This window comes from Sus scrofa, chromosome 3 (assembly GCF_000003025.6).
Source record: "Sus scrofa isolate TJ Tabasco breed Duroc chromosome 3, Sscrofa11.1, whole genome shotgun sequence".
Lineage (NCBI taxonomy): Eukaryota > Metazoa > Chordata > Mammalia > Artiodactyla > Suidae > Sus > Sus scrofa.
The window spans coordinates 126736429-127235865 of record NC_010445.4 but is presented as its reverse complement, the minus strand read 5'-3'; the positions used below and the strand labels follow the sequence as shown (position 1 = coordinate 127235865).

The window sequence follows — 499437 nt, the reverse complement described above, 5'->3', positions numbered from 1 at the left end:
CATCAAAAATCTGCCAACTATGAGACCTTGCATTTGAGAGGCAGCATTGGCCAATACACCAATTGATCGAACATTTGGACCAAGAAGAGAATTTGCAAAAAAGCGATTTCACTGACAAGTGTCCAGTTTTTAAGAGGCTCATCTAGATCTGGACCTATAAAAAATGTGCATTCGTAAAGTCTTTGCCAAGGAATGGTGTATCTAAGGTGTTCTATGGGGGGCAAAAGTACTTATTGACAAATATTAACCAAATTATCCAGGGAGAAAATGGAAAAAAAAAAAAAGCAATTAAGAGGTCTTGGAACAGTGCAATCTCTTTTTCTCTTGCTTTTATTTTTTGAATTTCACTTCATTTGTATTTTTCTTAAAATAACATACATAGAAAAGTTAAAAAGTCGAATAGCACTGGAGTTCCCACTGCAGCTCAGTGGGTTAAGGACCCAATGTTGTCTCCATGAGGATGCGGGTCTGACCCCTGGCCTCGCTCAGTGGATTGAGGATCCAGCATTGCCACAAGCTGCAGGGTAGATCACAGATGCAGCTCAGATCCTGGGTTGCTGTGGCTGTGGTATGGGCCTCAGCTGCAGCTCTGATTTGACCTCTAGGCTAGGAACTTGCATATGCCTCAGGTGCAGCCCTAAAAGGGGGGAAAAAGGTCAAAGAGCACTGTATGTCCCACCTCTCTCCACACCTGTTTTGCTTCCCATAGGCAACATTTTCAACTCTTACAACTGTCTCTTTTGATGCTGTGTCCTCTACGTTTTCTTTAAAAAACACGTTTACACTGGTCTTTCAAGATTTTCTTATCTTAGATAGTATGTATTGACCTCCTTACTATGGATGAGAATACAGCTCTTTTCCCATCCTCCCTACAATGCTACCCGCCCAATATGACCGTATCACTGCTTAGGGTTAAATAAATATTCAGTTTCCATTATTATGACCTCATAAATATTGTTCAAAGATAAGCCACATGGTCTATTATGATTGTGTTTCCATTTCTCTACTACTTTGTGTGTTTCCTGGAGTTAACATCTGCCTTTTCACTTTCTTCATTCAGTTTTCTAGGTAACTGCCACTAATTCCTTTCGAAATCCTACCACACAACTCTAAGACTCCTGTCACTGTGGTGATTTGCATTGTCTAACCTCTCAGTTCTATGACTTTCCAGATGTCCTAGAACCCTGCTGTCTCCTGTTGCCTTCTGGATTGGCTGCTCTCTAAACTCGAAAGCAAGCCCGCCACCTAGGATTTTTTTTTTTCTCTTTTTGGGGGGTCATGGAAGGATTTCTTTCACTTCTCTCCTACCCCAGGTAGCTGCCACTTCACACATCTCCATCTTCCAAATCTCTTCCAGGTCAGTTTGCTTGACAGGTCCTTGGTAACCTGCAGAACTGCTACTGCAAGAGAGCCTGGGAAACACAGTCTTCAGCTTTCTTGTGCCGAAGGCAGAGGATGCTGTTAGGAGAGGGGAGTGGGTGTTGAGTGCACCAACCTGTATCACCTGCCAAAACTGGGTCTAGAATTTTAGATCGAGACCCGTTTGCACCTAGAATTTTGAAGCCATCGTTCCACCTTCTTATAAGTTCCAATGATGCTATTAAGAAATGCCACTTTTGGAGTTCCCGTCGTGGCAAAGTGGTTAATGAATCCGACTAGGAACCATGAAGTTGCGGGTTCTGTCCCTGGCCTTGCTCAGTGGGTGAAGGATCCAGCGTTGCCATGAGCTGTGGCGTAGGTTGCAGACACGGCTCGGATCCTGCGTTGCTGTGGCTGTGGCGTAGGCTGGCAGCTACAGCTCCCATTCGACCCCTAGCCTGGGAACCTCCATATGCCATGGGAGTGGCCCAAGAAATGGCAAAAAAACAAAAACAAATAAAAATGCCACTTTTGTGGCTCAGCAGAAGTAATAAACACAACTAGTATCCATGAGGATGAGGGTTCGATCCCTGGCCTCGCTCAGTGGATTAAGGATCTGGCATCGCTGTGAACTGCAGTGTAGGTCAGAGACAGCTCAAATCTGGCGTTGCTGTGGCTGTGGCTTAGGCCGGCAGCTACAGCTCCAATTTGACCCCTAGACTGGGAACTCCCATATGTTGCTGGTATGGTCTAAAATTAAAAAAAAAAAAAAAAAAAAAGGATAGAAATGCCACTTTAATTCCTATTTCTTTGTATATGACCGATTTTTTTTTTTCCCTTCCACCCCTGGCAGCTTCTTCATGTTCTCTTCCCTTTGATATTCTGAAATTGTAGCAGTGTGTCTTAGAGTGGGCTTTTCCATTCATTGTGCTGGATATTTTGGGCCCTTTCATTCTAGAAACACATGAGCTCTAATTCGGGGAAATTTTATTGTTTCTTTAATATTTTCTCCCCTTCATTATCTCTCTTCTCTCTTTGTGGAATTCTTATTTGGAAAATACTGGACTTCCTAGATTGATCTAATTTTGTTTTTTCTCTCTGTTTTCCAGTTTTTTGACTTTTCTTGCATAAGACTTTCTCGACTTTATCTTTCAGCTTTCTCCTAATTTACATCTTTTTCTTCCAATATTTTCCATTAAATCATTAACAAAATTATATACATTTCCCTCACTGAAAATTCTCGTAATGAATAAAAGAAACAAAATGAGGTAACAGTGAAATATGTTATATACATTTAAAAAATTCCTGGTTAGAAGAAAGGGAATTAGTACAAGCATTCTGAACACACCCACATAAATGTGCAAAGGTGCACCCATCAACTAGCTGACTGGGCTTTATTGTTTATATAATTACTAAACCAACGACTTATGAAATAGAAGTGAGAGCATAAAGAAATATGAGGCCTACCTCATGTTTCTGATTTTCACAATACCAGTGCTAGACTCATAATAGCATCTTTATTGACTTTAAACATTTAATGTTTCCAAAGTGAAAAAGCAGACTTAATTCTTAGAGCCTGCTGAGCAGGTAATGCTGAAGTCTTGGATTTCACTAGACTCACAAGGAGAGTCTGACTCAACTACAGTAAATAGCATGAGTAATAAAGAACATCGAATAAACATCACTTAGAGGAAAACCTATGCATATTAATGTATTGTTTTGAACCATGTTCTCAACTGAATGCTCATCACATCAGCCACATTTACATACAAGATATAACATAAGAATATGAATTCATCCACCAACAGTTTCCCAACGCCTAACCCCAAATTTATATTTTATACATATAAAGAATGAGTTTATTTAGAAAAGAAAAATGAGGGAGTTCCTGTGGTGGCTCAGCAGGTGGATGAACCTTACTAGTATCCATGAGGACGCAGGTTCAATCCCTGGCCTCGCTCAGTGGGTTAAGGGCCCGGTGTGGCCATGAACTGTGGCATAGGTCACAGATGAGGCTCGGATCCCACGTGGTTTGTCGCAGGCCAGCGGCTCTAGCTCCAATTTGACCCTTAGCCTGGGAACTTCCATATGCTGCAGGTGTGGCCCTAAAAAGCAAAAGGAGAGAAAGAAAGAGAGTAAGAAAGAAAGGAATTCCCATCGTGGTGCAACAGAGATGAATCCAACTAGGAACCATGAGGTTTCGGGTTTGATCCCTGGCCTTGCTCAGTGGGTTAAGGATCCGGCGTTACCATGAGCTGTGGTGTGAGTTGCAGAGGTGGCTCAGATCCAGCATTGCTGTGGCTGTGGTATAGGCCGGCAGCTACAGCTCTGATTAAACCCTAGGCTGGGAACCTCCATATGCTGTTGGTGTGGCCCTAAAAAGACAACAGACAAAAGACAAAAAAAAAAAAAGAAAAAGAAAAAGAAAAAAAGAAAGACAGAAAGAAAAAAGAAAACAAACACACATGCATCTTTACAATCTAAAATATTTCATATTATACATGAACAATGTTTAAAGTTGTAAACCAAGTTTACTGTTCCTAAGTTACATTTATGTCATCAAGCCTTTCTTATAATTAAGTACTGAATTATACAAACATATAGTAGCATTTCCAATGCCAAATTTCTGCCTATTAAATATGGAAGTATAAACCTATCCTGAATAAAGATATGTGTCAAGATTTGGGGTCTAAAGATTTTGTTAGACAAACAATTCAGTCAAAAAAATTGGACCTTCACCTTAAAATGTATGCAATGTCATAAAAAGCCCCTGGACTTCCAAGTTGAAGTACATCTTGGACTTCTAGAGAGAATAAACATCTGATTTAAAAGGAGAATCGTGGGTTACAAACTCACCAACATACTGAAATTCCACTAGTTTCAGAAAACCAATACTGCTTCTGAAGATGCGGGCACTGGGTTATAACTTGGATATACATGTCACACAATATTACTTTTCCTCCTTAACGGTATTGCTGCAGAAGGTGACCTTGGGTAGTGGTCTCATTTGATGGCCGGTGTAATCTATTTAGCTCTCAATAAGCATGTATTCCCCAGAGTATCACACTCACAAAGTCAGAAATTATACTTTTATTTAGAGAAGTAACCATGACAGAGTCAAGTGAGCCATCACTCTGCTGCTAACAAGGTAGAAATTCTCAACAGTCTCTTCACCTGTGGCCATTCTGGCGTCTGTAAGTGCTTATGGCACAAGATAAAATTCTCATCAACCTTAAAGAAGCAACGATAAAGCAAAGTCAATCATGGGACATTTTCCATGAACCCCATATAAGTTAAATTAACTAATACAAAGCGGAAAGGCAGTGATGAGTAGAGGAAAACTAGGGCTGAGAGGTGGCACAGAATTACACAAAGGAAGGATATTCCTCGTGAGGTCATAGCTATTCTAACTGACTGCGCTCGTTCCCATTTGGAGAATTAAATAAATCCGATTCAACCTGAATGGATGAGCAAAATCAGCATTAGTGATCCCGGTATTAGAAATTTTAGAAACTCTGCTCTTGCCTTTAAAACGTCCATAGATGACAAGGTTTTTTGTTTGTTTGTCTTTTGTCTTTGTAGGGCTGCACCCGTGGCATATGGAGGCTCCCAAGCTAGGGGTGAAATCAGAGCTGTGTGGCCTACACCACAGCCACAGCAACTCGGATCTGAACCACCTCTGTGACCCACACCACAGCTCACGGCAACGCCGGATCCCCAACCCACTGAGCAAGGCCAAGGATCAAACCCACGTCCTCAGGGATCCTAGTCAGGTTCGTTAACTACTGAGCCAGGACAGGAACGCCCACAGATGACAAGATTAAGATGAAGCCAACTTACCTATATAATTGAACAGCTCACTGAGTTTTTTTAAGACCATTAAAAAAATTCATATGAAGGAAGTTTCCGTTATGGCTCAGCAGTAATGAGCCCGACTAGTATCCCTGAGGACGCAGGTCTGATCTCTGGCCTCGCTCAGTGGGTTAAGGCCCGGCGTTGCCATGAGCTGTGGTGTAGGTTGCAGACGCGGCTCGGATCCCATTTTGCTGTGGCTGTGGTGTAGGCCAGCGGCTTGTAGTTCTGATTCAAACCATAGCTTGGGAACTTCCACGGGCCACAAGTGCAGCTCTAAGAAGGAAAAAAAAAAATCATATGAAGTGCATGAAATTAATATTTCCTTAAGTGTTAATTATTACGCATTTCTTCAGTCACTCAAAATATTTGCGTTTACTCAAGAGATAACAGAGAGATCCCTGACAGGGTTTCTGTGAAGGGCAAACCTCCCGGACTGTGTTCGAGTCTAATTCAGTGACCCGAACACTTTACCTTAATTCTCATATACATCATAGGAGCTCTGACAGTTGGAAAGAGTGATGCTCAATCCAGCAACTTTTTACCTTTGTTTTGTTTTGTTTTTCTCAATGACTTTTTATTAGCTAAATTTTGCTTGTAGATATAAATAAAACTTGGGAGTATATTTTGTTACTATATCAGTGGGTCATTTTTTTCAAAAAGAGTTGATACCTTTTGAAACTATAATATGATGGTAGATTAGATAGATATGAAACAGGCAAAGTTTTTGCTTTTGTTTGTTTGTTTCTTTTGCTTTTTCGGGCCACACCCACAGCATATGGAGATTCCCAGGCTAGGGGTCCAATGGGAGCTACAGCTGACAGCCTACACCACAGCCACAGCAACAACAGATCCAAGCCGTGCCTGCACCCTACACCACAGCTCACGGCAACGCCAGATCCTTCACCCACTGAGCGAGGCCAGGGATCGAACCCGCAACCTCATGGTTTCTAGTTGGATTCGTTTCCGCTGTGCCACGAAAGGAACTCCGAGACCAGTTATTTTAATCAGTAAAAGAGGTACTCCTTTAATGTCCATCATTTTAATCTTTCAGTAACAAAATACATATTTGAATGAGCCTTCTTATAGTTTCAGTCCAAAAAAGGAGCAATTTTTAGCCCTGAGAGGAAGGGAGAAAGACTGAAACTCTTCTTTAGGGCTTTTGCTCAAAATCGTCAGTGTCAATAATAAAGTCAGAAATGAAGAATTATTAAGTGAACACCAAACTGCCCAGGACCTCGGGCATGCTCAATCACCTCAACTGAGTACCTTGCAAGTGTGATTCAAGAGCCGCAGGGAAGCTCAGTAGAGTGTGGACAGATTGCCATGAAACCAACTCAACTGCTGAAAAACACAACTCGAGTGGGTGGGATCAGGGCAATCAGCTTTCTCAGGGCTTCAGTCCACAATGGTCCCAGTGTTCACAGCAGAGAAAAAATACTGCCAAATGGAACACAGAGAAGGATCTATGTGTGGTTCAAGAGATTTGCTCAAAACATCCCTTTTAAGATTTGTGGACCGCCAAAATGAATGAATTGTATTTAATAGCTGCAGCCTGATAGGCTAGTAAGCATTTTTTAATATACAGAAACTCATATTCAAATTCCTAATTTTTTACAAGGTAGTTCTAGAATATAAAATTGCGTCAGTCACCCAGGGAACTCTATCCAATCACTTATGATGGAACATGACGGAGGATAATGTGAGACAAAGAATGTGTATGCTGTACAGCAGAAAGTGATGGACTATTGTAAATCGACTATAATAAACAATTTATTTTAAAAACTGCTTCAAAGTAGCCAAATATTTAACCGTTCTTTAGAGCAAGGAGTCCCCTAGAGCCCACCCAGTTCACACACGGAGACCTGAGGCACAGAGACATGTACTAATTTGCTCAAGTTCACAGAGCAGTCGAGTGGCAAAGACTTCAAGCCAAATCTTCCCTTCAAGAGCCCTTTCCAGACGAGGCAGAGCCTCCTCTGGGCCTGCGCTCTACAGGGGACACGAGGGGGCTGCAGAGAACATACCTAGGCCCTGACATGCGATTGAGAAGGGGAGGTACAGCCTTCGATGCCCAGAACAACCTGAAACGAACTCCCTAACAATACCAGGCTGTACATAATTTAAAAAAACAACAGTAAAGTGCCACAGGCATTCAAAGAAGGGAGGTAGCTTTGAGGACTAAAAAGTAGATTCATGCACAATATCTTAGCAGGACTTTTCTAACGTGTTACCTGGAAATAATTTTAGCCTTGTTATCTGGAAAAAATCTTAGCCTTAAAACAATTACAAAAATTAAAAACAGCTCAAGAAACCCTTGTACACCCTCATCCAGAGCCACTTACTGTTTTAACATTCACCCCATTTGCTTCATAATTTGCACTATTTATTTATTTATTTGTCTTTTGTCTTTCTAGGGCCACACCCTTGGCATATGAAGGCTCCCAGGCTAGGGGTCAGATCGGACCTGCAGCTGCTGGCCTACACCACAGCCACAGCAATGCAGCATCCAAGCTACAGCTGTGAGCTGCACCACAGCTCATGGCAACTCCAGATCCTTAACCCACTGAGTGAGGCCAGGAATCGAACCCACATCCTCATGGACACTAGTCAGGTTGTGTGATGTGCTGAGACACAAGGGAAACTCCAATTTCCTATTTTTACATTGTTTATTATTGCTTTTCATTATTTGGAGAGAAACTGTCCCAGATTGGGCCATCAGGAGCCTTCAAGCTGGCACCTGTTCCCTTGGGCTGTGCCCCTATTGTTTTTTTTTGAGCACTTCCTTACTTTCTGGCATATGAAAGAATTTCTGGAACAAATGTGTTCCAGGCCCATTTTAAACCTAGCCCTGGGGGAGGAAACAACCTGGAAACAGCCTGTACTTGAACCTCTGGGCAGCTTCTGCGGATGGGCAGAATTTTAACAGGCAGAGAAACTAGCATTTCAAGTTCAAACACAGACAATACTGAGCACAGAAAAAGGACTTCACCTTCCCTCCTTGTATCAGTTTTCTACAGCTATGTCACAAATTACACCTGAAATGAGTCACTTAAAACAGCCTTTCTGGGAGTTTCCAGGTGGTGCAGTGGGTTAAGGATCTGGCATTATTGCTGCTGGAGCTTAGATTGCTGCTGTGGTACAGGTCTGATCCCTGGCCCTGGAACTACCACATACTGCGGTCATGGCCAAAACATTAAAAAAAAAGTCATTCTGTGGGTCTTCAGTTGCAGCTCAGTGGAAATCTCTCATCTCTGATCCACCTAGTGTGAGCTAGACTCAGGAAAGGCTAAAGAATCCAAGATGGCCACACTCATGACCTCGGTGCTGCCCATCGCTGGGCACCCGTGGTCCTCCACGGGGCTTCTCTCTCATCAGGAGAGCTCGACTCAAGTCAAGCTTACTGCACACTGCAGTGCAAGGCTCCAGGGAGGTGAAAGCAAAAGCTGCCAGGCCTTTGAAGGCTGTGGCCTAGAACTGGCGTCGGGTCATTTTCATCACATTTAATTGATGAATATAAGCCATAAGGCTGATGGAGTTTCAGTGTCAGGGGAGATGACTCCACCTCTTGATGGAAAGAGCAGCCGCGTGTAGAGGGTGGGAAGAGGGCTGGTGACCATCTCTGAAGAGGACCGGCCACAACCCTTTCAATTTCTCGAGGTAAGTTAGTAGGCTTTGAATTCTATCACGGAAAGGAAGAAACGGAGTTTCAGAAAGCTGTGTGGGAAAGTCTTATGTGACTTTTATTTGAACAGTATGATAAATAAATGGTCGATAAATTCTTGTTCTCTATAGTGAATGAAACTTTTGTTTATAAAAGATGAAAAGTAATATTCAAAAGTTACTGGAAAAATTTGTACCCATATCTTGAAATTTAAAATCATCTCAGCTTAAGTGAGGTTGAGAATCTGGAAAATCTCCAAGGCAGATGCACAAGAATGATGCTTTTAAGGTAATAATTCATAAAGAGAGCTTAGAAAATCAAAGGATGGGGGCAGAAGGTGGGAGCTATCGATGGGATTTTATTACTCTTTTTTGATTTTTTTTTTTTTTGGCCACACTCACAGCATGTGAAAGTTCCTGGGCCAGGGACCGAACTCATGCCAGTGCTGCGACACCATATCCTTAACCCGCTGTGCCACAAGAGAACTCCTTTTTCAGGCTTTTTAACATCGTTTCCCATTTTCAGTAACAGCAGAATAATAACACTAGCAACAACAAATATTTGCATTTCAACATAAAAAAATAAAAGCTTGATTAAATAAAAAAATAAAAATACTGATTAAAGTGGCAAAAGAGAAAAACTTTTTTTTCCAGAAAATTCATTTATTTATTTGGTACCAATCCAATACTGTGCTATGAACCATGGACAGGAATATAAAAAAATCTAGCAGAAAGAAAGAAGAGAAGGAAGGAAGGAAGGAGGGAAGGAAGGAAGGAGGGAAGAAAATTTTAAAAGGAGTTCCCTGGTAGCTCAGTGGGTTAAGGATCCGGTGTTGTTACTATTGTGGTGCAGGTTTGATCCCTGGCCGAGGAATTTATGTATGCTCTGCCTTGGTATGGCCAGGGGAAAAAAAAAGATACAGCCTCTGCCCTCAAGGAACTCACAGAGGGAGAGACAGACACGCTAATGGATTGTTCTAAGAAGAAGCACAGAATAGAGACGTGACAGGGATGGGCCTGTCCAGCAGTGTTGGGATGCTATTCAGCAAAGATGCAGGAAGAGAACTTTTAAATAGATATATCATAGATTGAAACATCCTTTAAATCATATAAAATCTTTTGGCAACATAAGATACAGGTAGAGTCTATTATACATGTTCTCTTTATCTTGGTTTTATTTTATTTCTAGTCTTTTTATTTTGGAGATTTTTCAAACATACACACAAGTAGAAAGACTACTACAATGGATACCCATCAGCTTCAATAGCTATCAACGTGGGTCACATCTTTCATTTATGCATCCACTTCCCTGTCCCCACATGGACTTTTTAAAGCAAATCCCAGACGTTATCATTTAATTCATAAATACTCCTATTTGCAGCTCTAAAAAACACACACCTAAAATTATTAAGAGTAGAACCTTAGAGAGTTCCTGCTGTGGCTCAGTAGGTTAAGAACCTGACATAGTCTCCAAGAAGATGTGGGTTCAATCTCTGGCCTCGCTCAGTGGGTTAAGGATCCAGCATTGCTGAAAGCTGCAGTGTAGGTTACAGATGCACCTCAGATCTGGCGTTGCCATGGCTGTGGTGTAGGCCCGCAGCTGCAGCTCCAGCTCCCTAAACTGGGAACTTCTATATGCCACAGGTGCAGCCATAAAGAAAAAAAAAAAATAGAACCTTAATAGCATCTAGTATCTGGCAGTGATCAAATTTCCTTGATTGTCCTATAAAAGTTTTAAGCCACTTTGTTTGTTTGAACCAAGAGATGGTCAAGGTCCATGTGTTACACTTGATTAGTATCTCTTAGTCTCGTTTAGTGGATAAAAACACTCTCTTTTCTGACTTCTTTCTTTCCTATCTTCATTCTTTTGTCACTGTTGAAGAAACTGGACCATCTACTAGAATTCTCCCCTCTGGATTTGGCCAGTGGCATCCCTGCGATGGTTTAACTTATTCCTCTACCCTCTGGATTTCCCGGCAACTGGCAGTTCCATCTAGAGCCTTTATCAGACTCAGGTTTGATGGGGGGGGGGGCAAGAATGGTTCATAGGTGGTAACACTTAATTCCACTCATACTGCACGAGGAGACATAGAGTGCCATTAAAATAGGTTCACGTGTTAACAGTCTCCCCACCAGAAGTAACAACACTCCCCGTCAGCCTTGGAAGTAATGGCTTGGACAGCTTGGTTTACTTGCGGCCTCTGCCTTGGTGACTTGGTGGTGTCATCTTCTATGTTCCCTGGTTACAGTTAATTTGGCTTTGAGCAAAGTGCGGAGGCAAGAGGAGACTTCGTCTCGAGTTACCTGCCTGACCCACCTCCAGGAAGTCGCTCCTGGGTCTCACTTTCCTCATCTGTAAAATGAGGAAGTGGCTAGAGGGTCTCTCAGTTATTCCCCAGCTCTGAAATGGATGGCTGCGGATGTCCCCAGACTGTCGCAGGAGTGGGGCTGGCTCCGGACGCAACGCTGCCCTTCACCTGCGTGTACACACAGGTCCGCGCCCTCCCGTCTCGGGAGCCGTCAAAGGAAAGGAACTTGGAGTGAACATTTCTGTTGGTCCTGTTGACCCCGAGAGACAAATGTTGATCCTCTGGCTGCTGAGGCTGCAGTAATCATCCGCCTGAGTTGCAAAACCAGTACGACTACTCTTCAGGCAGCAGGGAGAAGCGTTCTTATCAGTGAGTGAACTTTATGCGGGTTCTTTCCGGCATCCCCTCGACAGGAGAAAACCATCTTCACGGTGCTTTGCCAGGGAGCAGTTGATTTCACTAATTCTGATTTTTGCATGACAGTGACAGCTCACCATAAGTGGTGTTACTGTCTCTAGATGCCTGCACTTTTCACCAGTGACCATCACCTCACTCCAAAACCTATGGCGATATGGTCTGTGTTTCTTGAAATATAAACAGAATAAAGCATTTTACTTACCTTGTGTGCATATGACTTGCAACAGACATATCTTTACAGTATAGATCAAATAACAGTGCCCTCAAATGAAAAACTTAACATGCGCATGGAAAAGAGAAAAAACGTACATTATTTTTCAATTAAATGAAAAAGCAAGTAAGTGTTCAAAAATCCATAGGAAAGGCAGGTAGGTTTTTCCTAAGGAATGCCTACATTTTTAAAGGGAGCACAAACATACTCACCTCTGTCCCCTAAGATTTGTCTTTAATAAACCAGACGAACATTCTCCCCACACTTTATGAACCAGATTCTCCTTCAATATCCAGAAAAGTGTCCCAGTGGGAGCCGGCAACATAAGCTGTCTTTCATTTTGCAAAACTAAACTCCCTGAAAAGATTTTAATTTTAAAACCCTTGGGTTGAAAGCTTTCTTTGTATCATCTAGAAGGCAGATTACATTTCACATTTAATTAATTAAGCAAAGTAAGAATGCTGGAGAGTAGAGGTACGAGGCTGGGGCAGGGGGACCTGGATTCATCTGTGGGCTTCGTCAGATCTAAATGCTTTTTGGAGAACGCTTTTTGCTGTATTTTAAGTTATACTTTTGAAATGTTTATAGTTAATATATATGAAGAAAATAAAGCAGCATGGAGTTCCCATCGTGGCGCAGTGGTTAACAAATCCAACTAGGAACCATGAGGTTGCAGGTTTGATCCCTGGCCTCATTCTTTGGGTTAAGGATCTGACGTTACCATGAACTGTGGTATAGGTCGCAGATGCTGCTCGGATCCCTCGTTGCTGTGGCTGTGGTGTAGGCTGGCAGCTACAGCTCCGACTGGACCCTTAGCCTGGGAACCTCCATACGCAGTGGGAGTGGCCCTGGAAAAGGCAAAAACCAAAAAAAAAAAAAGAAAAGAAAAGAAAACAGCATGATATTGAAATTTACCTTCCACTTAATCTAGCAAAATATACCATCAGCCAACATAGAAGTTTTTTCTTCTGAAGTTTGCTAGAAGGAAGAATACTTACTGAAACCAGCACTTCTGATGAAGGCTTCTGGTACGAAAGGAATTTCAGCCGATACTGTGGAGAGCTACGCAAGAAACAGAAGAATTTCTAAAACTGGGCTACAGAACCCTTGTTTCCATTTCAAATGATAGGGGCTCCAGGGCTATTTCCTGCAAGGAGAAATACTTCAAAGACACAGACAAACGTTTCTGCCGGTGAGTCACGACCCACAGTGACGCTGTGATGGGGAACAGACCTGCCAGCTGTCGGATGGAGCACCTTGCAAGAGGAGTTTGGCAACTGGCCCTTAAATCCTGACTGGACTCTTGGTAGTGAACTCAGAGTTTCAGAATAGTAACTCTGAGAAGGTGTCCCCATTTTTTGAGGGGGCCAAAGAAGGGAAATGAATCTGTATAATGAATGAATATTTACATTCCACCCTGCGTCAAGGACAACCCAGAGCTGTAGTGGTTAAAACAATAGTAACAGATTTTATTCAAGACTATTGCAGTGGGGGAAAGAAACCTCAGTCCAGAGCTGTGCTCAGTTCTGAATACTGCACAGGCAGGTGGGAATTCATGGTGAAGGCGGAGGGCAGGGGTCAGCGGATGGAAAACTACTGAAAGGGAACATCAGGATCCAGAGGAGATTCTGGCTAAACCGACCCGGCGGGATTCATGCAGGAGGCGGGCCTGGGGGATGAGGCCTCACCTGGGCGTAGCGGAGGGGTTGAGGAGGAGAAGCCTAATTAGGTATCTGATCATATGTGGAGGATGGGGGTTCTTTCTAAACTGACCTGGCAGGATTCTTGCCAAGACTGGATAAAAGAGAAATAAACACAGAAGTCGAAAAGTTGAGCCTGTTCAAACAGTTCAGGATTGCAGGAGGAGTTTGCTCAAGGAGAAAAATCTCTGTCACCTCTGCCAAACTGGATCCGGTGCCGAGCACCATGAAGAGTACAACTATAAGAAAAGCATTCAGGTAACATCGAAAATCAAATGGCCAAGTATGAGTGAGGGAAAATAAGAAAAAAATTATAATAGAAGACTTAGGCTGAGAAAATCGACTGCAAATAAGCACAAAACCAGCTCTGAGTTTCTTGGGGAGGGAGACAGGGAGGGAGAGCCATCATATTTTTATTGCCTTTCAAAACGAAACATTCCAGTGCATCACAAAACGAGCATTTTCTGGCTCTGGCACCTGAGCCAAACTTCTCCAGCTGGCAGACATCACAGGTAACACTCTGGACCGTGTCTTCCCAGTGATCCCATAAGAACTTCTGTTTCTGTCTGTTTCTTACAGGGCCTTGTGATCAAAGCTGAGGCATAACAGCAAGTTTTCTTCTGTGAAGAAGGCGGATTCGAGTTGAGTCCACACTTTCTAGAGACGTGACTTGATTGGCATAAAGCGTGGAGAACCTTGGCGAGCGAGGCCCTTCCAAACACCGTGTGTCTCAGCTGGACTTTGCACGTGATCTTTCTGTGGACGACCCACTACTTGAGTCTCTGATACGCATCCGAAGGACACGGCAACACCGTAAAGAGAAGGACGATGCGGATGCTCGTTTCCAGGCACGAGGGGCTCTTGGTGAGTCCCGAGGCGCCTGTGCTGTAACCTTACCAAGTGGAGGCCAGCCCCTCCGCCCTGCAAGATGGACATAGCAGGGACTTCAGTTACGTGCATTTTTTTATTTTTCACATTTGGCTTTTTCCCCTGGAACATGGGAAAGCCAATTTACATCCGAGTTGATCAAAATTCAATATCCCTGGAAATGAGGTCTAATGTTTCCATCATTATTTAAAGTGCATCTTTCCACACTTCCCATTTGAGTGTTTGATATTAGCCTTTCCACTAAGTAGCTTCATCTACAGTATTTAATAGTACTTTTCCGCCGTAATGTAGCAAAATTTATCTATTTGCTTGCTATTAAAAATTGCACAGATAGCACATCAGAGAAATATTCAGCATGATGTGTTTTTTTGTTTGTTTTGCTTTTAGGGCCGCCCAAGGCATATAGAGGCTCCCAGGCTCAGGGTCTAATCGGAGCTACAGCTGCCAACCTACACCATAGCCACAGCAGCATGACACCCCATCCGCATCTGCGACCTATATACCACGCTCATGGCAATGCCAGATCCTTAACCGACTGAGCGAGGCCAGGGATTGAACCCGCAACCTCAGGGTTCCTAGTCAGATTCGTTTCCACTGCACCAGAGCAGGAACTCCGCCCTGATGTCTTTTAAAGAGATACTTGGTGATCAGCAATGCTTTCTTTACACCTAACGGGAGTCACCGTGGCTCCACCTCATTGACACAACTTCTACCCTATTTCTCTCCCCGGCACAGACAGAGGATCCAAACGACTGCACTGGCCAAAATGCTAGCCATCAGCTACATGTGGCCGCTTACATTTAAATTAAGTAAAATTAAACAAAACTAAAGATTCAGCTCTATTAAAAATTCTGTTGCACTGGCCACATTTTAAGGGCTCAGGAGCCACATGTGGTTCGTGGCTGGAGTACTGGACAGAGCAGAGAGGGCATTTTCATCATCGCAGAAATCCTACTGGACAGCACTGCTCTAAGAAATAATACATCTGGGCTATTAATACAAGAGATACCATCCGTAAAATCACAGCTAAGAGGATTAGTGGAATTGGTGACTACTGGAATGTACCAGGGACCCAAAGAGAAGGATTTCAGTCTAACAGAATAACAAAAAAAAAAAAAAAAAAAAGAAAGAGAATATGATTAAAACAGTAGTTTAATTGGATTTGTATCATTAAAAAAAAAAAAACAACAGTAATTTATTTGTGGCCAGAGGAGGGGGGTGTATTAACTACAAAGCTTGTCAGGAAGATCAAGGCGCAGGAGGATAAGCCTCAGACCAAAAAAGTGTGACAGGAAATGCCTGGGGGAGGGGGGGATGCTGGGGGTGGAGCTTCCTATTTATGGCACAAAAAATAAGTGTTCTGTGCTCCAATCGTTCCAGAAAGTGTGGGGTAAAAATGTCCAAAGGATTTCTTTATGTTCAGGACTCCTCTGAGTCTTTTGCAGCCTCATAATCTCCAGGCCGTGCGCAGTATTCCTCAGACTTATTTTAACGTGGGGTCTTTTTCTAAAGTGAGTCACATTCTGGGGGAACCCTCTGGGGAGCGCCTGCTGAAGACAGGCTCCTGCTTTGTTCTCCCTGACGCCACGGGGACCTGCCACCTGCTCATGCCCACACCTCTGTCACTACCAACGCTTAGGACAAGCCCCGCGGCCCTCTGTCAGTGACGGGAGCTTGCGAGGCCTTTGCAAATCAGTGTCTCACTCTTCGTGGGTGAACATTCTGTGTTCTGACCAATACATTTGCCCCGTACAAATGGCAGTGCTGCCAACGGCGCGAGGCCTTGTGGAGTATTTCCGAAACCAAGTTTCACACCACGGAGGAGCACCTGGTGGAGAAAGAGGGTCAAGACCAGCCAGGATCGGAGGATGCGTGCAAGTCCTACGACAGGCCGGCGAGCGTCGCAGCGTCACTGCAGCCTGGGAGCTTTGACCAAAGTCACGAACACGCAGCGACTTCTAGGAGTTTGAAGATGACAAAAGAGCAGCTGTCAGTGTCCAAGGGCAGAGCCCATCCCTCAGGGGCATAGGCCACACTGACCCCGGCCCCTTAGGGCGCTGATGTGCTTACAGCTCCCAAGGCCAGGATGGATCCCCGGCCAAATGCGGGTGGAGAGAACGCTCACGATGTAACTGCTCCCGTTTACGAAATACGATGCGCTGGGAGCGACGTTAGGCACTTTTCAGGAACTTTTTTTTTTTTCACATGAACTATTTCGTTGAATCCTCACAATTTTTTAAATTGTAAAGTTCAGTTAATGATTGTAAATTAATTTTTTTTTTTGTCTTTTGTCTTTTTAGGGCCACACCTCCAGCACATGGAGGTTCCCAGGCTAGGGGTCTAATTGGGAGCTACAGCTGCCAGCCTACACCACAGCCACAGCAACACCAGATCCAAGCCTTGGTGAGACCTACACCTCAGCTCACGGCAACGCTGGATCCCCAACCCTCTGGGTGAGGCCAGGGATCAAACCCGCAACCTCATGGTTCCTAGCCGGATTCGCTTCCGCTGCGCCACGAGGGGAACTTCATGTAAATTGATTTAATTAATGATTTTGATTGATGATCAATGACTTTAAATGATTAATCAACTTCAAATGTTAATGGGGAATTTTTTTCAATTGTTAGACCCCATTTTAAATTTATTTACAAAGCTCCCTATAAGGGGAATTTTTACTTTACACATTTTAGAGAGAAGATGATTAAGGTTTAGCAGGAATGAGTCACCTGACCGTGGTCACGCCTCTGTCAACTACAGAGTTAGGACTCAAAGTTCGCCTTCAGAGTCTGACTCGTAGCACTTTATACAGTTCCACTTTTCAGAGTTATACCCTCTAACTTCTTTCATACTATGCCGGTGCATTTTATTTATTCATTTATTTATTTAGCTTTTAGGGCCGCACCTGCAGCATATGGAGGTTCCCAGGCTAGGGGTCGAACTGGAGCTGCAGCTGCCAGCCTACACTACAGCCACAGCCACAGCAACGTGGGATCGGAGCCACGTCTGTGACCTACACCACAGCTCACAACAATGCTGGGTCCCAGACCCGTGATCCAGGCGAGGGATGGAACCTGCATCCTCAGAGTACTAGTTGGGTTCGTTAACCGTGCGCCACAAAGGGAACCCCACGGTGCATCTTAATAAGCTCTTTGAACTAGGGCACGGTGGGGCAGGGTGAGAAAGAGGCTGGGTCTGAGGAGAGGCCGCTGGGGACAGCAAAGTCGTTGAGTCTTTGGTGTGTTTATCTGCCTTCGAAGCTCCTGGGATGGCTGGTGGCAGCCAAATGGCCTGGGAGACGGTGCTGGAGAACGCGGCGTCTCCTTATCGCGGCCCCGCTTTCCTCCAAGGCGTCTCCGCACGAATGTCTGACACCTGAACCTTCACATTTTGAAAATTGGGCGCTTCACCTTCCTCATCGAATGGTGACAGGAAACTCCCGATCCTTCACTTTTACTCTCTTTAAGAAATATTTTACTAACTCACTTTTTTTTTAAAAAATCCGGACCTGCATCAGCTTGATGTGGGATCTCAGTTCCCAGACTAGGGACTGAACCCCCGGCCGCAGCAGTGAAAGCACCAAATCCTAAACACAAGCCCACTGGGGAACTCCCACTAAGTCAACTTTTTGGCAACACTTTCCAAATCCTCGAATCCATCTATCATTTTCTGGTCAACTCTTGTATTCTTGAGATCTCTCAAAAGTGTTTCATCTTTGCCATGTCCACTTCATCAGGTCTGAGTCTAGTCTTGAACATAAAATAAGAAAGCAAGCACAATCTCTATGTTGACAGCAGGGACTTGTATTTCAGGACTCTTCCAAAAGCTACTTGTGCTCTTAATTACTTCCTAGAAGGACATCTCATTATCAGACACATCATAGTCAAGATCATTGATTTGGCGTCAGACAGATAACGCCAAACAATTCTATTTAATAGATCAACTTGTTCACCTGATCTGGGGGTTATTTTGTGAATAACTTATCTAGACCTTACCAAATGCTGTCTGACTCAAAGTTACATTTTTTTTAAATAGATGTGCTGCTTTATATTAGAAGTTGGCATTTGAAAATCAAGTTCTTTCCTGAAAATCTCTTCAGTCTCTCATGCTTTAGAGAGATAAAGTTCAACTTCAATTTTGCGATACTTTGAATACTGGAAGAGATTTGTAATAGGAGTCATTTTTAAGAATGTGATCAAGGATGTGTTATGAAGGAACAGTTGTTTATTTCCCATATTTTTTGGAATATTGCTTTAGATGTTTGAGATTCATCATTAAATAGAACAAATCCTTGCTCTTATTTCAAGGAGAGACTAATAGTAACAATTTGGAAAGGTACATTTAAAGCAATAAAGCCAACCAGGAAAAAAAAAATCCAGAAATTCTGTATCCATCGGTGCGCTTATAAGTTTAAACAATTGGCTCTGGAAAAATTAAAGGACTGCTTTGTACCGTTTGCTGATTTCTGTGGTGTAACTACGCCTATGGCCAGTTTCACCTGTCAGCACGATGGCCCTGAATGCGGAGTTAAGAACACCTGTGCAAACACAGCTTTCAGCAGTGGTGTTTCTGAAAATTCAGCACACAATTGGACCTGAATCAACTCCAGTTATAATTTAGATTTTTAGATCACTCAGTAGAAAAAGTTAAAGAAAATGAAAATTGGGGGGAAAAAAGAAAAAAAAAAACCCTCCAAAATACAGAAAAATTCTCCGTATCAAATAATACATAAAACAGAAAAAAAATCTCTTTATCCTTTTAACATAAGTTATAAGGAAGAACAACAAATTCTATAAAGGCTCTACATATGTACAGTTTAGGCCTTTAAAACTGAGAAAAAAAATGTCAAATACTTTTGTTTTCATTCGGAAACCCTTCAGACTCATTCTTACCTAAATTATGCAATTAATCACAAAATTTTAGAAATCTGTTTTCATCAATGAAAAACAATGACCATTTAGAGAGTCCCTAATATGGGCCATGTATTTTAATGCATTTTCTATACAATAATCTGCAAAGTGGCTATTAGCCCATTTTACAGATGAAGAAACTGAGCCCCAGAGAGCTCAATCTACCTAACATCTCCCATGAGTAAACTGAATCTAGGATTCAAATGAATGTCCCTCCTCTTCAAAGTCTATATTTTTTTTCATGTTAAATGCCCCTGATTTATGAAGAGCATTCAGAAATGCTTGATGTGTTTGTTAATTCCCTGGGCATTTAGGGCTTAGGACTCTCCTCTAAAGTTAGGAGCTAATTTTAAAGCAATGGACTCGGGCCCCCCCATAGAGGTTTATACTTTAGCTGCCCCAGATGAACCATGCCAACCAAACATACCTTGCCAGGCCCACAGGCAGGACCACTGGCATTTATTCATCTCAGGATGGCTCCTAGATTGTTGAATATTCTACTTGGCGGGCACCCAGATGTGCAGGGTCAACCCTAGGCCATAAAACACAAGTACCTTTTCCTAATTCTGCACTGAAGTAGCTCAGGGCTTCCTGTGCAATTGTGATACGTGAACCCTCAAAAGCGACTGATCTCAAGACAAAGACACCGAGGCTCAGTGGGTTTCCAAAAGCCACACAGATAGTCTGCCACCCAACCCAGGTGCCAGGGCAGTCTGGTCCCAAGCAAGGTGCTCTTTGCAGTGTGTGACGTGGCACTTGCTTCCTGATGAGGAAACCAGCAAACAATAGTCCCTAAGGAGGACAATTTTACAGAGGTAGTACCTTGAGTGGAGCAACAGAATGGTATAAAAAGCTCTCTGAAATCCCAAGCTTTCATAGAATAACTAGGAAAATGGCACAGTAATGATATTTGTATATTTTTGCACTATTGAAATTTTCTTTACAGGTATTATGCTTACAACTAATAGCAATACCTTAAGGGTTTACATTTTATAGTTTTTGGAATACTTTGTCATAAATTAGCTCATGATTAGGAAATTTATCAAGTAGCCAGGGATTCGTTTCATAGATGTGGAACCTGAGGTTCAAAGAAGTTCAGATGTCTTGCCACACAGTAAATGACAAATTTGGGGCCAGAGCCAGTGTTTGCCTCCTAATCTCAACCCCAGGTTCTCTTTTTTTTTTTTTTCCTCTTTCTCTGTTTTGGTTGCCCCGCGGCATATGGAGTTCCGAGGCCAGGGATCAGATCCGAACCACACTTGTAACCTACGCCGCACCTATGGCCAGGCTGGATGCTTTAACCCGCTGAGCGGAACCCACCGCACCACAGCAGGAACTCCTGGGCCCCATGCTGTTTTCGCATGGCATCTAAGGAGAGGCACCGAGTAGCGGGCTTTGATATACTCGCATTAAAGAAAACCAAGGCGCAGAGACCTTGGCCAAGATGATACATCCTCTCGGCAGCAGAGGTTCGAAACCTGAGCCTCACACGTGTTACGTTTCTGCCTAACCCAGTACTGCCACTTCTCTGAACAGGACACGGTTTATAGATACCAAAACATGCTCCTCTCTCCAAATCTGGCGAATCCCATTCTGTGAGGCGATGCAACTGGAAAATCTAGTATCTTAAGAGGGTTTGTGCTTCTGCCAAATTCAAATCGCTGCATTGGTGACGTTTCCCATTCCTTGTGTGATGAGTTTGAACTTTTGTGGAAGGGGCACCCTCCCGAGTAGAGGTAACAGGTTCTCTCTCTCAAGAGCCTTCTGATGAAATAATTACTGGGCACTTAACAAGCAAAGCTTCTCCTGTCAACCTGGAACCGCACCAGGAAAAGAGACGGGAAAAGGTGACCCTCGAAAGTTGACAGCTTGACCCTCGAAATAAGAATTCTAAGAGTTTATGGTTAAAAGAGAAACACCGGTTTTCATGAGGGTGGGGCAGAACTTCAGCGTATCTTCCAGTAAGTTCTAGTGTATCTAGTATATCTTCTGTTCTCTCTTGTGTTTGGAGAGATAAGTTTGTGTTTTGTTTTGTTTTTTTTTACAGCCACACCCGTGCCATATGGAAGTTCCCCAGGTTAGGGGTCGAATCAGAGCTGCAGCTGCCAGTCTACAGCACAGCCACAGCAACACTGGATCCAAGTGGCATATGTGACCCACACTGCGGCTCACGGCAATGTTGGATCTTCACCCACTGAGAGAGGCCAGGGACCAAACCCGAATCCTCACGGTCTCTACGTTGAGTTCTTACCCCGCTGAGCCACAACGGGAACTCCTGGAGAGAGAAGATTCTAGCATTTACCTTTAGGACATCATGGCATGCCTGAGGGCGGAATGAGGTAGGACAAATGTCAGAACTTTCTGCTCTTATTTACCTGGATGACAAAAATTTTACTATCTGTGGGTATATCAGAAATATTTAGCATTGTAAATTCCCATAAACTCGTTTATATCTTTTGGATTATAAAGATTTTAAAGCAGAATTCATTAATCTTGATGCGGCTACAAAGGAAATACAGAGTCATTATAGAATATGTGGAAAAACATTAAGACATAAAAAAGAAAAACATCACCCAAAGGCATCTGGTGTCTTCTGAAGGTGCAATAGAAAGAGCCGGATACACTCTCTTCCTGTTTCCTTGCTTTTTTTGGAGACACCATTTTCCCTGGGCCAGTTATGTTGTGGAAGAAATTCTAATCTGCTTCCAAGTTCAAATTGGGTAGCATCTGCCAAATAGTATCTCAACGTGTTTCAGAACCCTGGCTACGTAACAGGTAAAGTGTTTACCTCATGGCTCAAATTATTTTTATTTGGCCAAACTTGTGGCGTGTGGAAGTTCCTGGGCCAGGGAGCGAACCTGCACCACAACACTGACCTGAGCCACAGCAGACCACACCGGATCCTTAAACCACTGTGCCCCAGGAGAACTCCAGCTCAAATTATTTCAAAGGTCTCCCCATATAAAATTTAGTTTTCGGACCATGTAAAACTTTTTATAAGAGTGTAATATTGTTTTTGGACACGGTCCCCATAAAGGACCTAGGATCTCTAGAGACAACTTGAAAAGCTTAGGAGAAGGTATCATGGCTCTGCTTTGCTTATTTGGGACAAAGCTACAACAGTCACTTTTATAGTATGAGTCTGAAGCTATAAAACATGTCTTAGCCCTAAAACTCTGTAAACAGCCAGGGAACCTCAGATTTACCAAGTACATTCGATTATCTCAAGGAGGCACTCAGATATTAGCTATAAAAGGAATTTACAGGGCTAAGCAATAGTTTAGATAATTGGATACACTGAATCCAGGGTTTAAACTGATGATCTGTGAAGACACATTATGCTACTTCTTGGAACACTTTGAGAAAAACTGTTACGCCAAAAGCCAAATGATTTAAAACCCCATATAGGAAGCTGGCATCTGAGCTGATTCTGCATGCCAGAGTGCAGGAATACAGATCTGCTCCTCTGTAAGCTCTTTGTCGAATTACACAGCCTTTTCCTCTTGCCAACTGGCTCGTCTGCCAAGTTGGATTGATGACTTGGGACCAGGATTTCCAACTCCAGCATTTTTGAGACCTCCTGGCCTCACACCACCTGACGTTCCAAGAATGTCTCCACTCTGCTTCAGGTGTCATCAGATTTTAGGAGTTAAAGACTGAAAAGACCCAGAAAGATCCATTTCTTATAGCTACAACATGGAACTCTTTCCAAGACAACTGAAAATCCAGTGGCATTTCACCTGCAGTAAAGAGTGATTTTTGTTCAAGAAAGGTTTCTGAAATGTGCTAGACTGCTCTTCCAGGAGGATGAAACCCTGTATTTACTCCTTATACCACTGCAGTCAGGTTCTTAACCCGCTGCGCCACAGTGGGAACTCCCCATTTATTGCTTTTTATGCTGGTTTATCTACCTGGATTTAAAGTGGCATTTTAATTTAGAGATTGTTTATGGAAGTTGTATTATAAGTATCTGATTGAACATCAAAAAAAACCCACACAGATAATCAAGTTCTGTTTACAAAATACTCCTTGCTCTTAAAGGGGTAGATTCATGTTTTTCCACTGGAATAAAAATTAAAGGAATATCTATCACCTCTTAGAGCAAATAATTAATCACAATAATTAACACAAGAAGGAGGAGCCTACATAGAATGATTATGCTTGGAGTTCAATGTCACTGAGCAGGACTATGCATCACATAGAGTGTCAGAATATCTGAAATACGCCCTCAATGTTACAGGATGAAGCCTGAACAAATACATAAGGTCTTTGGGCTTCTACAATTTTTTTTCTGTTTTTTAAAAGTTTTCTTGCAGTATAGTTGATTTACAATGTTGTGATTTCTTTCTGCTGTACAACAAAGTGGTTCGGTTACAGGTGCACCACACCCATTCCTGTACAGCTGCTTCTCCCACAGAGACCATCACAGGATACTGGGTAGGGTTCTCGGTGCCAAACAGCAGACCCCCATTGGCCAGTCATTCCATAGGTCACATTGTGCATGTGCCACTCCCAAACCCCAGGCCATAGCTCCCCCAACACCTGTCCCTTGGGTAACCATCAGTTTTTTTGTTGTTTTTTTATCTAATGATTTTTATTTTTTTCATTATAGCTGATTTACCATGTCTGTCAATTTTCTAGTACAGAAAGGTGACCCAGTTATACATACATGTATAGATTCTTTTTTCGCACATTATCGTGCTCCATCCTAAGTGACTAGATGCAGTTCCCAGTGCCACACAGCAGGACCTCATTGCTTATCCATTCCAAAGGCAATAATCTGCATCTATTAACCCCAAATTCCCAATCCATCCCACTCCCTCCCTCTTCCCCTTGGCAACCACAAGTCTACTCTCCAAGTCCATGACTTACTTTTCTGTGGAAAGGTTCATTTGGCCGGATACTAGTTTTTCTTAGTCTGTTATAATGAATCACACTGACTGCTTTCTAAGTGTTGAACCAGTCTTGCATTCCTGGAAAGAACCCCACTTGGTTATATTGTATTAACCTGTTTATATATTGCTAGATTTGATTTGTTAATATTTTGTGGAGAATTTTTGCATCTATGTTCATGGGAAATATTGGTAATATTTTTGTCTGGTTTTGTTATTGAAATACAAAATTTTAATATTAAATATTTGACTTGGTGTGTAGGAAAGCTATTAATTTTCCACTTTATTGTAATATCTTCTTGGAATTTTGTTTTAATTCTAATAACTTTTAAATTTTTTTAATATTCTTTTTTTTTTTTTTTTTGCCATTTCTTGGGCTGCTCCTGCAGCATATGGAGGTTCCCAGGATAGGGGTCGATCGGAGCTGTAGCCGCTGGCCTACACCAGAGCCATAGCAACATGGGATCCGAGCCGTGTCTGCAACCTACACCACAGCTCACGGCAATGCCGGATCCTTAACCCACTGAACAAGGGCAGGGATTGAACCCGCAACCTCATGGTTCCTAGTCGGATTCGTTAACCATTGAGCCACAACAGGAACTCCAAATTTTTTTAATATTCTAGGTAGACAATTTCAGCTTTTATTTATAAAGCACTTTGGTCTCTCCCGCTCTCCCAAATTGATACAGGTTTTAATATTTCTTGTATTTCTGCATTATCCAATCTCTGCAACAATTTATTAAGTTGTATTTTTATAGGTATAACATTTAATATGGTATTTGTACATAGTATTTGTATTTACTAATAAATTTAACCTTCTTCCTATCTGTAGTGGTATTCCTTTTTTCATTTCTAATTTTTTATGTGTTCTCCCTCTGTCTCTTTCTCCATATTAATCACACATCTCAGAACTTAACTTTCCCCCACTTACGCTTTTCTGAAAATTGAGATATAACTGCCATATAACATCATATTAGTTTTCACTGTACAAGATTTGCTATGTCTGTATTGTGAAATGATCACCACAGTAAGTTTAGTGAACATCCATCATCACACAGAGTTACAGTTTTTTCCCTTGTGCTAAGGACTTGTAAATTTTATTCTCTTAGCAACTTTCGAATATACAACACAGTACTGTTAGCTATGGTCACCATGCTGTACATCAGGCCCCCAGGACTTATTTATCTTATGACTTGAAGTTTGTACCTTTTGACTTCTTCACCCATTTTGCATAACTCCCAACCCCCACCTCTGGCAACCACCAATCTCTTATCCGTACCCATAAATTTAGGATTTTTTATATTTCACATTAAATTAGATAGTTAATATTTGTCTTTCTCTAAAAAGCTTAACTTTTAAATTGACCCTTAAAAACAGATTTTAATTTTATAATTATCTACTGTTTTTGTGTTTTTTTATTTTATTATATTCTTTTTTCTTTTTTGGTCATTTTATCTTTTTTTGGGGGGGGGGTTGCTGTGCCTGTGGCATATGGAGGTTCCCAGGCTAAGGGTCAAATAAGAGCTATAGCCACCAGCCTACACCACGGCAACTCAGGATCCGAGCCGCATCTCCGACCTACACCGCAGCTCACGGCAACGCCAGATCCCCAACCCACTGAGAGAGGCCAAGGATCAAACCTGCGTCCTCACAGATGCTAGTCAGGTTCGCCAAACACTGAGCCATGACGGGAACTTCTATTTTATTATGTTCTTATTATTAATGAATCTCTTCCTTATTTAGTTTTTTAGCTTCATTAATTGAGTGGCTGGTTTATTTATTTTCAGGATGTTAATTTTTCTCTGAGTACTCTTTGGTCACATTTCATAGATATTGAAATATAGTGTTTTCATAATCATTTATTGCTAAATAGTTTATCATTTCAATTTTGTTTTCTTCTTCCTTCTAAACCCTGCCAACCACTGGTCATTGTATTGTTTCCACAGTTTTGCCTTTCCAGGATGTTATGTAACTAGAACCATTCAGCCTTTTCAGACTGGCTTCTTCTACTTAGTACCATAACCTTAAACTTCCTCTATGGCTTTTCCTGGCTTGATAGTTCATTTCTTTTTAGCCCTGAATAATATTCCATTGGCTGGATGTACCACAGTTTATTTATCCCTTCACCTACTGAAGGACATATTGGTTGCTTCCACATTTGGGCGATTATGAGTACAGCTGCTGTAAATATTCTTGTGTGGGTTTTTTTGTGAACAGTTTTTATAATTTGGGTAGATCCCAATAAGCACAACTGCTGGAGTGTATAGGAGGTATGCCTAGTTTTGTAAGAAACTGCCAAACTATCTTCCAAAGTGGCTGTATAATTTTGCATTCTTATTCAGCAGTAAAGGAGGATTCCTGATATGGCACATCTTTGCCAACATTTGGTGTTGTCAGTGTTTTGTTTTTTGTTTTTTGAAATTTATTCTATATTTTATCCCATTTTGGATGGCTTTCATCTTTACTATTTAGTATTATCTACTACATTTCAATTTTTCTTTAAAAATTAGCATTATATTAAAATTGTGTATATTATGCAACTAAAATTTATAAAGAAGAAAGCCTTATATACCATTAAATATTTTATACAGCATAATAAGAATAACTTAACTGGTAAGAATAACAAAAATAATACACCCTCTGAAAATAAGTAAAATATAAAATGCATAAATTGGTTAAAAAACAGTGTAACTAGGAGTTCCTGTTGTGGCGCAGTGGTTGACGAATCTGACTAGGAACCATGAGGTTGCAGGTTCCATCCCTGGCCTTGCTCAGTGGGTTGCAGATCTGGTGTTGCCGTGAGCTGTGGTGTGGGTCGCAGACGCAGCTCAGATCCCGCACTGCTGTGGCTCTGGCGTAGGCTTGTGGCTACAGCTCCGATTCAACCCCTATCCTGGGAGCTCCATATGCTGTGGGAAGTAGCCCTAGAAAAGGCAAAAAGACAAAAACAAAACAAAAAAAACACTGTAACTATATAAATATGTCCTCACAATTTGTTACATCTTATTGATTCCTCAATATAGGCATTACGCCGTTCTAGGTGATGTGATAAACAAGACATTATAGACTTTACATTGTACCATGGAGAGAAATGGTTATTAATAATACAGTTGTAGAACCATAGTATTTAATTGTGCAGTTGCATTATTTAATTATAATTATCATAAATTCTTTGATGGAGAGGAAATCAGAATCAGTTTTAAGGAGATTTCAGCATTCCAAGAATGATGTCAAATGACCCCCTTCATGGTGGATTATGCACTTATTTACTATGAGATATATTTCTTCTCCAGAGACTCCTTGTGTGTGTATCAATTGTAGACTTTTGGTTTGCAGTTATTTTGAAGTTTTGATATAAGAGTCTATATGTATATGAGATTGTTTTAAGTTGTTGGTCTCTTAATTGCAAGTTCATCTCCAGTGTCCTGCATTTGTACCCACCTCTTCTCATGATTTCTGATTTTGGTGGTATAACTGTGCATGGATGATTTCATATCTTTACTGTATATATACCTTTACTGGTGAGCCTTGTCATTTGTGGAATTTTTATTTCCTGTTGCTGTCCTTTCTTTTCTGCCTAGAGAAGTTCCTTTAGTATTTGTTGTAAGGCTGGTTTAGTGTTGCTGAATTCTCTCAACTTTTGCTTATCTGTGAAGGTTTTGATTTCTCCTTCAAATATGAATGAGAGCCTTGCTGGGTACAGTAATCTTGGTTGGAGGTTTTTTCCTTTCATCACGTTAAGTATATCATGCCACTCCCTTCTGGCCTGCAGAATTTCTGCTGAAAAATCTGCTGATAACCTTATTGGGGTTCCCTTGTATGTGACTTGTTTCTTTTCCCTAGCTGCTTTCAAGATTTTCTCTGTCTTTAATTTTGGTTAGTTTGATTAATACGTGTGTCAGTGTATTCCCCCTTGGGTTTATTTTATATGGTACTCATTGTGCTTCCTGGATTTGAGTGAGTGGTTCCTTCCCCATGTTAGGGACGTTTTTGGCTATTATCTCTTGGAATATTTTTTCTGTCCCCTTCTCTCTCTCTTCTCCTTCTGGCACCCCTATAATATGGATGTTGGTGCGCTTAACATTGTCCCAGAGTTCTCTGAGACTCTCTTCATTTGTTTTCAGTCTTTTTTCTCTTTTGTGCTCTGAATCCGTTAATTTCCACTAATCTGTCCTCCACCTCGCTTATTTGTTCTTCTGCCTCCTGTATTCTGCTGTTAGCTGCTTCTAGTGAATTTTTTATTTCAGTTATTGTATTTTGCATCTCTTCTTGTTTAAGTTTTATATCTTGTATCTCTTTGCTCAGTGTTTCCTGTAAGTTATCCATCTTTGCCTCCAGTTTATTTCCAATGTCTTGCATCATCTTCAGCATCAACAACCTAAAGTCTTTTTCCTGGAGGCTGAGAATCTCCTCATCGCTTAGCTGATTTTCTGGGGTTTTTCCTTTCTCCCTCATCTGAGTTATAGTTCTCTGTGTTTTCATTTTTATAGGTTTTTGGTGTGGTGACCTTTTTACAGATAATAGACTTGTGGCCTCTCGTACTTCTGGTGTCTGCCCCCCTTGTGGCTGAAGTCAGTATGGGGGCTTGCTGTAGGCTTTCTGATGGGAGGGGCTGAAGCCTGCTCATCAGTTTGTTTTTAAAGTCTGTGAATCTGTTTCGGTTCTGCAAATAATTTCATTGAATCCTTTTTTTAGATTCCACATATAAGTGATATATGACGTTTATCTTTCACAGTCTAACTTCACTTAGTATGATAATCTCTAGGTCCATCCATGTTGCTGCAAATGGCATTATTTCCTTATTTGTCATAGCTGAGTAACATTCCATTAAATATATATGCCATATCTTCTTCATCCATTCCTCTGCCAATGGACATGTAGGTTGTTTCCATGTCTTGGTTATTGTAAATAGTGCTGCAATGAACACTGGGGTGCACTATCTTTTTTTGTTTTTTTAGGGCTGCACCCGTGGCATATGGAGGTTCCCAGGCTAGGGGTTGAATCAGAGCTGTAGCCACTGACCTACATCACAGCTCACAGCAATGCCGGATCCTTAACCTACTGAGCGAGGCCAGGAATCAAACCCAAAACCTCATGGTTCCTAGTCGGATTCGTTTCCACTGCATCAAGATGGGAAATCCTGCGGTGCACTATTTTTGAATTATGTTTTTCTCCAGATAGGCGCCCAGGAGTGGGACTGCTAGATCATTCGGTAGTTCTTAGTTTTTTGAGGAACCTCCATACTGTTTTCCATAGTGGTTGTACCAATTTACATAGCCACCAACAGAGTAAAGGGAGTTCCCTTTTCTCCGAACCCTCTCCAGCATTTATTGTTTGTAGATTTTTTGATGATGATCATTCTGGCTGGTATAAAGTGGTAACTTATGGTAGTTTTGCTTTTCACTTCTCTAATAATTAGCAATGTTGCACATCTTTTCATATGTTTTGGCCTCCTATATCTGGCGAGATGTCCTTTTAGGTCTTTTGCCCAATTTTTGATTGGGTTGTTTTTTTTTATTGATACTGAGCTGCAGGAAGTGTTTATATATTTTGGAGATTAATCCCTTATCAGTCACATCATTTGCAAGTATTTTCCCCCATTCTGTGTGTTGTCTTTTTATTCTGTTTACAGTTTCCTTTTCTGTGCAAAAACGTCAAGGTTTAATTAGGTTATATTTATTTATTTTTGTTTTTATTGTCATTATTCTAGGAGGTGGATCTGAGAAAATATTGCTGTAGTTTACGTGAGAGTGTTCTGCCTATGTTTTCCTATAAAAGTTTTGTTGTGCATGGTCTTATATTTAGGTCTTTAATCCGTTTTGAGTTTATTTTTGTGTGTAGTGTTAGAGAGTGTTCTAATTTCATTCTTTTACATGTAACGGTCCAGTTTTCCCACCACCACTTATGCAAGACACTGTCTTTTCTCCATTGCATATTCTTGCCTCCTTTGTTTTAGATTAGTTGACCACAGGTGTGTGAGTTTATTTCCGGGCTTTCTATCTTGTTCCATTGACCTCCATGTCTGTTTTTGTGCCAGTACCATATGGTTTTGATGACCATAGGCTTTGTAGTATAGTCTGAAGTCAAGGAGACTGATTCCTCCAGTTCCATTTTTCTTTCTCAGGATCACTTTGGCTATTTGGGGTCTTTGTGTTTCCATACAAATTTTAAATGTCTTTGTTCTAATTCTGTGAAAAATGCCATTGGTAATTTGGCAGGGATTGTACTGAATCTGTAGATTGCCTTGGGCAGTACAGTCTTTTCCACAATATTGATTCTTCCGATCCAAGAGCATGGTATATCTTTCCACCTGCTTGTGTCATCCTTAATTTCTTTCATCAGCATCTTAGAGGTTTCAGAGTACAGGTCTTTTGTCTCTTCAGGTAGGTTTATTCCTAGGTATTTTATTCTTTTGGATAAGATGGCAAATAGGACTGTTTTCCTAATTTCTCCTTCTGATCTTTCATTGTCAGTATATAGAAAATGAAATAAATTTCTGTGTATTAATTTTATATCCTGATTGATGAGGATTTTGTATTGATTGATGAGCTCTAAGAGTTTTCTGGTGGCATCTTTAGGATTTCCCATGTGTAGTACCATGTCATCAGCAAACAGTGATTGTTTTACTTATTCCTTTCCAATTTTGATTGCTTTTATTTATTTTTCAACTTTGGTTGCCATGGCTAGGACTTCCAAAACTGTTAAATAAAAGCAGTGAGGAGTTCCCGTTGTGGCTCAGTGGTTAACGAATCTGACTAGGAACCATGAGGTTGCAGGTTCGATCCCTGGCCTTGCTCAGTGGGTTAAGGATCTGGCATTGCTGTGAGCTGTGGTGTAGGTTGCAGACTCGTTTTGGATCCCGTGTTGCTGTGGCCCTGGCATAGGCCAGTGGCTACAGCTCCGACTGGACCCCTAGCCTGGGAACCTCTACATGCCATGGGAGTGGCCCAAGAAAATGGCAAAAAGACCAAAAAAAAAAAGTGGTGAAGTGGACATCCTTGTCTTATTCCTAATCTTAGTGGGAATACTTTCAACTTTTCACTGGTGAGAATGACATTAGCTGTGGGTTTTTCATATATGGCCTTTATTATGTTGAGGTAGGCTCCCTCTGTGCCCACTTTCTGGTCTTTATCAGAAATGGGTGTTAGATTTTTGTTAAAAGCTTTTTTTTTTTGCATCTATTGAGATGATCATTCAGTTTTTATTCTTCACTTTGTTAAGGCGGTATATCACACTGATTGATTTGCAGATATTGAAAAGGGACCCTACAACTTAAAATATATTTATCAACTATCAATTCTTCCTATCCCATCTTCTCCCACATTTTGATATTTTTTTAGGTATGAAGAAAAAATTAAATCTAGCAAGATATGATTCCACTCTTTCACCTAAGCAAGAACACATAAGCTTCATGTTAACTAATCTGTACAATATCCTTTTTGCAATGAAAGATTGCTTTTCTCTCTTTATTACTAGAGAAGAAATTGCTTACTTAATCAGAAGGTAAGTTAGAGACCCAAAAGGAATCTTTAAAATTAAATTTCAGAAACATTTTTTGAGGTCTGTTGAATCTAATTCCATCTCATTTTTGATTATTTTGATATCAAAAATATTAAATAAGAATGTACCATATAAAAACCTTGTAAGGTAAGAGTCTCATTTTAAAGATGGGAAAAATGACACCCTCTTACTTACAGAATTACAGTGGGTAAATGACAGAACTGGTGTTTAAACCCAGATCACACAGCTTTTCCCAGGATACCACCCTTCATACCTTCCTCCCACTCCCCTGTGTTAAATAACAGTGGTGAGAGTGGACATCCTTGTAACAGATGACTTCTGAGATGTAACACATTGCCAGGGGTCACCTCTGTGACTCCCCAGTAGCCCAAAGAGCGTGGAGATGACATCAGCCATGCACCTCCGTGGTTCTGGGAACTAGAGTAGGGGACTATAGTTTACCTTTTCTGTTGCTCACAAAATTATCACCGGCTGGAGGCTAACCTGCTTCCAATCCTGGTCTGCTTGCTGGTGTGCTGGGAGCTTAGCAGGGCAAGTTCTGACCGCAGGGGAGGCCAGCTGTGAGTGGAGGAATTTCTATCCAGGAGACAGACAGCATTCCACTTGCCGCAAAACGAGGCCACGTCTCCTCTCCTTTAGTCTGGGTCCCGCGTCTCTTTCTCAGCGGAATTCAAATCCTGAGTGGAAGAGAGCACTGCGGTATTTCTAGCCCCTAAATCCCCACCCCCACCCTAAAGCCCCACCATGTACAGAATCTCCCTGGCGCCACAAAAATGGAGCTACTGGCCCACACCTGACAGCTTTTTGCTGCAGAATTTCCATTCCCTCTGTCCCAAAGGACCGTCTGGGCTGAGTGAGAATTCAGGCTTCTTTTACACTAAAAGGGGAGGGACTAAAGTCAAGCACTTCCTGGTTCCGGCACCTCAGGCAGGGATGTGTTCACTTCTTCCTCCCTGCCCTCATTCCCCTCATTCACAGTGGGCCTGGTCAGGACATTGTGAGTTAAACAAAGGTATTTAGCTTAATGCTCATTATCGGGGAGGCAGGGTTCCCAGAGATGGGCCATGATGTATAATTAAACTTACAGGCAACATCCCTTTGATAATTAACTTGTAACAGAAGACGAAGTTTCTTCCCTACTATAGAAAGTGCTCAATAAACACATTCCAGTGAATGAATATAAGAGTTAGATTATATTCCCCTGGGTAAAAGCATAATTTTCTATTTGCATATAAGTTTTGTTTTTTTGTTTTGTCTTTTCTAGCACCACATCCGCGGTATATGGAGGTTTCCAGGCTAGGGGTTGAATCAGAGCTATAGCCGCCGGCCTACACCACAGCCACAGCAACACCAGATCCAAGCTGCATCTGCGACCTAAACCACAGCTCACAGCAACGCCAGGTCCTTAACCCACTGAGCGAGGCCAGAGATCGAACCTGAAACCTCATGGTTCCTAGTTGGATTCGTTAACCACCGGGCCACGATGGGAACTCCTTTTTTTTTTGTCTTTTCTAGGGCTGTGCCCGAGGCATATTTTTTTTCTTTTTTTAAGGCCACACCTGCATCATATGGAACTTCCTGGGCTAGGGGTCAAATTGGAGCTGCAGCTGCTGGCCTAACCCACAGCTGCAGCAATGGCAGATCCAAGCCACATCTGCAACCTATGCTGCAGCCTGCGACAATGCCAGGTCCTTAACCCATTTAGAGAGGCCAGGGATCAAACCTGCATGCTCACAGAGACTATATCGGGTTCCTAACCCCCTGAGCCAGGATGAAACTCCGGGGTCTAAGTTTTAAAGGTGGCTCACCAGTCAGTAGTGAATCAGAAGATGTTTTTTCTGCTTCTCCCTCGGAGCACAAACAAGCCAAAGATGTGTTTTCTGACTGCAAGATCTATAGCTCTATTCAAATACGTAAGAAAGATTTTAACGACTGATGATTTGTGAGTGTACACGACAAATGCCACATCAGTTGTGCTTATACGAAGTGCCATAGATCATCAAGAGAAGGTGGTCTCAGATTTCCCAGGTGGCCTAGTCCTTAAGGACCTGGCGGTGTTACAGCTCTGGCTCAGGTCACTTCTATGGCTCGTGTTCAGTCTTTGGCGTGGCCGGGGTGAGGGGCGGGGAGGGGGTGAGAAGGGCTGTCTCTGGCGTGAAAGGGAGCTTTGAAATAAGCGGGCTTTGAAAGACGGCTGGGATTTAAAGGGAGAGAGATACGAAGATGATATTTAAGTGAGCAGAGCTGTTGCCAGGGAATGAATGGGATGCGTTTAAGAACACAAAGCATGCCAGGCTGTTTGGGAAATTTTTTTTTCCCCAAACAATTTCGATCAAGAAACAATAAGAAATAAAGGTGAAAAGGTAAGAGAAGTCTCGATTATACAGAGCTTTGAGTGCAGTTCGTAGAAATTTGGACTTCGTTTTATACAAAATAAGCATGTATAGGTATAACATTTAAAAACTGTGAGTCGCTTTATTGTACAATACAGTGTACCTGTAGGATACTGCACAGCAACTGTCCTTCAATTTAAATAAATAAATAAGAAATAAGCAGGTACATCAGTTATGATTCCTCTGCATGGAACATAATAAATTCAAGCTCGTTTAAAAGGCAAAAGGAATTTTTTGTAGAATTTGGGCTGTCTTGCACATGGTAATTACTTTGTGTGTAGCTGTTACATTGAATTGAAGTTTTACAATAAGCTCCCTTTGGAGTTCCCGTCATGGCACAGTGGTTAATGAATCCAACTAGGAACCATGAGGTTGCGGGTTCAATCCCTGCCCTTGCTCAGTGGGTTAACGATCCGGCGTTGCCGTGAGCTGTGGTGTAGGTTGCAGACGTGGCTCAGATCCCGCGCTGCTGTGGCTCTGGCGTAGGCCGGCGGCTACAGCTCCACTTGGACCCCTAGCCTGGGAACCTCCATATGCTGAGGGTACAGCCCTAAAAAGCAAAAAAAAAAAAAAAAAAAAAATATATATATATATATATATATATATATGGGAAAAATAAAAAGAACAAGAGATAAGAGAATGATTGTAAGGACAGCTGTTTATTAGGTGATCTTGTTCTCAGTAAGAGAGAACTTGAGGTCATCCTAATTCAGTAATCTTTCACAGAGCTCCCAGGCAGCAGAGCAGGTTAAGGTCCCACACTGTCACTGCAGCAGCTTGGGTTTCTACTGTGGCATGGATTTGATGCCTGGCCCAGGAACTTCCACATGCCGTGGGCTCAGCCAAATAATAATCATCTTTTACTCCACACCTCATTCCTTGAGATACCCTGTCATTCCCAAAAGGCATGTTTATGATAAAGAACTGACACTTTCTGGCTGTTTTCTCTCTCTGCCTCTTCTGCAACCAGACACAGAAGGCTTCCCATCAAAGGAAGACATTCTCATAAAAGGAGCTTTTTCCTTTCCTCTCCATACTCTCATACTCTCATCGAGCACACAAAATACTTTAATCCTATCTGTGCAAAGCAGGACAAAGTCAGGTAATGCTATTTCTTTTTTAAAAACAGGGGAATGAACAATTCATTGTGTGATGACGGTCCTAATTTTTATAGTTCATTTTTCTTGGTCGTACAACTCAATCTTATTTTATTTTGAGAATTAATTCAGAGGGCAAACTTCACTCAGCCTGCTCATATTAGAATAAGCAGCTGTGAAAGCAAGATTTGTTTTAAAAGCTGAGTACAGGTCAGACAAAACCAACATTACTTCATTTGTTCAAAGAAGATAAAAAACAAATTAAAAGGAACATTAAGATCAGAGAGGGAAGCGGTCTGGGAAATGTAAACGAGCAAATATTCTCATATCTTTTTTTTCTAAGAAGTTCTTGCATGGCTTTATAGGAAGAAAAACTTAATGTAACATTAAACTACAATTACTATTGTTCCAATTTTATTTAAATTATTCCAATCTCATTTCGAATTCTTTTATGTGCAATTATAAACTTTACATTGTTATAAGTAAGATATACCTAATACGTTGTGTTCTGGGGTTTGTTTGTTTTTTATTTTATATAACCATGTCCATGTATGGACATTAATGAGCACACTTGTCATTGTAACCTCCTTACAGCATCCTATCGTGTTGCTCTAACGGCTTCGCACTCGGGGGCTAGAGGGGGGGTTAGAGGGCTTTAACAGCATCGCAAGGCTTTTCGCCAACTACAGACTGACTTCGCATGCGTAGAGCAGCCAAGAGGAGCAGTGCAAAGAGCGAGCAAGGCGGGTCCTTCTGTGAACATCTCCTTACGGTTGTTTTTCTTTACCAAAAACCCACTGAGGCAAGGAACTCATTCACTCCAGAGTGACAGAGCAGCAGGCGGAAGAGAGCTGTGTGCCAGTTACTGAGTCTTTTTTGCAGGGGAGGGATTTGGCTGCGCCCGCATCATGTGGAAGTCCCCAGACCAGGGATGGGCCCCCCACACAGCCGCAACCTGTGCCACAGGGGTGGCAAGGCCAGACCCTTAACCTGCTGCTCCACATGGGACCTTCCCAAGTTACTGTCTATTAGCATGAAAGTCACGCTCTCCTGCTCTGCGATGCGGGAGCTGGGACTCTGAGAACCACATTTCCGCTTTGCCGGCAGCTCCACATCTGGCTCCGCCAACAGAGGCACTAGGGGAAGTCTTCAACCCTGGAAGGGAAGAAGGAATTTGTTTCTTCCTACTTGCTTTCTGGTGACTTCCTGTCTACTTCCTGGTGACTCCTGTCTACTGCGTGCGACTTCCTATCTGCCTGCTGTTGCTCGTCCTCGCCCTGGCAGCTGCAGTCCCCTCCCGAAGTGTCTGAATCCAGCTCAGAGCTGGGCTCCGAATGCCAGTGAAGGGCACAGGCTGCCTGTCCACGAAGTGCGTGTGAGGAGGCTGGTTCTGGGAGTGTCAGGGAGAAAGCTGGAGAGGGAGCACTCACTACCTCGGAGGTGCAAAGCTACTGCTGGGGAAAACCCACAGGAAGGCCCCACCCCGTCCTCTCCCTTTCCATCTCTCCGTCTGCCTCCTATTCATAAAATCTAACATGGAGCCATCTGGCCAAGGGAGATGTTTTTCCCAGAGTCTCAGCCCCATCTCCCTGAGCAGCACAAAGAAAAGTCAATTCAGAGCTGAGAGACAATGGCTTACTAACTGGTGCAAGCATCATATTAAATGGGAGAGCGACAGGCCATATCTTGGCTTTGTTCCTACCTTTAAAAAAAGAGTGATGCTATTTTTTCCATTAACTATTGTGCTAAATCCATTTTAAACATGTACTCTTTACCACATAAAGAAATGCATATTCCTTGCAACTATCCATTGTTTTTGGGTATTTATGTTTAGTCAGGAAGACGTTGCTTTTCTTTTTTTCCTGCACTCACAGTATCCATACGGAAGTTCCCTGGCCAGGGATTGAACCTGCGCCTGAGCAGTGACCCAAGGTACTGTAGAGATAGCACTGGGTCTTTAACCCACAGTACCACTGTGAGAATTCCAAGAAAACATTGTTCTTGACATCTGTCATATTTTGCTGGTTATATGTTGGAGTGTCTGTAATGGCTCAGTGGCTAACAACCCCTACTAGCATCCATGAGGACGTGGCTTTGATCCCTGGACTCGCTTAGTGGGTTAAGAATCCGGTGTTGCTGTGAGCTGTGGTGTAGGTCGCAGATGTGGCTCGGATGTGGCGTTGCTGTGGCTGTGGAGTAGGCTGGCAGCTGTAACTGATTCAACCCCTCACCTGGGAGCCTCCATATGCCGTGGGTGTGGCCCTAAAAAAAAAAAAAAAGTTGTGTGTTTTTATTATTTTTTGTGTTGATATTATAGGTTTACAGTTGACTTTACAAATGTCATTTTAGTCATGTGGAAGTAAGCCGTCATGGTCATCCTGCAGTAACGGGATGTGAAATTTGGTGTGGGTGTTGAGACTGAGGACACCACACATACACCAAGGAGTATTTAAAGATGGGTAACTCACATAATGAGACTTGGGGGGAAGAGCAGGCTCCCAAGACAGTACAAAAAATGGCTTGAGAGAAAGGAGAGGAAACCAGGGCGGCTTTTCTTGTGGTTTAAGGTGGGGCCTGTGGTGGGGGTATCTACACATGGGCTGGGACTTGCGTGGTTTGAACTTCCTTCTGGTGCCAAAGGAGGGAACACCCAGGCTTGCTTATCAGCTTGTCCAAATGGGGGGCAGAATGAGAAGAGAGAGGGGTGGGACTTGAAACCTGCCAACAGTCAAACATCAAACATGAAGCCATATCAACCAATGGAACAAATAGAGAGCCCAGAAACCAACCCACACACTGGCAACAAACTGATGTTTGAAAAGGGAGGGTCAGACTACACAGAGGGGAAAGTGGTCTCTTCACTGAGCGGTGCTGGGCAACCTGGACACCCATGTGCAAAAGGATGAAGTCAGGTCTCTGCCCTACACCACACACAAAATCAACTCAAAATGGACTAAAGACTTAAACACGAGGCCTGGAACTATAAAACTGCCAGAAGAAAACAGGGAAAAAACTTCTTGACCTGGACCTTGGCAGTGATTTCTTGGATCTGACACCAAAAGCACAGGCAACGAAAGCAAAAATAGACAAACAGGACTGTATCAAACTAAACAGCATCTTCACAGCAAAGGAAACAATGAGCAAAGTGACAAAAACACAGACTAGGAGAAAATAATTGCAATATATTTTATGTTTTATATATCTGATAAAGGGTTTTATATGTGTATATATATATATATAAGGAACTCCTACAATTCAATAGCAAAAGAAACCCACAAACAAAAAACCAAGCAAACAAGCTGAGTAAAAAATGGACAAAGGACCTGAACAGACATTCCCCCGAAAAAGACGTGCCAGTGGCCAAGTGTGTGTGAGCTGCTACTCGACAACACTGAACATCAGGGAGATGCAAACTAAAGTGCAGTGAAGTACACCTCACACTGCGTAAGATGGCCAGTAGCAAAAAACATAATATAGGGTTCCCTGGTGGCCTAGCAGCTTAAGGATCTAGCATTATCAGTGCTGTAGCTCAGGTTGCTACTCTGGGGCAGGTTCGATTCCTGGCCTGGGAAATTATGCATGCCACCAGCACAGCCAAAACAAAAAACCAACAAACCAACAAACAAAACCATACATATAACAAGTGTTGATGGGAATGTGGTAAAAAGGAAACTCCACATTGTTAGCGAAAAGTAAACTGGTACAGCCACCATGGAAAACAGTATGAAGTTTCCTCAAAAATTTTACAAACAAAGCAGTTCCCTTTGTAGGTCAGCGGTAACAAACCTGAATAGGACCCATGAGGACGTGGATTCAATCCCTAGCCTCTCCCAGTGGGTTAAGGATCCAGCATTGCCGTGAGCTGTGCTGTAGGCCGCACGGGAGGCTGGGCAGGAGGGTGGTGTGGCTCAAACAGTACACAGGTTCACACTTGCAAAAACTGAGTCAGGAGTTCCCATGGTGGCTCAGCAGTAATGAAACCAACTAGTATACATGGGGACTCAGGTTCGATCCCTGGCCTCACTCAGTGGGTTAAGGACCTGGCGTTGCCATGAGCTGTGGTGTAGGTTGCAGACACGGCTCGGATCTGGCATTTCTGTGGCTGTGGTGTAGGCCGGCAGCTACAGCTCCGATTCGACCCCTAGCCTGGGAACTTCCATATGCTGCAGGTGGGGCCCTTAAAAGCAATTAATTAATCAAAAATAAAATGTAAAAATTGAGTCAGACTATGCCATAACTCTCACATGTTATGGGCTTGAATTGTGGCCCTTGAGTTTCATAGGCTAAAGTCCTGAACATAGAACCTCAGAATATGACCCTATTTGGAGACATGGTCTTTATTTAAAGAGGTAATTCGTTTGGGGGGCTTTTTTGTTCATTTTTCTGCTTGTTTGTTTGTTTGTGGTTGCCCCTAAAGCACTTGGAAGTTCTCAGGCCAAGGTCAAATCTATGCCACAGCAGTGACTTGAGCCAGTGCAGTGACGCCCCATTCTTAATCCACTGCGCCACCAGGGAATTGCAAGAGGTCCTGGGGTGGGCCCTGGTCCAAGATATAACTAGTGTCCCTGAAAGAAGAGGAGATTAGGATGCAGATGTGACAGAAGGAAGACCAAGGGAAGACACAGGGACAAGACAGCCATGTACAAACCAAGGAGAGGGGCCTCTTCGAAGAAAGCAATCCTGCCAGCACCCTGACCTTGGACTTGTGACCTCCGGAACAGGGAGGAACTGCGTTTCTATTGCTTAGGCCTCCCGGTCTGCGGTCCTGTTTTATGGCAGCCCTAGCAAACGAATACACTTGGTTGTAATAAAGGCACTTTGCTGCATCATTAAGTTTAAGATGCAATAAACTGGATGAACTTGAGCGTCCTAAAATTATACTCTGAATATGAGTATGTCCGACGTCTGAGTTCCCGTGGGGAATAAGACAACAGAATAAAGGCCCCGCCCAGGGAAGAGCGGTGACAGCTTAGAGGAAAGGTCCTCAGCAGCGCGGTACATGGCTTTGTTTGGGGCCAGAAAAGCCCTTAAGCCTCAGTTTGCTGAGCTTCTCTTCCTTGTGTGGAGAGAAGTGGAGTGGATTTCTTGATCAGGTTTTGACCACTGGGAATATTTGCTTTCTCTGGTTTGCTTAAGTGGTACATCTGAGAGCAGCAGTATAAAGAAAGAACGACCTTTAGCTGGGGAGTTCTCTTGTGACGTCACTGCAGCAGCCCTGGTCCATATGCTGCGGTGTGGGTTCAACCCCTGGCCTGGGAACTTCCACATGCCAGGCGTGCAAAAACAAACAAGAAACCCCCCCAAACCAATCTTTGGCTGGGAAGTGTTGCGCGCGCCTGAGTGCACCGAGCGCATGCCCTGTACCCCTGGCAGAACCCGGCCCCGTGTCTGTCCTTTGCAGCTGCATCTGGGAATCGCTGCAGAGGCTGAGATTCTCTGTTAAGACAAGCAGGGATCTCTTAGCACCAGCACTGGATGATCTTTTCCAGAGAGAACTTCTCTTGGGGACAGAATTCCTGGAAAACCAGAATAAGATACCAGTCACTTCCATCTCGGGGGACACTCTGCTCTAAGCGACGCCAGTGATTTAATCTCGCTGAACTCAGCTCCTCCGTGCCCACGAGGCGGTGGGCCAAACAGGGCAATGGGTAGGAGGGCAGGCTCTGAGGTCTGACTGACCTTTTTCGGAATCTTGGCTCTTCCTAATAAGGTCGTGCTCTTACACAAGTTTTAACTCAGAATCTGCTGCCAGGTCTATAAACGGTGACAATAAGAGGGCTCACATAGTCATCTGCGTAGGAGCACATAAAACACGTGGGCATGGAAAACAGTAAATGCTATTTATGATGGTGGGCTCCTCCGAAAGCGAAGTAACAGCATGAAGCCAAGCTCTCGTGGCTCCTCTTTCTTAGCAGTCGCGGTCCGAGATGGGTTAGCAGCACCCTCCTCCCGGTCGTTGGCCGAAGAAGAGGACAGGGACCGGCCGGCCATGCTCGCCAGGACCCATGCTTTGTATACAGCCTCATGCAGCGAGCGTCCAGCTCCAGCCGGGGGAAACCGCGGAGAGAGTGGGGGCCAAGCGCCCTCCTTGCCCGCAGGTGCAGGTACCTCCACACCGCCCGCCAGAACGCCCTGCCTTTAGTATCAGGGCACTGACTCTGGATGCAGGAAATCAGCTGACACAATTCTGCAAGGGAAATTAATTTCTCAGTCTAGCCCTCCACCCTCTCGGAACAATGGCTCTGCTTTCCTCTGTCCCTTGTAGAAAGACGCCTCTCAAAAGCCTCACATAAACGGGCTTTCACATCAGGAACACCTTCATTAATAATTTCTTAATTGCAGTGTCTTGTTTCTTCGATACCAATGTGATTGCTGTGTTGGGTCTTCTTTAATTATCTAGGGCGGTTCACTTTACTGCATCCTTATCATCTGTTCATATAATTTAGCTGTAAGTGGGGCCTCTCTGGTATATTGTCGGCCCAACTGTGTCTTTGCTGCAGTTGTTCTGCTCTTGACAACTGCCCCCCCCCATGGCTTCTGTTTCTCTTGAGAATGTTTATCATGCTGCACAGACTCTCAGAGATACAGAGCTTTCCTTTTCAACAGTCTTTTCTCTTTTATAAAAGCTGTTGGTATCAGTTCATTCAAGACTCCTTTAGGAGTTCCTGTTGTGGCTCAGTGCTTAACAAATCTGACTAGGAACCATGAGGTTGGGGGTTCGATGCCTGGCATTGCTCAGTGGTTAAGGATCCATCATTGCCGTGAGCTGTGGTGTAGGTCATGGATGCGGCTCGGATCTGGTATTGCTGTGGCTGTGGTGTAGGCCGGCAGTTACAGGTCCGATTAGATCCCTAGCCTGGGAACCTCCATGTGCCGTAGGTGCAACCCTAGGAAAGACAAAAAAAAAAAAAAAAAAAAAAAAAAGACTCCTTTAAACAGTTCCATTGCCTCTGCAACTGTAGGTGTGTTGTCAGGGTTGATTTTCACTGTTTTGAATAGTTTCATTGAGGTTTTCTTTGATATATTTTCTTTGGTGTGGTTGCATTTTTTTTTTTTTAGGCCACTCTCACAGCACATGGAATTTCCCAGGCCAGGGATAGAACCAGCACCACAACAGGGACCCGAGCTGCTGCAGTGACAACGCCAGATCCTTAACCCACTGTGCCGCAACGGAACTCCTGGATGTGCTTCTATCTTTGCAGCAAATGTTCTGTCATTTACTGTGGTTAAAGGAGTCTGTTTCCACCACATGTCTAGCCCACTGCGCACTGCCAGAGCTGACCATGACCTTCTCCCGTTAGGTCTATTTAAACAAGACAGTTCTGGTTTTCTCACTCAGGCAGCAAAGCACTCAACTCATTATAAATATATTTTGTCTAATTTAATCTTTACCTTGGTAACATTTCCTAAATAGTTCACTTACTCAATTTTCTAATGATATTAGAGAAAGAATTGAAAGAAGAATGTCGTCTGGAGTTCCCTGGTGGTCCAGTGGTTATGAGTATGTGCTTTTACCGCTGTGGCCTGGGTTCAATCCCTGGTCTGGGAATTGAGATCCCACATCAAGCCTCTGCACACTGCAGACAAAAGTAAAATAAAATAAAGAAGAATGTTACACACTGACAACATTATTTGGAGACAGTCGTTCTTATTATCATTTGGAATTCTTTGCCAGAAGGAAATTGGAAGCTAAGAGTCGGTGACAAAAGGGATGGGACATTATTGAGAAGGGAATCCATGTTTGAGGCGGATGCCATGATGGATGGTCCTTCGCGTTCACCCAGCATGAGGAGTCGGCGTTCTCTAAGGTACGCAGAATCACCAACTCCATTGCAATGCGATTCTTTTTGGCAATACAGCTTCTCCATCACCATGATGGTGTTATTATTTTTTTTTTCTTTTTAGGGTCGCACCTAGGGGTCAAATCAGAGCTTTGCAGCTGCCAGCTGACACCAAAGCCACAGCAACTGCCAGATATGAGCCCTGTCTATGACCTACACTGCAGCTCACGGCAACACTGGATCCTCAACCCCTGAGTGAGGCCAGGTCAGGTTCGTTACTGCTGAGCCATAACGGAAACTCCCACAGTGGTGTTATTTCTACGCAAATACCTGCAAGGCAGAATAACCACATAGGGAAACACCAGGTTTTAAGTTACAGTATCTCAGGATCAAAGTAAACCTATTCTAATATTTTTACCACTTTAAAAACAAACAAAAAATTCTGTGTTCGTACCTCTCTTGGTCTACGTCAAATCCCCTGCTGCTCAACTGCTTTGCTCCGGCTTTGACCAGCTGCACACAGGTGAGCCTGAGAGAGCTCACCTGAGGCCCATACATCTGCCTCCCCTGCCCGTGAGCCTCTCTACACTTGGGCACCACAACCCAAAGCGTGGGGCTCAACACCCCACTGGACCAGGCAGTGTGGGAGCTGGTGGCAAAGGGTTCCTCCCTTGGAACCCAGCACAGAGCCCTGAGATGCGGGTCTGAAGGCTTCCATGACGCTCCCATGCCATGATGCCAGGCGACCAAGCTGGGCACCTCCAACAGTAGCTGTTGGGGAAGTATAATTAGAAACAAAATCCTCTCCGACCCCAAGTCCTTCTACCGCGGTGGTGGCGGAAGAAGAGAACATTTTTATGGTTGAACGGGCACGAGACCCGAGCCCGACACGCACCCAGGCCACCTGCGGACCGCGGAGAGAGAAGGCACCTCCGGGCCCCACGCAGCCAGGCAGACGCAGCCCATCCCATGCCTGTCCTCAAGGGCGAGGGCCTGACAGTGCCATCTGTCCCATGCAGTTCATCTCAACTTCACCAGGTAGTTGGGGTTATCCAATGGAAAAACAAACATCTTTGTGACACTGGGGTAAAGCATCCAGCAAATTCCTTCCCTTCCCACAGGAATTAGGCTGTGGGGGAACTATCTCTTTTTCTCCCCGCCTCAGATTCTTATTGCTTGTTTGATTTCCTTAATTTTGCAAGGAATTTTTATTTACCTCTTTTTTGTTTTTTGTTTTTTGTCTTTTTGCCATTTCTTGGGCTGCTCCCGCAGCATATGGAGGTTCCCAGGCTAGGCGTCGAATCAGAGCTACAGCTGCCAGTCTACACCACAGCCACAGCAACGCCGGATCCGAGCCACATCTGCAACCTACACCACAGCTCACTCCAACTCCGGATCCCCAACCCACTGAGCAAGGCCAGGGATCAAACCCAAACCTCATGGTTCCTAGTCGGATTTGTTAGCCACTGAGCCATGACAGGAACTCCTACTTATCTTTTTAAAAATTTTTATTTATTGAAGTACAGTTGACTTACAATAGGGAACCACTTCTTTTGATGCCTGTATTTCAAAAAGATGGTTTGCCTTTTAAGAGATGTCGCCCAGGTTCTTGAGAAAGAATTCCTGGGTCATAAAAGCTTAAAAAAAAAAAAAAAAAAAAAAAAAAAAAAAAAAAAGGCCAGCTGCCAAAAGACCTATACATTCAAAGGAATACAATTTCCAAGAGATGAGAAAGTGCTTACATGTTTTCTAAAGTCATTGCTCTGAGAAAGGAAAAGGAGAGGAAACTCTTTCCCCATTGCACCTGGGAGAATTAAGCCTTGTGCTTCTAGCCTGTCTTTGTCCTTACACAGCCAGAGCCATAGTGCAGCCTTCACTGGCTTTGCCCCTTCCCTGCACACTGCTCCCTGGGGTCCCCTCATGAGCCTGCTCAACGGGAGCCCCAGCTAGGGTACTCATAACAAAAGCACGCTACAGCAAAACTTCATAATTAATGTTAAATGGCAAAGAAATCAGGGGAAATATTTATTACAAATGAGGGACAAATGATATTCTAATAGGGAGTTCCCATTGTGGCTCAGCAGAAACAAATCCGACCAGTATTCATGAGGACACAGATTCCACCCCTGGCCTCCCTCAGTGGGTTAAGAACCCGGCTTTAAAGAGAAATAAAATAAAATAAAATTTCAGAATAGTTAAATAAATAAATAAATAAATAAATGAACCCGGCTTTGCTGTGGCTGTGGTGTAGGCCAACAGCTGTAGCTCCGATTTGACCCCTAGCCTGGGAACCTCCATGTGCCACAGGGGCAGCCCTAAAAAAGCAAAATAATGATAATAATATTCTAATATACAAAAAAATGGTAGTAAAAATACTAAACCCTCCAGCAAACTGCAAATTTAAATTAGAAACCTTGCCCTCCCCCGGCCAGTTATTAAACTTTTAAAAGATGATATGGTATTTAATCAAATCTAAGATGCACTGATTACATGATGTACAATTACGTTACGAGACATTAAGAAACATGCTGCCTTTTCAACCATAACACATTTTTTTTCACTTTTTTTTATGTGCTCAATAGATGTTGGTTTTATTTTTGTCTTTATTTTTCATTTTTTTGAGGGACATTCAATCATTTTATTAATACTTAACATTTGAGGGCGGCCTTTGGCAGAGCTGAGCGCCAAGTGGTTCCCCATTCCATTCCATTCTTTTTTAAAAATTATCCAGATGTTTTAAATTTTTAATTAAAATATCATTGATTTGCCATGTTGTGCCAATTTCAGCTGCATAGCAAAGTGACTCAGACATACAGATATACACACTCTTCATTTTTTATATTATGTTCTATCATGTCTATCCCAGGAAATTGGATAGAATTCCCTATGCTATATAATAGGACCTTATTCACTTTTTTTTTTACTTTGATGTATAATTTTATTTAACATAAAATAAAATGAAGGCATCAAGCCTTGAACAGCCAGCTTCTGAAATGTGAATGTCTTCCTTTTTTCTTTTTTTTCCTTTTTAAGGCCCCGCTCGTGGCATATGCAAGTTCTCAGGCTATGGGTTGAATCAGAGCCGGAGCTGCTGGCCTCTACCACAGCCACAGCAATGCAGGATCCTTGACCCACTGAATGAGGCCAGAAATGGAGCCCGCGTCCTCATGGATACTAGTCAGGTTCATTTCCACTGTGCTACAACAGGAACTCCTGAAATGTGAATTTCTGATGTTTGGAGTCAGAGTTGTAATTCAAATAGAGAGTCTCTCCTCTAGAATTTTAATTACTGCGGATTTGTCATAGCTAGAATGACAATTTACATTATAATTATCACCTAAATGAGCACTGAATCAAGAAAATAGAAAATCAAATATAAATTAAACACTATCTATTACAACCCTTTAATGGACTGAGTCCCAGCAACATACAAGTTTTGTTTTTGTTACTTAATAAACTATTTACGGAAAATGTGTAAGGCAAGTAGAGAGAGTTCCCACAAGCCGGGACCCGGTTTTCCCCAGAAGTGACATCACGCATTAGGGACACAGATTCGTTACCATTAATGAGCCCATGTTAACATGCAATTATTCACTAAAGTCCCAAATTACATTCGTAATTTCTTATCTTTTACCTCATGTCCTGCTTCTGTTGCAGGATCTCACCCAGGACATCACTTTACTTTAGTCGTCCTGTCTCCTCAGCCTCCTTTTTCCTGTGAGTTCTCAGACTTGCCTTGTGTCCTAAGGCCTTGACAGTTTTAAGGGGTACCGTGGCATGCAGACGTTCCCAGCCTGGGGATCAAACCTGCACCACAGCAGTGACCCAAGCCGCTGCAGTGACAAAGCTGGGTCCTTAGTCTGCTGAACCACAGAGAACTCCCAGTCAGGTTTTTTTATTTGTTTTGTTTTTTGTTTTTTTGTTTTCTTGTCTTTTTGCATTTTCTAGGGCCACTCCCGCGGCATATGGAGGTTCCCACGCTAGGGGCTGAATTGGAGCTGTAACTGCCAGTCTACACCAAAGCCACAGCAACATGGGATCTGAGCCGCGTCTGCAACCTATACCACAGCTCACGGCAACGCCGGATCCTTAACCCACTGAGCAAGGCCAGGGACTGAGCCCACAACCTCATGGTTCCTAGTTGGATTCGTTACCCACTGCGCCACGACGGGAACTCCCCAGTCGCTTTTATACTGCCTCCTTGAGTGGGATTTGTCTGGCATTTTTCTCATTATAATATTGGGGTTTTAGGTTTCAGGGAGGAAGAACAGTGCATTTGCATCAATCAAGGGTACAGACCATAAATATGCCTGACCATGGCTGCCGCTTATCACCTGGTTGAAGCAGTCTGTCAGTTTTCTCCACTCTGTCTCTTTTCCCGCTTCCATTCTGTCTTCTTTGGAAGGCACTCACCACCCACAGCATACACTGACACAGTGGGTTAGGCTCCACCTCCTAAAGGACAGAATGTCTGTGTCAAATGTTTGGAATCCTATACGCATGGGGTCCTGCTGTATAGTGCAGGGAACCATGTCCAATCTCTTGGGATAAACCAGCATGGGGGATGATATAAGAAAAAGGTAGTGTTTGTGTGTGTGTATGTGTGTGTGAGAGAGACTGGGTTGCTTTGCTGTACAGCAAAAATTGGCAAAACTGTAAATCAACTATATTTAAATTTTTTTAATTTAAAAAAATTTGGAATTCTTATGCACAAAAGTTTTGCATCTCTCCCTTACTTGCTTATTTATTTATTTAATCATTTTTTATATCTGTATGGACCTGTGGATACTTATTGCACACTTTAGGTTATAATCCAATACTATTTATTTATTTTGTTGTTCAAATCGTTTGGACATTGGGTGTTCTTTCAGTTGGCTCCTTTGTCTCTCTAATATACCTCAATCAATGTGGGCTTTTTGGTTTTGGGGTTTTTTTTAGCACTTTCTTATTTTCTGCCACGACAAGATGCGCTAGATCATTTTGTATATTCCTTGTCCAGTCCTAGGCCCAGCCATTTCTCTAAGGATCCTTGGTTACTTTTATTGAAGAATGGTGTTAGAAACCAAGAGCTGGGCATTGGGTGTGCACATTACCACTGGGGTATCATGCTTCTTGCCCTTCTCAGCTGAGAGAGCAAGGAAATGCATGTGTGAACACTAAACAATGTACATACATGTATCCATAAATAAGTCTACATGTAGCCATCTGCACTAAACATGACATCTCCAGCTCTAACCCATGACCACAGGAATCATTCCCGCCTCCCTCCCCTTACTTCAATAGTGAGAAACCTGGCTCATGATAGAAAATTTTTTTCTACGTCTTTAATTTTGTTATCTGTATGAGATGCTGGATGTTCACTAAACTTACTGTGGTCATCATTTCAAGATTATTAAGTCAAATCATTGGGCTGCATACCCTAAACTTAGGGCTGTCAACTACCTCAATTTATGGAAAATAGAAAAATAATACAGGGAAAAAAGCATGGTGTGTTCTTTAAAAGCCTCTCAGCACAAAGAGCGCTCCCTCTACCAAGCAGATTTTCATCTTTTAGTCCAAAAGAAAGTACTATGGCTCACCAAAATATAATCTACTAAAAGGTCCTCAGAGGTCTAAAAATGAAATCAATCATAACTGATTTCTAAGGAAGAAGCAGTCTTAGCATATGCTCTCTCAGCATATATAACTGATTTAAATTTCTCCGCAACATAGTCTGCCTTAAGCTCTCACTTGCTGGATCTAAGACATGGGTATAAGCTCAGCTGCTGTAACAAAGATTCTGAAACACCCTGGCTTTAAACAGTTAAAAGTTAATTTCTTTTTCAAGAAACAGTCCAGAGGTGAGCCGTCCTGGATTAGAGAGGTGGCCCTGCCCTGGGAGGTCATTCAGCCATCTGTGTCCCCTTGCAGGCTCGGTTCTCATTGTGTTTGACTCACCTTCACCTGCGTCCACGTGTTGGCCCAAGGGGAGGAGGAAAGAGAAGCTCAAGGTCACACTGCTTCAGCTCCAAGTGTTCAGATCACTCCTTTTCACACAGAGCTGCAAGGAGGCTGGGAACTCTAGCAGCTCCTTGGGTGGCTGTGTGTCCTGTAAACACTCTCAGGGGCTCGATCCTTAAACGAGAGGAGGGAGGAGGGGTGCCGGGAACAAGGAGCCATCCCAACTACGCTGCTGTTGTCCCAAAATCCATTACCCGTCTCTACAGTAGACTCCCAGTCCTGGCTTCTAGGGTTCAGTTCTTTCTGGCATACGTGCCACTATCCCTATCCACGCTGCCCTTGAACATGTCCTTGTTTCTCACCTCCTCCTCCCCATCTCAAAGAATCCGACTTAGTAGCAGAGACCAACCTTTCTCAAATCCCCAACCTCTGGGTCCTTTTTCTTGGACAATATAGCTAGTTCTCTTCAGGGCACAGATCTTCCAAATGTAAAAGTCTGGAATGGATGGTCTCCAGGGCATCCTGCTCAGACCTGGAATCTTGCATCCCTTAGAACATCAAAAACAAATAAGCAGGGGCTCTTCCTCTGAGGGAAAGGAGAGCTTCCAGAGGACGGGAGAGATATTTTACTTCAATTCCTTCCAGGTGGGTCCACAGCAACGAAAACAGATTGTATGGCAAATATACACAGCTCTCCTTTCTACATTAAATTACAAATAAATCTCTATTCTACACATGTGTTAGGGGCTGAATTATGTCCCCCTAATGTTCGTATGTTGCAGTCCTAACCCCCAGGACCTCATAACATGACCTTCCAGGACATAGGGGCTTTAATGAGATAATTAGGTTAAAATGAGGCCACTAGGATGGGCCCAAATCCAATATGCCTGGTGTCTTTGCAAAGAGATTAGGACACAGAAGGAAGACCGTGTAGAGACACAGGCAGAAGATAAAAATCCACAAGCCAAGGACAGAGCCCTCAGAAGGAACCAACCCTACACCTTGGTCTCAGACTTTCTGCCTCCAGAACTGAGAAAATACGTTTCTGTTATTTAAGCCTTTTAAGTCTGTGGTGTGTTATTATGGCAGCCATAGCAAACTAGCTAACTAACCTGATTTCTGAGCATAATGCAAGTCTTGTTTGTTGCAGGAGATTTATAAATATTTGTCGATTTATAATTAGAAGTTAATAACAGGAGGATTTAGCTTAAGGATTAGGGACTCGAGTCTGGGCTTCTGAATTTTAACTCTTTTACTTTTAATTCCTTCACTATCTACATGACCTGGTACCTGCCATGTAACCTCTTTAGACCTTGGATTCCCAATCTATACAATGAAAGGGCTTGACTAGATCCCCTTTAAGCAATCAATTTCTGAGTCCACACTTGATAAAACTGCTAGAAACCCCCAACTGAGTTCCAGCTTTTACAAAGTGTGCTTTGTGCAACACTGGAACTTCAACGGGCCCCTCCACAAAAAGAGGTCAAATAAATTTGGGGGAACTCTGTATTTTATATCCCACTTTTGAAAAGACCTAAGGCCCCTCAGCATCTTAAGGGATGTAAAAAAAATAGTAATAAGTCCTACACGAAAGAAAATTTGGTGTAACAAAGCATTTCCTAAGCTTATGGGAGCCCAGGATAATTTTTCAAAGCCTGTAACCTTTATATAAACATCCTGAGGTGCTAATATTCCACAGATCTTGCTCAGACAACACTGAGCTGTCCTTTTCCGATGTTAAAATTATCCTTACTCAGCCATAAAAAAGAATGAAATACTGCCACTTACAGCACCATAGATGCAACTAGAGGTTATCATTATTAAGCGAAGGAAGCCAGAAAGACAAATACCCTATGATATCACCAATATGTGGAATCTAAACTATGGTACCCATGAACCTATCTACAAAACACAAACAGACTCACAGACAGAGAGAACAGACTTGGGGTTGCCAAGGGGGAGCAGGAGGAAGTGGGATGGACCGGGAGCTTAGGGTTAGCAGATGCCAACTATTACTTTCAGAATGGATAAGCTGGAGTTCCCGCTGTGGCGTGACTGAAACGAATCTGACTAGGAACCATGAGGTTGCAGGTTCCATCCCTGGCCTTGCTCAGTGGATTAAGGATCTGGAGTTGCCGTGAGCTGTAGTGTAGGTCACAGATGTGGCTCGGATTCTGTGGTGCTGCGGCTGTGGTACAGGCCAGCAAACGTAGCTCTGATTCAACTCCTAGCCTGAGAACCTCCATATGCCGCAGGTTCGGCCCTAAAAAGCAAAAGAAGAAAAAAAAAAAAGAATGGATAAGCAATGAGGTCCTATTGTATAGCACCGGGAACTTTAGCCAACCTCCTGGGATAGACCACAATGGAAGAGAATATAAGAAAAAGAATGCCTACGTATGTATGACTGGGTCACTTTGCTGTACGGCAGGAATTCGCACAACATTGTAAATCGACTATACTTTAAAAAAGGAAAGAAAGAAAATGACCCTGACGCTTGTTAAATGGTAGTGAGGTTTTATTCAACAGAATTTCAATAGGGGTTTAATTTATGACAACAGGGCAACTCCGAATACAGCAAGGGTAGATTTTATTACAGCCAAGGAGCAGAAAGAGAGGGCCAGTGGATGCACAGGTACTAACGGGGACTCCATGGGCTGCGAGTCTCGTTAAACCAACCTAACAGGACTCTTGCTCAAGGCAAGCCGGGGTGATCAGATATTTAAGAGTGGGGGTGAGGAATTTGGTTGGATACAAAGGGTGATCAGGTATCAAGGATGAGAGAAAAGTTGTAAAATAACTTACCAGAACTCTCGCTAACAGCAGGGTCTAAGGATGAGCCTCATACAAAAGGGGGCTCCAGGAAGGCCGACCCAGGTTTGGTCACTACTGGCTCCGTCTGTGCTAATTAATCAAAACAAAGTGCTGCAGTGAAATCTTTACCCCTCAATCTCCTATTTTCTTCGTAAATAATTTAGGATACTCTCATTTTCCAAGAGAGTAAAAAGGATAGGAGCCCAATAGGAGGACTGGAGCTGCATTGGTTTCAGTCTAATTACCGTACCTAACCTACTGCCAACACAGAACATGCCCAAAGTCAGCTGGCGCAGAGGCTCACCTTGGCAGTACTGATCCCAGCAGCCCCGGTTTGGGACCCGACATTGCCAGGCACCTGTCCGCATTCAGAAGTCCGTCAGGCGGTTTCCAACGGCCTGGAGGAGTTAAACGACGTGGGAGCTCCAGGGCCAATGGTGGCCAAGAAAAGTCCAAAGGCTATTTCAATCACAGGGTTACCACTCCCTTCTCTGTCTGTCACCTCATTTTAGTCACAGCAGCTGTAGGACATTTCTATGTAAGGTGCCAGCATCCTGTTTCACTGGAACATGGATTTGTGTGAAGTGCGAAGGCTGAGTTCACGAGAAATGTGGCAAAAACTGCTGTTTCCCCCACCCCTCCAACTTCAGTGTTTATCAGAAAGCTATTTATGACAAAGGCTTAAAACCCAATCCGAATGGGATGGGGTTCCATAAAACACTTCCTTTGCACCTACACACATCCCTGGGACTAACACAAAACCCTAAGAAAATTAAACAGTGTTGAGCATGGAATGAAGAAGGTAAGACCGGCCAGGTTCAGTGATTCTAAATCCTAGCGGATTAGAATCACCCGGGAGCTTGCCTGGGTCACGCCTCCGAGATTCCAAGTTAATTGATCTAAGCAGGGACAGGAAGGGCTACTCTCGAATTTTAAAAGAAAACGTATGTTAATAATCTCCCCAGGTGACTTTTTGTTGTTGTTCTTTTTAGGACCACACTGGTGGCATATGGAAGTTCCCAGGCTAGGGGTCGAATTGGAGCTGCAGCTGCCGGCCTACACCACAGCCACAGCCATGCAGGATCTGAGCAGCACCCTCAAACCACGCCACAGCTTGCAGCAACTCCAGATCCTTAACCCACTGAGGGAGAGCAGGGGTTGAACCCGCATCCTCAAGGATACTAGTCGGGGTCTTAACCCACGAGTCACAACGGGAACTGCTCCCCAGGTGACTCGCATGGCCAACCAGGGTTGAGACCATGATCTATTTCAGCGTCCTTACTTTAGGGCTGAGAAAACGGAGACCCAGAGAAGGGGAGTAACTTGTGAAAGGTCTCACAGCTAACTAGCGACAAAGCCAAAAAACCTCCCCCCCAAACACGCGCACACACACACACACACACACACACACACACAGGCATTGCAGGCAGCACTGCAGGTTTCAAGCAGTTTTCTTAACTTCGCCCAGTAATCCCAGTTGGCACAAATTTCACTTACAATCTTAGAAAACGAGGAAGAAAATCTACAAACTTCTGACTAGTGTTCATCTGGATTCACTCAAGATCTGGGTGTGCTGATTACAAGAATGTGAAGCTGACCAGGAGTAACCAGGAAGAAAACTGTATTTTAACCCTTGCGCTTATTTTTGAATTATTTGTCATTTCATGTGTCATGTATTATATGCATCAGATCAAATATATATTTCCTGAATATACATCATTGCAATATCATCATCGGAAGATAATTACTAAGGAATAAAACAGGGACTTCCTTTTTAGAGAAAATAGTGAAAAAGGTTGACTGAGACTTTATCCTGAAAAAGGAAAGTACACCTTTCATTCATAACTGCCATGACAAACGGCATATCTCTTGGAACGAACAGAGAAGGAATTAAATGTTGGCTTTTATGGGCATGATTTCCCCCTAATAACCAACCACATCCTTCATTTTCCATTTGCCTTTCAAAAAAGGATCCTAAAGAGAAGCATGTTGGCAAAAATATTTCAGAGCTTCGTGAATTTTCGCAAGGGTTTCTCTAACCCTTTGTTATTCAAATCCTTCTCCCTCGTGCAGCCTTCTTGCGTCTTATTTGTTCCCTGGGCTTCACTGGCTACCAACCCTTCTCCAGCCTCACTGCACCAACATCATCCACATCTGACAGCTTCTGAAACTTTACATCACTTCACGAGCAATCTGCAGGTGTGTGCATTGTATTTCCCTATGTGGTTACAACCTGGGAGAGGTGGAGGAAGATGCAGCCAGAGCGACGGGGCTAGTTATGCTCACATCAGCTGGGAAACATCTGAAGGGGGACAGACTTCCCAGTGGTCAGTCCTTTAACCATTACCTCCTGATAGAACAAGTCTTCTCCAAGCGGGCATCGAAAACTGGGGAGGCCTGGATAACGACTGCTCAGCGGAGGCGCACACCCTGAATTCGGGGGCAATCCCAGTGGGTCAACATGGCATCTGGGGAGGTGGAACCTGCCATCTCCGCAGGCAGGCAAAGCAGGCTCTGCAACACATCCAGGCGGTAGCTGTTCTCCACCTAGAACTCCTCTCTTACCTTTTCGTGCTAGTGGACCCCACCCCCAATTACACTGGATGGACATGTGACCACACTGGTCAGTTGTACTCTGTGCTCTGAGGTTGGTAAGAGGATCTCCCTTCATCCGTAAGTGAAATTTCCATCCTAGACCAAAAGTTTCTCCGCCAGCCTCATGTCCAGCCGTGTGGTCCACACAGACCAGGTAGGGCCCTCTGGAACCTGAGCTGGCGAGCAGAGCTCTGAAGACAGAAAGGTGATGGCAGTGGCATCACCTCTGCCGCCAGGATTTGACAGCTGCAGGTGGCGTCCTGTTCAGATGTACTGACACACGTCGCAGCTGCAGCTGTCTGACGCCTCAATGACTCCCCTGGTTCTGTGCTGTTATGACAGAAGGACAAGCAGCAGCTCCCCAAGGAGAAGGAGGTGGGAAAGCATCTTGAGAACAGAAAGGAGAGGCCAAATACTCAAGCTTCCCGGCTGTAGGTGAAAAGGGCAAAGACACAATGGCCCCCATCCCCGTTCAGAATGGACTGAGGCTGCAGCTGCTCCGCTGCCCAAAAGGGGTTTTACAGGAAAATAATTTCTACTGAGGTGCAGAAATGGACCTGAGGCAGGCCTGACTCCCGGCTCTGCTTAGCAGCTTGATGGGTTGGAAGCTGACTGGCCTCCTCCAGAGTCAGTAACATTCTGTGAGCGAGGGGGCGGGGGGCAGGTAGGCACAGTCTCCAGAGCGAGGCCCACTGGTGCAGGGGATGAGAGGTTAAGCCACCCCTCCCCAGGAGAGTGGCGGAGACAAGCTGCTTTCCCCTGGTGGCACCTCACACTGGGCAGGGATACTGTCAGCTGATTGGCTTCGGGGTTCTGGAAAACACGCATTTATGTTGGAATGGTCTCCTACCTTCTAACGCAAACGCCATACAATTTTTCAATCCTTCACCATTAAATTAACTTCACACCCTCTTCTAAGGATCTGTCTTTCCGTCTGTCACACTGCCATCCCGTTGACCCCCAGGTGGTGAGGTTGAAGCGACTCAGCTGGATCTGAGCTCCTTGCAGGAAAACCCCTTCATTCCGGCTATCGTCCACAGCACCTGAGTGCCTGCATGCAGGCAGCCCCTAGAGAGTCAAGGTTATGACAGGCACACCAGGAATGGACCCTTCCTTTCCTTTCAGAAAGGCAGATACTTACTGAACAAGCCAGCAGGTACCACCAACCCCAACTCTATCAACCTCAGGGGCATCAATGAAATTCACAACGTAAGCTAGTTCAATGCGACCAGCAAGTTCAGGAGAGAGAGCGCGAAGGGTCTGAAATTCAAGGTCGTACTACAGTTGCCTCACGCCCGCACTGCTCTCAAGGCTCTTCTCTCAGCTTGGAGACTTTCCAAAGACTGTGAGCCCCATTTCCCACTTTGACATGTTCAAAATCACCATGTGCACATTGCCCCAGATAGTCAGTCTTGGGTCTTATGCCAACGCAATTTCCTGTGAATTGAACAAAATTGCTCTTCTGGCATTAAAAGGCCTATATTTTATCAGTGGAGGGAAAAAAAGAGCTAGAAATTACTCCTTCCACCCAGGTTGTATGCATGTTGTATTATCAGCAATGTGACCCGTTATCTTTTTTTTTTTACATTTGAAAGCATTTTTTTATTTACTTTTTTTATTACTCAAATGAATTGATCACATCTGTAGTTGCATAATGATCATAACAATCTGATTTCATAGGATTTTCATCCCACAGCCCAAGCACATTCCCCTACCCCCCAAACTGTCTCCTCTGGAGACCATAAGTTTTTCAATGTCTGTGAGTCAGCATCTATTCTGCAAACAAGTCCAGTCTGTCCTTTTTTCAGATTCCACATGTCAGTGAAAGCATTTGATGTTGGTGTCTCATTGTATGGCTGACTTCACTTAGTATGATAATTTCTAGGTCCATCCATGTTGCTAAAAATACTGGTATTTCATTCTGTTAAATGGCTGAGTAATATTCCACTGTGTATATGGACCACATCTTCTTGAGCCACTCCTCTGTCCATGGACATTTAGGTTGTTTCCATGTCTTGGCTATTGTAAATAGTGCTGCAATGAACACTGGAGTACATGTGTCTTTGCGAGTCCTGGTTTTGTCTGGATAGATGCCCAGGAGTGGGACTGCTGGATCAAATGGGAGTTCTATGTTTAGTTTTCTGAGGAATCTCCATACTGCTTTCCACAGTGGTTGCACCGATTTACAATCCCACCAACTGTGTACTAGGGTTCCTTTTTCTCCACACCCTCTCCAGCACTTATTGTTTGTAGTCGTTTTGATGATGGCCATTCTGGCTGGTGTGCAGTGGTACCTCAGAGTGGTTTTGATTTGCATTTCTCTAATAATGAGTGACGCTGAACATCTTTTCATGTGTTTCTCGGCCATCTGTACGTCTTCTTTGGTTAATTGTCTGTTTAGATCTTCTGCCCATTTTTTGATGGGGTTGTTTGTTCTTTTGGTATGGAGCTGCAGGAGGTGTTTATAAATTTTGGAGATGAATCCCTTGTCAGTTGATTCATTTGCAAAGATTTTCTCCCATTCTGTGGGTTGTCTTTTCATTTTGCTTAGGGTTTCCTTTGCTGTGCAAAAACTTTGAAGTTTGATTAGGTCCCATTTGTTTGTTTTTATTGTCAATACTCTAAGAGGTGGATCTGAGAAGATGGTGCTGTTGTTTATGTCAGAGAGCGTTTGGCCGATGTTTTCCTCTGAGAGTTTTACAGTGTCTGGTCTCATATCTAGGTCTTTAATCCAGTGACCCGTTATCTTGATCCATAAAAACAGCATCCAATTTGTTTCTACCACCATATTTCAGAAAACAATTCCATGGAAGAGTTTTCGGTGGCTGGAGCCTTCAAAGCCCTGAGAGAAATTCAAAAGCTATTCCTTTTTCTTGAAGCCACATCAGCATACAGCCCGTGGGATGGGCTCTAAAGACTCTGATGCTAATGGTATATCTATAACTAAGAAGTGTTAATAGCATAAATGTCCACCTCGGGAGGGTATGTGCCCTACTAGGCTGGCAGTAGTGTATAAATGTCCCAGATAGTTCGGTCATTATTAATTAGAACAGCTTTCTAAAGAGTCACACCCTGAGAGATTTCCTTGAGTGCTCTGACCACTGGGGCTTGAGAAGCGCATGGGGTGAGTACTCATGTCTGAGGTGCCGGGAAAATGTTGCTGGGGCTTCACCTGCTTCTCCCACCTGCTCAGGAAACAAAAGATTTGGAGTTCCCACTATGGCACAGTGGGTTAAGGATTCAATCTCTGCCTGGGGAACTTCATATGCCGCAGGTACAGCCATAAAAAGAAAAAAAATTGTAAAAGATGAGGGATAAGCTGAGTGTCATATTAATTTAGTAGGATACTATCTAGCAATAAAAAGGAGTGAACTGATACTGCAGAACTATGGATAATTTTCAAAATCATTATGCTGTAGAAAGACAGATAAAAGGAAAATGTGTTTTCATTAATTCATTCATATTAAAATCTGGAAAAGAAAAAAAACTGGTCTATAATTATAGAAAAAAAAATCAATGGTTGCCTAGGGTCAGGTTGAAAGAGAAGGAATACAAAGTGGCATAAAGCAACTTTTGGAAGTGACTGGCACGGTGGTGATATGTATACATTTGTAAAAGGTATACTTAAAATGATGCATTTTTGTTGCATGTCAGTTATACCTCAATAGTTTTATTTACTGTTAAAAATGTTTTAAAGATACATACATTTCCTTGTTCACTGCAACATTACTTCCAAGATGTGGAAGCAACCTCAGGTGTCCATCAAAAGAAGACTGGATAAAGAAGATGAGGTGTATGTATACATATAGATATCTCTATGTGTGTATATATGCGATGGAATATTAGCCATAAAAAGGAGTGAAATCTTGCCACTTGCCAATTTGTGACAACACGGGTAGCCCTAGAGAGTATTAAGCTAAGTGAAATATGTCAGATAAAGACAAATACTGTATGACTTCACTGATATGTCAAATCTAAAAACAAAACAAATGAACAAACACAACAAAACAGTAATAGAGTCATACATACAGAAAACAAGTAGTTGCTAGAGGCGTGGGGACGTGAAGAGGAGAGAATGAGGTGAGGGAGGTTACAAGGTGCAAACTTCCAGTTAGAAAATAAATGAGTCACAGGGATGAGCTGTACAAAGCGGGGAATACAGTCAGTATAAATTACGGAACATCTTTGTAGAGTGACAGGTAGTAAACTAGGCTCATCATGATGATCATTTAAAAATATATAGAAATACGGAATCACGAAGCCATGTACCAGGAACTGACACATTGATGGAGGTCAATTACACTGCAAAAGCAAACACACAGAAAAAGAGATTTGTGGTTATCAGGGGAAGGGGGTGTGTTGGGAGGGGGAGCTAGGTGAAGAGAGTTAAGAGTTACAGACCTCCAGTTATAAATAAATACTAGGGAGGTAATGCACAAATTGATAAAGCCAACTAACACTGCTGTGCATTATAAATAAAAGTGGTAGAGAGTAAATCCGAACAGTTCTTAGCGCAAGGAAAGCAGCTTTTTTTCTTTTACTGTCATGGTGTGTCTATGAGACGACGGATGCTCACCAACTGTGGTCACCATTTCATGATGCGTGTAAGTCACACTATTATGCTGAACACCTTAAACTTACACATGCTGTATATCAATCACACCCTAATAAAGCTGCTGGGGGTGGGGGTGGGGGTGGGGATTCAATAGCAAACTGAGAAAGAGTGTTCCCGTGGCCTGGATCATGGGCTGGTTTATAAGGTGGAAGCCAGGCTTCTCTAAACACTAAGCAAAAACTGAGTTGAAAATCATGACGGAAAAGATAAGATGCTTCGAGGAGCAGTTTACGAGACTTAACAGGGAAAACTATGAACCCTGGAATGCGAAAAACGTAAGAGATGAAGAAGAATAAGAAAATAATAGAAAAAACTGTCATCGATGAAGATAAATCTACAGGTTAAGAACCTTCCAGGTCAAGCCAGACAAGCAAGAGGAGACACACCTTTGAGCAGCTGCTCACACAGTTTCTTTATTCCAAAGAGCATAAATTCTTCCAAGGGATGGTTTAAACTAAAAATGCCCGGAGGAGTTCCCGTCGTGGCGCAATGCTTAACGAATCCGACTAGGAACCATGAGGTTGCGGGTTCGATCCCTGCCCTTGCTCAGTGGATTAACGATCCGGCGTTGCCGTGAGCTGTGGTGTAGGTCGCAGACGCGGCTCGGATCCTGTGTTGCTGTGGCTCTGGTGTAGGCCGGTGGCTACAGCTCCGATTGGACCCCTAGCCTGGGAACCTCCATAGGCTGCAGGAGTGGCCCAAGAAATGGCAAAAAGACTAAATAAATAAATAAATAAATAAATAAAATAAAATAAAAATAAAAATGCCCGGAGACTTGGCTTTTTACTCAAACAGTCCCCCCAAACACTCCGGAAGGTACTGCCGTCACGTGTACTGTCCCTTGCCCTTGGGTTTCCACAAGGACCCAGAGGGGCTGGAAAGGAGTTTTGAAAGCCTGAGAAAGGCCAACGTGGGCGAGGGGACTGACTTCAGCAATGGGCACGTCTGTGAAAATTCAGGGTGTCTGAGAAGCTGGTCGTCCACCTGTGATCCCACGGCTCCTGCACAGCCACGCGCTCCTCCTCCTGGAGACATCTCTGCAGGAAAGTTTTCACAACCTTTGCAACTAAAGAAACCTCATGTCCCTTCGTGACGTCCATGGGAATCTTCCCAGGTCGACCATCATCCTAGCACGACATCCTCATTTAAAGATAAAGGTTTCCAAGCTTCCAACTGCACAGGACCAGTTTCAGAGGAAACAGAGTCAGACTGGCATCAGGTTCTTCTCTGTAACTCAGGAAGCGAGACAACTGAGAATCTACAAACCACCCAGAAAAAAATAACATATGACTCCAAGAATCCCACACATAGCCAAGATGAACCAAGATACTGTGGGTATGTGAGAATTAGAATGAGCACTGTGTTGGTCAGGATCTCAGCGGCAGAAAGCAGAATCCGCTCCAGCTAGTTTAAGCAGAAAGGGATCTAAATCGTTGAGAGAAATCACTGGCAGAGCTGAAGAAACAGATGATAGGATTAGCTCCTGAGAATAATTCTCAGATCCACACGGCCAAATAGGCCTGCCGAGGATGCGGACATTGGGTGGGGGCGGGGGAGGGGGCAATCATTCAGCCTAACACAGTAAGCATGGTTATTTTATAGCCCATGTCCAGAAACGTCAAGATCTAACAGTATTTGAAAGTCCGTCTCTGCAGTGCATTTTTTCAGACGTTTCTCACATGCTGTTTGCTTCATCATACACTTGGATGTTTGACTCTGTGCTGTGCCTTAGACTTGAAATGTATTGTTAAGAAAAATTTGATGACGGTCATGAAGGTGCTTCATCTAGAGGGTCTGTGTTTGCTTTTCCAGACATCTGCAGGCATGACCAATATGGGACCATTTCATTTTATTTTTTTATTTATTTTGTCTTTTTGTCATTTTAGGGCTGTACCCGCGGCATATGGAGGTTCCCAGGCTAGGGGTCTAATCGGAGCTACAGCTGCCAGCCTACACCACAGTCACAGCAAAGCCAGATCCGAGCTGCGTTTGCGACCTACACCACAGCTCACAGCAACGCTGGATCCTTAACCCATTGAGCAAGGCCAAGGATCGAACCTGCAACCTCATGGTTCCCAGGTGGATTCATTCCCACTGCGCCACGACGGGAACTCCAACATGGGACCATTTCAAACCACGGCTATGGCCTGGGAATTTCCTTGATGAACCAGGCAACGGCAGCCTGGCTGCCTAACCTGGCTGACTTCCGGTTCAGTCTTACCCTGAAGGGGACCTCAGCGGGGTGGGCCGCTCATGCTGGGAAGATCTCTTAGAATCCCACCCTGTGCAGAGCTGGGCTTTGATTTCTCTCTTCTTACACCATGAGGCCAAGAAGAAAAAAAAAGTTCAAGTTAGCCAATCTGTTTCTAGATTTCCATTCTTGACTATCTTTTCAGGTCTCTGGTGACTGATAGGGTTTTCGATAATAACTTTTCTATATTTTTAGTTGGTTTTCGTTTGGGGGCCTGAAAAACAGCCCATATTACCAAGAATTGGAAGTCAAGTCCCCCCACCACAGTAATAAGTGATACATTAACGCCTGCTCACGGACACGCCAGTCCTGTAACTGTGTTCCATGCACCGTCTACTTGCTGAAACAATGGAAGGGCTGGACCCTGAAGTACCCAAGTTCTCAATCCCAGGACGATCCAGGTAGAGATCACGAGAGCTGAAGATACGTCATGTTTACGGCAAAGGACATTTCAAACAGATGTTTTAAAATGACAACAAGGCAATGAAAACGTCCCCATGACTGCTTCTAAAAGAGTGTCATGACCTTCATACATTTTTTTTCTGTCTTTTTTTTTTTTTTCGTCATACATTTTTTAATCGCTTATTCAGTTAAGATATTTTTGAACACAAGTTATCAGTTACTCTGCAGGGGACTAAAAATACAAAGATGAATGGAAAAAACCCCTGACTTTAAGGAAATCCCAAGTTGTTGGGAAAACTGACTCTGAAACACAGTATCTTTAGACCACGTGGGGAGTGGGGTGATAAAGATAAGCTTGCAGGAGGGGCTGCCTTCCCTGTGCAAAGGGATGAGGAAAGGCTTTTTTTTTTTTTTTTTTTTTTGCTTTTGCTTTTTTAGGGCCGCCCAAACTTAGCTGAGTTCTAGCACGTGCACAGCTCTGGAGCCACAGAAGCAGCACGTGGCTACCTAGCTGGCCAGAGCTCCAGCCCCCCAACCCTTCTGTTAATTAGTCTGTGATCCTAAAGCACAGAATCCTCTAAGGGGCGTCCAGCCAAGACCCTTATCCCATCACCCTAGAAACCTCTCATTCCTGCTCGGGCGCATCCAGAGGGAGTGTGTGCTCAAAGAGGGACCCTTTGGGGAGAATTTACACGCACTCTTGTTGAGCTCTGAACCTTCAACTTTACCGTGAAGGTGAATGGAAAGTGCTAGCAGCAGGATGTGGGGAGGGGGCGGGGGAGCTGGAGTCTTGGTGGGTGCCAACGCCTGTGGTGAGTGGCACCTTCATGACACCCAGCAGAGACAGTGGTGCGAGGTCTTTATCCAGCATGTGGAAGTTTCCAGGCTAGGGGTTGAATAAGAGCTACAGCTCCTGCTCTACACCACAACTACAGCAACGCCAGATCCGAGCTACATCTACAACTTACACCACAGCTCAGGGTAACACCGGAGCCTTAACCCCCTGAGCAAGACCGGGGATTGAACCTGCTTCCTCATGGATACTAGTTGGGTTCATTACTGCTGTGCCACTACTGCAATTCCAGCAAAGCCTTCTTAAAGAAAGTGCTTTCTGAATGAAAGCTTAAATCATGGCGAGAGTTGTCCAGGTAAAGCTGAGGTGAAGGGAAAGGGCTGTCAGGCAGGGGCACCCCATAAGCCGAGGATGAACAGCAGCTGAGGAACAGGAGACCATGTTGAACTGAGAGTTGAATCACAGCATAACAGGTGCACGTGTAGGCCAGGAGCCCAGGTAGGTGGCAGCTGCCGCCCGTCCTGCCTTCAGATCTGCTCAAGCAGGGCCCCTAACTCAGTCCCTTAGCCTCGGGGGCCTCTGTTCCAGAGGGCCTTCCTCCAAGTTTTCTAGGTTCCCCTCCAGTACCCGGGACTGACTGGGATCTGCAGAGCCATCTGAGAGGGGTACCCTCAGCCTGGACCAGGAACTGTGTGGGCCCAGCCCTCCTTTCTTTCCTCTGAGATCCTCTCCAACCCGCCAGCGTGCACGTGAGGTTGACCAGATGCCCTGTGGCATCTGTGCCCGACTACGTCAATGGCGTCATCTCCCAGGGCCCAGGTACTAGGACAGGGGCCTGGCAAACAAATGGCTCCAGCTGGCCAGCCTGGCCCTTCTTTCGTGGGACTGGGCCCCTGGCACGGTGCTGATGTGCTGATTTGGGTTGATCCTCACTCCCAGTGCACACAGGACACGTTCCGGGCTCTGGGCTACCGCGAGTCCATGGTTGATACCAGCTCCTGCCTTTCTAGGTTCCAGCTGCCATGCTGCCTCTGGTCTACAGGCTCCAGGATGCAGGGATGGGGCGGCCTCCTGCACCAACACACCCCACTGCTGGCCACACAGGGGTGTCCCGCCTTCCACAGGACTTGCGCCACACGAGGGGCAGTCGTCTTGGTTGGCGCCACCTCTCCTCTCCAAGGGCTTTCAGACCTTCACTCCACCACGTCCGTAGCCACAGGTCCACGTCCTCTTTGGACACCAGTTTCAATGATGTCCTCTCTTGCCTCCATCCACGTGGTGACGTTTTGCAGTCACAGGCCAGTCTTGAGCCATGCCAGGTGAGGGATGGGTATTCTTCAGATGAAAAGAATCACTCATTCCGCCACTGTCCTCTCTCCCCGCCCCCACTGCTGGCGACTGCAGAAGGCGGGAGTGAAGTCAGCGATGAAAGATGTCACCTCCTAGGGATGCAGCGACTGCTAACCAAGGAGATCAAGACTCGAGCGTCCAGCAGACACACTGCTCTGCACTGACGCGCTAACGTTTCAACTGCTGAATTTCAGATGACCAGAAAGCATTTTCTGCTCGCTGTCTAAGACTTTCATCCATAGACATCATAAACAATGTGCAGTGACAGCTTTGGAGGGAGTCGCTGGAAGCCAATATTCACCGGGGCCGTAAGGGAAGATGCAGCATCACGAGTAATGATGCCCCAGCACTAAACAAATAATCAGGGCACGTGGGGGCAGGTTTAGTTTTAATACCAATAGGACTGGAAAGCCATGGCACTGCAAGCAAGAGCAGGGTTGCTACTTTTTCTGCCGGGAAGTGTGAAATAGCAGCAAAGGTGCCCCTGACAGAGAGCATGAAGACACGGCTTCCGGGGCCTGGGCAGGAGGAGGCGGTACCTGGACTCTACAGACTCCCCTCGGGCACCAACCAGAGCATTAACCAAAACACAAACACCCCTTTTCTACCGGTATTCTAAATCTTCGTTAGTAAACCACTCAAATCTGTACAGTCCCTGAATTCTCTAATACAGCTTTCGTCAAATTGTGCATATAAACAGGGCCCTGCAAAAACGTATTTGCCCAGGTCCCCGTATGCCATAAAGCAGGCCTGGCCACAGCAGTGCGGGCAGAGGAGGGAGGAAGCTGACCTGAGGAACAGGCAGCAGTGGCCGTGGAGAGGAGGGGTCTGAGCTGGACTATGCAGGATGTCAAACCAGACGGACTTGGGAGTTATGCTGTGTCTCAGAAGGAGGTGATGCTGGAGGGGAGAGGGGAAGGTGGGTGGATGGTGGCAGGTACCAAGTGACACGTGAACACAGAAAAAGAGCAAGTTTGAGATCAAGATGGAACCAGGGTCAGAGAGATGAAGCTTAAGTTGTCCACGGGACTTTCAGGAGAGGTCCAGCCAAAAACTGGCTGTGCTACGTGAGGCGAAGCCTGAGCACAGAGAGAGGTGGGCCTTCAGCGTACAGGGCATGGTGGAAACCTGGAGGGAACGGGGATTCTTCCAGCAAAGAGGACAGAGTAAGGACAGCAGCTGGACAAAACACACTGACATCTACTGACCATAGCTGTGGCCGGGTTCTACCCTCCTCCGGACTAGCAGGAGACCCCAGGCTAACAGTGAGGAATGATTATGAAACGGTAGCCATTGCATTATGTAATCTAAGTTTGCTAAGAGACTGAAAGTACTTCTCATAAATAAGAGCTAATCATGGTAACATGACTTTACCTATTCATTAAATATGCTGAGGGTAAAAGCTCAGAACTAAATCAAATTCAGCTATGAGAAGACAAACAAAATTAATCTCGGTATTATGTCGTCATGGTCAAGTGTTTTGCCCCCTAGGATGGCAGGTCGTGTTAAAAAGTCTTTCCTCTGCATAACGATGTTTTTGGAAGGAGGTGTGTGCAGCCTCCCTGCTTCTTATTTTCCTTAACACCTGGGTGGTCTGGCAAGGGAATCTAATTTTGCTCTATTTTTAGCCAGGTTACAGCACATCCACATTCAAAGCCTCAGGTACTTTAGGTAAAAATAACAATCCAAGGTTAAAAACCGACTTCACAACTGTCAACAGAGTCAGGAGCACGCTTACAGTTAGCTGTTACTAAGACAGTTAACTACCCATATTAGTAAGTTCCACAGCCTTTAACTCCGGGTAGGATGGAGGCGGAGTGCAAAGAAGTGTAACTTAAAATGTGAACAATTTATCCAGAAGGTTTTCTTTTCAACTCACTGGGCTTAGATTTTGGCCATAAAGTCTGCTTAAATGTTACCCACATTATCTAACCAGCTCATCATACCAGGTGAAAGTAATTTCTTCAGTGACCTTTACTATTATAGGACAGTAAGATACACGTCAAAGAAAGACGAGCAGGAGATCAAAGTTCTCAAGACTGTTCTCTTTCAAAAACAATGTAAGTCAATCTGTGAGGTAATACTTGTAACTTCACCATCCTAATATAAAAATGATTTGCCTTTCACATATGGTTTCCACTCTTTGGCCATATATGAATTTTCCACAAAGCAGAAAGCAGAAATGCTGGGGACCAGGGATTGAACCTGTGCCACAGCAGTGGCAATGCCGGATCCTTAACCCAGAGCCACCAGGGAACTCCCTGCTTTAAAATTTTTTATATTGTTAAATGTTGTTATGTTTATACATACTTTTTAAAATGATCATTTTTCAAAGTCTTCATGTTGATGACATGTAATTGTTCAGACAGCCTCTTGTAGCTGGATATTTTAGTTACATATAGCTTTTGTTTTACTAGAGAACATGGCAGTGAACAAACATCAATATTTTTCTAATGAGGTTACACAATATTCTGGCTGAAAGTTCCGGTTTTGTCACCATACTTTTACCTGCATAGAGCATTATTACTTTTTATTACTTTTTAGATGATTTGATAATTTACTGTAAAAGTTCCCTGGAGCTTACTTTAATTGCATTCCTTTGGTTATTAGGAAGAAAATATTTTTGTATGGATTTATTTACCATTATGAGAGTGCTGAAAATAAAGCAAAAAGGAATGAAATAAATAATCGAACGATTCTAGTAAACTAACAGAGCCTCCCTACTGATGGAAGGAGCTTGAACTTTGTCCCCAGACGTCAACTTCATTACTGCTTGGACAGTTAGAATCTCTATGTCATGGTGTGTCCCCCACCACTCTTACTCGGCTGAAAGAAGCCCTACCATGTGTCACTGCGCTCAGTGTGCCCTATAAGATAGAATACAAACGGCCTCCGTGAAGTCCAGCCTCTTTGTGCTTTTTGTAGTACTAGTCCACAGAAAAGGAACTGTGTGGGGCCGAGAAGGCAAATGACTTCCTCGAGACGATACACGCCGTGGTGGCTAAGCCAGGGTTTGCATCCGGATGTATTCCTCCAAAGTTCGTGCTTTCTCCAACTTTCTCAGCTGCCTACCACAGCTGATGACAAAATTAACCTACCGCGGGTGATTCAAAGGAACAGTTCATCAATCAATCTTCTTTCCCAACAGAAAGTTGCATACAGACTCTTGGTAGCATCAGTGGATTTCCTGATAATGAGCTCAGTAGGACGCAAGGCCTTTCCCGTGTCCATCTCAGATGGTGTGATTCCATAAAAAAATGAGATGATGTAAGAGGGCCCTGTCATCACTGCCGCTCATTATCTCTTGCTGGCTGATTTAATTAAGATTCAAGAACCGCTGATTCACATCCAAAAACGCATGCACCGGGATAAAAGCTACTGGACAGAAGTCCACTGATGTGCTCATTAGTAAGACATACGACTCTCCTTTTAATTGCTTCATCTTTGAGTACTTTTCCAAACATTCTGTTTAGGAGCTGGTGTGTTTTTAATTTTTTTTCTTTATGCCACTGAATGAGATCACGGTTGCTGCGGGACTCAAAGGAGTCCTGCTAAACAATGTAGTTTTATTTAACTCCGGTCCAGTCACTTGATAGCTACTGGGTGGCTGTGTAATCCCGGCCCAAGGTACTCATTCAGCAGGAGGTCCTCCTATCTGGGATGTTAGACGGCGCCCTGGACCATTTCTAACATGCTGAGTGGAATACTTGGGGCTTACTTTCATTTTTCGTGAGGGGTCGATACACTAAGATACATGAGATTCCAAAGAGCACACGCAGGAATTGCGAAGCGGTATGAAGATGCTTGATCTCTTGCAAAAAAATGAAGCTGAGAGTGCAGATCATCTACGATCACGCTCAGCAAAGGCCACGTAAATCCAACGAGCCTTTCAAGTCAGCTAATAAGCAGCCCAGTGATATAGGATGTATGATCAGAAAAGTATTCTATCCGGACTACTCCCAGTTCCACTACTAAGTGTCCTTGGTACCTAATAATTTTGAATATTTAAGAGCCATCTAGCACAGGCCAGTCACAAAACGCTTATTTATGAAACATGTCTTATTTAATTCTCACACCCTGTAAGATAGAAATCAGTATTATCCCCATTCTATGAACATATAAACAAAAAGAAGTCCTAGAGAGATTATAAAAGTTACCCAAGATTATAAAGTTATAAAGTGGCATAGCCAAAATATTGAAACTTTAGATTGAAAGGCAACACGTATACAAAAATGTGCACATATTATAAGGACAAGTTTGATGAATTACTACAAAGTGAATACACTCACGTAACCCCCAATTAGGACAAGAACTGGAACCTTAAAAGCACCCCAGAAGCTATTCTTCTGGCCCTTCCCAATGACCAACCTGATCTTCCTTCCAAACCATGTATTAGTTTTGCCTACTTTTCTGGCCCATAAAAGCCTGAAGAAATCTTTCCTCTTTTTCTGCTTTCTGGAAGAGATACATACATAAAATTGATATTTCTTCCTTAAATGTTTGCTAGCATTCACTTGAGAAGCCATCTGGACATGGAGTGTATTTTGTGCAAAGTTCTTAAATTAAGTGTTCAAGTATTTAGATTTTCTCTTTATTCTTGCATCAGTTTTGGTAAACTGTGGGTTTCTAGGAATTTATGCGTTTCATTGAAACTTCCAAATTTATTGGTATAAGGTTATAATAATGTTCTCTTTTTTTTAGTCTATTTGTGCCATGCTCATATAGCTAAATTAATTTATATTTTGTTTGAATTATTTTTTCCAAATTTACTTTTCAGCATTAATAGCCTTACATTTAAGATTTATCTCTTGTAAGCAACATATAGTTGGGTTTTTTAAAAACCCATTTTATCAATTTTTGAAACTTAATTGTGCATAGTTTATTTATATTTAATGTAATTTTTGCTGTATTTAGTGCTACCATCTCATCATCACCTTTTCCTATTTGTCCCACATCTTTTACATTCTCTTTCTTCTTTCTTGCTTTCTTTTATATTAATTAAATATGTATTGTTGGGGGGTGGGGGGATGTGCTTGGGCTGTGGGATGGAAATCCTATGAAATCAGATTGTTATGATCATTATACAACTACAGATGTGATAAATTCATTTGAGTATTTAAAAAATAAATAAATAATAAATAAAATGCATGTGGTTATGTAAAAAAAAAAATATGTATTGTTACATTTTCTGCACTCCTTTAGCGTACTGGTCAGATATAGGTAGATTTTGGGAGGGGCCTAAAACTTGAACAATTTCAGATGCCTTTATTAAGAAAAATAATAAAACACTATACAGGAGTCACCCTTGTGGCTGAGCAAGTTAGGAATCTGACATAATGCCCATGAGGATGCAGATTCACTCCCAGGCCTCGCTAAGTGGGTTAAGGATTCTAGCACTGCTGCAAGCATCAGTGTAGATCAAAGGCGTGACTCAGATCCAGGTTGCTGTGGCTGTAGCCTAGGCCTGCAGCTTCAACTCTAATTCGACCCCCAGCCCAAGAACTTCCATATGCTGCAGGTACAGCCATAAAAAGAAAAAAAAAATTATAAATATAGAATTGGGAATAAGTTAAGGCTATAGACATACAGATATATAAAAGAAATCACAACAAATTTCAAATTTCAAAAAGCAATCAATGTTACAAACATCACCAAACCCAGAAAAAAATACCATAATATTTTTATTTGAATGCCTAACTTACTTCTATAATATTTCCCCTACTTTTTTGTGTTTTCCTATATGGCAATCTTATAAAATCATTTACGGCAGAGGAACAGAAGAACAATTCAACCGTTCTTCTAATACGGCTGACTGAAAAAATTTTAATTGTGGTTCTTTATTCCTGATTATCCAGAATACATGAAACACATGACTTCACACACAAATATATTCAAGGGAACTCTGATACAGTCATCCAAAAGGAAAAAAGAAAAAAAGATTCTGATGTGTTCGTAATTGAATATGCTGCATGATCAAACATGTTCCTTTAATAAGAGGAGAGAATTTTATTTTCATTAGGCATCATAGAAATGAACACACATCTGATAATTGGAAACCCATCCCGAAGACAAGCTGGCTTTGTGTACCCAAACCTCATTGCATCAGTGGCGACACACATCCTCCCAGTGCTGTGCGCAGAGGACACGTTCTTATTACAAACCTGCACCTTGGGTCATGATGCTGTCTAAGTGGATAATACGATTATTCCTGGATGTCATACTTATACTGAAACAGCTAGAACTATCTTAAATATGCACAAATGTGACTGCAAATCCCCAAATACATTTCATTAAATATGATGCCAGTTTGAATGCCCCTTAACCAGGTCCCATGTGCACACAGCCCATGTTTTGTTATTTTTAGCATACAGATTCTGCACATATGTTATTAGATTTATACCTGTATGTTTTACTTCTTAAGGGTGCCGTTTTATTTTTATTAATTTATTTGACCACACCTGTGGCATGCAGAGGTCCCCAAGCCAGGAACTGAACCTGATCCACAGCAGTGACAATACTGAGTCCTTAACCACTAGGCTACCAGAGAACTCCTTTTAATTAATTGTATTTTTTTAGGGCCCCCACCCCCGCCACAACACATGGAAGTTCCCAGGCTAAGGGTCATATCAGAGCTGCAGCTGCCAGCCTACGCCACAGCCACAGCAACGTGGGATCCAAGCCGTATCTGCGACCTATGCTGCAGCGTGCAGCAACACCGGATCCTTCACCCACTGAGTGAGGCCAAGGATCAAATCTGCGTCCTCGTGTATACCTGTCAGGTTCCTAACCCACTGAGCCACAATGGGAACTCTAAAGGTACTTTTTTTTTCAATTCCAAATTGTTCATTACTAAAACACAGAAATATGATTGGTTAGCTTTTATATATTGATATTGTATTCTGCGGCCTTGAAAAAACTTACTCTAGTGACTTCTGGATAGATTCTTTGAGAATTTCTATAATTTTTTTTTTTTCTTTAAGGCCGCACCCACAGCATATGGAGGTTCCCAGGCTAGAGGTCGAACTGGAGCTGTAGCCACGGGCCTACACCTGAGCCACAGCAAGGCAGGATCCAAGCTGCATCTGCGCCCTACGTCACAGCTCATGGCAACACCAGATCCTTAAGAGAATTTCTACAATCTTCTCATCTGCAAATAGGATTGTCTCTTCCATTCTATATGCTATTTGTTTCTTCTGTGCCTTCCTGCTCTGGCTAGGACCTCCAGGGTGATACTGGATACCAGTGGTGATAGCAGTCAGCCTTCTTTTTTCTTCACCGTAGGGGAAAAGCCTTGAGCCTTTTACCGTTAAGAGTGCTGTTAGAAGTTCTCTTTCTAGCTCAGCAGTAACAAACCCGAGTATTGTCCATGAGGATGCGAGTTCAATCCCTGGCCTCGCTCAGTGGGTTAAGGATCCAGCATTGCCGTGAGCTGTGGTGTAGGTCGCAGATTCAGCTCTGATCCATCCTTGTTGTGGCTGTGGCTGGCAGCTGTAGCTCAAATTCGACCCCTAGCCTGGGAACTTCCATATGCTGCAGGTACTGCCCTAAAAAGCAAAAAAAAAAAAGAATGCTGTCAGCATGGGGATCGTTATCAGGTTGAGAAAATTCCCTCTGATTTCTAGTTTGCTGAGATTTGTTTTGGTCATAAATTGATGCTGAATTTTGCCACCTGCTTTTCCTGAATTCATTGTGATGATCATGGGGTTTCTTTTTTGCTTCTCTTCTTTTGTGGATGTGGTGGATTACCCGCTGATCAATTTTTAAGGCACGAAACATATTCATTGGTTCATTTGACAAGCATCCGTGAGGAGTTATTTTGCCCAGGCACTTGGTGATGGAGATACAATTCTGACACTCCCCTCCGGGAGCTCAAGTGCCCACGTGCCCCTAGTGCTCACCAGCTCTGGAGATGCGCCCCGTATTACCTCTGCTGAGGACCTGCCTCCAGCATCCCCCTCAAACCAGAATTGCAAGTGTTGGGCCGCACCCCCAGGCCTAGGCCTGGGCTTACCCAGCTTTAAGACCAAAGAAAAGAGCCGCCCACCTTGGGTGGCAGCCTTCGATCCCAGGGGAAGGGGAAATTGCCAATCACGGGGTGAATTACACCAGGCTGCTCATCAGTTACCAGGGAAACCAGCAGAGGGGCCTCTCCGATAAGCCATCACTAGCTGGGGGCTGGGCGAGGACACAGCAAGGTCCGTCGGGGGGGCAGCGGACACACAGGGAGCAGGACGACAACCATCTTGAGTGGCCTGGCCACACGGCGGGGTTCTCCTCAGCTGCTGGGGGGACGTGGTTAGGCACAGCTAGCCGGGGAATCTGGGGGAATCAGATCCTGGGGGAGCGGGGGGGGGCGCGGAGAGCAGGCCCCGCAGCTCCCTTCGAGAGGAGATGATTCTGTACGCGGGTCCCGGCGCCCCCCGAGGGCCACCGGCCTGGCCGTCCTGGTTCTCTCTCCACCGGAGAGTGGGGCCAACCATCACCCCGGGGGGACTGGGACATTTCGCAATGACAGCCCCACCGAAGGAGAGCGTCTGACCACCTTAGAGAAAGAGCCGCGTCTGATTACCCAGCAGCAAAGGCACACCCCTGCGTGGCGCCCCCCAAGCACCTCGCCCGCGCCGGAGCGGCCACCCGCGACCCCCGGCGGGGGCCCCGCTTCTTCCAGAAGACAGAAGCTCGGGCGCCCGGGCCCCAGCGCTCTCACCCGCATGCTGCTCTCGCTGGTGCCGCAGCGCCCGAGCTGGGCTCCCCGCCTCCGTCTTCCTTCCCTCGGGTCCGCTCTCTCCACGCTGAGCCGGAGGAATCTTCCAGAACTACAAAGCTGGGCGGGAGAACCAGGCAGGAGGGCAAGGGGCCGGGCACAGCTTTGAACGCGGCAGAGGAGGCGACGAAAACTGGCTGGAACCAGCTGGGTCCAAGATGGCGAAGCCTCGACTCCCAGAGGCCCTTGGGCCTCGTTATGCGCTCATTGTAATACATTAGCATCCCAAGGACACGCCCACAGGCGCCATGACAGTTCCCAGGCAACTGTAAAAGGCTGAAAAGTGGGCGGTGGCCTGATTCTGAGAAGTCCCCGCCCCTTCCCTGAAATGATTGGAATAATCCTGCCACTTATTAGCCTATGAAATGACCCAGCCTATAAAAACTCACCACCTGGCGTATTTCAGTGCATTCTTGCCTCTTGAGACCTACCGCCCTTCTGAGTATAGAAAGTCTATATCTCTCTAAATAAATCCACTTCTTACCTCTCCCTTTGTCTCTCATGGAATTCTTTCTGTGCTGAGACACAAGGAACCTGAGCTTCGGTAAGTCCCGACACCAGGTGTGCAATTTAAGCTGGAAGACCATGGGTTCGAGTCCCAGTCCGAATTCCGGCTGGGTTCAAATCCCACTGGAGGTGTGACTGGGTTTGAGCTCAACTCTAAGATGTGTGGTTTCAAAACTTCTCCCCTCGGTCTTCAAGATGAACCTTCAAGATCAGAACCTTCAAGATGAGACTCAAGCTCCAAGCATGGCCAACAGGAGGTCCTTGCCGCTCTGGTCCTGCCTGCTGTCCCACCTCCTCACCACCACTCCCAGACCCTCTGCCCCCAGCCACCCCCAGCCACCTGAGCCGGTGTGCCTGTGCCTATGTCCTCACACATGTGATGTGGCCGCCGTCTGCACCACAACCGGGAGGGTATTACTAAGAAAAGGGGCCCTTCCAGCTGCCTGGCAGGATCACTGGATGACTGGATTCAGATTCAGGTTTTCCAAACATTAACCAAGCCTCAAGACCCACGCCATGGTCATATTATGCCACAAGGCCTGCACTTGGCCAGCTTCAAGACTGAAGAAAGAGGAGTTCCTGTCATGGCTCACCAGTTAACGAACCCGACTAGTATCCATGAAGATGCGGGTTCGATCCCTGGCCTTGCTCAGTGGGTTAAGGGTCTGGCGTTGCCGTGAACTGCAATGCAGGCCACAGACATGGCTCAGTGCCGGCATTGCTGTGGCTGTGGCATAGGCCAGCAGCTACAACTCCAACTAGACCCCTGGCCGGGGAACGTCCATATGCCACGGGTGCGGCCCTAAAACAACAACAAAACAAAAAAAAAAGACTGAAGAAAGAGCCCAAAGTCGGCTAAAGAGACATCAGTGGTTTAATGGTACGTCAGTAGCATCCTGGAGTGACACTGCCCCCTCCCCGCCTCCATCACCATGTGTGTCTGACAGGGGCTAGGACAGGGCCAAAGTCTTTGCCCCCAGGGGCAGGGGGAGGTTACCAGTTACAGGCAGAATTGATGTCATTTGTTACCAAGAAAACTAGCAGAGGGGCACACCCCTCACTGCCAGGCTGATAAACTATCTTGGTGGAGATGTTTTGGTCTAAAGCTAGAACAAGCACCAGTTGGGCCTGGGGCAAGTAGGTGGAAAGGTGAGTTCAGGTGAGTGGGTGTAGGTGAAGCAGGTGCTGCTCCAGCAGGGGATGGACAGAGAGCAGGAGAACAGCCATCTTGGTCGACCCGATCATACAAGTGGTCCCACCTTAAGCTGCATAATAACAGAGCAGTGTTCTCAGAAATAGAGCAGCTCAGCGTTGCTGCTGTGGTGCAGTGGGTTAATGATCCAGCTTGTCTCCGTGAACGCACTTGTTCAATTCCCAGCCTGGCACAGGGAATTAAGGATCTAGCGTTGCTGCAGCTGTGGCGTAGCTCACAGCTTTGGCTCAGATCCAATCCCTGTAGGCCACAGGGGTGGCAGAAAAAGAAAAGAAAAAAAAAAAAAAAGAACAGCTCGAGCCGCCCAAACTTAGCTGAGTTCTAGCACGTGCACAGCTCTGGAGCCACAGAAGCAGCACGTGGCTACCTAGCTGGCCAGAGCTCCAGCCCCCCAACCCTTCTGTTAATTAGTCTGTGATCCTAAAGCACAGAATCCTCTAAGGGGCGTCCAGCCAAGACCCTTATCCCATCACCCTAGAAACCTCTCATTCCTGCTCGGGCGCATCCAGAGGGAGTGTGTGCTCAAAGAGGGACCCTTTGGGGAGAATTTACACGCACTCTTGTTGAGCTCTGAACCTTCAACTTTACCGTGAAGGTGAATGGAAAGTGCTAGCAGCAGGATGTGGGGAGGGGGCGGGGGAGCTGGAGTCTTGGTGGGTGCCAACGCCTGTGGTGAGTGGCACCTTCATGACACCCAGCAGAGACAGTGGAGCGAGGTCTTTAGTCAGTTTCTCAAACTGGGGTCCTTGTGAGGCTGGGCCAGAGTGGAGGGGTGCATCTTTCTGATGTGTCAAGTTCAGGCAAAGATCTGGGGTGAAATCAGTAAATTAAGTGGTCAGTCGGTGACGGAAAATATTTTTAGGTAAAAGCAAACGTTGACCTATTAAGGAGCAGGATTAAACTAAGAGAGGAAACTTCATGGAAATGTGATCCCTTCGGGAGCTGAGATGCTTTTATGTGGGAGCTGAGATGCTTTTCTGTAATCAACGCTTGCTCGCTCGTCTCTGAGGTTAAGGAGCCTCGGGAGAAAAGCTTCCAGAGGCATTGCTCATGGCCACATCCTCTGCCCACAGGAGCACCCTTCCTGGGAGAGGGAAGTGTACAGAGGTGTGACCACCCACTTCCCCTAAAATTCCCCCTGAAATTCTATCATTATTATTCTGTCCTTCATGCCATTTTGAGCTCTAGAGGCTGAAACCATGCAAGCGGACGAAACCCAAATCCACTCCTGGGGTCCTAGCATGACCCTGAGATGGTCTGGATTTGGGGGGAGCCGATGCACCCAGCACCCAGCAGAGGTGGCAGCCGAGGGGACAAGAAGCATTGACTGTGGCCGCGCAAGCCTACTTGATATGCCAGAGATGAAGGCAGCAGTGGTCTGAATCCTCAGCTGAACCTGCCTGGCTGCTGCGGAGGCTGGAGGGTGCTTGGCAGGAAGGCCAGGAAGTGAAATAACAAGTCTCCAAAAGCCCACATGCCAGGGAGCCTGGCAAACGCAGGGGCCCTTTGCTGCTCCGACCCCGCCGAGTCCCTGGGCTGCACTCCGCCTGCAGGTGGGCCCACGTGGAGGGTGCTGAGATGCCCAGAGGGGCGGGGAAGGAAGGGGGCGCAGAGGGGGTGTGCGGACACACCGCGGACTTCACAGGTGTCCGTCCCGGGAGTCTAAGCTAGAGGAACAACCTAAACATATGGAAAGCAAAAAGCAAGATGGGATCTGAGAGAGACAGATCCATCGTCTTCTGCCACCAATGAATAAACTGGCATCCAGTGAGGAGGAAGGGCTTCCCTGACAGCCAAGGAGAGCACACCCATGGCCCCCGTGGCCTCCTCCACCAAGGTGGACCCTCCTGGCTTACTCCTCACCGTCCTGCCCAGCAGCCTGCCCAGGAGGGGCTGGCACCCCCACATCAGAGAGGCGGGCCAGCCCTGCAGAACCGTCCAGGCGCCGGCCCCGCTCAGTCTGTTTGGTCCCCTGGAGCACCGGCAGAGGTTGTCAGAGGGCCCAGAGAAGCACACGGGCCCTGCGGCTGTGGGGTGCAAACGGCCTCAAGTCTCGGGAGCCGAGGTGGCTGCAGCCTGCCCAGAAAGTGCCAGAATGGGTAAAAGGCAGAGGCAGGAGCAGAGAACAGGGAGGGGCCCTCCCTTCTGGGTGGGGGGGGGGAGGGTGCGGCAGAACCAAGGGGCTGGGCATCCTTCGAGGAGCTGCAGGTGTGGGGAACCGGTCGGGTGTGGGAGGCTCAGCGGAGTCTGGATGCGTGTCTGAATGCCGCCTGCATGCTTCATTTAGGGAGGAGGGCCTGTGAAAGGAACATGAAACACACCCAGTTCTCCGCGATCCCCAACAAGAGGAGGTCCTTTCTGAAATTCTAGCTACGCAGCTCTTTAAGGCGCTGATGTGGACAATGGCCCTGCAGTGGTTGGGCTGTGCAGAAGGGAGCTGCCAGCCAGAGTGTGAGTCCTGGGGTCATGGGGGAACCCTGAAACCCCCAGGGAGGCTCTGGAGCTGTAGGGACCCCTTTCCAGTCCTCCAGCTCTTCCTGCCGCAAGACTTCAGCTGGCTGGCGCCCCAGAGGCTGTTCCAGGGAGGGCTGTGGTCACCATGGCTGGTGGACACCGAAATGTCAGGAATGTCAAAGTCAATGCTTCCTGCTCTGCAGGCCTCTCCCCAGGGCCGGGTGGGGGTGGGGGTCTGTAAAGGAAGCGTCATGACCGTTGCTGTTTATGGTACATTGTTCTGCCCTCAGGCCCAGGACTCTTTCTGTCCCCCTCTAGTTACTGTGTGTGTGTGTGTGTGTCCACCCCCAAGACTTTTGAATAAGGGTTAGAGTGACTGGTGCCAGGATCTGGCTTCCATCCAACTCTCCCCACACAGGCCATGTGGCCTCCGGCAAGCAGATCCATTAACACTATCTGGGCCTTTCTTAAGTTTGAAAAGCAGTCTAGCCCTCCAGAAGTGTTCAAGAACCAAGGAAAATGACAAAGGCAAAAGGAAGCTGCCGGAAATGACTTTTTAGGGAGTTCCTGCTGTGGCGAGCCTGTTAGGGATCCAGCGTTGTCTCTGAGGTGGTGCATGTTGCATCCCCTGTCAGGTGCAGTGGGTTAAGGATCTGGTGTTGCCACAGCTGGGCCACAGTTTGCAGCTGCGGCTTGGATTCCTTCTCTGGCCCAGGAATTTCCATATGTAACAGGTGCTGCCTAAAAATAATGACAATAAAAATGAAGTTACTTTTTAGAATGAAGCAGTGTGCATACATTCATCTGTTTTCATTCATTCATTCACTCATTCAACAAATATGCCTTGTGCCAGGAGCTGAGACGTCAGCAGGAGAAAGAACTTGCATGGCCCTTGTTCTCAGGAAGTTGACCATTTCACTGGGAAGACAAACATGCGTAACGAACACAAATGCACAGATCGGGTCGAGTGTCATACAGGGCAAGCACAGCGAGCTGTGAGCAGGAAAAAAGCAGACCCTGGAGTGGGGGGTGGGCCAGAACCCCGAGCCTAGGATGGCCCCAGAGGTGGGTCCAGTCGGCTCTGAAGCCTAGGACTCCGTCCACGGAGAACAAGGCACAAGGCTTATTAGGCAGGACAAGATCAAGAGCCTGGGCATTTGCCCAAACAGGGACGGGCAGATGGCAACAGACATGCAGACCAGCCTCAGGAGCCGAGGCTGAGGCAGGAGGTAAAGCCCTTAGGAGGAGCAGGACCATCAGAACCCAGGTTCTGGCCCAGTGGGCGCCAAGGTCACAGGAGGATGCCCCTGGGGGCCGGGGCCCCAAGCCTCAGCCTCTGAGCCAGCCTGGAGTTGGACAAGGGATCTGGGTCAGGGGACCTTGTGGCCTTGATCCCCGTCCCCCTCCTCTCCTCGCACGACCAGCTCTACATCCTTTGGCTTTGTCCCTTGACTCTGGCCCCACCCGCAACCCGCTGACTCCAAGACTGGTTCTGGCTTCTCTACTTTCCTCCTCCTTGATGTTCAGGGTCAGAATTCATGTCTACAGTGGCCTCGTAACCACCCGGGCAGTGCTGGCCTCCTGGACCAGCGCACCAAACACACCTTCTCTTGACACACTTCTTGTCAGGAATGGGGTGGGTGTCAGAGTCCGAAACAGGGACCACCTTCTCGATGGAGGCTCAGTGGCTCCAGACCAGTTGACGGATGTGTGCTGAATGAACAAATGAAAGAATGAAAACAAACCTGGAGGGCTGAAGATGTTAGGATTTTTTTTTTTTTTTTTTTTTTGGCTTTTTAAGGGCCATATGTGGAAGTTCCCAGGCTAGGGATCAAATCAGAGCTGCAGCTGCCAGCCACAGCCATGTGGGATCCTTAACCCACTGAGAAAGGCCAGGGATCGAACCTGCATCCTCATGGATACTAGTCAGGTTCGTAACCTGATGAGCCACAACAGGAGTTCTCCCAAGATACTCTTTTGTATGTAGATGCAAGAGTTGAAGAAGGTCAGAATTTCCAGTGCTGGTGGAAATGGCTACCCTGCAAAATATCTTTTTCTAGAGGGATTTCTAAAAGGTTAATGCACACACGCATCCCTAAATAGGTTTTACTTTTAAGCCCTACAGTCACAGAAAGCAAAAATGGTCTAGCTGTCATTATTCGTATCACATCCTTACATAGTTCTAGACAGAGTGCTTCCCTCCCTCAGATCCTTTCGATAATAACACCACAAGGCAGAACACAGACGACTCTGCTTGCAGCTGCTTCAAGCAGCAAGTTGTGCTCATGACCGTGGAGTCTGGCTTGCATAGTGCGGTGTTGGTTAATTTCGTTGATGTAACGAAGGCCATTAAACAATCTGGCTCCTTTTTGTGTGTGTGTTTGTTTTCAAACCTTACAAGATTCACCAAAGGCTGATCCAGACCTCTGGCTGCCCCCACATTATTCTCCTACCACGTGGCCAGTCCCCCTGACAATGACATAGACGATCTATCACGTGCTAAAGGGGTGGGGGCGGGGGGGAGCGTTCTGCAGCTGGAAACCTTCCCAGGCCTTGTGGTGGGTGATCTGCAAACCTTCTCTGTCACCAGACCTCCATCCGTCAGAGAGCCAAGCTCAGCACCACTTCCTGGGAGAGGCTTGGTTTAGGAGAGGATGCTTCTGAAAAGGAAACCTATGTTCCAAGCGGCCTCATTAGTCCTGAAAAGCGAGGAAGATAATCCACACTCTCCCAGTGCCCAAGTATTGCAAATAAATACACAGATAACGTCATGACCAAGATACTTAGATGACAAGCCTACTTAGTGCAAACACCTCTCTCTTAACTCTGAATATCCTTCTGCAGCAGTTCAAAGGTCTGCGTATGTCTGCTGTAAATGAATGAAGCCTTGGATCACTGCGAGAGCACTCTGGGGACTCTCCAGAGACCCTCTTTGTTTGGGGTTTTTTGGCACGCAGAAGTTCCAGGGCCGGGAATGAAACCTGTTCCACAGCAGTGACAACACCGGATCCTTAACCCACTGAGCCACTGGGGAACTCCCGAGTCCATCTTTGTATATCACATGACTTGAAACCATGGCCAAGAAAATCTGGTGAAGTGGTATGACTCTCAGAAATCAAATAGGCGAAAACTAGAAATGTTTCCCTTTTCACTAGCCCTCTCTCCAGGGTCGGAACAACTAACCTCAGTCACGGCGGAGTCCCCTACCCTCTCTTCTCTAGGGTTCCCAAAACTTTCAGGGCTGGAGTGATGGTGGTGGAAATTCCAGAGGCTTTGGGAAAGGGGGCGTCTCATCCTCAGGGGCATCATCTCACGCTGGCATCCACCGAAACCGCCCACCTGCCCCTTGGTCAGATGTCCACACCACACGCCCGCAGGCATCTCCGGGTCTCCTGACCTTCGCTTCTTCCCAGGGTCACTCACAGACTGATGGGCACCATTCAGCTGCTCCTGTGCCGTGCCAGGGATCAACACAGGTTGCAGATGGGTGCAGAGCTCAGTGGATGCAGGTGGAAGCCATGCTTCACTTTTCAGGGAGGGCAGACCAAAGGCGAATGCTCCCGAAGGAAAGTGACCCCACCTTGAGAAGTAGGCCCAAGTTCAACAGAAAAGAAAGCCAGGCAGGTCTGGGCGTGTTCATTCTGGTCCTGCGTTCCAGGCAGGGAGACATGTGGCCAGAAATACTGGCCTGGGCAGGGTGTTCACCCAGGGGTGCTGTGAGCGGCCTCCAGGCCAGAGACAGGGACTGTGACACAGGAGGGCTTGAAGGTCAAAGCCAGGGCTGTGCTGGGCGTGGGCCCGGGGAGCTGCCCTTGGGAACAGGGCAGAGGGCGCTCTGGGGAGCGTCAGGGTGAGTCAGGCAGAGACGGATCTCAGGAGGGCTCAGGGCACAGGGCCCACGTTGGCACAGGAATGGGGTTCTGGAAGGAAAGGGGCCTCCCCAGTAGTTTTGGGGGGTGTGAGGAGGACTGGTTTGAGGTTTTTAGGAATTATTTCATGTCTGGCCTCTTTCTCCCTAAGAAATTGGAACCTGAAAGAGCTTCTCAGCTTTTTGTTGAAAATCACCCAGACTAGAAAGAGTAGAAGCCGAGACTGAGATTTCAGCAAATTTAAACCTGCTGGAGCTAGGCGGAAGGAATTCCTGTAGGCAGACGAGCTCCTTTAGAAAAAAAAACAGGGGACATGGTGACAAGCCTTGCTGGAGAGACACAGGGCCTGTGGTCACACCCACCCGGGCACCCCTGACCTCTTTGTGCCCCAAAAAGTCGGGACAGCGAGGCCTGAGCCCCTCAGAACATTGAGCAAACACTTGCTAAAGGAATGAGCCGGCGGCCCGTCATGAAAGCTTAAATACGAGAATGTCACCATGAACCCCCCACCCCGGGGGACAGAGGCCTTTAGCAGGGCACAGAGGGCGACTTTCTGAAGTGTTCTCAACTTCGCACTGTAGCTTCATCTTGATTCCTCTTTCTTTCGCTTTAGTTGACTGGTTTACGGTGGCTTAAGGCATCACGCCCTTCCATGGATAGGCAGCACAAGGAGTTGAGAAGCAATTCTGCCAAGAAAAGCCACACTAAGAACTAAGATCCATGCGACTCTTGACAAAGTCCTTTTTCTCTTTTCACTAGCCCTGTCTCTGGGGTCGGAACCACTAACCTCAGTCGTGGTGGAGCCCCCTACCCTCTTCTCTCTGGGGTTCCCCAAAGTTTCAGGGCTGGAGTGATGGTGGTGGGACTCCAGAGGCTTCAGGAAAGGGGGCGTCTCATCCTCAGGGGCATCATCTCATGCTGGCATCCACCGGGACCGCCCACCTGCCTCTTGGTCAGATGTCAAGGCGTTGGTTGCCATTCCAGGGTCTTCTGCTTTGGAGGAGTCGGAGCCCGGGGACGTGATGCGGAGAAGAGGGTCACTGTCTCGGAGTCACAGAAACGACCCTGAGAAATGTGCTTAGACGTGAGCCCCCAGTGCTCCATGCCAGTGTGTCTTTGACAAAGCCTTGCCCTGAGGTTTCCCAGGTTAGTGGATGACTTCAATTCTCCACCACCGGCTGCAGAAGGAAAAACTAAAAGGGAAAGAGTAGAAAGACATGCGACCCGCCACGCTTGTCCCCAGAGCTGAGCTGGGACCGCGGTCTCTCCTGAGCACCAAGGCTCAGACCAGCAGGCAGATGCATGATGCTCTGAGCTTGACCATCTGGTCCCCTCTCGCAGGTGACTCTACGGAGGGGGCGCTGGTAATCACTGGAGCACCTGGGCCTTCAGCTGATGCATTTGGAAAATATTCTTATCTCTTCACAGGGTGGGGAGGACTCGTTCGTGTTCGCAAAAACCTTCCTGATCCTTGTTGGGAGGCGCTCGGCCAGCTTTAATTACAGGGCGTCAGCTGACACCCACTTCCCTCCCCTGCCCCCCTCCTTCTCCCTCTCTCTTTCATCCCCCCCCTTTCATTCTCTCTCTCTCTCTCTCTCTCTCTCTCTCTCTATCTCTCTCTCTCTCAGCACAACTCTGCCTAGAAGCTGTCAAAGGAGAAGGATGCTACGTATCACCATCCGCTCTTTTGCCCCCAGCTGGTGTGGTTGTTTATCTGAGTCTCCAATTGACTCCCCGGATTCCAAACCTCAGCAGGAAGATGGTATCTCTTGTCTGGGAGATTGTGACACTAGACTGTACCCCACCCGGCCACTCCCGCCCCAGGAGGAGGCAGCAGCTTGTGGGGTATAATTTGACCAGTTCCTAAAAGGCCTCACGCAGCCGAAAGCAAACACCGTGACTTGTCACAGGGGCTGGAAATCCCTCCGTTAAAAACTGACTTCTTTGGGTCTCAGATGCTTTTGCTGAGTCACGGATATTACAGTAGAAAGAGGACACAGCCAGGAGTCAGAACACCTGGCCCCAGGGTCCCCCTCCCTTCGTTTGGTGCTGGCTCTGCTCTCAGGCCTGGTGACCTGGGATAAACCCACTCTCTTCCTTTTCTCTTTCTTTCTTTCTGTTTTTTTTTTTTTTTTTTTTTTCATCTAAAATGGTAGCGCTAATGCCTGTCTCACAGGGCTGCTGGGAGGATCAGGCGAGATGATGGATGTGAGAGTCGAGCGTTGCAGAAACATAAGAAGGACAGTTATTCCTAAACCGCTGGTCGACCAGGCTGCCTAATCCCTCGCAGGGATTAGTGAGCAGCTCCCCGGTCCCAGGCAGAACAGAAGAGCCAGGGACCACAAAGGGGAGGAAGATTCTGGAAGAGGAAAAGGGAGGGACTGTCTCCTGCTGGCATGACAAGGAAATTTTGGGGTGAAGGGGCTCAGATCTTTCCCTGCTTCCCCAGGCGACAAGGAGCACTGTGGGGTGCCTGCACTGCCTGCCCAGCTCAGCATCCACAACCGGCTCTTCTGTTGGCCACGGTCATAACGACTGAGGGAGACCCACTCAGGTAAGGAACCATTAGGGGGGAGTTCCCTGGTGGCCAAGTGCTTAAGGATCCCACATTGTCACGGCCGTGGCTCTGGTTCAATCCCAGGCCTGGGACCTTCCCCATGCTGTGGCGTATGGAAGTTCCCAGGGTTGGGGTCAAATTGGGGCTGCCGCTGCTGGCCTACATCACAGCTCACGGCAATGCCAGATCTTTAATGCACTGAACGAGGCCAGGGATCAAACCCAAGTTCTCATGGGTGCTAGTTAGGTTCCTAACCGCCAAGCCACCATGGGAACTCCCATCTTATCTTTCTACTGCAGCAGAGCTCAGCTCCCGCAATTAACTTTCTCCTTGACTTGTCAAAGAGAGAAAGACCCAGTGCAGTTGTCCTAACAAGTCCCAGCTGTTCTCAGTCCAGGCCCATCCACCTCACAGCCATAAGTAACGTGGGCTCCACCAGGTTAGGGATTTTTTCTGCTTTGTTCGCTGGCCCAGTAGCGTACCTGGTTCATGTACTGGTTAAAGAAATATTTCCTGGTGCTTCCTAGGTGCCGCGAGTTCCCCAGACTTCTCTTTCCTGCTGCTGCATTTTCCCATCACCTGCCTGCCAGCAGCCTGTTCATCCTTCAAAATTCAGCCACGAGAAAAAAAAAAAAAAAAAAAAGAGTTCCCACTGTCGATGAGCGGTCATGAACCTCATTAGGATCTATGGGGATGCTGGTTCAATCCCTGTCCTCACTCAGTGGGTTAAGGATCTGGTGTTGCCATGAGCTATGGTGTAGGTCGAAGATGCAGCTCAGATCTGGCATCGGTATGGCTGTGGTGTAGGCTGGGAACTGTAGCTCCGTTTTGACCCCTAGCCTGGAACCTTCCATGTGCTGTGGGCGAGACCCTAAAAAGAGAAAAAAATCATAATTTTTAAAAAATGAGCAGAAGAGCTAAATAGACATTTCTTCCAAGGACATAGAGATGCCCAATAAGCACATGGTAAGAGGTGCAGCATCACTGATTATTAGGGAAACGCAAGTCAAAATCACGGAGATATATCAGCTCATGCCTGTTAGAAAGGCTGTGATCAAAAAGACAAGAACCCACAAGAGTTGGTGAGGATGTGGGGAAAAGGGAACCCTGGTGCCTTGTTGATGAAAATCAGTGCGCCCACTATGGAAAACAGTATGGAGATGCCTCAAAAAATAAGAGTGGAACTACCATAGGATCCAGCTATCCCACTTCTGGGTTTTATTCGAGGAAAATGAAGACACTCCTTCCAAAAGATATATGCACCTCGATGTTTATTGCAGCATTAATTGCAGTGGCCAAGATATGGAAACAACTTGTGCCCTTTGAGAGATGAATGGGTGAAGATGTGATAGATGCACACACAAAATGGAATATTTGCCATAAAAAGACAAAATCTTGGAGTTCCTGCTGTGGCACGGTGAGGTAAGAATCGGGCTGCAGAAGCGCCAGTTTGATCCCCAGCCCAGAGCAACAGCACGGATGGGCCTTGAGGGTGTTACGCTAAATAAAATAAAAGAAAGACAACTATGGTATGATGTCACCGCTATGTGGAATATGAGACAAAGAAACACACATACAAAATAAAGGAACAAACTCAACAGAAACAAACATGTTGATCCAGAGAACAGAGTAGTGGTCCCAGAGGGGAAGTGGGTGGAGGGACGGGCTGTAGGGTGACGGGTGGAAACTGAGCACCTACAGAAGTGGAGCTAGAATGTTGCATGCGTGACACTCCTATGATGCTATCAACTCCTATAATGCTATCAACTTGTCTAATGCTATAAATTTATATAATGCTCTCAACTTATCCAATGCTATCAATGAAAAGTACATTGGGGACGGAGGGTAAACGGAACAAGATGGAGAAAGGCTAATGATGGCAGGTCTATCACCCTGTTCTACCCTGTTACCCTGCCTGTATGGTTGACATTCCCATCATGAAAACTAAAAGCAGACGAGGCGACGAGGCGGGTCGGTGCCCTCCCTGCTCGGTTCCTCTGACGCTGCCCTGCCCTCAGCCCAGGTCCCGCTGTAAGACAGCTCACCTTTCCGGTTCTGATGGAAAAAGCCATCGGGGTTAGGAAAGTGCGGGGGATGAAGACCGAGCCCCCGAAGCCCTGCCTCCAGTATGTGTCCCATTTCCCAGGCTGAGTTCCCGCTCACACACCCGCCCGAGAAATGAGGGCAGAGGGGCTCCTGTGCAGGAGAGGATTCTTCTCGAGAGTCGGGGCTGGGAAGGGGACTGAAACCTTTCCTTCAGCTCCCTTGGGAAAGGAACCCAGGCGTCAAAGGGTGAGCGACGTTGCCAAGTTCACACAGTGAAACAGCAGCAGCAGCAGCAGAACTAAAACGCGCACCTGGGCCAGCGTCCCACCCTCCCCACGCGCAAGCCTCTGATCTAGTTGTGAAGAGCATCCATCCTTCAAATCCTCCCCTTATCCGTGCGCATCAGAGAGGTGGGCCTAGAAGATGGGCTGGTAGCTACAGGGTTGGTGGAGAAATATTTGTAAAATCCCGAATGTGGCTCGGCCATGCAATAAAACGTGCTGAAATTCATGAAGGTAAAATTCAGAGGCCCTTGGGAATCCGAGAGTTCGTGCTGTGGGAGAAGGGTCATGTGTGGGAAAATGCATCCAGCCCTGCACCCCGCCTCCGCCCAGGCGAGGCTGACCCGGGTCAGGCGAGGCTGACCCGGCAGCAGGTGAGGCTGACCCGGCAGCAGGTGAGTTGCAACAGCCCTGTCCTGCCACAGTCACCGGGTTCTGACTCGCGCTCTCTGCAGGCACTTGGTGCTCGTCAGCTGACGCGCTCCACAATCCTACAGAGTGCCACCCTCCTCCCTCTACGGATACAGAGACTGAGGCTCAGAGAAGGTGCGTGCCCGACCCGAGGCAGGAATCAAGTCTGTCCAATCGCGGCGTGTCCTCTTTCCCATCTGCCGGGCTGTGTTTGAAGAATCTGAGTGAGTGGCCAGATTAGGATCATGGTGTTTCTTTGGTGGCACCCGTGGCACGCGGGAGTTCCCAGGTCAGGGATCGAGCCCATGCCATAGCAGCGACCGGAGCCACAGCAGTGACAATGCTGGGTCCTTAACCTGCTGAGCCACCAGGGAGCCGCCTAGGATCACTCCTAAAGGCGCCAGCGACATCCATCCTCCTGAAACAAGAGGTGGGCAGTGAAAGACGAAATGGTACCTCTTGTCAGCTCCTGGCAAGGGCTCTGATAGGAGCGCCACGCTGTATAGACAGACTCAGGGGCCCTTCCGGGGTCCTGCGGGAAGGGCCGAGAGCAATCGAAAGGCAATCATCGATGGCCTGATTCCACACTCACTCTCCAGCCCGGATGGTGCCAATCTGAGGCTGGACTCCAAGTGCCTTCAACTCATCTCACCCACTGGCATCTTTTTCCAGCTCAGCGGAGAGGAACCCGGGAGAGGAGAGGGGAAGGGGCCCGTGAGCGATGACTCTCCCCTCCAAGAATGTCTTTCTGTTCTGAGAGCCTCTCCAGCCCCTCTTCTAGCTGTTCCCTGTTTAGAACCCCCTCCCCAGCTTCACCCCAGCAAACCCCGCCCCCCACAGAAAGGCACACACGCACCCACACACCCACACAATGCGGCTCTTCCCAGACCTGTTTGCGGCTTGGTCTTATGTGGCCACACCCGAGGCCTGTGGACGTTCCCAGGCCAGGATGGAACCTGCACCACAGCAGCAATCGGGGCGGCTGCAGGGGCGATGCAAGATCCCTAACCTGCTGAGTCACCAGGGAACTCCCCCCAGGTCTGTCTTACAGACAAGAGAGCCTTGGGGTTTCCTCAGCATCATCCATGAGGAGACTTCGGAAACCCCATTTGGCTCCTAGAAAAGAATCACGCAAAAACACAGGGTAAATGAGAGCACACGTCCACATGGAAGTCTGTGCACGGATGCTCAGAAAGCATTACCTGTCATAGCCCAACAGTGGAAACACTGCAAGCGGCCTCAGTTGATGAATGGACACACAGGATGGGGTCTCCATGCAATGGAATAGTTTTCAGCCACACTGCAGACACGGATAAACCCTGAAAATAGGATGCTCAGTGAAGGAAGCCAGACGCAAAGCCCACATGTTGTGGATTCCGTTCATATGAAATGTCCAGAACAGGCAAATCCACAGACACAGGAAGTAGATTAGAGGTTGCCCACTGAGGGTGATGGGGTGTAACTACAAAAGCGTGTGGGGCTCCGAGTTCCCGCTGTGGCACAGTGGGTTAAGAATCCGACGGCAGGAGATCCCACTGTGGCACAGCAGGAGCGAATCCAACTAGTATCCATGAGGATGCAGGTTCGATCCCTGGCCTTGCTCAGTGGGTCAGGGATCCATCGTTGCCGTGAGCTGTGGTGTAGGTCGCAGACGTGGCTCAGATCTAATGTTGCTGTGGCTGTGGTGTAGGCCAGCAGCTGTAACCCCTAGCCTGGGAACCTCCATATGCCGCAGGTGAGACCCTAAAAGAAAAAAAAAAAAAAAGCAGCTGAGATCCCTGCAGAAGCCTGGGTTCAGTCCTTGGCCTGCAGTGGGTTAAAAGATCCAGCATTGCCATAGCAGCAGTGTAGGTCACAGCTGTGGTTCAGATTCAATCCCTGGCTTGGGAATTTCCATATGCCCCAGATACAGCCTTAAAAAAAAAAAAAAAAAAAAAAAAAAGGAGTGTGGGGTTTCTTTGGGGGGATGATGAAAATATTATAAAATTAACTGTAGTGATGGTTGTGCCATTATTTCAATATAGGAAAAACTATCGAACTGTCCATTTCTAGTGGGCTGATTATACAGTATGTGAATTATATCACAATTAAGCTGTTAGCCAAATTGAAAATAAATTCTAAAGTTTCCTAGACTTCTAAGGAGACTGCATAGCTACCTGTACTTCATGTTCAGAAACCTCGAGAAAGAAGGGAGGCTAAAATACATGAAACTGGCTCTCTCTAGACAATCTTTAAATAAATAAATAACAGAGGGCCTGATGCAGGGGACACTCTGGACACAGATGTGCAGCACATGTGACAGGACCTGAGCAGGACCCAGAGAAACCTGTGCCCCAAGCTGACTCTCCCCTCCCAGTCTTGAAACATGGGCAGGTCCCTGAAGTCAGTGCCATCTGTGAAACGGAGAGAGAAGGAGTTGGGGTGGGTGTGAATTAGTACTGGGTACATGGTATGTGCTCAAAAGGTGACTGTTGGAGTTCCTGGTGGTGCAGCAGCGTAAGGATCTGACGTTTTCACTGCAACAGCTCAGGTTGCTGCTGTGGTGTGGGTTCAGTTCCTGGCCCAGGAACTTCTGCATGCCATGGGCAAGACCAAAAAAAAAAAAAGAAGAAGACCAAAAAAAAAAAGAAGAAGAAGAATACGGCCAAAGTGCCAGTGTGTGACCTCCAAGCCAAGGTCATAAAAGCTTGGTGGCTCCTGCCTCTGTAGAGCTTCATTTGCTCTGGGGAAGCAACTGGCAGCCATGCAGAGGGGACCGTGTGAAAAGAAACTGCAGCCTCCTGCCAACTGACGACACCAGCTTGCCCCCCTGGAAAAAGATCCACCAGGCCCCGTGAAGCCTCCCAATGAAAGCATCTCTGAACAACACCTGAATAAGCCAGTTCAGCTACCAAGAGACAAAACAAATGACGGTCTTGGTTTTAAGCCAGTCCGTTTCAAGGTTATTTGTTACACAGCATTAGATAGCTGATACACTCACCGATAAATGCATGAGGACAATGAAAGGAAAGTACAAGGGGAGCATCAAGGAGTCAAGAGTCACTGTGAATATCAGTGTGGCTTTCCCTACATTTACCTCGAGATTTTGTCCCGACTGTGGTCATGTCTATGACTACATGCTTTTGCCAGTTTGGGAGAATTCTCAGTTATTAACGCTTCCAACATTGCTTCTACCGCATTTTTCCTCCTCTCCTTCTGTGATTCCAATTATATGTATGTTAGAGCTTTGTCCTGTGTTCCATGATTCTCTTAAGCTCTTTTCTGTGTTTCCCATCCTTTGATTTCTCTGTGCCTTCATCTGAATTATTTTCCTCTTACATGCCTTCCAGGTATATAAATTTTTCAGAATGGTAGAGTATGAGATTCCAGATTTTTTTTAAAAATTGAGTACATCGCCCAGTGAACAAAAGGAAGAGTTTAGGAGTTTTGTTGGGGAGGAATGAAGGTTAGATACATAGAAAACTGAGTAAACAGATAAACAAAACAGAAGGCAATTATTTCAGGAAAAACTTAAAGTTATACAAGAAAAGAAACTGGATGGTTCAGCTACAGTGAACACTAACCCAATTATAATAACGCAAACACTGATTTATCCAAAATTTCATTATGTTGGGAAGAAGGGGAGTGAAAGAAGGTGCCTACAGAAACTAAATTCTAATCTTTATTAGTAGGAAAGCAATAATTTCCAAAATGGAAAAAAAGGCAATAGAAATACCAAAACCCTGTTATCTGGATATATGGAGGAATATTCCCGTGCGGTTAGAAGAATTGAAAGGACTTGCTGTGAGGTGTGGTACCAGGCAGGAAGGGTGAGGCAAAGGATGGCTCTTTTTGTAAGTGTTATAACTATTCAACTTTTAAAACTGTATACACCTACGACTCCAATGAAACAAAGAGGGAAAAAGGTTAATTTTACAACTGTGAAATTAGCAAACACTGACCAATAATTACCAGGACACTGCAGCAGAACCAGAACACCTAAAAAATCCTGCTCACAGCAGAAATTGTGTTTTTATTTACAGAACATTTCAAAAACCATTAAAATGTTCACACCTTTTGGATCCAATTTTCTCACTACAGAGCAAGGATTGGCATGACCAAAACGGTGGGCCAAATCCAGCCTTTCGCCTGTTTTTATATGCTCTGAAGGGAAGAATGGTTTTTACATTTTACAATTGTTGAAAAAAATCAAAAGAAGAATATTTTGGGATGCAAGAGAAATCAATTCATAATATGAGAAAAAGAATGTCTGTCTGTAGGACTGGGTCCCTAAGCTGTAGAGACTAAATTGATGCAACATTGTAAATCCATTGTAAATAAAAAAAAATTTTTTTAAAAAAAGGAAAGTTAGGAGTTCCCATCATGGCTCAATGGTAACAAACCCAACCAGCATCCAGGAGGACGTGGGTTCGATCCCTAGCCTCACTAGTGGGTTAAGGATCTGATGTTGCCCTGAGCTGTGGTGTAGGTCACAGACATGGCTCGGATCTGGCTGTGGCCGTGGTGTAGGCGGGCAGTTGCAGCTCCGATGAGACCCCTAGCTGGGGGACTTCCACATGCTGTGAGTGTGGCGCTAAAAAGACAAAAAGAAAAAGGGGGAAAGAACATTATCAATTCAGCTTCCATCAAAGTTTTGTCCTGACACAACTTGCCCCTGTGTTTGCATTTTGTCAGTGGCCACTTCACCCTCCAACAGCAGAGCTGGGAAGATGCAAGAGATGGGTTTGTCTCCCCACAAACGGGTGCGTTCTTTAAAGTGGTGATTAAACTAAAATGAAATCACATGGGCGGGCTTTCATCCAATCCGCCTGGGGTCCTTATAAGAGACGGTCAGAGCACAGATGCACACAGAGGGGTGATCACGTGAGAACACAGGGAGAAGGCGGCTGCGTACCAGCCCAGGAGCGAGGCCTTGGGGGAGCCAAGCCTGCCGACGCCTAGATCTCGGGCTTCTAGCTTCCAGAACTGTGAGAAAATACACTTCTGCCATTTAAGCCCCCGCGTCTGCGGTGTTTTGTTTTGGCAGCCCTAGCCAAGCAATGCAGAGGCTGGGTGGGCTGCAAAGCTGAAAATACCTGCTGTCTGGTGCTTTACGGTAAAAGCTGGCACGCTTTGCACACGGGGTAATACAAACCACGGGGCTTATGAGGGAGTTAGGGGCTTCACCAGTGACACATTCTAAAAAAAGAAGACAGGGACGCAATAAAAATGGTAGCACAGTTTTACCGATGTTAAGCGGTTCAGAACTATCCCATTTTGCTACCAGAAACATGGCACTTTGCCTGAGCAAGGTTTGCTTGAGGATGTGGGAGTAGATGGTGACGGCGTGTGAGCACCGAAGGGGAGGAAGGAGGGGGCTGGGGGTGGGAGAAGAGGTGACACCAGAGGTGGTGGGCGTGGCTCCTAACACACAGGGTGAATTGAAAGGCTGGGAGACAGTGAGGTGACTCGTGTGTGTGTGTGTGTGTGTGTGTGTGTGTGTGTGTGTGTGTATTCCGAGCCTCAGATCAGTAGAGTGCAGTGGTCTGCAATAACCTAGTGTTCCTCAAGACAAAATCATGCAGAAACAGATGTGAACTGTGGTATTTGTGTCATGCTCAGCTTCTTCCCTGATGCATCAATCACTGGCGACACATTCGCCCCTCAAAACAAGCGGTGCTGCACAACTGGACTTTGTACATCCCTGGAGGGCGGCCAGACCTATTGGACGAAGGGGAACTTTCTAGGGGGTGGCGTCAGCAGGCAGGACTTGGAGTTCTCGCCCACGCCCTGACGTGGGCATTATCCATGGCCATGTGGCAACCTCACCTGGAAACCGGGTGGGGCCGCAGCCAGCGAGGGCAGCAGCTCCAGGCGGCCACCACCCACCCCAGCTGTGGTTCAGCTCTCCGAGCATCAGGTGATTCCACCAGGTGCTTGGGAGGCCGTTTGCATGCCCTTCCACACACTTTGCACCTCCCGGCAGCCTGACGGGAGCACAGGGCGGGCATTCCCCATCTCCGTGGGACAGAGAGAGAAAACAAGGCCCAGAGAAACTAATGACTGGCTCAAAGACACAGAGCCCAGGAACAGAGGGGACCTTTCCTCACCAGCAAGCCCGGGGGAGATGCCCAGATGCGGGCACACGCCAAGTGTTGGGGGCAAAGCCTGCAGTGGCCTCGGTGAGGCTGCAAGAGCTATGGTACAGGATGCCCAGGAGATGGGACAGACACCTGCCTCAGGTGAGCCCACCCCCAGTTCTGGCACCGGTTCCTTGCTTCTCCAGGAAGGACAAGCCTCCATCCACACCGCTTCTTTAAATGTCAGACCCACCAAGGTGAAGCGTTGTTCTAGCCCAGCCAGCACATTTGTTTCTTTTTAGGAGGATTTCAGCATTCACTTTCTTTTCTTTCTTTCTTTTCTTTTCTTTTTTTTTTTTTCTTTTTATAGCCGCACCTGTGGCATATGGAAGTTTCTGGGCTAGGGGTCAAATCAGAGCTGCAGCTGCCGGCCTACACCACAGCCATGGCAACACCGGATCTCTAACCCACTGAGCCAGGCCAGGGATTGAATCCACATCCTCGTGGATACCAGTCGGGTTCTTAACCTGCTGAGTCACCACAGGAACTCCTTCAGCATTTACTTTCGCTCATGAGTCAGAAGACCCGTGAGGAAGAGAGCAAGCAGTTGGCGAGATGTTTGAGGAACTTGGCATGGGCCCTGTGACTGGCCATCGGTTGCTTATGCTGTTAAAATTGCCACCTCCCCATACCCTGCCCTCAACTCTCAGGCCATAAACTGGTCCCCAGGCCGGGGGTGGCAGGGCCTCCGTCTGAACAGGAAGGGAGCAGCACACACGGTGTAGTCACCATGACGGGGAACTGACAGGCTGGCTGCCCATCCCTGCCTGATCGCCACCCCGCCCGACAGGCAAGGGCAGCCTGAAGAAAGCCAGCCTGGAATGCCACCCTCCACAGCTGTTCCTCCTTCGGTGCCTAAAGGCTGCACAGGGCCAGTCCATCCCCATGGCCTTCGGGGAGCAAGCCTGCTCTTCTAGAACATGCTTCAGAGACCTGAGGTTTGGGAGTTCCGTCGTGGCACGGTGGTTAACAAATCCGACTAGAAACCATGAGGTTGAGGGTTCAGTCCCTGCCCTTGCTCAGTGGGTTAAGGATCCGGCGTTGCCGTGAGCTGGGATGTAGGTCCCAGACGCAGCTCGGATTCCGTGTTGCTGTGGCTCTGGCGTAGGCTGGTGGCTACAGCTCCGATTCGACCCCTAGTCTGGGAACCTCCATATGCCGCGGGAGCGGCCAAAGAAATAGCAAAAAGACCCAAAAAAAAAAAAAAAAAAAAAAAAAAAAAGAGAGACCTGAGGTTTGAACACTCGCCTGGGCCAGTGCATATTAGCCCTTTGCAGCTTATACCTGCCCCCAACTCTCTCACACTCTCTCTCTCTCTCTCTCTCTCTCTCTCTCACACACACACACACACACACACACACACTCTGGCAAGGAGCCTGGAAGCAAAGCCGGCTCTGACCGAGAAAAGCCTGGATGCATTTACAACCAGACTCAACCTTCACCTGCTTGGGGTATGAAATTCAGCCCCGTGACTCTTGCTTTTCAGGTTAGCTCATCTCCCTCAAAGATGTCTGGGGTCCTCCTCCCACCCTGTCCCCACGGATGCTTTCTCAGATGTCATCCTGTTATTATGGCCACTGTCACGGGGTGTCGCTGTTGAGAAGAGGGGGGCCCGGACCACCTGGCCTGTCTTCTGTGCAGAACAGCCCCCCAAAATCCCAGCAGGGCTGGGACCGAGTCTCCCCCTCTCCCCCCTCTCCCAATCTCCTGCACAGGGATAAATGATGTTTCTTCCAAGGAAAATCCTCTGCGAGTCTATATTAAGTTCTGAGGACACAAAAATGACAGCTGTGTGGCTGAGGGCATCTTTTATGGTCAATCTTTGTAACCGCCGGGAGGATCTTGCGCCCTGCAGCTGGGCTTTGTCTGATACCTCTTGGGGGGGTGCTAAGATCTGGTCCCCGTGGAATCAAAAGACAGCTGAGAGGAGAACGGGGCTCTGGGCTCGGCTTTCACGATCCGTGGAGAAGCCGCTGCCTTCCAGAGCCTCGGAGATCAGGAGTCACAGTCGCAAATTAGCCTACTTGCTCATATGTACATATGTGTGCACACACACGTGAATACCAGTGCATGTGCATCTGTGCACACGTACGCAGATGTGCACACACATACATGCTAGTGTACATTTACACAGTTGCCTGCATATGTACCAGTACACACAAATATACACGAGCCCCTGCATGTGTGTGCAGGTATACAGGTGTCTATATAGTATTATACATATTTTAGATATATATACACACACACCGGTTTTTTTAAGTTGTTTTGAAGTCGAGGTGACTCACAAGCTTGTGATCGTTCCTGCTCGACGGCAAAGTGATGCCGTTACACGCGTGCACACATCCATTCTCTTTCAGAGTCTTTGGCCACGTAGATCATCGCAGAATGCTGGGCAGAGTTCCCCGCGCTCTGCAGCAGGTCCCTGTTGGCCAATCGGCCCATGCATCTCAGTGCGCGTGGGCCACCCCAAAGCCCGTCCATCCCTCCCCGCACCTGTCCCCGTTGGTGACTGTAAGTATGGACTGGTTCTTAATCTGTGTGTGTTTATACATATGTGTGTGTGTATACCTATATGTACACGACATATATAGACACACATTCACTAGTACACTGGTATGCGTGTGTGCACACATTAATAGTGATGTGCATTTATATGTTTATCTACCAGTATGGATGATGTGTGTGTATGTATTTGCTGGTATATGTTTATGTAAGAGTTTACTGTTACACACACACACACACACACACACACACACACACACACACACAAAAGGAAGGCTCTTAGGTGGGCCCCACATCCTCTAGTTCCCAGTTCCCCCGCCTTTGCCCTTTCTCTGAACTTTGCACATGAAGGTGCAGGGCTCTGACCCAGCAGCGCCACCTCCTGGTCACCTTGGTATTTCCGGCAGGACCTGTCCGGCCACAGGCACAGGGGTTCTCAGGTGGCCCCAGAAGCCCATTTGAAACTGTAGAGATGGGTTCAAAAGGGCCAAAACTTTCAAGAAGTCAGTGATTCTGGGCAAGCGAGGAGGCCAAACCCCAAAGGAGCATGAAGCCTGGGTGAGCCTGGGAAGGCCGGAGAGTGTCCACTGAAGCAGTAGGATGAGGGCTTGCCGGGCGCCGGCCTTGCACGGCTGCCCAATCTCTCACGCAGCCCACACCGACCCCTGGGGCCTCTGGGGTGATGGCCCAGGTGGGGGAGAGCTGCGCTGGCAGGCCGTAGGGGCTGGGGGTGGGATTCAGGGAGAGGGTGCTCAGGGTTCAGGGGAGTGATCTGGCCCCTGGGGAACCTGGACTTCCGGAGGTTCCAGAGGACTCAGGCCAGGGAAACAGCTCATCAGGTTGTGGAAGAGGTGTCCCAAGCCGGCTCCTGGGGCAGGTGGGCCAGTCATGGGGGCAGATCAGGGGAGGAGCCCACTCACCCCAATTCCACCAGCCTCTCAGCTAGAGCCCTTGGACAGCCCCCACTGGCATTCTCCCTGCGGCCTCATTCCCCTGGCGGCCAGTTCAATGCCCTTCCTCACCTCCAGCCGGGGTCTGCTTCCTCATGTCCTTCGTTCTGCCTTTGGGGTGGTCCCAGGGGAGCCCACTCTCCCTAGAAGACAAGCCCCACTTCATCCATCACAGCCTGCAGCTCCCTGAAGGAGGCGAGGTCAGCCTGGCGGCCTCCGCCTCTTCCCAGCCCGGCCACCCGGGGCCTCAGTCACACAGCTGCCTGGGTGTAAAACAAAGAGATTCAGGTGAATCATCTCAAAAAGCTTTAGCATTTCATTGCTCCCCAAAAGCACAAAGGCCATCTAGCTGAGACTAGTAACACAAAAGGAGGTTGATAAGAAAACATGTGATCCAAATACATAAATACATAGATAGGTATAGAATACAGATGTAAATGTGTACACACACACGCACACACACACAGCTATTCCATTAAGAGGGCCTGGGAGCCGTGACACCCCGCCCCCAAGGAGCAATGAACACACCTGGCACCCAGATACTGACTTTTTTTGGTATTTTTATGAAAGAATGGTTGATTGACGATGTTGTGCCCATTTCTGCTGCACAGCAAAGCAACCCAGTCATGCATATACATATATTCTTTTTCTCTTATAATCTTCCATCGCATTCTATGCCAAGTAATCGGGTCGAGTTCCCTGTGCTGTGCAGTAAGACCTCATTGCTTAACCCTTCTAAATATAACAGTTTGCCTCTACCAACCCCAAACTCCCCGTCCATCCCCCCACCCTCCCCACCCCACCCCCGGCCAGGCAACCTCAGATCTGTTCTCCGTGTCTGTGAGTCTGTTTCTGTTTTGCAAATAGGGTCATTTGTGCTATGTTTTAGATTCCACATATAAGTGGTATCACATGGTACTTATCTTTTTCTTACTTCACTTAGTATCACTTAGTAGGAGACTCTCTGGTTGCATCCAGATACTGACTTTAAATTCTCTTCTCCACTAAGGGGACTGGGGCGCCTGGGAGAACGGGCTGGTTCCAGGGCTGGGGCAGAGAGGGTACAGAAGGAGCTCAGGACATCTTACTGCATCAGAAAACCTGGAGCACTAGGAGAACAAGGGGACACGACGAAGGACACAGAAGCTGGCTTCGGGGGCTCCCCCTTTAGCCAAATCCGAGACAATGTGTGTACCAGAGAAATACTGAGAGTAACGGGGTCTAACCCACTGAGCAAGCAGGGTATAGAGATGAACACAGGAGACGACGGACGGGACATTCACAGAGTTTCAACATATCACCGCCCCCCCAATATCTGTTCACTGCAAAGGTCACGTTACAGGGGGAAGCCCGGCCGTCACCACTGTAACCCCATGATACCGTGAGTGTCATCATGAATGGCACTAATTGAAATCAGGTGCCACCTAAGTAGCACTCCGGGTTATTGCTGCCCAAGACTTTTAACCTGAATCCAATCCCAAGGGAACAGCAGCCACATCCACACGGAGGGACAGTCTGTGGACAAACTGGCCCTTAATCATCCAAGTGCCAAGGCTGAGGGATGGCTCCAGGTTGTCAGAGACCAAGGAGGCCCACCACCAAATGCCAACGTGAACCTGAACCAGATCCTTTTACGACAAAGCCATCCCCGGGATGGCTGACGGGACGTGAATGCCAGCGACCAAAGCATCGCATCCAGCGTCTGTTGGGAGCGGCGGCTGCATTATGGCCGGATAGGAGGAAGTCCTTATTTGCAGGAAATATGCTGAGATATTTGCGGGTGATGGAGCATCATGGCAACTTACACTCAAACGAAAATGTGTCATTTGAGCTGAAGCCTTTCTGTAAGTTTAAGATTGTTTTGCATTTTTTAAAAAACTTTCCCTGTGCACTCACAAAACGATCTCTGGCAAATTCCAGAGAAGAAAAAGCAGGGCTCTATTCCTTCCAGTAGGAATTTAACCAGGAAAATCTAACTGCATGCACCCAGCATAAGAATCTGGTCTGCAGAATGGGGCTCCCTGGAGCAGAAGCTGACTGCTCTCAAATCCTGACAGCACAGACCTCAGAAAGACAGGACCCCAGCCCCTGTGTCAGCCCAGCCCTGAAGAGTGTGCACTCTGCTTTTCCTGAGCACTCTGGGCATATATGGGATTTGGAGTCAAAATGAGCAGGGATTGAATCTCAGCTCACGTTCACTGTGTGATCTTGGGCAAGTCGCTTAACCCCTCTGAGCCTCAGCCTTCTGCTGCGTATAATGTCCACTTTGTCAGGTTGTGGTGCAGATGAGAGAGAATTATGTAGACTGCTTGGTACAGTGCCGGCTTTCAGATATTGGACCTTTGGCAGGCTGCCTCAGAATCCCCAGGGAATCATTTCATGAAAAGAGATTTTCACAACCCACTCCAGAGGTTCTGATGGGGCTGACCTGCCCACTTTCGCTTCCACCTGCTCTCCCCCTTGGGCTGAGCTCAAACCAAAGTATGTGCCGTTTCCCAAATGCACCACGGCACTTCCTCTTACTGCGCCTCTGTACACACCCTTCACCCACATAGAAAGCCTTCCCCCTGTGTCTGATCGGAAAACTCCCACGCATCTTTCAAAGCACAGCTGAAACGTGTCTTCACGTCGTGACCCCCACTTCCCAGTACTCCCTTCTTTGAGCAGCTATTTCATCCATAAGAAGTATAATTATCTCCCTTTTCATGAACCTCTGTTATGTACCTTACATGTCACCTTAAGTGTGTCTTTAAAACAACCACACCAGGAACTAATCATTAGCCTCGTTTTCCTGTTTACATACAAAAAAGCTGAGTCTCAAAGAGCTTAAGTGGCTTAAGGCCCCACAGCTGGCAGGGGCAGAGCCAGAACTGTGCCTCCCGGCATCTCCAGCACTTGTCATCATTGTCTTGGCTCTGGACGTGCCCGCCTGTAAGCTCTCTGTTGACAGGGACTGGGTCCATTCTCCCCGGTCCCAGCTAGACTATCTCCCGATACACCAACAGTAGGGACCATAAACGTTGGCCCATATCTCCCAGGTCCACACCGCCTTCCCTCACACTGGACTTGCCCAGAGCTGGGAGCCTCTGAGGTTGGCTGAACTGTGTACCGGTGGAAGGTGATGGATCAGCATTTATCTTCCTCAGGGTGCAGAACTCAAACGAACCAGGAGATGGCGCCACTGCACCACTCAGGCCCCGCCGCGCAGCGCCATCGGGAGCGTTCCGTTGGGCGTGTGTCTGAGGCTGTGATGAGCTGAATCTGCAAAATTCAGACTTCATGGCTGGAAAAATTAACGTGCAAATGACAGAATAAAAATATAGGGAGACCATGAAATTGATACTGGCACCTCCCTCCTCCCTGGGGAAAAAATATCCTCCTTCCTTAAGTAGGAGTTGGCTTGCTAAAGCTTTCAGGAGACTCAGCCGGGGCTGGGCTTCTTACTGGAAAAAGCGCCAAGCCGGTGGCATCTAACCCCAAACAGCTGAGTGCGAGGGTGAATGTGACCCCGGTGTCTAGCCTCCCCACAGTGACATCCAGGTCCCCTCAGCCTTGGTTACAGTATTGGCTGCTGTTGACATAGTATCAAACAGGCTGACATTTTTCCAAAAGCCCAAATATGGTACACCCGGTTCCACAGAACATTCCAGAGGCAAATTGCTTCTGGAGAGCATCGCAGGGGGACCACCACGTGGGCTGATGATTTGGGGATGAAGAAGCAGGTCTGGAAAGCTGGGGAGCCGAGGGCTAAGACAAGAGCAGGTGGCTGCCGGCCACGTGGTGCCCTCGAGGGGAGCCGGGGCCTCTTCCTCTCCCAGGAATTTCTCTTTCAGGAGGCCTCTCCCAGGAGCCAGAGCCAAGCCTCTTCCTCCAGCTGGTATTCGGCTCCTACCTCCTCCCTCCCCGCGCGGCAGCGTCTCCTCCAAGCCCATGGCCTTCGGTGTCTGTCAGTGCGGACGTGGGTGAGATTCCTGAGGTGTGTCTGTCAAAGATGCCCCTGAGAGCCACTGCGAACACAGACATGAAATCAATGAGAACACACACATGCTCGGGGGTGCTGGGTACACAACTCTGCACGCATCATAGAATTGCACAGAACTGTCCACACACGGTATTAAACCGGGGAGGGCTGAGCAGGCTCAGGGGGGCAGCTCCTGGATTTGATACGAGATAGGACCACTGAGTGGAACTGGATGAAGGCCTAATTGTACATATTTTTTTTTTACAACTTCCTGTGAATCTAATTATTTGAAAAGTTAAATGTTAAAAAAACCAAACAAAAAACACAAACCAAAAAACACAGGGTCCAGTCCACACGTCTGTGCTCCAGGCCTGTGTGTCCTTCCCCAGCGCACAGCGCTCCCCTTCCTCAGACTAGCACTGCCCAGGGACCCCACTCCCCCCCCACCTTCCCACGCCTGCTCCACTGGTTCCTACCCCCCCCCAGCCCACCCCAGGAACTTGAGGCGGAGGTCCTGACGCCCTCCCAGGCCTGTCTCCAGCCTGCAGCCCCAGTGAGCCTTTTTAAACACCAAAGCCAGAGTTCCCATCGTGGCTCAGTGATAACGAACCCGACTCGTATCCGTGAGGATGTGGGTTTGGTCTCTGGCCCCACTCAGTGGGTTAAGGTTCGGGCATTGCCGTGAACTGTGGTGTAGGTCAAAGATGCAGCTCAGATCCCGCGTTGCTGTGGCTGTGGTGTAGGCCAGTGGCTGTAGCTCCGATTGGACCCCCAGCCTGGGAACTTCATGTGCTGTGGGTACGGCCCTAAAAAGCAAAAAGAAATAAGTAGGTGACGTAAAAGCCATCTGACATGGTCTGCGGTCGGGTAGTGCTTTCGGAGTCTGATAAAGATGGTGGACAGGATTCGTTTGGGGGGGACCAGCCTCTCCCTGACCTCGCCCTCACCCGCCCGGGCTCCCCTAACCCTCTAGCCTCCACCTTGGTTGTCCTTGTCCGGCCTGCCCCAATGTAGCAAGAATCCTGTTAAGTCAGTTTAGAAAGAACCCCCACCCTCTAATCACCCTCAGTATCTGATCAAATTCCACCCCCACCCCCACCCCCAGGGGGAGTCTAGCCCCCTGGCCTGCCTCCCGCAAGAATCCTGCCAGGTCGGTTTAACCAGAATCCCCCCCTACCCCCACGCTTCCTTTAGCAGCTTTCTGCCCACTGACCCCACCTCGCTCCTTGGCTCTAGATGCCCACGTGTCCGCGCTGCGTTTGGAACAGAGCCCAGTTCTGTCCTGAGGTCTCTTTTCCCCGTTGCAGGAGGTCCTGGGTAACGTCTGCTTTTACTGCTTGAGCTGCTGTGGGGCTCTGGTTCTCTTTGACCGTAGCTGAAGCCAAAGCTGCCTCTTTCACTGAAACTTCACATCGACAAGGCTTCGGCAAATGATTGTATCTACACAACAGAAGCAGACCCACGGACAGGAGAACAGACGTGTGGTGGCCAAGGGGGAGGGGAAGGGAGGGGGGTGGACGGGGAGCTTGGGGTTAGTAGATGCAAACGATTCCATTTAGCCTGAATAAGCCATGCAGTCCTGCTGCATAGCGCAGGGGACTAGATCCCGTCTCCCGGGCTCGGCCGTGATGGAAAAGGAATATAAAAAAGAAGGTGTGTGTGTGTAACTAAGTCATTACAGAAATTAGCGCAACATTGTAAATCAACTCCAATTTAAAGCAAAAAAAAACAAACCAACAAGGCTTCGGGAGCAAAGGGCAGGCGTGAAGGGCTACTGAGAGTCCAGATGTTAGATTTAAGGCTGACAGACATGCTGTGCTGGGTTTAGTCAACCCAAGTGACAAAACCTGAACCACCAGTTTCCAGAACCAGATGGAGCTTCCGAAAGAACTTCGGCCCCCTGGCTGCTGGATGTGAGGCCTTAGACAAGTCACTTCATCCCTCCAAGCTGGTTTTCTCCTCCTCCAAATAGGGACAATAGCGCCTGGAAGTCACGCTTGGTACATTAAGTGAGATGCCACCCACTTAGGCTCACACTCCGTGTGTGTTCCGTCCGTGGCCGGTCTGGGTCCTGGACCACCGTCGCTCCTGCTGGGTGCTTCCTGCCTCCTCTTTGGCTGGCTGTCCCAGCAACAGTCCCTCCCCCCCCAACCTATCTCTGGTTTCTGCCATCTGGAACTTTTCCTAACTTGTCCCTTAAGTTTCTCAGAAGTCAGAGGAGGGGACAGGGGTGCTGTTCTTTGGAAACAGGTGGTTTGAACCCAGCTATACCATCCCGGGAATCCATGTGGCCTCTGAGAAGTTACTTGAGCTCCCCGAGCCTCCATGTCTTCCCATATGTAAAATGGGTCCAGCCATATCTGCCCTAGGAATTCTGGGTCAGGGAGTGAGAGGCTCCTGGATGGATGGGGTTTAGAGCATGTACTCCAAGATTCTTGGGCATGAATCCCAGTTCTGCCACCATGTGACCTTAGACAGCCTCTTGGACATCAGTCTTCTCTTCTATAAAATGGGTGCAATTACAGCACTTACTCCCGTTACATAACAACTGCGAATTGGGTTCATCTCTGCAAGGTGCCTCCCAGGGCCTAGCAGAAAGTGTAAACATTTTGATAATAACACAAGCAATCATCACGATCATTTCAGGGAGGCTCAGCCCACGCCATGACCACGCCTGCCGCGGACGTGCGACGACCACTCAAATCAGCTTGAACAGCAAGGAAGCTCTGCCGCTCAGCGGGGCAGAGCGGACCCGAGCGTGCGCTTGACCCAGGGGCTCTGGCTCCCTTCTCTAGGGTCCCTCCTTCATGGGTCGTCTTCATCTGCGGGCTGGGAGCAAGGTGGCACCAAGGTGGCAATTTCCTGTCAACAGCTCTAGAAATGACCGGCTCCTCCTCCTGGATTTCCTGTCTCGGTTGGTGATTCCCCCAAACGCGGAATCATCCCCCCATCACCCAGACCTGATCAGTTCCATCCCCTCAGCAGCCACGTCTGGCCCCATCTCTCCTCGTCCCGTTGCCACTGGCCCGACCCAAATCACAACACTCTGTACGTGGACCCACGAACCACGGCCTGTGACCACACAGCTACTACCTGGCCTTTGACAGAGGAAGATTGCCAGTCCTGCCCCACATCATGGCAACGGTGAGACCAGTGCTAACCGGTCTGCCCCATCCTTCCCTCCGTCCGCATCTCTGCAGCCCCTTCATCTCAGCACATTGCTCAGCTACCCCAGATAGTTCAGTGGCCTCTCAAGACTCACATTCCTAAGATGCACCCACATCCTTCGAGACCGGAGCCCTGCAGGCATCCCCCCCACCCCTCCCCCACACACAGCCGGAGCTCTGGTGCTCCTCTCCACGAGGGGGTCCCCTGAGCACACCCTGTTTTTTTTTTTAATTTCCTCTTTACACTTCAGATACAAGAGGCTGAGTGAATCGTGTTCTCCAGTGTCATCATTCTTCCATGCCAGACCCTTCTTGTTAATTACCTGTTTCTGCTCTGTTATTCCCAGAGACCCCCACATCCCCCTCCTCCCCAAAGGCAGTCATATGTGCCATGTGTATCTTTCGTATGTATGGGTCTTGCAAAATATATATTGCTGCTTTGGGTGCGTGTTTGAATGTCTCTAAATGGTCTTTCTTGCTCTATCTATTTCCTTTTTCTTTGTTTCATGTACATCTCATCTAATTTAATTGCTGCCCAGCCCCCACCCTCCCATGGTCTAGACAAACACCAAATTCCTATGCATTCTCCCCGGTTGCTTTCAAATTGCCACCAACCATTGAGGAGGAGGCGGAGGGGGAGGAAGATTCAACTCGGGTTGACTTAGTGATTTGAGGGTCGTACACTTGCCCTCTGTCTAGTTTCCATCAAAGGAGGCGAAAGTCTGAAAGGCCAGGGATCATTCGACTCTTGGGCTCCAATATACAGACTGTGGGATTTAGGGCATCTTCATGAAACCCCTTGGGCCTCGTTCTTCTCACCTGCGCAATGGGAACAATAGCACTCCTTCCCAGCAGTTGCTGTGGGAATAAATGGATAACGTGCATGAAGAGCCGGGAACAGCGGCCGGCAGGTGGCAGGTACGCAGAGAATGTGACTGCGATTATTCTAACACCAGTTCAGCTGGGAAAGGGGCCAAGCAAATCACAGGAAGGGAGTTAACGTTTGTCTCTTCAGCAGATACCTACCGAGCGCCCAGAGGTCAGGCCACGTTCAAGATTGTGTTGCAAAAAAAAAAAAAAAAAAAAAAGATTGTGTTGCAAATGGCCTGGCTCGGGCTTCGTGGGGGTGGCTTGGGCTGGCCTCGGCCACTTCCCAGACACCACCCCAGGCACATCCACGTCCACCGTTCCCCAGAATCATCTTAGCAGTCCTCTGAGGTGGGTCTCTTTGAAACCGGTTTTACAACGGAAGAAACGGGGACTCAGGTCAAGCAGCCTGCCCAGGATCACACCGCCAGCTGCGGACAGAGTTGGGAGGTTTGTCTCCAGGACCGTGGCCTGACCGCTTCTCCCAGGACTGATCTTGAGAACGAGGGCCCTGGAAGGCCACCATCGGCCGCTCCTCCCAGAGCAGGCTGACTCCAGGGGCTGCCGAGGCAAGCCCTTCTCTGTCCCCAGCAGCTGCCCCTGGGCGTGGCCTGGCAGCCCTGGGAGGGGCTGGAGGAGAGTGGCCCCTGAGGCCCTTTCACAACAGGGAGGGTTCCAATGTCTAAGAGCTCAGCTGCTTTGACTCACTTTAGTGGACAACAGTATCTTCCAGCCAAGATTAGTGATGAAGATATAGGGTGTCTATTCCCGGCAAAACCTGAACCACAAGCAAGTCAGCTGATTCTGGTTCCTAGGGAGGGACATCAGTGACAGGTTCCTCTTGCACATGGCCTGGCCCCTGCTTTTCCCTTTTCTACTCGAGCCCCAAGATGCAGGGACCAAAAGCAGAGCTTTAATGAATCCCACAGCAGCCTTTACATACATTATGAATTGAATCCTGTAAGGGGACATCGTATGTCTGCTTCTGGAAGTGGAGTGTCAGGGGAGTTTCCGCTGTGGCACTGTAGGTTAAGAATTTGACGACGGCAGCTCAGGTTGCTACGGAGGTGCAGGTTTGATCCCCGGCCCCGTGCAGTGGATTAAAGGATCCAGCATTGCCATACCTGCAAATGTAGGTTGCAGCTGTGGCACAGATTCATTCCCTGGCCTGGGAACTTCCACATGCCGTGTGTGTGGCCATAAAAAGAAAAAGCGAAGGCGTCTCAGCGTCTCAGGGATGCGGGGACGCACTTACCTAGGCGCACCTGGGAGTCAGAGCGAGGTCTGTCTGCCCCAGAAACCCAGGCTCTTTCCCCGGCATGAGGTCTTCAGCACAGCTGCCCGGTTCAGCCGGGTGCTGAGAGCCACCCGCTGTCTCCAGGGACACTGGCGCCATCCCCTCCTGCTGAGGCTCTTGCAGTTTTATGACTCCATCAGCGATAAAGTGCGTTTTAATGAATGGGCTTTCAAGGGCAATTCATCAATTAGTTAAAAATTGCATCTGATCGATTCTCCCATGAGGTTTGGCTCCAACACAGCAGCTAGCGTGCCAGCTGTGTTCCCCACACGCATCAGTCTCCATCTCGCTGGCTTTTGTCATGTCTACGGCCAGAGTGAAATAAGGCTATTTAAGGCAAGGGAGAAGAGTTACCTTTTACTTCCTTAAATTATGCTCCTTATGTAGGTCTTTTATTTTTTTTTTAATCAACACAACAAATGCTTTAAAATTTTAAAATAAAACAAGTTCGCTTCAATAGCCTCCAGCTGGGCAACGCCTCATTATAAAAAGCTAGGGATGCAGATTCATGGAGTTTGACACATGACGGATCAGATGTGGGGCAAGAAGGACAGCAGAGAAATAACTCAGTGGGCAGAGTGTCAGCTGGAACCCAGGGACTGGTGAAGAGCCAGGAGCTTCTCCCAGATGCTTGCCCAAGTAAAGTGATCCCGGGGCACACGGGCACCTGCTGGGAAATGAGCCAAGCTCTGGTCAGTGACTCCTTTCCTCCCCCTGGGCTACACTGGTCGTCGTCTTCTCTTCTGGGCTAGACAGGGCTTGAGAAAGGCCAACCCAAGGGCCCTTCTTCCTTTCTTCCTGATTAATTAAACTCACATTCATTTCAAGGAAACAATGCGTCTTGCTAAAAAGCTAAAATTCCCAGTCACTGTGCAATGACGTGTGATCCTGTGACACAATTCTGTCAAAGGAAATTCAGTGGAAGATGTTGGATGAGACTTCTAGGCCCCTCCTGCCTTTCAACCTTCCCCTTTGTCTTCCTGGAACAGAGACATGATGGCTGGAGCTCCAGCAGCCAGCCTGGGACCACAGGGTAACAAACCTTTGCCAAGAATTGATCTAAGGAGAGATAGAAGGCACCTGGATCTCTGAAGAGCTGTCATATCAGCTTAGGACTGCCTTCCCCTGGACTTCTTTTGTATCAGAGAAACATACATCCCTCCCTTCTGTAATCTACTGCTATTTGTACTACCTATTAACCACAGCCAAATTCAATCTCAAGAAGCTAAGAAAGGAGTAGCCATAGCACATTAAGGAGGCATCAAGATAATCATAGCATGTCACTAAGATAATTATAGTGGCATCAAGATAATCGTAGTTGTCACTAAGACTAAGAAAAAACCCACATGGTATCCGGTGTGGAATAAAATCTACATACTCATTAGCTCCTTGAGGCTTACTGAGGCTGGGCTCCTATTCTACCTTCTCGCTGTGAGGATGGAGCGGGGAGGGGTGACAGCTCTTCCTTCTTGGGGAGAATTCCATAGCAGGAATGAAGCTCTGTCTTGGAGTTTGTGGAACTGTCACCAAGGGGCCCATCGATGCCGTGCCCGCATCCTGGACCATTCTCCGTGTTGGGCTGCTCTGCTGACGCCTTTGTCAGACCACCAGCGGCTGTAGGTAGTTTCCAGATGCCGTGTCTCCTTCCCCCTCACTTCACTGGTAGGACTGGGAGCCTAAAAAGGAAACTCTGTGTGAACAGGAGCGCAGTGGCTAGGCAGGAGGCAATTCGTAGCTCAAGCTATCAAAGAGAGACAAGCTTAATTAAGTTTTCCCGGAAAGACAGAAAGAAGGGACATTGACAGTTTCCCGAGCTGGGCCTGTGAGGCCAGGGGCTACCAGGGAACCCAGGAGCAGTGGCGTGGAGAGTGGCCAGGTCACCACAGGGCAGGATGTTACGGAACGACTGTCCAGCGCATCCAGAGAAGGAAGCAGACCTTCCAGAGGCCTGAACGCAGGGGCAAGAGGAGAAACTGGAGCAGGTGCCTGGAAGTCCGGAGCCATGCAAGGCAGGCCGGAAAAAGGCGGAAGATGGACCGGGATGCTCAGGGCCCCTCTGACGGTCCTCGGGGACAGTTCCTGAACACGCCTGTCCAGGCTGGGACCGGGCAGGAAGTTATTCCCAAGGGCTTCCTGTTCAATTTCCCCCTGGTTCCTCCCAACGACATAGTGATCCAGGTGTCCTGCTTCCTGAACAAACTAGGCGAGTTCTATCCACTCATTTATTCCCACCTGCCTTCTTCTGGAAGCTTCCCAGGAAGCTAAGGATGTGAGGGTGGAGGGAACAGATGCCGCTTTCTCTGCAGGACTCTCCTGGAGTGGCTGGAAAGGGGCGGGAGGCAGTGCTTACAGCTCAGTTCCCATGTTAAGATCTGTCAGCCTAGGAGTTCCCGTTGTGGCCCAGCAGAAGCGAATCTGACTAGCATCCATGAGGATGCAGGTTGGATCCCTGGCCTCACGCAGTGGGTTAAGGATCTGGCGTTACTGTGAGCTGTGGTGTAGGTCACAGATGTGGCTCAGATCTGGTGTGGCTGGCTGTGGTACGGGCCAGTGACTACAGCTCCAATTCAACCTCTAGCCTGGGAACCTCCATATGCCATGAATGCGGCCCTAAAAAAATAAAAAATAAGATTTGTCAGCTCGGAGTTCCCATCGTGGCACAGTGGTTAACGAATCCGACGAGGAACCATAAGGTTGCGGGTTCGGTCCCTGCCCTTGCTCAGTGGGTTAACGATCCGACGTTACCATGAGCTGTGGTGTAGGTCGCAGACACGGCTTGGATCCCGCATTGCTGTGGCTCTGGCGTAGGCCGGTGGCTACAGCTCCAATTGGACCCCTAGCCTGGGAACCTCCATATGCCACGGGAGCGGCCGAAGAAATAGCAAAAAGGCAAAAAAAAAAAAAGATTTGTTAGCCTGGCCTCTGACCCTTCCTGCTGGCCAGCCCTCCGTAACATCTTGCAGCCCCAGCACAGGCCAGCCATCTGTCCCAGCTGGCCGCCACCCTCTGCTCGCGTGCCGGGCCTCCAGCACCTGCTCTCTGACCCCAGGCCCCCTTCCTGATTCCCCACCCCCTCTGGCTGGCCCACCCCGTTCATCCTTGGCCACACTCGCCTGAGCCTGGTATCAGGGGACCCTCCCGGCCCGGCCAACCTCCAAAACAGGCGGACAGCGGCTCCTACATAGAACTATGCCGGGGCCCTACCGTCCCCTGCCCAGTTGCCACCTGGGACCATGGCCCAAGTGGAAAACAGAACTTTCACTCCAGGGGACAGATCTTCAGGAATATTATGATGGCCCTGCTCTGGGGATCCCTGTGCTTGTCGATGCCAGCACCCCCACGTCTCAGCAGGTACGGGATTTTGCACGTGGCAGGTTCGCATGTGATCAGCCTCGACCTGGAGTTAATTTGAAGTGTCTGCTCCCGGGGCCAGTCATGAACACCAGCTCAACATGCTCACGTTCACCATCCACAAGGGCCTCGGAAGGGTATCAAAACTTTAAATTCTTAGAAATTGTAGGTATTGCTCAAAAATAACCAGGAAATCAGCTTTGAGGAAGGTATGCCTGCTAATAGCATTTTTAGGGCACTGTTTGTTAGCAAATCAGTTTTCATCAGGCAGTTACTACAGACTTCCTCTTTTTTTTTTTTTTCTTTTTTGTAATGCCTGCACTTGTGGCATGTGGAAGTTCCCGGGCCAGGGGTCAAACTGGGGCTGCAGCTGCCGCCACAGCCACAGCCACAGCCACACTGGATCTGAGCCACATCTATGACCTACACTGCAGCTTTTGGCAATGCCAGATCCTTAACCCACCATGTGAGGCCAGGGGTCAGCCTGCATCCTCCCGGAGACAACATCAAATCTTTAACCCATTGAGCCACAATGGGAACTCCTAATACAATCCTAAGATAAAAATGATGTCTTTAGGGTTCGGCTATAGAGATTATCCTTAAAATCTGGTATGTTCTTGACTGTTTTTTATGTGCTCAAGTACCTGTAACCCCACATCATATTCTATTGCTATGGCCCATTCTTCTAGGAAATAATTAGCCAGCAAGACGGCACAGTCTGTGATGGAAGGTCGAGTGACTGGCCTTGTTCCCAACATGATGGGGCTGCTGGGGACAGAAACAGTGCCTTTCTGGAACCCCAGACGAGCAACTTCCACCTGCCCTACCCTGTAAGGGACTGGCCCGAGTTATCACATGAATCCGCAATTACCCCACGCGGGAGTGTTTCACCACGGAAGAAACTGAGGCTTGGGGAGGTTGAGTAACTTGCCCAGGTGATATACCTGTTTTTTCCTTTTTTTTTTTTGAATCTTTTGTCTTTTTAGGGCCACACCTGCGGCATATGAAGGTTCCCAGGCTGGGGGTGGCATCAGAGCTACAGCTGCCAGCCTACACCTCAGCCCCAGCAACGCCAGATCCAAGCCGCATCTTCGATCTGCACCACAGCTCATGGTAAACGCCAGATCCTTAACCCACTGAGGGAGGCCAGGGATGGAACCTGCATCCTCACAGATACCAGCTGGGTTTGTTAACCACTGAGCCACGACAGGAACTCCCCCCCCCTTTTTTTTCACTTTTTTACATTTTTATTTAAGAAGAAGCGAGAGTTAGTTTGTTTAAACGCAGGTTTGTATGTGACTGCAGAACCCGAATAGTTAACTGGTATATCCCGCCACACTTGGGAAGATTGACAGATAAAGCCTGTCATGTAACAGATGGAAAGTTAAATCGCCCTGGACAAAGTAAAATTCTCCCACATGGTGGGGCTTGAGAGGAAGACCGTATCTGCTCAGATCAGATAAAATAAAAGCTCTGCTTGGAGTTCTCTGGTGGCCCAATGGGTGAAGGATCCGCGTTGTCACTGCTGTGGAGCAGGTTCCATCCTGACCGGAAACTTCTGCAGGATGAAGGCGTGGCCAAAAAAAACAAGCTCTGTTTCCTCTGAGCATCCAGTGTAGCGTCAGCGGCTGTCCATGCTCCAGCTGCACCTTGGACCTTGGCCTTGCCCCAGGGCAGGCAGCAGAGAGCTGAGCTCTTGGCCGAGTGGCCCAGGCTTGACCCTTGAGCAGGAGGGAACCACGTGGCAGGTGTGGCGCGTCCCACCCTTCCTAGAGGAGCTGATTTTGAAAGATGGTAAGAGTGCCTTGAGAGCAAGGCTCTCTGCGGGAAACCAGATGCCCTGCCTGCACCGTGCTGTGGGCGGCGAGGGGCAGAGCTCGAGCGGAACAGGGCAGAGTGAAGGCATTAGGGACCAGGGCGGGGAGGGGGCGGAGAGCCAGCAGGAGGCATGTGGACCGGAGGGAAAAGCCAGACCTTGGACTCCGCCAAGGAAAAAATCAAATAATCTGAAGACTTTCAAGGAACATGAGAGTAGAAGAATGAAGAGAAGCAACTACTTCTCGCTAGCAAAATAGAAGCAACTTCTGGGCCGTGGTGCTGGCTGTGTCACTTGAAAGCCACCTGGCACTGACGCAGGTGGAGGTATGGGCAGCTGGTCCCCTGAGCCCTCATTTGCTTTTGAAATCTTGCCATTTTTTTTTCCAGGGCCACACCCGCGGCATATGGAGGTTCCCAGTCTAGGAGTGGAATTGGAGCTACAACTGCTGACCTTAGCCACAGCCACAGCCACACTGGATCCTTAACCCGCTGAGCGAGGCCAGGGATCGAACCTGCAACCTCATGGTTCCTAGTCGGATTCGTTAACCACTGAGCCACGACGGGAACTCCCTGCCTTGTCATTTTTTAAATACACTGAGCAACAATAAATTTAGTAATCTTGCTGCAAGTAGAAAATGGTTTACCTACTTTTAAGTAAAGCCCTTCTTTTGCTTTGTTTTGTTTTGCTTTTTAGGGCCACATCTGCAGCATATAGAAGTTCCCAGGCTAGGGGTCCAATCCAAACTGCAACTGCTGGCCTACGTACATCCACAGTGGGATCCAAACCTCATCTTCAACCTACACCGCAGCTCATGGAAATGCTGACTCCCTAACCCACTGAGCGAGGCCAGGGATTGAACCCGCAAACTCATGCATACCAGTCAGGTTCATAACCTGCTGAGCCACAATGGGAACTCCCAAAACCTTGTTTTTAATTGCAAAAACAAGGCACCCTTGTAAAAATTAAAATGTATTGAAAAGTAAGAACTCCCCTTCAATGCTCTACTGCAGAAGAAACCACTAACTCTTTGATTTTTACCCTTTCAAATGTTTAGCCATACAGATATAAACGTATCAGCACATGCCACAGTTAATAGCGTTTCTAATTAAAACTTTTATTGCAATGCATGTAGATTTACGTGCATTTGAAAGAAATAATGCAGCGAGACCTCTCATACCCTTTACCCAGTTTCACTTAGTGGTAACATTTTGCAAAACTGTAGTAGACTCTCACAAAGCCATTGCCAGTGATACAATCCACGGATCAGATGTTTCCCCGTCTTACGTCTTACGTGTGCTTGTGTGTGTGTTAAATTCTATACAACCTCAACACCTGTGTGGGTGTCTAGAGCTCGTCCCTCTCGGTCAGACCCTAGACAGTTTCCAAACCACAGGGGTCCCGCCTGCGGTCCTTTTATGACCTTGCCGGCTCTCTCTCCAGCCCCTCCCCCATCGTTTCCTTAGGGATTCAACCACATGGTTGCGTGTCTCCTTGGTCTGTTCCTTTTTATTGCTGAGTGGTGTTCCTTTGCCTGCCTGTATCCCAAGTTTTTTAAACCACTTCCCTGCTGAAGGACATCTGGGCTGACTCCTGTGCGGGGCTATTAGGTACACAGTGGTAACATATTCATGCATAGGTTTTTGGATGAACGTCAGTTTTCCTTTGTCTGAAATATCCAGGAGTATGTTTTCTGGGTCACAGACCACATGATGTGTCTCAGTGCATAAAGGACCAGAGCCCGAAGGCCGCGTCCCATCTAAAGTAGTATTTTCTTTCTTAGTTCCCTCGTTCCTCTTCTGCCTTCCCCAACTTCTATCTAAGTTGATTCCCCAAGAGCAGGAACCTATCTGTCTCTCCTGCACCTACAACACTGCCTGGCACATGATAAGCACTCAGTAAATTGCTGCGGAATGAATGAATGAATGGACCAAGTTCCCACTTGCAAGTGGGTCTGTCCTTATTTACTCCTCCATTGTTGGGCTAAGGCCACATCGTGTTAGTTACTGTTGTGTTTTTTGTTTGTTTGTTTGTTTTTTTGTCTTTTTGCTATTTCTTGGGCCACTCCCGCGGCATATGGAGGTTCCCAGGCTAGGGGTCTAATCGGAGCTGTAGCCACCAGCCTACGCCAGAGCCACAGCAAAGCAGGATCCGAGCTGCGTCTGCAACCTACACCACAGCTCACGGCAACGCCGGATCGTTAACCCACTGAGCAAGGGCAGGGACCGAACCCGCAACCTCATGGTTCCTAATCGGATTCGTTAACCACTGCGCCACGACGGGAACTCCACTGTTGTGTTTTTTTACATCTGTGAGCTGTGGTGTAGGTTGCAGACGCGGCTCGGATCCTGCTTTGCTGTGGCTCTGGCGTAGGTTGGCGGCTACAGCTCTGATTCGACCCCTAGCCTGGGAACCTCCATGTGCCGAGGATGCAGCCCAAGAAATGGCAAAAAAAAAAAAAAAAAAAAAAAAAAAGGCAAAAAGAAATCTGGAAGAGCGAGCTTCCCTTCAGGAAACACATTTTAAAACATTTTTTAAATGTTTAAAAAACATTTCTTGGTCCTTCTCTTGTATTTGCTTCCCTGTGTATTAAACTTAGAATCAACTTATAGAGTTTTCTGCACAACCTCCCAGAGAGTATATGGATATACAGTGGTATGCATTTTTCAGCCAGAGGAAAAAAAGAACAAAATTTTGCCCTTTGCCACAACATGGACGGGCTGGTAGGGCATTATGCTCAGTCAGTCAGACAGAGAAAGATAAATACTGTAAGAGGACACTTATATGCGGAATCTGAAAATAACAACAAACTAGTGAATGTAACAAAAAAGAAACAGAGCCCCGGATACAGAGAATAGACTAGTGGTTACCAGTGAGGAGAGGTGGGGAGGGCAAAACAGGGAGGCGTGGGGGGGTACAAACTCTTAGGTGTAAGATCGGCTTCAAGGATATATTGTAAACATGAGCAATGCAGCCAAAGTTTCATAATAACTGTGCATGGAGTGTAACTTTTAAAAATTGCGTAAAATTTTTAATAAGTTTTTTGCAAAATCTCATTGAGATTTTGATCGCAATTACAATGAATGGGAAGCTTAATTTGGAGAGAATCAACAGCTTTAGGACATTGAGTCTTTCCAGGGAGGAACATATATGTCTCTCCATTTATTCAGCTCTGTTGTTAAGTGCATATAGGTTGATAGTTGTTATGACTTCTTGATGGACTGACTCTTATTATTGTAAAATGTCTTTCTTTGTCTCTGGTAATCATTTTTACCTCAAAGCCTATTTCGTCCGGAGTTCCCGTCGTGGCTCAGTGGTTAACGAATCCGACTAGGAACCCTGAGGTTGTGGGTTCAATCCCTGGCCTTGCTCAGTGGGTTAAGGATCTGGCGTTGCCGTGAGCTGTGGTGTAGGATGCAGACGTGGCTCAGATCCCACATAGCTGTAGCTGTGGTATAGGCCTGCAGCAATAGCTCCGATTCGACCCCTAGCATGGGAACCTCCATATGCCGCAGGAGTGGCCCTAGAAAAGGCAAAAAGACAAAAAAAAAAAAAAAAAAAAGCCTGTTTCATCTGATATTAATATATCTTTCCAGCTTTCTTTTGATTATTCTTTGCATAGTGCCGTTGACCCGTGAACAACACAGAGGTTAGAGGTGTGGTCAAAAATCTGAATATAGGAGTTCCCTCGTGGTGCAGTGGTTAAAGATCTGGCATCGTCTCTTCAGCGGGCTTGGGTCACTGCTGTGATAGGGGTCAATCCCTGGCCTGGCAACTTCCACACGCTGTTAAGTGTGGCCCCCCAAAAATCTGAACATAACTTTACAGTTGGTCCTTCATATCTGCAGATTCAACCAGCCATGGATCAGGTAGTGCTGTAGTTCATATTTATAGGAAAAAAATCCACATCGACCCACACAGTTCAAATCCAAGTTGTTCAAGGTCAACTGTATATTATTTTCCATCCTTTTACATTCATCAATTTGTGGTTTGGGGAGTCCCCATTATGGCTCAGTGGAAACGAATCTGACTAGCATCCCTGAGGACGCGGGTTTGATCCCTGGCCTTGCTCAGTGGGTTAAGAATCCAGCATTGTCGTGAGCTGTGTTGTAGGTCGCAGGCATGGCTTGGATCTGGTATTTCCGTGACTGTGGTGTAAGCTGGCAGCTACAGCTCTGATTTGACCCCTATCCTGGGAATTTCCATATGCCACGGGTGTGGCCCTAAAAAGACAAAAAAAAATTTTTTTTGCTGTTTTGAACTTATAGTGTATCTCTTGTAGATAACATATTGTCAAAGCATATTTTATGTCCAGTCTGTCGATTTCTGCCTTTTGAATGCAGTGTTTATTTACATTTTAAGTAAATGTACTTTCTTATAAGTTAGAATTTATATCTGCCTTTTTGCTATTTGTTTTCTATAGGTCTTACACAGTTTGTGTTTCTCTCTCTGTTACTGCTTCTCTTGTTTATCTAGCTATTTTCTAGTGTATCATTTTAATTTGCTTGTTGTTTCTTTACTTATATTTTTGTTATTTTATAAGTTGTTTGGGAGATTAAAATTAACATCTTAAAACATTTTAGCTCAGAGGAATACCATTTTAATTTCAATAGTAGACAAAAAATTTTCTCCAATAGAGCTTCATTCCTCCCTCTTTTGTGCTGTTATTGTCATATAAGTTATATAAAACACAGTTTTATAAACATCACTCTATGCAATGGTCTTTCAAAAGAGTTTACAGGGAAAAGATTACAAATAAAAATATCTTTTATACTTACCTATGTAGTTTATTTCTTCATGTGGAACTAGGTTCCTCTCTAGTGTCCTTTCCTTTAGGTCTCCCTCTTATATCATTTGTAGAGGAGGTTTTCTGGGACAAATACCCTCAGGTTTTGTTTATTTGGGAAAACCTTAATTTCTCCTTCATTTTTGAAGGATAGTTTTGCTGGATATAGAATTCTCGGTTGACAGTCTTTTTTTCCCCCCATGCATAGTCAGAGTCACAGAAGTAAAGGAAAGAGAAAGGGAACAGAAAGAACACTTAAAGAAATAAGGGTTAGAAACTTCCCCAATTTGATGAAAAACATCAATCTGTGCATCCAAGAAGCTCAATGAACTCCCAGTAGCAGGAACTAGAGAAATAGATTTCTAGATACATCATAGTTGAACTGTTGAAAGACAAAGACAGAGAAAGAATCTTAAAAGTAGCAAGAAAAGAAGACACGCATCAAGACAATGGGAAGCTGACTTTCCTTCTTAGAAACCGAGGCCAGAAGGCAGTGGCAGGACATGATCGAAGTGCTGGAAAGAATTTCAGGCTATCTAGTAGAAGCCTATAGAAAACAGCACACCTATCTCCTGATAAAAATGGAACCATACAGTCTATCTGTATGTGGTGACCAAAGAATTTTCCTGTACTTCTGTAGCTTCATAGGAGATGTTGAGAATGCAAATTCTTAAGCTGTAGATTCAGGTATGGGAAAATGTATCTTTTTTAGTTTATCAGGACTAGACTTTATTTTTATCATTAGTCCTCTTTCTTCTTAGTAGCAAAAAATAATATCTTACCAATTCAAAAGTTTCTCAGTTGGCTCATGAGAAAATTACACAATCAATATTTCTCTACTCTGCACTTTCTCCTGAGAGTGGCAGCTAAGCTCCCTGGGGAATTTTTAGCACTAGGGAATGAGAGTGGGCACCTGGTTCTTGGTCAGCAAATACCTCTGAGCTGGCACCCACACAGATGTCCACATGCCCATTTGTGCATTTATGTAAGAACGCCCTATCATACGAGCTGATCATCCGCTGGACACAGTTCTTAGTGCTTCACAAATACCAACAAACGTAATTCTCCTGACAACCCTATCAGGTGGGTTGCAGTCCCATTTTACTGAAGGAGATCAAAGGACAGATCAGTTATGTGATGTGTCCAAGGCAACAGACCTAAAAGTGTGGATCTGGGATTCAAGCTCATGAATTCTGGCTGTGCTCCAGTCTGTGCTTTTGTTGTTGTTGCTGTTGCTTTTTCCAGTCTGTGCTCTTAATTGCCACATTCTGCTGTCCTTCCACGTGGCCATCCATCCCGAGGTCCATATCACAGTCCTTCCTCCAGGCAAAAGGCTCCTCCATGTCTGCTGATTTTAGCATCCAGACTGAGCCTGTCTCAGTCACAGGAGGGAAGATTTTTGGCTGCTCTCCACTCTGCAGTGACACATTCAGGACCATAAGTCTGCCCTCAGTGCACCTTTCCAGAAGCTCCAAACAGCCTTGTCTGTGGCTCCAGTCAGTCGCCTCTGCCCTTGGAACACAAACATATCTGGACCTTACCCCCAGCTCTTACCCCAACCTGGGGCTCCACCTGGGGAGGGCAGTACAGACCCACCCCAGCGGCCCCTCCTGTGCCCTCCTCCCTGACTCTCACCTCTGCCAGCTTGGACCCCCTCTCCAGTCTGCTGAGAAGTGGGAAGAACCACATATTATTCAAAACCCTCTGCCTCTCCCACACCTTGATCATAGCTTTTCAAACTTCAAAGCAGTGATTCTCAGCTCTGAAGCATATTAGAATCACTTGGGGAGATTCCAAAAAATACCAGTGCCCAGGGAGTTCCCACTGTGGCTCAGGGGAAACAAATCCAACTAGCATCCATGAGGGTGCAGGTTTGATCCCTGGCCCCACTCAGTGGGTTAAGGATCCAGTGTTGCTGCAAGCTGCAGAGTAGCTCATAGACACGGCTCAGATCCCATGTTGCTGTGGCTGTGGTGTAGGCCAGCAACTATAGCTCCATTTCAACCCTTAGTCTAGGAACTTCCATATGCTGCACCAGCAGCCCTTAAAAAGCAGCAACAACAACAATAAACTGGTGCCCAGGCTCCACCTCTAGAGAATAAGTCCATTGGTTTGCAGTGGGCCAGGTGTGAGTATTTTAAAATATCCCAGGTGACTCTATCGTGGGCCCAGGGCTGAAAATCACGGCTTTAAAATCAAGAATGAAACACCAGGAAAACAACCTGATAGGGATGGAGGAGGCACAGGGGCTCGTGGAAGCCCCAAAAGGGGATCACAGAGAAAGAGGGAAAGCTGGGGGTTGTTGGGAGACGACCGTAAGTTCAGGAACGCCCTCAGAACAAGGCAGGCCGGCTTGACGAGTGGGGCGCGAGACGCCGCAGGTCTTTGGGTGGGGGATGGGAGGAGGCCTGTGTTCAGATTCAGACCCAGGGCAGGCGTTTGAGGACCACCCTTGGCTGACTTGAATACACCCCTTACCCAGCACTAAGGAGGAGCTGCTCCTCCAGGAAAGGAAGAGGCGGGCCTTTCCCACCCCCACGCCCCCTGGATGATAAAACCCGAGGCCCTCGGGATCCTCTCGGGATCCTCGGGGCGGAGCTTCTTTGTCTGCCCGCTTGCCTCTCTTACAAGCGTCCTATCCTGATACCTCTGGCCCTTGCCTGTCGCTTTGTCTCTCACTGAATCCCTTCTGCACGGAGACATAAAGAACCTGACCCTTGATGAGTCCAGACACGGGGTGAGTAACTCGAATTTAAAACCGTGGGTTCGGAGTTCCCGTCGTTGCTCAGGGGTTGGGGAACCCGACTAGCATCCATGAGGACGAGGGTTCAATCCCTGGCCTCACTCAGTGGGTTAAGGATCCGGCATTGCCGTGAACTGTGGTGTAGGTCGCAGACGCGGCTCGGATCCCGAGTTGCTGTGGCTCTGGCATAGGCGGTGGCTACAGCTCTGATTTGACCCCTAGCCTGGGAACTTTCATGTGCCGCTGGTATAGCCCTAAAAGACAAAAAACCAACCCGTGGGTTCAAGTCCCAATCTGGGTTCTGGCTGAGTTCAGGCCATTAGTACTGTCAGTTTCAAACCCACTGTGATGATTGAAAACAGAATGTGACACGCAGAACTGGTTCCATAGATGCTGGAGGGGCTGAGCTAGAAAGAGAGCATCCGGAGATTGCCGAGGCAGGAAGCCCCCCTCTCCCTAGGTTCCAGGGGAAGAGAGGAGGTGGTGGTAGCAGAAGCCAGGGCCGAGGCAGGCTGGCACTGCTGGCGGGGGCGTGGGGACGCAGCCCACGCAGAAGGAGCGGCACCCTGGCTTCCACCTCCTTACCCCTGCCTGTCTCCCGCCACTGCGTCCCATTGGCCAAATTCGGAAGTTCAGCGGATGCCGGAGCCTGGGACCCTGTGTGATGGGGGCAGAGCGGGGAAGAGCTGGGAAGGGGTCTGAGGGAGGGACCAGGACATCTAGAGACTTGGTTCTGCTCAGGTTTCAAGGCAGGACCGAAGCCCAGTTGGGCCGAGGGTCTTGCTCTCATTAGGAAGTAGCAGAAATGGACCAGAACCCAGCTCTCCTGAGTCCCCATCTTATACACCTGGCATGAGTCCTGGTGGAGTAGAAAGCTCCTCTCTGCTTTTGGTTTGAGTTCAAGCAGCTCTTTCTCCTGTGGCCTCAGGGGTCAGCTGCACCTGTGGTGTTTGAAGGTTGGGGGGGTGCTGGGGCTGGGGGTAGAGCCCCCTAGACTGGTGGCCCTCGCTGCTGTAGACATTACTCTCACCGGAGGGAACCCACACCTGCCCCCCATCGCATTGTGTGGAATGGAAAAACGAGAGGGACTTAAATGCCTTCTGCCTCCACATCCCGCTGCCCATAACATGTGAAGTTCGAAGCTAGGACCCGGCTTGTCCGCTCTTCCTCAGTTTGCTTGCGGAGGACGCCCTGCTCAGCTCATGTTAGGCAAGCAGATTTCTAGAAAGCGAGGGCTGGAAGCCAGTGTCTGCATTTACAGATAAGGGACCTGGGACCAGAAAGGTGACGTGGCTGGCCTGAAGACACAGGAGGAGTTGATGGCCGTTCCATTCATCTTGTCTCCCTCCAGGTGACTCACTTTCCAGGGGCCAGGGACCAAAGACGTAGGAGAGTGAGCCAGAAAAAAGGCCGCGTGCTTCCTCAGGGCTCGTTGCACAGAGGCCTGATGGGGAAAGAGGAGCTGACCTGCCGAAGGAGCCCAGCCCTGGACCGTGAGTCAGGCCTCGGGACCCTGTGACTTTTAAGGTCCCTTTCCAAAACTAATGAAACCTGTCCGCTGCTTGCGGCTCCGCCTGTGTCATTTTATCAACAACAACTGTTTGCCTAACAAGATCCTTTCATCTCAGGACTGGGCATTCGGCTCTGGCCACTTGACCCTTCTGTCAACAGCACGGCCCCAAGGCAGAGCCTTCCAGTCTGAGTCCCCAAGCGCACCATTAGCTGGGAAGACGGTGGACACACTGCCTTCTCCAGGTCGTAACGTCAACGTTGAGTTCAAACCCACCAGGACATGTGACACTTAAGAAGAGTGCCCTGGGGGTTGACCAACATTTGAAAAATCTAGAGATTGCTCGGCGGACTCAGACAACACTGGGTGATAATATTTTTTTCATACTGAGTCTGAGGCTGTTTACTTGCCCATGAGATAGGCAGGTAAATAGAAATCTGAGCGTTCTCTTTACAACGAGGCTTTTTTCTTGGCGTTCCCGTCATGGCTTAAGGGTTATCAAACCCAACTGGCATCCATGAGAACGTGGGTTTGTTCCCTGGCCTCACTCAGTGGCTTAGGGATCCGGTGTTGCCGTGAACTGTGGTGTAGGTCGCAGATGTGGCTCGGATCCAGCATTGCTGTGGCTCTGGCGTAGGTTGGTAGCTGCAGCTCCAGTTAGACCCCTAGCCTGGGAACCTCCATATGCCACTAGTGCAGCCCTAAAATGACAAAAAAAAAAAAAAAAAAAAGGCTTTTTCCTTAAGCTGACTTTTGCGTAGGAATGCAAGAACTTTACGTGCCAAGAGCATGAGCTCCGTGTTCTCACAGAGATGAGGGCTTTGGTATTAATTCTACCCCAAAGTTTACCCTTCAGGTCCATATCCCCATTATAAAGCGGAGATTCGGTGCAACAGATCCTGAAAAATAAGTGATCAGTCACTGCACACAAAGCGTTTTGAGAAAAGCATAACTTCATGTGTGTTGTTATTAGCATCTTGGTCAATAGCAGCAAAATGTTAGTCCTTCAAGCAGCCAAGCTCAGCCGCCCACTGAAGCCTCTCTCTAGTCCAGGGCCGACATCCTCACCCAGCAAACAAGTTAATTGCATCTAGGCCCTAAGGCAGTTGTTGAAACATTCTTTAAAAGCTGCTTCTAACCAATGGTGTAACCCACGGGTGGTGGACATCAAATGAGCAAAAGCAAAAGTGTGAAGAACGCATTTCCTGATCTCTGACAGGGTTTGGCCCCGCCTCTTTAGAGCAGAAGAAGCAGGACTTGCCAGGGAAATGGGTTTGTATTGTTTCCTGGGGGAAATTCTCTTCCTGCTGCTTTGAGAAGCCAGTTCCTTTCCCACAGCTCAACAGAGTTTCCTAAGGGCCAGATAAATAGATGGGACCGCGGAGTGAGTGGCCCAGAAAACCTGCAGAGACAACCTTGGTGATGCAGCCCAGATGCCCGTGGCAGCAGCGGGGGAGGAGGCCAGCGAGGAACCAGGGGAGGAGGAGAGCAGGTGCAGCACTGATGTGGGGACGCCACTCGAGTGAGCCACAGGCAGCAGACTCAAGGCAAAGGAGCTGGGCATGCGTACCTGGGACAGGTCTTGGACAACATTTCTAGACAAGAAATATGGGTGCACACGCTCCAGGTGGCCCTTCTCAACAGGGGTTCCAATGACTTAAAACCTAATGCCTTAAGGCACCCTTTGTATGTAAGCATCATATGACATGAACGCTGCATGTAACACACACACACAGCACGCGTTTTAAGTAACACATTCAGGGAGTTCCCTTTGTGGCTCAGTGGTAACGAAACTGACTAGTATCCGGGAGCGTGCAGATTCGATCCCTGGCCTCACTTAGGGGGTTAAGGATCTGGCATTGCCGTGAGCTGTGGTGTAGGTTGCAGAAGCAGCTCCCATCGTGGCTTGCTGTGCCTGTGCTGTAGGCCGGCAGCTGCAGCTCCAACTCGACCCCGAGCCTGGGAACTTGCATATGCTGCAGATGCGGCCCTAAAAAGCAAAATAAAAAAATAAAACAGTAACACGTTCAGAGGTGCAGAGAGATTTTCATGGAGCAGGTTTACAGCAAAATCCCCTGGAGACGAACACCTTCTATGGAGTGAAGGGAGCAGGGTTCGGCAGAGGCAAGACTGCAAGTGCGAGGTTGGCTGCAGCCACAGCAAAGATCTCAGCCACTCCCATGACCCCACAGGGAGCCCTAGAGGCTGGGATGACCCTCCAGAGCTTTCTGGCCTTGAGGAAAGATCAAGAGTGCCACCCCCATTCCCTAACCAGTCCCTGGCCATGAGCTGCCCCGGGGGACGGCAAAGCGTGGGGACAGGGTTTTCTTTGCCCTCTGGCTAAGGGCACTATCTGAAGGATTCAGCTGAGAGTGGTCAGCCACCAATGCTCCCAGCGGCGGGGGGTGGGTGGGGGTGGAATGACTGCTTCAGCCCCCTGAAGGGGCCGCTGGGCAACCAGAGCTTCTTGAGATCCGGGAGCTTGTTCACCGCCTGCAGATCTGCAAAGCCTCCCCAAGACTTTGGCGATGTCCAAAGGGGCAGATGTTTTTTTCACCTCCATTGCCTTCTGGGATTCTGCTGTTCTGAACCAGAAATAAAATTCAACCTTCCTTTTTTTTTTTTTTTTTTTTTTTTTTTAAGGCCACACCTGCAGCATATGAAGATTCCCAGGCTAAGGGTCAACTTGGAGCTGCAGCTGCTGGCCTACACCACAGCCACAGCAACGCCAGATCTGAGCAGCTTCTGTGACCTACACCACAGCTTACAGCAACACCGGGTCCTTAACCCACTGAGGGGGGCCAGGGATTGAACCCGAGTCCTCATGGATTCTAGTTGGGTTCATTACTGCTGAGCCATGACAGGAACTCCCGCAATCTTCCTTTTAACATGATACAAAACTCCCACCCTTACACTCAATCGGGGTCCAGGAGACTTTATTGAAGGTCCCAGGGGGAGCTTGCAGGGCGCTTGCATCTCACCCAGCACAGCCTCTCTCGGTTCCGGATTCCTCGTGTTTGAATTCCCTGGATGCTCTTCCTTCTCAGCTCTCTCCCACCTTGCCGAAGCCAAGCAATACTTGTAGAGACTTCTAGTCCCAATCACGATGGAATCAGATTTACCCTTCAACCTGACACAGCTTTAAAACAAGACAGAATCATACAGACGTGAACCTCAAGACTTGGACCTCGGGCAGCGAAGGACGACGATCCCTGAGAGACTGCAAACACCTGAGCCGGGCTCTAGAGTTGTTCCAGCCCGCTCAGTAGAGAAAGTCCCCTGGCTGTGACCACAGGAGGGGAACCCAGGCAGAGCCCTGCCGTCTCTGTGACTCGAGTGCCGGAAGGGTACCAGAGAGGGTCAAGCCGGAGGGTGACAGACGGGGAACTCTGTAGATCTGTAGAGGGGTCTCCCCGGCCAAGTGCTCAGCAAGTACTGACCAGCACATGTGTACAAGAAGAATACCTGGGCTTAAGCAAAGGATCAATCAAAGGACAAGAGAGCAAGGAGCTGCTGAACAGCACAGAGAACTCTACCCGATACTCTGTAATAACCTATATGGTTCAAGAATCTGAAAAAAGAATGTATGTATATGTATCACGGAGTCACTTTGCTATACACCTGAAACTAACACAACATTGTAAAGCAACTATACGCAAAAAAAGGAGTTCCCGTTGTGGTTCAGTGGGTTAAGAACCTGACTAGGATCCTTGAGGATGTGGGTTCGATCCGCAGCCCCACTCAGTGGGTTAAGGCTATGGCATTGCCTCGAGCTGTGGTGTGGGTCGCAGACGCGGCTCAAATTTTGCTTTGCTGTGACTGTGGTGCAGGCCGGCAGCGGTAGCTCAGTTTCGACCCCTAGCCTGGGAACCTCCATACGTTTCAGGCATGGCCCTAAAAAAGATAAATAAATAAATGTCTCCTTTAAAAAAAAAAAGGATAAGAGGGAACAATGAATGCTGGATTTTACACAGAGCCAGGACTCAGGCATCCCAGCAGGATGAGTGTTATGAATGGGAAAACCTCGTAATTCAGGAGTCTTCAGAGGCGTGCCTCAATCCTGGGAAAATTAACCCTAGATTCAGTGCAGCTCTGGTCTTACCCGACAGATCTCAAAAGCAAAACCTGGAAGGATTAAACTATTTCTAAATTTCATGTTCCAGAGTAAAGCTCAAGAATATTTGTAAGAATACAAAAATATCTAGTGTCAAACAGGTATGATTATAATATTCAGCTCTCTATCAAAAATTACCAGCCAAGCAAAGACACATAAAAATATAACCCATAATGAGAAAAATCATTCAAGAGAAACTAGTCTAGAAATGACACAGGACAGAATTACAATAGACAAGAACACTTAAAAAGTTATTAGGACTATATTCTATATGTTCAAGAAGCTATAGGAATATTAAATAGAAACATGGAAAATACCTCTTTTTTTTTTTTTTTTTTTTTTTTTTTTTGTCTTTTTGCCTTTTCTAGGGCCACTCCTGCGGCATGTGGAGGTTCCCAGGCTAGGGGTCCAATCGGAGCTGTAGTCACTGGCCTACACCAGAGCCGCAGCAACGTGGGATCCGAGCCGCGTCTGCAACCTACACCACAGTTCACGGCAATGCCGTGTCTTTAACCCACGGAGCAAGGCCAGGGACGGAATCCGCAACCTCATGGTTCCTAGTCAGATTTGTTAACCACTGAGCCACGATGGGAACTCCAGAAAATACTTTTTAAAAACATTTAAATTGGAATTCTACAGATGAAGGTCGCACATCAGTGACTTCAGGTTTCACCTTAAGAAAACAGAAAAAGAGCAAATTAAACCAAAGGAGTTAGAAAGGAAATCATTATGAACAGAGTAGAAATCAAATCAATGAGAGAGAGAGAAGATCAATGAAATCAAAAGCTAGTTCTTTCAGAACATCAATAAAATTGATAAACTTCTAGCCAGACTGATGTCGACTTAAGAAAAGTGCACGATGTACAAGCTGTGCGTCGAGTTTATTCCGTGGCCTCCTGAGGACTGTAGCCAAGGCACAGCCTCTGGGACGGTTCTGAGAAACTACTCGAGCAGGTGGACAGGGAGGTCAGCACACATGAGATGCTGGTGAAGGGGTACGTGCATCGAGCACACATCTCGGTAGAAGACTGGCGTTAGTCATGGGGAGCAGGTGTCTCCTTAACGATGTGAGTGCCTTTCTAGGTATGAGACGATGCAAGAAATTGGGTTCATAAGAGTATCTTCTGAAAATCCCAACTATCTGAAGGCCTGTTCTGCCAGTTTCTCCCAGGACACAGAGCGCCTCATCCTTGATGTCCACTCTGAACTGCTTTCAGGATGTGCTGGAGGTCAGTGGCCTGTCGTGGCTAGTGACCTAACTCATCCCTGCAGAGCTGGATGGCAAGATGCATCCTTTAATTGACCCTGATCAGGAAAAAACAAAGACACAAATGACCAATATCAGGAATGAGAGAGTTGACATCACCACAGATCCTACAGATATTAAAAGGATAATGTGGAGAGTTCCCGTCGTGGCACAGTGGTTAACGAACCTGACTAGGAACCATGAGGTTGCAGGTTCGATCCCTGGCCTTGCTCAGTGGGTTAACGATCCAGCATTGCCATGAGCTGTGGTGTAGGTTGCAGACGCCGCTCGGATCCAGCATTGCTGTGTCTCTGGCGTAGGCTGGTGGCTACAGCTCTGATTCGACCCCTAGCCTGGGAACCTCCATATGCCGTGAGAATGGCCCAAGAAAATGGCAAAAAGACAAAAAAATAAAATAAATAAATAAAAGGATAATGTGTAAATTTGATAAATAACTTTACACCAATAAATTTGACCATTTAGATAAAACAGCAACTTTGTTGAAAGACATAAACTACCAAAGTTATAGAGAATTCAAGAATAGCCCTATATTTATTTTAAAAATTAAATTTGTAGTTAAAATCCCACCCACAAAGAGATCTCCAGATCTATATACCTCACTGGGAAAGTGTCCCCAACATTTAAGTTAGAAATAATAACCACTCAAACTAACACGACATTATAAATTAACCATATTTCAATTTTTTATTTTTGCTTTTTTTTTTTTATTATGCCACCTGTGGCATATGGAGGTTCCCAGGCTAGAGGTCTAATCGAAGCTGTAGCTGCTGGCCTGCACCATAGTCACAGCAATACCAGATCCAAGCCACGTCTGCGACCTATACCATAGCTCATGGCAATGCTGGATCCTTAACCCACTGAGCAGGAGGCCAGGGATCGAACCCACAACCTCATGGTTCCTAGTCAGATTCTTTTCCACTGTGCCATGACGGGGACTCCTATTTTTGCTTTTTAAGGCCATACCCACAGCATATGGAAGTTCCCAGCTAAGGATCAAATCCCACCTGCAGCTGCCAGCCTACACCACAGCTACAGCCACAGCAATGCCGGATCTGAGCTGTGTCTGGGACCTACACCACAGCTCATGGCAACGCCAGATCCTTAACCCACTGAGCAAGACCAGGGATCGAACCCTCGTCCTCATGGATCCTAGTCGGGTTCATTACCGCTGAGCCACAACAGGAACTCCCTTATAAAATTTTAACAAATCAAATCCAACAACATATAAAAAATATAAAACATCATGACCAACCGAAGTTTATTCCAGCAATGCAAGATGGATTTAACATTTTAAAATCTATTAATTCACCGTCTCAACAAACTGAAAAATCTAATCACCTCAATAGATGCAAAAACATTTGAAAAATCCGTTTGGAGAGAGAGCAGCTATCACCGAACAAAAAGCAGAAAGGAATTTCTTCAACAGGATGAAGGGAAACTACAAAAACAAACAAGACAAAAAAACTCCCAAACCGACAGATAGCATATTTAATATGGAACGACTGCTTTCCCTTTAAAACCAAGAATAAGGAGTTCCCGTTGTGGCGCAGTGGTTAACGAATCCGACTAGGAACCATGAGGTTGCGGGTTTGGTCCCTGCCCTTGCTCAGTGGGTTAATGATCCAGCGTTGCCGTGAGCTGTGGTGTAGGTTGCAGACACGGCTCGGATCCCACGTTGCTGTGGCTGTGGCGTGGGCTGGCAGCTACAGGTCCGATTCGACCCCTAGCCTGGGAACCTCCATATGCCAAGGGAGCAGCCCAAGAAATGGCAAAAAGACCAAAAAAAAAAAAAAAAGGCAAGAACGCTTGCTTAGCCACTGTGTTCTGCCTTGTGCTGGGGGTACAATAAGATCACTTTATGAGGTACTGGGGCCAGGACTCCAGCGTAACACTTGGAGGGACACAGTTCAACCGTAAGAGATGGGAAATGTAGCTACAGGCCTTAGCGGAGAGTGGTGACATGAGCATTGGCCTGGAAGTCACAAAATTTAGATTCCAGTTTTCATCTGGCACCGTTTCAGCCAGTGAACTAGCGGAAAGACGGCAAACAGCTTTCACATCTCACGCCCTCTCTATTCACGGGGACTGGTCTCGGGATTGCTGTGTTGAGAGGGATTCAGAGGCTGCATTTTGGCCCCACAATATGCTCTAATTGAGTTGAAGCTTTTCTAGGGGTTTGGGTTAGAGCGGGAGGTGGCTTGGCCCAAGATGCCACAGACTTGCCATCTCGGAATTGAATGAGCTCTACCTTCCTGTTAAGTGGATTGAAGCCACTCGAGTCATTCTTGGTGATTTGCTTTTAAAAGATAATCCATTCAAGCATTATTATCCACAGTGACTGTCACCCGAGTATCTACTAAGTCGACTTTCACAGGATCATTTTTTTCCTGTAGCCCAAGGCGGAGACATTAAGGAGAGGACACTGAGCCCAGGATTGTCACTGGGACATCTACACAAGGCAGCAGGTGCCATAGTGTAATCCGTTCAAATGGTCTAGACTGGGGTTTCTTTACCTCGGCAAACTACATTATTTGTCGTGGGGCCTGTCCTGTGCATTGTAACATTCTTGGCTTCTCCCCCACTAGATGCCAGGAGCACCCCTCCCCGTGTGACCCCAACATGTCTCCAGACATGGCCAGAGTGCCCCAGCTGTGAGCCACTGATTTGGTCCCCGCAGGGCCCTGTCGTTCACTGGTGGTGTTCTAACGCGGGCTTCAATTCTGTCCTCCTGCCACAAGACACTGCCTTGAAGAATTATGTCACAGTAATGACCAAAGCTGCGATGGCTATTGCCCAAAAACAGAAAAGCACCGGGACACCTGCCAACCTGCCAACCTGCCAACCTGCCACAGACAGATACCACCAGCTGTCATCTCTGGGCCCTGAGAGGAGAGCTGACGTGGACAGACTTCAGAGTCTTGAACTTACAGACAATCCTAAGAGACAGGTGACTCAGAGTGGAGGTTAAGTGCTGCCATGGCTACACTTTTGAACCTGTCATGCAGCCCAGCTGATCCGCGTTTAAATCTCAGCTCTGCCACCAACTAACTGTGCGATCTTTCTTTTCTGAGCCTGCTTCCTCAGTGTACAATGGGGGTACAAATATGTGACAGAGACAGCGAATTGCTTACCTCTCTTCACCTTTCTCCTTATTAACAGAACCCTGAATTTCGGTGGCCCCATGGTTACCAGGAAGAAAAGTCTGGGTCATTCCCAGTCTTCACAAAGCTGGAGGAAAGGCCTTCCCACCTATCACCCCTTTCCTTTCTCCTTCCTGTAGCTCGAAACAAGAATGTGATAACTGGAGCCGAGGATATGATACCTGGGATTTTGGCACGTGGATGTTCCCTCGCCGGGAGCTGAACCTAAACCACAGCGGTGGCCCAAGCCACAGCAGGGACAATGCCAGATCCTTAGCCCACTGAGTCACCAGCGAACTCCTAGTCCCTCCTATTTTGAGCAGTTGTACCCGATTAGGATGCCATGTGTTATAATGCACCCTTCTTACCTCTTTTTTCCAAAATAAAGCTGTTGTTTCTAGTAGACTCTGTTTACACCCTGTGTTTTATCGGTTGCACAACACATATTAAAGGATGTGATTACGATAGCAGGCACTACCATGAGAGAAAGAAGAAACTAATATTATTTGATGCCTATTAACATCCCAAGCTCTGTACAGTTCTCTTCTCACCTAAAATTCACAGCTGAGGGTCAAGCGTCTTACGTACTTTGACTCAGTGGCACGGATTTCAGTGCTCCTCGGTCTGATTCCCAAATCCCAGCTCTCTCCCTGGAAGGAAAGAAAGAAGGCTTTCCTCTCACAGAGTTGACCTAGTGTCTGGGCAATGACAAAAGATTCTCGGGGCTTTGTCGAATAACTACTGGCAGCCAAGGTTAGCGGAGGGTGTGCCAGGATACAGGACACCCCATACCCAGGGCACACTGTCTTCCTCAAACAGCCCCCTCAGAGGCTCTCACAACTGGGCACACGTCTTGGCTCCTTGTTGAAAACAGCCTCGTCACCAGGCGTGGTCTTGCTGGCTGATCAGATTGGCCACTGCCTGGGTGTCCTCAGCGGTTAACTATTTGGAATAGCCACACTGGCCACCCCTAACGCCAAGCCCCAACGAGCTGCATTCCCCAAGGGAGCTCCAGAGAGAGTAATACAATCAAAGAAGCCGAGACCAAGGCTGAACGCAGTTGCCCCGGAGAGGTTTCTTCCCCCACTTTTTTAAGGCCACACCTGCGGCACATGGAGGTTCCCAGGCTAGGAGTCAAATCGGGGCTGCAGCTGCCGGCCTTCACCACAGCCACAGCAACACCAGATCTGAACCGCGTCTGCGACCTGCACCACAGCTCACGGCAATGCCGGATCCTTAACCCACTGAGCGAGGCCAGGGATGGAGCCCCCATCCTCATGGATACTAGTTGGGTTCTCAACCCACTGAGCCACAACTCCCTGGAGAGTGTTTCTGGAAGTCCCACATCAAGCAGGCAAGATCCACCAGGCCATACGTTCCTCCAGGCGGCAGCACACCCCAGCACAGGAGAAGCTCTGGATGGCGCTCTGGAGCTGTCTGGTGAGGCGGGGGTGCTGCCAGGGCTTCCCTCGTTCTGGGGAGACGGATGGCGAACACACAGAGCAGGAAGCGATGGGGCAGAGGTGAGCCCAAGGGCTGAGGGAGCATCAGATAAGGACATGGCCCACCATCTGGGTGAAGGGACAGGGTGCCCAGCTGAGCCTGGAAGGACCAGACGAGGCCTGCTGGGAGAACAGGGAGCAGGGAGAAGGGGGCTGCACGCAGAGAGCACAGTGGGGCGGCGGCAGAGGCCCTGGGTGTGAGCTGGTGCCTTGGAAACAGACAGAGGGTGGAGGGGCCAAGGGAGGGCAGGAGGAGGGGGCCGGGACTGCAGAGGCCTCCCCCCTCCCAGTCCCAGGGCAGAAACTGGGATGATTTTTCACTACCCAGCCGCCCAGGGCTAGCACGGGGCCTGGAACGTACTGGGCTTAGGGGTGAGTGCGGGGAGTGGGTCAGGGAAGATGCAGCTCACCGCGGGGGGCCCGAGCCCAAGGGCGCTGACGTGTGTGTCCTCAAGCAGTGGGAAACCACAGAAGGGTCTTGAGATGGAGAATGAGAGGCTCAGAAGTGAACTTGGGGAGCTGACTCTCCCAGCCGCTTCGAGGAGGGATGGGAACGGGGTGAGAACGGGAACGAGGTTACGTGATAACCCGGGAGTGGGGAGCTCGTGCGCTGATCGAGCCACGTGCCCCTCCAGGCTGGCGCGACATCATCTAACCCCCACCACCACCTGGGCAGGTGGGGTCATTATCATTGTCCCCTGTGAAAGTGACGGATGAAACAGGCACAGAGGTGGTAAATAGGCTGCCAGCTACTCGATAAGGAGAGGCACGTGCCCGAGTCAGAAATAGCCCTGCTCTACCTGCCCATGTATGCCTGGGTGTGGACAGGTGGGCTCAGGTGCGGCAGGGAGCAGAGGGGGCATCAGCGCCCAGACAGGCAGGGGCTGGGTGCCGGGGGGTTGGGAGGGCTTGGGGGACATCATTCTGGCCCCTCTCCTCTCATCCCATTTGCTTCCGGTGTCTTCACCTCATGGTGAGGACTTGGGATGGAGCCCAGATGTTGGAGACGTGCCTCTAAGAGCAGTGGTGCTGGCCTGACTCTGGAGCTCCTTCTGAAACACGACAGTGAAATCTAGGCGCGCACTCCAGGCTCCACCCTGCAGAACCAGCAGAGAGCCTCTTAGCGGTACCACCCAGCACGCCTGTCACCCAGTTGTCCACCTCTGCATGCAGGTGATTCCGACGTGTTCCGACAAATGGTTACTTGCAGCATCCAGCTGTGAAGAGAAAACAGCTGCGCTCAGGTGCTTTAGGGCACCTCTAAGATGGGTTTTCAGATTTCAAAAAAAGCCATGCAGGCCAGACTGTTTAAACTGCTTCCCTGTAGAAGTTCCAGACTGAAGCGTCTTTGTTCCTGCCGAATGACTCATGAATGCCCTTTAAAAGAGGACGAAACAGACGTGTTTTGGTGGGGAAATACATAAAGAATGCAGTGCATTTTTCCAAAAAGCCGTCAGACCATCTAATTTAGGCCAATAAGGGCAAACCCGCTGAAGCTCTCAGGCTGACCTTCCCCAGAAGGGCCTTGTCCTAGGCCTAGGGACACAGATGGGGGGTGTCCTGGCCAGGGCAGGAAAGGGAAGGCCACATTCCCGGGTTTATTAGTGTTCCCGGGGTTCCACTTGAGAAGAGGCTCCCTGTTCTTCTAGAATGTTGTTTTTCTGGGTGCAAATCATTTTCAGTAATAATCCTAGGAAGGTAGAAGCGAATTTATTCAGCCCTTCTGGAGCGCTAAACACGGTCCTTCCTGCTAATGCGCAGGAACTCCCTTAATTCTTATAGCCTAGATAAAGAACTGAGGCTCAGAGAGGCTAAGTCACTTGCCCAAGGTCACACAGTAAGTGACATAGCTGGGGTCCAGGCAAGTAGTCTGACCCCAACATCTCCGCTTCTTTGGCCTCAGGGCTCACCTTCCAGAGGTTGCCTCAGGCACCCTGGGGTGTGACAGCCCCCCCCCACTCCCACCCCATCGGCTCCGTCAATTTCATTCTTGGTATTTAGGCTTTCCAGTTGTACACGCCTATACATTCTCTTTTTTACGCTTAAATTCTTTAGAATTGGGTTTTTAATCTCTTAAACATAAGCGAGAACACAGGAATCTTCTACTAAGTGTGTAGAATGCCACGCTCCGCAGGTTGGACACTGACTCTGGGGTGGAGCCTTGGAAGAATTTCAAGTCGACAAGGGGCATCTGGTGGTTTACACTCACTCAAGAAATGTTGGAAGAGGGACAGGCTGTTGATTTCATCTAGTAAATAATGTTTGCCTGGGGATTCTGCGTCAAACACTGTGCTAAGCACTTGCTGACCTGAGACACTTGGTTCACGACGGTGGCAGAATGGTGCTCTTGGAAAGACGAATGATTTGTACCAGTGGGCAGGTGTCTGGGTGGCCTGGACTTGATGGAGACGCCCTGGGGGCTGCTTTGAGTGCCCTGCTGTGAGCTGGCAGGTCCTGAGCTGGGACTAGAGGACCGGAAAGCAGAGAAAACCTTGAAACCACTGAACGGGAAGGCAGATGGGGTTCGAAGGGAGTAACTAGACGCGGGATCGGAACCAAGAAAAAGGAGAAAATGGGTTGGAGGAGAACTGAACAAGACACAGGGATCAGCAGGGTGTCAGGAGACGTTGGTTTGAGGGGGTGATGAGGAAGATATGAGCTCAAACATTTGTGCAAAGACAGTGAGAAAGGCCACGGCGTGTCGTAGGCTGAGGGGTGGCCGTGTCCGGGGCAGCAGCTCCGAACCAGAAGACCTGGAATTGGGTTCTGGCTCTGCTCTCTCTGCTGTGCGGCCCTGAGCCCATCACGGAACCTTTCTGGATTTCAGAAGGGGTAACGGTACGCTGCTGACTTTTCCTGCTGCAGGGGGAGGTCCAGTGAAATGACGTCAGCTCTCTCACACCATGTACAGATCGGTTCTTTGTGCTATGATACAAACTGATGGACTGCGAGAGAGCAGGACAAGTTGTGTGCGAGTATAATTAGTGATTACCTCTTTGGATTAGAACCTCGGCATCATCAAATATTCCTCGGACAACTCTAAAGAGAGAGACAGCGGGTAAAATAACATAATAAAAAAAAATAAAAAAGAAAGAGAGAGAGAGTGGGGACTCGAGGCCTAAATGGTGGAAATAATGCCTTGGGGGGTCTCAGTTTGACCCCCTCTGTGTGATGCAGGCTTGAATGCATCTTCCCTCACCCGCTGAACTGCCCTCCGAGGCAGAGCCTGTCGCTAATGAGAGAGACAGGCACCGACTCGGGCGTTTCAAAACTTCATCGGTCGCCGCCAACAGAGGTCAATTCTCCAGCGGCAGAAATTGCTTCCCAGGATGATAGATGGGGGCTATTAGCAGGTCGTTGCCCAGCTCCGATGCTGCCTCGGGCCATGTCATCCCACAGCAGTGGTGGCCTGACCCTCCCCAGGGTCCAGGTCTGGAACCAGCCTGCCCCTCGGCATGCAGCTTCCTTCCCAAGGTCACGTGGGCCCAGAATGGCTCTGCCACAAGGCCACGAGCCACCTCTGATCCCCATACCAGGCTATGTTCTCTGGTTTGTGACTTGCTCAGTAACATTGGCCCAGCACAGAACAGTTAAAACCAGAAACTACACAGCAGGGGAAGCAAAAAGGGGCCCAATATCTGTGCCTGACACCAGCTAAGGGCAACGTCTCTGCTGGTACCTTCTCTGCCCAGACCCACCACCCCCGGCCTCACCCCTCCCCCCCGGGGAAGATGTGGCACCTGAGGGCCAGAACAGGCTTGCCAGGCCCACTGCAGTTCAGAAAAACAGCCATTTGGGAGTTCCTGCTGTGGGACAGCAGGATGGGTGGCGTCTCTGGAGTGTTGGATGCAGGTTCGATCCCTGGCCTGGTACAGTGGAGGGGAGCTTGGTTGTGGAAGGGCTCAGAAGGTTCCACGTTAAGGACTCTGCGAATTTATCTAGAGGTAGTGGACAGCGCTGGAACCCTATTAAGCAGATCTTAGTATTATTATTTGGCTGTGCCCACAGCATGTGGAAGTTCAGGAGCCAGGGACTCAACCCACGCCACATCAGTGACAACTGCAGATCCTTAACCGCTAAACTCCCAGCAGACTTTATGGTTAAAAATATCTCTGGCTGAGTTTGGGGAATAGGCCGAACCATTGATGGCTTCCCAAAGTGCTGTGGGTTTCTGCCCAGCTTGGCCTTGGCACGAGGCTTTGCGTTCCTCTGGGATGTTCGGCTCTTGTCTACTCAGTGAGCTGCTTCCATCTTTCAAAACTCAGCTCAGGAGTTCCCATCGTGGCTCAGCGGTTAACGAACCTGATTGGCATCCATGAGGACACAGGTTCAATCCCTGGCCTTGCTCCATGGGTTAAGGATCTGACGTTGCCGTGAGCTGTGGTGTAGGTCGCAGATGCGGCTCGGATCCTGTGTTGCTGTGGCTGTGGTGTAGGCCGGCAGTGCAGCTCCAATTGGACCCCTAGCCTGGCAACCTCCATACGCCGCGGGTGCGGCCCTAAAAAGACAGAAAGACAAAAAACAAAACCCAAAAAACCCCTCAGCTCAGAAGCCTTAAAATTCATAGACGGCCCTACCCCTCTGCCCGGGGTGAGGTTGAGCCTGTCTCTTTGTCCTCGTGGCGTGTCGTTCTTTGATCTCTACAGCATTTGTCAGTCCCCATTGCTGTGCGTTTATAAAGGGAACCCGGCCTGCTTCTTTCAGCTTTACATCCTAAAGCCTAGCTCATAGGAGCTGCTTTAAACATGTTCTCTGAACGGACAAATTTACATCCAGGGCAAAAACAACACAGGAAAGTTGAGATTCAAGTTCCCCCATGACTCCCTTCATCTCACAGCCTTCTCTACCGCCCGTGGGTCCCAATTGTCCTGGACCCAGAAACCGCAAGGATTTGCCTGTTCCCGGAGGTCTTTCTCTTTCCCGTGTGGTGCATTTCAGCAAACAGGCTCCTGAAGGAAAGGAGGGCCCTACAGCCCCTTCCCAACCTTCTGCCCCATGGAAATCCTTGACTTTGTCCCTCAGTTGGGCCAAAGGCCTGGACAGGAAGTCAAATTTAAAACTGGCTTCGTTGAAGGGGCCCAGGGCAGGGGTGCAGGGCATAAGTCAGGGCCCCCCCCAGTCCTGCCAGTCTCCACCAGCTGCATATTTACTAGGCTTTTTGGGGGGAGGAGGCAGGTGGCACTGGCAGCTTCAGAAGGGGTACCTTTTCCAGCCACACAATGGCTCCAAGTGGGGCTTGATAAACTAGAAAGAGTGGGTCTTTCGTGAAGATGCTGGAAACTTGGTTGGGTTGATTATCTGTTTATTATTTGTCAGTCGCTTCTCGCAGTTTTCAGTCAGAATGGATGGATTTAAGGAAGAAGCTGGCTTTTCTGGAAAGAGTCTTAACATGGGCAGAGGTGTTTGACTTGCATCATCTGCCCTCTGATGGGGCCAGGGGCTCCGGAGTCCTGCAAACAGTAAACGCCTTTGCTGAGGTTACGCTGAAACCTCACTGGTGAAAACTGCGGTATAGCCATTCATTTTAGCGTGTATTCATTCACACGATATAACGATGGAGCATTTTCGTGGGGCCTGGCAATTTGCCCTTTACTTTACCCGGGCTATATCCTCATGAGCTCTCGTTAAACAGGTTGTCAATCCCCGTGTCCAGCTTATAGACTCAGTGGGAAAGGTTCCATGGTGTGCTTAGAGCCACACATTTGGGACACAGTGGAACTGGAATTCCAGCCTGGGCCCTGTCCGTCAGGAACATAAACAAGGAAATAAAACATGCAGAGAGATACCCAAGATCTGCCAGAAAAATATACCACGTGGTCCCCAAAGGGCGCCTACAATGTTTGGGGGTGGTAAGAGACAAAAGGAACCATTTCCGGCTGCCAAGATATGAGCTGCCTTCCTGGAGGAGGTGGCATTGGAAATAGATTTTAACGGATTTGGAGGAGTTCCCGTCGTGGCTCAGTGGTTAACGAATCTGACTAGAACCATGAGATTGTGGGTTCGATCCCTGTCCTCGCTCAGCAGGTTAAGGATCCGGCATTGCCGTGAGCTGTGGTATAAGTCGCAGATGCAGCTCAGATCCTGCATTGCTGTGGTTGCGGTGTAGGCCGGTGGCTACAGCTCCGATTCGACCCCTAGCCTGGGAACCTCCATATGCCGCAGGTGTGGCCATAGAAAAGACAAAAGACAAAAAACAAACAAATAAATAAAGGATTTGGATATGCAGAAAGGGGATGAGACCTCCCACCCCCTACAGTCCTGACATGACGGTCCTAAAAGACTGGGGCTCTTAAGTCTGAGAAGGATGCAAACGTCAGGAGGTGGGGAAGGAGGAAGGGACGTGCACCAAGATTTCGTGACACGCGGCTCTCTCTGGACACAGGCCCACGAGGACACACACGCACAAAGTCATGGCCCCTGCGCCGGTGGCCAGCAATTTTCGAGGTAGAAAGATGGCCACACACCACACGAGCAGGCTCGGGGTAAGGAGCAGCGGATTAACCCAGCAACAAGCCCGAGCCTGAGCCATGCTGGCTTTTATCTTCAGAGGCAACACACTGTGAGGCACATTCTTTGGCAGCAGTGGGAGAGGCAGGTTGCTGGCTCTTCGTGGTGCTTCCGAGTGTTACAGCATGTCCGTTATCACAGCAGTGCGTGTAGCAGAGGGACCTTCTGCTGGGGCGGGCAGAGCTGGGGTCTGAGCATTGGCACTGGTGACGTGGCGCTTGGTGGCCAGCTGGTCTACCCTTTCAAGCTGCATCCAGTGAACGAGCCCTCCTGGCATATATTCCAGGGCTTGTGTGGGACACCTTTGCTGTCTTTAGGTCTCTGGCGTACATGAAACCAATTATGTGATGTTTCTAAGGCAGAGGCGATGGTGTTACGATTGCTATTTTAGTGTCCAGTGTATTTATGTCCGGGAGGCTATTTCCTTGCAATTCATGTGTAGCATACCTTCAAAAATACCTCACACACAGCATCCAAGTATTTTTAAGTTTCCTTTCACAGCCGTCGATCAAGCTGGGCTGAACATGTGAACCATATAATAACACGTCTTGACAGTTATCCCTTCCTCGTAAATTACCTCTTACAATTGCTAGTTCTTCTGAAAAGTAATAACCCCACACCCGTTAGGATGGTGGATGTGTGTTCTTTTTTATTTACTGTTTCTACAATTCCTGAGGCAGAGTTTCTGATCCTGTGTTAGACACGAAGGAGCTGGTACCGTGAAGAATCCTCTAATGTCCCCTCAACCATCGCGGGGCCCAGCGGAAACAGTGAGCTCGGGTTTGGTCTGTTCCAATGCCCACGCTCTCCCAGGGCACTGGGTGCCTTTCCCTGAACAGTCTTCTCTAAGTCACACTCCAGCCACCTGGGGCCACACCCAGCCACCCACTTTCCATCCCGACAGGTGCGAAAGACATTGTCCCTTTAACTTTCTAGGAACAGGTGGCATATCATTAACATTAAACCGACTCCAAATCCAGGCTGCTCAGATCTGGTGTTGCTGTGGCTGTGGTGTAGGCCGGCAGCTGCATCTCTGATTAGACCCCCAGGCTGGAAATTTCCATATGCCACAGGTGCAGCCCTAAAATGATAAAAGAAGAAGAAGAAGAGAGAAAGCGGCCAGCTCACTCACGTGTCCACAGAGGGAATGTGCTGGGATGTGCCCCGGGTACGTAGCCCAGGGAGGAAAGCGTGTCTGAGACCTCCCCACCCCCACCCCCACGTTGTCCTCTGCAGCTCCTGCCAGGACGGGCATCGGCCCCTGGTTCTGTGCCTCCTCCTAGGAAAGGAGCTGGGGACTGCAGCCTTCCTCCCTCTCCTCAGCACTTTGGGGAGCTATCAACAGTTTGATCTATTCTCCAAACTTAGCCAGAGATATTTTGACCATAAAGTCTGTTGGGAGTTCCCTGGTGGCCTAGCGGTTAAGGATCTGGAATTGTCACTGATGTGACATGGGTTGAGTCCCTGGCTCCTGAACTTCCACATGCCATGGGCACAGCCAAAATAATAATAATAAGTTCTGTTTAAAAGGGCTCCGGGGCTGTCCACTACCTCTAGATAAAGTCTCAGTGTCCTTAACAGGGGACCTTCTGAGCTGTTCCATGTCCAAGCTCCTCCTGGCCCCTCTAGCTCCTCTCTCGTCACTCACAGACCACACTTTCCTTCAGTTGCTTTATAACACTCAGCTCTCTCACCTTTGACCCTCGGCACACACTGGCTCTCACCACCAACTTTCAACTCACATTCTTCATTTCTCGCTCATTCCTTTGGATCAGGGGGCCTGGCCTGCACCCTAAGCCAGGTGACGTCTGTCTGCTGTGCTCTAACATGGCCCCCATTGAACTTGATTGTACCTTCTTGCTCAAAGTCTGTCCTTCACCTTGGGTCGCCAGCTCTTGGGGATCAGGGACCTTGGGTACCTTGCCCCCTATTGGACGATCAGAGCCCAGATTAGGCCGACGAGGATGAAGTCTAGACGGTGAAGGACCTTACCTGGCACACAAAGAAATGTGGGGTTTATTCACGGACTGTGAGATACCATTACTGGATTTGCATCTTTCAAAGGTCGTTTTTGGAAAGATAATCTTGGCACTCACGGAAACAGGATGGATTGGAGAAGTGTTTGGGCTGGAAATAGGAGGACTTGTTTCTTGTTTGATGGGTGTTTGTTTATAATTTTTATTTTTCATTGAAGTACAGTTGATTTACAATGTCGCGTTAGTTTCAGGTGTAGAGCAAAGTGGTTCAGTTGTACACACACAGCCATCCCTTCTCAGACTCTTTTCTCATAGAGGTTATTACAGGATATTGAGCAGAGTTCCCTGTGCTGTACAGTAGGTCCGTGTTGATGACTCGGTGAACTAGACATAAAGCCCCACCTCCGTGCACGAAAGAGCTGAGGACCTGATGGATGAGGGAGGCCGGGGGAATTGAGGGAGGGGGACAACTCAGCGGGTCTTGACCAGGTGACCCCTCAGGATCTGGTGGCTGATCTGTGGGCCGAGGAAGAAGAAGGACTTAGGACGGTGCCATGGTTTCTGTCTGGACAACTAGACGAAGAAGAGCCCATTAAATTACTCGACCCACGAAGCACATGATCCTTTTGACTCGGGTTGTCATCCCTGGAGCCTCAGTCAAAGAAAACCGTCTTTCCTCCTGCTTCTGGGGAGCCTTTCTGAGCAAGAGAGTGAGAGCATCATCTTTTCTTTTCTAATTTTTAATTTTTTTTTGGTCTTTTTGTATTTTCTTGGGCCGCACCCCCAGCACATGGAGGTTCCCAGGCTAGGGGTCTCATCGGAGCTGTAGCCACTGGCCTACACCACAGCCACAGCACTGCAGGATCCGAGATGTGTCTGCAGCCTACAACATTGGATCCTTAACCCACTGAGCAAGGCCAGGGATCGAACCCACAACCTCATGGTTCTTAGTTGGATTCGTTAACCACTGCGCCATGACAGGAACTCCGTCTCTTCTTTTCTTCTTCGAGAAGTGCATGGACCACTTGTTCGACCTGTAAGCCGAGTGGGCTCAGAGGTCCTACTCAACCCATGTGAGTCAATCCTATTGTGACGGCATCCCCACTTTCCTCTCTGACTCAAGGTCTAGAAGATGTGCTCTTTGCTTCTAAGGAGTCAGGGCTGCATGGCTGTGTCTTTGCACAGAGCAGGGCACAAAGGAGGCATTGAATAGCTGCTTCTCCTCTCAAGTCCCTCGGTTATTCCTCGGCTATGTCCTGTCTCCAGTGCAGGGACTCCGGCTGCCCAGTGTGCCCAACCCTGTTTCTGCAGGCCTGGCCCAGCGTGGGGAGGGGGCTTCTTGCCACATGCTGGGGTGCTGCCCAGTGGAGGTTCCGGACAGGGCTCTGCTGGAGCCCGGAAGCCCAGGCCCAGAGCTGCTGTGCTCAGAGCCCGATGGAAAATCTGAACAGGGCCTGAGCAAACAGCACAGCCCACTTCTTGGCATCTGCTAGAGGGACTCACCAAAATGTAATGCAGAGTTGGTGAGTGAGGTCAGCTTTGGCAGTGAACCTCAGACTGAGGGCGAGTCCGGGGCTCGGAGGAAGGGACGTGGGAGCTCGCAGAGCCAGGGTGTAGCCCTGGTTTGAAAACAACAATAGAAAACACAAACAAATAAAAAGGCGAAAAAGAAAAACAACAGCAGAAAGAGGAATCCTTGCGGGAAAGTTCCCCAGCTCGGATCCAGAGGCACTGGCCGCCGAGCATCCAGGGCGCGCCCTGAGCAAGCAGTTCAGTCAAGAGAAAAGGAAGGGAAAAAGCCTTAGAAAATAACTCACAGCCCCTCTCGGAGGAGAGTCACACACACGGCAGACCTTGGAATTCCACAGAACTGAGAAAATAAGGCCTCTGTGTAAAGCCCCGGCCTGGGGTCTCTTACGTAACTCGGGGTTGCTATTTCTGCTTCGAGGTGGGAACTCCCCACAGCTCCAGATCCTAGAGGCAAACCCACCCCTTCCTGAGGGCAGCTGAGCCAGCACTTTCAGAATGAGTCCCTTGGGAAGTTTTTGCCCTCAGACCATAATTTTGTCAGGGGTTCTCCAGAGAGCTGAGGCTTGCTCACCTATAAGATTCGCCCCAAGACAGGCACACACTTGTAGAGAAGCCCAAAGCTCTTGGTTTGGGATTTCTCCTGGAAAATGCTAGATAAAGCTGCCCAAACTTGCTTGACGAAAACCTCCTGGAGCGCATGTTAAAAGTCCAGATTTCCAGTTCCCTTCCCTGAAGACTGATTCAGGAGGTCTAGCATAGGGCCTTCTGGAATCTGGATTTTTTTTTTTTTTTTTTTAACCAAGGTCCCTGGCAATTCTTCTGATTGGGCAGGTGGGAGCAATGCTTTTGAGCCCCTGGGCACCAGGGGAGGGACTGGGCCGGCCATGGCCATTCCACGACACCCCCCATACAGGGGAAGGAGACCCTGCTGGCCTGGGTGACCACAGGGACCTGGTGACATGGGGACACCAGGCAGGAATGCTCCGGGGGAAGGAAGACGTGCTCGGGACAGGGTGGAGAGATGGGGGAATTTGCCAACCATTCTGCATTTCCTCAAAATTCACAAGAAGATCATTTCTGGAGAAGATGTTCTAAATACGGCTGCGTCTGCGGGGACCATGAATCATAACCAGAGGATTGTTTGGACAGGACCTGTTGGGACATAGTGACAGGAGGGAATAAATAGACTGTCTAGAGAGGGGGAGAAAATGTAATTATTGGGGAAGTTTCATTGGCACTTGAGGCCCAGATCCCATGGCACCATGTCGTGGGTGCTCTGGTGTGACCTTGAGCTCCTGTTCCACGGACTGAAGGACCCCTCTACGAAGGGCGCTTGTGAGCTTCTGTACACAAAACCACGTGCCTCTGCAGACACCATTTCACCGTCATCTTTGTCTCCCCAAAATTCAGTGCAAGGCCACACACATACACTATCTGTGAGGGCCGCTGCATGGCTTTGCATCACATCATTTATTTATTCATTCATTTATTTTGCTTTTTGCTTTTAGGGCTGCATGTGTGACAGGTGGAAGTTCCCAGTCTAGGGGTCAAATTGGAGCTGCAGCTGCTGGCCTACACCCCAGCCACAGCAACACGGGATCTGAGCCCCATTGGCGACTTACACTGCAACTTGTGGTAATGCTGGATCCTTAACTCACGGAGGGAGGCCAGGGATCGAATCTGCATCTTCATGGATGCTAGTCAGGTTTACTACCACTGAGCCACAACAGACACTCCTTTTTTTTTTTTTTTTTTTTTTTGGTCTTTTTTTTTTCCAGGGCTGCACCTGTGACATATGTAAGTCCCAGGCTAAGGGTCGAATCGGACTGCAGCTGCAGGCCTATACCACAGCCATAGCAACTCAGGATCCAAGTCTTGTCTGTGACCTACACCACAGCTCACAGCAATGCCATGATTCTTAATCCAGTGACCTGCGTCCTGGTGAATACTAATCCGGTTCGTAACTGGCTGAGCTACAGTGGACACTCCTACATCTTTTATATTTTTTGACCTTAGAGCCTTGACACTGTGATGGAGATGCCTGACTCAGGGCCAGAGCAATATTTAATTCTGATTTTCTCTATAAAGCATCAGAAGGGGAGTTCCCTGGCGGTCTGCAGTTAGGCCTTGGCCCTTTCACTGCTGTGGCCAGGGTTCGATCCCTGGTCTGGGAACTGAGATCCCACTTCAAGTGGTGGCACACGGAAGGCAAAAAGAAAGAAGCACCAGGAAATGCCTAGACCTGTGGCCTTTCAGAGACTCCTTTTTAGGTCTTTCTGTATTCACTCCACTCTTCAGACACACTGCCTCAGGCCTGTCCCTTCGAATGGATGTGCTGGACACAGATTTGCTGTGGTGCAACAGGACCAGCAGCATCTTTGGAGGCTGGGATGCAGGTTGGATCCCCTGGGGGGCTCAGCAGGTTGAGGATCCGGTCTTGCCACAGTTGTGGCGTAGGTCGCAGCCGCAGCAACAGCCAGACCTCAAGTATGTGGGCTCCCTCCCCGAGGAAGCTTCTTTCCCTTTCTCAGCATCATGCTTTTTAGTCCCAGCTGGAATCTGTCCCTGCCGCACGCAGCAGTGCGAGCCTTCTCTGACAGCTTCAATTATCAGCTCAAGGAATAAAAACAGAAGTCGGGAAGAGGTGTCAGAGGCAGAAAAATGCACAGAATCGGGTCCTCCCGTGGCATAAATAATGTAAAGGAATATGTTCTTCTTCTGGTTTTTCATTCCATTTGGGGAGTTTGCTTCCTGCAAAGCATTAAAAAGGCCTTAATTGACCATTTAGAAAAACACAGTCCAGAGAGCGATGTATCTGTAATCACATTATGTTTTTAAGGATGGGCTGCAAAATGCATGACTAGTAATAGCTTTTCTTGAGCAACTACTGTGTGCCAGACATTTTACCTAGATAATCTCTAAATCTTAACCCTGCTAGATGGGTAGCTTTCCCGTATGCCCTGTCTTTCCAATGGAGAAGTTAAGGCCCCCAGAGCAGTTTGCTCAAGGTAACAGAAGGTTCGAGAGCCCGGATTCGAATTTTGGACCCAAACCGTAGAAGTCACACTTTCTTTTAATCTTTAACACGTTTTATAACACTAACTTGTGTTCTGTTTTGGTAACAGATTTACTGGTATATAAGTCACATACCCTGCAATTCAACCACTTAAAGGGCACAAGTCCCTGATTTTCAGCCCATCGACAGTCCTACAACCGTCTCCACAGTCAATTTTAGGACATTTGCATCAGCCCCAAACCATGTCCCCTTTAACTATCACCCTCCTACTTCCCCACTCCTCCCCAGCCCTAATCTACTTTCTGTCTACAGATTTGCATATTCCAGATATTTCATACGAAAGGAATCATCTAATACGTGGCCTTTGGGGTCTGGCTCCTTTCACTCAGCACGAGGTTTTCTGGGCTCATCCACGTGGTCGCCTGTGTCAGTACTTCGTCCCTTTTGGGGACTGAAGAACATTCCACTGTTTTAGGGATCTGAGTCCGCCCCAGACTCAAATCCTAACCCTTAATACCTCAACATGTGACTTTATTTGGAAATAGGATCATTGTCAATATAATTGGGTAACACAAGGTCCTGTGGGGTAGGAGGGCCCCTCCTCCAGTGGGGTCAATGTTTTTGTAGATTTAGCTTTTATAAACCTAAGAGAGTCTCCTCCTGGCCCTCAGAAAGTATCAACTCTACAGAAAAAAAGAAAAAAAAGAGAGAGAGAGAGAGAAAGAGAAAACATCTTTGATCTTGGACTTCCAGCCTCCGGAAGTGTGAGTTGCTAAGTTTTCTGTCTAAGCCACCCAGTTTGTGCTTCTTTGTTACAGCAGCCCTAGCAAACCGATACACAGTATGTGAATTTACCACATTTTATTCATTCATGCGTCCGTTGTTGGACATTTGATTGTTTCTGCAATCTGCTTGGTGTGAATGATGTTATGATGAACATTTGTGAATAAGTTTTTGTGTGGACCTGGGCCCTCCTTTCCTTTGGGTTCACACCTAGATGTGGAATTGCTGGCTCATGTGGTAACTCTGTGTTTAACCTTCAAGGAATTGCCAGACTATTTTCCTCAGTGGCTGCCCCACTTGAGGCTCTCGGCAGCGGTAATGGGGTTTCTAGTCTCTCTACATCTTCACTGACACTTGCTATTATCTGTCTTTTTTATTTTAGCCACTCCAGTGGGTTGGCAGTAGCATCGTGCTTTGATTTTGATGTGCATTTCTCCGATGACTAATAACGTCGAGCATCTTTTCATATGCTTCCTGGCTGTGCGTAGCTCTTCCCTGGAGAAATGTCTATTCAGATCCTCTGCTCCTTTTGCGTTGGGTTGTCTTTTCATTATTGAGGCATAAGTTCTATATTCTATGTTCTGGACAAGTCCCTTGTCAGAGATCTTACTCACAAATATTTCCCCACAACCTGTGTGTGTCCTTCACTGTCTTGATGTGCCTTTAAAGCCCCAAAGTTTTTCATTTTGATAAAGTCCAATTTATCTACTGCTAGTGTTTCAGCCACCTGTTTGGCCTCTACACTTGTCTACAATCATTTTCCCAAGAGCGGTCGGTGACCTTGTTCATTCTGAAGTGTAAAGCAAACCCTGCCTAGGCTCGGTGTGCAGGAAAGTCACGAAGATTACGAGGCCTTGTGTGACCTGGCCCCCGTCCGCCTTACGCATCATCTTACCGCATCTCTCTTGCTCTCAACATCGCGGCTGCTCTGACCTTTTTTTCTCTACGTGTCTACCCAGTTCCTGCTTTGGGGACTTGCATGCACTCTTCTTTATCATACGCTCACAGGCTCCTTCTTTTCATTCCAGACTCAGCTCAGATGTTACTTTCTCTGAGAAGTCTTTCCTGCTTGCCCTCGCTAACGTCACCATTCCTCACCCACTCTCGATATGCTCTCTTTTGGGCTATGCCCACGCCCTATGGGATTTCCAAGGCTAGGGATCGAACCTGCACCACAGCAGTGACCTGAGTCACAGCAGTGACAATGCCAGATCCTTAACCCACTGAGCCACCAGGGAACTCCCAGAACCCTCTGTGACATCACTCTGATATACTTAAGTCAATGGGACACACATGAAATGATGTTATGGATGTATTTCCTTGCTATTTGCCCTTACCCGCTGGAATCTAAATTTGCTAAGAGCAGCGACCTTTCTGGCTTGTGCACCGCTGCACCCTAGTATGGGGAACAGTGTATGGCATACAGTAGGCAGTTAGCAGATCTGGGTTGAAGTACTGAGGAATAGAGTCCAGAAGAACCTAGGCAGAATGTATTCCAGCACACGGCCCTTCAGAACTGAAAGGAACCTTCATACATCTCAGCATCAGAAAGAACCTGAACCCTCTAGGTTTCTCAAGTTACGCAAATCAATATAGTTCCCATATTTTGGAATATCGGGCTTCTGACAGGATGGGAAAGCCAGGTTTCTGCTTGTGGTGTGTCCTTACCTACCCTGGGAAAATGCTGCTGAAATTTTAACGTGCAAACCCATTACCTGAGGGTCTTGTGAATGTTCAGATTCTGACCCACTAGGTCTGGGACTTGGCACAGGTACCAAGCTCCCAGGTGATGCCGATGGTGCGGGCCTGGGGACCACGCTTTGAGTCGCAAGGGTAAAGAGGACACGATGCCTTAGTTGACATGGGATGATGACAATCCCCCGCTATGAGAAAATGGGCGGCACAGCCAGGCTTCCGGGGTTGAGATTGAGGGAGGAAGGCTGGGCATTTCCATCTCTGCAGACTGGTCAGCGAGCAACCCGACCCCCACCCCAAGGCTTGCTTCCCTCTTCAGACCTAGCTTTGCCAAAAGTGTCTCCCGAGCCAATAGAGAAGGAGCAGCCCAGTGTGCCTTTGCATCTCTCACACTGAAGCATTTTCCTTATTCATTTATTTTTTCTCTTTTGGCCGCCCCACGGCATGTGGAGTTCCCGGGCCAGGGATCAGACCTGAGCCAATGTTGTAACCTAGACCACAGCTGTGGCAACACTGGATCCTCAGCCCACTGTGCTGGGCTGGGGATTGAACCTGTGCCCCAGCGCTCCCAAGACGCCGCCGATTCCGTTGCACCACAGCAGGAACTCCTGAATTTTCCTTATATTGAATCACTCTGTCTTCTCTCATGTTGTGGGTTGGGGAAGCACTTCCCAGCAGTTCGATTCACATTTGTTGGGCACCTACTGTGTGCATGTGCCCTGTGTCTTGGAGCTGGAGGTGAAAGAAAGAAAAGCCATATCCCTCTCTCCCCCAGAAGCCAGGTCTGCGATGGCAGTGAGATGAGAAAACACATGCTCTGATCATGACAGAACCTGAAACTTTCTGTAAGGGGAGCATCTAGCGCTCTGGGAGTCCTGAGCCTTTTCTCTCCAGAGGGACGTTAAGGCTTATCGGCTCCGTGAAACGAGAGCTCCCATCTCGTCTGACTCATTGTTTGGCCAACACGGTGGCTCCGCCTGCCGAGGAGGAGAGGGTGCTGGTGCCCACAGGCCAGAAGGAGGGCGGGCGAGACCTTTGGCAGATGCTAAGATGTGGAAGCTGGCACTTCATCCCGCTGCCTAACGAGAGCACTGGATACATGTCTATAAAGCCCTGTGGAAGCAGAGAGGAGGAGACGGCTGCCTCTGCCTAGAATGTTCAAAGGAGACTCCACGGAGGGGAGGTTTGGGCCGGGCCCTGAAGGATGGCCAGAAGTTTGTCACATGGCCAAGAGGCTGGGCGCTCCAGGCCGGCCGAGGGCCTTGCAGGTGCGGAAAGACTTAATGCTAAGGGAGCAGGGAGCGTTAGGTGTGGCCCGAGCTGGGGAGTGTCTGGGGATGAGGCTGGAGCGGTGGGCACCGGGCTAGGACTTGTCCTCTAGGAAGTAGATGAAAGGCAGAGAACTGCATTCGTTCCCGGCACCAAAGGGCCCTGTGAGCTGGGACAAATGAGAAGCTTGGTGAGGTTAGAGCAGGGTTGGCAGGGCCAGCCTCCGAAGGGCCAGATGGCGCTTAAACATTTTAGGTATGTGGCCATAGGGTGTCTGTTGCAGCTCTTCCACCCTGCCACCGCCAGGGATCATTTGACTGTGGGTGGGTGCCAGAAAGACTCGACACCCAATTTTGATATCATTCCTTGGAGGTTATTATCATTTTCGTGTGTCACAAAATATTCTTCTTTTCTTGATTTTTTTCAACCATTAAAAATAAGTCACTCTTCACTCAGGAGCAGTGCAAAATCAGGCTGCAGGCCATTTTTGGCCCCTGGGACAGAGTCTGCGGACCTGGCTGGGAGTTAGGAGAAAGCCTGGGACACGGTGAGATCAAAGAGTTTAACGTTGTCGTGTGGCCGGTAGGGAACTCCTGGAGGCCTTCAGCGCTGGGGTGATGAGCAAGTGACGTGCTAGGCCACCTAGGAAGTCACCCTGCAAAATCTAAGAATGGGTCTAAATGGCGGGGAAGCGAGTGCTCTGACTCAAAAAGATTACTGCAAGCGCTCTCAACGCTTTAGCAAAATTTATTTACATACAGCGTGCTAATTAAACTCTTTATGCTTTTTCATTAAAACAGACCACACCCACTGTTGGCGCTCGTTTGTGCTGTAAGTGCTTGAAAACAACAAATGGTATTTTCTTAATTACTCCAAGACAGTTTTTATTAATTCAAGTCGCCCTTGCTTGTACGGTCCGGTGTATTGCGGTTTTATCCTATGTGGGTTTTTATCCCATAAGCATGACTCAGCTTGGGAAGGGCTAGTGCTCTCTCTGCCTCTTGGCAGGGAAGATGCAGTAATACGCAGTGGTGGGCTGGTAAATGTTTAACAACCTGCCCTGTGTGTACAGACATACGTAAGTTTATTTTCATTTCATCCTAGGAAGGGTGTATAGCCCCCAATTTATAAGTAATAGCACCTTATACAATACTCTGGATTATAACTTCCATATAGCTCATTGACTCTCACAGAACGCTTTTGTTGATTTTTACTGAACTCTTGTATTCCTAGCCAATGGATGTTTGCAATTCAACCATGATTTGACAAAATCAGACTGTGAATAAATGCTTGATTATTATCCAATTTGGCAGAGAAGTTCCTCACGTCACTGACAAATGGATGTAGCTCAGACATGAATGGGGGTTGCCACTTTTATGTTAATGAGAGAGACAAACGTGCCGCCTCAAAGATGCCTGCTGTAACCTCTCTCATCTGTCAAGGACATGAGCGCCCTCTGCCGCACCTGCGTCAGGTGGAGGTTCCCAGGCTAGGGGGCTGAACCGGAGCTGCAGCTGCCGCCTATACCACAGCCACAGCAATGCCAGATCAAGCTGCACCTGTGACCTACACCACAGCTCCTGGCAACGTCGGATTCTTAACCCACTGGGCAAGGCCAGGGATTGAACCAAATCCCCATGGATAATAGATTGGTTACCACTGAGCCACGACAGGAACTCCCCAGAGTGTTCTCTTTGCTGAATCATGTGACAGTTTGCAAATACTGGAAGAATATTATCTCAAATACATTCACTATTCACAATGTACAGGCTACAGACACGACACATTTTTAAATTTAATCTGCATTTTTTTTTTTTGCACTGGAATCCCACTGAAAAGGGTAAACAAAGGGACAATTGAGCCCATGTCTCCCTGTAGGAACAGCTGCCTATTTCTGAGCTTTGAAATCTGCATTTTTAATCTTTTCTTTTCTTTTCGTCTTTTTAGGGCCACACCCTCAGCATACGGAAGTTCCCAGGCTAGAGGTCGAATCAGAGCTGTGTCTGCCACCTATACGGCAGCTCACAGCAACACCCGATCCTTAACCCCCAAGCAAGGCCAGGGATTAAATCCTCATCCTCATGGATACTAGTTTGGGTTCATTACCACTGAGCCACGACAGGAACTCCAATACTTTCTTGAGTCTCTTTCTTTCCTTTTTCTTTCTTTCTTTTTTTTTTTTTTTTTGGTCTTTTGTCTTTTTAGGACCACACCTGCGGCATATAGAGGTTCCCAGCCAGAGGTCTAATCAGAGCTACAGCTGCCGGCCTACACCAGAGCCACAGCAACTCGGGATCCGAGCCGCGTCTGCGACCTACACCACAGCTCACAGCAATGCCGGATCCTTAACCCGCTGAGCGAGGCCAGGGATGGAACCCACAACCTAATGGTTCCTAGTCAGACTCGTCTCTGATGAGCCACGACGGGAACTCCCTGAGTTTCTTTTTATTAAGCTGAGACAATCACCAAAACAATAAATAAAGTCTTGATTTTTTTTTTACATTTGCCAATTGCCCTGGTGTAAATACTCCCACCGTGGACAATTTCAAGCTGCCAGAATGTGGAGTTAGGAAGAGCTGTGTAGCAGCACACCATTGCGGTGGTATTTCTGCCATACAGATACAATCTACAGTTTGCCAAATTCCTGGAAATTTAACAGTCAGCTCTCTGAGGTCTGCCTGAGCTGGCTTGAACACCATACAGATTATACTTCATTTATCTAGAACTGACTTTTGCAGTTCAGCAATTGGAGTATCACCTACAGGAAGAGCTTTGTTAAAACAAAACAAAACAAAATGACCAGACCTCAAGGATCTTACTGTGAAGTTAGCTATGAATAAATCAGTTCATCATCTAAATCTACCAGCTTAACAAAATGACAACATCCTCAAAATTTAGCCCTAAATGTCATCTAAAACGTGCTTATTCTCTAGTATCTAGGACCAGCGATTAGATTTTTTCAGTAGTAATATGGCCCTTGTAGCAATTTCCCTCTTTCGTCCAAACTAACGAAAAGCATAGATCAGGGAGTCACGGGATGTCTGCCCAAGAAGGAGCCTTGGAAATTAGCTAGTCCAGCTTCTTTCATTTTATAAATGAGCTGAATCCAGGGAGGTTACTTTATTCAAAGTCACTGAGAAGCAAAGCCAACATCAAAACCTAAGTTTTCATTTGTAAAATTGTTTCTGCATGCTAATTTCCCTCCTCCTAAAGTACTAAGGTGAGATGGGTGCGGTTTAAGTGTCTTCCAGCTTCTCACAATTTGGGGATACATAGGCCCCTTCAGAACACTGTTGGGGGGGTAGGAATCATTAAACTTGGAAACGAAATTTTTTACATAACAAAATTTTGTTTATGTTTACATGTTCATTTCACTGGGGCCATTCCTTCTTATCATTTTGCTATTTATTTATTTATTGCCTGTGCCCACGGCATGTGGAAGGTCCCAGGCCAGGGACTGAAACTGGGCCACAGCAGTGCCCTAGCAGTGACCCAAGCCACTGCTGTGACAACACTGGATCCTTAACCCACTGCACCCCAAGGGAACTCCTGTTTTTCTATTTAATTACACTGTTCACCACAGTTCTTTTAAGGCACAGCTCTCACCATTCCAAGAGTAATCATTTACAAATGATTAGCAAGTGAACTGGCTAAGTCTTGGGTGAAACCAGCCAACCCTCAAGCAAGTTTCAGAGTTATTTTAAATCTTGATTTGAGAGTGAAAAATCTCAGGTTCTCGAGAACTACTGGGGGCAGAAAATTCCTTTGGAAAATGGGCTGTTGGCCAATCTCAATGGGCTGCTGAAATTTTCATTTTTGAGAGGAGAGTTTCTTTCTTCTTCCCTAGAAGTACCAAGTGTGCAACATGGTGCTTCGATTCTTTTTTTTTTTTTTTTAATACTACAATTTTTCAACCTTATCTCTGAAACCCCTGGGGTACGATGTGTATAAAATTCAGAATTTTTCAGATTTTACAAAGTCAATACAGCACATACACTAGACATTCTGAGTCACCCCAGTGGGGTCTGGGGCAATAAGCCAGCACATTAATAGTTTGTAGCAAAACATAAACTTTCATATGAAGTAGGATAAGCAAGACTGAGAATAGCCACATGTCAATTCATTTCAGGTTAATGTCACCACAGAAATAGTTTTTTTTTTCTTTTTTTTCTTTTTTTTTAACCTTTAGATTTTCAGGGCTTATTTAGATTTTAAAGTTCTTGAAAAGGCGGGGCTGGGGGGATAGGCCTGTAATGCCTTTCCCAGTATGTTCTTCTCTTTATGCATAATAAAAAAAAATGTGTGTCTCTAATGTTTTCTTTCCTTTGTTTTCTTTTGGGTTTTTTAGGGCCGCATTGGTGGCATACAGAAGTTCCCAGGCTAGGAGTCGACAGGAGCCACAGCCACAGCAACACCAGATCAGAGCTGCACCTGCGACCTACACACAGCTCATGGCAGCACTGGATCCTCAACCCACTGAGTGGTGCCATGGATGAAATCCATATCCTCATGGATACTAGCTGAGTTGGTAACCCCTGAGCCACAAGGGCAATCCCCCCCTTTTTGGGGGGCTGCATCAGCAGCCTGGGGAAATTCCTGGGCCAGCGATTGAACTGGTGCCACAGCAGTGGTAACACAGGATCTTTAACTTGCTGTGCCACAAGGGAATGCCATCTACAATGTTTTCTTGATCCATATTCAGCTTTCATCTTATTATTTATTGGAAACTACTCATTGTCACTATATTAACCTCTGAGATACATTAGCTACGTTTTGATCTGATCTTGCTTTCATCTAGGCTTTTGCGCCAGGCAAGGTTTTCCCAGATTCTCAGGGATGGCTGGAGGAATCAATTGCTTTGGTGTTCTATCCCAGAGGTTCTTTGCAGTGGACTTGGTAATGACTTGCTTTCTATCAGCTTTTCATCCACGTGTATAAAGCAATGCAGCTTTGCAATTTTATGTTTGTGGCTACTAAAGTAACACCTGAATAATACTATTAAACTACAATCAAGAACAGTAATTGCACCTAAAGACAGTATTGAGAAGAACACAGAATTTGACTTTGTCCCTGTAGAAAAAGTCTGGATCAGTCTGGTTTACGCTGTTCTAGAGGCCAAGGAAAATCTCCACTGTCTCGTCTTACATCTTTAAATCCATGGTCAGATAGACACTAGTCTTCTAAAACTCAGGACTTCAAAATTTACCGAGAATACTCTCTGATGTCAACAAAGAAGAACAACAAAACTGTAGCTGGAAAACTACCTAGGAGGGATCAGAATCCATCTGGTGTAGAGAGGGCACATTAATATAAATAGTATCTACTTGAATTGTAGGAAGTTGCAAATAGAGGAAATCACCACCTACACCAAAAGGGTGAAAAAACCTAAAGGGAAGATAGAAGCAGAGATGCTAGTTTTAAAAGTGGTAGCTTATTGCCTAGCACAGTTATAAAAGCTGTGCATTGATACAGTTATTTCAGAGCGCTAAATTTCATATGCAATGCTACTAAAATACCAAAGGCCATACATAATGTCTGACCCACACTGTCACCTCATATAGCAAATTCTTACATGGGAGCTTAAAAAAAAAATTGTTTGCACCACTGTCCTGTAGCGTCAGGCGACTGCTTTGTCTGACATATTGAATTTCCAGTGTCTCTCACACTTCCTCCTATTCAGATGCACAAAAGCTTTTTGTAAAGTTTCTCTTGGTTTTATTGCTGGCAGCCACAGACACCATGCCACATGCCTGGTGTAGAGTTATGGGGTGTGATTTTATTTGACCAGTGTCTTCAGAGCTTCTAGATTTTTAAAAAACAACCGGGAGAGTTTCCTTAAGAGCTGTGCAATGAAAATCTGTGCTGATGCAAACTCTTTACCGGATCAGTTATGGATGGATGAGCTTTGCCCCCTTCTGCTGCACGTTCTTGCTGCTTCTCTCACACACTGCCTGGGTACCCTCCACTTCCTTCAGGGTATCACTTCAGGGTTATTATCTTCCCACAGTGGGTCCTGGCCTGGTACCCCAAAGCTATTTCCAACTAACCAAGAAGGACGGAGGATTGTCAGGAAGAGATAAGGAGACACGACTGGGACATTAACCAGGGGTCCTGTAAGTACTTGGAAGCGCCCAGACTGCCACCCCAGGAGGACATGGATTTGAACCCCTACCGGGTCATTCAATCATGTACTCTCGGGAGCACCGCTTGTCTTCCGTGTAAAATCAATAGCCCTCTCTTTACCCGCCTGACAGGTTGTGACAATGGGGGGGTGGCGGGGGGGGCAATACGTAGCGCCCCAGAGCACTGTGGTCATTTCTCGTTCCTGTCCTGCCGAACCCCAAACTGGCGGGAGGCATCTGCCCGGCCGAGCCCAGCGTCCTGCAGGGGGCGAGCTGCTCACACGTTCGCCCGCGCCTGGACGGGTATCCCCGGCGGTTTCGGGGGGACACCCAGAAGGGCTCCAGGCCCGGGGTGGGGTAGGGACGAGAGGGGCGGACGCGGGCTCGGCCCGGGAGGGGGCGCGCGCCGCCGCCGCCGCCGGGCACGCGCTCGGGAGCCCGGGTGGGAGTCCAGGCCAGGGCGGGGCGGGTCCCCTCAGGGTCGGATGCGGGCCCGTCTGCTCCGCGGGCCCGGCGGGGCGCGACCCCGAACCCCGACGCGCGGCGGGCGCCCGAACGCCGAGACAATGCGGCGCGCGGCGGCGGGCGGGCGAGCGGCTCGGTGGGCCGGGGCGCGCGCCTCCTTCCTTCCTTCCTGCAGCCCCAGCTTCCCGGCGGCGGCGGCGGCGGCGGCGAGCGCGCGGATTGGCGGCCCGGCCCTCAGCACCGCCCCGCCCCGCGCCCGGCCGGCCGCCGCCCCCGGCCCGGACCCGCCCCTCTCCGCGGGAGTCGCTCGGGGCCCGCGGCTGGGTGGCGGGCACTTCCCGCCGGCTGTGCGCGTCCGCCTCGGGGCTCGCTCGGGAGCGCAGGCGGCGGCGGCGGAGCCCTCGGCGCGGCGGGCGGACGGGCCGGACCCGAGCTGCGCGGGGCTGCGCGCGCGGCCCCTGCTCCCGCCGCCCGGCCCCGCGGGCGGCCGACCTGCGCCCTGCGGCAGCTCGTGCGTCTCCCGCGGCGGCGGCGGCGGCGGCCCGCGCCCCGGCGCTTCCCTTTGTCCGCGGGCCGGGCGAGCTGCGGGCGCGGCGAGGGCGGCGGCGGCGGCGTCCGAGCGGCGGGTGGGAGCCCGCGCGGCGGCTGAGGCGGCGGCTCCCCCGCGGCCGGCCGCCCGCGCGTCGAGGCGATGCCGGACCAGATCTCCGTGTCGGAATTCGTGGCCGAGACCCATGAGGACTACAAGGCGCCCACGGCCTCGAGCTTCACCACGCGCACGGCGCAGTGCCGGAACACCGTGGCCGCCATCGAGGAGGTGAGCGGCGCCGCGCGGGCCTCGCCGGGCGGCTCCGGCCGCAGGTAGCGCCGCGCCCGCCCCGCCAGCCCGCCCCCGCCCCGGGCCCCCGCTCCCGCATCCCGGGAAAAGTTTCTGTTCCTCGGAATCCGGACGCGGCCGGGCGGACGCAGCCGAAACAGAAGCCCTTTGTTCCGTGGAGGTGGCTCGGAGGGGACGGCGGCGGGCGGGCTGGCTACCTCGGGCCTTTTGTGGACCCCTCCCTCCCTCGGTTCCCTCTCGGGCCCCGGCGGCCCCCTCGCCCCTCCGCGCCGCCAACTTTGGCCCGGGAGTCGACGCGGGCGGTGAGCGGGGTCCGCTCGTCCGCCGCGGCCGGGGTCGTCGGCTGCCCGCGGTCCCCCGGCGCCCACCTCCCAACTTGTCCAAGTGCGCCTGCCCGGCGCCTCCTGGGCGCTGCCCTGGGCCCCGCTCCGGCCGACGCTCGGGTGGATCCGGGGGACCCTGGCTGCCCGAGAAAGGTGTGCTCACCTTCGCCGGGAAGGCCTGAGCCACCCCGCAGCGCGCCCGGCGCGAGCCCGGGGAGCCCGGCTTCCGATCCCCAGGCCTTTGCTAGCCTCCCTCCCCCCAGGGACGCGGGTCTCACCTGCTCGCGCCCCTGGACGCCCCCCTTCGCCACCAGCCTGGAAAAGGCCCGATTTTGGTCAAGGTGCAAAGTCATCGTCTAGGGTTAAACTAGTAAGCCCTCCACATCCTGCGGAGAGAGCACTTAGGAACCAGCAAGCTTGGGGACAGTCGAAGCAGCCTGTGACCGAGGGTCCGAGTTTGAGAGCCCAGCCCTCTGCCTTCATTTTCCTCACCTGTCGAATGGGACTAGCATCCTCTCGGGGGTGGTTGGAAGGGTCATTGCGGTCAAGCGCTTGGCTGATAATAGGTGACTGGTTTATGTCACGTGCCTGCATTGAATAGATGATTCAGTCTGGCCTGGCCAGCATGTCCAGTTACATTCTTAAAATGGGGCACACTAGGTATTTTAGAAGAAGATGACTGGGATGGCGTGAGGGAGGGAGGTCACCAGAGCGCCTTCAATTAAGCCAGGGCACTCATTTTTTTGCCCACTTGAACAAAGCAGCTGCTGTTAGGAATTGCTTGGGGAAAAAAAATCCAGAATGTTTTCCCTCAATGGAAATTTTTTTCTTTGTAGACATAAACAGTCAATAGGAGGCTAAATCAAAAGTAGCAGATTCAGCATTCTGAATGTTTTAAGTATGGCTAGGGCATCCTCTGCCTCCCCCCCCTTTTTTTTTCTTTTTCTTTTTTGGGTGGAAGAGAGCTGCCTGTAAACCGTTTGTAGTGCGCGTCTGTGATCCCACATCGCTCAATTCTCTTGTATCAGCAAGGCTTAAAAAGGATGCCTTCCAATGAGGCAGATGGGCATGAGCGTTCAGAAGTTTTTTCGGGAGTGCTGCTTGAAAAGCAAGAGGAAAATGTTCGCGGTGTTTTGTGAATACCGCATTAACAATGTTGATGGAGTGACTGCAACCCAAAAGGTAGCTGCATCTCTGAAGGGAAGAAAGGTTTGTAAAAGAAAACTTAGCCGTGTTGAAAGTTTTGTTTCTGTTCCCTACTGCCGTTGGCTGGTTAAATATTATTAACCCTGGCAGATGTTGGAAGGCTAGGCAAATAGGAATTGCTGTTAAAATTGACATACCCTCTCCTGATTCATTTTAGTGTACAGTGTGTGTTCCAAAGCCCTTTTTTTGTGTGCTCTGCAGATTACCCTGGAGCTCAGTTACTGAGCAGATTAAAAAGAGACTAGATTTGGTCATTTTATTAAACTGCAGGCTTGCTCCATATTGCTGTCTAAGCACGAGCCTTGGTTAAAGACTCAAAAATGGAAAAAAAAAATTAAAATCATTACAGGTCTATCTCACTTTAAGCAAATCCAGTGCACACCTGAAGATGATGGTATCTGTGAGCTTGGATTTATGTGAGACCTACATTTGAAAGTTGTTTCCTTTCTGAGCGAAATCACTGTGGAGTCCTTTAAATAAAGCTCTCTTCCAAGGTGTTTGATGTTCACCCTCCATTACCAAAACTTGTCCTGCAGATGGTTTTATTAACAGGTGATGCCCTCATATTTTGATTTTAAGCAGGCTCTGGTGCTGAAATAAACCCGAGCGTGGATATTGTGACATGAAGTTCGTTTAACGGAAACATTTCAAATTTGCAGGTCCTTGGTCCTGTGTTTAAACGGACATCGTGGAATTAGAAAACGAATTCTAAACTGATTAGCCTTTGTGAGCCTCTCGTTTCCAAGATAGGTTTTGTCTGCTAAAAAGTATCCTACAACTGAAGTGTACATTTTTTTTTTTGATATGCACACTTGTAGTTGGACTGTTGTCGCCAACAGACCCCTACCCTGTCCTGTGAACCTCACATCTGTAGTGTTTAGGCCTCATCTCTGCTTTACACATGAGGAAATTGAGGCTCAGAGAGGTTAATGTGCTCAAGGTTTTAGAGCCGATGAAGTTGAAGAGCTGGCGTTTGAACTTGGCGCCATGCTGTTTGCCGAAATGATGCTGCTTTCTGTTACTTTTAATAATGCTGGATTCTCTAAAATTATTCCTTTGTCAGATCTGGGTTCAAGTTCAGACTCCACCACTTGCCAGTTGTATGAACTTGAGTGAGATACCTAACGTTTTCTCATTGTCCTTGGCTTTGAAGTCTGGATAACAGTGTCTGCTCGAGAGGGTTGTGGTGAGGACTTAAGGAGATAATACGGAGCCCAACGACTGGTAGACAACTGGTTGCATAAATGCCTCTACTTTAACAGGTTATATTAGGGTTAATCCACAGAACCTGGTGAGGGCGTTTGGCCCCTAGATGGGGTTTACGTGGGTAGGTTGGTTGGGGTGGGGGGGAGTAGAGGAAATGGGTGATGAATGGCCGAACCAGTAAGTGAGTGGAAAACTATTTATCTCTTAATCCTTGCTTATATTTGGATGAGTTTGTTGTCTTGGCAGCGGGTCAGCATAGAGCTGTGTTTTGAAATTTTCACTTGGTGATCACTTTCTCTTGGTGGAGTAATTGTTTTGCACAGTTTTAGCCGAGTCTGGTGCTTTAGCTGGAATCTGCCCCGTGTTTTGTGGCTGAATCCGAAAAGTGCCCCCCCCCCCGCCCCGGCCCTGCCCCTTGCTGCCTTCAGGGGTGGGGGCGTCTGTTGCTGTCTCAGTGTCTCTGAGTCCCTGGGCTCTTGGAAATGTTCTCAGCCTCGGAAAGCATTGTGTACGAATGTGGAGTATTCGTGTTTATGGTTTGTAGATGCTCCTTGAGAGCATCTCCCACTCTGCCTTGCTTATTTGGCTTTGTCAGATACATGGTTTTAAAAATAAATTTGATGTTGACTTGAAAGTATTAAAATTTAATCTTCTTCCTTCCGGGCCATACCCCCCTGCTCTGTTGTCCTCGGTTGCCGTGGAACTCTGACTGCTGTCACAAGCACAGGATTCTGACTGCAGGGGTAGAATGAGCATCTGGGCTGTGCAGACTCCCAGGGGCCTTGTCGTCCTTGGGGCCAGATCCCCCTCCCAGCAGTTGCAGGGGGAACCCAGCCTGCGAACTTTTTGGGGCAAGAACGTGGTTGTGGATCTTAGCCTTGGTGACTTGTTTAAAAACCAGCTCTTCCAAATCCCAGACCAGCAGATTTTGGATTTATTGTCAGAGGCCATCACCTCCTCGCCCAGTCCATTCTTCTCTTTGGAAATAATTGTCCCTGAGTCAGAGAGGGTCACCTCTTTGTGCTGTGTTTAGAAATCCGGATATAGGCGTTTGGAAGTTTTTGAGTCATTTAAGGGGGCAGCGGCCTCTTCTAAGTGATCTCCATTCTCCCTCACCCCCGATTCAGTTTCTCTCCTGCTTGTGATTAACAGTGGAAGTACTGCTGTACTCCCGGGGAGTTCCAGGCTCTTTGTTCATTCAGCAGTTATTAAGGCCCGCTGTGTGCTAGGTTATGGGAACGGAATACCAAGAGTTCTGTCTTTGAAACAACCTACAGCTTGGTGGGAGAGACAGACATCCTGTAAACAAATCAGTGCAATGAAACATTGTGCGGCTGTGACCACATGCTTGTCCAGAACCGGGGATGCGCAGGGGTGGGAGTGGTCAGCTTCGCCTGGGCCCGGGGCTTGGGTTGAGTCATGAGGTCAGGGTGGTCATTGGTGGGTGGCCCTCTGCTTTAATTACCAAGGGGTCTCAGGGTGGCCTTTTGTATATGCCGCCCTGCCTTAGGTCAGTATCGATCCACTCCCGAGCTGGTGGCCACCCAGGCTTCTGGTTGGATTTTCGTAGCCAATGGAGAGAGGGCTGCTCAGGCCACGTATTTGGAGTAACCCTTGTCCACTGTTCCAGGCCCTGAGGCATTCCTTTATGGAGCACATGCCTTCTAGGCCTGCGCTGTCCAGGGCGGCGGCCCTGGATGAGAAATTCGGGTTCTCGGCTGCCCCTCGCCCCACTTGGGGTGCTCCGTGGCCACGTGTGTACTGGACAGTGTAGGTTTAGAACATGCCGTCCTTGCAGAAAGTTCTGTGGGACGGTGCTGTTTTAGACCCGTGCAGCTCAGAGAAGGGGCCACGGACCGACAGCATCGACCTCACCTGGGCGCTTGTTAGAACTGCAGGATGCCGCCCCCCTCGGGATGGCATCTTCATAACATCCCCAGGTGGTTTATCCGGACGATAGAGTTTGAGAAGGACTGTTCCGGACTGAACCCTGGCTGCATGTTAGAGCCACTCGGGGGGCCAGGGTAGTAGACTAGAGATGCCTGACCCCAGCCCTGAAATTCTCACTTAATTGCTTTGGGTGGGGCCTGGAGCCTTGGCCTTTTTTAACACCGCTCCCGCAAGGGGGGAGTCAAGGCAATGTGTCGGGCAGGGATGCTCTAAAGAAAAGGGACCAAGAGTGCAGCAGTAGAACCTGACTCTGCAGAGCAGGAAACTGACATCAGGAAGGGCCTCTCCAAAAAGGTGATGTCAGAGCAGGGTCCCGCACTCAGTGAGGACGCCAGCCGGGGAGAGCGGCCTGTGCAAAGGCCCTGAGGTGCGGATGGCTCGGGGCTTTTAAGGACAGGAAGGGGCCAGTGTTGGAGGAGGAGAGAAGTGAGTGTGGGAGAGGATGGGGCCAGGGGGCGCCAGATCAGTCTTGGGGGGGAATTGGATTTGGTTCTGTGGTGGGAGCTGTTGGAGGGTATGAGCAGGGAATCCTCTGATCTGACCGACATTTTAAATGTGTCATGGTGGTGGTTGCAAGGAGAACAGACAGGCAGGGCCTGAGAGGAAAGGCGAGACTGGTTGGCGCTGAGCATCTGACGCAGTTGCCCAGACAAGAGGGCCTCGGCTTAGGTGGCAGCAGTGGGGGCGACGAGAGGGCCGACGGAGGCCTCTGGCCTGACGGAGCATCATGTGTGCCGGGGTGAGGTGAGCAGAACGGAGGCCAAGTTCAGTTCACTCGGGTGCCCGGTCTCCCCACGGCGAGGCTGATACGCTCTGATGTTGGTGTCAAGGCCAGTCCTGTGCTGCTCAGCATGACTTAGAACTCGTCTCGGGACCAGTGCCGAGGATTCATCTTGTTTTGAGCAGACGCTGATGGGATCAGGGCGTCGAGCAGAGCTGGGTAGACGCAGCCAAGGGGTATGTTTGCTTCTCTCCTCTGCTCCCTGTGGGCGGAGGAGAGCAGGTGATGCTTTGTTGGCTTGGTCAGATAAGTGGAATACTGTCCCCATGCAGCACCCCAAACACCCCTCTTTCCCACTAAAAAGAGGTGTGACGTCACCTCATCCTCCTCCCACAAGAGGAACCCGCGTCCTTGCTCACACTTCTGTGTCACGTGACCTTAAAGGGTTGCCAGGGCTCTTCCAGTCCTTGGTACCATTACCACCTTATCCTGTGAATGATGTGGGGTAAATGGATGGTCAGCTGGAGCTGGAATGCTTGGCCTCTGTGTTTCTGTGTATGTGGTTGTGTTGGATTTATTGATGCATAAGTGTATATGGACACATACCAATGTATTGTCACTGCCAAGGGCCAGCGATGGAAAAGGACTAGCTCCTTCCCCGTAAGGCACTTGTTTTCTCATCTTGTGGGCAGCTAAGTGTTTATGCTCTTAGCTCTTCTTTGTGCCATGGACCCTTTGGTAGTCGGGTGAAGACGGTGGACCTCTTCAGAAAGATGTTTTAATGCATCAGTAAAATACATAGGATCTCCAAGGGAACCGAACATATCGAAATATGGTTAGAAAAATGCGTTATCCTAAGGTATATTTCTGTACTAAATCATTAAATATCAAGATTTGGGAGTGGTCTAATAAAGACTTCGATTTTGAGGTACTGATGAAGGTAAGCAGTGCTGGGAGCTCTTTCTGACAACTCTAACCTTGTGTTAATATAGCTTTTGTTGGAGTCACAGGTATTGCTGATACTACCATGGTGTGCTGCTTACATTCATAATTGAGAAAAATGTTAAATTTCAGTTAGGGGCTAATGAAATACAGATGTGATTCTTTTTCTTTCTTTTTTTTTTTTGGCTTTTGAGGGCCGCATCTGCGGTATACGGAGGTTCCCAGGCTAGGGGTCTAATCAGAGCTACAGCTGCCGGCCTACACCACAGCGCGCCAGATCCCAGCCGCGTCTTGGACCTGCACCACAGCTCATGGCGATGCTGGATCCTTAACCCACTGAGGGAGGCCAGGGATTGAACCTGCAACCTCATGGTTCCTAGTTGGATTCGTTTCTGCTGCCCCATGACGGGAACTCCTGTAATTCTTTTTTCTAGTCCAAGTTTATGAACCCACCCACCCCACCCCGCCCTGAATTCAGGCCGAGAATTCCAGGCTTGATGGTAAGATTAATTTAGTTAATTGTATTTTGGAGGGAGAGAATGACTAACAGTGCTGTTTAAACAGACTTTATAATTATTATACTGTCATTGTCATGAATTGGTTCTTAGAATTTAGCTGAGAGGAGCGGCACCCCAAGCCAGCGTTAGAATTATCGAGTGAGCAGTGAAGGTATTTAGAGGCACGAGCGTGGAGGGTAAGGCTGTCGGTTGTGGTTTGACAGCCACGGTGCTGTCTGCATTTTTTCAAGGTCGGGGCTGAGTTTCTCCTGAGGTCCTGGGGGAGCTGATTCACCTCTGCCTGCCTTGGAGTCGAGCGAAACTGCGAATTGCACCTCCTGAGTCCTGTAGGTGGGACTCAAGCGGGGCTGCCAGTTCGCCTCTTTTCCCTTTCTTGTTTCTCTGGTTGGTCATAAGCCGGCCTGGAGTCTGCAGGGCGAGCTTCCCTGTGAAGCCGTGGACTAATGGGAAGCAACTGCCCAGAGTTTTGTGTTGTTTTCCGTGAGGTTACATGTTTGAAATGAGGCTGGTGTGGTGTGAGTGCATTTGGGGTATCAACAGAGTGAAAAGTGTCATTGTTGGTAAGTGTTGGGTTTTTTGTTTTTTGGTGTTCTCTCTGGCCTATTCTGTTAGCATTAATTGGGCACTTATTGTGCGCCGTGCAAGCTATAAGTTGTTCACGCATATGAGCTCTTAGCTTATGTAAGATTTGCAGAAACCCCTGGAAGGTCCAGAGAACCTAAGCCCCTTTCCAAGATCGCAGGGCTAGGAAGAGGTGGAGCCAGGATTCAAACTCAAGCATTTTGACATGTGCGTCAGCTCTGGTCGCTGCCAACTGCCTCTGTCAAAGGCCCGAAGAGGCCCTCCACGTGCCGCCTTGCTCTTGCCGTCCGTCTTGGCACGTTGCATCTATCGCACGTCCTGAGTGGACACTTCTGGGGAATCCTGCCGCAGGGCTTCCTCTTTGCTCCCTTTGTCCTTGTTGCTTCGGAGCGGCTCCTCTCTACCCTTCACTGCTCTGCTGACGTGCCCAGCCCTGCAGAGCCGGGGGCCCCGGGCGCCGCCCACAGCCTGGCAGGAGGCCTGTCCTACTAGGGTATCGTCAGTGACCTCATCCCTCCACGCAGCGCTGGAGGCGGCTCCAGCGGTGGGGCTGCAGCTGTTGACGATCACGTCGAGGGGCTGAGGAGGTCAGTCGCCTGTAATGATGGATTCCCTCGGCTTTCAGGATTCTAGCCAGGGTGTCCGGGTTTGCCCCCCCCCCCCCCCCCAGTTTCCGAGAAGAAAGCACAGTCTCACTCGAGTTTGTTTTGTTTTGTTTTTTAACATTAACGACACCAGTGGCCAACATTTCTTTGAGACTTAATTCTGGATTAAGGACTCTGCTGTGTTTGATTTATTTTTTGTCTCTTTAGGGCTGCTGCACCCACGGCACATGGAGGTTCCCAGGCTAGTGGTCCAATTGGAGTTATAGCTGCTGGCCTACACCACAGGCAGCACAGCAACACCAGATCCGAGCCAAATCTACAACCTACACCCTAGCTCACAGCAACGCCGAATCCACTGAGCGAGGCCAGGGATCGAACCCGCAACCTCGTGGTTCCTAGTTGGATTCATTTCCGCTGTGCCATGACGGGAGCTCCGACTCTGCTGCGTTTTAAATCGATTGTTTTGATTGTTGCACCCTTGCAGCTGTCCTGCGAGGTGTGGGTCGGGTTGTCGCTTCTATTTTGTAGTTGAGGAAGCTGAGGCCCAGACAGGTTACAGGCCCGCAGGCAGCCACCCGTCCCACGACTGGCGGGGTTAGAGCAGCCTGAGATGGGCGTGGCTCCTGCCTCGCCCTCCCCCTCGCTCAAGGCCTCCTGCGGGGGTCTCTGTGGTGCCCAAGATCCGCTGCAGGTGCTTCTCTGGGCGTCCTTAGTGCAGGTTGTCGATCTTCCACAGGCCGGTCCGCGTTGTCAGTGACGGAGGATGCGAGGTCACCCAGACGGGGCATCAGACTCACCCCTGGGGAGATGCTTATTAAGAGGCCTTAACTGCCTTGGAGTGAGTTAAAAGGACACAGCTACCCCCCACCCCCTGTCAGCGCCGGGGCCTGAGGACGCTGTCACAGCTGCTCGTGACGGACTCCAGAGCCACGTAGGCAGTGATCAGGCCCGTGCAGTGCTCCCTGGCTGCCTGCAGGTCTGGGTTTGGAGAGGCGACCGTCGAAGGGTGAGTCCTGATGGGCAGAGGCGTCAGCGCCGTGCTGCCATCGAGGGGCTTCGGGGAGATCCCGAGACGAAGGAGAGCGTTCAGTCCTCGTACGGGCGTTATTCCTCTGACGGCCCTGGCCTGTCCCCAGCCAGGGGTTGCACCCCGGGCGGCTGATTTCCCTGGTCGCCCCTCGGTGGCCTCCGTGGTCCAGTGGAGGGTGGCTGAGCGGTTTCTCCTCGGTCCGAGTCTGCAGCAGCGTTCGCCGCCTCTGACACGCGTTACTTCTCCCGACCGGCTCCTCCGCGTTCTGCTGGTTACTCGTGGGCATCCTTTTCTAGAGGGTAGAGGTGAAATAAACCTCTCCCTTCCCGCTTTAAAGGTCCCCTCCCTGCAGATGTCCCTGGAGCCCTTATGGGGGTTGGCCCCTGAGCTGGCGTTTCATTGGATGCATCGCTGCTTTCGGTTCGGGGCACGTGGGGCTCTGTGGTTGGCTCCGTCTCACCTCGGGGCTGTCTTTCCAGTCTTTGCTCCCGCCTTGGTCTCTGCTGTGCTTTGCTTCTCTGGGGAAAAGAAGGTTGTGTTAGTGACCACAGGGTCTTGTGATCGTTACGTTACGTCCCTTGGACTGTTGAACTTGAAGTGATAGCTGATTTTCCGAAATCGGGGTTCCAGTAGCTGTCCCCCAGGCTTCGGGGGAGCCAGTATTTCATCACGGGGAGATGTGCGGTTACGAAGCCCTGCGGATTGGGTCGTGTTCATGTGGTGGAGTGAGAGCGCCAGCGAGGCGTGGAGGAGCGGGTTCTGGTTCTGATATGGTCTCCACCTTGCTGCGGCATCTTGCAAGCCACTGCCCTGGATGTCTGGTCTCTAAATGAGGTGTTGGCACCAGTTGATCTCTGACTAACCTCTAGCCTGAAACATCTCATGGTTCTTTGTAACACCTATATTCTGTTTGAAAGGATTCTGGAATAAATGGTGGGAATAAAAATCGGCAAAGAATGGCTAGCTTGTAGTCCTGAAAAGTGCAGATTCGCAATTAGTCAAATGGCGTTATAAAACAACAACCTTTCTGTGGCGTCCCGAGGCCCTTACTTTTGTTGTTGATTTTCTTCTAAGTTGAGATACAATTCACATGCTAAAATCTCCCCTTTTGCTAATTCATGATTTTTTTAAGTATACTCACAAACATTGTTCAGCTGTCATCTGTATCCAATTCCAGAACTTTTTCATCGCTCTAAAAACCCCACACCCATTTGCAGCCGCTCCCCATCCCCTTCTCCCTCAGTCCCTGACAACCGCTACTTTCTGCCTCTAAATCTGCTTATTCCGGACATTTCATGTAATGAAATTATACAGGATGTGGGCTTGTGTGTCTGGCTTCTTTCACTTAGCCTGATGTTTTCAAGGCTCATCTAAGTTGTGGTATGAATCTGTACTTCATTCTTTTTCCTGGCTGAGTACTATTCCATTGTAGGTATATATAATATTTTGTTTACCCATTCATCAGTTGATAGACATCTGGGTTGTTTCCACATTTTGACTATTATGAATTATGCTGCTGTGAATATTCTTTTTTTCTCTTTTCCTTTTCTGCCGTATGTGCAGCATATGAAAGTTTCCAGGCTAGGGCTCAAATCTGGGCTGCAGCTGCCACCTACGCCATGGCTGCAGCATCTCTGGATCCTTAACTCACTGTGCCACGGGGGGAATGCCAGAACATTCTTTGTTTTTGTTTTTGTTTTTTTAGGGCTCTACCTGCAGCATGTGGAAGTTCCCAGGCTAGGGGGTTGAAGCGGAGCTGCCCCTGCTGGCCTACATCACAGCTCATAGCAATGCTGGATCTTTAACCCACTGAGCGAGGCCAGGAATTGAACCTGAGCCCTCATGGATAGTAGTTGGGTTTGTTACCTCTGAGCCACAACGGGAACGCCCAGAACATTCTTGTATAAGCTTTTGTGAGGGCGTATGTTTTCAGTTTTCTTGGGTATGTACCTAGGAGTGGGATTGTTGGGGCATATGGTAACGCTAACTTTTTGAGGAGCTGTCCGACTGTCTAAAGAGGCTGCACCACTTCCCGTTCCTAACACTGAGGTTTGACACGTCTGCTTTGATTACATCCATCCTGGTGGACGGGGGACTCTCGGTCCTGGACTTGATTGCCTTTCCCTGATGGATGACTGGGGCATCGAGCATTGTTTCATGGGCCCGTGGCCTTGGTGTATCTTCTTTTACGTTCTTTGCCCATTTTTAAATTGGATTATTTGTCTTCTTGTTGTTAAGTTGTACGAGTTGTTTTTTTTGTTTTGTTTTTTTTTTTGTCTTTTTGCCATTTCTTGGGCTGCTCCCGCGGCATATGGAGGTTCCCAGGCTAGGGGTCCAATTGGAGCTGGAGCCGCCAGGCTACGCCACAGCCACAGCAACTCGGGATCCGAGCCACGTCTGCGACCTACACCACAGCTCACGGCAACGCCGGATTCTTAACCCACTGAGCAAGGGCAGGAACTGAACCCGCAACCTCATGGTTCCTGGTCGGATTCGTTAACCACTGCGCCACGACGGGAACTCCAGAGTTCTTTATATATTCTAGAAACTAGACCTTTAACAAAAGCATGCTTTGCAGATATTTCCTCCCATTTTCACCCACCCAGTGGTGTCCTGCAAAGCACAGATGTTTTGAATTTGATGAAGTCCAAAGTATCTCTTTTTCCTTTTGTTGCTTGTGCTTTTGTGGTCATACCTAAGAAACTGTGGCCTAATACAAAGTCGCAAAGATATACACCTGTGTATTCTTCTCAGCGTTTTATAGTTTCAGCCCTTACATTGAAGTCCTTGATCCATTTTGAGTTTGTTTTTGCGGTGGTGGGGACAGATGTGAAGCAGGATTATGTAAATATCTCCTTGTCCCAGCCCCAAAGACTGTCCTCTCCGCCTTGGATACTCTTGGCACCCTTTGGAGAAATCAGTTGATGTTTGAGGTGTGGGTTCATTTCTGCGCTCGGCCGGTGCATTGCTCTTTACCCTTACGCTAGTTCCCAGCTGTCTCCACTGCTTTAGGCTTACGGTGCTTTGGGAAGTCAGGAAGCCTGAGTCCTCCAACTTTGTTTTCTTTTCCAAGATTGTTTTGGCCGGAGTCCCTTGCATTAGCATGTGAATTTTAGTATCAACTTGTCAATTGCTACCAAAAAAAAAAAAAAAAAAAGCCAGCTGGGATTTTGCGGGGATTGCCGGGAATCTATAGATTACCTTGGGGATTATAGACGTCTTAACATCTTCCATTCTGTGACCGGGGGATGTTTTTCCACTTACTCAAGCCTTTAATTTCTTGGAGTGATATGTTATAGTTTTCAGTGTACAGGTTTTGTGCTTCTTTTGTTGAATTTATTCTTTAGTATTTTATTCTTAATGCTTTTGTAAATGGAACTGTTTTCTTAATTTCATTTCTAGGTTGTTCATGGCTAGTGTACAGAAATAAAATGATCTTTGTACATTGAGCTTATATCCTGCAGTCTTGGCGAGCTTATTTATTAGCTCTAATAGGTTTGCGTGTGTGCGCGCGTGCATGTGTTCGAATTTTCCATGTATGAGGTCATATCATCTTCAGATAGAGATAGTTTGATTTCTTCCTCAATAGTCCGGGTCCTTATTTATTTTCATTGCCTCGTTGCTGGATCAGTTCTTAATCATCTTTAAATGCTGAATGGGTTGCGCAGAATAGGGGCTCAATAACTTCATGAATGACCGACCTTGGTATTAAGAAACAGCTTGTGGAGTTCCCTTGTGGTGGAGCAGGTTAAGGATTCTGCATGCTGGGGGTGTGGCCAAAAAAAGAAAACAGTTTGTATGTACAGCCAAGCTTCCTTATGTTCAGTCGGTTTTGTTTTTCTTATTTGGGCTCTGAATGTACTGAAAAATTGGAAGACGTGTCTGCTTGGTCTCTGACGTTGCAGCGTTGCCTGCATCGGTAACTGGTTTTTGGGTATTGGCCTCATTCAGCCAGGGTGTTGTGGGGTCAGGGAGGCGTCCTGTCCAGAGCTGGGTCTTGTCTGTCTCTGCAGCAGCAAACTCAGAAGAACTCGTGGTTTTTTCCTAGTTGCGTGGCTTTCTGGTGGCATTTTTCCCTAAGGGTCACCTCGATTTGCTCACTGGGGGGACCCCTCACTTCTAGACAGAGGGTTGAGAGTCCTGGTTTGCTTCTCATCTTGTAAATTCTCTTGTTGGCTTTTCTTTTCTTGCACATAGGAGTGAGGTGTGTGCACTCCCCAGGCCGTTGGCCTGTCAGAACCTGTGGCTTTTGTTGGCCCTGGGGGTAGCATGCCAGGCCGCAGGCTTCTGCTTGCGAAGAGGCGCTGCTGGTCTTTGCCTCTGGGACCTGGTCGCTTGTGCTGCGGTCTAGGCCGTGTCCAGAGCTTCACACTCTCCTCCCCCCTCTCCCCAGCCTTGCTCTCTTACCTTCACCCCCAGGGCCTATTTCCAGACCCGGTCCTTTCTTCTTAAAAGAGGCTCTCCCAGCCAGAGGGGGCTCAGGAGGCAAGCTTTAATTTGGGATTTAGGCTGAGGCTTCCTTCTTGCTAAAGCTGCTGCTTTGGAGATGACATGTAAAGCCTTTCCTACCTCCCTGCCGCCTCTCAGTTTTCCAGAACCAGGTTTATTGTTCTGTCTTTTAAAAATGATTTGTTATCTTCTGCCGCAGTGTGGAAGGAGCTTAATTTTTGAAGTGCACTGTTCTCTTCCTTATGGTCAGAGCAGAGTAAAGGAGGTTTGATTGATCTGAGGACAGAATTGCTTTCATCATAGCTAATAGGAAGTCTCTCAAGGGCTTCTGTTTGCTCTTTCAATTTATGAGCCTCCCTTCCTCCCTCGGTGTCTGCACGCGGCCGGTGAGGCCTGATGTGTCACGTTCAGGGCTTTATTCCCGCCCCCGATCCCCAGGAGCCGGCTAGGGTTCTGACAGGGGGTTAGATCTGGGTTTGAATTGGGGAGTAGCAGTGTCTGCCAATGAGCGTTTCAGAAATTTCTCACTGGTTTTCCAAAGGCGAATGTCCTGTGAGGTTGAATACTCAAAGGCACGCCTTAGGACCTGGAGGTGAACAGAACCCCCGGGTAGGAGTGAGGGAGCTGCTGTTTCTCTGTAGATCAGGGTCGTCCTCAGGGTTCTAGAAAAGACCATGCAGAGAAACGGAAACAGCGGAGAGCCGTGCTCAACAGCCGAGGCCAGGGGAGGGGCGGAAAGGGACTCGGACTCTCAGGAGTGGGGGCCGCCCTGCCCCGGGGGCCCCGAGGGTCTCCGCACAGGACGGCGGAACCTGTCCAGGCCGAGCTGCACCCCGTGCTCTCTGCCGCCACGACGGGCCCGGAAGCACGTGGTCCATGGAGGAGAGCTGGCCTGGAAGGAGGTTTTGTGAGTCCCACTGGGTGGTTTGGATGCGTGTTCGTTCGCTGAGAAAGTGCAGTGACGTGGGACACTGCCTGCCTTGGGTGCTGGCCCGCCCGGGGCGTCTGGTGCCGCTGTCAGGCGGGGCTGCCGGCCGGGCGGAGGGGTGTCGCTGGGACCTGCCGTCGCCGCGAGGACAGCCCTCGGCTCTGGCTCGGCTCTGGCTCGGCTGCCGTGAAGGAGCGTGAGGTTGCGGTCTGGCCCCCGGGTGTCTGGGCATTTCCGTTTGGGGTGAGGGGGCGTCCCAGTCCCCAGGCACCCCGCCTGCAGTCAGGTTTCCTGTCGACCCTGGCACCGAGCCCAGCTGGTGCCTGGCTCACGGGTCTCACAAAATGCCTGCTGAATGGGGAGGCCCGGGTGATCTTTTCGTTTCTGTGATTTTATGTCTTTCCCTTCGGAAGTCTTGCTGTATGTTTAGACATCTTTGTTTTGATTGTCATGTTACCTGTTGAAACAGGAAAATCTCTAAGAATTACCAAACTCGGAGTTCCTGTTGCAGCTTAGCAGACGTGAACCAGTATCCGTGAGGATGCAGGCTGGATCCCTGGTCCCACTCAGTGGGTTAAGAATCTGGCGTGGCTGTGGCTGTGGTGTAGGCCGGCAGCTGCATCTCTGATTCAGCCCCTAGCCTGGGATTGTCCATATGCCATGGGTGCGACCCTGAAAAGAAAAAAAAAAAAAAGAATTACCAAACTCTCTGCTCTGGAAAGCATCCTCACATCTGATTTCTTCATTGAAAAATATATTAGTTATGTCTTCTCTTCTGTAAAACCTTCGCTAACATCCTCAGATCATCAGAACTACTTTCACCTCTGAATTCCTAAAGCAATTGCTGCCTCACTTTTGGGTCCCTTTTTATTCATCTGTCTGTCCGTCTCTCCACTGATCTATTGATTGATCCATCAGTGGACTGATGTATCCATCTGTCTGTCCACCCATCTACCCAGCCGTCCACCCATTCATCCATCTGTCATTGGCCCAGACCTGGGATGACTCAGCTCGAAGCATCGTGTCTCGTGCAGCGGTGGTGTGTGGGGGTCCCCAGCGTGTGGAGGTGCGCCCTGTGTGCTGGGTCAGCCCCTCCTGCCTCGCTGGGTGCTTAGATGCTTTGTGGGGGTGGGGGCCTCACCGGGGTGTGGGAGTTGGATCAGTGCAGGTTAGGTTCAAAGATTGGCAAACTACAGTCCACTTGGTTTTTATATATATATAAAAAAAGCGTAAACTAAAATAAAGACGGTGTTTGCAGTTTAAAAAGAGTTATGGGCGCCCGTCGTGGTGCAGCAGAAACGAATCTGTCTAGGAACCATGAGGTTGCGGGGTTCAATCCCTGGCCTTGCTCAGTGGGTTGAGGATCCGATGTTGCTGGGAGCTGTGGTGTAGGTCACATACGCAGCTTGGATCCTGCGTTGCTGTGACTGTGGTGCAGGCTGGCAGGTGTAGCTCCGATTCTACCCCTAGCCTGGGAACCTCCATATGCCTCGGGTGTGGCCCTAAAAATAAAAAAATAAATAAAAAGAGTTATGAAAAGGAACCCCCAAATCTGAAGAATGTGCAGCAGACTGTGTGTGGTCTGCAAAACCTAAGCCGTTTGCTGTCAGGCCCTTTACAGAAAGAGTTTTCCTACTGCCAGGTGAGAGGATTGGGTGTGAGTATAGAGTCTGTCCCAGCCTGGGCGGCTGTCTGCCTGTACGGAGCCTTGACGTTGCTTAGTCTAGGGGTCCACGTGGCACCCAGCCCCTGGCTTCCCCATCGCCGCTTGCTGAGATGACCAGGCACTTGCTGCCTGAGGAAGCAGCCTTTTCTACCCCAGGTTGTAGGGACAGGCTGAAGACCTTACAGTGGGGGAGTGAACCGGGCAGAGCTGGGCAGGGGGGCGGTGGTGAGGGGGTCGGGGGAGAAGGACCCAAGGCAAGATGCCCAGGGAGGTGGTCCCTGGGGTCCGAATCCACAGGCGGGGGCGCACTGCAGGTAGGCAAGGGGCTCCTCGTTCGGCAGCCACTTGTCCCCTGGGGTGGGTTTGGTGGCTCTGCTTTCAGTCCTTCCTTCATTAAGTGCAGGGGGCACCTGCTCTGTCCCGTGCCCTGGGCCCCGGAGTTCCTGCCTCGAAGGTGCCCGTGAGCTGGAGGGGGAGAGAGACAGTGACTCCGCCCGGGAGAGGGAGCGGGACGGCCTCAGAGGCCAGCACAAGACGGGCTCCTTGAAGGCAGGGTGGTTGTGCGCGAGTGTGTCTCGCCCCTGGTGCCTGGCGCACACCAGCGCCTGGAGGCGAGTGTTTGATCTCTGGCCCTGACCCCGTACACAGAGAGTGATGCTGTGTGTCCTGGACGTGAACTGGTGCCGAAAGGGTTAAAAGGCCTCTCTCGACCTTAAAGGAACGACCTTTAAGGAACTTATTTTTAAAAAGTAAAAGATCAGCCATTAAGTTATTCAGTCGGTGCTGTTTGTTTTACCTGAAGCTCCTGCCATCCGCCTTGTCACCGGCCAGCTCTGAGGAGGGCTGGGTCCCGCTCCTGTTCCCTCCCCCCCCCCCCCCCGCCACTTTGAGCTTTTTCCTCGCAGCACCTCCTGCCTGCTGTCTTGGCCTGAGAAGGTCCCTCCGGGACGCGGGGCTCTCTGGCTGCGGGGCTGCAGCGTGGGGGGAGGTGGGCGGTAGCCGCGCTCGGCGTCCTGTTCTGAGCCCTGGCCTCTGCCGAAGGGCTCCCTCGGCTGCCCCAGGGGGATCAGTCTCCCCTTCTTCTCTCCCGCTTCAGACTGGGCTCTCGGCCCCAGGGACACGTCCGAGTGGGAGGGAGGACCTGGGGACCCGGTCCCAGGGAGCCTGGGACACGGCAGTGGGCGGTGCAGCCGCCTAGAACCCTGCTCTTCCCTGACCTGAACCACCAGCTGGGCTCTCACCCGGGTGAGGACTGCCGGGTGGTCTGGAGAGAGCGCGCAGTGGGCACCTCGGTCAGGGAGCCACCCCGCATCCCGCCCAGCCCGCCAGGAAGGCATCTTGTGGCCCCAGCTGGGTGGGACAGGGGACTGTCAGCGCTGGGCGGGGGGCAGTGCGGGAGTTGGTGTGCAGACCCAGGCTGAGTGCTCGCTTCTGCTCCCTGGTGAGAGAGTCCTGCAGTTGCGGGGGGGGGGGGGCTCCAGGTGGCAGAGGACCCCCCCCCACTCCCCGTGGATCTATAATCCCACCCGTTTACCTTCCAGGTTCTTCTTCAGCCCTCCTGTGCCGAGGAGTTTCCTTTTATCACTAGTTGTCCCCAGTAGCTGATCTCCTCCAGTTTTAGGGCACCTGGCCTCTGCTGCCCTGCTCAGCCCTTCCTTATGGGAGGGCACCTGAAGGGGGACTTGGTGTTCCGGCCTCTGTGTCCCATGGTGCCCGGCCCCAAGGCCCTCGCTCGAGCATCCCGCTGGCTCTAGCGGCAGGCGCGCCATTCCCCCACTGGGGACCTGCTTCCTGCGTTTGTGTTCCGACTCCCTGAAACCAAACTGCAGACTCCTGAGAGCAGGCGCTCTTTTGGAAATAATATGCTCGTATTTTTATTTACACTTGACTATTTTCAAAACACTTTGGGCCGGACAAGTTTATGCCCATCTTACAGCCGAGGAAACAGCCTCCCAGGCGTTCATGGCTTCCTAAAAGAAGATACTAGTCAGTGCAGCCCTGAGACTTGAGCCAGGATCCTAGGGCTCTTGTCAGCGAAGGATCTTTCTGTTCCCAGAGCCATCTGAGCACCTGGGAGCTGCTGTCATCGTTTTATCAGGTTAAAAAAACATGTGGGTACAGGACTGGAGCACACGTGCATTTGCACAGATTCGTGTGCTTAGAAACGCCTTTATTTTAAAAGAGATTCAAAGCGTTATGCACGCGTTGTTGCTATGTGTTACTGTCTTTAGAAATGACTAGAGAGGACAGAATTCAGAAATACTTGCTCATTACATCAGAAGAGAGTTAGTAGTACCCGTTACTGTTAATATTAGTGGAATTAGCTGTTCCGGGAAAAGATACTGTTTATTCATAATAACCAGATAATAGCAGCAAGATTGGAGAGGAGAGCCCGGATGACGTGGAGTGTAGGGGTAATTATAATTTAAATGCTGTGGAGGGGTCTTTAAGTTGTGAAGAGCTGAGATGCAGTGGAAGGCATAACTCATGTCTTGTCTATACCAGGAGGTGCTCCTGGGCTCTGTACCCTTTCGAAGTCATCAGTCTTGGATTATGTATCGTTGGAATGATTATCTTTTAAGAGAAGCTTCCCTTCCTTCAGTGTTAAAAATACGTTTCTATCATGTGTCACAGTGAGTTCTCTAGTTACACTGCATCTTCCTCTTTTTATATCCTGCCCACGTACTTGCTTATCCTTGAGGAGAAGAGAGAGGGATTTTTAAGTGGGAGCCAAGTGGTACCCAGGCTTTGGGTCCATGATCACGTCCCCCATTTTTACAGTTTTCTTGTCCCTTTTGGTTGCTGTGTTTTGATGTTTGGTTTTAGAGCTCCCCTGTCTTTGGGGAAGGTCAGTTCGGTGGTTGCAGGAGAATCGAGCCCATTCGGGGGCTGGTGATGGTGTGGTTTTGTTATGCTTCGGAAAGTAGAGGATGCCCTTGCTCCCGAGTTGCTCTGTGATTGACGAATGAATAGTCTTTCCATCTGGCTGCCACACGGACGGGCGGAAACGATGGTGCCATTTGAACATCACATCTCTCAGTCTCCCAAGGGACAGCAGAATGTCTGGGAGCTGGCACACCCAAATGCAGATTATCTCCACTGCTACCCAATGTATGTAAATTTATGCTGCTGGGTTGACAAAGACGTGATAAGCGATGCGCTTCCTAAATAGTGTTATGTAACTGAAAATTTCGTTTCTCCATCACAGTGGTGAAATACAGTTCCTGCTGAATTTCGGTGTGACTTCCAGCAGCTCCAAAGCCCCTGATGGAGTGAGTGCTGGCCTGGCGGTCTGCTTGACTGCCGTCTCCCCGAGTGGGGTGCCCTGATCGTGAGCAGGGAGAAAGTGGATGGTCCGGCTAGCGAGATGGCTCAGCAGAGGAGTGTTAGTAGCGATTTGGGGAAGTTGGGACAAGGGAGCGCTTTGGGAGAGAAAGTCACCTTGCCCTTGTCCAAGTTAAGTCCCTCTTTCCTCCGGATGATTACCTCTCACATTCAGGGACAGAGTCCAAGCAGGTTGCAAGATAGACGGTTGCATCAGCAGGGTCGGGCGGAGGACGGGGCACGTGGTGGGGGAGACTCGGCCTCGGTGCTGGGCGTTTCCGTGCTCGCTTTGCTCCCGCTCCGGGGACGTTGGCAGAGGACCAGACCTCCCTCGGGGGCCCTGACGGGTGCACATTAGCCCCGCTCCTGTCGTCTTCACCTTCTGCCTCTCTTGGCCTTGACAGAGGCATCTCCCCATCGGACGAGGCACCAGCCTGAGGACTGTGTGTCCCGCCCTTTGCTGAGCCGGGCGCCGGGGGGCAGCTGCAAGTAGGTGGATGTCACTGCCCTCCTGGGCGTGCTGCTGGCCTGGTGGGAAAGGCCAGGGTGGCCGGTGTGGTTCCTGCAGGAGCCTGAAGCTTTGCTGGATCTGGAAGCAGACTCAGGCATTAGGTAGCCGGGAACAAGGCCTGATGCACACAGGACCCCTCCAGGGTGTTTACTGAATGAGAGAGAGGAGAAATGGCACCTGGAGAGACAGGCGAGCATTCTAGGAAGAGGGCAGAGAGCCCGAGCCCAAGGAAGGAGACAGGCTGCATGGAGGAAGCTAAGAAAGCGTGGGCTCTGGAGGGCTCTGAGCCTGGGCGGGGCGTGCTGGGGCTCTGTCGGTGTGGACAGGGTAGAGGAGAGTGTGTGTGGCGTGAAGGGGCATCCTAGCCCTGCTCCGAGAGGACAGGACGGCCCTGGTTGAGAGGAGGGAGCTTTATGATTTCTGCAAGGGGGGGGTGACCGCGTTTGCTTATTCCACCTCCTTCATCGAAGGTCTGCCTGCCGTGTTCAGGTGCTGGGCGTTTCCTAACATGAATAAAGCCCATCCTGGATTTCTAGGAGTTCGCAGTTTTACAGTGGAAACAGAAGCGTAAACAAACAATTACAAGATGGTTTGATAAACATGGTAAAATACAGAGGCAGTTGCTGTGGCAACGCCAAGTCGGATAACTCCCCGAGCGAGCCAACAGGCTGAGATGGGGCCGCTGTGCGCCTGGGTCAGCTCCCACCCCAGCGAGTGGGTTTACCACGCAGACGTCTTAGGGCCGCCCTGGCAGAGCCCAGGGCCTGTGACGTCTCTGGAACCAGCAGGAAAACCCCGTGCTGGGACACGGGGTTCCCCAGGGGGCAGTTCTGCAAGCAGCTTGCAAGAAGCGTTCCCTGGGTAGACTGGGCCTCACGGAGGGGAGGAGGGGTGGCAGGGTGGAGGGGACCCGCTGCTGCCAAGAGCCGAGATGCGAAATACAGTGGCCGCATCTCCTGAGCGGCTTGGTGCGGAGGGGGGTTCTCGCGTTCATCCGGGCTGGGAGCGGGGGCAGGTACGGGAAGAGGAGCGTCGCTTCCTCCTGTTCCAGGGACGGTTGCCAGGAGAACATCTGCCTCCATCGTCACTGGAAGAGCCCTTGCAGTGAGATCAGCGGGCTCTCCGAGGGTTTGCATGAGAGCGGCTGAACAAAGCCGTCTCTGTGCGGAGCTTTTGTGGGGCCCGGGGCAGGGTGTGAGGGAGGCCCTTGGTGGCTCCAGGTGGCAGGGGACAGGTCCTCCTCTTGCCTCCCGACAGAATGAAAACCTGTCCGTTTCCGGAGGGGAGCTGGCCGCCCAGACTCCGGTGGGTCTGTGGTTGTGAGTCGCTTTCCCTGAGCCGCTTCCTTCCGTTTTCCTCTCGCCCCAGTTCCTGCGAGAGGACTTCCTCTTCCCCAGCAGGGCAGGTGCTGGCGTTCCTGTCCCTGGAAGGGCTTTCTCGGGTGATCCTGCCTCTCCCATCCCCCCACCCAGGCCTTGTCACCCCCGGGAACAGGGACAGTCTCCCCTTGACTCCTGACTGGACTCTCAGGCTCCCAGCCTTGTTCTGTGAGCTCCCCCCTCACTGACTCCTGCTCTGGGTCAAGTACGAAGTCACGGCTGATTCTGAGCCCCCGATTTCAGGGACGTCTGGTGTGGTGGTAGCAGCGCGGGCTCTCTGCAGCCTGGCTTCTAGTTGCAAAGCTGGCCTGCCACTTGCTGAGCAGGTGCCAGGGACTGATCGTTAGGTGGTGCAGTTAAAGTTGCCCGTGTGCTGCCTGCGTCTTCCTCGTTTTGCTTAGAGTGAAAGTCCTTCGATGAAGGTTCCTCCACTGTCTTCCAGGACCCAGCTCCGCTGCCCCGGCCACGCCGCCTCCTGGCTGCTCTGCGGACACAGGGGGCCTCCACGGCAGGACCCTTGAGCTGGCCCTTCCCTCTGTCCAGGGCCGTCTTCCCTCCTGAGCCACCCGGCTTACTCCCTTTCCTCCTTCCTCTGTCCCTTCTCGGGTGCGTGCCAGCCCCTGCCCTCTCTTGTCCCCGCAGCTCTCGGCACCTCCTAAGCTACTATGTCATTTCCTTCCTTGTTAGAGCTTTGTTTCCTAATTCCTCTTCCCTTATGACAGCCTGAGCCTCAGGGGGCAGGGGTTTTTGACTCTCTTATTTATGGATGCATCCCCAGCACCCAAAATTGTACCTGGCACATGAAAGTGAATAATGTTTGTTGACTGACTAAAACTAGCCAGCAAGTACAGTTTGGATCCCGGGGGTGGGGTGGGGGGGACATGATTCAGGAGTGCTGATGTTATTGATTCTCAGAAATCTTTTTTTTTTTTGTCTTTTTAGGGCTGCACCTTCAGCATATGGAGTTTCGCACGCTAGGGATTGAATCGGAGCTACAGCTGCCGGCCTATACCACAGCCACAGCAACGCAGGATCTGAGCTGAATCTGTGACCTACAGCACAGCTCGCGGCAACGCCAGATCCTTAACCCACTGAGCGAGGCCAGGGATTGAACCCACGGCCTCATGGATACTAGTCGGGCTCATTAACCACTGAGCCACGATGGGAACTCCTGATTCTCAGAAATCTTATTTCTCTGGCTGTAGGGAGGAGACTTGATTCTTAGAAGGCAGTGTTTGAAAAGCTGCATTAGCGACTGTAGATCGCTGAAAAAGTAGGCACACGTTTGAGCGGCTCAGTTCCTAGGAACTTGTACGGCAGGGGTCGAGGTTGCCTCTCGCCTACGGAGGCGGGGGTTCCGCGGCTGGACGTGTGCCCAGCCCTGCTCTGTGTCTTCCTCCAGAGGGGCTCCTCGTATGTTTCTCGGTCGCTGCTTAGTAGGAGGGCAGATGGCTGCTCCCCATTTCTTTCACTCAGTGGGACCAAAGTAGTTTGGAGTTAGAGCGTTTATGAGACTTGGCTTTAAAGCGGTGAGTCAACTGATTATGGTCCAGGAGGACCGGGAGGTCACCCGGGGTTGTCTTGGTGATAGCAGTCCGATGTCCATGGGACGGTTTTGATGTAGGCTGCTGTCATGCTGGGACTTTGAAGAGTCCCTCGGGTGGCGCAGGAGTTGATGGTAAGTTGGAACTTTGTGTATTTTCTTCTTTTGTAGGCCCTGCTGTTCTTTAGTGTTTATGATATCTTTGCAGAGACTCCTTTAGTAACACTTTGAAGCACTTCTTTTTTTTTTTTTTAAATTTTTATTTTATTTATTTATTTTTTTGTCTTTTGTCTTTTTGTTGTTGTTGTTGTTGCTATTTCTTGGGCCGCTCCCGCGGCATATGGAGGTTCCCATGCTAGGGGTTGAATCGGAGCTGTAGCCACCGGCCTACGCCAGAGCCACAGCAACGCGGGATCCGAGCCGCGTCTGCAACCTACACCACAGCTCACGGCAACGCCGGATCGTTAACCCACTGAGCAAGGGCAGGGACCGAACCCGCAACCTCATGGTTCCTAGTCGGATTCGTTAACCACTGCGCCACGACGGGAACTCCACTTTGAAGCACTTCTGAAACTTGTGTGGCGGCCTGGGACCAGGATGCTTTGCAGGAACGCAGAGCTGGATGAGAAAGTCTGTTCCCATGCGTCTGTCTTCATGCTATTTCTGAGCCCACGCAATGATTAGAGCCTCTGCTTTGAAGCCAGTTGGACCTGGACCCAAACACCGATTTCACCAGTTAATGCCTGTATGACCACAGGCAAATATGCTCACCTCCGTAGGCTGATTCAACAAACACGTCGTGCTTACTGTGTGCCAGGCACTGGGCACTTAACGCAAGTTAAATGTACTTAGTCCTTAGGACAACTCTGTGGGGAGGTGCCGTTGTCATCCTCGCGTTTGAAGAAGAGGAAACTGGGACACACAGAGCTGAAGTCCCTCTCCCGGGATCCCTGAGAGAGGCGGTAGTAAAGCCAGAGCTTCAAGCCCAGACGCTCCGGCTCTTGAGTACACGCGTTTCATCTTGACGCTCTCCTCGGTTTCCAAGAGTGGGAGACCTGATCACAGTCCTGCCTCGGCACAGGTTGCTGTGAGAATTAAGTGAGAAGACCCATGGAGAACATTTGGCTCCGAGCCTGCCGCGTGGGGAGGGCTCCTGGCCGCTGGTGCTGCTCCCGCATCTGGGGGGCGAGAAGATGGAACACGAGTTACCCTAGATGCGCAGGAGCCTGTGCCGAGGGTCCTCGCAGAGCGCTGATAACGGAGCTCACTTCCTGTGGGCACCAGGGAGCCTTGGCAGGGGCGGGGGGGCAGGCCTGACGCACCCAGTACGGATGCACCAGCTGTTAAACAGGTACAGCCCCATTTGATGGCCCCAGAGGCTGGGGCTCTAATCCGTTCCGAAGCCCAGGCTTGACCAGATGGGAGGTGTGACAAGGTGCAGGAAGGTGGCTTTGTCGGGGGTCCGTGGGTGGGACACTTGCGGGAGGAATGAGATGAAGGGCTGGCCACCACTCTGGGGCCAGGTCGCAGCTGGCCCAGCAGAGCCCACGTCCGGCCTTGGGAATACCTCATTAGCTTTGTATATTGTCTTTTTGTTCCCCGTCTTTAGAAATTTTCTCCCACACCTTCCTTCCAGTGGATTTCTAGAAATACCCTGTGTTTCATGACTCACTGACGGGACACATCCTGTTTGGGGAAGTGTGGGGAGGAATTTCGGGGGGGCGCGCCCTGCGCTCCCGGTGATGCGAGGTGCTCTTCCGCTGCCCCCAGAGACCCCCCGCCCCCCGGCCTCACCACCGCCTCTCCCGTGAGCGGCACTGCTCCAGAGGCCGTGGTGCCCTGCCTCCACCCCCTGTGTGCCCACTGGAATTTTCCCTCTTGCGCTGGAGGCAGGGACCCGTATGCGGCTGCAGAGTGACCAAGGGTGGAATTAGTCGACTTCGAGGTGGGGCCTGGAGCTCTGAACCTGGCTGGGTTGGATGGCCTTTTGAACCGAACAGACGGCCTGACCTCAGGGGCACCAGGGTGGCTGGGAAGGACTGTGGGCCGGGCGCCCCGGGCTGAGCACGGTTCGGAGAGGTGGGGAAGTGGCCAAGGCTGCTCAGGGCACATGGCACACGCGGCGTGGCCCGCTGGCCTTCCCTGGGACGGTCTGCTTTTACCACGGATTGCTGTTACTCCAGCTCGTGTGATTGGCCTTCCCGTCCTGACAGAGGCCGGATGTTTTAAATCCTCCTGCGCTGGCCCTCTTTTGTATGGCCCGAGGCCTTCTGGCAGGCTGATGGGAAAGCTTGATGCTTCAGGCAGTGAGATAATAGAAAAGCCGGAGCAGCCAAACTTGAGCTGTGGGGAGGGCGGGCCCAGGGAGGCTGGCCCGAGGTTTAGACGGGGCAGTGGGCCCTGGGGTAGGAGGCGCTGGCTGCTGTGGTGTGGGGTTGGGCCCCTTGGCAGAATGATGGGAACATTTAGAAAACAAGTCAGGCTGTTTAGGCAGAGACTCTTAACCCTGAGGTGGCCGTGGTGGTGGTACCTGCAGGACTTTGCTGGAGGATGCGGCCTTGATGCTTTCCCTTGACCGTGAGGGTGGTTGGATTAGACCAGAACAAAAGGCGACCAGAGCTGCTCGCCTGGGCACTTTTGCCCCCGAGGGGCCTTTGGGCAAGTCCAGAGGTGTGCTGGGTTGCTGCAGCCCAGGGCCTCCCGTGGGTGGAGGCAGGGGTGCTGCTGACCATACTGCAGGGCACAGGGCAGCCCAGATGCCACCAGTGTGGCGCTGAGAGCCCTTGGGCTAGAAGGTCGCCAAGTGCCCGAGGCGAGGGGGGAAGGCACGTCCTGTACCCCAGCTGCACTTGGCTCAGCTTCCCTGGTGAAAGGAGGGAGGGTCCTTCCTGGAGGGCCGAGTTTCTCCTTCATGGGGACAGGATGACGATGACTGAGGAAGTCTCATAAGCCGGGTGCCGTCAGGTGAAGAGCGTGGTTTGCAGGCGCCTGGCTGTAGTAAGGCAACCACGACCCTCGGAGAGTTGCGTTCAAGTGCTGATCCTCTTAAACCTCGGACAAGTTCTCGTCTCTGCCTGTATTGTTTTTTCTGCCCTTTCACCTTGCGCTGTGCAGAATGCCCGATGACCTTCTCTAGGGTATATTTTGATAATCTTATGATATGAAAATTAATAAAATTAAAACTGCCTTACTACTGATATAAAGAGTTTGAATGTAATGTATTTATAATCATCTGCATTTTTAAAAATCTTAATTCGGTGTCTGTAAAAATAGGAAGACTTTCCACTTGAGAGGTAAAGGGAATTTTAAAGATACAAAAATATAAAGAATAAAAAGGTAGCCTATTACCCCATTATTGTGTGTGTGTATGAGAGATACATGATGCATCTTTTTTTCTTTTAATGTCCTGCCTTTAAAATTTGGAACTGTAGTTTATTTCCAACACCATTAAAATCCTTTTTTCTCTCGGCTTTTCTTTCTCCTTCTCCTTTCCGGTGTCTAATAAAAGGTGTTTATTTGCTTCTGAGAATGTGTTGACTTCTAGTTTATCTCTTCAAGTTGTGCCTTAAGCAGAAGAGCTTAGACTTCATCCTGCTTGGGGAGCTCTGGCAGGCTTTTGAGCAAAAGGACAGGGACGGGGCAAGATCTGAGCCGGAACGATCCCTCTGAGGCTGGGAGCAGGGAGAGGGGCAGACGAGCAGGGAGAGGGGCAGACGAGCAGGGAGAGGCTGGGAAGGGTTCAGAGGTGAAAGGCTGAGGTCAGAGCCTGGGCAGGAGCTGGGGGATGGAGAGGAAGGGCCGACTTGGAGAAATAGACAGGAGGGATGAGACTCGGAGCCCTTGGCTGTGGCGGCTGAGGAAGGGGTGGGAACCCAGGAAAACACCCAAGTTTCTGGCTTGCGTGAGTAGAAGCGTAAAAAGGAGAGGGAAATCCCTGTTTCTGTGTGTGCTGTGGTTGTTACTGTTGCTTTCTGGCTTTTGCTTTTCAAAAGTAAGTGAAAATGGAGAAGATCTGAGGATCTTGAAGCTGGATTGAGACCTTTCTCACTTACATTGTGCATTTTATTGTATTGTATTCTTTTTTGCTTTTTAGGGCCGCAACTGTGGCATGTGGACGTTCCTAGGGGTTGAATCAGAGCTGTAGCTGCTGGCCTACACCGAAGCCACAGCAACATGAGATCCGAGCTACGTCTGCAACTACGCCGCAGCTCACGACAATGCCCAGCTCCTTAACCACTGGGCAAGGCCAGGGATCAGACCTGCATCCTCATGGATCCTAGTTGGGTTTGTTTTCCGCTGCGCCGCCGCAATAGGAACTCGCACATTGCGGCTTTTAGATAAAAACTCGCATGTATCTTTGGAAAGATTGGGATGATTCTCCTTCCTTCTGCAGTTTAGGAAGAATCTGGCCTGGCAGCTGTGGGATTGAAGGGCTGGGTTCTGAGCCACCAGGAACAGTGGGGTTGCATCTTGCTCTCCTGGTAAAAAGCACGGAGCACACAGTAGGCTCTTAGTATTCTGTCAGGTAGCGTTTGAAAATAGTCTTAAAAACCTATTCCAAAATAAAAGCAGCGGAAGAGGGCAAAGGAGTTGGTGGGGAGCGGGGCGGGGGGTGCTCTGTGTCTGCCGTGTGGACCACGGGTGCGGTTCTGTGGACACGTGTGTCTTGTGTGGGGGTGTCTTGTGTGTGTGTGGCCTGTGGTTTTCCCTCTTTCACGGCCAGAGGTGGTGACGGGGTGCCCTTGCCTCTGATTCGGGGTTTGCATCCGGATTCCAGCACTTGCTGGCGTTGCTGCTGGACAGGCTGTGCAGTGATCTTTCATTTGCTGTAATTTCTTCACTGCGCGTAAGCTACACATTCACGTCACACAGCACCGTTTTGTTTTTGCTCCGCTGTTATAAAACCCCATCTCCTTCGGGCTTTGGTAGAAACGTCTGTGTTCTCTTGGGCAGGTCACCCCTTCTTCTTGGAGCCTCACTTTTCTTGCCTGTCGTGTCAGAGAGCCAGATGGGGGTCCCCTGGAGAGGTGGCCCGTCGGGCTCTGACACGCCAGGTCTCTGTGGCACGTGTGCCCTGCACAGCCTCGCTGGCTGCAGCTGCTTCCTCCTTAGAAAGCTGTGTCTCTGCAGGCTGTGCGGAATCCTGATCCCTACAGCCTCGTGCAGAAGGTGTTTCATCCCCGCACCACTGCCATCCCTCCAGGGCCTCTTCTGATCTCCTAGTCAGAAATCCCCCCTCGAGACGGGCCGGGAAACCACAGCGCCGGAAGCCTTTCGGGGCCTCTGAGTGCAGGGTTGCGTTTGTGTGAGGAGGGAGTGGCCCCGGGTTTCCTGTTGGGGTCAGCTGTATTGTGGCGTGGTTTACAGAGAATAACATCCCCTGGGGTCAAGGGTGCCAGTCAGTGAACTCTGCCAAGTAGACAGTCATGTCATCAGCGCCCAGATAATGACGTGAAACACTCTGCCACCCCCAGCGTTTGCTCCTGCGTGAAACTAGCCCAGTGGTGGTTCTAGTAGCCTTTTCGTGGATTCCTTCGGATTTTCTGTATGAAAGATCATTCCATCTGTGAGCAACACGTTGTATCTCCTTCCTTGCTGTTTGCCGTGTATTGCTTGCTTCCCTGCGCTTAGGCGCTGCTGTACAGCGCCAAGCGGTCAGGGGCGCGGGCATCCTGGCCTGGTTCCTGATCTTTAGGGGACAGCATTCAGTCTTTCACCATCTAATGTGACATAGCTGTAGGTATCTTCCATAAGCCCTTTATCAGCTTCTCTTCTATTTCTAGTTTGCTGAGAATTTTCCTACATGAATGGGTGTTTAATTTTGTCAGATGCCTTTTCTGCATCAAGTGAAATGACCATATGGCTTTCCATTTTTAGCTTGTAATGTGGTGAATTGCATTACATTTTTAATGCTGTGACTACCCTGTGGAGTGGAAGCCTTATGTGTAGGGTGAGCACAGCTCTCATGTCATCATTTTGGGGTTTGAGGATCAGCTGCCCTTCCTTTTCCATTAGTGCCTGTTACGTGATATTGACTATAATTCCCTGTGCTATGCAGTAGGACTTTGCTGTTTATTTTATACATACAGTGGTTTGTATCTGCCAACCCCAAACTCCTAATGTATCTCTTCTTCTACCCCCTTTCCCCTTTGGTAGACATTAATTTGTTTCTTATGTCTGTGAGTCTGTTTCTGTCTTGAAAGTTCATTCGTATTATATTTAAGATTCCATGTATAAGTGATATCATATGGTATTGGTTTTTCTCTGACTTAGTTCACTTAGTGTAATAGTCTCTAGATCCATCCATGTTGCTGCAAATCACATTACTCCATCCTTTTTAATGGCTGAGCAGTATTCCATTGTGTGTGTGTGTGTGTGTGTGTGTGTGTGTGTGTGTGTACACACCTCATCTTCTTTATCCATCCGTCGGTGGACATTTAGGTTGCTTTCATGTCTTAGCTCTTGTAAACAGGGCTGCTATGAACATTGGGGTGTGTGTATCTTTTCAGATTAGCGTTTTCTCCACATGTATGCCCAGGAATGGGATCACTGGATCATATGGTATTTCTGTTTTTAGTTTTTTTCAAGGGACCTCCATACTGTTCGCCGTGGTGGCTGCACCATTTTACATTCCCACCAACAGTGCAGGAGGGTTCCCTTTTCTCCACACCCTCTCCTCACTGTACTTCATAATTGTATAGTACATTTAGAGTTATTGACAGCAGTTATTCTTCATAAATAGTAACTCCAGTGGGGTCTGATCTGCGTAAGTATAACTGTTAACCTTTCTACTATTTCATTGTATTTTGGGTAGCGTGAAGCCATGCGTGTATGGAAAAAAATAACAGCGAATTGTTCCATAAACTTTATTCTATGCCAGACACTAGTCTATATGACCTCTTAATTCTCATGACAACCCAAAAGCGTAGGTACTCTTTCCTTCATTTTACAAATGAGGAAATTGAGGTCTTGCTTCTTGGAAGGTAAGAGAAGTAAATTCCGTCTCCCTAGACATTTAACTGAGTAGCATTTATTTATATGCCAACCATTTCGAGCCATCTAAATGGTTTAAAAGTTTTAAATAGGCAGTATCCTCATTTTTTTAACTGATGGAGAGGTTTGAGATTTTTCCAAGGCCACGTGGCTGATGGGAAGGAGGGTTAGATTTGAATCTGGGTCTTTCGTTTCCAAGTTGAGTTCTTTTCCCTGTAGTTATACTCCTCTAGGGGTGGTTTGTGGAAAGGAATTAAGTCAAGATGCAAAACCCTAGACTGTTTCCTAGGGCACTGTAGATGAGATTTTCATAGTTCGTGTTCACAGACCTGTCTGAATATCAGGATGAGTACAAGAATATATTCCCAGGAGGTCCCATTGTGGTTTAGCGGAAGAGAACCCGACTAGTATCCATGAGGATGCAGGTTCAGTCCCTGGCCTCGGTCAGTAGGTTAAGGATTCAGTGTTGCTGTGAGCCGTGGTGTAGGTCACAGATGCTGCTTGGATCCCGTGTTGGTGTGGCTGTGGCTATGGCCAGCACCTGTAGCTCCAATTCGACCCTTTTGCCTGGGAACTTCCATATGCCACAGGTGCAGCCCTAAAAAGAAAAAAAGGGGCGGGGGGGGAGGAATGCATTCCCAAACTAAGTATTATCAGCTCACATTTATTTCATGAACAGCAGTCTTCCTTCTTAATTCAGCGTTTGTCCAGGAAGATATTTTATCCACATTGAGCAGTGAGGTCGGCGTTGTAGAACGGGGGTGGAATGATTCTGCACGTGAAACATTCACTCTGTATTTGCCTAAAGAGTTTTCAACGAAAGCTCTTCCGGTATGCCGTAGCCTCTTGCCGCTATGTGCGCTGAGCTGTGTGTGGTGTGACTATGAGCTCCTTGTCCGGAGGTGGACTTGGGTGTGTGTACGTGTATATGGAAATGAAGTTGACCGATGTAAGTAAATGCTCGTGCCTCAGCCAGAAAATATCCCGTAATTTTCCTATTGTGGACGTACATTTTTTCAACTCGGCCACCATTTATTAAGCACCTACTTGATGCCAGATACTATGCTAAACCAAGGAAAGGGAGAAGAGAGAAAGAAATGAGCTAGGCTTCAGAGGATGAATTCAGACAACGAGAAGGCGAAGGACTGGCCGGCAGAGGATTCCCTGCTTGCTTGTTTTAGGGTCCAAATAAGTTTAGTGTTTATGGCAGCACCTTAGACCAAGGACTGTGTTATTGGACAGACACATGTGGATTTCAAACCTGATTCTACGGTTTGGTGGCGCTGCCCTTCTGAGCAAGGTGGTTGATCTTTTTTAGCTTTAGTTTCCTCATATGGAAAAAGGAGATGAAGGTACAGTGTCTATTTCACAGGTGCTCGGTGTGTGTGTGTTTCTTGTCTTGGAAGTGAGGGCAGAGGTCTGTGCTCTGTGCTGGAAAGAAACTTTACTTTTTTGTCCAGACAGTAGTGATGGGCGTTCTGTTTGGATTGTGATCTCCTGGGAGTGTGCTTTGGTGGTTCACAGATAAAATCTAACCTGGCCGGGGCCACCGGAAGTGCACGCTCCCTTGCTCACTGAGACTGGCCATTGCTGTTCCAGCACCATTTGGCATACGGTGCACGTCGAATCAACGCACTAAGGTTTTGTAGCAGCCTCTGGAGATCTGCTTTTATATTTTTATATTTTTACTTTTTGGCTTTTTAGGGCCACACCCACGGCACATGGCAATTCCCAGGCTAGGGGTCAAATCCGAGCTGCAGTTGCCAGCCTACACCACACACAGCCACAGCAACACAGATCCAAGCCGCATCTGCGAGCTACACCACAGCTCACAGCAACCCTGGATTCTTAACGCACTGAATGAGGCCAGGGATCGAACCCGCATCCTCATGGATACTGGTTGGTTGGGTTCTTCACCCACTGAGCCACAACGGGAGCTTCCGAGATCCGATCTGCTTTTGTAAGTCTTTTCTTCTGGGAGGATCAGCCCTTGGGAGATGAGATGCCACAAACCATGAGTAGTCCCAGTAGTGAAACAGCTGCGTCCAGCCTGCTCGTGCTTGGTGTGCTCTCAGCCTGGCCTGGAATGAACATCTTGTGTTGGAACCGAGTGTGGCATCCTTTTGCTGGGCCTTCTTTAGGAAGCCTTTGGGGAGAGTCACTGGTGGCCAGATCACTGTCAGAAGCGGGGGGGGGGGGGGGGGGGGGGGGGGGGGGGGGGGGGGGGGGGGGGGGGGGCTCCAAGGGCCTGGTCCTCCTTATGGTTCCAGGACGATTCAAGGAGAGAATCCACAGCTCCTGGCCATTTTATCACCTTTTTTTCTTTTCCCTTTGTGCTTTAAATTTTCTTTCTTTTCCTCCCTCCTTTATGGAGGAAAATCGCCCTCCCTGGGGCAGCATGACTTGGGGGAAGCAGCTTCTGATTGTGTGCGGATTGTCAGGTGAGGCTGTTAGGTTTCCTCCGGTCCTTGGTGAGCCTCAGCTGCGTGGATGTAACCGAGGCCCAGTAACATAAAAAACAAAGTTTTGCTTCTAGAAGGTGCACAAGCAGCCTTGTGTATGTTATTGCTGTCTACCCTGAATGACGACTTTATGCGTTAGGGAGAGAAGCCGTGTGGGACAAAGGTTTGTGCTTCAGTTTCCAACAACCTAAAATTTTCTTATAATGCACATTTTTTGTTCATAAGTATAATCACTGTTGATATAGGAACTCAGATGAACTGAGTCAAAGGAGGAACTATTAAAATGGTATTTTTTAAAAAAGCATCTGCTTACTGTGTCATGCAGATGAATTTTAATCGAAATAACTTTTAAGATCTAGTTAGGTGGAAAATCAAAGATATACGGTATTTTTCAGGGAGGTGGCATTTATTTCGAGAAGCCAACACTTGATTTGTTTATACCTGAACTAATTTGAGGCAGAACAAAGGAGCAGCTGGGTCACTGTGGTGTGTATTCTTTCATTCACTTATTTATTTACTCGTCAATCAGTTTGATTGTACACTCTGCTAGCTGCTGAGCGGTCTATAAATATGGACCTACCAAGGCTCACGGTGTGCTTGTAAGGGGCAGGTAGAAGTAATTAGGAAAGAGTGTGGTAAATACAGCCAGCAAAATGTGTTCCCCAAAATGAGAGGTGGTGCATGTGTGTTCATTTTCTTTTTGATTTTTTAAAGTATAGTTGGTTTGCAGTATTCTGTCAATTTTTGCTGTACAGCCAAGTGACTGAGTCATACATATATTTTTCTTTTTCTCATATTATCTTCCTCTGTTAGTTTTTATTGAAGGCTGTATACAAAGTTTCCTTTGGGAAATTAGTTGAAAAAAATTACCTTTATATAAACTCATCATTAAGGAATTTGAAGCTATTGAGGCTTTAACAAGCCGTTAAGATTAGGAGTAAGTTAAAATACTCGATTTTGGAATATTAAGTGCCTGTTAGTCTACATAGGCAGAGAGGGCTCTGGAAAATCTTGGAATACAGTTCTAAGGCTTTAAGATGGGACTAGGACAAAAAAAACCCCTAGGAGAACGTATTTCTAGCCCCCAGCCCGGGTTTTGTGGTGTGGTGAACTCTCATGAAACAAGTGGACTTCGGCCTAAATTGTGGCCGGTTTCCTGTTAAGCCCCTCTGTCCCAGTTGCTCTGATCTTGCTTGGAGGGCAGACCCACGAGCTGGGCTCTCGGGTGGTGCCACGGTGTAGCTCCTGCGTAATGGTCCGCCTTGAACCTTTACCAGGAGCCCATGAGTGCTTATGCGGGGGGGGGGGGGGGGGGGGCTGAATGTGTGTTTGTTCACAGTGTCACTGGAATATGTGACATGAAGGAAAGACCTTTTCCCTGGGCCCTTCGTCAAGCGTCATCAGCAGCCGAGCTTAGCCCTGATGATTTAGGCTTTCTGCGGACGTAAACTGCTTGGTGTGCCTGGCGACGCAGTGGTGCTCGTGTGTGTTTGCATTGTGCCAGCACCCGCTGAACACCTGCTGTGGTGTAGAAGGTCAGGCTCCAAAGTCAACTTTTCCCTCTTATCGGGAGGGTGGCCTGGAGCAGGTCGACTTTGCTTCCCACTCTGCAGGTTGTCGGGAGGATCAGAAGCAAGAAGGCAGATTGAATGCCTCCCCCAGGACGCCGCCCATGATCGAGGTGCAGGACTAGTTGGTGATAATAATCTTATTGCTATTAATAGCGATTCCAGGGGCTGGCTATGCTTGCTTCTCGTACAGAGAGCTGGTCCGAGAAAGTCTAGGCTGCCTGGTGGGAGGGCGTTTCTAGATGTTTCGGTGGCTGTGGTGTGGAGCCCCACCTTCTGTGAGGGTTGGACTTAAAACCAGTATGTAGAGGAGGTGGTTAGTGAAATTTAGTAAGAGGGCAGGAGGGTGGCCCTCCAGGGCAGGGAGGGAGCTCTGGATTGGCACCAGGAGGTCTGGTTTGGGGCAGGGGGAGCTTGGCCCTATCCCTGATAAACAGCTTGACTTTGGAGAACTTTTGACATCAGCGAGTAAAACATTGGATGGGAGTCTCTGTAAAGCTTCTTCAGATCTGTCCTCCCTACACGACTTCACCACCTTTGGACGTGCGGGTATCTTTTCAGTAACCCAGATACCACCCATCCGGTAAGCTGTGTGAAACTTAATCCTTCCATCCTATGTAAGGTTTCATCCCGGGTCCAGAATTTTTTGAAAACCCGAAACGCCTTCAGTTTGTTAACCTTTTGTACAATACCCCTTTTTTTGCTCTCCTGCCCGTCATGCTCTTGATCCCTGCCTTGACCCCCCATCGCTCGCCTCGGCGGTGTCCCACGTAGGACATGCTGGCTGACCTCTCTGCTCCTCGGTTAGGGTGAGGCTCTTCCCTTTGCCAGAGGGGCACCACCTTGGAACACTGCCCTGGCACCGCGTGCCCCTGGCGGGGCGTCTCAGGCGGTCCGCTGTCTGCATCAGCACCAGGGGATGGCTTAGCGGTTTGCCTGCCGGGCAGGATACTGGCCTTGTTAGTTCATGTGCTGCTTTCTGACCGTAGGTGAGCTTTTTGATTTGAGGGCTTCTGTGGGTTTGCCGACTGCCTCCGCGAGAGGGGCTTTTAGGGAGTGGAAACCAATGGAAGGGACATGGACACGTTGGCACCTCTGCCGCTTACCGGCTCACGCGTCGTTGGTCTTAGACGCTCAGTCTGGTCCTCGACTTCCTCATTCTGAAATTTGAGAATGATACTAAGTCACTACCTATTTATCATTTATTCTTTTCTGGCTGCAGTTGCAGCACCTGGAAGTTCCCAGGCCAGGGCCTGAATCCGAGCCGCAGCTGCAGCCTACCCCACAGCTGTGGCAACACCAGATCCTTCTTCCTTTTTCTTTTCTTTTTTTTAACGGGTGCACCTGCAGCATATGGACGTTCCCGGGGTGGGGCTGGAATCGGAGCTTCACCTGAGGCCTACAGCAGCACAGCTTGTGGCAACGCCAGATCCTTAACCCACCGATTGAGGCCAGGGGACCTCACAGAGACAACTTCGGGTGTTTCACCCACTGAGCCACAATGGGAACGTGATGCCAGATCCCTTCACCCACTGCGCTGGGCTGAGGATCGAATCCATGCCTCTGCAGTGACCTGAGCCACTGTACTTGGCGTCTTACCCACTGCACTGTGGCAGGAACTCCCTAAATGACTAGTTAGATGAAACTGTGTTCAGAGGGCACTTGGGCCAGCGCCAGGCACGGAGCAGGTGTTCCGGGGAGGGGCGCTGTTACCGTGTCTTCTTGTGCATGTGACAGCTCCCGCCCTGACACACTGGCTCTCCTCCTAACTCTCCACTTCATGTCTCTTAGGCGTTAAGTCCTGGTGCCAAACCCGGCGGATCCTGGAAGCTGTCACTCGCTGGCCCGTCCTCCACTCCTGTCCGCACACACACACCCTAATAACCTTTTTATGATGTGTCCCCAGCCCTTAGGCATCATTATGCCCCTCTCATCTAGCGGTCAGACACTTGGGGACCCCTGCCATCTAGAACATGTCCCAGAACCGGAAATCACCAGAAGAGGCCTCAGCTTGGCTGCCTTAGAGTCTGGGCCGGACCACGGGTGCTGAGGAAGGCGGCAGATGGCAGCAAGAGTGAAGCACAGCCTGCGGGCCATGCGGCGTGGGCGGCCACGGCTCTGCCTCCACGCCAACCGTCCGGCGTGGTCCAGGCGAGGCGGTCTCTGATGCTCCCCGGGACCCTGAGAATAGAGGCAGAACTGCACTGGCTTCTCTATTTCAGAAAACAGGACGGTGTACAACTGGTTTCTGTGGGATTTCCAACCAGGATGGTTTTTAAAAAACTAGCCATTGGTATTTTGGTGTCATTCCCCACCCCTCCCCAGATCATCGGTTTATGGAGAACTGGATCTTTCAAGCATGAGGAAAATGTTAGCCTGCGGGCTGTGGGGTCACGGTCCAGGCTGTGAGTGTGCTGCTTTCTGCCACTGTCTTGCCAGGTGACCCAGTGAGAGTTAACTCTGTGAGCCTCCGTTTCTCCTGTAAAACACCGATCACACCCCCGGCTCAGAGGGTCCCGGGGGGATCCGGGAGCCTGGCCGGAAGGCATCAGATACAGGCCCTTGGGGGTGTGGGAATGTGCTCTCTTTGGCTGCTCTTCACTCTGTTTCTAGCAGTAACATCCCCTCATGTCCGCTAGTCACTTGGGGAATGTTTTTGGACCATTTGACGTGTCGGTTGTATATTTCAGTTAGAGTGTAAGTTTTTTATGCTCAGCGGCCCTGTTTTGATCGTGGGTTTTAGTGTCTCCAGATTCCTACTGGGGTGGTCACTACTGCTCTTGTCCACTCTGCCAGGGGCTCAGTGTTGGCGTTGCATGAGTCTGGCCCTTGGCATTCATCTGTCACTGCGAATTTTCCTGTCCCCAAAACCAGATGTTGAAATTTATGATAAATGATACCGTCTGTCGACTTTTGTCATTTCCCTGCCCCCCCCCCCAGAAGCTTAGACTCCTAGAATTTATGTCTAGAGGAAATTTCACTGTAGCATTCCTGTGGTCAGCTGCCCTTCTGTGATGCAGGGGCTGAGAGGCTGCCCCTTGGCCAAGGCCACACAGCCAGTTAGTGGTGGAGCCAGGCTGGCCTTGGGCATCTGTAGCCCAGGTTTCTCTCCTCTTTCTAGCCGATGGGGCCTAATGCCTTGTTCTTCTGCTGTGAGGCTTTCGTCTCAAAATTCTGCCCCAAAGGACCTGAAATGTGGGGTGAACTTGATCTGTGTGCCAGGCTCTGTGGCTTGACCCTGCCCCTTAACCCTCGCTGGCTGCCCTGGCTGCCCCCTCTGCCCTCGCGTCTCCAAAGTCGGTGGCAGAGCTGTCCTCGGATAGCAGTTTTCATTTCTGTGATGATTGTGGTGTCTAAAGGGTTTGAAACTTACAGACTTGAACCAGTGTGAGAAAAAGAATGGGTATGCCTGGGTCACTTTGCTGTACAGCAGAAGTTGACAGAACAGGGTAAATCACCTATGATAGAAAAAATAAAAACCTAAAAATAAACTTGAACCACACATTTAGACTCAGACGGGGAGCGATTTGAGGGCTGTCATGAGTGTCTGTCACCCACACTCCCCAGGGCCTGTCAGGAGTGTCCTCCAGAGGGACCTTGCTGAGGTATGGAGAATTCCTGGGAAGGAGGTGGCAGGTGTCATGGGGACCGCACGTGGGCCTTCTCAGGGGAGCAGCAGGAGAGGCGCCCTGGGGGCTCCGAAAGCGGATGCCGTGGGAGGCGGGACCCTGTTCCCGCGTTGGCTGAGTGGGGTTGGCTGTGCTGCGCCGGCAGAGGAGGCCAGGACCTCCCGGGCCCTGGTCAGAGAGGGATAGCCCTGGACGTGACTCTGCCAACCTTCTGGGTTTTGTCTGGGCTGGTTCTTCACAGGGTCTGTGACAGGATCGCAGCCACGTCAGGCTGTGCGCTGTGGTGGAGGGAGGGCAGGAGTTAGGGTCACGTCCAAGTTTTCAGTTTGTGTCTCTTCCCACCTGTGCTGTTTCTGTTTTTTTTTTTTTTTCTTTTCTGTCTTTTTAGGGCTATACCCGCAGCATGTGGAGGTTCCCAGGCTAGGGGTCAAATCAGAGCTGCAGCTGCCGGCCTACACCACAGCCACAGCACCGCCAGATCCGAGCCACATCTTTGACCTACACCACACAGCTCACAGTGACGCCAGATCCATAACCCACGGAGCGGGGTCAGGAATCAAACCCGCAGCCTCATGGTTCCTAGGCAGATTCGATTTCTGTGGCACCGTGATGGGAACTCCATGTACTGTCTTTCTTACTTGGGACGCTGACTTCATCTCTTGAGCCTCGGTTTCACCATCCGGAAAATGAGGAGATAATACATCCCCGAACTGCCTCCTGGGGTTGGTACGAGGCTGAAACGGTACGCATGACCGCCTCGGAACCGAAGCTCCACCTTCGTCATCATTCTTAGCGTTTAGCATCCCGCCTGACACAGAGAGGGCGTTGCCGCTTTGCCGACCAGCCCTCTGTTGTCTGTACGCTGCGCTGCACGCATGGCAGTTATTACTGATAATCCAAGGATTATTATTACTGATAATCCAAGCTGCTGACTTCATGCTGGGCACAGGGGAATGGACAGGTGCCAAGCAGGCTCACTGCACTGTCCTTTCTAGATCCCCGGGGTTCTGGCAACGCCCAGGGTCACGCACGGCTCTGGGAATATCAGACCCAGGGTCCCATGCGGCCGTCAGGCCCTTGGTCTTAGTCACGTAACAAGCTCTGGCATGTGTAGAGTGGTTTCCCGTGCCACAGCTGGTATCGGAGGATGTGGGGCGCATTGCCTGGCGCCCAAGGAGCGTATAGCGTGGTGGGGTTTGGTTTAAACTAGTCCACAAATAGCCATTGAACCGCCTAAGAGGAACAGGGAGTGGGCTGTGGCCTCAGGAATCTGTAAATCAGGGTCAGGGTGGAGGGGCTGCTCTCAGCCTCTGAGATGTTGCATCTCTTCCTGTTCCTCAGGCTCAAGTTAAACAATAGAATCAGACAATGACTGCTGGAGGGGAAAGGGCCGTGGGCATGAGATCAGATGGGGCCGTCGTCGTGGCTGTCTGCGAGCAGGGCGAGGAGCCCAGTGTGGCGGGGGCAGAAGTGGATCAGACGCGGGCCTCCCCCTCAAGGAACGAGGCGTCTCGTGGGGAGGACAGTGGATCCCCAGTGAACAGCAGACAGGGCAGGCTGAGAGCAGGCTTTCTCAGAGAGGGAGGGCTGCTGAGACGCCTCCCCGTCCCCTCTGTCCTCCCCATGTCCCCGGCAGAGGAGGGGTGGGCCTGGAGAAGGCGCCGAGACGGGAACGGGGTGTGGGGCCGCGCCGGGACGGCCGAGATAGAGACGAAAGGCGGGCGGCCGGCAGGTCGTGGGGAGCTGGACCGTTGCATTTCGGGGCTTTCGTCTGGGAACCGTGTGGGCCCTGTGGTTTGTCACTGCGGCACTGGGACGAGAAGGGCGCCGCGGCGAGGGGGGGCCCGAGCCCACCTTCCGTGCTCTGCCCCCAGCGCCCCGGGGGCCGGGCTCCGGGCTGTGTCCTCACGGTGGCGCTGAAGGCTGGGGTGGCAGGGCGCTCGTCCCAGTGGCCACCGAGCGGGTGCTGTCTGTTCAGTGACCGGAGGAGGCGGCTGCCTTTTGTGTGCCCTGGAAAGGCGCTGCTTGCCCTGATGAGTTCCTCTTCCTCCATCCCAGCTGGTGGGCCCCGGGCCCTGTGGGAGAAGGTGAAGGCCGCCCGGGGACAGGAGCCGTGAGGGCTTCGTGGGGGGACCTCTTGGCTGGGGCCTCCGTGCTGGGACCGGAGGAAACCGGGGTGGGCGATGGAGCGAGCGCCTGCGGAGCCGGCGGGAAGGGCCTGGAGCTGGAGCGCTGCTCGGCCGGCAGGAAGGGAGGCCGCCGCCCGGGAGGAAGCAGGACCGCGGCCTGGGGGGAGTCGAGGGACTTTAGCGGCAGGAAGTGTGTGACAGCATCTCTCGTTTCTTTCTTCCTTCGGAAGAATTTTTCTCACAAGCTAACGTGCGCATCCTTGAGTTTCTCCCGTGCGTTTCTGTGAGGAGCCGGACCGTCGGCTGGGGGGGGCTGTAGGGACAGGGAGGCGCCGAGCGGGGCCTGCAGCGCGCTCCCCCCGCGGAGGCTGGCGGGAGAGCCAGCTCCTGTCAGGACAGCTGGTGATGCCCGCTGCGTAGACGCGGCAGGCCTCGCTGGGGGGGCAGGCCGTGGGCAGGTGGGCGCACAGACGCCTGGGGCCTTGACGTTGGCAACTGCCTTCGCGTTGAGGGGATTGGGAACCAGCGAACCTAGAGAAATCGGTCTTCAAGGCCTTTGGAAGGTCCTGGAAGATTTCGGGCCTCGTGCCGCCCTGCCCAGCGACGCTGACCTTCCGTGGCGGGCTCCAGCCCTCCGAGGGTCCTGTGCCGCCCACCGCCGTCCGTCCTCGGGTATCCCGAGTGTTTCTTAGTGTCCTGAGCCTGAAGCAAGGGTCGCCAGGGGAGGCTGGACTTCTTCCCAGGTGAAGAGAAAGAAGGAAGCGGGATGGAAAGTCGGGAGGAGACGCACGTCCCGTGTTTCTGTTTCCTCTTGAAACGTCAGCCCAACTGAGGGACAACGGGCGTGGAGGAGGCGGTACCCGGGTGAAGGGCGCAGCTCAGGGAGTCTTGCCAGACGTGGCAGCGTCAGATGGGCGTTCCGTCATCGGTGCCCTCTGAGGTCCACGCGGTGTCATGCGTCTACTCTGTCACGCCGGCTCTGTCGTTGGTAGAATTTCACGTGCTCTTGAGAACAAACGTGGACTCCTGCGACCCGTAACCTGGGCCTGGCGCCCGTCGCGGTCGCTGTAACCCCGGATCACTGCTTTTTCTTGCGCGGTGACGTCGTCGGGTGACGCAGCGCAGTGACTGTCAGCGCCTCGCCCACCGAGGGGCGTTGGAGCCCTTTCTGGTTTGGGGCTGTTCCGCCTAAAACTCTGATGAACATCCGAACACACGTCGGTGTCGATGTATCTCCTCTTCATTTATGTTTGGGTACCTACCTGGGCGTGGGGCTCCGGGGTCGTGCGTCTGCTGGGTGGATGTTTGACTCTGGAAGACGCCGGCGGGCTGGTGTCTAAAGGGTTGTGCCGATTTTCACTCTCACCGGCACAACCCTTACATCCATTTTGGCCACTTGTTTGTTTTCGTCTTTTTGTCTTTTCCAGGGCCGCACCCACGGCATATGGAGGTTCCCAGGCTAGGGGTTGTAAATTGCGGGCTATAAATTCCTTTTTCTATTTGCTTTTTTAGGGCCACACCCGCAGCATATGGAAGTTCCCAGGCTAGGGGTCAAGTCGGAGCTATAGCTGCTGGCCTATGCTGCAGCCACAGCAATGCCAGATCCAAGCCTCATCTGTAGGCCGCTGGCCTACTCCATAGCCATAGCAACACAGGATCCAAGCCACATCTTTGACCTATATACCACAGCTCACGGCAACGCCAGATCCTTAACCCACTGAGCGAGGCCAGGGATGGAACCCGCACGCTCGTGGTTCCTAGTCGGATTCGTTAACCACTGAGCCTCGACGGGAACTCCACGAGGACAGTTTATTTGATGTCCGTGAGGACGGGGTAAAGCGGTAGTGCTCTGGTTTGTGTGTCCATGGTCGTGGATGGTTCTAGGAGGTGCCCTTAGAACTAACAGGGTTCATGCCCTCCCCGTGTTCAGAGATGGTGGGACTTGCCCCAGATTATGAAGGGAACTAGGGGCAGAACTGATGTGGGGACCCTGAAGTTCCCCCGAGGTTCTTTGGGGCTTGGCATGGTCTCGATTCTGGTTTTATCTTTAATATTTACAGCAATTGTTGGAAAATTTTCAAAAGCCAAGATTTGTACTCTGATGTTTGCATCTCCTAGCAGTGAGGTGCTGTGCCTGGAACATTTTTTTTTTTTTTTTTTGTCTTTTTGCTATTTCTTAGGCCGTTCCTGCGGCATATGGAGATTCCCAGGCTAGGGGTCTAATCAAAGCCGTAGCCACCGGCCTACGCCAGAGCCACAGCAACGCTGGATCCGAGCCGCATCTGCGACCTACACCGCAGCTCACGGCAACGCCGGATCGTTAACCCACTGAGCAAGGGCAGGGACCGAACCCGCAACCTCATGGTTCCTAGTCGGATTCGTTAACCACTGCGCCACGATGGGAACTCCCCTGGAACATTTTAAACTCTTGATAAGAATGAGCTGAGGGTGCACACTCACTGATTTACCTGGGTGCCCCTTGGTAGGCAGCACGACAGGTGTTGAAGAAGATGCTCAGCCTGGCATTGCCCAGGGACGTGGCTCTGCAGCGAGAGCGTTTTAGTGCCATTTCGATGAAGAGACATGTGTGCCCCTGGATGCATGGAAGGACCTCAGCAGGTCCGCAGCCTTCCTCATCAGTGACTCATTTTACAGGCCAGACAGGTTCTCAGAGATGGGGCAGGAGGAGAGCTGTCCTAGACTCTGGTTGTCCTGGTGACACAATTCATTCATTTACTCAGTGTTATTGAGTGTCAGCTATGTGCTAAGCACAGCTCTGGGGTGATCACAGCAGAAAAAAATAGCAGGGCAGCATGGGCATCAAGATGCTGAAGGTTGGTGTTTCGCGTGTGCGTGTGTGTGTGTGCGCGCGTATGTGTATGCCTGGGCCACTTTCACTTAAATGTCAGGCGAAGCAGCAGCCAGTTGTACAAGAAGAAATGAGTGTCCCGTGCTTGATGCTGAGGTAGTATTGACACAGGCTTAGTGTAGCCGTAAGTCTTAGGTGCTTGTTTTCTGACGTATTTGAGGTAAGGACGGAAGCAGGCATTAGATGCTGCCAGTGGTAGAGAGTTGAAACAGTTTCTTACTATTGCCAAGCTTTTGAATCAGTTTAAGTAAAGAATATCTTGGGCTGCTTTTAAAAAATAACGTCTGTGACCACCTGTTTCTATTTGTATTTGGAACTCAGACTTTTCTCCATCTCGTTATAACTAAAAAATTACCAAAGGGCAACTACAAGCCACTGGCATCCACGTGGCCGGTTTCAGATGCGTGAACGCAGCCTCGTGGGTTTCACTGACCATCCTGTTTATAGGATGTGATGGTGTGCATTTGATCAGTCTGTATTCTAGTAAGATAACCTTTTAAACCCACTCTGTTTAAAAAGACTGGCTGAGGGAGTTCCCGTTGTGGCGCAGTCATAACACACCGGGCTAGTATCCATGAGGATGCAGGTTCGATCCCTGGCCTCACTCGGTGGGTCCAGGATCCGGCGTTGCTGTGAGCTGTGGTGTAGGTCACAGGCGTGGCTTGGTCCCACATTGCTGTGGCTGTGGTGTAGGCGGCAGCTGTAGCTCCAATGCAACCCCTAGCCTGGAAACTTCCATGTGCCGTGGGTGTGGCCCTGAAAAGACTGGCCGAGTGGGACACAGTGTGACTGTTCCTGGAGCGTGTCCTGTCCCGCCCCGCCCTGATCGCTTGACTTTGACCTCCCTGCCAGGGCTCGACACCCTCTGACCACCTGCCACTTTCCCAGGATGCGGCTGTGTTTACCTCCCACAGGAGACCTTTCCCTGACGGCCCGCCGAGTGTCGTCGGGCGTAAATGAGAGGAGACGCGTGTGGTCCCATTCATCCCGTGTCCACGGAGCATTTCTAGGTGTCAGATGCTGTGCTGGGTGCGGAGAGTCTGAGACACACGCCAGGGGTCTGCTCTGAAGGAGCTGCTGGTCCTGCTTTGTTCCCTGGCCTGGGCTTTCTCAGAAACCTCAGGCCTTCAAAGCAAGGACCGGGTCACACACGGCGGTGTGAACCCCGGCTCGCGCGAGCGGAATGGCTGCCGCAGCAGCAGCGGTGCAGAGCGAGTGCAGGCTCTAGAAAAAATCTCCCCCCAAAGGAAAATAGCTTTCTCTTCTTGGTTTGCTGCTGCTTGTCTTTTTAACAGCTGTTTACCTCGAACAGACGGAGGGAAGAGCACCTGAGGTCAGAAAGAACAGCAGCTAAGATAACAGGGAAGTGTTTTTTGGAACTGAAAAGGAAATTACAAAGGTGGCATCTTGGTTTCATTCTTGGCTCTGTGGCCTTGGGGAAACCACTTCACGTAGCCTCGGCTCTGTTAGGATAACGTCCCTGCATTCGGAACCAGCAGCTGTCCGCTGTGTGTGGAAAGAGCCCTGTAGGTGTGAGCCATTGTTACTCCTGCTGCCAGTGTGCCCACGTTGCTGAGTTGTACTGACATGCACTTTATCTTTGTTCCGATTTTGAGAAATCCAAACCAGGGAAATGTGGCATTTTTAGTTAAAAATTACTTTTTGCTATGACTTTTTTTTGTCTTTTGGGGCCGCACCCGCAACATATGGAGGTTCCTAGGCTATGATTGAATTGAAGCTGTAGCCGCCAGCCTACACCACAGCTCACGGCAACGCCAGATCCTTAACCCAGGGAGTGAGGCCAGGGATCGAACCTGCAATCTCATGGTTCCTCGTCGGATTCGTTTCCGCTGCGCCGTGACGGGAACTCCCTGCCATGACCAAATACTTGTGCTTATTACCTTTGGAATAGGCTTATTGGCAGTATTACTAGCTAGTTGTTCCCTGATTCTGCTGAGACTCTCAGGCAGGATTCTTACTTATTACTCTGGAGAAGTGATGTTACATCACGTGTACTGGACAGTCGTGATCCCTCTTTGGAAAGATAGCAGCAATGCACATTGTCTTAAAGTTCCTTAGAACTTTGCGTCTGGAACCTTGGAGGAGAAGTGACTTGTCCGGGGCCAGGTGACTTGTCTATGAGTAGGTGACAGAGCTAGGTGGTGGCTCCTCCTTGTTTGGCACAGTCCACCATCTGGCCACTTGCCACGCCTGGGCTGCGTGGCTGAGTCGGCAGAATGTCTGTGGACTCAGGCACTCAGGCAGCTTCCTCGGTTTTCTTGAGAAAGGGGTCAGTAATTTGTATCTTTGCCTTTTTGAGGGATGGTAAATATTTTGCATATTAGCTTCAAAGCAGACAGCATTCTGGTCTGAGGAACATACAATATCATTACTTTTTTTTTGGTTAGGACTTGGGGATTTTTTTTTTTTTTAATTAAAGTGTGGTTGATTTATTCTGTTTCTTCAGTTTCTGTTGTACAGTGAAGGGACCCAGTCACAGCCAGTTCCCGGTGCTGTGCGGTAGGCCCCAGGGCTCATCGGGAATATCCTCACTTTTATATCATTCCGTGTCTTTGCATCGCTCTTCTCCCCATCATCCTTCAGACTGAACAAACAGCACCATGAAACGCAGCATCTGTTTTTCGGACTCAGCATTTGGAGTTGCCCAGAGGATTGCCGCCTGCAGTGACCGTGTGTGTGTGTGTGTGTGTGTGTGTGTGTGTGCGTGCGTGTGTGTGTGCGCGCGCGCCACAGGGGAGGGGAGGACTGGGGTCTGCCCTGTGGCCCCCCTTGTGGGCAGGAGGGGGGCCCTTCCCCTGGGCTGTGGGAACCGGTTCCCCGCTCTCCCTTTTGTTCTGCTAGCTGGGATTTAGAATTTTCTTTTCTTTGGATGGAGAACAAAGAAAGTGAAATGAATGGTCTGAAGCTCTTCCTTGGAGAGAAGCGCTCACGTTCCCAGATGCTGAAAATAAGGCCCCTTGGGAGCCGCCTCAGCCTGCCGAGAGCCAGTCCTGCCTTTGGCTGCCTGTCCGCCTCCCCAGCTGCCCCTCGGTGACAGGGACCTGTCCCCATGTCCAGCCACATCCTGCTGCCCAGGCTGGCCCTGTGGCCGCTCTTCCTGCTGAGCTGCTGTCACCCTCTCTTCTCCTGGACCCACCGGCCCACATTCTGTCCCTGCTCCGCCGCAGCACCTGCCGCTCGCATCCTGGGTGGAGGGTGCTGCCTGCGGCAGAGCTCTTTGGAGGGAGGAAGAAGCACTGAGGCCGGCAGTGTCCCTGCGTGGTGCCTCCTCTCTGGTCCCCAGAGGCCCACTGCTCCCAGTTGGATCCAGTTGGTGGATACCTGTCCTTCCAGCACAGTGGACACTGTCTTCTCTGTGTGTGTTTAAGCAGAGGCTTCTTTTCGGGCCCTCCGGCGTCACTCCTTTGCACGTGTGTCTGTCCAGCACACGTCCAAGCTCTGTCCATCTCTCCCCACAGACAGCCACCTTTTGGGTCCCAGGGGGAGCCCACTGGGGAAGAAGCCCCTAGAAGGTGGAGTGGGGGAGGGGCAGAGCGCATGGCGCGGGACAGGAAAAAGCCGGCTGGTTCCGCTGCCCCCTGGCCTCCCTCCCCAGTGCATCTTTCCCCTCCCCTGATGCTGCGCTGCTTGGGCTGCCGGAAACTAAGAGCTTAGTTCCTAGAGATGCGGCCTTGGGGGTAGGGAGGGGCTGGGGACCGAGGTCGGGCTCATGACTCGTGGAAAGCAGGAGGGCACGGGGACCCAGCCAGCATGTTGGCCTTACCTGCAGGTTCACCGTCCTTTCCCAGAAAACTCACTCGGCCGCATTTAGAGGGCAGCTTTGCACGGCCGGCCGGCAGCTTCGGGGCCCCAGCCAGCCTGCGGGTGCCTCCCTTCCTCGTCCTGAGCGTCCCTCCCCTCTGCTTCCCACCCCGTCACAGGCAGGGCGCCAGGGCTTCGGGACGGGAAACAGGAGCTGGGGAGTGGAAGGTGGACTCAGCGAGGTGGTGGTGGTCTCCCTAGTTGTCCCCTCGAAAGGCCAGGCCTGGGTTGTGTCACCCCACCAAACCCGTCAGCCAGCTCCCTCTGCTTCAGCCCCAGCCCCAGCCTGGGTACAGGTGTCTGGGTGGCTCCCCCCGGGCACCTGCACCAGCCTCATGGAGAGGACGCACAGGATGGGGTGTAGGGCAGCTGCACAAGCCCACCGCCCTCCCCGGCGCCCCTCCAGCCTGGAAGCTGGACTGTTAGCGCATGGGGGTGGGCAGGGGACGCGACACTCCTGGAAGCTTTTCTCGCAGCCTGAGGGGGCTCTCCTAGCCTTTCATTAAACTCGGAGCCAAATAAATGACTTCGGGCACGTCCCTTGAACTCTGAGTCAGCGTCTTCTGCTCTAGACTGGGGAGAACCCATGGTGATCTCACAAGAGGTAAGCGTTGCCCAGGCCGGTGCATGTTGAAGTGCTTTGTGGAATTTAAGTGGAGGTGTGATGCTTGGGACTGTAGATTTTAGACTCACACCTCCTGTCTTCGGAACGGAAAGGCGTGTCTCTCAGATGCTACCGCCCTCATCTGAGTGATGCTGTGGCTGTCGGGTCCCTGGAAATAGTGGTAGAGCTTTGGCCGTCATCCGGCCTTACTGTCACCCTCACAGGTGGCAGCGGTGGGGGCAGCGCTAGAGCTGTGGCCCCACAGCTGGGAGGTGGCAGGCCTGCCTCGAGGCCTGGCCGACACCAGGTACCCTCTGCTCCCAGAGTGGAATTCCTCACTTGCTTCCCTCAATGCTAAAGCTGAGAGAGGGTGAGCCACCCCCAGTGGGTCACCCCAGGGCACCCTGTGCGGCCGCCTGCCCCGTGGGCCTGTCTTTTCTGCGTTAGCCCCTTAGAGACGCAGAGACGCTCCAGGGAAAGTTGTAAGGATTTAAGTCGATGGAAATAAACTTATGGGGGTGGGAGTGAAACGCTGCTGGCAGGAGCTACAAAGCTGCTTTTTCTTAGTTTCTCTCTCATTATCAGACTTGGAAACACTTAGCCTGCTGATTGGGACGGTCCTGGGGAGGTGGGGTTTCTGAAGAGCTGCTGGGTTTGGTGATAAGTGTGTGGTAGGTTTAGCCCCTGGGAGACCAGAGGACACTGGCAATGACAGGCCGTGTGTGCCACCGCTCTTGTCCTGGGAAGCAGGTGTTACCGCGCCCACCTCTCGATGAAGGGACGGGAGTGAGAAAGGCGCAGCGGTTTGATTTGAGACGGTGCTGCCGGGAGCCTGGCTTAGAACCCCGTCCGTCTGATCCTAAAGCCGTTGATTTTCGGCACGTTTGCCAAAAGGACACCCCGGAGGGACCAGAACTAGGTTGCATTCTTTCGGCTTCTTTTCATTATGATGTCATCCTGGGGGTGACCCTGGGGGGTTAGTGCTGGGGTATTGGGGGTGTTGAGAGACTTGAGGGGGGGCCTGGCTTTTCCTGTTTCCAGCACGTGCGTTGCTTCAAGCCTCCGGTCCTCGTTCCAGGCTGTGGGGGGAAAGCAAGCAGGCCGTCCCTGCCGGGGGTGGGGTGGGGGGGGCGCTGCTGAGGGCCGGGTGTGATCCCTGGCCTGGGACCCCTGCAGGGAGGGAGGGAGGGAAGCGAACAGAAAGAGTAGAGAATGTACAGAACACAAATTCGGCAGCCAGTTGGCAGCCCGAAGGCCCAGCCGGGAGAGTGGAGCCCTTTGTGCCAAGAGGGATGGGGGTGGGCCCCGCCCGCAGACCCGCCGAGGCTGTCGGTGGCCCCGCCGGAGCGACGTCTGCCTTACTGCTCCGTGTCTGCGTGGGAGCTCAGAAGAGAACAGCCCTCTCGGGCCTGTTTATGTTCCCCGAGTGGAGTTCGTGTGGCTCGCCCGTGTTTCCTGGGGAAACCCGCCTGGCTTGTGATTACATTGTCTTCTGGGCCCGGGGCAGAGGAGGAAGGCTGACCTCGCTCCGCAGCAAAGGTCCCTTCCAGCCCCGCTCCAGCGCTGCGTCCGTCCACCCCCCGCCCCCCACTTCCTGCAGGGGTGCTGGCACCTTCTGCCGTGAGGTCCATTTTGTCCGTGAGGAATCTCTCCTGAGAAAGCCCGTTTCCTGCCTGCATCTGAGCTCTTTTGTGGGTCCCAGGGAGCGGAGTAAGGCACTGTGGGATGTGTCGGGGGACCCAGGCCCTCCCCCTGGCCCTGCACCCCTCCAGGAACAGGGCCCCAGGGCCGGGGAGACTGGCAGTGCCTTTCTTTGCTTCTGGTCGGTCGTAGCTGTCTTGCTGAAATTTGCCTTTCCCCTCTCAGCTCTCCCCACATCTCCCAGAAGCTTCTTCCCCGCAGTGAGAATCAGGATGTGAAGCCTTTTGGTAACGCTGGAGTTGACATCACCTGTTTCCGTTTCTCCGAGTTTAGTGGTTTCAGAAGGCCTGTGCTGGGGCCGATGTCGCAGGGCGGGGTCCTGTTCTTCAGCCTGGCCTCCCCGAGCCCTCCCTGGGTCACACGGGCACTCGCGCACAGTCTGCACCCTGTCTTCCCCAGGCCGGACCCACCCGCCTCCGGCACAGCCGCAGCCGTCGAGGCTGGTCGTGTGGGCGCGCCGCGGTCTGTGTGGCTGCCGTCCTGGCTTTGGGCGCTCCGGGCTCTTTCCCCCTGTCTCAGCCACAGCCCCTTCCTCAACAGAAACGTAATCGAAATCCCTACACATGATCTAACTTTGTCCCTTTTTTACGGTATTGGGCTGCACGTTGACTTTTGCAACGTGCTTCCTTGGTGTTTTTGTGAAGTTCGTGTTCTTCGTGGATAAAGCTCCTTCTTTTCCACTGCTCGGTGGCCCTCTGTCAGGTGAACACACAGCAGTTCATCTCTTACTGTTGACGGGCATTCGGGTTTGTCCAGTCGGATTTCGGCTGTTGTGCAGTGTGTCATGAGCATCCTTGAACGTATATATCTTTGGGTGCAGGTGTGTGCGTACTCTCAGTCACTTCCATTTTATTAGTGAGACCAACGTGTGTCCTTCTCGCGTGTCTTCAGGCACACACTTCGCACAGCTGTGATCTAGCTCGGGTCTGTATTTGATCTTCATTCTTCATGGCACCTGCTGTTCTCCCGGCCTCTGCTTTAGTCCCAGGAGGAGGTCGATCCATTATTGCTCTCGCTTTAAACCAAGTCTGCAGAGGCCACAGTGCATTTCTGTGCTGTCATTCATGTTCTCTGTCGCTTCAGACGTTAAGTCATGTGTGCAGTGAGGCAAAGCCGCCATCGAAATGTCTGGATGACTCTTTCTTGGCAAAGCTGTCCTCGGGGTCCAGGTCTGGGCATTGTGTTGCTGTGTTTTGTTAGTTGGTCTGCTGTCTTTCAGACTGTCATTTTTTTCTCTAGTCAGCCTTTCATGAGAGGAACGAGGGGAGATGAGATGAGACAGGCATGCATCGTGACCTGAACGGAGAGGCCTGTGGTCCCCTTGTCCCCTCCAGGGTCATGTCTCTGAGTTCCAGGAATAAACCAGCCCCTTCCCACCCTTGCTGTCTCAAATTGTGACCTTAGGGTGCGGGGGACCAAGCTGGCACTGTGTGGCACCTCTAGCCGACGCCTCTAGGGCTGGGCAGGCGCAGGGCAGGCGTCTCACCGTGCGGGATCCGCAGGTCGGGGCTCAGCAGACTTTGCGAAGGGCAGACAGTCAATATTTTAGGCTCTTCAGGCCTTGAGGCAAAATTGGGAACATTATGTGCATACTTATTAATAAGAAAATTTCCACAAGACTTTTTATTAGTGAAAATGAAAATAATAAGAATGGAGTATAATTTTTGGTAATTCAGGTCCAGCTAATGGGAAGAGTGGAATTCTTTCTGGGAGGGTACCTCGTCTTTCTGTTCATCCTTTATTTATTGGGTTGATGTAGGGACCTTACTCTTAATTGGGGTGCAGAGTTAGCGTCCCCCCTCACCCCAGCATCAGGGATTGGAAACCTTATCTGCATCGATCCTTAGCTTGGGACCCCATAAAAACAGGCAGAAAGGCGGGTGTGGCTTGTGGACCCTGGGTGCTCCAGCCTCATTTCAGACAGACTTGGGTTTGGCCCCCACAGCCCAGCGTCAGGGCATCCGTGTCCCCGTGCCAGGAGGAGGTCCCTGTAGGGCCTGGGAACAAAGACCAAGTCGGCCCTCCAGCGGGAGTCAAGTGGGTCATGGTGACGTTTGTGCCAGGCCCACGAGGGAAGAGGGCACGAACCCCTGGATGCTGCAGTGTTGCTGCCACAGCTGGGGGTGGGGGGCGGGGGTCACAGCGGCCCGCAGGTAGAGGAGAAGCTGGAGGCGGCGTGCTTAGAAACAGCACGTGGCTCGTGGCCGAGCTCTCGAGAAGGGTAGCCAGACTGAGCTGACCTCTGCATTTATGACATTTTAATTCCACTCTGAATATTCCTCTGGCCGGTGGCTACCATCCTGGACAGCACGGGTCCGAGGAGGACTCAAGTGAGCGTTCCCCCGGGAGGCTGTCAGCTCCCACCTGCACGTGGTCCCCGAGCAGCGGGCCTGGAGCAGACTGCTGCTCCTGGGAGGCAGTGGAACCCTGGCTCTCAGGGGACAGTGCAGGGACCGAAGGGACCACCTTTAAAGTGGTTGAAAACAGTGGTTTATTTTCCTCCGAAATATCTAAGACACATCCCTGCGGTCTTGTTTCCTCTGTGAAATTTGCTTTATAAACTACAGGTCAGCTGTTGGTTGAGTGCCTCAGAATTAAGGCGTTTTGGCCAGACTTAAGCTGTTGCTCAGTTCCTGCTTGGGGCTGTAGTGTCTCTTAGCTTGTTGCTTGTTTATAGGTTTTACACACAAATTCTGGTTGGGATTGCAGCTTTTTTTTCCTTCTGCTAAGATTAGGTAGATTTGGTGAGGGCAAGGCGTGCGTGAGTGTGTGGTCAGTTAGAAATCTCAGCCTGATGGGTAGAAACATTTGGTGCCTCGAGACTCTCAAGTTTTGTTACTTTTGGTTCTGGTTCTAAGATTCCTCTCGTGCCGTGTTTATTTACTTATTTATTTGCTATGTCCATGGCATGTGGAAGTTCCCGGGCCAGGGAGTGAACCTGCGCCATAGCCGTGATCCAGGCCACGGCAGTGATAACTCTGGACCCTTAACCCGTTGAGCCGCAAGGGAACTCCCCTTGCTCTTTTTGTTTAAAATCGACAGAAACCTTGTCCAGCACCCAGTATTAATCACTTTAACTTTCCTGAGCTCAGTCTTCGTCATCCGTAAGTGGGCACTGTCACGAGGGTGCTTTTTTTCAGTGGGGAGGTAACCGCTTTTCCATCTTGTTTTAATTAAGAATCACCTGTCGCCCACTCACCTTTACTTCCAAGCTCTTCTTGATAGACTAGAAAAGCAGCAGAGTTTATCCACTCCTCCTGATTTCAGCAAGCAGTGTATCCCTGGAATGACGAGGGCGGAATTACCATACGGTGGCATATTTTTACAAGTAAAAACCATCAGGGAGCATCAGGCTGTGTCCCCCGATACAGCGTGGGAGGGAATTCGTGGTAAAGCCTGTTTTCCCTGAGATCAGCCTTCCACGTTGTAGGACTGACTGTCCCGGGTTCCCACTTTTCTCCGCACGATTGAGCCAGACCCCTGTGGACCGCAGAGTGCCTGTCACCTGCGGGAGGGCTAGTGTGAGTGACAGAGTAGATCTCAGTGGCCGGTCCCCACTTCTCCAGCCTGTCTGCTGCCCGGTGTGGAGCCCAGCTGGGCCCCTCACCTCTGGGTAGCCTTTCCCTGAACTCACTTCCTGCTGCTCAGATCCGTTGTTCTCACCGAGGCCTGCATGACCCTCCCCTCCTGAAGAGTAAGAGCCTTTCAGGGACTGTCCCTTGTCTCTGGGCTCAGCAGGGACACCGCTGCCTGGATTTGTGTGCACACACACAGACACACAGCCGGTCTCTCTAGTCTCATGGTCATTCATTGAGCTGTGTTTCCAGTGCTGTTCTGCCAGGCTCTGTGCTGGGCGACGGGACTGCAGCAATGAGCAGGTGTCACCCATGGTGGGGAGCGTTAGGAAAGTAAAAAGGAACGGGAAAGTTAACTTTCTATTTTACCTAAGCTAACATGTCAAAATGTCATCATTTTAACGTGTGACACAAGCCCCATTTCAGTGCCCAGCAGACACATCAGGGTCAGGCCTGGACTCCCGGCTTGGGTCACAGTGAATCTGAGTTTATTTGGGGCGTCGTCTTGCTGCATCGTAAGCCCGTGCAGGCTGGCCACGGCCCTGTTCTGCTCATCATCGTGTCTAATACGCAGCTTGCCCTCGGGTCGTAGCAGGGGCTCCGTGACCCTGACCTTTGAGTTCAAAGCCCAGGACGCGAGGCGGGGTGCCCCCCACCTGGGAAGCTCGCAGCAGCAGGAGGAGGCGCCTAACCGGGCAGGCGCAGGGGCAGAGGGGGCGCTGTCGTGTCAGGAGGAGGGCGGGCGCCGAACCCAAGAGAAGGCGGTGGGTGGGCGGGGAGCTTCTTGAGCCCCTGGGACGGGAGGAAGCCCAGGGCGCAGGTGAGACGGAGGAGGCTGGAGAAGTAGCGGGGGCCAGATCCTCCGAAGGCGAGTCAGGCTGTGCCAGAGACTTGAGACTGACTCTCGGTCGTCCCGGGAGGGAGCGGCCCTCACCTCTTGTGGGGCGTTTCTCTCCTTTGTCCGCGATGTCTCCTCCCTTCCCACCTCCTGCCCCGTAGCAGGGGCTCGGAATGAATGCTGGCTGACCCGGGTCTCCGTGCAGCTGGGCCGGGCCGGGCCGCCACGGCCGTCCGCTGTCTGGGGCAGACTCTGGAAGGAGGAGCAGGTGGTGGTGAGTATTCGAATGCAGATCGGAGACGGTTCCCAGCAGCTCCACAGACGGGGCAGCGCCCAGTCCTCTTGAGACCCTGGAAGAGATGTGGATTCGGTCGGGTCGTTCTTCAGGAGCGGCCCTGCACGGGGGCCTCGCGGCGCCTCGGCCGCGTGCGCCGAGCCTGTCTTGCCGTGAGAGCCGTCGGGAGGGGCGTTCGTGGCGCAGCTCCGGGCAAGCCCCGTCTTCCTGCTGGAGACACGGGAAGGTGGCGCGCGTGTGTAATTACTGGGTGGCAGGTGGGAGGGTCCGTTGACGAGACCTTGTGAGAAGGCGAATTCCAGAGTGATTTTCCTGAGTTGGTTGCTGTTTCCGCACATGCCTTTTCACGTCTCACGGGCGGGTCAGGCATGGATTAGAGGTGACCTTCCGGCAAAGGAAACGTGAGTTCTCTGCCGTTCATTTTGCCCGTCTTGAATTGGGCCTCAGGACCCTTCTCTACAACAGGTTGGGGAATAATCCTTTTTTTATTCTAACTTCTCCCTGTATTTTAATGACTCTGTCAAATGTCTGGTGCCTTGTGATCATTTTTCTGTTTATAATTGTCGGCAGCAATCACATCTGTTCTTAGCATCCGACAAATGGTCATTGTTGCGTTAGAAATAGGACTCAACGAAGCTCGTATTCACAATGGACTCCAGAGATGCTTCAGGAAGGCCAGGAGTCCAGAGTCGGTTTCTCTGAGCCGGTGTGCCCCGTGTAAGATGACAGGTCATCGCGCCTTTTTGTGCTCACACTTGAAATGCGCGGGGCAGGGGCGTCGGTGGTATGTCAGGCACTGGGCGAGCTGCTCCTGCAGGTCTGCACTTCGTCCTGGGCTTGGGGTCACGGTCCCAGTTTCCAAACACTCCTGTCACAGCGACTAAAGGGACCCTCCTTCCGCTTCTCTGGAGTTTCACTGGGTATCCTTTTTGAAAACAGAGCTGTGAGTGCATCTCCAGGCTTGATTCATCATTGAACACACGTTGCTTGAGCACCTACTATGTGCTGGGTGTCGGCGGTGCCGTATACTCCTGCTGTGTGGTGGTTGGACTGTGAAATACACGGTGTCTGTTGGCTGATTCAGGCACAGGCCGGCCCATCGTCAGGCCTTGCTGGTTCACAGGGAGGACGGAGGGTTGTGGTCCAGGCTAACTGGCTTCACGGCAGAAGGCGCTGGCGGAGGGAGCACGGGTGCTTCAGGTGGGTGAGGCAGGTGACAAGGCGGCAGCTGGTAGTGACCACCCACTCCGCTTCATTCCCACGGCACTGAGCGTCTGTCCCACAGGGACCCCGCGTGGCTCTCGCGTGGCCTCTCTCTGTGGCTGTGATCTCAGCCCAAACACGTTTTAATGAATGCATTCTCTGTATTTTAGGCTTTGGACGTGGACCGGATGGTTCTTTACAAGATGAAGAAATCCGTGAAAGCCATAAATATCTCTGGGCTGGGTGAGTATGCGTTCTTCCCTAGGGGTTTCTTTGTGGAAAACTTTGCATTTACAGTCCCGATACTGTAATATTGATTACCATTCATGAATAAGCACCCAGACTCCTTTTTCTGGGCATGCACATTAGGTGAGTGTGTTGAGTTGTTTAATTTTTCGAGGTATGTGTGCTTCCTGTTCTCTGAAGGGCAGCCCAGTTTCCCCAGAATGGCCCTGCAGGAACCAGTTTTGTCAGACTGGCTGAGAACGGTGGGTTCATTTCTGCCTCTGTCGTTTGGTTATGTCAGATTGCCCTTTCCCTGTCTGCCTTGCCGGGTTCTTGCCTACTTGTCTGGGAAGAAAATGAATAAATATCAAAGCAAAATCAACAACTCAAGTCACATTTAATCTAGGCTTATTTATAGATCACAATCTAAAAAGCACTGTACCTTTGACCTGAAGATGACAGGCTGCCTGTGTGTGGCAGGTCTGCTCCCTGCATAAAACCTTACAAGTGATAGAAAATATTTTTTGAAAGTCAGGAGGTGACTATAAAATTTCACTCAGAAACGAGAAAGTGGCAGCCTTCGGGGACTCGCGGCTGTGCGGAATCCCCGAGAGCAAAGGGCTGGCAGGAGGGCCCTGCACCCTGCTGAGGGCAGCGCCCTGGGAGGAGGAACAGTCAGGCTCTTGGCAGCTGGACATTGTCCCCTCCTCCCTCGCAGTGATGCCTTTCGGTGAAAGTGGCGATTGGAGGGCAGGGACGCCTCAGGTGGTCCCGACGTCGGGACGGATGGAGGTGCAAGCCTACCTGACACCCCGCCCCCGGCTGAAATGCAGGTGACCCTTGAACGAAGTTGGTTTGAACTGCGAGGCTCCACCTCTGTGTGGGTGTTTTCGGGTGTAATACCAACACGGCGCATAGCTGGTTGAACCAAGGATGTGGAGGAACCGCGGCCAAGGGAGGGCTGACTGTAAATTATACCCTGAGTAACCCCCGCCGCGTTCAGGAGTTGCCTGTGGTGTGGACACAGCTCCAGGGGCTGCTCTGCCTCTTCTCCGGGGAGGGCTGTGCACACCAAGCCCGCACGAGTCTGGCAGAAATGTCAGCTACAAAGGTGGGATATTACAATTGAAATTGCCAGGGACATTTAGGAACGGATTTAACACAAGCTCTGCAGGAACCCTGCACGGAGCTCTACCAGATGCTGCTGACGGAAGCTAAAACAGACCGAGAGAAACGGAGAGGTGCATGGTGCCTGTGGGTGGAAGACAGTGTTGTTAAGATGTCATTTCTCCCCAAGTTGATGTTGGGATGCGCCACAATCTGAATCGAAATGCCAGCAAGGGAATGGACAAGCTGGTTCTAAAATTTAACCAGTGCTGGAGTTCCCATTGTGTTGGTTAACGAATCCGTCTAGGAACCCATGAGGTTGTGGGTTCGATCCTTGGCCTTGCTCAGTGGGTTAAGGATCCGGCGTTGCCCTGAGCTGTGGTGTAGATCACAGATGCGGCTCGGATCCCCCGTTGCTGTGGCTCTGGCGGAGGCCAGTGACTACAGCTCCGATTGGACCCCTAGCCTGGGAACCTCCATATGCCGTGGGAGTGGTCCAAGAAATGGCAAAAAGACGAAAAAAAAAAATTTTAACCAATGCTGCCAGAACAGCTGAATATCTTCGTGGGAGCAAATGAGCCGCAGCCTTGTCTCGTCAAAATTATAGAATTTATGATTTATAAAATTTATTAAAAATTCTCTTCCACAAAAATTAATTTGAAATGGACCACAGATTGAAATGTAAAAGCTGAAACTATGAAACTTCTTGAAGAACATGAAGGCGAGTATCTTTGTAAAGGACACAGAAAGCAGTCAGCATAGAAGGAAAAAGTGGGTGGACCTTATCACAGTGAAAATCTCACTTATTCAGAGATAGTATCCAGAATCGCCTAACACTTGACCTGCCCCCAAATCAGGAAACTGAGGGACTCCTGCTCGAGGGAACAGAGCTAATGAGGCAATCAGAGCAGGGCTTGGAAATAAGAACATGGGCCTTGGGTCCTTAAAGAGGCAAGGGAGCTTATTAAATGACCAAAACGGGAAGGCATCAGTGAAAGAGAATGGACAGAAGGCTTGGAAATTTAACAAACTGTTGTTGAAATTAAAACGCACATTGACTCAGTGGCAGGCTACACACCCAGGAAGAAGGAATTAGTGAGGCCCTGTGTTGCCTGAACACAAGGAGTTATAACAGAGGGACAGTGTAAAATAAAAATTAGAGCCAGTGAAAATTGATCCGTGTTAGCATCCACCTGAAAGGAGTTCCAGAGGGGAAAGGAAGGCGGAACGGGGAAATGCTTTAACGGTAGCTGAAACATCCTTGGACCTAAAGGAAGATTTCAGATCTCAGCTTTAGAGAGGCCTCTGTCTTCCGAGGAGGACAGTTTGTGTGTGTGTGTGCGCGCGCGCGCGCGTGCATGTATGTTTAAGTGTGGGTGGGTATGTGTAACACCTCAAGACATCCGATTGTCCTGACGTCAGGGATCAAGAGAAAAGTAAGAATTCACCAGTCGGGGGAGACAAGCCACCCCCCTGTAGGAAAAGACGTTGGGGGGAAATATGCTAAAAAAACCCGATTGTTTCAGAGTTTTGACTTTATAGATATTTCCCGTTTTGCCTATTTTATATGTTGTAATTATATTGGTGTTGAGATGATTCGACAGGTAATAATTTGTTTATGATAAGCGCCAAATGATTGTGAAATCGTTAAGGAAAGCAAAAAAGAGACAGAACTGAAGTTGTTCTTGACCGAGCTGGTTGCTGACTAAGTTTGCAGCTTCTTGACTGCGGAGTTTGTGGTGCTGGCTCTGGTGCCCAGAGGCAGTCACGGAGCGTCTTTCAGCCCCGGTTTCTTTGTCTCTAAAGTAGTCCACCTCGTTAGAATGAGGATCAGTCCTCAGCCAGGGTCTTTTGCTCCCCTCCCCCCCTTTGGTTTTTATTTTTTTTTATTTTTTTATTTTTTTGTCTTTTGTCTTTTTGTTGTTGTTGTTGCTATTTCTTGGGCCGCTCCCTCGGCATATGGAGGTTCCCAGGCTAGGGGTTGAATCGGAGCTGTAGCCACCGGCCTACGCCAGAGCCACAGCAACGGGGGATCCGAGTCGTGTCTGCAACCTACACCACAGCTCACGGCAACGCAGGATTGTTAACCCACTGAGCAAGGGCAGGGATCGAACCCGCAACCTCATGGTTCCTAGTCAGATTCGTTAACCACTGCGCCACGATGGGAACTCCCCCCTTTGGTTTTTAACACTTAGGTGTGTGCGCGTGTGTATACACGCATGCACACTATTGGCACCTAATGGCTAGAGGCCAGGCCTGCTGCGGAAGGTCCTACCATGCACAGGACACGCCCCAACAAAGACTTATCTGGCCCCAAATGTTCGTCATGCCAAGGCTGAGAAACCCATCTAGGTGGTCTTCAAATCCCCTACCATTTTCTTTTGTTTATTGAAGTACGATTGATTTATAATGTGTTAATTTCTGCTGTGCAGCAAAATATATAGGTAGACACACACTTTTATAAGTATATACATATTTACACTGTGGACACACATGCATACGCATGTGTGTGTATATGTGTGTATGTATATTTTAAAGAGAGTATCGATGTGCTCTTTTTAAAGGTACCCTCTTGCGTTGTGGTTCGTTACAGGACAAGGACGTCTCTGTGCTGTACCGCAGGACCTCCTTTATCCCTCCGTCTGTGATAGCTCACATCTGCTAAGCCCGGCCTCCCGCCCCATCCCTCCTCTGTCCCCCTCCCCCTGGGCAGCCACAAGTCTGTTCTCCTTGTCCATGAGTCTGTTTCTGTTTGCAGGATAGGTTCACTTCTGTCCTGTTTTATTTAATTTAAATAATTTATTTATTTATTTTATTACTCAAATGAATTTATCACATCTGTAGTTGTATAATGATCATCACAATCCAATTTCGCAGGATTTCCATCCCATAACCCAAGCACATCCCCCCAACCCTAAACTGTCTCCTCAGGAGATCAGAAGTTTTTCAATGTCTGTGAGTCAGCATCTGTTCTGCAAAGAAGTTCAGTCTGTCCTTTTTTTCGATTCCACATGTCAGTGAAAACATTTAATGTTGGTGTCTCATTGTCTGACTGATTTCACTTAGCATGATAATTTCCAGGTCCATCCATGTTGCTAAAAATGCTGGTATTTCGTTCCTTTTAATGGCTGAGTAATATTCCATTGTGTATATGTACCACATCTTCTGGATCCACTCCTCTGTCAATGGACATTTAGGTTGTTTCCATGTCTTGGCTATTGAAAGTAGTGCTGCAGTGAACATTGGAGTACATATGTCTTTGCGAGTACGTGTGTCTTTGTGGTTTTCTCTGGATAGATGCCCAGGAGTGGGATTGCTGGATCAAATGGTAGTTCTATTTTGAGTTTTCTGAGGAATCTCCCTACTGTTTTCCACAGTGGTTGTACCAATTTACAATCCCACCAACTGTGTACTAGGGTTCCTTTTTCTCCACACCCTCTCCAGCACTTTTTGTTTGTAGTTGTTTTGGCTGGTGTAAGGTGGTACCTCATAGTGGTTTTGATTTGCATTTCTCTAATAATGAGTAATGTTGAACATCTTTTCATGTGTTTTTTGGCCATCTGTATGTCTTTGGCGAATTGTCTGTTTAGATCTTCTGCCCTTTTTATGATGGGGTTGTTTGTTTTTTGGTATTGAGCAGTAGGAGATGTTTATAAATTTTGGAGATGAATCCCTTGTCAGCTGATTCATTTGCAGAGATTTTCTCCCATTCTGTGGGTTGTCTTTTCATTTTGCTTAGGGTTTCCTTTGCTGTGTAGAAACTTTTAAGTTTAATTAAGTCCCATTTGTTTATTTTTGTTTTTACTGTCATTACTCTAAGAGGTGGATCTGAGAAGATGTTGCTGTCGTTTATGTCACAGAGTGTTTGGCCTATGTTTTCCTCTAAGAGTTTTGTAGTGTCTGGTCTTATATCTAGGTCTTTAATCCGTTTGGAGTTTATTTTTATGTTGTTAGGGAGTGTTCTAATTTCATTCTTTTCCACGTGGCTGTCCAGTTTTCCCAGCACCACTTATTGAACAAGCTGTCCTTTCTCCATTGTATAATCTTTCCTTCTTTGTCATAGATGAGTTGGCTGTAGGTGCGTGGGTTTAATTCTGGGCTTTCTGTCCTGTTCCACTGATCTCTCTTTCTGTCTTTGTGTCAGTACCATACGGTTTTGAAGATTGTTGCTTTGTAGTATAGTCTGAAGTCCGGGAGCCTGATTCTTCCAGCTCCATTTTTCTTTTTCAGGATGTCTTTGGCTATTCTGGGTCTTTTGTGCTTCCAAACAAACTTTATGTTGTTCGAGTTCTGTGAAAAATGTCCTTGGTAATTTGATGGGGATTGCATTGAATCTGCGATTACCTTAGGTAGTATAGTCATTTTGATAATATTGACTACTCTTCCAATCCACGAGCATGGTATATCTTTCCATCTATTTGTGTCATATTTGATTTCTTTCATCAGCGTCTTAAAGTTTTCAGAGTACAGGTCTTTTGTCTCTTTAGGTAGGTTTCCTCCTAGGTATTTTATTCTTTTGGATGTGATGGTAAACAGGATTGCTTCCCTAATTTCTCTTTCTTTCTTTTTTTTTTTTTTTTTTTTGTCTTTTTGCCATTTCTTGGGCCGCTCCTGTGGCATATGGAGGTTCCCAGGCTAGGGGTCCAATCGGAGCTGTAACCACCAGCCTACGCCAGAGCCACAGTAACGTGGGATCCGAGCCGCGTCTGCGACCTACACCACAGCTCAGGGCCACGCCGGATCGTTAACCCACTGAGCAAGGGCAGGGACCGAACCCGAAGCCTCATGGCTCCTAGTCGGATTCGTTAACCACTGCGCCACGACGGGAACTCCCCCTAATTTCTCTTTCTGATCTTTCATTGTTAGTGTATAGAGATCCCATCGATTTCTGTGTGTTAATTTTGTATCCTGCGGCTTTGCCAAATTCATGGATGAGCTCTAACAGTTTTCTGGTAGAGTCTTGAGGATTCTCTAGGTATAGTATCATGTCATCTGCAAATAGGGATGATAGTTTTGCTTCTTCCTTTCCAGTTTGGATTCCTTTTATTTCTTTTACTTCTCTGACTGCCGTGGCTAGGACTTCCAGAACTATGCTGAAGAGTAGCAGCGAGAGCGGACATCCTTGTCTTGTTCCTGATCTCAGGGGGAATTCTTTCAGCTTTTCACCATTGAGAATGGTGTTCGCTGTGGGTTTGTCGTATACGGCCTTTATCATGTTGAAGTAGTTTCTCTCTGTGTCCACCTTCTGAAGGGTTTTTATTAGAAATGGGTGTTGGATTTTGTCACAGGCTTTTTCGGTGTCTATGGAGAGGATCAGATGGTTTTTATTCTTCAGTTTGTTCACGTGGTGTTCACACTGATGGGTTTGCAGACACTGAAGACCCCCTGCCTCCCTGGGATAAACCCCACTTGATCATGGTGAACAATCCTTTTAATGGATTGTTGGATGCGGTTTGCTAGTATTTTGTTGAGGATTTTTGCATTGATGTTCACCAGTGAAATTGGCCTGTAGTTTTCTTTTTTTGTGGAATCTTTGTCTGGTTTTGGTGTCAGGGTGATGGTGGCCTCATAGAATGAGTTTGGGAGTATCCCTTCCTCTGCAATCTTTTGGAATAGTTTCAGAAGGAGAGGTGTTAGCTCTTCTCTAAATGTTTGACTTCTGTCCTATTTTACATGCCACATGTAAGTGGTATCGTATCAAGCAGCAAAGTGAAAACCACCGCCCTGCTTAGCTTGCCAGTGCGTAGATGTGAACTGATTACCTGACAACCACTGATTTTATGGAAGGAGAAAGTAGGGTTAGTTTTCAGTGACTAACAATTCGCTGCAAGTAAATGTACAGGGAAGTTGATATCGATCTTTTTTCTATTTAAAAGTAAATATCAATGAAAAGAGTCTAAAACGCCCTCTGCTTAACACAGCACTGAGATTTGCTGAGTTCCCATGGTGGCTTAGTGAGTTAACAACCTGACATAGTATCCGTGAGGACGCAGGTTCGATTCCTGGCCTCGCTCAGTGCGTTAAGGATCTGGCGTTGCCACAAGCTGTGGTGTAGGTCACAGATCTGGTGTTGCTATGACCATGGTGTAGGCCGGCAGCTGCTGTGCTGATTCAGCTCCTAGCTTGGGAACGTCCATATGCCACAAGGGTGGCCCTAAAAAAAAAAAAAAAAATTTTTTTTAAATCCGAAACGGTGGCGTCACCAGGTAAAGCTCTTTTCCTGGATAAAGGCAGGGGCGGGGGCGGTGGACAGGAGAGGAATGATCTTTTCGTGTTTGTGAACCCTTCGTGTACCTCGGGCTCTGCATACGTTATGCTCGTCTTCACAGCGAGTCATTCTCACTTTGCAAAGAAGAACCCGAGGGCCCAGGGCCGAAGCTGTTCTCAGGGCGCTTCTGGGGCTCAGCCTCCTGCTGGGCAGGGGTGTGGTCGGTCGGTGGCTGCTCTGCTGCGAGGCCACCACTGTTGTCACTGAGGGATTGTTTTCAAGGTGTCAAGAAGTGGATGTCAGTCTTGTTGGCAGATTTCAAAAAGCATCGTTAAGGAATTCCTGCTGTGGCGCAGGGTTAAGAATCTGACGACAGTGGCTCAGGTTGCCGTGGAGGCACGGGTTCAATCCCTGGGTTAAAGGATCCACGGTTGCTGCAGCTGTGGTGTGGGTCATTGCTGCGGCTCAGATTCAGTCCTTGGCTTGAGAACTTCTGTATGCCTCCCGTGCGGCCGTTTAAAACAACAACAACAACAACAAACCCACCACCGCCAAAAACCCCAAAGATGTATTTTTTAAAAATCGTGCTCACTTGGGCCTTAAAAAAAAAAACGATTAGGGTGTAGTTAGTATAGTGTTGTATATTAACTTACAGCAGGGCGAGTCACTTACACACATGCATACACATACCCGTTCTTTTTCTGTGTGGGTTATTACAGGACACTGAGTAGACCTCCTGAGCTGTGCCGCGGGCCCGTGGGTCAGCTGCCCGCTGTGTAGTCGTGTGCATGTGCCCACCCCACCCCCCAGGTTCTCCTTTGGTAACTCTAAGTTTGGCATCGAAATCTTTGAGTCTGGTTTTGTCTTACAAACAAGTTCTTTTGTATCATTTTTTATTAGACTCCACATGGAAGTGATATCAGAGGATGATATTTGTCTTTCTCTCTGTGCGGCTTATTGGCTTTTTGAGTGTATAACTTAAGGCTTATATCAAAGGGCTCTTATATATTCTGAACAGATTCAAAAGTGATCTTGAAGTCCTGCTTGGAGAGGTTGTTCTGATCAGAAGTAAAAATGAAGTCCTGTGCAAACATTGGCTACGTGACTGCTGCCAGCCTTGAGGAGGGACTTGGGTGGCCCCGGGCTGGCCCGGCGCCCAGCAGGGTAGCTTTTGAGCCAGCAAGCATTGGAAGGGAGAAGGTGTGAGCTCTCTGGGGTTAGGAAGCTGGCTTTGTGGGTGTGCCACCCCTCTGCATTTCTGACCTGCTCTGCTCAGCGTGGGCCCTAAGCCTCCTTGCTTTACCTGCCCCAGAGTCATTTTCTAAAACACACCCCAGCGACGTTACCGTCTCCGCTCACAACTCCGCCGTGTTTCTTATGGTCCACATGGTGTGTGACGTCGGGAGAGAGGCGGGAGGCCCCTGGGCTCCAGGATTTTAGAGACATTGGACCAAAGCACAGATAACAGGTTGTGCTTCCTGCAGGACTAGCCCGAGGTCTTAAAACGCTCACGTGGATTGTGAGGGGACATTGGGCGTAACCTTTTTCAAATCTATTTGCCTGCGAAACTGCCACTGCCTCCCTACCACCCCCGCTGCCCCGGCCCGGGGTCAGGGTAGCAAACGCTGGGGACTCCGGAGGCCGCCCCACTCCCTGCACCGCCGGGAACCAGCTGCCCCGAGCACGGTCCCTCCCAGCTCTGTGACCTTTGCCCCACGTGCCCCGCCTGTGCCCTCTTCCCTCTGCACGTGCTCTTCGGTCTGCTTGAAGTGGCATTTTGCCACCTGGTTGGAGGAAACCGAGGCTTCAGGAGGGCGAGCCGTTTGCTCTGTGGAGTGTCACGCAGCGTTTGGGGCTCCAGCCCAGTCCTCCCGAGGCGCCGCCCGCAGCAGGCTGACCGGCAGCCCCACCTTGCGGGGGGGCCCTGTTTTTGTGGTTGGTCATCTTTTGCCCATCTTTGTATCGTGCCAAGCATGAGTTATTATAAGGCCGTGAGCCTGAGTTTGATTTGAAGCCAGAAGGCTGATCCTGGAGTCTTGGTTTCAGAAGCGTTGTCTATGTCGCAGGTCACCCGAGGAGACCCTCTCCTTCCTCGGGGGGTGGCGGGCTCGTCCCCAGCTCTTTGGACCTCTTCTCTAGCACCGCTTTTAGAAGCACACTCATTTGAATATATTTAGTAGGGGAAAGTAAGGATAGATTAAATTTTTTTTAGAACTAGATGTCAGAAATGAGCTGGGCGTTTTCAGTAAGGGATTAAGCCGCTGGCGACCGCAGTTGGCTCGGCGCGTGGTAGCTGTGCCGTCCTCCTGGCTCTGAAGGCAGTTGGGTCCAAGAGACGTTCCCCATAGTGGTTTCATCGTTAGAGCGTTTAACATCCTTGGACGACTGCTTGCGTGAGGAAGGAGCCTCATTTTATGTATTACTAACAGAACAGTGCAGGAGGTCCCTTCGTGGTGCAGTGGAAATGAATCCAACTAGGGACCATGAGGTTGCAGGTTCGATCCCTGGCCTCGCTTCAGGGGGTTAAGGATCCCGGCGTTGCTGTGAGCTGTGGTCCAGGTTGCAGATTCGGCTCGGATCTGGCGTTTCTGCAGCTGTGGTGTAGGCCAGCGGCTACAGCTCCGATTCGACCCCTAGCCCGGGAACCTCCATATGCCGCAGGTGCAGCCTTAAAGAGACAAAAAATAAAAAAATTTAAAAAATTAAAGAACAGTGCAGATAATTTGGTATTTATGCCTCACACTGCTGTATACTTCTTCCTGTCTCGTGTTCCTTAATTTACGTGCCAGCGTGACTTTTCTGCCTCGTTTCCTCATCTGTTGTGGGTTGGCCCCGTCTGACCTCTAGTTGATCCCCCAGTCTCCGCAGTCTGTCTCTGCCCCAGGCTGGCTAGTGGCTCCCTGCTTTGTGAGCATGGCAGGACTGTGTGTCTGCCCTGTCTGCTCTCCGGCCCTGCTCCTGGTCTGTACACACGCTGTCTGTCCCAGGAAAGAGCTGCCTGGCAGCTCCATCAGGCTGAGACTAGACACAGCCTTAGCCTCCTTTGACTGTCTTGTGTCAGTTTTCGGTGGCTGCTGTAACAGATGACCACAAACGGGATGCCTGAAAATGGCTCTGATTTACTTTGCAAGCTCTGGAGCTTGGAAGTCTGAACTGGTCTCATGGGGCTGAAATCAAGGTGTCGGGGCCAACTTCTTTCCCGGAGGCAAGAAGGTTGCCCCGCCTTTTCCAGCTCCTAGAGGGGCCTGCCTTCCTCGGCTCGTGGCCTCCTTCCATCTTCAAAGCCAGCAAGGGCTGGTGGAGTCTTTCTCAGTCTGCGCAGGTGCCGTAACAAAATACCAGACGCTTGTCTGTCACAGTTCTGGAGGCTGGAAGTCTGAGGTCAGGGCGCTGGCCTGCCCTTGTTCTGGCTGTGCCCTGACTTGGTGGAGAAAGAGCCAGAGTGTAAGCTCCAGCCAGTGGGCTGGCTGGGGTCTCTTCCTATTTGGGCTCTAATTCCAGCTTGAAAGCCCCCCCCCCCACCACATCCACACCTAATTTCCTCTCGAAGGGCCGCCCCAGGGCCGTCGTCCCGGGGTAAGGCTTGGGGAGGGGACAGTTTAGTCTACAGCAGACTCGGACTCTTCTGCCTCCCTCTCCACATTGAAGGACCTGTAGTCCTCAGGCCCTCCTGACGATCCAGGATAAGCTTCCCGTCTCACGTTGAGCTGATGAACCACTCGAATTCCATCTGCAACCTCAGACAGGTGTGGACCGCGGCCAGGAATTAGGACGTGGACTGCCTTGGGGGGAGGGACCCGATGCTCCCGCCACGCTTCCCTTCCTCATCGGCAGCTTGGAGGTGGAATCCGTTTTGACTTTGCTCTTTAGCCCACACCGAAAGCGTATCTAGAACGCAGCCACTGTTCGCTCTCTGTATCTCGCTCTTTATTGTTCTCTCGTACTGTTATGTCCCTTGATCTTGGCCCCCGATTAGATGACAGGCCCTGAGGTCAGTGACCCCTTCCGGGGGCTGGGTGCTGTGGGGCCACGCAGAAAGTCTGCGACTCTGGGAAAGCTCTTCATCTCCCTGAGCCTCGGTTTCCTCGAATGTAAGATGGGGACTAATCACTCATAGGCGGGTCCGTGACGACTGACTGAGAGCAGGTGAAAAAGTGACAGGCGGGTTCTGGGCACCTGGCGAGCATGGCAGCTGCACGTGGGCCTCCCGTCTGTTCCTCACAGCGGCCGGCGGAGCGGCTGGCAGGTGCACACGAGGGGCCCTTAAGTACTCATTTGTGTGTTGGTTTTTTTTCCTGCTCTAAGTTCACACTCTCCTCTTAGCGTAGGACAGCTAAACTTATCATTTTAGATGTGAACAGTGTGTTTTCTGGCAGGCTCTGTGTTCTACTATGAAAGGATTGTATGGATTTATGCGTGTGACAGCGGGGGGCGGGGGGGGGTGAGACGCCTTGGAGCAGCCAGCTGTGTTTTTTACAGCCTGTGAGCTAAGAGTGGTTTTTAACATTTGAGTGCATATCTACCCAGTGACCTCAGCATTACCTCTTGGGCGGCAAAGGCTTTAATATTTACTCTCTGGTTTTTAGAAGTGTGCCAACCTTTGTTTTAGAGTAGTGATTGTGAAACTTGAGCGCCCCAGGATCCCTTAGAGGTCTTGTTAAAACACAGATTGCTGGTTGCTACCCCCGAGTTTCTGGTTCAGTAGATCCAGGATGGCTCCTGAGTATTTGTTAATTGAATAAGTTCCCAGGTGACACTTGAAGCCTCTGGTCCTGAGAGTATTACCTTCAATACACACACCCCACCCCAGCCCTGACTTTAAACCTTGGCCTGGGCCAAAAGTTTATCAGTGTGTCCCGTGTATACAAAACTGTACTTTGCTTACCCAGTAGCAAGTATATTATGTTTGCTCCCAGTTTTTGATACTTTTTTTTTTTTTTTGGTCTTTTGAGGGCTGAACCCGTGGCATGTGGAGGTTCCCAGGGTAGGGGTCAAATGAGAGCTATAGCTGCTGGCCTACGCCACAGCCCCCATGTCTGTGACCTATCTCACAGCTCACGCCAGCACCAGATCCTTTACCCACTGAGCGACGCCAGGGATCAAATCTGCATCCTCTCGGATCCTAATCAGATTTGTTGCCACTGAGCCACTACAGGAACTCCAGCTCCCAGTTTTTTCTTTTTCTTTTCTTTTTTTTGCTTTTTATGGCCACACCCACAGCATATGGAAGTTCCCAGGCTAGGGGTTGAAGGGCTGCCTACACCACAGCCATAGCAACACGGGATCCAAGCCACATCTGTTACTTACACTGCAGCTCACAGCAATGCCAGTTCCCCGACCCACTAAGTGAGGCCAGGGATTGAACCCGCATTTTCATGAATGCTAGCCAGAGTTGTTTCCACTGAGCCACGATGGGAAGTCCCTCCCAGTTTTCAAGAAGATGACAACACGGTCAGCTGCTAGAACGTCTTGTGTACAGGTTTGCAAAAGGAGTTGTTGTCATGATTTGTTGTGAAACTGTTTCTACCATTTTTCCCACTTATAGTAGACTGCTATCTGACCTCTTAAAAAAAAAAAAATCCCAGTTCATATTTATTCTAAATACTTTTCTTAGTCTAGACTCTCCCAATCTCTGTCTCAGCCCATAGGTGCCCCCCCCCAAGCCGACTCTAACATTTTTCAGCTCTTGGACACATCAGTGGGTGGGAATTGTCATCTTTATCAAGAAGGAAGCAACCAAGGACTTTCATTTTCCCTTCTCCGGAATGGCCCTTCTTAAGGACGCCATGGAGCTGTTCTTACTAAGAGTGGCTTATCCCTTCTTTACCCGCAGTCTGGGCATCCTGGAGAAATGGGCACATCCTGGAAATGAAAATTACAGAGAAACAAAACGCTAATTTTCCCTCACACCCTTACCATCTCTCACTTACACAAGAAAATGAACATTCGGCGCCGTGTGTGCGTTTCTCCCTGTCATTTGCCCTGCTGATTAGACTACGGCTACTAAATCAGCACCGAGGATTGTTTCTGTTACTGTATCACAGTGAGAGTAGAGTAGTTCAAGAGAAATATGTGCAGTAGCTTAGGAACTGACACTTCATGGCGCCTTAAGAAGGAACTGTATCTGGCGTGATTTTCCCTAGTACAGGAGAAAACAAATTAGAATCCTCAGGGTTGGTCAAGAAAAAGGTGAAACTACTTTGCTGTGGCACTGAGAGGTGGTACACGGGGTTTTAGAAAGCGGTATGGACGTGCACGTCCCGAAGAATACAGTCGTTATTGCGAAGATGCGCAGGGGTGCTCCTTGCGTTGTCGTGTTGCGTATTGAAGTGGAAGACTGAGGACACCCGCTCGTCGGTTGGGGTGTAGCTGGTGACGGAATGATGCTCACGTAGCAACACGAAGAAGGTGCTGAGATGAAATCCTCAGACAGTAAAGTTGATATAAAACAACGTGCATGCATGTCTGTGATTTAAAGGAAGATGGGTTTTAACAAATGAGGAAGCGGAGAAGGCACGCCTGTGCTGATGTTCATACATCTCGCCGTGGAAGCCTCCCTGCAGTGGAAAAAAGCTCATACGCAAAGTGTTGATTACAGGCCAAGCGCTGTGCTGAATAAATACCTCAGTTTAATCCTCCCCCCCCCCCCCCCCCGCCCCCGAGCTGGGGACTGTCGGGAACTCCCTTTTCAGTGAGGCCACTGAGGCGCGAAGCCGGCCGCAGAGAAGCCGAGCCTCGGGACCGGGTTTGCTTCCCAGGCTCTCCTTCCGGCCCCGGCGGCCCCGGCCTCGTGCGCAGGGAGGCGCGGGGGCGGATTGCCAGGGAGAATCACCAGGCCGCGAGGTCGTGGGGGGCGCCCCAGATGTCCCCCGGCTGAGCCCAAGCCACCTGCTGAAGGACCCCAAGGTGGTGCTGGTTGGTCACAAGCTCCATGAGAGCCGGCACAGGACCGGCGTCGTGTGCTGACCGTCTGCCCTCCAAGGGCGCGCAGGTGACCTCAGGCACGTAGGTCCTGCTGCCGAGACCCTGAGTCGTAAGAGCAGCGTCTTGGGAGGACCCTCGCGTTAGAGCTGGAGGCCTCATGGTCAGAAGGACGCGGGGAGGCTTGGGGCGGCCGAGGGAAGGCGAGCTTTCCCCGGAATGAGGAAGCGAGACGTCTGGACTCTTCCTCTCTCCAGGGTGGTTTCACGAGAGCAGGTTTGGACTGAAGTCCGAGGGAGACGTTAGCTGGGGGGCAGCCCCGGAGGTGGTCTGGTCGCCGGGAGGGCTCTGCAGGGAGTTGGTGGGTGGACTCTGTTTCTCGAGAGGGAGGTGGAGGGGGAACCGTGGCCTCTGTCCCGCGTGGTAGGGCTCTGAGGTTCTGGATCTCTCCTCGCCACTGGTTAACAGGCGCGCGTGGGACGCTCTGGCTCATCGGTGGCGTCCCGGCAGCAGCGGCCAACGTGTTCGTCACGGAAGGAAGGCTGGTCTGAAGGAGCGCGTCCCAGGTCTCAGCAGGAACCATACCTGGGTCACACCTGATCCGCATGGTCCACACGGCCCTCATATCTTTTGGTGGGCAATTTTGGCTCATCTGGCCTGGGCTTTTTACATGGCGTGTTGGGTCTGTGCATCCTAAAGAGTGGACGGAAAGTTAAGTCAGGATACCTATTCCTGAAGAGAGAATTCACACCATTCTTCTGATTTTTATTGGCGTCTGATACCCAGAATATTCAAGAACCACTGATCGAGCCAAGCCCCCTGGTTTACAGATGGGGATTCCATCCGAGTTGGCCGTTTGCCTTACTGTAAAACGAGGACTACATTACTCAGCAAATAAGTCTGATTCCTCATGTGTAAAATCCTGCCGAGCTGGGGAACCATCCAGGGCTCTGTATGCACAGTCGTCCTCCGTGAGTGGCGGCTGTTGTTACCTGAGGCCTTGAGACCGTTGCTGTTCTAGGGGCCACTTGTCCCTGAGACCACAGGAGTCCCTTCTCTCCCGGTCCGCTGTGCTGTCCGTGGTTGCGGGCTGGGGACATCTGCCGTGAGTAACGGGAATGGCATCCCCCAGGTTCAGCGTGGTGAAAACAGAGGAAATGGCTGAATGCAGCCTGCAGGGGCCGCAGGCACGTCCTGTCCTGTAGCTCATCGGACGGCTTTGCCGTCAAGAGGGCACCTGCGTGATGGGACCTCGGGTTTCTAGGAGCCGGAGGTCCACGTCCAGCAAATGCCGACCCACCTCCCTGCTCTGCTTGCCCGGCCTGGAGCGAGGGGGTCCCCCGTTCCTTATCAGCGAGCCCCTCCCTGTCTCCTCTGAGTGGTCCTAGAGCCGCCCTAGGGGGCAGAGGAGCTCCTAGGGTAAGGAGAGGTTGGCGACACAAGCAGATGGCAGCTCTGTTTCAGGCTCTTCTCTCTCTGACTCCAAAGGAACGTTCCCCGCCTCTGAGAAGCCTTTCCTGGCACCAGGCCTCCGAAACGCCGTCTTCCTCACACGGTGCTGTGTTGCCACCTCCCGTGATGTCCACCACGTGGCTTGCGGGTGCATGTTTACCTCCGTCTTGCTAAAGTGTGTGTTGGCAGGTGCCAGGCTTCGGTCATCTGTGTCCCCTCCCATTTCACTTTTCTTACAGGCAAGTCTTGTCACTTTACAGCCGTTTGGGGGCCCTCCGTTACCTGGGATGAAGTCCTTCCTCGGCCCCCTCCCCCCAGCCTTGTCATCTGCAGTCCTGCCCGTGTCCTGGCTGTCCCAGGCACCCCGAATTCTCCAGTGCCATTCTCTTCACGGCCTCTGTCCTGTGCCACATTGACTGGTGTGCGAGTCTCTCATTGGAAGCTTGTTCCCTTGATGCAGGGCTCGGCCTCGGGAGTCTTTATATTCTTCATGCTTGCGGTGCGGTGGGCTTTCGCCTCGGCTGGATGTTTTCCCAGCATCCGGGGAAGTTCTCCCCATCGCAACCAGCGGGCTGTGCAGGGAGTACAGGATGGATAAATCTAGGTGACTCTCAACAGGTTTTCTGTCCTCTGAGCCTAGAATCTAGTGGGACAGAAAAAATCCGCAGAAACGGTACACGACCCCAGAGACCAGTCTCAGTCCCTGTCCCTCGCTGTACCTGCAGGTGTACTGCTGCTGCAGGCAATAGGTGTTTACAGGGAGGAAACACAGACTTCATGCCAATTTGTTGTCAGTAACATAGGGCAGGGTCAAAGGCCATGAGGTGATCACAGACCAGAGTCTTCACATTTTAGTAGCCACTGCACCTGGACCTTACTGACCCACTGCTGGCTGCCCACGCCAGACCCCCCAGCCCAGGTACCGCCGGTGATAACGTCCATGAGGTCTCCATGCGGTCAGAGGGGACACCCCAGGACCGTCTGGATGGACGTGAGTTTTGCATCGGGCTTTGAAGGTGGGAGCACAGAGTGTTGGAGAGAGTAGAGAAGTGGCGGGGAGCCCCGGGAGAGAGGCCCTCTGTCTTCTGTGTACCTGCCGCGAGCGACCCCGGAGGGCTGGTGGCCTAGGCGGGCCTTCTCCACACCGCCTCTGCTGGTGGGGGCTCAGGTCAGGTAGCCCGTCTCCGTCAGGTCCCCTCGGGCCGGGAACCCGGTGGCAGAGGATCCTGGTCCTCCGTAGGTAACGGAGCCGTTGCAGCTCACGTTGCAGATTCCCCCGTTTTGTTTATTCCCCGTGTTGTTTGCTGATTATAAAGATAGTGTGAGCTTAGTTTAGAACATTTGAACAATTCAGAAAAGCAGTAGAACAAAGTCCTGGCCCGGCCAGTGAAATGGCAGGGGCCAAGCTGCGCGGTTTGGTCTGAGGGCCCCCGTGCTGTGACAGCGGCCCGGCCAGACGGAGCTGCCACCTGGTTTGGGTCTTTGCACCCCCACAGTCTACCCCCTTCTCTGCGAAATGCCCCCTCAAAGAGGATCCGGTGATGCCCTGGCCTGCCCCCGGCCTGCCCCAGCCGAGGGGACCGAGCACCTGCTGTCTGACCATCACTGCAGCATTTGATGTCCTGTCCTTCCAGCCTTTTCTCTGCACTTTACTTTTTACAGAATTGAGACTAAATATATAGTTCCGTGTCCTGCTTTTTTTAACTTGGCATTCTCTCCTGACCATATTCCTACATCATGATTTTAAGAGCTTACATAATGTTCCATTTTGTAGAGACGCTTATTTAACCATTTCCATATTGTTTGAACTTAATACGTTTTCAGTTTATCAGTTCTGAATACACATCTCTGATTACTTGATTATTTCTTTAGGATTGATTTCTAGAAGTGGGATGATTGGATGCAAAAAATGTTTTTTAAAAACTTCTGATGCAGATTACCGGATTGTGAACTGAAAGGTTCTTATCTGGGATTACTCTAGAAATAAAATTCTAAAAATGGTTGTCTCCCATGGGATGTTCACAGGGTAGAGATCCTTTTAGGAAATGGGAATTATCTTTGACTCCAGGAAATTGCTTTCCCACGAGCTCGTATGCCGAGAGTTAGATCTGAAACCAGGCCGTGTGCAGCGCCGACAGCTCGAGGAGAGGTGGCCTGGCCTCCTCTACATTGAATCATGCAGATTATCCTGATGATAAAATTGTGGCCCTGGGGTTCCCGTCGTGGCTCAGTGGTTGACGAACCCGACTCATCCTATCCATGAGGTTGTGGGTTTGATCCCCGGCCTCGCTCAGTGGGTCAGGTGTCCGGCGTTGCCGTGAGCTGTGGTGTAGGTCGCAGAGGCGGCTTGGACCCCATGTTGCTGTGGCTGTAGTGTAGGCCGGCAGCTACAGCTCTGATTAGACCCCTAGCCTGGGACCTTCCATGTGACTTGGGTGCGGCCCTAAAAAAGACAAAAGAAAAAAAAAAACAACAACAAAAGAAAAGAAAAAGTAAAAATTATGGCTCACATTTGAATATCAGTCACCACGTCATCTCGGGAGTGTCTTTATAAAGCTGCTCCTGCAGAGAACGTGTCTCTCCTAAAACGCACTCCTGGTGGAGCTGTCTGCCTGCATGGTGGGTGTGGGGTGTCTCACAGCCTGACCCCCAAGTGACCACTGGGCTGGAGGGTCTGAGTCAGGGCGAGCACCGTCAGGCTGCCCTCCCGCATTTCTCACTGGTCAGGCCACTGGGAGTTGGGGTTCCCCGAGCATGTGCGTGGCTGGAGGAGCCTAACACGTTTGCGATAGCCTAGAGCCGAGGATGGGGACGACGTCATGAGCCAGAGAAGACGGGCTTCCTCTTGGGGGGGGTGCTGGGAAAGCCGGCTTCCAGCTCTAGAGCTGCTGCCGAGTAGCCATGGGAACTTGGGCAGGTCAGCACCTCTCTGAGCTTGAGCACCCTTCAAAGGAGGAGACTCTGCACAGAGTTGCTTTTCAGGGTCCTCTGGACTGAAAAGACCCAGAAGTGGGCATGGGCGGCCCTGGGCCAGTGGACAGTGAGGCCCGTGCTGCCCTGAGGCGGCTCTGTGCCAGGAGCCGGGTGCGGGCCGGGGCTTGCAGACGGCGGAGGCGCTCCCGCCTCTGAGCCCGGGGACGCCTCGATGTTCCGCTGGTGGACGCCTTCCTGTCCTGCGCTTCTCCGTCTGGAGCTTCCTGCCTGGTCTTGGAGCCCCTCCTTGGCGTCCCTGAATCCTCCGCACCAGCACATGGCGCAGTCTTGCCCACGTGGGTGGGCGCCTCTGTCCCCAGACGCTTGTCCCTCGTCTCTGTGTCTGCCTGGCACCCCGTCACGGCCCCTGAGGGGGCGGGGAGCGAGGAGTAAACGTTCAGACCCAAGTGAAGGCGGCTGAGGGCGAGTCGGCGGTGGGATCCTCCGAGTCCTTCGGCTGCACTGGGCCGGGGTGGCTCGCTGCTGAGCAGGAGTAAGGGGCTGCCTTCTTTCCTTTGGATCCAACCATTTTTGCTTGAACTACATGCCCTGGGCCTTCTTAATGCGCGGGTTTGAAATGGAAGACTCAAGCAGAAAAGGCCCACAGCAAAGCCCAACACTCACCTCGCCGCGGTGGCACATGCTTGCTGGCTCCAGGCTAGATTTTTCTGTGTGAGCCTCTTGTTTCATCCCCTTGAAGGGATCGGGGGACGTGTGACCTTTGTGTGGTCAGGTGTGGGAAAGTGGAGGGCTGCTGGCCTAGAAACAAGGTCTCGTGACTCAGTTTCTCATGTCCCTAAGTCCCGCCCCCACCAGAGATTCTCAGATCTGGATCACTAACAAGAAACAGAGTTAAGGATACATTTGAGCAAGGGGGCGGTGGGAGAGGAAGCTCGTCTTGGAAGAGCGGCTTTCACAGCTCTGTAAATAAGAGCTGATAGACCCAGTTTGGGTTCTTTCCAGCAACTTTATTCCCAAGTCATTTATTTCAGGTTCCTATTTTAAATTCAGTTTTGGCAAAAGAAAAATAGAGACTCTCGGTGCGGCTCTCTGCTCTCGAGAAGGAGAATCTCCGGCTCGGGTGATGTGGAGCCGTCGGTCCGTTATAGGTCCTTACACCGGGCGCCGTGCAGGCTGTTACAGGAAGACACGGGGCTGTGGGTGTTTTCAGGAGGCTTCCGCTTTGTCTGCAGGAAGAGAGATTTGTCTTCAAAACCTCAGCTAGACAGCGTGACAGGGTTCCCGCCGACTTAAGCAGGGACAGCTTGAGCATCAGAAAGTGACGGTCCCAGTGGATCAAAGCCCTTGGAACGTAACTACATGCGCGGGTGTGACCACGATGACCCACCCAACTCGGTGACCGCCTTTGGGGTTGCTGGGATCAATGCGGTATTTTGAAGATTTAAAAGGAAAAGAACTTTTTAAAGACATTGTTTTTTATGGCTGCACCTGTGGCATATGGACGTTCGGGTAGGGGTTGAATCAGAGCTGCAGCTGCCGGCCTGTGCCACAGCCACAGCCGTGCCAGATCCAGGCTGCAGCTGCCACCTTCATACACCATAGCTTGTGGCAACACAGGATCCTTAACCCACTGAGCAAGGCCAAGGATCGAACATGCCTCCTCACAGATATTAGTCAGGTCCTTAACCCCCTGAGCTACAATGGGAACTCCTAGAAGGGAAAGCACTTTTTTTAAAAAAACGGGATGTCTCTCAGGTGGTGTCATTTGAGAAGCCGGGGAGGCGGGATGATTGGAAGCACGTCCATCCTTTTGATGCTGGAGCCTGGAGCGCTGCTGGCTGGCTGTCCTCTGTGCCCGGCAGTCAGCTGCCAGTGAAGGCAAGGCAGGCTCCCCTGTCCCTCACAGGCCCTGTCCCTCACGTGGACGGAGGAGGAAGGTGACCCCTGCCCCCCTCCTCCCAACCGTGTGGTCGTGGGCAAATCATGCAACTCCCGGAACCCCGCTGTGCTGAGAAAGTGATAATGGCACCTCACGGCGTTAGCAGTGAAATTGAACACAAGGCTTATAGGTCACCTGAGAGGCGTTTCCTAGAAACTGACCCCTCTCTCTCCCCTCTGAGTGCTCGGCGGCCCTGAGCCTCCGGGCACACTTGGAAGGGCACCACGTGGCTCCGAGGCAGCTTGGGCCTCTGCGTTCCTGTTTCTCTCCCCCAGAGGGTGACCTCAGCTTCAGACGGCGGCCTGTGGCCACCCCTCCCTTCCAAACCACACTGGAAGTGCCCACGTCTTGACCACTGATGTTGGAATAGTTATAAAATAGAGTGTGGTCTGAAAGGAACAGCCCTTGACTGTCAACCGCATGTTCCAGAATTAAAAGTAGAGCAGAATAGGTGTAACTGATCCGCCTCAGAAATGGAATTTTAAAAATCTAAAACTTGGGTACTTTTGGTTTGGGCAGGGTAAGCTATTTTTAGAATGAAACACACACCAGCGTGGCAGAGGGCAGGGAGGGTGGGCTTCGGGATCAGACGGGCGAGGGTTTGCACCCCAGCTCTGTCGCTCTCCGGCCTTGTTTCCTGGGACGGGGTATTTGATCCCTTTGAGCCCCAGTTTCCTTTCTGCATTGTGAGAAGGACTGCATGTCACACAGATGTGGTTGCGAAGTCTAGAAAAAACACCCGTCCGTCATCGGTCCTGGATGCCGAGGACCGTGGACCCCGCCAGCGCCGCTGGGTGGGGCTGAGGGTGCGGCCCCACCCTGTTCTTCGAGTCACCTTAACCTTGTGAATATTGCACAGCCGGCCCTTGGCCTTCCCATCAAGAGGGCACGTGTGTGCGACCAGGTCAGACGTGTTTGCCAGAAGGCACAGGCCGGAGCCCCGCCCTTCCTGCTCTGCCACCCCTTTGTCACAACCCGCGTGCTTCTGTCTGTTCACCCGTTTGCTGAGTGTAGTCTCAGAAGTACGTTTAGCGAATCCGGGCAATGTTAAAAGGTAGGGATGATGGAAGGAGCGGGAAAAGGGCCTAAGCGGTGAAATTGACGTGCTCTGGTGTCTGTCACATGCACGTAGGAACTCCCGAAGGCGCCCCCGTGGACCCGCCGTGTGCGGCTCCCGGGGGTCGGGCTCGGCCCCGGCGCCGCACAGCCCCGCAAGTGGGTGTCCCCATGTGCCCTGGTCGTCAGGCCCAGCCTAGCAGTGGCATTGCTGCTGGTGGCTTTGGTTCCCTGAGGAGGAGTTTGGGGGACTGGAGGGGCGTTTCAGGGTGTTCCTCAGTGAAGAAGCGGCAGCACCAAGGTTTCCTGTGGCCGCTCGGCAGCTCTGTGCTCTCCCCGGAGCTGTGGGAGCAGGACTCCGCCGCCGTGGGCTGACCGAGAGCGTGTTGGTGGCCCGGCCAGGCAGAGTTCTCGTGCGAGCTCCCACTGCACGTCCTCCTGGCATCTTGTGCCTGCAGGATGTCGTGTCACCTTTCCGATCAAAGTGACGAAGAAGGGAAATCAGGTGTCCAGGCCGCAGGTGCTGTCTTATTACAGACCGGCTGGATTCACTTAAAAGCGCTTGACCCAGACGTTGGGGGATTATGATGAACCATGTCGCCTTTCCAGAGTGACCTCTGGCCCCTGCCCCTGCCCTGTTTCTGACTCAGAGGCCTGAGACGGCCTCTGGCTTCCGCAGTTTGACAAAGAGCCGTGTGTGATTTTCACGTCCAGCAGGGCTGGGCAGCCACACAGCTTGAGACCCAGAAGCCAGGTTTTTCACGCTCGCAGGTGCTGCATTGAAGTCTAATGCTGGCAAAATGCCTTCAGACGGATGGCAGGGCTTGCGTTTTCTCTTCAAACAACAGTGTGTTGTCTTATGCTCCAGCACGAGGAGCAGTGCAACAGTCCCACCCTGGAAGCACTTCCGGCACTGGGGACATGCCTGCCAGACAGTTGGAGTGCAGCGTGCTGAGTGCCAGCCAGGAAGGCTTCCCAGAGGAGGCAGGGCCTGGGCAGAGGATGTGTCGCGAGCAGAGGCCTGGAGGCTGAGCTGACCTTGTCCACCCTGGCCTTGCTCCGGGGTGCGGTTCTCCCAGCTTGAAAGGGGAGCTGTGGGCACGCCTGCGAGCACCAGCTAGGCGCTGGGCTCCAGCCATCGCGCAGGCCAGGAGGAGCCCTAGGAGCCCGGGAAGCAGGAGGTTCCCTTGGGGTCTCGTGCCACAAGCTGGAGGGCCCGGGACTCATGTGGGACTCGCTCCCTTCCGGTCACCGAGCTTGTTCTTTTGGGGCCTGTGGCCGGCATGGTGAGTGCTGGTCAGGACAGACAAGTTCCTTCTGCTCCCGGCGCCACTTGGCTTTTCTTGGATTCTAGTCCGTTGATGTGTCTGATTCTGTTCACAAGTGAGAAGAGGCTGGTGGGGACGGGGCTGGAGCGGCCGGCGCCTTAACAATGCTTCTCACGTTGCTGTCACAGCGCACGTGGAAAACGAAGAGCAGTACACCCAGGCCCTGGAGAAGTTCGGGGGCAACTGCGTGTGCAGAGATGACCCAGACCTGGGGAGCGCCTTCCTCAAGTTCTCTGTCTTCACCAAGGAGTTGACAGCGCTCTTCAAAAACCTGGTAAGTGTGGGATCGTGTGCGCGGCCGGGTCCCGCGGGAAAGGGGCTCCGCCGAGAGACCCACGGCGCGGCTACAAACAGGAGTAAGCGTCCTGCCCGGGCAAGGCCCAGCGATCGAGCTTCCTCTACACACTGGGTCCCTTGGGGATGCATTTTAGAAGTGTCATTTTGACTCTAACAAGAAAGACTTTAAATTCAACTTGGCATCTTAAAAGGGTACACAGCTGAGGCACAAAATGGACCAGTGCCTTCATCTTCTCAGGGGCCTCTGACTTCAGTTTTTTCTAAACAGTGTAGAACAGTCTGTTTCTGGTAATTCTAGTAGCTATTTAAACTTAAAATATTTAGCAAATATCTTTCAGACCCTCTTCCAGAGTAAGGTAACCTGTAATCAAAACACAGAAATTGCTGTGACTGTTTCAAGGCCTTTTAAGCTCCCAAGTGCAGAGCCTAAGAAAAGCGAGTGGGAGGTGGACCGAGTCCTTCCCGCCTGCAGTGGGCGCTTGGATTTTAAGGTGGGGCGAGTGGCGTTCTTCCTTGTGCTTGCTTGGCAGCCCAGTGCCATCCTGGCTGTGGGGGCAGGATTCTGCTCCTTCTCCAGCGGGCAGCCTGAGAGCGTGTTTGTGGCCCTGCCGAGGGCTGGCTTCCAAAGGGGAGTGTCCACTGGAGGTCCCAGCATCTCTTTCCCGTTCTGCTCCCCCAGCGTCTCCCAAAGGTCACGGCTACCAGACCGGGTCGGCAGGTCCACAGTGCTCTCTGTGTAAGTCGCAGACAGCAGTGTCTTTTTCGTTTCTCCTGTCAACGGGCTCATAACAAGTGAAAACTAGCTCATCGTGCTTGAAGAGCTGATGACAGCGGGTTCGTAGGCGCGGCCGTAACGGCGGAAGCAAGGGGGCACGATGCGCGTGAGCCGCGGGGGCGAAGGAGCAGGTCCTCCAGGCTCTGGGTCGCTCTCCCTGTCCCGTCAAATAGTTCAGTGGGAAACGGGAACAGTAGAAAGCCATTGCTGTGCTTAAGATTTTTACTTGGGGTAGTTTGGGATCTCTTGGGGCGTTTGTCCTGTTGCAGACAGGCCGACAGCACGCAGAATAGCAGAGCCCAGCCCCCTCTCTGGCCCTGCTCCCTGGACCCCGGCACACACGCGTGTCAGCATCTCACCACCGAGTGGGACTTTTTTTTTTTAACTGCATGGTCCCAGGGACGATTTCATAGATGCTGACACGTGGGGGGTCTCGTAGTGAACAGTCTCATAGTGGCCTCCCAGCCCCTCGCAGATAAGCCCCGCCTCGCTGAGCTGTCAGCCAGCTGCTGTGTGCCTCTCTCAAATATGAATGAACGGCCTCCAGAAGGAAAGAGACCAAAATAAATGGAAAAAAATGAACTTGGAGGAAATGGAGACGATGCAAAGAGCAGAAGAAACTTTAGAAAAATTCCTCAGAGAGCAGAAGGGAGGGCGGGATGCAGCTTGCTGTTAAAGGGGGGACAGTTAATGCAGGAAAATAGAAAACTGAAAATCCTGTGTGAAGGGCTGGAGCAAAGGAAATCTCTTAGAAAATAGATGAAAAGGTCCAAGACCCAAAAGTGGAAAATGGATGCAAGACGAGACGAGGATTAATCCTCAAGATCCCGTATCCACTGACAGGCATCTCAGAAAGAGCAGCAGAGGGGGCCGCCCCGAGGCGTCTCCCTGGGAAATCGCAAAAGCCCTTCAAGGCCGGGGCGCAGAGGGTGGAGCCGCGGTGGCGCAAGCGTGGCCCTGGAACCTAAAAGGCCTGGAGCATTGCCACGAAAATCCCGAGGAACACGATTCTAACCTGGAATCAGACCCGCCCCCGAGCCTGAGAGCAGAGCGAGAGGTTTCAGATGTGCAAGGCCCAAAACGCGTCGCTCCCAAGTGTCGTTTCTCTGAAACTCCTAAAGGTTGTGATTCAGCAGCATGAAGAGGGAAGCCAGGACCGTGGAAGATGCGTGAGTCCGGAAACAGGATCTGTCCAGCCGGGAAGAGCCGAGGGAGCGATCCCAGCAGGATGGTGAAGGAGGGGCCGAGCAGGGGCCTGGGGACAGCGGGAGGGGCAGGAGCCAGGTCTGTGCCTGCTCCAGCTGCCGGCTCCACCGGCTGCTCCCCACGCAGCTCCTCAGCTGTCAAACGGCGGTGATGACGCCACGCCTGGTTCTGCAGCTGGAGTAGCGCCTGAGCCTTTTATACAGCTTAGCTCATTTATCCTTGTACGAGTCCCACAAGGTGAGTCAGTGGTGTCCCCGCTTTGCGGATTAGATCACTGAGGCTCTGGGATTTAGAGCCGAGCGCTCTCCTGACGGCTCTGAGTTCTCGTCAGCTTTTGCTTGGGGCCCACGAGCCTCACTCCGCCTGGGGGGGTCCCCACACGGAGTCGCTTGGCCTCAGGTTTAACATGAGCAGCTGTGCGGTTTGACAAGGGCAGCCCCTTCGTGCCTGGATTTTCTGCAAAACCAAGAGTGGAGCAGGGTCTGGGCGTGGCGACGGGGACCTTGTCACGGTGGGCCACTCCCCGCGGCTCTGCCACTTTGGGGACCTCAGAAATGCCCCAGCCGCCGGTGCTCTCCCACTAACAGCCGTCAGCGGTGGGCACCTCTTCCTCCTGTCCGCTGCCCGGAGCCAGCACGGGACAGAGCTGGGAGTCACACCCCGCTCTTCACACTCCACACCCATGCTGTTTCCACTGTGGTGTTCAAAGGAATTAGGGCCTCTCGTCAGCTTCTTGGGGGGAAAGAGAGAGATGGCACAGAGGGGAGGCCACGCGGGAGCAGCGTAGAGAGAGGAGCTGGCTGGCCACACAGCTGCCGCCGCGAGGCAGCCGGACGCCTCAACTTCCCCGTCTTCAAACTGGGTGAGAAACCATCGCCGCCTCAGCCGCTGGCCCAACGGGATGAACGGGGGCCGTGGGCGGGCACCTTCCGAGCCCAGCACACAGGTCACGTCCCAGTGTCATTAAGTCAAATCCCTCGTTCAAGTTCCAGCGCCAGTAGCTCTGAGTCCTTGTGCCTGGCTTAGTTCGGCTTTTACTCTGTGGAGTTAGGGCTTTCGGTTCTTTTTCCGGCAAAGATCAGAGAGAGGGAGGAAACATCTTCCTTGTGCCCAGAACGGCATTCGCCAGGCCCGGGTTCAGGCCCGCTCTGGTGCTGCAGGGCTGCGGCCGCATCTAAGACACTGTCACTGTGAGCAAGCTGTTTAGCTGAGAATTCTCCTTTTTTGGTATTTCTTATACCATTCTTACTCCTATTTTGGGTCACATCTTCCCTACCTCTTATTTTTAAAGCCTTGCTTTTGCTTTCTCTCAGGTGTTCAAAAAACCTTTCCGTGTAGTGTGGCCAAGATGCTCTGTTCTGCCTCTTGCCCAGGAAGAGTAATGACCCTCTACCTGCTCTTTGGCCTGAAAGAATGTTTATAAAGCCGTTGGAACGTCCCCAAAGAAAGGCCCACTTAATCTAAAGTGAGCTTTTGGTTCCCATGCACGAGTGTCTCGCGTTCGGAGGCTGCGGGAACGCAGGATAAAGGCAAAAACCCGGCAGCGCCAGCAACACGTGTCACACGTGTGACATTCAGCAGGTTATAGAGGCAGCCGTCTCCTGGGTTCTTTTCCTCTCGCCAGATGGATGTGCGAATCCTGGAAAGGCTGTTCCAGGGCCGTTTCTGCGCCAAGAAGTGGCCTTTGAACAAACGGCTGCCTTAGTGGGGATGGAGCCCCGAAAGGTCCTTTGCAGACAGTCTCTGTCTCTGGTTTCACAGAATTGCTCGTGAAGTGTGCACTCGGGGTCCGCGGAACCCGCTGCAGGTGAGAGCGGGGCCGGCAGATGCTGAGCCCCGGATGGAGCCCAGGGCGCGGTCTGGCCGCGGCGCCGGGCTGGAGGAATCTCACTTTGCTCCATGGAAGGAGGAACCTGAGAGTCCCACTGGCCAACGGACCCCTAAGTCTTGGATTTTTTTTTTTTCTTTCTTTACACAAATGATTGCAATGAGAAAGACATTTAGCTCTTCAGTGGAGAGCTCGTAAGATTGTTGGGGAGCATGGCCTTGCTTTGCCTGTGCGGGGGGGCCTCAGTGTGGAGGCAGCGGGGATCCGCTGCACCGCGGCAGGGCCCGGCGCGTCTTCCCAGCTCTCTGCCAGCGGCCAGTTCTCCGTGTGGGTGAAGCCCATCTCGTTGCTGAACTGAGAGCTGCCTCTGCCAGAGTCTCCCCCTTGGGGTTCCCACAGCTTTCTTCTCTTTTCACTCTTCTACTGAAAATGTCCTACATTTTAAAATGTCTTGGAGTTTCTGTTATGGCTCAGTGGTAACAAATGCAACTAGCGTCCATGAGGACGCAGGTTTGATCCCTGGCCTCACTCAGTGGGTTAAGGATCCAGCATTGCCATGAGCTGGGGTGTAGGTTGCAGACACGGCTCAGATTCCATGTTGCTGTGGCTGTGGTGTAGCCCAGCAGCTGCAGCTCTAATTTGACCCTTAGTCTGGGAACTTCCCCTCACTCCCACTGCGGATAAGTCAGTCCTTAAGCTCTAAATCGTGCCAAACCACAGCAGTACCTGTGTACTGCCGAGTCCAGTTTGCAGAAGACTTGGCCTTGGTTTGTTTCCTTTCATCCCCAGGATCCTAGTCACCTGGGGCTGCTTAGATGTGCAGACTTCTAGGCCCTCGTCCCCTGGGCCTGCTGAAGCAGGCTCTCTATTCGCCCAGGGCGAGAGTCAGCACAGTAGAGCCCGCGCAGCAGTGCCCTGGAGCAGAGGGGTTCTCCAGGTGAGGTCCTTGGACCAGTAGCACCAGCAGCGCCTGGAACTTGTTAACGCGCCCCCCCCCCCCGCCCCCCGTCCCCACACACACCTGCTGAATTGTGGTTCTTGAGCGCCAGCGCAGCAGCCGCACCTGCAGGGTTGCTAGAACACTCCCTGTTGGGTGTGGTTTCCCGGAGTTCTTGATCCGTTTGCATTTCTGCTCAGTTCCCCAGTGAGGCTGGTTGGGAACCGGCCGCCCCAGAGAGCAGCGGTGTGGGCTGCTCAGACGCCTCCCCCTGGGGAGATGGGGGTTGGGCACCCAGGTCTAGCTGAGGCCGGCAAGGAGGTTCTAACCTCGAATTCCAGAAGGTAATAAATATGAAAAGGTGGTTTGGGTTTAGGTTGATGTCTTGATGTCACAGGGGTTTTAGGAGCTGTGGATTGCGTGATGCTGGGCTCCTCTGTGCTGCTCCCTCTGCGCTCAGATTTGGCTGCACAGGGGTTCTCTGCTCACTTGTGGGCAGGCTGCCATGTGTCCTTTCATCGTCTCGTCTCTCGTGGAAGAGGGAAGACTCACCATTTCCCTCCACTTAGAACCTGAAAGATCAAAGCAGTGGGGCTGCCAGAGACACGGCATTAAAAGCAGAAACCAGGTCAGCTCTTTGCTCTCTTTCTGGTGGTGTCAGAGTTGCTGGTGTTTTGGCAGCTGGCTGGTTTTGATCCTGCCGTTTGTGTTAACCACTCAAGATCGGCGTCGGTTTCCCTGTCTCCTTTTGAATTAAACCATCAGAGGGACTCTGCTGCCGGAAACAGGCCTGGAAGTGTGTGCTCGCAAGGGCCCCTTGTGTGTGTGTGCACACACGCCTAGACCTTGGGTGGTGCTGTCAGCAGCTCTGGGGAGAAGCAGCCAAAGATGCAAGAGACCTCGCTGGTTTTCCCTTGTGACATTTCCTCATACGTCTCTTATGACCTGCTCTGTGGACTGGGAGTGGGGGGTTCTGTGAAGACACACTGGGGGGCCTGCGTCCAGTCTCACAGCCTGTCCCCAGCCCACCATGGGTCAGGGGTGGGTGGGACTGGTCATGTTCTCATCTCTGCTGCTGCTGAGCTGTGGGATTTGGGGGCAGCGTGGGTGGCTTCACTCTCCCTCTGTCCCCATTTCTGTAAAATGGGGACAACCCCGACCTCTCATAGCTGTTGGGAAGCTTACATGCCATTTGGTGGCCCTGTGCCATATGGTGATTGATTCAGGCCCCTTTACCTAGGACCTCCGGCTTCTCCAAGAGATTTTCTGTCTGGATGCTCACTCGTTCAGACAAGCAGCCTTTGGGGAGACCAGAGAGGGCCGCGCTGTGGACCTGCCAGGCACAGCCTGCGAGGGCCCTGTGTGTGGGGAATCCCACCCGTCGGGAATCTTCCTCCACTGGCTTTCACGGGGCTCGCCGCCTCCCTTCCTTCCTCCTCTGCTGGTCACCTTCTGCAGGGTTTTGAGAGCCCTGCCCCGTGAGGAATCAGAGCGTCCTTATGTGTAAGATTTGTAGCAGCCCCCAAACTGGAAAGAACTCAAAAGCCTTCAGCAGGTGTCTGGATAAGCCAGACAATGAAATTACTGTTCAGCCAGAAAAAGAAACGAGCCATTGATGGAACAACACGGGTGGAGCTCGAGGTAGGTAAGAAAGGCGCCAACAAAAAGGGTCGCGTGCTGTTGGAGTCCTGCGTGCAAAGCCCTGGAAAACGCACGCTGCTCTGTGGGTTCGGAGGCAGGTCGATCGGTGGTTGCCTGGGGAGTGAGGACCTGGGAGCTGAGGATCACGGGGGGCACAGGGAAACTCCTGGGCTGAGGGGTACGTTCCCCAGATTTTGGCAGTGGTTTTGTGGGCTTTCCTATATGTCACAACTTAGGGAATCGTGCACGTTAAACGTCTGTAGGTTTTTGTGTCTCCGTAACATCTCGGGAAAGCTGCTTAAAAAAACTGCTTTGTAAGCTGTTGGTCTAAAGCACTGCTCTCCACTAGGAATTTTTACACGGGTGGAAATGGCCTACATTTTCTGCATCTAGTACAAGAAGCCACGGACCACACGTGGCTGTTGAGCGCTTGCTGATGCTAGTGCAGCTGAGGAATTCCCTTTTCAACCTGATTTAATTTTAACCCATTGAAACTTGAATGGGCTGGCGTGGCCAGTGGCTGGCACATTGGACTGCGCAGGTGTAACGCTTTACCTGCTGCCGTAACAGCCCGGCAAGGCCACCCCCCCCCCCCAACCCCAGGTCTTCGGCTTTAGCTCCTGGAGAGGACTCAGCATTTCCAGCAGGTGCTGCCTGTTTCCTAGGCGCATCTCCTGGCTCTTCCCGAAGCCCCTGCTAAGAATGCCCCAACTGAAGCAGTGAGGTAGTAGGTCTGAGGCCTTTGTGCAGCTCCTCACCCTCCGACATGGAGGTGCAGCCGGCCCGTGCCCCTGTCAACAGGTGTTTGCCCTTCTTTGACTCAGAGCAGCATTTGCTCAAGTTAAAAAGGTAAAAGCTCTGCAGACCCCAGCAGTGTCTTTTCTCTCTCACGTGTCTCGTAAACCAGGCACATCAGAGTAAGCTTTCGTGACACAAGCGTTTCGGGTGAGGCTCTTTGGCCATGTGTCATATGTGGTCCTTTCAGGACAAGCTGATATCCCCAGAGAGCAGTCTGGGTTTTTGAGGAGAGCCTGGGAGGTCCTGAGCTTTTCTAGACCGGAGGTAGGGAGGCTGCCCAGCGACTTTTTTTTTTTCTTTTTTCTGTCTTTAGGGCCACACCTTCAGCACATGGACGTTCCCAGGCTAGGGGAAGAATCGGATCTGTGACTGCCAGCCTACACCACAACCATAGCAACGCGGGATCTGAGCTGAGTCTGCAACCTGCACCACAGCTCACGGCAACACCGGATCCCTGACCCACTGAGCAAGGCCAGGGATTGAACCCGCTTCCTCATGGGTACTAGTCGGATTCGTTTCCGCTGCACCAGATGGGAACTCTGACTTCCGGTTTTGAGTCTCTCTTCTCTCGGCCGTTTCTGAGGAATAGCACTGCGGTGCAAGAATCCTGTCTGGACGGGTCCCCGGGGCAGAGCGGTGTTCTCAGTGCCTGAGTGGAGGAGAAGGCGGCGCTGGTGTTCCCGGGGCCAGGCTGGGATCAGGAGCCGAGCTGTGGCTGGACCAGCAGCAGCTAGTAACCAGTGACGGAGCTAAAGGAGTTGGGGGCTGGCAAGTGTTGGGGGGGACGGTGGGAAAGATTTGAATATGGAAGTGGCATATTAAAACAAATAATATAATAAGTAGGAAGAACCGCGTGGAAAGATGGCTCTTGTCTGGCTGTATTCGCCACCCCACCTCTCCCCATCTCCTTGTCTGGCTTCGTTTGCTAATCAGCTATGACATTAGCAGTGAGGCTGCTCTTGATCTCTGATCGCCTGTCTGCCTGCCCGTGGCTGAAGCACTGCAGGTCTCCTCCTGAGATCGCAGACACCTGACTCCTCACCGAGTCATCTTGTCAGACGTCCGGATCCAGGTGAACCCAGGAAAAGCGGGGACAGAGAAGGGAGGCTCGTGGCTCTAAAGATTGCCTGTGTGCTCTTGGAATCAGAGCCATACTTACCAGCAGTGGTTAGGAGTAATAATTTTTGTTCAGATCGTGCTTGGTGTTCCTGAAAGCCATTTTACTTAATAAGCTTGTGGAAAGTCAGAGCGTAAGAGAAAGCCTGCTGCTTGCTTGGTGCTAAGGAGAATGTTCCAGTTGGGTTACCCGGGGCCATTTAATTCTTCCCATAGATCATGACAACTTCATTACTCGTAAATTGAGGCTGGAGCTGCTGAGCGCAAGACATGTGCAGTTACGTCTTTGGCCGTGGTTTTCCTCGCCTTTGGCCAGCGTGGAGATGGTTCCTTTAGGAGGTGGTTCCTTTGGCCGTGAGGCTCCTCGGCGGCCCCAGGGCAGACAGACAGTCCAGGGAGACCCAGAGGCCATCCTTCTTGCTGCAGGGTGCTCTTGCTGAGACAGGGCCTCTGGGCTCGGGCTGGGTTCAGAGCCCAGGCCCCGGGGAGGGCCAGTCATTTCCTGGCTGCTCCCCCTGAGTCAGGGCGCCTGTGGGGCTCGGGCGGGCGAGGCTGGGCCACGAGCTGGGAGCTTTGTTCGTAAACCCGTTGACGGGGATGCTGTGTGTCTGTGTTCAGGACAGTTTCCTTAAAAAAACGAACAGCTTTACGAGGTCTGTTTTGTCACAAAAGGAACCCATTTCAGTTATGCAAGTTGTGATTTTTCTGGCGGCTTTACCAAGTGATGTGCCTTAGATCAGTTTGGGGACACTTTGTTCTCCCCAGTAAGGCCCCTCCTGTCCTCTCACGGTTAATCCCCACTGCCCCCTCCCCCAGCCCCAGGCAACCGCTAATCTACTTTCTGTCTCTTGTCATAGTGGAGCTAATTATTTTCTGATGAGAGAAGTAATAGTTTCTTATTTTAGATCATTGGAGTAACCCCAGAAAGCGAGATGGGTGGAATGAAGGCCAGCAGCCCCTTGACAGGATTCTCTTCCAGCTGCTCTTTTAAGCTCTCATCTCCCCCCTGCTCCCCCCACCCCAGCCTGGCTGAGGTGCCCCCCCCACATTGCGCTCCTGTGCCCGGATGCCCTGCACCCCATCCTGCAAGACAAAACTCTCCCTCTCTTTGGAGGCCTGTATTCCATAACCCCAATCAGCAGAGGTTTCCCTGGGGTCCAGACGGGAGGTAATTTTCTCTTCCTAGGGATTCCGCGCTGTTTTATTGACGGCCCACAGCGTTTCCGCAGGGCACGCTCCTCGCTTAGATAATGGCCTTATCTCCGCTGTTAGGCCCAGAGTTGGTGGGGACGGAGGTTCTGTCTGGTTCATCCCTGTCTCCTGGGCCCTCTGGGCCGGCCCAGCTTTATCTCGTGTCACTCCCTGAGGGGCCCTTCGTGGCACTCATCACGGTGGTGCTGCCTGTTTAATGTCCTGCCACCCTGTCCCCAGTGTCCGGGATGAAAGCAAGCTGGCCCAGTGTTTGGATGTCCTTAGATTTTCACGCTCCTTCACTTTGGTGTTTAACTCTGGGTGCCAGAGCTTGGTGTGCCTCTTCTCACCTAATCCCTGTCCTCAGTACCCGAGTTCTCATCTGAGTTAAAGAGTCTAATAAGAGATGCAGCAACCAGATTCTGGGCGGTGGTCTCCCTGCAACAGACAATCTCGGGGTTTTTCTCAGTCATGCAACGCTTGGAGTACGCTTTTCGTAAAAACATCCTAGGCTGCTTCCTACAAATGCAAGTTTTTGTCTGCCAGCGTTTTACTCTCTTTGCCCCCACCCCCCATATCTGAGTTGCTCTGGTGTCTTTGGCTCAGCCTCCCCCCCAGCGGCTCTGACCCTCCCCTTCAGGCAGGTCCTGCTGCCCCATTTCTTGCCCGAGCCTCGTCCAGGATGGCGCTGCCTCGGCTCCCCTCCAGGCAGCCTTCAGGACCGAGTGGGCCTGAGCCTCTGACTCCCCATGGCCCTGGATCAGTGGACGAATGGGCAGAGTCTCCGGGCTCAGCAGCTGGGACATCACCTTCTTCCCAAGCCCCGACTGCTCAAAGCCCTGGTCTTCGATTCTTTCTACCAGGAGCCCCTGGCGTCTGTACGAGTCAGACATGCTGCACGTGGTCTGTTTAGACTTTCTGTTTAAATCTCAGAGAAGGCAAACATCCATCGTGTTTTAGCCCTCTTAGTAGCTGGCTTACGGCTGTCTATGAGATAGGCAGTCAGTAAATACATGATTAATGAGTGAAGTCTCACATTCATTATTTGATGCTTAAAGCTATTAATGCATCTCTAGAGTCTGTCTCTTACAGGCTCAGAAAAATACTAAGATAAATTGATTCAGCCAGTGTTTTTCGAGTGTCTGCTCTGGGCCAAGCTCTGTGCTGAGTGAATATAAACGCTTGAAGCTGCCCTTTAGGATTTATGGTGTGAGATTGATACAGACGAATGCAGGGTAGAACCTGTCAGGTCCCTCAAGACATTTTTTAAAAGGAAAACATGGGGCGGTGGGGGGAGGCTTACTTCCTGCTGAGCGGTCGAGGATATTAATGGAGAGGACGTGTTCTGAGAAAATCCTGCTGGACGGGAAGCCCCGGAACCTGGGGACACGGGGCAGACGTGCAGCTGAGGGTGGAGCAGATGGAGTGGGAGCCTAGACGCGGGGACCAGAGCAGGGCAGGCGGAGATGAAGGTGCGAAGGGGCAAACGAGGGTGGACCGTGAGCCGGGTAGGTTTGGGCTTTATTAGGGCACACGCCAGATAAACCCCACAACTGCGGAGCAGGGGCCAGGGCAGCAGGGACTAGGGGATAGTGACCCGGAGCTGGGGAAGCGCGGGGGCCGGTCCAGGAGCAGGGTGGCAGAGAGGCAAGGAGGGGACTCTGCGGGCAGCACCGGAGCCGACTGGAGGAGGAGGGGTGACACAGGAGGTGGAGGGGACGGCTGGGGGCACCCAGCTGGCCTGGGCACCGAGTTGCGCGCGTCCTTGCAGAGGAGGCGGTGGGGACGCGTCCACGCGGCTCCTCCAGGTTCGGCGGAAGCACAGGTCAGGTGTGTGCTCGGGTGATTCACGCGCACGGCCTGTGGCTTTCTCTGCCTTCCAGTCGGCCTCAGGACCTCGCCTTAGACTCAGCTTCTGACCCTCAAGGCTAATCTCAGCCAGTCCCGGCTGACGACCTTGTGCCTCAGAGGACTCCTGGTGCGTGACAAATGTTGAGCTGTGTCTGCCTAGGGCAGGGGCTGCCCAAAAAGCCCTTTCCGGAATGGCAGTCACTCATTGCCCGTGTATTTGGCAGGCTGGGTGGTTGGTGCTGGCATTATTCCACATCGTACCAGTACTTTTCAAGTAAATTTCTCTCTCCATGTTGAACTTTCATATGCCGAATACTGCATGGAAACCAGGTCCCACATTGCCCTAAAAATTGTTCCACTCAAGGTAATTCTATTAAAAATCAAATTTTCCTTTGCTCGATTGTAGGGGGGACCACAAAAGGTTCCAAAGTCCTTGCTCCTGTTCTTCTCCTCTTACGGCCCCGTCGTCTGGGTGCGTGTACCCCGAGTGTGCAAGGCCCCCCCCCGTCCCAGGCCGAGCAGCAGGTGTGCTGACTGGGGGCGGGGGGCGGCTCTCGGGTTCGGGACTCGGGGAGCCTGTGCCTTAGGCGCTCGCTGACTGAGGCCTGCTGGGCTCGGGGCTGGCCGGGCGGAGCTTTCTGAGCCCGTCGGAGGTTTGGTCTCCCCGATCTAATCCATGGTGACAACCTGCTAAACCACCCTCTCCTGCCTTCTTGCTTCAGGGAGAAGAACCTAGGACCTTGGACCTCTTGTCGCTCCTTATCTTGTATCTGCTTTGCTCAGCCACACGCGTGAGGACACACGCGCGCACACACACACACACACACTCGATTCTTTTCTCCTCCTCTGAGCGTTCACTCGTCCACGTTCCCAGGAGACCCCTTCCTTTCCGGTTCCCCTGCCGGGGGCTGCGCCCGGGGGTCTGGGGTCCGGGCTCCCGGAGGGACGGGGGCGCAGGGGCCGCGAGGGCGCGGGGCGTGCCGGGGCCGCTCGCTCTTCCTGCGTCTTCAAGGTGGTTCTGTCCTTCGGGTTTTCTGCGCGAGGGTGGCTGTCCTTCCAGGCTGTGTGGGGCTGGCTCACGGGGGTGTCACCGAGACACAGGCGGACGCCGGCCCGGTCGCCTGTGCCCCGCGGGGAGAGCCGCCGGGCAGGCGCGAGGGAGGCCCCTCTTCGGCCCGGGGGGCGGAAGGCGAGCGCGTGTCTGCTCTTGTCTTTCAGATCCAGAACATGAACAACATCATCTCCTTCCCCCTGGACAGCCTGCTGAAGGGGGACCTGCGAGGCGTGAAGGGGGTACGGCGTCCACAGTCCGGTCCGCCCGCCGGCACCGTGGGGTCCCGGCCTGCCAGTGGGGGCCAGGGCCTCTCCGGCCGTCCTGCTGGTGCTCCGAATGGGGGGCCAAGTTCTTCGGGAGCCTGTCCGTGACTTCGGGGCTCAGCCGCTTGGGCGGGAGCCTGTGTGGGGAAGCTGGCTTTCCAGCCGGCGTGGCCCCGGGGGGCCACTGGGAAGGGGTCCTGGCCGGGTGGGGTTTTCTGTGGGGAAATCGGCCCCAGTCAGGCCCGAGCCGCCTTGTTTTTCTCTCCTGCAAGAGAGAACTTGTTGCTTGTTGCCGAGAACCCGCCTCTGCAGACGCCCGCGCCGGGGTCTGTTCCCCAGCCTGAGCGCGCAGGAGGCTCACGCCTTGAGCGGCATGTGGGTACCCGGTGCTGAGCGCCAGGCTGCTTTGGGTGTCATTGGCACAGGCAGACATGGGGTAGGAGACAGAGATGACCTCACCCCAGGTCATGGGAGACCCCGCTCTTGGATGGGTCCACACGTGCTCCCTGGTCTCATCTGGCCTCCGGAGGCCGATCTCGGGGGCCTTTATGAGACAGAAAGTCCAGGAGAGCGGGGAAGGCCAGGCCCGAGGAGCCGTGAGGACACCCGAGAAAGCTACCTGTCATCCCCCGGGGGCCCGGAGATCGAGTCAGACAAGTTAGTCAGGAAAATGGGAGGGGGAGCAAGGCAGAGGGAAATCCCGCACGTGCAGAGGCTGATGCGGGGCCGGCCCATTCCCGCGGGGCCTTAGATGCAGGCTGTGGCCTGGCCAGAAGGCCATGAAGAGTCCCCCAAAAAAAAACAAAACCACAGAAAAAGGATTTTTTTTCTTCCCAAAGGACGCTGTTAAAGGGAGCATACATCGGTGGGAACCACTCGATGGAATTTCTAGTGGCTCAGTGTGTTTTTGAGCCAGGCTGCATCAGGGACTGTGAGGTCCTCCGTTCCAGACGGAATTGGGAGGGGGAGACCTCAGGAGAAGAGGGCTGGCTTGTAGTCTTTGGTTTGGGGCCCAGCTCGGGTGCATGTATCGGGGAGATTCCTGTATCAACAGCAAACACCGTACTCCTTCCTTTGAGAGAGAGGTACTAAAATACTTGCAGCTTCAAGGCTGTATCTTTCTGGGTTTAATTTTAGAATACTCCCAGGGCAGAGGGCAGGGTGTCGGTGAAACTCGTTGGGCTGTGAGTAGTTGGTACTTGTTATAACTAGCTGACAGGCACCCTAGGCAGTTCTTTCCACTTGTCTCTGTGTTGATTTGGTATATTCTATAATAAAAAGTTCTTAAAAAGAGAAAAAAGGGGAAAGGCCATTTACTCATCTAATGAACAGCCCGTGCTGTAAGCTCTTTATTTTTCATGGCATCACATACGTCACTTACTACAGAAATTAATGCTCCTTTCAGGTCTAGTCTAGGGCTAAGTAAGTTTATCTTGCCCAGAAGTTAATGATTATTCCTGTTTAATTTATGCCTCTCTGTTTACAGGATCTGAAAAAGCCTTTTGATAAAGCTTGGAAGGACTATGAAACAAAAATGTGAGTGTTTTCATTTTAAAGAATAAGCGTAGGTCATTTGAGATTTCAGTTTTAAATTGAGCTTTTCTTGCTTGAAGGTTTTGTGTAAATAAACCTTAATCCAGGAAAGAATTTATCCACAATGGTGTTGCTGTGATTTGTCATGAGGCCAAATGCTTTCACGTGTGTTGTCTCCGTTCATGACAACCTCTCTAAACAGGCTTTTCCTCGCCCTCTTGTGTCCTGATGGCTGCAGGATGGTGTTTTCAGGAAAGTTAACTGACGGCTGCTGGCTGACCTCAGGCAGCTGTTGTACCGTTGCTGTTTCTCACTCCCAGAGTGGAGCAGATCGAGCTAGCTGGCATTGGGCTAGCAGTGGCGGGGACCATAGTTTCAATCATTTGAAATACCTGAGAAATAGAAAAATGTTTAAAAATGCCTCCTGCTTGCTGTGTAACTGCCATGCACTGGGTAATAACGTAGCGTTTTCTCAGTGGAAGCAGAAACGACTGTAGGAGGCGTCTGGCAGAGTGAGAAGTGGGGAGAAGAAAGCCTGTCCCGATGTAACTCCAGGTGGTCAGTGGGGTGGGTGGGTTTCACCAGCTCTGGGGACCTCTTCAGAGGTGCGGATCTCACAGCTCCCTGCAGGCCTTTGGTGCTGGTCCCGTCCGTCCCATCCTGGAATCTTAGATTCCCGCGCTCCAGGTTCTGGAGATTCACTGACAGCAAACCCTTGTATGTAAGCACAGATGGAGCCTTAAGCCAGACGCCTTGGAGGTCTGGGCTCCTGGAGCCGCTGTAGACGTGCGTCCTGGCCTGTGGGCGTCCCGCATCTGCGGGCCAGCTCCGCACAGTGACTCAGGAGAGGAGCCCCCTCCCTCCTTTCCAGATGGGAGCCAAGCCTTGGGGTTTGCTGCTCGTCACCCCAGGAAGGCAGGGCCAGGAAGTGGATCTGCCCAGTACCACCGGGGCCTCGGGGGAATGCTTCTGTGCATTTCTGGACCACGGACATGCAGGGATCTCTGAAGAGGGGCTGCCCGAGAGAGCCTGCTGGTTCGGAAGGGAAAAGCCTTGCAGGAGCGAGGGGATCGAATTCTGTAAAATCAGGACACACACCCAGATGCGGTGAGGACAGCCTTGCTGACAAAGTCCCAGAATCGGAGAAGGAACGTGCACGTACCCTTTAAAAGTCAGAGTCCTTCTGGGATCAATTTAAAAAGTAGCTCTACCCATTTACATGTGAGATTGATTTCTCCTGAGAGGCCCTGTGATATGTAACAGTTTTAAGACGTCTTTAAAATTCCTGGCCAGTGGTTCCGTGCCTGGTCGTTACAGAGTGACTGATGTTTGGACTGGGTCTTGATCTCTGTGAGGTGGTGTCGGGGTGATCCTGGAGTCGTGTGACTGTCCCGGGCCCTCCGGGGTCCTCCAGTCCCTCTTCCTCCCTGGCGCACAAATCCACGTCTCAGCATCCCCACCAGATGGTCACCATTTATTTATGTTTTATCCATTCAACTTGTCAAGTGTCCATGTGTGCTCAGGGCTGGGCTTCAAGATAAAAAAAACAAGGGTGAGAAACTATGTTTCTTGGTGGTCCCGCTGTGGGGCAGTGGCATCGGCGGTGTCTTGGGAGCATTGACATATGCCCCCCTGGCATAGTGGGTTAAGGGTCCAGCGTTGCCACAGCTGCAGCTTCGGTTGCTATTGCGGCTTGGATCTGATCCCTGGCCCGGCAACTCCACATGCCACGGGGTGGTCCAAAAAAAGAAAATGTATTTCTTACATCTTCTTAAATACCCGCTCCCCAAATGATGGGGATACTGGACCCAAAGGAGCCCAGTTCATGCTGAGCATCTTCCTAAGAAGTGCCGCCTCCACAGTGCGGTGCCTGCCTGGGCTGCGGAGGAAATGCCTGCTCCCTTCTCTTTGTGGCAGCCTTTATATTTTCGAGGGCTTCCTGTGGCTTTTGTTTAGTCTCCTTCCTCCAGAAGAAAAATCCAGTTCCTAGTTGAAGCCCTTCTAACCGATGTGCTTCGGGGCGGCGCCTCCCCCGGCGCCCGTCTTGGGACGTGCTCCGGCCTATGCCTGTCCCGCACGCTTGACTCGGCCATAGGGTCCAGCGTGAGATACACACAGAAAGGGGAAGGCAGCCTGACAACGGGAACGGCGGCTGGTTTTCTTCTGCAGTGACGAGCACCGTCCCGGGCAGGGGATGGGGAAGAGAACCAGGAGGCGGTTGGGGTCGATCTGGCCGCTCCAGGCACAGGGACTGGGAGATGTGTCACTGAAGGAAAGCCCACTGAGCGGACTTGGCTCCTCTGACCCTGGTGTGGCACAGAGCAGGTGCTTTGGAAGCAGTTGCAGAGTAGATGCGCAACCAAAAGGGCCAAGATGGACCCTTTTATGCCTGAATGCATCTTCCTTTCCAGTGCGTTAGAGGCCGTCCTGTTCCGGAAAGGCTCGGTGAGCACGTCTGCAGGCTGGGTGCTGGGCCCACACAGGGCTGTCCAGTCCGGAGGCGGTGTCCTGACTTCTTCTCGCTTTTTTTGCACGTAGAACCAAGATCGAGAAGGAGAAGAAGGAGCACGCCAAGCTCCACGGGATGATCCGCACGGAGATAAGCGGGGCTGAGATCGCCGAGGAGATGGAGAAGGAGCGGCGGTTCTTCCAGCTGCAGATGTGCGAGGTGCGCGCTCCCGCCTCCGGCAGAGGCTTCGGCCCAAACGCTGATGCGCTGTTGGATGCCCTTGTCCAGAGTTGGCTCCTCAGGGAGCCGTAGGCTTCTAGAGAGTGGGATTGGAGTAACCTGACACCAGCCTTTTATTAAAGATGGGGAAAGACTGCAGAATGGTCTTTGGCCTCACGCAGCTGCTCATGCACACTCGCCTCTATGGACGTTAGCGGCAGTGCTCCCTGTTTTTTTAAGCAGGTGCCTCAGGTCCCCTTGTAGCCTAGGAATCAGAGCCAAGGGAGACAGAGCCTCTGTCCCCGCAGGCCAGGCCCCCGCCTCTGGAAGCGCGTCCACCCAGGCCTCACCTGCTTGTGGTGGGGATGCGGCCCGGGGCCTTGGTGCCCTGGGGAGGGAAAGACATGCAGGAGGAGCTCCGAGCATTTCTCTGCTGGAGGCTCAGGGATGGGAGAGCAAGGACCAGGCCTGTGCTCCCAGCGTGTTTGTGCCTTGCTTCTGAGTCTGTTTGTGGAAACAGTTGCCCACTCTGCCCAAGGGTTCACTCCTGGTGGTGGGAGTGAAGCCCTTTGTGCATGGTGGCATTTGTGTCCTCTGCTGTAGCCAGGCAGACTCCCGTTTTAAATATCACAATGCAAGGGTGATATTCGTGACAGGTATTGAAGCAAGGTTCAGCCAGCTCTCAATTCCCTGTAAGCAGGTCACAGCAAAGCTAAGCAAAAGGCACTTTCTCATTTTGAAATGTTTGTTAATTTGTAAATTACAGCAAGAGCTTGACTTTATAAATGTGTACCTTAGGAAAATATTTGAATGAGTTTTTATTCCAGAGCAAACGCTTACAGGGTCAGCAGAGGGGGATCAGTGCCAGGGATCGGGGGTATATTTGGCTGGATTAGTGCAGCCACTCTGGCTCCCTTTTGGTTTCTGTTTACATGGGATTTCTTTTTCCAGCCTTTTACTTTCTTTCTTTTTTTATAAGGGCCTCAGGTGCCCCATATGGAAGTTCCTGGGCTAGGGATCAGATTGGAGCTGCAGCTGCCAGCCTACAGCACAGCCACATCGAGCCACATCTGCGACCTGCGCTGCAGCCTACAGCAACACTGGATCCTTATCCCACTGAGTGAGGCTGGGGATCGAACCTATATCCTCAGGGACACTGTGTCAAGTTCTTAACCTGCTGAGCAACAACAGGAACTCCCGGCAGTCTGTTACTTTCAACCTATGTGTATCTTTGGATCTAAAGTGTGTTTCCTGTAGACAGTCTGTATTTGGATCATGTTTTTTTAATCCAGTCTGACAATCTCGGCCTTTTGATGGGATTGTCTAATCATTCACATTTGATGTTACGATTGATGTGGTTGGATTTCTGTCTGCTCTTTTGCTTTTTTTGTGTTCTTTGTCATATGTCTTTCTTTTCTGTTCCTGCTTTGCTGCTTTGTCTTTCATTACATGGATATTTAGAAAGTTAACTAAGCCCCAGGTGTTACTGTAGGTCGGGGAATGGTGTTGTTACACACATGGTGTTTTATAAACAGACGTCACGCATAATCGCACCTGCCGGGCCCGCGTCACGTAGTGTTGGAGAAGTCAGCCTGTATGATCGGAGGTGGCCGAGGAAGCCCCTGTGTGTTGGACAAACACAGGGTGTTGCTTTTGTTGAGTCGGGGTGGCGTTACGTGGTGGTGGCTCACAGTGTGGACTTGGAACGGGTGTGTGAGTTCCGCGTGTGCTCTTTGGCTGGAAGAAGGGAGTCTGTCGACCTGACCTCCGCAGGACTGCTGGTTACGGTCCCTGCAGGGAGTGTGCCCCTCACCAGCGTGTTACTGGCACATCCACACCTGGAGGGGTGTGGCGTCCAGCCTCAGCTCGGTCACTGCTTTCTGGGCCCTGCACCCCACACTGGGTGCTGTTCCTTGTCTGGGCGAACCGGTGATGTGGGCCGCTAAGACGGGTGGTTTTATTGGAAAAACACGATCTGGCCGATGCTTCCAAGTCATACCCGGGAGCCATCTGTCAAGGGGTCCCCAATAGTTGTCAGGCCCGTCTTTGCTGAGCATTGCGGGGTCCCTGCCTCTGCAGGGCTGGGCGCAGGCGCAAAAGCAGGAGTTGGCTGAACTGGCAGTGAGGTTGGAGAGTCCAGAGGACGCGCCTGGTGAGGGCTGTCGACGTTGGCCAGGCAGACCCGGGCTGGAAAGTCTCAGAAAGAGCACCGGAAAAGCAGATCCTGAGAACTCAACCCCCAGAGCCAATAGATTGCTGCAGTTAAAGTCATTTTCAAATTGGTCAACTGGTTCTAAATGGAAGTTCTCGAGTTTTGTAAATGCTAGATGTTGTTTCGATGTTTAAAAGGTTCGTTGCCTGGGATCCAGGGAAGAAAAATGCGTTTCAGGTGGTTATTTTAAAGCTGTGGAACTTTTTCTTCAAAATGAATTTCACGAAGACGTCCAGTGCGTTCAGATAGGTTAGAGCTTCTGTGAATTGAGACTGTGTGAGCTAGCCACTCTCGCTTTTTTATGATTATAAAAATATGTGCTTTAAAAAAAAAATATGTGCTTTTAAAAATTGGTCTTGGAGTTCCCATCGTGGCACAGTGAAAACGAATCCGACTAGGAACCATGAGGTTGCGGCCATGAGGTTGCGGGTTCGATCCCTGGCCTTGGTTAAGGATCTGGCATTGCCGTGGGCTGTGGTGTAGGTCACAGACTCAGCTTGGATCCCACGTTGCTGTGGCTGTGGTGTAGGCCAGCAGCAACAGCTCTGATCCAACCCCTAGCCTGGGAACCTCCATATGCCGTGAATGTGGCCCTAAAAAGACAAAAGACGAAAAAAAAATTGGTCTTTATGTGTGTGTGTGTGTGTGTGTGTGTCTATATATATATGAAAGAAATTAAAAATCCCCGCAGGCGTTACTTACCAGAAGACAGCCCCTTTGGCATTTAGCTAAAGGCCTTTCAGGTGTTGTGTGACACGTCCGTAAAAACAACTGTGTAAACAGGCTCGTTCGCCACGGCTGCTTCGTAACCTGATTGTGTTCACTCATGAGTGTGCCACGGGCACCTTGCTAGGTCAGGAAGCCTCTGCTGTGTCGGCTTAATGGCTCCACAGCCCTTCTTCACGTGGACACACCGCGCTTCAATCTTCCGGTCATGACATTCGGATTGTGGATTGTCGGCGTGTTTCACTCTTACAGACAAGTCTGCAGGGAACCTTCTTTTCTGTTCATCTTTATAAACTTTTATGATTCTCTTCTTAATAAGTTCCTGCCAGTAGAATTTTTAGATCAAAGGTACATGCATTTTAATGTTCGACACATGGCCAAGCATCTTATTAACCATTTAACCGTGTCAGTGCACGGCCAACGGCGTGTTTAATTAACAGTGAATAAGTATCGAAGAGGAGGGAATGGGGACACGGAGGCAGCGGGGTTTGGCGGAGGGGCGTTTGTAGTTCCTGTTTCAGACCCACTTCCCAGGTCCACGGGGCTGCCCGGCCCATCTGCCAGGACGCTGGAACGTGAGTTTCCCAGGTTGCAGCTGAGGTGCCTGTGGTCCGCGGGGCTCAGCAGCTCGTTATGGGGCCTTCAGTCTTAGAGGTGACACCTTCTCGGGGTTGTTGATACCCTATCCCAGCAGTGGATGGGACCAGGAATTTATGGGGTCGTTGTTCTAGAAACTTCTAGCAAAGAAGAGATGTATTTCCTGATACTCGTTTTATAGCTCCCTGGGGCTTCCTGATATCTTAGTGGTGGTTCCAAGTTAAAATGGCTTTTAATTTATTTGAATTTAAAATTTAATTTTTTTAATCAACACTTCAAGTATTAGGGAAGTGTTTTTGTATGAGAGACAAGGAGACAAAGTCTCGACTACAGAAGATTGGCAAGTTAGCGTCTAGACCACGAACTGTCTGGAGAAAGGGACCCAGGACAGAGTGTTTGGGCAGGAATGTTTGAGATAGAATCCCTTTCATTCCAACCAGCCTCATTCTTCAATTTTCTACTGTACAGCAGGGTGGCCCAGTAGCACATACATGTATACATTCTTCCTTCTCATATTATCATGGCGAAAATTTCTCCCAGCTGGTTAAGACAGCTTGTTTTATTATAGGAGTTCTTGGCACTAAACTTATAGTTAAGCATTTAATTACCTGTATGTCAGAGAATTCACTCAGAGAAACCTTTAGTTCCAGCATTCCGAAACTGTGACGCATCTCCCCTGAGCTCTGCCCATGGTCCAGAATGTCAGAGAGGCAGAGGTGAGGCTGTGTCCTCAGAAGCTAGTGTTGTGCTCCTATTCTGCTTCTATCCATGACATAATCCTGTTTTGTGTTTTCTTAACAGTATCTGCTGAAAGTCAATGAAATTAAGATAAAAAAGGGAGTGGATTTGCTTCAGAATCTGATCAAGTATTTTCATGCCCAGTGCAAGTAAGTTCCCTTTCTTCGTTGTGATGGTATTTCAGATGTGTCTCTCTCTTGATGGCAACTTCTGGGAGATGTGCAGTATCGCGTGGAGCAAAGCAAGCACTTATTTAAAAATCCGTCGTACAAGGGATGAAACAGGGATGCAGGCCACCACACGGATGAACCCTGAAAACGCGTTAAGTGGAAAAAGCCAGAAAGAAAAGGCCGCACACGTATACTGTATGATTCCCCTAATTAGAAACGTCAGGAATAGGCAGATCCACAGAGACAGAAGGCAGGTTAGTGATGTTGCCAGGGCTGAGGGGAGGGCAAGTGGGGAGTTACTGCTGAGGGGCTGATGAAAATATTCCAGAATTAGGTCGTGCTGATGCTTACTCAACTTCGTGAATAAATTGCTAAAAACCACACAACGGTGCACTTTAAAGCGGTACATTTTATGGTTGGAGAATGATATCGCAAAAACTAAAAATAATGTCAATTTCTATATAGTTATTTCTGCTTTTTTTTTGTAAAAGGGCAAACTTGTTTGATCCTCAGGTGTCTTTTGTTTATTTGGTTTTGTTTGCTTTTAATGATTTTTTATAATGATTTGTATTTTCTCCATTATAGCTGGTTTACAGTGTTCTGTCAATTTTCCACTGTACAGCAAGGTGACCCAGTCACACATACATGTACGCATTCTATTGTCACACATTATCATGCTCCATCAGAAGCGACCAGACATAGTTCCCAGTGCTACACAGCAGGATCTCATTGCTTATCCATTCCAAAGGCAATAGTTTACATCTATGAACCCCAAATTCCCAGTCCATCCTGCTTCCTCCCCCTCCCCCTTGGCAACCACAACTCTGTTCTCCAAGTCCATGATTTTCTTTTCTGTGGAAAGGTTCATTTGTGCCATATATTAGGTTGCAGATCTAAGTGATATCATACGGTATTTGTCTTTCTCTTTCTGACTTGCTTAGTAGGAGAGTCTCTAGTTCCATCCATGTTGTTGCAAATGGCATTGTTTTTTTGTTCTATGGCTGAGTGGTATTCCATTGTGTATATATACCACTTCTTCTTAATCCATTCATCTTTCAATGGACTTTTAGGTTGTTTTCATGTCTCGGCTATTGTGAATAGTGCTGCGGTGAACATACAGGTGCACGGATCTTTTTCAAGGGAAGTTTTGTCCGGATAGATGCCCAAGAGTGGGATTGCTGGGTCATGTGGTTTTCTAAGGAACCTCCATACTGTTCCCCATAGTGTTTGTACCAGCTTACATTCCTACCAACAGTGCAGGAGGGTCCCTTTTCTCCACACCCCCTCCAGCATTTGTTATTTGTGGGCTTATGAATGATGGCCATTCTGACTAGTGTGAGGTGGTACCTCATGGAAGTTTTGACTTGCATTTCTCTAATAATCAGGGATAGTGAGCATTTTTTCATGTGCTTGTTGGCCATCTGTATATCTTCTTTGGAGAAATGTCTATTCAGGTCTTTTGCCCATTTTTCACTTGGGTCGTTGGCTTTTTTGCTGTTGAGTTGTATAAGTTGTTTGTATGTTTTGCTGTTAATGATTTTTATTTTTTCCGTCATAGCTGTTTTTTACAGTATTCTGTCAGTTTTCTGCTGTACAAAGTAACCCAATCACACGCACATATACATATATGCATTCTTTTTTTCACGTCATCCTCCGTCATGCTCCGTCACGCATGATTTTTGTCTGAAGAGGAATGAGGTGGTACTGATGCAGTGTCTTAAATTCAAAGCACGCTTTCTGTCGGCCCCTCATCCCCTGGGCCTCACCTCTTGGCCTCACTTGTCTTCTGCTCCCCCATCGCTGCTGTGAACAGGCTGGGGTTCAGCGCTATCCTTGCCGGGCGCGTGCCCTGTGCCAGGCCGCGCCCGGGGTGTGGAGGCAGAGTCACGCTCATCACGGGCCCAGTTCCTGGGGGAGTCGGACTTCGGCCAACATGCTTATGGTTGGACTGAATTTAACAAAGTTCTCTGAGGTACAGAAACCTAAGGAGGAATGTACCAGAAGGACCTCATGTAGACGATTCGGATTGAGGGCAGAATTTTTCTTTTCTTTTTCTGTTTTGTCCTGTGCTGTGTTTCCCAGCAGCCGGAACGCGGGGTAGCTGGCACACAGTAGGTGTTCACATCCTTCCTGAACGAGCTGCAGGCCTCTTTGAGGGGACCTGAAGGATGAGTGGGAGCTAGCAGGCAAGATGCAGGGACGAACCTTCCAGGCCAGGGCCAGGTCTCGAGGCAGGACGAAAGGCAGCGTGACTCACGCATCGCGAGTGAGGTGCAGCTGCGGAAAAGAGCCTGAGGGGGCGGCGTGGAAGTCTCGCTAGAGGCCTTAGGTTTTACCCCCGACATACGAAGACGCTCTCAAAGTTTCGAGCAGGGGGTTCGCTCAAGCTCAGGTGACTGAGCTCCCACTAGTGCCTGGTGACATGGTAAGAAGGAGCTGAGTTCCTGCAGGCCTGGACTTGAGGTGGAACTGGGGAGACGAAGCAGGTGCAGGAGGGTTTTGGGGAGGTGTGTGGCTGTGAGGCGACAGCAGCGAGATGGAAAGAGAGGGGCTTGACTGGGGGAACATCGGGGAGGCTCTGCTGGTCACAGGATTCCCTGACCTGGGGTGGGAGCGGGTGTGCGATGCCTCAGGTACACAGCCGTGTCCGTGAGCGGCCGGAGCCCGTGGCCCCGCACCCGGACAGTGACGGCGAAGGCGGGCAGGGACGGGGGTCTCCGAAGGCGCCGTGGCCACACGCACCCACTCGCTTTTCCCTACACGGGCCATGCCCCACGCTGATGTCCCTTTGTCTCGAAGTCCATCCTGTTCCTTCCAAGACCCAGTTCGTGTGTAACTGCGGCTTCAAAGGCGTCCGCTCTGCCCGCCGGAGCACGTGTCTCCTCGTTAGCGCTGTGCTCTCTCCGCATCCCCACGGTGGCATCTTCCACGTTGCGTCGTGTCTCCTGCTGAACTGTACCCTCTCTGAGGAAGCCCTCCGTGACGTCTGCTTTGATCTCTGGCGCATTTACCTGGCACACGTGTGCGGCGGTGAATTGCGCTGTTGGGTGGCACGGAGCTGCACTTTGGAACCTTAACCCGCCTCTGGCCTCACTGTGTCTCTAAAGCCGGGGGGTCCAGCAGAGGAGGGTGTGCGGGGTGATTCTTCCGGGCTCAGAGAAGCGCTCCAAGCTTGGAAGAGCAGGCTCAGGGAATAGAAAGACCCCGAATTTGTAAAACTTGGAGGTGAATTCTTCAACAGAGACGCAGCATCCTGTGATGAACCTACAACTCGCGTCTTCAGCCTTATCCTCGCAACCTTGTGTGAGGCCGTTTAGGAAGCGGGTGGCTTCCTTGCTGGTGTTTTATTTTTAAGAAGAAGTTATTCTGGGATTTCCTTTTTTTCTTTATTTTGCCCAAACCGATCAGTTGGGTAGCAACAGACCTCTTGTGGAAAAGTGAACTATTTGGCCTTTTATGGGCATGAGCTCAGTAACCTTTAAAAATGATGAATCTTACATGACTTCCTTTTTGGATGTGAGAGAGAGAGAGAGAGAGAGAGAGAGAGAGTGTGTGTGTGTGTGTATGTGTGTACGTGCTCTTCAAATCATTTGAACAGCTTTGACTTTTCAGACGCAAGTTTCGGGGGATAAAATGTGGAACCCGAGTGACTCAGCCATTGGGCACAGGAGCCTGTGGCCACACGTACGTTTCTCCACGGTGGGGTTCGGGGGGTCCTTCATGCCCCGTGTAACATCCCCGGTCTCCGCCTCTCACCCCGGAGTCATGGCTGTGCCCGGCGGACAGAGGCCGCTGCTCAGCTGATGCTGGTCTCTGCAAGGACCAGGAGGCCACTGTGTGGAAACGAGACTCTGTGGAGGCACGTTTCAATCTGTGTCCACCCCTAAAACTGTGCGGAGAGCGATTATTTTGCTTTTCCTCCCTTTATGCTCTTCACCAGCAGAATGCATGGAGAGCGCCTGGTAGTCTGTGTCTTTGATTTCATCTAAGGCAAGAATGGGCGTCTCTACCTGCTGGAAGATCCAGGGAAATGTATCTTACTAGCCTTTCTGCTGACGATCGAGGATCCTGTCCTCCAGTGGAGCCTAGACGGGACCGTCTTTAAAACAGTGATAAACGGACACAGTCTTGTTCCAGATCGTGGTGATGAGCCTGGAAGTGACTTGTCCTTTAAGCAGATGCCTGCTGAGCCCTGCTGTGACCTGCTGCTGCTCGGTGGACTTGGGTTGCAGGTGCCCTGAAGAAGCCCGCTCTCGTGGAGGGAAGGGCAGAGGCCACCAGCTGGGAGAGGCGTGCGGTTGGGGGGGCTGGAGTAAGGGGGAGGCCACTCAGCTTGAAGACTGAATCTCAGTAGGTGGATTTTAAATTATTATTATTATTTTTTTTTTGGCTTTTTAGGGTCGCACCTGTGGATCTGAGCCACATCTGTGACCTACACCTCAGTTTGAGGCAACGCCAGATCCTTAACCCACTGAGCCAGGCCAGGATCGAACCCGCATCCTCATGGATACTAATCAGGTTCTTAATCCACTGAGGCACAACAGGAACTCCAATTTTAAAGACTAGAGGATTTAACCATGTAGGCTAGAAAACATTTGATAGAAAACGAAATTTGTCATTTGGTAGTATTACTGGTAGGAGTGCCCGTCATGGCTGTGGGGGTCAAGAACCCGACTAGTATCCATGAGGATGCGGGTTCGGTCCCTGGCCTCACTCAGTGGCTTGAGGATCTGGCGTTGCCATAACCTGTGGCGTAGGTCACAGATGCGGCTCGGATCCTGTGTTGCTGTGGCCATGGCGTAGGCCTCGGCAGCAGCTCCAGTTTGACCCCTAACCTGAGAACTTCCATATGCCACAGGTGCTGCCCTAAAACAAAACAAAAAAAAATAATAAAAAATAAAAAAATATTGATGGTAGAAGCTTGGGACAGTGTTAACAGGCTCAACGTAAGAAAAATCGTGCTGGGGGTTTGTCCCTAGAAAGGCTGCAGTGGCAGTCAGCCAAGCAGCAGGGGGGCCCTTCTCTTGAAGCTTCCCCTGCGGCCAGAGACGGTGTCCAGATGCGCCTCGGTGAGGACGGGTCAGAAAGACGGGAGTTTTGAAAATTGCAGGGAGGAGGTGCTGCCGATGATCCAGGCTGGCTCGGCCTTTGCAGAGGCGCAGTCAGACCTTCCATGTTCGTCCAGACGCCGTCTCGTGTCAGGACAGGGGACGCCTCCGAGCCCGCGCCTCCCCGCGGGGCGCTGGCCCCGGCCGAGCGGGGCGCCCGCAGCCTTTCCCCAGGAGCACGGCCGTTTCTGGGCTCCCTCCTGCCCGTGTTTGCTCCCCTTCTCCCAGGGGCGTCCACTCTGGAGGAAGGGAGGGAGCGCCTGGGTTCTCAGTCCTGGGCGCGTTCTTCCCAGTTTCCTTCTCTGAAACTGCTGCTCTGTGGTGGCCCTTGTGCTCTGAGCGGAAAGCACAGGACGCGCGAGCCTCGGCCTTTCTGCCCTGACCGTGGCAACAGACGTGGAAAATGAGGACCGCGCTGACACGGTTGCCAGGCCGAAAGCAGATTCTGTTGTAGGAAAGAAGTGAGTTAGGCAGAACACAAGAATGACAATGTGAAGTTAGCCAAGGATTCAGGTCATTGAGGACCTCTCACGGCCAGCCTCCGATCCCTAATGACCAGCTAGCGAGTGGTTGGCAACCCAGCTCCTGAGCGCGTGTTCCCCCGCCTTGCTCCCTCCCTCCTTGCGGGTGCTGGGCTCAGGTGGCCTCGTGCTCACAGCCCCTCCTGTTAACCGCATCCTTGACGTGGGAAGTTCCCACAGGACCGTTGCTGAGCTTAAGAGAAACAAACCGAGACCCCTGAGGCGCTTTTTTGAGGGTCGTCTCCTTGGTGCCCAGTAACTGGCCCCCGGCGTTAGAGACGCTCCTTCCTTAATTTCTTCATTCAGCAAGGGCTGTGTGCTTGACATGGGCCGGGTTTTGTGACTACGGTGTCCTCACCACCACCCCCGAACTTCAGAGCTCATGGGCGAATTAGATTTGAAACAGTTACACCAAAGAATACGTGATGGCAGTTGTGGTTTGAAGCCAGAGGCAGAGTGCTCTGAGACGGGCCGGCCAAGGAGCCAGCTTCAGAAGGATGGGGGTCGTGGCACTCCTCGCCGGCGAGGCCCTATTTAACGTAAAACTCGAAGAGTCAGGCTCCCCTGTGGCTGAGTGGGTTAAGGATCTGGTGGTGTCATTACTGCGGTGCAGGTTCAGTCCCTGGCCCAGGAACTTCTGCGTGCTGCAGGCATGGCCCCCCAAAAATGCCTTGAGTGAGTGGGAATGAACCAGGCAAAACAAGGTAGGCTGCAGAGAGAACTTTTTAGAGGGCAGAGGCGCACATGCCAAGGGCCTGAGTCTGGGACTCAGCAGCTGTAGAGGAATAGAGGAAAGGCTGCTGTGTCTGGAACAAGGGGAGCGTGGTGTGGCCTGAAGACGTAGGCAGAGGCCACATCACACAGGTGCTATGGGCCTTGCACGAGTTTGAATCTCCCCTCTGCTCTGTGGGAAGCCTCTCAAGAGCGTCGGCCTGCTGTGACCGCAGAAAAACTCCTCCAGCCTCTCCTGCACTTCCCCAGTCACTTGCTGCAAAGTACTTCACAAGCACTGGGTTCCGAGCGTTAAGAATAAAAAACTCCAGAGTTCCTGTCGTGGTGCAGCGGAAATGAAGCCAACTAGGAACCATGAGGCCGCAGGTTTGATCCCTGGCCTCGCTCAGTGGGTTAAGGATCCGGCGTTGCTGTGAGCTGTGGTGTAGGTCACAGATGTGGCTCAGATCTGGCGTGGCTGTGGCTGTGGTGTAGGCCGGCAGCTGCAGCTCCGATTGGACCCCTAGCCTGGGAACCTCCATATGCCGCAGGTGCGGCCCTAAAAATACAAAAGGCAAAATAAAAAGTTCCTTTTCGTATTCGATCTCAGTTTCTCCAGCCGCATCTCCCAGCTCCGTGCGGGGCGTGGCCGTTGCTGGGGCGGCCTTGCTCGGGGTTCCGCGTTCCTTCTCCTTTGCACTTGGCCGTTGCCCGTCAAGGAAAGTGGTGTCTTCGTGTGTGCACCGCGTGCTTTCCTGGCCTCAGACTCTTCCACGCCTGGCCCAGAGCCTCTACTGCCGTTTGTCCAGTGTGTTCCCCACCATAAACTAAAAATCTCGGGCTCATTCTGTGTGGGTCCAGAAAGATCACCAGGCTTGTTGCAGCTGCTTTTCAGTGTGCTTCTCATGGTTTCGAGGGACAGTTCATTCTCCGTGTGCCTCGTATTTTAAGAATTGGTTCCTAGCCCTTTCCCCAGGAACTACACAGGAATCTCAGTCATTTCCTTTGTAAGTTTTTTCCTCCATCTGAAAAAAATTGTCTCTCTCTTATGAAACACAATCTGTGTTTTCTCTTTTCCTTCTAGTTTTTTCCAGGATGGACTGAAAGCAGTTGAAAGCCTCAAACCTTCCATTGAAACGCTTTCCACAGATCTTCACACAGTAAGTCGTTTTCCTCCTACGTTGAACGTTGAAAGGATTTTAACGCAACAAACACGTTGATTGAGTGTGGCTTCTGGGCAGTCTCATGTTCGCGTGCCGTGATACCCAGAAAGTGCCAGGCCCCTAGCGCCACAAGCATGGGGCCCCGCTCCGCCCCCGGTCGCGGTTGGGGGAGGTGGATTTGATGGAGAAACACCCTGTGAACTCCAGCATCTCCCTGGTACATGGGTCGTACTTTTCTCTGTTCTGTTTTCCAAAGATCAAACAGGCCCAGGATGAAGAGAGACGGCAGCTGATACAGCTTCGAGATATTCTGAAATCAGCACTGCAGGTCGAACAGAAAGAGGTGAGGGGATTGAATTTTGAAAGCGTGCTCTGTCCCAGGAGCTTTGGGACCGAGGGGGTGCGAGCTGGGTCTTCCCGGTGCTCAGGTCACTGCGGGGCTGCGTCGGGCACCACCGCAGCACCTGCTTTGTTCTCTCGCTTGGTTTCATACAACCGTCTTTTTGAATGTGCTTATTTCCTGGGGGAAGCCTTAACCTTGGCATGGCCTTCACGCAGCCTTCAGCCTTTCCCGGCTGGTCCCCTGCTGCGTGAGTAGCTCTCAGGGGCTCTGTCACAGAGACGCTCCTCGTTTATGCCGCTGGGTCCCTCCCTGGGGCTCTGTGGTTTCCCTGCCCTGAAATACACGGACGCTGCCCATGTGGCGATAGCGGGTGACGAGTGGCCCTCTGAATCTTCCAGCCCCGAGAGTGTATTTTATAAAACGGGAGCAGCTCGGTTTTCTGAGAGCAGCTCTCCGATGGGCAGAAAGCGTCCATCTCCCCCTCGTACGATCCCTCCTCTGCGTGCTGACACGTTCGCACGGATCACCCGCATTGTGGGGACTCGCTAGAAAAACCGTTGGAAAGTACGTGTTAAGGTAATTTTATATGCTGGCTGCCGTGTGGATGTTATAATGTGAGGTGAACACAAATCCACTTCCTTGTCAGTAAAGAAATGTATCTAAATGTATAGCTAGTAGATTTTAGGCCAATAACCATTAAATTAGAGCATAAAGTTCGCTGTCGGCAGTTTCTTACACTCTGTTTTGTGTTAGTTCTTGTACTGTAACTGAATATTGTTGTTTTTCTCCCAAATGCATTTACCTTTTGTGACCGAAGTCTAGGAGAGTAAGTAGTTCAGTATTTTAATAAATTGTAGAATTTTGCATGCTTTCGTCACGAACTTCAAAAAATAAGCTGTTTCTTTGGTGTACGTATTAAAGCTAGTAGCACATGAAGTTTTTACCCCTCCTCTTTCAGTAGCGCCGGGTTTTACTAAATGGATCTGAACACATAAATGCTAGTAAAATAGAAATTTTCCAAGTTGACGGCTTAGCCTCTGGGGCCACGCTTGTGTGACAATGCAGCCCCTTGCCCCCTCTCCTCCCCCTGCAGAGCTGAATCTGCAGGTCCCTTTAATGCACCTAAGCCCTGCCTCGGGAGAGCCGCCTCAGCTCCCCCGGCCCCAGGGCTCTGGGGAGCACGCTCGGAAAGACTCTCCCTTGCCGTGTATCTGCTTGGGGACTGTTGGCTGTGTCTTCAGTGCACAGATGCTCTTTCTCCAGCGGGACCGTGCGCGGGTCGAGGATGCTTTCCCGCCTCTCTGGCCATCGCGTCAGAGCCCTGTATGGCTCGTCTAGTAGACTCTTGGTGCACATGGCTCAGCCAAGGGAGAGATTGGCAGATGGAGGTTGCATGAGCTGGGCATTACCCTCAGCGTGGTCACTTCTCCCAGTCCAGAGTCTAGGTCCTGATGCTTTGATATTCCCAAACATGGAATAGAAGCAGGAAAAGAAAGACGAAGAGAACTCGGAGTCTGGAGAATACAGTGGCCCGCTTGCATCCAGAAGAGGTAGCTCTGATGTGGGAGCCAGGATGCCGCCAAGGCCGCCGGCTCTCAGCAGGAGAGCTGCTGGGGATGGTTGAAAGCAGCGCTTGTCGGAGGAGGAGGATCACACCTGTGAAGCGGGGCTCAGGTGTGCACTGCAGGAGAGCCGGCGCTGCAGTTCGGTAGCCCTCTGGGCCCAGGGCAAGGGCCCTGTTTGCTTTGGCTCTGCGGAGGGAGGCGGTCTGAGACTGGTTGGTGGCAGAAAGCTGGTTATTTATAGCTCTGCAGAAAAATCTAACAAATGTACCAGCACAGACCAGAAGTCTTGAATGGTTTGTGGGTTTCGCGGGGTTTGTTGCCCAGCCCCTCTGCCCCACATGCACAGAGGGGTCAGGTGAAGCTGCGTCATTGTGCTCTTCCGGCTTTATGCCGAGAAGAGCTCCGACCCCCGGTCTCCTGGCTGTGAGTGTGTTGTCTTTTCTGTATGTCACATTCTGGATCGTGTTTTGATGACTTTGGATCCATAAATTGGACAGGCCTTGAATGTGATTATTAAGTTAAATCTTACCGATTTTAAGATAATTTTTATGATTGGGGTCCCTCTAGTTACAAAAATTGAACATTGTTGTTTCAGCTCTCGTTCCCTTTTTTGGTTTCTCTTCTGTGACGTAGAAACCTGAAGGTGTTGATGGATTTTATTCGGTGTTATAAAAATTCTACCTCTAACCACGTAATTGCAGTTCATGAAAATTAGGTAACGTGCCCCAGAAAAAGCTGTGCTGGTGGTTGGTGGGAGCTGCTCTTATTCTCTTCATGTAAATCTTAAGAGGCTCAGTCGTTTGATCTAAGTGAGAAATGTGCCCATTGCCTGTGGAGGCTCTTCCCCGTCACCTGCGCGCTGGCAGGGATGCCGTGCCATGATGACCCCAGCGCCCGCACAGCTCCACACCACTGACATTCCTGCTTTGTTTTGGATGTCCTTGGCCAGGTGTCCACGTCCCTGCTCCACCCCCGGGCAGCCTGGGCCGGCCCTTGGATCTGCCTCGGCAGGAGACTGGTTTGCTGATCACACAGTCAGCTGCCATTCTTTGGGCAGCTCTTCTAAGCCAGGCGCCGCACAGACACAGAGTAAGACAGATCCGGTTCTTACCTCTCGAAGGGCTCACGGGCTGGGTGGGGACAGAGTTGGAGAGCAGTGTGACAAGAGCGCCAATGGACAGCAGCTCCAGGAAGGGCTGTCACCCGGGGTGGGGCGGGCAGGTGTGTATTAAGAAGTGGGGTTGGCAGGATGACTCGGAGTTCGCAGACTTCCAGCAGGAGGGATGGGGGGCCAGTTTCTCACTGGGCCCGAGAGCTGCCGGGTGCCTGACCAGCTGGCAGAGCAGAAGAGCACGGATCTAACTGTGTGAACCCTGGGTCTCCCTCTTCCCACCAGCGTGAGCAGGTCCCTTGCCTCCTACATGCTTCACCTCTTCACCTGTGAACCAGGGGTGGTGTCGCCTGCCCAGGGAGTTGTCACGAGACCTCAGGGATAAGTTCTGTAACGCGCTGACACAGTATCGTGATAGACGGAGCCTGGTTCCTTCATCAGCAGATGCTGGGCTCCTGGACGCCGATGGCACAGTGGTGAACAGGGAAGGCCCAGTTCCCCTGTCTCGCTGGTGAACAGGGAACAGGGGTGGCTGGTGGTATCTCTGATGGGTCTCCCTGCCTACCCGTCCCTTCTCTGTGGGCTGGTCCCCTGGCACCTGGTCTTCGAGGCCCTGCCCCCCTTTTGCCCTCTTCTCCCCCGACCCTCCCCCAGTCTGGGCTCATCCCCTCACTCCTGAGCCAGGACTCCCGCTGTGTCCCCTTCCCGGGCCTCCTCAGCATTCCATCTGTCCCCTCGCCTGCCCTCTATAGTCAGGGCGTTGCCACCCGCTTCCTGTCTCAGGCGTTCCCAGGCACTTGGTGTGACCCGCAGTCAGGGTCACGACAGCATGGCAGGGCGGGTTGTTTATGACTTGAGCCCTGAGAGGAGGACTGCACCTGCTGGAGGTCACGCACGCGTGTCAGGCCAGGATTTGAGCCCTGGTCTGGTCCACAGCAAGGCTCTTCTCTCCATGTGACTCCGCTCTCGCGAGCCGGACAGTCTTTCCAGAACAGTGGCCGAGCCGGTGGCAGGGAGCTTGGCGAGCACTCGGCGTGGCACTCGCGTAGCAGAGCCGCCCGCTCCTCGTGTGTCTACGCGCCTGCACGGGGACAGACCGCTGCCGTCTGGGAAGACGGGGGGGCGGTTGGGCATCACAGCGCCCCCTTGGCAGAGGGACTGTAAGCCTCCAGCGGTGACTCCTTGGCAACCCTTACGGCACAGGAATTGCCTGAACACAGATAAAATGTAAAAGCGCTCGTGATGGGGCTTTTACATCATTACCCCCCTCCCCCCCGGGGCTTAGGGAGCTCGGAGGTGCTCTGCTGTCACGAGTAAACCCGAGTGTGAATGTGTGTGTGTACACACCCGTGTATATATGTACAAAATCCATGAGTGTACACACATGCGCACGTACGTGTGTTATACACGCATCACAATCCCCCCCGTCCCTGAGGATTTCAGCTGGGGCCTCCCCCGCTTGTCTGGGCGGTTTCTGTGTTGCCAGGATCCAGTGGCTGACACTTGATAAGCCGCACAGGACTTAAGCTCGTGGACGGTGCCTGGGATCTGAGGGCTTGTCTCGATGTCACAGAGCAGAGGACACGTGGGCATCGATAGGGTTTTATGAGAGCTTTTCTAAAGGCCCATAAAACGCCCGCTTAACGTGCGTGCTTCAGACACGCGGTCTCCACGCGGCGCGGCTCCCTCGTCAGGCGCGAGGTGTCCTTGGGCTCCCAGGGGAGCACGGGAGACCCAGGGGGTCTCTGAGGGTCCCGGCAAGCTGGGCCCCCGGCCAGTTGCCTGTCCGCATCGTGCGATGAGGATTCTCCCCAGAAAGAGAGGATTTCTTTCCCTTGAACCGGCTCCATTAAATTGAAATCTTGTGGGAGGTGATGGGAGAAAAGGAATGTGTATTTATGCGGGTGACTGGGTCACTCGGCTCTGCAGCAGAAATGGGCACAACATGGTAAATCAATTATACTTGAATAAAAATAAATAATTACAAAACCAAAATACCCGAAACATTGAAACCTTGGTTCGATGACGGGGCTGACCTCCCTTCCCCTGATCGTGTGTCGTATAAAACACCTGGATCAACAGGCGGACAGAGGCTGGTTTGGGCCCGCCACGTAGACGTCACCTGGAAGAGGCGGAAATGATTCGTTTCTAAAGCAGCTTCAGTTTTATGTTAAGCAGATTGCATTCTTCTTAACAGATTTTAAATTTAACAGTTTCAGATTTGCTTGTATTTTTAAGTTAATTCAATAAGTGCTTTGTCTGAAGAATAAAACAGTCACTTCTGAGTTCACGTTGCGGCACAGCGGAAATGAATCTGACTAGGAACCGTGAGGTGGCAGGTTTGATCCCTGACCTCGCTCAGTGGGTTAAGGATCCAGCGTTGCCATGGGCTATGGTGTAGGTCACAGACGTGGCTCGGATCCCTGTTGCTGTGGCTGTGGTGTAGGCCGGCAGCTACAGCTCTGGTTCAACACCAACCTGGGAACTTCCATAAACCTGTGGATGTGCCCCTAAGAAGCAAAAAAATAAAAGTCATTTCTTCCCCAGCCTCTGACATAGGGTCTGACTTTGTTGAAAAGAAGAATGTCCTTTATCCTGTTCATTGGTTCTGTAAAGACTTCTGATGAATATGCTTGGCAGGAATGCTTTTAGCAGTGTTGTCACATGGTTTCATCACCTATTTTTGTGCAGTTTTTTTTTCTCCCGAAATCAGTAGACATACTCCTTAGTTGTGCAGTTTAGTCTTTTGACAGGTTTATTTTTAGTCTTTCAAAGAGATTCATACAGGTGAGCAATATTTCTCCATTTCCCTCTACTGCATTCATTTCCTGTGATGAGATTGCGCTAAATTTCTGGCGCCAGTAGGCACTGCCCTTTTGAGAGTAGGCAGAACCCAGGGCCATCCTCATTCAATGACGGAGCTGTTTGCCCTGGTTGCCCACAGGCAGGAGTGCCGCGTGGACTCCTTGTGGAAAAGAAGGACGTTTCTCCTATTTTGGGGTCTGCTTGTTCGGACCGTTGTCAGTTCAATAATGAAATGATTGAGCACATTCGTGATTTCTTTGTGTGTGTGTGTGTGTGTGTGTGTCTTTTTAGGACTGCACTCGTGGCATATGGAGATTCCTAGGCCAGGAGTCCATTCTGAGCTACAGCAGCCGGCCCACACCACAGCCACAGCAATGCAGGATCTGAGCCACGTCTGCAACCTGCATACACCACAGCTCACAGCAATGCCAGATTCTCAACCCACTGAGAAGGCCAGGGATCAAACCCGTGTTCTCGTGGATACCAGTCAGATTCGTTTCCACTGAGCCATGATGGGAATTCCCACATTATTGACTTCTTGAATGAAGTCCTTTTTTAAATTTTCTGCAGAGTTATTCCGTATATATTTTAGAGTTTAAAAAGTCAGTGCTAGACAGCCCTTGCTCGTGGATTGGAAGACTTATCGTTGTTAGGTTGGCAGCACTCTCCAGATTGATGTGCAGGTTCAGTGCAATTTCTGTCAAAATCCCGGCAGCCTTCTTGTGGGAATTGACAGGCTGGTTCTAAAATTCATATGGTAATGCAAGGGACCCAGAATAGCAAAAGCAGTCTTGAAAAAGAACAAAATTGGAGGTCTCACACTTTCTGATTTCAAAAGTTATTGCAAAGTTATAATAATCAACACAACGTGGCACTGGCCCAAGGATGGGCACAGAGATCAGTGAAATAGACTTGAACCCTTCCACTTATGGTCAGTTGATTTTCAGCAAAGGGCTTAAGACCATTCAGCAAGGAAAGAATTGTCTTTTCAACAGATGATACTGGGACTGTTGGATAACCAAAGTGAAAGAGTGAATTTGGAGCCTCACACCATCATAGTTAGTTCAGGAGTTCCCGCTGTGGCGCAGTGGGTTAATGAGCTGGCTTGTCTCCCTGGTGGTGCCACCTTGATCTCCGGCCCAGCACAGTGGGCTAAGCATCCGGCCTTGCTGCAGCCCTAGTGTAGGCTGCAGCTCTGGCTGATTTGATCCCTGGCCTGGGAACTAACATAAGCCGCAGGGGCAGCTGAAGAGGGGAAGAAAAGGCAGTTCACGATGGGCCAAAGGCTTAAATGTAGGCGCTAAAACCATAAACCTCTCGGAAGGAAACACAGATGTAAATCCTCCTGACCTTGGATGGGGCAGCGATTTCTTAGCTGGGACATCTCAAGCGCAAACGAAGAAAGAAATTTTAGGTAATCTGGACTTGACTGAAATGAAAAGTCTGTATCTCAAAAACCTTTTTTTAAGCTGTCAGCAGCCCAGGTGGCCGACTCTTGCTTTCAATGACGTCTGAACTCTGACCCCAGCCTGTCCATCCCTTTGACCCGATGGCCCGCTTCATCCCCACTGCAGTATTTGTCCTCGTGTTCCTGGAGGGTGGCCGCGGCCGCCGCTTTCCTCTCCACGCCTCTGTGTCTGCGTGGTCCCTCCCCTTGTCCTCGGCTGCTTCTCGCCTTCATCTTCAGCCTCGATTCTTCCAGGCTCTCTGCGGTTCTCTCCATCTGACTCCGCATGTCTGGAGCCCTTGTGTTCTCCGTTCGGATCACGTTGACTGCCCTGGTTCTGGCCTCAGGGCAAGCTGGCTCCCTTCCGCCTCGCGCTGGCGAGCCCTGCCCCGAGCCCGTCGCTTAGGTTCCTTGTGTCTTCTGTGCTGCGATGCGCTGGCCTGGGGCTCTCACGGCAGACGGGACAGCGCAGCCCTGCCTGAGGGCCTGTGAGCGCCTTGTTCGTGTCCTGCTCCCCTCGAGGCCTTTGTCAGAATTTCCAGGGCTGGCCCTTCGGGTGTCATCAGTTAAACACAAGCTGAGCGCCTGTTGGACCCCAGACACCGGACTCGGGCCCAGGAGGTTCCCTGATGGTCTTTGGAGTGGCCGCTTGTAGTGGGCTTGGCCAGCTTCTCCGCACCCAAGCGTCCGTTCTGCGCTGAGGCTGAGGCGGTCAGGTTCAGGGCCAGGGCCCCTCTGCTGGGACTGCTGGGGTCAGGAAGGGAACGTTGTCCGTGCCTGTTTCGTTCCAAGTGTTCACGCGTGGTCTCACCTGAGCCTTCCTGTATTCCGTGTCCTTACAAGAAGTTGTTTTCCTGTTTTTCCAGGAGCAAAGGGAGGCAGGACACTTGTGTAACTTGCCCAAAGTAAGAGGCAGAACATTGTTGTTTGTTGTGGTTTCCTACTTGAAAGCCCAAGCTTTTCCCAGCGTGGCATGTCACCTTCCTTCTCGAGGGCTGCTTCTGTCACACCAGGAGCTTCTCGCCACTGTCAGGAACGTAAGGCTCATAAATAAGCCAAATCTTGTAACTTCCAAGAGCCTCATTCTTTCAGCCAGTTTGGGGACACTGGGTTTTGTCATCGCCTTTCCAGCCTGGTAGGTGGCATTTATGAGTTCTAGGATATGAATTTTGTGTCCCTTTTTTAGGTGTGTTTAAGAGGGGAAATTCTCTTTAAAAAAATTTTTTTTAAGAGCCTCAGTGTCCTTTATGTACTGTTTTATAAAAATCGGAATCTCGATAGGATTAAAAATGACTTTTTTTTCCTTAGGGCTGCACCCATGGCATATGGAGGTTCCAGGCTAGGGGTTGAATCAGAGCTACAGCTGCCAGCCTGCACCACGGCCACAGCCATGCGGGATCGGAGCCGCGTGTGCAACCTACACCACCGCTCACAGCAGCGCCGGATCCTTAACCCATTGAGCGAGGCCAGGGATCGAACCTGCAACCTCATGGATCCTAGTGGGGATCGTTAACTGCTGAGCCACGAAGGGAACTCTTTTTTTAAATGTTTTTTTGTTGTAATTTTTATTATTATTCTCTTTTTAAAACCGACCGACTTCTTGACCGTTTGTAGGATTCCCAGCTTCGCCAGAGCACAGCCTACAGCTTACATCAGCCTCAGGGGAACAAGGAGCACGGCACCGAGCGCAGCGGCACCCTCTCCAAGAAGAGCGACGGGTGCGTAGGTGGCGCCGCGGGGGCTCCGGCGCCTGGTGGTCCCCCCCCTGCCCCCCCGAGCCCCACACATCTTGACGCTTCTTTTTTGCTTTTTCACTGTTTTGTTGTAGTTGATTTACAGTGTTGTGCCCGTTTCTGCTGTTCAGCAAATGACCCGGTCCCACCTGTGCCTACAGGTCCTTGTTCTCATCTCCCCCATGTTCTACTACTAGGGACTGGCTGTGCTCCCCGTGCCGTGCGCCAGGACCTCCTTGCCCTGCGTTCTAAATGGACCAGTTGGCATCTCCCAACCCCAAATCCCCGTCCCCCCCTCCCCGCCCCCTCGGCAACCGCAAGTCTCTTCTCCACGTCTGTCTCAACGCCTGTTTTTCCCCTTTGTCTCTAGGATCCGAAAAGTGTGGCAGAAACGGAAATGTTCGGTCAAAAACGGGTTTCTGACCATATCCCACGGCACCGTAAGTATGCTCTTCCCCGCACAGTCTCTGCTGTGGCAGGACCAGCGCGTGGGGAACGCCCCGCGAGGGACCCACATTGCCCTGAGCGCTGCGGCCCCGAGGGTGCATTTTAAAGACGTCCCCTGTTGGCACCACCTTGGTGGTGCAGCTGGTTAAGCGTCCTGCGTTGTCGGTGCTTTGGCTCAGGTTGCAGCTGTGGTGCGGGTTCAATCCCTGGCCCTTGACCTTGCACTTGCTGTGGGCGCGCCAAAAAATAAATAAAGACAGGGAGATTCCCTGCTGAGAAAAGGTTGCCTGGGTCCCTCCTGTACTCGGCCCACCCGGCCCTCGTTTTGCTTTCCTAGTCAGGGAGACCTTGCTGCCTTCCGCCACCTAACAGGCGGGACCTGCTGGCGAGCCAGGTGCTCTGTGCCTTCCAGAAACGACTCTGGAAACTGAATGGCGCACTTGGGAAGTTGTCTTCTTTTTCATGAAAGGAAAAGAGGTTAGGGAGTCAGGACCCTCAAATGAGAGATCAAGAGAGGAACGCTCTCAGTGCGTTTATTGTAGACACACTACACCCAGCCAGAACTTGCCTGCGCCCCTGGGTATAATTGCCTGTGCAGGAAACCGAGCTCAGCATGCGTTGAGCCAGCTGGAAAACCAGTCAGAATAAAATGACCTGCTCACCGGCCCTCAGACACCAGAGACTGTAACCACGGTTATGAACACAGGCCTTTCCGGCGGGACATTAGGCCTGTTAGCACCTTACCGAGTGTGACCAGGTCTTGCGAGAGCCACGGAGGCTCGTAGGCAGTTTTGAAACCGTTGGAAGGCTGAGTTGGTTGCAGTTTTGCTGCAAACGTGCACACTGCTGGCGCCTTCACTCCTGCGCCCGAGGCGGGAGGCCTGGCCGTGACCGCAGCCCAGGGTGGGGGTGGGGGAGCCCAAGTCTCCTCTTTGCTCCCCTGCTGCCGCCAGCTTCGCGTGCGAGGCAGAGCTGGGTGCGCGCACAGGCAGGTGTTTCCGGCCCTGGGCAGAGGTGGCCCTTCTGGGCATTTGGAGAAGGGAAGAGGAAAACACCCCTTGGGAAGGAAGGCCCTGCCGTGTGGATCGCGGTCTCCAGGGGGGGGTGTCCTGGGTCTTTGCCGACTCGGGTTGGGAAGAGAGAGGGACGTCCAGCAGCCGAGCCCCAGGGTCTGCGGGGCCCTGTGGCCCTGGGATTTTCGGGCTCCCGCCTGGATGAATAACGGCCTGGCTCTTCCCCGAAATCCAGCCTCTTTACAGTCACTGCGTCCCTCCTGGGGCCACGCCCCTCAGATCCCAACCTCCCGTCTTTCCTCCTGCACGTGTCTGTGTGTCGGGGCAGACGCGCTGTAGACAAGAGAGGCACGGTCACAGAGCCCCCTCTCTTACAGTCGAGGATGGCAGGGGGATCAAGGCCAGGTTCCCTTCCTGCTCTAGCGTCTGGGCTTCTGGGATTTGCTTTTAACGTGTAGTCTACTCAGCTGTTTGTTTTAACTCAGGTTTACTGTCTCAGTGCAGGAAATCTCACAAAATAAGACGGAGTTTCATGTCATGCTTGCTTGCAGCTCTAAAGCCATTAGGTATACTTGCCTCACTGAGGTGTCCCTTCCACTGGACCCAGGGCCTCGGCTTCGGCCCAAGAGGGCTTCTCCCCCTGCCGCCGAAATGGAAACAGGCGCGGCCACTCCCTGCCGTCGGCAGCAGCTTTGGTTCTCCTCACTTGCATTGCTTGAGTGTCCTCTCAGAGGCGTGGAGGCTCAGCTTTCCTGAGCGTTGATGGGCTGCCCTGTTTGGTGCTGGGGTGACTAGCTTTCTGGGCATGCCGACTGCTCTGCTGTCACAGCGCTTGCACGTTGAGTAAGTGCTTCGTGCTCGGGGGGGGGGGTCCCCACTCCTGGAAGCCCTCTGGGTGCCTCCTCCTGCCATTAGCTGCCCAGGCTGGCGTGGCTGCAGTGGCAGGTGGGCTCCGTCCCTCGGCCTCGCCTGGGACGTGAGTGGGTCCCTGCGCAGCCCTCTCTGTGCCGCCTTCTCTCCCTTCCTCTGGGTCCCACCGCCCCGTGATGTGGACGAACCTCCACCGGGAAGAGGGGCGGGAGGGGCGGCGCTTGTTTGCTTCGTGTTGATCTGGCCCCTTACCTGTTCGGCCGGCATCTCCCGCGTGTGCTGATTTATCGTCAGGGGAAGAAGGGGCGGGGTTTTCAGAGGCTCCACCGCGCAACTGGCATCTCAGAGCAGCGTCCGCCACTCCACTGAGATTTGGGTCTTGTGTTCTCGAAAGCACTCGCTGTATTTGCACTGTTGCAAGAATCGGTTTCTCCCCCGGAAGCTGGCAGCCTGGAGGACTGAGGTGGTCGCAGTGCGCGTTCCCGCGGAGGGACCGCGGTGCCGTCCCGGGCGAGCTCCGTGAAGGCCCGAGTCGGCATCCCCGTCCGCCGCGGCTGCTCGCGTGTCCTGGCACTGGGAGGACAGAGAAACTCACGAGACATCCGCTTGGCCACACCGCCCTGGGCTGGGGACTCTGCTCAGCTGGGAGCAACGTCTGTTGGTTCTTACTGAGTCTAAAAAATGGTTCGTCTGAACGTCAGTCGTGCAGAAGGAAGAGCGTCCGCTTCCGCTTCAGAGGCTGACGCACCGGGGACAGTGGCGTGGCCTGGCCGAGCGGGAGCCTCACGGATGACTCTTGACTTCCTGGGATGTCACAGTCCCACCCAGGACGGTGGGGCCCTTTTCTCCCACGAATAGTCCTTGCAGCTATGCTGTCAGCCCGTCAGTGCTCTGAATGGGTCGGGGCCGGCGGTTGCTGATGGAAAACGTGGGACAGGCCGCGACGGTCCGCTTCTGTGTTCTGTGGACTCTTCTCGGGGTTGTCGCTTTGGATGTAGCCTCACGTACTCCGCTGTCATGACTCCTCCTTCACATGCAGGCACTGAGCGTTTTTCCGAATTCTGCAGCGCATCCGCTGTGAAGTGGGGAGCTTGTGTCTCATAGGCCCGCACAGCTTCCCCAGCAGCACCTACCTTGGGGGGGGGATGCCCCCCCCCCCCCGGCGCCGTCTCTGCGGCCCGGGAGGACGTCCAGGCAGTGGCTCCGCTCTGCCTGCAGCCACTGAGGGCAGGAGAGCGAGGCTGTGAGGAGCTCGGGCCGGGTCCGGCCGGCTTGCTGCACGGCGGCTTCACTGCCCCAGGCTGTATAGGCGCCGGCAGAGGGTTGCGTCTGTGGCGCCAGGGTCTCCGTCTGTGATTGGAGTGGGTCCTGCCTCAGCGCGCAGTTCAGAGCCCAAGGTGGGTTCTTGGAGCTCCGCCTGCCTCGTGTAAGCCCGTTCTAGAACAATACCAGTAATAATAGCGGCAGCACCTGCGTAAAGGTAGCCCTTGTCATCCCAAGTCACCCTCTTGCTCTGAGCATGTTTCGGTGTCTGCCGCGCTGCACCGCCCGTCACCCTCTGCCGTCTCTGGGACGCGGTGGTCACCAGCGTTTGGATGCAGTCCCGCAGCGTCACCTAGATGCATCCACACAGCTGTGTGATCTCGGGGGTAATGGATAGACACGTGCTTTTTAGGAACCAGACACCCCGGCAGAGGGCTTGGTTGCAGCTGGATGTGGGCACCTGCCTTGGAGAGAAATCACTTGGTGTATTGGTTTTGGATGAGCCGGTGAATTCTGTTGAGAAAGATCCAAAATTGGACTGATGGCTCTTCTACTCGGAATTGTCAAGCTTTGCAAGACCAGGCAGAGCATGTGGCCTTCGAATACTGATTGCTGATGATCCAGGGAGTCCGTTAGGCGTCTGCAGACTGTGGCGAGTGCAGTGGTTTTCGTGTGAGAGATGAGGTCCGCACAGCCCTGTTGATCCAGCTTCTCCTTGTCCCAGGTTCCCAAAGCCACGGTGTTCAGCCTGCAGGGTCCGTCCTCTTTTAGTGGAGGCTGTGCTCCCCCACCCCTGACCCTGGGAGCTCCGTGGGAAGGGTCCGCCCAGGTGTGGACGTGCGTGAGTCTGCGTCTCGATTCATCCCAAACCCAAGCTTTTACAACTTCAACGTGGCTGGTGGCCGTGGGAGGGGCCCACAAGAACTCGTGAACGTGGTCTTTCCTTGGGCAGCCTGGAGGGGGTGGGTACTTGGAGATCTCCAGGGCTTCTGAGAGGCCCTTGGCCATTCAGAATTTTTTTTTTCCCCCTAAAACTGTCTTCTTATCCTCTGCCCTTTGCTCTTTTGGGCTAGTTGTAATAATTTCTGAAATAGTAATAAAATAGCAAAACGCTGACAAAAACGCGTTCTTTTGTTACCATTGTGTGGAGAGGGGTCGGGGTACAGGTGGGAATGAGGTGGGTTTTGTTGAAACTTAGGTGACAGGTGCGTGGCATTAAGGATTATGACTCTCTCGTCTGTCATTTCTGAAAGCAGGGGAAATTTCTCTGTCATTTGTGATTTGTGTTCTGTGAGATGACTTTCCCTGAAAGCCAGTGTTTATACCCAGGAAAACACTTTTAAGATGACCTGAAATTGACCTGGGTGCCCGTGTTCCCAGCTGACGAGGGTGCAGTGTCTCAGCACGTTGGCATTTCCATCTCAGGGAGCCCACGGCCCTCGACCTCAGAGCCAGGCTGGCACCCCAGCCCCCATCCAGGTGGGCGAGTGAGCCCCCGAGTGGCCCTCGCGGGGAGGGGGAGATCCAGGCCCCCTGCGATGTGCCTCTGTCATGCCTCCTGCATAAAATCCGCCTTCCGGTAGCTGTTCCCACAAAGCAGCGGAAGCCTGTGCTTGCTGTATTTTCCCGAGAAACCGTCCTGTGATCTCGCCTTCCTTCCCACCCAGCTCCGTCTCTCTCCGCAGGCTAACCGGCCGCCGGCGAAGCTCAACCTGTTAACCTGCCAGGTGAAGACCAACCCCGAGGAGAAGAAGTGTTTTGACCTCATTTCACGTGAGTTATTTCTCAGACGCTCTGCCGCAGAGAGATTATTTTAAACTCTCGTCTAGGGCATCAACCCCCTTTTGAACAGTGCCCACTAAAGAATTGGTTTTCAAAGAAACGGCTCTGTTTCAGGCGCCTGCATGATTCCTCTTTCCACGAGTGCCTGTCCGCTTGCAGGTTCGGGACTCGACTCCAAGGACAGCCGGGCACATGCCCTCAGCTCCCCTGTTGGTGAACAGAGGACCCTAGATCAGCCCTCAAGCCTAACGTCCCTCCCTTCGCTGTAAAAAGCACGATCCTGTCATCGACGTGCCCGTAACTTGGGTGGTGTTAGAAATGCCACCCACCTGACGTGATCAGGTCTCAGCAGAGCCCTTCAAACGTTCAGGTGTGAAGTTGGCTGGAGGCCCCTGCAGCACAGGTGTTTCTGCTCCTGGTCGCTTTTCATTTTTGCAGCACACCCAGAAGAATGGCCCCAGAACGGTCCACTGTGGTGAGTGGCCTCTGGGCGTCCCCCGAGGAAGAAAGAAAAGGACGAGAGACGCGTTCAAGACTCACAGTGGCTTTTTAGTCTTGGCGCTTGTAGGTGGCAGGGATACAGTTGGGAGGAAGGCAGGCCGTCATTAGGGGTTTGGGCACAAGAGTTGTTGTTAAAGAGAGACACTCCAGACGGCGCGTTTGGGGACGATGAGCCCTGTCCTGCTTGCCCCGTATCCTGAGCCGGAGGTGGCTGGTTTTTTTGTTTGTTTTTGTTTTTGTTTTTTGCCACACCGGTGGCATGTGGAAGTTCCCAGGCCAGGGATCGAGCCCCTGTGCCACAGTTGTGACCTGCAGGGATGGCTGCTTTTTATGAGGGTGTTGCGTCGTTATCATTGAGGGTGGGAAGTGATTTACTGTGTAATGAAATGCTGGCAGCGAACTTGCGAGAGCGTGGTTGCATGTGTGCTTCGCTGGGGGAGGAGACGCGTCCCGGGGTGGCGTTGACACGAGAAGTGTGAAAAGGATGCGGTGCTGTGTGTTCCGTTTTTCAGATTCTAGACTGACGTGTAAAAGAAAAAGTGCCCCTCCTGCTCCCAGCCCCGTGTCCCTGCCGTCTCGTCAGGCCCCAGGTTGAGTCTCGCTCCTCCCCAAAGCCCACGCTCAGATCCTTCGCTCGTTGAGGACAGCACGAGCCTGGCGAGCCGGGTGCAGCCCCAATTGTGACCGGCCTGGGGCTATCTGGCCCCGATGGCCGTAAAAATGAGGGTCAAAGGGAGCGCTGCGGGTACAGTCTGACGTCAGCCCGTGGCCAGGGGACGCGTGGCGGGCTTGAGGCTTTTCCGTGTCCTGAAGCCCGTGCTTTACCTTTAGACGCTGACCAGCACTGGTTGCACTGGCTGCAGAGCCGGGCGGAGTTCTGCACCCGGGGCGACGGGGCCAGCACACCGTCCCCTGCCTGGTGGGGCCCCGTGGGGGCCACTTGTGCGACAGCATTGATTTCAGGCTCGTAAACAACCCCAAAGTGTTCCCCACCTGCCGGTTACACCGGCCGGCCGGGCGCCCGGCGGCAGGAGACCCGTGAGCGAGCCTACCCGCCAGCCGAGTGTGAGCAGCAGGAATCTGCTCTGGTGCCTGGGGCATAATGGACACCGTGGATCCAGGGCTCCTGGCCTCGGACGCCTGGAGGCTCACCGAGTCTGGCTTGAGGCGCGGCTGTGCGTCTGCCAGGGTCCCTCGTCATCTTTGGCAAAAGCTCTTGTCTCTCCCTCCCACCGTCCCCCAGCGGGTAGGATGAGCCCTGTCCTACGAGCTGATCACCCCGGCTAGTCATCCCCCAGGAGGAGCTCTGGGGGCAGGGCCGTGTCCGCCGCGCGGTTCTGGGTTGTAGAGAAACTGAAAGCGGGTCAGACCCCAAGGAACCATCAAGGGGGACATCACGAAGCGGGAAAACCCTCCCCCGACGGGTGTCCTGCGGAGGTGGGGCCTTAGGGTCTCACTCTGCCTGCTGGCGGCCGGCGGGGACACACACCACCAAGGCCTGTGCGCTCTTATGACACCTGGGTGGTTGGAGAGGTAAGATGGGCAGCAAGGGTGCGGCTTCCTGCGGGGTCTGCCAGGCCCCCAGGAGCCGCCCTCCAGGCCCTCACCCTGTGAAGCCATCTCAGAATCCCCTGGAAGAGGAGGGGACTTGGCTTCACTTACTTCCCTGCAGTGTCGTCCATCCCCCCCCCCCCCCCCCCGCTCCAGGCAGGGGTTCCCTGCGCAGGTCCACCTGTCAGTGGGCCTGGCTTCTCGGACCTTTGTGTGGCAAGGCCAGCCCTCCCCGAGCTTGTGCAGACCTCTTGCCCTGCAGACCCAGTTCCTAAGCCATCTCCTCCAATCACGTGGTCACGCTGAGTGGGGTGGAAGGTGCGAGAACGGGGGGATGATCTAGGTCAGTCCCCTGGGTGGGCCCGACCACACGGAGGGCGCCTGGCCAAACGGAGCCCGCGCCCGGGGCGCAGCAGCAGCCCTTCCCCGGGCGCCGCCACGCTGAGGCTCTGATCGGCCCCACCCGCTCCTCTCGCTTTTCTTCTCCCTGAGTCGAAGCTGCTAGAAGGTGGTCTTGCTTTTTAGGCGCCTTGAGTGTCCTCAAGAGGGACTTGTTGTGTGAAAAAAAAAAGCTGTCACAGAGTCCCCCGCCTCGCCGGCATCCCCGTGTTAGGACGCAGAATCCACCGCAGGAAATGGGCTGCTCCCCCGTCTCCTTGGTTTTCCCATGTGGCCTCTGCCTGGTCTGTGCCTGAAGTGGCTCAGCAGAAACTCAGGGGTTTTAGGCCCGATGTCAGACACCGGCCTGTGGCACCAGCTGCCGTGGCCAGGGCTTCCTGAGCCCTCCGAGATCTGCCTCGTGTGAGATGTGGTCCTGTGCCTCCCCGGGCCCTCCTCTCTTCCCAGCCACTAGCATCTGGATCACAGAATCAAGCTGATTTTTCTGAACCCGACACAGTTCTCTTAACACCTGTTCCTTTCCTCCGTCACAGGGTGGGATGGGGCGGGGGGCGGGGGGGCGCCCTGGGTGTCGGAATTAGAGGCGGGAGGCGTATCAGGCCTGGAGTCAGCAAACCTAACCCCCGCTACTGGGCGCCCCTGGTTCAGCCTCTTAACCTCTCTGGGCCTCAACAAGAATTGTTCTGAGAAGCAGAGTGCTTTCGGGCGGGTAAAAGCCGCGGTTGGAAGAGGATGTGTTTGCTCACATTGAGGGGCACAGGTGGTTATCATGAACCCAGCGGTCCCTTCTGCCCCCTGCCCTGCCATCTGCGGAAGCTGGATCTCCTCCCTTTTTCTTTTTGTCTTTTTAAATGTAATTTTGTTTTTTGGTTTGTGTTTGGACTGACCTTAAAGCATTTCCGGGCAGCCCTTGTCCAGCCCCCACACGGACAGCTTAGTGCAGTTGTCTCCTGCTGCCGAGCAGTTAACATCAGCGGCTCCGCACCCGCCGGCACCAGGGAATGGATGGCAGCGGCGGCAGCCTACTTCCGGCTACGCATCCTGCTCCCATTTTCTCCCTTTCTCTGCTCCAGGATAATCTCCAGGATCCCACAGTTGGTGGCCGTTCTGTATCTTTCCTGGTCTTTCCTCACCTTGCTGCTTTCCTTTGAAAATTATTGATTACTTTTTTGGTCCTTTATCCCTCAATTTGGGGTTCTCTGATGCTGCCCACAGCTGGACTTAGTTACATTGTGGCCTGAAAAGCTCAGAAAGCTTGTAAAGACACTCGCTTCTGAAAAGGCTTTTACTATTCAGGGGGCCTTAACCTTTAGGGGCCAACTCTGTAGCGAGTTAAAAAAAAAATAAAGCTTTTGAAAGGGTGGTGATGGTTTTCATTGAAGGCTTCCGTTTGGGGAAGTTGCATCTCTTTAGACCTGAATGGGGGAAGGGCAGGCGCCCTGATTTGCATCTCAAAGCCACTGTCCCCAGGCTGCGGCGCCGTGCGGGACAGAGGGGGGGCTGGATGGCACATCTCTCCTTGATTTCCTGGCCGAGTTAGTTAAGACTCTGCCTGAGGTGAATTCCAAACCAGTTTCTCGTGGGTTGTGTATGGATTTCTGGGCGGGCTCCCCAGTGACGAAACCCCTCTTGCCGCGCAGATGACAGGACGTACCACTTTCAAGCCGAGGACGAGCAGGAGTGTCAGATGTAAGTAGTTTGGAGACGGGGCCTCGGGCGGGCCCTGGGCGGCGGCCTGTAAGCCAGCGTCGTCGCTCTTCTTTCTCTAGATGGATGTCTGTGCTGCAAAACAGCAAGGAAGAAGCGTTGAACAACGCGTTTAAGGGCGACGACACCCCGGGGGAAAACAACATCGTCCAGGAGCTGACGAAGGAGATCATTTGCGAGGTCCAGAGGGTGCCGGGCAACGACGTGTGCTGTGACTGCGGGGCCCCAGGTGACGCAGACCCCGCTCCCTGGCGCCCCCTCTCATTTCAGACACAAAGTTCGGGCGGCCCGGCCCGAGCTCAGGCAGCTGAACGCTGTGCCGCTGCGTCGGGGGGGCGGGGGACGGGGCGGTGGCGGCCGTGCTGCTCCGACTTAAAAGCTCCTGAGAAATGCAAGCAGGAGCGCAGAGCGAGGGCAGACGGGCCGTCTGGTCACTGCATCGGCTCCAGAGGCTGCGGCTTTTCCGGGACTTGATCCCTACCTTTGTGCCACGTCGGGGAACTTCGGCGGCAGCTTTAAGCCGCTGTCTGGCCCGTGACCCCGAAGAGCCACTTACTTTGTTAGATGTCGCTTTTCCTACACGGCAGTGAAGGGCCGGTGACATTCTTCTCGGTCCCCGTCTAGGCGTCCCATTCTGTGAAATGAGGTGTTGGTTTCTGTGTCTGGATAAAGCCGACTGGGGCTTCATTTGAATGGACACAGATTGTCATTATCGGTTTTTAAACAGCAGCGTTTTAAAAGTTGAAGGAGCTGGCTGACTCTTGTCATGCAGACGGAGTGACACCGGGCCGGGAGTGGGGCGCCGCGTTTTCTGAATGTTTTCTGAATGAGGAGGGTGTGGCTTGGTTAGAGTCGTCCTTTACCTCTCCATTCCTCCAAGTCTATGACAGCTTTTATTAAAAAATAGACACAGCAAAACTGGGACGCACAGTCGAGCCGTGCCATGGGGTTCCTGTTACCCTGGAGGCTGTATTTGGGGTTAATTTGAGGGATTCCCTCGCTGGGTCTCGGCAGGAGATGAGGTGGGGAGTGAAGCAGCGAATCAGGCTTTTTCGTGGACGAGGACAGGGTGGTACCAGGGCTAAAACACTCCCATGAGGAAGTCAGAACCGTGGCGCGTTGGTTGTAAAATGCTCAGACAGCGTGGACGACGTGCAGTTGTCTGAATGCACACTCGCGCCGACGGAAGGCAAGACGCCAGTAAGACACTGGAACAGGTCTCATGAAGTAAAAACCCCGGTGCCCAGAAGTATTCCTTACTCACATGCAGTTTTTATAACTCGAGCATTTAAAAAATAACCTCATGAAGCTCTGTTGTGGCACAGTGGGTTAAGGATCTGGCATTGTCACTGCTCTGGCGTGGGTTCTAGAAACTTCCACATGCCGTGGGAGTGCGCCCCCCCCCCAAAAAAGAAACCTTCACAGTTAACTGGTGGACATTGTTGTAACATTGACCCACTACAATTTTTTTTTTTTTTTTTGTCTTTTGTCTTTTGTCTTTTTGTTGTTGTTGTTGCTATTTCTTGGGCCACTCCCGCGGCATATGGAGGTTCCCAGGCTAGGGGTTGAATCGGAGCTGTAGCCACCGGCCTATGCCAGAGCCACAGCAACGCGGGATCCGAGCCACGTCTGCAACCTACACCACAGCTCACGGCAACACTGGATCGCCAACCCACTGAGCAAGGGCAGGGACCAAACCCGCAATCTCATGGGTTCCTAGTCGGATTCGTTAACCACTGCGCCACGACGGGAACTCCTTCTTTTTTTTTTTTTTTTTGTCTTTTGTCTTTTTGTTGTTGTTGTTCACCCACTACAAATTTTTGAGGGCAAAAGCCATGCATTCCAAAGAGAATTGTGGGAGCCTTTTTGGCTCATTGGGTCACGAACCCATCTAGTATCCATGAGGATGCAGGTTCAATCCCTGGCCTCACTCAGTGAATTAAGGATCTGGCATTGCCGTGAACTGTGGCGTAGGTTACAGATAGGGCTCCGATTTGGTGTGGCTGTGGTGTAGGCTGGCAACTGCAGCTCCCGTTCGACTCCTAGCCGGGGAACTTCCATATGCTGCAGGTGTGGCCCTAAAAAGCAGAAAGAAAGAAGGAAGAATTGTGCTGCTGGGGTAGGATCATGTGCTCAAGTATGTTTTATTATGAATTCATGTTTTCAGTAAATTCAACATTCCTCTGTCAAGCATTTCCATGGCACATAGTAGGATGCTTCAGTGAGTGAGTGAACATGCAGTGCCAGCGTGGGTTTGAGTCCAGCTAGAGGCAGGGCTGCAGTCTGGCTCTGCAGCCTGAAGCAAGACTCTTTGCCTTTCCGAGCAAGAGCTTCACAAGACACCTGCCATGTTCGCCTCCAGGCGCTCTTGTGTTCGGTGAGGTGTTATGGGAAACGCCTGTAATTTCCAAAGCTGTCAGTTTGAGCTGTCATTGCTTCTATTGTTGCTTCAACTCTGCCAAACTGAGCATTGCCTCAGCACGTAGTGTGTGTTCTCTGCCGGTCCTCTTAGCATGTGAAGACGTGTGTTGAGACTTCTCCAGGCGGTACTAGACTTAGGCAGGTGTCCTCTGCTGGAGCCACCAGGTTGGTCTCTATCCAGGGGCCTGTGGCCACTAGAGGGCGCTGTCACTGTCTGTCTGTCTTTTTTTCTTGTAAGTACAGCCTGTTTCTTGGGAGTGCTTGAGAAATGAATGGTAGGTGGAGCCTAGGAAGAGCGGGGAGAATAGATGCATGTCCATGTGTGACTGTACATTGGTGGTAATTAATGATGAATGAGGGTTCTGGCTGCATCTAGGATGGAAAATGCCAATGACGCATGGAAATTTCATATTCAGTAACTGCAAGAAAAAGATTCTGACCCCTGGCCCTCTACTTACAAGCACCATTTCCCCCATTCTCTTTGGCAGATCCTACGTGGCTCTCCACCAATCTGGGCATTCTGACCTGCATCGAGTGTTCTGGAATCCATCGAGAGCTGGGAGTTCACTACTCTAGGATGCAGTCCCTGACGCTAGACGTGTTAGGAACCTCTGAGCTGCTGGTGAGTTTCGAGTCCTTGATTTTGGAGCGAAAACACATGAGCTGAAGGCGGCTGAGTTGGCGGCGCTCAAATCCATTTTGGTTTCTTAAAATTCTGGGCTGGTAGCTCTTGGTATTTGCCAAGTGGATTTGGGCAGAAGCTCACTGGCAGTTGCTCCTTCTCGGCTGCTGGTTGAGGAGGTTGCAACGCTTTGTTCTTGAATGAAGTGAACTCAGAAAGGAGGGTTGCGACTGGCGTGAGGTTCTAGAATAAGACGCAGACAGAGTCCAGCTCACCCCGTTCATGAAGCAGGTGCGGAACCAAAGCCCAGAGGCAGGAGGGGACTCGTGCTTCCCCAGTTGCCGGCTCATCGCTGCCGGGTCTGGGGTCCCTGCCTGATCGCTGCCGGGTCTGGGGTCCCTGCCTGTCTCAAGACTGTAGAGGACTGTCCTCTGCTCCTTTTTGTTGCCTTTTGGGACGTGCTGCTCTTCGCTCTTACTGCCTTTATCTCTAAAAAACTCTTTCACCCTGGGCTCACTGCTAACACGCATGCCGTGCAGTGTACATCAGTATTGGAAGGTTGGAGCATTTTCTGAGGTGACTTTCAGAGCATGGAGACTGGCCCCCCCCAAGGAACAAGCGCATCACACCCAGGTGGTGCTTCGAGGCCTAAAACGTGAACTCTTTGGACTTTTCAGTCTGTAACTGCTGATTAGAAGACAGTACTTGAAATTCTTTCTCGAGGTAGCTGAGCACTGGACAGTACATATTAAGTGGATATTGAGTGCCATTGATTTTAATGTCAAGAGCAGTAATCTTGACAGAAAAAAATCAATTATCGTGGTCAGTAGACCTCTCAGGGGGCCGTAAATCTTATTGATGACTCCAGATCCAAGTGCCTGAACTTGTTAGGCATTTGGAACTATCTTGTCAAATCCTTCCCGTCTCTCTAAGGAATTCCTTTACTGCCTTGAAAGACAAAGCTGGGAGAACCTAGAGTGATTCTGGTAACATCGCGGATTGCTTCAAGTTTAAAACAAAGCAGGACGCGGCAAGACCCAAGCGGTGTGTTCTTGGTTGCACACTGCGGTTGTTGTTCCCGTGTTATGTACACAATCGGTCGTGGAGCTGTGTGTGCACGCGGTGTCCTGGGTCACTGGCGATGGTGCAGATCTGAAACTCTCACGGTGCACTTGCCAGAGACACACCTCACTTCCCAGGAGCGCTGGTTAACTGCGGCAGCTGCTCTCCTGCCCTCCTGATTTTTTTTTCAAACAATGGGAAGTGTTAAAAGTGGTTTCAGCTGCAGCAATACTGCTGCTTTTTTGGACGAGGCACTTTGCAGAGCTGTGTGTGTGTGTCAGCCCATCCGCTCTTCATCCCTGTGACCTTGGCGTGTTACCGTCATTTTACAAAAGAGGAACCGAGGCTTAGACTGTTTTAACAAGCACCAGGTTGTGTAGTCCTCTGCGCTGGGCCCTCTCTTACCGGATTCCAGAGCTCATCCTCTTACCCTGGCCGGTCCTGGGGTCTAATCCGACCTTTGGGGTGGGAGTGTCACCCCGTGGGAAGCATTTAAACATCACTACTGCCATCGCCCACCCCCCATCCCCACCCCCAGCAAATGCTTAGCGCCCGACTCAGCTCAGGGAGGGAGAGGCCCTGCTTTGTAGTCTGCCTGGTCACGTGATGAGAACACGCCCACGTGGCTGTCCCAGGCCACAGTGTGAATTAGTGAGTGTGCGCTGGGAAGGAGAGGTTCCGTAGCCCCCGTTATATAGTAGTTATGTAGTACGTTCACCACACAGATGCAGTGAGCTGTGGGAAGTTGGGAGTTTTGAGTATTTGGTACTTTGTTTTTAGTGGAGTTTGCTGATCATGTGCTACATGACCTGACTTTTAGTAACGGCTGTTTAACAGCTGGCTCCTGAAAGCTGGCAGGAGCCGGATCTCAGCACGTCTGTTACACCTGCTTAAATACGGCTCCGCAGTTGAGCGGGTGATCTGAGTGAGACCGTTGCCTGCTGCAGAGGGCGGCACCAAAGGGGCTGCAGGGGCCGTTTCCCTCTCGGTGAAGGACAAGGTGACCCCGATCCCTGGTCCAGGCCTCCGTTTCTGTCTCCCGGAGTCGGTCTGCTTGTCGCGGGGCGTTGGCAGTCGGAGCGATGCTCAGCCATTGAGGAGAAGCCAGGCAGACGGCTCGACGCTCTCTGCAGCTCTTGCCCGTGTCCAGGCTCGGCCGGAGCTGTAAACGCCCCCTGGTCTGAGCCTTTCTTCCTCAGGGGTTATCAGGAAAACAAAGGGCAGAGGCTGAGTCTCGTGAGATGTGTTTCTGCTCGCAGGAGGCAGCGTCTCCCCGCCTCTCACCCCCACGGCCGGCACGGTGGGCGTGACGTCACAGCCGGACGGAGCCCCTCAGCCTTCGGTTAAGTGACAGGCGGAGGGCGGAGCCCCTCAGCCTTCGGTTAAGTGACAGGCGGAGGGCGTGCATCAGGTGTTAGGATCACTTGTAACACGTGAGCATCCCAGCCCTTTCTAAAGCAGCACCCGGTTATTTGATTTTGCTTCGATAGTTGGATGCCTGAGCAAAAGATCTCCTGAAGGCTTGACGTGTGTGTGTGTGTGTGTGTGTGTGTGTGTGTGTGTGTGTGTTTAGAGTTGGGTCTGCGACACGGTGAGAACTGTGAAACACTAGCTGTCATCATCAGCATCTTCCCTCCAAGACGACGTGAATGGAGTCCTCCCGGAAAAGCCACCCGCGTGTCCTCGTTGTGGTCCCACCAGGGGACGCCACCCCGACGACGGCTCCGCTTGGAGCCTTTCAGGTTCACAGAGCAGTGGGCCCGTCTCCTCCTCCTGGTGGGTGTTCTTGTGCAGCAGGTGTTCCTTAGAGCAGTTCCCACTGTGGCTCAGCGGGAACAGACCTGCCCAGGATCCACGAGGATGCGGATTCCATCCCTGGCCTCGCTCACTGGCTTATGGGTCTGGCGTTGCCGTGAGCTGCGGGCTGGGTTGCAGAGGTGGCTTGGATTCCACATGCCTCATCTGTGGCCCTAAAAAGCAAAGAACAGACCCAAAACAAAACCGCCAGCCAGAGTCCCCGCGCCTATTACGGAAGTAAGAGGGTGAGGCGAGCGGGAAGATCACTTTCCAGCGTGTCTGAGGCGCAGTCTGGGCAGGGCTGTGACTTTCCAGCGTGTCCGAGGCGCAGCCTGGGCAGGGCTGTGACTTTCCAGCGTGTCCGAGGTGCAGCCTGGGCAGGGCTGTGACAGCCCCGCGCTGGGCTGTGCCGGGACAGGAGAGGGGACGGATGGTCTGACAGAGACAGCAGGCACACGAGTGGTTTTTCCATTGTCTGGCTGGCGTTGTGCCCTCCGTGGACGTTTGCTCCCTGCAGACAGTGCTGCCCCTGTCCGCCCACGTGCCCTCACATACTCCTCCTGATAAAAGGCTTTTGCTTAATTCTGTGCATTGTTTTCTGGCCTGGGGTTTGCTTGCAGGCAGTTTCCCCTGATGCTGTGTTGTGGCGGTTTCCCCAGTGCCCTTTTAATCTGCTTTTGTTGGAAGCACGCGTGATTTCCGTGCTCCTTGCGTGGAGTTCCGAGCGGCCGTGAAGGAGGCTGCTTAGTAACGGTCTTTCCCTTCACCTGCCTTTAGACTCACTTCTCACTCAGGGGAAGGAAACTGGGGTAATTGAAGTATTAATCTGATTAGTTCAGGGAAGCTGAGCCGTTTTAACTGCTGTAGCATGCACCAGCTTAATAGCCTTAGATTTTTAAAGCCAACCTCCTTTCAGAAAACCTCCTAATAAGCATAGATTTTTAAAAGGCCCATTTCCTCCTCAACACAGAAGGTGATGATTTCAGGTCACACACAGAATGGTGTCGTTGGGACTAGGCTCTTAGTGTCGTAGGCTTCATTTCACGTCGTAAGTGAAATGAGTACAGGAAATTTCACTATCATGGAATAGAATTTGAGTCAGTAGTTTTAAAATCTGCCATCAAAGGACAGGGTCAGAACCCTCCAGGAGCAGGTGTTACTGACCCCGGCCTGTGTTGTGACTGCCTCCTCCGCCTCCTCCGCGTCCCCCTCACGAGGTTGTTAACCCGCTGTTGGATGCAAAGCGGATCGTCGTCGTCCCAGCCGGGGGAGAGTGTGGCTTACCTGAGACCCCCACCCCCACCCCCCGGGGCTGAAATAAAGCCCCTCGGGCTACGAAGAACAGCAGGAAAAGGAGAACCAGCTACTGTTGATGGAGCGACTGTTCTGCTGCAGGCGCCGTTAAACCTCCCCGCAGCCTGACCTCTGATCACAAAGCACCGCCAGAGCCTGGGTGCTGTTCTTTCTCCTCAAATCACGACTCTGCACTTCTTTTAACCACACACTGTATCACAAAAAAATTGAGCACCAAAACGTATATGTATACCTAATGCATAGGTATACTTTGTAAAATGCGTCAAAAGTGGAGTTTTTAAAGGCTCAGGTAAAATGACATTTTTTTTCAAGCTCCGGAGAGGTTTTTGTGCCCCCTTCTTTGGAGGCGACAGACAGTTCAGAGCTCACTGCTGTCCCAGCTCTGCCCTCGGGGTCAAGTTCCCTCACGCCCCCAAGCCTTTCTCAGCATCTGTGGGTGTGCCAGGTGCTTTAAGCTGTCCACCCTCTGGGACCCGAGGGGCCCAGTCGATAACACCCCCCTCCCATACGTGAATTTGCAGCCCCCTGAGAAGTCCTGGGTCTGGAAAGCAGCCGAGCCAGCCGACCTGGCAGAGGATGCTCCAGGCCTGGGCAGAGGCCAGACCGCCTTGTGCTGCATCCTGTTCTTTTTGTTGGTTTGTTCTTGGCTGCATCGTGCAGCGGCTTGATGTGGGATCTCAGTCCCCAGACCAGGGATGGAACCTGGGCCACAGTGGTGAAAGCTCTAAATCCTGACCCCTAGACCACCAGGGAGCTCCTGTGTCCTCGTCTTCTGAGCCCCTCAGGTCAGGAGTCGTGTCTCTCCTCTGGGTGCATAAACCCAGAGGAAGCTGGAGAATATCACAGGGACCGGTGACCCTCGACCTGGAAACGTGAAGGCAGGAGGCTCCCCAGCCTCACCCCAAACTCTGGAAACCGTTTCCAGAGAAAACCTAAGGCCTCTTTCTGGCGCAGCTGGGCCTGCGAGGGGAGGTGTCGGGCTCCAGAAAGTGCAGCCCCGGGCCATCCTCAGGGGGATATGCACGCGGGTTTCGGCCAGTTCAGGGCGAGGGCATCTTGACCAGGTGCCTGCCCTGCGGGCACAGCCCTTCCTTCTTTCACCCTCAGTCGGTCTCTCTAGCCTGAGCCCCTCGAGCAGGCCTGTGTCCCAGTCCCAGAGCCCAGCCGCCCCAGGGCTCCGCGTGTTCCTGGACGGACCTGGGGCAGGGCTCGTGTCCTGGAGGAGCAGCAGCTAAGGGCCTGGAGCCCCAGGCCTGCCGTGGCCCTGTCTGCCTGGTGCAGCCCCAGGCCCTGGGGTCGGGCTCAGAGCCGCGGTTTAACCAGCCTTCCTGCACCCCCGGCTCCTGCCCACTGCACCCGCTGGGCCCCGCTTTTCCTGACGGACCCTGCAGCCTCCACCTGCGCATGCCTGGCTTTGTGGATGGTCCCGAAGGGGGCGCTACAGGCTGAAATCGAGAGACTGTGTCGCCCGGCTCTGGTGGCTCCCTGGGCCAGCTGTCCCCCAGTAAGCCCGCCAAGTCCACGCAGAAGGGAGGCAGCTTTTCCATTCCGGGGACTCCTCCTCCTCCTCGCGCCCCCTCCCCCTGCTTACAGACTCGGGGGCTCCTGGGGCGGGTGCTGTGGCTCGTCCCTCACTCACCTGAAAGGACGGTGTTTGGCTGTGGGACCGTGTTCACGTGGCGTCGCAAGAAGGGCGTCAGAGTGTGCCTGGCTCTAAGCCAGGAGCCCAGTACTCAGGCTCAGTCGGGATCTGACAGCGAGTGCCTGCGGAAGCCTTCTCGGGCCCTTGGCTCCTGGCCCAGTGTGTCACCTGCCCGTCAGCCTCGTCTCCGGGTCAGTGCAGGGAGGCAGCCTGGGCCTTTGCCCCCGACCTTGCCGCGAGGCCCCGGGGCCGGGACTGAGCCGAGGCAGGGCCGGTCAGAGCTTGCTGCCTTGGGCCTCAGAAGTTGTGCTCACTTTCAAGGACAAGGTAAATTGAGAAGGCGCCTTACCAGTCACGAGGCTGCCCGCAGGTCTCCCTCGTCCTTGAGCCTCCCTCGCGGTCCCCTGTCACGGTCCCCTGACCCAGCTCCCCAGGGCCGTCCCTCCAGCCGGCTCCCCCTGGAGAGAGAGGAGGCGTGCGGGCGGCAGCCTTGTCTCCCAGGACCTCCCACCCAGCCTTCGTCCGCCTCATTCATTGAGAGCAGAAGCTTCAGAAGCTCCTGCGTCGCAATGTGGAAATGAAAATACCTGCCCTTCCAACAGCCCTGGCTCGGTGCTCCCTTTCGGTTGCTTCGCGTCGTTAAAACGGAAGAGTCTGATCTCCGGCAGGTGCTGAGCTGGGTGCCCTGAAGGCAGCCGCAGGGGCTGCTTGGCTGAGACAGACCGTGTCTTGATCCCAGCAGCGGCCGCATCACACACGGTGCCCGGATCAGGGTGCCTTGATGCGAAGGTCCTCACTGGTGACCCGTCAGAAGGTTGATGCCGCGTTGAGGGCCTTCACCGGAACAGATGCGTTCTTAGTGCTCGAGTTGACCGAATTGCTTGTGTTCACCGGCGTGATCCCGTTTTCCTCATTGCAGCCTGACTAGCGAGGTGTCATCCCCGTGTTACTGCTAAAAAAAAAAAAATCAGGAGTTCCCGTCGTGGCGCAGTGCTTAACGAATCCGACTAGGAACCATGAGGTTTCGGGTTCGGTCCCTGCCCTTGCTCAGTGGGTTAAGGATCCGGCGTTGCCGTGAGCTGTGGTGTAGGTTGCAGACGCGGCTCGGATCCCGCGTTGCTGTGGCTTTGGTGTAGGCCGGTGGCTACAGCTCCCATTCAACCCCTAGCCTGGGAACCTCCATATGCCGCGGGAGCGGCCCAAAGAAATAGCAAAAAGACAAAAAAAAAAAAAAAAAAAAAAAAATCAAAGCTCGGATGAACTGATAGGCCCGTGGTCACGGAGCCAGTAAATAGGACCATGATTTGAACCCAGATCTTGGTTTCCTGGCCCAGCGCCCTCCCCACCACCCACTTGCTGGTGCAAGAACAGGGCATTAGATCTCTCAGCTGGGGCACAGGCTCTCTGGATGGGGGGGGGGAACCAGAAAGTCACGGTGGGCCCGGATGCTGCTCCCGCCCGTGTGGGGACTCTGCATGGACGCAGATGAGAACACGCCTCTGTCACAGGCTCGCTGCATCTTATCTCCAGCTTTGTGGGTACCTTTGGGGTTTGGGTTTTGTCCCGCTTCATTAAAGGCAAACCACTTTATTGCTGTATTTCTTAGTGGCCATTAAATAAATCATCAGTTGTGTGAGTGGTGTGGAGCAGCGGAATGTATTAATAATTGAATGCCCTGAAAAAGACTTTTGTGTTTGCAGCTTGCCAAGAACATTGGGAATGCGGGCTTTAATGAGATCATGGAGTGTTGCCTTCCAGCTGAGGACTCGGTCAAACCCAGCCCCGGCAGCGACATGTAAGTATGGGGCTGGCCGGTCTCGCTTTCCCCACGAGATTGGCCCTGAACCTGGAGCCCCAGAGGCAGGAGAACAGGTTTGGGTGCTTCCATTGTCGCTTCTTAGGGAAAGAATCAGCATGAGTTGTTTTTTCTTAAGTCCCTTTACCCCTTCTGGGCATCCAAATAGAAATTTGGTGTGGCGGTTTTTCCTAGAAGCCACAGGAAAGCTATTTGCAGACCTGCATGTGTGGCTGGGACGTGCGTGTCGCCCTCTGCTGGTGGTGCCTGGGCACACCCTCGCCTTGCCTCGGGAGGGTCTCTGCCGCCGCCCCGGTTGGTGGTCGTGGATACAAGACTAGTCTCAGTCTCTTTCCCGGTGTCTGCAAATGCCCAATGTGTTTCTTTCAAAAATTTTTTTTGTTTTTGTTTTAATGTTGACACAAAACGTAAGATGCTTTTGTGCCTCGTCATGTATCCAGCTGGCCTTTCACGGCAGAGCTGACAACAGGAATGTCCTGCCAGGCTAATCGAAGCAGAAATCCCCCAGAGCTCAGGTCCTTGAGAGAGAGGTGGCTGAGGGCAGGGCCGGGCCTGGCTGCCCCTGTAAACGCCAGCCCTGTGCGGTGCGGATGGCCTGTCTCGGGTTTACCCGCCTGGGAGTGCGGGAGGCTGCCCGAGGGGATGCTTCAGAGACTGCATCTGAGGGGCGAGTCTGGGTCGGAGCACCCTGGCGGGAGAGGGAAGGTGGGAAAGTGTGCCCAGGGCAGGAGGAAATTCATCCCTGCCACCCCTCTCCCTGGGGTAGCCTGCGAGAGACCTGCGGGCGGACTCCTGGGCGGCACTGAAGGGAGGGAGCTGTGGCTTGGAGACCATGTGACACGGGCGGCCCCGCCCTGCGCAGAAGCAGGGAAGGTCGATTTCTGGGACTGTTCTTGGGCAGCCAAGGCCCCAGGATCCGTGTTCCTCTGCGTTTGGGAGGTGACTTCAGACGGCCGGGGCGGGGGGCAGACAGCCTGCCGGAGGCCCAGGCGCCCCGTGCGCACAGGCGCGTGTCTGCCGAGGGCTGGTCGGTGCTGGACAGACAGGGTGTGGGTTCAGGATCCAGGCATGGGGCTCACGTCGCTTTATCCTCTCTTGATAAAGGCCCGGGGTTCCAATCCGTGCCTTTCCCAAACCTGGGGAGGCAGGCAGTACGGGCGGAGAAAGTCACGTCCTTAGATCACGGGGCCTGGGCAGGCGCCTCACCTTGTCCACACCTGTCCTCCAACAGAAACAGGTACAGCCGTCCTGACCCCAAGGAGCCCCTGGACACCAAGGGATGAGGAGGTCATGCTTCTCGTGCCTGGTGGGCCCTGGCAGCCCTGACTGCTCACCGTGAGCGAGGGCCGTGGCACTGACCCACGCACCCGGCAAGGTCGGGTCCTCTCGAGGCAGGTTTCGGTTGGCGAGTTACCCCAGGCGGAGCTGACTCCTCCTGGGCTGCGAGAGGTGTGTGTAGGACAGGCAGTGTCTGGTCCTCTGGAGCCTTTGCTTACTCATGAACACCTGCGCTCGCAGCGAGGGGACCAGCCACCTGGAATGCTATGGCCTTAGTCAACTTTGAATAAAGTGTGTGGTAACTAACTTCTTCCAAGTATCAGGGGCGCTTGATAAAAGCAGAGAATTCATTTATTCTGGAGTTAGGTGATTGTAAAGAATGAATGCTGTCTGCTTGGGCCTCTCAGATAGAAGAGTTCCAGCTGCCTCGATGCCCCTCCCCCAGCCTTGGCACAAATGAAAAGGATGTTTCCTCCTCCCTCTCTTTTTCCGCCTAAACTGAGGGCACATGACCCATGGGAGGGCCCAGTGCCCCCTGCTCCGCTGCCTCCTCTTCAAGGTTAATCACTGGGCTCCCGGGCTCCTGCAGCGCTGTGTGCTCTGTTTTAAGCCATTTCTTCCTACTCTATGTTATACCTAGATGTTTACAAATATTTTCCTAATAAACTACATCTTACTCATTTTTGTATTTCCCACCACAATATATGGCTTGTGGTGAAAAATACATATACAGTGAGTCAGCAAGTCAAAGGAGAAGTCCTCGCTCTGTGGCTACTGAAATAAGCTAATATTTTACTTACCGATTAAAAGGACAGAACTGTTTCTGGCTTTATCTCAGCGCAACACACCATCTGCAGATAAATCTGTTGAAAGGGAAGCCAAGGACCATCTAGTGGCCTGTGAATCCAGATGGATTTGGGGGTGTTGAGGGATATAAATAAGCAGGAAGGGAGAAGCAGCCGGATTTGCGTCTGTACAGAGGCCAGCACTGTTTCTCTGGGATTCCAGGCCCTCCCACGTGTCCTGTCCTTAGGAAGTATAAAAAGTGCTGCTTTCTGGGAGTTCCCCTCCTGGCTCAGTGGGAATGAATCCGATTAGTATCCGTGAGGATGTGGGTTCGATCTCTGACCTCTCTCAGTGAGTTAAGGATCCGGCATGGCCGTGAGCTCTGATGTAGGTCACAGACGCGGCTCAGATCCCACGTTGCTGTGGCTGTGGTGTAGGCCAGTGGCTACAGCTCCAGTTGGACCCTAGCCTGGGAACTTCCATATGCCGCAGATGCAGCCCTAAAAAGAGGGGGAAGAAATGTTCTTAGAAAGTTAAGGGTCCAGTTACTCTTCAGCCCCTTCCTGGGGGGTCCACTTTGAAGACTGTCCCATAGCGATTGTTGGAAGAGCCTAAAGCTGACACCTGCCCAGGCCTGGCTCCCATCACGAGGGACCCATGCAGTTTCATTAGATAGGCTGTCAGTCATCCAGCCCCAACAGTCACCAGGCAGCAGCCTGAGCGCCCTGCTGTGCCAGGAGGCCCTGCGAGGAGAATGCTGCCCAGCAAAGCTGCGCTGCCCTCGGAGCTGACCAGCTGCTGGAGGGACGGCACAGCTCAGCTGGCCTTGTGAGCCCGCAGGCACCGTCCACGGGCGGGCTGGGGTGATGTTTAACACCCATCCGCACTGGCACTGAGCTGCCTGCTCAGCAGCCGGGTCACATGGGGGCGCGGGCACTGACGGTGCCAGAGGCAGGGGTGGGGAGCACAGCCCTGGTGGCAGGGAGGAGGCGAGTAGTGCCCCAGCTGAGGAGCTGGCCGGGTTCCACCTGCCCAGGTACCGCCAGCCCCGCTTCATTCCGTGCAGCCATGGTAATTACATCCAAAACCCTCGCCACATGCCTTGATGTGCCCTCGTGATCCTGTGAAGCCCTGGGAGCAGGTGTGGTCACGGTGAGGTTGTGTAGCGGCCCAAGCCACCAGAGGGCAGGCCCGGAGCCGGGGCGAGGCCAGCCACGTGACCCGGCCAGGTCTGGGGACCGGGTGGCCTGAGAGTTGACCGCCAGCCCGTGGGCGAGCCAGGCCCGCCCTCAGTTCAGCCTTGTGAGATTTCAGGGCGCTTCACGTTTTCCAGAAAGAGGACAGGAGAACCGGGGGTTCAGTCGTCCGGCGTCGATCTCCCATGTCTCTGGTAGATCCGTGGGCTCGCGTTAAGTGCTGTTCCTGGAGGTTGGTTTTCCTTGACATTCTTTTTTTTTTAAACGGCTTTGTTGAAATGTGATTCACATACCATGCAGTTCACCCACTTTCAAGTACAGTTCACAGGCTTTCAGTATATTCACAGCCGTGCATCCCTCCGCAGGCCGTTTCAGATCCGTCATCCCCCCAGAAGGAAGCCCCGTAGCTGTGACCGTCACCCGGTCTGTCCCCTCCCGCCCAGCCCCGGGCACCTGCTCCTCTCCTTCCGGTCTCTGCACACTCGCCCGGTCCCGGCATTTCCCGTAAAAGGAACCACACAGCGCGTGGTCTCTGGTGCTTGGCTTCCTTCGTTCAGCGGGTGTTTTCAGGGCCCGCCCAGCTTGTAGGCGGGCAGCACGCCCTCCCTCTCGGGGGCTGAGTCCCGCTCCATAATATGACAGGCACCCCATCGTTCTTACCTCTTCACCAGCTGGTGGGCACTGGCTTGTTCCCTGGCACTGCCACTCGATTGTCACGAGTCATTAGCATTCGGGGTCCCCCAAAAATCCTGCCTACATTTTTTATCATTGCCGCTGCTGTTTAAGTCCTTGGAGTGCAGTGCCGAGTCCTCTTGACCAGGAGCTGCTGCTGTTTCGCTCTCCGTCTTTCGAGCTCATCAGTCTTTCTGAGGTCCTGCACTCACGGCAGGTCCTTAACCATGCGCCAGGTCGTGCACGCCAGGTCTCACAGTCTGATGGGGTGTGATGTGCACATGTGCACAGATGAGAAGACTGTGCAAAGAGGCCACATACTTGCCAGGGTCACATGTCGGGCTGCAGTGGAGCGGATTTGGAGCTGTCTGCTGGGCACCGTGCCCTCAAACGAGAGGATAGTCTCCGTTGAGGACTCCCAATCCCTCAACCTGGCCGCTTGGCCTCTAGAACCTGGGCCTTGAGGATCTGGGCAGCTGGAGGATTTCCGGCCTCTTGAAAGGGCATGGGGGGAGTTCCCTTGTGGGTCAGCAGGTCAAGGATCTGGCGTCACTGCTGTGGCTCTGGTTACAGCTGTGGAGCAGGTTCGATCCCTGGCCCAGGAACTTCCATGTGCTGCAGGTGTGGCCAAAAAAGAAAGATAAAAGGGCACGAGGCAGCGTGAACACGGTGCTGCAGAGACTCACCTGGAGCCTGCGTCCTGCTGCCGTTTTCCTGACGCTGCCGCTTGGTGCACGGAGGGCAGGCGGAAGGTTTCTGAAAGCAGTTGTGGGTGAATGGGTGTTGGCTGTTTGAATGGAGCCCCTCCGTCACTTACAGGGCAGTTGTGTTTGATTTCAGGAATGCACGGAAGGACTACATCACTGCCAAGTACATCGAGAGGAAATACGCAAGGAAAAAACACACGGACAACGCGGCAAAACTTCACAGCCTTTGTGAGGCCGTCAAAACGAGAGATATTTTTGGATTACTCCAGGCGTATGCTGATGGCGTGGATCTTACAGAAAAAATCCCGCTGGCCAATGGACATGTAAGAAAAGACGTGTTTAAAAAAGAAAACAGGAGCTCCTGTCATGGCTCCGCAGAAACAAACCCAACTAGCATTCATGAGGACGGGGCTCAGTCCCCCATCTCGCTCAGTGGGTTAGGAATCCAGCATTGCCGTGAGCTGTGGTGTAGCTCACAGATGCGGCTCAGATCTGGCGAGGCTGTGGCCGTGGTGTAGGCTGGCAGCTGCAGCTCCAAATCAGCCCCTAGCCTTGGAATCTCTGCAGCCCTAAAAAAAAAGAAAGAAAAGAGAGGGCAGGGGTCGTGGCAGTGTGGTGTGATTACAAAGGCCGACGAAGCAGAGCGATGCTTGGAAAGGGACAGAAGCTTCTGGGGTGAGAGAGTAGTAGTTGATCCCCCCCCCTCTTTTTTTGGGATTTTTAGGGCCACACCCACAGCATATGAAAGCTCCCAGGCTAGGAGTTGAATTGAAGCCTCAGCTGCTGGCCTACACCACAGCCACAGCAACGCTGGATCCTTAACCCACTGAGTGAGGCCAGGGATCAAACCTGCATCCTCATGAATCCTCGTCAGGCTCATTACTGCTGAGCCACAACGGGCACTCCCAGATTAGCAGTTGACTCTTAAACTAAGGCTGTAATGCAGCCCTGGCAGGAGAGCCCAGCCCGGGCCAGGGAGCAGCTTCCAGAGGCCCAGCCCCAGGAGAGAAGCCTGTCTTTCCAGAGCAGCTCCCAGGCCGAGCCCGGAAGGAGAGCGGGACTGGCCTGCTGCCCTCGCCCCCTCCCCAAGGGAACGTTGCCGAGACGGGGCCCACTGTCAGGATCTGTCCGCAGAAGCGGCCAGCGTGTGGTTGCTCACCACCGCGTGGGTCCCGATTCTCTTCCACGGTGCTCCCGTGGTCACACAGCACAGCCCCCAGGCCCGCCTTACTCTCGGAATAAAGGCCCACAGGGCGGGGGTCACCCTTAGATCGAACCTGGCATCTGGAGCAACATCAAGTCATTGAGTGTTGGAGACTAAGAGGGGGCGGCCGAGCAGGCAGGGCAGGTGGAGGGATGAGCTCCGGCCCGTGTTCCCCACCCGCCCTGCTTGCTTCTCTTCTGTCGCACCTGCCAGAATGTACTTTGAGGAAAGGCAGCCTGTGCCCCAGCGTGAATTGAAGACCCCCAGGTGTTGGCAGCGATGGCTTCATCTCTGTGTATGGCATGAAAAACTTTAACCCTGTATTTAAAATACACCTTTTGGAGTTTCCTGATGGCCTAGCAGATTAAGAATCCGGCCTTGTCACTGCTGTGGCACAGGTCTGATCCCTGGCCCAGGGAACGTCCACATGCCACGGGCATGGCCAAAAAAGAAAATACCCACTTATATTTATCCAGGGAGCAGGGATAAAAGGCCTGGAAAACTTTCTGGAGTCTAAACTGAGGCCCCCTGCCAACAGTCAAGCCTGTTGCTGACGCCGGGATGGGGGCAGAAGGGCTGAATTGTCCACGTTTCCCACGGAGGGAGGAGGCGCAGGGCCAGATCCCCTGGGGTGGACTTCGCCTGGGGTGGAGATGGAAGGGGCCCTGGGTGTCCTGGAGATGCGCTTTTCAAAGGGAAGGACCACCTGCCTGCCCTGGTGTTGGACACAGAAGCGAGTGCCCCCTTGGAACCCTGCCTATGTCTGTTTGGTCTCCAGGAACCGGACGAGACTGCCCTGCATCTTGCCGTCAGATCCGTGGACCGGACGTCTCTCCACATTGTAGACTTTTTAGTTCAGAACAGGTGGGTGTCCTGCGATCAGGGAGGGCCTTGGATTGTGTTCCTCGGTGTTTCTGAGGAAGGAGCCAGGGGCCTCGTGACTGCAGTCATGTGTCCGGACTGCTAGGGCCTCCGCAGGTGCGCAGACGCATTCCCAGACAGGCGGCGGCTGCCAGGAGTCGGGGGTGCCAGGGTAGGCTCCCCCAGCAGACCTGGAGTGTGAGGGCAGGGACCCTCCGGGGCCTGGGACTCAGGGAGAGCATGCCCGTAGGTCTAATGGATCCAAGCCCCCGGGCTTGTCCTGTGCAGCGGGTCCCAGAGATCCAGGCAGTGCCCCCTGAGCAGTGAGAAGGAATCAAGTGTCCGAGCCCAGCCCCTGGCCTCGCCAACGTCAAGAACCGCAGCTCAGGGTGGATGCTTTGCCTGGTTGGAAAAGCTGTTACATTGGATTAGGAGTTGCCTTCAGAGAGGATGCACACAGGCAGTTGCACCATCCCCCGTGGTCCCGTCTGGGCCTTTCTGCCTCGCTCAGGTGCAGTGGCTGCCTGGCACAGTGGGGAAGGCCTGTCAAGGTGTGTTTGACCCTGGTGTGGGGGCTGCTGGTTAAAAGCCATAGAAATTGCTCCAGATGGAATGGAAAATTCCCAAGTGCAAAGGCAAGGAGATGGCTTGTGTTTTGTCTTCTGCTTTTCCCCGCCACTCCTGGGGGCAGGGGAAAGAAATGGCCAGAGCTTGGGGGCGTTCCCTGGACGCCTGGTGGCAGCTGCTCGGCCTCCCTGTCCTGATGGGAGCCTGCGTGCCCGCCCAGCGCCGGCAGCGGGGCAGGGGCTCCGCGCACAGCCGAGTGAGCCGCCCCCTCGGTGCAAATTCTCAGGGCGGAAGGGAAGGCTGGTTTCTCTTCCAGAACAGAAGCAGGGCAGCGGGAGGAGAGCAGAGATCAGAACGAGGCTCCCTTTTTACGCTGAAAACATAGCTGCTTAAACAGAAAAGAAAGAAAAAGTAAACATAGCTGGTTTTCTCCTACTGGGAGCAGCTGGCATCACCTCCTGGTTGTCACTCTCCTGTCCCCACACGTTCAGGGCACAGGGCCCTGCCTCAGAACGTGACAGTGGGCGAAGTCCCAGGGCCGCCTCCACCAGTGGGCCGAGCAGCTTGTCCTGGGGTCACCGGGTCTCGTTTTGTGTTGGAAGAGCCTTTGTGCTCCCCTCCCAGTCCCTGGCGCCTGTTTTCAGGGCGAGCTGGCTCAGAACAGCCCGGGGACGGTGAACTTCACGCAAGTGGCTTTTCCCTGTCCTGGCAAGAGGTTCGTTAGTCAGATTCCAAAAGCTCACCCCAGCCTTCCGTAGGACAGACGGGGTGACTCAGGCAGGCTTCCCAGGGTTCAGGCGGCACTGCCAGCTTCACCTGCCACCCGCCCCCGGCCCGCCCACAGGTGCCCCTCTCCCTTTTGGGCCTTCTCTGCGTCTCTGTTAGTTTCCTGATGGCCTGAAGCAAGGTCTCCTCAGCCACACGAGCAGGGCTGGCGCTGCCCCCCGCCCCCAGCCCCGGAGGAGGAGGAGAGAGACCCGCTTGGTGACTCTGAGCTCCGGCTATGCCCCGTCCCCACCTGGCGGAGTCCCTGGTCCTCTGGCCCGTGACTCACCCTCCTTCCCTTTCTCTGTCCCTGTCCTCGCCAGTGGAAACCTGGACAAACAGACGGGCAAGGGCAGCACGGCCCTGCACTACTGCTGCCTGACGGACAGCGCCGAGTGCCTCAAGCTGCTGCTGCGGGGCAAGGCCACCATCAGCATCGGTGAGCCCCTCCTGCAACCCCCAGGCCTCTGGGACGCGGGCAGGCCCTGGGCATCTGTCCGAGTCCGAGGAAATCCTGCCCAGCGCAGCACAGGGACCTGCTCCGCACGGCTGCTGTGACCCCGTCTGTCTCAGCAATTTTCTTCCCGTTTTGTAGGCTTGCCTCCGAGAGGCAGAGGGTGGCCTGCGGCTGTCGCGGTGCCCAGGTGAACCTGAGCAAGGTTTGGGCGTCTTGCCTTCCTGTTTGTGACCCCACCTGGGACCAGACGTAGCCCCTCACAGGCTCTGGGGTGGTGTGGTTACTGGTGGGGCTCACGGTTCACTGCCTCTGTTTTCAGTGGCCTCAGGCCACCTCCACAAGGGACCCTTGTCTGCCTGGCCTGCCTCCCTCCCGCCGGCATGGCCACCCTGACGAACTGCCAGCCAGGCCCAGGCGGGCTCGCTGGTGTTGGGCTCAGATGGTTTCCCAAGGAAGGGCTTTTGAAGCACTATTAAACAGCAGGAGTCCTATTGTGGCTCAGCAGGTTAAGAACCCGACTAGTGTCCATGAGGATGTGGGTTCAATCCCTGACCTTGCTCAGTGGCTTAAGGATCCAGTGTTGTCACAAGCTGCAGTGTAGGTCACAGATGTGGCTTGGATCCCGAGTTGCTGTGGCCCTGGTGTAGGCCTCAGCTGTAGCTCTGATTCAGCCCCTAGCCCAGAAACCTCCACATGCTACAGGTGCAGCTGTTAAAAAAAATAAACAGAGCCAAGAGAGTGAAAGAAGGTACGCACCTGCTTAAAAGCCTGGTTGCTTTTTTTTTTTTTTTAATTCTCAAACTGCCTGTAGGGCTGCTTCCCTGTGCCTTTTTTAAATTGCCTCTCAAATCGGCCTTTTGCCTGTTTTTGCCGTAACGCGCTTGTCCGTCCCCCGCCTCCTAGCTAACGAGTCAGGAGAGACGCCACTAGACATCGCCAGACGCCTCAGGCACGAGCACTGCGAGGAGCTGGTGAGTCTGCCTCGTGGACGGGACGGGGCTGCCCCTTGGGGAGGGTGCCCCCTGCGCCCCGTAGTCGCAGTTGGGGCCGAGCAGATCCCCGGCCCTAGGGGGACAGCTCAGAAGGCGGACCGGGGGCCTTTAGAGAGGAGGTGACCACTGGCTGTGGTGACACTTGGAGGTCAGTTTGCTGGTTGGACGTGCACACGGCGGCCCCGGCCATGGTGGGGGTCAGACAGACCCAGGTTTGCCGGGGGCTCCACCATGTGACTCGGGAAAGTCGCGCCAACTCCCCGCTGCTGCCGTATTTGCAGAGTCACCTACACCCGTTTGCAGGCTGTCATGGGAACTAGCGCTGGACTCTGTAAAGCAGCGGGCACGTGGTGAATGCCCGGTGAGCAGAGCTGCTGAGCAAATGCTGAAGATGAGGCGCAGACACTGTGCTGAGCCCTTCGCGTCCATTAACGCATTTGCCTTGGTGACGAATTAGGAGGAACCTGCTGTCCTCCCGTTTTACAGATGAGGAAGCAGGTGCAGAAGGCTTCAGTAACTTGCCTGAGACCAAACAGCTACTGTCTGGCTTTGGAGAGAATGAAGACCCTAGCGTGTGCGCTAAGACCGCCCTTTATGTCACGAATTAACCGCTCTCCCGTGCATCCCAAAGGGAACCGCTGTCCGCCTTCCTGGAGAGAACTGAGAACCTAGTCATTGCCCTCGTTTCCTGCAGGGCTCAGTCCTCTCATGCTGGTCAAGAAAGCGGGGTTCCCAGGGCCAGGTTCCTTCTCCCAGATGCTCCCACGTGCAGTTGGGGTGCCCCAGGGCTGTCCGCACTGTGGATCTAGATGCCCTCTTCCTGTGTCTGCAACCGTCCCGCCTCAGAGCAGGAGAGGGGAGCGTCCAGGTGACCTTCGGATCACAGCCGGGCTTCACCAGCTGGTTAACTGCCAGCTGTGTTCTGGGTGCAGGTTCTCGCCCGTGGCCCCGGCCATCGGTACACGGCGCGGGTGGCCGCTCTACGCGGCGAGTGTCACCGACTGTGCTTTGTCGTTCCCAGCTGACCCAGGCCTTATCCGGAAGATTCAATTCTCACGTTCACGTCGAGTATGAGTGGCGCCTGCTCCACGAAGACCTGGACGAGAGCGACGATGACGTGGATGAGAAGTCACAGGTCTGCGCCCACTTGTAACCATGGAGCCTTCCGCTCAGTGTGGGTCCCAGGCTGGAATGAGGGCAGAGAGCTGTTGTGTAGAAAAGGGGTTTCGTTTTTGCTTCCCCTCCCACTGCGGCCTCCTGTCTCCCGGCTCCTGCAGACGGGAGTCTAAAGGACGTCAGGGGTGTGTCGTAGGCAGCGGCTCCCCTGATGCCCAGGGAAGGTCCCGGGGCCTCTGGGTGCCGTGGATTTTAGCAGAAGCTCCCCCACTGCTGTGATCAAGAGCCGGGGTTCCCCGTGTCTGGGACACGTTCCCCAAGTTGATCTTTAAAACCATCCCTGAAATCGGGGACCCTTAGAGCTCACTGGGCCCAACTCGCCCCTTGGCGGATGGGGTCCCTGAGGTCCCAGGGGTCCCTCGGCCACAGTGGAGCCGTATTTGCAGACTCCCCTGGGGCTCTTGCCTCCTTGTCCAGCCTCTTCTCACGATGCGCCCTCTGTCTCGTGCACTCGGGCACGTCTGGACGGTCGTCACCTTCCCACGAGTCTCCGAGTCGGACTCGGGAAGGCTGGTCGCACACCCACACTCCTGGCTGTCGTGAGCTCAGTGGCAATGCCGTCTAAGCCTTGATTTCACGTCCGCCTGCGAACCGAAGATGTCTGATTCTTTACACGTGGCATTTCTGAAACCTGCTGGGGATCCTGGTTTACGGAACCTTGAACAGCTGTACTTACCGTTTCTTAGAATAAATTCCTGGGTTAGCTGTAAAGTGGTGTCACAGAAGAGCTGGCTGATGTTATGCCTGGAGCTGCCTTTAAAGGAGGAGGTTTGAAATACCTGCCCTGGAGCATATGCTTCTTCAGCAGGCCCACGTTCCGTTCCTGGGGCCGGCAGGCAGTGACTGGGCGGGTGGCGTGGTCCCCAGTGACAGCCCGGTGGCCAGGGCTGACACCCCCACTCCCTCCAGCAGAGAGCTGTGGGTCTGCTCCATGCACATGGCGTGGGCTTTGCTGGAATTTAAACTGTGGGGAGTTCCCACAGTGACTCAGTAGAAATGAATCCAACTGGGATCCATGAGGATGCGGGTTTGATTCCTTGCCTTGCTCAGTGGGTTAAGGATGCCGCGATGCCTGAGCTGTGTGGTGGCCGGCGGCTGCAGCTCCGATTCGACCCCTTGCCTGGGAACCTCCATATGCCGTGGGTGCGGACCTAAAAAAGCAAACAAACTGTCTGAAGAGCTTCTTGCTGCTGAGTTCTGCGCATGGGATCCGGTTTGAGCCTGGGGTTGGCCAGAGCCTTGGCTGGACGGGTGGTCCTGGGAGGGGAAGAGGCTGTGATGGCCCCGACACGGAGACCTGCTAAGCTCCGGGCGCAGGAGCTTGACAGATGAGAAATGGGGTCAGCAGGTGAATTTGCTCACGATCAAAGCTGTTTTAATGAAGCGGACATTTGACATATGTGTTCGCTCTAACGTACCCAAGTCTACCATTCCATGACCTTCAGGTGGAGCAAGGTCAGCAAGCTCTTAAAGGGCCAGCTAATAACTATTTTAGGTTTGTGGCTCTAAGAGATCAGTCTTTGTTGCAGCTGCTCAGCTCTGCCAGGGTGGCTTCAGAGCAGCCACAGACTGGATGTGCATGATGGGCCTGACTGCTTTCTACTAAAATTTTATTTTTGAAAACATCTGCTGGCCCCACAGCCCCTTGTTAACGGCTGAATTGGAGGGGTCTTAAGAGTCCCATTCCTGTGGGAAGAAGACACTGATCTCCCCGAATGAGCCACGTAGTTTGGGGGGTACCCGGCGCCACTGCCCGGTTCTGTCATCGGAGAAAGCGTGTTTTTCGAGGGTCAGGCAGTGAAGATACGGAGCCAGGTAGAGGGACTCTGGCTGGTGAGAGAAAACAGCTTCTGTTTTAAGATCTTCACAGAGTGAAGAGCTGTACCTTTTTTGCCGGAGTGTTTCCCTTAAGAGACACGGTGAGAGTGAGTTTTAAATCTTGTAGCTGTCACGTAACCTTAAAATGCACCATGCCCAGGTAGAGGTGGTGTCCTGAGGTTGTCACCAAGTAGATGGTGGCCACGAGGCCAACGTGTCTGCATTTCACACGCCTCTGCCCTCCGCCCCCACAGCCCAGCCCCAGTCGGCGGGAGGACCGGCCAGTCAGCTTCTACCAGCTGGGCTCCGGCCAACTGCAGCCCAACGCCGTGTCTCTGGCCCGAGACGCCGCCAGCCTGGCCAAGGACAAGCAGAGGAGCTTCGTGCCCAGCATCTTGCAGAACGAGACATACGGTGCCATCCTGAGCAGCAGCCCACCCCCAGCCCAGCCCGCGGCCCCTGGCACCGCCAGTGCCCCCCCACTGCCCCCACGGAACGTCGCCAAAGGTACTGAGCTGTTGGTGGCCCTGCCAGGGCACGGGCGGGGTGCTGGGGCTCTGGCTCTGGGGAGCATGTGCTGTCAGCGGGCCGACCTCTGGGCCAGCATGGCTGGTCCTTTCCACTTGGGGCCTTTTGTACTTAGCTCGTCTGCTCCCCGAGAGACTCTGTCCCTCTTAGGAAGGTGGTAGTGCCTTGACTCGGTTCTTGGTCTGGGCAGGGGTGCGGCACCTGTGATCTGGGGGACACCGGGACCCCCCCCCCCCCGCCCGCAGGCCTCGTCCCGTCCGTGTCTCTTCGCCGTTCGCCCCTCACCGCCCGCGCTCTGCCTCCGCTCTTCCCGGCGGGGTCTCTCCTGCCTGTGCTTGGCCAGCCTGTGGATCCTAGCTCGCTCGGGTGGTTGTTTCTTATCTCTGACCCCATGATGGAGGATGAAAAGGTTCGAACTGGGGGAACGGCAGCCTCCTTGTGAAAGTACCGCTCTCCCCCAGGGTCCTCCCCGGCCCGAGTCCCAAGCCTGCCGTGCGCATCTCCGCTGCTCTGTCCCAGCGTAGTCAGTTTGACTAAACAGGTGCTGTTTTTCATTTTTATAAAAATGGAAACTTGAGGCCCCCACGCGTTGAGTAATTCGCCAGCACTGAAGCCCCGCTGGCTGTTCCCAGGGGAGGGGGATGATGTCCAGGCCCCGAGGCGGCTGGCGGCCCTGAGGCAGTCCCCAGCTGCATGTGTGCAGGAGCTGTGCTCTAGGAGGGCTGTGGAAGAGGCCTCTGCTGAGGAGTGAGCCTGTCTGCCCTCACAAGGTCTGTGCTCACAGCCTGGGGCGGCCATGCCTGCGCCTGCACCTGCTGCCACACGGCTCTGTCCCTGGCACTCAGGGAGGCCAGAGAAGGCTGACGACCCTGCCACCTGGGTTGCTGTACCACACTCCTTAAGAACAAACCCAGGCCAGAGTTCCCACTGTGGTGCAGCGGGTTAAAGGATCTGGCGTTGCCGCAGCTGCAGCTTGAGCTCTATCCCTGGCCTGGGAACTTCCATATGCCTGAGGTGTGGCCAAGAAAAAAAGAACCAACCCATGATGCTCCAGGGCAGGCCTGGAGACCAGCTCACTCACCTCCCGCAGGGCCCCCCGCCTCCACCGAGTGGGGCAGGAGACCAGTCCCTGTGGCTGGGAGGCTCTGGGCGGTGGGGCAGCCGCGGAGTCGGCTGCGTGCGAGTCCTGGGAGCCCAAGCGGAGAGAGGGGGTCGTCCCGCCCCTTAGAGGCTGTTTCTCGCTCTGCCGTGTGAGGACGTCCTTGCTTTGTCCTGTCGGTTCATCGGGAAGGAACGGAAGCCCCTGCGCCCGTGTGTCTTGCTTCCTGAAGCCTCAGGATGAGAGGGTTTGGGCTTCTCCTTCTGGTTCTGTCTGCCACCCCCCTGGTCTGGTGAGCTCCGATCCTGCCTTTGCGGACACACAGGGCCCCTCCTGCCTGCCGCCCGCCCCCAGAGGCTCCCTCCGCCTGTCCTCGGCTGTTCCACCGAGGAGCGATGTGACCAGGGCTGGGCCGTCTCCGGGGTGTGTCACCTGAGCCGACTTCCAGCCGGGAGTTTCTTTGCAGGAGGGGCGGCCGGCCCTTCACCCGGTGTCTTCGATTCGCGCGGCCACCGTGTGCGCAGCCAGGGGCAGGAGCTGGCCCCACGGGTGCCCTCACATGCAGGTGGGCAGCTGCCTCGTCGCTGAGTGCGGTGCTCAGCAGGGCACCTCCGGTTGTCATTTCCCTCCTCGGTGTTTCTAGCTGAGAAATAAGACAGTAAAATTGAGAAAACCAGCTGGGCGTTTTCCCGGCAGCATCGTTGGCTCGGTGTGTATGGCCGCCGTCTGTCTTCCAGACACCAGAAGGCAGAGTTTTACGCCCGGTCTTCTGTCTGTGCTCTTAATGCTGCTCTAGAAGGGTCGTCGTGGCCGGTCTGTAGGGAGAGGATCAATAATGCAGTGTTCTGTTTCTGTTTTTGTTCTGTGCGTGTGCGTGCACGCCTGCGTGTGTGTGCGTGTGCGTGCGTGTGCAGTTCAGCCAGCCTCCTCGGCTAACGCCCCGTGGAAGACAGACTCTGTGAGTGTGGGCGGAGGAAGCCGGCAGCGATCTTCGTCAGATCCGCCAGCTGTCCATCCGCCGCTGCCCCCTCTCCGAGTGACGTCGACCAGTACGTTTCCTTCCTTTTCCTTTCTTGCCGTGGGCTTCGCGGATCTGGATGGCGGGGGGTCTCGGCAGCCGCCGAGGTGCCCGGCGCCCCTCCTCGCCAGCTGCGGGCTCCTGTCTGCCTCGCCCCACGGGCCTCTCACGCGCTTCCTCGGCCCCCGACCCTTCGGCCGCCCTTCCTTCTTTCCCGCGTGGGCTGGGGCTTCACGTCCTTTGGCCATTTGGTGGTTCTCAATATCTGGGCACGTTCCTGTGGCTTTTACTCTGGTCTGTGTGTCCCTTCAGTGTCGCAGGTGGGTGAGAGGCCCAGCATCAGGGGGAGGCTGTTTCCCAGCGCAGACAGGGCAGTCGACTGGACCAGGGAGGCGAGGCCTGGGCACTGAGCCTCCTCCCCGCTCCGCCCAGGCCGCGGGAGGAGCCCTAGGCCTTCCCGGGCTTCTCCTGGTTTCCTGAACCTAAGGCAAGGGGACAGGAGCCCGCCCGGCTGCGGTCAGCGCCGCACGTGTGCGCTGGAGGCAGAGTGGGGGGCCGGGCCTGAGAGGCGCATCCGGAGGTTGGGGGTGGGGTGGGGTTCGTCCCGCTCACACACACCCAAGTCCAGCAGCAGGGCGACACCGGCAGGTCTCAGAAGCCCACGAGTCTGACCTTCCGGAGCTGTGGATGTGCCTGCTGGAGTCCACCTGTTGACCTCTCTGAAGCAGAAAAAGGAAACAGGAATGAAAAGAGAAGGGAGTTCCCTGGCAGCCTGGTAGTTAGGGCTTGGCCCCTTCACCACTGCGGCCCCAGTTCAATCCCTGGTCTGCAAACCGAGATCCCACATCAAGCCGCTGCATGCTGCAGCAAAAAAAAAAAAAAAAAAAAAAAGCAGAAGAAAGAAAGGAAAGAATGAGAAAAGAAAAGATTAAGCTGGATCCCTCCTCGGTCAGCAGCACCTGCTCTCCTGGTCTGTCAGCGTCCAGAGGCAGGTTGCCACCCCCACAGGGACCACGGGAGCAAATGCTGCACGTTGAGGGGCCCACTGATGTTTGTCAGCAGAAGGAGGCGAGGCCCGAGGCCAGCTCCGTGCCCTCGGCGGAAGCCTCAGGCCCCTTATCTGTAAAATGTAGAGGATGACAGACTTTTTGGGAGTTCCCATTGTGGCTCAGCAGGTTAAGAACCCAACTAGCAACCATGAGGATGCAGGTTCGATCCCCAGCCTCCCTCAGTGGGTTAAGGATCCGGCATTGCCTTGAGCTGTGGTGTAGCTCGCAGACACAGCTCGGATCTGGCGTGGCTGTGGCTGTGGTGTAGGCCAGCGGCTACAGCTCCGATTCAACCCCTAGCCTGGGAACCTCCATGTGATGCAGATGTGGCCCTAAAAAGCAAAAAAAAAAAAAAGAAACAAACCGGGACAGGGAGAGTCAGTTCTTTGCAGCCTTCTCTCAGATTGACCTGCTGGCAGCCGGGTTGAGGGGGTGGCGTCCAGGGCAGGACCAGTGTCAGGCCTCCCACTGCCGTTTCTCCAGGTCTGCGTGGAGGGCTGGAAACCCAGGTGGCTTCCCCACAGGGGATTGTAGCCGAGAAAATACTCCCAGGCTCCTAGAAGCGTTTTAATCGTAGCTCGAGGCTTGGAAGGAACCTGCCACTCCTGGTGTCTGGAAATCTTCCGTGAAAGTAGGCCTTCTGCTATGAAAGAGCAAAAGGAAGAGGGAGCCCTCATCCAAGAGCCTTGGGTTAGACGCCTGAGGACGTGACGCCCGGAGTCTGAGCCTCCGCGTTTCTCTCATTCCTCTCTTCGCAGACCCCCTGGCTCCCACGCCGCCCCCTCCAGTAGCAAAGACGCCCAGTGTGATGGAAGCCTTGAGCCAGCAGAGCAAGCCGGCCCAGGCCGGGCTCCCGCCCAGCAAAGCCCCGCCGCCGCCCCTGCCGCCGCAGCCGCCCAGCCGCCTCCCCCAGAAGAGGCCTGCTCCCGGGTAAGGCCTCCTCTGTGTCCCTCTGGGGGTTGGGGGGGTGGCAGGGGGCCCACCCTTGCCTCTTACGTCCAAGGAGCTTCCCAGCGGCCACAGCCCCGCACCTTCACATGCGAGATTTCGTTGAACATTTGAAATCCCCAGCATTTCTGCTGCTGTGACCCTTGAGGTCAAGTGTGACAGAATTAACGCATTAAGTTTCAGGAGTTCTCGTAACAAAGCACATGCAAACTTACCCACAGGAGACACTTTTTGTTTGTTTGTTTGTTTTTGTTTTTTTAGGGCCATACCCGCGGCATATGGAGGTTCCCAGGCTAGGGGTCGAATCGGAACTGTAGCCGCCGGCCTACACCACAGCCACAGCAACACGGGATCCGAGCCACGTCTGTGACCTACACCACAGCTCACGGCCACACCGGCTCCTTAACCCACTGAGTGAGGCCAGGGATCGAACCTGCAACCTCATGATCCCTCGTCGGGTTGGTTAACCACTGCGCCACGACGGGAACTCCTAAGACCCAATTTTATTATGCTCCTGGGTTGGCGGGAATTTGGATCACACAGGGGGACTCTGCTCCACAGTATCTGGGCCTTTAGCCGAACTGCCTGGGGATGGCTCAAGACAGGAAGTGCTTGATCGGCTGGAGGCGACTGTCATCCAGTGGTTGGTGCCGGCTGTCACCCGGGATACCAGCCAGGGCTTCTGGCTGCGATCTGTTATGTGGTGGCCTCACCACGTGGGGAGGGCTTCCTCTGCGTTGCTGCTTCGGTGCAGCCTCGGACACTGAGCGAGGGCTGCGCCCCAATGCGTGGAGCGGCCAGTGTGGGTGTCGCCGTGGAGCCATCTGCCTGGCTGTTTGTTGGGGAACCTTGATGTGGGGGCTTTTTCTTGGACATCGGAAGTTCTCAGAGGTCAGCTTTCTGGTCTCCCTGCAGGGAACAGGGTTTCTGGGAGCTGAGAATTGAAATAAAGATAAGCTTTTACTTAGTCCCTCGGTGGGTTTTTTTGTTTTGTTTTGTTTTTAAGATACTCCCAACAACCACACGTGGCACCCCCCAGTCCAGACACCCTTTCTGAGGATGGAAGCTTCTGGTCTTCAAAGGGCGTGTGGCGGGCGTTGCCAGGCTTTCTGAATTGGTGTGGGGATCCGGGAATTCAGCTCCTTCCGCAGACTCTGGCTGATCCTAGTGTTCGATGCCCTGTTAGCTCCACTCCCAGGGCTTGTGAGCCTGGGGCGCTCGGAAGCATGCACGGGGTCCTGCGGGCTTTGCTTACAGCGCGTGGGGTCTCCTTCCTCTGGTGAACAGGATGGTTGGGGGGGGCATCCTTCCAATCGCCGCTTCCTGGATGTGCTGTTTCTTTAGTTCTCTTTGGCTTAAATTATTTTAGTCCTTTTCCCTGGGAGAAGGTGAAAGTGAATGTGTCTGTCTGCTGTTTTTAACCAGAAGACCCTCAGAACAGAATTTTTTTTTGAGTTCTGGCTGTGTCTTGGAGTGTTCTTTTTTTGATCTTTTGTATTTTTAGGGCCACACCCATGGCATATGGAGGTTCCCCAGCTAGGAGTCAAATCAGAGTTACAGCTGCCAGCCTACACCACAGCCACAGCAACGCCAGATCCTTAACCCACTGAGCGAGGCCAGGGATCAAACCCGCGTCCTCCTGGATGCTAGTCAGGCTTGTTGACCACTGAGCCATGAGGGGAACTCCTGAATTCGGTTTTTAAAGGAATACACTGCAGTGTCCTCTTTGTAAATGGGGCACCCCACCCCCCAATTTTATCCCAAGTATAAATCTGAGCTTTGGCCTTTATCCTCTTAGAGCAGAAGTTGGCAGCCTATGCCCATAGGCCAGGCCAGGCCCAACCCAGCTCACGAGCTGAGAGTGTTTTTTTAATTTTTTTAAATGGTTGAGAAAACGAGAAGAATACATTGTGATACAGAAACGTTATGTGAAATTCAGATTTCAGAGCTTGTGAGTAAAAAAGCCACATGGCCATACTGTGTCCATGCATCATCTGTCTATAGCTGCTTCCCAGGTACAGTGGTAGCATGGAATAGTCGTGACAGGGACCTCCGAACCCACAAAGCCTAGAACGCATCCTCTCTGGCCCTGTACAGAAGAGGCTGGCTGGCCAGAGTCTCAGAGGTTCAGGCCCCCCTCTGGCATCTCGTAGTTGGGCAGGCTCGTGGCAAAGGGGATTTCCATCTCCGTGGTGACAGAAAGCAAATGGCGAGAGTTGCTGTTGTGGCTCAGCGGGTTAAGGACCTGACGTTGCCTCCATGAGGATGCGGGTTCGATCTCTGGCCTTGCTCAGTGGGTTAAGGAGCCTGTGTTGCCACAAGCTGCAGCAAAGCTTGCAGATGAGGCTTGGATCTGGCGTGGCTGTGGCTGTGGTGTAGGCCGGCAGCTGCAGCTCTGATTTGACCCCTAGCCTGTGGCTCTGATTTAAGCTTCTCTATGCCACAGGGGCAGCCGCTGAAAGGAAAGAAAAAAACAGCAAATGGCGAGACTGGTCAGACTTGTGGGACCTTCCCTTATTTTGCCTTTTTAGTTCCTTGAAAACTTGAGAAAATCAGTGAGCTCAGTGTTGTGTTTCACCTGCATCCTGAGGCTGCGGCTCCAAGGCCCAGACAGGCTGCTTCGGGGCAGCAGAGGAAGCTTCCGGCCGAAGTGGGCCTGCAGTGGAAGGCCTCTTGCCCCTGGCTTGTCCCCTGTCCTCTTCTGCCCTCCAGCATGCGCCCCCCCCACCCCCCACCCCTCAAGCCCCAGTTTTGTGCCTGGCTCTTGCAGGGAACTAGAGGTAGGGCTCCTTTCTCTGCTCATCACAGGTGTCCTGTCATTTGTCCTTATTTTGAGAGCCAACAGAACTGGTGTCCCCCTTTTGCAGATGAAAGTGCCCGCTCACAGAAACCCATTTATCCAGCCCATCGGGCAAGTCTGAGTTAATGGACCCCTGTCTGGCCGCCGTGGGAGCAGCTCCCCTGTCTGGGTGTTCCTGTCTGTGGCCCTGGGACCGGCCGGTCCCTGGGGGCTCATGGGTGGGGCTGGTACCCTGGACAGTCAGGTCGGTTACAGGCAGCAGGGGTCAGAGAGCTCAGAGGCGCTGGCCTTTGGTGCCTGGAGGATCCTGGCAGAGCCGCCAGGGCCCTGGGAGTGACACAGGAAGAGCCCATGGCCATGCCAGGAGGGGTCTGAGCCCATCAGGGATCGAGCTGGTTGGCGGAGCCCAGCTTCCGGCCCCTGAGCCGGGTCGTGGGCAGCAGGCTCACGTGGGGCAGGAGCGCTTCGGGAAGAACCTGGTTGTGGAAGCTTGGGTCTCACTCTGTCCCCCTGGGCGTCCCGGTCTTCCTTTTTCCAAGAAAAGTAGTTGAGTGGCAGCCGATAAAATCGACTCACCCGCCTTCTCCTGGAGCACAGTCCGTTTAGAGAGGGCGCCAGGGGAGGCCCTCCTGGCCTAGGTCCCAATCATTCTATTTTCCCTTCTTTGTAGGCCTGACAAGGCAGCGCTGCTGACCAGCAAAGGCCAGCCGAGAGGACCTGGTAATTATTTCATGTCCGCCTGGGTTAACGTCTGCTTGGTCCGCGGGGGTGGAGAGGGGGTGTCCCGCGACAGCAGCCGCCCGCCCCCCGCAGCGCCTCTGGTGCTGGTCCCTGCGTTTCCGCCCCTTCCCTGGTCCATGGGGTGGGCCAGGGACCCTGGCGGGGTCTGGGGTCACTGGAGGAGGTCGTGGCATCTGTCTCTCTCTGGGACACTGCCGAGGTTCCATGGAAGTCCCAAGGTCCTTGGGCCTTTGGGGAACCTTCATCGACTAGAAACTCTCAGGACGCCTGCTTACCGGCTCTCCCTGCGGCGTTTGTGTCCATTGTTTCTGTCTCGTGGTTAGGAGCCGTGGATCTCTCTGGAGCAGAAGCTCTGGGTCCCCTGCCCAACGCCGTGGTCGTGCAGCCCCCGGCGCCCATGCCCAGGAAGTCACAGACAGTAAGTGGACAAGCCCCTTCCTTCCGCCTCCTCCCCTGGCCGGGGCGGGAGAGGCTTCCTGCCGGTACCCGGGCCTGGGCCTGGGAAGGATGCAGCGGCTGCGCGGGGCTCTCCTCGGCCCCAGGACAGCCCCATGTGCACACCAGGTGCGGGGCCGCCCTGCTCCCACCCTCGGCCCACGGCTGCCTCCTCCTGGAAGCCCCCTGCCCCTGAGCCACCCCGTCTGGCCAGCTCTCCGCCCCAGGGGCCACCCCCCCCCCACAGCTCCCCGCACTAAGCTCTGCTGCCGCCTCTTGCCACAGACCAAGCTGAAGCCCAAGCGGGTCAAAGCCCTCTACAACTGCGTGGCCGACAACCCGGACGAGCTGACGTTCTCCGAGGGGGACGTGATCGTCGTGGACGGGGAGGAGGACCACGAGTGGTGGGTGAGTGGGGCCGCTCTGCCCGAGGAGCCAGCCACACATCCGCACTTCCCGGGCGCCTGACCGGCCCCCCAGGTCACGGGGGCACTTTCCAGAGCGCCCTCCGGGGTCTGCCGCGAGGCCTCGCCCTTCTCAGCCGTGCCGTCCTCCCCGTGTGGCCGGCTGGGGGCTTGAGGCACGTAGGAGGAGCGACCTCCAGGGCAGCGTCGCTGCGTGTCACGCTGGCTCCAGAGATGAGCCGCGGCCTCCAGGTGGGAGCTGGGACGGGGTGAGCTGGCACTTCCCTGTGGCCCGGAGCGTCCGGACCTGGCCAGGGTCAGGCTGGGTGACCTCAGACAAGTTGCTCATGTGGCTAAGCTGTCGCCCCCTCATCTGAGAAGGAGGTCACGGCATTTTGCGACGATACGTAGACCCCTAGTGACAGGTGGCTGTCACAGCCTGGGGCGTACCATTAAACAGCACCTGACAGCATCTGCTGCCCCCTGGACACCAAGGACCCAGCTCTGTAGGCTGAGCTCACGTATCAAATGGTGTCATGAGGACGCAGGCAGGACTCGTAGAAACGGCTCCGCTGTCGAGAGTAGGGGGTCCTTGATGGGCCTCCCTCCTCGAGCCCCTCCTGTGTGATCCCGGGCCTTTGTGAGCCAGCTCGGGGCCTGGTGGCACTGCCTCTGGCACAGCCGGATCAGGGTCCCCTTGTGGCCTCTGTCCCCTTGAGGGCTCGAGTGCCCGTTGGCCCACAGCCCCCTCCTCCATCAGCCCAGCTCCACGCAGCACCATCAGTGCCACGGGCAGCAAAGGGGGCTGCAGCTCCCGGTTCCGGGACCCTGCCCACCACCCACCTCCGTCCTCACCCGTCTGGCCCTCACACTGTGTACGAGCCACCCTGCGATGGGGCTCCAGCCTGACAACAGGCTTGGCCACCTGGAAAGTACCTGTTCATTTCAAGAACTATGGAAAATACAGGAAGGTGTAGAGAAGAAAGTAAATGCTGCTGGTAATCTCAGGGCCTCCTGTGCCCCCCACCCCCCAAAAAAACCATTTAAATTTTGGTAATTTTCTTTTAGACTTTCTTTATATTAAATTAATATAAATTTAATATATGTCACTGAGTTCCTACTTGATGTATAACTTTTACCCAGAGCAAGGCGTTCCTGTTGTGGCTCACTGGTAACGAACCTGACTAGTATGCAGGAGGACACGGGTTCAATCCCTGACCCTGCTCAGTGGGCTAAGGATCCTGCATTGCTGTGGCTGTGGTGTAGACCTGCAGCTGCGGCTCTGATTGGACTCCTAGCCTGGGAACTGCCATAGGCCACAGGTATGGCCCTAAAAAAAATAATAACTTACCCAGAGCAAAAGTGAATGGATGTAGTGAGGTCATTTGTAAACGCTTGGCTGCATTTAAGTAGCGCCAAGTCACTTTCTGTGACTGCAGCTCAGAAACTGCTGATGCTCAGTTTCTTCATCCATTTTCTAAAAAGAAGCAGGTAGGCAATGGTCAGATCCTGTCCCGTCTGCCCCCCGAGACCGCAGGACTGTGGTGGGGGCCCCTGTGCAGACACGGACCCCGCTAAGTGGCGTTCCTTGGGGACAGCAGGCCTCCACGGCCGGAAAGGCGAGTGAGGGCGAAGAGGGAGGCGGTGTAGAGGTTTTACGGAGAATTCTTTCCCAGAAAGGCCTCTTCCAGACAAGTGGGTTTTTTCCCTCCAAATGCTGGAACGTTTCCAGCAGGCGGAATTCTTCTCACCGCAACTTTTCCTCATTTCAGATCGGCCACCTTGAGGGCGAGCCCAGCCGCCGAGGCGCGTTTCCCGTGTCGTTTGTGCACTTTATCGCTGACTAAACTGCTCCTGAACACACACACTTCTCTTCAAGGTCCTGTCCCGTCTTGTTGTTGGTACCAGAACCCCTGCCAGCTAACCCGGTTTATGACTTGTCTCGTGCCCTAGCCCACTCCCTCCACCGTCACTGTTCTCTTTCACAAACTCAAAGGCAGTCTGTCAATGCACTGTTTTTATAATTTGTGTTTTTCACGGGACATTGCTATACTTTTACTATGGAAAACCCAAAGTCTTCTTGAAAGGTGAACTGAAACGTTAACATCATCTTGGCATAATCAAGACCCCGAATCCGCAGAGGTAGCCGAACCTAAAAATGTCCTGAGCGTTGGAAAGAGATGCGTCCTGCTCTCCTTGCCCTCCTCTGGGGTCCGTGACCCTGACACAGTCCCTGGTTTTGGGGGTCCACGGCGGGCCGGGCCTTCCCAGGGAAAACGCTTCAGTTCACCGTGAAAGATCTTTTTTAAAAGATTTTCCGGATTTCCTTTGAAATCCCCCCTCCCCGTGTTTATTTAAAGCAACGGGCGCTGGACAGGTACACACCACGTGCCGTCCAGCCCTGCCTAGGTTGCAGCCCCGTCTCTTGCATGTGCGCGTAACCGCTCGTGAACAGCCCTGCTTCCCCCTCACGGATGGTTCCTTGAAGTACACGTCACAGCAGCTCCCTCCGTTCCAGGTCCTAGAAAACCGCATTTCTCGAATTTGGTTAAATGCCAAGGACGCTGGATTGCAAACCAGTCCTTTACCCTAGTTTGTATGCTTTGGACGTTTTGGAATTTGCCTTCTCGAACGTCCTTCATCGCACAGCTAGACCCCCCGCCACACACACTTGCTGTCTCCTCCCGTCAAGTTGCCACTGCTCCCCCCCTGCCCCCCGTCTAGCTCAAGAGAAAGTTTACTCACTTGAGCATCTCGTGTTTATATACTACACCATCAGGAACGGTAGTTACACTGTCTCGAGATTTAACCTGTTTGTAATCCAGAGCATATCAGAAATCCGTAGGTCCCAGGTGATAAAATAGCCCCGAGCCTCCCGGGTGTCCTCTCCGAGTCCATCGTGGGGAGCATTCTGGAGCTCGAGCAACCGGGGGTGGGGGGAGTAGGTTGTATATGATGAGATCAAAATTCATTCGTTGAATGAACTTGACTGTCATACCTCTATTTAGTAATGGTGAGCGTAAGACTCACAGTAGGCATATTGGAATTTTGGCGCTTTGAGAATAAGTGGGCATGTAATGCCCACTTAGGTTTTTACCAAAAGGAAAGGAGTCAATTTAAGAGTAGGCTTGGAAAGCAAGGCAACAATGCTTTTAATTGCATTTGTTATGATGGTACATTTGATTGAAGCAGCCTGTCTTTATTATGCAAGCCTTTTTTAAGCTTAGAGCTTTTTTTTTTTTTTTGTATATATTTTTTGTTATTATAAAGGAAGACAGAACAAACTGGAATGTTTTATGATATTGTATGGCAGTTGTGAGGTTTTTTTTTGTTTTGTTTTTTGCCTTTCAGAGTTCCGGGTAAAAAGACGGTAGATCTGTAATTAAAGTTTTTTTTAAAAAGCACTACATCTGTTTTCACTACCTGTTCATTTCTGGCTTGAACCCTTCCTTTAGTTAATTCTCACGGATTTTGCACGGTGCACTTCCCGTGTCTATTTTAACACAATCCTCCCATGATCAGCCTTTGGCTGCTTGGGGCCAGCTATAAACTGTGTTCAAGTGGATTCGCGTCAACACTTGAACACGAGTCCCACACTAATCTATCAGGTTCACTGGTACATAAAGATCTAGGAAATATTTTTCCAGGCTCCAATTGGGTGGCGCTGCTGTGCAGTAATTGATACTGCTTTTGCCAGAGGAGAAACTACATTAACTTCCCTGCCAGTATCCTTTCCTAGTTACTTGCTCTTTACAAACTAAAAAAAAAAAAAGGAAAAGAAAGCAACTGAGAGAAAGGAAAACATTGTAGATATCTATTTATAAAATATTTCAGGCTTATGTTTCATGAACTTAGCTGCAGGATCCTGGCCTTTGGCCTGCCATTCTCCAGCAGATCCGACTTTGAGGGGCGGCAACTCAGAAATGTGTCCACGGACTGAGCGTTACTCTGATCTGGGAAGGGGTGGGTAACCTGTGCAGCTTGGAATGTGCTGTCTGGGATGTATGAGATTCGGTTCACTCGCTCGATGACCTTGGTCTCGTTGCAGCGCAGCTGTACATATTGTATAACCTAAATCAGTTCTTATTTTCATCGTCCTGATGCAGTGACCTATAACTAGAGCATGTGTAATAAGTTTACTCTAATTGTTAACTAGTCATTTGACTGGAAAAAAAATAAAATACTTTTAAATGGACATGGTGGTTGTAGTGTTTTTAATCTTTAGCAAAGCGTTGTATATAAAAAAACAGGCCTTTGAAAACACATACCAGCCTACTATACAGGAGTCTTTAAATAGTATGCCTTTTAACATGAGCAATAATCTGTTAAAGTTTTCTTAATTCCTGAGATAATTATTGTGGTTTACTAGCATGTTATCCTGACAACATGCTTTTTTTGCCTTTTTTTTTTTTTTTTTTTTAAAGGGCCACACCCACAGCATATGGAGGTTCCCAGGCTAGGGGTCGAATCAGAGCTGCAGCTGCCAGCCTACACCACAGCCACTGCCAGATCCCGACCCACTGAGTGCGGCCAGGGATTGAACCTGCATCCTCATGGATACCAGTCGGATTCGTTTCTGAGGCACCATGATGGGAACTCCATGACAACATACTTTTTTTGGCTGCACCCGCAGCACATGGGAGTTCCTGGGCCAGGGATCAAATCAGAGCCAGAGCTACGACCTGTGTCCAGCTGCGGTAATGCTGATCCTTAACCCACTGTGCCAGGTCAGGGATCGAACCCACACCTCCGCAGCAACCCGAGCTGCAGCAGTAGGAGCCTTAACCCGCTGTGCACAGTACGGCAGGACCTCCACGACAACACGCTTTCAAAGGCTGGCTGTGTCTTGAGTTGGCGGTGTCACTGTTTCAGACCAGCATGACCGGGTCCCCCGGCCAGAGCGCACCACGGGCCAGCGCTGCAGCACAGACGGCCCCGTCCTCGCAGGTCCTCCACGCCTCACTCGCTGGGTGCACTTCTGTGCCGCACAAAGCTTATTAAGCTCATCTGTGTTTAAAAGCAACAGGCGACGTTTCTTTTTTCAGTCCCAGGAGACAGGGCACTTCGTCGAGCGTTAACTCACTGTTGTAAGACACGTTTTAATAGACAAACGGCTGAGATTTTACACATCGCATTTCCTTCAGTCTAGAGCAGGGGATCATGGGAATTTCTGTAAAAGGGCAGCGCTCAAGACGGCAAACAACTGCTGAGAAAAAGCGGAACTTGCGTGTGACGGTGACGTCCCTGGGTTGCAGAAGTCAGGGTTTCTCAGATGTCAGCACAGAGTCAAAAGCGGTGGCTAAAACTTTGCAGATGGCTTGTGCCTGTTCCTACATCACAGGGAAAGACAGGGCAAGAGCGTTCGTAACTCTCTTCCTGGACTAAATCGGACCCTCCTGACCCTCTCAACCCGCTCCGTGCAGGGCACAGCCTGCCTGAGTCACCTGTTCCTGTGCCCCTTCAAAAAAGCGCATGCGGTAACTCAGGCCTGTGGCTCTGCCTGTAGAGGACACCCTGCGTGCCCTCCCCTGCTCTTCGTTCACCCTGAACCACGGTCCTGCCCCTGGCCGGACAGCTCGCAGCCTGCAGCAGGGCTGCACAGCTGGCTGACCTGCGCCTGCCATACGTGCTCCCCATGTTAGACACACGGCGGGTGGCATCTCTTCAGCCCAGGGTCTGCCATGTTGATGCCTAAGACTAGCCACCCAGGTAACAATATCTCACCAGGCTGCTGCACTGGTAAACCCACAGGCTGTATTCTTCGTGGCTGGCATCTGTGGTCTTCAGAGCCAGTAAGCTTTTCCCCGCCCCCAGGCCGTCGTCATAGCACACCATCTGGATAATTAAATACAGCGCGTGCCTGTGCAAAACGTCCTGCGGAACCAGGGGCAAGAGAGATCGTACTATTTGACATGTGTCTCCATTCTTTTTTTTTTTTTTTTTTGCTTTTCAGAGCTGCACCCAAGGCATATGGAGATTCCCAGGCTAGGGCTGAATCGGAGCTACAGATGCCGGGCACAGCCACAGCAAGGCCAGATCCCAGCTGCGTCTTCAGCCTACACCACAGCTCACGGCAACAACAGATCCTTCACCCACGGAGCGAGGCCAGGGATCGAACCCGCAACCTCACGGATGCTAGTCAGATTTGTTTCCACTGCGCCACGATGGGAACTCCTGTTTCTCCATCCTGTAGCTCATTTTCCAGTGCAGGAGTTACTCGTGAGGCTTTAAACGGAGATCCGCATCTCCACGGATCTGGCAGGAAGTAGTGTTACCGGTTCTTCAGCCGAAGGAGCGTCCTGGCATGCTCGACTGAGGGACAGGGTGCCTTGAGCATCCTACCTTCCTACTCAAGTGCTAGAAAGATGGAGGGAGGTGATCCAAGTTCGAGATGCTGTTCTCTATGCCCAGCTTCCAAGCTGACGGCTGCTCGGAGTCACGGGGGCCCAAGTGGCAACGCATGCCAGGCCAGCAGGGAAGGGTGGGGTGGGGGGTGTTTGTCCTGAGCCCTACACCCAGAAGCAAAAGCCCTATTCACTTACCCCAGCAAATGGGTCACTTTTTTAAGACTAGCTGCCAGGAATGTTTCCAAACCACTCTGCAAACAGGATCAGACCTAACTAGAAGAGGGCCCTTCCTGGCCCGAACTCCCCAGTACCTAAAACACCTTTTTCCGTGTCATTAAATTACTTACATACTGATCCGATGTGGATACTTTTATCCCATACTTGGAAACTCCCATGATAAATTCTTCCTCCAGAGGAACGAAAGGCAACTTTCCATCTTGCTTTAAAGTAAAAATAAATTACAATGTATATATACTTTTTAAAATTGTTTCATTCTTAATTCTGATGCCTCAAATTTAGCATCTGGCCATCACAGACCCAAACCCTTCTTAAAGGATGTGGAGCATACGGCGGCCCAGCAGGAATTTCTCTCCAAACAGGCAGAGGAAATACTCTCTCACCTTTTTCTTTCTTTCTTTTTTTTTTGGCTGCACCCATGGCATGTGGAAGTTCCCAGGCCACGGATGGAACCCATGCTGCCGCAGTTGTGACCTGCACCACGGCTGTGGCGACACCAGACCTTAACTCACTTAGCGAGGCCAGGGATCAAACCCGCACCCTCATAGATGCGGGTCGGGTTCATTACTGCTGAGCCACAACGGGAACTTCCCACCGTGACAGTTTAGCAGTGCTCGAAGCACGGCCTCAGGAGAAGCAGCGAGGAAAAGCGCTGTCTTTCTCCAAAGCCAGAGTCTCTTCCAAAACCTTGGAAAACGAAACTTTTTTTTTTACCTGGGCAACATCTATATAATTTATCAGGTCGAGTGGCCCTTCGAGACTTTTTCCCTCCGAGAGTTTCAGCTTCTCGATGGCACCAACATATTTTATTCGAAATTCTGCACAGGTATCTGAATTATTGTTGCTTTGTCCTACAGGTGAAAGAAAAACTGTAAGACTCCAGAAGAAATAGCTGCTCAAAGGGTAGCCTCAACCCCTTCCCGAAATGGAACCAGACGGTGTCATCGAACTTAGCCTTTAATAAAAATAAAGTTTTTAAATGGAAACTTTATGTAATGGGAAAGAACTTAAAAATGTCACCAAATTTTTCCTCAGTGACTCACAACATACTATATGTATAAAAATCTCAAAAGGAGTTCCCGTCATGGCTCAGCAGTTAACAAACCTGACTGGCATCCATGGGGACGCAGGTTCGATCCCTGGCCTCGATCAGTGGCTCAAGGGTCTGGTGTTGCTGTGAGCTGCAGTGTAGGTCACAGACATGGCTCGGATCCCGCGTTGCTGTGGCTCTGGCGTAGGCTGGCGGCTACAGCTCCGATTGGACCCCTGGCCTGGGAACCTCCATGTGCCGCGGGTGCGACCCTAAAAAGAAAGACAAAAAGAAAATCCATAAATAAATAAATATATCAATAGGAATAACTTAAGTGTTAATATCCTTCACTTCCAAACAAAAAAGAAAATGTCAGCTAGACAATGACGGAGTTCCTGTATGAGGCATATATGACATTTAATTATTTTTTGGTTTCTTCTCCCTCTTTTTTTTTTTTTTTTTTTTTTTTTTTGTCTTTCTGCCTTTTCTAGGGCTGCTCCCACGGCATATGGAGGTTCCAGGCTAGGGATCGAATCGGAGCTGTAGGGTTAGGATCTGAACCACGTCTGCAACCTACACCACAGCTCACGGCAACACTGGATCCTCAACCCACTGAGCAAGGCCAGGGACCGAACCCGCAGCCCCAAGGTTCCCAGTCAGATTCGTTAACCACTGCGCCACGATGGGAACTCCTCTTCTCCCTCTTTACCATGCGGACTTTTCAACTTTCTTTCCAAGTTCAGGAAACCTGACTGACCCCTACCATTCAGTCAGAAAAGACCAGACTTTTTTCCAGCGTAGGTGGGCTCATACCAGACAGGGTACGTAGCAGGTGTAACCGGTGAAGCGGTGTCAGTCCGCCGGTACAAAACTGCCACGGAGGAGCTACGGTGTCTGCCGGCGTGAGGGCCTCCTGTGTGCCTGCTTCTCGCTTATGTTTATGCAATAAAAAGATGCCCCCATGTTTACGTTCTGAAGCATCTGGAAGTACAGACGCCACTATATTCTCCTTTACACCTTCCCTCCCGCGTCCGCCGCCTTTTAGGGACCGAGCAGTCCAGGACCCCAAAGGAAAAATGGGCAAGTTTTACACAAGAAAAGGAAGGTGTAGGTTTTCGATGAGACACCAGCTGACAGGTGCGTTCGGAGCCACTCTGGGGTTTTTGCAGGAGGCTGCGTGAACGTGTTCAGGGGCCTGACAGATGCTCCTGTCACGACCATGTGCGGGGGATGTTCATGAGCTGGCCTCTCTGAGTGCCCGCGCCTTGACCTCTGTCATGAATCACAGGTCGCTGTCCCGCCCCCACGAACACGGGGATTCCAATGCACGGCCACACCTGCCTGGCGCTTTTCCCACAAAGCCACGCCGACCCTTCTCAAGGGTCTCCACGGCCTTTCCCACACGTTTTCTGCTCTATGACTGTTCAGAGCGGTTGGCTCCAAGGCTTCAGCTTTCACCACCCATGTTCCCCCAGCTCTTGGGGCCAGCTCTAAACTCTTGACAAAGACGGCAGAGCAAAGAAACAAAGTCCCAGGTATGAAGAACTTGTGCCGCTAGACCTGTGAACACCTGTTAAAAGCCTTAGAGGATCAAGATCCTGATCCAACCCGTGTCCATACCTGAGCTCTTGGTAGAATCTGTATCGAGGCTTGCCACAGTGCTGGACCGGGAGAGCCCCCCAAGGCTGGAGTCCACCGACTGAGAAGGAACAAACACAAAACGTTACGGGTAATTCGAAGAGGGGTACAAGGACCTACCAAAGAGCACAAGGAAATTTACTCAGTACTGCGTCATAACCTATATGGGAAGAGAATCTGAAAAGGGATGGACACACGTACATGTACAACTGATTCATTTCACTGTGCACCTGAACTTAACCTTTGGAAATCACCTATATTCCCATATAATAAATAAATCAAATCAGATAGTTGCTTCTATGCCAGCCAGGGGAGGTACTTTTTCCAAGAGATGAAAATGGAAAAATAATATTTGACAGAGCGGATCTCTTACTAAAAAAAAAAGGAATTAGAAGCACTATCTTCTCTCAAAGTTCTCCACCAAAACACTCAAATGATTTACTGACTATAGTTGAATCAACACACATAAAATCAGGTTGGAGAAGTTCCCGTGGTGGCTCGGCGGTAATGAGCCAGACTAGGATCCTCGAGGGTGCGGTTGGATCCCTAGCCTTGCTCAGTAGGTTAAGGATCCGGCGCTGCCGCAAGCTGTGGTCCAGGTTGCAGACACAGCTCGGAGCCCGAGTGGCTCTGGCTGTGGTGCAGGCTGGCAGCTGCAGCTCTGATTTGTCCCCTAGCTTGGGAACTTCCATGTGCCACAGGTGCAGCCCTAAATAGCAAAATAAAATAAAATAAATTTAAAAATAAAATCAGGTTGGTTCTTTAGGCAGATCATCTGTGACAGATTTTTTTCTAAAGACAAATTCCATAGCGAACTTAAAAAATATAATAATAATCCCAACGGTTCTTCCCATAACAACACTGGATAAATACACGTGGGGTCAGCGCTCCCGAAACCCCGACCTCCATCTCCTTCTAAGATACCTGAACTTACACAGGAGGGGAAAAATCCACACCATGTGTTCACATTATTTGCCCAGAACCCAAGAGAAGCCTGTACAGAACGCGCCACGGAGCGGGAGCGTGGTCAGTAAGTGAACAAGGAGCCTCGGGCGGTGAAGGGATCGGCCCCAGGTCACAGCTGGCAAACACGCCCGACCTCTAATCTAGATCTGATGCCCACCCCGCGCTCCTGCAATGACTCCAACTGTGAGCTGGGCCACAGCAGTTATACACAGACGACCCGCAGACCACGGCACACCTGTCGACGTGAATTACAGAGAAAAGCCAACAAAACTCTTCAACGACATTGAAAGAATCATACATGTCAGCGTAGTTTGCTCTTCAACAGCATTATACGCTCGGTGTGCTTTTCCTTTTAAAAAAAAAAAAAAAACAGGCTGTGGCCACAGCACGTGGAAACGTCCAGGCCAGGGATCAAACCCAGGCCACAACAGTAACAACACTGGATCCTTAACCTGCGGAGCCATCAGGGAACTCGTCACTGTGTTTATAATTTTTTAGAAAAAAAAAAATGAAAACTTTTGATGAAAAAAAATTAGTCACTTTTTTACACTTCAAATCAAAATTAAATTTTAAAAGTACACTCCCGGAGTTCCCGTTGTGGCTGAGCAGGTTAAGAACCTGACTAGTATCCATGAGGATGCAGGTTCGATCCCTGGCCTCACTCAGTGGGTTAAGGATCCGGCATGGCCACCAGCTGTGGTGTAGGTCACAGAAGTGGCTTGGATCTGGTGTGGCTGTGGTGTAGGCTGGCAGCTGCGGCTCTGATTCGACCCCTAGCCCGAGAACTTCCATACGCCACGTGTACGGCCCTAAAAAGCAAAAAGAAAAGAAGTACACTCCCATCTTTAGATGTTTTAGAAGCGAATCAAGGTGGATATAAAAATTAATCATCTTAAATATATCTCTTCTCTTGTTAATAATTGTACTTGGAATCTGGTTTAAAATGAGAGCAGAGCTGTACGCAGAGACGGCCCTCGTGCGCGTGGCACTGAAGAGCTGGGAAAACCTAAATACTCGACGGGTGAGCTGCTGTGAAGATGCTGCCACAAAGTCAGGCTGGCTTCTGGGAAGCGGGTAACAGAGGGAGCCTTTGTGCTTCAAGCTGCCCTTCGGCAGAGAAAACACCAGAACCTAGTGACCCTCTGAACAGGAACAGGGAGAAAGTGGCCCGTTTTCCCACGTTCAGAATTACAACCGCAGAAGCGGACACCATCCCTGCAACACGCACCAAACAGGCACAGTTCTGCTCAGCAACCAGGGGAGGCTGACGATTGCCTTGGCGGCAAGAGCCTCGCTCCGGGCGCGTGGCCCCTCCTATGCACCCCCCCTGCCCCCCGCCGAGGCAGCGGATCCCCCAGAATCAGAGGTGGGGCTCTGGGCCCAGGCTGAGAGTGGCAAGTCGCTAGTCTCCCTTTATCCAGGTTCGGATCTGGCAAACGGCGCTGGGCCCGGCCGCTGGCTCCAGGCTGAGGGGCTCCCGCCGAAGTCAGGGAAGAGCGGGCGCATCTCCGCCAGCTGCACGAGTTGGGGACCTCAGGGGACGCTGTCATCTGCCATCCTGGGCTGCGCGGGCTCCTAAAGCGCCCAGGTCTGGGCCGATGGCCCAACGTGGCTACTCTTGACCGACGGGGACCCCTGCGGGGCAGTCGTGTGCGTGGCCTTCCCTGAGGGTGGCCGCTGTCACCCCGGGTGCTGTGCCCGGGTGCCCTGGAGGTGGCCTCCTCTCCTGCCTCACCCAGACCCGGCCCTGGGCACCCACGTCTTTGGAGACCGAGCGCTCACCCGGGGGGAGGGTGAAAAGGCTCTGGAGGAGTCAACACGTGGGCGCCCGGGGCTCCCAGGGCACCCGACGCTCTGCCTCTCGGGGCTTCTCGTCGGGGCATCCGGCTCACCGGCCAAGTGACTCGCTGTGACGGAAACAGAGGTAGAGTCACCCCCACGCCCCACAGAGCCTAGATCTGGACCCAGCTCCGGGACCGGCTGCAATGTCCATCACGTGGACAACTGAGAACCGGGGTCTCGGAGTTCCAGCCGTGGCTCAGCAGAACTGAGTCTTGATGGCATCCATGAGGGCGCAGGTTCGATCCCTGGCCTTGCTCAGTGGGTTAAGGATCCGGCGTTGCGTGGCTGTGGTGTAGGCTGGCCGCTACAGCTCTGTTTCGACCCCAGCCTGAGAACCTCCATATGCCATGGGTGCGGCTCTGAAAAGAAAAAAAAACAAAAAACAACAACAGTGTTTCAAGGAGACCATTCATAGCATTCATAGGTCCTGTCCCATCCAGGTTAAGAGAGGTTGAAGAACTTCAGAAAATCTACCAAACAAGGAGTTTCCTTGTGGTGTAGTGGGTTAAGGACCTGGCATTGTCACTGCAGTGGCTCAGGTCTCTGCTGTGGCACAGGTTCAACCCCTGGTCCAGAAACTTCCATGTGCCCTGAGTGCAGCCCCAAAAAAAGAAAAAAGGAAGGAAAGAAAAGAAAATCTATCACAACAAAATAAAATTAAACCAAGGAGTTCCGCAGTGGCTCAGCAGGTTAAGGATCTGGCACTGTTCCTGCTGTGGCTGGGGTCCCTACAGTGGGGGGGAGTTCGATCCCTGGCCCGGGAACTTGTGCATGCCACAGGCAGGGCTGAAAAAAAATTTTAAATCAAGCACAGAATGTGTCTCCAGGGCAAAAAAAATGAACGTTAAAAACATCTCGTTTGGAGACTATCAGCAGGTCTGCCACGGTTAGGAACTTTGTTGGGAAACGACATTCTCCCAGCTTCTGCTTCTGGTCCCCAGTCCCGCTCCCCTGACCTTGCTCTTGGTACTGATTTCACTGCTCTGGGAACTGCTGCTACTGTGGCGCTTTTTGCCTTTCCGAAACATCTTCCACCATAGCTTGACCCGGAGGCGCTCCCCTGTAAGAACAAACACCCGTTAGCACATCACGAAAAGCAGCTTAAATCACTTCGCGTGTAATGGGAACAAAACCAAATAAAAATCGGGGATCCCTTCCAGTCCACACTCTTCTGCTTCTACTGAAAACAAGCATTTTCCACTGACCACAAAATCTGCTTACTATCCTTTTTCATTCTTACTGTCTTGTTGAATCACAAAACTCCAACCCAATGAACCAAGAAAGGGAGGAATCTTCTTGGCAAATCTGGAGAAGCGAAAAGCGCTGCTCAGAGGAACAGACGCATGTCAGCTGGTTCTCAAAATATTCAAGCGCCTTCTTTCCCTTCAATCAATTGAAGACGTTAACAGAATATGTGCCAGATCAGTTTACCAGTCAAGATACCGAGATTTGGGCACCGCCTGCAGCTCTTGGTCTGTAAACGGCAGGGCTAAGGACAGAAGACATTTGCTCCTCTCGGAAATGCGCCTTTTTCTTGAAGTCTCGAACTATTTTTAGGTAAAGGCTGACATAAAAATATTGCTAGCTCTCACTTCCTGGTTCCAGCAAAGCCAGGGAAAAGAGGTGACCTTAAGCTTCCCAGAGTCAGTCTTAATAATATCTTCTTTTTTTTTTTTAATGTTTTGTTTTTGTTTTTTAGGGCCGCACCCAAATGGAGGTTCCCAGGCTAGGGGTCGAATCGGAGCTGTAGCCGCTGGCCTACGCCACAGCCACAGCAACCCGGGATCCGAGCCGCATCTGCAACCTACACCACAGCTCATGGCAACACCGGATCCTTAAGCCACTGAGCGAGGCCAGGGATCGAACCCACAACCTCCCAGTTCCTAGTTGGATTCGTTTCCGCTGTGCCATGACAGGAACGCCTCTCTCTCTCTTTTTTTTTTTTTTTTTTTTTAATGAATGAGTTTCCTTTGCCCATTTCAGAGGGCACATATACTACACTTGGAAAATTATGGACCAGCCTGCATGGGGTTCATAGTTCAAGTACTTCCAAATGCACGTTCTCCCCACAGCAACTTGCGAGACTCATCTGCTCCAGATGTTTTCTGAGGGTCCGTCTGCAGCGCACACTCTGCTGGGACTCTAGGCCTTGTCCTCGGGGGGCTTACAGGAGACAGATTAGGATCTGCATTTTATTTATTTATTTATTTTTTTTTTCCCCGGCCACACCTGTGGCACATGAAAGTTCCCAGGCTAGGGGTCGAATCAGAGCTGTGGCCTCCAGCCTCCACTGGATCCAAGCCGCATCTCTGACCTACACCACAGCCTGTGGCAATGCCAGATCCTAACCCACTGAGCAAGGCCAGGGATCGAACCCGCACCCTCTTGGACAGTATGTCAGGTTCTTAACCTGCTGAGCCCCCCTGCCCCGGGAACTCCAGGACCTGCATTTTATAGGCGAGGGAACTGCGACCCCTCTTTCAGGAGGGCTTGTGAGTAAGAAAACCCAACAAATGCTGCCTACAGACTGGAGTCTGCAGAGGGCAGGAGAGACACCGCTGGCTCTAGAGGGGAACTACTCTTTCATCGCCTCCAGGGGTTCCAGACACAGCAGCCTGCACAGGTGCTTTCATCCCAACACGGTCAAGTCTTACCAGAAAAACAAAGCACCTGAGGAAGGACCAGAGCGCGTCAATCAGGAGGCGGCCAGAGAATGGCCTTCTCCAAAGAAGAGTTTCTCCCTTGGTGTCTGGGGACCGCCCCCACGTCCACTCACTAGCCTCTGACCTCGGGCCGCTGCCCCAGGCTGACCCCCGGGCCTGAGCTCTCCAAACAGCCCCAGCAGCCGACGGATGTCTGTTTTTGCTTCACCCGCCGAGTCGCAAGAACACCCGATTCCTTCCTTCCTGAGCAGCCAGTGACACCCACCGGGTGCGGGGTTTACCTCCCTGAGGCAGACAGACAAAGCCCTGGCCTCGGGGAGCTCATTTTTAGAAGGAGCAGCCAGCCAGCAAGAAGACCAGGTGGAAGAGGTGTGTGTGTGACTCTGCCGTGCAGTAGAAAACGGACACAACACTGCAGACCAGCTATGACGAAAAAATTAAAATCATTAAAAAAAAGAAAGACAACCAGATACACATTATTTGGAAACAATAATTGCCTAACCTAAAGCCAGTTAAGGAGACAGAGAGCGAGCACAGGAAGGGATGACTATTTTAGACAGAAAAGATGTTCCCGGAGGTCCTGCCGTGGAGCAGCGGAAACGAATCCGACTAAGAACCATGAGGTTGCGGGTTCGATCCCTGGCCTCCTCAGTGGGTTAAGGATCCTGTGTTGCTGTGGCTGTGGTGTCAGCCGGCAGCTGTAGCTCCAATTCAACCCCTAGCGTGGGAACCTCCATATGCTGCAGGTGTGGCCCTGTGAGAGGCCCCAATACTGAGAACAAGAGGAGGAGGCAGAGCGAATGACGAGAAAGATCCACAGGCGGCCTCGCAGCCACATCAAAAGTGGAGTTTTGTTTGGGGTTTCACAGGAAGACTCTAGAGAGTCGTTGCTTTTTTTTTTTTTTTTTAATGGCTGCACCCTCAGCATATGGACATTCCTGGGCCAGGGACTGAATTTAAGCCACAGCTGTGGCAACACTGGATCCATTAGCCCACTGCGTTGGGCAGACGATGGTACCTGCACCTCCACAGCGACCCGAGCCACTGCATCTGAATTCTCAACCCCTTGGGCCACAGCAGGAACTCCTCGGGGGCTGTTTAGGAAAGATGCCTGGCTGCTGGTGGGGCACTAGCTGCAGAGGATGAGAGCATAAAGAGGGAGGCTACTTAGAAGGCTTCTGTGGACAATTTGTTGCAAACGACAGCCTTGCCACCCCAGGATACCTTTCAGGTAGAAGGCAAGAGAGCCTATGCCAAGGTCTGCCCCAAACTGGGTTAACCCAGCAGCATAACATGCCATAATTTGATGGCTTAAAATGTTGGTGACTAGCATATTTAAGAATACCCTATTTTAAGTATATATAAGGAATATTTATACACAGCAATTTTAAATGATTTTTTCAAATTTGACACTACTTTTCTTCCCCCCTTTTCAGCTGCAGGGATCAAATCTGAGCCACTGCTGTGACCTACGCCACAGCTGCAGCAATGCTTGATCCCTACCTAAAGCTTGATCCTGAACCGACTGCGCCACCACGGGAACTCCTAAAAATCTGATGCCATTGTTTCAAAATCCTAAGGCCTTCCTTCAAATCCCTAGAAGACTAGAAATGTTTGAAAATCACTACATTATAATCATAAGGCCTTTGCAATTCCTGAAGACTCTTTTCTCATTCACCATCACTCCAGGAGCTCACGGGGGGGGGGGGGGCAATTTATCAAAGCCTTTGCGATCTGCTCCTCTTTTGATGCATGTTCTTAATGAAGCAAATCATTCCGCCTCTAAATTATTCCTATGCGTAAAAATGAGCCCAAAGATACTGTCACTTGGATGATCCACAGACTCAGCAAACGCAAAACATGCCGAAGGCAGAATCCATCGTCTTCCCTCCACACCTGCTCCTCTCCCCTCCTCTGGCTTTCCGTCAATTATACTATTTCTGGTAGAAACCGGTTCCTCCCTGTCCTGCAGCCCCACATGCAGTCGAGCCCAGGATGCCCTGACTACGCCACCTGAGCTGAGGGGTTCTCCCACCCTCGTCTCCATCGGGGCCTGCCTCCTCCATCGGGGCCTGCCTCTGTCACACATGACTGTGGCATATGGACACTTTCTCATCATCTGATGAAGGCAGTGGACCCTTAACCCATACAAATGCACAAAGTTTGGAATGCAAATTAAGGAATTCACACGCCCCCAGGAGACATTTCACAAGGCGAGGGATCCTCTCCCAGCTGGACTTGCCAATTCAAATCTATCACCAAGCTCCAGCTAAAACAAATTTTTTTTTTTTTTTTTTTTAGTTTTAGGGCCTTACCCCCAGCACATGGAGGTTCCCAGGCTAGGGATCCAATCAGAGCTACAGCTGCCGGCCTACGCCACAGCCACAGCAACATGGGATCCAAGCTGTGTCTGCGACCTACACCACAGCTCATGGCAACACCGGATCCTTAACCCACTGAATGAGGCCAGGGATCAGAACTGCGTCCTCGGGAGTTCCCGTCGTGGCGCAGTGGTGAATGAATCCGACTAGGAACCATGAGGTTGCGGGTTCGGTCCCTGCCCTTGTCAGTGGGTTAAGGATCCGGCGTTGCCGTGAGCTGTGGTGCAGGTTGCAGACACGGCTCGGATCCTGCGTTGCTGTGGCTCTGGCGTAGGCCGGTGGTTACAGCTCCGATTCGACCCCTAGCCTGGGAACCTCCATGTGCCAAGGGAGCGGCCCAAAGAAATAGCAAAAAGACAAAAAAAAAAAAAAAAAAAGAACTGCGTCCTCATGGATGCTAGTCAGATTCGTTTCTGCTGAGGCACAACGGGAACTCCTAACACGATTTCTTTAAAACCTAAATCAGATGACACTAATCTGCTTAACCTCTTTCGCTGGCTCCCGAAGTTAAAGGCTGAAGGCAAAGCTCTTTGGCAGGAGATGCGAGGTCCTCCACATTCCACTCTCATGCGGCTCCCAGGTCTCACCTTCCACAACCCGCTTCACACTTAATCCGCAGGGAACACAACTGCTTGTGGCTCTCAGCATGCACTATGCTCCCAGTTTCCACACGGGCCTCCTGCCGGCCCCTCTGCCGGGAGCGCCCATCCACCTTCTACCCACTTGGATAACTTCAGTCGCTTTCCAAGACTCAGTTCAGGGAGTTCCCACTGCACTGGGGTAAGGAGCCGGCATTGCGGTAGCTGTGCAATAGGTGGAGGCTTTGGCTTGGGTGTGATCCCTGGCCCAGGAATTTCCATATGCTGTGAGTGCAGCAAAAAAAAAAAAAAAAAAAAAAAAAAGACTCAATTCAGGCTTCTTCTCCTCTAGAAAGGCTCCCTGGGACCTCCAGGTTGGGCTAAGGGATGGGCGCTTAGATATCCCAATTTTTTTTTCTTTGGTCTTTTTGTCCTTTTAGGGCCAAACCTGCAGCATATGGAGGTTCCCAGGCTAGGAGTCTAATTGGAGCTGTAGCCATTGGCCTACGCCACAGCCACAGCAACACTAGATCCGAGCTGCATCTGCAACCTACGCCACAGCTCACAGCAACACCGGATCCTTAACCCACTGAGCGAGGCCAGGGATCAAACTGACAACCTCACAGTTCCCACTCGGATTCATTTCCGCTGCGCCACAACGGGAACTCCTTAGATATCTCAATCTTAGCATGAGTCGGTTATTGTCTACTTGTAACTATCTCACTCTGAACTGTGAGCTCCTCAAACGCTAGGTCCTTCATCTCTGAATACCCAATGCCTGGCACAGCCTGGCAGGGGACAAGCTTAATAAACCGGAGAGCATCTTGTCACTCAGATGACAACTCCCACACTAAGTGCCTATGGTGCCCTGTCCAGTGCTGGGTGCTATATCCTCTGAGCCTCTCCACGGACCAGCAAGGCTGCAGTATGACAGCCTCTTTCAAATGAGGCAGCTAAAGCTCAAAGTGCGCCCATGGCCACTAATAACGGGTAAGGCTAAGTTTGGAACCTTGGTAGAGGTGGCTTCAAAACTCTTTCTAGACCCCCTCCTGCTTCCCCACGTACTCCTTCCTCACTGTTGTGAGCGCTTGCCACGTGCTGATGCGCAGGACAACAGTAAACAAAACAGACCAACGCCGGCCCCGGGCGGTGGTTCGGAAAAAGGGCTGAAGCCCCAACGGGGGGAGACACCAACAGGAGCCCGCACAAAAAGTGAGCACTCTTCACCACGTCTGAAACCAGAGCCTGACACCGGGAGCAGCCCCGGGGATGCTCCCACCCCGTCCCCCTTTCCGACAGGACCCATCCACAGACCACATCCGTCGTCACCGGAGCGGCGGTCCCGCCCAAGACAGATATCAGGCACCAGGCACTGCCTTCTCCGCAGGCCCGGGCTCGCCCCTCAGCTCCTGCCGCGGCTCCCGCGCCGCCTCGGGGCCTAGAACACCGACCCCGGGGAAGGCGGGTCCCAGGAGAGACCGCGACCCCACCCATCTGCCTCCCCGCCGGCACCGCCCTCGGGGCCCGCGTTCCCGGCCAGGCTCGCCAGAGCGCGGCGAGGACCGGGATCTTACCTCACCGCCGCCTGCGGTCGGGGTCAGACACCCACTCCCGGGGGAGCCGGCGCCACAGCAGCCACCTCCGTTCCGATTCCAGCGCCGGCTCTTCCGGACCCCTGGCCCCGCCCTCCAGGCCCCGCCTCCGAAGGCTCGCGCAGGCGCAGTTCTGCCCGGCCCCAGGTTCCCGGGCCCGGGGTGGGGAGGAACCTCGCGAGTCCGGGTCTCCGACCGGAAGTCGAAGGGAGGAGCCTACGGTCGCGGCTCCCGGGGTCCCGGAAGTTGTGGCCTCGGTGAATGAGGTTCTTCCTTCTTTGGTTCCTTCTGGCTTCCAATTTAGATAGACTCCCGCGACCTGTTCCTCTTCCTGGCGTCGCCTCCACACTTCTGAGATGTCTGCGATTCCTGCAGAGGAGAGTGACCAGCTGCTGATCCGACCCCTGTAAGGGACCCGAGAGAGGGGCAATGCAGCCGCGGGGCTGTGGGGCGAGGAGGGCCGGATGGTTGGCCTCGCCAGTCGCCCCCCACGCCAGCCTGCCTCCGCAGGCTGCCCTTAGTCCGCAGTTGCCGGCCGAGCCTCTCCGGCTGAAGGGGTTTGGAGAACTGCCGATCGGAAGGGGCCTGCTGGGTTGAATGGGAGTTTGCTTTCTCGTGAGGCTCAGGGGAGCAGAGTATGTTAAATTTGGGGAGGGGGGGAAATGCCTCTGGGGCCGCTGGGCGCTTCCCTAGACGTCCAGGAGTGGCAAGCTCTAAGGGAACCCGTGATGCCGAGGACGGCCGGATGAGACGAGGACCTGGATACGGCTGTAGCAGTGCACGCTCCAGGACTTAATATTTGCCAAGATGTAAAAGAAGGAATAAACTAGGGCCTTGCTACGAGTTCCATTCTCGGAGAGTGGGGGAGGCAAAAAGTTGGAACGGAGAAAAAGCAGAGATGTTAAGGACGAAATCTCAGCCCCTGATTGTCCTTTCGTTGGAAATGGCCTGTTAGAGAAGCACATTATAGGTCTGGAATGCTGCTCAGAAAGGGAACTATAAATGTGGAGAACTTATCCTATAAGTCAGCAGTTTGAATCCACAAACAGACGTTTATTGTTAGATATGAGTTAGCACCACATGCACCTGTGTGCTCTTTTTCAGAAGCTAGAAAGTATTTCCTTTATACATTGATTTGATACAGACTCATTGAGCACCTACTGGGGACATAACACAAGTTAGCCACTGCTCAGTTCACCCCCGTCCTCTCTTCCTGTGTTCAGCAAACACTGAGTCCGTGCCAAGCACCACACTAGGCAGTAGGGATGTGGTAAGAGTGCTGAGTTCACTGAATTCACCCTTTTGGAGAGAATTGCCAAATGACAGGTCCTGGAGAGAGAGTTTGGAGTAAGAGCAGAGCATTGCTTTGGAGGCAGACCTGAAATCCCTTCTATACTCTTACCGATTCCTAGGACACAACATCACTGAACCCGTGTCCTCATGTGGAAATAATACAGCAACACTTAACTCTGCGGAGTAAAGGCCGTGGTACGTGCTCCGTCAATGGCGACTGCTATAGTGGCGTGGAAAGGCATTGCGCGGAGGCCGTGAGCGCATGGAAAAGGGGTTTCCAGCAGAGAAGAGAATGCCATTGCGTGCATCCTGAAAAATGCGATACGTGCGCTGAGTGGCAAAGAATGAGGAGGAATTAAAAATAGCTAAAGTGTGGGCGCAAGGATGTTCCAGGCAGAGCAGTTCTCAGTTTGTGGCCAGTCTCGTGGCTGCGGCTAAACAATTAGCAGATGAGCTGGTAGAGGCTTAGGAAGGACCTTGTATACATAGTAAGGAGTTGGCATCTTTATTGCCAGTTACTGGGAGCCAAGAAGGGATTTTAGGTGGGAATGAGATGTGGTGGGAATTTTGCTTTAGGAAGAGCAAAGATGCTCCTAGCTTTAGTGTAGGAGATGATTAAAAGGATGGATTTTGCTTTTTGCTTTTTGGGGCCGCACCCACAGCATATGGAGGGCCCCAGGCTAGGGTCAAATTAGAGCTGCAGCTACCTGCCTACACCATAGCCACAGCAATGCCAGATCTGAGCCGCTTCTGCAACCTAAGCTATAGCTCTCAGCAATGCCAGATCCTTAACCCATTGAGCGAGGTCAGGGATCCAACCCACATCCTCATGGGACACTAGTCAGGTTCTAATCCAAGTGATAAGCAGTGAGAACTTGGGATGAGTGACGTGAGGAGCGGTGGGTTGGAAAGAGGCTTGCGAGAGTAAAAAAGGGAATTCTTTAGGTCTTTGTACCTGAGCAGATGTGCTGGGAAGGGCAGCTTGGGGGAGGGAAGGCAGAGCAGAGGGCAGCGTTGCCACGACCGATCTGAGGTTGGACAACTGGCAAGGGGACATGTTATTCACTCAAGGAGTACAGGAGCCGGGGCGGGTCTAGAGTAAATTTGGGAGTTTTGTTTCATAGCAGACTGAGCGAGATGGCATTCACACCAACACTCATTTGAAGTGTATGAGTCAGTGGTTTTAACATAGAACAGAGTTTTGTAACTGTCACCTCTAATTCCAGAACATTTCACTCATTCTAGGGAGAAGCCCTGTATATCCATCCCCTCCAAATTCCCCAGCCTTAGGCAACGACTCCTCTACTCTCTGACTCTACAGATGGCCCTGTTGAGGACGTGTCATATAAGTGGGTTACACCATGTGATCTTCTGTAACTGGCTTCTTTCGTGTAGCATCATGTTTCCAGGGTCTATAATTTGGGAGTTTTTACTCATTCTTGAAGTATTTTTTGAGATTTATTGCAGGTCAGGCACTGTAGCTGTACCTGGTGAAATAGACAATTTCTCTGCTGTTGGGGAGCTTTCATTTTAATAGTGAGAAACAAGCCACAAGTTGGTGAATATGATAACTTTATGTAGTTGTAAGTGTTACGGTGGAATATGGTGTGAAGGGCAAATGAGGAGGTGACGTCGGAACTGAGACGCACATGATACAAAGAAGCCAGTGATGCCAGCATGGGAGGGAGAGAGTTCCAGAAAGAAAGAAGAGCAGGGGCAGAGGACTGGTCTGGTTTATTTGAATACCAGGTGCCTATGAAATGACCCAGGAGAGATACCAATGCCAAGTGACTCTTAGAGTCTGCAATGCAGGAGAACAATCTGGGCCACAGATACAGACTTGGGAGTTGTCAGCATGTCAGAAATATGCGAATGAAGGTCAGGAAGGCCGAGAAGAGGGCCGGGGAAACCTTAGGCATAGCAACGGTTGAAGGATGAGCAGAGGCAGCCGAGTGAAGCAAACTAAGGTGAAAAACCAGCAGGACAGGATGCGATGGTGAAGTCAGGAAAGAAGCTCAGAGAAGGACGAGTGGGTCGGATGGGAGAACAGAGAGAAAAGGACTGAAACGGAGCAGAGTGGGTGGTTCAAAAGCCTGATTGCAGTGACATGACTGAGTGGAGAAGGGATTTTAATTTGGGCATGAGCATGACATTAGTGGGTTTAAATGCCAGTGGCTGGAGTTCCCTGGTGACTCAGTGGGTTAAGGATCTGGCGTTGTCATTGCAGTGGCCCTGGTCGCTGCTGTGGTGCAGGTTTGCTTTCTGGCCCAGAACTTCCGTGTGCCACAGGTATGGCTAAAAAATAAAATTAAAAAATTAAAAATAAATACATGCCGATAGCAGAGAAAGGATGTGAGGGAAAAGCCAAGGATACAGCAGGTGTCAGTGGCTCGGAAGGAAGGTGTGTGCAGAGTGTAGAACCACCAGGAAAACCTTAGCCTCAGAAGGGGTCTGGTCTCCGTTACAAGAGAAGTGGAGGGAACCCTGTGGGTGGGTTGGTAAGTGGAGGAAATTGACAAATGAACTGTATCATTTTTTTGATGCCGACAAAGTCTGTGCCTCAGATAAAGAGTAGGATAGATGGTTGGGAAATTGCAGTAAGGGGAGATAAATTTGAAATAATCACTACCCTTAACTGTGAGACTGCGTGCACTTGGCACCCTTTGGAGGGAGCGTAGAAGGCCAGGAGTCCACAGTAGCACTGCGGTGCTTTGATTGGCTTTATCTACAGCCTGCTCTGAAGTAGGAGCTCGGTTTGAGGACAGACCCATCTCGCCTTGATCTCCTGGGAGGCTCTGGGCTCCTTGAGGTCAGGGCCATGGCATTGGGCCTTTCCACATGCTAGGCACCTAATGCACTGCTCAGCAAATAGAATCTGCTTGATGCTGAATGACTAGGTGACTCATGAGCTAGAATGGTCAGGAAAAGCATCAGAGACGATGAGGGATTGGAAAAACAGGAGGTTTAACCTAAAGTCTTGTGATGGTGGAGAAATGAGGCCGTTTTATTAATTTAAGAAGAAAGGAAAATTAAGTGTACTGACACAATGGCAAGTAGAAGGAAATGGGATTAGATTCACAAGCAGGAGTAAGTCTATTTAAATTGAAGCTGTTTGGTAAATGCATGTTATCGCCTTATGGAAAATGGAAGAATGTTGAAGTGCCTATGGGTTTATCCTTAAGTGCTAAATTCTAAAAGTATAGTGAGATAATCTAAATGACTGCTAGTTTACATCTTAAATAATCGTAATTTAACCATAGCGTTCAGAAGGTTGGATTTAACCCTTGGGCTTCTCAGGTTTGGGCCAGCTTCTCTCACAGTTTTAACAGGGGAAAGGTCCCTAAGCTCCCAAAGGTCACTTTTCATCTTTTCCCACATCGACGCCATTCTTCCCTGCCTCTGTAACTCTGTGGCCTCTCATCTGCCTCAAGTGCTTGCTGTCATCAACTGGGACATGGGTTTTTTCTTATTTATGTATCTATTTATTTTTGGCCACACCCAAGGCATGTGGACATTCCCGGGCCAGGGATTGAACCCACGCCACCGTAGTGACAACTGCTGGTTCCTTAAGCCACTGAGTCCCCATGGAACTGCCAAAGGGGAATAGTTTAAGTTGTAAAAAAAGTTTGAACTTATTGGCCTTCATTTTGATTCTTTTTTAATTGTTTTTTTATTTCTTCTCTCGAATGTTTACAGTGGCGCTGGGCAAGAAGTGGGAAGATCATGTATTATTCTGGAGTTCAAAGGAAGAAAGATAATGGTAACTATTACGTTGTGGCCAGGTTAGCGGTGTGGCTCTGTCCACGCTGGCTGTTAAGCCCTTCCTAGTTCAGTGGCTATCTGTTTAGCGCCCAGGCGCACGGCCTGGTTGGTGCATGTAGTCTCTGTACAGTGTTCACGTGGAAACCTCATAAACCCTTCCCCTTAGCAATTTGACAAAACGTCACGTAAATTGAGGAAGTACTTTCCAAAATCGTAAAATTGTCAACCGGCTCCCCGGAACTACTGTTTCTTCGGAGTCACTCTTGTATTCTGAGGGTCCGGCCAGCCCAGCTGCCCCATCCCCAGCGGGAGACCCCTAGGAAGCCGCCGCCCGCACGCAGTGCCACGCCAGGGCCTTGGTCGGGGGGGGCTGGCGTACCTAGGTTAGCACGAGGGCCCCCGGCCTTGGGCAGGTCCCTCTCTCCCCTGAGCCCATGGCCTCAACTGAGAGTCGGCGGGACTAGACAGGATGGCCTCTCGAGGAGGCAGGGCAGTGGCTCTCGGTGACCTCTGCTTCCATCCTCTGCTTCTTCCCTCCTTCAAGGAGCAGGCACAGGTCACACGTGGTCGTCTTTTTCAGTCCTTGGTTGTATTTCTGTGAAAGGACCACCCCCAAAATGAGGACACAGACACTTAAGAATTTGCTTTATAATACTTAAGTGGTTCCAATCAGAGATGTTTCCCATTTCGCATCATTGTCTTCTCAGAGTGGTCAGATCTGGTAGTAGCGAATCTATAAACTGTAGAAACGCTCGCCATCCTCTGATATTAAGGTGCTGGAAAAAGAGTTCATTTACGGTTAGAGCGCCCACCCAAAATACCTGGAAGGAGGATGTATTTTGCGTCCTAGGGCTCTAAATGCGAGGCTGTATTTTAAATGTGTTTGGGAAGTTACAGTTGTTTTTTGTTTGTTTTTGTTTGTTTGTTTGTTTAGGGCTGCACCTGTGGCATGTGGAGGGTCCCAGATAGGGGCGAATTGGAGCTCTAGCCGCCAGCCTACACCACAGCTACAGCAACGCCAGATCCGAGCTGGGTCTGCCACCTACTCTACAGCTCACGGCAATGCCGGATGCTTAACCCACTAAGCAAGGCCAGGGCTCGAACCTGCATCCTCATGGATGCTAGCCGGATTCGTTTCCACTGAGCCACGACGGGGAAGTTGCCATCGTTAAAGGCATATCCGCCCAGTAGTAAGACTTGCATTCCCAGTGTTAGTGTATCGAGTCCATCTGATCGTGTTTGGGTAACAGGCTGGTTATAGTGATTGCTGCCAGTTGCTTGAGTGCATTTTAAAATGTGGAGGTGACTGCGGTCTCTTTTCCTGTTTCTTTCAGCTGGACTGTGGGATCCACCCTGGCCTGGAAGGAATGGATGCTCTTCCTTATATCGATTTAATTGACCCAGCTGAGATCGATCTCCTGCTCATTAGTCAGTAGGTTTTTCTTTATTCAGGACCCGTTCTCAGTGACTTTCACCGTAAAGACCATTCTTTACCAGGTGTTCAGATTCTTGTGTTTTGAGAGTGTTTTCGACTCGACATTAGATGGCAGACCTCTAAGTCTAGGACAACACGCCACGCGGTCTTCACGGGTGGCAGACGTTTACTGTGAAACGCCTGTTGCCCGTGTCTAGAGTAAGGGAGCAGGAGGCTCACTGGAAACCTGGAGACCAAGAAAGCCCTGTCACAGAGTATCTCCTCGGGGCCACCGTGTTGTCGCATTGTTCAATGGCAGCTTCATGTATAAAGGGATGCGTTTCAACTTGGCACCCCTAAAGCGCTTGTTGTACTTTTGGCTCCTTTTGAGACTAAGTTTGGCTATATTTTGACGCATAGCAAATACTTTTAACCTCTTCTTCTGACGCTGGAGCTGGCCGCATTCCTCTTCCCTCTGCCATTCTGCAGATGGCCGCATGTAGTTGTTACACAGACCTTTTCTCTGCAGCAAGCGACAGTTGTATCCCATAAAGTGCGGTGGACAGTGTGTTGAGAACTGACACGGGCTCTCTGGTTCTTTTTAAGTTTCCACTTGGATCACTGTGGAGCTTTGCCCTGGTTTCTGCAGAAGACGAGTTTCAAAGGAAGAACTTTTATGACACATGCCACCAAGGCTATTTACAGATGGCTGCTTTCAGATTATGTCAAAGTGAGGTAAGTCCCCCGAATCGGATTTCTGCGTGTGCTCGGTTCAGCGGTTCAGCGCAGTGCGAGTACTGCATGATAGAGGCCATGTTGTGTTTGGAATGAGATGTCTTCTTTCTATCCACAAGGATGTCCTTAACCTCGTCGTTTAGTGACAACTCGTCAAATACCCATGTGTCTCAGCACTTCCTTAGCCTTAAAGTCTTTGTGTAGTTTTTACATCCTTTTTTTCCTTTCTTTTTAGGGCCGAGCCTGCAGCATATGGAAGTTCCCAGGCCAGGGACTGAATCTGAGCCACAGCTGTGGATCCTTAGCCCACCGCACTGGGCCAGGAATCCAACCCACACCTCCACAGCCACCTGAGCCACTGCAGCGGGATGCGTAACCCGCTGTGTCGCAGCAGAACTCCTGTGCTAACTCATTTCATCTTCTTATCAACCTCATAATGTCGGCTGTGTCATGATCCCGTTTCACGGAGGGATGAGACCGAGGCGCACAGAGGTGAGGCAGTTTGTCTGTGGTCGTCGTGGAAAGGGGCAGAGCTGGGATTTGGACCCAAAGTCTGTGTCCTTAACCCCTACTCTCCTTTGCTTTTTGGGAAGTACCTTAGCTTCATTGTCAAAAGAAAACAATCTTTCCACATCCCAATGTGAAAAACTCTGCCGTGGTTCAGTGTATGTGAGTTTATATCATAAGAGTTTGGGGCCAGGAGAAACGATTGAGAAGTATTATCCTAAAAAGTGCTTTGCCTTAATTCACTGTGTGTGTTTTGCTTAAATCGTCTTTATAGCGCTACACACTCAACCTTTGTATTGTAGCAGCGGAGTAAACAATATACAAAATGTCTAAGACGTTCAAAGTGGCATGATCCATACTTAGGAGATACCTTCGTGCTCTGTCATCCACAGGGCATTTCTTGTTCAAAGACTTGCAAAATCTCCCCCTGAATGTTTTTCTTGTTGGCGTCTTTCAAAAAATGCAGTAATATATCCGCTGACGACATGCTGTATACCGAGACAGACTTGGAAGAGAGCATGGACAAAATTGAAACCATCAACTTCCACGAAGTGAAGGAGGTGGCCGGAATCAAGTTTTGGTGCTACCACGCCGGCCACGTGCTGGGAGCTGCCATGTTCATGATTGAGATCGCAGGCGTCAAGGTACCTCCAGCCCTGGGACTGCCTGCCCGCAGGACGCCAGCGCAGGCCCCCAGGCCACCAAGCAGTGGCAAAGAATGGTCCCCAAGCCTTGCCAAGTGTCACAGAAACGGAAAATTGACACTCTTTCCTTGTGAATATCGTAGTTCATAACCCCCCGTGACAACGCGCTTTTTTAAATGCAAGTATAGTTGATTTACAGTGTTGTGCCAGTTTCTGCTATGGATAATGCTTTTTCCATCATGACGGAGAAAAGAGTACAAGCATGTCCAAAAAGTAGAGTCCCCTCCTAGGCGGGACCGTAGGAAAACTGAAAGCTCTGTAGGGAAGCGCCTTTCTTGTGGCTGCATCCATTTAACACTGAAACACAGTTTGGCATTCACGTTCTCTTGCTGTTCTGGCATTTGCATAGAAGCCCCTAGAGAGGGTGGGCTGCCTGAGTGAAAAGGGGTTCATCAGGAAGGATCTTTGGGGCCATCCTTGTAGAAAGACTACTGGATGTCTCGATAAACGTGACAACACGTGGTTGGGCTGCTGGGTTTCAGGACCGACTCATACACCGGTCTCAGCCCTGGTGGCACATTGAAATCACTTAAGGAGCTTTTTAAAATACCGTTGAGTCTGAGAGTATGACCTTGGCCTTTTATTTTTCTTTGTAAGTTTTCTAGGTGCTTCTTAGATGCAGCCAGAATGGGGAACCAATGCTTTGTGTAATAGAGTTCTAAATTTTTGTAGCTGCTCATTGTTTGAAATCCTTACACATTGACTTCTACTCTATATTGCCAGACCATTTACTCTTGCTGTTTGCTCAAAGGTACATAAAATGAGCAGAAAATAGCACAAATGCAGATCTCAATTCCCACTTCAAATTTCTTGACATTTGATGGAAGATAAGATTTTTTTGTTTGTTTGTTTGTTTGTTTGTTTTGTTTTTTTGCCTTTTCTAGGGCGGCTCCTGTGGCACATGGAGGTTCCCAGGCTAGGGGTCTAATTGGAGCTGTAGCCACCGGCCTACACCAGAGCCACAGCAACACCGAATCTGAGCCGCGTCTGCGACCTACAACCACAGCTCACGGCAACTCACAGCAACACCGGATTGTTAACCCACTGAGCAAGGCCAGGGATCGAACCCGCAACCTCATGGTTCCTAGTTGGATTCGTTAACCACTGTGCCACGACGGGAACTCCGGAAGATAAGATTTTATCTTCCGTCTGGATGAGTTTCCTGTAAGCCTCTGTGGATTTCTTTCCTCGTCATCATGGGCTTTTGCTCTAAGATGTTGAGAGTATGTCTCAAGTTTGTAGAGGTTACCTTTGAGGGCTGATCCTGGCACTATATTATTCCCGTTAGTTAGACTGAATAATATGACTGAACTAAGTGACACATTTTAAACTGGACACAAGCGCTGCATCTAAATTTCATCAGGTGTAGGGCATTTTTTCCGTTGAACCTCACTTTCAAGAATTTATGAGCTTAAAAAAAAAAAAAAGAAGAAATCAGAAGGAGTTCCCATTGTTGCTCAGTGGCAATGAACCTGACTACTATCCATGAGGATGCAGGTTTGATCCCTGGCCTCACTCAGTGAGTTAAGGATCTGGCATTGCCATGAGCTGTGGTGTAGGTCGCAGATGTGGCTCAGATCTGGCATTGATGTGGCTGTGGTGTAGGCTGGCTGCAGCTGCAGCTCCGATTCAACCCCTGGCCTGGGAACTTCCATATGCTACAGGTATAGCCCTAAAAAGCAAAAAAAAAAAAAAAAAAAAAAAAATGGGAGGGGGGGAATTTATGAACTAAATCTTTTCAGTAGTAAAAATGAGACCTTCCAAAATCCAACTTTCTACCTTTATCTTTTTCATAGCTTTTGTATACAGGTGATTTCTCAAGACAAGAAGATAGACACTTAATGGCAGCTGAAATTCCTAACATTAAACCCGATATTCTTATCATCGTAAGTATTAGTGCCTTGTAATGTGGTTAGTGTGACGTAAGCTGGATTTTTTCTGATGGGAACAAATGCTGTGATCTCATGTTCATAATAAGTGATTCAATATAAATGTGTTTGGTTTTTTAGTATAAAGATTAACTTTTTGACTTCTTTCTGTAGTGTTCCCCACTTTCTTGCTGTTAAATGTATTGACTCCAGTTTAATATCAGTCATTATAGGCCCTCTCCTAAACATTTGTGTCTTGGCCGATTACTCCAAATTAGTTGAACATCTTAAAAGTGGTACAGAAATGGCATGGCCCCATTGCCTTTGCATTGTGACTGTTTTTTGACATGTGGCACCTGCTAACTTTATGTGTATGTTCTATCTGCCTACTGGGTTGCAAATTCCAGGAGAATAAAAAATATGTATATATTAACTGTGCAGAAATTCCTTTGGGGGTGAGGGCTAGTGAGGAGGGAATTAATCAATGTGCCCTGGGCCTCCGGTGTCTATAAGAGTATCAAGGAGATTTGGTTCAAGGAGGAGGAGCTGCCTGTTTCTCCCTCCCCGCCTGCAGCATCCCCCAGCTGCCCAAGCAAGGTGCGCTCTGCTGTCTGTAAGCAAGGTGAAGTGGGTGAATTCAGTTTGCCTCAGCTCATGGTATATCCAGCATGCAAACTGGCCTTAATTTAGGAAAAAAATTTTTTCTTTTTTTTTTTTTTTGTCTTTTTGCTATTTCTTTGGGCCGCTCCCACGGCATATGGAGGTTCCCAGGCTAGGGGTCAAATAGGAGCTGTGGCCACCGGCCTACGCCAGAGCCACAGCAACGCGGGATTCGAGCCGCGTCTGCAACCTACACCACAGCTCACGGCAACGCCGGATCGTTAACCCACTGAGCAAGGGCAGGGACCGAACCCGCAACCTCATGGTTCCTAGTCGGACCCGTTAACCACTGCGCCACGACAGGAACTCCTGGAAAAAATTTTTTTAATTAGCACTCATGGTATCTGGTACTTTGGAGCAGTACTTCTCAAACTTTAATGTGCTAATGAATCATCTGGTGATGCTTTTAAAATATAGATTGTGGAGTTCCCGTCGTGGCACAGCGGAAACGAATCCAACTAGGAACCATGAGGTGTCAGGTTCCATCCCTGGCCTCGCTCAGTGGGTTAAGGATCCGGCATTGCCGTGAGCTGTGGTGTAGGTCGCAGACGAGGCTCAGATCCTGCATTGCTGTGGCTTCGGCATAGGCTGGCAGTTGTAGCTCCGATTCAACCCCTAGCCTGGGAACTTCCCTATGCCACGGGTGTGGCCCTGAAAAGAAAAAAATAAAATAAAATAAAATACAGAATGTGATTATGGCTGGACTGGGGCCTGAGAGTCAGCACTTCTAATAAGCTCCTGGGGACGCCAGCGCTGCCGGTCAGCAGACCACACGAAGTTAGGTTTAGGGGATAGTCTTCAACAGGACTGTAAAAAAACAATAGCTACTTCCGATTTATAAGCTTTGATTTATCAGAGGTGGAAGAAATACCCTTTTCCCCACCCCTTAAAGCATAATAGCATAAAAAACCAAAAAGCATAGCAAAAATGTCTTGATCGGGGCAGTTACATTTTGGGCTCTCACCTGATGCCATTTTCTTTCACTTACAGCCAGGTCTGAATTCTAACTTTTTTTCTTTTTTTGCTCTTCTTCCCAATTAGTTGTAACAATGTATGTTCAAGTAATTGGCATTTTAGCAGAGAGGGAAGGCACTTTGCTTCTTGCCTTTCACTGATGCTTAACTTTCGTATTCTTTGCGAATCGTCAGCCTTGGTCTCACACTTCTAACGTGTCGTTTAGGAATCTACTTACGGGACCCACATCCATGAGAAGCGAGAAGAGCGAGAAGCGAGATTCTGCAACACCGTTCATGATATTGTGAACAGAGGGGGCAGAGGCCTCATCCCTGTCTTTGCTCTTGGAAGGGCCCAGGAGCTTCTCCTGATTTTAGGTATGCCTTTTCCCTCTTATTTGGCAGGGTGCCGTCACAGCAGGAGGATCGTATGGCTTTTGGAGGGGTCTTGCTGCCCTTCTGGGCTTCAGTTTCTGCTTTTAAGAATAGTGATTTGGGAGTTCCCTGGTGGTCCAGTGGTTAGGATCTGGTGCTTCCCCAGTGCAACCTAAGTTCAGTCCCTGGTCTGGGGACTCTGATCCTACATCAAGCCGCTTCACGCTGTAGCCAGAAAAAAAAAAAAAAGAAGAAGAAGAAGAAGAGGGACTTGGTTCTAGTAAGAGCCCAGAAACAGTGACTCTCATGCAGTGCTACTAGGAAAATAAGTGGTGTACTTTCTGGTTGTCATCGGCATCAGAACTCTTAAAAATGTGCTGCCCTTTAACCTAGCAGTTCAGCTTCTAGAAATAAATACACAGAGTTCCCTTGTGGTGCAGAGGATTAAGAATCTGGCTCAGGTTGCTGCTACGGTGCAGGTTTGATCCTTAGCCCAGAAACACAGAAAATTTTGTCAGTAAAGATTTTCATAATTCTCGTATTTTTAAAGAAAATCATGCCAGTGGAGCCCCCCTGTGGCACTGTGGGTTAATGATCGGCCTGTCTTGGCGAAGGCACCAGTTTGATCCCCGGCCCAGAGCGGTGGGTTAAGGATCCAGCGTTGCTGCGGCTATGGCATAGGTCACAGCTGTGGCTCGGATTTGATCCCTGGCCCAGGAACTTCCATATGCTGTGGGGATGGATGAAAAAAGGAAAAAAAAAGAAACGTCATGTCAGTAAATATCATATTACAGGAAAAATACCACATTTTAGATGAGTTATTTCATATTTTTACATAACATGTTAAGTGGACCCAAAAAGTAGCATTTAAAAGAGTGTGGGGTGTTCCTGCCGTGGCTCAACAATAACGAATCCAACTAGTATCCATGACAATGCGAGTTCTTTCCCTGGCCTTGCTCGGTTATGGATCTGGCGCTGCCACGAGCTGCGGTGTAGGTCACAGACGTGGCTGGGATCTGGAGTTGCTGTGGCTGGGTTGTAGGCTGGCAGCTCCAGTTGGACCCCTAGCCTGGGAACATCCATAGGCCATGGGTACAGCCCTAAAAAAACCCAGACAGCAACAACAAAAGAAGAACCTGTGGACTTTGATCCTAGCTAGGTTAAAGAAAAAAAAAATGCAAATAACTGGAAAGATATTTAAAGATATCTGGCTATTAACCTGAATGGACAGTGAGAAAACGTGTGATTTCTTTCTCATTTTCTGCTTTTCTCCGTTTTCCAGACACGTCAATGAGCATGTGTAACTTTTTATAATAAGAGGAATAGTGGGTATCACTTGTTGCATGCATTTGTACTTAATAATCCCTTTTAACATTTTCTTTTTTTTCTTTTTTTTTTTTTTGTCTTTTTTTTGCTATTTCTTTGGGCCGCTCCTGCGGCATATGGAGGTTCCCAGGCTAGGGGTCGAATCAGAGCCGCAGCCACTGGCCTACGCCAGAGCCACAGCAACGCAGGATCCGAGCCGCGTCTGCAACCTCCACCACAGCTCACGGCAACGCCAGATCGTTAACCCACTGAGCAAGGGCAGGGACCGAACCCGCAACCTCATGGTTCCTAGTCGGATTTGTTAACCACTGCGCCACGACGGGAACTCCCCCTTTTAACATTTTCTGATCCTTTTGGGGGGACACTCTTCCTTAAGAGTAACTGCTAAGTACTTTGTACATCTGGAGCTTCCACACGCAAAACTAGAAATAACCTTGGGTTCGTACTCTCATGCCTTGTGTCCGTGTACTGATAGAGATAAAAAGCAGCCCTGATACCCTGAAAAGAGAAACGGGGAGCAGCACGAAGGACCTCGGAGCAGAGGCCGTCTCTGAGAGCCAGGACTTTGCAGAAGCTAAATTCTCTACCCCCTAAACCCCTCTGTTTTCTCTGGGCTCCGACTTGGTTCTTCTTTCTCACTGCAAGTCAGATTTGTCCTTGTATGTTTTTTCTTTTTCTTTCTTTTCTTTTACTTTATTAAAGCGTAGTTGATTTGCAGTCTTGTGCCTCACAGACGTCCTGAAATGCAAAGTCTCCGTAACAAAGTACCCTGAGGAGCGGAAGACGTGAACAGGGGGAAACCGTGTTGTCACCATCACACTGGGTTGCCAGATTTAGCAAATAGAAATACAGGACACCAGTTAAATGTTAGTTACAGATAATTAATATTTTTTTAAGCAACGCCGAGGAGTTATGCTGTGAGCCACCCGGGAAGTCCTTTTTTTTTTTTTTTTTTAATAATAATAATAAAATTTTAGGAGTTCCCATTGTGGCGCAGCAGGTTAAGACCCTGACTAGTTTCCATGAGGATGTGGGTTCGATTCCTGGCCCTGCTCCGTGGGTTAAGGAGCCAGCGTTGCTGTGGCTGTGGTGTGGGTCGGCAGCTGCAGCGCCAATTTGACCCCTAGCCTGGGAACTTATGCCAAGGGTTTGCCCCTTAAAAAAAGAAGAAGAAGAAGAAAAATAACTGATCTTTAAACAAAATAGCTTTAAAAAAAGTGAAATAAAATAATATTTTAGCCTAAGTATGCTGAATATTTAATATACATTCTTATGCTAAAAATGTTTTATTTGTCTAAAATTCAGGTTTACCCAGGCGTTTGCTCTTTTCATCTGACAACCCTACTATCAGATATATTGTGATTGCTTTTATGACCCAGGACTACCTGAGGCGGTCGGTTGCTCCTTGTCCCGCCACTTCTCCCTCAGTAGGATGATAGAGCAGAGCCATTTGAGCCAGCGGCTTCAGGCCTCACCTATGAGCTAACCATACGACCCTGGGCAAGGCATTCACCTTTTTTTTTTTTTTTTTTTTGGGGGGGGGGGGCCTCACCTGCAGCTTGCAGAAGTTCGCAGGTCAGAGATCAAACACATGCCACAGCAGTGCCCCAAGCCACTGCAGTGACAATGCTAGATCCTTAACCCAGTGAGCCACCAGGGAACTCCCTCAACTTACTTTTTTTTAATTTAAAAGTTTTTCATAAAAACATTCAAAAATAGGAGACTATAATTTGATCTTGGGTGTAGTACACTTTGGCAAGGTACTTGAGACATCTTAAAGTGTCTATGAAAACTTTGACACTGTTAAAAATTCTAATGACATCAAAAAGACCATGAACAACTAAGCCAGAGGGCAAAGCAGGAGATGTATTTGTAACACGCGTAGCAGGAAGAGTCCCTGTCCTTATATAGTTTTCACGTATAGATCAAGCAGAGAAATAACATTCGCACACTTTTCAGTCTTTTTTTAGCCTCAGGTTCCTCCTCTCTAAGATGGAAATAAATCTTTGTCAGTTTGGTTTGAAATTAGGAATAGTGAATGTAAATTGCATTCTAGGCATTTGAATACATTTCCTAAATGCAGGTGCACCTAGTAGAGTGAAGGACATCATTTGGCCATACTCTCCTCGTTATTTGGGATTTAATGAGAATTTTCAGTAAAAATAGGCCTTCTTTTGAGAATGTGTTGCCCACTGTTATCATTAATTATCAGAAACTGGCTAGCAGTTTTCTGAAAATAATACCACAGAGTAATGAGACTGTTTTGTCTTCCATATCAATTTTAACTCCTTTGGCAGTCCTGTCTTGTAACTAGTAAAGTCTCATTTCAAGCGTCTATTTGCAATATTAATAAAACATTTTTAGTTAAAACCATCTCAGAAGTTAGTGTCTCTCTGGGATAATAAGTTATGGTCTGTTGCTCAGTGTAACCTTCTACCAAAACGGTTTTAAAAATCTCCACATTTGGGACCAGGAGCATAACATTCTTATTTTCTTTCATTGGCCACGCCTGAAGAATATGGGAGTCCTGGGCCAGGGATCGAATATGAGCTGCGGCTCCAACCTCCCCCACAGCTGCAGCAACGCTGGGTCTTTAACCCACTGTGCCGGACCAGAGGTCAAACCTGCGTCTCAGCAGCCCTGAGCCACTGCAGAGACCTCACCAGCTCCTTAACCCGCTGCACCACAGCAGGAGCTCGAGAGCACGATGTTTCGGTCATGCATTAACACTTGGAAACGAGTTTGGGTTTTACAAGGTCAAGTTAGGAAGAGGCTAGTTTTTCTTAGCCTCTTTAAAATGCAGTTATGTGCTTTAATTGCTTTCTTCTCTGAATCTTTAACAGTTAATTATATGTAGCACTTATTATTTGAACCATTGACCCCACACAACAAAATATTTGTTTCTTGTCACATCTCTCCAGATGAGTACTGGCAGAATCACCCAGAACTCCACGACATTCCAATATACTACGCCTCCTCTCTGGCCAAGAAGTGTATGGCGGTGTACCAGACGTATGTCAACGCCATGAACGACAAAATCCGCAAGCAGATCAACATCAACAACCCCTTTGTTTTCAAGCACATTAGTAACCTTAAGGTGAGCGCTTGTGAAGAAAGAGGGAGGGCGGGCAAAACACAGGAGTCCCAGGAGTGGGGGCGACGCTGTGTCTGAATCCCTGCTGGAGTCTGGCCTACCTGAAGCACGCTTCACTCTTCTGAAGGAAGTCAGCTATTCCGCCACTGGCATTCTTTTTATTTCCTTTTTAGGGCCACGCCCACGGCACGTGGACGTTCCCAGGCTAGGGGTCGAATCGGAACTGCAGCCGCCAGCCTACACCAGAGCCACAGCAACACCCGATCTGCACCCTGCGTCTGCAACCTACACCACAGCTCATGGCAACGCCGGATCCGTAATTCACTGAGCGAGGCCAGGCATCGAACTCTCATCCTCATGGGTACTAGTCAGGTTCATTACCGCTGAGCCACAGTGGGAATTCCTGGCATTCTCTTTTGCTTAAACCAGTGTTCCCACTTGTTCCATTTCTCTGTAAGTTCTCCAGTTTACTGTTGCTAAATAATAGAATTTTCTGCCATAGAAGTGAAAAGTCCCGATGAGAAAACTGTCTGGTATGCCATATTTTCCTCTTCTTACTCAAAGCTAATCATCTTTCCGGTTAGCACTACAAATTCTATACATGCAGATTTTCATGTTTACTTCTCTAGCGCATTCAGTAAAATCTGATTTTCTTTAATTAAAAAAAATGTCATTCAAAGTAATGCTCTAATCATAATAAAATGATACTCCACATAATTCAAGTTATACGTGGTTTTCTGGCTATACATAGGCTATTTGTAAAGTCTTGCTTTTTAAGTTAATTGCCTGGGAACTAGAGAGCCAGGTTTTCCCTGGAAGCAGTGATAAACTTTGAGGGTAGCTCAAAACATTGGGGAAGTAAGCGAAGCCGTGGGAATCTCGAGGAAGTCTTTCAGAGTCTGTCTTAGGAGGACAGAAGCCCATCTGACTGGTCCTTTAACCGCCGGCTTGCCCGCCTGCAGGCACTGAAAATGGGGCTCGTGGTCCCTTAGCTGTCGTGGAAGGTTTGGAAGGTCAGTGTGAACAGACTGCTTTGCATCATTTTGTCTTCCGTTCACTCCCAGCCTCAACCGTTCCGGGACTTGGAAACGGGACTTAAGGTGTTCGCTAGTCTTGTCAGGGCCCTTCCAGTCGAGAGGTTCATCTTTTGGCTCACTTTCTGCTCTTCTTTGTAAGGAAGAATGCTTTTGCCCGAGCCTGGCAGTTCGCATGCTTTACCATTCCCTCTCCTCTCTCAGAGCATGGATCATTTCGATGACATTGGCCCCAGCGTCGTAATGGCCTCCCCAGGCATGATGCAGAGCGGCTTATCCAGAGAGCTCTTCGAAAGCTGGTGCACCGATAAGAGGAATGGCGTCATTATAGCCGGATACTGTGTGGAGGGGACGCTCGCCAAGGTCAGTCAGAGCCCTGAAGCGTCCTGTCATTCCGCATCGAGGCCGCGGAGGTGGCAGCCTCCCCCCAGGTTTTCCAGGGAAGCAGTTCTTTGAATAATACAGGTCTGGGGAGTTCCCTGGCGGCACAGTGGGTTAAGGTTCCGGCATTGTCACTGCTGCGGCTCTGGTTGCAGCTGTGGTAAAGTGTGAGTCCCTGGCCCGGGAACTTCTGCCTGTGTTCTCTTGAAAAGCTGGGGAATGCGTTTTGAGTTGATCGCCCGTCTTCCTGTTGATACAAAATGATCGATATTGACCCCGAGGGATGTGGACATTGATGTGCAAAACTTCCACACTTGAGAGGCAATGTCTGAACCTTCACACGCATCACATTCTCCAGCAACAACTTCTGCTTTATCTATTTTTGCCTTTTGTCTTTTTAGGACCACACGTGCAGCATATGGAGGTTCCCAGGCTAGGGGTCTAATTGGAGCTGGAGCACAGCCACAGCAATGCCAGATCCCTAACCCACTGAGCAAGGCCAGGGATCGAACCCGCAACCTCATGATTCCTAGTCGGATTTGTTTGCACTGCGCCACGATGGGAACTCCTGTTTTATTTTTTAAATACATTGTGATTCTCTGCTTTGATCATTTTTATTACCTTAACCTTATTCTGTAAGTTGTTTAGGCAGTGTTGGCTATGAATTTAAAGTCCGTTTCCACAACAGAAATACACTTGTCCTTCGTGGGATCGTCATACTTGGAAAATGACGTTTTTTTTTAGGGCCACACCCACGACATATGGAAGTTCCCAGGGTAGGGGTCAAACCAGAGCTGCAGCTGCCAGCCCCCACACACCACAGCCGCAGCAATGCTGGATCCGAGCCACATCTTTGACCTATGCCACCACTTGAGGCAATGCCAGATCCTTAACCCACTGAATGAAGTCAGGGTCAAACCTGCATCCTCACGGATACTAGTCAAGCTCTTAACCCACTGAGCCACGCCACCTCCTGGAAAGTGACTTTTTAGAGCAGATCGTTGAGGATATAAGGGTATTTTTCTAGCCACGAGAGTTGAAATTTTCACTTCTAGGACTCCAAATACTTTGAATTTTTGTTCGTCTGCTTCCTTTCCTCAGGCAGTGTTTGCTTGATGGATATTTACTAGGTCAGTCGCGTCAGAGTGATTTTTGCGCTGCGGGTCCTAGGTTAGCCTAAGAGTTTAGTGTGTGAGAAAGTAGAAAATGTACCTTTTCTTCCTTAATTGGCTAGTTTGTCTTATTTTGTTTACTTTCTTTGTTTTTAACAGCATATCATGTCTGAACCGGAAGAAATCACTACCATGTCTGGACAGAAGCTGCCGCTGAAGATGTCTGTCGATTACATCTCTTTCTCTGCTCACACGGACTACCAGCAAACCAGTGAATTCATTCGTGCTTTGAAACCGCCTCACGTGGTTAGTCTGTGCGTTTGGTTTTCGGCGCTGGTTGGGGGGAAGGCCTCCAAGAGAGCAGACACGGCCTTCCCATGCGGCAGCCCTGTCGGCAGGGCCTCCACCTGCGCCGGAACCAGCCTTTCGCACTCCCCTTGGAGTAAGGCCAGCTATGCGCTTAATTCGCTCATTTGCCCGGATCTCTTACCCAGATTACCCCCCCCCCCCGCCCAGCGTGCTTTCTGTTCCTCTCCCCTGCCACCCCGGTCGCGGGCTTTGCAGTGGGGCTCCACCCCTTACTTTCGCACAGGCCCTGAGCATGTTACCGAACCTCTCCTTACCTCGTCTGTAGACGGATACTAACCCCTTACAACTAAGGGGATTGCGAGGACCGGAGGAGAGAGCAGGTGGCTAAAGCACATGCCATACGGCGCCCCCCCGAATACTGCGTGGTGGGGAGGGAGGAGAAAGGCCGCCCTGTAATAGTGAGAGTTAGGAGAGTTAAAGATGGACACGCCTTACTTGCGTAGCTCCTTACTGCTGTGATTGGGTTAAGGTTTTAAGTTTCCTGTAATTATTAAGGAGAGTTGTATTGGGGTAGGACTGTAAAGAGTTACACTAAAAAATATACATACCTGCAATTAGAGGAACGCTAATGAGATGTGAGCCTGTAGAAAACAGATGAAGTAATGCAGTGTCCTTTCTGAATGCCGTTGTATCAGAACTTCATCCCTTTTTGTGGCTGAGTCGTATTCCATTGTGTGTAGGTCGCATTTTGTGTATTCATCTGTGAGGGGTTGTTTCCCCGTTTCGGCTCTTGTGAATAACGCTGCCGGGAACGTGGGCCTTAAGTGTTCGTTGGCGTCCCTGTTTTCAGTTTTCAGTGCTTTTGCATGTGTGCCTCGCTTGCGGTTGCTGGATCTAGGTTTCACTTTTTGAGGAATCGTCAAACTGTTTTCCGTCGCAGTTACACCAGTTTCCCTTCCTGCCCGCGACGCCCAAGGTCCCAGCTCTCCATGTCCTTGTCAACTTGTTCTCCTCCTTGTTAAAATGCCGCCGTGCCAGGGAGCGTGCGGTGGCGTCTCTCGGTAGTTGTGGTTGGCATTTCGCTGATGACTAACAATGGCGAGCATGTTGTGCACCATTTTGTTAGTTTTTTCAGTCCTCATATTGGCCCTTGTGAGCAGGTTCTTTGGTGGAGAAAATCCCCCACCTACTTAGCTTTGTAGCGTGTCTATGTGGTTGAGAGATATTTGCCCAGATTTTAAAGTCGCGGAGGAAAAGCAGTTCGGCTCATTCTCTCTGGAATCACCGGCTCACCCTCGGTCCCATTTGTCAGTCTCCAGACCCTATCTCTGCTGTCAGTTTCAATCCCTGGATTGAATTTGGTGCTTATTTTCCTCCAGCAACAAGTCAGCAAAAGTCTATCCACGTGATAAAACAGTGGAAGCGGGGGTGGTAACAGTAAATCATACTCGCATTTATCGAGTATTTCCTGTGTGCCAGGTGCCAGACTAGTGGTTTGTTTTTGTTTTTTTCTTTTCGTCTTTTTTTTTTTTTTTTGCCTTTTTCTTGAGCCACTTCAACGGCACATGGAGGTTCCTGGGCTTGGTGTCGAATCGAAGCTGCAGCCGCTGGCCCACACCAGAGCCACAGCAACTCGGGATCCCAGCCGCATCTTCGACCCACACCACAGCTCACGGCAATGCCAGATCCTCAACCCACTGAGCAAGGGCCAGGGATCAAACCCACAACCTCATGGTTCCTAGTCAAATTTGTTAACCACTGCGCCAAGACGGGAACTCCAGACTAGTGTTTTATATGTATCACAGCTTGCTTGCTTCTCACAACCAGTGACTGTTTTGTAGATGAGAAAACAGAGATATTAAATGGCTTGGCTGAAGTTACACAACTAGTAAGTGGCAATGCCAGGATATATTTTTTTTTAGCTTTTTTTTTTTTTAAGTATAGTTGTTTTGCAGTATTGTATAATGCCAGGATTTGTGTTACAGCAGCCAGGTCCCAAAGCTGAGGCTGCTCATCTCTAGGCCATATGCCTCTGTCTGGTGGTGGCGCTGGGCAAGCGTCTACTAGTCCAGGCAGGAAGTCACCTCCCTGTAGTCTCTAGGTTAAGAATGATCTGTCTGGAATTCCCGTCGTGGCGCGGTGGTTAACGAATCCGACTAGGAACCATGAGGTTTCGGGTTCAGTCCCTGGCCTTGCTCAGCAGGTTAAGGATCTAGCGTTGCTGTGAGCTGTGGTGTAGGTCGAAGACGTGGCTTGGATCCCACGTGGCTATGGCTCTAGCGTAGGCCGGTGGCTACAGCTCCCATTCAACCCCTAGCCTGGGAACCTCCATATGCTGCAGGTGCAGCCCTAAAAAGACAAAAGACAAAAAAAAAAAAAAAAAAAAAGAATGATCTGTCATGTAAAATCTAGGTCATGGAAGTGAATTAGAAAGACTGGTAGCTAATGCAGTAGTTGTAAATACCTCTCTAAAACATAATTTCATTTGGTTCTGAAATCTTTTACTTGGTATTACTGTAAGAAATCGAAGAAAGCATTAGAAGTAATTTTTTCTCACAAAAACCTCCTTATTTGAAAGTCTTATATTAAGTTCCCACTGTGGTGCAATGAAAACGAACCCAACTAGTATCCATGGGGATTCGGGTTCCATCCCTGGCCTCACTCAGTGTGTTAAGGATCTGGCGTTGCCATGAGCTGTGGTGTAGGCTGGCAGCTGTGGCTCCAATTCCCCTAGCCTGAGATTTTCTGTATGCCGTGGGTGCAGCCCTATAAAGCAAAAAAAAACTTAAAACTGTAGGTGTTTTCTGAGACAGTAGGAGTCCAGTAGTCTCGGACAAGAACCGCATGCCTTTAACACTGGTAGCGGCTGCAGAGGTCCCCTGACCCAGCCCTTTCCCAGTGCGAGCACAGAAGCCTAGAAAAAGTCTGGCTTCCACCAAGTTGTATATCTCAATAGTGGCAAAAACTGGAGTAGAAATTTCTTTACTCTCTTGAAATAGTTCCAACTAAGTACCTTTTAAAGCCAAACAGAATGAAAATGTCATTCAAGTTTGATTGACGAAGGCCCTTAAAAGCAGTAATGTTTAATAACTTCACCTGTATCTCCATTTCCTATAATTAGCTGATTCAGATAAGGGCCAGCGTTAATCTGAACCAAGGATGGTTCCCCACCTGCTCTCTTACAATGTATGTCCCCTTTGTAGATTTTAGTCCACGGAGAACAGAACGAAATGGCCAGGTTGAAAGCAGCCCTGATTCGAGAATATGAAGACAATGACGAGGTGCACATAGAGGTTCACAATCCCCGGAATACGGAAGCAGTGACCTTGAACTTCCGGGGCGAAAAACTAGCTAAGGTAAAAGGTTATGGTTCTTAATGCTGTTCATCCCTAACGATCCCTCATCCCTTTCGGGAAATGTTTCCTTGTAAGAAAATCTGCTCCTGGTTCATCAAGATAATGGGCTTAGCAGTGGTTTCTGTCTGTTCAGTCGGTGCTACAAGCACGTTACCCTTGGGTTTTTAGGCCTTTTCTAGATCCACTAACTTGCTTTTCACATGGAAATTTTTCAAATACATAAGATCTTGATACTGAGTTTTTTGGCTTGTAACCCACACATTCCCACTTACTTTTATTCCCATGTCAGAGCGTAAGCGAATGTCCTTTTACTGTGTTGGGGGGGCGTTTGTGTGGTTGGTTTTTTCCATTTTTGTTTTTTAGTGCATCCAGCACAGTGTTCTGTCCCCCTCTGGGCATTCTCCCCAAGAATCGAAAGAAAGACCCATGTCTCTGAACATATTATCTGTGGATATGACGGAATTTATAAAAGTTTATTTTTTTAAGAGTTAATCATTTTCGATGAGGAAATATAATATGCTCAGAGTTTAAAAAGGAACTAACTAAAAAAGAAATAGTTAAGGGCAAAAAACCTTACCTGGGATTTTAGAGGGCTGCTGTAAGAAGTCTGCATTTTTACCTCTTATTCATCAAAAATCTTTTTCGGATACCTCTAAAGGCAACTTTTTAATGATCTCCCTGAAGTTTTAAATATCAAATGTGTTAACACACAACTTTACAGAATTCTTTTAGTCCATAATGAGCCAGAAATGAGGAAGCTAATGGATAAATATTGCTCCTTGCAGCAAAGTTGAGGAGAAAACAAATTTGCAGAAATTAGGATGTGAGACTTTTCCGGCCAAAGAAGAGCAAATAGTTGTATTTACTCCTGAATCTCACTGTTCACAAAACTTTCCAGGGGCCAATTTAATGGGAGGAATCTCATACCTGTAGAAAAATATACTCTGTTGAGAATCTCGAAAATTCTGCTGGTTGCAGTGGGGGAAGAAAAAGAAAGTTTTGTAGGCAGACCGTTCAGGAGAAGCTGAGTGAAACGAAAGTAAGCTGAGCTTGTAGCAAGACTTTCCAGAGTTTTTATTAGGCCCTTGTGCATCATAAATCCTCAAGAAATATAGTATATAGCATTTAAAAATCTTCTTTTTTTTTTTTTTTTTTTTTTGTCTTTTTGCTATTTGGGCCGCTCCCGCGGCATATGGAGGTTCCCAGGCTAGGGGTCGAATTGGAGCCGCAGCCACTGGCCTACACCAGAGCCATAGCAACGCGGGATCCGAGCCGCGTCTGCAACCTACACCACAGCTCACGGCAACGCCGGATCGTTAACCCACTGAGCAAGGTCAGGGACCGAACCCGAAACCTCATGGTTCCTAGTCGGATTCGTTAACCACTGCGCCACGACGGGAACTCCTAAAAATCTTTTTTGACTATGGAACTGAGAATACTTTTATGTGTCTTTTTATATTCAACTTTATATATGCATAGGGAAACTATTGTCCCTATCTGTTTTCGCAAATATAGCTTTATGTTACAGTGTTATTCTGTAATTTCTCCGTGATGTTAGCTATTTAAAATCATGAGCTTTAATTATTTTTTTTTCCTATAACCTAGTACTTTGGGAGAAGTCAGGTTTATGGCAGCCATCCTCAGCCACATAAAACAGAAACTAAGAAGCTGGCAAAGAAATCAGATCCACAAAAAAGAATTATCCAAAAAAAAAAAAATCCATGTACTTTACTGTCTAGGATTGTCAGGCCAACCTGTTGTATGTTTGGGAATAAATCTGCATGTTGGAAACTGGCACATGCTTGAATAAAGAGAGAAGCTGGCAGCGGAGGGTGGACTTTTTCTCTGAGGTCCTTGGTTCTCCAGGCAGACAGGCCTGCCCACCTCATCAGCACCTAGGACCTCCCTGTCCTGACATCTGCCCCCTGGCAGCAGAACTCCTTCCCAGGAAGGCACCGGCATCTCAGGAAGAACTAACCCTGAGAAGTCACGTGAAGCAGAGCGAACCCCCAGTAGAGTTATAAGAAAATGTTACCCCTGCCACCTGCCCTTAACTGATGAGAGGTGAACGTATAAGGAATATGGGGTCTTTATCCCCTTGAAGTTCCTTTATTTATAGCTGAGAAAAGTTACATTTGGGGACGTTGGAGTTGATGTTTGTAAGGTGTTTCGGAGGTGGCGGTAGGTTTTGAACAGTCAGTATTCTCTGGAGCTCATCATACCTGCCTTTCCTGACATCTCTAGTCAGGGATGCTGCTGCTCTTCGTGTTGGCTCTGGCATGACCTCACACCTTTGTGCAGTGGGGCTCCGTCCGCGGGCGAGGTTGCCAGCCCGCCTGAGGGAGCCACGCGTGTCTGGCCTCGCCAGCCGTCTTCTCACCCTCGCTGTCGAGGCTTCTTAAGCCCCGGGCTCAGTGGGTTGACTTGGCTGCTGAACTGATTGGAACCGAGCTGAACCCGCCGTTCTGGCCAGACCTGTCCCCGTGACTCTAACCTTTGCTCCCTTGGTAGCCTGGGTACCGCCCTGCTCTTACGGGTGTATAGCATTGTATATTTTCAGGTTTGAACACGTGCTGTTTTCATGGTCGAAATGTCTGTCAGCCTTATAATTATTCGGTCCCTGAATAATGAATTGTATTTTACTAGAATCTGTTCTCTTCAAATTGTTGGTTGGTTTGTTTGTTTTGTAATAGGTCATGGGCTTTTTAGCAGACAAAAAACCAGAACAAGGCCAGCGGGTCTCAGGAATACTTGTTAAAAGAAATTTTAATTATCACATCCTTTCCCCTTGCGACCTCTCCAGTAAGTATACTGTTAAATGGCCAATTGCCTTTGGGTTTTAGCCTTTGAGAAAATCTACAAAAACTTCTCTTACCTAGTGGCACATTTTAAATAACGACCAGATGGTTGAAACTTAATAATCTAGTTAGCTTTATGGGAAAAAAACCTTCCTTGGACTATTAAACCATTTAAATTCTTTGTGAGGTAGCATTTTTCTCAGTTGGGAATGTAAGTTCCCCTGGGAGACAGACAGGCTCCTGCGGACACTTCCCAGGCCTGTCCGCTGCCATTCTCCGAGCTGCTTCATTGCCTGGAGTCATGGTAGACTCCTCACACAGGCGTTTTGATTTTTATGACCCATAATTTTAAGTCGCTTGCTGGGCCTTATATTTTCATGCCTGTGTAAATGCTATGCTGTCATTCCTCTTGCAGTAAATATGGTATTATCTTCGAGTAAGTAACTGTGCTCAGTTTTATTTATGCGGCACTGAGAAATTAAAAGTGCTTTGTCAAGGAATAAGAAGTAGGCGTTCCTGCCGTGGTGCGGTGGGATTGGTGGCACCGCTGCAGCCCCAGGCTGCAAGGTTCAATCCCCGGCCCAGCACAGTTGGTGAACGGAGCCAGCGCTGCCACAGCTATGGCAGAGGTCACAGCTGCAGCTTGGATCTGATCCCTGATCTGGGAATTCCATATGCCACGTGGCAACCAAACAAAAAAGGTGGGGGTAAGAACTGGCAGCAGCGTTTAGGTGTTCAGCTGTGAGACAGGCCAGCGGTCGGCTTTCAGGCAGCCACGCAGTGGAAGATAGCTTTTGCATTAGCAGCAGGCGAGTGCTTACTCTGTGCCTGGCGTTGTGCTGGGTGCAGGAGGACTAGTTAAAAAACACAGTCCAGCCCTTGAAAAGCCTTTTATTGAGAGAACACCATTGAGCCGCGATGGACAGAAGTGCGTGAGTGTGTGAGGAAAGAGTGGGCCTAGAAGACGTGGGGAAAGCTTTGCAGACCCAGTGGCTCTCATGGCTGGTGGCGAAGGACCGCCGGGGGTTGCCAAGTAGAAAAGGTGGCAGAAGACAGCTCCCTATGGGCTTGGAGATGCTCAGGGGCCTGTATGCTTGGGGATGCACCTGCCTTGGGGCGGAGCACGAGTTACTGTGAGCGGGGATGGGGGGGGATTGTAGGATGAAACCAATTGAGATGCATCTTGAGAGCCTGAGAAACATGTCCTTTCTTACTTTGCTTATACTTCTCTTTTCTTTATTCCTGCCTGGTGTGTATTTACAAGTTGTAACATTTTGAGGGACTGGTATTGTTTCTTAAAGTATATGTATTCTACTTTCCTCTTCAGATTATACTGACTTGGCCATGAGCACCGTGAAACAGACCCAAGCCATCCCATATACCGGTCCTTTTAATTTGCTCTCTTACCAGCTCCAGAAGTTGACAGGTATGTGTATTTATTGACATTCGCTAAGTTGTTTGGGGTTTTTTGTTTTTTGTTTTTTTGTCTTTTTGCCTTTTCTAGGTCCAATCCGGAGGCATATGGAGGTTCCCAGGCTAGGGGTCGAATCGGAGCTGTAGCCGCCGACACACTCCAAAGCCACAGCAATGCGGGATCCAAGCCACATCTGTGACCTACACCACAACTCACAGCAACACCAGATCCTTAACCCACTGAGCGAGGCCAGGGATCAAACCTGCAACCTCATGGTTCCTAGTTGGATTCGTTAACTCCTGAGCCATGACGGGAACTCCTAAGTTGCTTGTTTTTTGAGTAAGGTAATTCTGTGTCTACATCTAAGGATGTTCATTTTGGTAACTGTCTCAGAATTACACAGATTTTATTTATATGTCACTTGATCATATTATTATCACCTTTAGATGAAAAATTTGAAAATATACTGATAAACATCTCTAAAATCTCTTACCTCTTATTCTTGATCCACTTAAAATTCTAAAAATATTGGTGGTTTTGCTTCTTGTGTTTAAATTCTACTTTATTGGTTTATTATACCTAAATTTTTTTTTTTTTTTTTTTTTGTCTTCTGTCTTTTTAGTGCCGCACCCGAGGCATATGGAGATTCCCAGGCTAAGGGTCGAATCAGAGCTGGTGCTGCCTGCCTACGCCAGACCCACAGCAACGCCAGATCCAAGCCACGTCTCTGACCTACACCACAGCTCATGGTAATGCCGGATCCTTAACCCACTGAGCGAGGCCAGGGATGGAACCCACAACCTCATGGTTCCTAGTCGGATTCATTTCCACTGCGCCACAACTGGAATTCCCAACTATACCTGAATTTTATCTATTTAAGTGAAAATTTTTCTGGTTCCATCAGTACAAATCTATACTGGAGGTTTTTTGTTTCTGTTTGGGTTTTGTTTTGTTTTGGTGGGGCTCCTTTGTTCATTTGTTTTCCTATGGCATGTGAGAGTTCCCAGGCCAGGGATCGGACCAGCAGTGACAATGTCAGGTCCTTAACTGGTAGGGCCACCAGGGAACTACTATCCAACAGGTTTTGTCAGAGTACGTGGTCAAAGGCCAGTAAAGAGTAACCCACTGTTTTCATATTAGACCATTTTGAAGTAGAGATTTTTGTGTATTAACATCATGAGAGGCAATGACTAAGTTAAAAGGCATGGGCTCTCTGGAGTTCCCGTCTTGGCTCAGCGGTGATGAATCCGACTAGTATCCATGAGGATGCAGGTTCACTCCCTGGCCTTGCTCAGTGGGTTAAGGATCCGGCGTTGCTGTGAGCTGTGGTGTAGGTCGCAGACGCAGCTTGGATCTGGTGTTGCAGTGGTTATGGTGTAGGCCGGCAGCTGTAGCTCTGATTCGACCCCCTAGCCTGGGAACTGCCATGTGCTGTGAGGCAGCCATAAAAAAACCAAAAAAAAAAAAAAAAAAAAAAAAAGGCACGGGCTCTCTGTATTAAGCAAAAACACTCCAGATCGCAAAATTTCACTTTCTATTAATATGCTCTTTATAATTCATATAGTAAAGTACTACCATAAAATGATCAATAGAAAGAATATCTTTTTTTAACCTCAGATCCTCATGTTAGAATTATAGGTTATAACATAGGAAGTTAATAAGAGGTGTTTGAATTAATCCTTAATTAACAGGTTACTGGGGAAACCAGGAAAGTCTCATCTTAGACAATGGAATGTCCCTGCAGAACCATTAAACCTATGAAACAGGAATTCCCGTTGTGACTCAGTGGGTTAAGAACCTGATTACTCATGAAGATGCAGGTTTGATCCCTGGCCTGGCTCAGCAGGTTAAGGATCGGGCAATGCCGTGAGCTGTGGCATAGGTCGCAGACACGGCTCAGATCCTGAGTTGCTGTGGCTGTGGCCCTACAAAAAAAAAAAAAAGAAGAAGAAAAAGCCTATGAAACAGAAGGTAGAAGTGACCCGTAGTCATGCATCTCCTGTTAAATTTTAAGATGCTGGTCAATTAAATCTCTTCTGCAAGCACAGGTGTTTGACAGTCAGCAAAGTTTGCAATTGATAAAATGCAATGGAAGTGAATCCAACTAGAAACCACAAGGTTGCGGGTTCAATCCCCGGCCTCACTCAGTGGGTTAAGAATCCAGAGTTGCCATGAGCTGTGGTGTAGGTCACAGATGTGGCTTGGATCTGGTGTTGCTGTGGCTTTGGCGTAGGCTGGCGGCAATGGCTCCCATTAGACCTCTAGCCTGGGAACCTCCATATGCCACCGGTGGTGCCCTAAAAAGACAAAACAAAAAACAAAAAAAAATTTAAAAATCCTATCTAGTTACATGAATTTTTATCATACATGTTGAGATCTTTCGGTTGCTGTTAGCAATTAATATAAAACTTAGCTGCTTAAAATCTGACTATACAAATGAGCTATTACATTTTTTCTTTGTGTATCATCTTTCCTTCAGCTGCTTCTATAAACACATGAATAACTGAGCTCTAGAGGATTACCAGAAAATTAAATACATCTCATAATTTCTTTTTTTCAGGTGATGTAGAAGAATTAGAAATTCAAGAAAAACCTGCTTTGAAAGTGTTCAAAAATATTACTGTAATACAGGAACCAGGAATGGTGGTATTAGAGGTAAGGGCATCCTGAGTTCACGTGTAATTGCAGAGAAAATTGGTGTCATCCCAGTCAGGAAGAAAATTGTCGGAAAATATATGTGTGTGTATTCTTCTTTTCAAGGTTGGCTTTAAACATAACGTAGCCAGGCGTTTTCTGTGTAGGTGCAGTAACATAGAAACTAATAATAAGGCGTAGTATTTAGTATGTGTAATGCTCTGAGAGGTGTCGCCTGTGAGTAAGTCCTAACTGATTTTGTGGTAGGTAACACCAGGATGTCTTTAGTTTGATTATCAAAACGTCTAAATCTCCTCAAGATAAAAATATAATTCTCGGAGTTCCCGTCATGGCGCAGTGGTTAACGTATCCGACTAGGAACCATGAGGTTGTGGGTTCGATCCCTGCCCTTGCTCAGTGGGTTAATGATCCAGCGTTGCCGTGAGCTGTGGTGTAGGTCGCAGACGAGGCTCGGATCCCGCGTTGCTGTAGCTCTGGCGTAGGCTGGTGGCTACAGCTCCGATTCGACCCCTAGCCTGGGAACCTCCATATGCCGCGAGAGCAGCCCAAGAAATAGCAAAAAGACAAAAAAAAATATATATATATAATTCTCTTCCCTCGAAGCAAGCAAACTCGTCATGGGATACTTCTTAAGAGCACGGAATGTGATGATTCAAATAAGCAGCATTAAAATAACCCAAATCTGCTGTTCCCGTCATGGCTCAGTGGTTAACGAATCTGACTAGAACCCATGAGGTTGCGGGTTGGATCCCTGGCCTCGCTCAGTGGGTTAAGGATCCAGTGTTGCCGTGAGCTGTGGTGTAGGTCGCAGACACGGCTCGGATCTGGCGTTGCAGTGGCTGGTGTAGGCCAGAAGCTGCAGCTCTGATGGACCCCTAGCCTGGGAACCTCCCTATGCCGCAGGTATGGTCCTAAAAAGCTAAATAAATTAATTAATTAAAATAACCCAAACCTGCAAGGGCTGGAAATCATTAATTTAGGTAAATACGGTTCCCACTGTTGGAGTTTTAAATTCCCTAATTCTGCCTCTTGCTTTACAGTGGTTGGCAAACCCTTCCAATGATATGTATGCAGATACGGTAACAACCGTGATATTAGAAGTTCAGTCAAACCCGAAAATAAGGAAAGGTACAAAATTACTTTATTTTTTATCCATTAATTCTTTCATTTCTCCCATGGTCCTCTGAAGTAAGAAGCAGAAAACAGAGTCCTAAAGAACTCAAAACCTGATTTTTTCATTCCTTTAACTTCTAAAATATAATATATGCATAACAATGCACATTGCTCATATTTTATTTACTTTTTGTCCTGAGTCTTCATTCACGCTGTAAAAATACGGTTGCCGTGAACGCAAACACAAAATCTGTTGGTAACGGTGTCTTAAAAAGAGTTTAATCAGAAATTCCAAAATGCTGCTGAATCGAACCAGCACGGCCACCAGGAGAGCGGGCTGCTGCTGTCTCCGTGTTTGACGAAACGTTGAATAAACCACTTTGGTTTCTCAGCAGCTGTGTTCCGATTATTGATTTGGAAAGTATTCTAAATAGGGCTTTGGAGATTGAACGCCCTGTTGCTTTTTCTTTCCAGGTGCAGTCCAGAAGGTTTCCAAAAAGTTAGAGATGCACGTTTACAGCAAGAGGTTGGAGATCATGCTCCAGTAAGTGTGGCGTCCGCTCCCGCTCCGCAGGGCGGCCAAGCAGGGGCTGGGGAGGAGGCCCTTCTGGTGGCGTCGCCACCTGCTTGTGCGGCTCAGACAAGGTCCCTTAACGAGTCCGGGGGCCTCTGTTTCTGCCAGCCAAGGGGTTTGAACCACTTCCTTCCAGCTAAACCCTCTCACCAGTTCTGAGTCCCTGTGACCTGCTTGGCCGGCCACTTTGCTGTAAATACCTTTTACTTAATGTAGAGCCTCACGATGCTTCTCTGTGGCTCACGTAGCAGGATAAAACCTTGTCATCAAGGACAGGTACTCAAATTTTAACCTCGTGTCAGTACGCCTCTAAGAATTGTTATACACTTACTTCTCTCTGAATAGAGCTCCACAGGAGCAGTAATTTTCTGGACTCTTTCAGATAGTAAGTCTGTAAACCGTCAGTCACCTTTAGACTTTTCTCGGAATGCCAGCGATCAGGCCTTTCCTCCACTGTTTCAGAATAATTTTTTCCAAACAAAATAGTCATCTAAAACTGCCTCTTAGTGGATAACTGCAATTTAACCTTATGTATGATATCCCAAAAAGGAAGAAGAAAAAGATTTGAATTGTTTTATCATTTCAGCATCTAGCGTAGTGCCTTGAACACAGCAATCTCTCAAACACTTGCTGAGTAAACGACCGCTTCTGTTTTTAAGCTGAAGGTTACTTACTTAGATGGTTTGGTAAAATACGGCGCTCTGCAGGCTTGGAGGTTTTTATGTTACTGTATCTCTGTCCCTCCCTTTCCCCCAAATTCCACGCTGATAATCTTCTACAGCAGCCATTTACTGGCTTTTTAAAATGGGTGATAGGCTTTAAATGGTGGCTTACAAACGGTGTCACACAGCTTCAGAAGTGCTCTTGGTGGCGTCATTTTGATTTTAAAAAGCACACCTGCCATACAACCTAAAAACCAGCCGACGGTTTGCACTGCCGTGAAAAGGCTGTGGGTCCCGTGTCCGCCGGTTCCCAGCGCTGCTCCTCTGCAGTGTCTGAGAGCCTGGCCTGCCAGCCTGGGAGTCTGCGTGTTTTAATCATTTTAGACCCTGACTCCTCGAGCTGTGGAACTTCACCTGGAAGGGGAAGCGCACACACAGCCTTATCTTTGGTTTTTAAGGAGTTAGACGCCCCTTTCTCAAGCGCCTCTTGGGACCCCAGGGGGAAAAGCCCTTTTGTAGCAGACAGGTGACAGTGCTCTCCTGTGCCTGTCCAGGGGACGCATCGAGCGCAGTCGTGCTGTGAGCAGCTCTGTTTTCAGCGGCTTTACAGAAATAGAAAGCCCTGTGTTGCCCTGGCATGGCTGAGCTTCCCAGGTGCACCCATGGGTGCCGGACGGAGGCCTGGACCCTGCGCCTCCGCGGGGCCGCACGCAGGCATCCGCTCCAGGCTGCTGGCCCTTCGCCCTCGCCATCCCCTGGTCTCCTGCCCCGGACCCTGCCTGGGCCACCTGCCCTCCCACACACACCCTTCCACAAACGCGGGCACAGGAGGCCAGGGCCAGGGCCCACACGCGCCCCCTGAGTGTGAGGTGCCGGCTTGTTTCAACTCCCAGGTCGGTCCCAGTCTGAAAACTGCAGCTGTCACTCCAGCTCTTTAAATCCTTAGGATTATATGTGGATAAATTTCTTTAACAAACCGACAACTGGTTGCATAAAAATGAGGCTTGTTCTTTTGAATACATTTCTGTAGTTAAAGTATTTTCCCTTAGTACAAGGTTGCCCAGCCAGTTTATTCAAACGTATCATTCCCATGACTGCCCGGAAGAGCAGGCAGTTAATGTCCCTTCTCCCCCGACCCCTGCCCTGGAATATAGCTTTTTTCAGTGCTCGACTGTCAAGCTGACCCGTGTCTGGGGAGTTTTTCGAGTCACTGACTACCATTCCTCGCCTGCGTCCCGCCCGCTGCTTCGGCTGTGGGTTGCAGGTGTCTCTGTCATTGATGGGGACAAGTGTGGAAACGGATCGACCGACCGTCGCTCTTCGGTGACGGAGGCAGCGTCTCGGGATTTTCCACCTCCCCGGGGGCCCAGCGCACCCGGCACGGAGAAGATGCTCCGTGAGCCCAGGGTTAACCGGAAGGAGGCCTTCGGAGCGGGTTAAAGGGCTGGCGGCCCGTGGACCTAGAGGCCTGGACACGTCGCCCACACGGGTGCCCACGAGCCAGGGGCTCCAAGCAGGTGCCCTCACTGCCTCGTGCCTAAAGGACTCCCTGCCACAGTTATTATAGGTGACGAGAGCGGATATGAAGTGCCACGTGTGACGCTTGTTCTTAATAAATGATAGCTGTATGTATTTCCTGCCTTACAAAATTAATAAAATGTGCGAAAATAAGTAAGTGCATTTCAGGAGTAGATATAAGGACTCTACCTCAGAACGAGGGCCTATCGCAAATATTATTATTCCCCAAATCTTTACGTATTTATGGAACAGTTTCCACTAATGCCGCCCCTTTGCTTATCCTAAGGGACATATTTGGAGAGGACTGTGTTAGCGTAAAGGACGGATCTGTTCTTAGTGTCACTGTGGATGGAAAAACTGCCAACATAAACTTGGAGACGCGGGTATGTAGCTGTTCCTTCCTGCATTGCAAGGCACTGGGGGATAAAGTGAACGCAAAAAATAATCTGGTTTGCAGTTTACTTTTGCATTTGGGCATTTCCTAGATTTAAAGATAGACTGTGTTTCTGTCGTCAGGTTTTTTTTTTTTTTTTTTTTTTTTGTCTTTTTGTCTTTTTGCTATTTCTTTGGGCCGCTCCCGCGGCATATGGAGGTTCCCAGGCTAGGGGTCCAATCAGAGCCGTAGCCACTGGCCTACGCCAGAGCCACAGCAACGCAGGATCTGAGCGGCGTCTTCGACCTACACCACAGTTCACGGCAACAGCGGATCCTTAACCCACTGAGCAAGGCCAGGGATTGAACCCGCAACCTCATGGTTCCTAGTTGGATTCGTTAACCACTGCGCCATCACGGGAACTCCTCTGCCGTCAGGTTTTACATCCATACTTTTACTTCTCGTTCTGCCCTAAGTGGTTTTCCCTGTCGCTGCAGAGGGTTCCTTTCCCACGTCTCGCTGACTCCCCCGGGCTCCATTTCCATAGTATTCCTCAATCCGCCTCGGCTTTCTCTACTTTGGCCTCCATGCGATGCAGGTTTTCCAGAGAAGCGGCTCTCCTGCTCACAGCAAGATCCAAGTGGCTTTTGCAAACAGTGGGATTCGTGTGTGCGGGGCCTGCAGGCCTTTAGGAATTATTTCATGAGCATAAGTGAATATGTGTCTCCTCCTCGGGGTGTGGGGGGGTGGCTTTTGAAGAGTAGAACAGTTCTGCTAAACCAGTAGCACATGTTTGGGATTTTGTTCATGTATTCTTTGACCGTATAGCTGTTTTGAGCAAACACTCGGTTTATTTTACCTCAATAGAAGAATAAGCCAAGAACACTAACAAGTAATTCGCTAGAGAAGAAATACAGCCAACAAGCACATGAAACAAATGTGTCAGATCAGATCCACTGAGAGTTAAAGGAAACACAGACTGAAAGTATAAAATATCACTCTTTCTGTGTTTCTGTCGGCACCGAGTAAAAAGAGTGCCGGGACCCGCTGGTGGTGAGCGAGGAGGGACACCGCTGCCCGCGGTTCCGTCGGGCCAGGGAGGAGGTTGTAGGGCGGGCAGGGCGTTCTGGCTGCAGCGCCGTTTGCTGATTGGCGTCCAAAGCCTTCAAAGTACATACCTGTATGCACGATGCCATTTGCTGGCTTTCACCAAAGAACATGATTAGGGAAGTGAGGAGATAGATAGATCGATATTTTAGCATCGATTATAGCAAAACTCCAAGAGACCTAAATATCCAAGAGTAGGAGATGGTAACTGAGTAAACACTGGGTCTGCTGTGCCCTTCGTCACGGAATACGCTCAACACAGCTACTGAGAACGGTGATGCAGGGTTTTTTGGGGGGGTTTCTTTGTCTTTTTAGGGCCACACCTGTGGCATATGGAGGTTCCCAGCTAGGGGTCAAATTGGCACTGTAGCCGCCTACGCCAGAGCCACAGCAACTCAGGATCCAAGCCGCATCTGTGACCTACACCACAGCCTGAGGCAATGCCGGATCCTTAACCCACTGAGCAAGGCCAAGGGTCGAACCCGCGTCCTCATGGATGCCAGTCGGGTTTGTTAACTGCTGAGCCACGATGGGAACTCCAATGATGTAGATTTATTAATGTGCAGAGTTGTCCATTACATTATTGAGTGAGGAAAAAAGTTACAAGATAGCAAATACGAATTATCCCATCTTTGTTTTAAAGAAATATATATATATATAGCCAGAAATCTAGAGGTTTATGCACTGAAATGTCAACAATAGTTATCATAGAATTAAGGGTGTTAGCTTTTCTTCCCTAAATTTTTATGTGAGGAATATTTATGGTGTGATAACCTTTTTTTAAAACAAAGTTTTTGTTGAGTTGATGACCATATCCAGTTCTTGCTAAATAATTTGTGTTGCATGACTTCCCTGGAGTGTCATTTACTAGATCAAAACATGGGCTTTGAAGTAAACATATTCTTTATTCCCTTTATTCTTTTTTTTTTCCCATAATTAATCCCTGGTCTGACTCAGTGGCGTCAGGAATCTCGGCATCCGGGTGCATGCCCACAGCTGTGCGGGGCAGCAGTTCTGGCTTCTGATCATCAAGAATCCTACCCCTTCAGCAAATGATTGTTCTTTTTGGGGGCGGGGGGCCCACATCTGCGGTATATGGAAGTTCCCTGGCCAGGGTCGAATCAGAGCTATATACCCTGGCCTACGCCACAGCCATAACAACATGGGATCCAAGCCACATCGGCAACCTACATCACAGCTTCTCGGCAACAGGGATCCTTAACCCACTGAGCGAGGCCAGGGGTCAAACCCGCAACCTCATGGATACCAGTCAGGTTTGTTACCGCTGAGCCATGATGGGAACTCCGGGAAATGATTGTTCTTAAAGAGCGTTAGTTTCTCTTTAACATAGTAATTCTAGACAGGAGTTCCCATCAGGGCTCAGCAGGTTAAGAAGCTGACGTAGTCTCTGTGAGGATGCAGGTTCAATTCTTGGCCTCGTTCAGTGGGATAAGGATCCTGCATAGGTTGCAGATGTGGCTCCGATCCCGATCCAGCGTTGCTGTGGCTGTGGTGTAGGCCGGCAGCTGCACCTCTGATTCGACCCCTAGCCTGGGAACCTCCCTCTGCCACAGGTGCAGTTGTAAAAAGAAAAAAAATCCACTCCAGACACTTGGGCTGCCAGGCATGTTTGTGCTCTCACTTTCAGACCGTGGAATGTGAAGAAGGGAGTGAAGACGACGAGTCCCTCCGAGAAATGGTGGAGCTGGCTGCCCAGAGGCTGTATGAGGCCCTCACGCCAGTGCCCTGACCCCTCACGCCTCTGTAGATGTTCAAACGTCGTGTCATGCTCGGCTCTACTGTTACTTCAAATAAAAGACAGTCATTTCCCTGGGGGCCTCTTTACTCTTGACGACAAAGGGCCTTTAGTCCAACCCTTAGATACCACTACGGGACCAGCTCATTTGTCCATCATTGAGGACTGCTCCTTCAACTGCCGGCTGCCGAGTCTGCTCCAGGGACGGATGCAGGACCCATGACACCGTGAAGACCCCCCCACACTGCGGGAGCAGAAGGGCTGGTCCTCTTTAGGGAAAGGACATGCATGATGGCCGGAGCTTTCATATCCATGATCTGAATTTGGATTAATAATTAGCGCTTTTCAACGTCTTAAGCCCCTTTTCTGTTTCTTCCCTCCCGATAGTCTTTCCAAATTCCTTAGTTTATATGTTTGTAAAATTAGAATTTTCAAGATTCAATAATGTTTTCTTTATGTAAGATCCACATTCAGTTCAGATATTCAAAAGATGCTTTTTATGATTCAGGTTCAAGGATGCTCATATGTTGTTGAGTTGTCTTATGTGTGTATTAATCATCAGTCCAGTTTTCTCAAGTACGAGTAGCTCAGACTTGCAAGGGCCTGGACACGGGTGTCTGGTCTTGTGCTGAGAGACCGGATCGACTCTGCCGGGGGTGGGGGCGGGAGGGGTCTTCGGCGTCTGCTTCAGTGAAAGGCTCCACCTGCTCCCTCAGCGGGAACGGAACAAGCAGGCCCTGGGGCAGGTTCGCCTTCACAGCCTGGCTGTGAAAAGTCAAAAAAAAAAAAAAAAAGATTCCTACTTAGTGTTTGGCCTAAACCAAAAGTCTGAGGGTCACCTTCTGTAAGTGCCATTTAAGATTTTGTTATGATAGATTTGATTTTATTTATTTTTGCTTCTTAGGGCCACACCTGCGGCATATGGAAGTTCCCAGGCTAGCGGTCTAATCAGAGCTACGGCCGTCGGCCTACACCACAGCCACAGCCACACCAGATACGAGCCTCGTCTGCGACCTACACCACAGCTCAGGGCAACGCCCCATCCTTAACCTGCTGAGCGAGGTCAGGGATCGAACACGCAACCTCATGGATACGAGTTGGATTTGTTTCCGCTGAGCCACGATGGGAACTCCTGTTATGATGGATTTTAAAACTTTTTTTTTTTTTTTTTTTTTTTGTCTTTTTAGGGCCGTACCCTCGGCATATGGAGGTTCCCAGGCTAGGGGTCGAACCAGAGCTGTTGCTGCCGGCCTACACCACAGCCACAGCAACTCGGGATCCTTAACCCACTGAGCAAGGCCAGGGATCATGGTTCCTAGTTGGATTCATTGCCACTGCACCACAACGGTAACTCCTAAAACATTTTTAAGTTACAAAAAATACACACTTGTGATATCTTTACAACACAGGTTATACACAGCAGAAAGGACGAGTCCTTTCGGAGTCCCGCTCCCTGAGGCAACCAGTTTCACTTAAGGATTCTAAACTGCTGTTCAATCTGCCCATCTCACCTCCAGTGTGCCTCTGACACCAAATCATCTTGTCCCCTCTGGTTCCTGCCGCAGCCTCCCTTCTCTGCCTACATTTGATTCCTAAAGTAGCAGACCTGCCCTCAAGCCTCCCCTGCTGAAATTTCTTCAGGGCTCCTTTACCGTAATTAGGATGAAGTCCAAACACCTTAACTTGGCCTAATGGGCTCTCAACCCTGACTGCGTGTCGAATCTCCCGGGGAGCATTAAAAATGGATTGATGGCGTTCCCGTCGCGGCTCAGTGGAAACATCTGACTAGTATCCATGAGAAGGCAGGTTTGGTCCCTGGCCTTGCTCAGTGGGTTAAGGAGCCGGTGTTGCCGTGAGCTGTGGTGTAGGTTGAAGACGCGGTGCAGATCTGGCATTGCTGTGGCTGTGGGGCAGGCCAGCATCTGTAGATCCACTTCAACCCCTAGCCTGGGAACCTCCATATGCCATGGGTGCGGCCCTAAAAAAACAAAAAAAGAATTGATGCCTTCATCTTGTCAGAAGTGTAGTTAGTTGGTCTGTGAAGCCAGGGAACTCCCAGCCTGAAGAGGGAGTCAGGCTCTGCATCATCCTACCGGTGCCTCCAGCTCCAGCCACCCCCCCAGCACCCCAAGTCCAAGCCACGGGAAGCCGGCTTTTCTAACACGCACTGTTCCCTTGCTCTCCTGGTTTTCACCTTAGGCTTAGTTGTTTCAAGACATCCCTTTTTGGCTCATTTTTATCACAGCCGTTACACTTCATTGTGGGTTGAGATGACAGAGGCCCTCCTTTGAGCAAACTCGAGCCAGACTCCTCTGTCTTCTTTCTGAATAGGCCTCCACCTTGGGCTCCGTCTGTGGCCACTTTGTCCTGCCGAATCAGTTCAGCAAAAACCCCTCACTCTTGGTCTGATCACCCAGGACATCTGCTCAAATGCCTCCTCCTGGCAATTCCCTGGCCTGCCTTCAGCAACAACCCTGTCACCTGAGTTTAGCAAAGACTTATCCTACCTCTTAGGAGTGTTGCATTCCCCTGGCCCCTCAGCCTGCTCCCAGGCTGTAACCTCCACGTTTCTTTCTTGTTCTGGTTGTTTGGCCTAATCTCTCCCCCCACTGCCAAACCCCAGCATGCTGGTCCTCCCTGATGTCTACCTTACTGTCTTCAGCAAACGTCATGAGCTTTTCTTTAACTGGAGTCAGCGGTTGTGAAGGCTTTATTTTTTGCGTGACTAATGCATCCCTTGGAAAAACTTCCCCCCTTCTTTAGTCCCTGCCACTAGGGCCATTTGCTCAAACATTTGAACCCGCCTTCAGCGGCGGATGTTGGGTCTGGTGGTGGCGCCAATACGCCCTCCTTTCGGGGTTGGTTTCCACCCGGGTAACTGACAGGCGACGCTGGCCAGAGGACAAGGAGGGACAAGCAAGGCAGCCATGCGCCCCCAGCACCTCATGACTGGGGATAAATGAACAAAAAGCACGTGGCTCTGCTTGTGTAAACGGACAAAAATATGCTTTCCAAGAATCACCGGCTATCACACGCCTTAAAAATGACCAGTGCGTCGCCAAAAGAGCCCCTAAAGGGAGACTCGCGAAGAACAAGCACCTGGCGGAGACCAGCTATGCCCAGGCCTCGGCCTGCGCAGGCGCCTCCCCATCTCACCCAAGCCCAGGGGAGCCCCGCCTCCGGGCCTCTCGCCCCGCCCGGATATCAGGCCTGGCCCCGCCCCCCCGCCCCTCCCGGATATCCGGTATGGCCCCGCCCCTCCGCCGTTCGCCCCGGCCGGATATCCGGCTTGGCCCCGCCCCTCGGCCGCCGGGGCAATGGCGCTGTGCGAGGCGGTGGCGCGCGGGAGCTCCGGGTCCTGGCCTCGGGTGCTACTCTTCGGAGACTCCATCACCCAGGTACAGCCGCTCCGCCCTGTCCAGTCTGCGGATCCCGGTTGGGCCCCCATGTGGCCCAGTCTCTTGGGCGTCCTCGCCGCGCTCTCCGCGCCTGCGGCCGCCGCCAAGAGCCACGAGCCTGGCTTCTTCAGGGACTCCTGGCTCTCCTCTCCCCACCTGGCCGCCTTTCTCCCGCCTGTCACGAGGTCGTCGCGCCGCCTCCCTGCACCCCGCTTGCCCCAGCGGATGCTGCCCCGAGGCTGAGCGGGCCTGAGGCCGGCAGCGACTTCCCATGGCGCCGCCTCCAGCGCCCCTTGGTGACACCCGGGCGGTGGGTCCTTGCTAATTGTTTGTTGGTAGCTTCAGGGAGAGGGCGTGTTCAGGAGGGCGGCGTGGCATCTCAGCACTGGACACGTGTGTCATTTAGTCTTAGGGAGCCCTGCCTTACGGACGAGATGAAATGCAGGGAAGTTTAGGGACGGGTCCCAGGCCAGGTCCTGCGAGTGGCAAGGCTTGGGTTGGCTGCTCTTTGCTCTATGTCATTCCCCAGGGGGATTTCAGGAAGACCTGCTGCGAGCCAAGGCGCGTTGTTTTTATCCCAGTGTCTTCCTGATCCGTGGCCGTTGGCCTTTTCCCGTGAAACGTGTTTAGTCGCCCACAGCGCCAATGGTACTTTGTTCCCCAGGCGGACCTTTCCCAGGGGGTCACCTGCACAAACCAAGGTGGCAGGTGAAGCACTTCCTGCGCTTCTCCTACCGCCTGGTCCCTGCAGAAAACGTTTGCAACCAGTTGCCCCAGTGCTTGCTGGGGCGGAGCAGACTGATCTTGAATAAGATGCCTCCAAGATCACCCAAGATTGTCTCAACTGTTAAATCCAAATTAGATGTTCTTCCTTGAGGGAGTTCGTTTTAAAATTACCCTACCGTGGTGGTGTTTTGTTTTTTCTCCTTTTACTCACGGTCAGACATGACTTCCTAAGCCAGTTTTCTGTGTACCTGCCAATAATTGGTATCATTGTTTTTAGGCATCTAGGGCAGTGATGACTGTCCGCATTTTATGGGGGTGTATTTGAAAAGATGTTCACTCCCAGTTCTTTCATTAACTTCCGTAGTACTTCCTTCAACCACGGAAAGGTAGTGTGGATTCCCTTTCCTCACTGGTTTTATCTCTGCTCCCTAGATTTAAGTAGCTTTTCTAGGTAACAGTGACTCAATAAAGTCTCAGTAAAGTGCAGGTGACTGGCTCAAATCCACTTGACAGGGAAGACGACAACCCCTTACTCCCAGCGTTCTGCTGAGGTGTCGGTCTAGTAAGTCCCTGAAAGGATTTTCTTGGAGCACAGCAAGTGGTGAGGGGCCAGCACGCAGAGCCAAGGGGAAGCGGGGCTGCTGAGCACAAGGTCCTGAGTGCATCGCTGAGTCGTAACGGGCTTCTCTCTCTTCAGTTTTCTTTCCAGCAAGGTGGATGGGGAGCGTCCCTGGCTGACAGGCTGGTCAGGTGAGAAGGGTTTCTAGACGGATCCGGATCCCTGAGTGTTTGCTGATGGGGGAGAGAGAGTGAGTTTCAACCGTCAGTTCCCCCGTGGTTCCTCTTTACCAGCCTGTCCTACTCACTGTCTCCCTGGGGTTGGGGGAGGGAAGAGCCGCGCTCAGGTTCAGTTACAGCTTTTGCCACCGCCTGAAACCAGACCCCTAAAAGTTGTGGAAAATATATTAGGGGTTTGGTTCCCCCCAAAGGGCTATTCACTAAATATGACAGGTTCTTTTTCATTTATGGTGGATGATTTAAATAATTAGCAAGGAGCTCAATTGAAAGAATACAAAATATACTCTCAGACCTAAGGTGGCTTCCTTTTTTACATAGAGATCCCCCCCAATTTTCTTTATAAACTGTATCAGGAGTTCCTGCTGTGGCTCAGCGGGTGAATGATCCGGCCTGTCTCCGTGGCCTTGCCGGGTCAATCCCCTGCCCGGTGCAGTGGGTTAAGGATCTCGGTGTTGCTGCAGCTGTGGTGTAGGTCACAGATGTGCCTTGGATCCGATGCCTGGCCCAGGAACTTCCATTCATATGCTGCAGGTGTGACCATAAAAAGGAAAAAAAAGAAAATATATTTTAAGTTATTTCTAAATGTGAAATGTGTTTCAAAATGTCCTCACTTTCTCCTTGATCTTTATCCTCGAAACGAGAAAAAAACAAAAAGACCTTCCAGCTTTTTCTATTCTCAGATGTTGCTTTCTCTATTTAAACTGACTTGATCCAAAGCATGAGAGGATTTCTTTCCCCTGCTCTACAACAGGGTGTTATAACAGCTGACTTGAGTGACTACTTACCGGTGCCAGAGACGATTTAAAATACTTCGTGTTTATGGCCTCATTTAATCTTTACAACCGCCCTGTAATGCAGCGGTTTCTATTTCTCCTGCCCATGTTAGAGCTGAGAAAAATAAGGCGGAGAGAGGTGAATAACCAGCTCACACAACCAAGAAGTGTCAAGTGGCCTGGCCCCGGCCTGAGCGCCTGTGCCTCGGGACAGCACAGGCCCTGCCCTGTGTGGGAGGGTGAATAGGCTGGAGTGTGCTGCTCAATCCCCAGCCTGGTGCCTGGCACCTAAGAGGGGCTCATAAATACTAGTTTTTGCTTTGAGTAATCCAGTAACAGTCCCTTCACCTTTTCTGATCAAATAGCTTCTGAAAAGCTAAATAATTATTCAAATGGCCTAAAAAACTACAGACATTTCAGATGTTTCACCAATACATCAATATTTTATAAATATTTAATAGTTAATAGCTTAAAAATAGTTAATGATTTCAGGACTAAAATCTTGGCAGAATTGATAGTACAGGTATAATTTGCTAGAAGACTATTAGAAGCTATTTTTCAGAATTGAGAGTAATTATAAGATGAAGTTGCAGATAGCGTGTGGGCTGGTATGTTTTATTTAGTCACATTTTAAAGGCATCTTCTGGGCGGTTCTCTCGTGGCTCAGCAGGGTAAGAACCGACTAGTATTCATAGGATGCAGGTCCAGCCCCCTGCTCAGTGGGTTAAAGCATCTGGCGTTGCTGTGAGATCTCTTTTAGTTTAATCCTGTCTTTTTCTCATTTTCGCCTAAACTTAAATACCTGTTTTTAGCCAAGAATTCATGTAAAAGCCTTTCTCATTTTCCAGTTTTTTTAGCCTTTTGAATAACTTGGATTCCAGGGATTCTATTTTTCATCCAGAGAAATTCCCTCCCTTTCGGGAGGGAACCTTGGGCCTCACGAGCGGTTTTTTCCTGCCCTTTACTGAGCTCCTGCACTGTCTCTGGCCACTACGTGGTGGGTTGTTTTGGTTTTTGGCCACACACAGCACGCTAAGTTCACAGGCTGGGGACTGACCCAGTGACCCATGCCCAGCAGCACAGCAGTGACAAAGCCAGATCCTTGACCCACAAGGGAACTGCACTGTGTTCTTTTTTTTTCTTTGTCTTTTTAGGGCCACAGCTGAGGCATGTGGAGGTTCCCAGGCTAGAGGTCGAATCAGAGCTGCGGCTGCCGGCCGACGGCACAGCCACAGCAACTCGGGATCCTTAACCCACTGAGGGATCGAACCTCCTCCTCATGGACACTCATCGAGTTCGAAACCCACTGAGCCACAGTGGGAACTCCCTGCACTGCCTTCCGTTTCATCTTCCCCTAACCCAGCAGATGAGGCCTTGGAGTCCCCTCTCATCTGGGAGACCGAGGCTCAGGCCTCGTTGGCAGTTGACGCCGCTGAGATCCCGGCGCTGGCTGCTGACTGCAGACCTTGCCGAGTCCTGGCCGCACCACAGGGGCCTCGGGGAGGGGCCGTTCTCCTCCTGTCCTTAAGTGCTGTCGTGACGTCACCTTCGGAGGGCTGGAGGACAGAATTCTAGGGCGTTCCATTTCAAAGTATTCTACGCGAAGTCTTTAAAACGGCTAGTTGGCGTTTTGTAATCATTACACATAAAAACGCAAGAATCACACTTAAAGAAATGTGGCTGAAGTTTTTGTTGTTGTTCTAAGATGTATGCGTGCTGAGAGCTTTCAGAGTAGCCTCAAAGCGGAGCCCTCTCTGGCATCTGGCGCTTGGCCTGGTGTCCTGCAGGTTGTCACCGGTGCCCTGGCTTCTCTGCTTAGGTGCTTCCATGAAAGAATTTGAACCATATGCCAAAGGCAACCACATCACTTTACTAACCGTAAGCTGAACTCTGCGATTCATTAGGAAAAAAAAGGTTTTTTTTTCTTTTTAGGGTTGCACCTACAGCATATGGAAGTTCCCCAGCTAGGGGTTAAATTGGAGCTGCAGCTGCCGGCCTACACCACAGCCACAGCCATGCCAATGCCAGGTCCTTAACCCACTGAGCGAGGCCAGGGATCCAACCCGCATCCTCATGGACACTAGTCGGGTTCTTAACCCAGTGAGCCACAAGGGGAACTCCCCGGGGAAGAAAAATTTCAGTGGACGATGTGAAACCTCTACAAGCATACCCAAGGTCACAGCTCCTAATGTTGGAGCTGGCATAACAATCCAGGCAACCAGCTCATTCTCCCTGGTTGGTATTTTCCGTGTCTCACCCACCCAGCGCTGTGACCCAAATCATGTGTTTTTAAGGAATACAATGCCTGTTGATGAACGGTTTTAAACAAACACAAGTGATACGTATCTACTGAAACTACTGAGTCAGACCCATTGGGTGATGGTGATGTGTCACTGTGGTTTGTCACCTGCAGCAAAGGTACCCACTATGGGGGGGGGGGGTGGCATGAGAAATCTTTACCTCTTCTCAACGTTGCTGTGAACTTAAAACTCTTATTAAACTGTAACGGCACAGTCTATCCATGGATGCCACTCTAGCTCGAGCTTATTAGCGACTTTCTACGTAAGCTCCTTGGCACTGTAAACTCCATTTCTACAGGAGATCAGCTGTAGGCTAAGTCATAGCCCCTGAGTCTTCGTCACTCATAACCTCTCCCATCGGGGAATGGGTGGAGGTACCCGTGTCCTAAAACGATGCAGGAAGACGTGCTTCAGCTGTGCCCCTGCTCTGCTCTTCCGAAGTGGAGGCTGGGCGGCGTCAGGGCCCCGAGCACACCCTCCCTCACTAAAGGTTGGCTGCTGGGGACCAGAAACAGTTCTTGGCCCACAACTCATCTTTAAACATGTTTTGTTTCAGAAAATGCGATGTTTTGAACCGTGGGTTTTCAGGTTACAATACCAGATGGGCCAACATTATCCTTCCAAGACTCCTCAGGAACGGGGACGGTTCGGACAGCCCCGTCGCAGTCACGGTCTTCTTTGGTGCCAATGACAGTGCGCTAAAAGGTAACGGCATCTTGTTTTCCTAGTTGTCTTTCCACCGCTTGTGTTACAGCGGACTTGAGGGGACGCTCGTTATTCCTTTGATTACTTATCTCCCGGGAGGTAAAGTTCTGCCAAATTGAAAATGAGTTCTCCCGGTTTACTCGGGGGCGATGCTTCTACCTTTAACGTGAGCGATTTTCGCTGCCGACTTTTTTCTGGCTGCCTGGGTTGTTGGCAGATGGACAGTTGCCAGCACTCCAGTGTTTGTCAGAGTCCATTCGCGCTGGGCTAAGGTTTTCACGTTCCTTGCCCGCTAGTAGATGCGCTTGGCAGCAGAGGGCTCAGATTCCGCACCCTGCAGTGAGTCCCGCTGATGGAGAAGGTCGCTCGGGGCAGCTGCGCTCTGGCCCAGGCACAGGCTTGACTCCTGGCCGCTGGGAAAGGGTTTGAACAGGAGATGTGTCTCCGTATCTTTTGAAAGAACTGCTGCTGTCACTAGAGGAAAAGCTGGCCGGGCACAGGCCTCTCGTCCCTTTCTGCCCGTGAAGGCGAGCCCTGTGCTGGGCTTCACTGAGGAGAAGCGAAGCGCAGGCAGCTTCCAGGTTTCTCCCGTGCTCCCTCCCCGCAGCAGCGCCAGGTCTGCGGTTAACAGGTTGACAGGCACACGGTTAACAGGTTAACAGGCCTCCCGGGTGGGGCTGGGGAGAAAGGAGCGGCGGCAGCTGCCAGCTGGGAGGCCGTAAAGGACAGGTGTTGCAGAGGCCGTCAGCTCTGTGGAAAAGTCAGTTCTTCTCATTTACACAAAACTAGGAAAGAAAATGTTTTTAAAAGGGTAGATTTTTATCAAATTTAGGACAAGGAAACCCACTTTCTAACTATCAAAACAATGGAAGGAATTGCAAAGGAGAATAGGCTTATGACATAAAATAGCCTATGTCAAAAAAAAACCATTAAAAAGAAAATAACACATTAAGGAAAATATCTGCAAAAATATGTAGAAATCAGTAAGAAAATCAACTCCAGTTTAAAAAATAGGTAAAGGTAGGAACAGATACTTCACAACAGGAGAAATTTAATAGCCACTAATTTATTAGAAAATGTGTAAAAACTTACAAAATGAAAATTGAAATAGAATTTTAGTTTTTTGACTCAAATCAGTGGTTTTCAGTAGAACCACCTTGCGCTGACAGTGCAGAGTGAAACGGGCGCTCTTAAATTACTGGGGGGAGAACTCGCCGTCTTTCCCGAAAGCTGCTTGACCACTTGCACCGAGAGATTTCCGTCATCTGGAAATCCAGCCTGAGGAGACACTCGGCCGCGCAGCCAGCCTGTGCCAGGTCGTCTCTGTGCCTTGACAAGAGCGGGACACGGGCACGCCGCGGGGTGAGGAGACAGCATGAATCGAGAACTGTTCGTGGTCACAGAAACGCTCACAGTGTTATTTGGAAAAAGCACGGTGCGGCAGTCCACCTGCAGTGTGACCTTTTTTGTGCAGTGCACGTATCTCCGTGGAAGACGGGACACAAGTACCACCCAGGGCCTGGGGTTTCTCTGGCTGGTAGGACCGTGCGGGGGGCTTTGTTCTTCTCCTAAACTGTACTCACGTGGGGTTTGCAGATGGCCTGCAAGCAGCCTTGGACACTCAGGCCTGAGCCCATCTAGAGCTGGTCCCTTGCAGTGACAAGAGTGTATCTCATTTAGTGCCAGTTTCCTGTGGCGGGCGCCTTCGCCCAGGCCCTCACGCACTTTGCTGATTGAATTTCCAAAGCAACCCGAGGAAGTCGACCCTATCGTCGTCCTCATGCTGCCGGGGAGGAAACAGGGGCATAAAGAGGCCAAGCGCTGTGCAAGGGCCTGTGGCTGGTCAGTGGCGATGCCAGCCTAGACCCTGGCCCGTCTCCCTCCGCCGCCCGGTCTTACTCCTGTAGGAATTTAGCCTAAACAGCGACCCCGCGACCCTGGCGGGGAACAGACTGGCGTGGGTGCAAGGCCCGGAGCCCGCGCCTTTGGCATCTGTGCGCTTGACTCCGCCCTTCTGGCCCCTGGTGCTAGACAGCGCGGTGAGTGGCACGCACCGTGAGTGTGCAGGGAGCTGGCATCACAGACCACCCCGCGGCCTTGGGCTGAAGTGTCCTCGTCCCTCCCCGCAGACGAGAATCCCAAGCAGCACGTCCCGCTGGCGGAGTTCGCGGCCAACCTGAAGAGCATGGTGCAGCAGCTGCGGGCCGCGGGCGTGCCAGCCGCCGGCCTGGTCCTCATCACGCCGCCCCCGCTCTGCGAGGCGGCCTGGGAGCAGGAGTGCCTCCGGCAAGGTCAGCACCCCCTGGCGGGCAGCGGGGGAGGGGGGCAGCCGGCCTCCAGCCCCGGGCTGGCGCCCTTAGGGCCTGGGATTCGTGCCAGGGGCCTCGGGTCAGCAGGAGTTGCGGTGCAGCCCCCGTGACGTCCTGCCTGAGAACTTGCCCTGGAGCAGGGATTCTCGCAGGGCGAGTCCCCGCTGGGGGAGCCAGCCGGGCCTGCTCGTTGCTGCCCTTGCACTTGCCCGCCCCGAGGTGCACACGCAGCCACTGACCTTCAGGCTGAGCAGCCAGACGAGCCACCGAGCGCGCGCACTTCGAAGGGACACCCACGGGTGGGGGAGCTTCCTGGCTTCCCCGCCCCCAGCAGGGCCACCTCCCACCCGCCGCAGCGCAGAGGACCCGCCACGTCCGGGAAGGGGGGGGCGGGGGCAGGAGCCCTGGGAGGCAGCCCCCTGCTCACAGCACCGCGCTTCTGCCGCGTTACCACGGGAGGCATTTATGTCCCGGCAAACTCTTCGTCTCTGCACCTTTCCGTGCTGTGCCAGGGCCTGGCGGGAGTCTCCGGGTACGGAAATGACAGCTGCCGGTTGGGCTGGTGAGGGAGCGAGGCCAGCTGTCTTCAGATGCTTGAACGGTGGCGCTGTCACAGAAAGGTCCGAATGCCCTGCTGTTAGCTCCAGAGGGCGAGGGGGGCCCCCCGACCCAGGGGGCATCAAAGGCGACTTGGGGCGTTTCACCCGGCATCAGGGATCCTCTGTGAGCTAGGAAGTCATGACAGGAAACGTCTGGGCAGAGGTGCCAGCCAGGGCTCAGTGCTGCTCACCGTGCAGCCCGCAGTCGATTCAGGGCATGAAACTGAGTTACACTGTTTTAATGGCCTGGAGTAGTCTAGAAGAATCTGTCACCTAGACTGCAGTAGGCGTGTGTCTTGTGAGACCGTCTGGCCCGTGGATGTGGTACTGAGTGTGGAGTGAAAGGTTTCTCACTCTAGCTGTAGCCCGGTGCCCACCCATCAGCCCCCGCTTGGCTCTCCTGTGGTCCAAGACGAGCAGACCCGCATTGCCTGCAACGCGGTCGAGATGCAGATTTGGGACTCATCCTAGACCTGCGGAAGCGGGGCTCCAGGGGTGGAGCTGGGTGCGCCCTGCAGGTGGTTCTGCCCACCCCAGGCCTTGGGGACCCGGAGCTCCTGGTAGGGGGGTGGGACTGTCCCACTGGCTACAGCAGATAGTTTTAATTGGCCCACAGCCAGGCTCATGGTTTACAGATGGTCTGTGGCTGCTTTTGTTGTGGTGGTGGCGGATTTGGCTTTTTAGAGCCACACCAGCAGCATATGGAGGTTCCTAGGCCAGTGGTTGAATCAGAGCTACAGCTGCCAGCCTACATCACAGCCCACAGCAATGCCAGATCCTTAACCCACTGCGTGAGGCCAGGGATCGAACCTGTATCTTCATGGATGCTGGTCAGATTCATTTCCAGTGCACCACGACAGGAACTCGTTGTCTGTGACTACTTTTGTGCTGTGACGGCAAGGTTGACCAGTTAGTTGTCTGCAAAACCTCAGTGCCTGTGGTCCAGCCCTTTGCAAAGAAAGGTTGCTGCCCCCCCCCCCACCCCCAGGCCAGCCTGAATGACCTCTGTGGTCCTGTCCAGCTCTCACTTTCTCTGGTTGAATGTCTGCAAGTGACTTTTCCACATATGGCAGTGGCTTCTCATTATATATAAAAACTCAGAGCTGGGGTTCCCGCTGTGGTGCAGGGGGTCAAGGGTCCAGTGTTGAGTAAGAGTCATGGATTCGATCCCTGGCCTGGGAACTTCCTTATGCCTCAGGTGTAGCCAGACAACAACAACAAAACCCAGTAAGTCGGGGACTCGGCCCAGCATCCATCTCGAACGTAGCCCTTATAGCCACCAGCCCGACTTCACTGCACTCCCGCCGGGCCGGCAGCTCCCCAGCCTTTCCTGCCTCTGCGTGCCCTTGGTGGCTCCCTCATCCCCGCCATCCTTGGTCCTGTGCTAGGTGGAGCTGCACGCTGCTGACCTTTGAGGCCCGTCCCCGGGACTGGCCCACTGCGCTCTGTGAGCCGTGCCTGGTACCTGAACCGAGAAACCCTGCAGGCAGTAGCACTTGTCGGAAGACCACCTGGCTCTTCTCTCTTCTCAACAGGTTCCAAGTTAAACCGCCTGAACGCGGTAGTTGGTGAATATGCCAGAGCCTGTGTACAAGTAGCCCAAGACTGTGGGACTGATGCCCTTGACCTGTGGACCCTGATGCAGAAGGACAATCAGGTACGGTGGCTTGCTCGGTCCAGCTGAGATGAGCGGGGTCACAGAGGTGCCCCAGCTGTGCGCCTTGTGCCTGGAGCACCTCGGTGGTAAGAGTTGTCCCTTTCACCAGTTGAACAGAAAAATCAGGTGGAGGGGAGGAGCCAGGGGCTCCAGGACGGCCTGGTTCCTCACCCACATGCAGCAGCTGGCATCAGACTCGGAGCCCCTGACAGGAGCTGCAGGTAGTGACATGAATGGGAGAAAATGGCTCATAATTGAGAACATCCAGGCCGAGTTCATAAGGTGGACTGGGGGCAAGTTAAAAGTTGTCACAAGCCGAACGATGAATTTGAGGTAGGGTGAAGTTCTACCTTAGCTAAAATTCGAGTTTTGAGATACACAGTTGTGTTTTCAAGTCAGAAAGCCCATTTACACGCGTAAGAGGTAAAAAGCCGTCTCCACGCAGAACGGCACAGCCACCCAGGAAGCGAGCAGGACGGGAAGCCCAGGTACGTGAAACAGACTCCCGTGGGACCCAGCGGGCCTGCCAGAGAAATGCCCACGGTGTCCTGCCTTCCTCCGGAGGGGGGCCCAGGTCAGGAGCAGCCTCGGCCACTGCAGGGCTGAGGGCGACCGCAGCCAGGGCCCTGGCTGTGTCTGGGTTAAGCTTCCCCCCGAGACGGTTTGGGAAACGGTGCCGCCAGAGAAGAGGCGACCGTGAGCTGGAAGTCCTCCTGGACTGGACGTGGTGCGGGGCTCGAACCGGGAGGGTCTTAGAGACCCTCTCATCTCACCCGGCAGAGAGGAGCAAACCAATGCCCAGGAGACACGAATCCCCGCCTGTACGAGTTTCTGGCGGGACTGGGCGCAGCCCGGGGGAGGGAGAGGCCTTCCCCAGGGGAGAAGGGCCTGGGCGGTCAGGGGGCCTGAGGTCAGGGCGCGGGGCTCCTGGTCGGACGGTTCCACTTCTTGTCATCCAGTAATGTGGCCATCAATTCAAAACCTAGATGAAGTCAAACACAGTTTGACCCACGGGGCCCTGAGCTCTTTTCACTGCGCTGATTCCCTTCCTGGACCATATTCACTCATTAAGGCTCGTCTTCCCTCGAGGGCCTGGAAGGCTGCGTCAGCTCAGGCGCTTGCAGCAGCGTGAGGTTCCGTGTGGCTCCATCTGTCACACGCAGGTCACCCGCGCCTAGGCCGTGGGAGCAGCTGACCCGATGCTGCCGCACCGGAAGCCTGATGGTCGGGGCGGCCTGGCAGGGAGCCTGGCACCCACGCTTAACGGCATTCTCTTCCCCCACAGGACTTCTCTTCCTATTTGTCAGATGGACTGCATCTGTCACCAAAAGGAAACGAGTTTGTGTTCTCCCATCTTTGGCCTCTGATAGAGAAGAAAGTCTCTTCCCTGCCTCTGCGGTTCCCTTACTGGCGAGACGTAGCAGAAGCCACGCCCGAGCGAAGTCTCCTGGGGGGAGGAGACCAGTAGGCCCAGACCACCAGTTCCCACGGTGGCTCCACAGAACAGCCGTCACCGGTGCAGAGAGACCCTGGGATAAGCCGTCAGAGCGCACGGTCTTCCTCAGGTTTACACTTTGCTCCTGACTCGGGAGCAAACGTCATTAGCACCTGCCACCAAGACTAATAAAAGCATTCGCACTTTTCAGGAAAGCGTTGTAGCTGGGGCGCTGTGTTTTGATAATCGATGTGTATTGATGGATGCAGGTGTTATCAGTGCCACAGCTACAGCACACACCCTGAGCAGCTTGTTACTTCTATAAATGGAAAACCAGTAGACCATTTCTTTAAAAAGTCGCAATTTTATATTAAAAAAGTCGTTTTTCTTACATTCAGCTCAGAACCATTTCACTCATTCACCCACACACCCCACTCACCTTACGTCATATTCCAAAAGTATAACTAAGTATGAGAATATTAGGCCCAGTTAAAAGCCAGCAAATACCACAAGGTGTAAGTTCAAGTATTAGTGTAACAGGTATCTGCGTAACAATCGTCCTTAGGGGATAAAAAAAAAAGGTGATTTGTCACAGGTTTGGTGGATTGGTTGACTGCCCTCGAAGCTTACAAGTTACCTGTTAAGGGGTGCTGGCTGGTGAGCACACTGCAGTCCTTAGCAGGGGAAAAAGCTTTTGAAACCAGAACTCAGCCGGATGGTTTTTATCCCTCGCGCAGGGCGCGCAGACGGTGCTGAAGCACGCGAGCCAGAAGGTCTAGGGTCTAGGGACCAATGGTCTGAGGACAGAGCCCCGGCCAGCGCCTCGCACCCTGTTCGCCTGGCAAGCGCGCCCAACCGCACGCACCGTCTGGGCCACTAGTGTTTGCGAAGAGGCGACCGTCCTCCTGTTCTGAAGGGTTGAGGTTTTGTGGATGGCGGGTTTTTTAGGAGCGTGGCAGCCGTAGAGAGACAGGAAGATACTTACAAAACCCAGAAAAACTGCCCAGCTAGGTATGGCCCTAAACAGTTAATCAGCAGGATTCTGTCAATTCATGTGGCTATAATTTATAATCTTTACTATAAAGCTAGATTGTTTTAATTCTAGAAATTAGAAATTCTGAACATTTAGAAACAGGAAGAAACATTAACCCAGTTTATTCCTAAATTCAGATGTGTGGTCTCCCTTCTGCTCTAAGTTCTAGGCAATACCTCGAACCTGAACCCACCTTTGGCGGGAACGTAGAACCGGGTTCTGCATCAGAAAGCAGATTTGGTTACATTACGCCCTCGGACTTTATTTTACCTGAAGGCAAGAAATCCATCTATTCTGTGTTCCAGTTATCCTCGCAGGAAACTGATGAAATGCCTCTTTGTGTTCACTGGATCGTTACAGTGTCTTAAAAACATGATCACCTCCACAATCAGTGCTGTTCTCAATATAAAGGTAATTTACAAAAACGTAAATAGTCATAACATAATCCAGCTGTGGTTTCTGCTTCTGCACCACAGGTTGAAGGATATTTTAAAGATCAAAAGACTAAAACCTGAAGGCCTCAAAGTAAGCTAGATTCGCCTTACCTCTTCAAAGGAAAAGGGCTACCCACACAGTCTCACGGAGGTGGAGGAAGTCCAAACTCATGACCAGCATCTGCTGGGAAGTCACTTCCTTTTTTCTCCCAAATCTTCACAAGATCTCCGCAGTGATCTGAGGTCAAATCTATAAAAATATCCTGCACGCCAAGTCCGAGAGCTCCGGACGCAGCCCTGAACTAGCACTCCGTTTCCTTGCTGTCAACGCGACTCTGGCGCTGCAGCTTAAAGGACGAGGCCTTTTCACTTCTCGTGACCGGATGGTCCGTGAGATCCTCAAATGACTTGGCGGCGGCACTGCTGTTGGGGAAAGGGTCCTTCTCGAAGCCGTCCTCGTCCACGTGCGAGTCCGTGCTGGGGTCCTCCTGGATGGTGTCCATCCGCTGGTGGTCCAGTTTTGGAGCCACGGGCACCGAAGGCGCAGAGGGCAGCACGGGGCCGGGCTGTAGGGGCTGCAGGCGGCCTGGGGTCTGGGGCGCAGGAAAGGGCTTGATGATGCGAACGGATGCTGAATCCATGCTGCTTAGCATCTCCACGTTCTGGAAAGACAGGGCAGATTCTGATGAACCCTAGCTCCGACCTCGGCCCCCAGACAGACCCACACGGCGCCCTGGCCCCTGCGCTAGGGAGGCACCGGGCGAGGCGCCTCAACCCAGAAGTGACTCCAACAGCTTTCTGGGGTTTTTTTGCTTTTTAGGGCCACACCCACGGCAGCACATGGACGCTCCCAGGCTAGGGGTTGAATCCACAGCCACGGCACGCAGATTCAAGCTGCATCTGCAACCTACACCACAGCTCACGGCAATGCCAGATCCTTAACCCACTGAGCGAGGCCCAGGGAGCAAACCCGCATCCTCAGGGATACTACTTGGATTCGTTTCTGCGGCGCCACAATGGAAACTCCTCCAGCAGCTTTCAGGGCCTGACAACTCTCCGAGGAACCGGGAGAAACTCGTAAGAAACAAGCTATCAAGTTAAGACCCCAAGACAGGAAAAGCCCTGAAACGCTGAAGTCCGCGCTGAGCACGCTCGGCGCTGGGGGCGGGCAGAGCAGCTCCTCTGCTGCTCCGTCCAGCGACGGACACGAGTTCCTTGTCAGCGTCGTGAGAGTCATTTAAGCTCCAGCCTAGACCCTTCCTGCTGCAGCGCGGTGGGAAGGCTGGGAAGGGCGGCTGAGGGCAGGTCTCAGAAGGCAACTGAGAGGGACCGTTTCTGCGTGGGGTCTACTCACGCTGGGGTGCAGCAGAGACAGGGATTCGTACTGCTTATCCAGCTTCTTATCCTACAAGAGAAAGCGGGACAGTTAATGCTCCTCCTGGTGGGACGTGAAGAGCGGACCTAGAGCTCGAGTCGCAGAAAGCGGGAGCCGGTCCAGATGAGAACGCACTTCACCTCGAGCTTAAGGGTTCTGCCAGAAGCATCTCCTGTGCCCTTGAAGGAGCTCAGGTTTTAGGCCTAAAGTAAGAACAGGCCAGGCTGTAAGCGCTGCTTCTCTGAGAGAGGACCCGGGGCCAGGCACCGCCCGCCCTGCATGCCCATGAAGGCAGCCGTGGGGCCCTGCTGGGCTCCGGCCTCAAACCGCCAGGCGGGCCGCAGCCTCCTCTCCCCGACCTTTGCCGGAACTTCTACGGCCCAGTTTCTTGGCGGTCCCGACATCACACTCGTAGGGAGGGCTGAACACACAGTCTGTGCCTGGGGCTGACACCTAACAGGCGGCACCAAGCCTGGGGATGGGCCTGGCTTCCAGCCTGGCTGCTCTGAGCCAGGCCCCGGCCCTGCCTCCCGTCGGCAACTCTGCTCAGACATCAAGGGCCCGCCTCGCGGTCCTCGACCACAACCTGCACTAAAGACAAAGGCGGCCTGACTCTCAGGTAAGAGCAACCGTAATGGATGCCACGTCACCCGTCTACGCTTCAGCCGTGACCCCTTAGCGGAGAGGCTCCCCCTGCGCCACCAGGCCCACCGCCCCGAGGGAGAGCGGTCGGCCGAGGGCAGCAGCGAGGGGGCAGGTACAGAGGCTGGGCGAGCTCTCCCTCGGGGCGCGAAGCCCGGAGTTCCAGGAACAGGCCTGGAAGCCAGGGTCTCATGTCCTCGTCTCGACACAGCAGCGAAAGCCTCGCTTTCCCACAGAAACACGGGGAATGGATTTATAAGACAATTTCTGGAAAAAGGCCCCCAATGTTTAACTGTTGTTTGTCAAAGCTCATTCCTTGCTCATTGTCGTTTCTTGCTCATTCTGAACGAGAAAAAGGACGGCTGCTCGGCCCGTCGGTCACCCGGAAGGAGCGGAGCCCCGGCGAGGCCGTCTGCCCGGGACGAGGGCAGCCCGAGCGCGCGGGCGGGGAGGCTGCGCTCGCCGGGGTCCCCGACAAGCCCCGCGAGAGCGTCTGCGCAGCGGCGCAAACTGCCTCAGCAGTGACACAGGAGGACACGACGTCCACACCCCGCAAGCGCGACTCCTTTCAGGACGCCAGTTGGCCTTTCCACGAAATACGCCTTCCCGGAGAGAACGCGCACAAGGCCCATTGATACGGCAGGTCAGGTCTTCCTAAGAACCGATTTCATCTTTCCCGAAGGTTCTACGGCTGGCGCTGCTGCCAAGTTTAATGAAGTGTTGCATTAGGAGAAACCCTGGCGGGTCACAGACGGACAAGAGGGCAGCTTACCACGCAGTGGACGAGGATGCTGACGGGGATCCAGAGCATCAGGGAGAACACCAGGACGGAGCCCACGATGTTGTCTGCCAGGAACTTCCCTGAGAAGGACGCAGCCGTGAGCGCCTGACCCGGGGCTTCCAGGCGGCACGGCAGATGCTCCTCCACAGGACCCCGCCACGCGGCAGACCTGGCCGCCACCCCTGCGCGGCAGGGCGCTGTCCCCGGACAGGCCCCGTGTGCTGGGGCCAAGGACAGACCGCGGTGCAGGGGGCGGCGCTCAAGGAGACAGGGCCACTGCTATCTGGGCAGCACTGCTCTTGTGGCCAAACTCGAAATTGTGAACCCCAGAGGACACAGTACGTCCTGGCTTCTGCAAAATCGGAGGCCCAGTTTTATTTTTATTAACTTCTCACCACGCCCGAGGCATGGAGAAGTTCCCTAGCCAGGGACGGAACCTGAGCCACAGCTGTAACCAGAGCTGCAGCAGCCACAACACAGGATCCTTAACCCACTGTGCCATGAAGGGACTCCCGAGGCCCACTTTTAAATAAATGACTCTTACATCAGGCGGGATTCAGATTTACATTCTACAGCACTGAAGCACACTCAGGCTGTCATGTGTTCATTTTTTACTAAAAAAGCCAATATTTTTACCTCCCTTGTCTGAAAATTTGCGCATCCACGATACACAGGGGGCAGACCTATAATGAGTCCATTTTTTAAGCCAACAGAGTTATTTCAAAACAAAAGCAGTGGGAGTTCCCACTGTGGCTCAGCCGTTACAAAACCGACTAGTATCCATGAGGATGCAGGTTCGATCCTTAGCCTCGCTTAGTGGGGTAAGGATCCAGCGTTGCCATGAGCTTCAGTGTAGGTCGCAGATGTGGCTCAGATCCAGCAAATGCATTGCTGCGGCTGTGCTGTAGGCTGGCAGCTGCAGCTCCAATCCAACCCCTAGCCTGAGAACCTCCATAGGCCGCAGGTGCGGCCCTAAACCCCCCCACCGCCCCCCCAAAAGCAGTGACGCTTGCCATGTTCTACTGCAGGGTTAGAGCCTGTCAGTCTGGAACCACGTGTCTAATGTCGTGCGTGAAATCGGCTCCTTCTAAGCAGGCGCCTACCGAAAGTATTGATGCTCAGCTTGTCAATGAACTCCCAGAACCGCTCGATGACGTCCTGCACTCGCTTCTCACACTTGCCCTGCGGACAGAAGGCGCCATCAGCCTCGCGGCAGCGCGTCGCGAACAACCCCACTTTACCCGAATCATGAACAGGAGAAGGGCTCGTCTCCGACACAGGGTCATGGGTACTTAACAGCGGTCACAATTAGTCCATTTTTACACATGAATTTCAAGTTATTAGAAGACAACACTCAAGAAAACCAGTTTGTAGGAGTTCCCTGGTCACCTAGTGGTCAAGGACTCAGCATTGTCACTGCTGTGGCGCAGGTTTGATCCCTGGCCTGGGCACGGCCAAAGAGAAAAAAAAGAACCGCCCGGAGCAGTCTCCCAAGCCCTTTAATCGCTCTCCCGTGACCACGCAGGAAAAAAATCACGTTTCTAGGGGAGCAGGAGGGTCTGATATAGGCGGGTGAAGCCGCCGGTAGGTCTTCCTACCCACCCAGCACCTGTTCCAAAACATGTGATTCTGCCACATCAGTGAATTTTATAATTGGCCTAGAACAGCACATAAGTATGACTCACTGCCTGAAACGAACCAACTTGACCACAAAGTGCCCCCCAGGTCCTGCGAAGGCCCCTGAGAGCACGGGGTCCTCCCCTGCGTGGTCACACCCACACACACTTAACTAGACTCACACGACAACAAGCAGCCGTCTGACACGGCAGCATCTGTGTTCTTATTTCCTTCCATTTGCAAAATCAAGTATTTATAACATAAAAACGCGCCATCTGGCTGCTGCGGAAGCAGCTGTACATAAACAGATACTCACATTCATGTCACAAAATCCTACTGTACAGGGCTTCCCCTTCCTCAAAAACAAGTTCTTCTGTTCGGCGTCCACGTAGGGCAGGCAACGGCCCGAGGGGGCCCGGCAGCACACCTTGCACGAGTGGTCGGTTTCTGAAACAGAGCGCGGAGCTCAGACACACGCGCCCCCGCCCGCTCCCACGGGGAAGGACTCGCATTCGGTGTTTATTCCCAGAGCTCAGGTGGCCCAGATGTTTCCCCAGCCCCGCCCCAGGAGTAACTTTTTTGCCATTTCTTGAGCCACTCCCAAGGCGTATGGAGGTTCCCAGGCTAGGGGTCGCATCGGAGCTGTAGCCGCCAGCCTATGCCACAGCCACAGCAACTCGGGATCTGAGCCACATCTGTGACCTACACACATCTGTGACCAACACCGGATCCTTAACCCACTGAGCAAGGCCCAGGATCGAACCCGCAACCTCATGGTTCCTAGTCAGATTCGTTAACCACCGAGCCACGACAGGAACTCCATAGTAACTTCTGAGCTCAGACTCCTTAGCGTCTGTGACCTACACCACAGCTCATGGCAACGCTCGATCCTTATCCCACTGAGCAACGTCAGGGATCAAACCCGCATCTTCACGGATGCCAGTCCGGTTCCCACCATTGAGGCACAGTGGGAACTCCAAAGTCCATACTTACTCTCTTAAGCAACATCGAAATCCACCGGAACACAAAAACAAGCAAAACTTCTTTATTTATTCGTTTACTTATTTTGACCAAGTCCACAGCACGTGGAAGTGCTCGGGTCAGGGATCAAACCCGCGCTGCAACAGCAACCCAAGCCACAGCAGTGACAATGCCGGATCTTTAACCCACTGAGCCATCAGGGAACAAACCACTTTGAAAGGAAAATATACACCTTTCTACCATTCGTTCATGTATCAAGCATTTCCCGGGCATTTACTATGCACCCTTCCAGGTACCCCAAGCTCCTGCCACTCACTCAACAAGTTATTTGACACTTACTGTGTGTTACTCAGAAGAGCCACTTACTCCACTGTATGGATTCTAAGTTCCCAACCCAAGGGTTTGGACTTCTGGGATTTTTGTTTGGAAAGCAAGGGAACTCCCTCTGAGGTAGGAGGGAGCTCAGAGCCCAGCCAGTCTCTCAGGCCCCTCCTCAGACCCAGGGGCTCCGAACAGAGTGCGGAAAGCTGAGGACAAGTGTCAGGGAAGCCAGCATGATGTCCCCAACCATCGCTAAGAGAGGGCCTTGCCCCGGGCATCCAGCAGGGAGCGGAGGACAGCAGGCCCAGTGAACATCTTTGGGTGAGATCCGAGGGGAGCACGATTCACGGCCAGTAGGATGCAGACAGCATGCAGGACACGAGGGGACGAGGGTGGGGGGACCTCCCCCCAATGCTCTTCTACCCCACCCCCACGCCGCCTCCTGGCCTGAAAACCCACCCGGGAGGGAGACCGAGAGGGCAGCGTTCATGACAACCGTGAGGGGCCAGGATGGGAACCCAGGGGTCCGCCTCCACCCCCCCCCCACCGCCGTCCTCGGCCCTTGGCCCAGCCGGGCGGACACAGGCTGGAGCCGTGCTCACCGTTACACGCGCAGGACTCCAGCCGCTGCTCCCGCTCGCAGAAGGGCACGCACTTGCCGTCCTTGCACCTGCCCAGGTCCAGGCACACCGTGTCGTCCTCGGCGTTTCCCGGAGGGGGGCACTCACTGCTGTTACCTGCGGGCGCGGAGAGCACACGGGCACGCGTCACCCGCCACCAGCTTCAAGGGACGGTGGCACCGATGCTCACAACAGAGGGCACCTTGCCTGGAGAAGAGCAAGACTTGTCCCGCAGGGTGAAGGTGGCCGAAGCCTGGCCACCAGCCCTGGCTCCCGCCCGGGTGTCTGCTCGGGCCCCAGGCCTCGCCCCCGGCATCCTGCCCTCGCTTTTCACTGTGGAAGGCGGCATACAGGAAAAGGACTGTCCAGAATAAACCAGAGGCCTGTGCGCCATCACGCCACTAAAATGCAGGCTCCCTAGGGAGGCTCCACCGCAACACGTCTCCCAACCCAGGCGCCCACCCCCGCGGCCCCCTCCACCTCTTCCATCTCTTCCTCACCTCAGAACCTTCATGTTCTTGTTTCCACGCCTTTTTCTTTTTGTCTTTTTAGGGCCGCACCCACAGCATATGGAGGTTCTCAGGCTGGGGTCAAATCTGCACTACAGCTGCCGGCCTACACCACAGCCACAGCAATGTCAAATCCGAGCCGCATCTGTGACCTACCACAGCTCACGGCAACGCTGGGTCCTTAACCTACTGAGTGAGGCCAGGGATCGAACCTGCATCCTCATGGATACTAGTCAGATTCGTTTCTGCTGTGCCAGGACAGAAACCCATTATGGGTGCTGGGCATTCACAGTGTTCAAAGCAAGCTCTGGAAAAAGCACAGCGAGTTCAGTAAAGGTTTACAGGCTGTACTGTTATCCTCTTTCCTGCTGCCCTCAGCAGATACGAAAAAAAAAAAAAGAGTATGTATGAACATTTGTTCTTAAAAGACCAGCATCAGAGTATGAGACACACAGGAAAATAGTTAAAACACAGCATCACCTAAGGTGCTCAAAGCTGACCGTGCTCAGGAGCCCCCTCGGATGCTGCAACAGAGCGCTGGGCCCTGTCCCCAGACCTGCCGGAGCAGGAGCCCTGAGCAGGGGACCCAGTGTTTCCACCTCTAACAAGATCCTAGGTGATGCTGCTGCTACTTTGTATAAAGTATCAAGGGAATAAAAGGTTGTTTGATAAGGAGTATCTTTTTTCAGACTGTTTTACTAATTTTAAAAGAAAACATCTGTCTATTATTACAATAAAGACAAACACTGAGCACAGCTAGAAAATATTTTCTAAAGCTTGACTGAGATATTTAGGCTCCCTAATAGTTAGCAAATTAACATGATACTGACAGCTCTCAGAATGTAAGAATCATAAGTAACATAAAATGCCCATTTAAAAGCTGAAGGAAGGAGTTCCGTCATGGCACAGTGGAAACAACTCCAACTAGGAACCATGAGGTTGTGGGTTCGATCCCTGGTCTCACTCAGTGGGTTAAGGATTTGGTGTGGCCACGAGCTGTGGTATAAGTTGCAGACGAGGCTTGGATCTGGTGTTGCTGTGGCTGTGGTGCAGGCCGGCACCACACCACACCACACCAGCTATGGTGTAGCTCCAATTCGACCCCCAGCCTGGGAACTTCCATATGCCGTGGGTGCAGCCCTAAAAAGCCAAAAAATAATAAACAAATAAATGTTGAAGAAAGAATCAAAATGAAATAAAACCTCACATCCACTAGGATGGCTACAACCAAAAGGACAATAACAAGTGCTGATAAGGATGTGGAGAAACTAGACCCCTCACACACGATGGGAGGAATGTAAAATGGTACAGCCACTTTGGAAAGCCGCCTGGCCGTTCCTCAAGGGATTAAAGACTCACACTATGACCTGGCAGTCCTACAACTAGATACATACAAGGAAGCAAAAATATACGTCCACACAAAAACATGCACACAAATCTTCACAGTGGCATTATTCACAGCAGCCAAAAAGTGGCAACAATCCAAAATCCATCAATTAACGAATGAATACAAAATGCAGTATTTCCGTACAATGGAATGTATTCAGCAATCAAAATAAATGGACTGATTCATGCTACACCATGGATAAGCCCTGAAAACAGTATTCTGAGTGAAAGAAGCCCACACACTGATGATTCTATTTGTATGAAATGTCCCCATGAGGCAAATCCAGAGAGATGGAAAGTGGGTTAGTGGCTGCCTGGAACTAGGGGTTGAGGAGATTCAAAACGCTAGCTAGCTAAAGGGCGCAGGCTCTCTTTGAGGTGATGATAACTGGTAGGTGAATGCACAAGTGAGTTCTGAACCCCTGATCTGTACACTTTAAATGAGCAGATGGTATAATGTATTAATTACATCTCAATAAAGCTGTTTCAAAAAATCGAACCAAGACTAAAGGATACCGAAATGAGAAAAACATAAATGGGAGAGATACACCACACAAACAGGAACAATGACAACGACGGCAACAAAAAACTGGGGTAGCAAACTGAGTATTAAAGCAATTTAAAAGAAATCGCGAGGATCAAAAAGGAACATTATAAAAAAAAGGACCATTACAAACCGGTGAAGGAACAGCACATCAAGAAGAGGCAGAGCAAATGCCCATGTGTGTACCTAATAATATCACTTGGAAATGTTTTCCCCTTTTTTGGCCACCCCAAGGCATATGGAGTTCGCAGGCCAGGGGTCAGATCCCAGCCACAGCTGTGACCTACACTGCCGCTGTGGCACCGAGGGATCATTCAACCCGTGCTGGGCCAGGGAGCAACCCTGCTGCAGAGACGGTGCTGACCCCATTACGCCTCAGCAAGAACGCCTCGCTCAGACGTTTTTTAAAAGAACAACTGAAGGAACTACAGAGAATATCAATAATCAACACTGACAGAAAAGATTAGCTCCAGATAAAGTCCTAAATATAAAAGGTAAAATTATACGTTAATAGAAGCAGCTGTAGAAAATGTCTCTAACCACCTACAACTCAAAAAATAAACACACATACGCACAACAAAATGACAGATTTGATCCAAGTGGAAGGTTTCTGTCTCAAAAAGGACAACAGACAGGAGGAAGGAACACGCACTGTTTAAACCAAATGGATTATCACACAAGAACGTTTCTGAATCAATAAGAGCAAAAATGAAACCCAATTTTAAAAAACAGACCAAATAAATGAACTAGCTATTCACAAACAGCTATCATATATGAGGAGATGTTCCCCCAAAAATGTAAATGAGAGTAAGAAATCACTTTACATTCATCAGACTGGCAAAAAAATAAGAGCCAGATAACACAGTGCGTTGGCAAGGACATCCAAATACAGAGACCTTGACCCACGGAGGGTGGCGCTGACAAACTGTTGTAGAGACCCCTGGAGCGCCTCCCTCCGGGACTAAGCAGGTCCACTCCTCCGCACGCGCCTCCCAAAAGAGCTGCAGGAGCACGTCGGCTGTAGTCCTAGGGACGTGCGGGAGGAAGGCGAGCCAAGCGGCTACACGGTTAACCACACGGAGGGCCGTCATGAAAAAATCTACGCACGGAGTTCCCGGCGTGGCCCAGTGGTTAACCAATCCAACTAGGAACCATGAGGTTGCTGGTTCGATCTCTGGCCTTGCTCAGTGGGTTGAGGATCCGGCGTTGCCGTGAGCTGTGGTGTAGGTCACAGACACGGCTCGGATCCCGCGTTGCTGTGGCTCTGGCGGAGGCCGGCGGCTACAGCTCCGATTAGACCCCTAACCCGGGAACTTCCATATGCTGTGAGTGCGGCCCTGGAACAGACCAAAAAAACAAAAACAAAAAAAATCTACGAACAACAAATGCTGGAGAGGGTGTGGAGAAAAGTGAACCCTCCTACACTACTGGTGGGAATGTAAGCTGGTGCAGCCACTATGGAAAATCATTAGAAGTTCCTCAGAAAAACAGAATTGCTACGTGATCCAGCAATCCCACTCCTGGGCATATATCTGAACAAAACTTTCATTCAAAAAGATCCATGCACCCCTATGATCACTGCAACACTATTCACAACAGCCAAGATACAGAAACAACCTCAATGTCCATTGAGAGATGAACCTATCTATGAAAGAGACACAGACTCACATAGAGAACAGACTTGCAGTCGCTGGCGGGGGGCGGTGGGGGTGGGGTGGGAGTTTGGGGCGAGCAGACGCAAAGTAGTACTACATCCAGGATGGATAAACACCGAGGTCCTACTGTAGAGCACAGGGAACTATACTCAATATCTTGGGATAAACCATAATGGAAAAGAATATTTAAAAAATGTATGTATGTGTATAACTGAGTCACTCTGCGATACAGCAGAAATTAATGCAATATGTAAATCAACTACACTTTATTTTTTTTTAATGTGCAATAGGAAATACAGCTGTAAAAACATGGTACTAGAGTTCCCGCTGTGGCACAGTGGGTTAAGATTCCGACTGCAGCAGCTCTGGTCACACCGGAAGGGCAGGTTCCATCCCTGTCCTGGCGTGGTGGGTTAAAGGACCTGGTGTTACCGAAGCTTTAACAGTCACAGCTGAGGCTCAGATTCAATCCCCGGCCCAGGAATTTACATATGCCGTGGGTGCAGCCATAAATATTAAAAGACAAAACAAAAAAAGAAACATAGGGTATTGCGTTAAAACAGATCTAAGGTAGAATATCAATTTGGCACATTTAAAACACATGTATACACAAAATAACATTTTTCCAAGGAGACACACTTATCTAGGCAAATATTAATAAATACATTAAAACATACGCCTGTGAGCGCAAGGAGAACACAAGTGAATACAAAGAATAAATAACTGAGGGAAATAATCAGGGGCCTTGCACAGACAAGTGTGCCTCAAACTAAGCGTACAAATCGACTCCGCACAAGAGGTAAAAAGGCAGCATCCATCTGAACGAGACACCATCTAGCTTTCAAACAGGCATATACACATTTGAGCAAATTATCCCAAGAGAACCAACAGGAGGACATACCTGTGCAGTAAGACACGCCTTTACAAGTGGCATTAATAGCCTCCTGGCACTTCTTCTGGGCCGTCTCGAACTGACAGTTTTTACAGCAAGGACTGTTCCTATCACTGCGGAGAAAGAGCACAGAGGGACAGCCCGAGTCAAAGGACAGCCCACAGCACAGACCATGGTCACGTCGCAGAGCCCTGAGCGGGCAGGGAGGGTGTCCTGGCTGAGCCACCCTCTCCTGCACAGATTCCCGGGTGCTGGTGCCACGAGCACACAGTCCGCCTGCCCTTCCTGCTGGACGCAGGCAGCACAATGGTCCAAAGTGACTCGTCTTTAAAACATCTTCATGTCCTCGGTTTTCGTTCACTTAAAATAGTAATGAAGAGGAGTTCCCGTTGTGGCTGGGCAGTAATGAATCTGACTAGCATCCATAAGAATGCGGGTTCAGTCCCTGGCCTCGCTCAGTGGGTTAAGGATCCCGTGTTGCCATGAGCTGTGGGGTAGGTCGCAGATGCAGCTCGGGTCTGGCGTTGCGGAGGCTGTGCTGCAGGCCGGCAGCTGAGGCTCTGATTCGAACCCTAGCCTGGGAACTTCCATATGCTGCATGTTCGGCCCTAAACAAACAAACAAACAAACAACCCGTAATTACCACCACCAACAACTACACAGGCCCACAAGGCAATCGGTGGTCAGGAAGCTAGGTGGCCAGGGCCCTAGTCCCCATCAGGATCTACGACGGTGAAACGCACGGCCGACGGTGAAGCCGGCACTCCCCGTAAATCACTTTTCCCCTCCACCTCCAAGCCGGGCCCTCGGCATTAAACACGGAAACATGGGTGCCCTCTAACTGGCGACCTGCTTCCTCCACACTCAGTTTACGTGACTACACAGTCTTCTCCAGCACTACTCTATGGTGTCGATACCCAAAAATCAAAATCAATTTACAGCTCGGGACTGTCATTTTGACTGTTTCCCGTGTTTTGTTATTATCAAGGAACGCGGCCATGAAGACCCTTGTTCTTCTATCGTCGTGCATCCCTGCTTCCTTAGAAAAGGTCCTTCTGTACCATAGCATCGCTGCAGCAAACACGCAAGACTGAAGACTTTGTTTTGCGAAGTCAGACTGCTTTCCAGAAGACACTTTTCTTGCTCTAAGGGGCGAAAGGGGCCGACACCCACTTGCGCACCATGCCGTCTACTTAATCCCAAAGGCCTGCGCTGTCACCCCTGCTCCGCAGCCCCAGCCCCTCCCGGCCGCCTTCCTCACCTGCACTGGACGCCCGGCCTCAGGGTGCAGTCGCTGTTGCAGCAGGTGTCGTTGTTCAGGTACATGATGCCGGGGTCGCACTCCTCCCCCTCATCCACCCTGGAGTTGCCACACACTTTGTTGCTGCGCTCTTGAAAACACTCCTGGGCCTTACTTTCAATGGTCTTATAGATGGACTGTTTACTGCAGTTTGAAAACATCTTAGGAGGAAAAAAGGCCACACAGGACCCCGAATCACATAAAAATCCATTCTCAGGTAGTGTGTGTGCTGCTTCTCCAGGGACAAACTTGAACGTTAAAGCCACAACCAGAACCACCTTGAAGGTATGTCAGGTTCACTGTCCCCTCTAAGTGCCATGTGTAGGGAACTGACTTATCTGCTCTGTAGGATGCTAAAAGGTCATGTGAATTTGGTTAAGGGCCAAAAAGTTTTCACAGGAAATTCAGCCACACAAATGCTGAGACCAACACCCCGGCCAGTCCAGCACAAGGAGGAAGTTGTGGGCTCTGCCAGACCCTAGGCCACCCCTGGCTCAGGCATGGCCCTGCCGCGGGGACAGTGAGACTTGGGCCCAGACCGCCGTCTTCCTAGAATGATTCAGGCCTGCAGAACTGCGTCTGCTGCTCTGGCTCACCTCTCCCTGAAATTTGTACCAACGATCCATATTGAAAGCGTTTAAAAACTGAGCTTTGTAAGAGGCGCAGTAGACATAGTCTATTAAAAGATTAAATTCCAAACTGCTACCTAAATGTTCTCCTGGGCCTCCAAGACTTCAAGTCTCTTCGAGTTTTCTAGAGTTGACCAGCATCTCAAAGGAAGCCTGAACCCGGAGTTCCCGTCATGGCTCAGCAGAAACAAATCTGACTAGCATCCATGAGGACGCAGGTTCGATCCCTGGCCTTGCTCAGTGGGTTAAGGATCCAGCGTTGCTGGGAGCTGTGGTGTAGGTCGCAGACACGGCTGGGATCCCAAGTTGCTGTGGCTCTGGTGTAGGCCGGCAGCTACAGCTGACCCCTAACCTGGGAAACTCCACGTGCCGTAGGTGTGGCCCTAAAATAAAACAAAACACAAAAAAAGGAAACCTGAACCCTAGCTGGCCCACTTGGTGTACAGAACCATGGAAATGACCTTCCGATTTGGGCATTTTACCTGGAGCTCTAAAACAGAGTCTATTTCCCAAACCATCCAAAATTATCCAAAAAAAAAGCAGAACAAGACTTGGGGAAAACTCAGTGTGGTTATTTCTAGCAGTAGGTGCAAACAGCTAAAACATCTTCACTTCTGCCGGAGATGAGCAGCACGAAACCCCTGAGGAGTGCAGAGCACAGGACCCTTATAATATAAACTATACACTGCTCTCTGGCCCAGTTCCCAGCACAGAGCTCCCAACACCCCTGTCATCTCCCAGGGAACAGAAGCGCCTTTTATGCTAATGAGCCAACTCTGAGCGGACTCCAAGCTCAGGCTGGTCACCGGAAAGACTAAGCCAGGATTCCAATCCCACCGCCCAATCTCCTGTGAAGGGACAAGGGCTAAAAACGGAGTTAATGACCCATCATGCCCATGTGAGGAAGCCTCCATAAAGATCCCCAAAGTACAGAGTTCAGAGAGCTTGGGGGTTGGCGGATGCACGGGGGCGCTGGGAGAGGGGTGCACTCAGCTCCTTCCCACACACGTCACCGGAGGCACCTCTTCCACGTGATGGTCATCTGCATCCTGACCACATCCCTTTGTCATAAGCTGGCGAAACATTAAGTTTTCCTTGAGTTCCATAAGCCGCTCTAGCAAATTCATTGAACCCAAGGAGGGGGTCCGTGAAACCTCCAATCTACAGCCAGTTGTTCAGGTGAGGACCTGGGCTTGGGGCTGGTATCTGAGGGCCGGGCAGGGGTTGTGGGTAGGCGGGGGCGGCAGGGCAATCTGATGGGACCAAGGCTTTAACCTTGGCCATCTGGAGTTCCCTTCATTGCTCAGCGGTTAATGAACCGGACTAGGATCCATGAGGATGAGGTTCAATGCCTGGCCTTGCTCACTGGGTTAAGGATCTGGCATTGCAGTGAGCTGTCACAGACTTGGCTCAGATCCTGTGTGGCTGTGGCTGTGGTACAGGTTGGCAGCTGCAGCTCCGATGTGACCCCTAGCCTGGGAACCTCCATATGCCTTGGGTGTGGCCCTAAAAAAAAAAAAGCAAAAGGAATAAAAATTTTTAAAAAACCTTGGCTATCTGATGCTACCTCTGGGACTACAGTGTCAGAAATGAGTTACACCCAATAAACTGCCTGGTGTAAAGAAAAACCTCCATCCCATTTGGTGATCAGAAGTGTCAGGAGTGAACTGTGCCACGTGGACAGTAAAGCAGACACACAGAAGAAACACAGCAGGGACGGAAGAACTGGGTTTGCCTTATGTAGGAAGAAAAAAAACGTACTGTCTTTCCTTTACAACTGTCTAAAGATGACTGACTATTCCATCAAATACCAAAGGGATTACTTTCTGAAAGAGATTGAAGGCCCCATCAAACTAAACAGAAACACTAAACTGGGTTTGTTAAAAGGCTCTTCCAATTTATTTTTATAGTAAAGATGTTTAAGGGACCTGGTTATTTCCATCCAGGCCTCAGGCATCAGTACTTTGCTGGGTTTATTCACCAGCACTGTAGATTCATGAACTCAATTTTTACCAGCTCTTTATGGAAGACCAGGTCCTTATGAATTCAATTTACACTCAACCAATTAGACGTTCTCTCCACTAGTTTATCAGAGTCACGCTGTCCAGCAGCTGGATCCCTGGGACAGAGCTGAGGGAAAAGTGACGACCCTTAACTCTCACTTCTGTTGCCTCCAGACTCCCTGAAGGCCTCGGAGCCTTCCCCTTGCATCCTTACCACACACCCCTCTCCTGCCACCCATAAACCCCCCTAAGAGGTTACAATCCCTGACGCCACCTGCTCACAGAAAAGCCTGTGGCTTGACGAGTTTCAGAGGCTTGTCTGGTGGAAGGTGCCAGGCTCTGTTCTTCTGGAGCAAGGAACCATCCTATTTTGGTTTGGTAGCCCCTTTTTAGCCAGTCAAAAACATTTTTTATCACAGAATCCATTTAAACTGTAGATTAGAAGATGCTCGATATCTTTTCACAAGGGGATTGCTACCTGATAAACCAGACTAGCAAAAAAATAGTGTTTGGGACAAAAGACACAAATGGATAAACTGCTCTTCACTGACCAGCAGCTCCAGTTTATCTCCGTTCTCATTAGCTGCTGGAAGAACCCCCCGCGGACGTCTCACTTCGCAAGAACACCCGAGAGGAAGAGTTAGCAGTGCGCATGCTCACTTGCGAGTTCGCAAAGTAAAGCCCCCCCCCACCCGCGCGGTCCTGGTGCCTGGTGCCATCCTCGGGACCACGCAGCAGGGACGAGACCAGAGCCGCACTGTCCACCACGGCAGCCACCAGCCATGTGTGGGTGGGTCTTCTGATGCCTTTTCCCTCGCCACGTAGTCACCCTTCTCTTTCCAGAGCTGTCCAGGCCTCTCCCAGGCGGAGAGAGGGGCCTCGCGACGGCGCGCACGGCCTCGCCAGCCGCAGCGAGGACCGCCTCCCACCTCCCGGCCTCGTGACTCGCCTGCAGCACCACTTCCCTCTGCTCCCGCCCTGGGCTGTCGTCGCTGCTTGGGTTTTTTGCGGTTTTATTCAGGCATGCTTCGCCTACCACAAAAGTCACCCGTTTCAACTGTACAACTCGGCGCCTTCCAGCCCCTTGACCATGATCGGAACACCCGTTTCAGAGCAGCTGGCCGCCTCAGGAAGGTCCCGCGCGTCTTTTTACAGTTAATGCCCGGGCCCTCCTCTAGTCGGGGGCAACCCCTGCTGAATGTACAGAAAACAGAATTAAAGTTCAATTCCTCACTCCCTCCAGCCACATGTCAAGTGCTCACTGGCCCGTGTGCCTGTACTGGCCTCGTGGCTACTGTACGGGGCAGAACAGATGCAGAATATTTGCATCATCACACAATCTCCCAGGGGATAGCGCTCAACTGTAATATACGTGATTCGAAATGCAGAGACAACCTCTGAAAAAAGGAGGAAAACTGAATAGGGTGTGTGCGGCAGGGCCGAAGAACAGGCAAAATGGGCAGGGAAGAGTTCCGCCGGCACCGGCTGGCAGCCGAGGGAAAAGAACACAAATCAGGGACAGCAGGAGAGGTGGGGCCTCCCTGGCAATAGCCAAGAAAGAGAACACGGGACAGCGGAATTTCAGAAGGCAGGGCTGGGGCCAGGGAAGCACAAAAGAAAGCCCTCCTCCGGCCCTGGTCAGCGTCCGAGGAGGAGTCGGAGGAACCCTCGGCCGTCTGTCCTGCCTGACTGGATGCAGATTGCAGCCCCCCCCCCCCCCCCCCCCGCTGTCCGCACGCCGCCCCGGGCTGCACAACCTCAAGGAAAAGGAAGAAGGACCAGCGCGACATCAGTGCATACTTTGCGTTCAGACTCTGAGTGTGAGTCACAGCCACGCTCGGGAAGTCTCTGAAGCTGTTTACCATGTCCCAAGGCCACAAGTGTACTGTCCCCTACCAGACACGCTCAGGAGAAGATCGTTCCTCCAGTTACTCAACAAATAACCACTCTCTGCCAGGTGCCCAGAACAGGCACAGAAGAGGAAAACAGAGCCGTCGACCAGAAAGGCAAGCGCCCTACCCACAGAAGGCTCAGAATCTGGCAAATTAAATATTTTCCTACAAAAGTTGATTAAAACATGCAAATCATGAAGCAATGTAGAGTTAATATAAACGACAACTTACAGATGAGATGACAGCAAATTTCTAACTGAAAGCCTGAGCCCACTGGACCCTGCAAACTAGGACTGCAGAGTAAGCCATTGCCCTGATGCATTTTCCATAGAGCCCAAACCACAGCCGATTAACCCTGACAACTAACAGCCCAAATGAGCAGATCGGGATGGACCACAGTTCACTCTAAAACATACAACCAAGTTTCGAGGGACTTTGTAACGTGCAATTCCATCCCTAGGACTGAAGGCTCCTCTGAGCTCTCATTATAATTAAACGTGGCCTCTTCCTTTCCAGCCCATTAAAGCTCCAGAGGGTACATACCTTGTTGTTCTCATGATCACCACTCACGGCTATGGGATACATGACGTATTTTCCTCCCTGGTCCTCGTTTGGGGCACATTCTGCTAAACCATCTGGATCGTGTTCTGCTCCAAAATTGTGCCCCAATTCATGAGTTGTCACAAGGTCAGCTTCCTGAAGGGTCATGCAGAGAAAAGGTTACTTCCCAATACCTGGCCCTCTCTTGCTTGCTTGTTGGGCCTTACTATCTGAAATAGGGTCCTGATCAACCAGACCAACAGAGAATTACAGCTGGACTAGATTTCTTCTATCAATATTAGAAATTAGAATACATAGGACTGCACTTAACACTGTTAAACAGAATTATAAGGATGACATTTAAATCAATGTAAGAAAATATAACTTAAAAGATATATTGGGGAGTTCCCGTTGTGGCGCAGTGGTTAACGAATCCGACTAGGAACCGTGAGGTTGCGGGTTCGGTCCCTGCCCTCGCTCAGTGGGTTAACGATCCGGCGTTGCCGTGAGCTGTGGTGTAGGTTGCAGACGTGGCTCGGATCCCGCGTTGCTGTGGCTCTGGCGTCGGCCAGGGGCTACAGCTCCGATTCGACCCCTCGTCTGGGAACCTCCATATGCCGTGGGAGCGGCCCAAAGAAATAGCAAAAAGACAAAAAAAAAAAAGATATATTGGACTGTACACCTGAAACTAATACAACACTGTAAGTCAACTGTACTCCAATAAAATTTATGATAATAAAATAATAAAACCAGAAAAAAAAAAACATATACTAAGAAAAAAAGACAGACTGGAATGCCCTTAATGAGGCAAACACTGATTCCAAGCACTGTCGTGGCGCAGTGGTTAACAAATCCGACTAGGAACCATGAGGTTGCGGGTTCGGTCTCTGCCCTTGCTCAGTGGGTTAACGGTCCGGCGTTGCCCTGAGCTGTGGTGTAGGTTGCAGACGCGGCTCGGATTCCGAGTTGCTGTGGCTCTGGTGTAGGCCGGTGGCTACGGCTCCGATTTGACCCCTAGCCTGGGAACCTCCATACGCCACGGGAGTGGCCCAAGAAATAGCAAAAAAAGACCAAAAAAAAAAAGTCACCAAGCACTGTCTGGCATTGTTCAACCAAGCAGCTAAGTGCCGCCAATCACTCAGCTCCCACCCGCAGCCCAGTCATCCTCCCATTAAAACCTACGCACAGAGGGGGACGTAAAGATAAGGAGCACAGCAGCACCCTGTTCCCGTCTGACCTCAGCGACTGACTGCATGTCCTGTGAGCGCCTGACACGACCGAGAGGACTCGAGCTACCAGAATCCAGCTAGAGGGCTGTACGGGGCCTATGAGACCACCCGAGGATTTCTACCTAAACGTAACAGTGAATTTAGGGGGTGCCCATAGTGGCTCAGTGGTAACGAACCCAACTACCACCCATGAAGACACGGGTTCAATCCTGGCTGTGGTGTAGACTGGCAGCTGTAGCTCTGATTCAACCCCTAGCCTGGGCACTTCCATATGCCGAAGGTGCAGCAGTCCTAAAAAGAAAAAAAAAAAAAAAAAATGAATTTAGTCAGTAAAGCTAAAAATTTCCCCATATTTTTCTGCATAAAATAACAAATTCAATTATTGATCTTTCTCGGGGGGGAGGGTCTACTCCACAGAACTCGAAAATATTTGTCATATTTTGCAAGACACCTGATTTTTTAAGACAGAGTCCCAATTCTGAAACCAATCTCCTGAAGGTTTCTAAGTGTTTAAAAAACAGCAAGAAAACAAAAGTCCAGGACCAGATGGCTTCACAGGCAAATTCTATCAAACATTTAGAGAAGAGCTAACACCTCTCCTTCTGAAACTATTCCAAAAGATTGCAGAGGAAGGGATACTCCCAAACTCATTCTATGAGGCCACCATCACACCGGTACCAAAACCAGACAAAGATTCCACAAAAAAAGAAAACTACAGGCCAATTTCACTGGTGAACATTGATGCAAAAATCCTCAACAAAATACTAGCAAACCGCATCCAACAATCCATTAAAAGGATTGTTCACCGTGATCAAGTGGGGTTTATCCCAGGGAGGCAAGGGGTTCTTCAGTGTCTGCAAACCCATCAGTGTGAACACCACGTGAACAAACTGAAGAATAAAAACCATCTGATCCTCTCCATAGACACCGAAAAAGCCTGTGACAAAATCCAACACCCATTTCTGATAAAAACCCTTCAGAAGGTGGACACAGAGAGAAACTACTTCAACATGATAAAGGCCGTATACAACAAACCCACAGCGAACACCATTCTCAAGGGTGAAAAGCTGAAAGAATTCCCCCTGAGATCAGGAACAAGACAAGGACGTCCGCTCTCGCCACATAGTTCTGGAAGTCCTAGCCACGGCAGTCAGAGAAGTAAAAGAAATAAAAGGAATCCAAACCGGAAAGGAAGAAGTAAAACTATCATCCCTATTTGCAGATGACATGATACTATACCTAGAGAATCCTCAAGACTCTACCAGAAAACTGTTAGAGCTCATCCATGAATTTGGCAAAGCCGCAGGATACAAAATTAACACACAGAAATCGATGGGATCTCTATACACTAACAATGAAAGATCAGAAAGAGAAATTAGGGGGAGTTCCCGTCGTGGCGCAGTGGTTAACGAATCCGACTAGGAGCCATGAGGCTGCGGGTTCAGTCCCTGCCCTTGCTCAGTGGGTTGATGTTCCGGCGTGGCCCTGAGCTGTGGTGTAGGTCGCAGAGGCGTCTCGGATCCCACGTTGCTGTGGCTCTGGCGTAGGCTGGTGGTTACAGCTCCGACTGGAGCCCTAGCCTGGGAACCTCCATGTGCCGCAGGAGCGGCCCAAGAAATGGCAAAAATACAAAAAAAAAAAAAAAAAAAAAAGAAAGAAAGAAAGAGAAATTAGGGAAGCAATCCTGTTTACCATCACATCCAAAAGAATAAAATACCTAGGAGGAAACCTACCTAAAGAGACAAAAGACCTGTACTCTGAAAACTATTTGACACTGATGAAAGAACTCAAAAGATGACACAAATAGATGGAAAGACATCCCATGCTCTTGGATTGGAAGAGTAGTCAATATTATCAAAATGACTATACTACCCAAGGCAATCTACAGATTCAGTGCAATCCCTATCAAATTACCAAGGACATTTTTCACAGAACTCGAACAACATAAAGTTTGTTTGGAAGCACAAAAGACCCAGAATAGCCAAAGACATCCTGAAAAAGAAAAATGGAGCTGGAGGAATCAGGCTCCCGGACTTCAGACTATACTACAAAGCAACAATCTTCAAAACCATATGGTACTGACACAAAGACAGAAAGAGAGATCAGTGGAACAGGACAGAAAGCCCAGAATTAAACCCACGCACCTACAGCCAACTCATCTATGACAAAGGAGGAAAGACTATACAATGGACAAAGGACAGCTCGTTCAATAAGTGGTGCTGGGAAAACTGGACAGCCACGTGGAAAAGAATGAAATTAAAACACTCCCTAACACCATGCACAAAAATCAACTCAAAATGGACTAAAGACCTAGATATAAGACCAGACACTATAAAACTCTTAGAGGAAAACATAGGCCAAACACTCTCTGACATAAACGACAGCAACATCTTCTCAGATCCACCTCTTAAGAGTAATGACAGTAAAAACAAAAATAAATAAATGGACTTAATTAAACTGAAAAGTTTCTGCACAGCAAAGGGAACCCTAAATAAAATGAAAAGACAACCCACAGAATGAGAGAAAATATATGCAAATGAATCAGCTGACAAGGGATTCATCTCCAAAATTTATAAACATCTCCTACCGCTCAATACCAAAAAACAAACAACCCCATCAAAAAATGGCAGAAGATCTAAACAGACAGTTCTCCAAAGAAGACATACGGATGGCCAAAAAACACATGAAAAGATGTTCAACATCACTCTTTATTAGAGAAATGCAAATCAAAACCACCATGAGGTACCACCTTACAGCAGCCAGAATGGCCATCATCAAAAAGTCCACAAAGTGCTGGAGAGGGTGTGGAACCCTGTAACCCTGTTACACCGTTGGTGGGATTGTAAATTGGTGCAACCACTGTGGAAAACAGTAGGGAGATGCCTCAGAAAACTAAAACTAGAACTACCATTTGATCCAGCAATCCCACTCCTGGACATCTATCCAGAGAAAACCAGGACTCGCAAAGACACGACTCCGATGTTCACTGTGGAACTATTTTCAATAGCCAAGATATGGAAACAACCTAAATGTCCATCGACAGAGGAGTGGCTCAAGAAGATGTGGTACATATACACAATGGAATATTACTCAGCCATTAAAAAGAATGAAATACTGGCATTTTTAGCAACATGGATGGACCTAGAAATTATCATGCTAATAAGTGAAGTCAGTCAATGAGACACCAACATCAAATGCTCTCACTGACAGGTGGAATCTGAAAAAAGGACACAATGAACTTCTTTGCAGAACAGACACTGACTCACTGACTTTGAAAAACTTATGGTTTCCAAAGGAGACAGTTTGGGGGCATGGGGGGATGCGCTGGGGGTGTGGGATAGAAATCCTGTAAAACTGTGATTGTGATGATCATTGTACAACTATAAATGTAATACATTGAGTAAGAAAAAAATAAATTTAAAAAAGTACTAAAAAGATAAAAAATGAAATAAAAATAAAAAAGGACCTCCCCCCCAAAAAATGGTAGGAAAGAAAACTTTGTAATTTTAACAAAAAGTACTCAAATCCCAAAGGTACAATATGGAGAAATAATTCCAAACTGTGCTTGGAAAAATTCATTAGTGGATGGATTCTCTAACAGATCTATGCTTTAAATACATCAAAGCAATTTATTTTTTGTTCTGTGTGTCTTAGAAAAATTCTGAAAGACTGAGGAAAACGTTATGTAATTAAACCACTGCTGATGCGGTGATACCAGAAAGGCAAAGGAGCACCATAAAAAACAATTTTGGAAATTAAAAGATTTCTAAAAACACATCAATATATTTTTCTTCTCTCATCCCATTTTACTTTTTTCTTTTAATCAACCAAAGTCCATTATTTATTTATGGGGGGGGGGGAAGAGTGCTACACCCACAGCAATGGAAGATCCTGGGCCAGGGATCCAATCTGAGCCACATCTGTGACCTATGCCACAGCGGCAGCAATGCCAGGTCCTTAACCCACTGCTCAGGGACAGGGGTTGAAGGGGTGCCTCCAAAAGAGACAAGCCAGACCACTGTACCACAAGGGGAGCTCCCAAAGTCCGTTATTTATATGAAGGTTCACTCGTTGTGTTGGAATTTGTGTGGGTTTTGACAGATGTCTTATCTCCGTGATTCATGTACACAGAATGGTCTGCGCTCTGCCTGCTCACTCCTCCCTCCACTACTGGCAGCCACTCCACTTTCACTGCCTCTATGATTCTGCCTTTAGCAGAATGTCACACAGATGGAATCCAACAGAAAGTCACCTCTTCAGGGTGGCTTCCTTTACTCAATAATATACATTTATGGTTCCTCCATGTCTGTTTATGACTTGATAGCTATTTTTATTTTTTTAAGTTGCTGAGTACTATTCCATTGTCCAGATGTATCAGTCTGTCCACTCACTTACTGACAGACACCTTGGCTGCTTCTAAATCTTGGCAATCACCACCAAAACCACGTACACATCCGTCCGTGGGTTTGTGTGAGGACTCCTCTGGGTAAGTCCTAAGGAACACGGGTGCTGCACCCTATGAAGAGTAGGTTTAGTTTTCTAAGAAACTGCCAGACCGTCCTAAGTGCCTACATCATCTCACATTCCCAGCAACGCGTGAGAATTTGCGTTGCTCCACATCCTCATTAGGATTTGGCATCATCAGTATTTTGGATTTTAGCCATTCTAATAGTCAGATAATGGTATCTCAACACTGTTTTGACTTGCAATTGCCTAATAACATGGAAGGTTGAGCATCTTTTTGTATGTTTATTTGCCATCTGTGTATCTTCTTTGGGAACGTGGCTATTAAGATCTCTTGCCTTTTTAAATTTTATTTATTTATTTACTTTTTCATCTTTTTGCTATTTCTTTGGGCCGCTCCCGCGCCATATGGAGGTTCCCAGGCTAGGGGTTGAATCGGAGCTGTGGCCACCGGCCTACGCCAGAGCCACAGCAATATGGGATCCCAGCCGCTCTGCAACCTACACCACAGCTCACAGCAACGCCAGATCGTTAACCCACTGAGCAAGGGCAGGGACCGAACCCGCAACCTCATGGTTCCTAGTCGGATTCGTTAACCACTGCGCCACGACGGGAACTTTTTGCCTTTTTTTTAAATTGAGTTGTTCTTTTTTTTCTTGCTGAGGGTTTAGTATATTCCTTATATACTTTGGATAGCAGTCCCGTCAGGAGGTGCAGGATGAAAGGCTTCGGAAGGGATGTCCTCAGGAAAAGCAATGATCCTGACTGGTCTCAAAAGAAGTTTGGGAGTTCCCGTTGTGGTGCAGTGGTTAACGAATCCGACTAGGAACCCTGAGGCTGCGGGTTCGGTCCCTGCCCTTGCTCAGTGGGTTAACGATCCGGCGTTGCCGTGAGCTGTGGTGTAGGTTGCAGACGCGGCTCGGATCCTGTGTTGCTGTGGCTCTGGCGTAGGCCGGTGGCTACAGTTCCGATTCAACCCCTAGCCTGGGAACTTCCATATGCCGCAGGAGTGGCCCAAGAAATAGCAAAAAGACAAAAAAAAAAAAAAAAAAGAAGTTTGACAGCTAATTATTATTTTCTTCTTTATACTTTTTATTTTCTTCGTATTTCTCACTAAAAACATGTTTTTTAAGGCAGAAACAAAAAACAGTAGTTATTACTTTGTGTGTGTGGTCGCACATGCGGCATATGGAGGGTCCCGGACGAGGGACTAATTCCAAGCTGCAGCTTCGGCAACACCGGATCCTTCAAGCCACTGTACCCAGCCGGGCCAGGGATCGAACCCACACATCCACAGCCACCTGAGCCACTGTAGTTGGATTCCTAACCCAGTGGGCCACAGCAGAACTCCAAGAGGCATTACTTTTAAAAAAGATACCTACATAAATGTGTAATAGCGGTGATTCTACAATAAATTCAAAATCTACTCCTTCAAAAATGGAAAGAACAGGAGTCGCTGCTGTGGCACAACAGGATTGGCAGCATTGCTAGAACATCCCGATCCCCAGCCCAGCACAGTGGGTTAAGGATCAGGCATTCCTACAGCTGCAGGTTGCAACTGTGGTTTAGATCTGATCCCTGTCGTGGGAACGTCCATATGCCACAAGACAGCCAAAATAAATAATTATTTTTTTAAAAAGCAAAAGAGGAGTTCCCGTCATGGCACAGCGGAAACAAATCCAACCAGGAACCATGAGGTTGTGGGTTCGATCCTTAGCCTCGCTCAGTGGGTTACAGCTCCAGCGTTGCTATGAGCTGTGGTGTAGGTCACAGAGGCGGCTCAGATCTTGCATTACTGTGGCTGTGGTGTAGGCCAGTGGCTACAACCACAATTAGACTCCTAGCCTGGGAACCTCCATATGCTGCGGGTGTGGCCCTAAAAAGACAAAAAAAAAAAAAAAAAAAAGAAAAGCAAAAGAACGTACCTTTGTAAGGATGGTTTTACCATAATTTTTTGTGCTGGTCAAACCACTATTTAAATAGATGTTTTTCTTTCCAATTGGACTATAATAAGCTAAAAGAAAAAAGAAAACAGAGACAAATCCCTTGTTTAGTACAGAACTATAATATAATCCAATCAGCTTGCTATTCCCACAAATTCATACAACAAATGGAAAACTCACCCTTTGGACAAACACCTCCATGACTGTTTGCTCTGGGAGAACCAACATAAGCTAATCCAAGAGTTCCCATATCAAAATCTTGGTAGGTGAAAAGATGTGCCAGGCAGACTTTAGATGCTTCTTCAGCTATATCAAAGCTAAATTGCTTTATTTAAAAAAAAAAGTTCTTAATTAACAGTTATATCAGACTAAAAGATGTTCCAACTGAATATTCCAGAACAGTACCATACTATATGACAGCAATTTTTTTTTAATTTTTAAAAATTGAAGTTGATGGATATTATGTTACAGATCCACATATAAATCCACAATTTTTAAAAGGTTATACTCCATTTACGGCTATAAAATATTGGCTATATTCCCCATGTTGTACAATATATCCTGGTAGCTTATATTATACCTAATAGTTTGTACCTCTCAAGCTCCATCCCTATGCTGCCCCTTCCCTCTCCCCAGTGGTAACCCTAATTGGTCCTCTATATCTGTGAGTCTTTCTTTTTTGCCGCATTCACTAGTTTGTTGTATTTTTCATTGATTGATTGATTGATTGTCTTTTTGCCTTTTCTAGGGCCGCTCCTGTGGCATATGGAGGTTCCCAGGCTAGGGGTCGAATTGAAGCTGCAGCTGCCAGCCTACACCACAGCCCCAGCAACTCGGGATCCAAGCCGTGTCTGCAACCTACACCACAGCTCATGGCAATGCTGGATCCTTAACTCACTGAGCAAGGCCAGGGATCGAACCCACAACGTCATAGTTCCTAGTCGGATTCGTTAACCACTGCGCCACGATGGGAACTCCTGTTGTATTTCTTAGATTTTACATTTAAGTGATGTCATATATTATTTATCTTTCTCCAAGTCCATCCATGTTGTTGTAGATGGCAAATTTTCATCCTTTTTTATGGCTGAGCAGTACTCTGCTCTGTGTGTGTGTGTGTGTGTGTGTGTACACACATACATACAACACATCTTTTTGTCTGTTCTAATAGTTATTGCTTTATTAGTTGTTTTTCAATACAGAGGTGAGTTGCAAACAAAAATACATTCACGAAAACCTTTTGTTTAGTTATATAGTTACATTTACCAATGCTCTTTATTTTTCCCCTAGATTTGGGTTACTGTTACCATCCATTCATTTCAGCCTGAAGGACTTTTTTTTTTCCTTTAATTTAGGGCTACATCTGCAGCATATGGAAGTTCCTGGGCTAGGGGTCGAATCGGAGCTGCAGCTGCCAGTCTACACCACAGCCACAGCCTCATTAATACAGACATGACCTAAATTTTTAAAAATCACAAAATGGTGTCAACACTATCACATCCAGATTCCACAACCTACCTCTAGCAACATCTTCACATCCCAAGCATCCTTTTCTTCATTTGGGTAACTTTTTGCCATATTGTAGTGCCTTTCACCAGGTTTTACCTCTTGTGGAGACTTGAGAATGCGAATCTATACTTAAAGAGAGAAAATACTTAGAGAACGCTTCAGAAAAAGTCACAAGACTGAAACTGTCAGCTATTCAAAAAGAGACCATCTACCATTCAAAAAAATGTTTTTAAGCTAAAATTCTATAAAATTCTTCAGCTCTAGCTATCCCTTTTTTTTTGAGGGGGGGCTTCTTAGGGCCACACCAGCAGCGTATGGAGGTTCCCAAGCTAGGGGTCAAATCAGAGCTGTAGCTGCTGGCTTACGCCACAGCCAAAGCAATACCAGATCCAAGGGGCATCTGCAACCTACACCACAGCTCATGGTGACACCAGATCCTCAACCCACTGAGTGAAGCCAGGGATGGAGCCTGTGTCCTCATGGATACTAGGTGGGCTCTTTACTGCTGAGCCATGACAGGAACTCCCTTTAATTTTTTTTCTAATATCTAATGTTTAAAAACAAACTGAGAGGCAAATGGTATGGAAAACATTTACGTCAATGAATTATTTATAAACTTATAAATGTATTCTTAAAGTTTTATTTCCCTCTGTATTTAGTTGGAAAAAATGAAAACCTAGGTTCTATGAGCCTAAGATAATGTATTCCAACCACAGTCAATGATTCAGAGATGCAAAACAGTAAGATGTAAGGCACTACACACCAGAGGAATAAGAGTATAAAGAATGGGGCTTTTCCTTATACATATACCACAAATTCATATTAATCCTCCTTTTAAAAAAAGGGGACAAATGTTTCTCTCTAAAGGAAAGGAAACATAAAGGTTGGCAAATCTGAAAAAGGAACAAAGCCATGCTCGGCTCCTTGTTTCTGGCATCTCTTCCCATCTGCCTGCCTACAGAAGGGATACCGGGGCCTGCTCAGCTACCCTGTGGTGAGCTCCCTGGGGTGGCTCTGCAGCTTGGGTGGTGGGTTCTCAAGATCAAATCTGGGATGCACGCGGTGGGATCCCACTCTGCACATCTAAACCACATATCCTCCCAGCCACTACCATCATTAAAGACCCTGCCTGGTAGTTTAATCTCCTATCATACCCAGTTTTTTTCAAATGGTTGCAAATTCCTAAAGCAAAAAGGAGCTTATGTCTCCTAAAACTCAAACAAGGATGCAGCTATTTTAAACAAGTGAGGCAGCTTTATATGTGCCATAATGGAATAATCACCAGCATGTTCATGAAATGAAAAAGCAAAGTGCAAAAAAGTACACCATACCACGAATATGTCAAATACACACATATAACATACACATGCTCTACATGCATAAAATATCTCTGGACGATATGGAGGAAACTAGGGACGTGGGTGTCTCTGGGGAAGGAACTAGTTTGACAACGGGTAGAGGTGGAGAAGACTTACTTGTCACTGGCTTTTGTATCATGTGTATATATTACCTATTCAAATAATAACTTAAAAAAGAAAATGCAAAACAGTAAAAAGAGAATGGAAAAGGGGAAATACTTCTCTTAGTTTTATACAAGTACTATAAAACTTTAACATTTATAAGTATGATACATGATTTCAAAAGCTCTTTTCTTTTCATTCTATAAATTCTACACTGCAGAACCTATAAGAATGTAGTTTAGTACAAAAAGGCTGGAAAAAATAGAGACAATAATTCCCTTAATTTAGATGTCAAAATGTCTGTCCAAAGCAATACTCAATTTCAGAAAGTCTTGTTTATCAGTCTTAACAATTTGGAGAAATTTTTACTACGTGATATACTTAGGATGACATTTATACATCGTTGCTGGACATTTAACAGATAAGAACTCAGAAGATTTCTGGGAAAAGAGATATAATGGTTCTGCATGTATAAATGCCTTGCAAATGTACATGATATTTTTGAGTCAATTTCCTAAGGATTCAACAACACATGCTAAAATTCTAACTAGACACTAAGCATAATCAAAGAAAAATAAAGCATTGCAAGGGATAAGAAGGCTATGAATTCAGGGGGAAAAAAGATCATAGTAGCACAAAAATAAGAACAAACGTAAGAACAGAATATTTCATGATCTATAAATAATATCAAAAATGCTGTTACGTTTCAGATAAAGAATCACTGGCATTTCAGAATATTTATTCATGATTAAAGCAGAAGATAAGTTTTGGAGTTTTAAATACAAGTGACAAATATTTACATCACATAACTTAGCTGAGTACTACAAGCCACATCTGTTGATAAATACCTGCTCTATCTGTATTCCATAACCTTTAAAACCTGCATTGTCCCATGAAGTGTTCCGATAGATGTCATCAACTCTGTCAATTAGCTCTATCTGTGTGTATAAAAGGGAGAGGGAGAGAAAGGCGTTAGGTCTCTTTACCGCCCTGCGCAACGTCATAGAAGTTCTGCGGGGATTAAAAAAAATCCATTTAGATGACATACCATACCATACCAAGCTTTTGCCCATTACAAAAACGAGCATTAAGATGCTAGTCTTCACACGGACAGCCCTAATGAAGAAGCCATGCCCAGCCTCAAACCTAAAATGGTGTTAGCCAGAATCAAGCAGGCGTACATACAGTGCACCCCAAATTTCTGACGGCCAACTGCCTAGGGAGCCAAAATACCAAGTAATGGGTTTTTTAAAAACTGCCATTCTGGTCAACTACAAAAACGGACTACTAAAAGCTATGGTCGATTCTCCTAAAAGTTCCCTAAGAAGTACTCTGGTCACTCTCCCTAGACAAGTACGCTCACCTGCTTCGGGAGAGGTGCACAGCCAGCTAACGAAGACATGCCCGCCCTGGCCGAGGCCCGCCCTGGGCACGGCGCCAAACTGAGGACCAGGGAAAAAGGGACAGAGGACGAGGCCTCATCCTCCCTCTTTCTCCAGGCCTCTGGTTTGGAGCGAGGCTGCGGGCAGGAGAGAATCCTGAGGGGGGAGCGACAGCGCGACAGCCCAGAACGACGCCAACCACAGACGAGCAAAATCTTCATGACCTATCTTCTCCTCAGAGAAGATATGTAATGGTTCAAAAACTGGGTAAATGAGGCTTGTTCTGGGCACTGCGAAGCAAGTTACAGGTCTGAGAAACTGTTCTTTTCTTACAGAAACTGTAAGACTAGAGTTCCTGTCCGGGCTCAGTGGTTAACGAATCCGACTAGGAACCATGAGGTTGTAGGTTCGATCCCTGGCCTTGCTCAGTGGGTTAAGGATCCGGCGTTGCTGTGAGCGGTAGAGTAGGCCGCAAACGAGGCTTGGATCTGGCGGGGCTGTGGCTGTGGGGTAGGCCGGCAGCAACAGCTCCAATTCGACCTCTAGCCTGGGAACCTCCATATGCCGCAGGTGTGGCCCTAGAAAAGACTAAGAAAAAAAAATTAAAAAAGAAACTGTAAGACTGAGAAATACAATTTTTAAGACCAGACGTCTCAATATATCCAAACGCTTGTGTAATGAACAGAGAAGTACACTAGGAGCCCCTCATACAAAATCCACACTAAGAAAGCAGCTTTTCAAGAAAGAATCTCTCATTCGGGAACAAGAACTGCAGTGACGTCACACACTGCTCCTACACCCCTCGCCATCGACTGACTCCCTTGACAGGGAAGGGAAGGCAAAGCGGGTGAGGACGGCGCCGGACCACACAGACCGGGCACAGTAAAGGCGGGAGAGGCTCCGCTGCGCTGGGCTCTGCCCTCCGAGTGAAGGCTGCCTTCTTTACCGCCGCCAACAACGTCGTCACCTCAGTCAGCGCCCAGTTATCACGAGGAACGAGGTCATGCTGACAAAACACGCCCGAGAAATATGATTCCCCCTGACTTTCAAAATTACAGTCGTAAACGCTTAAAAATCCAGCAGCAGCATCTCTAACCTTGCCCTATAGTTAGGACCACGAAAGTCCCATCTTTTCACAGGTGTAGTTCAACAATTAGCTATTTTACACAGCGTAGGCCAAGCTGATCATCTGCTCCGAGGTATACACAGAAGCACGAGCAACACACACACGTTGACAGAAAGACTTTTCTCCCCCACTCAGGAGCACAGAGCCACACGTCACCAACAGGATCACAGCCGGAATGGCGTGATGTGTTCCAGAGCACACTTCCATAAAGAAGGGAGGCCGACGTTATCAAACGTCCCCTCAACATAATATGCATACAAATTCTGATGTGGAGACCATCTCAGGGGAAAGGGAAGAGGGTTTTTAAAATTTTGAAGCTAGAATCTCTATACAGTAACGTAAGAGGAGTGCCCATCACGGCACAGGGGAAATGAATCCGACTAGGAACCATGCGGCTGCGGGTTTAACCCCTGGCCTCGCTCAGCAGGGAGCTGTGAGCGGTGAGGTGGGATCTGGCGGGGCGGTGGCTCTGGTGGAGGCTGGCAGCTACAGCTCCAATAAGACCCCTAGCCTGGGAACTTCCATGTGCTGCACGTGTGGCCCTAAAAAAAAACAACAAAAATACAATAATGTAAGAACTTCAGACAACCGTCCTCAAATATTCCATGAAATCACAGAGCATCTGAAACAGATCTCATTTCATTACATTTCAAATTAGAGCGGTTGTCTTTTTTCACGTTTGACCGCGCCCCCAGCATGTGGAAGGTCCTGGGGCCAGGGACTGAACCTGCGCCACGGCAGTGGTCCCAATGCTGCCACAGGGACCAGCGCCAGATCCCCAACCCACGGTGCCACAGGAGAAGGCCAGAGCCACCTTTCCTTACACGGCCTCACCCCTCGAGGGACTCTGTCCCTTCTCTCAGGCAACATCTCATACTCACCAGGTAGTTTGTGGTCGTGCTCTCTTCCCCTCTGCCCATGTACTTATAAAAGCGATGATCTGCCACCACCAATAATTTACACGTGTTCCTCAGGGGATTGGGGTCGGCTCTTCTCTTCACCCGGTGAACAAGCTCTAATGTGAATTTGTACGCACTATTAAATCAAAATTCATCAAAACAAGGAGTTTTACAGTAACATTTTAAATCTAACACGTTTGAGACAAATATTATTTGAGCTCGGTATCCTCGACAATATCTTGAAAACAAATTTTTGAGGAAAACAAAAAAGTCAAAGTAATACAAGGTTTTCAAACTGTAAAACTGAAAACCAAGGAAAAGCGTAAAAGTACTTAACAGAATAAAACAATGACCTATTTACTGCTGGGCTATAAAGTGCTATTTTCTTCTAGAAGAAGTCTACAAATTAGCCAAGTAACAGTAAAAATATCCAGATAATCAAACATTAAGAAACTAGTTTGTGTTAAAAGATTATTTTTTTAACCAAACTGTTTAGGAATTTATATACCAAAATGCTAGTAATATTTTCTAAGATTTTCAAAAATGAGGAAAGAATACTTCTCCAAGATGGCTAGATGATTTTTAAATGCCTCTGAACTCAGCTACACCAAGACCAATAATCCTCTTTCTAAACAGGAGAGACCTCTCTGGCGACTTTCTTACAAACTTATCTAAAGATTGTCTTGTACACAGCATCATTCGGTCATTTCTAAATGCCTGCAAATGAAAATTTTCCTTCAGATTATTCAAGTTCCCCTTTCCTCTATCTTTTTTAAAGTCCAATCTTTATTATCACCATGATTTTCTAGTGTTTTCAATTCTTATAGACAAAAAAAATGAATTTCTGAACGATTTTCAAGCCAAATCTACAGTTACTGAATAATTATGTTCTCTTTTTTTAATCAACTAACAATCACCCCTACTGAAGACAGCTGTTATGCTTGTTTCTTATTTGAAATATATTTTTTAGTCTTACCATCAGGCGGCTCTCTGTCTACTAGCCCTTTAGGAAGCAACTCTTCATTATCCGCCTTTATATAACCACACACTTTTGGAGACTGCAAACGTGAAACATTCTTGATATCTTCAGACTTATAAACTAACACTCTTTTGTCTTTAGTATCATTAATTAGTCTCCAAAGTGGCTAAAATAGAAAACAAATATAACTGAGATGGAAAATATAAAAATTCCTAAATATTCAATTCTTACAACATCCTTTCCTTGTTTTCAGATAACATTTCCATGTTAAGTAAACACACGAATCATTTTATTAAAAATAAGTCATCTCAATTTTAATCAGAGTTTCTATGTTGGTAAGTAAATACATGGATTACTCACTCTTTGATTTTATCTGTACATGAAAAAAAAAAAGCAGTACATTGCACAAGTTTTGAAATCCTTTAGGAAATCCAGAAAAGAAAATGCATATCCTTTTCTGTTCATTCATTGAAAAATAGATATGTAGTGCCTACTGCATGCTGTCATTGATCTCGGTGAAGAATACACAGGACTAACAGTTAGACAATACAACATTCTTGGGGATTTTTGTTCTAATTTCGTCAATATCTTCTTGCCATCATAGGCTTTATGCACAGGAAGGAACACACATTTTCAGGAGAGAAACCTAAAAACTTGCAACAATATGCCTAAAACTTGCTGACATCAGAGTTGTTTCTTTAAAAAATTTACACTTACAATATTGTGAGGCCATGGTAAATCGGCACTAACACACCTGAACAATTACTCAACACAAAAGGATGTTTCTGTTTTTTAAAAAACAGTTCTTTTCTGTAAGGACACTAGACTCATCAGAACCAAGCACCTTGTACAAAAAAAAAAAAAAAAAAAAAAAAGTATGTGTATGTGTGTATATGTATCTCGGTATCATTGAGGAAATGAAAACCAAAACCTGAGGACACTCCTTCACATCCACTACAACGGCTATAAGCAAAAAGACACATAACAGGGAGCTTCTGTCCTGGCGCAGTGGAAAGGAATCCGACTAGGAACCACGAGGTCGAGGGTTTGATCCCTGGCCTTGCTCAGAGGGTTAACGATCTGACATTGCTGTGAGCTGGGGTGTAGGTCACAGATGCAGCTCCAATCCCATGTTGCTGTGGCTGTGGTGTAGGCCAGCAGCTATAGCTCTGATTCAACCCCTAGCCTGGGATCCTCCATATGCCATGGGTGCGGCCCTAAAAAGCAAAAAAAAAAAAAAAAAAAGACATATACCAACAACTATTGGCAAGGATGTGGAGAAACTCTCACCTATTGCTAGTGAGAATATAATATGTGATGTAAAATGCAATAAATGTAAAATAGTTAGAATACAAAGTGCAGTCACTATGAAAGACAGCCTGGCAATTCCTCAAAAGTTAAAAACAGAATTACCATATGACCCAGAAACTCCATTCCCAGTACATGACATGCCCAAGAGCAATGGAAACAAAGGCTAATGCAAAGACTTGTTCACAAATGTTCACAGCAGCATTATCCATAACAGCCAAAAGTGGTGACAACACAAAATCCATCAATTGATGAATGAATAAAAAATGTGGTATACCCAAACAATGGAATATTATTTGGCAAAAAAAAAAAAAAAAAAAAAAAAAAAAACTGGTGTACTTGACACATGCTATAATATGGGTGAACCTTGAGAACATTTCAAGTAGAAGCAGCCAGAAGCAAAAGACCACATGCTGTATGACTGCATTTATATGAAATCACCAAGCAAATATAAAGAAACAAAAAGACAAATATAAAGAGATAGAAAGCAGATTAGTGGTTTCATAGGGCTAGGAGGGTTGGAGGGGAAAACTGTAGTGGCCTTCTAAGTAATAAACCACTTTTTCAATTTTTTTTTTTTTTTTAAGAAAGCTTTTTTTCCTCAGGGCCGCACCTGCAACATACATAGGGGTTGAATCAGAGCTGCAGCTGCTGGCCTACGACGTCACAGCAACTTGGCATACAAGCCACATCTGCGACCTACACTACAGCTCAAGGCAATGCCAGATCTTAATCCACTGAGCAGGGCCAGGGATAAAATCCGAGTCCTCATGGATATTAGTTGGGTTTGTTACTGCTGGACTCTAACGGAAACTCACCCACTTTTTCAATTTTCAATTTTAATTTTAAATTTAAATTTTAAAAATTATTAATCTCATGCAAAAGTCTTTCAATAAATCTAATGAGTGTACAGCAAATATCTCACAGGGAAATATTAATGTTCATTTTTGTACTTAGTGAAACAGAGAGGTGGTATGGATGGAAACAGAATCTCTAATTTTCCCAAAGGGAAATATTTGGAAAAGTGAAGAATCTGAGCAAATTTAACTGGAATCCTAAATGCACACATTTTGGATTAAGAATTAAATTAACATGGAGCTCTTGTTATGGCTCCGCAGGTTAAGGACCCAACATTGTCTCCGTGAGGATGCAGGTTCAATCCCTGACCTCACTCAGGGGGTTAAAGATCCTTAAGTGCTGCCATAAGCCTCGGTTCAGATCTGGTGTTGCCGTGGCTGTGGTATAGGCCACAGCTGCAGCTCCAATTCAACCAGGGCCCAGGAACTTCCATATGCCACTGGTGTGGCTGTAAAAAGGAAAAATAAAAGAACAGACTATCCTAAGGAAATAAGCAAAGACATGCACTGTGACAAAAACAATGCTTGCATTCCCTACACGAATCTTTCCAAGCCCAGAGATTACCTTTCCCAGCCCCCCTTGCAGGCAGGTCAGACAAGAGTTCTAGAACATGAGTGGAAGTGACTGAGGCCACCTCCAAGCCTGGCCCTTCAAAATTCCCTGTGGGATTCTCCAGCCGGGTCCTTCTGTAGTAACCTCAGGGAACACGTGTCCCGACATCAAAGCTACAAGGTGGAGAACCAACCGACCCACACTGGCCTTGACAAGCAACCAATCAACCTGTGCTGGGGGCAGCTACTGAGCCAGGGGAGAGGTGATATAAGACCGAGGCACAGGAGTTCCCGTTGTGGCTCAGCAGAAACAAATGTAACTAGTATCCATGAGGATGCAGGTTCGTTCCCTGGCCTCACTCATTGGTTTGAGGATCCAGCATTGCTGTGAACTGTGGTGTAGGCCAGTGGCTCAGATCCGGTGTTGCTGTGGCTGTGGCATAGGCCAGCGGCTACAGCTCTGATTTAACCCCCAGACTGGGAACCTCCATATGCCACAGGTGTAGCCCTGAAGAGACAAAAAATAAAAAATAAAACCCCGGCACAACAGGCAGGATTTATTAAAAACCCTAATTTGGGAGTTCCCGTCGTGGCACAGTGGTTAACGAATCTGACTAGGAACCATGAGGTGGCGGGTTCAGTCCCTGGCCTTGCTCAGTGGGTTAATGATCCGGCGTTGCTGTGAGCTGTGGTGTAGGTTGGTCGAAGATGCGGCTGGGATCCCGCGTTGCTGTGGCTCTGGCGTAGGTCGGCAGCTATGGCTCCAATTTGACCCCTAGCCTGGGAACCTCCATATGCCGCAGGAGCGGCCCTAGAAAAGGCAAAAAAAAAACCAACCCTAATTTGGGGGAGCTCCCTGATCTAGCGCTTAGGACATGATGCTCTCGCCACTGTGAGGTTCAGTGCCTGGTGTGCTAAGTCGGATTCCACATCAAGCCACGGCACGCCATGGCAAAAGGAAAAAACCCACCTAATTTAGATCTTCATTTACTAACACGGAAAAGTGTTCATAATTACATAGTGATATGAAAAATGCTTGGGAGTTCCCGTTGTGGCGCAGTGGTTAACGAATCCGACTAGGAACCATGAGGTTGCGGGTTCGGTCCCTGCCCTTGCTCAGTGGGTTAACGATCCGGCGTTGCCGTGAGCTGTGGTGTAGGCTGCAGACGCGGCTCGGATCCCGCGTTGCTGTGGCTCTGGCGTAGGCCGGTGGCTACAGCTCCGATTCGACCCCTAGCCTGGGAACTTCCATATGCCGCGGGAGCGGCCCAAGAAATGGCAAAAAGACAAAAAAAAAAAAAAAAAAAAGAAAAATGCTTGAAGACAAACTGTACCTATCATATGGCCCTAATTTTATAGGAAAAAAGTTTGGGGGAGTTCCCGTCGTGGCGCAGTGGTTAACGAATCCGACTAGGAACCATGAGGTTGCGGGTTCGATCCCTGCCCTTGCTCAGTGGGTTAACGATCCAGCGTTGCCGGGAGCTGTGGTGTAGGTTGCAGACGCGGCTCGGATCCAGCGTTGCTGTGGCTCTGGCATAGGCCGGTGGCTACAGCTCCGATTCAACCCCTAGCCTGGGAACCTCCATATGCCGCGGGAGCGGCCCAAGAAATAGCAACAATAACAACAACAACAACAACAACAAAGACAAAAGACAAAAAAAAAAAAAAAAAAAAAAAAAAAAAAAAAAAAAAAAAGTTTGTATATAATGTATAGAAAAAAATCTGGAACGACATTCATCCAAACACTAATGGTAGTTTTATCTCCCAGTTAGTGGTAATCTAGTTTCTGAATTTTCCAGGGAGCATGTATTTTTAAAATAAATGTAGTTTTAAAAAATTGATTGAAGGAGTAATTTAAGACTTGGTTGATGTGCCTGTTCTAGAGCAAATGCTCATTTACTTGGTGCTCAATTTCTGCCTCTGGTCTGCTCGACTCCCCAAAACAGTGACATCAGAGCGTCTACCCAATAACAGACCAAGATACACTGCAAGGCCAGAGATGGACATCTCCTTCTTTTTTTTTTTTTGGCTTTTTTTTAGGGCCACATCTGTGGCATGTGGAAGTTCCCAGGCTAGGGGTCGAATCGGAGCTACAGCTGCTGGCCTACACCACAGCTCACAGCAACGCCGGATCCCTAACCCATCAAGCGAGGCCAAGGACAGAACCCAAGTCCTCAAGGATACTAATCAGGTTTGCTACCGCTGCACCACAACAGGACCCCCCAAGATGGACATTTTTTCTTCACCATGATGGGTAGATAAATGACCAATGGCCACGCAGTGCAAACGTCATTACAAGTTACAGTACTCACAGCACTAGCACCCTGTCTTATCCCCAATCAGCACTCGAATATACTTGAAACTTTCATTTGGACCCACCCTAACTAGGGTTTTCCGGCAAGTGCTCTGTTTCAGTGATCTCATCACTACCCAGAGTGTTCTCATTTTCCTACTTCAACCCACAAATCCGTGGCAAATGCTCTGTCTTCTGGACTAGTAGCTGACACCTGGCAATGTGTCTCACACAAATGTGGCCAGTATGGTCTTGGTTTCTTTTGCTAGCATTTCTGTAGAATAGTGACCAGAGCCTCAGTTCCCTCTAGTTTCCTCTTTTAACTTCTCCAACTATGAACTATCCACTTTTCATTAATCTAGCACTTCCAGAAAACAGGCAAAGAAGAGTTCGCCTTCATCTTTGAAAATGTTTATACTTTTAGTAGGAATATTAGAGAAAGATAAAGAAAAAACGAGAGGAAGAAAGTTTTCTTTTCCTCTTATCTACCCCACATGTGACTTTCTCTCTAACAGTACTTAAAAATACAGAGTGCATACCAGGACAGCATCTTAAGATATGTAAAAAAAAAAAAACTTTTTTTTAACTCATCTATTTTCCTGGTTTAAAAAAAAAAAAACCACTTTAAATACAAGGAGAAAAGAAGTAAACAAAATTAAAGACCTTCTTCTTCTTAATGAGAAAAGGCTTTCTAAAAATCAGAGAAATACACTCCTGTAAAAAAAAATTCACATGTAGATTTACCTCTATATTATATTCTGCCCCATCTGTGTTGATTCTTACTGTAATATCATCATCTCCTATGTGGGCGAGAACCCTAGAGTCAGGTTCACCTTAAGAGAAAAAAAAAGTCATCATTAAAAAACATTTAAATCAAAAAATAAACCGTATCCGACTGTTAACAAAAGTCAACCAGGCCCTTCAGGGAGCGGAGGGTCTCCAGGCTCCGCAGAGAGGTACCGCCACGAACCACAGGCCCAGAAACCAGGCGGGCTTGCTCACTCCTCAGGAGGAGCCTCAGCTCTAACCTGAACCAGCCTCTTTCCCTCAGACTTCTTGGGAGAATTGTCTAGAGTGTGCTAAAGAACAGAACAGTACAGCTCTCCTTCTGGGATAACTCGGCCTATTTGGGGGTAAGAACGAACGAAGGGGAGGTATGAGGTACGAGTTGGAATACACAGGTCTGGCTGTACTATTCGGGTAATTTAGTGCCCTTTCTTTTCTTTTTTTCTCTTTTTCCGCCGCAACCACGGCATAGGGAAGTTCCCAGGCCAGGGACTGAATCCCAGCCAGAGCTGCAACCTACACCACAGCTGCAGCAACTCCAGATCCTTAGCCCACTGTGCAGGGCTGGGGATCGAACCAGCACCTCCAAAGAAACAATCCGGATCATTAACCCACTGTGCCACAGCAGGAATTCCCATTTCTCTTTTTTCTTATGGCAGAAAAATTTCCAGAAGTAAACGGCAATTGCCTGATATAGTTTCTTAAATACATAATAGGATCACAGAGTCCATCATTTTGTCTCCTATCTTCCTTGTATACAATCTCATTAAGAGAAGCCTACCATCCTTCCCCAGAGACAAGAGGTTACTAAATTCATGATTTAAGAGGAAATCCATTTTAATATCAAAGTAGTCCATTAGTATGACATGCTGAATCATAGCCATTTCCTCCTGTTTGACTGTTTCTGCTTCCAGACCTAACAAAACTCAAATAAAAGGAGTTCCCGTCGTGGCGCAGTGGTTAACGAATCGGACTAGGAACCATGAGGTTGTGGGTTCGGTCCCTGCCCTTGCTCAGTGGGTTAATGATCCGGCGTTGCGGCGAGCTGTGGTGTAGGTCGCAGACGCGGCTCAGATCCCGCGTTGCTGTGGCTCTGGTGTAGGCCAGTGGCTACAGCTCCGATTCGACCCCTAGCCTGGGAACCTCCATATGCCGCGAAAGCGGCCCAAGAAAAATAGCAAAAAGACAAAAAAAAACAAAACAAAACAAACAAAAAAAAAAACCTCAAATAAAAGAGACAACCAACAGCACTTCTTCCGCACTCCTTTTCCCTCCCCTCAAAAAAGAACATGCAGTCGAGTTCAAGGTAGACAGACACCTAAGCCCCCAGACACAAGGGCAAACAAATAAGCTCCTACTCACCAACCACGTGTCCACTGAAGAAGTCCTGCCACTTGACGGGGTACTCACTTTCATCTTCCCCATCGACCACCACGACTTTGAAATTCTGGGAGAAGCGTTCAGTACTTGATGTCAGGTATAATTTAAAATGCCTAAAGGAAGAATGCAACATACTTCAAGCACATCAAATGGGGGGGGGCTAATTTTCATTTAGTAAAACCTCCTCAAAAAAGAACTTGACAGGAGAGTTGACATTAATGCAGACTATGCAGGTTATAACTACTATTTTACCAAAGTACTTAGAGGGTTATACCTCCAGTGAGGACAGACTAATTTCTTTAGCCGTAAGAACTTGGCAGACCAAAGAAACTAAAACTCAAAGAACTTAGACATTCACCTTTTCTGGAGACGCTGAAAAATTAGAAAACATAACTGGATAGTTTTAAAATTGAAGTCCTGCTTGTCTTAAAAACGAAAAAAAGGAGTTCCCGTGGTGGTGCAGTGGTTAACGAATCCGACTAGGAACCATGAGGTTGCGGGTTCGATCCCTGGCCTTGCTCAGTGGGTTTAGGATCCAGTGTTGCCCTGAGCTATAGTGTAGGTCGCAGACGAGGCTCGGATCCCAAGTTGCTGTGGCTCTGGCAGAGGCCGGCGGCTACAGCTCCGATTGGACCCCTGGCCTGGGAACCTCCATATGTCGTGGGTGTAGCCCTGGAAAAAGGCAAAAAAACCAAAAAAAAAAAAAAAAAAAAAAAAAAACCATACACACACACACGTAAGTAATATTCCATCCTGGTCTACCTCAGGAACTTGGATACAGCGCCCTGTGCTGCACAGCAGGACCTTGCTGTCTATCCATTCCAAATACAATGGTTTGTTATTTATTAACCCCAAACTCCCAGTCCATCCCACTGCCTTCCCACTCCTCCTTGGCAACCACTAAATCCATTCTCCAGGTGAAGACTGATACTACTGAATATAATTTACTGAACACCTAATCAGGGTTAGCTGCTCTTTATGCCGTCTCCACTTCACACAGTGAAGACTAAGGTTTGGAGGCCAATCAACATATACAAGGTGGGAGTTCCCGTGGTGGCCAGGTTCGACCCCCGGCCTCACTCAGTGGGCTAAGGCTCCGGTGTTGCCATGAGCTGTGATGTAGGTTGCAGACGTGGCTCGGATCTGACGGGGCTGTGGCTCTGGCCGGCATCTATAGCTCTGATTCGACCCCCAGCCTGGGAACTGCCACATGTTGCAGGTGAGGCCCTAAAAAGCAAAAAAAAAAAAAAAAAAAAAAAAAAAAAACTACCTGGTACAAGTTCTCAAATATTACTAGATATATTTCCCATTAAATATTAAGATGAAAATTTAAATGACCGATTTCTCTGCTTCCTTACACAGAGAGAAGATAAGCAGATGCTGTTTAACATTTTCTATGCAACACAAGAGAAGCACGTCAGGCTATGGCAGTGTTTAACCCTAGAGTAAGGATTCTCAGCTACCTCAAACCTAACTTCAAAAGAAACCCAAAAACCAAACCCCGAGTTCTGATTTTAAAGGCTTCCCCTCTCTCTTCCTTTGCTCCTATTCATTTCCTGCTACTATATCTTCATTCCTTCACGAAGCTTACCAGCACAGCAGAAATAGCACTAGTTTTGGAGTCAGACTTCTGTTCAAATCCTTTATCTTCCACTTTCTTACTGAGTGACCCCGGGCACCTTACCTAACCTGAGCCTCAATTTGTTTTGCTTTGTTCTTTCGCCTTCAAAAAGGGAATAACAAAAACTTCTACGCAGAGTATGTGAGAAGTAGAGGTAACGTATGTAAAGTGCCTACTGAAGGAAATGATACAAAAGAAACACCTAGTAAATTAGAGCTACTACCACTATCACCACTCTGCTCGAATTTGCTATGTTTGGAAACTAGATATACCGCAACATTTTGACATAAAATCTAACAAAAAGAAATTATTCAAAAATAATCTAAGGATGATGGCAATGACCAGGAAAAATAAGAACAGCAACAGTAAAATTATCTGCATAAAATATCAGCTAACACATGTGATGATGGACTTAAGTTCCTTAAATATACTGAGCACTACAATTCAGTTACCAAAAGGATAAACCCAATAGAAAAATAGTAAATGGATACCAAAAGGCAGATAGACAAATAAAATAAGTGATTGATAAACACATGAAAAGATGGTCAATTCCGTACAAAATGAAAATCAAAACAACTATGAGGTACTATTCCCTTCCAAAAGAGTACGTTAAAGATCTTTAAAACCTTATAATGGCAGGGATAACAGGAAACAGGTAAGCTCATTCACTGCTGCAGAACAGACCGGTCTAATGTCTTCAGGAGGAAACGTGTCCATATCAATACACATGGAGAATGTGTACACCCTTAACCCAGTACAGAAATTCACCTTTTAGGACTGTATCCTAGAAAAACACCTAGACAAGATATATTTATAAAGCTATTCACTGGAGCACTGCTTGTCACAGTAAGAAAAAAAGCACTTTGATTAAACCATATCCATCTGTAGGGTACTAGTGAATAAATTTTTATAGTTTTAAGCAATAGAAATATTTATGAGGCTTTCAAAAATATTTATGAAGCTATGTGTGTGTATCTATGTTATCTTATATATATAGATCTATATGCAAAAAAACTGCATTAAAATCTTTTGAAAGTTGGGAGTTCCCGTTGTGGCTCAGCAGAAACGAACCTAATATCCATGAGGATGTGGGTGAGATTCCTGGCCCTGCTCAGTGGGTTAAGGATCCGGCATTGCCATGAGCTGTGGCCTAGGTCACAGATGAGGCTCGGATCTGGCGTTGCCGTGGCTGTGGTGTAGGCCAGCAATTACAGCTCCGATTCAACCCCTGGGAGCTACCATATGCCCCAGGTGTGGCCCCAAAAAGCAAAAAAAAAAAAAAAACTTGAAAGTTTATATAGGAAACTTGCTAGGTCTGGGAAGTGCAACAGAGTTAGAAGAAGTGAAAACTTTTCATAGCTCTATAATTTGCTTTTTTAAATTAGGTGCATATTCTATATACACACACACACTTTTTCTTTGGCTGCACCTGTGGCATATGGAAGCCCCCAGACCAGGGAGAAAACCCATGCAACAGCAGCGACGCAAACCACTGCGGTGACAATGCCTGAGGACCTTAACCCACTGCACCAAAAAAGAACTCCCAGTGTTTGTTTTTTGATATTAGTAAAGCTCCCTAAAAAGACTTTAGAAAGAGATCTGCAATTATCTAACAGATTTACATTTGCAAAACATAAAATACTCAGCAGAAACAAATCCGACTGGTATCCATGAGGACACAGGTTCAATCCCTGGCTTTGCTCAGTGGGTTAAGGATCCGGCCTTGCCCTGAGCTGTGGTGTAGGTCACAGACGTGGCTCAGATCCTGAGTAGCTGTGGCTGCGGCACAGGCCAGTGGCTACAACTCTGATTTGACCCCTGGCCTGAGAACCTCCATATGCTTCTGGTGCAGCCCTAAAAAAGAAAAAAAAAAAAAAAAAAAACCCACAAAACATAAAATACTAAAATTACTGCCCATCTATCAATTTATGCTATGACAAATGAGCAACTTAATGGGAAAAGGGCACGGAATTCTAGACCCAGTTCACCACTAGGCTGTGCAAATCCTTTCTCTCTAAGCCTCACTGTCTTCATATATAAAATACAGTACCTCGTATAAGGTTGATAGCACTAAAGTAGGAAAATTTAAAGCATTATAATCATTCAATTAATCAAAATTGTTATAATTCCAAAACCACAAATATACCATCATTAATACCTTTGGAATACCTATTTACTTTTTAAAAATTGTCAGCAGTATGAACTTAAGAATAATCAATACACTATTTTAAGAATCATGTCAGATTCTAATTACATTCATTCAAATCTTTAAAATGTAATTTTCTAAGATTTCAGTAGATACTCCTATTTTTCCGTTTTTACCAAACCAAGTCCCCCACTGCGAACACTATTCTACGAATGATTCAAATTACCTGTTCAAGGCTGAAAAAGTTAGTAGTGTCTCTAGGTGTGTTGAGGCCTGCAGATCCCTTTTCCTTACGGAGTGCTGGCGAATGCTGGATAAAGAGAGGATGTCGTAGTCTGAGAGCAGAGAATCAAGCTTTTCTGAAATAAAGATAAAAAGGTTATTAATACCTAAATCAACTGTAATACCATTCACATGAGAATCAGATCACAGACTCTTCCTGATGTAATGCCCCTGGCATGACCTATGAAGGATTCTTACCACACAATCTAATCAAGCTCTAACTTCCAGTTTCCAAGACAAAAAGGGATTAGACGTTGCCAAATAACAACCTCAGGAAGTCATCAGCCACGCCCAGAATGTTCCATTCCTGCAAAACAAATGACCCAATTTCTCCAGGAAACAAATGGCAAGAGAAAAGAAGGAGGGGTGGAGACAGATGAGACTGAAGAGAACAGCAAGTGAGTTCCCGCCAGACACTACAGGCTCAGATCTGGCTGCTGTGCCTGTGGCACAGGCTGACAGCTCCGCTCCAACTGGAACTTCCATATGCCCTGGGTGTGGCCTTAAAAAGCAAAAAACAAAAACAAAACAAACAAAGAAAAGGTACAGCAAGCCAGCCAACGTGTAAGCCTTTTTGGATCCCAGGCCAAACAAATCAAGGTGGAAAAATATCTGTGACAATCAGGGGAATGTGAACGTGAGTCCATGGTCAAACTAGTTACTGATAAGAGTACCACAGTATGCAGTGAACTAGCTTCTAAATTCAAGGCATTTCTTTTCTTTTTTTTTCTTTCTTTTCTTTTTTTTTTTTGCTTTTTAGGGCCAAACCTGGGGCATATGGAGGTTCCCAGGCTAGGGGTCAAATCAGAACTACAGCTGCCGGCCTACGTCACAGCCACAGCTACATGGGATCTGAGCCTCATCTGAGACCTACACCACAGCTCATGGCAACACCGGATCCCTTAATCCACTGAGAGAGGCCAGGGATCGAACCCTCATCCTCATGGATCCTAGTCAGGTTCGCTGAGCCATGACAGGAACTCCTAAATTCAAGGCATTTCTGTTTAGAATTTTTCTTTTTTTTTATTTCGTTCTGTTTAGAATTTCTAAGATCAAAGTTGCCAATCTGATCTGCCCACTGCCTATCTGGACTGTACCAATTCTGTATCAGCTGATACATAATAACAAATAGCAATAAATGTATCTATAGCCTGGGCAAACCAAAACTGAGCAAGCAACCCTTTTAGAGAAATATCACATACTCCAAATGAGCAAAAAAGTAGTGCTGTCCCTACCACTGCTGCCCTCAGCAGACACCACAGAATATTTAATCCACTGGACACCAGGAAGTAGAAGTGGTAAGAACCAACTAATCCCTAGAAAAAAAATAAACATTTAACAGACTGACCTGGCATCCAAGAAAAGCAAAGATGCACTTCCCCAAAGACAGAACAAGCACAAATGAGTTTCTATTTTGCACAGAGTAAGAATAAACACTATAGAGTATATGCTACCCCATAAGTCACTTGTTATCAACAGCAACAGTGCTGTCTCTCCCACAATCAAGAGGATTTGGGGAAGACAATTTTGGTGACTTAAGTCTATACAAAAACTGCCTAAAAATACAATGAGCTGATGCTTTCCTTTTCTCTCAACAAATATCACTGCAGAAGCAATGGTATTCAAAATCATTCCACCGGACTTGGAATGTCCTCAAAATAGAACAGTAGGAGCTTAAAATATAAGTATCCTGCTACTGTGGTTAAACAGGCTCACAAAACCTTTTTTTTTTTTTTTTTTTTTGGTCTTTTTAGGGCCACACCCACAGCATACAGAGGTTCCCAGGCGAGGGGTCTAATGGGAGCTGTTGCTGCCGGCCTACACCACAGCCACAGCAACGACAGATCCAAGCTGCGTCTGTGAACTCCACCACAGCGCAAGGCAATGCGGGATCCTTAACCCACTGAGCGAGGCCAGGGATCAGACCTGCAACCTAGTGGGATTCGCTTCCGCTGTGCCACGACAGAAACTCCCACAAAACCATTTTTAAAAGAAAGAATCCACACAATACTTTTCTCCTTCAATTTTCCCTCAGTGATGCTCAGTAAGTTCTGTATCAATTCATTCATTCACTGCTCTGTGTTAGTCACTGGTCTAAGTACTGAGACAAAGCACTCCATAGGGCAAAGTCCTTGACCAAAGCAGCACGCATCTCATGTAGGAGAGACACACAATGCATAAGAAGATACACATCAGTCCTGCGGACATGAAAACAGGCCAGCAGAGGCAGGCAGTGCGAAGGGCCAATTTACACAGAGTGGTCAAAGAAGGAAAAATGCCTCCCTGTCACATCATATTCGAGCAAACCTGAAGAAATCATGGGGAAGGCACACTGCTATCTGCTTAAAGGAAATCTGTCTCTGCCCCGCCCCCACCCAGGGCAGCACCCTCGCATGTGGAGGTTCCCAGGCTAGGGGTTGAATCGGAGCTTCAGATGCCGGCCTACACCACAGCCACGCCGGATCCAAGCGCATCTGCGACCTACACCACAGCTCATGGCAACGCCAGATCCTTAACCCACTGATCGAGGGCAGGAATCGAACCTGCGTCCTCACAGATGCTAGCCAGATTTGTTTCCACTGAGCCAGACGGGAACTCTGCGATTAAAGGAAACTTAATCAAAGTTCATTCAAGGCTCTACTTCAAGATAAAAATGAAAATGGTAGCAAATTTCACACTTACTATCACCCATTTTCTGTTAAGGAAAATTTCCTTTAATTTTAATTCAAAGGAAAGCTGTTTCAGAAGGCAACAATCTCTTTTATCCCAATGGACGGTTGGTTACTAGTGACCTGGCCTTGCAAATTATAATGCTTAGAGGCACCAATGAAAAATCTTCAAGAAGCTTTCCATTTATTGAACATTTTGAGTGTTTTGTTTTCTCCAAGACACAAGACTGGGTGTTTTATGTCACCTCCACGAACATCCTTGGTCTTATCACCATTTTACAGATGAAGAAACAGACCCTGGGAGAGTAACATCACAAAGCCAATGTGGCACAGTACTAGGATTTGAACTTGGGCCGGTTTGGCTGAAAACCCCAAAACTGATGTTGACTTTTGAAACTGCTTAAAAATAGCCTAGCTCTTCCTGGACCCTCTACTTCGTGGCCTTCTACTTTTTGACATGTCAATCAAACATGACCTTGCCTCCCTCTGAATTCTGAAGCTGTTTACACCTTCTGGCATCTCTGAGTTATATTTGTCTTATCTCACAAAGAGGTTGTAAAATGGCCAAAAGTAAGCTTCGTTTTAAAAACCAGTCTTACCTCACAACACCCAGCACAGAACCCTGCACAAAACAGCACACAAATTCTCAATGTTGAGATGCTGATACAATCCTGGAGCTCTTCAACTTCCGAGATACAGGTTGGTACACGGACTCAGTTTCATTCAAGATCATAATCACTCCTACTGACTGAGAAACTTAACCTCAATACTGTAGTTTCATTGTCAATGACACACGTCAGCTGTCTTCAGAGGGTGACTGCCCACAACCAGCATCATCAGCATCCCCTGTGAACTTTCTCCTCTCAGTCCCTCCACGATCAGAAATTCCCTGGGTTTAACTTGGCTTCCAGGTGATGCTGATGGGAACTCAAGTCTGAAAACCACTGAACTGAGCTAAAATAAGGAACTGGCTCAACGTGAAGAAAAAGGCTGTGCACAAAGATGTTTGCTGCTCAGCCTTGCATTAATTTTAAGAACAAAAAGTGGAAACAAAGTAAATTAATACCTAGGAGACATAAGTTGTAGCACTTCCAAATGACAAAAAACAAAAACAAACCAAAAAACCCCTGCAATCATTTAAAACACTATTTAACAAAAGGTTTTCAGAACATGAGAAAATACTTTAATGTTATATTAAATACACAAAGGTAGATTTAAAAAACTATTCATACTACATGATCCTAACTATGTATTTAAAAATAGGCCTAGAAAAAAAAAAGAGCAAGGTTATCTTTAGGTATTTTTCTATAATAAATACTTAAAAGTGGCTTGCTAAAGCACTTTAAAATACTGAATGTTTCAATGGTAACTTACCCTCTTTTAATAACTAGCTTTCTCAAACTGGTCATCCTGGAGAGATTACACACAAAATGCCTTCTCCTTGTCCAACAATCTGAGCTCCTGCTCTTGCAAGTGACCTCTCAGATGCTCGGTATTTCACTGCCCTGTACTTCCAAAATTCCAACCATTGGTAATCCAATTTTCTATAGCTTTTTCAACAGAACTTTTTTCGTATATGGATATTTCCCCCATATCCATGTACGAAAAAAACTCAAAAAAACTTTAAGAATAAACCACTTAACTTCTTACGGTAGAGTTTATGACAGTTAATACTAGACAATGCTACAAAACCCATGTTTCTTATTAGCTCAGGGCAAGGTCATATTCTCTTTGTTTAGCAACTCCCAATGGCTGCCCAACACTCTAGAATGAGACCACTCTCCTTGCTTTCTACAAGCTGCTCCAGCCATCTCCCTAAACAAATGAACTTTTCCTCATCTCACCTGGCCAAAAACACAAATTAGAAAACGGACGTGGCGTTCCAGTCATGGTAGAGCGGAAAGGAATCTGACTAGCATCCAGGAGGATGCAGGTTCGATCCCTGGCCTCGCTCAGTGAATTGAGGATCTGGTGTTGCCATGAGCTGTGGTGCAGGTCGCAGCCGAGGTTTGGATCCTACGTTGCTGTGGTGTAGGCCGACAGCTGCAGCTCTGATTTGACCCGTAGCCTGGGAACTTCCATATGCCACAGGTGGGGACCAAAAAAAAAAATAATAATAATACAGAAGTCCCTGTGGTGTCCCAGTGGTAACAAATCCAACGAGTATCCATGACATTGCGGGTTTGATCCCTGGCCCAGACCAGTGGGATAAGGATCCAGCATTGCTGTGAGCTGTGCTGTAGGTCGACAGCTGCAGTTATGAGTCAACCCCTAGCCTGGAAACTTCCATATATGTTGCTGGTGTGGCCCTAAAAAAAGAAACAAAGAAATACATGGAGTTCCCCTTGTGGCTCAGCGGTAACGAACCCAACTGGTACCCATGAGGATGCGGGTTTGATCCCTGGCCTCGCTCAGTGAATTAATAAAGATCCTGTGTTGCCGTGTAGGTCACAGTCGCAGCTGGGATCTGGCGCTGCTTTGGCTGTGGTGTAGGCCAGCAGCTGGAGCTCCCATTCTACCCCTAGACTGGGAACCTCCATAGGCCACAGGTGCAGCGAAAGAAAAGAAGAAAGAAAAGAAAGTACAGAATATAATACACTCAAAAGAATGAAAGTAACTCAGGGAGGCAGGAGGGCACAAGAGCACAGAGACTGTGAAAAGGTGTGAGGCTGGAGAGGCAGGCAGAGGTCTGGTCATAAAGGGCCAGGGAACTAAATTCAGGATTCTGGACTTTGGACAGTAGCCACAGCTATAAATTAGGGATTTCATCACGACTGTGAAACTAAGCCCCACCTCAAGCTGAGTTCCCCTGCCAAATTTATGATGAACCACTCCATCCAAAACTTACTCTTTCTTGTCCTGCTCCTATTGCCTCAGGACAGAAGAGGATCAAAGAAAAGGGGGGACTGAAACAGAGGGCCCTGCGGCGCGCTCCTGGCATGAAAGCCTGTGTCCCCTGCTTCTCGCTTGGAGAAAAAAGCTTTCGTCTCCTAGGTCCTCCCTGAGTTCCAAGGAGCAGATTCAAGCAATTACTGATGCGAGCAGTGAGGAAAGGCAGAAACGAAGGAAAAGCAGTCAAGAGACAAGAGTTCAGGGATAAACAGTCCTAGCTCCTCCCCCAGGGATGCACAGAACAACGGGACACAATCTTCGAGCTGCCCCACAGGAACTAAGACCCCCACCCCCAGGTGGAGGAGAGTGACTACACGCTGACCACAAGCAGGCGGCCCCCGGACTGGCTGGACCCAGGAGGTTGATGTTGACTCCGACACCACCCTGTTTCCTTACCACCAATCAACGGGAGGAGAGTCACCCCAAATGCTGCTTTAAAAACCTTACACCCGGGAGTTCCCTTCGTGGCTCAGCAGCAGCCAACCCGACTAGGATCCATGAGGATGCAGGTTCATTCCCTGGCCTCCCACAGTGGGTTGGGGATCCGGTGTTGCTGTGAGCTGTTGTGTAGGTTGGAAACGTGGTTCAGATCCTGCATTGCTGTGGCTGTGGTGTAGGCCGTCAGTTGTAGCTCTGACTCAACCCCCAGTCCGGGAACTTCCTTATGCCGCAGGTGTGGCCCTAAAAAGCAAAAAAAAAAAAAAAAAAAAAAAAGCAAAACACAAAAAGCCCAAAAAACAAAAAACATCTTACACCCTGGCCAGCCAGGAAGATGGATCCGAGACAGGCCTATATCGCCCATCTTCTCCACCTGCAGTCTCCCAATCAATAAACCTCTCTCTGTTCCCAACTCAGACATCAACGTGGGTTCGACAACAAAGGCAGAATGCAGAGCGGGCTAGAGGAGACAAAAGCAGCATCTGGGACATGAGCTAGTAGGCTGCAGAGCAATCCAGGCGGAGATCCCTAAAAGACACCCAAGTTTCTGGCCTGGATACCTGGGTAGACAGTGGTATCAAATCGCCTGAGATAAAAACAAACAACAACAACAAAAAATACCCCCAACTAGGAGCAGGTCTGGGAGCGGGATTTGTTAAAAGAGAAAAACCACAGGCCCACTTTTGCTGAAGCACCTGATACCAAACCTAGGTTTAATACCTAACCCAAGTGTAGTTTCCACCTTCATCAGAAAAGTAGTCTTAACCCATCAGTTTGGAACTGTCTGGTCAGCACCAATGAGGTCATCAGCCACATGGGGCTCCCCCATCCCCTGGGGAAGAAGAGGTCTTCCATAGGACAAAACCCTTCCTTCCCGGTTCCCTTGGCCCCAGAAAGACGATGGCCTGGCCCAAAACAATCCTTCCCTCTCTTTGCTGATGGCTCCCTTGCCCCGCCCCTTCTTCCCATAAAAACGTTCCATTTGGTTCCCTCAGAGGGCCTTTCTAGCTGCTAGATGGGAAGCTGCCCAATTCATAAATTGCCCGATAATGCTGATTAGGTTTTCAAACTTACTTGGTTAAATTTTTTTTTATAACAGGTTGCTATAAAGGGCCCAGTGGGTACTAGAAGATTCTGAAGTTCTATACTCTGTTCCTTACCTACAGTTTGCAATCCTCCATTTACATAGAACTTTTTTGCATTAGGTCATCATATCTTTGCAGTTACATCACTGATAAATCATACAGTGATTTTAGGCAGGAAAAAGGTAAATCTGTTATTCTAGGATTTTTAAAATCAACATCAGTGGTATCCAGCAACTGATACTTTGTTCCTTCTTTATGTTCTCAAAGAATAAATAGAAAGTTGGACCTTCAGGCCTGCAGCAAACCAGCTTTTGGATATAGATATGGAGTTGCCTATAGACTCGATAAACCTTCCGCTTCACCCTTCTCTCGTACCTCAACTGTCCTGCCTCCAGGATAAGCTTTTATGGCCACTGCCTTGGGTACAACGACATAAAGGATACCCTTATTTCATTCATCAAGCCCAGAGTCAAGTTTTTAAGAGAAAACTGATTTTTTTTGGTCTTTTTAGGGCCACACCTGTGGCATACGCAAGTTCCCAGGCTAGGGGTTGAATCAGAGCCGTAGCCATCAGCTACCACAGCAACGCCAAGATCCAAGCCGCACCTGTGACCTACACCGCAACTTGGGGCAACGGCGGATCCTTAACCCACTGAGCAGAGTTCAGGGATCTAACCTGCATCCTCGTGGATACTAGGCAGGTTCTTAACCCAGTGAGCCACAATGGGAACTCTAAGATAAAACTGATTTTTAAATAATGAAGTGTTGTATGAGAAGAGTCTGGGAACGTCTGGGAACTTTTCACTTAATTTCTCTTATTTTTGCAATAAATTGCATCTTCCTGGAATACCACTCGCAAGTGTCTCATGCCAAACCCCTGAATCCCTATGGCTCTCTGCTCACTCTCCACGCCTCTACTTGCAGAGTACAAAGAGTTCCCCCAAAACTGCTGTCAGAAGTGGAAAAGATAAAGCCACAGCTGCTGTCAAGTGTTTATTCTGCTTGTGCAGAAGACACCTGAGACTTGTCTGCTCTTCAACACTCCCCAAAATACACAGGACAAGGGAGAGACCTGGCCAGGTCATTCTGCAACATGACCCTGAGGCGTGGGTGACTTCCTCTTTGGGACCAAGGAAGAGATGAGAAAAAGAGAACAGTGCTGTCAGCTAGGCAGCGGACCCCAGAGCCTGGGAACCAATGGCTTACTTTATGGGTTTATACCAGTTAGGGAGGCTGGAGGATGAGCCGCCTCAAATAATTCCTCATCGAGAGCACTTCACCTAGGCTGGGACTAATCCTGGGCCACGACTCTCAACCAAACCAGTCACATGGAAACAGGAGCCAAAATGAAAGCGAGCACAGCCCAAGGGACCCTCTGAAGACCCATAAGGCTCTGTAGCTGAAATGGATGTAAATTCAGGTTAAGCAATGAGATTACTTCCACAATTTCTAGTCCTGCTGCCTATTCCTAGATTAAACCTTGTCTCCTACACACAGGCTTCCAATCAAACAGAGAAGTAATTCTGGCCGTGTTATGTCTGAAGTGCCTGTGAACACTGAGCTGGAAAGACAGTGGGCAGTCGGAGCTTCGGAGAACACGTCTAGGTCAGAGATGCACATCCAGTGGTCATCAGAACAGTCAAATGGGAGTTCCCGTCGTGGCGCAGTGGTTAACGAATCCGACTAGGAACCATGAGGTTGCGGGTTTGGTCCCTGCCCTTGCTCAGTGGGTTAACCATCCAGCGTTGCCGTGAGCTGTGGTGTAGGTTGCAGACACGGCTCGGATCCCGCGTTGCTGTGGCTCTGGCGCAGGCCGGTGGCTACAGCTCCGATTGGACCCCTAGCCTGGGAACCTCCATATGCCGCGGGAGCGGCCCAAGAAATAGCAACAACAACAACAGACAAAAGACAAAAGACAAAAAAAAAAAAAAAAAAAAAAAAAAAAAGAACAGTCAAATGGTAAGTGAAACCATGGAGGCAGATGCCTTGTCGGAGCCAACAACTCTGATTAAAGGGGAAACAAAGGAGGGGTGTGGGGAGGAAGAGCGCCGTCTCCTGGGTTCCTTTTAGGGTACATGGAAAAGCACTTCATTCACTCCCTGCCTCAGTGAGGCCTTTTCCCATCCCTCCCGCCCGCACGATCTTTCTCTCCCCTCATATTATACTTCCCACTGAAACCACTATCTCTCACAAACGCAAAATGGAGAAGGATCCAAAATTCAACCACACTTGGCCTTGAAGGACACCTACACTTAATGTTCTGGAAAACCCCGTGAAAGCCAAATGGAATTCTCCAGTTTCCCCACCAGGGCTGTCTGCGTAACTCTTATCTTCATTCTATTCTAGAAATATAGTTTATCTCTTTGACTAGCACAAAGCAGAGTTAGGGAGGTCCCGTCGTGGCGCAGCAGAAATGAATCCAACTAGGAACCATGAGGTGTCGGGTTCGATCCCTGGCCTTGCTCAGTGGGTCAAGGATCCAGCATTGCCGTGGGCTGTGGTCAAGGATCCAGCATTGCCGTGGGCTGTGGTGGAGGTGGCAGACGCGGCTCAGATCTGGCGTTGCTGTGGCTGTGATGTAGGCCGGCGGCTACAGCTCCGACTCAACCTTTAGCCTGGGAACCTCCATATGCCTCGGGTGCGGCCCTAAAAAGGACAAAAGACAAAAAAAAAAAAAAAAAAAGCAGAGTTACATTAAATTTCTCTTAAAGCAGTTAGGGTGTGTGTTTCAGTTTCAAGGGAATGCAGCCAGTAAGCAAAATTACCATCAAAAGAGGAAGTCAGATGTCAAAATCTTGAGAGAAATGATGCCGTCAATATGAGAAACAGGCCCTGCACTGGGGAGACGCCCCACCCCATATACTTTTGCATTTCAGAATATATGTTTCAGATCCCGACTTCCATCCCTCATCTGTGACCTATATTTTTTCCTTCCACCCACTACATCCTCTTATTAAGAGTAACACAAAGAGAAAACTCTTTTGAAATCAAAGGGAGACTTATATACCCCAGCTGCAACTTCAAGATATCATCATGAGTAAGCTCACATGACTCATAACTTTCCTAAATTATGCAATTCATAACAGCTCAGCTGAAATCATCTCGGTGACCTACGGCGTCCTCCAAAAGCCGGGACTCTGTTACACATTTTTGTCCTTCGGAAAATGTCGTATCCCTAATTGATATTTAGCACTGCGTTTATGGTAACACTCATGGATAAGTAGGCTAATAAACAACCATGCTCTTTAAGTATGAAATTATTCATTAGCCTTGACCAATTCAATCTAAATGGTAGGGTTACCGTAAGCAACAAAAAAAGTCACTCTTCAAAAAAGAAAAAATACCCACAGGGCATACATTTGTCACTAACTGTATGAACTTGACAACTCACTATGCCTTTCTAAGACACATCTTTCTGCCCCCTTCATTTAATAAAAACGAGACACAGGAGTTCCCGTCATGGCGCAGTGGTTAACGAATCCGACTAGGAACCATAAGGTTGCGGGTTCGATCCCTGGCCCTGCTCAGTGGGTTAACGATCCGGCGTTGCCATGAGCTGTGGTGTAGGTTGCACACACGGCTCGGATCCTGCGTTGCTGTGGCTCTGGCGTAGGCCGGTGGCTACAGCTCCGATTGGACCCCTAGCCTGGGAACCTCCATATGCCGCAGGAGCGGCCCAAGAAATAGCAAAAAAAAAGACAAAAAAAAAAAAAGAGAGAGACACAATCTCCACGGTTCATTTCAATTCTAACAGTTGCTAAGTGCCTCTATCGAGAGTGTCCTTATTTCGAGTCTGGGCTCATCACCTCCTTCCCCAGTTAGGTCAACCCTGCTTGATGATAACGTGATAACTCCCACAATGTGTTCTATCACTCACCTTCATATTGTTCTAGAATTGCCTGTTCATATATCTCTATCCTGCCATGCCAAAAGGTGTGGGTGTGTGTGTGGGTGTGTGTGTGTGTGTGTGTGTCTGCACCCAAAGCATGTGGAAGTTCCTGGGCCAGAAATCAAACCTGCGCTGCAGTTGTCTGATCTTCATATTTCCAATAACACTTGCATACAGTACGTGTTCTTCAAACATCTAGACCACGCATTTTTCTGGCACCAGTGGTCCGCACTTTGCAAATAAAAACACATGATAAAAATAGAAAAATCCCTTACGATCTGTGAATGCTGCTGAGAATTAATCTAAAAGTGAGGTTTTCTTTGCGATTCCTAGGATTCATGCTACTTATTTCTCCACTACTGAACATGAGAATAAAAGTGAAACAGCTGTGTTAGAGTGGTAAAAATATAACTTTAATACCTCGAAATACATGTTAGCTTATTTATTTATTTATTGCTTTTTAGGGCTGCACTAGTGGCATATGGTTCCCAGGCCAGGGATTGAACTGGAGCTGTAGCTGCCAGCCTACGCCACAGCCACGGCAATGTGGGATCCGAGCCTCAATTTCAACCTACACCACAGCTCACAGCAATGCCGGATCCTTAACCCACTGAGCGAGGCCAGGGATCAAACCTGCAACCTCATGGATCCTTGTCAAGATTTGCTTGTGGAGTTCCCGTCGTGGCGCAGTGGTTGACGAATCCGACTAGGAACCATGAGGTTGCGGGTTCAATCCATGCCCTTGCTCAGTGGGTTAATGATCTGGCGTTGCCGTGAGCTGTGGTGTAGGTTGCAGACGTGGCTCGGATCCCGAGTTGCTGTGGCTCTGGCATAGGCCGGTGGCTACAGCTCCGATTCGACCCCTAGTCTGGGAACCACCATGTGCTGCGGGAGCAGCCCAAGAAATAGCAAAAAGACCAAAAAAAAAAAAAAAAAAAGATTTGCTTCTGCTGGGCCACGACAGTAACTCCATGTTTGTTCATTTTATTAACATTTATCCTTATCACATGGCTCTTACCCTATTCCTCCATCATGACCATCCCTAACTCCCCATTTTTTTCAATTTGTATTAACGTATCACATCTCAGCACTTCCTACCAGGTTCTCCCCAGCCTGTCATTAGACTAATCACCTGTAATCCATTTCAATTTAAGGTGACTGACAAAGCAGTTGTTCAGGTGAGAGCGTAGCCATCATTAACACCCTCAGTCAATTATAAGGAAGTTCCGGGTAAAATAATGCAAGTTTTATTAGCCATAAAGAAAATCCACACAAAGTCTCCATCTGCCCGATACTATACATGCAATCACGGTAGGGTTTGGGGACCAAAACCACCATGAAAAATCACTGAGGCTCTAACTTCTCACACTGGGAAAATATACTGGTTCATACTTTATTACCAGTTAATTAAACTCTCTCACATGCCAACTTTTTTTTAACTGATAAAGAACCCAGTCACTACACCTTGACACAAATTAACTGCCAGCAATTTACACATCTCTTAATGTTAGTCCATCCTTAATCCAAGCTCTTTAGAAAATCTAAATCACCTACTTTCTAGGCTCAATCAAATTGGTGATTCCTGATAATCTGTTTAAAATGGCAAGGCAGGCATTCACAGCAGCAGCATTACCAGTTGGCCCGGTAAATTTAAGCGCCCCCACCCCAGCACCTCCAATAAGCTCCAATTTAAATAACTAAATACACGCTTATGGTGTTCGCAAAACGAAACTCTTGAGCGCTCCAGTCACTGCCTTCCAACCAGATTACTAAGTACCCCCTACAGCAGAAAATCGAGTTCGCTCCTTTTAGAGCCAGGAAGAGCTGCGGAGCTTCCTCTCCTCCTCCAGAATCCCGCCTTTGGTAGGAACACAATATAGGTTTGTTCCTCAGGAGGGCAGGGATCTGGACCGCATCCTCCTCTCCAAACGCGAGCCACCATCACTCCCGCCTCACCTCTTCCCAAACACAGACTCAGGGGACAGACCCCTCCCAGGCCCCGAGTCCCCCTCGGAGGCCCCCTCCAGGATCCCTCCCCCGTTCAGGGAGACGAGCCCATCTCCCTTCTTTCCCCGAAGTCCGAGAGCCACACCCCCTTCCCACGCTGAAAACCTCGGGACGCGCACAGCCGTCCACACCCCGCCCCCAAACACCTGACAGATCCCGCTTCCCTGCTCTTTCCCGAAAGCTGCGCTCCCCAAGCACCCGGTGCCGGCCCAAGCCAACTCCCAGGGTCTTTACCGAGTCGCTGAGGGGAGCCGAAGCCCGGCTCGTCCGGCGGTCGCGGCGCCAGCACGATAGGAACCAAGCTGGTCAGGAAGAGCGCACACTGCCTCATGTTCCCGGCCCGGCAACCGGCTCCACCTCTCCGAGCAGCCTTCGCCTGACTGGGGCTCAGGACGCTGCTCACATTGGGGGACAACGGGATCCGCCTGGCCTGTCCCCTCAAGCCTCTCACTCCTCCCGCGCCGCCTACCGGAAGACTCTGGAGCCTGACTCTAGGCCCCCCGGAAGCGCAGGCAGCGGAGCAGGGCCTGGCTCAGCCCGCTTCCGCCCGCCGCCAACGCCCGCCCCGCCCACCGCCGGAAGCCGGGCGCCGCGCGGCATGCTGGGAGGGCCTCGCTCGCCCCGCCCCGCGCAGGCGCGCTGCCATCTCACCGCCCCTCTGCCCGCCCCCTTCAGCCCCGCGAGGGCTCCGTGAGCTGCCCGCGGCGTCCTGACTCGACCCCGTGGAGCCTCGCCTCTGTCCCCGGGTGACCGCCGCGAGGGAGGCGGGAGCTCGCGAGTAGGCCCTCAGAGGTGCGTCCAGCCGCCTCCGTCGTCTCGGTCCCACCCACATCTGGTTAGGATCCCTGTTACCCTTTTTGCTAAACGGGCTGTTGAAACCGCCTGGAGCCCGGAGCGGACGAGGGGGAGCCCGGCGGGGCGTGCTCCTGGTTACGACCCAACGACGAAGTGTCCGCGACGAAAGACGGGCTCCTGGGAGCCCGAGGCCTCGCGTCCGCGCGCTGCTTCTGCCAGCCCAGCAGCCCAGATGCAAATGGGGTGCAACTTGGTTTGGGCGTCGGACCCCCTGGGCACATTAAGCCTCCCTCTGTCGTTGTAACGAAAAAGGCTTTGCAAGAGGGAAATAAACAAGCGCTTCCTTAATGCACATTTTCCCGTGGCCCTGCTGTACGTAGAGTCTGCAAGTATTTCAGAAACTATATCTTAGGCCTAACTCCTCATCTACCCGTACAGGGTCTTGAATCGTCCAGCCAACTTCTTGAAATTCAGTACTGTGTTTGGGCACTTCAGCTTTGATTGGAAATTTGCCAAGGAAGTTTGGGCGGGAGGGTTGGTTGGTTTTTTTGCTTTTTAGGGCCGCACTAGCGGCATATGGAGGGTCCCAGGCTATAGGTCAAATCTGAACCACAGCCGCCTGACCACAGCCACAGCCACGCAGGATCCCAGGCGCCTCTGACCTGCACCACAGCTCGGCGCAACGCCGGATCCTTAACCCACTGAGCGAGGCCAGGGATCGAACCGCAACCTCATGGGTGCTAGTCAGATTCCTTTCCGCTTTGCAATCCTTTGCGTAATTTTAGCTCTGGTGTGGTGGAATGTACTGAGTAAAACATTCTAATAACGTTGAAAGGGAGTTGCTATTCTGGTTCAACTAAAGTTGATACAAGTAGAACATAACACATTTTCCACTTGGGAGTGAATGGGGACAGCCTTCCCCCGATTATGAAATGGTAAATTGTTAGGAGTAAATTATTGGTCCTGCCTGGTAAAGTTTCAAGACTACTCCTGATAAAATACTCAAACTGTGGTTTAAACTTAGGTTCACTGTGGTATGCCTTGGTAAAATCGCAACATCTTTCCCAGCCGTTATTATCCGTAATTAACTGGTTTTGTGCATTTTCGGCTTACCTGAATCTGGTCTATTCATCTGAAGTATAAAATGCCTTCATTAAACATTCATTAATGGCATTCCTAATCAAAAAGCAAAGATTCATCTCTGCAAATTTTTTTTTTAATGTACCACATAAAAATGTGATGGTTGTGGAGTTCTCATTGTGGCTCAGCAGTAATGAGCCCTACTAGTATCCTTGAGGAGACAGGTTCCCCTGGCCTCACTCAGTGGGTTAAGGATCCAGCATTGCTGTGGCTGTGGCGTAGGCCGGCAGCTGCAGCTCCGTTTGACCCCTAGCCTGGGAACTTCCATATGCCACAGGTGCAGCCCAAAAAAATAAATAAATAAATCTATAAAATTAAAACTGTTAGGTTTAAATTTACCCTATGGAATATAAGTACCTGACAGATTTGGTAGCCACTGTGATAGCCAACCTCCCTGATGGCCCCAATGGTCCCTGCTTCCTGATACTCACGGCCCCATGGTCCCCTGCCACGCTGGACCGACGCTGGTCTGTGGAGCCAAGAGCACACAGCAGAGGTAATGGTATTTCACGTCCAAGGTTAGGGTATAGGAGACTGTCCTCCATCCCAGGCGTTCTCTTACTTGCTTGCTCTCTTGGGTCGCTCATTCGAAGCCAGTTATCATATCATGAGAACATTCAAAAAGGCTGGGAGGAGTTCCCATCGTGGCTCAGTGGAAACGAATCTGACCAGGATCCAGGAGGACGCAGGTTCAATTCCTGGTCTCTCAGTGGATTAAGGGTCCAGCATTGCTCTGGCTGTGGTGTAGGCCAACGGCTACAGCTCTGATTCGACCCCTAAACTGGGACCCTCCATTTGCTGCAAGGGCATCCCTAAAAAGCAAAAAAAAAAGAAAAGAAAGAATCCAAGAAGCCTGCGGAGAGGTGCATAAGAATAGAGTTCACCAGCCCACAACCGAGACCTGCCAAAGACTGCATGTGTGGGCTTGGACGGGACTCCCAGCTCTAGGCAGCCCTGATGACTGCAGACCCCAAGCCAGCAGCTTGACTGCAGCCCCATGAGAGACCCTGAGCCAGAACCTCCCACACAGGCCATTCCCTGATTTTTGACCCTCAAAAACTGGGAAATAATATTTGTTTCAAGCTCCTAACTTGGAGGTAATTTGTTACACAGGCACCATGGCCCATTTGAAAAGTGCATGAACAAATTGACTGGATCCTGGTGTCCTCTCCTTAACACAGAAGTGGTTCTTTTATGTTTATATATATATATATATATATATATATATTTTTTTTTTTTCCCCCTAGGGCCGCACCCACAGCACATGGAGGTTCCCAGGCTAGGGGTCCAATCGGAGCTGTAGCCACCGGTCTACACCAGAGCCACAGCAGCTAAAAGTAGGAGCCGGAGTTCCCTTTGTGGTGCAGCAGAATTGAATCCGACTAGGAACCATGAGGTTGTGGGTTCAATCCCTGGCCTCACTCAGTGGGCTAACAATCCGTGTGGCTGTGGCTGTGGCTGTGGTGTAGGCTGGCAGCTGTAGCTCCTATTTGACCCCTAGCCTGGGAACCTCCATATGCTGCGGATGAGCCCCTAAAAAGCAAAAAAAAAAAAAGGAGTCAATCCACAAATCCCCATCAGACAACAGACCCCGTCACTGCAATGTGACTGTCTCCAAAGGACTCCAGTTCCCAGGATTTTAGTTCAGAAGTTTTAATGTATTTTAGACCCTTTTAGAAAGAAAAATGAAAAACAGGAGTTCCCGTCATGGCTTAGCAGAAACAAATCCAACTAGGAACCATGAGGTTGCCGGTTCAATCCCTGGCCCTGCTCAGTGGGCTTTGGATCTGGCGTTGCTGTGGCTGTGGTGTAGGCCGGCGGCTACAGCTCTGATTCCACCCCTAGCCTGGGAACCTCCGTGTGCTGCAGGTGCGGCCCTAAAAAAAAAACAGAAAAAAGAAATCCTGCCATTTATGACAACGTGGATGAACCTAAAGGACATTATACTCAGGGAGAAAAGTCAGACACAAAAAGTCAAATAGGGCATGATCACGCCCTATGTAGAGTATTATACAGGTTAAATTCGGAAAAGCAGAGGGAGGATGGTGGTTGCCAGGATCTGGGGGAGGGAGGTGTGGAGATGAGGAGATATTGGTCAAAGGTACCAACTTTCAGTTATAAAATGAGTAAGTTCTGTGGATCCAACGTATACTGTGGTGACTATTTAAGAACATTGTTTGTAGGAGTTCCCGTCGTGGCGCAGTGGTTAACGCGTGGGACTAAGAACCATGAGGTTGTGGGTTCCATCCCTAGCCTCGCTCAGTGGGTCAAGGATCCAGCATTGCCACAAACTGAGGCATAGGTGGCAGATGCAGCTCAGATCCAGCATTGCGGTGGCTCTGGCATAGGCCAGTAGCTACACCTCTGATTAGACCCCTGGCCTGGGAACGTCCCTATGCCGCGGGATCGGCCCTAGAAAAGGCAAAAAAACAAACAAAAAAAACTGTTTGTATACTTGCTAGGAGAGTAGATCTTAAGTGTTCTTAACCACACACCCACAAAAAAATGGTAACTGGAGTTCGTATCATGGCTCAGCAGAAACGAATCTGACTAGTATCCATGAGGACGCAGGTTCGATTCCTGGCCTCGCTCAGTGGGTTAAGAATCCAGCAGAGCCAGGAGCTATGGTGTAGGTTGCAAACTCGGCTCAGATCCCACATTGCTGTGTCTGTGGCATAGGCCAGTGGCTACAGTTCTGATTCGACCCCTAGCCTGGGAACCTCCATGTGCTTCAGATGCTGCCCTAAAAAGAAAAAAAAAAAAAGTGACTATGGGAGTTCTCTGGCGGCCTAGTAGTTAAGCATACGTTGTTGTCACTGCTGTGGCACGGGATGGATCCCTGGCCCAGCAACTTCTGCATGCTGTGGGCACGGCCAAAAAGAAAAGTGGTAACTATGGATATGTTTGGGGTTTTTTTGAATGTATATATTTTTATTATTAAAAGAGTTATAATGTTGAATTAGATTTATCTTTCTCTTTAATGACTACCTGCTTTTTTTTTTTGTTTTTTTGTCTTTTTAGGGCCACACCCAAGGCATATGGAAGTTCCCAGGCTGGGGGTCTAATCAGAGCTATAGCTGCCGGCCTACACCACAGCCAGAGCAACACCAGATCCGAGCTGCGTCTTCAACCTACGCCACAGCTCAAGGCAATGCCGGACCCTTAACCCACTGAGCAAGGCCGGAAATCGAACCCGCAACCTCATGGTTCCTAGTTGGATTCGTTAACCACTGAGCCACAGCGGGAACTCCGACTACATACATTTTTTTATTAAAGTATTGTTGATTTACAATGTTGTCAATTTGGATATGTTAACTAGCTTTATTATGCTAATTGCCTCTCAGTGAATAGTTATATAAAATCATCATGTTGCTTAGCTTAGATAGACACAACTTTTGTCAACACCTCAATAAAGCCAGAAAAGAAATAATATTAAAGACTCACGTCATACGTTTGCCCTCAAAGGACTGAGATGTTAAAAGACACAAGGGCACATAGAAACACAAAATCACATACAATGTGATAGTGGACTGAGAAAAAAATCGATGTCATGTATTTTTTATGTTAATTTTAAAAAAATTTTAATTTTGGAATAATTTTAGATGTAAAGAAAAATTTTCAAGGTAGTGCAGAGGGTTCTCATATGCTCATAGCCCAGCTTCCCCTAATGTTAATCTCTTCCATAATCAAGGTATATTTGTCAAAACTAAAAAATTAACATCAGATTTCACAATTTTTAAAAGTATGTGCCTTTTAATGGTCTTTTCATTTTATTTATTTATTTATTTATTTAGCTTTGTAGGGCCACACCTGCAGCATATGGAGGTTCCCAGGCTACGGGTCAAATCAGAGCTACAGCTGCCGGCCCACCCCACAGCCACAGCGACCTGGGATCTGAGCGGTGTCTTTGACCTACACCACAGCTTACGGCAACGCCTGATCTTTAACCCACTCAGCAAGGGCAGGGATCGAACCTGCATCTTCATGGATGGTAGTCAGATTTGTTTCCACTGAGCCACAACATGAACTCCCTTAATGGTCTTTTGCAAATTGTGGTTTGTTTTTTGTTTTGTTTTGTTTTGTTTTTTTTAGGGCTGCACTTTTAGCATAGGCGTTTCCAGGCTAGGGGTAGAATCAGAGCTGCAGCTACCATGCTACAGCACAGCTGATGGCAACACCAGATCCTTAACCCACTGAACAAGGCCAGGGATCGAACCTGCGTCCTCATGGATACTAGTCATGTTTGTAACCTGCCGAGCCCCAGCGGGAATTCCCTTATAACATAAAATATTTCCTTACGGACATTGGGCACACTCTCAGTGTCGGACAACCATCACACCGTCTCGTTCCAGAGTGTCTCATCGCCCCGAAAGGAAACCACAGACCCATTAAGTTGTCACTCGCCATTGCCCCCTTCCCCCAGCGCTTGCTTGATTACCGCTAATAGGACCGCACAGTTTCTGTCCTAGAGGCCAACCCAGGATACCGCCTTGCTTTGCGTCACACTGACTTTCTACTCTTCAGGTCACACACGGCTCTTTCTAAATATTTTATTCTACAGAGCAGCCCCTGTTCATATGTTTGGTTGAGGGAGTTCCCATTGTGGCTCAGTGGTTAATGAATCCGACTAGGAACCACGAGGTTGTGGGCTGGATCCCCGGCCTCACTCAGTGGGTTGAGGATCTGGCGTTGCCATGAGCTGTGGTCACAGACGCAGCTCGGATCTGGCGTGGCTGTGGCTGTGGTGTAGGCCGGCAGCTGTAGCTCCGATTGGATCCCTAGCGTGGGAACCTCCATATGCTGCGGGAGCGGCCCTAGAAATGGCCAAAAAAAAATCGTCCCACTCATCAATTGCTTATAAGGGTAGAATGGTGTCCTATAAAAAAGATTACGTTCAATCGCCTCTTGGCCTCTTGGCTAAGATCAGGGGTGAAAAAGGTATGTTCAAGTCCTAATCCGTGTATTTATGAACGTGACCGTATTAGGAAATAAAGTCTTTGCAGATGTAATCAAGCTACGATGAGGTCCTGCCAGATCAGGGTGGGCCCTAAATCCAATGACCAGTGTCCTCATGAGGAGAAGTCACACGGGTACACACACAGGGAGAACCTCATGTCATGACGTGGGCAGAAGCTGGAGGGACTCTGCCACAAGCCAAGGAAAACCGAGGGTTGCCTACAACCACCAAAAGCCAGCAAGAGGCAAGGAAGGATTCTTCCCTAGAGCCTTCAGCGGGAACTCTGCTCACACCTGGATTTTAGATTTGTAGCCTACAGAACTGAGAATAAATTTCCCTGTTTTAAGCTACCTAGTTTGTGATAACTTGTTATAGCAGCTGCAACAAACCAATACCTCCTCCTGGTATACACATTGAGCTTTCCTCCCCTTCTATCTTTTCTCCTGAAATTCCTCTTGCCTAGAACACATTTCCAGCTCTCAAAAACTGAGCCATCCTTCAGTGGCTGTCTTAAGATACTGTTGTGGGTTCTCAGGTCTCTTTCACCACTTTTTAGTGGTGAAAAGGTGTCACCTTTTGTAGATCCCATGGTAATTGAAAAAGAGAAGTCAGAGACCTGTTGACCAACAGAACTTTAGGAAATTTTGTGTGTGTGTGTGTGACCGCCCTTCAGAGTTCCCAGGCTAGGGACCAGATCTGAGCCACCGTTGCAACCTACAATGCCTGACCCACTGTGCCAGGCCAGGGACTGAACCTGCATCCCAGGGCTCCAGAGACGCCACCAACTCCCATTGTGCCACAGTGGGAACTCCTAGGAGACCATGTTTTGTTTTGTTTTTTCCCATTGGACACAAAGCATAAGACTCAGACACTCCCCTAACCCAAGCCCAACTCAGAGAAGCTTCTATGCAGATTTGATAGATTTCAGTATCATACTAATATTTTCCCCAGGTTCTTCCAAATACTGTGTGATTTCCAACCATGGCAGCCCTCCTCACAGAGGCATCAGAAGGACTAATGTTATCTGGTCCAGGGCCCAGGCCTCATCCTTTTCATTCCACAATTTATATTTTCACCCCCCCCCAGTTCTGCTTTGTTCTTAGAGGGTTTCATTATGGCTTAGAAGCTAAGGGCATGGACGTTGGAGACAAACAGCCCAGAAGTGAACAATCCACCATCTCTTAACCTCTCCTAGTCTTCTGTTTAAAATAGGGAATTAAAAGTACCTAACTCAGGAGTTCCCGTTGTGGCTCAGTGGCTAATGAATCTAACTAGGAACCATGAGGTTGCGGGTTCGATATCTGGCCTCACTCAGTGGGTTAAGGATCTGGTGTTGCTGTCAGCTGTGGTGTGGGTCACAGACGCAGCTCAGATCCTGCGTTGCTGTGGCTGTGGTGTAGGCTGGCGGCTGCAGCTTCGATTTGACCCCTAGCCTGGGAAACTTCATATGCCGCGGGTGCGGCCCTAGAAAAGACCAAAAAAAAAAAAAGTACCTAAGTCATAGGGTTGAACAAGAGAGGCTGGCCTTTATCTGGTAGAGATTTAGGGAAATAACTGCAGCTTTTTTTTTCTTTTTAGGGCCACACCTGCAGCATATGGAAGTTCCCAGGCTAGAGGGTTGAATCGGAGCTGCAGCTGCCGGTCTACACCACAGCCACAGGCACAGCCACATGAGATCCGAGCCAAGTTTCTGACCTACGTCACCGCTCACCGCAATGCTGGGTCCTTAACCCACCGAGCGAGGCCAGAGACTGAACATCCACTCTCATGGCTGCTAGTCGGGTTCTTCACGGCTGAGCCAGGACGGAAACTCAAACAGCAGCATTTTAGAACAACTTGTTGGGGCAGCGGAATGATGAAAGAAAAGCAGAAAAGCCATACGTTACGCACATATTTGGTCTTCAAAAGCCATTCTGCCAGAGGGTCGCCAGCAGAAAAAAGGATAAACTTAAATTTATGTTTTCTCCTAATTCTAACTTTTCATGGTAAATTGCCCTGATTTAATCATGATTCTTCAGGCGTTCCCAGGTTCTCTGGAGGCCAAGGGTGGAGGGTATGGACCAAGCTCCTCTCCCCGCAGGTTCCTCGTTTCTGTTTTTAGTTGGGGGTAAACTCTCCTTGTCTGGGGCCTGTACTCCATTTGGAGAAAACCCGTTTTGGGGTATGGCCACTGACTCTGCTGAAGGAATCTCATTTCATGAATCTGTCCCCAGAAAATAGAATAATGAGTTAAGTCTTGAATGATGTGCTCTTTGGCAAATTCTTTTTTTTTTTTTTTTTGCTTTTTTGGTGAGCACCTGCTGCATATGGAAGTTCCCTGGCTGGGGGTCAAATCGGAGCTGTAGCTGCCGACCTACACCACAGCCACAGCGACATGGGATCTGAGCAGCATCTGCATCCTAGAGCACAGCTCACAGCAATGCCAGATCCTTAACCCACTGATTGAGGCCAGGGATCGAACCCACAACCTCATAGATCCTAGTTGGGTTTGTTACCTGCTGAGCCACAAAGGGAACTCCACAAATTCGAATTGATTTTTGCTTGAGGGTGAACGATCAAATCCACAAGGAACTCCCACATTTTTGACCCAGCCTAGCAATGTAACCTCCTTGCCCACTTGCCAAAGCTACTGTCGACTACCTGTGTGCCTGGCCTCCTTGGCCGCCCCTTCCCCTGCCCTGCCTGCTGGCAGAGCGCCTTGCGTGAATTCTAAGATGGTCAAGACTTCAGACAGCAAAAGACTGAAAGAGAGGCAGCAAAACCATGGGCTGGCAGGCCCTGAAGGGCAAGTGTCAGGATCCTAGCAGAATGCATTTTTTTTGTTACTAAAAAAGTAACAGCTACTTACTTTTTTAGAGAGATGTTGGCTTGGGGCCAGAGGTATGCTGCCCCGCCCACAGTTGGTTCTCAGTAAAAGTTGATGAAACCGAGAAGCAAATTTAGGCTGAGAGAGTCCTGGCTGATTAGGAACGAGCACATCCTTCTTAAATAAAACCAGATCCTTTAGCACAGGAAACTCTACTCAATATTCCGTGATAACCTACATGGGAAAAGAATCTGAAAAAGAATGGATGTGTGTATATGTATGACGGATTCATTTTCTTGTACAGCAGGAATGAACACATTATAAATCAACTATATTTCAATAAAACTTTAAAAAAAATGAATGGGGAAAAAACCTCAGATTGTAGGAGTTCCCATCGGGGCTCAGTGGGTTAAGCACCTGGCTCAGGGTCCGGGAGGATATAGGTTTGATCCCTGGCCTTGCTCAGTGGGTTAAGGATCTGGCATCGCTGTGGCTGTGGTGTAGGACGGCAGCTGCAGCTCTGGCTCAAGCCCTAGCCTGGGAACTTCCCTGTGCTGCAGGTGCAGCCCTAAAAAGACCAAAAACAACCCAGATCGTTTAAGCAATAGTGGGCTTAGGAAACGGAGGTGACGAGCAGGTGTGCGGTGCTTGGCGGCAGGCTCCTTGCTCTAAGGGATGGCACTCCCACTGCAGCGGGTGTGAATGGTGTCCTCCGAGCTGGACAGTCTCCGGGGTGACTGTGACCTCCCTGCAGGGAGCCCAGGGCTCAGGATCTAGGAGCCCAATCAATGAGATCGACGTATAAAACCATCTTAGAAGCTAGACACCAGAAAGCATTCTTCTGAAAGGAGCACATCTATGCCGATTTCAGATTCTGCAGGAACACCAGGGAGGACCGCCTGTCCCGGGGTGCCTTAATTCCAACCCGCGTGGTCCGTGTGCCATCCTGTGCTTGGCTTCTGAGGGACTGGTCACGCCGAAGAGCCAAACATAACAGAGTTGCCCAGGGGGTACTTCCCGTTTGTTGACTGGCTAACTCTGAAGTGGTACAGGTCAGACAAGTAAGTCGATGCATATTTTTGGTATCATGACAGCCCTTGGTATTTCATCACTACAACTATCAGGTTATGTCATGGTTAAGTGATATTCTGCCTTGTTCTAGAAATTATTTCACAGCAGCCATCCATTAAAAACTCCAGTTAGTGACAAAGACGGGATTTTTTTTTTCTTTTCTTCTTTTTTTAGGGCCGCACCTGTAGCATAAGGAAGTTCCCAGGCTAGGGGTCGAATTGGAGCTGTAGCTGCCGGCCTACACCACAGCAGCCACAGCAACTTGGGATCTGAGCTGCGTCTGTGACCCACCCCACAGCTCATGGCAATGCTGGATCTTCAGCCCACAGAGTGAGGCCAGGGATTGAACCTGCGTCCTCATGAATCCTAGTCAGATTCGTTTCTGCTGACCCACGACGGGAACTCCAAAGATGTAAATTTTAAGTGAACAAGGGAATGTGACTGTCATCCAATGTAGTCATGTTTTCAAGCCTTTTGTTTGTTTGTTACTGTTTGTAGCTGTAGCACTGTGTCTCCAAAAGAAATATTTTGCAGAAACTGAAAGCAGAAAATAGAGCAGAGTATTTGGGTTGGAAGTACTCCTGGACCATCTGCATAGAACCCATAGGACTTCCTGAAATTTACACAAATTACACACACACACACACATACACACACACACACACACATCAGGGGCTTCCTGATTTTTCCCAAAGTCCCACAGCACGTTAATAGCAGGAATGATATCCAATACCAGGATACGTCTGCAGTCCACGGCTCTGTTGCCTAAACCACAGTAACTCCTTAGAAAATTCCTATAAAGGGGCCCTGGCTGAGAGGGGCTGGTTTTCGACTGCCACCTGACAGGTGAGTATGGAACGAGTGTAGTGACAGGGTCATCCACCCGGCACAGTATCCACACAAAGAACAGCTGGAAGGCCCATCATTGACCGGTTGTCACCTCCAGTGCTGCCACAACAGGGCACAGAGGTTGAGCCCTTAATGCAAAGTTCCCATGCGAGAGACATCTATTTGGGGAGCCTGGGAGGATACAGGGCTCTCCTTACAGTTAAGGGCTCTTAGCTCCTGGAGAAGAGCACCCCTGAGGGTTTTCTTGAGAAAGACAAGGAGGGAGTTCCTGCTGTGGCTCAGTGGTTAATGAATCCTACTAGGAACCATGAGGTTGCGGGTTCCATCCCTGGCCTCGCTCAGTGGGTTAAGGAATCGGCATTGCCGTGAGCTGTGGTGTAGGTTGCAGACGAGGCTCGGATCCTGCGTTGCTGTGGCTCTGGCGTAGGCCGGTGGCTATAGCTCCGATTCGACCCCTAGCCTGGGAACCTCCATATGCCGAGGGAACAGCCCAAGAAATGGCAAACAGACAAAAAAAAAAAAAAAACAAAAACGAAATGAGGACACATCCGACAGAACCTCCCTGGCTTTGCAACAAGGCAACGCCCCCACCCTACAAAAGAGGATGCTTTACATTAAGAGATCTAAGTGACCCTGCAAAAATGGCAACGTGGGGAACTTTTTGGAATCCAGATTCCGACAAATCACTAAAAATGCTTTTTTTTTTTTCGCTATTTCTCGGGCCGCTCCCACGGCATGTAGAGGTTCCCAGGCTAGGGGTCCAATCGGAGCTGTAGCCACTGGCCTATGCCAGAGCCACAGCAACGCGGGATCCGAGCCACGTCTGCAACCTACACCACAGCTCACGGCAACGCTGGATCGTTAACCCACTGAGCAAGGGCAGGGACCGAACCCGCAACCCCATGGTTCCTAGTCGGATTCGCTAACCACTGAGCCACGATGGGAGCTCCTAAAAATATTTTTTGAGACAACTGGGGAAATACAAATATGAGCTGAATAATAAATGATGCCAAGACAGAATGTAATTTTGTTAGGTGTGATGATTATGGTGAAAAGAAATGCCATATACCTTGAGATGGTCACTGAGTTTTGTGTAGTGAAAGGACATACATCATTTGCTTTAAACTACTTAGCAGAGAAGTAAATGATTTCATACCGAAGAATGAAAGCAGGGGCGTTCCCGCCGTGGCTCAGCAGAAACCAATCTGACCAGCATCCATGAGGACGCAGGTTCCATCCCTGGCCGCCATCACTGGGTTAAGGATCCAGCATTGCCGTGAGCTGTGGTGTAGGTTGCAGATGTGGCTCAGATCTGGCGGTGCTGTGGCTGTGGGGTAGGCCGGCAGCTGCAGCTCTGATTTGACCCCTAGCCTGGGAACCTCCATATGCTGCAGGTGCGGCCCTAAAAAGGCAAAAAAACAAAAACAAAAAAAAACAAAAAGCAAAACAAAAAAAAAAGGGATACAGCAGCATACAACAAGGTACACCTGGGAGATGTCTACCCAGTTGCTATTGCTAGGATGGGGCCCTTGTCGATTTTGTTTACGTGGCATAATGCCTTGCATGTCACCATCAAATATTTATGGCATGCAGGACCAGGATGCATCAATTATCTCACCTGCGCCTCTAAAAATCCTCTGAAGCGTTATCCTTATTTATGTACTTATGTTGGGCCCACCCGAGGTTCTGGGCCAGGGACTAAACCTGAGCTGCTCAGTGACAAGGCCGGATCCTTAATCCGCTGATCCCCTAAGGAACTCCATCCCTGTTTTGTTGATTTTGACACATCATCCTCGAGGTAATCCAGCTACGACATAAGTGCTGGAGGCGAGGTCGACATCCAGTCATTTGACTTGACTTTCCCTACAAGCACTTCTAGGAAATTGGTGTAACCTCAGGAGCGCCCCCTATCGGCAGGTGGTATCAAAAAATCCTCGTGAACGTGGGCTGTTTGGATTGTCCTACTTTTCCCCTTTTGTCCTGGCTGCTGTGGATGCTTCACCTTTTCCTAAATGTGGACACACGGCACAAAATTCCTTCACTGATGGACTTTATTGAGCTGCTGTACCTGAAAGGCAGTGTGTGGGTGCATGTTTGGTGCTTCACGTGTGCATTACCGACCTCTCCCCAGACCACAGACTTGAGAGATGGGCCAGCCCTTTTATGTCTTCAAGGCTTTTCTTGCCAAACACAGGATTGGAAATATGCTAGGTCAGCAACAAAGACGCAACTCACTTCTACCTTTTTCAGTATTTGGTCTAGTAGAAATTGAAGCAAAATTTGCAGACCTAACCTCAGGAGATCTGTCACGCTGAAAGAAACTCTTGTGGTTTGGCCTGAAATAGCTTGCTTTCTTCCTTCTTCTTTTGTCTTTTTAGGCATAAGGAAGTTCCCTTTCCGTCCCTCGGCATAAGGAAGTTCCCAGGCTAGGAGTGGCCTTGGAGCTGTAGCCACGGACCTCACCTCAGCTCACAGCAATGCCGGATCCTTAACCCACTGGTTGGGACCAGGGATCAAACCCAAGTCCTCATAGATACTAGTCGGTTTCTTAACCAGCTGAGCCACAATGGGAACTCCCTGAAATAGCTTTCTGAGCCAGAGCTATAGCCCTGCAGACTTAAAAGCAAATGGGGCATTCCCATTGTGGCTCAGCCAATTAAGAAGCCAAGTAGTATCTATGAAGGTGTGAGTTTGACCTCTGGCCTTGCTCAGTAGGGTTAGGGATCCTTCATTGCTGTAAGTGGCGTAGGTCGCAGATGTGGCTCAGACCCTGCATTGCTGCGGCAGAGGTGTAGGCTGACAGCTGCAGCTCCAATTCGACCCCTAGCCTGGGAATTTCCATATGCCACAGGTGTGGCCCTAAAAGAAAAGGAAAAAAAAAAAAAAAAGAAAATGTGTCAACACCACACCACATGTCTATGTATTAGTTTTCTCTATCTTACCTATGAGGAAACTCACTTATATTTCACTCATATTTAATTTTTGCCTTTAATCAACAATTTCGAAACCAGAGGGATTGATGAATAAGAATGAAAGGAACTTAAATGCTCTGTCTTGCAAGGGGAGTACTGGGCCTCTCGGTTGACTCCGGTGACCCATAGGGCCACTAGTCAGCTCCCAAGGTGTCCCGGCAAGCTCTGGGCCTCCCGGCCACTGCTGATACATCCTGGCTTGCTGCCTCAAGCGTTAGGCCCATCTCCCAACACCCCCCTCCCATGAACGCCCAACACAGACCTCTAAGCTCCTATCTACCAGCCAGATGGCTCCTTCTTACCCAAGACCTTAAGATCGGTGGTAACTCATCCACTCGGCCTCTTCTCCAGTCACGAGGTCTGCTGGCTCAGGATTAGAGGGTAACTGCAGGTTGTTCTCACCTTAACACAAATCCATTATCATAGGCAGAGACTGAGAGGCAGAGTCACCCAGGGCCCCCTGTGCTCTTCTGCAGGTTCAGCCCCATCGATTTCAGTTACGGAAGAGGAAGGGCCTCTTATTCATTCGCTTCAGGTGGGCACAGATGGCAACAGTGAGCTGCTAGATTCAGAATCCTTTTGTCTTTTTACGGCGGCCCCTGTGGCACATGGAATTTCCCAGGCTAGGGCTTGAATCGGAGCTGCAGCTGCCAGCCTACGCCACAGCCACAGCATTGCCAGATCGGAGCCGTACACGTGACCACACCACAGCTTGTGGCCATGCAGGATCCCGAATGCACTGAGAAAGGCCAGGAATTGAACCCACAACCTCATGGAGACTATGCCAGATTCTTAACCTGCTGAGCCACAATGGGAATCTTTTTTGTTTGTTTTCCTCATTTGGCTGTGCTCATGGCACATGGAAGTTCCTGGGCCTGGGATTGATCCGGCTTCAGAGCTGTGACAAGGCAGGGTCCTTAAGCTGCTGAGCCACTAGGGAGCTCCAAGATACAGAATCCTTTGATTGATTTTTACTCTCCTGCTGTGAAAACCACTCATCTTTACTTTGGTCTTAGATGCTCACACTTCTTTAAAGCAGTGGTTTTCTAAGTACCAGGTCCTGCCCTTCAGCATCACCTGGGAACTCGTTAGGCATACCCTTTATACCTATGGGTCCTACCGCAGCCCTACTGCATCAAAAACTTATAAACCCTCCAGGAGAGCACGATGCAAGCTAGAGCTTGAGAATTACGGCCTTGTGGCACCCTCAATCGCTTAGCAGAGTTACCCCTTGGAAAGTCAAGCTGCCTGTCCTCTGGCCTTTTTCTTCTTATTTCAACACTCGGCGCCATCGGAGGATGCGAATTAGAAGCAAGACCACCGCGTAATCGTTTCTTTTTTTTCACGTCGCATTCCCAAGTCACACTGTCATTTTCTTCTTGTGTCCATGTCCTTGAAAATCTAGGGCAATAGGTCTCCTCCAAGTGGGGTCGGTTCTCTTTTCCATGAGACTGGCTTCCCTTTATTCGACCTTTCTGATTCCGAAATTAGGCTGCGGGCGCTGCATAATCACTTAGGCCTGGAAATACTCTCACACGGTGGCTCACAGGCAAGGCAGGTGTCTACCTTTCATAGGTAAGAAAAGGGAGGCTGAGAGATGAGGCCCACAATTCAAAAGGAGTCAAGCTGCAGGTTCTCGGAACCAGTACAGTCCTGGGCTCACATCAGGTACTCAACATATTTAGCAAGTGAGTGAGTGACTGAGTGGGAGGGAGCTGGATCTCTTTCCACTAGGGCATGTCGCCCACGTTTCGCCCTTGTGCCACTAGACAAGCATCTCGCCCTGTTTGTGTTCTAGCGCCAAAGTAGGGGTGTTGCCACGAGTCTCAGAACATAACAGTTTTCAGAAACCTTTCCAGTGACCCCTCCGAGGTTCTAAGTTCCAGAACAGCTCAGAGTACATACCTGTGAAGGAGAGGGCTGCAACGCAGGGCCCCGCCTGAAGACCCCTGGGGCTAGGATGGAAAGAGTACTCATTCCAGGCCGGCAGAAAAAGCCTGGCAGCAGCAGCAGAAAGCGAGGAACAAGTAGCCTGTCTCCCAGGGACCCTAGTTATTCAAACCAGATGGTGCAGAGTGGGGTTCATAAGAGGAGTGGCAGGGATTTTCTCAATAAATGACAACTTCTATTACACACACACACACACACACACACACACACACACACGTGCATGTACACACGCACGCACACCCTCAGTAATGAGGTTAACCTGAGCCTCCTCATTCAGTGGGTTCAGCCCCCCTACATTTCCGTAGTGAAAAGAAAACCAGGCTGCATTCTAAGTTAATTTTTTTTTTTTGTCTTTTTTGCCATTTTTTGGGCCGCTCCTGCAGCATATGGAGGTTCCCAGGTTAGGGGTCCAATTGGAGCTGAAGCCGCTGGCCTACACCACACAGCCACAGCAACTTGGGATCCAAGCGGCGTCTGCGACCTACACCACAGCTCATGGCAACGCCAGATCCTTAACCCACTGAGCGAGGCCAGGGATCGAACCTGCAACCTCATGGTTCCTAGTTAACCACTGATTCCTTAACCACTGAGCCACGACGGGAACTCCTCTAAGTTAAATTTTAATTGGCCTTAAACGAAATGCTTCTGTCTTCAATAATGTCATCTGCTGTCGCAGACAGAAAAAAATGATTTTTGTATACATAGGCAAACTTCTATTAATACCCCCTCCAGGGCATTTCTCCATAGCCTAGGGGACAGTGGGAGCCTAACCTCAGGAGCACAGCTCACGACTGAGGGCAAAGCCAAAGCCCGAGTGAGCGAGAATGCAGCAGCTGGCCACAGCCCAGTGTCTCAAATAAACGAGTTCATAATTCCATTTGTCTAAAGTAGCAAGGACACGCCTAAGTCTTTTGTTCAAATTGCAGTAATTAAACAACTCTTTGGATAAACACTTGGGTAAGAACCTCAAATACTCCTCAAAGCTGTATTCCAGGCCAAATCGGGTAATTTAGGAGCCGAGGCCTATTGTCCTGCCTTTTACCTGGGACTCAACCCAGCTTCAAACCCGCTTAGAAACCGATAGCCCACGAAAGCCTTCATAAGCCTCTTGGCCGGTTGAGGAAATCCTAATTCGGCCATGCTCCTGGGGTTTAAGTGCTTCGGCGATGGTTTTAGGCCAAGGCTGTGACTGCAGAAACTGTGTCTGAGGACAAAGAAAAGATAAAAGAATTAATCCTTACATAATCCTTCACGCCGTGTGGAATAAAAGCATCATTCTCAGAAGAGGGAATCTCCTTTTTTTTTTTTTTTTTTTTCCTGAAGGCCCTTCTGGGACCCCGTGCTCAGCACATTCTGCTGTAGAAAGTGCGGCCATTATCACACTGCCGCCTTGCTGCAAGTGGAGGCCCCAAGAGTGTCACCATTTCAAGAACTCTGGTGCCATTCGCAGCCGTAAAATCATGGACAACTTGCAGTCCTAGGACATAAGTTGCAAAGAAATCTTTAAGACATCACAACCGGAGTTCCCGTCGTGGCGCAGTGGTTAGCGAATCCGACTAGGAACCATGAGGTTGCGGGTTCAATCCCTGCCCTTGCTCGGTGGGTCAAGGTTCCGGCGTTGCCGTGAGCTGTGGTGTAGGTTGCAGACGCGGCTCGGATCCTGCGTTGCTGTGGCTCTGGCGTAGGCCGGTGGCTACAGCTCCGATTCGACCCCTAGCCCGGGAACCTCCATATGGCGCAGGAGCGGCCCAAGTGGCAAAAAGACAAAAAAAAAAAAAAAAAAAAAAAAGACATCACAACCCACTGTTCACATACACTGAAAATAATTTCACCATCACCCTTATTAACATTCCATAGGAGTTCCACTGTGGCTCAGCGGGTTAAGAACCTGATACCCATGAGGATGCAGGTTTGATCCCTGGCCTCGCTCAGGTGGGTTGAAGGATCCGCCACTGCCGTGAGCTGTGGTGTCGATGGTGAATGTGGCTTGGATCCCGTGTTGCTGTGGCTCTGGCGTCGGCCAGCAGCTGCAGCTCCGATTCTACCCCTAGCCTGGGAACTTTCAGATGCTGCAGGTGTGGCCCTAAAAAAAGACAAGCCCTACCTTTCTACTTTTCTATTTAAAAAAGGGGAGGAGGGGGCTGGCTTCCATTATCCACTAATTGGTCCTGATCTAATGTTTAAAACAGCACTAATCTGTCGGTGCTTTAATCTCTTTCCCAAAAAAAGGGCAACACAGCACAGGAGCCAGAGTACCAACTTGAGGTCACACAGGAGGTATGATTGGAATCCTAACACCCCTATTCAGTTATGAGACCCAAGTCCCAGGACATGTCATTAGCTTCTGCGCCTGCTTCCTCCCTCATAGATCAGAAGAAAAACCTACCTCAGGAGCTTTTTGAGGAGTTCCTGTCGTGGCTCAGCAGTTAACAAACCCGACTAGCATCCGTGAGGACGCAGGTTCAATCCCTGGCCTTGCTCCATGGGTTAGGGATTTGGCGTTGCCGTGACCTGTGGTGTAGGTTACAGACACGGCTCGGATCTGGAGTGGCTGTGGCTGTGGTGTAGGCCAGCAGCTGCAGCTCCGATTCCACCCCTAGCCTGGGAACCTCCAGATGCCGAGGAAGCGGCCCTCAAAAGACAAAAAAACAAAACCAAAACCAAAAAACAAGAGCTTAATGAAACTGAGCTGTTCTTGTGGAGATGCTTATAAAATAGGACCCATTAAGCTGAGTAAGTTAGGCTCTTAACAGGCTGGCCCAAGGTCACTAAATCCACGTGCAGCTACAGGTGGGATACTTGCGCCAGAACGCTGACTGATGGTCTTACCACTAAATTGAAGCATTTAACATACAATTAACATTGATTATACAAGAGCCTTCAGTGGGAAACACTTGAAGGCCATATGTGAAATGAAGACCCTAAATTTGACAAATGCTTGGTAATTAACACTATTTCTTTACTTTCTGAAAATCTGGGGAGGGCTCACACCTGTAACGAAAACAAAACTTGCAGAAGTATACATTAAAGACTTCATTTTCCAAATCTGAGTGTCAAGAAGAAATAACTTCAATTAAATTCTTTTCAATTTAGGCAGTGGAGAATTACTGAGAATCCGGAACTATTCTCATCTGGTTTTTCCGGTCTAGTTTCAGGTCAAACATTAGCTGGGACCTTAGGAAAGTCAGCTGATCTTTTTGGACTTGTTTCTATAACCATAGGTGTAGGTCCAGCATGTCCTGATATTCCTTCAGCTGCTTTTAAAGCAGCTGCCCGTGGTTTTCTTCAAGGGCAAAACGGACAGATTACGAGTAAGTAAAAGAGTTTTAAAGAAAAAGAAAACTGGGAGTTCCTTTGTGGCTCAGTGAGTTAAGGATCTGGCATTGTTACTGTAGTGGCTCAGGTCGCTGCCGTCGCACAGATTCAGTCCCTGGCCCAGGAACTTCCACATGTACTTGGCATGGCCAAAAAAGCCCCTAAACAAAACAGGAAGCAAATTTGAATAAACACTTCAGATATGATAGGGAAAAAAAAGATAATTCTATTTCTTTTTTGACTGTGTCTGTAGCATGTGCAAGTTCCCAGGCCAGGAATCGAACTGGCACCACAGCAGTGACAACACCGGGTCCTTAACTGCTGGGCTATCAGGGAACTCCCATTTATTTGTCATGATAAAACAAGCTGAAACAGCCACAGCTGGCAACTTGGTAGGGCATCTCATTTCGAACGACAGGTCTGTCACTTAAGACATGACCTTAGACAAATAACTTCCATTTTTTTCTCTGACCAGGTGTTCTATCAGTCAAGGGGAAGCTTACTCAGCAGGGCAGTTGGAAGGATTAACTATGAATGTGCGTGCCTAGCACACGACCAGGCACCAGGGCGAATTCAATCAATGCGGATTCCCTGTAACTAGAACAGAAGGGCCAGGCCATTTATAGACATGCTCAAGGTGTTTTAATGTTAAACAGAAGACAGTTAAGTCTCCAGCTTTCCTCCTGGGCGTTTATTGCTACTCCCTCCCTTTAAAGCATAAGGTCTGAGGCTTTCGTAAGTGAAACGTGGTCAAGCAGTAAATGGCAAGTCGGCTACAGATTGGATTTCATGACAGTCTGGACTCACGTCTTCCGAAAATATTTTTGCGGCAGGTGGCTTATATTGATACTTAATTGTGATGGCCTCAAAATTCACAGTAATATATATGATATAAATACACGGAAACTCTCCTCTTACAAAACTGATCAAATATACATTATATAAGGGAAGATGATGGATATACGGCAGAGTGAAACATACAACATAATTGCCTTAATCAAGATCCTGTGAAAGCCTTCCTAAGCCATAATGGTGAGGTTAAGGGTTAGTTTTTTTTTTTTTTTTTTTTTTTTTTTTTTTTGTCTTTTGTCTTTTTTTGTCTTTTGTTGTTGTTGTTGTTGTTGTTGCTATTTCTTGGGCCGCTCCCGCGGCATATGGAGGTTCCCAGGCTAGGGGTTGAATCGGAGCTGTAGCCACCGGCCTACACCAGAGCCACAGCAACGCAGGATCCGAGCCGCGTCTGCAACCTACACCACAGCTCACGGCAACGCCGGATCGTTAACCCACTGAGCAAGGGCAGGGATCGAACCCGCGACCTCATGGTTCCTAGTCGGATTCGTTAACCACTGCGCCACGACGGGAACTCCCCTATCTTTTTTTTTTTTTTTTTTTTTTTTTTTTTTTTTTTTTTAAGGGTTAGTTTTAATATATATCAGATGGCACCCTTCTATAATCAGTCCAAATAAAATTAGGCTCATAATAAAAACTGTCACGTTTGTGCCTAAAAAAAGCTTGTATTTTTGAATGTTTGGTTCAACTCAAAAAAGTCTCTTTCAATATAAATGACTAGAATTTGATCTCAAATTAGAACTTTCACACACTTTAAACAAACTTCCCATGATTTCTGTAAAGCCTGCCGATACAGACCTGTGCGCAGGCAGCCTACCAATCGCACCCAAAAAGCGTGCTCTCCTTTCCCAGTCTCAGATCAAGTGATCGAGGCTGAAGGTAGTACGTGCTGAGGAGAATCCCTAAGGCTTCTACTGAGATAATCGTGTTAGAACGCAATCCCCCCTGCCAATTCAGTTACTAAAACCTAAATGACATTTTCTTTCTTTTTATGGCCACACCCGTGGCATATGGAAGTTCCTGGGCCGGGGACCAAATCTGAGCCTCAGCTGTGGCAGCAACACTGGTTCCTTAACCCACTGGCTGGGGGTTGAACCGGTGCTGCCACAGCAATCTGAGCAGCTGCAGTTGAGTTCTTAACCCAGGTGCCACAGTGGGAACTCCCTTAAATGCCATTTTAAAGGGAAAATTTCCACTTAAAATGTTCTAAATACAAGGTAGGTTTAAGTTTAAAATTTCTTAACTACCTCAGAACATGATTCTAAGTTAAAAAGCTCAAATCTGGCTTTAAACACTCACGCCACCTCAAAACTTTACTCACCGCCACCCCCCGCCAGGAAAGTTGTCCTTTGCTACCGAGTTCTTAACAGTTTTTTTGTAAATATCCTCTAGATCTAGTGTGAGGAGGCCCCCAAATCAGAGTCAAAAGGAGGTATGACAGGCTGGGCCCCTTTTTATTTGCTTTTTAGGGCTGCACCCATGACATATGACAGATTCCAGGCTAGGGGCTGAATCAGAGCTACAGCTGCAGGTCTATACCACAGCCACACCAGATCCTTAACCCACTGAGTGGGGCCAGGGATTGAACCTGTGTCCTCATAGACACTAGTCGGGTTCGTTACCGCTGAGCCGCAATGGCAACTCTGGGCCCCCTTTTAAAGATGCTGAGGCTCTCCTAAAGCAAGGAGCTAATTTGGGACCAATCTGCTCTTTAAGAAGGAAAGCTACTTTCATAACTCGCCCAAGTAGGGTAGTAATTACTTTATTCAGTCCTTAAAACTTTACTGTGAAGACTGATCATTTTTCTAATTCACGTGTTCTTCCCATGTTTACTGGTGTAAACAGCAGTCTTGCTGATTTAGGTTTAAAGAAAGCAGTGTCTTGCTGATTTAGGTGTTGCAGGACCAAGGTCCTATTAGTCTCATTAAAATAGATAATTTCTGCAAGCTCCATGAATCCTGTCTTTTCATTTCCGCTTGGAAAACAACTGCAAATGAAACCTTATTTCACAGTCACCGTTTCGGAGGAAAAAGAATAATTCTACCCAGCTTAGTTTTTCAGATTTTTTGAATTTAAAAAACAAAATTATTTGGAACTCGCCAGTGGTACAGCCGGAAGTTGACAAAGAGAATTACTTGAAGACTAAACAAGGTACTCCTGAACTCGGACGTTCGGTGGGTCTAACACCTGCCAAAGCATTCGTAGTCGCGTAATTTTAACTGAGTTTCTAGTTTTAAAACGTCTGCTTTATTCCATGTAACAATTAACGACCATACTATGATTTACATCTGAAGAGATGGTCCATAAAATTGCTCTACGGTAAAACACTAACTCTTACAAAATGTAGTCAGTTTGACACCTGTCCAGACATCCCTAGCCAGGTGGATCACGATGCAGATAAATGGGTATCACTACTCCGCATCAAAGGAGGTATCAAGAGACTTCAGAAAGTAGTAAATTCGCCTGTTCCTTAAAATGAGGATGCAACTGTGACAAAGCCATAGTAAATGGTTTATAAAATGTAATTTTATTTTATGTTACTCTGCTGTTACATAGGGCATAACATTTTCACAAGGCTTTTTTTGGGACTACAGTCAATGATTAGCAACATACAATAGTGGTCCAACTCTCTAAATAACAATCACTAGACAAACTGGACACCCTCTCCCATGTGCACAAACCTGCATGGAAAAGTACTAAAGTTTTAGACTTGACGTGTGGACTTCACTTTCCCTCTCTAGTGTATTAAGAAATGACATGCACTTTAATTCGCCAAAAGCAATGCTTGTACTCTGGCAGCAACATGCTACTTCTATGACATAGTAAAGTGAATACCAGAACTACAAAGGCAGGAGGTGTAAGTGAATTTTTATTGGGAAGGAAGGTTGTCAACTTAAACAGCAGCAAATGAAGAGTGAATAAGGAAACTCCCTGTTGTCACAGATACACAAAACCTCCGTCATATACGATACAGGAGGCATCTTAATTTGCGACCCCCCAGCCCCCAAATGTCAAATGCTTTTCCATTCAATCTAATACTTCTGGATTCCTACCAAAAAGGAATACATGAAGAGCCTGGGAGAGGAAGAGTAAGGGCGGGAATGTAGAAATTAAGAAGTTATGTAGAACATCCTTTAAATTGTAATTAACTACATTTTCATATCTTCACAGTAATACAAAACACAGTCCCTTGCAGAGCTGGTTCAGATTACTTAAATACCAGATACATTTTAGTCCTCTACATAAGTGTTGGGCAGGTACTTATGTTTATACGAAATGAAGCTATTAATACTTTTCTACAGCAGTAACTGCACACCAGGAAGGCCAAGACAAATACAAATCAAGGGATGGCGTTTTCCCAAAGCCGCAGTGTGAAAAGACTATCCACAGTTGATTCCATACACAGGACTGGGGTTCTCTGCTAGAGGGAAGCCGGACGGCGGAGGAATGGAGGCGAGTACAAAGGCTTCTTGAGGGAAGGAGGACACCGCCCTGGATGCGCTTAGTTTTCTGCCCCTTCTGCTGCATCACATTCTTCTCCTGCACTGTCTGATGTCCACAACTAGAAAAAAAACCCGTATTCAGTTACTGTTGCTAGACTAGATGATTCTTCCCAGTCTGATGATTACATCAAAACGTAGTTCTGAGATCAGTAACTTATTCAAGCAAGAGAGATTATGCCCTGATACCATCAACTCCTCCCGCAGAGTCTCCTCAGACCGTGCACTGCGCACTGACAAGGAAGGAAGAAGCCTGTGAGGTTGAATCTGACTTCCTAGCAGTTATGAGATCATGGTTTTTCAAAAAAAAAAAAGGAGTGAAACAGAACAGAAATGAGACTTTTTTTTAATTTAATATATTCATTTCCTAAGAGCAAGTGCAGCTTTGATATAACTGCCCCAAAAGATACGGAGCCTGAATAAAACAGAAATAGTTTTGTTCCTGAAAAGGAAATAAAATTGGAAGAAGGAAAAACTCACTGTGAGGTTGTCTCTAAGCAACTGCATGATGAGGGTGCTGTCTTTGTATGAGTCTTCGTTCAGTGTGTCGAGCTCTGCAATGGCCTCATCAAATGCCTGACAAACAGTCACACCCACGGTAAGTAACTATTATCATGACCCAAACTGGTTACCATCACACCTCATTTTCATAAATTAGACGAACATTCACTTTATGTTCCATTATCCATTAAAAACAAAACTCAATGAAATCATTTCCTCAGATTCTCAGCTTAAGAACTTTTTTTTTTGGTCTTTTTTGCCATTTCTTGGGCTGCTCCCGCGGCATATGGAGGTTCCCAGGCTAGGGGTCCAATCAGAGCTGTAGCCGCCAGCCTACGCCAGAGCCACAGCAACGCGGGATCCGAGCCACATCTGCAACCTACACCACAGCTCAGGGCAACGCCGGATCGTTAACCCACTGAGCAAGGGCAGGGATTGAACCCACAACCTCATGGTTCCTAGTCGGATTCGTTAACCACTGCGCCATGACGGGAACTCCTCAGCCTAAGAACTTTTGAGTATGACTTGAAACTTATAAAAACCCGGCAGGCATTATCTTCCAGTCCTTTCCATTTCTTTCACACTCTTCCGAATACTCTAACCTACATGCCCTTTAGACAGATCTTATTACTCTAAACCAGAGCCGGGAGAGTAAGGGCCTGCGAAGCGCAGTGGCGGGCGGGGGGGTGTGATGCTAAGAAAAGGAAGGGTTATCCAAATAAATGCAGTAGAAACAACTGGAAAGCAACAAGCTGCTCTCCAATCACCTAGAGGCCGTTTCCGCGTGCAGAGCTTACCGTTTTGGCCAGTGTGCAGGCAAGTTCTGGATTATTGAGGATCTCATAGTAAAATACAGAGAAGTTAAGAGCCAGCCCCAGGCGGATGGGGTGTGTGGGTTGCATCTCTTTCTTGCTTATATCAAAAGCCTCTTGGTAAGCTCCCTGGGAATTATCTATCGTTTCTGTGAAGGAAAAAACAAAATAAAAAACATGATACTGAAAATACCCACCTGGTATTCAGCAATACCTTTAACATAGGCTGCTAGCTCAGTAGAACCAGATTTTTCTCTGTAGCCTTCTTTTATTTATTTTTTGGTTTTTAGGGCTGCACCTGCAGCATATGGAAGTGCCCAGGTGAGGGGCTGAATTGGCCCACATCACTGCCACAGCAACGTGGGATCAGAGGCACCTCTGCGACCTACACAACTCACAGCAAGGCCAGATCCTTAACCCACTGAGCCAGGCCAGGGATTGAATCTGAAACCTCATGGTTACTAGTCAGATTCGTTTCTGCTGCACCACAATGGGAACTCCTCTGCAGTCTTCTTTTAAAACCATAGCGGCAAGCCAAAAACATTACTTTGTACCAGGTTTTTAAAAAACTAGTTTATAATGTTGCTTGCTTATAATCAGCTTAAAAAAAAAACCTCATGTAATAATACAACAGATTTTTCCATTTCTGGGACTAAAACAATTTTCTTCCACGTCTTTTGATTAAAAATAATTTGGTACACACACATCAATAATAACTCAATAAAGTTCGGAAAAAAGCTAGCTATAATGTTCCATCCTGAAATAATGGAAACATTTTACAAAGATCACCACCAAAATCTCTATTTTTGTGATTTACCTGTAGAAACACCACCTACCCTTGGTATCAAGGTGTATTATGTGAAAGGCAATATAAAAGCACCCAGAGATAGATCCAAATCTGCTCTGACCAGAGTTTAATTACTGGCCTAATGTTACCTTCCTGAAAAAAACGTCCAGGAAGCACTACCCACACTAATCTGATTAAACCATGTTTTGCAAAGGGCAGGTGTTCTGAATGAGGCCTTTGGTCCCACTACAGCTTGAAAAAAGACGGACCTAACAGAAATTAAGCTGTTCCTTCACAGCCAGCACGTGTGCATTTTCCTTGCTCTGAAATGGCGCATTTACTGAGGTAATCACAGCTGGCACAGCCCTCGCCTACTAAGGAGCTCTTGCTCCCTGGCACAGAAGGAAGCGCTACAATGAGTACGAATGGCGTCTCAGCTTGTAGGTAGTAAAAAATACCAGACTACCAGAGTAGTCTATGCACAGGACTAGAAGAGGCCGAGTCAGAAATGGTTAGATCGGATGAACGCGTGGCTATGGCTCAACCTCTCGATCCCTTCGGCTGGCTGACATTTAAGCGTTTAGTTCTGTGCAAACACTAATCATGTCCAGGTCTGCTTATCTTTATAGCAACAGAAATTACATATGAATAACAACAGTACACAGACTGTGTTACAGTGAGGCACAAGAGTTTTCCTTTATGTGCTCAAATACACTGCTTTTGGGGTGGTAGAACTGTCTCACTTTTAGTTAGCGTCTCTCTATGGAGCAGAGAGGAGAGGAGGCCGTAATGTGTGTGGGTACATGCCCTTTTGGGATGGGGCAAAATGAAGAAAATAATGAACTTCTGGGAAAAAAATGAGTTAAGCGGAACTTCTATAGCTTGATGAACACACACAGAATTTAACAGGATGGCATGCCCAGCTGTCATTACTCCAGGAGACTGAGTTCACTGCTAATAAGTTTACCTTGACCTTTTTATAATCACGTTAGGTAACTTGGTCATTCTTTGCCCCATATCTATGTTTTCTATGATAAATTATATACCAGTAATACTACTCTCATCTTACCTCTCTTTTTCAGAAATCTGGTTATCTATAATAAGCAGTCAATGTTATGATCCTTCAAGATGGGTAGTAGCTAATGAATTAATATGTCAAGCAGAAAAAGTACAACATCCTATTTCTCTAGCCTACATGTAATTTCCAGTTACCTTAAGTTTCCAGATATAAGATGCTAAAGACCATGTGACATCCAAAGCATATGCAAAGAACTCTGGGGCTAAAAATATGATGAACCAAATTTTAAAGGCTAAAGAGTAATAAGCCTGGGGTTTTCCCTACTGGGACACAGCAACAGCCATTTATTCACATGTTGTCTATACTCGCCTTTCCACGACGAAAGCAGAGCTGAGTGGCTGCTGACAGAGACTACATGGCCTATGAACCCTGAGATATGCACCATCTGGCTCTTGATAGAAAATGTCTGTCACCTTGGGAGCGAGCTCGAGAAACAGGACATTCTCAGTATCAAGAAGGCCCCCTGTCCCCGCCCCCAGTTTCGACACCCTTCCCAAGCCCTTTCCTGATTTCTAACGCCACAGACTAACTGGGCCTGAACGTGTGCCACGGCAGTGACAACGCCAGATCGCAGCCTGCCGACTGAGCCATCAGGGAACTCCTTATTCAACACCGGATTGCTGAGATCTGTCCACACGGCTACAGGCAGTGGAAACGCCTCTTCACTTCTGTACGGTACACCTAGAATGTGTTCCTGAAGCAAAATTATGACACAGGCAGATGTGCTTTGATCCCCACCTCATCCCTCCTTTAGTCCCATGGGGGCTTTTTTCACTTCCCCTCCCAGATACTCTCCATTTTGCTTCCCTCCACCCACCAACCCCTCATTCCTCTCCTACATCAGGAAATGTACCTCTAAGCACAGCTAAGGGTTAATGCACCAGAAGGTTGTAAAGCTTCGAAGCCTCTGTCAAGCCTGAGTACAAAAAAGGGGCAAATTTACTTGTGGATAGGCAGGCATCACTGTGCCAGGGGACGGATGCCGGGATCCTCAAAACAGGACCCGACCACTATCTGTCCGTCCATCCGATTGGTGATACCCATGTGAATTGTTTCGAGGTTTGTGTTCTTACAAATAACACTGCTATGAATATTTTTGTACATGTGTTTTGTTTAATATTTGTACATACTTCTTTTGGGAATTTATGAAGGAGTGGGGTCTCCTGATGATGCCTCTGGAGTTGCCATCATAATGTATGCATTTGTGGATCTGTGATAGACATTTGCTTTTTTTTTTTTTTCCTCCTTTTCAGGGCCACACTTGTGGCATATGCAAGTTCCCAGGCTAGGAGCTGAATTGGAGCTACAGCTGCCGGCCTACACCACAGTCACAGCAATGCCAGATTCTTAATCCACTGAGTGAGGCCAGGGATCAAACATGTATCCTCATGGATCCTAGTCGGGCTCGTTAACTGCTGAGCAACGAAGGGAATGCCCAATACTTGCATGTTTTTTTAAATAATATTTAATAAACTTTATCAGGTTATAATCAGTTTATGAGTTTAATTTTTCAAAAAGGGCGCATAATGTAAACTCATGACTGTTTTCATTTTTGAGAATGTAAGGCAACAGTATGAATTTATCCCGCTCTCCTTTTATTTCTTAGCTGTACCCATAAAACCAAGCGCACTTACGTTTCCGATCATCACCGCAAGCAACCTCAGCAAGGTACCGGAAGTAATCTCCCTTCATTTTCAGGTAGAAGACCTTACTCTCTGGATTAGTTGCATTGGCTATTAAATACTTATCCAACAATTCCTGAAAGAAATAAGTTAAAACATTAGGCACTAATAAAAGTAACTACCAGTCACTCCACACCGTGCCACCCTGGACTGAAAGCATGGGCTAGAGAGCAGGGGCCAGGTGGCTGCCATTAGTTGAATGGCTTGGCTCACAGTGAGTGATAATTTCTAACGGTAAAGCTAGATGACATCAACAATCATAATTAGAAAGAGCCTGTCAGTTCGTTCATCCATTCATTCAAAGAGGCACTTGCTAGGTGCCAGGCACTGCATGTGACCAGAGGGGAAATAAAGAGAAGGTTCCTGCCCTCAAAGAGCTCACAGTCTAGTACGGAAAAAGGTAAGTACACTATGACCAGTACACAGGGCATAAAAGACACATGAACAGGGGGCTATGGAAGCACAGGGGACGACTATCTGGCTCTGCTGGAGGGGCCACTGCTAGGACAAGCTTCCCCGGGGAAGGGATGTGTCGAGAAGTAACAGAAGGAACACAACAGTGAGAAAACAAGCATGTGCAATCACTTCAGGGAGGGAAACAAAATGTTTAAGCCATCAAGTTTGAACAGTATAAGCAGAGCAAGGAAGTCGTCACGGCCCAGGGCGGGGCTGCTCAGCATCCTCTGCCAACCAGTGCCCATCCAGAACCAGGGCGAGTAAGGGGATCCGAGTAAGTGATCTACAAACTTAGCGGGCAATCTGACAGTTACGGCTACTGAATGGAATTATTTTTAAAATCATTTTTGAAAACTGGGTTAGTATTTAAGTATATCTTTTATTTCCCATTTCATACAAAGAAAACTTCGGCTTGATCCAATGAGCCAGCACTTCCCAAACTGAGGTATTTGTACAAGGTGTGCCTGAGAGTGTTAAAAAGTCACAAAAGACAAATATGAGAGGTACTTTCTTGGACTATCAATTTTACTTGATGCTAAGTAATTTAAAAATCTTTCTGTAACAAAAAATATAGAGTAGAATGAAGTTCTCAAAGAAATTTTAAGGTATTAAAACCTATACCTCATAGGTTTGTTTTGGGAGTAAAATCAATAAATAGATACTGGAGAAGTAAAAGATGATTTAGAAGATGTACCTGAGGGAGTTCCCGTCGTGGTGCAGTGGTTAACGAATCCGACTAGGAACCAACCATGTTTCGGGTTGGATTCCTGGCCTCACTCAGTGGGTTAAGGATCTGGCGTTGCCATGAGCTGTGGTGTAGGTCGCAGACGCGGCTCGGATCCTGCATTGCTGTGGCTGTGGTGTAGGCCAGTGGCTACAGCTCCAATTAGACCCCTAGCCTGGGAACCTCCATATGCCGCGGGAGCGGCCCAAGAAATGGCAAAAAGACAAAGAAAAAAAAAGAAAAAAAGACGTAGTTTGAACTCAAGAACTTGTTGTTTTTCTGAATAAAGAGCCTAAACAATTTGGAATGATTATATGCATGTTATTTTAAAGGAAATAAACAGAAAAACATTTTAAATCTTTAAATTTATTGAAAAACATGTTTAGGTTAAAAAAAATTTTGTGAGGGTCTGAAATTCAGGGTAAGTTAAACTTAGTATTATAGGAAAACTACCTAATGAGTCTCTGGCATGTATACATTATAAAAGCGGCAAGTATCAAAAGTGTGGCTTAAATCTGGAAAGCTGCTGGGCCAAGAGTCAAGCAAGAGATGGGCCACACCTAAACACAACTAAAAAGAAATGCTGCTTCTGCACCACCACACTCTTAAATGGGGAGAGAAGCAAAGGATTGTGTAAGGATTTCTTCTGCTCAACACCACCAGCACAACTGTAACAGTTATTAAAATGAGCTTAAGAAAAACTCCTTCCCAGAATCTTACAAAATCCTATTACCGAGTAACTTTTTCCTCTAATACCATTTTTAAATACTGTGGATGACTTTCAATTTTAAAACTATTTTTATGGAACACATGAATTTGGGGTTTCTGGGCAGAAGGTAGGGTGGGGAGGCGGGCAATGGTGAGAAAGCCACAAAAAAGTTCACTAGCTTCAAAGTCTCAACCTGACTCAGTCATTTTTACTAAAAGAAAAAAAAAAAAAAAAAAAAAATCAGATTCTGAGAAGCGGTATCCAATACTGAAAGCACAGTATTTATGCTGTGGGAACCAACACCTCCGCTTGTATCCAAACTGAGGAACTGCCATGTAAAATGAAGGGCCTCTCGCTTTTCTTTTTCACTCAAGTGAGTCAGTCACTTCAGACGAGATCCCACAGAGGAGCTCCAAAACGGCGCCAGCCCTGCTCAAGACAGTATTTATAGTTAAAAAAAAAAAAAAAAAAAAAAAAAAAAAAGCTTACTTGCAAACTTCAAAACCTAATACTTTGCGACTAAATGTGGCAGAGATGTGGTAGCAGGGCTGAGAAGTCTAACGAGACCAAGGATCTGGGGCCAGAGAGAAATGGGATCTAGCTCTCGGCCCTGGGGCACTTGAGCCAGACGTGGGAATGCTCCCGAGGGCTGCTGGCTCCCTGGCCTCCCAAGGACTCCGAAAGCAGCGAGACAGCTTCTGCATCAGTGACTACACAGCCACTTCCAGGCTAACTGCAAAGCTTTCCCTTCTGAAATTATCAAGGTTGATTACTAGTTTGCATATAGCCATTACGTACGATTTACAGTGTTGGCTTTTATAAAGTGACTTGTGCATTACTTCCATCCTGGAGTTTCAGCCAGGTAGCATGGTTCTTTGTCAGATGCCACTAGCTCTCTGTGAAGGAAACAACAGGTACAGAATAATTCTGTTTTTCCATCAAGAAGTGATGTATATTTTAGCCCAATTAAAAGACAATGGATTCTGCTTCATGTCTTACCCAAATGGTCATAGACGTGTTAGTTAGCAACTACTAATAACACACAGAATGAAGTGTGTTTATATACTTAAGGTATATAGCCCAGGTGTACACTTTTTTTGTTAAAAATTAAATTACTAAAAAGACAATACAGATCAGAGAATAAAAACCAAAATGACAAGTGGCTCTCTTGATTAAGAACAATCTTTCTGGATAAGGTCATTCGTAAGAAGTCAGGAGAGAGGAAGGGAATCAATTTTAAACATTTATGCAGTTCAGAGTTCCTCCACAAAGCAGAAGACCCCCTTTGTAACTCTTCAGTTACCAAATTTTATGGTCCTGGGAGGCCTGAAGAGCTAAGACTGGGGGTCCCTCCAGTGCTGAGTGTTAACTGATTGAGAGGCAAGAAGTGCATTTCTTTTAGAAAATCTGAGATCTGCGGAGAGGTCGGTGTGCTTACTACCCCAAACCACAAATGGACTAGTAACAGAACATTCTAGACCAAAGAAACTTAAACACAAGCAGAGTCAGAGGAAAAAATATAAGTATAGGATGAAAATAACAATAAAAAGGATTATATCGTAAAAACTGTAAAGAACTATAAAAAAAAGGAAATCAAGTAAGTGATATAAACTTGGTATAGTAACTATTCCTCCCTCAACCTCACAATCCTAGAGAAAAGATTAGGAAAAATGAACAAAACTCCAATACTAATTCTAACTCTAGGAATGAATTATTTTTGCATACAATAATCCTACCACCAATTCAGTAGCTTCTCCAAAACAATTCATTTGGTTTCAGTGGTAATAGTCCAAGGTATTCAACAAACTAATACCTTAATCTGCTGAGCCGCCAGGGAACTCCTATAGGAAAAGTGACTGGTTTTACAAAAATAAGCTGCTCTTGTGTCTCATTATATAGCTTATTCTTTATATACCAAATTGATTTTTTTTTAAAAGAGGGCAGGTAACTGATGAAGAGCCTTAATATACAAACAAAATAATCAACAAGAAGTAATTTAGTTTCCTCTCTATCGGCTTGTTGAAATTCATTAAATAAAACACCATTAACATGTTCAACCTCCAACTTTAGGACACATGTTCTCTGTGTGTGTGTGTGTGTGTGTGTGTGTGTGTGTGTATTATATACATATTTTTGGCTGTACCTGCAGCATATAGAGGTTCCTGGGCCAGGGACTGAATCCGAGCCACAGCTGCGCAATGCTGGATCCTTAACCCACTGCCCCACAATGAGAACTCCACTCTATATTTTTATCAGTTTAATCATTTAGCAGATATTCCCATAAAAGGTTACACTATTCATTCACCAAATATTTTAAGTGTTTTATATGTGCCAAGCCTATTTTAAGATCTCTGTATTGGAGCTTCCATCCTGGCTCAGCAGTAATGAACTAGTATCTACGAGGATGCGGGTTCCATCCCTGGCACCGTTCAGTGGGTTAAGGAGCCGATGTTGCCGTGAACTGTGGTGTAGGTCACAGACGCGGCTTGGATGCTGAGTTGGCTGTGGTTTAGGCCAGCAGCTGTAGCTCCGATTTGACCCCTAGCCTGGGAACTTCCATATGACGCGGGTGTGGCTGTAAAAAGAAAAGGGAAAACAAACTCTGTCTTATTTACATAAAGAAAACCATTGTGCTAATTTTACAAATGAACAAAATCACACAGGAATCAAACTTATACAAAATCATTTAATTAATTAAATGGGGCCAAGAATCTGAAACCCAAGGTAGCCTTTCTAAGTAATACCATATAAATTAATGAAGCATATCTAAGAGAGATGAGTTTTGGCCTTAAGTTATTTTATTAGTAAAACAAACAACAAAACTATTCAACAAATGGAATCTAGTGTTAAGAGCAAATTTTTCTAAAATCCCAACTTCATGTATCATATACAGGTCAAAGAACCACTGACACAATACACGGGAAGAATAAAGTCTCTAGATAATAACAGTCTCTTAACTAAGTTGTAACTCCAAGAGACTGAAATCAAAGCAAAATTCAGTATTTAAGAATGAAGTAATATTTCATCCAAAAAATTATACACACCCAACCGCCCTGATGTGGGGCAGGCTGAGAGATTGAACACTTAGATTGAAGACCTTACAGAGGCTGCCTGTGATAGGTTGGAATTACAGGATGGGTTCAAGAGAGAGGAAGAGAAGGGACAAGGTAACTGGGTTACTTCAAAATGTATGACTTTAGAAAGCAGAATACCATTTGTGAAAGTGACTTTTGTTCTTAGCTCTATGATCCTGTGGCAAATCACAACTTCTCAAATCTCTTTCTGTAACTATACAAGGAAAGTGTCTACGATCTAAAAGCATTCTAGGAGTTCCCGTCATGGCGCAGTGGAAACGAATCCGACTAGAAAACATAAGGTTGCGGGTTTGATCCCTGGCCTCGCTCAGTGGGTTAAGGATCTGGCGTTGCCGTGAGCTGTGGGGTAGGTCACAGATGCAGCTCGGATCTGGTGTTGCTGTGGCTGTGGTGTAGGCTGGCAGTTGTAGCTCCAATTCAGCTCCTAGCCTGGGAACTTCCATATGCCGTGGATGCGGCCCTAAAAAGACAAAAGACAAAAAAACTAAAAACTATAAAAGCATTCTATTCTCAGAAATTATCATGCTATTCTATCGGTTAGGGTTAAATCCCCTAAAGGATTTGTACCTTAACCAAGGAGGCAATGAATCATGTGTGATATGATCCAAATTGATCAGATATCACATCATGAATTCACCTATGGAAGTATTTCCTACCCTTAATAAAGTGGATTCCTTGAACAGTTAAGTGTCCATTACTTAAAAATGTTAACTGATTTAGAACTGTTAAGCCTTAGAATCCGAGAATGTTGAATCCTGAACCCCTGCTCTGGTGCCCATTTAAAAAACGAACTCAGGGGAGTTCCTGCTGTGGCACAGCAGGCTAAGGATCAGGCGTTGTCTTGGCAGCAGCACAGGTTTGATCCCCAGCTTGGGGCAGTGGGTTAAGGATCTGGTGTTGTTGCAGCTACAGCACAGGTTGCAGCTGTGACTCAGATTCAATCCCTGGCCTGGGAACTTCCATATGCCACGGGTGTGGCCAAAATAAAAACAAAAAAGAACTAAGGAATAAAGTAAAATTTTTCAGAAAGATAGAGGTCAATGTTCAATGTGACCGATCCCAGAGGCTGTGTGATCTCACTGACATCACATGGCAGATGAAGTCAGAGCTCAAACCCAAGTCACAAAGCCTACTCAGATCCTTCCTTTCATCTCAAGGATAAACCTTTGCACGCAGGACAATATCAAACCCTCAACCTCTACCAACAAACAAATATTTTAAGAGTGACGTCTGCCCTGGTTTGCCCAGGAGAGCCCCCGTTTGAGCCTCTGTCCCAGGATAATTATTCATGCCATCTCTTTCATTCTTAGAAGTCGATCGCTTGAGGAGACACACACTCATCCTGCAGATAAGGCATCAATCCTAAATCAGTTTTATTTCCAAATAGGAAATTAAAAATAGGAATTAAACTTCTTCCTCTAACATTTAATGTTCATTCAAAAGGTGCAAAAAAATTTTCAGACAATTGTAAATATTAACCTCATTAATGCCAAAAAAGAAATCAAAGCACCTTTAGTGACCAACAACACTGAACTTTTAGAGCTTTTCCTTTGTAATACCTTTGCTGCCCCTTCTCGTAACTAGTATTTTATATCTCCTTAATTCTCCGAAAGTGAAATTATCTACACACAATTTAAAAAATACATTAATGTCCTAACCAAGATATGAAGGAGAAGTAAAACAAATCTGTAGTAAAACGGTATGTACTTCAGTACGTACACGTTCATGAATAAAGTTTAAAACATGATGTAGTGAGACATTTGCCTCTAAGAATCACCATGAATGCAAGAACCTTCAAACATAGACGTGCAGTCTGTTCAAGTATCATGAAAGGCCAAACCAGCCAAGTTACAAACAAAACAAAGTACAATCTTTTCTTGATTTTTACATGGCAGTTGCATTCCTGGCTAATGGTGTATGCTTTAAAATCGTGAGGAAATAATAAAACTTTGCGTTGAAACATAAATCAAAATTAGGTTTTGGCTCAGATAGTTAAGATACGGCTGACCTCCGTCCATTCACTGCCAGTGATGCCCTCCCCACACCTGTTCAGAAACAGCGGGCAGGTCAAAGGTATGTGTGAACGTCCTGTGGGAGAGCTAAAAAGGAAATAGCTGTTTTCTTAAAAAACCAAAGGGTTTTTTTCTTTTTGGTCACCCCACAGCATATGGAGTTCCTGGGGGCAGGGATCATATGTTAATTTTGTCTATAAAATAATCAACATATTCTCTAGTTTTAATAATCTGTGCTAATTCTAAGGTACTAAATCAAAGGAGCAACCTGTTAGGCAGATCAACTTCTAGAAAAAATGTTTAACGTTTTTCATTCACAAAATTCTGATATGGTTAAACATTGAGCAGAGTGCCTACACCACACAGTGAGACTCGTTACGTGTCAAATCAACACCAGCCACGACACGGCAACAGGCTGAAATAGACACAACAGCGACCCAGTGTCACCCGTGGTACTTACTGTCTCAAAAACGGCAGACGGCTTTTCTTCAATTATTTGTTTTTCTAATTATTTTTTATCAAAGTAATAATATACAATAGTTAACTAACTACCACTCCAAAATTTCTAGAAAATAAAGTCTCCCCACTCTATTCTGTTTCATTCCTTCAGCAATTTTTTAAAAATTATTATCTCATAGTGATAGAAGCTGAATTCACCCTCACAGGAGTCTTCTTCCCTTACTCCCATCTTCTGTTCATATGCAATGACTCTGCTTTCCATTAAAATAACAAGTAATACATGTCCATTGCTTAAAATTCGAAAGTGAAAAATGAAGTTTCCCTCCCTTCCTTGGATTGAGATAATCAATTCCTCCCTTCCCTAAGGCAGCCATCGTTGCCAGTTTCTTGTACAATCTTCCAGGTACTTTATAGATTTAAAACCCATGCATGTGCCCCCACCCCAAGTTAGCGTCCCACACGCACTATCCCACACTTTGCTTGTGTCACATAATCAGCCCTCTGAGACCACCCTGTGTTCATATGTTTAGAACTGCCTCACTCGATGGAACACTGCCCAGTATTATGTGTGCCCACTGAATGGGCATACAATAATTAGTCAGGCTCTTCTGATGAACATTAATCTGCTTCAGATCTTTTCATATTTTCAACAATGTACTAAATGTACACTTGATCCTTAAAGGACAGTTGTTTACATGTCCACCTTTGAGGCAATTTCAACTTATGTTTCCACTAGCAACCATGGGTATTCTAATTTCTCAACATCCTTTTGAACCCAGCATATCACCGAACATTTAAAATTTTTTTCCTCATCTAAAAAGGGAAAATATTTTACTATAGTTTTATTTGCAGTTTTCTTTTCTTTTGGCCATGCCTATAGCATGCAGAATTTCCCGGGAAGGATTAAACCTGCACCACAGCAGTGACAATGCTCGATCCTCAAATTTATGAGCCACAAGGGAACTCCAGGTAGTTTTCTTAAAACAGTATGTTTATCTTTTACCATTTTCCTAGTGAGTTTTTTCCCTTCCTTGTATGTAGGGATACATGTTAATGATACTAGTTCACTCTCCAGATGTATCTCATATAACTTTTTGCACTTAAAGATTCTGTCTGGCAATAAAACTGCCACTTATTAAAAACACTTTTTTAAAGAATGAGAGTTGCAACATTTATTTAAGGTTCTCTCGTTTTTTTTTTTTTTTCCTTCCCGTTTTTGCCACAAAGGCAGTATGTGGGAATTCCTGGGCCAGGGAATGAACTTATGCTGCACTGTAGCAACCAGAGACAGAGTGGTGAGAACAAGGAGCCCCAAGCCGCTAGGCCAGAGGACTCCCTAAAAATATTTTTATTATATTAAATGAGATATAATATTACCAACCTTTCTCACCAATATGAGAAGTTAATGTCACCATTTGATTTTAGCACAAATAAAATATGTGGAGTTCCCTCTGTGGCTTGGTGGGTTAAGGACCTGACATTGTCTCTGTGAAGATGCAAGTTCCATCACTGGCCTCGATCAGTGGGTTAAGGATCCAGCACTGCTGTGAGCTGTGGTATAGGCTGCAGGTACTGTTTGGATCTGGTGTTGCAGTGGCTGTGGTGTGGGCTGGCAGCTGTAGCTCTGACTCAGTCCCTGGCCTGGAACTTCCATATGCTGTAGGTGTGGCCATAAAAAGAAGGAAAAAAAAAAAAAAGTAAAAAGAAAAGAAATACATGAAGAGAAGACTTTTAGTTGAAATACAAGCCTGAATGTTTACGTACTGCCTACCCGACCATATGAAATGGTAACGCATATTAAATGTTACCTGGCGAGTGGTACATCAGGTTAAAATACACAGACACACCCGATTCACCCTTAGTATGGAGCATTTAGAAATCTGTGACTCTTCACCTTAAAATAGATGGGTAGAAACATGGTATTCTGGTTGTGGCAACAGTGAAACTGAGTAGACTTTCCCTTCTAAAAATAATCAAAATGCTAAACAGAAATAATTAAAATAGAAGAAAAAACACAGCAGAGCTTTAAAGGAAGGGAGATATTCATGCGCCAGATAGGAAGATGCCTCAAAGAACACAAAGTAAAAATGTATCAAACAATGACAGTGGTGTGTAGGGGATAGGGACCCTAGAAAGGCTTTGTCCACCGCCACTGAGAAGTAGCAAAAAGCTATTTCCTGTGCTCTCTGGGGGCAGTGAGGGGGTATGTGTGGGTGGGTCGGGGGTGTAGTCTCCTAGGACAAACTGAAACAGAAACCTATGTTCTGCGCAGGCTCTAGTCCAAATCTTATTTCATACATGATGTGTGAATCCTCAAGCTGAAAATGTGTATAAAAGTGGGCCGAGGCTCAGTATATCCAGCAGAAACAAATCATCAAAACCACAGTGCAGGAGTTCCCGTTGTGGCCCAGCGGAAACGAGGAAACGAATCTGACTAGAAACCCTGAGGTTTCGGGTTCGATCCCTGGCCTGGCTCAGTGGGTTAAGGATCTAGTGTTGCTGTGAGCTGTGGTGTAGGCTGGCAGCTACAGCTCCAAGTCCACCTTTAGCCTGGGAACCTCCATATGCCGCGGGTGCGGCCCTGGAAAAGACAGAAAGACAAAAAAAACAACAAAACAAAAAACAAACTAATCAAAGGACAGATCCACCACAATGAGGGGTCAGCAACAAACAGATGGTTAGTACTCATAAACTTTAAAAATGAAAAAACGTGTCATAAAACATAAAAGAGAATCTTCTAAAGATATACATTTTAATATTTATGGATTAAATGCCCAGGACTGGCTTCAGAATAAGAGGTTGTATTGGGGGACGTAAACAAAACAGAATTCGTAATTGCTAGAGCAGGGTAATGCACATATGGGTGTTACAACAGCATACTCTTTATTTTTGTTTGAAGTTTTGAAAAAATTTCTTGCTAAAATAATAAACAGAAGCCCAGGGAAAGAACGGGATACAATCACTTTTTAAAAAGTAGCTTGGAGGTAGGGAGAGACAGAAGCGCTACTAGAATTAAAAAAAAAAAAAAAAAAATTAGTGACACAGAAGGAATACTTGAAGAAACTACTCAGAAAACAGAAGAACAAGATAAAAAAAATGTGCGGGTAAGCCAAAGAATGCAAACAGAAAGCGATGTCTAAGATACGGCATCTAATATAACATGCAATAGGAATTCCAGAGAGAAGAGAATGAGGAAGAGGTGTTACACAGAGATAACGGCTGAGACTCTCCCAGTTAATAGTATAAATAATCTTCAAAGTGGAAAAGCACACTAAATCCCACGCAAAATAAAATAAAAATAAATTCATACCTAGACCATCATGGTAAAATTGCAGAATGTCAAAGACAAATAAATTCTTAAAAGCAACCAGAGAAATGACACGTTACCTATAAAGGAAGAAACAACAGTATGACTGACAGTTGATTTTTCATCAGAAAACAATCCAGGAAGTATCTTAAAGTGCTGAGAAAGACAACTGTCAGCTAGAATTCCATAACCAATTAAAGACATTTCCAAAGACAGAAGTTCCAACTAAGACCTTTACTGGAAGAACCAACCTTTTTCGAGTGGGAAGGAAGAAGTAAGGGAATAAAAGAGAGGGCACCAAGTAGAGTAATTATGGCCACTAACATACTGAGTAACTGGAAAGTTCCTGGTCTTACTCTACGAAAACACTCTTCCAGAACTCTAACGACAGAGTCATCATAAGATGCCGAATAACAATACCTGTGTGACCCTCATGTTTGCAGAGGACAGTTTTCCAGATTATTTAGGGCAAAAGTTCTTTTATATTAAGTAGGGCAAAAAATTAAGTTGGCTATTAAATGACATTATTTTCCAACCCTCTTTTAGAGGATTATCTAAATTTCTGAAGACAGTGAATGCGTTCCCCCCTCTAATCCAGCAAAAAACGTCTGCCTTTAAGACTACACTTTCTGAAATATGACAACTCTGATAATGCCACCTTCTACTGTTTCTATCCAATCTACTATGTTTCATTAGAATCATCATGGATCTCAAATATCTGAACAGCTCACCATCCATGTTAAGGTCACTGCCAAGATGTGGGTTTATTTTAGATATTTACTGGCACGACTTTCATCAATACTTACATGCAGCTGACTCACAAATCTGCCCTCTACCTAGTTGGGAGTTTACTTTTGCAGCTTATACGTCAGTTTATTCTTCTGTAAAACAGAGCTAAAGGCCAGGCTAAAGGACAATACAGATTGCTTAAGAGCACTGCTCGGCACATGAATCTCAATCGCCATGCACCGCCACACAGATCCTTCTCTTTTTTTTTTGTCTTTTTGCTATTTCTTTGGGCCGCTCCCGCGGCATATGGAGGTTCCCAGGCTAGGGGTCTAATTGGAGCTGTAGCCACTGGCCTACGCCTGAGCCATAGCAACGCGGGATCTGAGCCGCGTCTGCAGCCTACACCACAGCTCTCGGCAACACCAGATCCTTAACTCACTGAGCAAGGGCAGGGACCGAACCCGCAACCTCATGGTTCCTAGTCGGATTCGTTAACCACTGCGCCACGACGGGAACTCCCAGATCCTTCTCTTAAGCACCAGGCCAAGTGCTCCTATTTCTATTTACTGACATCTGGATAGGCCATGGGGGCTTTAAACTTTATTCATCCAAAACATATCAATTTTGTGGGGGGTGGGGCATGCACCCACAACATATGGAAGTTCCCCGGGGCCAGGGACTGAATCCGAGCCGAAGTTGCGACCTGCAACACAGCTGCAGCAATGCTGGATCCTTAACCCAAGGCACCAGGCCAAGAACGGAACCTGTGCCACCAGAGAGACAACACCAGGTCCTTAAACCACTGTGCCACAGCAGGAACTCCTAAAAACATAGGAAATCTGCCTTCCTAACACAATCCGCTGTTGATTCTCCAATCAGAAAGAACAGTGAGGGGCATGAAAACAGAAAAGGGACACAGACACCGAAGGAAGAGGATCCAATACAGTCATAATCAAGACGTTGCTTATATGGAAGGCTGACGACATTCACTGTACTACACCACACATGAGGGACTTGAGCCTTTGCAGATTCTGGTATCCACGGGGTTCCTGGAATCAATCCCCCTTGGATCCTTAAGGCATGACTCTCTAGTTTAGGGGAGTGTGAATTAATCATTCAACCCGCCGATCAGTCCAGGTCCTACCCTGAGATGATGGCCATTAAATCCTCCCATTTCCCTTGTTACAATGCCACAGTTGCTAAGCAACTTCCTGACTGTGACTCGATTCCTATGTGAGTCTATCTGCCTCTCGAATGAGAACTTACTGGTCCTGCCAACCTAAGTATTTCAATCTTCATGCTAGTTATTTCTCACTGTAAATGGGTAATATTCTTGGTTATATATATATATCAATCACATGAATTTGATTATTGGGGTCTATCCCTGAACATGGCTCCACCCTGTAACTTGCATAAACTTAGGTAATGCAATCCCTCCCTCCACTCCATCCACAACCCCAGCCTCTCTGTAGTGTTACATGGCTGAGTATTCTGATTCATTTGGAAATACGAATACCTACTAGACCTCAATATGCCAACAGGAATAAATGTATTTCCAAACCTGTTTTTTCCACTAATTATCCCACCATCCTCCTACCTCCTAGCCACCCAGGATTATCAGCACAACCTTTGATTTTTTTCACTCTCCATTTCCCATCCTACCCCCAGTTAAGCACTATTGACTGTACCTCTGTACCAGTATTTTATCTATCCTCTCCGTCTCATTCCTATTTTTATAACCCAGAATTAACCATATCATTTCACTTCAACTAATCCAATAACCTAACTGATCTACGAGGTTTTAGACCTCTTTCCATAATCCATCTTATATGCTGCTACAAGATTAACCATAAATTCCATTGTAGACCTGTTAATCCCCTGCTCCAAAAATCCCAATGGCCTGTTAAAGAATGAACTTAAAGCCTAGCACTCACAGGTCCTTCAGGATTAGACTCTGAACCTAGAGTTTCCCACTAATATAAGTGATAGAGAGGTACTGACCCCTTAGCCATCACCACGCAGGGGGAAGCTGAGGATTACTATGCGGTGTTACTGGACATTCATGTCTCCAATTTCTATATACTAAAATCTAAACAGATCTGGAACATACACTCATGAATGTGAACTGTGCCTTCCTCGGCTAAAGGGTGTAGACTAAAAACCACCTTGTAAGGGGGGGTGGGGAGTGGGAGGGACTAGCAGTCTGGGGTTAGCAGAGGCAAACTACTGCATCTGGAATGGATAAGCAATGAGATTCTGCTGTATAGCCCAAGGCACTATATCTCATCACTTGTGATGGAAGATAACATGAAACGAAGAATGTGTATACACACACACACACACACACATATATACATACATACATACATACATAATACATAAATAAAACTGGGTCACTTTACTGTACAGCAGAAATTGACAGAACATTGTAAATCAACTTTAATAAAAAAATAGAAGAAGGGAGTTCCCGTCGTGGCGCAGTGGTTAACGAATCCGACTAGGAACCATGAGGTTGCGGGTTCGGTCCCTGCCCTTGCTCAGTGGGTTAATGATCCGGCGTTGCCGTGAGCTGTGGTGTAGGTTGCAGATGCGGCTCAGATTCCGCGTTGCTGTGGCTCTGGCTTAGGCCGGTGGCTACAGCTCCGATTCAACCCCTAGCCTGGGAACCTCCATATGCTGTCAAGTGCAGCCCTTAAAAGCAAAAAAAAAAAAAAAAAACCAAAACCAAAAAAATAAAACCCACCTTGTACAGAAAGTGTTCAAACTTTTGAGATATGGGTCTAAAAGTAACAAAAGACCTAAAACCCAACACTGGCCAAAATGTGTCAAAGTAGTAAGTCAAAATGATTACGAATTAATGGGTCAGGATGAGCTGCCATCATGATCCGAGAAAGTAACATGGCTTCCTCAGGCCCAGCATGCGCTACTGCAGTTATAATGTAGGTAAAAACAGGCCGGAGTAGTCCATGCAGTCAAGCAGCCAATTATTTTTACTGGCAAAAGGAAATAAGGAGCTAAAACTCAGAAGATAAACAGGCAAAGGCGAAGGGGAGGAAACAGATAAAAAGAACTCAAGGTTCTCCACAAAAAGAAAAACCTTTAACAGAAAGAGAAAAAGTTTACCTATGTCCCCATCCCCAAGCATTTCCAAACTCTTTTTCCTGGATCCTGTCTAGCCACCACCGTCCCATGACTTAGGCAAAATCATCACCAATGCCGTAGCACTGCTTTCAACATCTGCTGTTGCACAGTAGCGCTTTTTAGGGCCGCTTTTGTGAGCATAATACACCCGTCTCTCCTTCCCTAAACAATCAGCACTTAAAAAACAAAAACAATAAAAATGCTCTCTTGTATAACAACGTTCACCCCTATCTTCAACCCAGCCACGACGCTGTTTACGACTTCACTGGGGAAGACACATAACGAAGTTTCAGCCTCTGACAAATAATGGGGTGTGTATAAAACGGCAACGTGTCAACACTACAGAGAATCATGGTCTTTATCTCCTCCTTTCACCGAAGCAGCCAAGCCCACTCCAGATATCCTTAGAAACAAATATAATGTCCAGCCCTTTGTCACTGGCCTGCTATAGCTCCACTTTTTAGCAGCTGGATCCTGAGTGGCCATAACAGCAAGCTATCCCTCCTGCTCAAGGATTCCCAACTCTCTAGCCAAGATATAAAGGTTTGAAAGGACAGTTCGACACCTACACTGGTAACAGCCATATTGTTTTACAAATTTGCCAATCTGCATAAAAAACAATTACACACACAAAACTACAATTTACCAACATTTACAGATCAGTGCTACCAAAAGAAGCAAGGCAAGTATCAATGTGCCTCCTTCCCCTTGGAGAACTTGCAATTTACTAGTATACAGAAACTACATCAGCCGTTAGCTGCTGCCATTCGCAAAGCAGAACCAGACAAAACAAAATAACAGAACAAGGAGCCAAATCTGGAGTTTCCGTCGTGGTTCAGGGGTTAACAAATTCAATTAGGAACCATGAGGTTTTGGGTTCGATCCCTGGCCTCGCTCAGTGGGTTCAGGATCTGGCGTTGCCATGATCTGTGGTGTAGGTTGGTCGCAGACGCGGCTTGGATCCTGAGTTGCTGCGGCTCTGGCAAAGGCCGGCAGCTACAGCTCCGATTAGACCCCTAGCCTGGGAATCTCCATGTGCCAAGGGAGTGGCCCTAGACAAAGGCAAAAAGACAAAAAAAAAAAAAAAAAAAAAAAAAAAAAAAAGCCAAATCTTAGTTTGGTCATTAAGTAATCCACCTAGACAGACATCCTGATACTTAATGACCAAACTAAGATCTGACTGCCTTGCTAGCTTAGTATGTGGGTCAAGTTTTTGCTATATCCTAGGAAAACTACTAAATATAGATACCAGCAAAGGTACCACTGTACTTGTATCTGAGCTTTGTCTTTTTAAAGTCTATGACATATTGAATTAAGCCATTTCTACATTATGGAAATTACACACTTCTTTGCAGGTGAATTTTTTCCATCTATGGCTAACCAATGTCACATATATTTATCTTTGCAGCTGTACTATATACAACCCTACAGTCTAGCCTTTAGTCTACCTTTAGAGCTGTTACAGCACATTAAGGGGAGAAGAGAGTCAACAAATTTAAAAGGCCATAGTAAGAAAATAATTCTGCATCTGCAACTAAACTTATCTAGGTTACTGATTATATTCAACTAATCTACTAGGTATAGCACAAAAAAATAACCCTGAAAAATAAAGCAGTGCTTCCCAGTATGCAGATGAGAAAGATTCAGTCCTTGTTCATTGCACCCTTAAAGCTTTATCAATGCTGATCTGAACTAGATCCAGCCGCAAAGGAACTCAGGACACTGATAAATTCTAGATAATACAGAACTAGATGAAAATAGTGTATTACTATAATGACCCATCCTTACACAAGGGAGAGATTTTAGAGCAAAGGGAGAAGTACACAACACAGGACAGAGGCACAGGCAGTTCTGTGTGGCTGGAACATGGGAGAAACACTGAAAAAGGAAGCTAAAGGGAAAGGCTAGAAGGTCTCATAAAGGTGGTAATGGTCTCAAAATTCTTTTAAGTCTTAATCATTTTCTCTCTCCCTGATCCAAGTCTTTTTAAGCAGTTGTCAGTAAATAGTAAGAGATAAAAGGAAAACAGCTCCAGCTGCAGAGCATGGACTTACAAAGCCCCGATTCTCCTCCACATCCATGTAAGAAAGAATTCAGAGAAAGATGAGGTGATCTCAGAAGTATAGGGTCTATAAAGGAAGGCTTTACAATGAAAGGCAGTGGGAACAGGAAGAACACTATTCTAGAAGAGCTGAATTTGAGGTCACAGATAACTGGCTGCATAATTAAATCAACTTGCCTCAGTTTCCTTACAGGCAAAACACAGGTCTCTCCTACTCATAACTGCACTTGGGATGAAGAAAGGAAACAAGTCTGAAAGCATCAATGAGCTGTAATCTGTAACTGATTACGGGAACAAGTGCAGTGGGACCTAAATTACATCTTGTAGGACAGGTGTGATTTCAACGTCTACAAGTGGGAGATGGAAGGCTTTCCCAGCAGGAAGAGCAGTGAGTAGAGGGATTGGAAACAGACTATGGAGTGCCCTGGGCAAGCAGTTTGGCTAGAGCGTAAAGACGGAGTAATCACAAGTTTTCCTTAAGAGAACCACTTGTTTTTTTTTTTTGGTCTTTTTGCTATTTCTTGGGCTGCTCCGGCGGCATATGGAGGTTCCCAGGCTAGGGGTCCAATCGGAGCTGTAGCCACCGGCCTACGCCAGAGCCACAGCAACGCGGAATCCGAGCCGCGTCTGCAACCTACACCACAGCTCACGGCAACGCCGGATCGTTAACCCACTGAGCAAGGGCAGGGACCGAACCCGCAACCTCATGGTTCCTAGTCGGATTCGTTAACCACTGCGCCACGATGGGAACTCCCCACTTGTTATTTTTCCCCTAAGTTGAGAATTTCATGTCAAGGATGTATGAACATTTCAACAAACGGTGCTGGGACAACTGGACAGCCACATAAAACAAGTGAAGGTTAGGCGTTCCCTGTTCCCTTCGTGGCTTAGCCGTTAATGAACCAGGGCTAAGATCCATGAGGATTCGGGTTCAATCCCTGGCCTCGCTCCGTGGTTAAGGATCCGGCGTTGTTGTGAGCTCTGGTGTAGGTGGCAGACGAGGCTCAGATCCCGTGTTGCTGTGTCTGTGGCGTAGGCTGGTTGCTACAGCTTTGGTTAGACCCCCTAGCCAGGGAACTTCCACATGCTGCAGGTGTGGCCCTAAGAAGTAAAAAGAAAAAAAAGAAAAAAATGAAGTTTGGACCCCTTCTTCACATTATATACAAAAATTAACTCAAAATGGACCAAAAATCCAAATGTAAGAATTAAGATGATAAAATGCCTAGATGAGAACACAGGTGTAACTAACTCTTCATGCCCTTGGATTAGTAATGGTTTCTTAAATATTACAAGAGCACAAACCTAAGACAAAAAGAACATCGGGCCTCATCAAAACTAACCACTTTTGTGTTTCAAAGGGCACGATCAAGAAAATAAAAAATAACCTACAGTAGTTCACTTGTGGCACAGCAAGTTAAGGATTCAGTGTTGTCACTGCAGTGACTTGGGCCGGATTCCTGGCCTCAGGAACTTCCATGTTGCCAGTAGGGAGGGGAGTGGCGGGGGCAGGCGTAGGGGGAAGGGGAATGGAGGGAAGGGAAGGGAAGACAACCCAGAACAGGAGGAAATATTTGTAAATCAAAGAAAGCTCTGATAAAGGTCCAATATCCAGAATATATACAAAGAACTATTACAACTCAATAAAAGACAGTCTAATTAAAACATGAGCAAAGGATTTCAATCGACACTTCTCCAAAAACATACAAATGGCCAATAAGCACATAAAAACATGTTCAGCATACATTAATCATGTTGGAGATGCAAAAGCAGTGAGACACCACTTCACATCCCCTAGGACTGCTGGTGAGGATGTAGATACTGGAACTCTAATTCACTGCTGGTGGAAATTTAAAATGGTGCAAGTCGTTTAGAAGACTGTGGCAGTTTCTCAAATGGTTAGCAGTAACCTTCTTAATTTTTTATTTACTTTTTTGTCTGTCTTTTTTAGGGCTACACCCAGGGCATATGGAGGGTCCCAGGCTAGGGGATCAAAGCAGAGCTGTAGCCACTGGCCTACAGCACAGCCACGGCAACACCAGATTTGAGCTGGGTCTGTGACCTACACTACAGCTCATGGTAATACCAGATCCTTAACCCACTGAGCAAGGCCAAGGATCGAGCCTGCATCCTCATGGATGCTAGTAAGATTCATTTCCGCTGAGCCATGACAGGAACTCCTATTTATTTTTTCTTTTTACACCCATGGATTATCCTCCGCCAGGGACTAAATCTGAGCCACAGCTGCAACCTATACAGCAGCTGTGTTAACACTGTAACCCACTGTGCCGGGCTGGGGATAGAGCCTGCACCTACATGGTGATCCGAGCCACTGCAGCTGGATTCTTAACTGCTGTGCCACAGTGGGAACTCCTAAATAGTCACCATTTGACCCAGGTATATACGTTAAGTGAAATGAAAACATGTCCATATAAAAACAGGTACACAAAGGCTTATAGCAGCATTTATCGCAGACATTATTTGTGGAAGCAACACAAATGACCAACAGAAGGACAAGATGCAATCTGATACATGCTACAACATGAGTAAGCCCTTAAGCATGATGCTAAGTGAAATAAGCCAAATACAAAGGGACACTTATACGCAGACTTACTAGAATAGTCAAATTCAGAGACGGAGAGTAGGAGGGTGGTTTACAGGAGTTTGGGGAGGGGAAACTGGGAGTTATAATTAATGGGTACAGTGTTTCAGTTTACACGATGATTCTAGAGATGCACGGTAGTGATGGCTGCACAGTATGAACCACACAATCACAAATGGCTAAGGTGGTTTTATGGTCCATTTTACCACAACTTAAGAAACAATTTCATTTTAAAACAAGAAGAAATGAAGTACTGATACATGCTACAACATGCATGAACCTTCAAAACACTACATCAAGTGAAAGAAGTCAGATGCAAAAGGCCACATACTGTATGATTCAATTTAAATGAAATGCCCAGAACAGGGAAATCTATGGACAGAAATTAGGTTACTGTTCGTCTGGGACTGGGATAAGGGATATCCACTTTCCTACTGATGGATTGCTTTCAGTTTTCTCTTCTTAGAATAAAGCTGCTATCATCATTTTTTTTTGGCTATAATCATTCTTGTGCAGGCCTTTTCCTGTGTAAATACCTAAGCGTGGGATTTCGGGGGGGGGGGGATTTTTTTTCCTTTTCCTTTTTTGGCTGCCCCCACGGTATACAGAGTTCCTGGGCCAGGCATCAGATCCCAGTGGCAGTTGCAACCTACACTGTGCAATGCTGGAACCCTGACCCACTGTGCTAGGCCAGGGATCAAACCTGTGCCCCAGTGTTCCAGAGACGCCACCAATCCCTTTGTGCAACAGCGGGAACTCCAAGAAGAAAAAAATCTTTTTTTTTGTCTTTTTGCCATTTCTTGGGCCGCTCCCTCGGCACATGGAGGTTCCCGGGCTAGGGGTCGAATCGGAGCTGTAGCCACCGGCCTACACCAGCGCCACAGCAACGCGGGATCCCAGCTGAGTCTGTGACCTACACCACAGCTCATGGCAACGCCGGATCCTTAACCCACTGAGCGAGGCCAGGGATCGAACCCAAAACCTCATGGTTCCTAGTCGGATTTGTTAACCACTGCGCCACAACGGGAACTCCTAAAAAAAATTTTTATTTTTGTCTTTTTAGGGCTGCACCTGCGGCATGTGGAGGTTCCCAGGTCAGTAGTGGAATTGGAGCTGTAGCCTCCGGCCTACGCCAGAGGCACAGCAACACTAGATCCAAGCCACGTCTTCAACTTACACCACAGCTCTTGGCAATGCCGGATTCTTAACCCACTGCGCAAGGCCAGGGATTGAACCTGCAACCTCATGGTTCCCAGTTGGATTCGCTTCCACTGCTCCACAATGGGAACTCTAGTACTTTTCTTTTCTTCACATCTTTTAAACGATGCCTCTCCACCATCCCTCCTTGATACTTAGAAAGTCAATGGTAGAAAGATATTTTCTGTTATTACTATGAAAGAACTAGGGCTAAATACAAAAGTTGGTATTGATAAACATCATGAAAGAATAAACATCCACATAATCCAGCAGACTTCCCAACTGTCGAGCACCTTGAGTTAACTAACCCTGTGCTATGGTGTCATTTTATGACTGAAATTGCATGAGACTTAAAATTACATGCACTGCTGAGCAAGGAGGCAAAATTTCAACACTTTCAGTCACTATATTTTTGTTAACCTCAAACAACGGTCTGTGCTGGAGAGGGGAGGGAAATGGCCATTCTCACCCACCACCGGAGATGGCATAAACCCCCAGACTTCTCAGAACGCTCTTGGGCAGGGAGATGCTTATCTTCTGAACTGGAAATATCACCTCCAAAAACTTAACCTAAGGAACTACAACAGAAAGCATGCAACAAGGATATTCTTCCCCGTGTTATTAATAACAGAGAAGTATTGTTTCCAACCTAAATGTTCAATAGGGCATTAGGATAATTAAGCAACATCCAAATGACACACACGTTAAAAGTCTGGAACCACACATACCAAACTATTAACGGCAATCATGAAAGTGAGGGAATATTTGCTGTTCATCAATTTTAATTGCCTCTTCCTAAATAAACTTCACTATAATTTCAGCTGTATCCTTTTTCTCTGTGCCAGGGCCTTAGAACTAACCCTTGAGGTGGAAGTTTGACAAGGAAAAAAATATGAAGTCTAGACAAAGGGTTCTGACAAGATGCCAACACATTAAGAAGAACCCAAAGGACAGGTGTAATTCAGGACAACATAGCATGTTGATGTAGGACCTAAGCCAGGGTTCTCCACTTGCCATTACTGACACTTTGAGCCGGGTAATTCTCTGCTGTGGGGGATTCTCCTATGCATTATCCTGAGCAGCATTCAGGCTTCTGCCCCCCATAAGTTACCATTTAATAGCACTTCCCCACTCCCACTGCAGTCTTAAAAACCAAAAACTGCCTCCAGAATTGGCCAAATGTCCCCTGGCAAAAGTAAATTCACGGTGGCTGAGAACCACTCATCAAACCTTATACTTATATGCCTGTATGTACAATATTCCATTCCATTTCACTCTACAAAACAACTCTTGGCTTCAAGGAGCTTACACTCTAAAGGCAAAAAAAAAAAAAAAAATCAAAAAGTCAAATTTTACTTCATATAAGGAAGGCTTCAAAATTACAGATTAAGGAAGTTCTGTCCACCAAAGATGTATCTTCCTGCCCTCCTAACTTTCAAATATAATGGCTTATATTTATTAAACCAACTCCTCAAAACACTGCGATCTTCAGTTAGCTACTAGGTTATCTGAGGCCAAATGGGTTTCATTTAATTTCATCTAAAGCCGCACTACCTGGATTCAAACCCCTGCTCTACATTCACCAACTCTGTGATACTGACCAAGTTACTTACCTTTTCTCAACTTTAAAGCAGAAATAATGCTATCAACCTAACTGAAGGGAACGCAGAATATAGCAAGTGCTTGAAACAGTGACAGTATGTAGTAAATGCCCAATAAACCTCAGCTATTAGCTACTATTGTAATGACAAGCCCATAGAGGCAAGCTTCATCATCACCAACTGAAAGGAAACAGAGGCTCAGAGAAAACTGCTTGTAGTCACAAAATCATAAGGTTATGGAGCAATGATTCAAAAAGTCTCTCTTGATTCCAGAGCCCACAATTTTCCCATTATGTCAAGAAGATTGCATTAAGGTTCATTACTATCAAGAACAACCTATTAGAGTTCTTTGGTGGTCCAGCACTTAAAGGATCTGGTGTTGTCGCTGCTGTGGCGTGGGTTCCATCCCTGGCCGGGAATTTCCATGTGCCACAGAAACAGCCCCAAAATAAACAGAATGAATAAACTAAAAAGAGCAGGAGTTCCCACCGTGGCGCGGTGGTTAATGAATCCGACTAGGAATCATGAGGTTGTGGGTTCCGTCCCTGGCCTCGCTCAGTGGGTTAAGGATCCGGCATTGCCGTGAGCTGTGGTGTAGGCTGGTGGCTACAGCTCTGATTCAACCCCTAGCCTGGGAACCTCCATATGCCGCGGGAGCAGCCCTAGAAAAGGCAAAAAGACAAAAAAAAAAAAGTCTTACCTCAAAATAATCACCACTAGACCTTTTCATTCAAAGATTAACTTAGAACACAACTAAATGCAAGCACATTACTGAATTAAGGTTATAGGGCTTTTGCACACCAGAGACAACTTTCAGTTTCTACATACAAAAACCGTTTACACATCATACTACAGCAACCTACTGAAATCGGTCTAAGACGACCATCAACACACAAGAATCACATGGGGTGGTCTGAGACAGAGGTGACCTTCTCGTATGTTACATTCTCCAAGAAAGGTCACAGACTTCGTAAATGCTATTTGTTCCCAAGTCCCAGAAGGCCTGTGTGGACCCCTTTCATTTCTTCCATTTGCCCTTATCCCCACACCAAAGTTCTTAATGACTCTTAAATGCCTTATGCATGTTTTAACCACTGCCCAGATACCATACAATTTGCCAGTCTTTCGCACTTGACTCTGCTGCTTCGAGCACCTCTTGTTTGGATCGCCAAGAACGCCTGCATTACCACCTCCTAAAAACACTGCACTGAAGTCGTCAAGTTTTTCAACATTTTTCAAAACGACCGACGTGTTCTTTTACCTGGACTTTAAAAACTACTCATTTTGGAGTTGGCAGTCAGGGCACAGGGTAGAAGGACTGGGACCACATAACTTTATAGTCCCAAGACACTGGAACTAGGAGAGACTTAGAAACTCTAGCCCAACCCTCTGGTTTTACAATGAGGGGCAGAGATAACTTGGCTCTATCTTCTTTAACTTTCTCTCAGAGTCTTAACAAGTTTGGTCTTGTTAATTTCTTTTGCTCTAGTTTAATTACTTATTTGGATTTTAACTTTTGTTTACTGACTCCCCTATTTAGTACTCTCTCAATACAGTAATTATCAGAAAAAGGGTTAGGAGTTGTCCACCATGTTTGAGTAAATAGTCCAAATAATTCCATCCCCAACCTACTCTATGAAAAGGAAAGAGGCTGAAATCTCTGCTATTTTAGACCAAAATTTTGCCTATCCTCTATGATACTCTTTTATTAGCCTCCTACAAGTCAGTGTCATCGACTTCCTTCACACCAAATTCTCCTTCCTGTTTGCCAAAGGGGGGGAAAAGAGAAAACCCAATTTTAGTACGCATGTGCAGCAACTTTATTATTTATTTTTGGTCTTTTTGGGGTAGCACCCTCGCCATAGGGAAGTTCCCAGGCTAGGGGTCAAAATGGAGCTGTAAATAAATAAATAAAAATAATTTTTGTTTTGTTTTGTTTTTGCTTTTTTAGGGCTGCCCCTGTGGCACGTGGAAGTTTCCAGGCTTGCAGCTGAATCAAAGCTGCAGCTCCTGGCCTACACCACAGCCACGCCAGATCTGAGCCGCATGTGCGACCTACACCGCAGCTCACGGCAAGGCCGGATCCTTAACCTACTCAGTGAGGTCCTCATGGATTCTAGCCAGGTTTGGTACTGCAGAGCCACAACGGGAACTCCCGTGATCAGCAACTTTAGAGTTCATGCTTCCTTCCCCAATATTTTGATACACTTTTACCGAATCACTAATTTACCAAGTACCAGAATCTCGTTCACTAGTCTATCACGTCATCTATTTTTTTTTTTTTTTTTGTCTTTTTTTGCCTTTTATAGGGCCGCTACTATGGCATATGGAGGTTCCCAGGCTAGGGGTCCAATTGGAGCTGTAGCCACCGGCCTACGCCACAGCCACAGCAACACAGGATCTGTGCTGCATCTGTGACCTACACCATAGCTCACGGCACCGCTGGATCCTTCACCCACTGAGCAAGGCCAGGGATCGAACCCACAACCTCATGGTTCCTAGTCAGATTCGTTAACCACTGCGCCATGACGGGAACTCCTATCGCGTCATCTATTACAGACTAACAATTAGTTCAGGTTACAAACTAATAACTGGCACTCAAACCAGACATTCTAGATGCTGTTACCTGCACACCATTCAAAACTCTTCCCTGTTTTCCCACTGTCCATCAACTGAGGAAAACTTCCCTCCGACACTGTCTTAAAAACTACAGTTTCTATCTTCGTCTACAGGCTTCTTTCCTGTAACAAGAGCTGAATCTACACATATTCTGCTCTTCACACCGAAACCTTCCTCCAAGAATCAGGCCCATCCTGAGGTCCTCCCGCCTGGAATACTGACACCACCCCTCCCGACCGCCTCCCTCGCGGCTCCTTTCCAAAGCTGCTCTGTGTGAAGCCTTCCTGAAGTTTCTGTCTCCTGCGACCGCCACAGCATTTCTGCATCACCAGCTTATGGGAATTACACATTATTTACACTTGGACATTCCTCACATGCACTTCTTACTATAAATTATCGAAGGACAAAATCTATGGTTCTCAGCTTTGCTCCCCCCCGTGTTAGCACAGTGCCTGCCTTGTCCGTGCTAACCTCTCAAATGGAGGTGCCAACTTAAAGACAGGCTTTCTCAGGATATTTTTGGTAGGTTTGGCCATTAAGTCATAACTTAGTTTCTTCAGCCATTTTACCAATAAAAATATTTTACTTATATTTTGGTGTCTAATTAATCTAGTCTTTTATTTCACTTAGTGAGCGTGTGTGTGTACACATATGAATATTTCATATAAACCTGTCCTAATTGCAGCGGTTCTCTTCCGCTGAAATGATGTCCGAGAAAAGTCTCCTGAATATACTTGGTCTCTCAAGTCGCTTTTCGAGTAAGCAAACTCTCCTCCACTCATGCCATCAAAAAAACGAAAATTTGTAAGAGCCACAAAAATAAAACAAATATTCCCGGCTACCTTGCTAGAGAATAGCAAAAATTCTGTGGTACTCCTGGATTGCTGCAGGGTAAGTAACAAAGTGCAAAGTAAAGACAGAATAGAAAAAGATGGAAATATGCTGTGGGAGTGCCCCAAAGTAACACGGACCTAAAAAAGCTTGTCCTTGACACAGGCATCCTGATGCATCTTCCTTGACAACAGAGAAGATGCTCTCAAGAGCCATTACCATACGCACTGAAGCCCACCACCACTTTCAAGACAGCAAAATTTTTTTGAATATAAGCAATTCAGGGCAGAAAGTTTCTCTGAGTGCCTCCTTTACAGCAGGCAGGGAATGGCAGCTAAGACATAGATGACCCTAAAATCTCACCCACATAAAGCCAATAACCTCAACAGAAGTTTCCTCCACTCTGTACACTCTCTGCATTGCTTTCTTTGCCCCTTTACCAGCTTTCTCCACCAGCCACGATTTTGTTCAGATCATCTGCTATTGGTGTTGAAAAAATAGGTGAAAGGAAAAAAAAAAACAACAAAAAACAAACCTCCTGCCCCACCAATTCGATGGGGCAAGGAAGAGAAGATTGGGACAAGAGGAATGTCCCCCTCTATTCCATCTTGAAATATCGCCAATCTAGCATGACTGTCTTTCAAAGGCCACCTAAAATACTACATGGAACGAATACATCAAAAATCGCCAAGGCCCCCTGTAAACGTGGCCCATAAGAAAAGAGGCAAATGCATCAGATGTTTCATTATTTTATTAGTAGAAATGACTCTTTGCAGTATCAAAACACTTAAAAACACTCCAGAAGATAATGCTGGCATTGAGATTTTAAAAACTTATCTTACCGATCGAAAGACCCATACAATGACAAAGCTAAAAACGTTCTCTCTCACTAATAAGAGTGAATCACAGCAGGCACCCTACTCCACCCAACAGCCACCCACGCTAAGACTGGACAGTTCAAAACCTGCAAAGTCCTCCTTGCCTCCTCCACACCAGATACGAATTCACTTCAACACATTCGTGTTTCAGCGTAGCTATGTCATAGCAAGGAAACGCTGTCAGGTACTGAAATTTGGCAGGACATTCGATTTAGCGGTGCTCTTTTCACTTTTACCAAATTCCCCCCTTTCCCCGTTTTTAACAAGGAAAAAGCTCAACAGATACTCTTGCTTGAAAAATGAAGCACCCATTCAGATTTTCGTAAAGTTCCACGACTAGGTTTGGAAAGAAAACCAAGCCTTGCTCACACACGTATCGAACAGGAGCCCGGCACCTTCTTTCAAAGGAAGCCTGACGCCTATGAATTGATTAACTACATTTAAAGGGTTCCCAGGTTTCCTCTGTAAGCTTGAACACGATGCTCAGTCTTGTACAAACCCACTCGCGTGTTTCAAAGTTACAATGGTGGGGAAGCAACCCAGCATCTAAGAAAAACCTACTTACCACTGGGGCGGGGAGAAGCAGCTTCTGGATCTCAAGAACTGAAATAACACAGCGAGCAGGCCAAGGCTATAACCTCCTCAAACCCTCGACGTCGGCAGACAATCGGGAAAGGCCCGGCCCGACTCGGTCCCCGTGAAATTCTCAAGGGAGGGCCTTACACAAAGGGGCCCCGGCGCCCCGGGACGCACGGCTCCCCGGCTCCCGCCGCCCGGCCTCCCGCCCCCGGAGGGTCGCACACTCACCAGGACCGTGGTGCAGATGGACCGCAGCTCGGACTCCACTTTCTCCCGATAGTCCTTAATCAGCTGCAACTTCTTGTCGGAGGTGTCGGTCTTCTGCTCGATGCTCGAGATGACCCTCCAGGCGGACCTGCGGCCCCCGACCACGTTCTTGTAGGCCACCGAGAGCAGGTTGCGCTCCTCGTTGGACAGCTCGGCGCCCTGCTCCGTCACGGCCTTCATGCAGGTGGCCATGTCGTCGTAGCGCTCGGCCTGCTCGGCCAGCTTCGCCTTCTGGATCAGCTCCGTCTTCTCCATGGGGCCGGGGACAGGGCAGCGAGGGCGAGCACCGACCCGGACAGCGAGCAGGCGTGCGGCGGGCCTGCGGGAGGGCGGGGGCAGGAGGGCGGGGGCGGCGCCGTCAGACAATGCGCCCGCCGCCCGGCCGCCCGCCCGCGGCGCCTTTTGTCTGTCCCCGCACGCGCGGCCCAGTTGAATTTCCCTCCCCCGCCCACGCTCCCCACGGGGCGCCCGGGAGGCCCGGGGGGCGCCCGCCCAGGCGGCCCCGGGCGGGAGAAGGAGGAGGAGGAGGAAGGGCCGCTCCCGCGCCCGCCCGGCCCAAGATGGAAGCGGCCGTTGGCCCGCACCTTCCCGCCGGAGCCGCCCCTGAGGAGAGCGGCGTCGAGGCCAGCGGCCGCTCCCCCCGGGGCTGGCCTCCCGCCCGGCTCTCAGGCCCGGCCAGGCCCGAGGAAGGCCGGGGGCGACCCTGGCGCTCACCTTCACGTCTCCGCGGCCGCGGCGCGAGTCCCACCACTTTGATCGGCTTTTGGCTTTAGCCGAGGACCCTCCCGTCTCAGCCTACCTCGGAGCCGAGAGGCGGGCCGCCGCGCGGCTGCCCTCGCTCCCGCCGCCCAATGGCGCGCCGAGAGGTCCCCTAGGGTCCCGCCTCCCGCTCCGCCTCTGGCCAATGAGCACTGAGCGCGCGGAAGGGGGCGAAGGGGGCGGGGCGGGAGGGGAAGCGGAGGCTAGGAGGGTGGGTCGGCTTGGGCAAGTTCGGTTGGCTCGCAGGCTGCGGCTTCGGCCACGGGGTTTCCTCCAATTAGATCCAGGGTAAAAGGACGTCACTGTTGCCATGGCGATGCTGTTACCAACTCCCCTCATCCTCCCCGCCACCCCCAGCCCTCGTGGGTGCGGCACGGGAGCGGGCGGTTCGCACGACCTCTCCTGCAGTGGCCGGGTCTCCTGCTGCAGCACCGCTGCAGATGGGGCATTGCATCTTGTGGGCTAATTAATGCAGCTGCGGCTCTCCTGAGCCCCGGTGAGGTCGGGCCTGGGAGGGTGATACCATCGGCTGTTTGTTGCACAAATGCCTTTCTTTCCTCCACCTTCCTATTCGTGACAAACGTTTGAAGCTCAGTACACAGAACCCAGCCTTTAATGACGTTGCGATGGGGACTGCGAATTAGATATAATCCCATCCCCATTAAAGAGGAATTCGTTTCTGGAGAAAGCGGCTTAAGCAAGGGTCTTACACGAGAAATTCATTTTCAGACGGGTACCTAAACCCTGAAGTTCCCTTGGAAAATACCAAAAAAAAAGTCCAGACAGGTCTCTCTGGCGATGCCAGATGTTGCGATTTTCTTTAAAATGGGAAATGACATGATTAAGGATAATCTGAAGAAACACACTCTTCCCCCAACTGTTTTTATATTTCTTTTCAGCATTCCCAGGTCATGTGTCTAAATTCATATTTTTCCCATCATTGTGGTCTTACATGTACATGCTTTTTATTTTCTGGTATTAATTTTGAAAGGACGCTTGCAAAGCTCAACTTCCCTCTCTAGATGTTGACTTCTGACTTTCTCCTTGTGAACACCCTTCTGGCATGAGAATGATCTGCCCAAATGCCTTTTATCCAGGGTCATGGCTATCCCTTTCCTTTCGCTTCAAACTGGGCACTCCCCTCCAGCCACTCCCTTCTCTCCTGGCACTCCCTGAATAAGGTGCTGTCCTGAGTGTCTGGGCTCAGGCTACCATGATTCCAGGTCCAGCCCAACACAGGGAAAATGGATCATTGAAAGTGAAGAAAGCCACTGCTGAGAAAGAATTTCAGATTCCAAGTAGAGCCTGGAACAGACTTGAAGACTCTAGAATGGAAGATCTGAGGGCCAACAGATGGCCGGAGAAGGTTTGGACTTTCCAGAAATCTAAACTCCCTCCCAGCTGCCCCTCCCAGTCCTGACTCGCAAAGGTTGCTTTGTGCTTTGACCGACAGGAGAGGCCTGGGCTGGAAAGAGCTTGTGTGTGTCTTAAAGCAGAAATACCTTACTATGTTTCAGCATTTTAGTGGAGAGCCCTGCTGTTATTTCTGGAATCCCCGGGGCTGGATCCCCGGGGCTGGGCTGTAGACGGATGAGTGTTTATGGCCGTGTGGGCTGGGGTGGAGCCGAACACCAAGAAATCCCAGTGGAAAGAATTTGTATGTGGAAGGGCAGATAAAATGCTTTCTGTATGACCGGTGAATTTCAAGCTTACTGAAAGGAGAGACAGCCCAGGCAAGAGAAGGCAGTGGACGTGCACGGGGGTTGGAGACCCTTGAGCAGGACTGTCAGGGGACTAAGCTTCTGTGGCCGGAGGGACCGTAGGGGCAAGAACACTGATTCTTTGTCAGAAAGTCTGAGCTGTACTGCCATCTCCTCAGGTGACCTTGGGCAAGTTTTTGCTGCACTCGGTAACTCAGTCTCTAAAATTTCTGCTTTCATTCAATCATCAAATATTTATTGAGTACTAGCTCATACAGGTACAGTCATCTGCAATCACGGGCGAAAACTGCTAGGAAACCATGAAAAGGTTTCATACACTACGAAAAGGTAAAGTATTTTACGAGGGACCAGAGAGATATGTTAGATCTATTTCCTTCCCTCCTTTCTTTCTTTCTTTGTCTCTCTCTCTCTCCCTCCCTCCCTCTCTTTCTTTCTTTCTTCTTCTTCTTTTTTGTTTTAGGGCTGCACCGCAGCAGGTGGAATTTCCCAGGCGTACCAGATCCGAGCCATGTCTGCATCACAGCTCACGCCAACACCGGATCCTTAACCCACCGAACGGGGCCAAGGATTGAACCCGAGCCTAGTTGGGAGATAGTTGGATTTGTTATCTCTGAGCCTAATGGGAACTCCAGTAAGTTAAATCTGAAGTCCTCTGCCCCTGAAAGGAATCAGTCAAAGAACGTTAAAGCTCTGGGCACTTGACGCCCCTGGACACATAAAAAGCTAACACTTAGTGAGTGATTACCTGTGTCAAA

General features: G+C 49.6%; 6 protein-coding genes across 21 annotated transcripts; 3 read left to right on the top strand and 3 right to left on the bottom strand.

The window, feature by feature from the left end:
- On the top strand, positions 152919–314894 carry ASAP2 (ArfGAP with SH3 domain, ankyrin repeat and PH domain 2). 7 transcript variants are annotated; one of them, XM_021087864.1, is made up of 29 exons: positions 152919–153121; positions 207884–207956; positions 231012–231157; positions 243742–243816; positions 245327–245376; positions 247912–248041; positions 252378–252463; positions 259909–259984; positions 260244–260330; positions 261148–261156; positions 268873–268976; positions 269362–269431; positions 274270–274357; positions 278458–278506; positions 278587–278753; positions 281434–281567; positions 289083–289177; positions 293971–294160; positions 295820–295905; positions 297558–297673; positions 298595–298662; positions 299705–299818; positions 301932–302184; positions 304219–304353; positions 306130–306301; positions 309790–309839; positions 310184–310278; positions 310581–310703; positions 312472–314894. In XM_021087864.1, the coding sequence occupies exons 1-29, from the start codon at positions 152996–152998 to the stop codon at positions 312544–312546; spliced, it is 3042 nt and encodes a 1013-aa protein (XP_020943523.1). In that variant the 5' UTR covers positions 152919–152995; the 3' UTR covers positions 312547–314894. The 7 variants fall into 7 exon arrangements, with proteins under 7 accessions (XP_020943523.1, XP_020943526.1, XP_020943525.1 ...); XM_021087863.1 differs by lacking the exon at positions 152919–153121 and adding an exon at positions 192696–192764; XM_021087867.1 differs by lacking the exon at positions 304219–304353.
- Positions 313905–330087, bottom strand: ITGB1BP1 (integrin subunit beta 1 binding protein 1). Of its 4 annotated transcripts, none has more exons than XM_005662751.3 (7): positions 329956–330087; positions 323716–323819; positions 319934–320012; positions 317998–318134; positions 317394–317486; positions 316424–316573; positions 313905–316029 (listed from the first exon to the last, which is right to left on the bottom strand). In XM_005662751.3, the coding sequence occupies exons 2-7, from the start codon at positions 323785–323787 to the stop codon at positions 315958–315960; spliced, it is 603 nt and encodes a 200-aa protein (XP_005662808.1). In that variant the 5' UTR covers positions 323788–323819; positions 329956–330087; the 3' UTR covers positions 313905–315957. The 4 variants fall into 4 exon arrangements, with proteins under 4 accessions (XP_005662808.1, XP_003354976.1, XP_020943530.1 ...); XM_003354928.4 differs by lacking the exon at positions 329956–330087 and adding an exon at positions 329696–329861 and having other exon boundaries at positions 314897–316029; XM_021087871.1 differs by lacking the exon at positions 329956–330087 and adding an exon at positions 328391–328685 and having other exon boundaries at positions 314897–316029.
- Positions 330167–367347, top strand: CPSF3 (cleavage and polyadenylation specific factor 3). 3 transcript variants are annotated; one of them, XM_013996349.2, is made up of 19 exons: positions 330167–330379; positions 331386–331461; positions 334963–335026; positions 336363–336460; positions 337049–337177; positions 338151–338328; positions 340185–340274; positions 342097–342247; positions 346492–346667; positions 347903–348061; positions 349351–349497; positions 352704–352856; positions 355550–355658; positions 356982–357080; positions 359629–359723; positions 360764–360851; positions 361311–361380; positions 363877–363973; positions 366719–367347. In XM_013996349.2, exons 3-19 carry the CDS (start codon positions 335024–335026, stop codon positions 366818–366820), a joined length of 1944 nt encoding a protein of 647 aa, XP_013851803.1. In that variant the 5' UTR covers positions 330167–330379; positions 331386–331461; positions 334963–335023; the 3' UTR covers positions 366821–367347. The 3 variants fall into 3 exon arrangements, with proteins under 3 accessions (XP_013851803.1, XP_003354974.1, XP_020943529.1); XM_021087870.1 differs by lacking the exons at positions 330167–330379; positions 331386–331461 and adding exons at positions 332564–333192; positions 334874–334881; XM_003354926.4 differs by lacking the exon at positions 331386–331461.
- On the top strand, positions 370083–382092 carry IAH1 (isoamyl acetate-hydrolyzing esterase 1 homolog). Of its 2 annotated transcripts, none has more exons than XM_003481289.4 (6): positions 370083–370224; positions 371648–371700; positions 375378–375526; positions 377656–377817; positions 379970–380091; positions 381377–382092. In XM_003481289.4, the coding sequence occupies exons 1-6, from the start codon at positions 370144–370146 to the stop codon at positions 381557–381559; spliced, it is 750 nt and encodes a 249-aa protein (XP_003481337.1). In that variant the 5' UTR covers positions 370083–370143; the 3' UTR covers positions 381560–382092. The 2 variants fall into 2 exon arrangements, with proteins under 2 accessions (XP_003481337.1, XP_005662805.1); XM_005662748.3 differs by having other exon boundaries at positions 370112–370224; positions 371648–371759.
- ADAM17 (ADAM metallopeptidase domain 17) lies at positions 381871–440353 on the bottom strand. Of its 4 annotated transcripts, none has more exons than XM_021085853.1 (19): positions 427092–427653; positions 426838–426970; positions 422827–422957; positions 421423–421511; positions 415666–415834; positions 414672–414805; positions 412131–412220; positions 409832–409945; positions 408497–408641; positions 408299–408387; positions 400684–400836; positions 395578–395777; positions 394326–394429; positions 389313–389447; positions 387725–387855; positions 386895–386973; positions 385783–385871; positions 384348–384398; positions 381871–383655 (listed from the first exon to the last, which is right to left on the bottom strand). In XM_021085853.1, the coding sequence occupies exons 6-19, from the start codon at positions 414708–414710 to the stop codon at positions 383296–383298; spliced, it is 1779 nt and encodes a 592-aa protein (XP_020941512.1). In that variant the 5' UTR covers positions 414711–414805; positions 415666–415834; positions 421423–421511; positions 422827–422957; positions 426838–426970; positions 427092–427653; the 3' UTR covers positions 381871–383295.
- YWHAQ (tyrosine 3-monooxygenase/tryptophan 5-monooxygenase activation protein theta) lies at positions 463082–497071 on the bottom strand. The gene is made up of 6 exons (XM_021087862.1): positions 496917–497071; positions 496164–496521; positions 468890–469013; positions 465376–465539; positions 464558–464653; positions 463082–464139 (listed from the first exon to the last, which is right to left on the bottom strand). Exons 2-6 carry the CDS (start codon positions 496455–496457, stop codon positions 464080–464082), a joined length of 738 nt encoding a protein of 245 aa, XP_020943521.1. The 5' UTR covers positions 496458–496521; positions 496917–497071; the 3' UTR covers positions 463082–464079.

Bases quoted from the DNA above. Each gene is read 5' to 3' on its own strand.
- ASAP2 (XM_021087864.1), top strand. From the start codon at position 152,996: ATGCCGGACCAGATCTCCGTGTCGGAATTCGTGGCCGAGACCCATGAG. The intron at 268,977-269,361 runs GTGCGTAGGTGG...CTTTGTCTCTAG, and splicing joins CTCTCCAAGAAGAGCGACGG to GATCCGAAAAGTGTGGCAGA. The intron at 310,279-310,580 runs GTAAGTGGACAA...CTCTTGCCACAG, and splicing joins TGCCCAGGAAGTCACAGACA to ACCAAGCTGAAGCCCAAGCG.
- ITGB1BP1 (XM_021087871.1), bottom strand. From the start codon at position 328,451: ATGCTGAGAGCCACAAGCAGTTGTGTTCCCTGCGGATTAAGTGTGAAG. The intron at 317,487-317,997 runs GTAAAAAAAAAA...TTTACTTTAAAG, and splicing joins ATTATATAGATGTTGCCCAG to CAAGATGGAAAGTTGCCTTT. The intron at 316,030-316,423 runs GTGAGATATTGT...CCTGTGATGTAG, and splicing joins TTTACCAGTGCAGCAGCCTG to GAACAGGCACAAGCCATCTG.
- CPSF3 (XM_021087870.1), top strand. From the start codon at position 333,073: ATGCAGGAGAACAATCTGGGCCACAGATACAGACTTGGGAGTTGTCAG. The intron at 342,248-346,491 runs GTATGCCTTTTC...ACATCTCTCCAG, and splicing joins GGAGCTTCTCCTGATTTTAG to ATGAGTACTGGCAGAATCAC. The intron at 361,381-363,876 runs GTAAGTGTGGCG...GCTTATCCTAAG, and splicing joins AGGTTGGAGATCATGCTCCA to GGACATATTTGGAGAGGACT.
- IAH1 (XM_003481289.4), top strand. From the start codon at position 370,144: ATGGCGCTGTGCGAGGCGGTGGCGCGCGGGAGCTCCGGGTCCTGGCCT. The intron at 375,527-377,655 runs GTAACGGCATCT...CCCTCCCCGCAG, and splicing joins CAATGACAGTGCGCTAAAAG to ACGAGAATCCCAAGCAGCAC. The intron at 377,818-379,969 runs GTCAGCACCCCC...TCTTCTCAACAG, and splicing joins GCAGGAGTGCCTCCGGCAAG to GTTCCAAGTTAAACCGCCTG.
- ADAM17 (XM_021085854.1), bottom strand. From the start codon at position 414,710: ATGGGCAGAGGGGAAGAGAGCACGACCACAAACTACCTG. The intron at 412,221-414,671 runs GTGAGTATGAGA...TTATACACACAG, and splicing joins GCACGACCACAAACTACCTG to ATAGAGCTAATTGACAGAGT. The intron at 389,448-394,325 runs GTATGTCCTCCT...CCGCGCCCGCAG, and splicing joins AGGCGTGTCTTACTGCACAG to GTAACAGCAGTGAGTGCCCC.
- YWHAQ (XM_021087862.1), bottom strand. From the start codon at position 496,457: ATGGAGAAGACGGAGCTGATCCAGAAGGCGAAGCTGGCCGAGCAGGCC. The intron at 469,014-496,163 runs GTGAGTGTGCGA...TATTTCTTTCAG, and splicing joins CCATCTGCACCACGGTCCTG to GAATTGTTGGATAAGTATTT. The intron at 464,654-465,375 runs GTAAGCTCTGCA...ACTGTTTGTCAG, and splicing joins CCTGCACACTGGCCAAAACG to GCATTTGATGAGGCCATTGC.